This window comes from Saccopteryx leptura, chromosome 3, assembly GCF_036850995.1.
Source record: "Saccopteryx leptura isolate mSacLep1 chromosome 3, mSacLep1_pri_phased_curated, whole genome shotgun sequence".
Lineage (NCBI taxonomy): Eukaryota > Metazoa > Chordata > Mammalia > Chiroptera > Emballonuridae > Saccopteryx > Saccopteryx leptura.
The window spans coordinates 17,267,922-17,727,389 of NC_089505.1; the positions used below are offsets into that span (position 1 = coordinate 17,267,922).

A 459,468-nucleotide genomic window follows, 5' to 3' on the forward strand; every position below is an offset into this window, starting at 1 on the left:
TTTAAAAGAGCAGGCCATTAACTGAGATTACAGGAGTATGTCTACAGTTGTTTTTTTTTCTTTTTTTTTTTTTGTCTGAAGGGCCTTTTATACCCCAGCAACGTTGCAGAAAATCAGACGTTGCCAAATCGGTGCTCCCTTTCTTGGCATGCTGGTTGCCAATCACGAATGCAGGGAGTCTTCCCCGGCCTCAGCCCATGTTGAGATTTTAAAAAAAAATGTTCAGAGAAGAGGCTTTATACTTCCCCACACTGCTCTCCCCGACTGTTCAATAATTCTCACTGATGGGACGTCTGTGTTGTTTGATCCGTTTTATTTCCTCCTGTCCTGCCTTCAGTGGAAACAGAAAACAGCTGGTGACTGTTCCCTGCACACAACAAAGGATTCTGACTGCTAAGGATATTCCATTAAAAGGTAACTCGCTGGAGCGGCCATCCCCCATACGGACCTCTCAGGCCCTGGCTCAGAGGGTTGGGCTAGGGTCTCACACTTCAGAAAGACCCGGTACACCGTCCTGCGTCAGTCCTGTGTCATTGCCGTGTGTGTGACAAACCCCGTGTTTAACTTGGGCGGGCTTCAGAAGGCTCTGGCAGCACGGCGTCCCCGCGCGGAGCCAGCCACAGAGGGCCCGCACTTGACCCTGTTCCCTTCTCCAGCCTTTCCGACTTCCCGAACGCAGTCAACAGCATGGCCTCCGTGGTGGCCATGAGCAGTGTCACCCTTGTGGAATTGTAGTGTTTCTCTATTTATGAAAACGGAGGGGCAGGTAGGGTGCTGACACACAGCTCTGCGGGGCCCAAGTGCTGCGCCGCCGTCTCATTAATATTATTCAGTGTTTCCTGGAGCACAAATCCTTCTGCTTGGGGGAAAAGGGAGGAGGCAGTTTTAATTACTGAATGGATTCAGAGCTTTCTGTTTAAAGTGGCCACAGCACAAGTCCATGCCCAAATATGCTTCCCAACTCAACAGAAACACACAGCTGTGTCTCTAAATTCACTTTCCTGAAATAGGAATGAGTTTTCAGGGTTTTTTTCCCTTTTTCTTTTTGGCCCTGCAAGCTTATCCCTGTTGTGTTATCAACTGCTTCTCAAGTGGGACCTATGTCCTGGTGTGAAAAGCCAGAAAGTAACTCATAATGATAAAACTGACATTTATTGACTGTGTGTACCAGGTATTTGATGTACACGAACTCTTTTAATCCTCCCAACAATACTATGAAGTGGGCACTGCTGTTGATCTTGTTATAGAAATAAGGAAACTGAGGTATGGAAAGATTAGGAATTTGCACAGGGTCACCAGTTAGCAAGAGGCAGGGGCAAGACTTGATCCCAAGCTGTGTGGTTCTGGAGCCCAGCCCCCCAGCCAGAGTGTGAGATGACCTCTTGACCCCAAGCAGTGAGTTTGCATGGTCATCTCTCTGAAAGGTCTGATGGTGAGTAATTCAAAACATCTTTTTTTTTTTTTTTTTTTTTTTTTTACAGTGATAAACAGATATGGTGTGGAATCTTTGCAAACATACAGCCTCAAAGAAGTTTTTAGTGTGTAATGCATTGCCTCAGGCTGTACCCGGGGGCTCTTCCAAGGGTATGTACCTTCAGGTTTGGGGCAAGTGAAAAATTTAAAAGGTACTGTGGTGTACTTCATTTATTTTTGGTTTCGGTTCTTCGGCACTGAAGTCATAGCTCAGAGGTCAGATGTTAGGTGCTGATAATAGAATCTGTCCTTTTTTAGACCTTGGTTCTACCTCCTTCCCTATTGGCAATGTTAGGGGTAGGGAGGGGGAGAGCTAGGTTATACCAATGGCCTTACTTGCAGGGCAAGAAAGGAGCATTTCCTTTGACATTTGGTCCAATAGCCCAGAGTAGGGCTGATGTATTGTCACTGGACAGACACTCCTTGGTGTCCTTTCCAGGGTGACCTCCTGTTGTCCCACCTCTGGGTGGAAGAAAGGAGGAGTTATTCTGCATCTATGACCGTCTCTGTCCCATCTGTCTGCTGATGAGCTCATGAAACTGAGCAGAAGTCAAAAGAACTCCTTCCAGCATTTAAAGAAGAAAAGATGAACCCAATGTTTCACTGACAGAGAGCCTTTTCAGATGTTGAAATATGCCCGTGACACTTTCCTACTTTTAGAGAATCAGGGGCACAGGAAAGCAGGACTCTTATCAGCTTCTCTTTCATTGCATGTTTACAAACAGAAACCAACACACACCTGGGATGACCTTTTCTGGTTAGACTCTGAGTACCCCCAAGGGCTACCCCCCCATTTCTCATTGAAGGATCAACTGCTGTGAGCAGTGAGTTTACGTTAGCAGAACAAACACACTCTGCCCATACTCTGCCGATGTCTCATTCTATTCCCAGGTCTTCCAGATCGGACTGTTACAAACTACACTCTAAGAAAGGTGATTCATAAAATGTGCCAGAATCTATGCTGAACCAGAGTCGATTTGAGAATTATCTCCTGATCCTCTTTGTTTGACCTTTTTTCTCTCTTGTTCTTTTTTAAACTTTTTATTTTGAAATAACTACAGATTGACATGCAATTGTAAGAAGTAGTGCGGAGAGATCCCATGTACCCTTTATCCAGTTTTCCTCCATGATGACATTCCACAGAACCACAATACAATATCACAACCAAGATACTGATACTGTCAAGATATGGAACACTGCCACCGCCACAAGTACCTCTTGTTGATCTTTCACAGCTATTTCACTTCCCTCCTTCCTGACCCACTGTGAACCATTAATCTATTCTCTATGTCTATGATTTTATCATTTCAATAATGTTATATATGAAATCATATATAGCAGTGGTTTTCAATGATAATAGGAGAATTAGAAATCACCTTGAACAAAAGCAAATTTGACTAAGCTCATTGAACCTATAATCTTCATACAACATCAAGGAGGTGGTTAACTTTTTCACAGACTGGCACAAAATTTCTGGAAGACCGGTCTGCGGACCAGTGGTTAAAACACACAGATATGCAAGATTGTCTTTTCTTTTCATTCAGCATAGTTCTCTAGAGATTCATCCATGTTATTATGTGTATGAGTAGCTGTTATTGCTGAGTATTCCATGCTAAGAATGTATCACAGTTTGTTTTCAGTCCACTCATTGAAGGACATATAGTTGCTTTCAGTTTGGGGTTATTATGAATAAAGCTGCAATAAAATAGAAATCTGTGGCCAGGTTTTTGTGTGTACATAGTTTCATTTCTCTGGGATAAATGCCCAGGAGGGCAACTGTTGAGTCATACAGTAGCTGCAGGTTTATTTTTCAAAAGAAACTGCCAAACTGTTTTCCAAAGTGGCCTTACCATTTTGCATTTCAAGCAATGCGTGACTGATACGATTTATCTACATCCTGGCTACCCTGGTAAGTGTGCAGTGATATCTCACTGCGGTTTTAATTTGCGTTTCTTTGATGGCTAAAGATGTTGAACATCATTTGTGTGCTTATTTGTCATCTGCATAATCTCCTTCATGAAATATATCTTCATGATTTTCCTTATTTTCTAATGAGATTGTTTTATTGGTGAATGCTGAGAGAACTTTATATATTCTAGAAACCAGCCTTCTGTTGGATATGTGATTTTCAAATATTGTCATATTATCTGAAGCATGTTTTTAATCCTCTTCATATGGTCTTTGATAGTGCAAAAGGTTAAAATTTGATGAAGTCCAATTTATCCATTTTTCTTTTATGGACTGTGCTTTGGTGTCAAGTCTAAGAAGTCATTGTCTAGCTCTAGATCTTGGAGCCTTTTCTATCTTTTTCTCCAAAATGTTTATATTTTACATTTAAGTTTGTGGTCCGTTTGAGTTAGTTTCTGTAGAGGGTGTGAGACTGAGATCTAGGTTCATTTGTCGTCAATGGATGTCCATTTGCTCTGGCACCATTTGTTGAAAATGCCTTTCCTCAACGGAATTGTTTTTACATCATTGTCAAAAGTCAGTAGACATATTTGCATGAGTCTGTTTTTGGGTTCTCTATTCTGTTCCACTGATGTATGTGATTACCTCTCTGTCAATATTATATAGTTTTGATTGCCTATTTTATAATATTGCTTTTTACATAATAAGTACTAAAATCAAACAGATTCCTCTTACTTTATTCTTCTTTCTCAATTTTTAATTTTGCTGGGATTTTCATAGAAATTGCATTAAACCAGTATATCAATTTGAGGAGAAACATTCCAGTGTCCACATGTTCATTGTCAGTACATAGAAATACAATTGGTTTTTGTATGTTTCTTTTTCTTTTTTGTATCTTGTGACTTTGTTAAACTCACAGTTTTAGGAGGTTTTTGTAGAAAGTCTTGGATTTCCTTGTAGATAATCAGGCCATCTGCAAATAAGGACAGTTTTATTACATCTTTTCTGATCTGTGTCTTTCATTTTATTTTCTTGTCTTATTGCACTAGCTAGAATTTACAGCACTATGTTGAATTAGAATAGTGGGTTTGGGCATTCTTTGTACCTGTTCTCAGGTAGAAAGCAGTCAGACCTTATAAATATTCTAATATACCAATTAAAAGAGATTGGCAGAATGAACTAAAAAACATGGCCTGATTATATGCTATCTATAAGAAACCCACTAATGATATAAGCAGGTTGAAAGTAAAAAGGTAAAAAAATGAAATGTTATGCAAACAATAAAAAAAAGTAAGAGTGGTTATATAAATATCAGATAAAGTACAGTTCAAAGAAAATTACTAAAGACAGAAAAAGAGATTATTTATTAACCAAAGGGTCCATTCATTAAGAAGACATAGTGATCCACTGTTGTTTCCATATGTTTGTAGATTTTCCTGTTGTCTTTCTGTTACTGATTTCTAGTTTGATACTATTATGGTCAGAGAACACACTTGCATCATTTCAATTCCCTTATATTTACTGAGTTTTTTAATGGCCCAAGATATGGTTTATCTTGATATCTGTTCTGTAGGCACTTGTGAAAAAATGTGCCTCCTGCTGTTGTTGGGTGCTATTGTTACTATTCAGTGGGGTGAAGTCCATGTTCCTTTCTGAGCATCCTCTGACATCACCCTGGTGCAGAGTAGGGGTAAGGGTTGGGTATGAGCACCTTGTTGCAGCTTGTAAAGACAGACGTCTAACTTCCCTACTTAGCCTTTTCTGGCATGGGTTGGGCCACAGTTATTTGTTGAGGTTGCTTTTGCCTGTCCCCATTGATGGTTCCCAGTTGCCTGCTTTTTTAAGCTCCAAGTCTGGGATACATGAGACAAAGAGAAAACCCAGGAAAGTCACCACTGTGGCAATCTTTGGGTCCCAAGTTCTCCAGTCAATCTTCCCTCTTCTTTCCACCTTTCATGGTTTTATACACAATGTCCGGTTTCTAGTTATGCTCAGCAGCAGGAATTGAGAACATTGCATCTACCCCATCTTCCTGGGAGTAGAAGTCAATCTGTCCTGGTATTAACAATAACACGAAAAACACAACTCTTTAATGCTCTCAACCTTATCCGCTTGATCTCTCATATCTATTTTTTTTTTTTGAAGGCCCAAATCTGGCAGAATAATTCCTTCTTTTTGGGAGAAGCTTGAGACTAAGGAGACTGGGATCTTGCTCGGGTTACTCTCAGTTTGTTAAATTTTGTCCCTCTAACCTTTATTTATTTTTTTTCTTCTTTTGGAAAATGAGGGTTGAGCTTCCTGTGTTTGTTTAAAGTGGTTTGTTCTTGGAGTATTTCCTGGGTCCAGAATGCCAAATAACTTCTGAAACTGAGGTTTGGACACAGATTAAGGATAAAGTGAAGGCTACTTAGGTGAAGTAGCCACAGCGGCCGGAAACTAGAATGGGAAAGTGGGTTATCTCAGCCGGGGGAGAACCTGTCTTAATTAGCTTGGCCCGACATAACAAAGTAGACGTGATGTTAAACAACGAACATTTATTTTCTCACAGTTTGGGAGATTACAAATTGGATATCAAAGTGTTAGCAGGGTTGGTTTCTACGGAGGCCTCTTACCTTGACTTGTAGGTGGTCGTGGGCTCCCTGTATCTTCACATGGCCCTCCCCCTGGGTGTCTGTGTCTTCATCTCCTCTTCTTATAAGGACACCAGTCAGATTTGAGTAGGGCCCACCTTAATGAGCTCATTTCATCTTAATGATCTCTTTAGGGACTCTATATCTAAATAGAGTCACATTTAGGTTAGGACTTCAACATACGCATTCTGGAGATACTATTTCATCTTATAACACGGTCCACGTAGGATGATGTTAAAACGGGAAGTGGAAAGGGAGGATGAGCCCCAAGCTGAGTCTCTGGGATGGTCAGGTCGGCAAAGGAATTATCCACTGATTCTGCTCAGTGGTTTTTCCAGCTGACCCTGATGTGACGCTCAATGCTTGCTTTTCTCTCCTGGCCTCTCCTGGGTCAACTTATAACATTTTTGTTTTTTTAATACAAGGGAAAGTTAGGTTCTGAGGGAAGTTTTGCAAGGCACCAAATGCACAACAAATCTATTTTCCCTTTACTTTTGTATTGAGATATAATACATATATAATACAATAAAGTGCCTAAAATGTACCAATCTGAAGTGTGCTGCTCAACGTTTAGATATACGTATGCCTTTGTAACCACCACTCAGATCAGGACATAGCACACGTCCAGCACATGTGCCCAGAAAGCTTCTTGTTCTTTCTCCAGTCAATCTCTGCCCCTCCACCTGAAGGTGACCACTCTAGACACCTGTTCCTGAATGTCATATAAGTGACATCATACAATATGTGTCTGGCCTCTATTGTTCAATACAATGTCTGTGAGGTTTATCCACGCTTTTGCGAGTATGGGTAGTTCGTAGTCATTATCGCTGAGTAACATCCCATTATAGGAATGTAGCACAATTTATTTATCCATCCTTTTGTTAATGGACATGTGGGTTGTTTCCAATTTGGGGTTATTATGAATAAAGCTGCTATGAACATTCTTGTATATGGCTTTTGGCAGATCTATGCACAAATTGCTTTTGGGTATGTAAATCTAGAAATAGGATTGCTGGGTCATATCAAAACCACTTATTAAATTAAATTTGATAAACAGATATAAGCAAGTTTGGGTCAATTTTTTATCTGGTTGGGTTATTTTTATTACTGGTTCTATGGACTTCAGTAAGAGATATTACTTCTTTGTGATATCCAGTTATAGCATACATTTAACTGAAGGTACAATAAATGATTAAAATACGCTCAGTTAAAAATTTATAAATTCACATTTTACATTAGATCTGGGATGTGGCAAGGTGAGGATTTTTCAAAATAATAAAGAAGGTATATCTTGAGACCTTTTGGTGGGAATGTCATATTTCAAAATAAAGCAGCTTTTTTTCCCCCAAAGATTTCAAGGAAGGAGGATTTAATATACAAAGATGCCTAGTCATGGTGTGAGTCGGAGACAAACTTCCTTCCCTCACATGTTTTCCTGGAGCACTCGGACGTTCTGGCTGTTTGAGAGAAACAGAACTGGTAGCACATCATCACCACCACGACCTTTCTTTACTCCCAGGAGTTCAGCATTGCTGGGGGGGAGGTTAGGCCCAGTGGGGTTTAGGCTCAGAGAAGAGAGTGTTTAGGGGGCTGTTGCAGACCCCAGATTGTTGTGCTGGTTCTTACGCTGCCCAAGGGAGAAACGCCTACCTTAGTGGTGCTAAGATCGGGCTCCCCTGACTTTTCATCAGACTGTTTTATTGACTAGTCCAGAGGTCCCCAATGGTGTGCCCAGACATTGGTCCCTCAGTTCTTGGGTGGCTGGGTAGGGCTGGGGCTTCCAGAGCTTTCCGGTCTGGTGCTTCTGGCTGTGAGTGGCCACAGCGCTTTGCTTTGTTTTCCAGTGTGTGGTTCAAACAGAACCATATTCTCTGTACACCGGTACAGCAAAGAGGGTGGGAAGCACTATAATGGGCCAGATTCTTTCAGGTTTAATTGAACTATGTATCTCAAAAAATTTTTGAAGGAGCTTAGTTTTTTTTATTTTGTTTTGTTTTGCTTTTTAGAGGGGGAAAGATGGGGAGAGAGATGAAGCATCAACTCACAGTTGGTTTACTTTAATTGTTCATTCATTGCTTCTCATATGTGCTCTGACCAGGGGCCTCAAGCCAAGCTAGTGACCCCGTTCTAAAGTCAGCAACCTTGGGCTCAGGACACTGAGCTTTGGGCTCAAGCCAATGACTTTGAGTTTATGTCAATGATCCCACCTTTAAGCCAGTGAGCTCAGGATTTTGAACCTGAGACCTCAGTGTCCCAGGTTGAAGCTCTAACTACTACGTCACCATTGGTCAGGCCCAGAGCTTAGGTTTTATTGATTCCTCTTTTCAGAGATTCAGTGCATAAAATCTTCCCTTCTATTATCTCTTTTTATCTATAGTTCTCTACAGAAAATTGTTTTTATAAATAGAAGTGGTAGAGATATCCTCAAGCTTACTTCCTTTAGGGCCAACCACCCCCAGGAGAACTGTGAGACCTGGGGGGGACATGGAGGGACCTTGGAGGACATGAAAGAACTGGGCGTCTGGTAACCACTGGCTGAGAAATTGCAAAGACCCTTGTGGACACAGCAATCCTGTTCCTCAGGTTGATGACATTGCCTCAAGTCATAAAACAAAGGGTGATGACCAGAGAAGGCATTGGTGAGGGGTTCTTAATGCTGGTCAGGAGTGAGTGACTGGCAAGAAGATCCGAGCCCACAGGACCACCAGATGCCCACCTCCCCTTTCTTGGGACAGACTGTTAGGGCCACTATAGGCATCTTTTCCTGGTGGGGATCAGTTTGGAGGACAACTCACAGGCCTTCTCTGCCCACAGGGCCATTGGCCATTGTCACTGATGTGTTCTCTTCTCTATTGAACAGGACATGGCAGTGTGTTGCAAACAGGGAGAGACGGGGTAAGGTAGGTAGCAAGAGAATCAGTTAGCAGGATGTGCAGTGAGGAATTAAGAGATTCTTAAAGCATCTTTCAACTCTGCACATGTGAGGGAACCCCAAGAGCAGATTGCCATGACCATGGCCTAGCTTCTGATGCTGCAGACTCAGTCTGGGCCCTCTCAGACCGCCTGATGGCCTCATTCTTAGCTGCCCTCCCCTGGGTCCAGGGCCTTGGTCTGACTGCAGTGGTGGCTACAGTGCGGGAACCAAGAATGTGTTTGCTTTTCAAACAATTCTTAGAACATAGCTCGAGCCTATATTTAAACCCTTTGAAATACTTAGGACAACACGAACAGAAATCTACCAAACCCTAATTTCAAACTATGGCAGATAAGCCAAACGGATAACTGTTTTCAAATGTTTTGTACTAAACCTCACAAAACCGACATTTAACAGCTGTCATGGAACTCCTGATAATGAGTTGAGGCCATTCCAATGCAGAAGGAAAAAATAAATTTTACCCTTTCAACTAGAAAGACAGAATCTCACAATTCCTCAGTTTGCACGGGAAGGCTCTGCCCTGGGGAAAGTTCGGAAATGTCACTACCTGAACTATATAGGCTGAAGCCATCCACGTGAAGCGGAATGAACCTGGCCCGGGAGATTGGTTCCGTGGGAGCCGGCACTCTGCCCGGGTCTCTACCAAGGAGGCTTGGTTGCACACAGTCTCTAGGATGGGGCTGCAGCAGTAGGATGTGGGTGGGGGTCTAAATAAGGGAGTTCAAAATCCTTCAAATGTCAACTTAGATGTCATGTCCCGAGGGGACTTGGTTGACCCCTCAAACTGAATGCACCTCTCGTGGGTTCCAACTGCACGGTTTTATCCCTATGGAAATACCATATCATCTGCTTCTTTTTTTAGAGCAAAACATTTTTTTAAAAAGAGTAAAAATTTTCAAGTAAACACATATGGGTGCCACACGCACGTGTGTGCGTGTGCGCGCGCGCACACACACACACACACACACACACATTTAAGGGCCGTCTGATGTAAATAGCCTGGTAAAGGTTTATTAGCCTCATCCTGGCTTCCTGGTGCAAGCTGAGGAAGCAACCTCTGAGAGAGATACTTCCCAGCAGAGCAGGGAAACTTCCTGGCCTGGATCCACTTCCGGGGCCTCTCCTGACCGTGTCTCCGGCCTGGCCAGGAGCTGAGCCCATGCTCAGTGAGTGTATGTTTCTTGAGGGTTTATAACCAGAAAATGCCAATAAACATTGCCTGGAGGATTCCCAGGTTAAAAGCAGTGAAACACAATAATGATTGGAGACAATGAAAGTTTTGCACTGAAAAAGACAGAGATATGATGACATTGACCTCATAGTTCACCTTGTTGCAGGACACCACCAAGATGATCAAGTGAGTTAAAAGAACTCGGAACCTTCTGCGCAAACACTCCAGGAAAGGAGGTGGTGAGAAGAGCCCAGCAGTAGTTGCAGGATGATCCGTGGTGGCACCAGACACTGCTCATGAATCTGGGTGCTTATTTTATAAGTAAACATTTTCCATACGCAATGTTTCCCATCGATGATTTATTTACTATTCATGATAATGTGGTGATCAAGGAAACAACCTACTCAAACACATCTCAGCCCTTTGTGAATTCTCTACAAAAAAAGAAAGTTCTATTTAAACCTCTGGAAACTACCTGACGCGTCTATAAACTGCAAAGCATCACGTTGTAAAAAGCACCCAGGGATGTTGTAATTATTTGTGAATGAGTGTGTCTCCTCACTAGGCAGCAAGCTCTGCAAGGACCACTGCTTTTGCAAGGACCCTGGCACAGTGCCTGGCACACAGTAGACCATGGGACATGCCTGGTGAATGGAAGAGAAACTCCATACTCTACAAGGAAGTGCATGCTGTCACAGACCGGCACAAATTTGTGATTTTTGTTGGCAGTTTTTTTTATAACTCTCCTAGCTTGATGCTATTTTCCATGAAGGTCTTCCTTCCTGCATGAGGCAGCCATGTGCCCAGTTAAAAAATAACACCACCCAGCCTCTCTTTCCACTGGGGAGCTTTCCACTGGTCAGCTTTGACCAATGAAACACAAGGAGGAGTCTGTTGGAGATTTCTGGACAAGTTTGGCTTTCCAACTACAAGTGTTGTCTCTTCCTCCTCCTGGTGCCTCCTGCTCTCTCTGCCTACAATATAGATATGATCATGAGACTGAAGCAAACATTGTCAGAGATCTCAGCCTCACTTCCCTAAACCTCTCTATGAATGCTAGCACTGACGATGAGGAAAATTAAACCTCCTGGTTTGTTGAAGTCATTGGAGTTGAATAGAAATCTCAACTGACCCAGGGTGGGTGATGGTGAAGGAAGTCCTAGCAATGGAGTGTGGGTAGAGCACAGAGCACATTCCCAGCAGCTGTGGCTGATGCAATGCTGTGAGAATACTCCAGCACCTGAAACCCTCCTAGGCACACCCAGGAGGGAGCTCGCCCGCTATAAGGAAGTGACTCAGCACTAACCAGGCAGCTCCCTGACCTTTTCAGCCATTGGCTTTGAAGGACATGCTGTAACACTCTATAGGCTGAACCTGTGTATATAAACTAGCTTGCTTCCTGAATAAAGCAGATCTGAGTCACTGAAGCTGGTCCCTGAAGTCGGGTCTCTGTGGCTCCATCGTCCTCACCCCCAGTGGGCCTTGTCCACAATGGAGGAATGAAATCAATCAAACGACCAAAAGAGATTAGAGTGAGAACTGGGTTAGAAGAGGTAGAAAGGTGGCAGCTTGCATTTAAAGGGAGAGGATTGTTTGAACCCCCGAAGCTCATTCGCATAAGTCCCTGGGCGATGGGAGTCTCAGGAAAAGAGATGTCACAAGTGTTTTAATTGACAGGACTGTTCTATTCCCCTAAGTGAATGAACGCTTTGTTTCTGGACATATCAGGCTATCACTAATGAATTTAATTTGCGTAAATTGTCATCCAGGCTTGATCACTGCTAAGGACAGCAAGCATTGCCAGGTTTCTAATACAATCTAATTTTAAACATATCACTATCACTGTGAATGTAACAATATGTTCTTGGTGTTTCTTCCACGATGTCCTGGCTGGGCTCCATTAGTCTTTCAGGAACTGAGCCCCAGCTGGGCAGTAGAAAAATCAAGGCTTGAAGTCACACCCACCTGCCCCACAGCTAAGCAGCTCCAGACCTCCACCAAGCCACTTAAGCATGCAGCTTAAGATTCCTGCATCTGTCAAAAGACAACAGTAACTCTGATGACACCGGCTTGTCAGCTAAGACCCAGTGTGTACCATTTATTCCCTGCCTCTCCCGTACCCCTTTGTCCCCGTACTGTTCATGCTAAATTGGTTTTGAGACTTTTTTGGTCTTTTCAATCTGACATTAAATCAGGAACTACCCTTTGAAACCCTTCCATACATAGTCTCTGGCTGTGCTGGAACCTGAGAATGACCCCTCATGCCATCAAGTGACTGCGTTTGGCACCTTTTCTTTGTGCTTCTTGAGTTCCGCCAGGCTACTGGTTATCTAGCGTGGATCTAATGATAGTTATTGGTCAGCATCTCATATTCTACGAGGCTCTTGAAGGTCGAAGCTGGTTGTATCTGTCAATCTATCCCCAGCCCCTAAACAGTTCTTGGCCCATGACATATACCCAAGGATTTGAGGAGTAAATGAGTAAATAAATGAATGAATAAATGAACTCCTGGAGCAATATATTCATCTTCCTAGCACAGAGAGATCCCAGTAAGGTGCTTTGTACAGGCAAATGTTTCAGTGGTATTTTTGGAATGAAAACATTCCAGTCCTCACTTTCCCAGCTTTTGGGAACTCTCTCTAATCGACATCTATTTCTTATCACTTCCTTCTCTCTGTGTTTTGTGACCAGGGTAGCACAGACGCTCCCTAGAGCTATTCCACACTGTGACTGTAATTGGTCTAATCTCTCACAAACCTTCTCCCCCGCCTACTGAAGAGAGGGAAACCGGAACTCTTATCAAAATGGCACTGGCTTGTGTCTGGACAAAAAACAAACAAAGAAACCGTCCTGGCTCTTCAAATTGAGTTTAGCAAGTTGTACATTTCAGAGATTACAATGAAACCTTGCAATTGCACTTTTTAAATAATGATGACGGCCACCACGATTGACATTAGCAGGCACTACTATTCTAAGCGCTTCACTCATTGCTTCATCTCAACAGCTTTACAAGGTAAGCAAGACAATCATCCCCATTTTACAGATGAAGAAATTGAGGTACAAAGAGGCAAGGAGACGTACCTACAGTTACTGTTAACTGGTGAAGCTGGGATTTGAATCAAGGTACTCTGATCCAGAACTGGAACTTATAACCAGTGAACCATACTAAAATTTGTAGTATTTTGGCCAGAGAATTTGGTGAGATTAATCCAAAGAATTCTCAGTTTTCACTTATTCAATGAAACAGTTACAAGGATCATTTTATACACATATCACTCTCCCATCTCCTAACTAGATCTCAAAGATAATATCGAAGCCAAGTTCCACACGGGCTTACCTAGTCTTTTTATGGCCTAGTCAATATTTTTCGGTTTTATTTAGAAGAACCTGTAATCTGGTTTTCATCCTCCCCTCTCTGCACGTTTCATACCACGCATTCGCTTGCAGAGAGAGCAAACCGCAGCAGTCACGAACTCGGTGCTGTGTGCGCACTTGGGCCAGAAACGAAAACAGCTACTCCGTCGTAACAATCCGTCATTCTGTCCGTCTGCTGCCCTAGGGGGATCTTAAAATAGTTTCAATTCACCTTTAAAATCTGCTACTCTATGAAGGGCTTGTAACACTTGGCGGCCCTGGAAGCGTGCCGGAGAAGCAGGACCGCGGCTCTGACTACTGGCTGTCCAGCTGCAAGTCTCTCCGAGGGAAACAAGCCGTCCATTCACGGCCGCTGGGAAACTCTCCTGCCCCACCAGCCCTCCGAGCAGGGAGGACACTACCTGCAGGCATGGCATTCTGGACTTTGTCCCTCCTAATGGGAGGCTTGATTTTGTGTGTTTGTTTTAATGGACTCTTCCTCCGCTCCCCCCTCCCCGGTTTAATCTTCTTATGGTCCAGCTCTCCAAGCCTACAACATTCTCTTCTTAGTTTTTTCTTTCTCCAACTTTAAACTGGGGGATTAGGCCTGGATTAAAGTTTATAATCTAGAAATTTGAAGTCAGTTAGTAGGGTAGTCATTTATAATTTATCACCCAAGCCAAGACACTTCTGAGATGAAAGAAGTGCAATTCATTACTAGGTTGAAAGTAACAGGAGCGAACTGGGACAGTCTCGGGCAAGCCCAGTCACGTGGTCACCCCCGGGGTCCTCCAGCTCCATGGCGCAGCACCAAAGGAACATTTCAGTGCTTCCTCTGCAGCGGCTGGAGATAGTGGCATCACCTTGTCTTGGCTTTCGGCTCTAGGACCTAATTACATTCTAGGTTGTTGGTTATTTTCTTTTAATGTTTTTTATTGAATTTATTGGGGTGACATTGATTAATAAAGTTATACAGGTGGTGAATACACAATGCAGTATACAGATGATGTATTGTAGAATTGTGCATTCGTGGTCTTGAACAGAGCCTGGTGAACGGGGATTAAAACAGGACAGAAGGTTCTCTTTTTGCCTGACAGCATCTTGGGTCTATTATGAGTCTTTTTATATTTTAATTTTGTATTTTTCTAAAAAGGTCACTTTTTCAATATTTAAGTAGTGTAAGTCTCTCAGGTCTCTAATTTAAATGTGAAAGTTACACTGTAAACTTTCATTTCATGTAGACCCCCCCCCCCCCCACCCAACCCCTTACACACATTTTAAATCCCACTTAGGCTGTGAGACCTCATTTAAAATTTATAATCTAAGTATCCCTGGGACTTGATGCTATCAGATCAAGAATATCTTATATCTGTAAAGAATTTTGTACGATTGCATATACTGTCATTTGACACACCCACACCAACGCCGTGAAGTAGGTGGCAGACATCGAATCTTTTCTTTTCCTTTTTTTTAAACATAGAATGTGCTACTTTTAGTTGGAATCAAATTATAGCAACTAGTCTAGCTGCATGTTGCTGGTTGCGGTATAAATATATAAATACGACATCCTTTAAGCTACCATTTGCTCTTGCTTATTTGTTTTTTGCTCATGAGCAATTATGCCACAGCAAGGAGAGTGTGAATTGTGACCACCCTCCAGCGATATCCTTGACAGGAGAGCCTGCCTCTATCAGATACTGAAAAGGCTGGCCTTCCCAGACTCCCTTGCAGCTGTGGGCATCAATTAAATTTCATGGGCTTTTAATTAAATCTTGGTGAATTAAGTCAGAAAGGAAGTCTTTCCTGGAGCTTTTGGAAGAAGTCTTTCTCTTTGATATGAAAAGTTTTGCAAGGAGAAAACAGTGCCTCTTTCTTTCGGACACAACATGAGCCATGTCTTGCTACCATGATGGGACACGCCTGAGGACAAACGCCAACATGCCGAAGGTGGCAGACAGAAAAGGGAGGTCACCTGGGCTGTGTGCCAGCTCATGAAGCCACTGAACCAACATCTGAAGTATCTGTCTCTGGGCTTTGTGTTATATGAAAACAATTGTCTTTATTTTTGAAGCCACATGTAGCACACTGTACCTTGCAATTAAGAGCATCTTAAATGACTCATCATTTAAACAGATTGCCATAGTTCACTATTGGACGTATCCTCTTTTTGTAGCAAACACTTCATTACATTCCTTTCACCCCCTTGAAATGAAATATTTAGATAATAGAACTTACCAATATACATAATTTTTACCAATCAGTAGAATGCCCTTACTGTGATATAAAGAAAAAATGGTAAAATAATGTTAAAGAAGAATATGGATGTAAACGTGTCAATGCTGAGGCGAAACTGCACCAGAAGACACAATGAAATAGAGCTTGCTGGTCCATGTCGAATCGCAATGAACCTAACAGCTGTCACTTGCAGCCTGCCGCAGGTGTGCTGGGCTGGTGAGCCAAGTCCCACCAGAGCTGTAGACACTGCTATTGTGAATTTTCAAAAGGGTGAACAACTCTTGGTAAGGTTCCAGACTGAATAATGTACAATCTTACATGGACTGAAGTGGTAGCTGCATTCTCAGAAAACTCAGCCTGCATTAAAACCATGCAAGAAAAAAAAGTTATGTTGCTATGATATGTAAGGCAGACCTGGAATCTAGGATCACGGGGTTATAAACGTGTTGTCACTGACATGACCATCTGATGACACATTTGGAGGTCCTGTGGGACGTCAGACAATTCTTTGCTGTGTAGAATTTACCTGCATATTGTAAAATGTCTGGTGTCTCACCCAGTAAACACTGGTGGTGAGCCCTAATTATTGTGACATTAAAAAGTGCCCCACAGACATTCAAATCCTCTCCTTAACAGTTCTGCAACCCTGTCCCTCACTGCAGAGGACAAACTGGTCTGGGGCAGGCATCTGGGTCACTCACTCTGCATGAGTGTCAGGAGTACCTCCTGTTCCCTACTCTGCATGTTGTAGGGCTGCTGCCATTTCTTTGGGGCCCAGGTGTGGACAGGTGGAGAGAAAGCGCAGATGGCAATGGTGGATTGCTTAGAACAGTGCTCTTGCTGAATCTTGACAATCATTCACCCTTTTCTGAGCCCAGCACACCTGCGGCAGGCTGCAAGTGACAGCTGTTATGTTCATTGCGATTCGACATAGACCAGCAAGCTCTATTTCATTGTGTCTTCTGGTGCAGTTTCGCCTCAGCATTGACACGTTTACATCCATATTCTTCTTTAACATTATTTTACCATTTTTTCTTTATATCACAGTAAGGGCATTCTACTGATTGGTAAAAATTATGTATATTGGTAAGTTCTATTATCTAAATATTTCATTTCAAGGGGGTGAAAGGAATGTAATGAAGTGTTTGCATTTTTTTCACTGACCATTTATGTGTAAAAAACTGGGATATCACTGGCAGACACTGAGCTGACCAACATTTCCTTCTCACCCTCAGGGAGGTAGAAGTCTAAAACAGAAGTGAAGATAAGTTTCTAATTAAATGGAGCAGAAGTTCATAACCTGGAGTCCCAGAAATGCATTTCAATGGAGCCTATAATCTCCTGAAACTACAGGGAAATTTGCATGTGTGTGAATGGTATGTGCATGGTGTGTGTATGTGTATGTGTGTGTGTGTGTATGTGAGCACATGTGTATGTGTAGTGAGCTCCCACCACCCAGGTAGGGAATACAGAGATTAAATCACATTCTCAAAGGATTGGAGGATACTATAAAGGTTACAATTATCCACAGGGCAGGCCTGATAATTAGGTGGTACCTTTTTAAGTGGTCTTCCTAAGTTGCCTCTGCTCTAAATCTCTTACTCAAATAGCTTTTTCACTGAAATTCTACCAGTAGAGATTAATTTCTAATGAATGCATAGTTAGCATGGTCTCTCTGGCATCGTCTTTCTAGCAACCTTCAGAAAATGTATGCCAAGCTGGACCAGGAGATGGTGCAGTGGATAGAGCATTGACCTGGGATGCAGAGGACCCAGGTTCGAAACCCCAAGGTCGCTGACTTGAGCGCGGGCTCACCAGCTTGAGTGCAAGGTCACTGGCTTGAGCATGGGATCATAGACATGACCCCATGGTCGCTGGCTAGAGCCCAAAGGTTGAAGGCTTAAAGTCCAAGGTTACTGGCTTGACTTGAGCCCAAGGTTGCTGGTCTGAGCAAGGGGTCACTCACTCTGCTATAGCCCCCCCCTCCCCGTCAAGACACATATGAGTAAGCAATCAATGAACAGCTAAGATGTCACAATGAAGAATTGATGCTTCTCATCTCTCTCCCTTCCTGTCTGTCCCTCTCTCTGTCTCCCTCTCTGTGTCTACTGCAAAAAAATAAAAAAATAAAAATAAAACGTGTACTGAGTGTCTGCTGTGTGCCAGGCACTGAACTGAGGACCTGGGACCCAGCCGTGAACAGACCAGAGCTCTTAGTTCTGGAGGCCATGGAGGGACAGCGTCACTAGGACAGCAGAAGTCAGGATCTTCCAGGAGCACTGTAGGGGTCACCTGACACACCCCAGGGCAATGGAATTGTCCAAGCTGTCTTGTGCTGGAACCCGCTGAGCTGACGTGGCTGTGTATATCAGCCAACTGTCCCATGTCAAAAGAAAAAACTGGTCAATGAAAACACTGCCTTGGGCCTGGAGACATGGGAGGCCAGGTGACGGGCAACCTCCACCCGCACAGGACCTCAACTGACTCACATTTTTGTCTGGGTCAGCCTCTGGTTGAACAGGTCAGGCCTTGTAGGATGATACCGATAACACGACCTGCGTCTGGGTACGTATTTAAAATTCCAACTTAGATAGGCTTTCGCTTTTTGTTGCAAGAGTGTGTTTGGACATTAGACTGCAAACTGGCTGGGTTGGGAGAGTGAGGGGGAGGGTGGTTTATTACCGGGAAACTATGTGCTGACTATGACCATGTCGAAAAGCAGTGTGGTTTCTCCGGGATTCATTCTGGAACTCGTACATTTCAGTTTCTCCCTGGAACAAGGTCTTTGCTGAAAAAGAAAACATACCTTGGCCGTAAAAATGCAAAATCACTCTCTCCCTGAAGCTCCCAGCACTTCTCCACGCTGAGGGTTAACTTGTCCCAAGGCCCTCTTGTCTTTGGAAGCTTCAAAGTAGCAAAACACAGGGTTTCTTTTTTATGCCTTCCCCTCCTTTACTAAAAAGGAACAGGAATAATTGCCAATTCAGTAGGCTCCTTGCTCTTTTGTGCGTTTTAAAGGCATTTGCTGTTTGGGATTTGGAAGAAAATCATGAGAAATGAGAATTTCTTGCTGCCTTGGCTGGAAGCAGGCTCATTGTTTGCAGGGAGAGCTGGTTTCCATGGTTTTGGACTATGGACAGCTGTAGTTTTGTTGTTTTTTTTTTCTTTTGAGAGTAGTTTCTACTTACAATTGGATCTCATAAATAGCCAAGGTAGTCCGTCTTCCAGCAGAGAAAGGTCTTGAAGTTACTTGAAAACATTCTAGGATGTTAGCATTCACAACCTACCGTCCATGTTGTTTAGTTATTAAAAGTCATTCATTTCTCTCTGGATAGGCCTTGTTTGGCCCAAATTTCTGTACTACAGAGGGCAGCCAATCACGTTTCAGGCTCAGGGTCCTAGTCTGAAAAGTAAACACATTCCTTCCGTCTAAACTTCTGGAAGGAAGACAGGGGTAAGCTGAGAGAGAAGAGCAGGTTGAGAGCCGGCAGTACCCGAGGCCGGGGCAGCGGCCACTCCCATTACCGCCATCGCAGCTGTAAGGAGGCAGGGTGGCTTCTCCCTTCCTGTTTCTGGAGCGGGGCGATGTCACAGGACCCATATGGCCCGTTGTCAACCAACCATGTGGAAACTGCCTATTTTACCATCTGCCGTTAAAGCAGGACACAGGACGAACTTTTGCTTCTTTCTGTCATCACATGTAAAGAAGAACAAATGTACTAAAAGGAAAACCTTTTTTTTTGGTCTTATTGGGATGGTGGCTTGTAATGAAGGAGGATCAGGTAATGAATTTAGCTATTTCCCCGGTTAGTAGCTGTAGTAAAGCAATAGTGTATAGCGCCCCCTATAGGTCGAGTAGCAGGTTCAGTCACTGAACCCAGAACGTATGTCTCACCGCCATGTAAACAGTATGTGGTGTTCTTACAGCCCTTCAGCATAAACCTGTACTGGTCTATTTTCTCTGTCCTGAATGGATGTTCTGTCTAGGTCATTTTTCATTATGTTGGTGTTCTTGTTATTTGACCCTTATGTTGTTATTTGACTTTTCTTCTTTTATTTTTTTTTTGTATTTTTTTTTTTCTGAAGCTGGAAACGGGAGGCAGTCAGACAGACTCCTGCATGCGCCCGAACGGGATCCACCTGGCACGCCCACCAGGGGCCGATGCTCTGCCCACCAGGGGCCGATGCTCTGCCCCTCCGGGGCGTCGCTCTGTCGCGACCAGAGCCACTCTAGCGCCTGGGGCAGAGGCCAAGGAGCCATCCCCAGCGCCCAGGCCATCTTTTGCTCCAATGGAGCCCTGGTTGCAGGAGGGGAAGAGAGAGACAGAGAGGAAGGGAGGAGAAGCAGATGGGCACTTCTCCTGTGTGCCCTGGCCGGGAATCGAACCCGGGACTCCTGCACTCCAGGCCGACGCTCTACCACTGAGCCAACCAGCCAGGGAGACTTTTCTTCTGTTCAGACGTCACCCACCTAACTGTTGTTACTTGTTTGGAACCAGGGACTATCGGATCTTTTAGTCTTCCTATGCATTCTATTTCCTTACTAAGAATCAATTTCTGGGTCTCACACAGGTAACCAACTGGACTTATTTTTCAAATAATATTTCAGTCAAATAGAACTAGAGATAACCCTTTTCTAGGCGTCTACCACTTCTCTAACCATCATGGTTGCTGAAAGGTAAGGATTTCTTGAGGAACACTTAAAAATAAATGTACTGTCAAATGTAAAACATGCAGAATCAGACCCACTGGATAGATGAGCTCCAATTAGACTAATGGTGATGTAGGGTAGAGCTCGGGAAGTTAAAGGAAAAGATTATACTTGAATCTGTGATGTAAGCATTGCAACATTTTATTTTTTGAAGATACTACCCATTCCCTTAGCGAGAACAAGATTTCTCTCCTCTGAGGCCTGGATTTTCTAACTCTCAACTGAATAAACAGTTGGCTCAGGAGCCATAATTTCTTCCCCTTGGCAAATAATAATAATAATAATAATAAGCATTTTCTTTTAAGTAACAGAGCACCAGACATTTTAGGGCCTGGTAGATTGGATCAGAGAAGTCTGATCTGCACTTGGTAGAAGAAGAAACTCGGGAATGTGTCCTCTAGGGTGAGTGGCACAGTGACCACAGGCCCAAGTCCCACCTCGCTTCCCTCAACCTTGTAGTTTGGTTGACGGGTGGCAACCAACATCAGGAACATTGCCCTGAATTCGGTTCAGTTTTACGAACTGGTATTCAGTCCTGTTCTCAAGTATGCTTTCAGGTCGTCGATACTGTTTACCAAAAAACCACTGCAAATTCTGTGATAACACTTGAAAATGAGTGTGTTTCAATGTTGGACACAAGGAAACGATCACTTATCACAAATCTAAATGACATTTATGTCCCATGACATAAATGTTTCTCCTTCTGTGGTCTACTGGTTGATATATGTCAGAGAAGGGTGCTGATGGCAGAAGGACATAGGAGAGGGGAGGGGAGAGGAGGAGAAGAGGGAAGAGGTGAGAACAGAAAAGGAAAGGAGAGAAAAAGTCAGTGGACATGTCCGCGTATGGAATTGGTTGATAGCAGCTTCCACAATGTGCTCTGAGATGAAAATTGATTTTAGTCAACTCCTTTTTTCTAATATTGGTGTCTTCTGTACTTAAGGATGTTAAGTGAGAAGAAATAATGGTATATGGGATTTAGAATCAGAAGACCTGGATTTGAATCCTCACTCTGCTTCTCTCTAAGTAATGTGAACTCAGGTAATTTGCTTCACCTCCTGAGCCTCCATGTGCACATGTGTAAGATAAATCACGTCTTCCCTTTGGAGTCACTGTGAGGGCTCAGTGAGATGGTGCATATTAAACACATTGGAAAATGCTAGTGATGATCATGTCTAGACTCAAAACAGTTTTGTTGCTTTTTAAAAACTTACCAGCCTCTAACACAAATAACTTCCATAGAATAGAAACTTTTCAGTGCATGATTAACTATACAGAGAGTATATTGTTTAATGCCTTATATTTCTGTAGAAAAGGAAAAAAAATTAACATTCATTTACTACAAATTTGTTAAATGTCTCCCAATGTTAAACATTGAGTGCCCGCTCGTAAGGGAAATGAGTTCATAGGACAGTTAGGGAAGTCAGACATGAACACAAATAATGAGACCAGTAGAGCTGAGTAGATAGCTATTGAAATGAATTCACAGTTAGCTAGAATGCTTTCTCAATCATTTGGGATCAGTGGGAGTTAGTTATTTGTAATCCCTGAGCTCTTCATGCTGAAGATGGGCAAAGACACCTGGATAATTGAGAGTCTTAGTTACATAGCACATAGCTGAATACATACTGGTCAGAATTCCTAACAATCTTTTTTGAACTTTCATTTGGACGTGCTTAGTTCCTCATAGCTCACTGCTCAGTGCTTCCTTATAGCTCAAGCTCTGTCATGGATGCTCTTTCTCCTACTTTCCATGCCCCCCTTTGGTTGAGTGCTGCTGAGGGTTGACTTAGCTGTAGAGGGAAGAATAGGAGAGGCATTGCCCTGGAGGGTCCTTAAGCCTGATCATTATCTTGTGCTTAGTTGAGACTTGAATGGATAATGGAAGTGTCTCTTTCCTGAGGGTGTAGGTAGACATGAAGCTGTGCAGGGAAATGGGACTAACACACAACTGCCTTAAGCATGGAGGGGAAACCATGCAGTCCTACCCCAGCATGCTTTAAGCCCCCTCAACACTGGAAACCAGTGTCTCTACTCTTGGCACCAGCCAGTCTGATCTTGATGCTTTATATATACACATCAATAAACAGTTGGCATCCACCATTATTAACTACACTAAGCCCACCTAGGAACAATAGGAAACTTTTATCTCACAAAGAATTTCCAAACATACGGTCACTGACACTCGCTCCAAGATGATTCATTCAATTTCAGAACAAATTCTTCTTTTCTATGTTGACTTAAAAATCCAAATAAATTCCACTGTCATCTCAAGCTAAATCACAGTAGGCTTCCTGTGCAGTATCCTCCTTATATGGTAACAGTGATTGATAATTTGTGGATTTTTTGATTCCCTAAACTACAATTCTTCCTTAACAAATGGGGACAGAGGCAACCTGGTATTTGTAGAGTTAATGTTCAATTTTTAAAAAAATTATTTTAGCAACCAGCATTAATAGATGAAGCTCAACACAGCACTTAGATTCTTTACTTAGAGTCTTGCTTGAGAATGTCTACTTAATATGTTATTTAAAAATTATAAAAATTATGTATCTTTGCATACATACATGTATATTTCAATGTATAAATAATGTATATGTGTGTGTATATATGTAGCTATATGAAGCACTCAGCCATTGAGTAACTGATTTGACTGTTACTCAAAGAAGAGAGATATGTAACTTCAGGTCATTCTTCAGGATGAGAATTATGCTTCCTAAGTTTGGGGTGATGTTAAGGTTTGTTTCAGATTACTTGAGTCAGGGACACCAGTTTGCACACCAGCCCCCTGGCAGTTACATTATTGGGATGTTGACATCTTTCCAGGAATTGCTTAAAATGTGTACAAGAGGCAGAGTGAGCTCACCTTAAAAGAATTAGATAAAAGAAATGGTGGTTTTTCAACATAAGTACATTGCTGCTTAACTATTAAGGATATGTAGATTTCCAGTTGCAAAACTAGACAGTAAAACTGTACTTGCTGAAGTTGGAATATACAAGTATTTACTTGCCATGTGACCAGTGTAATTGCTTGGGCTTGTTCTGTGGTATGACTCAGAACAGTTTTTTTAGCCCCTGCAGAAGCTCTGTTATTAAATTATTGATTTTCTGCTTCACAGAAAATCACTTCTACATCCCCGACCCTTCCCTGCAGACATAAATCTGGGATGAAGCAGCTGATCTTTTTAACAAACAAGATCAACTGAAATTCTAGATGATTTGTAGTGACTCCCAATTAGTTAACCTTTTCTTTCGCAGAATAGATTAGGTTATCACTTCAGTAGCTAAAAATACAGTATTTATCTTCAGTTTAACAAAGATTCTAATAATACCACTTATTGACAATCAGATGGGGTTTCCTAGATCTTACCAAACTATAATACTGTTGAAAGACAACTTTCAACTCATTCATGGGTGTTTCACACTTTAAGTTCTTGAAAAGCTCTACATGCCCTTTCTTTTCCTTCCTTCCTTCCTTCCTTCCTTCCTTCCTTCCTTCCTTCCTTCCTTCCTTCCTTCCTTCCTTCCTTCCTCCCTCCCTCCCTCCCTCCCTTCCTTCCTTCCTTCATGTCATGTGACTTTACTGCTAGAGGTTTTATGATAAATATCACTCATAGGTTCTACTGCTTCCAAAATGCTGTAAGTTGAAGATTATTCTTTTCAAAATTAGTGAATTTACCATTCTTTCCTTCGTACTTCCCCTGGGCTCCAGCCTACTTTCTTTGAAGGGAAGTTGTCAAGGTTTCACTTGGCTTTTCTTCACACCTCCCACTCTCCTTCATCCAGACCACAAGGACTCCAAGGTTATGACTACTGAGAGGACCTTTTGCTGGCAGTGACACAGACATGTGGGTGGGGGAAACTCTGATTCAAAGAAATCATCAGACTTTGTTGTTGGTGCTGAATTTACCAAGAAGGGTGGGCCAGAGAAGAAGAACAGACACACCCGAGAAGAGAGAAATGAGAAAACCCAGGGTGGCATCAAGATGAAGGGAAAGGACTTCAGCCTCACCACCCTTGACGGGCATGCTGGGGCTGGAAGAGACCAGGCACCTTTACCAGCCCACCTGACCAGGGGCTGCACACAAGACCCAGCCACAATTTCACGCTAGACCTTGGGACCTGTCCTGCATCTTCGCTTGACTGTTCACATCTAGCTCCCTTCTGTGGGCAAACAGAACTTAAGTCCACTAAATAAAAGCACGCTGTGTTTTCTCTCCAAGCTTTGGAATGTTACTAAAACCGGAAAAGAAAATCCCATAAATCTCTGCTCATCCAGATCTTTCTTTGTTCTGAAAAGAAGCCCAGCGTGAGTTCCCCGTCGTTGGCATGGCCACCTCCAACTGCTCCCGCCCACACTGACTCGCCCTTTGAGCCCCGATAGATTTGAGGTCTGAACCAGTAAACCGGCCAACCTCCCCTACAGAGGGGGTGTGGACCAGGAAATCCCGGGACACTGGGGGTCAGGATTCCTGCCGCGCTGGGTCCTGGGTCAGCTCTGCTCCTTCACACCTCAGTCAAGTTGTGCTGCTTCCATGTTCTCATCTGCATCATTAAAAACACAAGGTAAATAGTTTTAGGTTGACTGGTTGATAAGACCTCAAGTTCATGCATTGGTTTTTCATTGTTCCTGGGTTCAGGTCACAAGAGCAGAAATTGTGTTTCATATTCTGTTTCCTCTTCCTCTTCCTATGGGATCAGAGAGCTGGGCAGTCAGTGCTTCCTCTCCTCATTTATTTAAGGAGCACTATGGGAGCTTTGCTGTAAACCAGGCACTGTGCTGGATGCTGTATAACTCCTCATTGAGGCAGATGCGCTGCTCATCCCTAGAGCGATCCACGACTCTTGTATTTCAGTCGGCATCAATCTATTCCCAAAGCTTGTTCAAAAACAGATCGCGCCCTGGCCGGTTGGCTCAGCGGTAGAGTGTCGGCCTGGCGTGTGGGGGACCTGGGTTCGATTCCCGGCCAGGGCACACAGGAGAAGCGCCCACTTGCTTCTCCACCCCCACCCCCTCCTTCCTCTCTGTCTCTCTCTTCCCCTCCCGCAGCCAAGGCTCCATTGGAGCAAAGATGGCCCGGGCGCTGGGGATGGCTCCTTGGCCTCTGCCCCAGGCGCTAGAGTGGCTCTGGTCACAGCAGAGCGACGCCCCGGAGGGGCAGAGCATCGCCCCCTGGTGGGCGTGCCGGGTGGATCCCGGTCGGGCACATGCGGGAGTCTGTCTGACTGTCTCTCCCTGTTTCCAGCTTCAGAAAACAAACAAACAAAAAACAACAACAACAACAACAACAACAGATCGCTGGACTGCCCATTCCGAGGTTCTCATTTCATAGGTCTGCATTCCCCCCCCCCATTGTATTTGTGTTTCTAATAGGTTGCCCCATGATGCTGCTGTCAGTGGGGGCAACCGCATTTGGAGAACTGGTTTATTCTCACTGCACTTAGTGACGGTGCTATTTTCTCCAGGTGTGATTGTCTCAACAGCTGGCATCTGAACTCCCCTGAAAGAAGGATCAGCCTTTGTTTGAAAATATGTCTTGAGGAACCTGCTTGGATCGGGTGAGACCCTTTGGATGTCAGCCAGCACCGAGATATCAGGAAGGGGAAGTCACTCCTCAGGAGACAATGCGAGGAATTTGTGGGGCTTGCTCCCAAAGGGAAGCGGGGTGATGAATGGAGGGGGGGGGGAGGCAGGCCGGGGGAGAGGGAGCAGGTGAGCCGCAGAGACAGACATTCTTTTCAAAGCTCTGGTGTTGCGTGCTGTAAAACCTGCCTTTGTTCTCTCTCTGGTCCCCGGCTGCCCTTCCCAGACATGAAGAAGCAGGAACACAGGGGAGAAGGGGTCACGGGAAGATAAAGCTATCTGGAAAGCAGGAGAAATCATGGCTGCAGAACTGAAGTTCAGGGCAAGGTTGGAGCCATGTTGCCTGGGGTTTTCAGGGGTGAGAGACCCCAGAAGGCATCTGGTTAGCCCAGGGCTGAAAGCCAAGTTTTCCATGCGGTCTTGAATACCTAGACAAGCATTTATTTTATTACATGTGTTTGGCCTTTAAAGAAAGAAGGAAGCTGGAATTCCATTAATGTTACTGTAATCGCAATGATACCATATTGTACTCCGCTAAGAACTTTTTTAAATGTAGTGTTTGTTCTTTGATCTTTAGCACATTCTTGCCAGAGAGAAAGGGCTGGTATATTTTTATCTTCCTATTGGGAAACTGAGGCACAAAGAGATTATGAACAAAGAAGCTGCCGTTCAGCTCTGACAGCTGGTCGGGCAGCTCTCTTTTCCCCAGGTCACCCTGGGAAGGGCCTTGGGTCTGGCACTCTGTTTCCCTCTTCAGTGAAGTAGCGACGGAGTTCAATTCTAGTTCTGAGCAAACCAACCTTTAGCACAGCATTTCAGAATATCCCCACGAGGGGCTTAAATCATTTCGTCCTTAACATGTGACTCTCAGATCCAGAGCCTTGGTTTTTTTTCTTTAAAATCTGCATCTTTAAAATCTGCATGTCCCTCATAAATCTGTAGGAGGGATCTAGGGAGGAGGGTGATCACACTTAACTCTCTACATTTTACAGCCACATGTTACACTCCGATATAAATCTTGGAGCTAAAACGGTTTATAGAATGTAAGACGCAGTCATGGCCAAATCCTCTATTTTTTGGCAACACTTACTCCATCCATCTTTATGGTCGACAAACAAATCAATTTCATTCTAAATCAAAATGATGGGTTTCCTAGCAACTGTAGCGGGCTTCCAGCACTGGCCCAGGAAATTCCTGGGTGGGCAGGACTGAGAGGCCTCCCCCCATTTAAGCCATGTCTTCAGAAATCACCTTTAGTCAAGTGAGATCTGGTTTATTTTTATTTGTTTTTTATTTTTTAATTTAAAAAAATTTTTACTTACTGATTTTAGAGAAAGAAGAAGGGAGGGAGAGAGAAAGAGACAGACATAAACATCGATCTGTTCCTGTAGTGTCCTGAATAGGGATTGAACCCACAACCTTTGTACATAAGGATGTCACTCAAACCAATCAACCTCTCCAGCCAGGACTGTTTTAATTTTTTCATTTATTGATTTAAGAGAAAGAGGTAGAGATAGAGATAGAGATAGATAGATAGATAGATAGATAGATAGATAGATAGATAGAAGAGAGACACTGAGTTGTTCCACTTATTTATAGAGTCATTGGTTGATTTTTGTATGTGCCTTGACCAGGGATGAAACCCACAACCTTGGTGTATCAGGACGACATTCTAACAGCCTAAGCTACCTGGCCAGGGCTAAAATATGGTTTAATGGAGACTCTCTAACAGGGAAGAAGACAAGATTCCATAAAACCTCGGCTGAGGGGGGTTTGTGGTCCGAAAGAGGGGCAGCTTCATGTTGGGGTGGGACCTCTCCTCCCTACCCTGACCCCACCACCCACACTTACACAGACTCACACCCTGTCTTGGAGCCAGAGGAGAGCCAACAGGAGATGCCCAAGGTGACAGCAGCTACCATTTATCAAGCACTGAAGCGCCGGTCCATGTTTTTCTCACCACTGTCTGTAAGTGAGCATCTCTGCCTCACCGAAGAGAGCGCCAAGTCCCGGAGACTTGAAGCAACAACCTGCCCTTGTCAGTAAGCAGGTGGTAGAGTTGGTATTTGAACCTCTGCTATGGCAAAACCCATGTTCTACACTACTCCACCCACTGGTTCCAAAGCCTGCCTGTGGGAAAATAAAAATAAGTGGCTTTTTTGAGAAACAGAAACTTGTGTCTTTTCAATTTAGAGATCTGTTCTCAGTTTTTTGATATTGAACTGACCATTCTTATTGCAAAATCCATGGTGATGGTTCCTCACCACCGCTCCTCATTTTATTCTCCGGCTTCCCCTTCTTCTTGTTTTTACTCGACTAAGGGGGAAAAAAGCAAATCCCGACAATTCCATTTTGGTTCCATGTTTTTATTAAAATATTTTTCTTGGTCCATAAATTCCAAAAGCCTGGGCTCTCTGCTTTATATGAAGTAACATCCTAGTTTAGGAATAGCACAGTCTGGAATCTGGGGCCACAGCCACAGTCTAAGGTAATGTGTTGAAAGTTTGATTTAGGGTCCACTGACGCTGCATATTTGGTTCAAGTTTGATGATAAACTTTAAACAGGACTCGAAGGGACAGCTCTGTAAAAGGTCACCTCTCCTGTAAGCTGAAGCTTCTTATTTCTTTAACATTTCCGTTGTTCTTCTTGGATTCTTAGTCTAGCTGGTTTTTCTGAATCAATAGAATGTGCAAATCAATTAATATTCTTCTGAAACCATTTTTTATTCTGTTTTATGCACAGTCATTTTCTTTGTATGGTGAAGCCTAAATATATACTTTTTAAAAATGTATTTCAAGCATTCTAAGGATGTTTACAAACAACAACATTGTATTGAGCCATATCCAATGCGGCAGCCCTCCCACCCTGGAATGCAGCGCTGACAATCGGGGACAGGCTGAGACGCCAGCCGCTTGCTCCCCTTCCTCTTGCTGACTTCACATTCCATCGTGTTAATCAGCCGTGGGACTGAGCTGCCGGTGACTCCTTTCTTCTTTTTTTGAACTCCGTCACCCGTGGACTTGGGGCAGCTGAGAACCGTCCACCCCCTGAGCCTCGGAGACACGTCTTCGAACACAGCTCTGTCTGCACCATCCCAGCTTTGGGACTCTGGGGTGTCTCTGAGCTCCAAGTCCTTTAATTTCCTTTATGGCTGGAGTAAATCATTCCACACACTGTGGAGCAGAGGAAAGGCCTGATTTATTAGACCTACCTGCTTGGTTCTTTCAGAGTAAGCTTCCCATATTGAATAACTTTCCTCTTCAATTTTTTCCTCTTATATTTTTAAATATTTACGTAAAATACCCATGGAGCATCCCTTAAGATAACAAAGTAAAAAGAAGAAACAGAGTGAGTTTCACCTTGAGAAGCTTAAAAGAATTTTATCATTGAGAAACGGACCTTTACATTTTTCTGAGGGAAATGACTGTGTGTGATGAATACCTAAAAAATACGATGAATCGGAGAATGGATTTGAATGAAAGGTGGCATCTAGGACACACAGCAGGTGGAGAGACGTTGGTGTCACCTGAAAATGTGCCATGCAAATGGCAGCTTGGGTTTGCTCATGCTCCTGGGCTCCCTGGGCTAACACACACGGCGGAGCCCAGTGAGTTCACGTTGCCCCCATAGCGCCTGTGCAAGTGAAAGGTTGTCTCTTTCACCACCGCTGAGTTGGAGAACAAAGGCCAAGATAAAAATGTGTGCTGAGGAACAGAGAACGGGACTTCTATGGGTAGAACCAGGCTGCACCAAGTGAAAAGGCAAGTTTGCCACTTTCAAGTCAATTTAGCTCGAGCATGATCCAAGTGGATTCTGAAGGGAAAATCCACTCAAGTTGTATATTATCCACCATAAAGGGGAGACTTGAATGGTAATTGGCTGTTTCATGTAACTGATGTAGGCAAACTTAATAATTTGCCTGGAAATTCACTTTTGGTTTTAAATTATTCAAATGTTCTTGCCCTGAATGATCTTGCTCTGACTATGCCCAAGAGTTCTAATAATTCAGGCAAAAAGAAACTGTTTTGGTCAGGTCTATGCATGCCCCTGTAATGCACCATCAATAGCCAAAACGCAAGATTCTCAGAGCCGTGTTCTCTCATAATGTGTGTTTTCCAGAATGCCCCCTCCTGGCAGCTGCCCGTCTCCTCCAACCGCTAACCCCTCGTAATTCAAAGAAGAAAGCTGCTGTGACTATTCTGAAGAGTTAGTCGTGTTGGGAGAAGAGAACCAGACAGATGAGACTCGGCACTGGAGAGGCTCAGCCACAAACGAGAGGTCTGGCTCGAACCCTGGCGATTCAAATTCATGCATTTGCAACTTACAGCTGACACATGTCATGAACCTTTGTGTCACTTGAGACCAGTTGAAAGGAAAAAGGAAAATATTAAATATGCAGCAGCTATGAGTCTTTTTTTAATTTTTTATGTGGAAGTGCTTTGAAAACTTGAATGCCATAACTCTTGGTCACAGACCATTTTGAGAACCTGGAGCCCTTCCCAAGAGAAAGACACATTAAACATGCTTATAACCTATGAGATTTTTGCATTTAAATTCAATGTTTGCTGATATTCTGATGTGTCATAGATCCCCTGATCTAAAAAGATCTATCAATATAAAATGTGATTAAGACTATTCTTTTTACATTTAAGTGGACAGTGAATGCAGAATTGTACATTTAACATGATCTCACTGATATACTATATATAGAAAAGAATATATGTATACAGAAAAGACTGGGAGGGTATGCATTAAAATGTAAATATTTGGGTGATGAGATTACAATCAATTTTAATTTTTGTTTTTGAATTTGGTTATATTATTTCAGTGTAAAAATGCTATTTTCACTAGTTTTCACAAAAGTAGCTGTTTCTTTTAATTGGCTATATTAATGCTGAGCAGAAGTTTCAAAATCAAATCTAAAAAGACACTGTAGTAGCCTCTCCTTAGGGTAGCTATTCCATTCACAGTATTTATCATTCTCTGGAATCATGTGATCTATACCAGAAGAATTTTCCTCCTGGCCTTCTGATTGGTTCAGAAGTGAGACCCTGAGTCAGCTAAACCAAGCGGTATCTTTCCCCAAGATTTTTCTGAACTAGAACTAGCAAGGAGCCAGTTCCTCTGTGGTGGCAGAAGCTGTGAGTGAGGTCTGGGAGCTTTGGGGGTGGGCATGGAGTGGGGAGTCAGTGTCACTGTCACATTTCCTGCTGGTCTGTAATCAGAGACAGAGAGTCACCAGATAGTTCCAGATTCCAATTGCCCTTGAGCCCAGCCTCACCCTAGACCTTCCTGCGTCTTCATATTTCAATTCTTCAAAGGAAGAATTGAAATACCTTTCACCCTTCCAACAAATTTCCTCTTTGTCTGAACTAGTTAGAGTTGGGTTTCTGACACTTGAAACCAACAAATCCACACAATTGCAAAAATATATTTCTAAGTAATCAAGAATAAAATTTGACCCGAGTTGTGAAATAAATGAATTCAACAATGTTCCTTGACCCAGAAAGTGGCTGGTTCTCGGTGTGTGGCTGTGTGTAGGACAGAGGAAATTAAAAAAGTCAAGACAAATCAGGATTATTGGTTCAGATCCTTAGATCATTCAGTCCATTGAGGAGGCGGAACTTGTCTTCTTGGCTATGTAGAAAACAGGTGATAATGGGATTGTTCATTGTTCAAACCTTGATTATGACCATACAAATTACAAGTCTCTTCTCTCATTTACGAATGTGATGTTGGGACCATTAACTTCCAAGTGAATGAAAGATAAATATATTTTCCAACTCAATGAGCTAGAAAATAATCCTTGCAATTATTTGGCAATCTGAAGACATCTGAGCTCTGCTGAAGAGAAAAATCTCAACAAGCTGGTACAGATAGTCAAGAATAATCACTTTTAAGTGTGATAACCAATTCCATAGCCAATTCCATTTCAACAAGTGTTTAACTATAATGAAAGTTGTTAGAAATACTGGAACATGGCTTAATTATTCTAGGAATATTTGACATAGTGAAATTTTAGAACAACCTTCTTAATTAAAATATAACTCATGCAAGCGAAAAGCTCTAACTTCAGATCCAACCCTATCCGAATCCTTACGGAAAGTGCGGAAAATTTTATTTTCTGTTGGCAAACGTGTGTTTTCATTGAGTATAGAAACGGCCTGCCCAGGATAATGTGGTACGCAGGCTATGGCGGAGACAGTTCCACCTTTGGAGGCTGGTTAGAGTAACACAGCCAGAGGGAGAGAGCTTTGAGTTCACATCCAAACTGACTGGAAGATAATGAGGCTGACTTAAAAATTTTTTCTTTTAAATCGACACCCGGAAACCTACATACTCTAATTCAAGTAAAAGCTATGTTTACATTTCTCGGAGGTGCGGTGATACTGTTATCACAGTATTTTAGGTGAAGACTTTGTCATGTGAGGTAATATGTATTCTTGATGTCTTTAGGATGTTCTAGATTTGGGATTGATGCTCTAGCTATGAAATCAGCACGTTCAGCAAGGCTTTTAACCTAGTGAGAATCTCTTAGCATTTACTTTATTGTGGGTTTTGATATGAATTGCTAAGTTACTTGTCAGAAATGTACCAATTTCATTCATCTGAGCAGAGTGGGAGTGAGTGTTTCATCACACTCTTCGATCCCTCTGGGGCATTAACACACTTGAATATGTTTGTCACTAAAGTATCCGCAGTGGCATCACATTGCTTCCATTCACATTCCTTTGATTATCAGCGAGGATGAACAGTTTTTCAGATGTCTTAGTTTTTGCAGAGCTAGCCTCTGAGAACTAATGTGTCCTTAGCACATTCTTTGTACCTTTTATTGACTTATGTAAGCTCTTTACATAGCAATTTCCATCTTTTATCGGCCATTTCTGCCAAAAATATTTCTCCTCATTTGTTTTTTCAATTGTAATTTTTATTTTATTTTATTTTGAACCTCAGATTCTTATGTGAATCGTGTGCACTTGCACAATATATAACATACATCCTATCAACTCACTGGAGTGTGGAGGCGTACTTAAGGTAATAAAGTAAAATCATTTTAATTTTGTATAGTATCTTTTATGCTATTTTAAAAAGGAAGAACAGAGAAGACAAGAAAAGAGGGCACAATACAAGGGCGAATAGCCCCAGTTCCCAAGGCCCCGCATGCTGCCGGGCTGGAGCAGTTGTGTGGAGAGAAAGCCAGTGGAGACTTGCCCCTGCCTTGCTCGTGCTGCTGGGCTTCAGGTTAGTGTTCTGACCACAGTCAGGAAAACAGCCAGAGGCCTGGATTTGCTAACAGCACTTCAGTGCAAGTTACAGCTGAAACATGAATCTCTCCTACCTCACCTGACCATCACGGGACTCAGTGCCTGGAAATCCAGGGATGAAGTGAAGGGGGGTCTTTTTGGGAAGGGGGGTAATGGGAGAGGGGAGGGAGCTGAGAAGCCTGATTCCTGACATCCTTTCCTTCTGCTGCCCCCTCCTCCTTCCTCACTCTTATACTCTGCTCCCAAGACTACTCGGATACTAATTTATAAGGAATGGGATAAAGGGGACATTTTTAGATTTCTACTCAACCAAGTTTATGTCTTAATCCACCACACCCCCATTGTTCTCTTTATTTCTTTGGAAGTAAAATTTGCATTAAAAGTGACAGGTAGAACATAGTATAGAGAAAACCAGGTAAATATATAGGTCTGACTGTAGCGTTTCCACATAGAAGGCTTGTGTCCGAAGTTCGAGCTTCAAAACTGCTCCCAATGAAGAGCCACCATTTCTATTACATTTAATCAAACTCTTAGGCCAAGAATTCAATTCAAATGGTGCAAATGCTCTGAGGTAAGCCCTGAACCTACTATGTGATAAGCATACTAGTGAATGAAGAAAGTTAAAATTATTTCTTATAAATTGGCTATGGAGGTATAATTTAGACAAAAGAGTGCTAAACAAGGAATCAGATGGTTCTAGAATCAATCAGTTCAGCTACTATGTGACCTCATGTAAGTCTCTTTCCTCCTTGAGCCTCAGCTTCCTAATCCATATAACTGTCTACACACAGGCATGATACAGTGTATGGGGAAGCACGTTAAAACATGACATGGAACTACACAAATGTTCAGCATAGTATGTTCAACTGACATAGAATATTACCTCTGACTTCAACACCATCCAATCAAATAAATTACCCTTTGTGTTTTTAACTTATGAATCCTAAAACATTTACTTAAAACAATTTTAATTTAAGCATAGCTATATTTTGGTGCCAAGTATTACACATGCAACCCTCTTTGGGGATGAATATCAAGACTGGATATTGGTCAGGATTGAACTGGTCATTACTAAATAACATTTATAATTCTGGAAGCCTTTGACCTTTAAATCATTTCTAGATGTAGAAGTTAATGATTTTCAGTACGAGAATGTTAAATAATGTCTGATTTCTATGTTTCTTGGGATATGTGATTGGACAGTTTGCTCAAAGCTGGTACTCATACGCTTGAGGTCAAAGATTTGCTTTTAGGTCAATTAGGTTTGCCCATGTTTTCCACCCTCTTGGCCTGAAGCAGTTCAAGATGGGCAGGTTTCTAATCCTTCATCTTTGCCAGAAAAATTAAACAGGTCACCTTACTGATGGTGAATCAGTGCCCTAAGGTCTATACATGTTTACCTGGAAGGCAAAGAATGGTTGATGTAAGAGAGAAGGAATTGCAGGACCTGGAAAAAAAAGATTTGTTTTAGAAAAAAAAATCAAAACATAAAAACCTCTGTGTATTTTGAGTGCAATAAATCAGAACCAGGTTTGCCAACCTTTTTTTTCATATCATGGCATATCTAGAAAATGGTTAGATTTGTATACAACACAACTCAAGTGGATTTGAAGGAATTTGGGACCCAGTCCCAGCTGTTGGTGGCCACATAGAGGGCTGAGAGGATCAATGTAATGCCCATTAGAAATCATATCTCTGAGATGAGGAAATAGAAGCAGGGCTGTAAACAAGAACACTGGCCTCAACCCATCCACACATCCCACACTGAACTGTGCTGCCCCCTGAGTCAGCTCTCTCATCCCATCGTCTTATTTACGTCACTTGCATCTCAATCCAAGCTGCAAATACTTGAGTTAATGCTGCATTTTCTCTTAGCTCTTTTTGTTCCATTCAATTTAACAAATATTTATTGAGCGCCTTTCAGCAGAACACTATTTTCCAGTGATTACTATCAGTCATGGTAGTCATAATACCATCTTCAAGTTCTGGCTTTGCCCTGCTTAGTCTTAGCCCCATGGCCAACACCCCAGCCCTTCCCAGGTGCATATGGGGAAGACTAACCGAGTGTTATCCATATTTCCTCACCCATTATATAGTCTGAAGCAAAAGTCATTCAGATGTCCCCCATCTCCTGTGCACCACCCAATGACCACGCCCACCTAAGAGGCAATGGGCAGGGAGCCCAGTGAAACGACTCACAGGGATCAATCAGCCTCTCAGGAGACAGAGACAGTGAAGAAGGGTGCTGAACAGGAGAGGGGAGGGCAGAGGGAGAGTAATCAGTTCACCTGCTAATGAATTTAGACAAAGAAAAATCGTTTCCTCACGTTCCTCTTCATTCTGAAATGTCTAAGGGCACCATATTGCCCTTAGAGAAGAATAAAAATCTCTTTCAAAATCCTTTGGAAAGTCAGGCTCAGTCTTATCTTGCATTTTTGAAAATGCATCCTCACTCTGCTGCTTATATGCTACCGTGGGCTCGTTATTTAATTCCATGGGGCCTTTATTTCCTATTATACAGACGGGGTGCAATGCCTTTATTGCAAATCTGCTGAGAGGGCAGAGCGATCTTCTTTGTGCTTTAAATCCACCCTGCTAATTTCTGCAAATCCCACTGTCCTTTGAATGGGACAAATCCCACATGAAACTTCCTACTCAGGTCGTCACTGAATTCTCACCTTCTCCATATGCAGCTCCTATGCTTGCCAATAAATTCTTGCATGTTAAAACAAACAAACAAACAAACAAACAAACAAACAAAACTTGACCTGAGAGTTATCTGAATCTTTTTCTAATTTGGACTGCCCTGGTAACAGGCAATTCTTGACTTCTTCCTACATCCTTGTTTGTTTCATGCACTCACTTCCCCTCCCTTTTCTGTGGTGGTGGTGTTTGAGGGTTATTGTGGCCATCAAGTCATCACAGGTGTCCCATCTTGATTACCAAATCAGAATTTCAATCATGTGGCAATTACACAACACACTCGGGAAAGATGATCTGATAAAGACTGATATTTTACTAATACTTTAGGAACTTAAGAATAGTAACAACAAAACGAAGGCAGGTTACACAACCTGGGAAAGAGAATAACTTACTGATCAACTGACAGTGTGTGTGTTGTTTTAAGTACACGAACCATGACTTCCTTCTGGGCCACACTGCTCTAAAGCATGGAAGGAAAATAAGCAGGTAGGGAGAGAAATTAGGTTGGGAAAGACTTGGGATTCCTTGAGGATATTGTTATGGATACGGCTCCCCCTAGTGTACCGAACAACACAGGTACCCCAGTGTTCGAAAGCTGAGCTCTGCTCAGGAGCGGAGCACCTCCAGCCACCAATCCAACCGGAACAACTTGCGATCTCTACTTCGCCATTGCTTTCCTCCTAAAATGCATCACCAACCCAGGTCAGGGAAGAAAGGGGCAGTTGTCCTTTATCCAGTTTGGTTTAAGCACCAATTGTCATGGAAATAGTAAATTCATTAGGCCTACCCAAATAATATTAAGTAGCACAAAAATTATTTTAAAACGTGTTTTGACTCTCTCACGAGGTGAGGAAATGTGATTAGGGAGAATAAGCCACCCTGACAGGTGATTCCTTGTGACTTATTTTACTGAAGATGTTATTTGCCCCCATCTTGTACTTATCAAACTGTTAACCATCTGCAAATGTATTTTCCTCATGCAGGATACATGGACCATTTGGAAGACTAAAAATGGAACCAGAGCAGAAGGAAAGTAACTCTAATGGGAAAAAATGACTTATATTAAAGCAAAGTTTCCCAAAGTATAATCTCCAGAACACTCACTCCCCGAGATGTAGCGGATCTTAACAGGGGTTTCATGGCAAATAATGTTGATAAATCCAGGGTTTACCAAAGATAAACTGATTTTTTAAAGACAGTACTCCTCTAAGGCCTCAGTATGCACTTAAAATGCCACAGCCCGGTGTGAGACTAGACTCTGAACTGCAGCGCTTCCCAAATTGTTAAATACAGTGATTGTTTCTTCCACAGCTAGCTCGCAGACCGGGTTTGTGAATTACCCTCTGCACATTGTTAAATACAGTGATTGTTTCTTCCACGGCTAGCTCGCAGACCGGGTTTGTGAATTACCCTCTGCGAATGGGCACTGGATTAGAATTCCATTCACTTTCGATCAAGGATGGAGAAGAAATAGGGAAGTGCGCCAAGGGAGGGAAGAAAACAGTAAATTGGACACCAGCAGCAAGTAAGCTGGCTGTATGGGAGTTTGTAGTGAGTGTCCTAAGTCTCTTTCTCATGCACAACGTTAGTAATGCCACATATTCCAGTGTCCACCCATGGTAGTCCTGTAGTGGAGTCGGGAGGGTCGACCATGCCGAACACATCACTGGCCCACAAAAGCGTTGCCAGACTTCTCCCACGGCATCATGGCGGTGATGGTACTGCTGAGAATGAGAACCAGGATTCCCAAAAGTACAGTTGTTTTGAGATTTATTAAGACTTTTCCTTGTACACAACCTGTACTAAATTACATGGGTGTTTAGGCTTCTTATAATGAACAGGATGATAAGATACAGGGTCCTTTAAAGGAGTCGGAGGAAGCCTGAATTTGGTAGATGCCGTGAGATAGAGATGAATGCTGTAACTCCCAGCTGGATAAGCTCCGCCCACATAGGGTGTGAGGAGAAAGTGGGGGTGCACAGAGTGGCCTGCCTCCCATCACAGTGTAGGATAATACTACTAACTCCTGCCCAGCAGAATATGCCTGTTCTTGTCGGCTCATTCACATTCCGGGGCGCTGTTTTCCATGACTGCTTGGTACGCTGGTCACAGCACTCGCAGACATGAGAGACTGGCAACATCAGTGGACCCGGATTTATGTGTAATTCTATTCTCTCTTTGCTGGGACAAAGCACTTTGTGGAAAAAATGAATATTCTCCTCCCCAGGACTGTGGCTCTTAGTCTCTTAGCATATGGGGGTGGAGGGTGGGACAAGCTTCATCCCAGGAGCAGCTCTTGTTTTCAATGGACGTCCCACTTTCTTCCTAATGCTTTCCAGCTGGGTTGACTTCAGGCATGGGGAGGTCAAGTGATTTACTCAAGCACCCAGTGAAATAGACCAGCTGGGACTTGAACCTGGGACTTTGCTGATGCCCAGCCCTTGCCCTCAATCAACTGCTCCGCCTCCGGGTTTCGCAGCCTGTCTGTTCGCACCACGCAGCCAGCAAACTGTGTCTGGCGCGGCCTGTCCTCCGCTGTCTCCGCTCAGGACTGAAACCAGCCGCGTGGTACATACAGGTCAAGTCTGAGCGTCTGGCAGCGCGGAGTCAGGCAGATCGCTCCGTGCCTGCTCAAGGCGCAGCGTCTGCCGAAGTCCAGATTGAAGATAGCTAAATGCACATGCCAAGATTCCAAAAGGAAAAACTGAGCTCACAGTTTTCCTTTGCATGGTGATTTTTCTTTCCCTCCCCCCTCCCTTTTCTTTTCTCTTTTTGCAAAGGGAATCCCCATGTTTACACGTTGAAATCCAAAGTGCACAAGCGGCTGGTTCACAATTCTGTGGCCCAGAAACATCTGTGGGCCTGGATGTTCTTGGGACTCAGTAGAGACCAGGACTGTGAGTCATGCCTGTCCTAGGCAGAAAGGGATCTCAAGTGAGCGCACCCGCTGGTGAGTAAGCGAGGGGCCTGCGGGCGCTCCGGCTGGTGATCCTCTAGTTCTGGTTTTCCCGGGGCATGTCTGCACCCGGCTTCACCTAGCTTTATGAGCTGCAAATGTCTTTATTTTGGGGGGATGGATTTATCTGAAATGCCTTACAAGAAGTAGAGCATGAATCTTCACTTTGTCTTTATTGGCCTTGGCTGGGTGGCTCAGTGGTAGAGCATCAGACTGGTGTGTAGAAGTCCCAGGTTCGATTCCCGACCAGAGCACACAGGAGAAGCGCCCATCTGCTTCTCCACCCTTCCCCCTCTCTTTTCTCTCTATCTCTCTCTTCCCCTCTTGGCCCAGGGGCTGAGGACGGCTCCATGGCCACCACGTCAGGCGCTAGAATGGCTCCAGCCGCAACGGAGCAATGCCTCAGATGGGTGGAGCATCGCCCTCTAGTGGGCATGCTGGGTGGATCTCAGTCAAGTGCATGCTGGAGTCTGTCTCTCTGCCTCCCCACTTCTCACTTCAGAAAAAAACAAAAAGAAAAATAAGGCTCGGCCTGAACTGTGGCAGCGCAGTGGATAAAACATTGACCTGGAACTCTGAGATTGCTGGTTCAAAACTCGGGGCTTGCCTGGTCAAGGCACAAATGGGAGTTGAAACTTCCTGCTCCTTCTCCCTTCTCTCTCTTTCTCCCCTCTCTAAAATCAATAAAAATGAAATCTTTAAAAAAATGTATCTTTAAAAAAAGAAAAGAAAAATAAGACTCTATAATTCAAGATGGGTAAATGTGGTCTGATCTGTTTATCCAGAAACAAGAACCTCTCTGTGTTCTTTCCATAGAGAGAAAAATCCAGAATAAAACATTTATTTTGACATCTGTCTCTGAGGACTTAAGTGATTGAAAACCGATAGGGCCTCACTCTGGAGAAGGGGGCCCCACAGCCGCCAGTCCTAGAAGAGCCACACAGGGCAGGGGGCTTCAGTGTGACAGGTGGTACTGGGTATAGCTAAATGTGCCTCATCGTTGTCCTGTGGATTCTAGGACAGTAGATGGCCCTGGCTATGCAGGGTTTTAAAGTTTTCATTTGGTAGATAATCAGAAGTTAATTAAACCCCCAATGGAAAAAAGTGTGTGATCAATTTTCTCCTCCCGTCTGGACCTGGATTCCCTCGTCCGTAAGTGGGGGAATGTACCAGATCACTGCTGGGCCCTGCAGCGGCTCGGGGGTCAGGGTCTATGATTTAGGCTGGCCCCTCTCCTAGTTGGACTTTCGTTCCTCTGCTCTAACTTTTCTGCTGTAATCTGGGTGCTATGGGCTGAATTGTCCCCACAAAATTCACGTTGAAGTCCTAACCCCCAGTGACCTCAGAATGTGACTACATTTGAAGATAGGGCTTTTAGAGGTAATCAAGTTACAACAAGCTCTGTAGAGTGGGCCTTACTCCACTATGACTGGTGTCCTTAGAAAAAGAGGAAATTTGGGCACAGATACAAGTATGCACAGAGGATAGGTCTTGTGAAGACAGAGGGAGAAGACAGACACATACAGGCCAAGGAGAGAGGCCTCAGTGTAAACCAACCTTGCTGACACCCCGATCTTAGACTTCCAGCCTCCTAAACCTTGTGGGGAAATTTTTTCTGTTGTTTAAGCCACTCAGTTTGTGGAATTTTTGTCATGACAGTTCCAGCAAACGAATACACTGGCTTACACCACAATGACTTGTGTGTGAAATAAGTCCCATGTGTTTTTCTTAGACTCTCAATCTTGGTTTTAGCTAAAACAGTCTTTTTCTTTTGCAGGATACTCAAAATACTTTTTTTTTTTTTTTTTTGTAAACTGGGGTTGTTTTCTTATGGTCATCAGATATGAAGTAAATCATTAAAGTAAAATGAACCCTCTTTACTTTTAGTTGAAGGGAATGTCACAATTTTGACCCACAGAACTATTTTTCTGAATGGCTATGGATCACAGTCTTTCCTTTTAAGAAATACTGCCATCCCCGATAAAATTCACTTAAAGCCAAGTAGCTCACTGGATTAACTTGCAGGCAATATGACATTTATAAAGAACTTCAGACCGAATAAGCAACTCAGGGAGGGGGCATAGTCCAGGTTTTGTTTACGTGCTTTTGCCTTTAACATTCACAGAGTCAAACATCACCTGTCTGGGTGGATTACGGAACAAACAAACAAAATGATAAAGAAAGGGAACCACGCATCACTTTGCTGTTCAAGGCTCTCAGATCCTTCCTTGAAGTAAAGCACGTTATTACCAAAATGGATTTTCCATTCAGTTAGTCCCAAGATTCCTATTCTTCCTCTTTACAAAGCAGTCACGTGCAGCTGGAATGCAGTCTCTAGTTATTGAGAAAGCAAAGGAATTCTCTCTCTCTCTCTCTCTCTCTCTCTCTCTCTCAGTCCCTTTGATGCAGCTGTAAAATGTCTGGATCAAAACTGCTCATTTGGGAGGTTAGGACCATCGGGCTTTAGAGGCTGTACCCGTCTGAGAAAGAAATAAGCAGGTGACCCATCCTGGCTCTCCCCTGTCATTGCCGATGTGCCTCCTCGACACGTGCAGTTCAGCGAATCAGGCTGACACCCAACCAACCAGCGGGCACAGTGGCGGGGCCGCAACTGCTCCGTGATATATACGCCCAACCAACCAGCGGGCACAGCGCGGGGCCGCAACTGCTCCGTGATCTATACGCCCAACCAACCAGCGGGCACAGCGCGGGGCCGCAACTGCTCCGTGATCTATACGCCCAACCAACCAGCGGGCACAGCGCGGGGCCGCAACTGCTCCGTGATCTATACGCCCAACCAACCAGCGGGCACAGCGGCAGACTGCGGCTGCTCTGTGACCTGTGATCTCTACGTGCACCTAGGTGAAGAAATGGCTTGCTCAACTTTTTCAGCCAGCCTTTCTGCTGTCATCTAATTTTAAGAATGAGAGTCTACAACTTAAAAAAACAAACAAACAAATATCTTTCTAAAAATGACATCTTGAGGGGAAAAAGCTGGGCCAGTGCAGGAGGCTGAGGAACTGCAGGCACTTTTGGTCCAGGTATCCACAGAATGGAAAAAGTTTCAGCTTATTTCTATTCATTAATTTACACGGATAATGAATAACTTAAGGAACACTTCATCTTAGACACAGATTGCTTTTATTTCAGCTTGGTTCATGTTTCAGTTCCATATATATTTTTCAATTTCCATCATCAATGTCAAACACCATTTTTTCTTTGTCTCTTCTTAAAAAAAAAAAAAAGATTTACAAGCACTTTTACGGCACTCAAGGAAAGTAGGCTGAATGTTCATAATAATAATTTTCCTTTTAAAAAACATCCATCAGACCAAAATAAAATCATTTTAATTAACTCCTTCCTGAGTAACTAAAACCTTGGAATGTGCTGAAAGGTTACAATAAATAAGGCAGTCAAAGATCAACCAGCTTAAAATGTATTTTTTAAATTAAACTATGTAAAATGTACAATATATTTCATGAAGTACAAACCGTGTTGGGCTCAGGGCCAAAGAAATGTTGTCATGTGTGCCAAATATACTGATGAAATGCTTTGACTTTACAGACCCAAAGGCTGTTTGTTGGGACAAAATAACATTCAATCAGTCAGCATCTTTTGTTCTGATGTTCTCATGATCACTGCTGACAATGCATGCCTTTAAACACACAGGTAGAAGTGCTCATGTGAACTTGCACTAAGAGATACATTTGTCAAATGACCCATTGTCCCGATGTTCTGACAAAAGCGGACAACTCTTCGCCAACTCAACTTTATTTTCAGATAGTGAGATTGCACAGTGTGTAAACTAATTATTATTATTCTCTATATGCAATTTCATAGAAATGGCTCACAATGTACCAGGCGGCAGTTCTTGTTCTTGTTTTCAATATGATAACTATTCTTCGGGTTGCTTTTTAAAGTATGTCTAATGGTAGTGCCCTGGGCTCTTTAAACGGGGACAAAGGATATTTCCTCTTCTCTTAGAATTGATCACAATTCTACATTTCCCTTAATTACTTTGCTGCCCCAGTTCTCTGAGGCAGAAAGGAGGCCCACAAGTGGCCAAATGCTGGATTTTCTGCCTCTGTGGTCCCAGCCTTCACTGGACTCCTGCGGGGTGGAGCCTTCTTAATACAGCTCATGATAAAGTAGCTTTAGTGCACACTTGACAGGTTCCAAATGACTTGCTTTATATCTTGGCTACCGTCCAATTTTAGTGAACGAAGAAAAAATTCTAGAGAGACTTGTTGGTTTCTGAAAAGTAGAAAATGTGCAGCTTGTGTAAAATTAGAGTCTTATTTACTATTAAGTATTCCCAACTCACGCTGTGTTAGTGCTCTTGAGGGGCCGGCTCCGGGGGTGGGGAGTGAAGGAGACAAAACTTGTGGCATGTACCCTGTCTGCCACCACCACCTGCACCTCTGCATCTCAGTTGGCTGCATATTATCCACCAGGAGGATGTATATTTTTAAGTAGGGAGGGGCAGTTAAAGATGAAAACGTTTTAGCATCCAAAGAAATAAGTTTTCTAATGATTGAACCCAGGCATCATGGATAAATGGCAGGTTACAGAGAGGAGATATTTGGGAGAGATGACACTACTCAGATCACTCTAGGGGCAGACACCTACTCATGAAGCCAGTCAAGCAGTCTCTTACCCAAAAGCTCTTGCTGCTCCTCTTCTTGATGTCCAAGTAAGGGTTCTGAGAGTGAGCTGCTTCCATAAGAAATGAGACCCTAGTTTCCCCGTTGCTTGCATGGAACTCAGTGCCCATTTTTACCACAAAAGGCACCTCTTAGAAGCTAAAAGATACCAGGTACTAGAGGAACCCACTGGCCAGGGGTTCGTCTGGTAGATGCGTTGCCTGTGGTCAGGGTTAGAACTTCTACCACAGGGTATGTCAGAGCTAAATGGCTTCCTGGGTAACCAGTTAAAACAAGGCTGGAGTAAGGAATATTTTATATTGGGTGCAAAGGACAGGAGCAATCACTTTCCTATGCCACACAACTGCCAGAGCCGATCGATCTTGCCTACAATCTTCCTTACACAGCAAATTCTTTTCCCTGCCATGCTACTTTGAAATCTTTCAGAATGGTGCTTGGACATGGAATGTCTCAATGGAACTTGCCATGCCCTTTGACCTTGAAGGTTACACAGAGCTCTGGACTGGCTGGGAGTGTGGCACAGCTGACTCTTCCTTCTGAGATAATCTGGCATGCTGCTCTTGGTGACAGTGTCCCCTGAGATGGACCAGAGGCAGAATTCTACGTATGTGGGTAGAGACCACTAACACAAGGACATCCTCTCTTTTGATGTCCTTATCTCTCTTACTGTCTCCTCTTAGATCCTTCTGGACTGGATTCCTTGGTCTCTAAGTGGTTTTGTATTTCTATGAAAATATACAAAGCTGAATGTTTCTACCACCGAGGTAATCTTTTTACAAGTCATTTTACAAATGATAAGTTATTGGGCTATGGGTTCTATTTCCCCTCTTCTCTCATTACACTGGGGGGGAGCTATTTTATGACAAGATGCCTTGTGACGGAGTCATCTGAGTGTACCTGGGAAGGACCCCAGGAGCCAGGAAAAACATAGTATAAACTTAAACAAATAAAACCCGCAAAACCGGGTATCTCCCAATGACCCCAACCTGTGGGAACGTTCTGTTTTTTTTTTTTTTAATGCAGCCAAGCATTAACTTAGTCCCTTCAGGATTTTTCTTCCCCAAACAAACAACAACAACAACAAAGACTTTCAGGAAACAAGAGATAAAGCCATTGGAGGCAACACAGGGCCGACGCCATCACCTCTTATAAATATCTTCGAGCCACTTCTCGTCGTCCTGGTCCTCATCGCCGATGGGCTCCTCGGTTTCCAGTGGAGTCGGAATGAAGAACTGGGGTCTCAGAGGGGGCTTGCTGACATGGGACTTCAGTCCGAACTTGCGCTTCAGCAGGTGGAACTGCTCTTTGATGTACTGGTAGAACTCGTATTCGTACCTCATTCGCTGGTAGAGCATCTGCACAGCCTCAGGGGAGGGGACAGTTTTCCTCACCGTCACAGTCATGTTTCCAAGTTTCCTATGCTCTGGAAAAGAACCGAATAGCACATAAGCAATCGTCTGGGATGCTTTAGCTTCAACGGAAGAATGGTGAGGCCGTGTATGACCTACATACAACCGGCAGCTCCCTAAGAAAGATCTTGCAGAAGACAAACATTTTGGAGGAAATGGTTAATGTGTTTCAAATTTGGAGGAAGAAAAAGGCTGATTTAGAAAAGAAAAACTGAACTGAGCCATCTCTGGGTCCAATCAGGAGGCCAGTACCCACAGAGTCAGTGATGGTATCAACACAAACATCACGATTTGGAGAGTTTCTCAATTCCAGGAAACCTTTTCTAGGGTGCTTATTTAGCTGGAACCCATAATTATGTTTTTCTAGTAGGAAACATTATTCAGAAACACAGTCAGAAGTTGACCCGCGATCTACAGAATTTGGGAAAAGTCGGCCTTCTTGCAACAACCAGCACCTGAACTTTGTAGTCTTCTCCATCAAGCGATTTCTGTTGATCCCATTTGGACCCCCTTACCCTGACTTATGCTACTCAAATTTCATAAGGTCATGAGTGATCCCTAATCAGATTCATATTTAATAAGCTCCCAAGTGGCCTTTCCAACCAAATTTTAACTACACATCACCTCACTATCTTGATAAACGCATTTGGCTATTTGGTAGTACCAGCAGACTGAGTCCTGTGTTTGCCAGAAAACTCTACAGATTAGGAAAGACTTTTAGGGTAAGAGGAAAGAGACATTTTTCATTTGTGGCCACAAGACAAAGTTTCAAAAGATCGTTTTTTAGACAGCAACAGATAGCCAAGTGTATTTCAGTTACCTCTGCCCTCCTTACTCTTCTTGGCCTCCTCCCTAAATTCCCTGTCTGAACACGAGGGACAGTGACGGCTAGTTCAGAGGATTCTCAGGAGAGCTCCTTCTTCACTGAGCTCCAGCTTTGCATAAATATCCAATTCTTGCCTTATTCATGTATCTCCTCTCTCTCTGTCTCACTCTCAGCCCGCCTCCTCTTTTCTTCATCGTCCACCTCCCCTTCTCAGCCGGCTCCTTCCCGCCAAAATTCAAGTGTGCTCAGGTCCCTCCCTTCTTAAATAAAATCCTTGTCTCCTTTCCTATTTTATCTTCTTTTTCTCCTCTCCCTCATAGCCAAACTTCTTAAAGAGTTGTGTGAATGTGTTATCATGCAAGTTCAACTTAGACACATGACTGAACTCATCAAAACCTGGTTTATGGTCCCTCAACAGTCCACTCAAACTACTCTTGCTTCCTTGCTGATAATTCCGTGGGCATTTCTCATGCCTTCCACCCCTTCTTAGCATGACTTCACAATACCGTTGGCCATGTGTTCCCCATCTTGAAACCCTCTCTTCTGCGGTGCCTTTAACTGCATTCCCCTGGTTGTCCTGCTCCCCTTCTGAAGGTCCCCTCTCTGTTCTCTACATCCACTCTTTTATCCTGCTCATCCTTCAAATGCCAGTTCTTCCCAGGATTCTCATCTAGCCGGGCTCCTTTCCCCTTCCCTTATTCTCTGGGTGATATCACCCAACCCTCTGGCCTTTAGTTTTCATACCACTGTGGACACAAAACCAAAAGTTTTTATGAAACAATTACAGCTTCTTTTGGTCCTTCTGTTTTTCAGAGCTGACAAATTTAATAGGAAGGATAATGATATTGCCAGAGGGTTATGTCACGGTCAGAAATAGGAATGTTATTTTGTGACAGCAGAAGCAGAGATTCAGATCCAACCAACATTGATGCCGAACACTTATTATGGGTTTAGATTATGCCCATTCGAATATTATTTTTAATATTTCCAATAATCATAAGAGCTGTCATGGCTCCTCTTTTGTAGATGGGGAAATAAAAGCTTTGAAAGACTGAGTGACTTACCCAAGGTCACACAGCTATTAGGTAAGCGACAGAGCTGGGATTTGAGCTCAGATCTGCATTTGTGTTGAGGTTTCCTCTCACTGAATACCGAGTCATAACCAGTGAAGCTTTTGTGAGCCTGCAGAAAATGATCACCTGCCTATGGAGAGACTAGAGGGCACTTTGCCTTGTAGTGTTAGTAGAGAACTTTTAAAATCACATTTCAAAGACATATGGCTATGTGTCTGGCTGTACAATAATCAGTGCTATGGAAAAGTCATTCCACCGCTGAGTATTTTTGTAAAACGCCAGACTTTCCCTCCAAACAAAACACCACTACGTGAACTGCGGAATCAGTCTCCCTCCAGATCGCCGTAATAGCAGTTCTAGAGGAAGTTGTTAGGGCTTTTTTTGGAGGCTGTTGTTATTTCAGCCACAAAACAACCATGCTTTAAAGATCAAGTGAAGTAGCCCCCAGTAGGTGAGCATATACTGTAGAACGTAACCATCGAGAAGTGAAGTGAAGACCTAACCCCGTGAGCACCTTGTGAAAGTTTCAGGAACCGAGAGATGAGTTCAAGCAACTCGTGTCCCTTGTGCCCACTGGTGAATATTTCAAAGGGAAGAGACAAACACAGAGCTCCTTCCACCAAGGCCGGGATGGGAAGCACGCAGCCCGAGAGCTGATTGGCAGACTGTGTTATTTGGCCTGGGCGATGTTTTTTTAGAAACTGACTTAGTTGTTGTAAGACTTGGTCTATTGCACATGGAAACCTGGATTTCTGGCTTCTCTCAAAGTGAGGCAATATGCTTCTGGAGCTGAGTGTGGCTGTCCCCCTGAGAGGCCAGTTCTCTCCATTCTGTCTCAGGCTCTAAGTGCCAGCTCATTCTTTTACGTTACCTGCCTGGCTGCTATATGCATTTGAGTTTTATGCTTCTGCTTTAGAGGTTTTGAAATTCTGGGTCTCATAAACCTAGGAAGCAAGTGCTTTGGGCCAAAATTAAGGCTTCAATTAGACCTCCACTGTGTGTCCAATGCCTCTTTTCTTTTCTTTTTTTCATCTTTCTTTCTTTTTTTCTTTTTTTTCCTGCAAATATTTATGGATTTATGGAATAACTTTTCTGTGTAGGCACAGGAGTTAGAAGCAGTGAAGGAGACATTATCTTCACCATTATGGGCATTTTTGAGGATGGTGAGATAGCTAGCATGCTTTTATTTCTTAGAAACCCTCTTCGCCCCAAGGAGTTGGGTTCTCTTATTATCACCGTTTTACAGATGAGGTATTGGAAGTTAGTAACTTGCCCACAGTCACACAGCTGGTAAGTGGAGAAGTCAGAAGCTGGGTCTGAAACTGACTACGAAGCCCAAGGTCTTGACCCTTCATGTTGCTTGTGGTTGGATGGGGCTGACAACATATGGAAAGAACTCCTCTCTACAACCTTCTCACCACGGGGCAGATAGGGCAGTTCATCCTGGCTGGTTGGATGTCATCAAATGGCTCCCTCCTTTGTCAGAAATCCCTGGTGGAGAGGCCAAATCTAACGGGCTTGTCTTAAATACTCTGTATGATGTTGGGCCTTTTATAACTATGACTATTTGATCATGTAGATCTGTTGTGTGTACAAGTATAAGAAGATAGGGTAGGTTTATATATTTCAACCAAAAGATAGAAAAATTCCAGGAGGCCTCTGAGGCGCGGGCAAACTTCTGGATTTTTGTCCCTGGATTTCTTTCCTTAACATTCCCACCAGTTCCGTCCAGCTGTTGCCCTAATGAAGCTTGTTGTGTTGAGAGTGCTCGGGATGGGCAAACACTCCATTCATATTCGCACCTGAGGAGACACAGCATCCTCGGTACACGTTTGCTAGGTGAATGAGAGGAACTAACAAAAAGAAGAGAGTGTTGACAGATTCAAAGAAGTCTTGGCTGTGCCTCTGAGGTACAGACACAGCCAAGCGGGGGGGGGGGGACAAAGGCAATATCTGAATGTGCTTAATAGAACATTCCCAAGAGACCCATGAATGCGGGGTCTACCCTCACATCTGGGATTTTTCAGCTCCCACTGGGTTCTATAAATTCCAGAGTTTCGCTTTTGTGGTTCAGTTGCCTTTTTGGAATGAGAGTGTTGCCGTCTCAGGTGTTTCTAACCCCTGTTCTTTAATTAATAAGCACATTTGGCAAGGAGAAACTGTGGTTTCAAGATGCTTTTGATTCTTTTCATTTTTATTATTTATCATTAAGGATTGGCCAAAAAAATACCCTTATTTTCATGACAATTGCAGAAAATTTCTCAAAGTAGGCACTGGTTTTGAGCTGTGAAATGATCAGAAGGGAGAGCAAACAAACAAACAACAACTGACCTCTTCTGACCTTTCTATTTGAATAGCAAAGTAAAGATTGTTTTTCCATACAGATACCTCTAAAGTCAGCTGCATAGCCAGGACTGTGTGGTCACTGACTCTTCGAGGCTTTCAGGCTCTGGACTCTCCCTGAAGAGCATTGGCAGGGTCCCCAGAGTCACTGTGGCCCTGAATGGGGATCTTTTTTATACCTCTGACCCAAAATAACATAAAAATCTATAATTAGTCACCTAATGCTGGTAGAGAAAAATATATGAGGTCAGTAGGAAGACTGCTAAGTTGGTCAGTTTTCTGTATTATTAAAGCTTCATAGATAGTGGTACTAACAGCTCAAACCACCCCTTCCATCTCAATAGCATCCTCTTCATTTTCATAGAGCTCCCTGGATTAATGGGTTTTCATATAACCCCTGATTACTTCACACAGTCTTCACAGCAACCTATGTCATCTATAGATAACAAGAGCCCGAGAGGTCACAAGTTTGGCTCAAGGTTATATGACCAGTAAGAGACAGCCCTAAGACTAGAAAGTGGGTGTTCTGATTCCCAGTCTAGCACCTTTTTGCTACAGATTGAGTGGAAATCTATAACCACCCTCTCCTCCTTTCCCTGTGTGTATTCTGGCATTAAGGGGATCCATTGAAAAGAAGGGCTTGAGCGTTCTAAGTCAAGGGGAATGCTTTGGTACGTCTGGGAGGATCTGGTGAAAAACTCGCAAGCCAGCAAAAATATTTTTAGACTGAAAGGGACTGAGTCTTATTCATTTTTAGCTGCCCAGCACCTCGCTTCTGGCACACAGCCCTCTATAAAGGTTTGTTGATTTGAAATCTGTATGTTAAATCCATCTGTAAGACTGGATTAACCCAAGGGGCAACTTTTGGTGTTGTCTATAGATATGTTGTTTTTGCTAAATTCTTTCCATAGTTGTGGATTCCTCCTGAGCAAACTTTCAATTTCTAGGAATTAAATTTCTTTAGGGTAGGCTGATATAGGAGTCTGGGGTCATGGGGTGCTCTGGACAGGTAATGGGATTTGCTTTTCTTAGCCATTTCATTAAAGAACACTATATGATGACAAGTTACTTACATATACTTAGCAAAGCTTAAGAAATACTGTGATAAAAGGACATTTGACACAAACACAAATATCTACATAGTAAAGTCACCTTGTAGCTATAGGATTTATGTCACATTATTTACTATGGTAACAATTTACTAAGGATATATAAACTAAGGATATATAAACATTGTTGGGGCAAAAAGGTATCTGTGTGACCTGTTAATACTGTTCAATTATTTAATTTGCTATCACTTTTGGTATTTTAAAGTTTGTTTCTTCATTAGAGAAGAAAAGTGTTCATTAAGAAGTAACACGTTCATCCTTGTCCCATGCACTTGACCCACGAGCAAAGGGCTTTGCTGGGGATATAATTCCCACTGTGTTCCTTGGGCCAGCCTCAAACGCTCCTTGGTGGAAGACGTTAGGTCAGGACAGTGGGAGTAGCCTCAGAAAGCTGATACCTCAGGGAAAGAACTGCGAGGAAAGAGTTCCACGGCGCCCTTGGAAACACACCCTGGCTCGGCACTGAGCTTACCCACCTGCCCGGAATGCCCGTGCCAGTGGAAGGTGGCAGGCTTCACTTCCCCAACTCATTGCTCCTCCTAAGCTCCTCCCAAACAAATGTTGGGAGTTTAACTTTTGAATGGGGTGATAAATATCATTTACCAGTAACCAGTTTGTAATAGGTAAGATTGAGCAGTGACAAGCACGATGCTCCTAACTTGGTCTCAAGCGTAGGCCATGAACAACAACAACAACAACAAAGTTTTCTTTACTGCGCAAGATCTGGACATGTTTGCAAAAGTGGCGGCTCTTTCTACCCTGCTGCATTGACCTTATATTTGGACTGGTTCATAGTTTTCAGAACTCTGAAAAGTCCCTTTTAATGTAAATAGAAAGGAAACCACAGACTTGCCCCATGAAGTCCCCCTTCCCACCTCTCTTCATCTGTCCAGCATGCATAATGGAAAAACGATGTGGCCCTGGCTCTGGGTCAAAATAAACAATCTGGAAATACTGTGTAAACCCAGCTGCTGCACCGGAGGACAGAGGCCCCGCTTTACGACCTCCGAGATGGTTAACCATATGCAAAATAACAAAACCTCAGCATCAGCTTGCAGTCTGTGCTGACGCTGGGCTGGTCTGGGCATTCCTTCCCTTGATCTAAGTGAATGCACACTCCACACTGACCCAAACCCCCTGCCCCGCACAATCCGGGCTTGTTTGAACTTGGTCCAGCGGAGATTATGTGCAAGAGGTGAATACAAGTTGAATAACAATCAGAAATGGGGCCAAATTTTGCCACTGAAAAAAATAAGCATCGTCAGAAGATAGGCATCGACTTTTCAGTTTTAGGGGCCCCGAGCAGTGATCAGCTAAGAGGCGCCCCTATTTTAAAACTCACTCTAAAAACCTGAGGTTGACCCATCTCGGGTTAGATTACCTCCAGAAATTTCTAGCACACCAGGGATGCTGCATCCTTTCTCAGGTGACAGGTATGATGAAAGTCAAGGTCAGGTGGAGCGCAGCTGGGGCATTTAGTGAGTGTGCAGAAAGCAGGGTCAGTACGCGTCCCAGGGCCGCTCCTGCAGAGCCCCACACCATGCTCCCACAACCGTGTGAACACGATGCTTGTCACAGACAGAGTACACTCATTTCCGGAATTACACCGGGAGGCCTCACAGCTCAAAGCCACGCCGCCCCCCCCCTCCCCCGCAGCTGCCGCCACCGGAAATGAATGTGTGTCACTGTGGCTCCCGGCAACGTGCAGGGCTGAAAGGCCAGCGTTGGGTCGCCACTGGATGATGGATGGCAGGTTAGGCCCAGCTTCTTGGAGGTACGGCCGTTAGGGGAGGAAAGAACAAGAAACACTTCAGGGTTGACCGGTCCTGGGGCCGGTACTGTAAACAGAGGCCTTTTCCCGCCCACCCCCTCCTTTTTTTTGCAATCTTCTTTTCAGATCTGGAAGTATAAATAATTAAAAAATAAATCAAGTTCACTTTGAATTACAAGAGAACCCTTTCTCTATGTAGCCAAGTGAAAGTTACATGGTTTACTTTTTATTTTTTTAATGCCTGAAAGTGCTAGGAGCTTTTGATGCAAGAGAATGAAGCCTTTATAATGCTCCGAGTTTGCTTTGATCTTTGGAAGCAGAAGCATGACACAGGAACCAAGGAGAAAAGCGGCTGACCTGTGTGCGATGGGTCAGGAGGGCCCACAGAGGCGAAGGCACTGACCCCTTTGGAGGGAGAGTCAGCAAACAGCCCTGCGAGGAGGCCCACACTTTCCAGAAACAGGGCGCAGGCAGACCCAAACCCCATCGAATCCTGAAGCGAGGGCACCCCGCCAGAGGGGCTTCCCAGGCACTGTGCGCAGTCCAGCTCCTCTCAGTCATCCTTGGTGCCCAGACTGCTGGGGGCTGGCGGTCGGCATTAGATGTTGTCTTATCTGGCTTCCCCTTGCTCATTCAGTAGCTCTGCATTGAGCACCAAGTATGATTCCAGGAAATAAGAAAACTGCTAAGAGCTGAAAACACCGGCTTCCTTTACAGAGAGGAAGCATGAACATTAAAGGGAGAAACAAATGCAGGATCGTTCCCATCACCTCCCAGGCAATGCATCATCCGGGCTTCCCGGAGGTCCGGGAAAGGCTTCTCTCCTGGGAGAGCATCGGAGGCGGGAAGCGGACCACGAAGGGGTGGGCTTTCAGGGCCGCCTTTTGTGCTCTGCGGTAAGGCCAGGGACCACCTTGCTGGACAAACTGAACGTGCAGTGAATCCCGGGGGAGGGGGGAGGGGGGAGAGGCTGGAACCTGCATTTGTAATTAGCTAATTCTGGTGCAGGAGCTGTCCAACAACAGCCAGGTCCTAAATTAGAAATCACCGTGAGAAAAATAGCCCTCCTGTTCGAGTTCTTTATCAGCAGGGTACGAGGACCAGGACGCGCCAGAGCTCACCCGCCGCTGTTCCTTCTCTCACGTGCTGGGAGTGAACAGCCCAGTGGGTTCGGCTCGTTTCTTCCAGCTCCCCCGCTTTTCCTGCGCCCTGGTTCCCTGGTCGAAGGGCAATGTGCTCCCGTTTGCCCTACCATCAAAAAAAACAACCTATTTGAAAGTATATACTGCCCTCGTGAAACGGGCACGCGTTTCTTGACAGCGCTTTGCCATTGGGCTACTGGCTTGGTCATGACAATGGAGATGTCAGAGGGTTCATTTCCCAGCAACTACTGAGTCAAACACTTCTGTCCGAAAATATCTACTTTTGAAAAATAATCTGATTGGAAGACATAGGTGGCTTTATTAATAAAATATATTTGTTAGAAATAACGTTTTTTATTTGACATCATTATTGAGAAATGCATTGCCATTTTTTATACTTCTGTTACTTTATTTGGAACCGTATTACGGAGGTCCTCGCCAATAACTGATGAGGGCATCCTGAGCAAATGCACTGATTTGAACAAGGAAGATCAAGAGGTCTGTCCAGTAGTTTTGTCCAAATTTCTTTGGCATCTGACAATATCATAAGCTTCACTTTTACTTTATTTTAAAATAATTTTATTGTTATTATAATATTTATTTAATTAATTTTTAGAGAGAGGAAGGGAGAGAGCAGGAGAGAGACAGAAACATCTGTTCCTGTATGTGCCCTGACCAAGGGTCAAACTGGCAACCTCTGTGCTTACGGACAATGCTCTAACCAACCAAGCTATATGGCCAGGCCTAGGCTTTGCTTTTATGTACTTTAGATGCAAGATGATTCTTCTTTCTATTCCTTACAGCCTGAATGCTGTTAACAGGCCACTCTCTTACACACACACACACACACACACACACACACACACACACCCTTCTTGAGGAAGAGCTCTTCTGGAATCACATTGCATTCTCTAAATCTAGCCTTGATGTGTGCAAAGCAGCTGCTGACACCCACAGTCACTCTGGGCACTTCACCGATGGTGACATTCCCTTAGGACAGTTCTGAGTCTCACTTTTTTATGTTGCTCTATTATTTTTTTCTCTAAGATTTCAGGTAGATCAAGCTACCCCTCTAGTTATGTTTCGGGTCATCATAAAGCTCTTGGGTAGTTTGTAAGCTTTTAGCTTTAAATTTTAATTCTTAGGAAAGTAATTTAACAATCTAAAAATTTATTTTTTCTGGTGATGATGAACATAAATCTGTGCATACCACATAGACACACATGTCCAGGGGGTAACTCTTTTGGAAAAAGATTCGGATGAAATGACTTATAATCAAGCCTCATTTATCACTGTAGTAATGTATTTCCTTCTGGTCTTTTTCTTATATATTAATTTGACTTGTAAGATAGATCTCTGCTAGACTTTTTTTTTTTTTAGTTTTTATATTCTTTTAAAATTTAACTGATCTCAAGCATTTTCTTATGGTATTTATGATTCCAAGTCATATTTAGCAATGTGTTCTATTTTTATGGATGCCTTACAGGTCACTAAATAGCCAGTTTGCTTCTTCGATAACTGAGTTGTTTTTCAGTTTTTAATTACTCTAGATAACATGAGATCAACATCCTTGTTTGTAAGTGATCGTGTGTCTGACAGCTTTAAGACACCATTATTTTCTTTTCTCAGAGATCCTGAAATTTATGTAATACAATTTTCCTAAATTTCAAGACATTTTCTTTAGTGCTCCATGATGTCAATCAACTATAACCTAATTTACTAAATCTTTAACATGCACAGGGCTTTTGAAGATCCTGTATCTGTTGTCTACAGAACCGCACTTAATATCAGGGGGTATGGTTGCATGTAAAACTTTCAACACACAAAACAATTTTAGTAAATTATACCAAGTGATGCCAATAACGACAGTGATTAAATAGTTCCGCATTCTGGTAGTCTATGAACTGGGTACTCAGAACCTAAGTTTTTCTTTTTAACAGTTCATTTTAGATCCATTTTCTTTAACAGAATATAGTCTATCACATTGTTCCTGTTGTTTTCATATTATATTTATCACAATGATCAGTCTAAGTGAGTGAACCAGTCAGTGATGAGTCCCAACCTGGATGTTGCCCACGGAATGTTAAACCGGGTGAGATTCTGATAAACCCTTGCAGGCCTTTGAATGAAGTAGCTGTTCATGGAGACCAAACATGTAGATAAGTGAGATATTTAACCTCTTGCCCAGGAATTAAGAAGTTAAGTTACTCAGAGGTGCTACTCAAAATAACCATTCCCAAGTCAGCAGAGTGTGAAATGAAGTTCCAAGGATGCTGTCACTTCCACAGGGAGGGTTTGAACTGTTACTTTAACATTAACATTTCCCTTGTCCGGCCAGCTATCACACACTGGCAGTACCAGGTCTTAGGAGGTTGTAAGTTAACTGTCCTATCTCCTCCTCCTTCGCTCCCTGTTAGCAAAGAGATTTTCAAGGGCATGCTCTGTAAGACAGCAGGTATATCTGAAAACACATCCAAATGGCTTTGCTTTGAGCAAAACCCTAACAGAGAACAGTGAGATGGAATTGCTACCTGTCCATTTGCATGGGAAGGGTCCATTTGTTTACTTAAAGAAAATTTGAAATGGACAGACTAGTGCCAGTAGATGCCAAGTGTGGACAAGGCCCACCAGGGGTGAGGACGACGGAGATGCAGAGACCCGACTCCGGGGACCAGGTTCAGTGACACAGATCCGATTTATTCAGGAAGTAAGCTAGCATATATACACAGGTTTAGCCTATAGGGTGTTACAGCGTGTCCTTCACAGACAATGGCTGAAAAGGTCAGGGAGCTGCCTAGTTGGCGCTGAGTTACTTCCCCACAGCGGGCGAGCTCCCTCCTGAGTGTGCCTAGGAGGGTTTCAGGTGCTGGAGTGTTCTCACAGCACTGCATCAGCCACAGCTGCTAGGAATGCACTCGGCGTTCTCCCTACAGCCAAGGTCAACAGGCACCCATGCGTGGATGTCATGACTACTTTTGGGAACAGTGGTAAATGTCTGACACGCACACTTAAATACTATAAAAAATTTTACACACGCATTCAAGTTTACAAATATAACTGGGAAGAAAAAACACTAAATTTTTTTTCTACAAGACATTTTTGAAAAGTTTGGTTGTGGTATAAACTTGTGCTTTGTGCTGGAACTTGCCTATAAAGACAGGAGGGCAACAGGTTTGCAAGTTTCTAAGAGAAGACATTTAAACGACTAATTGCCTTGGGGCAGCAGTAGCTATTAGAAAGAAATAAGGGGAGGGGTATTTTATTAAGGTAGAATAGATGTTTAACTTGCCTATGATGAGAAAAAATCAAGCTATTTCATTCTTTTGACACCTGAAAGAAAAAAGAAGGGGCACTGACATGTCAACAGCAGGCTACACGTGAAGGCTTTGCGGGGTGACGTCTTGAGCTGAATGCTCAGGCCAATGGCTGCGAGAAGCTGCAGAAAGCAGCATGTGATGTTACACGGAGGGAGAGGACGATGGCCAGGAAAGCTTTTATGCCCCACAAGCCAGAGAGTGTGCAGCTGTGCGCCAACCTTCCTCCTAGATAAGATGGCGGGTGAGGAGCTACTTAAAAAGAAGTGGCTTCCGATGCTGGAAAGACCATGCTATTGCTTAGAAGCAGCCATGAAAGAGGGCGACTGTTTTAAAAAATGTGCTCATAGTGTATCATTAGGTTCTGTGGGGATTGGTTCACTTTAGAAACCGAGGTAAAGACTGGTTGGGGAGGGCACAGGAGGAAAGGATAATCAGAATGACATTCGAGACATTCTTTAAAAATCTGTTCAAACGATGGAAAAATCAAAGACATTTGAAGGCGAAAAGTCAACAAACAGAAGAGCTATAAATCCCATTACATTTCAGATTCACTGGGGCATGAAATGAAGATTCATGATGTTCTAAAAACAACAACTTAACTGCATAAAATTGAGTAAGTGGATTGGCATTAAATCCATACCATATTTTTAAATTTCACTTTGATATTATACTAGAGACTGGTTAGTGATGTCACAGTCCCTTCTTCAAATTGTACACAGAAATACATTTAAAAATTTTCAAATTGCTCCTACATTCTAGCAAAACCGTACATAGACAGGCTGGTTGATTTATGACTTTCCAGTAACATTTATTCTCTAATGGCTTTCACCAAATGGTTTATTTACTTGGTCTATGCTGAAGTAACCTCCTGGCTGGCCCGTCTGCAATCCTTACAGCTCAGAATCTCAGGGACTGAGTCCCTCACTAATCACCACTGGAGTTTCTGTGGGGACTGTGGGTTCTCACACAGAGATATTTACAGACCTAGGTTCAGTTTTTCAAATGTTTCTCCTTTCCCGTCATTTCTTTTTGGAGAAAAGAGAAAATCATTGACAATTTCTGACCCACTGAATCATGTAAAGTGGTCAAGGCTCCTGGCCTTTGCGAAAGGCTGCATATTTCAAGTCTTTGCTAGCTCTTGGGTTCGCTTCTCCTTTTTTCCTGTCTTCACTTGCCAACGTCCTCTTGCAGATTACAAAATGAATCTACTGAATGTCATCTAAAATAGCAGGTTTATAAAAATAAGACCTGGCCAGTTGAGTTAGTGGTAGAGCATTGGCCCAATGTGTGGATTTCCCAGGTTTGATTCCTGGTCAGGGCACACAGGAGAAGCAACCATCTGCTTCTCTAACCCTCTCCCTCCCTTTCTCTCTCTCTCTCACTCTTCCTCTCCCTCAGACATGACTGGGTTCGAGCAGATTGGCCCCAGGTTCTGAGGATGGCTCTGTGGAGCCTTCACCTCGGACACTAAAAATAGCTCAGTTGCGAGCATGACCCCAGGTAGGCAGAGAGCATCATCCCTAGGTGTGGGTTACAGGGTGGATCCCGGCTGGAGAGCATGTGGGTTTCTGTCTCTGTATCTCCCCTGCTTTTGCTTGGGAAAAAAAAAAAAAGACCTGTATGAAGTCATTAGCTTTCCCAGGAAATGTAAGATGTGAACAGTGTCTGGAACTGCAGGAGATCATGAAGACCACGGTAGAGTGCATACGTCTACCTTTTGTTATGAGCTCAAGGAGATGATGTGGTTGAACATCAAAGGTTGTGGAACATGTGAACAGGAAGTAGCATGTCCTCCTTGAAAACTTTGATTCCATCTCTACCAAAAGAGAGTAAATCCTGACTTCATGTTACTTAACTCAGTCATCACTTTTTGGGGTTTACTTGCAACTAAACGAAGGCCTGAATTGTTGGCTGGAAGTGAAGGGAATGAAAGTTGTCTGGCTCTTCTTCGGGGAGATTGAATGCCACTCTCCTTTACTAGTGTTGCAAAGCTCTCTGGAGCAAATCTTGTCTTGCTTTTTTTCTCTTTTTGTTCCACAAAAGTCCAAGGCAGCAGAGAGTGGGGAGACATCGGGCAGGTGGGGGTGGGATGAGAATAGGGTAAGGAATCGCTTCTGCTCCCAGATTCTGCTGTGCCCTGGGCAGGAGTGACACACTGTGGGGTGTAAGCCGCCCGTCCCCCACCTCAAGTCCACGGTGGTGATCACAGCCAGGCTCGGCCTGACCATCCTCAGCCCACGTTTCTGGTTACTGTGACTGCTGTCCAAAACTGTCACTAGACATAAGCCCCCGATTCTTCCCCTTGTTGGCTGAGGGCTTTTAGACCATCATGACCACCATGCCTTCTGTGTATTTCCTGAGATATTTGGATTCAATTCTTCAATAAGTCAATGGTTGCAACTAATCCTTTGTGTGAACTTAGAATGTTTATGGGGGAGTTAGTTTTCAGTTCCATTAGTGCATGTCCTGATTGGATAAAATATATGAATGATTGTTTTTTCCTAACTTACAATAAATACATTGACATATACTGTCAAACAGCTGAAATCAGTTGACCTCTAAGCTTATACCTTATAGCAGCAAAGATGAATACATTATTTCCATAACTGTTGTGGAACACCCTCTTCTCCACACACACTCATACACATGAGTTTGTGTCTATAGGCAGGAAGGTCAACACAGCATATAGTTTAAGAATGCTAGAACTTTTTCAATTCCTGGTCAGGACACACAGGAGAAGCACCGATCTGCTTCTCCACCTCTCCCCCTTTCCTTTCTCTCTATCTCCCTCCCCCTCCCACAGCCAAGGCTCCATTGGAGCAAAGTTGGCCCAGGTGCTGAGGATAGCTCCATGGCCTCCACCTCAGGCACTAAATGGTTCCGGTTGCAATGAAGCAATGCCCCAGATGGGCAAAGCATTGCTCCCTAGTGGGCTTGCCAGGTGGATCCCGGTCAGGCACATGCGGGAGTCTGTCTCTCTGCTCCCCTGCTTCTCATTTCAGAAAAGTAAAAATAATAGTAATAATAATAATAATAATAATAATAAGATGCTAGAATTTTTAAGAGAAAAGAATATGACCCTGAACATTATCATGGGACGTTTTCAGGCTTATTGATACTCACAACCTTTAATCATTATCATCTCAATGATAAGTCATGAATATCAAAGGGCTTTGTAAGAATATTTGAAAAGCAATAATTCTCTTTAAAAGATTGACAATACTGAATTAAATCAAATTGATTTCATTACCTGATCACCATTTATTTCTGGTTGATTACATATTTCAATAAATAACTTTAAAAATAAGTGTTACTGAATATCAACTTGCTATAATTTATAGTAAATATATCATAAAATATATTTTTTATCTAAACAACTAGAATTATAAAAATAGGACCCTTAAGAAGTTTTAAAGAAGTGCTTATTAATCACCTCCTTGTCCTATATGATAAATGATGTATTCTAAGAATGTTTAAGACTTTGCAGTAGCTAGACCAGAAAGGATTCCTATTTTTGCTTTGCTATTTTAGAAAAATAAGCAGTTTTTCTCGGATTGTTTTTCTTTCTTAAATTCCAGCCCCCAATTCACTACCATCCTTATGAAAGCCGAAGTTGTTGATGTGACTGACACAGATGATTTACTGTTAACCAGACAGGGACTCCGCAAGCACTGTACTAAAGCAGTCCATTTTTGTCGTTTCAACCATTAAAAGTCTTTCTTCCAGAAAAAATAAAGTAACATATCTAGAATATCATTGAACATCCTCTTAACAGAATTTCTAAGCTTTCCAGAAATACTAGGTTCTTAAGAATTTAGCCAATTTCCTCAAATTGTAGGTTTTATTACTACCCCGCCTCGATCATGTTTTCGATTTGGCTTTTTACATGGAGGGGGAGTAGGACGGAATGGTCAAGAGCAGGGGTCCCCAAACTACGGCCCGCGGGCCACATGCGGCCCCCTGAGGCCATTTATCTGGCCCCCGCCGCACTTCTGGAAGGGGCACCTCTTTCATTGGTGGTCAGTGAGAGGAGCATAGTTCCCATTGAAATACTGGTCAGTTTGTTGATTTAAATTTACTTGTTCTTTATTTTAAATATTGTATTTGTTCCCGTTTTGTTTTTTTACTTTAAAATAAGATATGTGCAGTGTGCATAGGGATTTGTTCATAGTTTTTTTTTATAGTCCGGCCCTCCAACAGTCTGAGGGACAGTGAACTGGCCCACTGTGTAAAAAGTTTGGGGACCCCTGGTCAAGAGGAAAGGGTGTCGGAAGTTAGCCCCGCCTCGGTTTGGGTGTTGGCTCTGCCACTGACCAGCTCGCAGACCTAGGAAGACTCCGCATCCTCTCTAACGTCGGTTTCCTTACCTAGAAAGGCTATTCCTTATCAAATGGGCATGATAACAGTATCGGCCTTATAAGGTTGTGACTAAGATTAAATGAAACATCTAAATGGCTTCCAAAGTGCCCGGACACAAAAAATTCCCAGTATGAACTGTAACAACAACATTATTATTATCTTTCTCAAAATCTGTTCTCTCAGAACATTAGTATCCTGCTACTAAAATAAAATTTTAAAAAGCTAATCTTCCTAATGAAACAAAAGAATTTAAGTTTACAAAGGGTCCTCAGGTTATGACGGTCTCAACATAAATTTCAAGTTTATGACGCTCGCTCCCATAAAAACTTTAAAAAATTGAAACGTCTGTGTTTCGGCTTATGCCATTAGCATTGTACTTACAGACTACGTGGGCGAACTAGTCCAGACTGGCCTGGAACAATTCTTTCAGCAGGTAGAGAGGCCTGCAACAGACCCTGTACCCTGCACATCAGCTGCTTCTTGAGATGAAACACCTGTAGTGCAGGTAGAACCATCTCCAGCGTCTCCTGCATGTTCCTTAGGCGACCCTGATGCACCTGACCCAGTATCTCCAGCACCTTCTGCAGGTTCTCCTGCCTCTCCAGCTTCCTTCCTCCCAGTAGGTCACTCTCTCCCACCTTGCAATGCCCCTTCCAGTGTGCAAGCCAATCGCAGGAATAAAGGGAAGGAATTTTTTTTTAACACTAATTTTTTGTCATTATTTTTTGTTACTACAATACAGCGTACAATACGATATATTTATGTCCTTTTCCTTTTTTTGTGGCTTAGTTGTGTTTTTATGCTCTGGATTATGATTTTACAGCTGTGTTAGAATACGTAAGTGACTTAGGCTAGGGTGTGTTTTGACTTAACCCAAAATTCGTGTTACATCACTGTCATAGGAAGGGAACTGTGTCGTAACCCCGAGGACCCCTGTATTGTTATTTTTTAATTGAATTTCTTAGGGTGACACTAGTTAACCTAATTATACTGGTTTAAATGTATTTGAAACCTAGTGGATAAGTTGTACTGCCTGCAATTACAGATATCAAGACATCAAGATGCTCCGCTCCTTCAAAAAGTTAAGGAGTTCACTGATAGTAAAGACTCTTGTCCTATTTTGAATTCATGTCCATATATAGATATTCCCCACCTACATATTCACTATCTCTATAACTTTTCTAATGTGCCTCTTGCTTACTAATATCATACAGTCTAGAACTAATTATATAATGCTTTAGTGCAGTGGTTCTCAAACTTTTTGAAGTTGGGGTGCATTTAAAATCCTACAAATAATTGTAGGTGCACTATATACAAATTTCTGAGAAATATGTTATAATAATTAAGTCAAATATTAAAGAAAAAATATAAAGTCCAAGCATGCTTTTATGGTAATTAAATGAAATAAATATGACAAAACTAAATGTATTCTGACAAAAAACATTTTAATGTTACATTTTTTGAGTTATGCTTTTTAGAATTCGTAAAAAAGAGGGGTTAAAAAATTAAAACATGGGTCTGATCAGGCGGTGGTGCAGTGGATAGAAAGAGCGTCAGACTGGGATGCCAAAGACCCAGGTTCGAGACCCCAAGGTTGCCAGCTTGAGTGCAGGCTCATCTGGTTTGAGCAAAGTTCACCAGCTTGGACCCAAGGTCACTGGCTCGAGCAAGGGGTTACTCGGTCTGCTGAAGGCCAGCGATCAAGGCACATATGAGAATGCAATCAATGAACAACTAAGGTGTTGCAACATGCAATGAAAAACTAATGATTGATGCTTCTCATCTCTCCGTTTCTGTCTGTCTGTCCCTATCTATCCCTCTTTCTGACTCTCTCTCTGTCTCTGAAAAAAATAAAAATAAAAAAACGACAAAAGTTATCTTTTTATATATATAGATACATTCTTAGTAAGATTTAGTAAATTTGGCAGGTCGTGGCACGAATGTGTTTTTTCATTCTTGTGTTTATGAGAAACATGAGCCTGTTGTGTCCTAGTGATTTCTTCAATGTTTGGGCATATATTTGAAAGGCAAACTCTCATTTCCTCATCAATACATTGAAGAATTTCTCTCTTTTTACTTTTAATTGTGTTGAGTGCAGAAAACCCCACCATACATAACATCTTAACTTTATACTAAACAAAGGATAGAAGAAACTTGCTTCCTGTCTTTCCGGGGAACATGGGGGGTAGTGTAAACAATCCAGCACCACAGCTTAACAGTCTTTTGCAACCTAATCAGGCAAGTGAGGTGGGGGGGTTGGGAAGACTGTCAGCTTACAGCTAATTCCCCACACCTCTGTCCCCCAAAAATCTAAACTCCAAAAATCCTGTTGGTTTTTTGGTCCCCAACAGGCACATATTTTTCTGGAATACCATAGGGCGCACCTAGAAATCTTCTAGGGCGCACCAGTGCACCCTGGCGCACACTTTGAGAACCACTGCTTTAATGTCAGAAATATGTTTTGGATGTTTAAGTATTTTTGCTCCCCAACGTTCCATTTGGGAAGGGACTATGTATTCTCTATTCATTTTCTCTTTTGTTGCATATTGCCTGAGTTGGGCACATAAACCTTTTTTCTTTCTTTCTTTTTTTAGGTGAGAGAAAGGGAGATAGTGAGATAGACTCTTGCATGAGACCCGACCACCTGGCCGATGCTTTATCTGCTGAGCCATAGGCCTGGGCCAATAAAGCTTTCAAACCATAATTCATGACTACAGCATCTAAAACATTTTCTCAAAAGAAAAAAAAAAGTAAAGTTTTTAAAGAAACTCTCCTGAAACCGTCACTAGAACAAACGGGAAGGGTAAGGGTGTATGTACAATGGCCTGGTTGAAATGTGAAGAACAAACGGGAAGGGTGAGGGTGTATGTACAATGGCCTGGTTGAGATGTGAGAACAAACGGGAAGGGTGAGGGTGTATGTACAATGGCCTGGTTGAGATGTGAGAACAAACGGGAAGGGTAAGGGTGTATGTACAATGGCCTGTTTGAGATGTGAAGAACAAACGGGAAGGGTGAGGGTGTATGTACAATGGCCTGGCTGAGATGTGAGAACAAACGGGAAGGGTGAGGGTGTATGCACAATGGCCTGGTTGAGATGTGAGAACAAACGGGAAGGGTGAGGGTGTATGTACAATGGCCTGGTTGAGATGTGAGAACAAACGGGAAGGGTGAGGGTGTATGTACAATGGCCTGGTTGAGATGTGAGAACAAACGGGAAGGGTGAGGGTGTATGTACAATGGCCTAGTTGAGATGTGAGAACAAACACGGCCCTACTGAGATGGGAGTTGTGTCCGTCAACCCTCTGCCTATTTCCTTAGGCCATGTAATTTGGCTCAAACCAATTCAGACTCACTTTTTTGGCATAAAATGCTAATTAACGAAATAATGAAATAGAAGGAGAATCAGCTGGAGATTGTGGGTCAAAAGACCTAACAATACCCAGGAACTAATGTTAGGAACACAGGTTCATTCCAGATCGTTTTCCTTTTGTGCACTGGTGTTCGCATTTTTTTTCCAGAATATTCACCACCACTTTGTGGAAGCCCCCTGAAGGGTGTAGAGGGCCTGTCTGACTTTCTGGGCCTTTTCTAGTCAGCTGAATACGCCCCTCTCTCTAGGGCTGACCACAGTGTCAGTGGAGGCACTTCTGGAGTTCTCTATTCTTGAACACAAGTGTTTCCCCATGACTATGGCTGTGCAAGACCTATTACTCAGTGTGAGATGGAGATTTCACTGATGATTAAACAAGAAGTTTCCAGGACACTGAGTTCCAGTCTGTGGAATTCATATTCCACCATGGAGACTATGGTCTACGTCTGGCTATGTGGCCCTCACTCCTACCATCACCCCAACACCAATCTCTCTCCCTGAGCTGCCTGCCTCAGCTGTGCCTCCAGATTGCAGCCACCTGACGTGCCCAGAGCTCGGTCTGCTTGCACCTTCTGTCCCCATTGTCATCCCGGCCTGGCTACCCCACCTGCCCTGCCATCACCTTGGCTCAGTTCCTTGATGTGTGGGCCTTTGCAAACACTCTCACCAAAGTGGGAAAGAATCAGGAGGAGACAGTCAAATAGTTAGTCACCCAACCGTCCAAGTCAAATGGAAGAAAATGCAAACCAATCCAACTTCACATTCCATTTCCCCCACATCTCCTGACTCTCAACATTTTTGCACAATTAATCATACCTTGTATGAAAGTCAGAATCAATTTATACCCACCAGAGGTTTGACAACGATGGCTAATGTGTTTCCAAAGAAAAGTCCATAGCTTTTATTTTTGCCACTTCATTTTGAAGGGGTTTTCAAAATATACTTTATTGAAAAAAATAGCAACAAGGACTAAACTTCACTCCTGAAAATTCTTGTGTTTACCCCTCAGAAAGAATCCTCATCAGCCAAGAGGAAAAGTAAACAGAAAAACGTCATTTTAACATTCTTTTAGAACTGTGCTATGGAACACGAGGGAAGTTGAGCACAATTGGGCGTGTCCACACCTACAGACTTAATTTTAAATCAATGACCTCAAGATATCAGAGCGTGAAGACTTTATCAGATGCCATCTGTACTCACTCAATAAAAAACACAGAAAGGATGAATATTTAAACCTGTGTCCCTGACATGAAGATCGTTGCACAGTTCATACCTGGTTTGGCTAAACCAGGGGTCCCCAAACTACGGCCCGCGGGCCACATGTGGCCCCCTGAGAACATTTATCCGGCCCCCGCTGCACTTCCGGAAGGGACACCTCTTTCATTGATGGTCAGTGAATGGAGCATAGTTCCCATTGAAATACTGGTCAGTTTGTTGATTTAAATTTACTTGTTCTTTATTTTAAATATTGTATTTGTTCCCGTTTTGTTTTTTTACTTTAAAATAAGATATGTGCAGTGTGCATAGGGATTTGTTCATAGTTTTTTTTTATAGTCCGGCCCTCCAACAGTCTGAGGGACAGTGAACTGGCCCCCTGTGTAAAAAGTTTGGGGACCCCTGGGCTAAACTGTGATACTGACATTTAATCTTAATGCTACAGTGACTTGTGGGGAGGGGCAAGTCAGATACTTGAGAGTTAAGTCTATGTGTCTTCTGACTAAGCGCTGTCATGCTGTGATAGAAAAGATCTGTGAGCTCTTCTCATGTAGTTAAGCCATCTTAAGTATCTGCGTAGTTGCCCCAAATGGTCAAGGATTCAGATCCAGGAAGCCAGTTCTGGCTTTTAAGGCGTTTAAACCACAGTTCATAGAGCAAGATAAAAATCTTAAGACTATTCACAAGTTGACTTATAGAATTTTAGTGTGTCAGGGTTAAAAACCTTCACACCAGTTCATAGCTCTTATGTACACTTTGAAAAGGCTGTACACACACACGCGCGCGTGTGTGTGTGTGTGTGTGTGTGTGTGTGTGTATTTTGTGGGGAAATGGCTGAGAGATTAAACTGCAGCCTTGAGACAAGTCTTTGGTGTGGACTTGGGAACACCAAGTCCTGCGGAGGCAGAGCGCTGCTCCGGCAAGCGCTATGATTGTTTATAGAAAGCAGCTGATCCCTAGAGCCGTTTTCCTACATACTTGGGGGTCACTGGTCGGCCATCTTTCTCTGCATCTGAATCCACCGTAGACTAATTTGACCCAGGCTCTGCTAATCTGCTTGACGAGCAAAGAGACTAATAAATACGAAGAGGCTGCAGAGATCTGGGCTCTCAGTCCTAGAGGCTATGAGTCCCCTGGACTCATTTTTTCTATATGTTGTGTTGTGTGTGTGTTCTTTAAGTTCTGCAGCGCCTTCCTTTCGTGCACACCCACTGCTGAGCAGGTCTCGGCGTATGTAACTAGAAGTGAATTTTAAAAAGACTATTAGCTAGCCTTGGCTGGCAGCTCAGTTGGTTAGAGCATCATCTCATTATGTCAAAGTTGTGGGTCCAATCCCTGGTCAGGGCAGATATAAGAATAAACTAATGAATGCATAAATAAATGGAATAACAAATCAGTTAGTATTTCTCTCTTTCTCTAAAAATCAATAAATTAAAAAAATAAATAAATACAAGAACCATTGGCTAGAATCTGGGAGACAATTTGATGAACTCCAAAGAAGAGTTGCTGATAAGAGGCTGAAAGTCTTTAGGGAGAGAGGCTGGTCAAGTAACAAAATATAACCCCCGGGTGGCATCTGCGTGACTCTGTGTCGCCCCCTAGAGTGCCGTTCTTCACTGGCTTGAGGGAGTCGATGTTGCTGTGTGTGCAGAGAAGGACGGGGAGGGCTTCCAGTTCTGTGTGAGTCTAGCAATGCCATAGTGATCTGGTGACACTGCTTCTGCTCTTCTCCGTCACATGTCATTTTTATCTGACCATTCAATTAATTCCCTAAAATGAGTAACACTTTTCCAAAATTTAAAATTCTACATGCTTATTAAATAATAGTGGGGAAATAAAGAAAAAAATTACTCGTAATTCTACCAACTAGAGATATGACTAATGAGCATGAATACTTTGAGACATTTTAATTTTATTATTTTACCTCCTGTGCTTACATAATTTTCCTAATAAAATTTGTATCATATTGTAAATACTATTAGCCACCTCTTTCTCCCACACTTCATGTTCCACCATATTTTGAGCAAGTGCCTATGTCATTCAATGTTTGTTGTTGTTTTTTTGTTTGTTTTTTGTATTTTTTTTCCCCTGAAGTTGGAAACCGGGAGGCAGTCAGACAGACTCCCGCATGCGCCCAACCGCGATCCACCCGGCATGCCCACCAGGGGCGATGCTCTGCCCCTCTGGGGCGTCGCTCTGTTGCATCCAGAGCCATTCTAGCACCTGAGGCAGAGGCCACAGAGCCATCCTCAGTGCCTGGGCCAACTTTGCTCCAATGGAGCCTTGGTTGCAGGAGGGGAAGAGACAGACAGAGAGGAAGGAGAGGGGGAGGGGTGGAGAAGCAGTTGGGCACTTCTCCTGTGTGCCCTGGCCGGGAATTGAACCTGGGACTCCTGCACGCCAGGCCGACGCTCTACCACTGAGCCAAACCGGCCAGGGCCTCATTCAATGTTTTGAAACACAATTTTAATAGTTTAGCATGTGTTGTTCTTCTAATCCATGTATCAGACTTTATTTGCCCATTTTTTTATTTTTAGATAGTTAAGTTTCTTTCACTTTGCAATTGTCAACTATACTGTCAAGAGCATCCTTATAATAGTTTTTATGTACCTATCTGACATTTTTTTCTAGAATTAAAATGACTTGGCCCTGGCTGGTTGGTTCAGCAGTAGAGTGTTGGCCCAACATGTGGAAGTCCCGGGTCTGATTCCTGGTCAGGGCACATAGGGGAAGTAACCAACTGCTTTTTCTCCCCTCCCCTTCCCCCTTCTCTCTCTCTCTCTCTCTCTCTCTTTCTCTCTCTTTCTCTCTGTCTTTCTCTCCTCCACTCCTGCAGGCATGGCTCAAGTGGTTTGAGCAATTTGGCCCTGGGTGCTGAGGATGGCTCCATGGCCTCACCTCAGGCACTGAAATAGCTCAGTTGCCAAGTAATAGAGCAGCAGCCCCATATGGGCAAAGCACCCCCCTGTAGGGGGCTGGCTGGTGGATCCTGGTTAGGGGTGCATGTGGGAGTCTGTCTCTGCCTCCCTGCCTCCTGCCTCTCACTTAAAAAAAAAGTATGACTTGATTAAAGGCTATGAATACTTTTTTTCCTGCTCACCAAAACATCAAGAAGTAACTGCATTTAATAAACACACAAATGTAATATAATTCAATGAGTTTTGACAGCTATATACATGTAAAATCACTGCCACACACAAGATATAGAATATTTCCATCCGTTCCCCAGACATGACATCTCTAAGGCTCTTTCTATGTATTATTAAATTACTCTTTACCCCAGATTGTACCAGTTTTCCCGCCCTCCGGCAGTCTCCTAATTATTTCCTAAAATACCATTCCTCTGCACTCTCTCCATCACCAGGGACACTCCTACTGCTTAGTGTTTCTCCATTTGACAGACAACAGCAATTTAATAGAAAATGAGGTCTTATTATAAGGTGCATTTTCTAGATTATTAGTGAGGCTGGGCTTATTATTTTCTGTTAATGTTTTTCTTATGGATTTATAAAAACTATTTAGATAGTAATAATAAGATAGTAACCATGTGCTATCTTAGCATTGTTGTGAATATTTTTGCCCACTTAAGTAGTTTTAAACATGGTTACTTTAAGTTTGCGTTAAGTATCTATATTCTTGACTGTCTTTGTATGTCTATGTGTTTTAGTGCCTAGTAAATCCTTAGCAAAACCCTATGGTTGCAAAAATGGTGGCTTATATTTTCTTTCATTTATTTTTCTATTAAAAATATCACTTCTCCAGGCCATCTGAAATTTATTAGGCCCAGAGTATAAGGTGAGACTATTTTTTCTATAAACATTTAGCCAACAATTTCATACCTTTATTTACCTTTTTTCATAATGACCTCTAACATATAGCACATCGCCTTTTACACTGGCTGTTTCTGTTCCGTTGACCTGTCTGTCTGAGCTTGTGCCTTGACCTCATTATATTAATCCCAGGAGAATTCTAATATTTTAGAATCTTGTAAGACAAAAGCCTTTTGATTTTTTTAAAAAATCACTGGCCATTTCACATGTTTGTTTTTCCAGATGAGCTTGAGAATCACCTTAAGTTAAAATTTTTTCCTTTAAATTACATGCCAATTTGAGAAAAATGACATTTTTATAATAACCTACATTTTCACACAGGAACATGGGTTATCCCCTTGTTTCGCATTTCTGTGGTAGTTGCTATTCCCTAAGTAAAGTTTGGTGCCCACATTTCAAGTAGAAATTCTGGGGTCTCTCAGGGGCTAGAACTATGGATGAACAATTCTGAGCTCAATTAAAGCAGTCGACACAGAAATGGCCGAGGTGTGGGAGGGCACAAAAGATCAGATTTCAGGCATGACTTGTATGGCGCAGTGGATGATTCCAGTGGACCTGGAATGCTGAGGTCGCCGGTTTGAAACCCTGGTCAAAGCATATATAGGAGTTGATGCTTCCTGCTCCTCCCCCTTCTCTCTCTCTCTCTTTCCTCTAGAATAAATAAGTAAAAGAAAACTTAAAAAAGAAAAAGATTAGATTTCAGAAAGCCAAGACGACTTTACTTTTTGAAATGTTCCATAAATGGTTATGAAAATGTGTTTCCATGAATTTGACTAATAAACCTTGGTGTTTAAAAATCCTACTTCTAGTCCATTAAAAAAATAAGGGCTCGGCCCTGGCCGGTTGGCTCAGTGGTAGAGTATTGGCCTGGCATGCAGGAGTCCCGGATTTGATTCCTGGCCAGGGCACACAGGAGAAGCACTCATCTGCTTCTCCACCCCTCCCCCTCTCCTTCCTCTCTGTCTCTCTCTTCCCCTCCTGCAGCCAAGGCTCCATTGAAGCAAAGATGGCCCGGGCACTGAGGATGGCTCTGTGGCCTCTGCCTCAGGTGCTAGGATGGCTCTGGATGCAACAGAGTGACGCCCCAGATGGGCAGAGCATCGCCCCCTGGTGGGCGTGCTGGGTGGATCCAGGTTGGGCGCATGCGGGAGTCTTTCTGACTGCCTCCCCGTTTCCAGCTTCAGAAAAATGCAAAAAAAAAAAAAAAATAATAATAATAATAAATAAGGACTCTATCACAGCACCATTCTTGAAAACTCAACGTTACTTGGGCATTAGCAAGTACTAGTAGAATATGTCTAAGCATTAGGACCATTTTCCCCCATTAACTTAACTTACTCTGTATCACAGAGACATGGAAACAAAGCCTGGCTTCACTTTGTGTCTGAGATGGGGTGTGTATGTCATCTTACTCTCGCTTTATATTTCAAATAAATTAGAAGAGCAAGTGGAAATGTTTCACAGTATGCAGTCAGTCAGTCAACTTCAAGTGACCTCTGCCTCTGCGTTATAAAACAACTCTATTGACTTCAAAGGTGATTTTTTTTTTTAATGAATTTTTATTAATGGTAATGGGATGACATTAATAAATCAGGGTACATATATTCAAAGAAAACATGTCTAGGTTATTTTGTCATTAGATTATGTTGCATACCCCTCGCCCAAAGTCAGATTGTCCTTCGCCATCCTCTATCTAGTTCTCTGTGCCCCTCCCCCTCCCCCTAACTCTCCCCCTGTCCTCCCTCCCCCCACCCCTGGTAACCACCACACTCTTGTCCATGTCTCTTAGTCTCGTTTTTATGTTCCACCAATGTATGGAATCATGTAGTTCTTGTTTTTTTCTGATTTACTTATTTCACTCCTTATAATGTTATCAAGATCCCACCATTTTGCTGTAAATGATCTGATGTCATCATTTCTTATGGCTGAGTAGTATTCCATAGTGTATATGTGCCACATCTTCTTTATCCAGTCTTCTATTGAAGGGCTTTTTGGTTGTTTCCATGTCTTGGCCACTGTGAACAGTGCTGCAATGAACATGGGGCTACATGTGTCTTCACGTATCAATGTTTCTGAGGTTTTGGGGTATATACCCAGTAGAGGGATTGCTGGGTCATAAGGTAGTTCTATTTGCAGTTTTTTGAGGAACCACCATACTTTCCTCCATAATGGTTGTACTACTTTACAGTCCCACAAAGGTGATTTTTTTAAAATAATGCAACAGGAAAAGAATTCTTCCTTAACTCCAAACACAGACATTTCCAAGAAGTCAAGCTGCCCAGATGAGTGGGCACTAAATGGGCAGCTCACCACAAGAAAGGCTGACGCCAGCAGAGGTCTCATGCCACACACCAGTGTGCATCATGCCAGGGAACACAGGAACTCAACACTATGACAAACAGACTTTGAAACAACTGTGTTGTTCTCCTTTGAAACTCAAAGAGTCGGCTAACTTGAGCACTTGTTGACAACCTTACTCCACTAGAGACTGAAAACGAGGAATCGGAGTGCTTAGGAAAGTGCCTTGGAAAATCCAGATTTGTGCACGAGTACATTAGCTCCATTCATCCTTAGCCCAGCTCTGTAAGGTGACTATGCTTCTCTTTCAGACAGGACGAGACTGAAGTCCAGAGAGTTTAAGGAACTGGCTCAGGGTTAAACAGGTGCTACAAACTAGAGCTAGATTTCAAACCCAAGTCTATTGGTTTCAACGCCATGACTTCAACTTGTCTACAAGGAGAGGAGAAGAAAACCTTACTAATAGAAGAAGCTTCATGTGGAAGCGCAGCTCTTAGTTTCCCAATAGTCCATTAAGGGCGAGGTGTAGTGAATGAAGCAGGCCCCCAAAGGTTCAGCCAACCTCTAGGCCACATAAAGGGCAGCGGTGGCTCAAACTCTGGTCAGCAGCTGGTCTGGACCAACCTATAACACTCACTGCGTGTGGCCTGCACGATTCCAACCACAAGAAGCCCCTGAGTCTACTTTTGTTAAACTTCCAGGATAGGGCTGGAGCCATTGCTGCCTACCAGTAGATTCTGTCCACCAAGAAAACTCCAGGCTCCAGAAAGGGGGTCGCAAAGGTGCCCCCCCAGACGCATGCACATCCTGAGTACATTAAAACTCTTATGGGTTTAATTGGGAAGGAAAATCTCTTCCCAATTCTCTATTGACTATTTCTTGACTGTGGCCTTGACGAAACAACAGTTATTGCGAGACAACACTGGCACCCAGCCACCTGGTCTCTGTGCTTTCTAGAGTGAGCTGGAGATTTCCCAGAATGCTCTGCAGCAGGATTTCTAGGGGATGGTTATCTTTAGTTAGAACTGAGAGGACGTCAAGCTCCCAAACTCGGGTGACCAACTACATGATGGATGTAAGGCGATCTACCTCTCTTTAAATTAAAAACAAACAAAAAACCCCAAAACAAAACAGGCAAAAAACCAAACAAAAAACAGCCTATGAAATTTCACAAAGCTGATGAAAAAAACAGAAGACAAAGTTGCCTTGCTCCTGAAGACCCCGCGGCTTTCTTCCAGAGGGTCTGGTTGGCTAAGTTCGGCCTTTCCACCCCCCCACCCCCCACCAAGCCCGACAGAGCCGCTCAATGCGTGAGGTGGCAGCACTGCTCTGGAATCACTGCAGCTTCCAGGGCTGGCGCCCCCTAGCGCCCCTGGGTGGACAAGAGAGTCAAGATGTATATCAGTATCCCTGGGGACCCTCACCCACACCAAGAAGCACTTCCTGAACCCAGCAGGATTAGACACATAACCAGTGCTCAAAAACACGTTTGCTTACACTACTGACTTTGTAGAGCAAATAAATTCCTTCCCCATCTTTCCCTGTAGCACTGTACGTGTAGTAAAAAATGAAATTTACTAAAACATGAAGGGGAACTTAGGGAAAAATAAGGAATGCAGGGGTATTTTTCAAAAGAAACTAGTTTCATAAAAAGATATACTTTAAAATATATCATTTCTGAGACTAAAGAGCTAGTTATACATAAGCCTTAACAACCAGAAAAGCCATTCACACTTTCTCTAAAGACTGTGTCCTAGGACTCAACCTCAGCACCCCTAAATCTCTCTAAATCTGAAAATAGTACCAGATCAGTTACAGGCCTAATAAAGAATGGCACTTCCCAACTCACAGGACTTGGCATACTGTTGATGAGACTTTGATTATTTCAGCAATGCCGTGCTCCCTCTAGGGTAAGATTCTTTTCCATTTTGTAAAAAAAAAAATAAAACATTAAGCCTTTGATGCTGGCATATTGGCCTTTTTCTTTTGGGTGGATTTCTTTTCGCAAGCGCTTCCTGCCTCACATTAACCTGATATCTAAAGCACGTGTTCCTGGAAGAAGTTTTGCTGTTTGTGCCCAAAGCATTAGGCCTCTGAGCACATTATGAAGCAAACTTGAAAACGACTTGGATCTTTTTTAGGAGCTCTCCAGATGCATTACTGCTTTTCGGTGGGGCTCAGCACTCTCGTCTCTGGTGGTATGAAGTGGGAGCCACAGGCATGTGGCAGACGCCATTTCGCCAATAAATCCCCTGGCTGAATGGCACAGGGAAGACACCAATCACACTCCAGGATGAGGTTCGACCTAGAGACGCAGACTTCTGAATAACACTTCATCACCTTCGGAAAACAACACGAGGGAAACTGCCGAGGTAGATTGTTATCTGGACACCGTGTCCCCTCACTGAGACCAGGGAAAGAGGCAATGAGAGCAAGTGGAAACTATAACCACAGCCCCACAATTGAGGCCACAAATAAGCTACTGTATGCCAACAGAAGTCAGATACTGACAACAGAAAATTATTTTTAAGGGAGAAACATTGACATTTTAAAAGAATATATTACTACATCTTAAGGAACTAGTAGAAATCTCCAGCTGAACAGAGGGAACTGTTTAGCAGAACCCTCATGAAATTGATTTAAGTTTTACAAGGAATTAAGTTACAGTTTTTGACTCTGGACCATTAAGACCAACTGTTCAGCCAAAAAATGTATTTGGGATTTAACATTTTCTTTTGGAAAAACATCTTAAAAGTGACGTATCCTAGTCACTTAAAGGCTGTGAAACTCTATTTTAACAATATGATGGGGCCCACTTTCAACCAAAGCAAAGTTAATAATAATATGGTCTAAGATCAAGACTAGTAACACATGTGGTTTGGTATCTACTTATAGACACTCTGGGAGTTGTGTGGTCTTTCTTGATAGCGATGGGGGCTGATTCTGGGTTGGTGAAAGTAAGCTAATCCTCCATGATCAATGCCAGGAACCAACTCCCATGCCCTATTATACTTAGGCAAACAATATCCTATGCTATAATGTGGAAACTAGGACTCCGGCAGAGCCAGAATCACCCTGAGCAAACACAAGACTTCATCACCATGTGGAGCTCTGTATTCTGGTTCTAGAGAAGATGGCCGACCTTAGCTCATATGCAGATAGTTCTTCTAACTGGGGGCCAGCTCAGTAGCCCTCTTGGTCATGCCCCATCAGATTAGGCCTGTTTGTGTCGGTTTACACTTCTGTGGTAGGGCCCTAAGTCCCACTGAAGGCGCATGTTGTCAGTGAGCGGGCCCTCCTAGGTCCAGCCATTGGAAAGGGAGGGGGGAGGTGTGAGGGGACAGGCTGAGAGAGCTGGTTTCTCCACACTGCGATTCTCACTGGTCTGGGGCTTGGGAATGCTTATGCAAATCTGAAAATATTCTGCTTCCCAGAAAAAAGCAGGCACACACTTTTTTTTTTTCATATAAAGTAAATGGGATGGGCCAGTTTAAAGATTTCCTGAAGACCATGTGGTAGCCTTTGGATTCAGAACATTTGCTGTGGGCAGAACAGATAGTTCTATAAACGGTATGGTTTGCTGGGAGGAAGAATGGTGCTGCTCAAAACCCACCCCTCTGCAGAAGGCTCTTATTCTGGTAGCTTGGCCCATGCCTGCGTTTCTACTATTATCAAGTTCTTCCCTCGGACTCCATTAAACCACAGATGGTGGGTTAGTGTGGTGGTTATGATTGGGTTCAGATCCTGGTGCTGTGTGACCTCGGGCAGGCTACTGGGGTAGAGAGTATACTGCCACACTCTCAGGCCACCAAGACTTCATCCTCTGTTCTTGTTGCTCATATGCTGAATGAGAGTGCCAAAGAGATACAATAATGGACTATAATAAGGTCCAGTGGAAGTTACATCACCTTCCTACTTTTACAGTGCACTAAATTCAGATGCAAAGCAACTTATTTTTTCTTAAGAATCTCTTTAAGGCCTGACCAGGCTGTGGCGCAGTGGATAGAGTGTCAGACTGGGATGCGGAAGGACCCAGGTTTGAGACCCGGGGTTGCCAGCTTGAGTGTGGGCTCATCTGGCTTGAGCAAAAATCTCACCAGCTTGGACCCAAGGCCACTGGCTCAAGCAAGGGGTTACTCGGTCTGCTGAAGGCCCGCGGTCATGGCACATGTGAGAAAGCAATCAATGAACAACTACAGTGTCTCAACGAAAAACTGATGATTGATGCTTCTCATCTCTCTTCGTTCCTGTCTGTCTGTCCCTATCTATCCCTCTATCTGACTCTCTGTTCCTGTAAAAAAATAAAATAAAATAAAAAATAAATAATCTTTTTAAAACCATTCTCAGTACCCATATAATAAAAAGTATCTACAATTTTTTTTGTCTAAGGAGTCTTCTCATAACATAGTGATGTGTCATTTAATATCTCATTAAATTTAGTTTACTCTTCTGTAAAATGGAAATAATGAAAGTATCTATGGCCTGACTAGGTGGTGGTGCAGTAGATGGAGTGTCAGACTGAGATGCAGAGGACCCAGGTTCAAAACCCTGAGGTTGTAGGCATGAGCGCAGGCTCAACCGGCTTGAGTGTGGGGTCACTGGCTGTACACGGGATCATAGACATGACCCCATGGTCGCTGTCTTAAACCCAAAGGTCACTGTCTTGAAGCCTAAAGTCACTGTCTTGAGCCCAAGTTCACTGGCTTGAGCAAGGGGTCACTTGGTCTGCTGGAGCTCCCGGTCAAGGCACATAGGAAAAAGCAATCAATGAACAACCAAGGAGCCACAACGAAAAACTGATGCTTCTTATCTCTCTCCCTTCCTGTCTGTCTGTCCCTATCTGTCCCTCTCTCTGACTCTCTCTGTTTCTGTCACACACAAAGAAAGTGTCTATGTCACTGGGTTGTTGTGAAGGTTAAGTTAGGGAGTACACATAAAATGCTTATTATAGTATATGCCTTCAATATTAATTCAATAAATTTTTGTTGAATTCCTGTAATGTGCAGAGCACTGTTCTAGAAGTACTATTGTTGTCATTAATAGAAATTATCCCAGACAGGACAAATCACGTGACTGTTAGTTGTTAATACTTCCATACTTCTAGAATTGTCTCTGAGGGACTGGGTCACAGGACAGCTCAATTTTGGGAGAGGACAGTTCTGATCCTAAGGACTATTAGCATGGAGTGGGCGGTTGAGGGAATGTCATACAAGGATACTGGATATCTGGAGGCAGAAATTGGGTCTGGGGAATCTATCTAGAAAGATAGAGTAGGAAGATGCAGAAGAGGAACTTCATTTATGCACAGGGTCTACTCTGGTTATGGGCAAAGCATGACCGGGAGAAAGACTTGGGTCTTCAATCACAGGAAAGAACAAATACTGAACAGACAACCAAACTGTGGCATGTACATTTCACAGTGACCAGGGACTGTATCAATGTTCTCCACCATCATGGAGTCTTCAGGACTCAGCGGAAGGCTGGTGCAGCAGGGGTCCCCAGGATGGGGCGAGACAGCCTCCTGAAGACAAGGAGCATGGACTTAGGGACAAAAGACAGGGACACTCAGCTCCAGGTCCCTTCCTTGACTACTAACCTCAGGATGCCAGTTAGAGCTTATAAGTCAAATTATCCATATTTATGCAAATTATCCAGATCTATGCAAATTATCCAGATCTCTGACTTCCCCTCTGCTCTTCTGCAGCACATGCTGCACCTGTCTCACTGGCTGGAGGTCTAAGAGGAAGCTTCCCTGCACACGCAGAGCCAGCTGAGCACAGCTCTTCCCCAAGGGCAGAGCGGGGCAACAGGGGCTGGCAGGAGACCCCAAGGCAGGGAGGAACTCGGCCCCACAGACAAGTCTGGTGACTACTTAGTGGGTTAATATCTCCACGTGCTCCCACGCTGCCTGGCCCATAGCAGTCGTGATCTCAGTGTTCGTTAAACAAGTGACCCCGTTGCCTCTCCCTGACGGGAAATTTCCTTCCTGGCAAGGATGAGCTTTATCTGTGCTTTACTAAGGAAGGCAAGGTTTCGGTACAACTGATACCCATGGGTCCTTCACAGGAAGGCTCTGTATAGACTGGATCTCAGAGGGAGAAGGAGCACCGTGCAAGGCATTCATGGGACCAAAGAGCATCTCTACTATAGTATATTACAAGTAATAATTAGAAAACACACTCAGATCATAGAATCAGAATCTGTAAGAAGATACCTTGGGAGTCTTTACCAAGATGCCCCTGAGCTCTTGCAAAGCTGTGCCATGGAGTTGAGTTTTTAGTGCCCTAAGAAATGACACACTTGCCTAAAAGGGCTGTATGCCATCAATCAAAGGTTTTCCACTGACTGAACTAAATAAAAAAATAAGATTTCACTTTTACAGTGCTTATCTGTTACTAGCTAGATATTTTTCAGGAAAAAATAGTACAAATAATACAAATAAAAATCAGATAAAAATAATGGCAACAAAAAATCCAGACAACTGAAAATTAAAATTTTATGCTAAAACTATATGATATACTAAAGAAATGAAACTTGTTTCAATACTCTATTTAAAAGTTCTGACTTGTGTTGAGCAAGCCCTGCCCAGAAGGGCCCCAGGGACAGTTGCTTTTTGTTCAGTCACTGTGCAATTGCCCCCTTCCCGCTCTCCTCAGTGATCATGAAAGTGGAAGAGGCCACTAAGCACACAGGGTGTGGAGCCAGACAAGCTCTGTGTCACCAGCTGAGAGACCTCAGACCCAGACTGCCAGGTGTACTTTCTCCCTTGTAGAATGTGGACAATATTTAGCTTCCCACGCCACTGTGCCGACAAGGAGTATGCAAGTAGAGCACGGAGCATGGTGCCTGGACACAGCCAGGGCATGGTACACTGGCCACGTGCAATACATGCTTGCTATAGCAAAGGCAGACAACACAGAGTCTAAAGGAGCAAAGAAAAACTACCTGGAATCCATCAGCACAATTGACAACTGCTATTCTTTGGTGTCTTTTTCCCCATTTTGTTCTTCTAAGCATATTGTATTGTGTGTATGTGTGCTATAAACAAGTATAAGTAGTAAATAATACAAATATATATATATATATAAAATGTTGAGTCTGATTTTTCAAAATTGTTTTTCTGAGTATTTTCCAATGTTGCCGGTTTTTCAAAACAGAATTCCAATGGCCTCATAATATTTCTTGGTAGCACTGTAGAGTCACTTGTGTAAATTTCTCTAAATGTCAGATGCTGGCCTTCCCTTTACCCGACAGAGAGCCGTCTGGTGTGGAGGGCAGTGCTTGTCTTTGTTCAGATCCAAATCTACTACCTGCTGGCCGCTTCCAACACGAGCAGGTCTTATCTTATTGTCACCGAGTCTCCAGATCTCCCTCTGGAAATGGGGCTGAAGAGGACTCCTCCCTGTGTCCATTTCCTAGGGCTGTTTGGGAAGTTAGAAACCCCAAATCAAGGCATCCACAAGGCTGTGCTCCCTCCGGAGGCTTGGGGGAAGAATTCTTCTTGCTAACTTCTGGGGTTTGCCGACAACCTTAGCACTCCTTGGCTTGTGGCAGCATAACTCCAATCTCTGCCTCCTTCTTCCCCATGTCTCTGAACCTCTCTCTTGATAAATATATCATTTATTGGATCTAACCCTTCTTCAGCCACCGTGACTCACTGTGACATGATTATATCTGCAAGGGCCATTTTCAAATAAGGTCATGATCACAGATACAGGGGGTTGGGACATCAACATATGTATTTTTGTGGGGAACACAATCCAACTTAAGACACTACCTAACAGAGTTGGGAGGAAGCAGTGAGCCAACGTAAATCTAGGGTACTTTACTAACGGTTCAAACGCTATCCTAGTGTGAATCGCCACTTTGAAAGGTTTTAGGTGAAAAGGGCACTAGTTTTAGGAAGGCAGAGTTTCAGGGTATCACATCTCTTTGAGTTTGGATGTAAGACCGTTGCTATGTAACAGAACTTTGAAGCCCAGGAGGTGAAGCCAGAGGGAAGACTCTCCCTGCCTCATAAACCCCCAAAGTCTTAGGAGTGGTCTCGTCCATTGGATGGCTTCCCATCTCACTGCTCTGGGCCGCCCAGGCCAGTGGAAGAATCTACATCGATGTGTCTCAAACGGTCTCTGATTTTCCCTCTTATAATCCGTCTCAGATAAACGGCTTTGTAAAAACTACAATAAAAACAAGTCATTAAAAAATGGTCACAGCCATGCTAAATTACCATCCAAGCTTCTGAAGGCTAATTCTCAATTTCTGCCCTTGTCTCATCCTGGGCTGGTAGAAAACAGCTTGCGGATGGGCACCGGTCCTCAGACCACACTTAGAGAAGCAGTGCTCGGGCTGTGGCCAAGGCCACTGTGACCCGGGGGGCCCAGCTAACTGATTCCCAGCCTCCCGCCCCATTCCAGGGGGTGTGCCAGACGGGGAAAACAAACACACCTCCCACACCTGAGCCTCAGTGTTTACTTTGAGTTTGTTTTCCCACTGACTTACTTTCCTTTCAGTCTGGGCTTTAAAAACCACTCTCTGAGTGAGCGCAGGAGATCCCAGCCCTTCCAACACCACGGCTCATATGGAATGCATTTAGAGACGGGAAAACACTCGAACCGAGCGGTTATACGATTTTGAACGGGCTTGGACATGGCGTGGCTGGAATTTCAGAGCTGGCTTTTGTTTGCATTCGTCATGAAACATTTGTTATATGAGCTGCTGCTACTGCTACTAAGGCAGCTGCTGCCGAGAAGCCCTCTCAATGGCTGCTTTTTCTTCTGGACATTAGCTGACGGGCGGTGTTCTCGAACTGAGGCCCTTGACTCTCAGGGCTCGGAGCTATGCTTGCCTTGCGTCAGGGAAGCGACACGTGACAGCACAGGAAATCCAGACGCAATTTCCGCCAAGTTACTTTGGGATGCAGCTTTGGATGGTGGAGCCCTCTGCCGCGGATGCTGAGAGTGTCTTTTTATCAGTCTTGTAACTTCCGTTCTCTCACATGGAAGAGGTCGCTGGTTTGCCTTCAAGGTTATTCAAAAAACATAGCAGTACGGAGTCTCATTATTGCAACATCGTTCAGTAAAAACTCCCTGGGGTTTAATTAATCAATGATTGTGAATGGATCTTGTTTTCTGTTTGGCTGTGTTGCTTTTGAAATTTCATCAGTACTGTTTCACCGAGACACAGATGCTGAAGGCGGCGCTGTGGGAGCCCGCTTCACGTGGCGGCTATGCATCTGTCACGTGACAGGAACGTCTGTGACGGATCTAGTTAGGAGTTATCAACACAACACTGGCTGTCGGGATCTTAAGGTGCAGGTAGGTATGCAGGACATTCCCAGCCAAATGCAGTAGGCTGGTTACGTGCCTTCAATGCCTCTCCTTTGAAAAACGTCACAATTTTATAAAAGACTGCAAGACCACAGGACAAGAAACTGGAGAGGGATGTCAGAGGAAGACATCAACCAGTTTCTGGAAGGTGAAAAACAGTCGGAGGAGGCATTGGCCATGGCAGAGCGGAAGAAGCATGTGCGAAGTGTTGGCAGAAGGGGATATACGTGAGGAGTGACGGCTCCCCCTGCAGAACCCCTGAGAGACAGAGGGGAGGCACAAGGTATCGCAGACCGAAGCTGAGCATGAGGCGGGCAGCCTGGGTGTGAAGCTGTTGGCCCCACACCTCTCCCCGCCCAGCCAGCTATCTTGTGAGGCTTCTTATCCCCACTCTCCAGGGGCATTCTCCATTGCCTGGGAGGGGGCAAGCTTAGGACTTGTCTCCAAAGAACTTGGGCAGAGGCTCCAGACTGATTTGCTAACCCAGAGGAGAGAAAGGAGAGGCATGAGCTAAAATAAGGACAATTAAGTGAATGGTGCAGTGAAATGTGGACCTTCACCTGCTCTTGTTCCCACACCTTCAACCAGACCTATGCCCCAATCCCCTACCCCAACCTCACCTCTCATCCCCCCAGCAAATGTTTGGGGAATTCTTCAGTGGGGGAGCATTCGGATTAAGCACCAGAGAAAAAAGACCTACAATCACTAACAAATGTTTCTTTTTTTCCCCCCAGCAATCTTTCTATTGCTGCCTGGCCATCCCAAGTAGAGTCCATTAGTCCATAAGCCTCTCCCATCGCTCAGCCCTCTCTTTAGTGAGTTCTTGACTGCCTCTCTCTCAATACGAATTCTGACAAAGATCACCAGGGGGAACCTTGGGGCTGGAAGAGGCCCAAACCAAATGAAACAGTGAAGAGAAACCTGGAGCAGACAGAGCTAACACAGGGAATCAGTAAAACCCTCCCAAAATCGCTGTAATTCTCAGAGATTTAATGTGATATTGCAGCTAATAATTTAGAACAAGATATTATGTAAAAAGAAAAAAATATTTTAAAAGAGTCCTTGGAAAATAAAAATATTCAATAAAATGATAGGATATAAAATGAGGGACTTGTTCCCAGATTAAAAAAAAATGGAAGAGATGAAAATTTAGAGAGAAAAAAAATAAAGCATGCAGAAGGATGAGTCCAGGGGTTCAAATATCTGACCAATGGCACCCCAGAAATGAAACAGAGAAAGTGGTGGTGATAAAAATCACCAAAGAAATAAAACAAGAAAAATGTCCAGAAATGAAAAACAAAAAAAAAGAAGTGAATGTTAAGCTGGAAAGTTATCAACTGGGTATTCAGCACGCTGAGAATACTGTTATATAAATTCACAAAAGAAATAAAGGGAAGAGCCCTGGCCAGTTGGCTCAGTGGTAGAGCGTCGGCCTGGCGTGCAGAAGTCCCGGGTTCGATTCCCGGCCAGGGCACACAGGAGAAGTGCCCATCTGCTCCACCCCTCCCCCTCTCCTTCCTCTCTGTCTCTCTCTTCCCCTCCCGCAGCCGAGGCTCCATTGGAGCAAAGATGGCCCGGGCGCTGGGGATGGCTCCTTGGCCTCTGCCCCAGGCGCTAGAGTGGCTCTGGTCGCAAAGAGCGACCCCCCGGAGGGGCAGAGCATCGCCCCCTGGTGGGCAGAGCGTCGCCCCCTGGTGGGCGTGCCGGGTGGATCCCGGTCCGGCGCATGCGGGAGTCTATCTGACTGTCTCTCCCCGTTTCCGGCTTCAGAAAAATACAGAAAAAAAAAACAAAAAAAAACAGTAAGAAATAAAGGGAAGAAAGAGAGAACATGAAAAAGTCAGAGAAAAGAAGTGGAAGGTGGAATGCGTGTATGAGGAAACCCCTCCTTAAAGTGGCGGTCCAATGAGAAGGTAGCATACTGAGATCTTCAAACATGCAGTGACTCAGAGAACTGACCACCTCCCATGCATCTCTGATCAGAAAGCAACATGGAAATATCTCGGAATAAAAATGGGTTATTAAATCAAGAAATAGAATCTATGGGATTCAAGAGCCCAGGGATCCAACACGGAAGTGTGGTGAAGGGAAATTGCCAAAGGACAGCTGTGCAGGGCGCGTCTGAGTAATCAGCCAGATCGAAGCAGGGGGTAGAGCTCTGAGTGGGGGCGGGGAGTGGTTCCAGGAGGTAGGGGCAACGAAAATGGATATACTTATCTGGTAATAATATTGAAAAAAAATGTCAAAAGTAATATGGATACAACAGAACTAATGGCACAGGTGAAAATTTTGAAATGCATAAATAAATCTAAGCAAATGAAAAAAAGAAATAAAATACCCAAGGCAATAATTAATTCCAGAAAAAACAAGTTATGCAAGAAATGAAACAAAATGACAGCATGTTACTCGGATCTGCAACAAACACATGTATAGAATCACAGTAATATAAATGGGCATCATACATCTAAAACGTGGATATATTCAAATTAGGAAGACTGGGGGGATCGTAGAGGTTAGAGTGATAGAATAAGAGAAGCAAAAACAATGTCTCAAATAAATAAATCAAGAAGCAGCAGCCGGTGCATACTAGTTATAAATAGTGCAGAGATTATCAGAAGAAACCGCTAACTGTGTCGAGTGTTTGCCTCTGCAAAACAGACTTCCTTGATAGGGAGGGCTGGAGCGGGAAGCCGCTGCTTTTCATTATGTGCACTTTAGTGCTGTTTCATTTTTAATTATATGCACACATTAGTTTAATACATAAACTAGAGTTAGAAAACACGGAGGTAAAATTCTAGGAGCACATGTCTTGAAAAATAATTTCAGTGGTGTTTGGCTCGACACAGCAGCAGAAATAAGTCCTAGCAGCACACGGTAAAAAAGGGGAAGGTGAGATTTTCCCTCCGGTCAGGGTATGTGAAACCTTTACTCAACAAACAAAACTCTCTACTCTCATCCGTGGGGAATCACACTAGATTTCCCTGTGGGCTTGTGCACACGAAATGCATGCGCTTAATATAGCCCGCAGGGCGCCACAAAGCCCGGCAGTGTTTGAGCACAGGTGTGTTTGCAGTTTGTCGCCGTCTTCTTCCATGGTCCAGTTGCATTTGCAAGATGTGGAAAACCAGGGCATTATATGTTGATAAAAATGTCTGAGCTATTGAGAAAAAAAAAAAACTCAGACAAGGAAATCACGCTTTTAATTTGAAAAAGACTGAGGCAAACACAAATAGAAGCTTCCATGGTAAAGCGCTGAGTCATGCAAAGTGGGTAAGGGTTGTTTGTCACCCCAGCTGGGGGTACATTTTGTGAGCAAAGAATGTCAGGGTGGCGAGGCCATGAGCCAAAGGCACGGAGACAGCTCTGAGATTGTCTGCCTCTTGCTCTTTCCACGTCACCGCATGGATCCCTGGGGTGACAGGGACGTTGGGTAAGAAAGAGCAGGGTCACAGGGTCTTTTATAAAGATCAGCCATCACCTTATGGGTCAGATCTCTCTTTGAATGCTCTTGGGCCAGGCTTCAGAAGCATTTCAGCTTTGAAGAGTTTATCAGGAAAGTCCAGAAATTGAAATCCGTGGTGACTAATTTCACCCTTAGTAATACTCTTACTCAGTGCAAAGCATATTACTGTCAAACTCAACTAAAAACTGCTCAAAGTAGAAGTGATTAAACTCTAAAGAAGAAAAAATTCACCTCTGCATGCAGATATTGTTAGCTATGTTTACAGTTGGGGAAATGAATCATAAAAATGCACGCCCCCACGCCTAGCCACACTGTGGGGGGCCTTCAGAGTTCTCCAGAGGATGAGGCTGGGACCTAGATTAGATCAATTTCCCAGGGTGGGAGGTGGGGGCTGGGGAAAATTTCTGTAATTTTGATCCCAAGGGCTCCTAGAGAGGGAAGCCAGGAAGACCAGAGCCAGTTCAGGGAGCCACAGCCAGCTCATGCCTGGGTCAGGGAGTGGCTGGTAACAGAGTGGGAGTCCATGCTGGTGGACCAAGGGGGGACTCTACGTGGTCAGGCAGGGCAGTAGTGATGTCTGGAGACGTGTTGTGGAATCCCCTTGGGACAGTGCAGAGCCAGTGGGAGCCAGTGAGTGCCCTCGGCTGGACATCAGGCGAGGAGACTGGGGGAAAAGCCTGGCCCAGGACCTGGGAACCTGGCAGCACCCTGAGGCACTGGTGGGAAGTGTGGGATCCCTGGGTGGTGATCAGGTTTGGCAGAGGGCAGGAAAATGGGGGTGGTGGTGACACATGGCCCTCTGTGGCTTGGCCACTGGTTCTGAGATTGGTATGAGTGACTCAGGCTCAGGTTGTACCACATAGAGAGCAGAGACCTGCCGCTACTTCCCCTGCCTGGGGCAGGGCTGTCTTAGCAGCAGGGTGACTGAGCCATGAGGCAGCGGGCACACAGCTTCGCAGCTCTGAGAGGCAGGGTCAGCAGGTGACGGCGGGACCTTTCCTCATGCCCCCCACACTCTGGGGACTTCTGTGCCTCCACACCTCCGTGCCTGCACTCATGCCTTCTTTTCTGCCTCAGATGCCCCCTTACATGTCCACTCAGCAAACACCTGTGTGCCCTTCAAGGCCTGACACACGTACCCACACTGGGCAGTGTGCGTGGTGGCTTCCGGGTTTTCTTTTTCTTTTTTACACAGCTCTTCCCCAAGATTGGCAGTCTGTAGACACTTCAACATTTGCTGAGTGTGTTTGCTGAATTGTTCTGGTATTTTCAGATTAGACTTGTTATTTAGATATCAGTTTTCACAGAAGAGAAATATTTTTGGAACGTTTTGACTAGAAAATCAATGTCTGTAAATTAAGCCCAATTTTTCTGTTCATCTTAGGTAATAACATGGGAGACGCTTCTTCCTGGACAAGAGATGGTCCCGAGGCAAGAGTAAATTAATAAGCAAGTACAGAAAAAAATCCATTAAAAATACAATTCAAGGTAATTCTTATTTCTAATAAAATGAACAATTACAGTTGAAATGGGTCAAAATTGTAGCATATATAATTATGCTACAATTTAAGCTTTCAGAAAGCCAATTAAACACATCGAGAGGCTGAATCCTGGTGAGGAGGCAACATTTCTGCAAGCTGACTAAAGCTCTCCATCTGTGGTTATAGAGTTCCTTCGGGAAAGGATTCCCTCCCGACGACCTAAGCATTTAGGAGTTAATTTAAACAGGTGTTTACCTTATATGTAAATTTTAGCTATTTACCCAACATATACGGTTAAAATGGTTTTTTAAATACTATTTTCAAAGTCTGGCAATACTGTTCCCTACCACCCCCCAGCCCCCACCAGAAAGGTACCAAATGCTGTCAAATGGACCCATTTTCAAAATTATTTTCTATGCGGATGACCACGCACCGGCTTAAGATAATGCCTTAGTGATCTGTGATGATTTCTGAACTTGCATTCCTTTGTGAACAAGATAATCTGTAAGAGTGCTGGCGAGGATGTGGAGAAAAGGGAACCTTTGTGCACTGTTGGTGGGAAGGCACACTGGTGCAGCTACTGTGAAAACCAGTATGGAGGTTCCTCAAAGAATTAAAAAAAGAACTGCTTTAGGACTCAAGTGATTCCACTTCTGGGTATATATCCAAAGAAAGCCAAAATACTAATTCAAAAGAATATACGTACCCCAATGTTCACTGCATATTATTTACAATAGTCATACTATGGAAGTAACCCAAGTGCCCGTCAATATACAAGTGGATAAAAATGTTCTGGTAACATATACAATGGAATGTTGCTCATCCATAAAAAAGACATCTTACCATTTGCAACAACATGGATGGATCTAGAGCAGGCGTCCCCAAACTACGGCCCGCATGTGACCCCCTGAGGCCATTTATCCAGCCCCCCGCCGCACTCCCGGAAGGGGCACCTCTTTCATTGGTGGTCAGTGAGGGGAGCACTGTATGTGGCGGCCCTCCAACAGTCTGAGGGACAGTGAACTGGCCCCCTGTGTAAAAAGTTTGGGGACCTCTGATAGAGGATATTATGCTAAGTGATATAAAACAGACAGAGAAAGACAAATATTATAAGATTTTACTTATATGAGAAATCTAAAGAACAGAGAAAGACACAGACCCAGAGAACAGACTGATGGTTGACAGAGGGGAAGGGGGTTGGGGAGCTGGGTAGAAAAGGTGAGGGGATTGAGAACTACAAATCGGTAGTTACAAAACATTGAATGTAAGCTGTAATTTAAAATTTTTAAAAAACAATCTATAGATTTTATTTTAAGCTCTTACCTTCTGCTGCAACATAGAGTATAAGGGTTTAATTCCCAATAACCTCCGAGTTAGTTTTTTTTTAAATTTATTTATTTATTTTGTATTTTTCTGAAGCTGGAAACGGGGAGAGACAGTCAGACAGACTCCCGCATGCGCCCGGACAGGGATCCACCCGGCACGTCCACCAGGGGGCGACGATCTGCCCACCAGGGGGCGATGCTCTGCCCCTCCGGGGCATCGCTCTGTTGCGACCAGAGCCACTCTAGCGCCTGGGGCAGAGGCCAAAGAGCCATCCCCAGTGCCCGGGCCATCTTTGCTCCAATGGAGCCTTGGCTGCGGGTGGGGAAGAGAGAGATAGAGAGGAAAGAGAGGGGGGATGGAGAAGCAAATGGGCGCTTCTCCTGTGTGCCCTGGCCGGGAATCAAACCCGGGTCCCCTGCACGCCAGGCCGACGCTCTACCACTGAGCCAACTGGCCAGGGCCCCGAGTTAGTTTTTAAATCTGAAGAATCTTGAGAAAGTCACCGTTCATGGTGGCAGTTCTGGGGACAGTGGCTTGAATGTCTGCGGTCACTTAGGACCTGATAACTGTGGGCAAGTTAGTTGTTCAGCCTCTTTGAGTCTCAGCTTCCTTGTTTAGTGAATGAGACAAAGACTACTTGTTTTCCTCACCTTCTCAGGATTCGTGTAAGAATCAAATGGGATCCTCCCTCTGCAAGGGCTTTATAAACTGCAAATTGCTATGCAAATTATTATTGTTTAGGAACTGCTACTGCGTTTATAATCCAAAACTATTCCCTTTAAATGTGACTGCTGTGTATAAAGGAGTTTAGTTGTTTGAATGGATGTACACGCACGCTCTCTCTCTCTCTCTCTCTGTCCAGGGTCAACATGATTAGACTCTGGCCTGGGACATGTCTGCAGAAAAACAAGTCATTATGGAGAATCTTGATGTAGATGAGCCACGTGCAGGAGAATACAGACCAATTTTTGTAAATGAGAACTGAGTTCTTTGAATAATGTCATTGGTGCCCGTAGATGTATGGTAGGAATCCCTCCCAAGCAGGAGCTGTGGCTAGGTCCAGGTTCCAGACTGATTTTGAGTTTTGTGGTAGCACAGAGCAACACGAAATAGGAAGTAAAAACAGAAATGAAAGGCGAAAGACAGCAACGGTTTCACCCAGACGTTGCAGAATGATGGGTTATTTTTATAGAGCCAGAGCTGATGGTATACAGTAGTCCTCCCTTATCCATCATTTTGTTTTCTATGGCTTCAGGGTCAACCAGGGGGGTGAAAAATATTTCTGGAAACTCCAGAAATAAACAATTCATAAGTTTCAAATTGTGCGCTGTTCTGCACGGCATGATGAAATTGCCTCTGTCCAGCCTGGGACATGCATCACTCCTTTGTCTAGGAGGTCTACTCTGTATATGCTATTCGCCTGTTAGTCACTTATCAAGTCAATGGTCTTCCAATCAACAGTATTCCAGTAACTCTTATTTCACTTAATGATGGCCCCAAAGCTCAAGAGTAGCCATGTTGGCCATGCAGATATGCCACAGAGAAGTCATAAAGTGCTTCTTTTAAGTAAAAAGGCAAGCCCAGAAAATATTTTTTAGAGGGGGAGAGACCACATTCACATAACTTTCATTACAGTGTATTGTTATAATCGTTCTATTTTGTTATTGTTCATCTCTTACTGTGCCTATTTTATAAAAAAGTATGTACTGGATAAAACATAGTACATATAGGGTTCAGTAATAGCCACTGTTTCAAGATTTCAGTGGGGGGTCTTAGAAGGCATCCCCTATAGATAAGGGGGACCACTGTATATATTTTTTAATCCACATAAACTTATTGTAAAACTCCATCCCTCTTCTTCCCCCAATTAGCTCTCATATTACATAATTTGGACTACTGCACTCAATTGTACTTGGAATGCTTTGATATTGAGGATCCCGGTTGTAGGCCCTAAGCTGAGCCTCACTGTACATCTGTGTCCAAGCCTTGTGTAAACTCCTGTCTGCAGATGCAAACTCGGTATTAGGAAACCACAAGTACTTCCTTGAGAAAATGGAGTGACACCGCCACCTGCTGGACAAAGTTTAATTCATTCACAGCGTTCAGAGGGACGTAATTCTGCACGTGGAATACAAACGGAAGGTTTTTTAAAGAACTGAATTTAAGGATCTTACTTAAAAAGCTCCATTAACTCTTTGGACACCCATCTTATGTCTACCAAATAACATGGTGTACAACAGTCTGAAAATTCAACGGTCAGCACAAGTTAATGGCAATTGGCACCAATCACATCTCAACGGTGGTGTTCATTTCATGTGGAAATTGTACCTTTCTGATATTTCTGGTAAGAGTTCAGGCGTAAAAACAGAGAGTTAAAAAAAACAAACAAAACAGTGACTTGGATGATGTGTGTTTTTCAAGTCCCTAAGAGTGACACTGTAGCAATAGTTTCAGTAAATTTATTACCCATGATTGTTTCAAGGACAAGGTGTTGGCCGGAATATAGCTGTCCCTTTCTCTTAGGGATACTGAAGATATTATTTCCTAAAGGTGTACGATTTCATAGTCACAGGTCAGCTATAACTAGTCAGATAAGTCAAGGTCTACCATCTCCTAGCTCTTTCTCCCTCTCTCTCTCTCTCTCTCTCTCTCTCATGCAGAAATTACAAAGGGAGCCTGAAGTCCTATTTTTTTCACAGACACAGACCCTATCTCTCCCCCTTGATGTAACTGGCAAGCCAATTATTGAATCCTTATCATATATTAAGCTCTGAGCTAAGGGCTTTACATAGATTTGATCAGGCACATCTCCCAACCTTGTGAAGCAGACAGTATTGTTTATGCATATTATACAGGTGGGGAAACTGAGGCTTAGAGGGGTTATGCCTTGCCTCTAGTTATATAGTTGATGAGTGGAGGAGCAGCTGTAATGCCTGTGCTCTAATCATTATGATATCCTGTCTTCTCAACAAAAATGCATAAGGTATGCACAGAAAGGCCTGGATATTGGGACCAGAGAGTTTAAATTGGGATCCCTGTCTCCATTACTTCAATATCATTGGTTACAGGGAAGAACTGATTCTGAGCAAGTAACTCTCCATCCAGGATTCTCTCATGTCCTCTAGGTGGCGATAGCCTCCATAACTAAACTTGGAAAATACTAAGTAAGGCAATGGGGACCATTCAAAGTTTTTATTGGCGGCTAGAAGGAAATCACCCTAAAACTTTTGCTAAAAATGAAAGGTAGAAAGAGAAGCCTTTAAAAATTCTATATGATACTTTAGTAGTATAATAATACAGACCTTAGAGATCACCCACCCAAAGCTGCACTTGCTCTGGGTCATATGGGCAGAACTGTAGCAGAAAAGAGGACTAGAAGTCTCTTCTAATATCCAATTCACTGTCTGGACGCTAGGTGGCGCTATTAAACTAGAACTGCTCAGTTCCTTGCCAAGTCAAAGGTTTATCAGGGATAGTCAACATTTTTATAACTCCCGCCCACTTTTGTATCTCTGTTAGTAGTAAAATTTTCTAACCGCCCACTGGTTCCACAGTAATGGTGATTTATAAAGTAGGGAAGTAACTTTATAAAATTTATAAAGCAGAGTTACAGTAAGTTAAAGCATATAATAATAATTACTTACCAAGTACTTTATGTCGGATTTTCGCTAAGTTTGGCAGAATAAATCTTTATAAAACAACTTACTATAGTTAAATCTATCTTTTTATTTATATTTTGGTTGCTCCACTACCGCCCACCATGAAAGCTGGAACGCCCACTAGTGGGCAGTAGGGACCAGGTTGACTACCACTGGTTTAGATAGATGAAGGGCATTTATATAATGACTATTCCTGTGACAAATATGCATTTAATCTGTCTTCAATTTTTTAAAATTTATTTTGGCCTTTAACACCTCTGTGATTTTATCTCCAAAGGAAATTATGACCAACAAAACACTGATAGCTCACAGCATGTCAGTTTTTAAGATCTAAGAAGGAAAAGTATTCTTGACCACGTTAATACTCATCGCTCAGAAACATGAGTTCTGCCTGTCTCCCATTTTGGTGGATGACTATGGATCATTCTCTCACATTCTTTGGGCTGTCTTCAGTTTCGCATTTTAAAGAGGTAAGCCATGAGCAAATGTAATCAAGACTAATCAACTAGAAATAAGACTCCATAGGTTAAACCAGGGAGGACGCTCTTAAGCAGTAAATCTGTTTGGGCCTTGGTCCTCCCCCTAATTTAGACTCTTACCCAGGTGGGGGGAGATTACTGAGCACTCACTGCCCCCTGGTTGGTAAGAAACACCTGAACGTGTCCTCTTCATAATCCAGCATGCTAAAACTTCCATTTTAATTCTGTCTTGAGTACTTATTATCATAAACTTCTTCTGAGATACACTAACTGAGTCTGCACAAAAATGCAGACTTTAATATAAAATAACTTTAACAAAACCATTTCTAATGATTAAGCTTCTGAAATACGTTTGTTAGGAAAAAAATCTACTTGTCAGCACACCTGCGCATGAGATATGAAGAGAGGATGGCCAACCGTCAAGCTGTTATTTAGGGAAGAAGTTGTTAACTTCTCTAAATGGCGGGTTATTGGAACAAGTTGTACTGATTGGAAAGAATTAAAGAATATTATTCTAATCTAAAATAAGTGACAACCCATTTGGGTGACAGACATTATTGTTTTCACCATCTCCCCAAACAGTCATTGTTATTCATGCCTTTTCTTAGCAGTGAGACTGCCATAAGTATTATATTTTTCATGTTGTTGGAAGGGGCTTACCAAAAATCGACACTCACACGTGTTTTGGGTTTGTTTTTGTTTTTTTTAAGTGAGAGGAGGGGAGGCAGAGACAGAGTCCCACATGTGCTCCAACTGGGATCCACCTGGCAAGCCCACTAGGGGGCGATGCTCTACGCATCTGGGGCCATTGCTCTGTTGATCAGCAACCAAGTCATTTTTTTTTTTTTTTTTTTAGTGTCTGAAGCCGAGGCCACAGAGCCATATTTAGTGCCAAGGCCAATTCACTCAAACTAATCGAGCCATGGCTGCAGGAGGGAAAGAGAGAGAGAGAGAGAAAGAGAGAAAGAGAAAGAGAGAGAGGAGGAGGGGGAGGGAAGGGGTAGGGGTGGAGAAGTACATGGTTGCTTCTCTTGTGTGCTTTGACTTGGAATCAAACCCAGGACATTCACTCGCCTGGCATGCTCTACCACTGAGTCAACTGGCCAGAGCCACACCTGCATTTTTGTAAATAACAGGACAAGCGCCAAAGGCCGGTGGCTGGTAGCCAGTGATATTTGAATCTTAGTCTGCCTCATGGTCAGGTAATCTATACTGATTTAAGGGTCATAAGGTTCCTTGATGTCTTACCTTTTAGTTTTTCTTCCCTTTGTGCTCTAGGCTACTGAGTTACAAAACTTCTTTTATAAAGGGCAAGAGCAATGATTCATGTGTGCCCAAATCCACGGTTTTGGACTAAAACAATGCACTGACAAGGCCTCACTATGGCTCTTCTTTGAACTGAACTGACACCAACCCTCTGGTTTGCGGCCATGAGGAAACAACACAGGTGTTTAGTCCTTTCAGAAGCTGAAACATCAGGGAACTGGCCAGGAGTGGCTAGCTGTCCGTGTCTTGCCCCCGGCCTTGGAGGGCGCAGAGAGCGCTTGGGACAGAGCGACTATGTCCCAGAGCTGGGCCTTCAGTGTCACCATAGAAAATCTCCCAAGAAGGGCCCAACACACCACGAAACCGTGAAAGTTACTGGAGAGTCACTCAGAGGTCCGTTTTGTTGCGAACAGGACACGTGGCAGCTGAAGAGTGATACTGGGTGGCATTCAAAACACTTAAGAACCAGTTCCACTCGGGAACTGAATGCGGGCCAGAGACCAGAAGACCCCCTTTCATTACTTCATTGACACTGAGGGGTAAGGGACAGCCAAGGCGGCGGGGCCCTTGAGAGTGGTGACCAAGGCAGAATAGATGCATGTTAACCACTAGTACAGCTGGACTGTGTCAGCTGGCCACGTGGGCCCTGCGTGTATGAAAACCTGTCACCCACTGTGCAGGGGGCCAGATATCCCTTACTCTCCTTGAGGCAGGAAGCCTCAGGGTCCTAACACACGGCCATGCCAAACCCAAAGGGGAAAACCATCTTTAATGGATAGGTAGAAAGACAAGCTAACGGCCACTAAAGTTTCAGAAATACGTTCTACTTTAATTACTGTGCCTACAGGTCACGGGACCAAGGCCCACAGTTTCTGAGAAGTCACATGTTTAAATGCAGCAAGCAGCCGGCAAGTCATGATGATATAACCCAAGAAAGTGGTAAAATGGGCTCTTTGGGGCAAGCTTTTTGTTTGTGGTTTATTCGTATTTAAGAAGAACAAAGATAAAAATGTCCTTATCTACGTTCTCAGGCCCGCAGCCAGAAGCTGATCTTCGGTGTGCTGAGCTGTGACATCCTGGACCCTGTAGTAGTTAGTGTTGGTTCCAGATCCCAGGATGGGTGGTGTGTGTGAGAGGGGCTCACGGATACTCTTCTTGGATGCTGGGACAAGGGTCTGTTCATCTTATTGACAACTATGTGTCACCAGGATTCAGCCAGCCTTTTATCTCACACTGTGTATCACACACACACACACACACACACACACACACCCTACACAACAAGTCAAGCCAAAGAGGTAAAACAACAAAGAGTCATGTAAACCATTTCATCAAAGGAGTCTAACTTAGGATAAGACCCTCTCTGCACAAAGACTGGAGCTTATCTCGTCTTAAAAAACTAAAAACTTGTCACAGCCGAGCTCTTTCAATGGCCCCTTGTTAGAAGGGCACAGGAAGACCCAGTTCCCCAAACTGAACTGTTTAGGGTTTATTATATGCTTCTCGTTATTCAAACCACACTTTCTGCTGAGGGGACACACCTGCAGGCACACCTGGTGGGCTCAGTCACGTTCCTGCGTGCAGGCGCATCGGAATTTATTTCTGAATGAGAGAGCTGGGACACAAGGCAGCGTCCAGCTGGGACACCAGCCAGGGCGGGACGCTGCCTCCCACTTCAGGACCACAACACAAAACCATCAACAGATTAGTGAATAAACATGTAAGGCTTGCTGCGGCAGCCGTAGACGAAGGAGCACGGGAAAGAAACAATGTCGTTTATCTTTCAGGATAAAATAATAATGACAGAAGTAGATGAATTTCTGAGAGTAATTATATTCATAGTGATACTACGGGCGACCTTCGTAATTGCTTTGTGCGCGTTCCCTGTCTTGCTTCTACTTGGGAGCCACTCATTCGGCGGAAGAAAATCCTAATTGCATTTTCAGCTTGGCGCTCTATCTATTCTACTTGCCAGGGTTTCGTTCGCCAAGGTGCCTTTGTCAAATGGAAAGAGGGCCAGAGGCACTTCATTGCATGATGGTTCCTTCACTCCCACAGGTTTCCATCAATGGACTGCAGACACGCACAAGCCTATGTGTTGGTTCTCGGCCGGGCAATAACGCCCAGGACAAAGCTGATGGACACGGTGCCCATGTCCCTGTCCAAAGGCAGAAACCGAACCACCACACCTTTAGAACACGGCGCGTTTATGTTTGGGCCGGAAGCTCAAGGTTTTTGGCATGCGGATCTCATGGTTCTAACCGGGCTTTGCAAGCCAGGGGAGCATCCCTTCCTGAACAGAAGAGGCGATTTCACCCCTTTATTTCCTGAGGCTTTTTCCAAGGCGAGTGACGCCTGAAACGGGGAGGAGCTTGCTTGCAAACAGAATTACCTGGGTCTTTGTAGATGCTGAGCACGCCCTTGAAGTAATGAGGTAAAAATCTTTCCAGTAAAAGCAGCACGTCTTCCAACTCTTCGAGAATCCCCACAAGCAGGAAGTTTTCATTCACGTTCAGTTTGGCTCTTTCGAGGGCCCACTCACCAGGCTCCCTTTATGGATACAAGAATCATTTTTAAATCAGAGACTTTTTTTTTAGTTGTAGCAACAAAAACATGCTGAAAGTTCTTCTACCCGCCTACCCCATTCGCAGAGGTCCCAACCCCGTTTCTTCAGGGACAAGCCCGCATGCAGCCTCTCCTGCAGCCCCGCCCCGGCCCTCCAGGGGGCACTCTCACCCCTGCCTTCTACCGCATCGCATTCACCTGTGTGTAATGCCCAGCTCAGGGCCCCGCAATTAGTATTTGTCAGAATTAGGACACAGGCACAAGCTGTTAGGTCCTAGTCCTGATAAATACTGACCAAGGGTCGATAAGACCGGCCCTGTAATAAGAGGCCGAAACAGAACCAATGACATGAAGACAGAAGTTCTGAAATGGAAAACTCACTGACTTAGGACTCAAAATAAAGGTCAGGTCGTGTCTGCCAATCATCTTACTCTTTCAAAGAGTTTAAAGATGATTTTTAAAAAAACTATAGAAGGAAAAGAGCTTCGTCGCATTTGTAGGGAAGGTCCCCACGTGGACAGCACGCGGGTGAGTGAGGGAAACTGAGGTGGCTGGTGTTGGGCACCCGGCTGGCCGGCCTGCACCATCTGGGGCTCCTGGAGCAGGCAGGCCTCTCTTTAGAAAACTGTACTAATAACCCTTATTCAGATCAACTAACTGGGGTCAAGGTGGAACATAGTAGCATTCTGAGAGGTTCTGAAAATCATCATGTCTGAACCAAGACAAGACATCACCAGGACTCTCTCCAAGATGAGGACATAGATAATTAAACTACTTGAGGGAGTTAGGATCATGTTTCTTGGAATACGTATCTTAATTGTATCAGAAAGTGAGTCATCTGGCTGCAGACTGTCCCAGTATCTGAAGTACTGACCGTGAACTGGGTGGCCTTTATTACAGGGGGGAGGGGAGCCTCCCGAACTCAGGAAGTTTAGAATGAAGCAGAAAATGGACACTTCTAGTTCCGGAATGCTGACCATAAACAGACTCTTGTGCTATGGTACACTCAGCACAGCGACCATACACAGAGCAGGCAGTGGTCTCCAGTCGGCGAGAAGTACAGGGACTGAGCTGCAGCCTGGGACACAGTTCTCTCCCCTGGACTCCTCAGGAGCACAGTGACCTTCTAATTCATGTTTTCTCTGCAGAAAAACGTCCTTCCTGGTAACAGGGATTGTATTCCACCGAGGAAAGACGGTAGTCATTGTTACTGCTGTTCCTTCTGCAGACTACACGTGTCTAGCACAGTGAATTCCAGCTGTTGCCAGACCAGGATCCCCCGGGGTGGGCACAAAGGCCTGCCCCACCTGCGAGACTGTGATGCAGTTGGGGTTCCTAACAAGTACCCCAGGGATGCTGATGTGGGAGGTGGGTGATCACATCCTGGGGGCCTTATGATCTGAGTAAGTTTCTCTCTAGAGAAGGTAATCACTGGTATTTTCCTCTTTTGATTAAGTATGTCTCCTGAGAGAGCTATTATCTATCTATCTATCTATCTATCTATCTATCTATCTATCTGTCTATCTATCTATTTATTTTTAGCAAGAAGGTCAGAGAGACAAGGAGAAAGATGAGAAGCATCAACTTATAGTTGTGGCACTTTAATTGTTCATTGATTGCTTCTCATACATGTCTTGACTGGGCTCCAGCTGAGCCAGTGACCCCTTGCTCAAGTCAGCGACCTTGGGCTCAAGCCAGAGACCATGGGGTCATGTCAATGATCCCACGCTCAAGCTGGTGACCCTGCACTCAAGCTGGCGACCTGGTTTTTTTTTTGTTTTTTTTTGTTTTTAAATTTTTCTGAAGCTGGAAACGGGGAAAGACAGTCAGACAGACTCCCGCATGCACCCGACTGGGATCCACCCGGCACGCCCACCAGGGGGCTATGCTCTGCCCACCAGGGGGCGATGCTCTGCCCCTCCAGGGCGTTGCTCTGTTGTGACCAGAGCCACTCTAGCGCCTGGGGCAGAGACCAAGGAGCCATCCCCAGCACCCGGGCCATCTTTGCTCCAATGGAGCCTCAGCTGCGGGAGGGGAAGAGAGAGACAGAGAGGAAGGAGAGGGGGAGGGGTGGAGAAGCAGATGGGCGCTTCCCCTGTGTGCCCTGGCCGGGAATCGAACCCGGGACTTCTGCACGCCAGGCCGACGCTCTACCACTGAGCCAACCGGCCAGGGCCCAAACCTGGGGGTTTTGAATCTGGGACCTCAGTGTCCCAGGTTGATGCTCTATCCACTGTGGCACCACAGTCAGATACTACTGTCAAATTTTGGGTATGAGCATCCAGTGTTTCAGACCCAATTAGACATGCCACACAAGCCAAGGCAGTTGTTGATGAGTGTCATTGTGGAGGAGCAGGCTGGGGCTCACTTACCTCCCGGTCCTTACTACCTCATAGCTCTGTAGTGTTAAATACAAAAAAGAGTTTTGTTGGCATTCCAGTGACACAGCTTTATGGGGTAGTCTCAAGGCCTTTGTTGTAAAATGACTTGTTAATATTTTATTTACAGGATATTCAGAGTCTCACATGAGATTTGTCAAAGACTAAGAGGGTTTATTAACTGAATTCTGGGAGGCTGAGAGACGAGAGAGAGAGAAGATTCCTTCACAGTGCTGTGGGCAGGTTTCTACCCCTGTCCTCCCCGAGAGCACTCCAGGAGCCTGTAGTCTTTACCTGCATCTGGGATGCTGTCCACAGAAGTACGGAATGATGTAAAATAACCTGGGGTTGGAACACTCGGGATAGTTCTCAAGAATGCACTCATTGATGTCCTGGAAGAGAAAACACAGCCATAAGATGCTCAGCAGCCTTGGCAAGTGCCTTGTCAAGCGCCACGCAGTGTAGGTATAACCGATGCCTAAATTGCTTAGGCAAGCCTGAGATGTCAAGAACTGGAAGATTTCACGGGAATGCTTCCTTTTTGCCCGCACACCATCCTGCTCCACTGGCCCCGTGCACGTACGGTCAGAGCATGTCAGAGCGTGCTGGTCCTGGTGCCTAGATGGCATCTCTGCATTTCCCAGGGGCCCGGAGTCTGTAGCGCTATCATAAGCATCTGGGGAGCAGCTCTGGCCACTGGGGCTTGTTGTGGCCCCAGCAGTGACCAGCCAACCAGTAGGTATACAGTTGGCACTTAACACATATTTGTTGAATGAATTCAGTATGACTTAATCCTTAATACATTCTAACTTAATCAGAGATCCCCATACAGCCAGCCGCGTAGAAATGTGTTTCCAAGTCCAACAAAATAATTGTAGAGTGCCTACAATAGTCACATAAAGGGTTTGTCCATTTAGGAGGGGCTGTAAGATCATTTCTAATGTTATATTAGGTTAGAAAGGGACAGGATGTTTATACGCAGACATTCTCTCCCGTTCAAGGGCAGCAGTTACGATTGCCAGCTTTCCTATTTCTCTTCCCCGAGGTTAATTAAACACGGCGTCTCTGTAAGCAGCACTAGAGCTTACATGGCTTGCTGGGGTGAGTTAAGGGGCTAAGCACCAACTGCTATCAGGGCAGATTACGCTGACAGCCTAGATAAGACTCTGGGTCTTAGGTGTTTCTAGGGAGAAAGGATAACCTGATTTACAAACACACCAACAGCTGTGTTGGTGCTCTTCCATAGACCATGCTTTTCAAGGCAAATCAAGAGAGGATGTAACTCGCAAACATGGTCACACGGTTGACGGAGTTTCTCAGTCATTTGCAGCCACTGTATCTGATATGATAGGGCTAGGAGGTCATTATCAATATGTGTGTATATTTTAAATTGCAAATAAGAAAAATTCAACTTAAAACCTTTTTAAAACAATAACCCATTCTCTCTCCCTTACTCTTTCTTTGGTTTACATATTAATTAGATCAATGACACAATTACAACAACAAATTCAACTGAAACAAACAGATTCAGCAACGAACAAACCCGAAGCACTTGACTCTCCCATGGGAGGCAGAGGGGGACAGTTCCCAGAAAGAGAACTACAACTGCTTCTCGACTTAAGTCTTGATTGAAATGTTGTAAGTCAAAAACGCATGTTATACATCTCACCTACTGAACATCATAGCTGAGCCCAACCAACTCTGAACCTGCTCAGAACACTTACCTCCATGAGCTACAGCTGGGCAAAACCATCTCGCTGTCATTGTCCAAAATTGTGAGAGAGTATCGTCCGGCATATCACTAGCCCAGGGCAAGATCAACATTCAAAATTCAAAGGATGGTTTCTACTGAATGCATAATGCCTTACTGTGCATAGAAATCCATTGAAAATGCACGATGTCAGACCCCAAATCCCTTTCTAAGAAGAATATGACACGGAGCTAAGAATAATCGTCATTAAAAGATTTATTACAAGCAAGTATGGCAGAACTTAAATGCTCATTAATGGGAGACTGACCCACAGAGGAGCTGGGGCACATGCCTGCAGTGAACTGGGGGTACCTGGGAAGGGTAAGGTCGCCCTCTAGTGTCCTCCCTGAAAAGTATCCGTGATGAACTTTCAAATGAAAAAAAGGTCAATTATAGCAGTGGTCCCCAACCCCTGAGCCGCGAACCGGTACCGGTTCGTGGGCCATTTGGTACCAGTCCACAGAGAAAGAATAAATAACTTACATTATTTCCGTTTTATTTATATTTAAGTCTGAACAATGTTTTATTTTTAAAAAATGACCAGATTCCCTCTGTTACATCCATCTAAGACTCTTGATGCTTGTCTCGGTCACGTGATACATTTATCTGTCCCACCCTAAAGGCCGGTCCGTGAAAATATTTTCTGACATTAAACTGGTCCATGGCCCAAAAAAGGTTGGGGACCACTGAATCATAGGACACTGTAAACACGTAGGACCATTGAAAAACAAATATATATATATATATATGTATATTTACATAAGCACAAACGTATCTGTACTGATACACACCAAACTGCTTCAAGTTATTATGTATGGCGGCAGTAGGTGTAAAAGTTTATGGGAATACATCGAACTCTTCTCCTACACTATTCATTTTTGAAATGTTGGCTTTTATCATATCGTTTGTATTTGACTTTCATCATCAGAAAACTATAAGGAGATTTACACGCTGTAAAACAAACCCAAGCCCGCGTGGGAGGGTGACCGGGTCTGCCATGAGGATGCCCAGACCTCTCTTCCTCCTTCACAGCCTGGGGGTCCCCTGGCAGCTGGCCTCCTCGGGGACCTGAGCCGGAGGTCAGAGGGGCCCAGGAAGTGGGCTGCGGTCAGAGGGAGGGAGTAGGAGCTGTGTGAGAAGCAGATCGCAGGGGAGCCCTGGCCGGGGCAGGTGTGGTCGGAGGCAGCAGGGTCTGTCTCCTGAGGTCGAGATAGCACACCAGAGAGCGGAATAAAGTGATGATGGTTTAGGGGGTGTCCAGAAGTCTGTCCCGTACACAACCAGTCCCTCAAAGACCTGTATTAACAGGAGGGTCTGTGCGATGAAACCCCCCAAACCTGCCCTCAGTGACTCTCACAGCCCCTGTGCTTCCCCAGTTCCTTTACGGCGGTCTTTAAAACACTTGTGTCTTTGTCTGATTTATTTCACTGAGTAGAATATCCTCTAGGTCAGTGGTTCTCAACCTTTCTAATGCTGTGACCCCGCAATACAGTTCCTCATGTTGTGGTGACCCCAAACCAAAAAATAATTTTGGTGGCTACTTCATAACTGTAATTTTGCTACAGTTATGATTCAGAATGTAAATACCTGATATGCATTATGTATTTTCCGATGGCTTTAGGCGACCCCGCTGGGGTCATGACCCACAGGTTGAGAACCGCTGCTCTAGGTCCATCCATGCTGTCACAATGGGAAGATTTTATTCTTTTTTATTTTTTTATTTTTTTACAACCGAGTAATATTCCATTCTGTCCACTCATCTATTGCTGGGCGCTGGTGTGGCTTCTGTAGCTTGGCTGTTGTAAATAACGCTGCAATGGACAGAGGTGCACCTATGCTTTCAGTAGTGTTTTGGGCTTCTTAAGACACATTCCCAGAAGTGTTTTAGGTTTCTTTGGATATATACCCAAAAGTGGAACCACGAGCTCATAAGGCAGTTTCATCTTCAATTTTTTTTAGAAACTTCCATACAGTTTTCCACTGTGGCTGCACCAGTCTGCCCTCTGACCAACAGTGCACCATATAATTTCACTTATGTGTGAAATCTAAAGAACAATATAAGTGAACAAACCAGACAGAAACAAACTTACGGGTCCAGAGAACAGACTGACGATTACCAGAAGGGAGAGGTGTTGGTGGGGACGGGTGGGAAAGGTGAAGGGCCTGAGAAGCACCAAGTGGTAGTTACAGAACAGTCCTGGGGATGGAAAGTACAGCCTAGGGAATACGGTTAAAAGTACAGTAATAACTATGGATAGAGTCAGATGGGTCTTGGCAACATCAGGAGGAACACTAAAACAGGGGTCCCCAAACTTTTTACACAGGGGGCCAGTTCACTGTCCCTCAGACCGTTGGAGGACCGGACTATAAAAAAAACTATGAACAAATCCCTATGCACACTGCACATATCTTATTTTAAAGTAAAAAAACAAAACGGGAACAAATACAATATTTAAAATAAAAAACAAGTAAATTTAAATCAAGAAACTGACCAGTATTTCAATGGGAACTATGGGCCTGCTTTTGGCTAATGAGATGGTCAATGTGCTCCTCTCACTGATCACCAATGAAAGAGGTGTCCCTTCCGGAAGTACGACAGGGGCAGGATAAATGGCCTCAGGGGGCCACATGTGGCCCCCGGGCCGTAGTTTGGGGACCCCTGCTGTAAAGTATGATTGTCTAACTACTATGCTGTTACCTGAAACTATATAAAAAATGATGTTAAATGTAAAACTACAATTGAAAACAATTCCATAAAAGAAAAAGGAGCCTGTGTCATGAGTACTTGTGAAGATGGTGAGTCCATGAGCACAGGCTGTTGGCTACTGTGTGTCCAGCACTCAGCACTCTGCCCGGAAGGAGCAGGGATGCGATAGTCAGTAAACGGAGGGACCAACGGCAGAGGAAAAAGCCAAGACTCGGCCATGCTCTGTCCCCAGAGGTGCTGGCTTAGGGCTTGGAGCAGTGGGCAGAGGGGTGGGGGGCGAGAAGGCTGAAGAGCTGCAGGAGCCTAAGAAGGCCAGGTGTCTATTGGAATCCACAAATAACCTCACAAGGTCAATTTACGGGAAGACATAAATTCTTAGTGGAAGAAGTGCCTTTAACAATTCTTCTCTTTGATCAAGGCATGTCCCGGGGGGGGGGGGGGGGGGGGGGGGAATTTGAGAGCTTTCCATTTGCGCCCATTAGGCTGATGAATGGTGTTGGCCACAGCCATCCTAGGCCATAGGAGGACATAAATAAAAGATGACTCAGGTGTAAGATCAAGCAGAAGCTGTGGGGACCCTCGCATTTGTCTGCCTCCAGCTTAGTCGCGGTGCACGGTGACGCCTCCAGCTTAGCCGCGGTGCACGGTGACGCCGCTTCCCAGCAGCTCAAGGACGAGGGGCCACAGGAAACTGCTTCGGGCCACTCACACAGTGCACTCTTCCTGGAACTGAGCACGTCAGCGTGAGCGTTCAGGGTCCTGGGAAACTGAATGGGACGAGCGTCAATATGGCCGCTCTCACAGTGTTCTGCTTTGACAGGCACCATGCAGGCTCCCCTCCCCCACCCTGCCCCCCAGTGTTAATGGTTTTATCTTTGGCGTAAGGCTTCACTATCCTGTGTTGGTTTACAGTCACCTTTTATACTCAGTTCTCTTAGTACATATACACATATACATTCATTTTATTTTTCAATTACAGTTTACATTGAATATGATTTTTGTGTTAGTTTCGGGTGTACAGCATCGTGGGTTCGACATTCATGTACTTGACAAAGTGGTTCCCCCTGATATTTCCAGTACCGGCCTGGCACCCTACATCGGTATTACAGTATCATTGACTATAATTCCTATGTCGTACTTTACTTCCCCGGGACTGTTCTATAACTACCAGCTTGTAGTTCTGAATCCCTTCGCCTTTTCCACCCGGTCCTCCAACCCCTGTTCCCTGGCAACCCTCAGTCTGTTCTTCGTATCTGTGAGTCTTTCTACTTTGCTTACTTTGCTCTTTAGACTCCACATATAAGTGAAATCATATGGTGCTTGTCTTTGTCTGACCTATTTCACTTGGCATCATACATTCTAGGTCCATCCATGCTGTCACCAATAAGATTTCATTCTTTTTAATGGCTGAGTAATATTGTATATAGTTCATATACATTTTTATATGACTATGCAACTTCATTTTTTTTTTCTTTTCATGTGGTACTCCTAGGATAAGGTTGCTTTAAACAAAAAAACTTTAATTTTATTGTAAGCTTTGCTCTAAGAGTGTCATCATGCTTGATGACTTAAGCCACTTCAACCCATATTTGCCAGTGCTTGGTCTATGATCTGCTCATCTGGTCCCAAGACTGTGGCCTATACCACGGGCACTCCACCGTGCTCTGCCCTGCCTGAGTCTAGCCTTCTTATAAGATTAGGTCTAAAGATAAGACTCTATTTTACTCATATTCTCTATAATTAAGATAATCATTTTAATTGCCAAAACTACAAAAAAATAAAAAAAAAACCCCAAATCCAAACCATTTTTGTTGAAATTTATTTCAAACTGTACTAGTTTTGGAAGTATAATCTAACATTCTCTAGGTTTCTTTTGTGGGTTCATCTTCTTCCTCTTTGATCTTACAGAAAATTCATCATGTATCAATTTGCTCCTGTAATATTTTCATATGATGAATGAACGGCACTCGCTTTTGAAATGCCCCCTGGGTCAAAGGAAACGACAGCCACAGTCAGACCCTGGGGGGGGGGGGTCATGCCTGATTCCTCTCTCACCCTCACTCTCCACGCTCAACTGTCTGGTCCTGCCACTTGTCCCCCACGTGGTTCCCTAACCTGCATCCTCCCACCCACCTCACACCACGAGCTCCTGCTTAGCTCCACCCCAGCCACTTAGTATTTCTTTCTTTCATCTCTTCTCCCAGAATGTATGTGCCATGCAGGCACCCCAGTAACTTATTGAAAATGCAAATACACCCATATCGCTCTCCTGTTCAAAACCTTTGAAGGATTCTTGACCAATGTGGTGGGAATCATGTTCATTTAGGGCACTTACTACTAAAAATGCTAATTCCCTGGTCCTTCTTTCAGAGTGTTTGATGTAATAGGTTTGTCTGGGACAAGGCTAGGAGTCTGCACTTAAAAAGAGAACCTCTGGCAATTTTGAGACGGTGACCACTCTTCGTGAGCTGTCAATGCTGTGCCATTAGGGTCTAGGCCTTTTGCTTATCTGTCTTCTTCCTGGAATTTCCTTCTGCCTCTTCCCTGGGACTCAACAGCAGGCCCAGGTCTGGGAGCTAGCTGGTCCTGGCTGGCCGAGGGCTAGCACACTCCGGTCCACCCGGAGAGAAAGGAAGGTTCCGGAAGCCGGAGAAGAATTCAGGATCTGACACCAAGTTCCAGGTGACTCCTGGTGAGCCTTCTGAGTAGACAAAGTAGGCGGAACCCACACAGTGTGGTTTGGGGCGTCCTCTGCATCACAGTCCCCATTTTTTAGAACCCCCCCCACCTCTCATCTAGTTGACAGTGGTCCCACACTTTGTTCATTTAATAGAAGATAAAATAAATAAAGTCTCCTTTGTGTATTTCTCATTCATTCTATAAGCTTTCATTATTCAATCCTTTCTAAGCCTATAGCTACTCCTGGGCCCAGAAAGGAGCGAGTTAGGATTTCCAATAAAAGGGAAAATCAAGGTACACTCAGTGTCTATGGAGGGGGAGGGTGTGCCAGATGGGGAGGGCTGCAGGACCCCCGGCTCTATCAAAGCCGGAGGGGCTGTGTTCTGTAAGATTTTACTTAATAAAAAGTTCTAAATCTAAAAACCATTGTTTTATGCCTGCATACAGAAGCCCATGATGTTGGAACAGCTAGCACGACCCTATTCTGGGGCCCCATCTCATCCCTGGACTTGTTTCTTGTTTCCAAGGTGCAGGTCCTCTGAGTTATCTGCCTCTAGGACCTGAGGCCAGGTTCGCTGCCTGTGTCTGGGCCTCTCTCTGTCTCCATAGCTCCCTCGCACGTCCGGTTCCTCCAGGAGAGGGGGCTCTGATTGGCTCTTCCTAGGTAGCGGCACTGAAGGCATCGCCTATTGCTTCTGAATACCAGGTCTGTCACCAGGCTCTGTTGGGGCCCAACAGGCACGTCATCACGTCACTGCACTTCAACTTGCCCGTTGCCACTTTACGTTCTGCCTGTTGGACTGGTCATGCTCCACAAGGGATGGGCGGGTCCTGTGTCCCCACCTGATCACACTGCTCCTGCTCTTGCCCTGTATAAGCAGGTGATTCTCATTGGAGGGCTCAGGGAAGCTGAGCTCACTAATTGGGTCCTGCAATTAAAGAGCACCTTATGGAAAAAAAATAAAAATATGAGAAAACGTTTTCCTCTTCTTGTCCTTGCTAGGGTCCAGGCTGTTGAGAGTCTACTCTTCTCTCTACCTTACTCTCTAAGGGAAAAGGGGGCTCCTTGTCACCAAGGAGAAGAGTAGATTTCTCGTGCGTGCAGCAGTATTAAATGTGAGGTAGTCTCTATATTCTAAATCAGGGATCGGGAACCTATGGATTGCGAGCCAGATGTGGCTCTTTTGATGGCTGCATCTGGCTCGCCAACAAATCTTTAATAATAATAAAAAATAACATTAAAAATATAAAACATTCTCATGTATTACAATCCATTCATTTCCTACTGCTCATGTTCATGGTTGCGGGTGGCTGGAGCCAATCACAGCTGTCCTCCGGGACAACACCAAATTTTTATTGGATAATGCATAAGGTACACGGGTCGTTGTATGGCTCTCACAGAATTACATTTTAAAATATGTGACGTTCATGGCTCTCTCAGCCGAAAAGATTCCTAACCCCTGCTCTAAATGTCAAAAAAAAAAAAAAAAAAAATCTTTTCAAACACATGGCACTTGTTATTAAGAAGAAAATTAATTTACTGTAAATTTGGTCTCTCGTGTCAACCCCTCAGTGATTTTAGTTTTCCATGTCTGTTGTGAATGAACAGAGGCTCTTTGGGTTTGTTAAGAGCTGCGGTGTCAACCTGGCCTTCACAAAGGCACACTGCTCACTGGTGGGGTGCTGGGCAGCTTTCCCGAACTCAGCTCCCAGACTTGCTGCAAGCCACACCTGCTGGGCCCAGTGCTGCTCCAGGCTTCGGGGCAGGAAGGGCCGCCAAGTATGCAGAATTCTGCCAGATTGTGTGGTTATTTTATTAGGCAGCTAAATGTCTACAGATTCTAGTGTAAAAACACTGGGCCCGACCCGGTTTTGTAAAAACATTTTCAAAGGGAAAAGTGGAGTACATTATCAGTCGCTAAGTCTCATGATTCTAGCTCTTTTGGCTAATCATCATCTTCCTTCCTTCCATGTATGATGTCTGGACTGTTAGCACAAAGAACGTCTTTAAGCAGAGATTAGCTCCAGTGGGAGTTACTTTAGAAATCAATGGATACCCTAAATTTTGTACAAGTGGGACATTTTATGAGAGTCTATCTTGACAAAAAGTTTTGGGCATACATTTTATAGAATTATAAATTATGAGGACTGTATTCAGTGATTAGCTGAAGGAATAGTAAGGAAAAGTTCAAGTATGATAATTGTTTCTTTAATGCTATTGATTAGAAATAAAACACAAGATAGAACTTTACCTGAGTTTCTAATTTCAAATTTTGAACTTAAATTTTCTTCCATAGTTTACATCTGTGATGCCACAATATAATCTAATGTAATTTTATTTCAGAGATTTTTAATTTGGCATAGCTCAAAATTGATTGATCATTATGTTTAAACAATTCAAGTAGAAATCTTCAATAAACTAAAGCTAAGACTTAAATTATGTTATAAATTAAGGCATCTACTGTATATAAGGTATCATGGTAAGCACTAGGTGCCAAGAAGCTGACAAATATTTGTATCTATCTACTTTTATTTGTAATTTATAATATGCATTCTTACTAACATTCCCATAGAACCCTGGCTGGCAAACTGTGGCTCATGAGCCACATGCGGCTCTTTGGCCCCTTGAGTGTGGCTCTTCCACAAAATACCATGTGTGGGTGCAACCTCGATAAGAAATGTATCTACCTATATAGTTTTAAAAATTTGGCTCTCAAAAGAAATTTCAATCATTGTACTGTTGATATTTGGCTCTGTTGACTAATGAGTTTGCCGACCACTGCCATAGACTATCTTCTTGGTAGCTGATTCCTTTTATTTCTATATATTGTCTCTTTTTATTAATGCTTTTGCCTTATATTAAAATGTGAGAATGAGAATGAATCTTCCACTCAGAACGAGCCTATAGACCAAACATTAAAGCACATGAAAAGAAACATAGTTAGTAAAATCTATTGTTGGCTCATTAATTCATGCCAGATGGTTTCAGGGAACAATCTGACAAGACTTTAATATAAGTATGCCTAGGATGTTGAAAAGATAAAAGAACAAAAAACTTCCTTTAAAGAAAGGGCAGGAAATTATAAGACAAAAACACAAAACAAGAACATGAAGATATTAAAAAAGAATGATAAATCTTAAAAGTAAAAAATACGGTCATTAAAATAATTTAAGAAATGGGATAAAGTCTAAACTGAATGGATATATAGAGAAAATTTGTGAGTTAGAAAGTAGTCATAAGAAACTGACCAAAAATGCAATTTAGAGAGATTAGAGAGATAGATGATAGATGGACAGACAGATAGATAGGGTGAGCGGTTAAGGGGTATGGAAAAGAGATTGTCAAGTCCCAATAGTCATTCAGTAGGAGTTCCAGAAAAAGAGAATGGTGAATTGGCAGGGAAGACATAGTTAAGCTACTAAAGAATAGAATATTCTAAAACTAGAGATGTGATTCTTTAGGCTAAAAGTATGCCATTGGTTCTGAACAAATAGCAGTTAACTTTATACCCAAATACTTTAGAGGGAAATGCTAGATATGAAGGGAAAGGAAGAAAAGTAGGTGACGAATGAAGGAACCACAATTAGGTTGATGGCAGATTTCTTTCCTCTCCTTTCCTCCTCTGCCTGTCTCCCTCCCTCCCTCGGTTCCTCCCTCGTGGTTCTGTGGTAACTACCATGCAGACTCTTGGCACAGTCCAGAACCATGTCTTGTTTGTAGTTCTCATCGTATGGGAACAATAGGGCTATTACATATCTGGTTACCAAGCAGCAAGAATTTAATTCCTATTTATGAGGCTGTGGCTTTCCAGCATCACTAGGTCCACAAACTCTTATAAAAGCCATAGTTCCCAGTGACAGGTCAGCAGTCCTTTTGTTCAGCTTCCTTTGCTTGAGCGTGAGGGAAAGCATATTCCCCCACCACAGGCCCTTACAGCACGGAGCCTGGTTCTGGTCTCCATATTGACAGAGAGCACGTTTCGTCCCCTTTACCTTGCGGGAGCCCAGTCCCTGGCTGCCGCTGCTCTGTGCTGACCAGAGCGCAGCTGGCCTGCGACTTCACCATTGCTCACCACTCCAGTATTGTTCCAACCATGGGGATACTCCTCTTATTTTTTAACCTGGTGAATCCTTTTGATTTCCTGTTTCCATATTGTATCTATCATTACTGTGTGCTTGGGGCCAAGGGAGTGTGAAATCACTACACCATCTCGATGTGGTCCTATACTGACTATTCATGCTTTTTTCCTACGGGGAGGACTAGCAGAAAAAATACTGAGTGCAGAGGTGTGGGCGAGAGTACGGGGAGCGCACCTTGCTGAGTCAGAGGAGAGAAGCTTGGGGAAACGTCAGGTCTGTACAAAGCCAGGTCGCATGCGTATTGAATTGTAATCATTTTTGCTTCACAAGTATGTCAGAGAGCATAGGGCCAATGCAGTGTCGCCGGACAGCAAAGGTATGATTCCTAAGAATTCTTCTCACAGACCTTGCAGGACATTAACATTTCATAGTAGTGACTTTATTATAATGTTGTACTTAATCTATTAATTCAAGTATGTTGCCAACTTTCAATATTTGAAGTATGCCCTGAATACAAAAATGGCATAATCTTTGCTCTGCATATTCTTGATGGCTATTATATGGACTCTAAATTTTTGCAAGAAAAGTTTCATGTCTCCTCTCTGTATCGTGGTACCCACCCATGGCCAGGCAAGTTGCTCTCTTGTAGCTCATAAAAGTAGCCCTTGAAGATGCTAAAATTTGAATTTGAATTGTGCTTTGCCTATGTCTAGCACATCGCCCTGGGAATCTGATAAAAGCTTTCAGGAGACGGTACTGTTTTGCAATAAACAACATCATAAAAAATTCACCAGCAGGGTAAAATCAGGGATGCAAGCACTGCTAAAATTTTTTACGAAAAGTACTTAAATGATATTGTGGATAAAAATACATTATTGTGGGTACTTTTTTTTAGCAAACATCTGCATGACTGAAGTGTCATTAGATGACCTATAACATACTCCCTGCTAGAAAAGGTGCATTTCAGATGTGGCCTCACTAAGAAGAGTCATGGCTTTGGAATTTTGTGATTTTAGTCTCCAAGCCAGTAAAAACACCATGTGGCTGGACCTCTGCCACTAGCAGCTCTGCTGTGAGCTCGAAAAGTGTCGTCCTGGTCAACCAGGCACATGGAAGCCCCCTGAGGCTACATGCAGGTAGCCCAATGCATAGGTGACAGGCCTTTGCAGAAGTATGCTGAGATTTGGAAGAATACCGTCAAGGGAACAATCTGTCCTTCTAATTTAACTAATATGGAGATGCTGACTGTACCCTTAAAACAGGCGTCCCCAAACTATGGCCCGCAGTCTGCATGCGGCCTCCTGAGGCCATTTATCCGGTCCCCGCCGCACTTCCGGAAGGGGCACCTCTTTCATTGGTGGTCAGTGAGAGGAGCACTGTATGTGATGGCCTTCCAGTGGTCTGAGGGACAGTGAACTGGTCCCTGTGTAAAAAGTTTGGGGACCCCTGCTTTAAAATAAGCAGGTCAGATGTACGGAGAGGCCCACCCCCCTCCGTCCTACCGGGTTGCATAGAAAATGGCCAGGTCTCCGCTCTATGGGCTCTCTGTGGGTATAGCGGTATGATATCACTTGAATGGATTTTCCATGGATCCTATGGGATCTTCTGCAATTGACCATTCTAGATCTTATTATAGCCATGGAAACACATTTTAACTTTGACTGCTCTTTATGTAACACCAGAAGGAAAAGACTATAGTAAAAGTTAGGCTGAAGATCAGAAGGACCAGTGAGGATTTTACTTAAAGGTTGAATCATGAAGTGGAGATAAATGCATCAATACCTCAAAGCTGTTCGTTTCACCAGTTAAGGCACACCCAGGAGGTGGGCTGAGTCTCAACCCTGTCTCGTACTTCCTGGAGGTGGTACTAAGCCAAAAACGGAGGCTAGAGCAGACCTTCGCAGACAGCACGAACCTTTGTGAGTGCAAGAATGGCAGGAATTCCTGGGAAACCAAGTATTTCCTTCAAGGGTATCATACCATGAAAATTATTTATGACCCCTTTGGGCCACACAAGTTTCTAAAAGCCACAGAAATTGCTTAGCCTCAGAATTTTGATGATTTTTGTCTTCTCAGCCAAAGGGACTCAGCGTTCCTTTATCTTTCTTTCAATTCCAACAGTCCAATTGTTTTGGCGTAAAAGGCCAAAGTAAACCGCAAAAATCACACTTTCAACTGCTGGTTATCCAGGGTATAAACAGACTGTTTGTGGATTTTTTTAGGCCCACAGCCTCTCCTCTCTGTGGCCTCCTCTTCCCAACTCCGAAGGTCATAAAGGATTCACAATAGATTCAATAAAGAGAAGTGAAAACTGAGTAGTCAGAATAACGATTTTAGCTTCATTGGGCATTGCAGTTTCTTAAACCCTGTTGTGGTGAGTGACTAAGAATTGTCTTGGTGATGAAGGCACACTGGATCATTCTCTGTTTCATGAATATGTAAATTTTTCCATAATGCATAGTTAGAAGCAAACAGTTCCAGAAACTATGAGAGTAGTTGTGTCCCCAGTCACATGCCTCAATTTATTTCTGCCTTCTTTTAACCTGGGCCTTTTTATATATATGTAGTTCATTCATTCATTCATTCCAATGCGATCTTTTTCTCACCACTTTGAGGCTTCTTGGACTGCTCCCCAGGGGGTAGGAGGCGTTAATGAAGCTTCAGACTTTCACCTTTATAATTTTCCACCTGAAGTTTGGTTAGAGACCTCATTTCTGACCCGGTCATTGGCTTTGCTTCCTAGATTCATTCGGCTCTAGAAGGAATTACAACTACGTAGAATGCAAGAGGAGGGGGAAAACCCTTTTAAAAATTTATTTTCTGCCCATGAATCAGACCAAGTCTCCATAAATAATTAAAAATTTCAAATCGCTATATAATTTCCACACACATAAGTACAGTGTTTATTGAAATAAAGAACTATTGAAAGTTCTCCAGATCTTCTTTCCCTTACGTCCATCGAACTGAAACCCGAAGCACAAGAACAGCAAATAGTTTATAAACTCAATCAAAAATGTATGAGAGTCGCACCAATGAGGAAGAGGTAGACTTGATAGATGGAGGGCATAAATATGTTACCATTTAGACAGAATGTGGTGAAAAACTGACTAGACACATTTGGGAGGGAGGTCATTTCTCTCTGTCTCTGTCTCTCTGTCTCTCTCTCGCTCGCTCACTAGGAACAATCTATTAAGCTGTAATCAACTTATTACAATAAGTTAGAGAGCTAGAACCAATTCTTTGTAATGATCAGGATAACACTGTCAACACTCAAGGTGTAACAAACAATAAATGAAACAATATCCATGGAAGTCATTCAACCCTGCCCTTACTGGGCCCCCCAATATATGCTGGGCACGGTGTTACACAGTCCAGGCCATGCTCCCCAGGAATTCAGGTTCCAGAGCAGGGGTAGCCAGCCCCAGTGCCCACAAGAGCCTGTCTGGCGACCCGAGTGCATGCGTAGGGCCTTGCACCTGCTGAGTGGGGAAGCCTGGAGCAAACTGGGGGAGCCCAGTTCCTTTCTCCAGGGGCCGGGGTTGTTCGGGGGCCACCGAACACTGTCACATAAAATTTGTGCCAGCGTTGCCCCATTTTCAAGAGAAGCTAGAAATTTGCATTTTTGAATAGAAATCACTGATATTGGTACCAAAGAAATTGGCCATAGAAATCTCTGATGTTGGTACTAAAACAAAACAAAAACTGCCAGTGAAACATATCTTTAGGTCAAATATGGCCCACAGTTCTCCAGTTCTGGCCCTATGTCTTTAGACAAAGCCATTTCAAATCCGGGCAGCCCCTGAAGAAATACAAGATCTTATCATCTGCTGTCCTGTGATTTCGACAAGGGTAAGGTTGGTAGATAAAGGACAAGGGGGATTTGTAATGAGCCTGGACCAGATAAGAGCTACCAGTGGGACGGAGAAGAAAACACTGGCATTGGCATCAGATGACCCGAGTTTGAGTCTCAGTCTCTTAGTAACCAGCTGGGTTCTGATGGGCATGATACTTTTAACTTTTTTGAGCATCAGTTTCTTCACCTATAAACTAAGAATAGCAATACCTCTTTCAGAGGATGGTTGTGGTGATTATAAAAAATATCTTTGAAAATGCTTTGATAAACTATCGCAAGAACTGCAAGAGTGATTTCGGGGCCTAAATTTTGAATGTGTTGATTATGGGCTCTGAAGGATTCAACCCCATTGGACATAGCAGTCCTAAACATGTGAGGACACGATGGTTCAGCTGCCCCCACCCCTGCAGGAAAACAGTGCAGCGGGAAGCGCAGGCGAACGAGGCACAAACGGAGAGAGCTCACTGGTGAGGACAGGATGGAGAGCTGTGGCTTCGAGGGAGCCTTCATGAGAAAATTTACTAGGGCTACAGAGCCCACAATGAAACCCTCGACTAACAAAGTGGTGAATATCCACCTGGAGGATTATTTGTGGCATATTTAAAAATCACAGGTTGGCTTTTTACCTTGGGATATTTTCAAACCACCACTTACTTCTCCACCCTGAAGTCAAAGAATGAGAACTCATTTCAATATTAGCCCAAGAAAAACACAATCAGAGGAGACCATGATGCTGGAGTATTTTTCATTAATTCTAAGACTAAATTTAGATGATTTGTAGATTATTGTCTGTTTTCCATTTCCAGCACCAACATTTTCTTCTATGAAAGAGGATAAAAAATGTTGTTTTTCAATAATTCACAAACCTCTTACCGGGTGAATAGAAAATCTCACTATGGGGTTGTTATTGGTTTCACTCTTTAGGTAACACATGACTGTAAATTTTTGCTTGTTAACTTTTAGCACTAAGGACTAGATAGTTTCTCAAAGTACAATAAGCTTAAGGATGCTGGTTTGACTTAAGCTGAGAACAAGAAGGGAGTTATTGATATAAAACATTAATTTTTTTTTTTCAAAAAGAATAACCAAAACTTGAGAGACTTCTCAATAGCTTTAGCCCATTTGGCAGAGGTGCCCGAGTCTTCCTGTCTCCAGTCCGGGGCAGATCTGCTTTCCAGAGAGACTATATTTAGCAGGACACATGTGCCATTCAGCCTTATAGAAGGCAAAACAGGCCCTGGCCGGTTGGCTCAGTGATAGAGCGTCGGCCTGGCGTGCAGAAGTCCCGGGTTCGATTCCCGGCCAGGGCACACAGGAGAAGCGCCCATCTGCTTCTCCACCCCTCCCCCTCTTCTTCCTCTCTATCTCTCTCTTCCCCTCCTGCAGCCGAGGCTCCACTGGAGCAAAGATGGCCCGGGCGCTGGGGATGGCTCCTTGGCCTCTGCCCCAGGCGCTAGAGTGGCTCTGGTCGCAACAGAGCGACGCCCCGGAGGGGCAGAGTATCGCCCCCTGATGGGCAGAGAGTCGCCCCCTGGTGGGGTGCCGGGTGGATCCTGGTCAGGCGCATGCGGGAGTCTGTCTGACTGTCTCTCCCCATTTCCAGTTTCAGAAAAATACAGGGGGGGAAAAAAAAAAAAAGAAGGCAAAACATAAACTCATTCTTCTTATTCCATATTCTTGCCCTGGACTCATTTGGTCTAGAGATCTATCTTCTTGACAGTCAAAATTGGGAGAATTTAACATATTAATTGATCTGGAAACAAATGCTTTCAAAATAAATCTCATCACTAGGTGTTTTTGCCACCAAAGTTTGGGAGATGTAGGTGATCACCAATTTGGGGTACAGAGAGTCCTCCAAAGAATAAGAGACTATGACTGTAATTCAATATAATTTGGTCTCTTTGTAATCCTAAGGATTTTATTTTATGCAGTTAAAAGCATTATTCTGAGAAGTGGTCTCAGGGTTCATTTAATGCTAATGGGGTTCATGAATGAAAGAAGTGAAGACCCTCTTTGGATTAGATATTTTTTTCTTAAAGAGGAACCACATGTCTCTAAATTTGCTGACTTTTATTTGGCATTGGGCCTTTTTTTGGGCCATCAAAAAACAAAATGTTAACTGAAGATTATTTTTGACTGAGATTTTAAAAATCCTCCCTTAAAAACTTGGACTTGGCTAAAACTTTTATTTCAAAGAGCTGGACAGCAAACTACAACAACCACCAACAAAATTTTTATGTAACTAAAGTCCCCTGGGTGGTTCAAGTGCTTAAAAGAATTCCTGAACTGGCCACTTAATCTAGCACAGTGGTTCTCAAAATGTGGGCCACAGATCCCTGGTGGGACTCTGAGACCCTTTCAGGGGTCCACAAGAGCAAAACTATTTTCATAATAAAACATCTAAGGTATTATTTGTCCTTTTGATGGTGTCAACATTTGTGCTGATGAGGTGAAATGGGAAGTAAATGGCTGGCTCGTCAATGAGCATCAAGACAGTAGACCTGACCCACCCAGACTGGGCATGGTACTCTTCAGCACCACACACACTTGCAATAAAAGAACACTCCACTTAAGAATGTCCTTCAGCCTGACCAGGTGATGGCGTAGGCGATGGAGCTTCAGACTGGTATGCGGAAGACCCAGGTTCGAAACCCTGAGGTTGGGTTGCAGGCTTGAGTGTAGGTTCATCTGGCTTAAACTCGAGCTCACCAGCTTGAGCATGGGGTTGCCAGCTTGAGCCAAAAGGTCGCTGGCTTGAAGTCCAAGGTCATTGGCTTGAGCCCAAGGTCGCTGGCTTGAGCAAGGGTTCATTTGCTCTGCTGTAGCCACCTCCACTCTCCGTCAAGACACATATGAGAAAGCAATCAATGAACAACTAAGGTGCTACAATGAAGAATTGATGCTTCTCATCTCTCTCCCTTCCTGTCTGTCCCTATCTGTCCCTCTCTCTGACTCTCTCTCTGTCTCTGTCAAAAAAAAAAAAAAAAAGTCCTTGATAGAGCAGTAAGAATGATCAATTGTACTAAATCTCAACTCTTGAGTACATTTTTTTTAAACTCTATAAATAAATATGGGAAGTTTGCATAACACACTTCTGGCTCTTGGCAGGCTGGTGCTGTCTAAATAGTCATTTCTCAAATCAATGTGCTTAAGCATATAACATAAAGCAGTCAGGATTAAAAGGGCAACCAAATATATTGAATTATTTATCAAAATACTAAAAAAGTTCTGGTAGGTAATATATATGATTGCTTAATGGATTAAATAAGATTTCTCAGTGGGTCTAATATCTACCATATTATCCAAGTATTAAGGTAGTGTGAATGATTATTTTGAGATATGTCCAATAACAGTAATTGATATAAAATATTTATGAATTCTTTGGTAACATTATAGGTACTGTAAATACTGTTGTCATTTGTTGCCTGCATTCAAAAATTAAAAATAATACTAGCCCTGCTGTGGTAGTTCAGTTGGTTAAAGTGTCATCCGACATGCCAATGTTGCAGGTTCAATTCCTGGTCAGCACACACACAAGAATTAAGCAAAGACAGCATAAATGAGTGGGACAACAAATTGATGTTTCTCTCTCTCATTTCCTCTCTCTTTAAAAATAAAAATAAAAATAAATAAAAATAAAAAATAAAAGAAATACTAAGCTGGTGAAAATAATCAATCCATCCACCCCCACCTCTCTATTGGAATTCATAGACTCTCGAGGAATTTATTCATTGACCGTTATTACCACTTGACGTGCCACATATTATTTGCTTGTTTGTTAGTTTACATTCTGTTTCACTCAGCTAGACTATCAGCTCCAGGAAAGGTAGAACTTGGTCTTGTTCACTGCTGTGCCAGTGCTTTGAAAAGTGCCACCCAGAGTGAATGCCCAGCCAGTATTTCTCAAGTGAATGAGGAAGTACCATCAGTTTCCAGGTCCTACTGAGCATACTGGGCACCTTCTCCCTTTCCACTTCTAGGTAAGACACCTCATAGAACATTGCTGCAGATTTCCAATATATATAAATATTGTAGTTTGCAGCTAGTCTCATTATTTAATCCAAGTTGCTTTAGAAATAAGTTGGTGCTTTAAAATAAGTTCTCAATCAATTGATAGCCTTTTAACACTGATCCCTCGGGTCTGGGGATGGTCAGTGTCTACCACCATCCCTTACTGGCTTCCACAGAAAAAAGAATGAAATACGAGCCAGAATTTTCTGCAAAATCCGCAAAGTAACCTACTGTGGACTAAGATGGAAAATATGAATCTGAAAGTCTTAATATGTGGGATTATAATTTTATCCATGAAAACACTCTTGTGTCATGTGAAAGAACCTAAACAGACAAATAGAAACCATTATAGTTAACTCATCACCGAATGTTTTCTTTGGTTTCTCAATCTTAATACATTGATTTGCTTAACTATTCAGATTCAAAAGCAAGAAAGATTTCACTGGCATCAGACTTAGTCTTTCTCCTCAAATATTTTTATTACAAATTTAACCCATTTATTAGAGAATGTATAGTAAAGCAAAAAGAGGAAAATAAAAAGCAAACATAAATCTGCCACACAGATATAAATATTTCAAAATAAAAGATCTAGACTATAATAGAAAATACATATAATAGAAATATGTAATTATGTTATATATAAAATAGAAAAAAAATTGGGTGTATAGCTCTTTTCAATATTTTTCATATGAAGACATTATTATTATTATTATTATTTTTCTTTTTACTGTGCGTTACCCTGACTGTAATGCCAAACTCCAAATAAAGTACTAAGAAGAACAAAGGAAGTAAACGTCTTTGAACTTTCTTACCCAAAACACTTATTTAACAAATAAAATCTTTAAATATGAGTTGTTTGTTTTTTTTTCAAAAAGAGGACATTTCTTCAGTTGGATTTTAATTGACTTAGATGTTCTTCTATCTAAATTACAAATGAGGAGGAATAGATTAATAAAGTCAAATTAATTTTATTACCCAAGAGCTCAAGGAAAGTTTGTCATTTGCCTTATGAATTGGCAACTTCTATTTATTTATTTATTTATTTATTTATTTATTTATTTATTTGGTATTTTTCTGAAGCTGGAAACGGGGAGAGACAGTCAGACAGACTCCCGCATGCGCCCGACCGAGATCCACCCGGCACGCCCACCAGGGGCGACGCTCTGCCCACCAGGGGGCAATGCTCTGCCCCTCTGGGGCGTTGCTCCGCAGTGACCAGAGCCACTCTAGCGCCTGGGGCAGAGGCCAAGGAGCCATCCCCAGTGCCCGGGCCATCTTTGCTCCAATGGAGCCCTGGCTGCGGGAGGGGAAGAGAGAGAGAGGAAGGGGGGGGGTGGAGAAGCAAATGGGCGCTTCTCCTATATGCCCTGGCTGGGAATCGAACCCAGGTCCCCCACACGCCAGGCCGATGCTCTACCGCTGAGCCAACCGGCCAGGGCCTGCAACTTCTTAATAACTCTTTTTTGAGGAAGAGACGTGAATTAGAGTGGGGGACAGCCCTGGTTGAGCTTTGGTGTGTCAGTTTTCTAGGGCGCCCTTTTTGGAAGTGAGAATGTGGCTGCCCTAATTTAAGGAGTATCTGCCCCTCTGGAAAGACACATGACAGAAATGAGGACACACTATGTCCTCTCACTGCTGATGGAACAGGTGTTTCCGTGAATGCAACCCGGGTTGTTCTCAGTTCAACTGAAGAAGGGTCAAGGCCATTTTTGCTTTTCCTTTATTTCAGTAACAGTCTCATGGGTTATCTTTCTTTCCTTCATGCCCTACCCTTCTATTGAATCCATCTGTAAGTATAGTTAAAATGCTAATGAAGTTTTAAAAAGTAACAGAGACCAGGACTTGGACTTGTGCTGTGGGTTAGAGACCTCCTTCAAAGAGAAAGGTTCTGACATTTCCAACTGCAACTCTGCACCCTCCCATCTTCCCTCTGCTACCACTACGATTCCCTTTGAACTTTTAAAACCTTTTAACCAAGGTTTTTATTTGGGGGACACTTACTAAGTCAATGAATTTCTCCATCATCAAGTTCTTACAAAACCAGAAATAGTCTCTTCAGAAGTCTTGGATACTAACAAAAGCACTACAGGTTACATGTTTCTTTTCTTTTCCAAACCTCTTAACATCTATCATCCCATTTATATTAGCTGATGGAGGACTGATGAGGTCCCCACATTTCCAGGAAGGGTCATTCCAGAAGGAGCAGAGGCAGCTGTAAAGTTCTGGTTTGTCTCACTCTGGGATGGTAAGAGAGAGCTGGGATGTGCGGGAGAGAGAGTGCCGGGCTCTGAGCTGCTGCCCGACGGGCTGGCGGCTTGCCAGTGGATCACGTGACACACAGAGCAATGAGGGTGCGGAGGGAAGGAACTGCATCTTAGGAGACTCAGAAGTCTCCTTTAAAGAGCGGCTCTGCAAAGGGAAAGGGCTGCGATGAAATGGCCAAGCGGAGTGGACTGGGGCGTGGCTGGGAAGAGGCAGGAAATGTGGGTCAGCATGGTCACCTTGTAGGTCTATACACTCAAGTTAGAGACCAGGGAAGCTCCCCTGCTGTTTTTCAGAGAAGAGCAACAGCAGGGAGATGGCCTTCAGCTGTGGGTGTTGTCATTTTCTAAACAGATGGCATAAACTAGGGAATTAGCACACCGTGCAGGCTCGCCTGGCTGCCATTCTTGGGTTTCCATTGTTGCTACTTCCTGCCTCGCACTTGACACCCAGCAGCCTTCAGTGCCTGCGGTTCTTCCCACGCATCCAGTTGTCTCAAGTCATGCCCTTTCTCCCTGGCTACTTCCTACTTGCTCTGCAAGACTCAACTCAGGTGCCACCTCCTCCAGGAAGCCTCGTGGACATGATTTCCTCACCTGTCCACTGATGGCTGTAGCTAGTGCCCAGGTGTTAGAACTCCGGGGCAATGTGTCTGACTCTGCCCGCAGACTGGTATTCTGAAAGCGGAGTCGATCCCGTTTCTGCAGCCCCCGCCCCTACCACCACACGTGGCACAGAGCAGATGCCCACGCCCGCTTGGCTGAATGAATGCATGTGTGATGCATGAACACATACACATGCGACAGAGATCAAGAAGGTTGGAGCAGGGGATGAGACTTGAATGGGAGCTCCACAGCAAGAGAGGTTTCCATTTTAGTTACAGATGTTTCCCAACTGCTGAGGGAGGAGCCTATGGCACAGGAGGCACTCAAAGAAGTAGTTAAAAAAGTTAATTAATAAAGAAGAAACATTTTTGGAAGTGGTGCAGAAAAAGTAGTGATTTACAGATTCTTTTGCAATGTCAACAGATTTCAAAGAAGGCCAGGGCTGTGCCCCCTGGGAGACCCACATTTTCATCTGGAAGCAGGTTCCACGGCCAAGTGTCTCCCACAGCTTGCTCACACGCACTGGAAATAGTCTTAGTAGCTCACATATTCCAGTCTGAAGTGACCCCAAAACCTGAGTTTTCTTACATTGTGGACCACTTAGGGTACATCATTTGCTACAGTGGCTGGAGTCCCCTGAGCAGCTTTTTAAATTATTATTATTTTTATTCATTTTAGAAAGGTTGGGACACAGCGAAAGAGAATGAGAAGGGCAGGGGGAGGAGCAGGAAGCATCAACTCCCATATGTGCCTTGACCAGGCAAGCCCAGGGTTTGAACCGGCGACTTCAGCATTCCAGGTCAACGCTTTATCCACTGCGCCACCACAGGTCAGGCCTGAGCTGCTTCTTGTTATGTTAACCTTCAGGCGTTGTTCTCTCCAGATGTTGGACTCTCAGACACCGGAGCCAAGGGAAGAGTCTGAGGCTTGGAATGCTCCTCTGCCCCTCCCATCTCCACATGCATGCTTCGTATCCCAGGCTGGAGAGTCACAGCTGGGAGGAGAAACAATTTCACAAAAAGCAGCCAGGCAGACAGGTAATTAGTATAGTTCCTCGTCTGTGGGTGGCAATAGGCAGGAAGCATACCCATGACAGCACTGGCTGCAACGGATGCTACAGTCCTCCCGGAAGGTCATCTTGAGGTTGAAACACACTTTCCAGTAGTGCCTGCCATCATCAATGTAAGGTTTAGGGATTAATCTGAGTGGTAACAGATAATGGCTGTATCAAGCACAACCTTTTATATTATTTCACAGATGTTACCAATCACTGATAGAGGTGAGTATATATATCAGGTCACCTTTCACAGTAAACACAGACTGAGTGGTGGGGTGGGTGGTGTGCGTGGCTGGGAACACAAGGAGGTGAAAGATAAGTTCCTTCTCTCTCCTGGAGAAATCTTTGTCTAGGCAAGTTTCAGAAATGCACCAGGGAATCATAAATCCAATTTCATGGAGCAGAGAGGTTGGAGGGGCAGCTTGGAGTCAGATGACCTGGGTTCAAATTGGTGGTATGCTGGTAAATGTATAACAACCACAGTTCCAGAAAAAATAAACAAGGGTTTGATTTATAGCATCTGCCAATTTCCATGGTGTAATTCTCCTACCATAGCCAGATTTGAGCTACTATCTTGATGTCAACAGAATAGCACAATACCTGAAAATTTAGCAATTACTTGGAGCCAGTCAGAGCCAGCCCTGGCACACCACTGGTAAAAATCCAGGCTCTGTCTCTTATTAACTATGTGAATTTAGGCAATTTACTTAACTTCTTCAATCCTTGGTGTCTCATCTGCCAAACGGGAAGAATGATATCTACCTTAGAGGGATGCTGCAGGATTAAACAAGATGATGTGTGTGGGGCAGCCATGACCCTCTTGAGCTACAGGGAGAGTAATTGACTAATGGTCCCTGAGGCTCTGTTCTGAACCTATGACCTCGTTCATGCCAACACATGCTTCCCATGGGCTTCTCTCAGCCACAGACTGAGCACAGCGAGGAGACTGTGGTAGGATCATTCCTGAAAGACACAGAACTCCTCTGATGAGTGCTTGCGACTTTTGAATCTCTGCTGGCTGTGCTGAAACTTTCTTAGAACTACACTGCAGTCTGAGCCTGTGCCTACCCAATTTTTCCATCCCTGTTCTTCACAGGGGTCAGACAGGGGTCTGCTGGCCCTCCCTACATACCTCCTTTTCCCCTCATGGACATCTATCCCAATAAATCTCTTGAATGTCCAATCTCACCTTGGCATGTGCTTCTTAAAGGACCTTAGTATGCTAATCACTTTGGACTGTGTATTTAGTAAATGCTCAATAAGTAGTTACTTTTTTTTTTAAAGGAGCCATATGGAATCCCCTTACTCTAGTTTCTGAGGACCTACCACCTCCTGAGAAGTGACCCCGAGAGAGAACATCCTTTAGCAGAGACCACGGCTACCAACCAGGCGTGCCTCCGCCTGCCTCCCCAGGACAATGCAGACTAGCCTTTCCCATCACGATCTCCGCTTTCTCATGTCTTTCTTGCTCTTCACTCAAGTTCATCTGGCCCCTACCCTTGTAACTAGGAGAAAATTGTTCTTGCCAAGAAGACTTGCTCTTGCCATGATGTTAATTCCAATGGCTACATTTTTCTACTTTTATTTTGCTTGTGCCTCTTAGAAACTTCCAACAACGATGAACGATCCTTCTCAAAAGACTTTTCCTCTGCTTCTGTGATGCCTCATCTCTAGGTTGTCCTCTTCCTAAGACTCTTGCTCAGTGTCCTTGGCTTTCAATTCCTCCATGAGTGCTAAAAATGGAGGAATTGTCCTTTTATCCATGTCCTTTATCCTTATCTTTGATCTACCCCATGGCTTTGGCAAATGATTACTGAGCATCACCACTGTTCTAGACATGATCTCAGACCTCGTGGAATATATATTTTGCCCTTTCTCTGGTTACTAAAAACTTCCAATTCCATAAATCCAACCCAGTCCTCGCTTCTGCTTACTGGATGTCTCTAGTCACATGTATTTCAGGCCTATAAACTCAGCACATCCAAAGCAGAAATTTATTTTCCTGTCCCTTTATTCCCCACCTCAGCAAGTACCATCCACCTAATAGTTCCAACTAGAAACCTGGGATCTTCCTGAACTCCTCTTCCTCCTTCAGCTCCACATCCAATCACTCAGGAAGCAACTGTTGATTCAGCCTCACAGATGCATCTTAATCTATCCATCCCCCTTACTCTCCTCTACCATGACAACTCCATTTCAAAGTGAAATGCTTTATCTTGCTCTAATCCAGGGGTCCCCAAACTACGGCCCGTGGGCCACATGCGGCCCCCTGAGGCCATTTATCCAGCCCCCACCGCACTTCCGGAAAGGGCACCTCTTTCATTGGTGGTCAGTGAGAGGAGCATAGTTCCCATTGAAATACTGGTCAGTTTGTTGATTTAAATTTACTTGTTCTTTATTTTAAATGTTATATTTGTTCCCGTTTTGTTTTTTTTACTTTAAAATAAGATATGTGCAGTGTGCATAGGGATTTGTTCATAGTTTTTTTTTTATAGTCCGGCCCTCCAATGGTCTGAGGGACAGTGAACTGGCCCCCTGTGTAAAAAGTTTGGGGACCCCTGCTAATCCAAGCATCTTCCCTTGCACAGGACTGCAGATGTAGGTCCTTCCTTGCCATTCTTCCATCCTCACCCAACCACATTCAGTCTATGACTTTTCATTGTCTTCAGCATAAAGCCCTACATACTTACGATCTCTCTTAAGCTCTTTGATGATCTAGCCCCTGCTCACCTTTCCACCTCCACATCACGCCCCTGTACTCCGCTTGCTGAAACTCCATCCACATGCAACGCTTATGGTACCTGGAACTCTTGACTTATGCACGTACCGTTCTCACACCCGGATCCCCTCTCCCAGTTGCTTGGTTAATGTCTTTTTTCCCTGGTAGATTATACACCCCATGAGGGCTGAAACCGCCTCTGGGTTTTTCATTACTGAACTCTCAGTCTCTGCCGAATAGCTGACTACAAAGTAGGTGCTGAGTATTTGTTGAAAGAAAGAATGAATCAATCAGTCATATCGGAATATAATAGTCTAAACATTTATGCACATAACCAGTTGCAGATGGGTAGGTTCATTAAAAGATGTTGATAACACAATTCTAAACCAAGTAGCTTTGTTTAAAATGAAAGAAAAGGACCTAGGAAGAAGTATTTAACTTAAAAAAAAAAAGAGCTTTCAATCTCAGTCACTGTGAAGGTGTGACTGAGCATATATGTATGTGTATGGTTGCCTGTGCGGTGGAGTCATTTCAAGTGATTTGGTCACCTTGAAATGACTCTGTCTTCCCTTTTTGGACAAGTGTGAGACTGAACGAGGCACTGCTCATAAAAATTAAGGGATCAGGGAACATGCCGATACTCCAGTACTTTCAGCCTTTTGTATAGTGCATTTTCACCAATGAAATTAAAGTTGGTTTTGCATCTCATTTGCATAATCGAACAACTTTCTTTGACTTGTCATTTGCTTTTCTGATGTTCTTGTTTAATAATGATAAAAAAATCAAATGTTTTTCTTTATTGCTTCATATTCATTTTGAAATATCCCCTAATTTTTGCGAACAGTATAGATCGGTAAACAACAGATTGGAAAAGTTTAGATAACCACCATTTCTGGACTTTATAATTTTGTTTTAGAACTGAATGTATCCTGACCTGTGGTGGCGCAGTGGATAAAATGTCGAGCTGGGATACTGAGGTCCCCGGTTCAAAACCCCGGACTTGCTTAGTGAGGTCACATACAGGAAGCAACTACAAACTGACGCTTCCCGCTCCGGCCCCCCCCCCTCAATTCTCTCTCTCTTCTCTCTAAAATGAATAAATAAAATAAAAAAGAACAAAAGTACACTTTCTCAGATCTTCCTGTACTTCATAAATTTGTTCCTGACATTCTGTTTCCTAAATTCACTTTCTCTGATAAACACCCAGATCTGGCTTAGCTTTGGCAGTCAACATCAAGATGAGGACTAACTTCTATGTTTATTTTCCCCTTTGAAGTATAATAACTAGTTAAGGTCTAGACTTCCTTTTCTTTTCTCAACTCCCTGAAACCTCATGTTAAAAGGGCGCTGCTGACAGAACTTTATTTAACATGTGGCTTCCTCTTTGTTGATCATTTGCCTTCCTGCTTTGTGGGCAGCCTCTTCTTCTAATTTACCAATGACAGATCACTTGTCCAGGGCCCACCCAGGAGAGTTCCATTCTAACAGTTCTTGGTAAAGATATTTAGTTGCTTCTTGACACAACTTTGTCATTGGGACGAATAAGGCTATGTTGGAGAAGAGCGAATGTTTGGGAAACCACAGCCTTAATGAGGTGCTTGAATTTCTCAAAAGAAAAGCCCTTTGAAAACTTGGTGTTACTATATAGTCTTTGAAGCAAAATCATTTATTTTGATTGAATTTCAAAATTCTTAATGCTAAATGTGGTTTTGCAAATAAATTAAGTACAGACTGTGCTCTGCAGAAGCTTGATTTCCACCAATAGCATTTAAAGAGGATTAAATGAGGTATCTTTTAACTAAAACACTAAATCAACACTGGATAAAAAATGAGGGCCAAAGTAGTTTTCAGGTATAGGGTATGAAACAAATAATGCCTTTTTCCAGTTTGGAAGAGCTTTCTCACAAAGAAGAAACATTTGTGAAAATTAAATTTCAAAGATGGTTTGGACTAATTGATACCATTTTATTTACTTACTGTAAGTAAGCATGTGCTGTAGATCTCAAATTTAAAAGTACTATTTATTAAGAACAACCTAAGAGACCTATTTTTGCTTCTGATAATATAACATCAGTTTAACTATATGGGTACAACTTAATTTCATCAGCTCTGATAGATGAATTCTGAAACCCTTTAGATCTGTAAAGGCAACAACTACCTTAGCAGAGAACAACTAAGCATTTATGTGATAGTTAAGAAAAATCCAGCTTACTCATCAGAGTGGCCTGGAGATAACTGAGAGACTTATATATAGCATAGAGATATGCAAATTTGTATAAGTAATGTGAGAAGGATACACCAACATGAGTGTGTATTTGCTAAACTGTGAACCAATCAAAAACATTCATTTAGTCATTTCCGCAGCAAATAATCTTTGAGCAGTTACTACAATGTCAGACCCTAATTTTGTTGTTTTGTTTTAGGGGCTGAAGTGAGTAAGACAGATAAATGCCCTGCCTGCAGGCAGTGTATTCTATTAAAACTTTGCTCCCCGATGGGCCCCAGGGAAGCAGCCAATGGGATGTATATACAACACGGGGAAGATGCTCTCCGCCCTGCAGGAGCTGACAGGCAGGCTGGGGAAGGACCGGGGAGCGAGGAGAGAGACACTCGGCAACAGACAGAGGCGCTCAGCACACTGAGCAGCACAACCTCTGAAGCCAGACTGCCTGAGTTTGAATCGTAGTTCCCTCACTAAACAGATGTAACTGAACTCGGGCAAACGCCATAACCTCTCTCAACATCAGACTTAACATCTCTAAAATGAAATTCTAATCAAGATCTCTTGAGAATATATTGTGAGGATTAAATGAAGTATTCACGTACTAACCAGTAACTGGAAGGCAGTGTGAACTCAAGAACGAGAGAAGCTGGAATTCTAGAAAAGGGGACAGCACCCCACAGGTTGGGATCAAGCGGGACTGGAGATGAGCCTTCGAAGGGTAGATAGGGTAGGGATGGAGAGAGAACAGAGCAGAAGGCTTCCCAGCTCGCCGCCCTAGAGACTTTACAGCCACATAAGGACAGGAACGGGAATGGGAAGGTGCCTGCTCTGGACAGAAGATGTGAGACGCTTGGTTGGATTAGCCTTTATTTGGGAAAACAGTAAATCAGGCTGACAAGCTAAATTCAGATTATCGAGAGTCTTGAGAGCCAGAGAAAGGATTTGAGAATTCATCACAGAAGGCACGAATCACCGAGCCTCTGGAGCAAGGAATTAGATGACAGGAGGTGAAGTGCGGCCTTGGGAAACTAATCTGGTGGCCCTGTGCAGGGTGAAGCAGACGGAGTGACCGGGATCTGCGGACATCAGCCAGGAGGCTGCGCAGAACTGAAAACCATTAGAGCCTTTGGTGCTAGCAGTGGCGATGGAGAGCGCAAAACGGAGAGACATTCTAAAGGAAAAATAAAAGGTACAGACTGGAGTGAACAGAATAAAGCTTTTAAGAAGGTGCAGCTGGTAGAGACGGCACCCGATGGGGATTCCACCGAGCTGGCCATCTTCCTGCCTGCCCTGGGCTGTAAGATGGGGTCCCTAACTGCCTGATCCAGGCAGGGGAAGCCCAGGTCAGGCGTCTGTCTGGCCCATAGGAAGACCTGTACCACCATCGTCTTCACACAGGTTAACCTGGAAGACAGAGGAGCTCTGGCTAAGCTGGTGGGAGCTCCCTGAGCCAGTCACAATGACACGTAGGATGAGACCCGCAGTGTCTGGGGAGGCAACGTCGGGGGTCCAAAGTCAGTGGCTTACATCAGCTCGCTGGAGAAGGCCGAGGCTGAAGAACAGGCCACCAAGATCGGCTAAATGCACACTGTTGCATTTTCTGTGTCTTGGGCTAAAAAGAAAAAAAAAAAAAAAAAAAAAAGAAAGTAGGATATGCCTGACCTGTGCTGGCGCAGTGGATAAAGCGTCAACCTGGAACACTGAGGTCGCTGGTTCAAAACCTGGGGCTTGTCCAATCAGGGCATATATGAGAAGCAACTACTACAAGTTGATGTTTCCTGCTCTTCCCCCTCCCATTTCTCTCTCTCTAAAATCAATCAAAAATATATATATTAAATAAAGGATAATGGTATATTGGTGATATATGCATATTATTTAAAAGTTTTATTTATTTATTGTTTTTCTTTTCCAACTGAGGAGGGGAGATAGAGAGACAGACTCCCGCATGCATCCCAGCTGGGATCCACCTGGCAACCCTGTCTGGGGCCAATGATCTGTCTATCTGGGGCCATGCTTGCAACTGAGCTATTTTTAGCACCTGAGACAGAGGCTCCACAGAGCCATCTTCAGCACCTGGGGCCAATGCTCTCAAACCAATAGATCCATGGCTGGGGGGGGAGGGGGGGAGAGAAAATGAGAAAGAGAGAGAGAGGAGGAGAAGGAGTAGAGAAACAGATAGTTGCTTCTCCTGTGTGCCCTGACCAGGAATTGAACCCAGGACATTCAGACACTGGGCCAACACTCTACTGCTGAGCCAACTAGCCAGGGCTTATTTAAAAGGTTTAAATAACATAAGTGATAAGATTAAGCAAAAGTAGAATAGTTAAGATGCATGAAACTGACTACACCAGACTGAGAGGGCACACGAGGAAGCCTGAATGTGAGCACCTGGTGGAGATGCGTGGTCGGAGTATTTACGGAAAGAAAGAAGGTTGTGAGGCAGAGAGAGCCACGTAGAAAGGGCCAAAACAGAACCCACCATTCCCAACACGTAAAGAATTACTCAGGCTTTCCTGTCAGGGCTTTGCTCATCAAGGTGAAAGGCACACAATTTATGTTAATCATCTAAATTTAATTTCTTTTAATGATATAAATCTAGTGAGGGGAGCAGCTGAAAATGACAAAGTTAAAGTCTCAGATGTGTATTAAGTCACAATTCAAGTGAGAAGGTGTATTCCCCCATTTCTACTTAGTTTCCAGAAGTAAAGGACAAATGGCGGTCTCGGCTGCCCAGGAAGCTTGCCAACCACAGGGCTAAGAGTGGGTGTGGGAAGAAGAGGGTGCTCTCCCACGTCCAAATCCTCAGTAAGAAATATCGTCCACCCCACACTTCTACAGTCAGGAGTCCGCGCAAGGATCTTGGCTATTTACTTCCCCATATTTGTATTTAAATGAATGGATTGAAATCTCTCAAAATACAGGGACTTCACCAATGATTTCTCACCTGTCTAATGTCAGGTGTGCTCAGGTTTACTCCAAAGGCCTCCCAGTCCATTTGTAGTGGCCAGAAGGAAGTCAAAGATGGCTGTACAATAGAAGTGGGGGCCATGTGGCCTTGGCAGGGATGGGCCAGCCCTAGCCAGAGATGATCTTGACCTGGAAACACTTCATTTTTACATTTGCTCATAATTAAAAACAAAGCAAAATGTGTATCTAATTCTACCTTCAGCCTCCAATTGTTTTTTCCTCTTTCCCTTTGTATTGCAAAATTGTGACTAATAAATCTCTTTTTCGTTTATTATAGTTTATTCAGTGTGGTCACTGAGGAACCGGCTGCCAGAAAAGCCACACCCAGGGGAAATGGAACCAGAGAGCGTCCAGCCTGTGCTAATACGTAACCAATGCACAACAACAACAAGATGAAATGCCGAGAAACAAACCCGAGACACATGCAAGATCCCGACGAAGAGACCTCTAACACACGCTCAAGGATAGAACAGAAGTTCTGAATAAATGGAGGAGCAAAATACAGTCTCAGATAATGACACCATAAACACGCCACTTCTCCCTGTGCTCATCTAAGACTTTGTGAAGACCCAATACACAGCAAGAGGGTTTTCTGGGTTTGTGTGTGTGGGAGAGGCAACCGAACAAGCTGGGGTTTTAAGGTTTTATGCAAAAATTAACAAACGTAAAGAGTTAGGACAATTGGGAGAAAAAGATTAATAAAAAGAAAGTAGGCCCTACCAGGTAATAAAATATATATTATATCAGGGGTCGGGAACCTATGGCTCGCAAGCCAGATATGGCTCTTTTGATGGCTGCATCTGGCTTGCAGACAAATCTTTAATAAAAATAATAATAACGTTAAAAATATAAAACATTCTCATGTATTACAATCCATTCATTTCCTACCGCTCATGTTCATGGTTGCGGGTGGCTGGAGCCAATCACAGCTGTCCTCCGGGACAACACCAAATTTTTATTGGATAATGCGTAACGTACATGGGTCGTTGTATGGCTCTCACAGAATTACATTTTAAAATATGTGGCGTTCATGGCTCTCTCAGCCAGAATGGTGCCCGACCCCTGTATTATATTATGGTTATTGTGTATTGCATAATAGTGTTAATTATATTATTGTATATTATATAACATGTATAGTATATATTAGTTTACATTTACACATGTGCAAACACACACACACACATATAATATATAATAGTTTGCTACTTACCTAAAGACACAGATCAATGGAACAAAATAAAAAGTCAAAAAAGAGATCCCTCCAAAAATAAGGATTTATTATATAATACAGGTGACACTTTAGATTAGTGTGGAAAAGATGAATTATTCTATAAATGTTGTTGGAATGATTTGTTAGCCTTCTAGAAAAAAAGATCCTGGAATGAAATGTTACATCTGACAGCAAGATAAATTTCAGATGGATCAGATATTTTAACTTAAACAATATGCATTATAGCCAAAACATTGGAAGACACCAAGGAGAAAGTTAAAAAAAAAAAGTTTCAAAGTAAAGAAGGTCTTTTAAACGTAGCCCATGTCTTAAAAGCAGCAGTACACAATGTCATTTAACTACCTGCTCAAGAAGCTTGGTGCCTGGTGCCTTCTGTAATGAATTCTCAAATCCCTTCTATGGCTCTCAGACTCCCAATAATCTGGACCTACCCACCAGCCCTGACTTACTGCTTTTCCAAATCCATGCTAATCCAACCAAGCTTCTTACATCTTCTTTCCAGAATAGGTCCATTCCCATTTCTGTTTCTCCCGCTCTCCTCATTGATTAACCAATCCCTTTTCTGTTGCTTTGTGATGCATGTTTTTTTTTTTTTTTCTTCTGAAGCTGGAAACGGGGAGAGACAGACTTCCGCATGCGCCTGACCAGGATCCACCCGGCAAGCCCACCAGGGGTGACGCTCTGCCCACCAGGGGGCGATGCTCTGCCCCTCCGGGGCGTCACTCTGCTGAGACCAGAGCCACTCTAGCACCTGAGGCAGAGGCCAAGGAGCCATCCCCAGCGCCCGGGCCATCTTTGCTCCAATGGAGCCTTGGCTGTGGGAGGGGAAGAGAGAGACAGAGAGGTAGGAGGGGGTGGGGGTGGAGAAGCAAATGGGTGCTTCTCCTATGTGCCCTGGCCGGGAATCGAACCCGGGTCCCCCGCATGCCAGGCTGACGCTCTACCGCTGAGCCAACCGGCCAGGGCCGATGCATGTTTTAATTGAAGTTTTTATTGAGTTAATTGTAGCATCACAGTTGTATGCATTCTGATCAAATCACAATGATACTATTAAAATCATAGCCACAGCTACCATTACATTTGGGGAACAGAAATAAGAGTTCCAAGCAGCTGAGTGACAATGTCAGATCCGCCCGCCGGACACTTTGGCCATGGATTGGAAGAATATGTACTGGAGACAGGTTGGTCATGTGCCAGGCTTATTTCAGATATCTGGGTAAAAAGTGATGAGTCCATTATTGATGGTAAGGACTGATCTGAGGGAAGTTAAGGGACAGAAGCAACAAGTTTTGCAGCTGGACATTCTTATGTCCTGCCTTATGTCCTCTTGGTCACTTTTTACTCTAGCCTTTACCACAGCCACACATTCCTGGCTTTCTGTTCCCAGCGTGACGCCCATAGCAACCCATGCGGCACCCACATGCGCACAGCCCAGATGTCAGGCAGTGAAGGCTTCACGGGGCCAACCGGACAGTGAAGGATGAGACAAATGGATAAATCTTCCCCTCTTTCTTCCCTCAGGCAGAAAAATTCTGGGGCAAATCCTACTTTGTCCTCACAACAGAGTCCTGGCAGGCTTGAGACTGGGTTTCCCCGGGAGTGACCAATGTGAGGACACTGCTTTGTATTGTCCTTCGCCGTTTCTCACACCAGTCCTCTGTTCTTGAGATCACTGTCCAGATTCTAACACTCTTCACCCGAGCACTTGCCTCGGGCTCTGCTTCGAGGAGGATCCAGGCTAAGATGCTGGCTGAGATGGGTGGGGCTGGGGAGAGAAAGCAGGCAGGGATGAGTCCCGTTTCTCCTCTGGGTGACTGACCGATGGGGTACCACGCACTGATGACGGAATGCGGAAGGAGACGGGTTTCTCTGTGTGTGGTAGAGGCAAGAAGCAGGAACAGATGCCCACCTCACCACAGCTGCCTCCAGCATAGGACTTGGCACATTGTAGGGATCGGGACTATACTGAAGTTGCACGTGCAAGTGGGGAAAAGAGGCAAACATCACCGGTGCTCTGGACACTCTCGGGGCTGGGCTGGGTGTCACCCAGGGAGCCGCAAAGGTGCTAAGGTTATAAAAGATCATGTCCTATTATCAGAGAGGATTCCATTTTGGTTAAAAATATAAGACCTATATAAACATGAAATGATCTGAAGGATTTACGAAGCAATATACTAACAAGTAAAAAAGCAGATATAATCCACCAGGAGTAATAATTATCCAAAGAAATAAAGATTAGCAGTAATCAGAATCAGTTGAGACTAATCCTCTTGCTTGGCTTTAGGTCACTTCTGTTAATCTTGCAGGGTTTTTATTTCCGGCGGTCAAATATGGGATGCCATCTTTCTACCGGAGATTTACTGGCATCCAAGTTGCCTCCATCTCTTATTGAACTTGGTGACTTTCTTTCAGACATCTGTTGGTTCCTTCTCCAAGTCTCCAGCTGGTTAGTTTATTTAAAAAACTGAAAGTGAGTGTTTAAGTCTGCAGGGTGGCAAAGGCACCACCATCTCACTATAAAAGTCGCACCAGGGTCACCGCCCTCTTTAACAGAAAGTGAGTATAGAGACATTCAGCTGAATGTTGATATGGCTCCATTGTTTTTAACTTTGCTATGCAATATGAAATGCAGGGCTGGTTTTTAGAAGCTTTATTTGTCCTGAAACTGAGCAGGCTTTGGTTAAAATGATTTCATTCGACCACGAATAGGGTTTAGGGTCAGAGGAAACGGCGTCAGTGCGTAGAGGCTGCACGATCCTGCGGCCGGGTGTCCCCTTCGTTCCTGGCAGCTTTCCTAGGAGATCCATGAAAATATCACACGGAATAAAATCCAACGCCTTGTTAAATTCCTGCTCAACCACATGTCTGTGACACTCATTAGTCAATCATTAAAAGGAACTGAAGTGGTTCAGTAAGCGTGTTCTGCAGAACGAGCCGATTATGAGCCAGGACCATCCCAATTTTGCAAGCTTGGTTATTCTATTAACTTTTGCAGGAGTTGGTATTTTTCAACTTTCTGACAAGCTTGACTTTCCTTTGTGTTTCAGGAGATTGGGCCTCTATCCACTGCCTGTTTCTGCGCAAGACGGTCTGGAAGTTCCAGGACACTGAGCATGCTTTCGGCTCCATCCCTCGGGCCTTGCTTAACTGTTGCCCCTTCAGAAAGGGTCGCACCAACATCTCTGGGCCCCATGCTTTGATATGGTGACAAACGGTCAGCCATTCCCTCTTCTTGGGTTCTATTCTCCTCAGAGTAAAACATATTAAGTCATACAGGGCTATATGTCAATAAAATTAGAAGAAAAAGAAAAAAATACTTAGCCCTGCCCTTCCATTTCCAGCTATTTGAGGGCAAGACTGCGGGAGCTAACAGATTCCGAGACTGGCTTTGAGAGGGCCGGAGCAAAGCAAGCATTTCTCCTATCGCACACGATCTAATTCAATGTACATTTATTAGAAAAACTGCCAGCAATTTCACGTTAATATTGACATTTTCATAAGTACTAGCAATTAGAATTCAAGCTGAGATTCCAATAAATCCTTTAGCTGTTTTGCACTTACTTTTCCTGTCTGTCTTTCAGACTTTGCAAAATATTTTTAAGACCATGTTTGGAGGTCATTCCGCCTGTGGGGAATTTTTGCTGTGTATGTTAAACAGTCGAGCAGGGGAAAAAAAATATTACAGTTTGGCAAAGCAAATTGAGGACAGCGACGGAGGTGTGCCAGGTTCTGAAAAACAAGCAGAGGGTCTGAAATTCAAACTTTTTAACACATATAAATTGAGTCATTAGTTTTGAACTTTATATAAAACTTCCCTCCACAGCTTCTTTGAAAGCAAGCTCCTAGACTCCATTTAAAGAACATTATTTTAAAGAACATTTCCTGGCGGCAGGAAATGTAAAGTGTCATTCTATTAACCCGTGTCTTTTTTATTTCACATTTGTATGTATTTGTATGAGCTGGCTTGCATTTAAAGGGGGATACATGCTTCTTTGAAGAGACAGCAATAGGTTCCAAGTGCCTCGTCAACCAAATAAAAATATGGCCTCATGCTAAAGTTTTTTTTTATTTACCAAAGTGTTCACTGTCTGTTTTATTGCCAAAAGCACAGCTTCCTGAAGTGAGATCTTAAATGGACAGTATAATGTACTCTTCAGTTTGTCTCGTAAATATCACCCAGTGCAATTTAGAAGAAAGCCTGGCTTAAGATACATACAGAGTGTGCACAAACACAAGAAATCTCACACAACACCATCAAACTTCTTTAGTGCCATTTATTTGCACATGCTTAGTAAAAGTCTAACAGATACAAACATTTCTGAGGGGAGAGAAAATTTAGCTTTCTCCAGCTGGGCAGAGGATACAGAAAGTAAGCTGCCGAAGATATTCCGGAGGCGTGCCCGCCAGGGAAGACGGCTCCTGCGAATGTGGCTCAGAATAGATGTGTGCTACCCCTCCGTCGTCCTCACCTTAGCTACACACAATGGCTTCACCTCAGAAGCTTTTAAAACATCCCAAAGCCAAGGCTGCACCTTTGACCACTTAAATTACAGATGGCTGGTGTGGGACATGGGCCATCTGTAATTTTTAACGCCCCCCCCCCCCCGGAGATTTCAGGAGCTGCCAGGCTAAGCACCACCTCCTTGTTAAGTAGGAGCCACCTGCCCAGCAGGGGTACAAAGCTGAGCCCCAGGGAGGAAGCAGCTGCAGCCCAGCCACTGACTCACAGGGAGGGGCCCCCAGAAGATGAGCTCAGCTGACAGGTGGCTCCGGCAGGATGCACCTGGCTGTGCTCTGCAGCCCTTGGGTTAGATGTTAGATGCTCCCCGATGGGACCTTCTGTGGAAAAAGCGGTCAGGCAAACCTGCTTTGGCAGCCAGCGGGGCACTGCTGCTTCCTCTGCTCGGGACATCTGGAGAACTACTTCACCACCCGAAGCTGCTGGCCTCCCTAACCCCTCTGTCCCAGCCAAGCCGGGCTGTTCACCTGCAGAGCAAGCCTTGGATTCTGCACAGACACTCTGCTTATTGGGTCTGGACCCTCACCCCTGCCTTGACCTGCGTTTGTCCGTAAAGACTGAGCTCCCACTTCACCTAGGAAGCCTTCCCCGACGGACGGCCCTGACTCCCACTGATGCATTGCTCTCCCGAATTCTCAGGTCCTAAGTGTCTGCATCATTCTTTTGCTAACGGAACCCGTCCCACTGACTGGCCCCATGCTGCAGCACTGGGCCATTGTCCCTCTCCTTGTTGGTGCTAAGCCTTCCAGGTGTGGGTCTTCCATTACTAGCCAGGCAGTGAGCCCCTGGGAGGACAGCAAGGTGTCCACACTTGTTTGTAAATGCTCCCCAAGGCCCCCATCTCTGCCCCCACCCAGAGCTGCTCCTGGAATGTGGTCCAGGCTCCAGAAATAACGGCTCCCTGATTCATCTCACACATGGGTCACGGCGGTAGCCTTGGATTAACCGGGCTAGCACATAGATTCGGAGCCCTTCTCCACTCTGGACGTCGTAGCTGAAGTATTGTTTTGAAAACGTGAAAGTCTGAGGATCCCGTGTAAACACTCCCCATTGTTTGAAATTTTTTAGGGCTTCCCCACTGCTCTTGAACAGGGCCTGCCCCGGCCTGCCCACATTATTGAGCTCAGCGCTCCCCTTCCTGCGTGGCTCACCCTGCTGCAACCTCTCTGGCTCCTTCCCCAGGCCACTGTGCCTCCTCCTGTCACAGGCCCTTAGGATGTACAGTTCCCTATGTCTGGGTGTTCTTCCTTCTCTTCTTTTTCTTCACATCTTAGTTCAACCATCAGTTCTCTGACCCCCAGGTTTGCCAAGAGCCCTACTCTACAGTTGGGACAGTGCCATGTCTTTGCTTTATAGAATGTAACACAGTTGCTTTTCCATAGGTATTTGTGTGGCTTTCGGATCCACGACTATCTGAGCTCTCTGAGGACAGACCTCAAATCTGTATTTGCGTAACATTTTATCTCCAGTTCCTCCTCGAGTGCCCGTCACACAGAAAGTCCCACATCCGTATTTAGTGAATAAGTGAAAGGAAGGATGACTAAACGAATCACTAGTAGAAGGAGGAAAAATAAAATGTATGAGTGGCCACTTAGTTTGCAGAGCAGGGGCAGGAGAGTCCCAGTTTGGTGCCACGCAAGGCAGCATGGCACGGCGGGGGGGCAGACGTGGGCTCTCTGTGCGTGGATGCGGCAGGCCACGTTCAAAGTGCCCATCATGCTCACATTCTCTCGGTAGTCCCCTCAGTCAGTCCTTGGTGACACTGTGGCAGGCAGATAATGGACCCAAAATATGCCCACACCCTAAACCCTGGGGTATGTAAATATGGTACTTCGGGGCAAAAGGGATTCTGCGGATGTGATGAAGAGCATGGTCTCTGAAATGGGGAAATTATCCTGGATTATCTGGGTGGGCCCACACTAATCGCAGAATTCCTTTAAAGGTTCTCACCTGGGTTGGAGATATGACATAAAAGGAGGAGGAAAGATTGGGGGACATGGGGACTCAATCCACCATTGGTCACTTTGAAGATGGAGGAAGGGGACCACATGTTAAGGCAGGGGTCCCCAAACTTTTTACACAGGGGGCCAGTTCACTGTCTCTCAGACCATTGGAGGGCCGGACTATAAAAAAACTATGAACAAATCCCTATGCACACTGCACATATCTTATTTTAAAGTAAAAAAACAAAACAGGAACAAATACAATATTTAAAATAAAGAACAAGTAAATTTAAATCAACAAACTGACCAGTATTTCAATGGGAACTATGCTCCTCTCACTGACCACCAATGAAAGAGGTGCCCCTTCCAGAAGTGCGGCGGGGGCTCGATAAATGGCCTCAGGGGGCTGCATGCGGCCCGCGGGCTGTAGTTTGGGGGCCTCTGTGTTAAGGAATGTAGATGCCTCTAGAAAACGGGAACAGTGCTCAGCAGATGACCAGCAAGAGCAAAGGATGTCAGTCTTACAACCACAGGACATACGTTCTGTCAACCACCCCAAAGAAGGACAACGTGTGCCTTCCCCTCCTGTCTCCGGAAGGAATCAGCTCAAATGCCTACACCAGGGGGCACTGTGAGGGTGAGCAAACACGGGGAAAGCCTACTAATCCGCCACATGCCACACGCAGCTGTGGTTGTTTGTTGGCCTTTCGCGTGGTGGCTGGTAGCAATCTGTGCTCTCCCCACCAGGCTCCAAGCTTGCCGCTTGCTCATGTCTTCTCCTTTTCTCCAAAATCTCTTTGTTGTTTCCTAAGCTCCTCCTGCCTCCCTTCCTGACACACCCATCACCTCCTCCTCCTTCTGCTGGACACTCCCAGGATACTTGCCAGTATTGCTAAACCCCAGATGTGTTCTTTGGTTCTAAAAACACCTGTGACCCTGCTTGCCACACACCTCAGGAACACAGATTCCAAATACATCTCTCTCAAATGGGGGCTCCCTCGTCCTTTGCAGGGCTCACACAGCATGGCAGAGCCTCCCCCCTCCATCCTGTGCCCCTTCCTCCCCACCCCTGGGGGCTGGGGCTGCTGCTGCTACAGCTCTACAGCCCTGTGCCTACCCCAGCTTGGGTTTCCAAGTAAATAAACGCGGGGCAAACGCATGCCAGCAGGCTGGGATCAAAACACGTCTCCAGCTGTTGGGAACACAAAGAGAAGCAGTTTCCTTAGCAACGAATTCTCAGGGGATGGGGTCTAGTCAGGCCGTTGGAGACCTCAGCAAAGGTGGGGCTGAGGTGCAGGGTCCGGCCCAGCTCGGCCTGAGAGTGCCACAGGAGAAGAAGAGCTCCTGCGGGCTCCCCAGAGAAGAGAATCCCCCTCCCCGACAGGAAAAAGGTCCCTTTTGGGCACGTGGAGCCACTGACAGAACCAGGGGCGGCAGCATCGCCCAAACATGTGTAGGGTAGTTTTAGCTTTCAGAGCACCCCTGGCAGAGTCTTTAATTTATTCTTCTGCCAACCCAGTGACAGAGGCAAGGTAGGTAATATGGTCCCATTGTACAGATGAGAAAAGCAAGGTTTGTAAGGGTTGAATCTCTGGCTAACTCACCCACCTAGGATGGCTGAGAAGGGACCATAAGCCCACCATGTCCCAGGCCACTGTCTCAGCCTCCAACTGTAAGTCAAATTTGAACTAGTTAGAGAAAAAGAACTTTACTTTTTTTTTTTTACCTGTGAAGATTTGGAAAACAGATATTTACTGAAATACTTCAAAAGCACATCATCCAAATCTCTTATTTGTTTTCTTTAAGAAAAATAATGCGTTAGGGACAGAAGCGAAGCCTGAGGCTTCATTCATTCGCAGGACACCTCAGCCAACCGGAATAGAGTGGAAATTTCTAGAAATGAACATTTCATATTGACACTTCCACAGCTAAAGAACATCCAAAGTCCAAAACTATCAAGCAGATGAAAACGCACAGCTTTCTGAAAACCTTTCTGGATGCTGGGCAGTTTTCAGGCTCCCCCAGAATCCAGTGGGGCCAACATGATTCACGGAATTCTTTATGAATTAAGAAGCTATAAATTACGCATCTTTTCTTTTAAACATACACTACTTTCCATTTTTAGAGCCAAGCTGAATAAACAGTATCGCAGTTGGCAGTTTTCTCTCCGGGAAAACTCCCTCCTTTCTCTTCCATCTAGAGAGGTAGCAATACGTTCAGGTAAGGAGCCCAACCTGACATTTTTTTGGCACTTGCTTCTCAAGGCCGGGGTTTCAGGTGAACCACGAGCACCAATCACACACGTGTAACTGACCGAGTGGGAACGGCCGCGCAAGAAACCCATTTTCAGGGGAGCTCAGTGACTGGAAACAGGAGTGGCTTCAGCAGAAATGAGACACTCTCCCTTGCTCATAAATCACAACAGTTGCTTTTCATGGGCAGTCACTCATTCTTTCATCAACGGTGTTCTGCATGCCAGGTATTTCTCGGCCCTGGATACAGAGCAGCCGGAGGGGGTCTCACTGGCTAGGACCCATCCGGGTGTGCGTGGGCTCACCTGGCCACTCTCACGCGGAAAAGGGAGGCAGCCACCCCCACCCAGGGAGCCGGGTTTCTGCCTCTGAAAAGAGGAAAGAGCCCAGGAGAACTGTCTTTTCGCAGTGTGGCTGCTATAAGTCAAATCAGTATCCATTCTAGCAGTTCATTGTTTTTAAGATTATTGTTTTGGTAAATATAAATGAAGAATGGTTTGGGAAGAAAATGGAGACTTTTGGAAAATCTGATTGCTTCCAGAAAATATGGAGAATAGCTAGCTATAACACACTTGCATATTTGAAAAATAAAAAACAATTGCTAGAACGACTATGTCTTTGTAGGGACGTACGGACGACGTCAAACAAAATGATTTTGCTCTGAAAGCATGGAACTTGGCCCAGTCCTTGTCTCCCTTTGCCATTCAGGAACTAAGACATAAGTCCAAGTGGTCAAACAATGCAGTCATGAAACCAGAGGCCTGGCTTCCACTCCTGGCAGGGCCCCGGAGCCAGCCTTCCACCCGGTCCTGCACCTGTGAAACAAGTTTCTGCATGACCTCCAGGGACCCTGCACATCCAAAGGTCCCTTTCCCCTTTCCCACATTCTTCCAAACCTCCCAGCATCACAAGACGACATTATTTTACCCCCAGAGCGGGCTCGGAGGCCCTGGCCCCCTGTCAGCTGTATGCTAAGCAGCTCTGCGAGGCTCGGTGCCAGGAACAGAACTGCCTGATTTTTGGCAACTGGATAGAGTGAATGGCTTCAGGACGCTGAGCTCTGGAATAATATGGGCATGTCAGAAGGCCTGTTTCGGGCCAGCACCTGCGATCCTGCATGTGTGCAGTGCTCAGGGAGAAGCTGTGTTGCACATTCCCCTGGGCGAGGGGGTGGTGGCCTGCCATGCCTGCCTCCTGGGGAGAGGGGACACCCTGCAGGTCCAATCTCAGGTCCTCGGCTCCAGGCAGGGCCTCAGCCAGGGAACAGTGGCCTCCTCACAGCTGTCCTGCACCCCACTGAGACACAAACAAGCTCTTTTGAGGCAAACAACAGACCCCCCACCCCAGGCTTGCCAAAATGAGGACAGGCTCTGAAAGGGGCAGTTTTATTTCAAGGGTCTAATGGGACCAAGGAGATGAAATAAAGAGTTTTATCTATTTAAAAAAGGCAATAGATTGCCTTCTTCCAAATAAACAAACTATCCTTTGAACAAGAAAAGAGCTTCTTAACAGGGTCAGGCGAGGACCAGATCATGAAGGAGTCTCATGTCCCTCAGCCCCCCTCTCTACTCCCTGCCCCGAACAGCTCCCTCTGATGCTTTGGAAAGCCCATTGCTCTCTTGCTGAGGCCTCGCCAAAAAACGACCTGCTGAGCTCACCCGACAAGGGCCCTTCCGGGACACAGAGCTTACACTTGGGAGGGGGCCCTGCAGCTCTCTTTAAGAATTCCAGGTGGAAGTCCCAGGTTCGATTCCCAGCCAGGACACACAGGACAAGCACCCAGCTGCTTCTTCATCTCCACCCTTCCCCTTCTCCTTTCTATCTCTCTCTTCTCCTCCCGCAGCCAAGGCTCCATTGGAGCAAAGCTGGTCCAGGCACTGAGGATAGCTCCATGGCCTCCACCTCAGGCACTAGAATGGCTCCGGTTGCAATGGAGCAATGCTTCAGATGGGCAGAGCATCACCCCCTGTTGGGCATGCCAGGTGGATCCTGGTCGGGCACATATGGGAGTCTGTCTCTCTGCCTCCCCACTTCCCACTTCAGAAAAATACAAAGATAAAAAAAGAAAGAATTCCAGGTGGGGAAATTTCCCTGGAATCTCTCAGATCACACCTGAAGGCTGCTATCAGCTCCTCAAAACTATCAGACTTGCTTCTTCTGCCAACTTTTACAATCCTATGAATTTTCAGAAAACAACCTAAACCATTATTTTTCCTTTTATGTTTCCAAGTTCTCTCGCTAATGGTTACAACTTCCTGTTTGTGTGAATGCATGAGGATGATTTTATGTGGAAGGATTCACAAGATGGCAAACTTGACAGGGTAGAGACAGAGTTAGGCCATTTTCCTTGACTCCTACATTAATATTCTGCTGTTGTTGTTTATTTTATTTACTAGGTAGAGTGCTGTTGAGCTCTCCAGTGTCCCAGCCCTTTATCTGGGTACCAAGGACATAGATGGGACTCTGATCCTATCCTGTCCTCAAAGAGCGTATAGACTGTTGGGAGGAGAGGAGACAAGTTAGGACACTGCATCAGCCAGAGCAATGACACGGCCAGCACAGACGTGGCGGGAGCACAGGAGAATGCCAGGACCCCCATGCACAGCTGTGTCGGGGTGCCCTGCACAGCCCTGGGGTCACCCTCTCACAGATCCCATGTTCTGGTGAGCCCCCCGGGAGACTCTGAGTGTGAGGAGCCTTGTGAGACTTCCAGGAGAGCATCCAGGCGTCAGTGACATGCAGGTCTAGAGGAGCAGACCTAGACAGAAGGGGAGAACTGCTGAGAACGAGGGGACAGTGCATGTCCTGCTGTGAGAAGGGCTCGGCTTTCTAGTGGAGGGTCAGGAGGAAGGGTCATGGACTAAGGTGTGCCCATCATCATTAATGCTACTTCCCAACTCTGACAGGGACTGCAGTACTCCCAGAGCCTTACATGCTCTGCCGCCTCCAACCCTCACCTCTCTCAGCTCCCCGCCTGCCACACCCCTCTCTCCACCGCCCTCAACCTCCCACCAGCCATGCTGTTTTCCCGCTGGCCTCTGAAAGAGCCACACGTGCCACGTGTCCACTGCAGCTGCCCCTCCACTTGGAGCTATATTCCCCCAGCCGACCAGCAACCAACTTCATCTCTCATTCTAACAGTGACTCAAATGCCACATCCTCTGTGACTTCCCTGACCTTGTTAACCACGTCACCCACCCCTCAGGCATTCTGGACATGCATCGCTGGACGGCACCTCCACTTTCTCACTTTTCCAAATCACTTCTCACCTTCTGGTAGACTGACAATGTACTTAGTACAATTAATTACTTACAATGAATATTCGAAGAACAAGGTTCATCCTGTTGCCATATCTTTGGTTTTCCAGGATCTTCTGCTATAACGTCGTTCTGACTTTCTCAGTCTCGATATTGAGTCAGAAACTTTGAAACATATTTTGATTAAATGGCATAGTCTCTACGCTCTTAGGAGATGATATGAATGCTAATCAAGATCCAGTAGAACTATGAAGATAATCTGAGCCCACGTTATTCTTCTAGCCAGTGGTTCTATACTCTGAATCCATACTCATTATTGAACAGAAAACATATGACCCTATTCATAACACATAGTTTGAAGGAAAAGATTAGGGTTTGTGCCATCAAAACCAAAAACTGCTTTTAAAACAAGCCGTTGAGATGTTTCATTCAACCATCAGGTAGCTGAACAGCGGGGGCGCGGTGAGCGGGGGCCCTGGTGTCTGCTCTCAGCTCACGCCACGCCACGCCACGCCACGCACAGCACTGGGTAAGACACTTCACTCCTCTGCATTACCCCAAAATGCCCCCACCCTCCAAACATACCCTCTTATTACATTTTTAAAAATTAAGCAAGGAAATAGAAGCTTTGACATTGTAGCAGAACTGTGACTAATGCTGCTTTTCTTCAGCTGCAAGGATGCTGCCTCAGCCCCGTCAGCCTGGGTGCAGGCTCTGTGTTATTGCCCACGGTGGGAACAGATAGGCACCGATCCTTCCAGAACCTCCTTCTCTCTCTGCTGTGCTCGACAGCCCAGCCTGGGTCTGTCTCTGCGACCCCTAAGGGCTCTCTCACTCACAGAGCTCGGGATTTCAGCCTGTGTAACACCAGGCTCTCAGTTACTCAGTAAGCTTTTGTCAATTTAGGTTACAAAGAGGTGAGAAACGCCTCTTTTTAGTTCTGGTGCTGTCAGAAAGATGCACGTGTCTGCCCTCCATGTCTGTTACCAACACTGCGCCCTGGGAACAATGACCAAGGTCAAAATCAACATCCTTCCGAGGCTACCAAAACAAGGTGTAGAAAAAGGGAACAGTTTCTGCCGAGATGGCTTGATTTTGTTGTGCTGTGGTGGACAGAACCCTGGACTTGAAGTCAAGAGGACCCAGAGATAGTCAGTTACAGCGGGGCCCCTCCCGGGGGCATGACTGGCAAGTCCCACATTCTCATGGACTCTCAGGGTCCTCATCTGAAAACAGCCCTCCCTCGTAGGGTGGCCATGGGAATCGAAGGGCAGGAGCTTTGAGAATATGCATTGTGACCCTCCAAGAGCGATGCCCAAATACATCGAAATGACAACAGTGCCCCCTCACAAATCCCCTAGGAAAGACTATTTCTTCTCCGAGACCGAGACTCTAGCAGTAAAGATAAGCCAGGGAACACAAGACTAGAAAGTAATATGAAAATGGTCATTAGGATCTGAGTCACCTGGGCCAATTTTTGTTTGGAAGGAACTTCCTCTCTGCAGAAGAGCCCTCGCCCCACAGGACCCTGTGGAGGTGCCGCGGGAATGCCACGGGCGGGCAGGGAGAGCTTCCCAGCCCCGAGGGGCCGCTCCCAGAGCAGCAGAACGACCACTTCTTGGAGACAACAGGACTTACCAGGTAGCGCTCCTCCTGCCGCATGCTGGGCGTGCGGATCATGTGATTCTGCTCCCCTCTCCAGTCTCCAAATCGCCGGAAAAAGTAGTTGGAGAGAAACCGGTTGACGGGGTCTCTAATGATATTGATGTAGACAGGCTGGTCTCCTCCAAACCTAACGCAAGCACAGGAACACGGAGCCCGTTACAACCCATCACTTCCGGAGGAGAAGAAAGCCCACTCAGACAGACACTCTCTCCCTCTATGTTTACATGTTATCATCAGATGACCCCATCTGCTAAGGTGCCAGTGAACAATTCAATCACTACGCAGTGTTTTCTATAAGCATCTCATTATCATGCAGAACCTGTCCAGGGGTCATTGGGGAGGCCGTGAGGACTGCTCTGTAGTAAGGACTGTACTATAAAAATGACAGTACTTCTCAACGTGCAGATGGATGTCCTTGTTTTCTTATTAGGTTCTAGGTTCTTGAGAGCAAACCAGCCTGTATTAGATTCTCTATTTCCAGGGTTGGGCACAGACCCACCAGCACCTGGTTGGTCCTCAGCGAATGTTTCAACTGACTGATAAATTCCGGCTGTCCTTCAGGGAAACAGCACTCAGACTACGTTCTCAGACAGTCCCAGGTAAGGTGCTTGGCAGTGAGAGGGTTAATAAGTCAGTATTTCTTAAACATTCACTGTTTACCTCGCAAGTACTTCATGTGTCTGACTCACGGCAGCCTCACAACGCCTCAATAGAGTAGAAACCTTAATTATTCCCATTTACACTTGAGGAAACTGAGGTAGGGAGTGGTGAGTGACTTGTGGCTGGGCCAGAATATACACCCAGGTGGTCTGGCTCCAGAGTCTGTATTCTGAACCATGGAAGGAAGATTCCAGAACTGATCAAAGTAAATGTAAGGCATCTCATAAACACAACAAAAAATCAATGAAGGTGTCCTCAAGTGACGGCAAGTGGTTGTAGATAAGCACACAACAAACACAGGGGTTCCATTTTAATTCCTCCCACAAAGGGGTCAGACCGACTCGCTGGCTGCTGGCCCAAGAGCAAGGCTTTCCCAGGGCAGAAAGACTCGGTTGGCAGGGTTTTCCTTAAGGTTCCCTCCCCTTGCTCTTTGAACTGCCTGAAGGCAATGACCCGAGGAGCTGGAGAGAACATTCCAGGCTCTGGAAAGAGGTCTTGCTCTGGGGACCCCCTGAGGGACCCGCAGGCTTCTCTCATCCCCTGGCCCCGTGACCTTCTGGTGAGGATGCCTAGACCAGGGGTCCCCAAACTATGGCCTGTGGGTCGCATGTGGCCCCCTGAGGCCATTTATCCCTGCTGCACTTCCGGAAGGGGCACCTCTTTCATTGGTGGTCAGTGAGCACTGCATGTGGCGGCACTCACGTACAGTACTACCTGCGGTGACACCGGATGCACGTGTCACAGCTCCAGAAGCGCGTCATATCACTTGTTACTGCTAGCAGTGACAAATATGGAACTGGACATTGACCATCCCATTAGCCAAAAGCAGGCCCATAGTTCCCATTGAAATACTGGTCAGTTTGTTGATTTAAATTTACTTGTTCTTTATTTTAAATATTGTATTTGTTCCCGTTTTGTTTTTTTATTTTAAAATATGTGCAGTGTGCATAGGGATTTGTTCATAGTTTTTTTTTATAGTCCGGCCCTCCAACAGTCTGAGGGACAGTGAACTGGCCCCCTGTGTAGAAAGTTTGGGGACCCTTGGCCTAGACAGTTCGTCAGGGCTCAGAAAGAGCTCAGGGCAAACTAACCGATGTGACCTTGCTCCTGCCTCTCTCCGGCTGGCAGACTCAGGCCACCTGTCAAAACCCAGCCCGGAATCACTGTCACATCTTTCTTCTATTAACTGTGCCCTAATGCCCATCCCTTTGTCCTCCTGCTCCAACCCCTGTCTCTAGCACTGTGCGTCCGTCTGCCTCTCCCATCAATCAGATTGGGCGCCTCCTAGAGCCAGGAACGATGTCCCTGAGCACAGCGCATGCATGGCACACAGTAGGTGCTCAGCCATGAAGTAATGCATACCTGCGTGTAGGCGTGTAAGCTTGTATGTTCTGCCAATACCCCAGGGCTCTGCTGTTGGAGGAAAGAGATGCACCAATTCTTTTCTGTGTATTAATTCATATAATGTCTTCAGCTTATTTGCATTTTTAAAGAGAATCTTCAGAGAGAAGAATATAAACAAAGACAAAGAAATGACTCTTCAGGGGTGAATTTCAGGCACGGGGACACGTGGAAAGGGTTCTGTAACTCTGAATACACCACAGGGTAAAACTCACTGCTCACGAGTACGGTGAGCTGTGCCAACTGGAAACTTGTCATTGCCCTGGTGTATACAACATACGTTCCTGGCATCTGGGGAACAACTGGCCAGTCCCCTAAGTCAGCTGTGCCAACCAGCTAACCACCATCATCTGGATGTAGCCTCCTCTCTTTTTTTTTTTTGTATTTTTCTGAAGCTGGAAATGGGGAGAGACAGTCAGACAGACTCCCACATGCGCCCAACCGGGATCCACCAGGCACGCCCACCAGGGGCGACGCTCTGCCCACCAGGGGGCGATGCTCTGCCCCTCCGGGGGGTTGCTCTGCCGCGACCAGAGCCACTCTAGCGCCTGGGGCAGAGGCCAAGGAGCCATCCCCAGCGCCCGGGCCATCTTTGCTCCAATAGAGCCTTGGCTGCGGGAGGGGAAGAGAGAGACAGAGAGGAAGGGGGGGGTGGAGAAGCAAATGGGCGCTTCTCCTATGTGCCCTGGCCGGGAATCGAACCCCGGGTCCCCCGCATGCCAGGCCGACGCTCTACCGCTGAGCCAACTGGCCAGGGCCCCTCGTCTCTTAAATTATGTTTCATATCTATGATAAACAGCAGCTAAAGTAATAATTCTAGAGATTAGCAAGACAAAGCACGGTCACTAGATGTGAATGCAGTTAAGCCCTCAGAAGCTGTATCATGCTTTGAAAAATCTCAGCTGTACTTCTAGTAGGTCACGTGAAGAATGACCATTATCACTAATTAACAGAACTGTCCAGTGTGGGACTCAACCACAGCTCCCCACTCCGGGACGGTTCCTGTCCACACACAGCCATCCTCCCTGGAAGGCTGTGGACGTAAGGGTTGACAGGCTGGTTGAGCCTGGGTGACTTCGTCCTCTCCGCACATTGTAACTCAATGCAAGAATTCCAGGATAATTTTCTAAAGCAGCAGTTTTAGATAGTTTAAGAATGTATTGTCAAGTGTCAGATAACACACTAGTCTTTCTCTAGAAATTTCTATAGGAGAGATGTCTGATATATACTCGCCCTTTCCAGAAAGTGACAGTGATAACAGTCTCAGCCTGCCTCTCCTTGTCTTTTTCTAGGGCACAGGGCTCCCTCCCAAGCTGCCAAAATTGGGGGGGGGGGGGAATGTCAGCTCCACAAAAGAGGCTGGAAAAACAGATTTCTCACCCTCATTGCATTCTCTTTCAGGGTCAGTTTCACCTTCAGGCAATTTTAAAATTGTGGTCAGAATTCCTGGTCATCTTTAGAAGGCCTTGGTCACCTGAACCTCCCACCTACTGCTGATTCCACTGTAGAGTAAGAATGCTTCGTATGCCCCGCCCCACCCCCACCCCACCCCACGGCCTTGTTGTTAAAACCCATGAGAGAAGGTGTCACAGTCCAGCTGTGAAGTCCATTCTCTGGGTCACCCTGCAGTTGCAGAGCCTCTGTCCACTCACCCAAACTCTTCCTCCTCCTCTCGGGAACATTTCCTTTTGTCTGACCCGCTCCACACAAAGGATTAGCTTCTTTTCACTTGCTTCTACAATGTTTAGCCTTTTCTGCTTCAGTTTTAATTCCTTTTCCTTTGTGTGTGTGTGTGTTTCTTTTTTAAAATTCCTTTAGTGTTTGTCTTGAGAATTATTTCCCTTCCAATTAAAATCTGTAGCTCTAATTTGGTCTTTACGGAGCTCTAAAAATTGTGGTGACCACAGCTGATGATGGGTTCCGTGTTAAGCACACATGAGAGAGTCGAGTCAGGCCAAATTTTTTTTTTTCACTTAACAACACACCCTCTTGTCCCTTGGTCATCACAATAGTGACTGCATATTTGAAGTTCTCTTTTAATGTATCCTAAAATAATAGATATTTCCAATTTCTTTGACATTTTTATTTGCCCATAGGTCGCATCCACCAACACAAATCACCCCTGTAGGTCTCATTCTGACACTCTGCAAATTTATCACATTATTTTTATTTTTATTTTCTTGATGAGAACACAAAGGTCCAATGCAGCATATGATTCTCTAGGAATAATAACTGCATGGTTCTCATTTTTTCTTCATGCATTTTTAAATATCTCATTCTGAGCATTTTCTTCAACTTCTGTCCACACTGCTACCTCTGTCAATCAACTCATCGACAACATTAGCCACACAAAGCGCTTGGGTAAGAATCTTAGACACGCTTTTATCAACATCCATCTCTGGAAGGTTCTGATTATCCCAAACAGAAACTCTGCGCCCATCAAACAATAAATCCCCTTTGCCCCCTCCTCCTATCCCCTGGTAACCACCATTCCACCCAAAGTATATCTCCTTTTTAACCTCAGCTCAAAAGTAAATGTTATCCTTGTACTGTTGTTACCTACGATAAAAGATGAAAAAGTACCCAAGGCTAGAGGCCCATGACTTTGATCCTTGTCAGTGAGGGGGAAGACACTTTGAAGTAGGAGAAAAGCCCTCATGGGAAAGAATATGATTGGGGGACAGGTGAGGAGATGCCTGGGGCGGGGAAAGGGAGGAGTAGAGGTGGTTATTGAATGGCCCTTTGCTGGAAGCTAATCCCAGTAATGAACCACTCCTGGGGTAGGAGGTCCACCCTCCATCTTCACAGCTCTAATGAGTGGCTACTTCGTCCTGGCTGCCTAAGACAGGGCCTCCATCACAAAACACCAGCAGAAGAGACTGAGCCACGCTCTGCTCCCTGGTGAGGGTGCAAACATTTACTTAGTTGGAGCGGACACAAGGAGGTGAGGGGAAGGGGGCAGCTGAGCTGCCGGGCTTAGGGTTCTTGCTCGGAGAGGAAGGACCTGATGAGACAGGAAGTGAATAGAAGACCAGGTGGAAGGTGCTTCCTTGTGTACAGGGCGGGGAGCTCAGGGCAAGTCCAGCTTATCCTGCCCCTGAGCGGGCCACCATTGCCCCGGGGCTCATGTGGCGGCAGAGCCCACTCACCGCCGAGTGGGAAGGGAAAAGTGAGGAAGAGAAATGTGAGGAAGAGAGGGCCATGGTAGGGAGATTAGGTCTGCTGTGTTTAAATAGGACAACCGGAGAGAAATCTCTCATTTTCAAATCCAACTTCTGCGCTCTGTTGAAATCAGTAAAGAAAGTGTCCAATAACCTTGTCCTCAAAGTTTGAGTCTTCTGTCACCTCGACAGAAGAGTTGTAGGGCGCAGAATTAAAATGAACCTCTTTACTAAAGAGAATAAAAGCAAAGTCAACATTCAGAAATAAGATGCAGAAACCCGACTGAATTACAGAACTGGCAAGATCTGATTTGTTTTGTTAAATAATGCCATCATAGGACAGACTTTGTTCAAATCAATGATTACAACTTTCTATTCAGGAACGAGAGAGTGTCCAAGGTGGCCCACCCCCACACACGGTGCACCCGGCCTGCTTCGCTAGTGATTGATTTAGTTTTAAATGTTTTGCTTTTGCAAGTCAGTGTTGGTACTGGAGCCAGCATCTGAGATAAAAGATGAAATAGAAATGGAAGCAAAGGAGGGTGAGGGGGTGAGGGGGTCATGGGTGAGAAAGGAAGAACGACATGAGAAAAGGTTTGGAAAGGTGGGAGTCTGAAGTTACTTGGCCTATTGACATCTCCTACAATTTGCATGGACTATTTTGATAGCATTGGGTTCTGACACAAACTGTACCATGTATTCCCTGCTTGCAGCTGGGGTATTGAGGGGAATTGTAAATTGGAAAAAATAGTTACTGGCTTCCCCCCAAAAGTTTAGAAAACAAACAAACAAACAAACAAACAGTGGGGACAATGGGAGACAAATTGAATTGTCTGTCACCTTCTTTCCTGTGGGTCGATCCAAGACACACTTAAAGAGACACTGTTGATGTTGGGAAGGTGAACCTTTTCAAAAATTATAGTTCTTGATGTTACTTTGACAACTGGGAACAGACACGTGAACCCCTGGTATGCAAATGGTAAAACTCCTCCTTAAATACCACAGGAAAAAGTTGCACCTTTTCGACCAAGGCGATTCTGATCTAATTCTCCGGGTAGTCCGGGCAGAGAACATTTGTCCGGCCCGTGTGAGAGGGAAGACTTCCCAAATCCATACCCAGGTCTGCCGTCTCTGCCCTGCCGTGTTCACAACCCTGGAAGGAGCACTTCCCTGACATGACTATAAAAACGCTGGGTTGGTCTGATGCTGTTTTCCACGGCGGCCGAAGGAATAAAACCGGGCCTGGTGAAACGGCTCCATCTAGCTCTAAAACCAGGGACAAGGAGGGACAGAGAAAGACGCCTAGGTGATGAATAGATGAAATAAGTCAGCGATCAAACAGCTGGAAGCTCACAGGGGAGCATTTAGTATCACTCTGAGGGTCTAAACTTGAAGGTAACAATGCCATAGTTAATGGGAAAAGAGGAATGAAGGAGCAATTGATTTTGGTATAATGACATACCCTTCAGAAGTTCAGAGCATTTAGGAGGCTAGACTTCCATTCTTCTAAGCCGCTCACCGACAAGGGCCTTGCTACATGTTACGAGTGTAAGGAAGCTTAGAAATAAAATATCAACAGAGACTATTTGGTTGCTGGCACCAATTCTTCTCTTAATAACCTCATTGTCTTGAAACGAGCAAACCACACACCTGTCAGCAGTGACCAGGATAATGTCTTAGGAGCGGTTAATTATCTCTCTGCCTTACAATTCAAAAGAGAGAACTGACTTTTAAAAACATATGGTAGGTAGCCCTCTTAACAAGCCCCAATTCAGTTGTTTTTCTCTAATTGTATATTTCGGGGCTTTCTTGCTAGGCCCACAGTTTACCATTTTTACACCTAAGACATTTTTCTTAAATAAAGCTATTCCCTTAAAAAAAGAAAAGGTTGATATGTTTTGACTTGTGACATTCTGTGAGTACAGCATCGTCGTTTACTGTTCGGAAGTTCAACAGAAAGTCACGGAGGTCTTGTACCTGAGGCCCAGGCCTTGTGCATGTGGGGTGCGGAGAGGAGGTGGGGTTGCTCCCACAGCTAGCATGAGCTTCTTAAAGGAGCAGGGCTGTCAGGCCGGTCTCTATCTTTCCTGCTTACAATTCCGGGCTGCGGTAAGGAGGCAGCTGGCCCACCCTCTAGCACCCATTTACTGGATTGCTCCCAGTCCTCTGCTTTCCTGGCTTTGGCTGCTGCTGATTCCTGGGCCGCCAATGTCTTCCCCTTCAATCTGTCTGACGCCGCCCCGCCCCTCGCATCCCAGCTGCAGGGACTCCTGCCCGGCATGCCTTCCAGACTTCCTCTTCCAGGAAGGGGGTCCTGCCTCTCACTTCCTCTTGGGGAGACCCTGTGACTCTTTCTCCTCAAGTTCATCACAATTTATTGCCTTTTCTTCCATAATGGAAAAAGAGCTTATAGTTACCTGAAGGCAAGGAAAATGTTTCTCTTTCTTTATGGAAGCCCCAGTCCAGTCCTAGGGCGGTGTATAGGAGACAGAGGGTCCTCAGTAAACATGTGCTTAATTGCACAAAAATGGAATGGAGAAAAGAGACACCTGCAGAGCAGAGCCCTGCCCTCAGGTATTAGACAGAGACACCCGGAGGCCGCCCACAGAAAGAGCCAACCTGTGGGCCTACACAGACCGCTGAAATGCCAGTCTAAGGCCACTTGGAATGCATAGGATATTTTTCTTTCCAAGAACCCTAAGGACTATCCTTCATATCCTTCATGTGTATAGGGCAGGGGTCGGGAAACTTTTTGGCTGAGAGAGCCATGAATGCCACATATTTTATAATGTAATTCCATGAGAGCCATACAACGACCCGTGTATGTTACGCATTATCCAATAAAAATTTGGTGTTGTCCCAGAGGACAGCTGTGATTGGCTCCAGCCACCCGCAACCATGAACATGAGCGGTAGGAAATGAATGGATTGTAATACATGAGAATGTTTTATATTTTTAACGTTATTATTTTTTTTTATTAAAGGTTTGTCTGCGAGCCAGATGCAGCCATCAAAAGAGCCACAGCTCGTAAGCCATAGGTTCCCGACCCCTGGTATAGGGCATCCCTATAAGGTAGTGGTGGGCAGGAACTGCCCCTACACTATAGATAGAAAAAAAGAGCCCCCCTCCCCAGGTTAAACTGCTTTCCCAGCATGATGGTCAGTGAGAAGGTCTAACACCCAGGCTAACGCTGTGTTCTGCAGATGTGGTGTCTTCTTAAGGTATTTCTCAATTTTTTTTCTTTCAGAATTAAATTAATCAAGGTTAAACTCTTGCACACGTTTTTGACATTGGAGGCCATGATAAATACAGTCCCCACACTGTGCCCAGCTCTGCTGATCCAATTAAGATATCGGCTTTGGCTTGTCACTAGAATTTTTCCACTGTCCTGAGTTCATTATTAAAATTTGCTGCATTGCCATTTGTTTCGGTTGTAAGGATTTGACCCTGAAGCAGGAAGAGTTCAGAGAAGGAGGTTGGAGGACATCCAGGGTGACGCAGAAGGAAGCTCATGAGAAGAGTCAGGGTCAGAGGGGCCGACCTCAGCTCTCTACGAGTCATAAAATGCAGTGTCTGAAATAGCTAACAAGTCCTCATTATCTAATTATGTTGAATGATATGTTCTTGGCCGCCTGGAATTGAGAGGCAGGGTGCCTACCTCAGGCAATCCAGCAGCAAGAACTTTATAAATGTGATTGGAAACACCCGCCAGCCCTCGGAGCCATGGCCCTGTGCCGCTGAGGGTCCTTTGCAGGTGTCCTATTCACCCATTCGCTGTCCACGGGAACCCTGGTGGTCAGGCACGCTTGGAAACTTTGGGAGAAGCTTGCTGTCAAAGACAAGGCAGCAGCTCCTCTTTGCTGCTTAATAACTTGCTTTGCTGAATCTCGGTCTCTTTTACACTTCATTTGCATGGGGCCTGCTGCACAGCAGGGAAGTCCTTTGAAGGCTAAACCCTTCTTCCACCCCCTTAGGATGTTAGACGTCCTGTGCCCACCCACTGCGAACTCAAGAGCTAGGAACACACAGGGTCTCCTTAGGTGCCTGGCCGCTGGGGACTATGAGGTCAGCACAGGCCAGCAGGGCAATCCGGTGCTTCCCAATGGACCTATGAGGCCTTGTTACCCTGTGGGAATAACAGTGGGGGAAGTTGGCTGATCAGGGAGCCCAGGGTCCAGAGCTCCACATACTGTGAGCCAGACGTGGGCCAGGAGGAGAGGAAGCATCGGAGGGTTTCCAAGTCGCAGCAAAGCAGAGTGACAGGGGCACCCGGGCCAATGACTCGCTGGGGAAGAGAGCGCCTAGAACTCATAGTCAGCGACTTCACAAACCAGAGGGTCTCAAAACCTAAATTTGAAGGATGTGCATCATTATCAGGAAGTCCCCGCGGCTGAAGGAAAAACAGATTCCTGAAATACCCCATCGCCATCAAGCCTGCAAGGCTGAGGATAATCAGACGAGATACCAAACAGGCAAGCCAGGAGGCCAGGACTCGCGTTTTGGATTCTGTTAATACACACCACATCGCGTTTTGGGTTCCATATAATACACAACACATTGCGTTTTGGAATCCGTATAATACACAACAAACACATCGCGTTTTGGATTCCATATAATACACATCACATCGCGTTTTGGATTCCATATAATACACAACACATCGCGTTTTGGGTTCCATATAATACACATCACATCGTGTTTTGGATTCCATATAATACACAACACATTGCGTTTTGGATTCCGTATAATACACAACAAACACATCGCGTTTTGGATTCCATATAATACACATCACATCGCGTTTTGGATTCCATATAATACACAACACATTGCGTTTTGGATTCCATATAATACACATCACTCCACCACTAGGTTATTCTCAGAGCCCTGTGTGGGTTCACATTGTACAAAAATGTACAATGAAACATTTCTATCAAAATATTGATGTCTTACCTCCCAGGTTATTTCTTTCAATGCAAAATCTGATTTTTTTTTTTTTAAAGAACTATCAGATCAAATGGCTTCTCCTTAAAAAAGAACTTCAAGTTTTTGTAAGATCTGAGATCAGCCACTACAAAGAAAGGAAACTTTTGTCCAAATATTTCAAAGTTTGATCCCTCCACAGCAGAGATGGGGTTAAAAAGTCCTTTCAAGGGCGGCTACCCTACCTTGAAAAAGAAGGATGATTTAACGTAATTGTTTGTTAGAAGGAGTCTAAGTACTGATAAGAAATGAAAGAGCCAGGAAACCAGAAAATGTCTTACCTTGAGAAGTTGAGGAAATGAACATGTCGAGTAAATAAATAGGGCTGTTCGGCAGTACTTATATTTTTAATCAGTTCCATCTATTAAAAAAAGTACAAAATTAGCATAGATAGGATCTCATTTTCCAAGCTCTATTAAGCTAAAGGTTATCTCCCCACTCCTTTCCTCCTCGCTTACTACACAGCCTGGACCAGGGCCAGACAGCTGTGTTCTGTGCAACATTTATGAACTTTACTTAAAGCCTCTTACTGAATAAAACAGTGCCATTCAGATTTAGAGTCCTGGATTTCATTTAGTTGATTGCTACCATGAAAAACAATGTGACAGATTAATTAATTTTAACTGGAGAAGTCGGTGTGTGGCTGTTCAAAAATGCCAATTAGAAATTGCCTTTAATCCCTTCCATTAAAGTCAGATCAAGACAAGAGGTTAATCATTATTTTATATTTCTATAATAATATTACTGGGATATGCAGAAATACTTGAAACTAGTTCAGCAGAGTTTAAAAATGGAGTAAAATGAGGCAATACATCATTATTTTTTCTCTGAATATAAACATTTACAGTAAAGCAAATATTTCATAAGAAACACCACCCCCCACCCCCCACCCCCGCCACCAAACTTCTTGGTTTTTTGGTGGGTGGTCATCTGAGTTATTTATTTACAGTTATCAGCAGGGCAAAGAGGAGTTTACATTAGTATAAACTAACATTTATGATCTTCTGGAACATGTCATGATACAGAAAATATTTAATAAAATATGTTAGAAATTCCAAGCATTCTTATGACTCCCTGGCTTCCTGAATTCTACTTCCCTTAGATTTTTCTAATTGGCCCCATCAAAACTGACACTCTGTGGAATTTTCAAGAGGCACATTGAAAATGGCTAGTCTGGAAGCACATCACAAGTACAGCATTTCATAGTTTATGAATTAGATCAAGTTGAAAGCTGGAAACAAAAACTGCCATTCACGTGTTAACCGCAGCAGCAGCAACAACAATAAAACCGGAGTCTGGAACTCCATCCAGGTTGACCAAGCCGACCAGCCAACCTGCTCCTCTCCACACACACACCGCATCCAGCACGGGGTGGCGCACACGCACGCTCCGTAAATATTTGTTAAATAAATTAACTCCCACTAGTGCGTGCTTTCCAGATGCTATACTCAGATGTCGATGCCTGATGCTTGGATGAGATAGTCATACTCACAATGTTTGAAGATACGAAATTGAATTTTAAAAGTAAATGACTTGCAGTTTCAAAACCTGGTGCTTCTGTTTGTCAGTGGCAGGCAAGGGTAACTAATGGTCTGCCTGAGCTTGAACGTAAAAGGAAATTGAATTCTACTTCTTTATCTACTGTTTATCCTCTACAACCCCCGCCCTCTACCTACACACACACACACACACACACACACACACACACACACACACACACACACACACCTCGTGTTTGCTTTTGGTAATAAAACTTCCTGCTTGGTCACATTGCAAATTTTGATTTTTGATAGATCTACCAAAAGAATTATTGATTTGGAAGCACAATGAAAAGTCCCTGAGGATGTCTGCTTGGGAATATAACTCTTCACAGGGTGTATGTTTAATATAAACACCACTTAATGCCTTAATCTCTAGAATATTTTCATTCAGGTATTTCTCTGCACACATAAGAGTAATATGAGAAAGCCCCCAAGTATTTTGCAAGAAGACTGGAAAAACAGGTCACAAGAAAAGCCATTTATTTATTTTATATATTCAACATTATAGTACATTCTCCAAACACATGTCAATGTGTTAAACTTAATGGAAGCACCATAGTGGTGAAATTCTGAGAACAGTGTCACAATTGTCATAAAGCTATGTCACCAGGAGAAATTAATTAGCAGTGACAATGTCTAACTCTCTCTAGACATATCTTTAAACACCGAATAAAGGTATTAACATTCGTGTTCATCGCATCAGTGTGGGGAAGTCAGAGCGTTCATTTCAGCTCTCATTTTGTCACTGCAGAGCAAGTTGCGGAGCCCCTTACGAAGCGCCGTAAGCACAGGCTGAGGGTGTTATGTCCAAGGTGTCATTTGGTTGTTTTCACAAGTAATAAGACTTTCCCCACTGCTAGTGACAAGCAGTGGTCTCCTGAACCCCTGCTGCCCATCACCCGAGCTACCCCTCTGCGCCCTCCCACCATTGTTTTTGCCTGAGTCTTACCTGCATGGCTGGCATCATAGGTGACAATGACCTACCTAAAGTCATCACAGAAGCTACCTCTCCTTCTTTCCCTTGGCTTATGCAGGACCACTGCTGGCCTTTATGCTGATTCCACTGCATTCATTCATTCATTCAACAATCATTCATTCTGTATTTATGAGCACTTACTAAACATGAATAAGGTCAGCGGGAAGATACCTAAAGACAAGACAGTGTAATGTGTCCTAATGGTGTCCCCAAATCTACCATGACTCAAACCATGCTCCTGGGCCTTGTCCATTTTAAATCTTTATCCAGCTTATGTCATCTCTGAAGAGTCTGTTTCTGGTCAATTCTCTCTCTCTTCTCATATTTGATATAGGTCTTTCCTGAATTTCCACATTCAATCCCTTGTTGAGTTATGTTAATGTTACCTTTGTTATCGGGCTCTCAAGACCACAATCCTGTGGCCATAGATCCCTTCTTGTTCCCTCTTTATAACCTGTCCAAGCCTGACCAGTTGCTCAAGTTTCCTCTTCTGGAATATTCTTCCTCTTCCCTTTGCATGTTCAAATTTTAACTGCTCTTTACATCTGGCTAAAATGACCACCTCCATCAACTAGCCTTTCTGGATCCCCCCTTCCTCAACACCCATTGGCTTCCGTCTCTGTGTTGGGCAATGCATTGCTTGAGGCTGTGGTTATAAAGTATTTTGTTCTTGCTCTCAGATCGGTGGACGAGGTGGACTAGCAGGCAGGTGCCATTATGTAACAACTGTCATGAGGTAGAAGGCACAGAGATGATGCACCTATCCCTGCCTGCAGGTAGAGACATAATATTTCCCCAACAAGGTGTTTCTGAGTGGTTTGAAAGAACTCATAAGAGCCAGCAAGCGAAAAAAGGGACTTGTGCCATTGCAGACAGAGTGAACAGCATATGCAAAGGATGAAGCACAAAATGACATGGATACTAAAACTCCCAGGAGTTCTGTGTGCCAGAGGTCAGGCAAGGGACCAGCAAGGTAGAGAAGAAGAAAGGAGCCAGGTAACTTAGGGCCCTACAGGTCCTCAGTGAGGGATTCTGACATTTATCCAATAGGGAATCCACGATCAGAAAGCAACTTCTTTTTTGTACAGATCCAAGTTCAAGGTGAAAACTGTGAAGAACTAAAGTAAAGATCAAAGGCAGAAAGCTTAGCTAGGAAGACAGGGCAAACATCCCAACGGGAGATGATGATGTTAAGAACTAAGATGGCGTCATTATCATCAACTGGAAACTCCCTAGAAATGCAAATTCTCAGGCTCTACCCCAGACCTACTGAGTTAGAAGAAACTCTGGGGTTTGGGCCCATCAATCTGTTTTTTAACAAGCTTTCCAGGAGATCCAAAGGCTTAAAAGTTTGAGAACCATTGAACGAGGCCAATGGAAGTGAAGACATGAAGAGGCAGAGGGACGTTGAGGAAGAAGGAGCCACTGAGCCTTGGGTACAGCTGGCAGCAGAGGGAGGGAGAGGCAGTGGGCAGAGGATCTGCCCTCTTCATCCTGGCCTAGATCCAAACACATGGCAATACTCATCATGGAGAAGGGGAATGCCACGGGAGAAACACATCAGACTGCAGAAGTGAGGGGAACGGGGCTGGTTTTGAACATCTCTGGCTAGACGTGGCACTGCCTTCTTTGGCTTCCCATATCCCTTTGAGGGTTTTCCAGGATGTGCACTTTTTCTGTTACATTATAGTCGAGTTGGTGCACTAGCTTCAAACCAGGCTATAAGCTCCATGAGGGCTGTGGTCTGGCTTGATTTACCCCACACCCCCAACAGGAAGCCGAGCCCAGGGACCTGCACAGAACATAGACCCTGTAATTGTTTATGTAACGACGATGTCCCCATTAGAAAAATATTTTTAGAGTCAAGATATGTATAGTTCACTGAAGACAAAATTACCACTCAGGCAATGAGTTCAGCTTTTCTGAGACAAATCTGAGCATTCACTACCCCAGAGGAGCTAACAGTTCTACTATTACAACATCTGGGTCGTAACACCAAACAACCAGTTTTCTGAGTGGTTCCTGGGCTACTCGAAGCTACTGTGCCTAGAAGGTATTTTTTTATTATTCAGTGAGAGGAGGGGAGGCAGAAACAGATTCCCACATGTGCCCCCACTGGGATCCACCTGGCAAGCCCACTGGGTGGGTGCTCTGGGGGCGTTGCTCCTTTGCTCAGCAAGAGAGCTCTTCTTAGCACCTGAGGGGGGGGCATGGAGCTATTCTTAGCACCTGGGGCCAATTCACTCCATTTGAGCCATGGGAGCAGGGGGGGGAGGAGAGAGAGAGAGAGAGAGAGAGAGAGAGAGAGAGAGGTAGAGATGTGAGAAAGGGAGGGATGGAGAAGCAGCAGATGGGCACTTCTCCTGTGAGCCCTGATCAGGAATCGAACCAGGGACATCCACATGCTGGGCCTACGCTCTACCACTGAGCCAACCGGCCAGAGCCCTAGAAGTTCTTTACATATTCAATGTCATTTTATTTTCAAATGACTCCCCAAGTTAAGCATTATGATCCACATTTACAGGCTAAGAAACTGAGGTACAGAAAGGCTACATAGATGGTGTAAGATTGCACCACTAGAAAAAAGTGGAGCCAGAATTGAAATCCAACCCTTTCTGACACCAAAAATCCTGTTCTTCATCACTGAGCTGCAATCTCTCACCATTCCCACTGTTACCTGATCTATACATAGCTTCTTAAAATGGGATGGGAGGAGGGATTGGTTAGCAAGATAAGCCTGGAGAGTAAAGAGGGTTTATGGGGATATAAATTTTCTACCTTTCATGTGGTATGCTGAAAACTGAAAGGAAGTTACAACAGGTTGGAAAGCATGAATAATATAAAATAAAAACATTTCAATACTAGAGAGAATGTTTTTTTAAAGGTCTATGTGAAAAACAGCATATCTTATGACAAGAGGAAGAATGAATTTAAAATGCTAAAAAAAAGAAAGAAAAAGAACTATATAGGCTATGAAATGTATCTAAAGGAAGGAGTTAAATCACAATGCATCTGAGAATAAGATAGAATTGAGATTATTTTCAAAGAAAAGTGAAAAAAAAAAAGAAATGTGAGAATGAAACTGAATTTATAATGCAGAGAATATGCCAGAAAGTCATTTCTAACCTTTGCTTTCAGTCTAACTGGAAAGGTAGAGCAGAAAACCCTTCCCTGCCATTCTACAAGCACTGCTAGTTAGTAAAAGAGTTTGCTCATGACTTTAAGAAGTGCTCGCCAGCACGCATGGTCTACAACAGGGGTCCCCAAACTACGGCCTGCAGGCCACATGCGACCCCCTAAGGCCATTTATCTGGCCCCCACAGCACTTCTGGAAGGGGCACCTCTTTCATTGGTGGTCAGTGAGAGGAGCATAGTTCCCATTGAAATACTGGTCAGTTTGTTGATTTAAATTTACTTGTTCTTTATTTTAAATATTGTATTTGTTCCCGTTTTGTTTTTTTACTTAAAAATAAGATATGTGCAGTGTGCATAGGGATTTGTTCATAGTTTTTTTTATACTCCGGCCCTCCAACGGTCTGAGGGACAGAGAACTGGCCCTCTGTGTAAAAAGTTTGGGGACCCCTGGTCTACAATGACCTTACTCCAGTCTGAATTCTTGCGTCACTCGGGAACAAGTAAGAACTAGATGTCCTACAATTTTGCAAAACATCTTAAATGAAAGAAAAGATATGTTTTTAACACATCAAAACTCAGTAAAAAGTAGCTCAGAGAACTCCGTGGCCCTCTACCCTCATAGGCAGGGAGGATGGCTGCAAGCTCAGGTTACCTTTCTACCTCCTGGGTGGGGAAGCCCTTCTAAAGTAGGAGGCAGCACGGTCTTCCCACCTTCAACGCTGTGCAGTCAGAGCAACAAACAATGCCTGCAATGAAGAAGACGTCCACCAGGGGGCGAACGGCATGAACAAGGCAAAGAGGAGGGGTCTGAATGGTAGAGCAAATCAATTCATTTCCCCACTACAAGTTGAAAGAGAGGAAAAAACGGTTTAATTTTTCAGGCCTTGTTGCTTCTTTCTCTTTTTTCCCTTTTCTTTCCACCAAGTCTTCATTAGCAGACTCAGCTTTTGTCTACAGAATTGCAAGATAAGACCTTGTTCGCCGAGCTGGGTGAATGTGCGTATCCCTGTGACGTGAAGATGGACTCCACTGATTTTTTTTTGGTTTGATTCCAAGGTTCAGTGGGAGCAGCTCCGATGCCTGAGGACAACTGTCCCTCCCACTCTAACGTCAGGAAACTCTGTGGGGTAAGCGCCCTACGATGAATGTGCAGGCTCCTGAGGAGACCCCACTTAATAAGACTTCATGACGTCTTCAGAGGTTTAAGGGGTTTTCAGGTGAAGGAGGAATTTTTCTTGCTTTGCAGCAGATTCACTTTAATAAAAGGAAAACTTTCTAATAACTAGAACTTTTATGCAATAATTCCTCACTAGAATTATGAGTGGGGAATCCTCTCAAGAGTTTTTATCCCCAAAGATACAAGTACCCAGGTTCCACCGCTAAGAGTCTAACTCAGTATTTTGTAGTAGGTCCTAGAAACGTGTTGTGAAAACCTCCCAAGAAGACTTTTATGTTCATCATGGTTAAGAATCATTTCTTTTAAATGGCTTCCCCCTGTCCACTGAATAACATTCTAATAATTCCTCACTCTAGCATTCAAAGCTCTCTAGGATTTGACCCAACTTCACTTTCAAGTCTATTCTCTCACATTCTTCTTGTATGTTTGTTGCTTCCTATAAAATGGGGGGAAGCAACAAACATACATGATAATAACTTTATCATGATAATAACTTTCCTAAGAATGCTGCTTAAAGGACTAGAAATAAGATGTGCACATATCCAGTGTGTTGTCTGGCGCTCAATAGACAGCATTGACAGTAGGTGCTCAATGAATACCATCAAGACGAAGGAAGAAACAATGAAGAGATCCGCTTAAAAATAAATGAATGAACCTTCTCCTTCGAGCAAGTCCAGCTGACCTTGCCTTAGGAAAGCCTAGGAGGAATCCCTATGGCCTCTAGACCTTTTCCAAACCTACCGTGGTTTCTTTAGATGAGTTCTCGTTTTCAGAGTTGTGCTGTTTTATAGCCACAGTCACACTTAGAACTTGCAATAGGAAAGGGAGGTTTAAAACATTGTAAAGGAATTCTGGTTTTAACCAAGAGGTTAATACAGTTGAGAGCACATGGGCATAGGCTCTCTAGCTCCTCCACCTTTCAAACACTTCTCAAGATTTTGATCATATTCATAGCTGCTGAAAAGTCACAGCAAAGGCGATGGCCAGTTGTGGGGGACAAAGGAGAGCCCCAAACACTTATAAGGGTTCCCTGACCAACTACGACCAGGAAACACTAGATGAAAGACAGTTAAACAGATTTTTATTTTTATTTTTATTTGAAAGAATTCTCAGTCTCTAAGTGTGAATAATCATTGTGACCTCCAGACAATAGGAGCAGAGTTCCCCCTTTTTATTTAATTATGGGGTTTTTTTTTTGTGGTGTTTTTTTTTTTTTTTTCAGTTTCTGAGGAGACTAAGATTCTCAGGAACACACTTAGGAAAATAATGTGATGGTTTTGACAGGGATTCTTAACCCTATCTGTTCTGTGGAATCCCCTGTGGCACTTTACTGTTATTAAAAAAGAAGTTTCCTGGAATCTACCCTGGAAACTTCAGAAAAGGGCCATTGCAATGTTATGTTTCAAAAGGGCTTTTAGGAGGTTCCGCTGTACGGCTGGAATAGATAAGCGCTGCCTTAGCAGAACGGCCTAAGTTCAAGTGCAGGTGCCACTGATACTCATTCAACTCCTATCCTATCCTATCCTATCCTATCCTATCCTATCCTATCCTATCCTATCCTATCCTATCCTATCCTATCCTATCCTATCCTATCCTATCCTATCCTATCCTATCCTATTCTTTCTATTTCTATCCTATCCTATCCTATCCTATCCTATCCTAGTCTATAAGTGACAATTTGTTTGTCTCAGGTTTCTCATCCATGAAATAGGGAATCAGAACCACTGACTGGCATGGTTTTAGGTCCAAAAAAGTTAAATAAAATAATGAAGTAAAACAATTTTCATGGAGTAGATGCTGTATCCAAGTTGTAATCCTAACTAGCTTCAATATAAATAAAAAGAGTAAAAGTATTTGTTTTTCCATCTTTTGGGCTCCTACACTAACAATTTCCCCCTTCTCCAGCAAGAATGAAGTAAGTTTGAATTCTCATGTCTGTGATATGCCTGCAGCACTTTGACCTCTGTCGTCTGGAGAGCAGTGTTCTGAAAAACAGCATCCGGTCATTAACGATGATGGTTTTGAGTCTTTCGGAAATCACACTTCCATGTCTTCCAGAAATTAGCTCCCTATCTTTCAAATTGTATGCAGTCTCCATTTCCCAAGAGATTATCTAAGCTAGCCCCGAAAGCTGAAATCTAGTTTTAGAGCACAAACGAAATGCTGTCACCACAGGTCACACTGTGTGCTCTGCAGAGGTCCCACACTGGCCTGTCCCAGCTGTCCATGCTTGTCTGTTGGGGCTGAGTTTTCTCATATATTAACTTCAAAGGTAGTTCTATTTCTATAAGGGCAGATGTAATGGGATTTTTATATGCATTCTCACATTTGATGTCTTCATGCTCCTTTTCCTTTTCAATAATCCCTTCAGTGTCTTATTCCATTAAATAAAAATTTAAAATTTAGTAGAGAGAAAGAGAGAGAATGTGTGTGTGTGTGTGTGTGTAACAGCTACCCTCTAGTGAGAAATGCATGCACGGGCATAAATTTGACCTTGGCCAGAGAGGTGCCATTGTGTATGAATGAGATGGTAGAGGTAATTCAAGTCTTATAAACGAGTACCATTGCAAAGTTCATTTGTAAGTCAGTAGTATGGAACTTGGACCACGTTTCCTCCAATATAAATGTTCTCCATGGTGGAGAGAGTCCCAGGCCAGCCCACAGGAGCCAGTCTAACTCATTCTGCACCTGAAGTAAAATTATTATTAACTCCATAGAACAATGTTTCCATGGGAACACATTTTCCGAGTTCTCCTGTTTAATGTTGAGAACCACTGACTTTAAAATTTTAACTCGTCTCCTAAGTCACTCCCCACCTTTCCTTTAATAAATTACCAAGAAGAGGAGCTATTCATACCACAAATTATTTCTTGAATATATTAGGTTAAAATAATATTTTTTTTCTCCGCTTGTTTTATGCACTTTGAAACTTTAGTAAAAGGATACATATAATAAGGAAAAGAGTTTCTTTAAACATTCTTGAACTGCTCCGAACTTGGTTTCTTGTCATGACGTTTCCTGGCTCTCTTTGCGAGTCACAGCCCGGTCGGAGCTGCAGAGAGGTATAACTCACTGCCGTCCGCTTTCACATCGAAATCGCTTATTTGTTTTTCCTACCGTATCTTTACCTTTCCCTGGAGTTTTTAAAACTCGCCTTATAATTTAATAGGAATCTGGACTAACTAAGTAATGAAATATATTCTAGGTCACACGACCACAGGAATCAGGAATGTTTCAACTACACTATACACAGATTATGTGAGTAGCTGTATAAATATATCACAAAATCACAGGCTGGAAAGAACTTGAAAAGATTGTCTAGTCTATTCCCTGGCTTCCCGACAAGCCAATCATTCCAAACAGATGAGAGCTGATTTCTATTTTAGAGGACAAAGATGACTTTGTCTTTAACCCTTTTCTAGATATAGCAATTTATATACCTTTAGTAAATTATTGTTAATTTTTAGTCTAAACTTTTCCCTTGACAGTTGCAACCGTATTTTACTTTCTCAAGATGGCTCCTCGTAGGAAACAAGTAGGTTTATTTGTATAAAATCACACAGTATATTTAAATGTTATATTTTGTGCTCTATCTTCTAGGGCAGGGGTCCCCAAACTTTTTACACAGGGGGCCAGTTCACTGTCCCTCAGACCACTGGAGGGCCGGACTATAAAAAAACTATGAACAAATCCCTATGCACACTGCACAGATCTTATTTTAAAGTAAAAAAACAAAACAGGAACAAATACAATATTTAAAATAAAGAACAAGTAAATTTAAATCAACAAACTGACCAGTATTTCAATGGGAACTATGCTCCTCTCACTGACCACCAATGAAAGAGGTGCCCCTTCCAGAAGTGCGGTGGGGGCCGGATAAATGGCCTCAGGGGGCCGCATGTGGCCCGCGGGCCGTAGTTTGGGGACTCCTGTTCTAGGGCATTCCTGAACATCTTAGTGTCTTATACTTTAGTCACCTCGCTGTGCTGTTTGTACCCGATCAGCAGTGGATGGAACTGAAATCGAGCTACTGTGTTACATGAGTCTTCTGAGAACTGGGCATAGTTTCCACACATAGCAATATTTAAGTATAGTCTGATAAGCAGACCCAAAGACTCAAAGGAAAATCAAATTTAATAATCATAACCAAATTGCAGTTACATGGGCTATTAATTCATAGTCACTTTCAGGTAGTGGAAAGGACATGGCAGCCTAATCATATTAGCCCTTCAATCGGGTAAGAAAGTCTGAGAACCTACTCCTATTACAGTTATTTATAAAACGTGAAATGGTCTCTAGTGTGTGGAAGACACTAAATACATTGTGTAGACTGGGCCACTATCTTAAAAACAGTCCCGCTGTCCCCCATGTTAAAAGAGAAATAAAAGCCATTGTAAATCCCCTTTGTCTGTGAGGGTTTGAATGCCTCCAAGGTGAGGATTATGCCAGCAAGAACTGGACATAATTGAGATCTCAACCTGATAGTAAGCCATGTCCTTGTTTACTGCCCAAACTTCCATACTGATTGGGTGGTGTGAAGGTTAGTGTTATGTGTCAACTTGACTCTGGCCAAGGGACACCCAGATTAAGAAATATTTCTAAGTGTGTCTGTGAGGATGTTTCTGGATGAGATGAACATTTGAGTCCATGGACTCAGTAAAGTAGATTGCTCTCCCAAAGTGAGTGGGCATCACTCAATCTTATGAAGGTCTGAATAGAACCAAGTGTGGAGAAAGGAGGAATTTGCCCCTTTTCCTCCTGCCTCACTGTTTAGCTGGGACATTGCATCTTGTATTACATCGACTGAGATTTACAGCACGGGCTCCCTGGTTCTCAGGCCTCTGAATTCCATCCCACCAATGGCGCTCCTGTGTCTCCAGCTTGCAAATGGCAGACTGTGGGATTTCTCAGCCTCTGCTATTGTGTGAGCCGATTCCTCATAGTAAATCTCCTTTTATATCTATTGATTGATTGACTGTGGAAGAATTGTTCCTGCTAAACGATTAGTAGCTACTGCTAACCATGCCAAATATTGCTTTGGAAGCCCGAGATCCCCTGAGCTGGTCCTAACAGAAGCGAATGCCCCCACCAACCAGTCAGATTCCTGGTCTGAAGAAATTCCTGGTCTGGTTACTATTATAACCACAAAGACCTAGGGTTCTTGTAAGCAAACACCAAAGAAGAAATATTAAAATCAAGTTTTCTTGTTTTTGCTGTCAAGACGTCAGCATTATTTATAGCTCAGTGGTGTAACTATTTGAGATGTACACATTGCTACTTAGAGCTAAGTAGACAATGATGAGTATACATTGTCCTTCAGTCTTAACAAGTGTCCCTTCATGGGAACTTCCTGGATTAGAGACTTTGGCCAGAACCTTTAACATAAATTTCCTCCCATGCTCTGACAAAAATACAGTATGAAATTGCAACTCTGGTGTTTACTCACTTGTCAGGGGTTGGAAGGATGTCCTTTGAGGCACCTACTAATTACAGAAATGAAGCAAAGCACAGTTTAACCATGGTCAGAGCAACTTACTTGTTCATTTTTAGTAAGCCTGGTTTTGTTGTGAATGTCTGACGTGACCAAATTAAATCCGTGCTTCTCCGACAAGATTCTCAGGAGCAGGACCACGGTGCGACTCCCACACTTGCCGACTCTGTTGTACACCACCTGGCTCGGGAAGGGCAGCACCTGGGAGAGAGAGGGGAGCACAGCTGAGGCTTCCGGGTTAACACACTCGGTCTTCCCTCCGTTTCAGAACAACGAACGTTCGATCCATCTCAACGAGAAGGATCCACATGAACTAACGGGAGAACTGAAGTGATGAATTTGTATTTACCTTGTAGTGTAAATCGAGAGAAACCCGGTCTCACCTTGCTATCTGCACCTGATACTGAAAATTGGTAAAATTTCATGCTACCTATGAGGTTGATCAGAGACCTTATTTCTTTTCCCCTTAGGAAGAAAATATATAAATATGTGCTTTAATGATAATATTCTTTTGCAAGTTATATTATGCTTTATGAGAACTTAACATATAGGGTGCTCAAGGAATAACAGTCATTTTAAAAGTTAAGACATAATTTACGTACAATAAAATTCACCCTTTTACATACAGAAAAGCTTAAAGCCTGCAGTTTAGTTATATTCACAAAGTTGAAAACTATCACCGCTAATTCCAGAACACTTAACCCCCCGAAAGAAGCACTCTATCCATTAGCAGTCACTTCTCATTTCCTTCACTGTTTTGGTCCCTTGAAACCATTTATCTACTTTCTGTCTCTATGGTTTCTCCCATGTCGTTCTAGAGCTCTGATATAAATGGGATCATACAAAATGTGGTCTTTCAGTTCTGGCTTCTTTTACTTAGCATAATGTTTTTAAGGTTCATCCATGTTTAGTATAAATCAGTAAGTATTTTATTCCTTAATATGGTTGAATAATATTACATTGTATGGGTATACCATAATTTGTTTACACATTCATCAGTAGATAGACATTTGGATGATTTCCACTTTTTGACTACTAGAAATGATACTACAAATATCTTTGTGTAAGTTTTTATGTGGACACATCTTTTTAGTTCACCTTGAGTATATTTAGGAGTGCAATTGCTGGATCATATGTTAACTCAATGTTTCATTTTTTGAAGAACTGCCATATTCTTTTTACTACAGCCATACCATGTTATATTTCCACTAACAACGTGTGAGCCTTCCAATTTCTCCACATCCTCGCCACCGCTGGTTATTGCCTGGTTGGCTTTTCAATGATAGCCATCCTAATGGGTGTGAAGTGGTATCTCATCGTGGTTCTCATTTGCCTTTTTCTGATGACTAAAAATGTTGAGCATATTTCATGTGTTTATTGGCCATTTCATTTGTATGTTTACTTAGAGAAACTGAAATCCTTTGCCCATTTTATTTTATTATTATTTTTAAAAGATCCATTTTTTAAAATGTATTGATTTTAGCCAGAGAAGAAGAGAGAGAGAGAGAGACAGACAGACAGACAGAGAGAAGGATAGCAATACTGATCCATTCCTGTATGTGCCCTGACCAGGGATTGAACCGGCGACCTCTGTGCTTTGGGCCAGATTTTTTTTTTTTTTTTTTTTTTTTTTCATTTTTCATTTTTCTGAAGCTGGAAACGGGGAGAGACAGTCAGACAGACTCCCGCATGCGCCCGACCGGGATCCACCCGGCACGCCCACCATGGGGCGACACTCTGCCCACCAGGGGGCAATGCTCTGCCCATCCTGGGCGTCGCCATATTGCGACCAGAGCCACTCTAGCGCCTGGGGCAGAGGCCACAGAGCCATCCCCAGCGCCCGGGCCATCTTTGCTCCAATGGAGCCTTGGCTGCGGGAGGGGAAGAGAGAGACAGAGAGGAAAGTGCGGCGGAGGGGTGGAGAAGCAAATGGGCGCTTCTCCTGTGTGCCCTGGCCGGGAATCGAACCCTGGGCCAGATTTTTAACCAATGGAGCTATCTGGCCAGGGCTCTTTTGCCCATTTTAAAATTTGGGCTATTTATTCATTTAGGAGTTCTCTATTTATTCTGGATTTGTAAATGTACAATCTGAAAATATATTCTTTCACTCTATGACTTATCTTTTTACTTTCTTGATAGTGTCCTTTGAAGCACAAAAGTTTTTAATTTTGATGGCATTCAACCTGGAATCCTTTGGTTGCTTGTACTTTTGGTGTCATATCTGACAAACCATTGCCTCACCCACAGTTAGAAATATATACACTTCTCTTTTCTTCCAGAAGTTTTATAGTAGTAGTGCTAACATTTAGGTCTTAGGTTCATTTTGAGTTAATTTTGTGTATGGTTGGAGTTAGTGACCTAACTTTATTCTTTTGCATGTGAATATCCATTTGTCCCAGCACCATTTATTGAGAAGACTATTCTTTCTCCATTTTTTTTTTTTTTTTTTGTATTTTTCTGAAGCTGGAAACGGGGAGAGACAGTCAGACAAACTCCCGCATGTGCCCGACCGGGATCCACCCGGCACGCCCACCAGGGGGTGATGCTCTGCCCCTCCGGGGCGCCGCTCTGCCGCGACCAGAGCCACTCTAGCGCCTGGGGCAGAGGCCAAGGAGCCATCCCCAGTGCCCGGCCATCTTTGCTCCAATGGAGCCTTGGCTGCGGGAGGGGAAGAGAGAGACAGAGAGGAAGGAGGGGAGGGTGGAGAAGCAAATGGGTGCTTCTCCTATGTGCCCTGGCCGGGAATCGAACCCGGGTCCCCCGCACACCAGGCCGACGCTCTACCGCTGAGCCAACCGGCCAGGGCTATTCTTTCTCCATTTAACTGTGAAATGAAAATCCACTAACCATAAATGTATGGGTTTATTTCTGTACTCTCCATTGAATTCCATTGATCTACATTTGCATCCTGACGCTAGTACCACAGTATTGATTACTATTGGCTTTGTTACAAATTTTGAAATGAGGAAGAAGAAGTTCCTCTAACTCTGTTCTTCTTTTTCAAGGTTGATTTGGTTATTCTGCATCCCTCGCATTTCCATATAAATTTTAGGATTAGCTTGTCAATTTCTTAAAAAAAAAAAGAGCAGTTGAGAATTTGATAGAGATAGTGTTGAATCTGCAGCCCAACCTGAGGACTATGACATCTTAATAACGTGAAGTCTTCCAATCCATGACACAGGATGTCCTTCCACTCATTGCTTCTCCTTTAACTTGTTTCACTGAAGTTTTGTCGTTTTCAGTGTACGATCATTACACCCTTTTTATTATTTTTGATGCTATTATAAATGGAATTGTCTTCTTCATTTCATTTGGGATTGATTGGTCATCGATAGGAACGCAATTGATTTTTTCCGTATTGATCTGGTATTCTGCAATCTTGCTGAGCTCATTTATTAGCTCTGATAGTTTTTGAGGATTGTGGATTTTTTAGGATTTTCTATTATAGATACATGATCATGTCAGCTGCAAACAGAGAAAGTTTTACTTCTTCCTTTCCAATATGGATGCTTTTTACTTCTTTTTCTTTCCTAATGGCTCAGTTGTAATGATCTTGATAGACTAAGAAGCCATTGCGAATAGCATCTGATTAAATGCTTATATCCCCAATAAAGATATTATTTCCATTTTGAATGCTAGTGTTGAGCAGCAACGGACAGATGATAAGCCAAACCTTCCTTCATTTAGCACTTGAATAACAGAAGGCCATAAAAAAGCCCAAAGCGAAAGAACATAGTATAATATAAACATAAATATATTGCAAACTTGACCATGGTATATAATTTGAAATTTTGTCTTTTAATTATAGATTTACTGATTTTTCTGAAATATGTTTATATGTGGAGTATCATTTCATCAACTTGGAACTTAAAAGCTAATTGTCATTGGAGTAAAACGTAATATCTATATCACTCATTTAGCAACCAGTCATGTACTATTTTGATTATAATTCTTCCAGTATGTGCTTATTTTTTTATTTTTTATTTTTTTAACGTATCTTTCTGAAGCTGGAAAGAGGGAGAGACAGTCAGACTCCCGCATGCACCCGACGGGGATCCACCCAGCACGCCCACCAGGGGCGACGCTCTGCCCACCAGGGGGCGATGCTCTGCCCCTCCGGGGCGTCGCTCTGCTGCGACCAGAGCCACTCTAGCGCCTGGGACAGAGGCCAAGGAGCCATCCCCAGCGCTTGGGCCATCTTTGCTCCAATGGAGCCTTGGCTGCGGGAGGGGAAGAGAGAGACAGAGAGGAAGGGGGGGGGTGGAGAAGCAAATGGGCGCTTCTCCTATGTGCCCTGGCCGGGAATCGAACCCGGGTCCCCTGCATGCCAGGCCGACGCTCTACCGCTGAGCCAACTGGCCAGGGCCTGCTTATTATTTTTAATGAATAAAACCTCGCTTCTTTAGGGCCAATCAGCACCTTGTATTAGGTGCCTAGAACACACCTTATATATACAGAGCTTCAATAGACATTGACTGGTTCCTGGCATCATGAGGAATTGAATGGACTGTTTAACACTAATTAACACAATGATTCTGCTAATATGTGGGTACCAGGAGAATCTTTGAAAACAGCTGATCTTTCCAATCAAATGCTAATAAAGGTCATCTAGGTAAAAGAATAGTTGTTATAACAGGCCATTTTTCTTATGGTTTGAACAGTAAGTATCCAAAAAGTCTATTTTCTATTAACGACTACAGAAATCCAGATATTCAGATAAATCATTTAGTTCTTAGTCATGAGGTTACGGAAGTAGAACTGGGCTTTATGGGCTTTATGATTGATGTATTCATATTAATAGTGTTTTTCAGTTGACTTCCCACAATAATCAAGCTGGGGTATGGACTCTGGTTGTAACAGAGCTGCCAACATAAACACAAATTTTAATTTCTTTGGAGAAATAAACTGCTCAAGAATTAGGGTGAATGCATTTTCTCCGTCTTTTAGCACAGCATGGAATAGCAAGGGAGAATTCGTTATGAATGAATTAATGACCTAGCAGATGTGAGTTACCACATACTAAGTACTTTATTCTAAGAGCGTAGATATATCTTAGAAGATTTAAATGAAGAACTGAGGCACTTACATAGAGATTATAGTTGAAACAATTTCTCCTGGCTTTCTTGGGTAATCAATACAGTAGCAGGTTTGGTATGTAGCTGCTCTCTTTTGCTAATAGCTAAAAATGTTACTTAACTTTTGGTTATTGGTTAGTTAGATTTTTTAAAATCTCTTTATTTCAATTCTTTCATTAGTCTCGTGGAAGGTCCCCAAATAGTAGTTCTAACTATTTGGTATTTAAAAAGAACATATAAAAACCAAAATAATTGCATCATTCCTGCAGCTTCAGCTACAATAATGTTTAAAAAGAAGGGAGTGGTTAATTCCTCCCTGTGGCTCTGCCTTTGCTGTTTCTTGAAATGTGAGCATATAGCTATAGAGTATGAACACAGAGCTTCTGGGAACAGTCGTGTGACTTTTGAAGACAGCGCATGCACCATCACAAACATAAACCTTTCTCAAACTTAAGGTGAGGCTTCTAAGTCATATTTTAAAAGAACCCTGTGGAATGCCTTGGAAACTGGCAAATTTAGGCAGGCCAAATCAGTGCATTGATGTTGGATACAGTGTTAAAATGAACAATAGCAACAAGCTGATTTATCCCTGCTTTAGGTAGATCTATATAGATTTACTCCTGAAGGTCTGCTTTAAAAATCATCGTTATCTTTTATTGGAAGTGTACTTTCTGGCATGATGGTGGGAAAAGGGCTGATTTTAATGGAGGGGTGACCTGACCTGGGCTCTGTGCACATAAACCCTTTACTCCTCTTAACCACACTGAGTCAAATAGCATAACTGCCTTCACTCTGGCTGTGCATTGCTCTAGGAGTGTAAATTATCAAATAAGTTCAGCATCACTAAAAGCACCTCAGTGACTCCTCTGAGTGTCCCACTGTTCCCGTAGAACTTAGACTCATAGAACAACAGAGTCTGAGGTCTGGAAGTAATTTAGAATAACCTATCCATTCCCATTCCCTCACCACCCTCACACCACCACCTGTATCACCCAATCTCGATCTGTGTTTGACTTGGCTAGACAAACAATGTCTTTTCATCCTCTCACGTACACTACGAGGTCTATATAAGGACTATTTTTTAGATGAGTAAACTGAGGCCCATAGAGATCATCTGGCAATTTCAAGGTCACAAAGCTGAAGAGTGGAAAGTAACAACTAAAGCCCAGTTCCCAGTTCTCCCGACCCCTAAGAGGGACACACTATATGATATACTATAACATCAATAGATGAAAAAGATATTCAATCTGATTTCTGTGACAGAGATACTATTTTTTTGTGTGTGTTATATCTTGAATGTAGCCAATCTCATTAATTTTTTTTTTTCAACAGCCAGCTATCACAACCAGTATCACTGGCCATTACTCATCCATTACCCCAGTCCCCGGGATGCTCAGGTGGAACCAATAGGAGTCAATTAGCCTCTTTTTCTCCTGCCTGAGGTTGTACCCGAGAAGCTAATGTAAGCCCCACGTGTTAAAGCAGCTAAAGGGGGGAAGAGAAGGAGGATGTAGTTTTCCCTTCACTCCTTCTTTTTTTTTTTTTTGTATTTTCTGAAGCTGGAAATGGGGAGAGACAGTCAGACAGACTCCCGCATGCGCCCGACCGGGATCCACCCGGCACGCCCACCAGGGGCGACGCTCTGGCCACCAGGGGGCGATGCTCTGGCCACCAGGGGGCGATGCTCTGCCCACCAGGGGGCGACGCTCTGCCCACCAGGGGGTGATGCTCTGCCCCTCCGGGGCGTCGCTCTGCCGCGACCAGAGCCACTCTAGCGCCTGGGGCAGAGGCCAAGGAGCCATCCCCAGTGCCCGGGCCATCTTTGCTCCAATGGAGCCTTGGCTGCAGGAGGGGAAGAGAGAGACAGAGAGGAAGGAGGGGGTGGGGGTGGAGAAGCAAATGGGCGCTTCTCCTATGTGCCCTGGCCGGGAATCGAACCCGGGTCCCCCGCAAGCCAGGCCGACGCTCTACCGCTGAGCCAACCGGCCAGGGCCTACTTCTTCTAATCTATCACAGGCTATCATGGCTGCCTGAAATACTGTGAACCACTTTCCCTGGGAAAGAAAAAAACAGGAAGCAGCAGTCATAGTAAAATGCTTATGAAACCGTAAATGCACTTGAAGTATCTATCAAGACAAGAAGATATCCTCCAATGATAAATTTAATAACCATGAAAGGACTTTTAAAGACTTCTAAAGGTCAGCCTCAAAAATCTTGCTTTTCTTCAATAGACTCTTGCTAATTGCCAGGCAGAAAACTACAGCCCAACTTAAACATTCTTATTATCATTTGCACACAAAGTTTGAACATTTACGCTTTCTTTGGATGTCTTATAAAGAAGTACACTCCAAGACTGTGCATCCTCCCCCTCCCCCCCAGATGAATCTTCCTTCTTGACAATAATGGTTATAGGAATATTAATGTCTGTGGTTCCTATTTTATGGTCAATTTGTAGAAGTGAAGGGAGCTCCAAAAGATTTCATTCCCTGAATTACATATTTTTATGTTGCCTGCCGTGTAAGTTCTACGCATGCCACAAATCCCAAGCGTGCCAAATAAACAGAAGTCTTTCCAAAGGCCTGAGCACAACAGTAACCACCACCAGATGACGTGCACAGTTTCAACAGCTCATCCCAGCTTTGAAAAGGGGAGAGTCAAAGAATTTCTAGTAAAAAGCAACGTTGGTCTGGACCAAGACTTTCACAGTCTATGATTATAGGACTCTCTGGGGACTGGTCTTATTGAAAGAATTAGCATCAATCCTACTTTTAAGTTTTTGCAAAATATTTAATATAGTATTGTTACAAGCTGTGGTTCCCCAATGGCTATATATTCGAATTACCTATGAACTTTAAAAACTCCAGTTTTCCCTAAGACTCTCAGACTAACTGAAACAGAGAAGCTAGGATGTGGGTCAGGAGCCTAGCTCCAAAGAGCTTCCTGGGGGAATCTGTGAGCACTTGGTCTGTTTCAAGAAACTTTTGTCGTGGAGGATTCCTGGCCTTCCATGTTAACTGCTGAGTGGTTCATGCCGCCTCTCGAGGAAGTAAGGTCAGGGAGAGGGTTGTCTGCATGACCCTGCAGAGAACGTTGAGTTAAAGGCACTGTCATGTCTTTCCTGGGTCTCCTTGGAGTGCCGATGGCCTCCCACTCATAGGTAAAAGCCGTGCCCACTCATATAGAACGGTTAGGGAACAGGTGGACTGGTTAACTGATTAGACTAGATGAAATTTCTACCCAACACTGTCAAAGCATTAATCCCTTAGTACTAAAAATATGCTAAAGATAAAGTTATTTTCTTTGATAAATAAACACACACTTGGCCCTGGCCAGTTGGCTCAGTGGTAGAGCGTTGGCCTGGCGTGCAGAAGTCCCGGGTTCGATTCCCGGCCAGGGCACACAGGAGAAGCGCCCATCTGCTTCTCCACCCCTCCCCCTCTCCTTTCTCTCTGTCTCTCTCTTCCCTTCCTGCAGCCAAGGCTCCATTGGAGCAAGGATGGCCCGGGCGCTGGGGATGGCTCCTTGGCCTCTGCCCCAGGCGCTGGAGTGGCTCTGGTCGCCACAGAGCGACGCCCCGGAGGGGCAGAGCATCGCCCCCTGGTGGGCCGAGCATCGCCCCCTGGTGGGCATGCCGGGTGGATCCCGGTCGGGCGCATGCGGGAGTCTGTCTGACTGTCTCTCCCTGTTTCCAGCTTCAGAAAAATACAAAAAAAAAGAAAAAGAAAAGAAAATAAATAAACTCACACTTTGTGAATTTACAGCACCTGTAAATTGCAGGTGGAGGTGGAGGAAGAACCACTGCCCGGTCTCTGTGGGGCTTGAACTCAGGAGGAGTTCTATTGCTCAGTGTCTATAGGGCTTGGAGCAGCTCAATCCATCCAGTGAATCCCACGTTCGAGTTCCCTAGGACACTGTGGTGCGTCACGCCTTCCAGCCTCAGCTTCCGCTTGGTAAGAGGAAACGGCTGGGTTGTAACCCAATCAATGATGCTCTCCTCGTCTGAGGCTATTAAATGATTGATTTTAATCTATATTATTACCAAGATATAACCTGGAAACGCCTTAAAAATAAAAACTAGATATTAACACTTTCCTTATCAAGTAATGTTCATAAGAAAAGTAGGAAAAAACAAGTTCCAGTCATTTGTGCTGATGACACTGACTCCAGCTCCGTGGGCATTCGCGGCTCTGTTTTGAAACCTGGTGCATTTCTATACAAGCCCCACTCTTGTTTGGGCTTGTTGTGCAGCAAACCCACCTCTATGCACACCTTATGCTTCTCCTCTTTTCCACAGTTTTAATTGCTATGACCATCACCAATCACCAGAGGCTGCCCAGCAGTACCGTCCAGAACTCGTACTGACTCTCACTGGTTCTTGCCTGGCAAGCCAATCTAGGTCTTCTGACAGATTCACCTGTTTTCTAATCACCATCAACTCTCCAGATGCCTGGTCTCATTCCCTCCATTCTAGAGGAAGAAATGTGTAAGAGCCATCAAAAAACTCTATTCTTCCTCATTGTCATTCCTCAAATGACAACCCTAACTATTCATAACCCATTCTCCCAGAAGCCTTGCCAAGCCTGAGCTGTGTGCTTCCTTCTTTTCTCTTGTTCCTCATTGAAACAAGAGAATCGCTATCTACTGAAAGACAAATGTACCTATAAATCCTTTACAAATCCATCTGTTTCATTCCCGCAATAGACTGGGTCTATCTGGTATGTGCAGAGTAGATAATTAATAAATACCAATTTGGTGGCCCTGGCCAGTTGGCTCAGCAGTAGAGCATCGGCCTGGCATGCGGGGAACCCGGGTTCGATTCCGGCCAGGGCATATAGGAGAAGCGCCCATTTGCTTCTCCACCCACCCCCTCCTTCCTCTCTGTCTCTCTCTTCCCCTCCCGCAGCCAAGGCTCCATTGGAGCAAAGATGGCCCGGGCGCTGGGGATGGCTCCTTGGCCTCTGCCCCAGGCGCTAGAGTGGCTCTGGTCGAGGCAGAGCGACGCCCCGGAGGGGCAGAGCATCGCCCCCTGGTGGGCAGAGCGTCGCCCCCTGGTGGGCGTGCTGGGTGGATCCCGGTCGGGCGCATGCAGGAGTCTGTCTGACTGTCTCTCCCCGTTTCCAGCTTCAGAAAAATACAAATAAATAAATAAATAAATAAATACCAATTTGCTTATTAAATAGGTGAACTGTTGGGATGAAAACACGATCAAATGTTGTTCTAGAACCAATGCTGTCCTATTTATCATTTGGTTTTACTATCATGTGTATCACTTATCTTTTGGTTGTCTCCTAAAATTGTAAGTTCATCAATTAGTACATTCGTATTTTGAAATATTCTTATTTGTTATATCACATAAGAAAAAAGTACAGGGAAATGGAGAAGATCCCTGGACTGAAAGTCATGAAATTCTGGCTTGTCCCTTGGTCAAAGAATTGAGCGACATTGAATAAGTAACCTCGAACAACTTCTTTGGGACAAAGTTTCACGTGTACTGAATCCACTCATTTCAAGGCTTCTTGCTATTCACATTTCATGATGTTAAGACAGATTACACAAAACTTACAGATGTTCAGGAGGGTTATCTGAATGGCATTCTGCGCTTCTAAATATCCATTCCATTCCGGTCTATCTACCGCCCTTATCTCCGCCACATACAGCATTGTTACACTGCTTCCAGGAATGTAATCCCCTGCATGCTGATACAGAACCCTCATACAAAAAAGCAATTTTCACAAGGAGCCAGAAATAATTTTTGGATGTGATGATTAAACTATCATAGTTGAACTTTAAAGTATTCTTCAAAAAAAAAAAATGACTTCCAGTTTGATTAAACACTGAGATTTCAGGTGATCTTGTCAGAATGCTATCAATTCCACGGACAAGAAGATGAATACTTTCAAACTTCAGATTGACAAATGTGAAGAGAATACACCTATTGAGAAAAGGCAGATAATTTTCTTTTAATTCTGCAACATTCTTTATGCTTCTTTCCCTCGTCAGCATACAAACCACAGACAAAAAGTCCATAATCTGGGTATCTTAGTTTTATAGTACATTACAGTTTCTAAACTTCAAACCCAGTGTCAGTTCATAGAAAACTGAGTCCATGGAATGCTCAAATGTTTTACAGAAGGAAAAAAACTGAAGTCCACATGCCACATCTATGAAACATGAGCAGAATGGGGTGGGCGCGAAAATTTCAGAAGCTAAATCATACTAACAGAGTATTTCAAAGAGTTTTGCATGAGACTTGGTCTTGTTTCTACATGTGTGTAACAGCTCTAAGGCATTGTGTATGGAACCTCTGTCTACTCTTCTAAGAGCTGTTTAAACCTCCTCTGAGGCTTTTATAATCAACCTGAAATGGGGAAAAGCAGTATGGGTTTGGCATTCCTGTTTTACCCTCATCTTTGTGTGTATGTGCCTTGTATATTTTGTTGAGCATAAAGGTACTATGCTGTGGTAGTGAAACCGGACCAAGTCCCATTTCTGAGACTTTCTTAGATGCTATGTATTCAGTGATCCAAAAAGGCTTGATTCCTCAGAACTCTAAAATGAGAGTCACGGATTTCCCAGTTAGAACAGAGAATTCACGATCCTCAGATTAGTTCTAGAACTGGAGCTGTTCCATTTTTACTGTTAATTAATTCAAATGATTTTTACATTAGGTTTTGGACCCGACTATGGAATTATGCAGATCACTCTGGGTAGGTAATCTTTCCACCAGACCCACAAACTTAGTTTCAGTTTTAATTCAGATCTATAGCACAGTTTCTCCTAATCACACACATCTCCAAATAAAACATGCACAGACACTTTATACAGACTTTCAAGATTTAAGAGTCTGCTTAAAGCTAAGCTTTATTTCATCATATTTTTTCTTTTAGGTAGGAATTTATACTCAGCCTAATCTAAAAATCCATTTATTATAATGCAATAAGGCAGAACTGTTGCTTATTGATTGTAAGTTTCATCATTTATAGCAGGTTTGGCTGGCATGGGTCAACCATACAATAGCCAAGATCTAAAATCAGCCCCAAGTGCCCATAAGTAGATTAGTAGATAAAAAAAATTTATAGTACATTTACATGATGGAATACTACTTGGCTATAAAAAAAAAGAAAAGAAGAAAGAAAGAAAAAGAAAAAGAAATGTTGCCTTTTGCAACAGCACAGATGGACCTGGAGATTATTATGCTAAGTGAAATAAGCCAGGCAGAGAAAGACAAGTACCATATGATCTCATGTACGTGTGGAATCTAATAAAAAAAATAAGCTGATGAACAAAATAGAAACAGAGACATGGACACATGGAACGGACGGACAGCTGTCAGAGGGGAGGGGAGTTTGGGGTACGGTGAAAAAAGTGAAGGGATTAAGCAAAAATAAGTAAATAAACAAAATTTTAATTTTAACACACACACACACACACACACACACACACACACACACACACACACACACACACACACACGATGACAGAGTTGTGCTAGCCAGAGGGGAGCGGGTGCAGAGGTGGGTGGGAAGTGAGGAAAATGGGGATAAAAAGCGACTGGTTGGGGTGATGGGCACACAATGCCTTGTGCAAATGATGTTTTGTTGAGTTGTACACTTGAAACCTGTACTCCAATAAATCCAATTAAAAAAACCAACCACTGAATTTAGAATGGTCTCCCCTGGATGTTGGGGAAGGGGGAAGAGTCAATTACTCTCCTCCGACACTTCACAAGAGAAGGCTGCCCCCACTGAGAATGGCACAAAGGCTGCGGGAACAGCCGCTTGGGTCCCACGTTCCTCTCTCATCAAAGCCCTGCGCACACATTCTAAGACAACAGGCTTAGACCCGCTGTTCACCACGCACTACATAATCCTTTTCCATTTAAAACGTCTGAATATAATTTTAGTTTGAGTGTGATTTGTAGCAAGAAACTTATTCTTGGATTCAAACGACTATTGTTTAAATTCCTTGGCAGAGTTTAAGGTTTTTATAACATAACCCGCACTTTAAACTAAGTGTGGCAGGTTGGTACGGTAAAAAACCCCAACCAATCCCACCTCCTCTATCCATGCAGAGTGTAACCTCCTCCCACCTGGACCAGGGGCCTGGCCGAGCGACTGGCCAACATGTTAGGAAGCACACTGAAAGCAGAGGCTTGAGAAGAGCTTGCACGTCAGGCTGGACTTCGCCGGCTTCTGGGAGTCTTTCCCCCACAATATGAACCTAGGCGAACCTCTGGGAAGCTAGGAGGCGATGTGAAATATTAAAAATTCCGTGACTGAATTCAACACATAATTACTGAGCTCTTACTGAGTGCCAGTCATTTGGTTATCAGCAATAAATTAATTGATTACTGTGATGATATGATTGTCTCTGACAAGACTCTAAATTTCGTGATTATAGGAACACATCTGCTTCTCCTTACTACTGTATCTTCAGTAACCAGCTCACAGCAAATACTGACACAGAGGAGAGACTCGATAAACAGTTGGCAAATGAGTGAATACAACAAAGGGTATGGCGTGTCCCCTGCATGAACTCACAAGTTAACAAGGGAAGCAAACACTGGCACTGTCCCTGGTACTCTGTGGCCAGTGCCCCAGAAGAGATATGAACACAGAGGTAAAAGAACAGGAAGAGAGAGTAATGGTCTCAGGGTCACAGGGAAGTCTCACAATGAGAGCATGGCCTTGGTACCTCTTGAAATTGTGTAGCCTCAGTTTAGTCATTCTCCCTTTGCCAAAGTACATCTACCTAATTCTTGTTGGTTTGAATCAATAAGGAACTTTCTAGTTCTCTGTGCTTTACTTGGCAATGTAGAGTTGGCTTCTTAGCATGTTTTACATTCATGAGTATGTGTGGGTTGCATGTGTAATATGCAAGAAAAACACACCATGCAAAATTCATTAGCTCTCTGGGCTCATGTTGTCCCTCGTGCCCACCGGGCTTAGAAAGACAGGGCAGCAAAACTGAGGAGCTGCAGCCTCTAAGAACAACTGGCTAAAGCATTTCCCTGATTGCTTTATGTCATATCTCCACGTGTTAAAAAGGATGTTTTTATTTTTGTCTGTAGGTATCAGAAAAGCTAACCCAATTCAAACAGTAAGAAAAATATATTCTCTTACAAATAAATAAATAATAATAGAAAAATGTATTCTCATTCAAAACAGAAGTCCTCAGGTACAAAGATTTAGGCTTTATTCCATATTTTTGTTCCATCTCGCTCTGCTATCCTAGTATGTCAGCATTGTCCTCAGATTTGTTTTCCTCATGTTACACGGTGGCTGCTGCAATTCCAGCCATCACATATAGAATGACTAAGTTCAGAAAAAGAAAGGATTATCTTTCTTGGGTGCTTTCTTTTCAGATCTGAAAACCTTACCTTCCTTTATGGTCTGAGAAAATTTTTCTCTCCTGTTTCCTTGGCCAGATCTAAGCTACCAGCCCACACGTCAACTAACCATTAGCAAAGAAAATAACACAACTATTATACGCTTAAATTACTCACGATTCACCCTGGAGTTGGGGATGAGGTTACCTTCCTCCTAGGGTAAAATTTGACCAAAGCCAGATTTCTGCTGAAGAGGAGGAGACTGTGGGGAAATGGACGTGGAGTAAGTGAACAATAGGGTTTGCTATACCAAAGTATTCAAAGGCCCTTTTGTACTTGATTCTTCAAACCCCCATTCATGAAAACCCTAATTTCAGCTGCAAAAAAGAGACTAAGAGTGACAGGCACAGAACATTTCTAAACCACAAGGTCCACTTGCTGGTTGTGTTCTAATATACTCCCACAGCTCCCCTGTCCCCAGCACAGATTTGCTGATAGCTGGAGAAGGGGACATAAAATGATGTCGCCCCCAACCCCCAGCTCCATGCATTGAAATGAGATGGAGAATCAGCAGCAAGGTGAACCTGAGCTGGAAGATTAACTTCACACAAGAATCTGGAATTCATACAGTATTTTTAGCTGGAGATGGTAATAAGAATTTAAATTGCTCTCAGATGAAGAAATGTCAGACAGCCTACATGTCGGAGGCTTTTCACAAGTGCGACGTTTTCATAAATGATTCCGTTTTGACTAAGTGTGGCATCTAATATAGACCCAATTCACCCAGATCAGGACGGATCTCATCACGGAGAGTCTGTTTCCACATTATCTATTGGGTGGTTTTTATTTGTTTTCATTTGTTACTTGGTGCTGGGTAAGCAGACTTTTCCGATATTTTCACCATGATAGATGAAGCACCCTGTTTTCTATAGGGAGCTATTATTATATTCGGGCTATCAAACATTGTTAAATAAAAGAAATCCCCAAGTTATTCCCCCGTATTATTTTAAAGTTGACCTGACTATTTGACATCCCTCAAGACTTTACTATCCAATAGAATTGATAAAAAGAGGAAGGCAATTTACAGGGTAACAGCTGACTTTATAGCTGGAGAACCCCCAACAGATGTAAAACTTCTGAGTTCCCCCATAACTGTCAAGAGTTGGACCTGAATAAGCGGTCAGAAAATCCTTGTTAGGAGAGTTTATGTTGAGACGGATCAATGTGGTAAAATAAAGAAAACAAATTTGAAATGAGGGGAAGAACCACAAATTTTTAGAGTCGACTACTGATTCTAGGACTGGAGTTATCCTGGAGCAATGAGGTAAAACCCAGTCCTTGCCAATGGGGTGACCATCTTCCTGGGCCAGCGTCAGACCTGATGTCCAGCCTATGTCACTGAAGTACAGGGGCTCATCATTCCATAATACATCCATTCAAGGCCCCGACCTGGATTGTATCTTTGAACAAAGAGCTGCTCAATTTATCCAAAGGTTGGTTGAAGAATATGATATGTGAAAAAGATTGCTTGAAGGACACAGACTCCATAATTTCTCTGTATGCTCTGGATTTTTAGTCTTGGACCAAGTTGGGCCATCACAAAGCTGTCTATTGGGGTATCATTTCTTGGCACCATCAAGAGTTGTTTTGACTGAATGACAGTTTGTCACCATGCTCCTGGTGGTCATCAAGGGACACTGTAAGATACGGCATCACCCAATTCAGTTCTGTGTTTGTGATAGGAATGTCCCTGACCACACTATCTCCTAAGTGTCTCATATTTTCTCATTTCAGGGCTCTTATTTCTTGGAATCTTACACGCAATTATTTCACTTAATTTGTAAAACAACCCAATATCATGAGTATAAGTACTCCCATATAAAAAATGAACAAACTGAGAATTAGAAGACTTCAGTGATGTGCCTAAGGTCGGTTGCAGAGTTGGTAGTCAAACTAAAAGTCATGCTCTCTAATCCACTACATTATCTGAAAAACAAACAAACAAACAAAAAACTAGCATATTTCTGCTCCGTGGAAAATGAGAATGACAAAACTACTTATGGATCCATTTTCCTGTTGACTAACAGGAAATTCAACTATAGTTGAAGGTTAGTTACTACAGCAATATTTTGGAACTATGGTCTCTTTATATTGCATTTTCTATTATAATTTATATTCTGCATGACCTTGATATTTTATCATTTTATTTTACATTTTCTATAACTGGCCTCAAGTTGCTTGAAGAATGAGCAATTAGCAAATAAATCCACCAACACATAGAATGCATCCCCATTTTTTTGTTGACTATTAAAACAGCAGCTTGCGATTTACCTTTCTTTGCTTATGACATTGCCACAACCTCATGATAAACTAGCTCCAAGCATGACTCAATTAACAATTGTAGCTGTTTCTCCTTCTTCTGGTGACAGTATCTCCTTTTCCTCTTAGAGCATCGCCTGCCTCCTACTCTGTCCCAATTCCTTCTTCAGGGGAGTGTTTGAACTGGTCATGGTCAACCAGTGCACCCACTCACTTAACATAGTGACAGTTAAAAGATAGACACCTGACTCAAGTGTGTCCAAAGAGACTTCATCTTAGGATTTCGTAGGTTTATTAAAATTCAAAATTCTGACTGGGTACAGGGCTGGGCCTGTGGGTGAGCATTTAACCACCAAGAGAGAGCTCCTCCCTAAGTGTTTGGCTGCCCAAGAACTGGCAGATAAGAGTAGTCCAAGCCTAATGGCACAGCTTGAGTGCCTGGATCCAGCCATATCTGACTGAGATATTTTAGTTATGTGGGTAAATATAGTATCCCTTCCCCAAAAGACAGCCTCACGTGTGTGCATGTACACACACACACACACACACACTGACAACCACACTTTTGAGTTTATTTAAGCAGTCACAATTGGGCTTTTATCACTTACACTCTGGAGACCTAGCTCATAGTCTGAGAAACTGGTGAACAAGCTTATTTTAAAGTCAGTTTCCTTCACAAAGCCCTCTCTAACTCTCTTGGACTACCCTAACACCCCTCATCTCTGAACCAAAATCCACATAGAATCTACATTAACTCTTCCTTTAGTTAAACACACAAAGATTTCTCTAATTCTTTAATTGTTCTCATGACCAATAATACTAACCTGATCTGGTCATTAACCTATAAGGCTTTGGGAAGGCTGAGACCCCAAAATATTGCTGATTTTTCTTTCCTTCCCTTCCCCTCCTCCTCTCCCTCCTACTTCTTCTTCTTCTTCTCCTCTCTTTCTCCCACCCCCCAAACACAGGCCCTAGCCCAGTACATAACAGGAATGCAATAACAACTGATTGATTGGTTATTATTATATTCCAGCATTAATATCTTCAGCAAATACTTTATTTGGGAGGTAACTCTACCCTATTTTCATATTGGTGGTTGCTTCTTTTAGACCCTATGTTCTTCTCACCTTTAACATGGAAAATCTGTTTTCAAACCTATTACCAACTACATAAAATATTTTGAAACGATGATCATCTCTGGGAAGAGTCTGTTTGTTGCTTACTTGATAGATATATTGATATATTCCCCCTCTCATGGTTTCATTCTAGGTAACAATATGCCCAGTTAAAAATATTCACCTTCTTAGATTCATTTGGAGCTGGAGGTGATTGAAGTGATCCCATTCTGGCCATTCATTCAACAAACGAGGGAGATATGAATGGATATTGCTGAACTGGCATTTTGAAAAATCATTTAATGGTGGACAGACTCATCTGCACCCTTTTTCAACCCTTCGCCTTGACGTACAATTCCTTTGTCCTCCGTGGAATCAGACGGCGAGAAGTGCAGCAGCCACACAGTAACCAGCGGGAAACAAGCATGGCCATCGTCCTACAAGCGAACATCCACAAGCTAATGAGGATGGCGAAAGAAGAGAAGAGACTTCCAGTGATACTGCTCTGCCATTATATCAGACCTGGACTGCTTATTGTATGAAGTAGGTCTCTTCACCTGTTCGGGCCACGGCAGTTAGGTTTTCTGTTGCTTTCTGCCAAATACCCTTCTCGCTGATGCAGACCTTCCCCTTGTTAATTTTTTGATGATTTTAGAGCTCCAGGTCTCACACCACCTGTTGGGTCTTGCAGGACATGACGCTGACATTCCAATAGCAGCGCCATCAGCTTCGAAATCCTCTATCTCTGATCACACTATGTCACCGAGAAAGTTCTCATAAAGGATGCCTGCCCTCTTCCTGCAAGTGCTTTAACTTTAAAAGCCCTTCATGTAATAGGATGCTCTCTTTTCCGGGTAGTTTATAAAATACATATGGTTGGAAGTCAAAGGAAGCTAGCCAAGGAGACACGTTTGTTATAAACATCCGTCTGCTGCGGCAGCCAAGTAACCCACTGCAGTGATTTTCATCTGCTCTGCTGTGGTAAATCTCCCTCCTGAAGATGTGTAAGGATAGAACCCTCCCCCCCCAAACTCCCACACAGCCCACTAATTTGCTCAGACATACATCTAAAGAGTCCTGCAGCCCAGATGCCCCCTCCCCCAACTTTACTGTAAGTGCACTTAGCATCCAGTCCGCATGCCTCACACCCGGAAGATTACATAGTCAACGCACAACTTTTGCCCCAGTGATGTGACTTGTTCTCAGGGCCAACCTGTTCTCCCATCCATCATGGGGAGGGAGCTCACTCAGACCATCACTCACATCCACGGCTGGAAATGCAATTTTATTTTTCAGGAATTTATAAACAACTCCTTTGAAGCTTTAGGGGAGTAAGACTCGATAAGCTTTGACATAAATTATTCAGAATTGGGACTCGCACATCTTTCCCTATTCCCTCCACTGGTCAACATGTTTGCAAGCAACTGACACGTTGGAAAGTGTTGGAGAAAACCTGCTGTACAATGCAATCATCTCTCTTTTCTTTTGGGGGGATAAAAGTTTAACAAATCATTGTGAGCTGCAAATCCTTCATTTGAGTTTGTCTTTTTTTTTTTTTTTAAATTCCTTATCTGTTAAAAAAAAAAGTGCCCATTTCCCCCCCAAGACTTGTCGACAGCTCAGCTCGGATCCCCGACAGCACCTTGAACATCTGCCGCCTCCAACGTGCGCTGGCCTGCTCGCGTCAATGTCTTCTCATCGCCGCGCTTCTGGCTTTCTTCAGGGGACAAGCTGTCAGGACACAAATCAATCTCTCTTTCTCTCTCATACCCATGGAGCTCCAGTTCATAGAAATAAATTTTTAAAAAATCACGTTTGGTACATAAGAAACCAAAAAAAAAAAGAAAGAAAAAAAAATGAAGGCATGTCACGCCAACATCGTTTGCATGACTAATTCCTTAAAACTGCAGCAAAAGCCTTGGGGTAAATGCAAAGCATCTGTGTCTGCACAAGGAATTCGACATAAGCATAAATATAAGAACAATCGAGATTTAAGGAATCTTTTTTTTTTTTAAATGCTCAAAGTAATAGAATCAAGCAGGCAGAGCAGGTTTCTTCTGTTGTTGAAACTCTCCTTTGCAACCTCTGCGTGTCCGCCCTGTCCAAGAGGTACCGATGGTGAACTCACGCAGCCTGGCTGCGGGAAGGCCACAGTCACTTCTTTCCAGAGTGGGAAACCGGCCAGTCACCCATAGGCCAAGCTTCCCCCCCCCCCCCCGAGGGGGCAGTGAATTACCGAGCAAGAACCGTGTTCCCGGGAAGTCTGCCTCAGCGCACTGGCCAAGGGCAAGTTCAGACATGCCAGACAGTGTCCCTCATAGGGGGCCAGAATCAGGGCCGAAGGTGTCGCTCAGCTGAAATGCAACACACGGGAGGGCCGGCTTCTCCTCACATCAGGATGTAGGCCCAGCTGTGAAGCTAGGGAAACTGTCTTCTGAATCCCCCCTTCACTCGCTTGTCTGCCCCTGAAGTAATAATTATTACCCTCCTCGTACGTGCCACGGAATTCAGGGTGAGAGGAAGCTGACAGCCTCGTAGGGGATTCTGGGTGACATGGGCCAGGACAGAGACAGCTCCCCAGGGAAAGGGTCATGAGTGGGAACCCCCAGCCCTGGAGTGGGGGCGGGTAAAAAAGGGTTTATAGCAGGACCGGTAAGCTTTTCACTGCAAAGGCCAGATTGTAAATTTTGGGGAACATACATTAACCCACAGAAGTGCATATTTTCTATGTCACATGTTCTCCTTCGTGTCACAGACCTCTAAAAATGTGTAACCCCTTCATACTGTTGTGGTGGGAGATAGGGTCTCAGGAACAATATCTGTGCTGAGTTACTAAAGGCAAGACATACATTTAACTACTGTTTCATAAGCACTCTGATTTGCCAGGTCCTGGACAACAGCTACTTTATACAGTTCATTTCATTTAATCATCACAATACCGTAAGGGGGTTGGTTCTATGATCAGTAGTATCGTCTACCAACAAGGAGACAGGACCTGGGACATTAAATCACTTGTCCATAAATCACAGCTCCAAAGTTTAGCTGAGATTGGAACCCACGTCTATCCAGAACTTCAAAGTGGCCCAGTGCAGGCCTAGTATAACTGTCTAGGTTGTGCACCTGTGCAGAAGAGGTGTGTCCCACAGGCTAACCCAGGAGCCGGGTAAGGAGCCGCATCCCACTCCGGGAAGTGGAAGGCGGAGCCTCTTTCTTTGCACAGAGCTACTGCCTGCTCACCCAGCCGTGCACTTATGAGGCTGTGTTGGTGAGGGGTTGGGAGGGGCCTGAAATTCCACTCCCACGTAGCTAGCCAAGATATGCCCCACAACATCTTGTACATGAGTGTTCATAGCAGCATTATTCATAGTAGCTAACAAGTAGACACAACCTAAATGTCCATTAAGCGATGATTTGATAAACAAAATGTGGTATATCCTTATAATTCAGTTGAATAGTGTTCTGCTGTATAAAGGAAGAAAGTACTGATACATGCTACAGCATGAATAAACCTTGAAAATATGTGCTAAGTAAAGAAACCAGATACAAAAGGCCACATATTATATGACTCCACTTAAATGAAATGTCTAGAATGGGCCAAACCGTAGATAAAGGGAATAGACTAGTGGCTTCCGGAGGCGGGGGCAGGAGGAAGTGAGGAGTGACTGTCAATGAATATAAAGCCTCTTTTTGGGTGATGACAATGTTATGAAATGGCATTGTGGTGATGGTTGCATAGCTTTGTGACTATAGTAAAAACCACTGAGTTGTACACTTTAAAAGTGGGAGTTGTGTGGTGTATGAATTATAGTTCCATTAAAAAAAAATGTGTCTATTTCTCATCCCCACCACGAGGCTTTCCAGCACTCTCCTTCCCGCCCCCTTTCATGCCTTCACTAATCTGAGGCTGTGTTTCCTGTGTCGAGGATCCAAGTTACTGGCCCTGGCTCTGATTACGCTGGGTGTGGGCGAGGGGAAGTGGTAGAGGTGGCAGCCAGCTCTAAGAAACAAATTAACCTCCAGCGGCTGGAGCACAGAATTGAGGCACAGGGCTTGGTGGGGGGCGGGGCAGTGAGGCAGAGGAAGATGGAGCTGCAGAGAGACAGGTTCCGGACCATGGGGAGGTGGCACTCCATGACTGAGCTGGACGCTGGTCATCCCCTGTCCCCTTTGGTGTTTCCACCACCCAGACAGGTGCTCCGAGTCCCTCCCGCTCGGAAAGCTTCCGATCCAGTAGTCCACATAGGACTGCCGAAGGCTCAGCAGGGTCCCTCCTTCTAGGGGTGAGGGTGATCCAAAAGAGGACCAGAGAAACCCTGGCCAGGTAGCTGCGTTGGTTACAGAGTCATCCCTACATGCCAAGGTTGCGAGTTCAATTCCCAGTCAGGGCACATATAAGAATCAATCAATGAATGCATAATAAGTGGAACAACAAATCGACCTTTCTCTCTCTCTCTCTCTCTCTCTCTCTCTCTATCACACACACACACACACACACACACACACACACACACACACACACACACACTATAAAGGTTGAACACTTTTGCACAACAGACCCACAAAATACTGTATGACGACACAGCCGGAAAAGCACTAGGAAAAGCAAGTTGTGATTTGTGCTGGACCCCAACACTCACATCTTCTCCGGCTCCTGGGGGCTTTCCTGTTCACCCACTGTACTAAGGCCATGATCACTAGTACAGTGTTGGGCACTAAATTATTTCAACCCTTTATCTACATGCATTTAATCCTCCCCCATAGGCTGCGGGCTCCCAGAGGCAGTGGCGCTGTCTTCATAGATCTTTTCCCCTCAAGAAAAGGAGTGACGCTCAGCCTGGGGTCCCATATTCTGCCTGCTGGTTGCCACCAGCAATTGGCCATTAACTGGTGTTATTTAAACCTTCCTTGATAGACATAATTAATAGACTCATCTTGTGTACAATCAAGAAAAGGCCTCTGAGACTCGTGCAAGTAACTGCATCTAATTAACTCTCCTGCCATCTATTTTCGGTGCCTAATGAGGAGAGCTTGCAGACTGGGATGTAACACGAGCCCCGCGTGGGATCCCCGGGCTGCTGTTTGTCCATATGACACGCGATAGGAATACGGCCAAAGAACGAACAGAGACTTGACAAATTTAAGATGTCTCCAATCACCACCTTTAAAGATTCTCAGTCTCACTTTTTAAAAAGAGTAGGCAAGAAATCAGAGTGTGCTATTTAAAAAAAAAATTAAAGAGACAGTAAACCTCCGCAGGGTGGGGAGAGGGGTTTGGCACTGGAGGCGGGGGGGGGGGGGGGACGACGACAACAGGTCCTACATGTTCCTGGGCTTCATCCTGGGGGGAGTCCGAAGAAGTTGAGGCAGGAGGGGGTGTCTGGAGCACACCTGGGCCTGGAGAGACCACATCCGACAGCATGGAGAACAGACCGGACAGGGAGAGGGCTGGAGCCCAGAAGACCTGTAAGGCTTTTCTCAAGATGTAACAACCATTGGGAACATGAGGACGTGATACTAATGGGTCCTCCAAAGACCAGCATACAGCACAAAACCCCTAAAAATGAAACAAAGTCTACAATATATTTAAGCACTCAAGGTTGTTCTCCCTTAAATGCAGGAGATAAAGCTTCCCCAGGAGATTGCACAGGCTGTGTGCGCGGAGCCTCAGGTCTTTCCCCGGTGGGTGGGTGGGTGTGGCACGCCCAGAGTGTGTGGTACGCGGCAGGACTGTGCTATGCACCTACAGACCTAACCTCACACCTCGCGCCAGGTCTAGGAGGTGGCAGCTACTGTCACCCTCAATTTACGGATGAGGAAACCTTGGAGAGGTTAATAACTCGCCAAATTCACGTTACTAGTAAAGGCAGAGCTGTTCTTTAATCCTATGTCTGCCTGAATCTAAGCCATCCACCAGATCACAGGGTCAGAAATCACCTAGGAATGCTCTAGAAAGTCTAAGAGGCTTAGCTGACACCAAAGCCATAAAAACTGAAATACATTTCCAAAATAATGACCATTGATTACTTGCCTCATCAATGATGATGAAATGTTTAGAAGAAAAGCACCAAGAAAACACTGACGCTGAATAAATGTCTTCAGGAGACAAATTACTTTGAGAACGTACAGATCCTGCATTTTCCCATGACCACCATGGTACTTGTGAAACAATGTTATTTAGTCCTGTTCTCTATTGTGCAGGAAAACCTTATATAAACCTCTTTCTCCTAAACTGTGAAGTCACCATGGTAACAGAAATGGGTAGTGTCACCTAGCTGCAGCTCCTGCCACCAGAAGTGGTCTTACACACACACACACCACCACCACCACCACCACCACCACCACCACCACCATCACCACCATAAGGGGAGGAGAGAGGGGTTCTCCCAGCTCCAACGTGAGTCTGACATTTCCCTTTGGTGGTCTGGGGCAAGTCTGGGGCAGCAGAAACTACTTCAGGGGTGAGCAGGGGAGACCTTGGGCGGCAGCAGCCATACTGCAAGGTTCTAGCTGCCGTGAGGAGGCAGTAGAGTCCAGGACAGCATCATTGCAGAGGAGGTGGGACGCCCCCTGGTGGTGGTGGTGATGCTGGGAGAAGACATACACATCCTGAGAGGTTGTGGGGGAGGCATTTGTATGTAGAAAATATTTGTGATTAGGAGATTGGGTATTAAGGGGGTTAGAGTTCATTTTTCTGGAAGAGATTAGAATTTTGCAGCAATCACAGGCTTACAGCAACATCCATGAAAAATAATGCTGTGAGTCAAAAGGAACGAAAAGTTAAATGATTATTTTACTTTCCTTTAATGTATGCTTGCTAATGATATTTATTTACACATAGATGCTAGATTATTCCGGAAAGGAAACAAGATAGCTCATAAAGATGATATCTTCCATACAGCAAAGAAGCACGAATGATAAATAGGGGTAATTTTAATTAATAAGAAGAATAAATTAAGGAAAATAGTACAAGGCTTGGGATCTAACATGGTGCTAGGAATCAGAGCTAAAATGCACAGGAGGTTATTGGTGTGTTTCTGGTGTTCTATTAGATATGGCAGGAGCCATCTGTCTGAGCCTAATCAGAAAATGTAGTCAGGAAATAGAAACTTAATCACACACATTTCCTGTGATATTTTAATCATCATATGAAAGCAAGTAAGAATAATTAAAAAGAGAGTATTTTGTTTGACATAGAAAAATCTGGAGAAGATGGCTCTATAAAATTTATATCAAAAGCACTGTGCAGTCCAATTTTTAAGAAGCATTCTGACTGCAGACACAGGTGGGTCCCGGGTGATTAAGAACCACTAGAGAATGGGGAAGTGATTAGGTGCTATATTGAATCAAATGGCTAGTTAATGGCTAGAAGTAGCAGAGAAAGGTTGGAAAAAACTCATTGGATTTGATAACATACGTAAGACGGGTAAAAATGTTTCTTTTCCAAGCACAGTTTTAAAGAAAACAAGTCTTTATAAGCTTTTCACATGAAAATGGTATCTTAAAACCCACTTAAGGGCTTTTAATGGGAAACCCAAGTTCCATTGATTTGGGAGTACTTCCAGGCTAGTGTTCAGTTCATAAAGCAATGGGATGTATTTCCTTTTTCCTTACACATTATTTTGCAAACACTAAAGCCCTCGTGGAATTTTAACCGCGTGAGGACTCCGGTTCCGTTCCATTCTTAGGGACACGGGGCCCCATCGCAAAGGCCCCTCTGGTGTGTGGGCCATGTGACTGGTGGTAACCAGGGAACCACAGTTATTAACGTTAACAGTGAGCTCAAGTTGGCCGGAAGGTTGGGGAATGTTGCAGAAGCCGATTCTCCAAGTTCCCCAGCATACCTGCTGTAGAATCACCAGGGGCACATATTGAAAATTCCGATCTGCAAGCTCCACCCTGCCTGCTCCTGAATCAGGGTCTCTGGGATGTATTTCTTACAAGTGTGCAGGTCATTGTTAGGTCCACTCATCCTTGTTGTGGGATGTCATGGGGCAACGCTTGGGCGTTTGTAGTAACTAGTGTGTTAATATGCAGTCAGTATGTGAGCTCACCTTTATTGAGTTCAGGAACATGAAAATAAATAATTAATTTTATTCTTTAAATATAAGGATGGGGAAGGGAGTAAAAATAAGGTGACCAATCGTCCTCATTTAGGGAGGACAGTCCTTCTTTTGTAAGTTCCATTCTCCCTCGAAAAGTGTCTTCCTACATGTCCTTCTTTCTGATATTGGAAGACTAATCTGTAAATGTCCGTATTCGATCAATGCAGAGTCGATGCATTGCACATGATGTGATGTATTTGCACTAAATGAGTACTTTTTTCTTACAATTATTATTAAAATTAATAGGCATGTAAGCATAATTACAATATAAAATATTACAAGTGTTTTAATTATGCATTTATCATATTATAGTGCATTATTGTTGCAATGAATAAAATGTGTCTTTTATTTACGATATTGTTTTCTTCAATTTATTTTTGTCCTCCTTTTCATTGTAAAAAAGTTGGTCACCTTAGTAAAAAGGGACAAATGGACAGTGACAGAAAATGATTTCACGTTCAGTGATGGGCTCACAATGCAATCAACAGTCCAAATGGTACAGAGATGTTCACCTGAAACCTATATACTCTTGTTGACCAATGTCACCCCATTAAATTGAATTTCTAAATAAGAATTTTAAAAAATATATTTATTGAGGGCCTGCTATATGCAAGACCCTGTATACTAGGCTTGAGGGTAAGTGCAGACAGTCAAGTGCGTCAGACAATCCCTGGTCTCATAGGAGTGTGCTCTTGTTGGTAAAGGAGAGAAAGATGCAGATTCTCCAGAAAACTGAGCACAGGGCTGGGGCAGAGGACCCAGTGGGGACTGGAGACCTAGGGCTCTTCCTCCTCTAGATGTGCTTGAACTTGGCACCCAGAAGGTGACAGATGCCACCCCTGAGCCCTGCCGGACCCCTCTCCTCCTCCTACCGCCCTCCGCTCCCCTCACATCTTCCCACACTGAACCTGAGGTTGGACTACGCTATCAAATCAGATCAAAGGGTCACAGGATGGGAGGAGAGGAGGGACAGAGGGCTTGAAGAACTGGCCCTAACTGTGCAACTCAATGAACCTGATGAGCAAGACAGAAAGAAATTTCTTCTGCTTTAGTCCATACTTTCTGCCAAGGTTGTGTCCTGCTAAATAGCTAAATTAGAATTAGGCCCTGGCTGGTGCCTCAGTGTATAGAGCAGGGGTCGGGAATCTTTTTGGCTGAGAGAGCCATGAACGCCACATATTTTAAAATGTAATTCCGTGAGAGCCATACAATGACCCGTGTACGTTATGCATTATCCAATAAAAATTTGGTTTTGTCCTGAAGGACAGCTGTGATTGGCTCCAGCCACCCGCAATCATGAACATGAGCGGTAGGAAATGAATGGATTGTAATACATGAGAATGTTTTATATTTTAATGTTATTATTATTTTTATTAAAGGTTTGTCTGTGAGCCAGATGCAGCCATCAAAAGAGCCACATCTGGCTCGCAAGCCATTGGTTCCTAACCCCTGGTATAGAGCATTAACCAGGCAAATGGACATCCTGGGTTCAATTCCTGGTCAGGGCACACAAGAGAAGTGACCATCTGTTTCTCTCTCCCTCTCTCTTCCCCTTCTTTCTCTTTTCCCCTCCCACAGCCAGTGCTTCACTGCTTTGAGCACGGCCCCAGGTGCTGAAGATAGTTCAGTTGGTCTGAGCACATCAGCCTTGGGCATTAAAAATAGTTCAGTTGATTTGAGCCCCAGATGGGGTTGCTGGGTGGATCCCAGTCAGGCCCATGCAGTTGTCTATCTCCCCTCCTCTCATTTAAAAAAAATTTAAAAAAGTAAAAGGAATTAATTACCAGTGGATCTCAGGGCAAATCACAAGCCAAATACAAATCATAACAGTATACACAAAATCTGAGATCAGCAAAATCTAGAGTGGTGTGCTCAATCGCAAGGTGCTTGAAGTGTGTGGGTGGCTCAAGGGACCGTCACTGGGTCTCCTGGCGGGCTGTGACTGTCCGGACTGCTCTCAGAAGTGGAGGAAATGAAGTGGTGTGGGTGAGAAAGGGGAGCACAGAGGGGACACAAGTTGATGAATGTTCTATTGAGGTCCTCCTCTGGGGCCGCCCCTAAAATCCTGGCCTTAAAAGCCCTGAGGACAGAGGACCCAGTGTGTGCTCTTTCTCCTGAGCATGCCACGCCTTTCCCCACCCCTTCTGTCCCCAGGGGTGCTCCCTTCCTCTGGAGCACTCGACCGCCTTTCCCTCTCCTACCCTCCAAGGCACGTTTTCTCTGCCTAGCTTTTTCCTAAGCTCCAAGATCCCTTCTTCTGCCTGTCTAACTTGCTTCCGGAGCCCACGCAGCCCAGGTGGCTCACTTCTTCCATAACCCGCTTCCTCTACCTCTGTGACTTTCTAAATAAACCGTTGCTTGCACTTGAATCTTCGCTTTGAATTCTTTCTTAGCCAGAACTCAAGTACCGAGGTTGCTGAACTGAGATCCAGCTCGCCGCTGGTATGTGCTGCTGCTTTGCTGCCAAAGCTTCCTTTAACAAGTCATAAAAAATAAATATTCAAGGAGAATATGTGTTATGATCGATCTATTACAATATAGCAGAGGTCCAGGGTTCAAATCCCAACTCTACCTCTTACCAGCAGGGCAGCTCTAGGCACATGACTTAAACCTTTCCGTGCTTCAGTTTCTCCATTGGTAAAACGGGTTAATAATAGTATCAATTTCATGGGCTGTGAGGTTTAAATGGGAACTACCCCAAGAGGGCATGGCACATAGTAAGCACCCAATTCAATTTAGCTATTATTCTTTCCTTTTCCAAAATTCTTAGGAGGACAAAACAAAACCCTAAAAGCTCAACAGGCCCATTTACTTTGAAAATGTAAATTCATGAAAGTTGCCATTTCAGTCGAACAAGAGGCGCATCCTTTTAAAGCGCATTCTGTTTAGAGAAGCGGCAGTCTGTAGAGCAGGGGTCCCCAAACTACAGCCCGTGGGCCACATGCGGCCCCCTGAGGCCATTTATCCGGCCCCCGCCGCACTTCCGGAAGGGGCACCTCTTTCATTGGTGGTCAGTGAGAGAGCACAGGATGCATCCTGTGTGCTGTATGTGGTGGCGCCACAAAGCGCAGCGATGCGGGACGCACACGTCAGGGTTCCGGAAGCGTGTCATATCACTTGTTACAGCTAGCAGTGACAAATATGGAACCAGACACTGATCATCTCATTAGCCAAAAGCAGGCCCATAGTTCCCATTGAAATACTGGTCAGTTTGTTGATTTAAATTTACCTGTTCTTTATTTTAAATATTGTATTTGTTCCTGTTTTGTTTTTTTTACTTTAAAATAAGATATGTGCAGTGTGCTTAGGGATTTGTTCATAGTTTTTTTATAGTCCGGCCCTCCAACGGTCTGAGGGATAGTGAACTGGCCCCCTGTGTAAAAAGTTTGGGGACCCCTGCTGTAGAGCGTGGTTCCTAGAGGAGCTATAATATTTGTTTCGTGGCCTGTGGCATCAGTGGGCCTATCATGTAACACCTATACCCCCTCACTGGTTAAGCACCCTTCCCTCCACACCTGCCCTCCTGCGTGGATCCTCGAAACCACCCTCCACCCCTCCCTTCAAATTAGAAATGTCCTTCCTTTCCTTGGAGAAACCTGACTCCAGGTCCCATTTCAGCCTGGCTTTCTTAGATACAATCATCCAAGTCCGTCCTTCAACAACAAAAACGTTGATCAAACGCTGGCTGTATGTCAGCCAAGAATTTCTCTGCATTTTTTTGCATGCTTCTGTTTTTTATATCTGGATCAATTTTTTCCCCCCAGAAATTGAGAATTATGTTCACATAATAATGGGTTGTGCCAAGACATAATTCTATATTATATGTCATAGACATTTGTCATTTCTGGCAGCCTGAAGCCTTTGGAATACTCTGTCAATATTTTGACAGCTTCCCGCAGTGTGAGCCCCGCCCTTCTAACTTTTCTTGCTTCTCTTGAGGCGGTGGGTGACCATTTAGAAATACTCAGAACTCCCTGGTTGGGGTTGTTAGAGTGGACCGACTCAGCCGGGAGGTAGGCTTGTTTACTACCCTTTCCCCACCCTCCTTGCTACCAGCCTGAGGAGCAGATGCGATGGCTGGAGCTTCAGTGGCCATTTGGGCCATGAGGTCATCTGAAGCATAGAAGTAACGCACAGAAAACAGCACTCCTGCTGACCACTGCGTGATTGTCACGCCAGTTTAGAGCTGCTAATCTGCTTATTTTCTGACATATTTTACAAAAAAAAAAGGAAAAAAAGGGAAAACAAACATCTACCTTACATAAGCCACTTTCATTTTGCCTTCTTGATTATATGTAGTTCAATTTAATCTTATATATCTACTGTATGTATAAAATTATATATATTATATATTTAACCCTTTGCACTATATTTCACTTCCCAAAGGTGAAATGAATTTTTTAAATCAAAATTTTTATTCAGATTTCTGAACTCTTACATGAAAGATAAGGTCATATTTAGCGATGTGAAAAAACAGAAAGACTTTATGTATCTCCTAATGTGACGCAGTGAGAAGCATTTAGCACCAGCTATGACATATTTTATCAAAACACTGAATGAAAAATCTGAGTAAGCCTCTGAATCTAACTAAAATTCCTAGGAAATACAGAGAGCAGAGTAACATGTTCCTACAACACCCCAGGGATGCAATCATCATCGAGAATGTGGAAAGCTTTAGCAGGACAAATGGCTCAGGTTCCTCAGAAATAAATGGCAAGGGGTGGGGGTGGGGCACAGAAGGAAAAGGAGTCTACAGATTAAAAGAGATCTGAGACGCAGTAGCAAATGCAATGTGGAGAAACTTCTTCGGGCCCTGAGTTGAATAAAAAACATTTTGAGGCAATCAGGGGAAGTATAAACACTATGAATTTCTGATAGTCTTAAGGTGTTACTGTTAATTATTAAACTTGTAATAATAGTAAGGCAGATATATTTTGAGAGTTCTTATGCAATGTTTAGAGACACAAATTGATATATTTATGGTAAGCAGTCAGACAGACAGGAGTAGAGCAGGGACAGTGGGCCAGGTACAGAAGGTCCCCAGAGAAGGATGAAAGGACGGGCCTCTCTTGTGTTTCTGCAGCAGACGCAGAAAAGCAGCAAAACCCAGACACGTGACTCGGAGGCTGACCTCAGCACCAGCTGCATTAGCTCAGGATCCCCTGCCCTGGTGCTGACCAATCAGTGGAGACCATGACCCTGAAAGGACACACCCAGAGAGGCGATGACTATGCTATTGAGACCCCCATTTGAGACACCCCCCATAATATCTCCACCGTAAAAGCCCTTAGGATGGAGGATCCAGTGCCCTCTCCCTCCCGGGAGCACCCCTGTGCCTTCCCGCTCCTCTTTGCCCCCAGACACATTTCTCTCTTTCTCCTAAGCTCCCCTTCGCCTGCTTCTGTCACTTGTTTCCTAAAGCCTCTTTCTTCTACCGCCCTGCCTTCTTAAATAAACTCTCTCTTGTAGTTTGAGTCTTGGCTCTGAATTCTCTCCTAGCCAGAACCCGAGTACCGAGGTTATGTAAATCCAGGTCTGGTCTGCCCCCGCCTGTCTAACCCCTGGGGAGCCATTTTCATTCTCACCAATGCCAACATATTTACCGATGCTGACATGATATCTGGGGTTTGATTCAAAACTTCGAGGATGTGGGGATTGAGAATATAATGGAATAAAGTAGATGTTGTATCTTAGTAATTTAGGCCTGCTATAACAAAAATACTGTGGACTGGATGGCTTACTCAACAGGAATTTATTTCTCACAGTTCTGGAGGCTGGGAAATCCAAGGTCAAGGTGCTGACTGATTGGGTTCCTGAGGAAAGCTCTTCCTGGTTTTCTGACTCTATTGTCACATGATAAAAAGAAAAACCATCTCTCTTGTACCTCTTCTTGGAAGGGCATTAATCCTATTGATAAGGGCTCCCTGTCATGATCTTATTACCTCTCCAAAGTCCCACCTCCAAATTCCATGACACTGGGAGATTATTACTTAAAAACATACATTTTGGAAAAAACAACAACAACAACAAAAAACATACATTTTGAAAGTACACAAGCATTCAAACCTGTATCCCCAGGGGTGGGTAACTGGTACAGCGGCAGATGGGTATACAGGGCTTTATCAAACTAGACTTTCTAAGTTTTGTATGTGTTTAAAATTTTTCATATTTTAACAGAAAGATTTGAAGCCAATGTTAACTGTGCACAACTCCATTTCTTTAACATGGCCCTTTCTCCTTCCTGTCTATCCACCCCCTTCCTCAATCATTAAGCTCCTTCAAGACATCAGATTCTGTTCAACATCAAACTGTCTTAAGAACACAGCTTCAGGTCTGCTGACCATAGCAACATCTTGACTTCAGTCGTATTTCAGCCTCAGGCCCATGAAAGGGAAAGGACCTTACGAGCCACACCCTGGAACCAGACAGAGCAATGCCATAATGATTAATGACTTCCCCCCGATACTACTCATCACCTGGGAGCCATCGGGGAGCCAGGCCTTTGCACATGAGCTCATGGTGTGGCACTGCTTCCTTAAAACTAAACCTTTAGTTTTCTGGCTGCACATTCCTGTCTGCATTTGACTGGGCTTTGATGTGCGCATGCAGATGGGCCTCTTTAGTCCAGTAACAAACAGTCAATAAAACTCTATATTCTTGGCCCTGGCCGGTTGGCTCAGCGGTAGAGCATTGGCCTGGCGTGCGGGGGCCCCGGGTTCGATTCCCGGCCAGGGCACATAGGAGAAGCGCCCATTTGCTTCTCCACCCCCCCTTCCTCTCTGTCTCTCTCTTCCCCTCCTGCAAAGCCAAGGCTCCATTGGAGCAAAGATGGCCCGGGCACTGGGTATGGCTCCTTGGCCTCTGCCCCAGGCGCTAGAGTGGCTCTGGTCGCGGCAGAGCGACCCCCCGGAGGGGCAGAGCATCGCCCCCTGGTGGGCAGAGCCTCACCCCTGGTGGGCGTGCCGGGTGGATCCCGGTCGGGCGCATGCGGGAGTCTGTCTGACTGTCTCTCCCCGTTTCCAGCTTCAGAAAAATACAAAAAAACCAACAAAAAAAACCCTCTATATTCTTTAGTAGACTCAGTATTTTTCTTTGTTTGATAGAACAATTCTCTTCAAATATGCAGATTCTTCTCCATAGAATTAATTAATATAATCAGAAGCTTACTTGAACTGGCACAGAAAAGCCAAAGCTCTGAAATCAGGATTTCCTGTTAAGGAATCAAAATCCCAGGAAATGTATAAAGTACTCACTATTAGTGGCTTTCTCCTGAAATTCCTTGTTATCATGTGTTCAAACCTTTGAGAGATTCATTACTGACAGTGAAATTATCTTTTCCTGAATTAGCATAATTACATCTAATCCCTCCAATTGGTTTCTTGGCTCAACCCCAATCTTCACAGAAGATTTTAGGTCCTTATAAGACTGTGCAACTGCAGAAATTGCTTGCTCATGCCAACATGTTTTACATTGTTCTGTAAGGGAGTCCTGTAGCCTGTCGGGGGAGTGAGTCTAGAATATAGGCACTTTCCAAGCGACCCTTCCTACAGGCGGTCAGAACACCTGAACCAATGCAGGGTGAACATCTGTAGAGGTGCTTCTCTGGCTGGAGAAGAGCATTACAAGATTGGCATTGCTTAAACTATTGGTTTCCCACTGGGTAATTTCTTTAATGATTGGCTAGCTAAGAGGGCCATAAAAGCCATCGGCATTGCAAGTCCCTGAATGGCTCCACTAATTCAATAAGAAACTTCTGCACAAAACTATTCGAGATTTATAAGTTTCTCTAAAGCTCTACTTTGTAAAGTAGGCACAAATAGCAGTTATGTAGCCTGGGAATATGTCAGAAAATGCAGAACTTTGGGCCCTGCCCCAGACCTACTGCATTTTAACAAGAGTCACATAGATTCATATGCATATTGCCATTGGATAATCCATCCTTTAAATAACAACTTAGGTGCACAATTGCTCTATAATAATGGATAGTGAACATTTCCTTGTGAAATGATCAATATGTTGGCATTTTGAATAAGAAATGCTTATTCTCCAAAGAGTTCTTTTTTTAGTGCTATCATCTGTGCTTATCAGAGGGAGATTCATTGCAAGATAAAAATAAAACAAACTCTCAAGGATAATCCACTACACCTGATAACAGTTTATCTTCATTTCTCGCCAAACAATCTATAAACAGGCTGTGACCGGCCAGAGAAGAATTTTTCCAATTGCTTGTTTCTCCCTGTGGATAAATTATGAAAGCCATTACAAGCAAAGGCGGTGGAGATAAGAGTTGCTTCTCCTTGATTCTGTGTTCTCTTAAATTATATACTACGGGGCTGGAGTTATTGATTAAGGAAAAAAGGCCTGAAATTCCCCAAAGTAGAGAATTTAATGAGCCTTAGTTTAGGATTGATGTATGACATCAGCTCACTCTCCTTTTGTCCTTTCCTTCTGACATGATTATGCTATTATATGTCCTCTGATAAGCAGTCTTGAGATGAAAAGAAACACCATATGAATTAAAACTGTGACTTATATGTGCTCAGGAAATGCACAGCAGAGGCCACAAAAAAGACCCATAGACGGGGCATTTGAATCTATTTTGAAATTATAACCCCTCTGAGGCAGTTAGCCAGTCTTCTCCGCAGCCCTCCCCTGAAATAAAAGCACTTATTACAAGATCAACAAAAAAGAATCAATTATAATAAAGCACTCAAAAAATTTAATGAAAGAGCCAAAACAAGAACAGCATAACAGGTAAGTAAAATAGGAAAAGGAGACAATAAAGAAAAAGAAGATAATTTCAGATTCATATCTGATTTTTTCTAATTTCTTTTTATTTTCTCTTTCGGTTTCAGTTGTGACTTCCTAGAAAAGCTACGTTTTGAAAGCCAAATTTTTCTGTCCCCAAGTGACTGCAAGAAGAGTGAATTGGAATGCAAAGAAGCAAAGCCTGAAGCAGAAGACATCATGGTAATCAACAAAACCAAAGATTGATAAAGAATAGAGTAAGAGCTAGTAATGCTTCCCAAAAAAGAGAGAAAGGTTCAGTTGGCTAGGGGCACGCAACTGAAGAGGGACAAGATTAGATCTTAGAATCTGCCTGGGTCCCTCAGGAAACATCTAGTCTCCCACCCTCCTGGGCCAAGTGGTTTGGGGAGGGGCAGGTTCACAGAAACCTGGGAGCATGTGCTCAGAACCCTGGAGGACAAGGGGGGCCTCCCGGAGTGTGTCCTCCCAGGCTCCAGGCCGCCCAGAGCAGCCTTAGTCCCCCTGTGCACAGAGCGTGAGCTTCAGGGTGTCGATGGCTGAGGTAGACACATGGTCCTGGGACAGTTCACAATGACAAATGTTCTGGGATTTCTCTGAAGTGAGGGACCGGACCCATGGGACCTGGGGTGAGGACAAGGAGGCTGTAGCAACTGTGAGCTGGTTGAGCAGAGGCCTGGTGCAGCCAGGGTCAGTGACTCAGAAAAGCAACAGACTGAAACCCAAGCCCAGGCCTAGTGACCTGGGACAATCTCAGACAGAGGACAGCATCCGGGCAAAGTGCCACTCCCCTGAGGCCACACAACCCCCCAGGGGACTTGATCAGCCATGAGCAGAAGGAATGAAAGTGAAAGGGAGACCCCTGAGAAGTTGATTTAAACTGGAAGAAACTGAGATACCTTTCTACCATCAGTGGAGATGGGAATTCATATTAGATTTATTTATATTAGGGAAAATGTATGTTACACTTTTATACACACATAACTTTTACAAACACACACATACATATAAACAACACAGTTCTAATTAGGTATCCAGGGGGGATTGGTTCTACTCTGTGGATTACCAAAATCTATGGCTGCTCAAGTCCCTTATATAAAATGGTATAGTATTTGCATATAACCTACGCACATCCTCCTGTACCATCTAGGTTACTTATAATACCTAATACAAGATAAATACTATGCAAATAGCTGTTATACTGTATTATTTAGGGAATGACAAGAAACAGCTGTTTGTACATGTTCAGTACAGATGTGACCATTGTAGGCCTAATTACATAGTACATGTCAACAACACAAAGCATTTTATTATATTTTCCATCCATGGTTGATTGATAACCCATAGATTTGAAAGGCCGACTGTATCTACATCTATCTATCTATCTATCTATCTATCTATCTATCTATCTATCATCTATCTAATCTATCTATCTATCTATCTATCTATCTATCTATCTATCTATCTATCAATCATCTATCTATCATCTATCTGTCTTTCTTCTCACACTTAAAGTTTACTAGAAAGTTGAACTAACTCAGATTAATGGAGAGAACAGGGGAAAGGAGCCCACTTACTGGTTCTGAGTTAATTCATTAACTTTCTTAAAGGTTGTGAGCCTGAGGTTGTGCCTTAAAGAACAGACTGGCTGTAGTATGATAGAACAGGGAGATGGTTTAAATTGTCCTTCACAATGGAACAGAGTTCTAGAGGAAGGGAAGAGACACTAGGTAAGAGGGAATGTTCCAACAGTGTTCAAGTTTACCTTAGGAGACAATCTATTTTGATTGTGAAATTTATCTGTGTTTTCCCAATGCAATCAAATTAATTCTAGGCTCCATTACCAGAAACAAACTTCTAAATTATTAAGTAAATATCAGGTCACATCCCTTCCCCCCAAATAAAGCAGAACCATGGCTTTTTGCTTTTCCCCAGGAATCTTTGCTAGTTTTATGACTGTATAATTAAGACAACAGTTCTTAAAATAATATGCACTATTATATCCTGTGAAAATGGAGCATGCCTATTTAGTAATCTGAACCCATCAAATCCATCATCGTTTTTGCTGGAGGGAAAATACATGAGAAATTTCTATCCAGCAAAAGATTTATCTTCTTCTTTTTTTTTTTTTTTTTTTTTTTTTTGTATTTTTCTGAAGTTGGAAACGAGGAGGCAGTCAGACAGACTCCTGCATGCGCCCCACCGGGATCCACCCAGCATGCCTACCAGGGGGCAATGCTCTGCCTATCTGGGGCGTTCCTCTGTTGCAACCAGAGCCATTCTAGCGCCTGAGGCAGAGGCCATAGAGCCATCCCCAGTGCCCGGGCCAACTTTGCTCCAATGGAGCCTTGGCTGCGGGAGGGGAAGAGAGAGACAGAGAGGAAGGAGAGGGGGGGGGTGGAGAAGCAGATGGGCGCTTCTCCTGTGTGCCCTGGCCGGGAATCAAACCTGGGACTCCTGCACGCCAGGCCAACGCTCTACCACTGAGCCAACCGGCCAGGGCCTTATCTTCTTGTAGGTACATACTTTGACCACAGCAAAGTCATCACTTCGGCGGCAGGATCTCAGTTTGGTAAGTTTCTAAGTGAAAGTAGAGGTGGTCTGCCAGCACACTCCCTCTGTTAACACACAGTCGCAAGGATAGTATGGCTAAACAACAATGCATAAATAATATAAACTCAGAGAGCTTCTGGGTCCCTGGGGACCGACATGCTCCCCCTCCAGAATAAACAAAAAACAATTAAAACTGTCTACCCAGAGCACCTTCGGGCACTTGAGATTAGAGTAGAGCCTTTTCAGAGAGAGATGAAAATTTTCAATTTTTTACATTTGTATGTATGTATGTGTGTGTGTGTGTGTGTGTGTGTGTGTGTGTATATATATATATATATATATATATATATGGAAGAATATTTTTAAAAGCAACCATCTATTTTTAGTGCCCTTACCACACTTATTAGGGAACCATTTAGTCTTCTATGCCTTACTTGGTGACTTCTGAGGATTAGGAAGCACATTTCTCTCTATGCTGATGATGGGACTTTGGAACTCCGTTGTTGAGAGTATTCAAGGCCCAAAACAGCTGGCACAAACCATCTACATCCTTTGAAATCAATTACAATCATAACTTTTTAAACATAAAAAAAATTTTGAATTACTCTCCAAAATAAATTGGGGAGAAATTTCACTAAAATATACTTATTCCCAAAATGAACATTATAAGATAAGTGTAATTTCCAGTGAAGGATCATTGGAAACAATCACATTTAAAGAAATGTTATTAAAAGGTAATTGTAAGTTTTTAAAATTGTGAAATATAGAGCATAAATAAAAGAATATGTAAAAACACATCCTTACAATTTTTAATTTTGAATAAATTATAGCTTTGAGCTTAAAACTCAAGCATTCAAGGATCATACAACCATAATATCAACTGTGAAAAATTAATAGATTAAGAATATACCATTGAAAATATTTTTGATAAGGTTGAAGAATAAAATCCATGTGAATTATGAAATAAATCTAAGTTCTCAGATACCCCAAAAAAGAATGATGCAGTTTCTTCATCAATAGCGCTTTTGTAATGCTCTAAACTTTGTTTCTTTATTTTCAAACTTTACATTACAAAACCACTGGATATTAAAATGTCAGAAAATTCACTTCTTTTGTACTTTTTGAGTTATGTATGTGATTGAAAATATATTATCTGTACAATAATCATTCAAATTATTCACGTTCACAGAGTTAAAAGAAATTTAATATATTATCTGTATAACTCAATCATTCAAATTATTCATGTTCACATAAAATTAAAAGAAATCTAATATTTATAATTCAAGTATAAAATTATAAATTTTTTAATTTGCTTTACACATAGTCAAAAATTCAAAAGGCTTAGGCATAAAAGAATTAAATGCAATATGTATTGTAAAATAGTAACTTGTGCTACTTTGGGTAAGAATGGTTGGCTTTCTCAGACACCAAGATGAAAAATATACCCTTGAAAGTGCAGCATATTGAAGTGATTCTTCTCTGAGACATTTCACTGATGTCTTGATTGGCTTTGAGTTCATAACCATAACCAGGTAGTCTTTTATGTTTATGGTTGGATGAAACAGTAATCCATAAAAGTACCTCAATATATCACCCTTTAAAAATGTATGCCCTGGCTGGATAGCTCAGTTGGTTAGTGTTGTCCCAAAGCACAGAGGTTGCCATTTTGATCCCCGGCCAGGACACATACAAGAACAGCTAGATGTTCCTGTCTTTCTGTCTCCCTCCCTTTCTCTTTCACTAAAATTAATAAATAAATAAAAATTAGTGTATTATGCATACCTATTTAAAACGTTTAGTAACAAAAAACACTTTTGCTAGCAAAAAAAAGAAAAAACTGGCTAAAACAAATTGATCTGGCTTGAACCAAACACCACAAACCATATACAACTGAACTTAAAACACTTACCCTGAAAGGCCTCAGCAGGTATTTATTATAAATGAACAGTTGTTAAAACAGTACCTACAAATGTTAGCAATTCGGATCAGGATCCAGCTAAGATGCATTCAGCAAGTGGCATTAGGTATATATACATTACTTAGGTAAAGCAGTTAGTATTATACTAGGCTAGTGCTAAGCGTTTGATATAGTTTCTTTCCATCCATCCTCTCCACAACCTGCCTTGCCGTAAAGGGACTTCTGTCTCTATTACAAAGCCAGGGAGACTGAGGATAACAGGCGTTGAGAAATCTGTCCCAAGTCCCATAGTTAATATGAGGCAGAGTCTTAATCTGAGTGCAGGTTCACCAAGCCCTAGAAGCTGAGCTCTTTTCTACTCTACTACAATAGCAATGATGCGAACAATACCGTTCCTTGGTGAAATATTCTTTTGGCCCAAAGCAAGGAGACCATTTGGTTTTGAAGAGGAAGAAAGAAGTCAGAGAATCAAAGTCAAGGGGGAAGAAGTGAGTCTGGGCAAGCAGCTTCCCCGTTTCTAGGCCACCTCGATTATCAGTGCTCTGCAGCCCCCCCCCTCACCCCCCCACCCCCGCGGAACTGGATGCAGGTGGAGTCAGGCCGGATGTAGCTTACGTGATTGACAAGCTTCTGGATACCTCTGACCTCTGGATGAAAGGACTCCTCTAGGTACCTATAATTAGTACCTATCCCTTAAGCCAAAAAGAAGTATAAAACATGTTCCGTGCCCTTAAGGAATTACAATGTAGTTGAAGAGATAAAAATATATATGTACAGGTGACAGTACACTATGTAATGATGTGTGACAACTATTGTTATGGGAGACTATTAAAAGATCATAAGTAACATTTTTAGTGCTTTAGAGTGCTGTACACTATGCGCTCTAGCAGGAGCTCAAAGCTACCGTCTTCTCTGCAGAGGGAAAAGGGTCCTTAAGGTCATGTATTCCTCAAGGACAAAATCAGGCCATGGTGACAAAGAATGGGGTTTTCAAGGGGCAGCATTTCAAGGTTTTTAAAGCCGTTTTCCACTTGGCTCCCTCTCTTGGCTTCTTCCTGTTGTTGGCCCGTTTCACACTGCTCATTTTTTTTCATACGCTTCATACAGCTAGTGCAGTAAGTGAGAGGCTCCAAATTTCCCCTTATTGGAGGGGAAAAAGCCAAGAGGGTGTCTGGGCACGGCTGCAGGGCAAGGCTCCGAGGGGAGAGCCCAGTGGTTCTGCTCTGCTCTGCTCTGCGCTTCTGGAAAATGACACCATTCCCTTTCTGCATCCTTCCACTGTCAGGGTGGGAAAAGTTCAAGGGCAAGATGCCAGTGTGAGCCTGTCAGGATGTCACTCAGCCTGCCTCTCGCTAGACTTTCAGGCTTCAGGGGCAAAAAGGAACCCCGCTAGCTCCCCATAGTCAAGCCAGCTCACCAGAGCAGTGGGCCACATTGGGGTTCATTTGTGGGGTGTCCTCTCAGAAACCCGGGAAGAGGGGGGGGCAGCTCCCCGAGGACTCAGAGGTTTGGGAAACAGGTCATCCTCCTCTTTTCCTGCCCATCATTGACACCACCAGCACCTTATAGTTCTCAAAGAACTTGTACAAACATTACTTGATTTCCTTTGTACAAAAAATGCAAATGTGAAGAATACAGGAAAATGATTATTAATTTTCATTTTATAAATGAGAAAAACAAAACACAGAAAGAGTCGTTGGTTTTCGCTAGATCTAAGAACTATTAAGAGTTGGAAGAGGGCTGTACCTGGAACTTTCAACTACTAATTCTAAAGCATTCACACCACACAGGCTCCAGCCAGGGCAGCCACAGAAAGCACAGGATTTAAGCAGAACCCTACAGGATGGGTCATTGGAACAGTAACAGCAGGAGTCCAGTGAATGATTTTGAGATAAGCATCAGTGATGACTAAATAGTAGATGAATCAGTCATTGCTAATTAATATTGTTATTTAGGAGGAAAAAATGTTCATTTTTCTTTATATATAAAATGATCTTCCTGGATTGAAGAACATCACCTCTGAAACAGTAGGCTGCTCCTCCAAATGACCTGTCTTTTTCCGAATCCATTGTGAATTTGTCATCCATGAATATATATATATATAAACTTTTATGAGGACAGATTTATAGTTTTGGCCTAGCTCTCATTTGGGCAAATGATGTCCAGTTGTTTACTATCTAACGTAAGGAGCAGCATATCCTTCAATTTGTCTTTGATATGTCTTATTAAGATCTGAGGGACAAGGAGCCTGCTTATTTTGGACCAGAGATGTATTCAAGGTCATGGTGAACAGTTTTGTGTTCACCTCAATCATACTCCTACTGGTTTTATAGACTTCGATCATTTTCCTCAGCCAATGTCTTTCTTTCCTGACAAGAATTGTAATAAACTTAGTCTTTTCTTCCCCCTTGTGTGATTACCCTTGCTATTACTTTCTGGATGTCTTCCTGCTGAATTATCCCTCTTTTAATCATTGTTGACTAAAACTGCATACAATCTCTTGGGTGTAGATAAATCACAGCCTGCACAGGGAACAGCTACGTTCCCTGCTGAAGGATGCCCAGTGCTCTGATAGTCCTTTGGGCTGCAGTATCATTCTGAGTGGAGCCCCCTAGGTGATAGCTAACAATGGCACTAGGTTCAGTAGATAGTCCTGGTGTTTACTACGATTCCCTTCTCCCCTCAGACAAAAAAGAGAAAAAGATTCAAGTAAGCTGCAAACTCAAAGATTTTTTTCTAAGCATTTCCTTTTCTTTCCAGGTCACCAGTCAAGATGTTAAGACAAATAGAACATTGATTAAAAAGTATCTGATTATACTTATCAACTTATCCCCCATTAGTTTTTAAAAATAAAAGTGAATTAACTTAATTCAATTCAATGCATGTTTTTAAGTACAAGATCATAAGAAAACATAATCCCTTAAAATAACTGTATGCTTTCAGAAAACTAAGACTATTTCATTAACATGATTTTAAAAATATCTATTTTATCCTCAGTGTCAAAATTTAGCTTAGTGATAAAACACTTGTAACATTAACATTAAAACTTCAAACAAAACAAAGATGTTATCTATAACCACTATTCATTTGACAAATATTTATTGAGTCCTACTGTGTGCCAGGTACATGTTCTAAATGTGTGACATGCTGATAATTAATATACACTCCCCCACCATGGACTTTACATTATTTAATATTATTCTGGGTAATATTATAAAACTGAAAACAGAATTTGGTAGAAGGAGATAAAATAAATGTTTTATTTTATTTTATAAGTATGTGATTCCTTAAGAAAAAAAATTAAAAATTATTGAAATGAAAAGTTCAGAAACATTAATATATATAAAGCACAAAATCAATAATTTTTAATATTACAACAATCCATTTAAAGTGTAGTGGGAAATATTCCATTCAGAATAGCAACCAAAGAATAGAAAAGAATATCTATGAATAACCTTTTGCAAGAAATGTAAAAGGCCTTTATGGAAACAACAAGAGCTGTAATATAAAATATTTAGAGAACAATAACAACAACAAACTAACTCTTGGAAATATAAAAATGAGAACAATGAGGAAGTAACCCAACAGAAACATTGAAAAACAAAGATGAGAATTCTACCAGATGATAGGGCAAAAAGATCAAGTAAGAAAAACAAAAATAAGAAATATAAACAATTAGTCATGGAGTTTCAACATCCAAATAAGAGGAGATAAAAAAGACAGAAAGAGAAAATATAGCAGAAGAAATCAGTGAAAAAAGTCAAGCTAATAACCCAAAATAGTATCAGTTTCTTGATTGAAAGTCCACTGAGTACCCAAATAGTATCTGAAAACTGACATACAATAAACATAAAATTCAAAAATAGTTTTGTGGCAGAGGCATTTAAAGATCACAATACCCATGAGGTCTATTTCCCAACTCTCTAACAATTGAGTAGGCCTGTGGCCAATTCTGGTCAGCCAACTGCTTACAAAGGTGACATGTCATTTTCAGGATGAAGGAATGAGGTCTTTACACGTTCCTCCAGCTCCTCTCTGCCCTGCTACTGTGCCATGCAGAATCAAGTTGAAAAGGTGAAGCCATGGGTTATAAACAGCCTGGGTCCTTGTGTAAGCTCTGGAAGGGAGCTTTCCTAAGAGCCACTAGACCCACAAAGAGTCTTATACAAACAAGACAAACTCTAATGTGTGAAACCACTGAGATTTTGCATCACCCTTGCCTATCTTGATCAATATGGATTCCCAATCTGAAATTTTATACCCTGTCAGACTATCAATCAAAGATAGAATAAAGACGTTTTCAGAAAGCAGTATTTCAGAAAATTTCATCCCATGCAGGAAATAGACGCAAACAGAAGAGGAGTGAAGGGACACAGGAGCAGGAGGCTGGTGCCACCAGCCAGATGGCTCAGGCAAGAAGGCCCAAGAGAAAACCAGCAGCCCAACACTGATGAAACGTCTAATGTATCCAGAGGCCAGGAGAGTAGATTTATACCACGGGGTAAGAGTTGGAGGGTAATGTGGGGACCATAGAAAAGTATGGGGATAAATTTATAAAACAAGACAATTATTTATTACAAAGAAAACAAAAAGCTAAACAGGAAAGGAAACATTATCATAAGAGCTCAGCTGAGGTTATTATTGACGCAGTGATTCTCAAACTTTTTGAAGTCAGGGCGCATTTAAAATCCTAAAAATAATTGTAGGTGCACTATATACAAATTTCTGAGAAATATGTTATAATAATTAAGTCAAATATTAAAGAAAAAATATAAAGTCCAAGCTTGCTTTTATTAAATGAAATAAATACAACACAATTAAATTTAATCTGATATCAAAAACATTTTTATGCCACATTTTTTTCAGTTGCTTTTTAGAATTTGTAAATAAAAGGGGTTAGAAAATTTTAAAAAATGACAAAAAGTTATCTTTTTATATGTATAGATACATTCTTAGTAAGATTTAGTAAATTCGGCAGGTCTTGGCACGGATGTGTTATGTTTTTTCATTCTTGTGTTATGAAAAACATGAGCCTGATGTGTCTTAGCAATTTCTTCAATGTTTAGGCATATATTTGAAAGGCAAACTTTCATTTCCCTGTCAATACATTGAAGAATTCCTCTCTTTTTACTTTTAATTGTGTTGAAAACCCCAACCATACATATCATCTTAACTTTACACCAAACAAAGGATAGAAGAAACTTGCCTCCAGTCTTTCCAGGGAACATGGAGGGTAGTATAAACAATTCAGCACCACAGCTTAACAACCTTTTGCACCTAATCAGGCAAGTGAGGTGGGGGGTTGGGCAGACTGTCAGCTTACAGCCAATGTCCCCCAAAAATCTAAATTCCAAAAACATTGTTGGTTTTTTGGTCCCCAACAGGCACATATTTCTCTGGAATACCATAGGGCGCACCTGGAAATCTTCTAGGGCACACAGGGTGTGGCACACACACCCTGGCACACACTTTGAGAACCACTGGACTAGAGTAAAAACACTGAGTACTCAGCCCAAATAACATATCCAGTCTGGGAGGATTGGGAATGAGATGGGTGCTTGTGTGGTGGTGGCAGTCAGTCTGCAATAAAATTGCTAAATCCTCCTCCACAAAGGATGCCAACAGACAATGCCTAAAGCTAAGAAAAATCAAGAAGAAGCAATATAATCAGGTTATTCAGAGATATGAAAACTAATGCTAAAGACTTAGTTAAAAGAATAGAAAGCGGCCCTGGCCGGTTGGCTCAGCGGTAGAGCGTCGGCCTGGCGTGCGGGGGACCCGGGTTCGATTCCCGGCCAGGGCACATAGGAGAAGCGCCCATTTGCTTCTCCACCCCAACCCCCTCCTTCCTCTCTGTCTCTCTCTTCCCCTCCCGCAGCCAAGGCTCCATTGGAGCAAAGATGGCCCGGGTGCTGGGGATGGCTCCTTGGCCTCAGCCCCAGGCGCTAGAGTGGCTCTGGTCGCGGCAGAGCGACCCCCCGGAGGGGCAGAGCATCGCCCCCTGGTGTGCAGAGCGTCGCCCCTGGTGGGCATGCCAGGTGGATCCCGGTCGGGCGCATGCGGGAGTCTGTCTGACTGTGTCTCCCCGTTTCCAGCTTCAGAAAAATACAAAAAAAAAAAAAAAAAAAAAAAAAAGAATAGAAAGTAATTGTTTCTAAAGAGCAGAGGGTAACGGGGAGGGTGTAGTCAGGGGTCCCTTTTTATAATAAGCCACTGAGCCATTTGGTGCTTTAAACTCTGTGCACTAGGTACCTGTTTAACTTTAATTAACATAAAAACTACATAAAAGGACTGGCAAAATATTCACAACGCATGATATATAAGGCATTAGTACTCTTAAAATACTAGAAAGGAAGACCAAACAGGATTGCGAAAAACTCCTCATGGTTGCCTCTGAGTGGGGACAGATGGGAGGGTTATTTTTTCCTACTACTCAATAATTTTCTGTACTTTCCAAATCAAAGCAAAATCAGAGCATGTCTAATACTATATTGAAAACCGAAAATTTGATCATATGGTCAAGGAAGACATAAAAAAACAACAAATAAAAAGAATGAGGTAACTATATTAGGAGCCACTAAGATGATTAAGTTATTAACAACTTTAAACACCCCGAGGCAGCTGTTACTCTGCTGCAGAATGGCAGCACGGGTTTTCTTAATTTATTAAAGCAATTTCTTGATATCAACCATGTGCAAATTCAAAATCCCATGCTTCATTTAAAGTTCTCTATTGCGCCCTGGCCGGCTGGCTCAGTGGTAGAGCGTTGGCCTGGCGTGCAGAAGTCCCGGGTTCGATTCCCGGCCAGGGCACACAGGAGAAGTGCCCATCTGCTTCTCCACCCCTCCCCCTCACCTTCCTCTCTGTGTCTCTCTTCTCCTCCCGCAGCGAGGCTCCAATGGAGCAAAGATGGCCCCGGCACTGGGGATGGCTCCTTGGCCTCTGCCCCAGGCGCTAGAGTGGCTCTGGTCGCAAAAGAGTGACGCCCCGGAGGGGCAGAGCATCGCCCCCTGGTGGGCAGAGCGTCGCCCCCTGGTGGGCGTGCCAGGTGGATCCCGGTCGGGCGCATGCGGGAGTCTGTCTGACTGTGTCTCCCCGTTTCCAGCTTCAGAAAAATACAAAATAAATAAATAAATAAATAAAGCTCTCTATTCCTGTTAAAGGCAGCCCAAACCCCGACCACCTGTTAAGTCCATGGCTGTAACCCGTGTTGGTTTCAGTAAGGTCTGGAGAGCACTCTATCAATGATACCCGGCCTTGGGCCTAGGGAGTGGAATGGGGAAGAGCTTAAAAGACCAGTTACATAAACCACATGTTTTCAGACCTGTAGCTTCACAGAATCTTTTAATTATTAAAAAAAGAAAAGGAGTGAAAGATGTGCTTAATAATAGTACTACACATTTGTTGAGGAAGAAATACATTCATGATGTTCTTATTAGAAAAAAGTGGACATACTACCTGCTCATAAAATAAATAAATTCCAATGTACTGTTTCTAAACTTGGAGCCAGATCCCCATGGAAAGCTGAAATCTCAGCAGGCCACTAGCTGGGCCATGCATTGCCACATTAATGGTTAAGAGCTGTGACCTGTGCAAAGGAAAGTGAAGCGAGAATACAGGTGACTTCGGGATAAGAAACAATAACTCTATTATGTAAGGCTAATTTGTTTGCTTTTTTGCAGCTCTTTTTTCTTTTACCTTTTGAGCTTTTAATTACAAACAAAATACCAGAGCGCACAGTTCTTTAGAGCACACACTGAACTCCCATGCACTTAAGAGTTATTTAAAAAATAAAATATTCAAGTCATTAATTTTCCTACCATTTCAAAAAAAGAGAACGAGAGAGAGGGCGGAAGGACTCTTTCAAGGTCACACTCATCAGAGTGAAACTGATTCCGAACTCCTTGCCTCATTCTCTCCTGCTAGCTCTCTCTTCTCTAATCCTAATATATTTATCATGAATCATTAAACACAAACCTATTATCCGGTGCGATTGATTCTTCCATAAATGAAAAGCAGCTTCACTTTTGCAGATTTTTTTTAAAGGACTTTGGGTCAAGTCAGGTTTGAATACAGAGGGCAATGGGTCATGGAAGGCCTTGCTTAGTATTGCCGGACTAGCCCAGGGAATTAAAGGAGGGGCTACGGGACCTGAGAGTTCTTATAAATTAGGAGATGGTATCTGACAGGCCAATTGATATGTAATTAATTGCTTTTAAAAATCCAAAGAGGCCCTGGCTGGTGGGCTCAGCGGTAGAGCATCGGCCCTGGCATGTGGAAGTCCCAGGTTTGATTCTCGGTCAGGGCACACAGGAGAAGCGCCCATCTGCTTCTTCACCCTTCCTCCTCTCCTTTCTCTCTGTCTCTCTCTTTCTCTCCCGCAGCCAAGGCTCCACCAGAGCAAAGTTGGCCCGGGCACCGAGGATGGCTCCACGGCCTCTGCCTCAGGCACTAGAATGGCTCTGGCCGAAATGGAGCAACACCCCAGATGGGCAGATCATCGCCCCCTGGTGGACTTGCTGGGTGGATCCCGGTCGGGCACATGCAGGAGTCTGTTTGACTGCCTCCCTGCTTCTAACTTTGGAAAAAAAATAAATTAATTTTAAAAAAATCCAAAGAAAATGGGGTTTGGGGATTGTGAGCAAGTCATACTCTTAAGTTTCCAAACTGAGTTTCCAGAATCTGTCAAAGGCCCTATAAAGAAAATACCTACAGTACTAAGGACCCCTGCTGGGTGCTTACATGTGTCTGGTGTCATGCTAAGTATTTTCCATTTGCTGCATTTAAGCCTCACAAGTCCAAGAGGTGGGCATTACTGATCCCATTTAGAACTAGAAAATTGAACTCAGGAGGTTAAGGACTTAGTCTAAGGCAGGGGTCCCCAAACTTTTTACACAGGGGGCCAGTTCACTGTCCCTCAGACCGTTGAAGGGCTGGACTATAAAAAAAAAACTATGACCAAATCCCTATGAACACTGCACATACCTTATTTTAAAGTAAAAAAACAAAACAGGAACAAATACAATATTTAAAATAAAGAACAAGTAAATTTAAATCAACAAACTGACCAGTATTTCAATGGGAACTATCCTCCTCTCACTGACCACCAATGAAAGAGGTGCCCCCTTCCAGAAGTGCGGCGGGGGCCGGATAAATGGCCTCAGGGGGCCGCATGCGGCCCGCGGGCCGTAGTTTGGGGACCCCTGGTCTAAGGTAACTGGTCACATCACTAGTATTTGAACTGAGATCTGAATTTAAAATCCCTGCTTCTCAGCCTCCTTGCCACAAATGAGAAAGTCAGAGTGAAGAGTCCGGCGAGATAAAACAGTAACAAGTTTCAAATCCTAGGCATGGGTATATTAGGTAGATGGGGGGCATGTTTTATTTATTTCACTATTTGTGTGTGTGTGTGTGTGTGTGTGTGTGTGTGTGTGATACTTCATAGTTAAAAAAGCTTTATTGTTTCTGCCTTAGATGAAAATAAGAAGACATAAACTTCTTGAGAGTGCCAATTTTTTTCCCCAAGGGAAATAAGACACTGTGGGTCTGAAGACACGTCCAGTGGTGTTTCCAGCAGGACGGAAGGGAGCTGGAAACCAGGGCCCTGCCGTCTGCAGTAACGGCTTCAGGAACTGTCAGACAGAAGGGCCCAGCACACAAGCAGTCCTGTGCCAGACATTTATTGCTTCTCACAGGTCCTCAGAGACAATAGGAAAACCAGGTAGATAGCCAGGTGCATGTCTTGAAAAATAGGTTTTGAGGTTTTGGGGGACAAAAATCAAGAAATTAATTTTCCTTTTGAATCTCAGTCTTGCTCTTTCAAGTAAAAAGTGATTCTGACCAAAGCAGACAGTATGTGCACACGAAACCCCAGCAATCCTGCTGCCCTCAGGGAAAGGGGAATTTTGGATCCAGAAACCTCTCCAAGTTGACTGATGCTCAGCCAAGACACCTGAGAGTAATTGTGCTCCCAGCAGCTTCCAGAAGTCACTTACCTATTGTGATTACTAGGTATGTGGTTTCCCAATTTAGGCTCCAAGCAAAGAATGTAAACCATGGTTTCTCTTCTACAGAACATTAAAACATTTCCTTTCAGCTAATGTATCTCCAAGTTAAAGGAGCTACTGAAAACGGAAGTGAAAACGCAATCTTTCCTGGAGACTCGGTGCTAGTGGTGTCCAATGGCAGGCTGAGAAGTCTCGGATAGAAACAGGGGCATACTTTTTAAAGGGCAACAGACTTCTTTACTATATTTCTTTGTTGTTCTCATAGCTTCTTTTTCTGTGAAAATTGGAATTTTCTTTTATGCAACCTTCTCTGAAATGAATTGTCACTGAGGATCTTTTCAAAGAAAGGTATAATATAATATAACATGACTTTTGTACCTTAAAAAACACAATTTGAACAGTAGAAATAAATTCCAAATAGAGGAAACTGGAGAGAATATTGGGGATAATAAAAATGCTAAGGACATGAAATGATAAACAACAAAAGAAAAGTGAAGAAGGAATATTGGAGGGAAGCTTGAGTAGTATTGAATGTTAAAAAAAAAAAACACCACAAAAATGCATTTATCCTAATAATACACTTCTGAGGACTATTTTCAGTTTTATTAAATCAAACCAGATAATGCCTAACAGGGCATAACAGTCAATACTATCCTAGTAATTGAAAACATTAACCTCAACCCAATTAAATTACTTCCTAGGGCTGCTGTACCAAGTATCATAAAGTGGGTAGCTTAAAACAATAGCAGTGTATTCTCTCAGAGTTTAGGAGGCTGGAAGTCTGCAAGCAAGGTGTCAGCAGGGTTACTTTCTTCTTGGGGACTCTGAGGGAGACTCCGCTCCAGGCCCCTGCCCCAGGTTCTAGTGGTTGCCAGCAATGCTCGGTGTTCCTGGGCTTGTGGCAGCATAGCTCGAATCTCTGCCTGCTGGAGCTTCAATTTTCTATTTCTAAAAGAGGTTAGCAATATTCCACCCCCTGCCCCCGCCCCCGAGAGGTGTGACGCTTAGATGCAATAAGTGGAAAGGACTTAGCATGATGCCAGGCATGTGTAAGCATCCCGCAGTGGGTCCTTAATGCTACATTTCCTTTATACAAGCTTGCTTCTTCAGGTTCTGGTAACTCAATTTGAGAAACTCAGAGTCAGCTTCAATTCCAGCCATCACATGGCATTCTCTGTATCTGTCTCTGTAGTCTTGTAAGGACATCATTCATATAGGGTACAGGGTCCATCCTACTGCCATATGACTCCATCCTAACTTGATTTCATCTGCAAAGAGCCTGTTTCCAAATTATCTTAACCCTCTGTATACCATATGACAGATTCTGGTGGTTAGGATTTCAGCATATTTTTTCTGTGGGGGTGGTGGAAAAAATATCCAGTTCAATCCATAATACCGTCCAGACTGAATTAGTAACTTGCCACTTTTTTCCCACTATTCAATTATGCCAACATGGTTCCCATCTCCTCTCCTGAGCTATCTTTTTTTTTTCTTCTCTCTCTCTCTCTTGTAGAGCCAAGATCCTCACGGAAATTCATCTCCATTTTCTACCCACCACTCTTCCAAACCCAGTGGTGAGGCCCATCCTTCCTCACTCCCTGCATCCCAGACTCTTTGACTTAGTTAGTTCTTCCTACTAGACCTTCAGAACTCTCACTTGGATAGGAGGAAGTCTGGGGGAGACCCCGTGTTCACCCTCACCATAGCAGTCAGCAGCTAGTTAATATATTAGATTGGGCCTGTTTGCTAGCCTGTCCTTCCAGGTAGACTCTGAGCTCCTGCAGGGCAGGGAATGTGTCTTCTGCAGACTTACAGCCCCAGTACTTAGCATAGAGCCCAACACAAATTTGGTGCATAGTAAACTCTTGAATGAATAGTTGGTTATATAGGGTCATTTAGACTGAAGAATATGTCAACCACAGAATCGGGTGCTCTCATAGTCTTTGATTCTTTGAGATCTTGATATGCAACTAGATTATAAAGTATTAGATGTTAGAGATTATCTTCAACTTCTTGTGTCTTCCCTTGCATACAGTAGGCACTCAATAATTAATCGACACCAAAAGGAAGCTGGCTTCTGAGGGTGACTGGGTAAGAAGGACTAGCCTTCACTGAGCAACTTAGTGTCACTGTGAGACGTTGCTCGGTCCCATGCACATGTTTTCTCAATATCACCATCTCTCATTTATTTGGAGATTGCTGGTTCAGTATAAGCTGTATAAACACTCTAATAATGAACTCACTTTATTTTATTTTTTTTAATTTTTATTTTTTTTGTATTTTTCTGACGCTGGAAACGGGGAGAGACAGTCAGACAGACTCCCGCATGCGCCCGACCAGGATCCACCCGGCACGCCCACCAGGGGCGACGCTCTGCCCACCAGGGGGCGATGCTCTGCCCCTCCGGGGCGTCGCTCTGCTGCGACCAGAGCCACTCTAGCGCCTGGGGCAGAGGCCAAGGAGCCATCCCCAGCGCCCGGGCCATCTTTGCTCCAATGGAGCCTCGCTGCGGGAGGGGAAGAGAGAGACAGAGAGGAAGGAGGGGTGGGTGGAGAAGCAAATGGGCGCCTCTCCCGCGTGCCCTGGCCGGGAATCGAACCCGGGTCCCCCGCATGCCAGGCCGACGCTCTACCGCTGAGCCAACCGGCCAGGGCCTGAACTCACTTTAAAATAGGAATTTGAATACTAATACCAACTAGCACATTATATATAAAAATAATATATATTATATAAGTATCATATGTCAAAATACTTTTGTATACAAATGTAGACATCAGTCATCTATTTTAACCCTCTATATACCATAAGGATCCATTGGACCCATTTTGTATTTTGGAGTTTTTTTGAGCAGTTCTAACTATTTGTATAGATTAATATTTCTTGACTTTATTCATTCTCAGAGATGTTCCAGAGAAAATACACATTTTTAAATAAAGAGAATAAAACTCATTTTACCTTGTAATTACTGCATAATAGGCCCTTATACTATAATTATAATTTTATAATTATAACAATAAATACTATAATTACCACATAAGTAGGGTACATTAGCCTCTTTAAAAAATTTTAAGATCCACTATAAGATCTTAATTATTTTATTTTTTCTACATCTTGAAACAATTTGCTACTTAATTATCCTAGAATAATTATCTACCAATTATCCATCAATTGTTCCCAAATATGCTTTAAAAATACTAAAGTAATAGAAAAATGGAAGAATTATGGAAATAGCTTGGAACTACACTTCTGTTCAGTGATAAGAACTGTTCTATTCTTTTCCTACAAAGAATTTTATATATGTTTAGTACAACTAAAAAATTAACTTTTTATTTTTTGACTTTAAATCAATTTAAATTTAAATAGCTACAGAAGAATAATGGGTATTATACTGGACAATGTAGGCCTAGAAGAATGATTCACTAGAGAAATCAATGGTCACAATTGCATCACCCTTCACATTTCTTCTTGCAATACTCCCCAAATTGTAAATCTTTCTGAAAGATATAAAAGAAGATTGGAGGCACCATCTTTGTAGCTTGCTTTTAACTTCCATTGAATAGAATGGAGAATTCAGAACTTTTTATTCATGTTCTAAAGACAAAGGGAGGGAAGTTGACAGAGGTAGAGATTTCACATGCATTATGAATGCCAGGAGTTGGACAACAGCACTCAAGACTGATGATGATGGTGAAATTGATCATGAGGGTGAAACGTCAGGCTACAAGTCTTCAGATGATGACATCCTAGACCAATTCTCTAGCACTCAAGGGTCAGTGAGCGAATAATATATTTCTAAGAACAAAAAGAAAATATGGCATTTCATGCAGAGAGTCATCACGACAAAGAACTTCAGAATTTTGCAACAAGAACCTGGATTATCCATTTTGTTCAATGAATGTAGGACAGTATTTTTTCAACTTTTATGACATTTATCAAATTTTATTTTATACAGTTTTTTAATGGACAAATGCTGAAGATATATGTGTATACAAAGGTGACTGGAAGGAAAAAGATGAGGTAGACATAAAAAAATTCACTAGGTGGTTAAAAAATTAAGGGTTCATTGGACCCAGCTAGCAAATGGTGATGGCTATTTTGTTCTGGCATATTGAGGGTTAAAACTTGCTTACTGTTGTAGTTAAGGTCCCAAATAACTATTCTATAAAAGACTAAATGCCATAAATAAGGTAAAAAGTTATTTTATTTCTACTTAAATTAGTAATCTTGAAATGGTTAAAAGCATGAACCCCAAAACTACCAGCCCTGGGCTGGGTTCTCAAAGCCAATACTCAGTGCATGACCTGTGGCAAGATCTCCATAAGATCCTGTTCCCTCATCTGTAAAATAAGGATTAAAAAATTTCTTACTTTTTTTTTTTTTTTTTTTGTATTTTTCTGAAGCTGGAAACGGGGAGAGACAGTCAGACAGACTCCCGCATGCGCCCGACCAGGATCCACCGGCATGCTCACCAAGCGCGACGCTCTGCCCACGAGGGGGCGATGCTCTGCCCCTCCGGGGCGTCGCTCCGTTGTGACCAGAGCCACTCTAGCGCCTGGGGCAGTGGCCAAGGAGCCATCCCCAGCGCCCGGGCCATCTTTGCTCCAGTGGAGCCTCGGCTGCAGGAGGGGAAGAGAGAGACAGAGAGGAAGAAGAGGGGGAGGAGTGGAGAAGCAGATGGGTGCTTCTCCTGTGTGCCCTGGCCGGGAATCGAACCCGGGACTTCTGCACGCCAGGCCGACGCTCTACCACTGAGCCAACTGGCCAGGGTCTTACTTTTTTTTTTTAATAGAGTTTCAAAGAGACTAAACGTGCATACAAAGTGCTTGGTGCATAGGAAACAATAGACATCAGCTATGGAATGTGACTTTATCTTCCTTGAGTTGCTTAGATCAACTCTCCTTTATCTATCAGACCTGGAAGCCCAACACATGTGAAAAGTAAGCGGTCTTGGTTACCAGAGACCTGATCATTGTGAATGCCCGCTGCTTCTGTTCCAGGTGAGGCGAACCCAGCAGGGGATGAGGTAGACTTCAGAGGGAAGACCACTCTGGGAGGCTCCACAGAAGCACAAGGGATGTTCCCGGAGCCAGAGACAGCAAGATTTCAGCCCAAGTTCAATATGACACCAGGAATTCCTTTTCCTGGTCTTTAGGTTGAGCAGACATTACTTTTGTGAACTCAAATTATACAGGAAAGCGTAAGAAATAGGGTAAAAATCTGAAATTTCGTCATCGGGAGAGAAATACAACTATCCTTCCAGGTTTTTTGGTGTACACACACAGAGACATACACAATTTTATAAGAAGTGCACTGTTTGCTGTTCTTGTGTGCCTTTTTTTATACTTGAGGATATTGTTTTATTTCATTCAAGAGAGATATACATGTCCATTCCTCGTAGAACTCTAATCTTAAAGACTGTATTTGTGCACACACAAAATGCCAGCAAAAAAGTGGTCAACAAAAGAAAATACTAACATCTGTTTTTAAGTGACTTAGCTAAAAAATGAAGGTGAGCTCTGAGGTTAAAGTAAATTTTCAAAACAAGTGAAAATCAGAGGGATTTGGTTCCTTTTCATGAAAACACTGGAGGCGACGGCAGGCCGGGTGCTGTAAGTGCCTGTGACGCACACTCCACTCCCCAAGTGGCTATTGTTTGTGGAATGTAAAACTTGTAGAACTGCGTTTTTAAGAGAATGAGAACTCACTTATAAACCACAGTCCATTTTCTGGGCTTAAAAATCTAATTTCATCTAGATCACAGATCTTTTGGTCTTGGCATCAAAAAGTTATTTCGGAATGCTAAGCAGAGATGAACACTGTGGGTCGGGACATGGTCCTGCTGTCCCCTGCTAAGTGGGGGTTTACTCTGGAGGCTACACATGTGTGAGTCCTTATTCTCTGGGTGCCACCAGGTCCCTGGACGTGCCAGTGGTCTGTAGATCCAAATAGCCAAAGCCCCGCCTCGGGGGACACTCAAGGGACCTTACTCTGAAAGACTGACCTCATTACTGCTGGGATTCATTTCTGTCTACTGTCAGAAGTAATAAGCATGGATGAAAAGATGTTAACATACCAGTACTATTTTTATCCAGTTTTATATTCTTCTTATTTTGTCTACTGCTTAGAAAGTCAAGACTGTTTTTGCTACTCTACTTCTAGATAATAAAAACATAGTTATAATGAAAAACTCTGTACTATACAAACCTCTGCTTGTCTAAAGAGATTATATTCACAAGAAAAGCTTATAAACTCTTTTACTCTGAAAGTGGTCTAAAATGATCTGATATGACCTAATCGTTTCTGTGTATCACAGGGAGCCTTAGCTGGAGGTGGGGAAAGAGGGAGGGGCGTGGACCAGACTGGGGGGTGGGGGTGCACTGACAGAGAAAGACCTTTAGGGGCATGAGAGAGGGCCCATTCCGTGTTTACAGAATGCCGGCTCTGGGGATACCAGCAAAGGGACAGACAGGATGGGTACCCCGGCAACAGTAAAGCGATATCCTGACATACCACTGAGGGAAACAGCTGGTGGGTCCCCCAGACAGAGCCACCTAACTCCTCTTCCCTGGAGAGCACTTGGCCCCACGTGGGAGAGAAGTACAGTTAATGGCAAAGGAACCCAGCAGGCCTTCTGCACCATTCTTCCTCCCCACCCAATTTACTTGCCTTCTGAAGCAGGTTGTTGACCAAAGGAAATACGTTTTCACTACATGAAAAGTTACAATGGGAGTCTTCATGATATTAATGAATAGCCTTTATATAATAAGCCATGCCACTCTCTGTAGACTACTAATAGTAAAAAAGAAGACGGAAAATGACCAGGGAAGTGGTTTTCTCTATATTCATGGCCTTTAGAGCCATGGTTCTCAAATGTGGTCCCTAGACCGGCAACACCAGCATCTCTTGGGAGCTTGTTAAAAATGCAAATTCTCAAGTTCCACCTCAGACCTACCAAATCAGATACTCAGGTGTCCTGGCTTCAGCAATCTACATTTTAACAAGCCTCCGGGAAACCCTGGTGCAAGTTAGAATTTGAGAATACTGGCCTAGTGGAAAGCGCTGGGAGAGGAGCCAGGAGACCGGATTCAGACTCCAGCTCTGGATGGCATGGTCCAACTCAGCGAAATGGCATGAATAGCCACAGTGCGCTAGTGCAGGGACGTGAGGCTACCGAGATGAACTAGACGTGGCTCTTCTCTTCAGATGGTGTCAACTCTTCTATATTCTTTTCCTCTCCAGGGTAGGGGCTACTTTGTTGCTGTTGTTTTGTTTTGTCTCATATTTATATTCCTAGTGCCTGCAGCATCACAGGCACTCAATATCCAGTGGATCACATGGTAGAGCCCTTCATGACTGTGATAAGTACTACTACTGTACCATTCATCAATGATTTTAATGTTACTCCAGGCTAGTTAACATTCACCACCACTTATTTAAAGCTCATAGCATGCCAAATGCTGAGTGCTTATCATATATCAGCTCATCCAATCCTTTAAAATATCCTGTAGTGTGGGCAGTATTTTTAATCCTATTTTGCACATTAAGACACTGAAGGTCAAAATATTAAGTAATCTGTCCAACGTCATACATTGAAAGTGGCAGAGCCAGTGGTGAACCCAGAATTACCTAATTCCGAAGCTCATGGTCTTAAATAGGGTAGAGTTCTTCAAATCCCAAACTCAAAACCTGACATCAGCATGAATTCCCAGCCTTTAAGGTTAGTGGTTGATTTTCTTCTCATTGTGAACTTAAAACTGTCAGGTCTCTGCAGGCATCACCTTCAGTGGTCAAAGGCTGTCTTTATTATTTTATTTTTAATTTTATTTTTTTGTAGATTGACATTTGGTTTTCACTGATTTCAAGAAAGTAGATAGTAGTGAGGAACTATACTAATACTTCGCTGGATGGTTCTGACCCCAATAAGGCAAAGCCCAAATGGCTTATAGAAAGAACACCAGTGGGCACATAGGCCAGGCAGTCTGGAGAGGGCACTGGCAGAGAAATCGGGTTCTAAGGAGCAAAACCCTGGGTGGAGTGTCCCAGTGAAAGCAGCCCGAAAAGACGTGGGCAGAGGTGAGTGTAGCCAGGGTGCCAGGCATGGGGAGGCCAGGCTGTGGGCATCACCGGCCACCATGGATACTCAGGCAAATGAGGCAACAAGCAGGAGAAGCTGCCAAAGACCAAAAGTCAGCCGAAGACTCCGGTGCTGATGAAATAACAGCTCACCCCTCTCACCACGTTGGCTCTCTGCTTCCTTTCCTCCATACCGGAAGTCAAAGATGAACTTGACATCAGCCATCCCCTATTTTCTTGTGGCCGATTCAGAGCTGTGGTTGGGGTTGCGAGGGGCTGTAGGTTCCGAGAATAGGAAGAGGGGATTTACACCACAAACAGAGACCTTACCTTACTAGGGGGTGGTCCATGGTCATCCAAGTAAGTGGAATTTCCTAGGGAAAAAGGAAAAGAAAAGAGTGGGTGAATCTATAGTTTTGAACCCCAAGTGAATTCAGTACAAAGTATGGCCTGACCTGTGGTGGCGCAGTGGATAAAGCATCAACCTGGAATGCTGAGGTCGCCAGTTCAAAACCCTGGGCTTGCCTGGTCAAGGCACATATGGGAGTTGGTGCTTCCTGCTCCTCCCCCCTTTCTTTCTCTCTCTCTCTCCCTCTCCCTCTCTCTCTCTCTCAAATGAATAAATAAAATCTTTTTTAAAAAAAGAATTCAGTACAAAGTCATTGCAAATAAGCACTCTAGATGCACTTCTAGTCAGACAAGAGTAGCAAAGCAAAGTGGGAGGGGGTCTGCTGTATTCCCACGCTTGGTTATAGTTTCATCAGTTACACACATTCTGCGTGTGTGGGCGTACACACAAAGAGACACACACAGGCAAATGAGGCAGCAAGCAGGAGAGGCTGCCACAGACCGGAAGTCAGGCGAAGACTCCGGTGCTGGGGCAGCTACAGCTCCTGGTGATGTACCAGCTCTCCTCTCTCGCCGTTTTGGCTCTCTGCTTCCTTTCCTCCATACCGGAAGTCAAAGATTAACCTGACATCGGCCATCCCCTATTTTCTTGTGAACAATTCAGAGATGTGGTTGAACAAACTATAGTAAATACGGGAAACACAAGGTTACTGGAATAGTAACTGAGGGAATAAAGTAAATATCTTCACTGGAGTACATGAAAGACGATTTTTCAGGAAAGAATGTAAGTGACTAAATGCAGAAGCACACACCAGTGTTCCTCACCCAGTATCTGTTGAGTTTACTTTAGACCAATGTGCATCAGAATTAGGTGCAGGCTTTGCTGAAGCACAGCTTGCCCAGACCTGTTCCCAGAGTCTCTGATTCAGTAGCTCTGAGCACTTGCATTTCTAGCAAGTGCCCGAGTGATGCTGAGGCTGTGGGTCCCAGGACCACATTCTGAGAACCACTGTGTTGTTTCTCCACTTTGTCTTCTTGATTGCCAATTTCCTTCATCTTTTCGGTCTAGCTTGCTTCCGAAGAAGATCAATTTGTCTGTCTTATAATAGCCACTTTCTGGCTTGTGTGTTTTCAGAGTGCGTGGTTACTATTTCCTGATGAATAAAAGACTCAGAGGGGGTAGGTAGGGAAGGAACTAAAGGTTATTGTGTTCCTTTTATGTAGCAGGTACTCTGCAAAGTGTTTTACAGGTGTTCATTCATTTAACTCAAATCTCAGGGGTAGGTTATAATTATCCCTGCTTATGGAGGAGAGAACAGAGGCTGGAGAAATCCAGTCATTTACTCATGGTCACACAGCTGTAATACTGCAGAAAGGGAAGAAGACTACTTTTTTCAGAGAGTGCTTGGGCATCTGCCTATCCAAAAAATCTACTAGGGTGTTGACATCTCCGGCAACCCAGGCACTGCCAACATGACCACCTGGGACCCGTCTGATCATGTGAGGGAGACAACGAAAAGGTCAGTAAAATCGGACACTCTTCTCCAAGGAGGTAATCGGGGGTGGGGGGTGGGGATGAAGATAACCAGACCTTCTAACAGAACAAATTAACAGTAAATACGGGAAACACAAGGTTACTAGGAACAGTAACTGAGGGAATAAGGTAAATATCTTCATTGGAGTAGATGAAGGACGATTTTTCAGGAAAGAGCAAAAGTGACTTAAATTGGGATAAAAAGGGGAAGCAGAGCTTAAGCCAGAAACAGTTCAAGTGGGAAAGCTTATCCAAACATGAAGAAGTGGGTCTGACTTATAGGCTTTTTTCTGCACTCGGCCATCATCCATTCCTCTCTTCTTTGTCGTCTTCTGTTTCATCCCCCAGAGAAGTCAACAAGGACTACGCTCTCCCTGGCCAGTTGGACAGGGTCAAGGGACAACAGGACCCAATATTCACGTACAAGACACTTAAGCACAAACATCTGGCATGCTTGTGATTGCACTATTTTATGCGAACGTGATTAACAATTTGTTAGATCTTAATGACTGTGCTGCACTCCACTGGGAGCATACATAAACTGGAAGTGAGATCTACGTCTGACCCAGGAAAGAGGCGGTGCACGAAAGAATTCAGAAACACAACCGCCCGGGTCTGGAGGAATATTCAGAACCATTCCTCTACAGTGCAATGGGTATAGCTGCAGAGGGTGCCGTGTGCTCATCGCGTCAATGTGTCTTCCCCAGGAGGGACGGGAGAAATTCCAACGTGCTCTGGTATGTTCTCTGGGTGTCACTTTCAAGCATCAGAGGGTGCTCGAACAACCTAATGTTTCTAAAATACTAAAAGTTTTCAAAGGAGCCAAAATCCCTAAAAACTCCTAAAAAGGACTGACAGACGCTTGACTGTGACCTTGAACTCCAGACATGGGTACCCACGGACTCCTTAGCACCTCACCTCGATCGTCCACAGTCAACTCACGCTTGGCCAGGCCAAACAGAACTCTTGATTTGCTCAGAATCTACCCCCCAATATCTGCCCCCCCCCCGTTGTCCTTGTTGGGTTGCAGGATACATCCCTTCCCCACAAGCTCCAAAGCCCGAGTCACCCTTGATTCATCTTCGACCCTTGCCCCATCCCTACAACCCAGACTAAGTCCTTTCGGTTCAGCCATCATCATATTACTCAACTCTGATCATGTTTCACCAGCCCCTTGGGGTCATCCAGGGAAGCCCTGTGTTTCTTCACTGATCACTTTTTCTTCTCTTCACACAGCAGTCAGAGGGGTCTTTTAACCTTATCAATACAGCCATGTTAGTCTTCAGCTTAAAATATGTTTCTCTAAGAACAAACTAGTCAACTCTTTGAATGGTCTATAACCCTACATGACCCAGCCTTGCCTCCTACTATACCTACCACCAGTGACAACAACAGCCTTCTCTCTGTTCCGGACACACCAACCTCTTGTTAGCCAGGGGGACCTTTTTTTTTTTTTTTTTTTTTTTTTGTATTTTTCTGAAGCTGGAAACAGGGAGAGACAGTCAGACAGACTCCCGCATGTGCCCGACCGGGATCCACCCGGCGACGCTCTGCCCACCAGGGGGCGATGCTCTGCCCTTCCGGGGCGTCACTCTGTTGCGACCAGAGCCACTCTAGTGCCTGGGGCAGAGGCCAAGGAGCCATCCCCAGCGCCCAGGCCATCTTTGCTCCAATGGAGCCTCGGCTGCGGGAGAGGAAGAGAGAGACAGAGGAAGGAGAGGGGGAGGGGTGGAGAAGCAGATGGGCGCTTCTCCTGTGTGCCCTGGCCGGGAATCGAACCCAGGACTTCTGCATACCAGGCTGACGCTCTACCACTGAGCCAACCGGCCAGGGCCAAGGGGGACCTTTTGAACTAGTTCTTTCCCCTGCCAGAAAAAGATCTTCCCTACCCTCTTTACTCAGGCTCAGCTCAGATGTCTTTCCTCCCTCCCTCCCTCCCTCCCTCTCTCCCTTATAGAAGACTGCATTTCTTTCCGCACAGAGGAAGGAACAGGGCTCACCATGTTGGCGCTGGCACCATGGACCCCGTTGTTATCTCCACCAGCAGATCCCTGACCTCCCACCCATGGCTACGTTCCTGCCTCTTCTTGGGACAGAGACTCTGAGTGCCCTTTGCTTATAGCAGAGGTGCCGAAAGGCAAAGAAAAGCCACCTGAATTTCTTTTGTTGAAGACAGCAAGTTTTTATTTTCTTAGGGTATAATTATGCTATTATACAGTATTTAGGTAGAGATGTTCATCTTAGGATCTTACGCTTTCCTGGTGCAAAGCAAACAAAACTGTCAAGAGTTTTTAAACCTGAAGCTGGTAACTCTTTGGCTGTGGAGATCAAAGGATGAACACTGTTATCACAAGAGCTTCCCTGAACATCAAAGAAGCTTCCTGCTGTTCTGTCTTAGAGAGGATTCTACTGAGGGTGTCAGGCTTTGGGGAACGAAGATCAGACCCAAGTCCTCCAGGTCTTTGAGCTTAGAGCTCCAGATGTAAATCTGGGAAGAAAAGGTGAAGGAGGGCTGATGAAGAGCCAGGAGAGAGGGCAGGGTTCACCTGGCACCCGCCTCCACTGCCCTGTGAACATCCACTGCCCTGTGGACATCCACTTCGCCCCAGTCTCCGTTCCCACGTCCCAGCAACCTCTTACTCTTGGAGGCCTAGAGAGGGTATCATTTCGTTTCTTTCCAGAAGGTACCCACAGCTTTAAAGCTCTGATTCCAGCCTCCTTTTCATATCTCAAGTCCTTCTTTTTGGGATCAAGGATTACAGTATCTTGTTAAGCCAGGAAGAAGGAATAGCATCCCCACCATGTGTTTCCACTCCTACCATCAGTCAAATTTTCAGAAGGGCCTGTCTTCAAACTGTCAAGAAATTGTTAGCACGGGCTGGCACCTACCGAAATCTCTCACAGATGACAAGCTTGTCAAGGCTCCTCAGCTGTTTGGAGGACACAGGTGGCCACTGATCTAAAGCAACACTCCAGCCCTTCAAACACAGAGCTGGTCCATATCCTGATGGTGGTGGCGGATACCTGGCACTACATGGATTAAAATGTATGAAACCACACACCAGAACCAACACCAACCAAACACCCATTTTTTATTTATTTATTTATTTGTATTTTTCTGAAGCCAGAAACGGGGAGGCAGTCAGACAGACTCCTGCATGCGCCCGACTGGGATCCACCCGGCATGCCCACCAGGGGGTGATGCTCTGCCCATCTTGGGGCGTCACTCTGTTACAACCAGAGCCATTCTAGTGCCTGAGGTGGAGGCCACAGAGCCATCCCCAGTGCCCAGGCCAACTTTGCTCCAATGGAGCCTCGGCTGCGGGAGGGGAAGAGAGACAGAGAGGAAGGAGAGGGGAGGGGTGGAGAAGAAGATGGGCACCTCTCCTGTGTGCCCTGGCCAGGAATCGAACCCGGGACTCCTGCACACCAGGCCGATGCTCTACCACTGAGCCAACCTGCCAGGGCCCCAAACACCCATGTTTTAATGGTCTTAAAGCTGTCCTGACTAGAGGGCAAGTGATCTCGGACTTCGCAACCAGTTAAATCTCACCCTCCCCGAACAGCGCTTCCTGATGGAGACCACACAGGGAAGCTGCAAATATAACACGAGAGATCATGTGTGAATGTGCAAAGGGTTTACATCCAAGTACATAGGGTTGCAATTGCTGGACTTACTAGAGCGTACATGTATATTACCAGAGTCTTTGCCGGACAGCATGTTATCAATGCTGTTTTTAGCCCTTTGCCACAAAGATGCATTTCAGGAAAATCATGCAAAGTCTGGTACTAGGAACTAGGAAGCCAGGACGTGTGACCTGGAATCTGAAGATTCCTGACTGATCACTACCTTATACCTAGATCTCAGCTGGCAGGACCAAGGCATGCTCACCAGACAAGAACTGTCTACGTCTTCTGTGACAACAGCAATGAAAAACCAGGTGCACTGTATAGCTACTTATACAGATTACATCTCACTTTTATAATAGAGAACATTCCCAAGAAGTGTCATTCCACTCTGAAGAAAGTGCTTTACCTCCTCAAAGTTTTCCATATACACATCTGTAAAAATGAAATAAGCTCATCATCGGTCATTGTAAGGAGTCCCTGAAGGTAATTTTGTTCCACAAAAAAAGTACTAAGAGGCTCACCTGCATACAATGAGCACCTGTGAGCTCACTAGCAGTACTGTTTTCCTGAGTGGCAGCAGGAGCAGTCTGAGACCCGCCCTCCCTGCCTCGCTATCCTCCGCTCAGTGGTTTTCAACCTTAACCCCTGCACACTCCACCTGCCTGCCATGATTGTAGGAAATGTTAATACGGGACCTCGCCTTAGCAATCCTGACTTATTATTCTGGGACAGGTCATTAGGCATTTGGTATTTTCTAAAGCTCTCTGGGTTCGGGTAATTCGAACGTCTAGCCGGGGTTTAGAATCACCAAGCTACAAAATACAAACTAATGAACTTCATAATGCAGGTCGAACCTCATTTTTCAGAAGTAAAAAATAACAGATTCTTATTCACGCTGAGCCTACTCACGGTCACTTCCATCATTTCTGGTGAGAGATTGGACAACACGAGTTTCACATCAGAGGAGAATGCTGAGGGGACGCGGGGGGCGCACAGGAGGGCTCCCGGCCACAGAAGGGGGCGGCCAGGCGGCTCTGGTTCCACCTGCTCCCGGGATGTAATAAAACAGGAAAGGGCCAAAGCTCACAGGGTCCATGAGAGGGGCTGGCACAAGTTGCTCTGGATTTACCCCTTATACCATCTGGGTTGCCCAAACCTTTATGGGACTCCACAAGTCTTTTCAACAATAATTTTTAGACACAATAGTTTCAGAACCTGTGTGTATTACCCTCTTGCTTCAAGGTAAAAAAGGGAATAAAAGCATAATCCTCCATCTGCCCAGAGGATCCCCAGAATCCCACTCAATTTAAACAGCCAAGGGGTAGTTTTTCAGTTTTTGGAGACACTCACATTTGATGTCTACACACATAGTCAGGGCCCACAAGGATCTCAAAGAAAAACCCTCTAGAAAATCTGAAGCAAAGATGCTACCTGGTCCCAGCCCAGTGAAGCACCCACTTTTCCAGGCTGTTTACCTGGAGTGAGGAGGAGATGGGAGGTGCCTGGTCAGCATATGCCCATGTGAAACCAATGGAAACCAACACAGCTGGATAAAGAAAAAACTATTGAATAGAATTATCAGGATGCCAGGTATGAGAAGTAGCTCTATGGATGAGGGAGAGTGAAGAGGAGCCCCAGGGGAGCATTTAACAGATTCAGAAGATGCTGCTAATAGCTGTGACTGTCACTGATGTGACAAGGAACAGCCCAGGGCTGGTAGAGGGAATACTGTAGGCTGCAGAACAAAGATCCCTATTCAAATTTCTGTCCTACCCTTTGCTAGCTGAGTGACCTTGGAAATATCACCTAATTTTCCTGAGGCTTAATGTTCCCACTTGCAACACAACTACATTAATAATGGCAGCTAAGTGGAAGGGTGGTTATGGAAATGGGACAGGACATATAAAAGCACTTAGCATAGTGCCTGCCTGGCACATAGTAAGTGCTCAATGAATGGTCGCTATGTCCTCATCTCCTATTACCCAATTTTATCATTTATATTTACTCTTATAATTTTCTTTATTATTGGGGAAATCAAAGAGAATCTTGAGGCCAAAGGAGTGGTTTACTATTTTAAGGATGGATATTAATATAAAGTACTCATTTGTTATTTTCTATTACTTTCAGATACCGGCTTGATATGTCCTCAAAACTATACGATTTTTTCCCAATTGTTTGAAATACTTTTAGCAACAGGCAAACGAACTTACAGAAGAACCCTCAGGGGACGTCATTTATTCTTGGCTCTCAAGTCTTGCATTAGCAGAATTATTTTCATCTGAATAGGTCCCTGAAGACTAAAAAATGTTTTAATTCTAATTTCTCTTACAGAAACCATAATATGCATTAGTGTCAATGTCAAAAAAGCCACCTTTACACTGTGTCGGTTTTCATCAAACATCAGCCGTTCTTTTCAGAGTCTTTCTTCCATGGGCCCTTTTAAAATCATAATCATAAGTAGTTGAAATCTTTTTCTCTTTTACTCAGAAGCAGATATTTCACACAGGATTCCGGTTACCTCCAACACGATCCTATGGCAGTTCCCCTCCCCCTCCCCCCTCTCCCCTCCCCCCCCCCCAGTCTGGGCCTCAGATAAGATGTTGTTAATGAAGGAGTCACTGTTGAAGGCAATACTGAAACCCCAGCTTAGCCTTTGCCAAAAAATTATGCTAATGCCACCCTTTCCACCATTAACCATGGGCTACATTTCTCTAAGAGGCAGCTGTCAGCGCACACCGGCCGCGGTTAACAATGAGGAGTTTGTAGGCTGAGTAAACATCTCCAATAGCTCCAGCTCTTGTAGTGGACACAGCCCCAAAGACACTGTAAGGGAGGAAAATTGCTTGCACAGCTTTCCTGATGCTTTCATAAAATTATTTTCCAACTGAATTCCAACCAATGGCCCCACGAACAATCAATACTTAACTATATTTACTAACACGCCTTAAAAACTATCTTGAATGTCCACCCAACCAATTAACAGAGGCAAAAATAGCCTGAAAATATTTTCTTGCTCTTAAATGATGAAAATGAGCATACCAGCCACTGCAGGAAAGCAAATTAAACTGTTGTCAATTATGATTTAGAAAGTGACTTCCATTTCTAATAAACTTTAAAAGCTAAGTTAATGCTTGCTTCTCTCTTCGTAGTTTTGGTTCAAAACTACTGCCTTTTCTATAACACTTTTTTTTTTCTCATTAAATCTGAATATACATTTTAGGATTTCTTTATAGAAGGAAATTACTTTGGAGTCAAATGATCAGTGCATTACTGCTATAATAAAAACTTAAATATAAATTTGAATTATTGCCAAATTAACTCAGGAATTCATTGCAATCCTATTATATGACCTTATGCAGATAGGAATGGAGTATCAAAGAGAGATGTAATCACTTAGGTTTCTGTTTCAGTGCAGTAGATTTTCCTGTCAGAGTAAAAACTACAGTCAACCGATCCCTCCTGTGTAACTGGAATCCCCCATTAAGAGCAGCCCTAGCCCTGCACACCTCGGGGCTCTCGCCAGCAGCCAGGTACCACACTTCCCCGCGTATAAGATGCTGCTTAATTTGGGGGCCTGAAATTTGAAAAAAGATGTATTATATAAAGTTATTAAAATCAAGTGTTATTCATCATAAAATTCATACAACTCCTCATTTGCATTTAAAAAAGCAAAAAATGCAAGTAAAAATATATATAACTGGCCTGGACAGTTGGCTCAGTGGTAGAGTGTCAGCCTGGCGTATGTAAGTCCCAGGTTCGATTCCTGCCCAGGACACACACAAGCGCCCATCTGCTTCTCCACCCTTCCCCCTCTTCTTTCCCTCTATCTCTCTCTTCCTCTCCCACAGCCAAGGCTCTATTGGAGCAAAAGTTGGCCCGGGTGCTGAAGACAGCTCCATGGCCTCCGCCTCAGGTGTTAGAATGGCTCCAGTTGCAACGGAGAAACGCCCCAGATGGGCAGAGCATTGCTCCCTGGTGGGCATGCTGGGTGATTCCTAGTCGGGCAAATGCGAGAATCTGTCTCTTTGCCTCCCCACTTCTCACTTCAGGAAAAAAAAAACTACAACCACTATATAAGACGCAACCAGTTTTTAGACCCCAAATTTTTCGAAAAAGCATGAGTCTTATACATGGGGAAATACGGTAAGTCCTATTCTTCTAGCCACCATGCAGCTACCATGAGAACTGACACTTTCAATTACATGCTAATTGCATGAAGCTCCCCTAATAACTAGTGGAAGACTGGCAAGATGGAGACACTTAAGAACCTATTCTGAGAAAAACAAACAAAAAGGCCAAATATCAGCATCTGCGTTATCATCATCGTGGTTAGCATCATGTTGACCGAAGCTTTAGTGCTAAGCACTCTACAGACCTTTTCCCATGGGGTTTCCATGGCCATCTCTGGGGTCGGAGCTACCATTATCCCCATTTTACAGCGGAGGAAGCCAAGGCTGAGGAAGGTGAAGTGACCTGCCGGACCTCGGACAGCTAACCAGCCAGAGCTCCTGGATTTGACCACAGCTGCACCCACACACTCCCTGCCTAGCTCAGCGATCTTAGTCTGGGAGCCACTGTGGGTTTTGAGATGTGGAGCCCTTGAACCCACAGGGCCCCTCAGACTGACCACCTGGGGCTACTCGAGATGGTCTGAGCTCCCTGGGTAACTCCAGCACCTACCAGCTAGCCAGAACCTTGGGCAGAGCATCACCCACTCACCGGGGACAGGAGACCTGCAGGCTGCTGAAGAGTCCTGGGAGCCAGCACCCCTCTTGGGGGTAGGAGGAAACAGGTTAAGTGGGCCCAGATTGCAGGGACAACTCAGAACCTCAGGCGACTTATAACTGATGCTCCATTTTAGTGGGTCCCAGTCAATTACCAGACGGCTACTCTGTGACTGTGTGCCTTTCTGCAGAGTCATCATTATTTAGAAATATTTGACATAAAAAAGGTAGCTTGGATTAGAAATTCATTCCCATTATTGCAAGAAATTTAATATTACATGTGACAAGTACAGAACCAGAAGCTCTGCTTGACTCTTTATGTGTAACTGCAACTGATGCAAATTGCGAAGGTTGTGTAGTCGGCTGGATAATGGCACCGAAAATTGTCCACATCCTAATCCCTGGGGCCTGTGCATATATAAACTTACATGGCAAAAGATGTGATTAAGGATATGGAGATGGGGCAGATTATCCTTAATTATCCAGATGGGCCCAATATAAAGACAAGGGTCTTTATAAAAGAGAGGCATCAGGGTCAGAGTCACAAGGAGATGTGACAACAGAAGAAGATGGAGTGACACTCTTTGAAGAGGGGGGAAGAGGCCATGAGCCCAGGACTGCAGGCGGCCTCCGGGAGCTGGACTAGGCAGAAACACTTCCTCCCTAGAAGCCCCAGAAGGAATGCAGCCCTGCCGACACTCACTAAACCCACTTCAGACTCTACAATACTAAGTTTGTGTTTGTTTAAGCCACTAAATGTGTGGCAATCCATTACAGCGGCAATACAAAATTAACACGGCTGTTAAAATAGGTTTACATTTAAAAAATCCCCTCTCTGTGAATCCCACTTCTCATCAGTGGTGACTGTCAAACATTTGAAGAGATTTTCACTGAGAAGGCTGGAGAAGGAATTGGATGCCGCACTGCAAGTTTGACATCTGAAAACAAGCTCCCCACTCTCCATGATACATTTCAAATGCTTTCATTTGGAAGTCCGCCACAACTTCAAATTTTAATATCTCCCCTAATGCTTGGTGTTGCGTTTTAATAATAATTTATATAACAAAAAGAAAATGTAATGAACATTGTCACTGAGCCTTGTATAGAACCCCCATCCTCATCAATGTACTACCATAAAAATATATTGCTCACAAAAATGAGGGGATATTTCAAAATGAATATGAAGCGATAAAATATCCCCAATGTATCATTTTCTAAATATTCCGAGATTGGAAAACGTTCAACACACTGCTCTACTTAACAAACACATACGGCGTCAGTAGAACGGAGGGTTGTCTTTGAAAAAAGACTTCAGTCTAACCAAACTGCCATTGCTCTAAATCTGGAATTTCTCTCGGCTTTGTTATTAGAGCCAGTATGGGCCACACCTAATCATACACTGACACCACACACACACACTATGATTTCAGAAAAGGAAAGGCCCTGGCCGGTTGGCTCAGCGGTAGAGCGTCGGCCTGGCGTGAGGGGGACCCGGGTTCAATTCCCAGCCAGGGCACATAGGAGAAGCGCCCATTTGCTTCTCCACCCCCACCCCCTCCTTCCTCTCTGTCTCTCTCTCTTCCCCTCCCGCAGCCAAGGCTCCATTGGAGCAAGGATGGCCGGGGCGCTGGGGATGGCTCCTTGGCCTCTGCCCCAGGCTATAGAGTGGCTCTGGTCGGCAGAGCGAGGCCCCGGAGGGGCAGAGCATCGCCCCCTGGTGGTGGACAGAGCCACGCCCCTGGTGGGCGTGCCGGGTGGATCCCGGTCAGGCGCATGCGGGAGTCTGTCTGACTGTCTCTCCCCATTTCCAGCTTCAGAAAAATAAAAAATAAAAAATAAAAAGAAAAGGAAAATAACCACAGATAGCATCCAATTCAACCCCTCGACTTATGGAGGAAATAACTAAATCGAAGAGGGGTCCACACACATGGCTGGGTAGCACAAGAGGCTAAGAATAGACCCAGGCCACTGGTGCTCATTCCACAACATAATAGTCTCATTACATGCCATTCTCTACCCTCAACGGCACTTTCAAGCTTGATCACATAGCTTACTCTCCTCCGAACTTGAATTGGAATGACTTTGGGCGATTCTTACATAATCAAATTCTTTCTCTTAGGATAAAGATACATCATCATTGAGAGAATCTAAAAAGAAAAGATGCTTCCAACATTGATGAGAATTCCCAGAGAGAAGAGTTTAAATGCTCTGCTTCTGGCTGCAGGGTGCTCACAGCCTCTCCCGGCTCATATGCTAATTTAGATATCCAAGTTTCAGCATGTTCTGTTGAAAAGTAACACTGTGAATCTCAATTTCCATAAATGAGCCAAACATAGAGACCTGGCCCTGCGCAGCAATGTGAGATGTTCCCTCGTAATGAAGTCGGGCACAGCCACACGCTGGGCTGTCTCCCAGCTGAGTCTTGAAGAAAAGAGGAGTAGATGCCCCTGACCAGGGTACCCAGCACCTGGGACGCAACACTTGGAGGCGGGCAGGGCATGTGCATATCCCTGCAGAATAGAGAGTCTAAGTTAAGGATAACCTCATGATCCTGAAGTCAAGATCAAAAGAGTTAGTCTTACTGAAGAGATAAAGGGAAGTTTGTGCAAAACCAAGGGCTCCGGGGCACATCTGAAATAAGCGTACGTGTGTAGGGAGCACCAATGTTCCCCTGCATTTTCCGCCGCACTCTCTCAGCCCTGAAAGACCAGCAGGGCAAGAAGGAAGCCGATCACAAGTTCACACGGCTGGGAGGTGTCAGAGCTGGACTTGGACTTGAGTTCAAACTCCTGAGAACCCCACCCACCCACTCAAATCACCTCGGGGCTCTGCATAACAGTGGGCAGATAGATTTCTGTGGCCACCTCATGTGCCGAAACATCAGTCTCCACCCGGAGCCTGGAGGAAGGCTAAACCCACAGTATGATGAAAGAAGTCCGTGAGGACTACGTCAGGAAACCCCATGGGAAAGTCATCAGCGGCCCCGGTGATGTTCTAGGAGGGAAACAACCCTGGCTGGGTCACAGACCCCTACTGGCTTGAAAGTTGGTGTCCAAGCACACATATCTTTTAATGGATCAAAATCATTTTGTGTTTCTGCCTCCTGCTTGATGGGTTTCTAGGCCGTGGCCTGAGGCCCCTGGTAACCGAGCATCTGTGTCTTCTGTATTCTAAATGCAACAGGAGTATGTTTGACGCGGCAATTACTTGTCACTTGCCAATTCCTTTTCACGCTTTAGGAAAATGAGCATGAAGGAAGGAATGTTCTACGGGGCAATTTCACATAAACTGCACTGACGGCTTGCATGTGAACAAGAGATCTGAAGAGCGGCTCCGGAACGTTGATGTTGATTGAGAAAGGGTGTCGATGAGATGGGTCTGATGGCAAAGTGGGTCTCATACAAATGTCCTGGTGCCGACACAGCCGGCACATCTGGGATCCCACTTTCGCATCAGCGTTCCAGTCACACAGGGATGCAATCTTAGTTTCTTCTTTCTTAGGTCTTCAAATGCAAAAGAGGGTTTTTTTTTTCTTCGTAGAACAGCGGCAATTATTGAAATCTTTCAGAACAGTAACTCTCCCAACATTAACTAGCAATCCCTCACATGGACCTGGCGGGGTCTATTTAAAAAGGGTTTTGAAAACTTTACGACTTCTTCTTTCTTTTTATCATTGCTCTAGCTCTATTTTGTGTCAGATTTAGTAAGATTTAGGCAAGATTCTGTGGTTCATATGACTGTAATATTGGAAGATAAAAGAGGATTCTTCTATCTCCGTATGTTATTCTGTGGGCACAGATAAACACACCACCTCCGCCAAAAGCAGAAACAAAAATCCAAACAAATAGAGACCTAAAAATCATAAAATCCTTGCCAAAATGAGCTGAGGTACAGGGCAGAGAATGTGGGCTTTGCAGTGAAATCCACTTACTGGATGTGACCTTGGACAAGGTCTTGACGTGTGTCGGTTCCGGTTCTCCCATAGGCGAAGCAGGAAGAATAAAACTTACCTCCTAGGGCTGGGGAGATTCAAGTTACCATATTTATCAACTGCCTGGCATGCATACAATGAAGTGTAGCTGTTCTGATTATATTTAAAATAGACCTAATTTAAGGACATGGTAGGTTAAATAAAACCCCTTCTGAGTAATCACATACATAAACATCAGCGCGGGCACTGAAATATGCATCCCTCATTATGTGCTAGGGTGGTCTGTCACTGCCTTCCTCCGCATTTTCCACGATTTACGACGGGAGGTTATACCTGGGCATGAATGGAACGTAATGTTTAAAACCCTGGCAGGATTTAGGGATCCCTATGCTTGTATTATTATTCTGAAAGATAAAGTGTACCGCATGCAGGTCATGAATACTCTTTAGCACATGGCAGATGAGTTTCTTTTCTTGCAAAGTCTTAATCATGCCTTCCGACCAGATGAGTTGGGAAAATGTGCTTTCTTACACTCAGCAAGAGGAATGCTTCCTAAAATCCTGGATGCCTTGAATTCATCGTGGATCTGGAAATTTTAATGATCTTTCAAAGGCGCAGTGAGCCACTTTTCTGACCCATTAAAGACTGAGTCTGAAGGCAGAGGTAGACACAACACTTTGGAGCCAAGGCCGAGCTCTGCCAGATGAAAATTGGATGGAGTTCATCTTTGTGTTAAAGCAAACACCTAGGTTCTTGGTTTTCATACCTGTGAATTCCAAATATATTCAAGCCTACTGAATGTCAACTTGCCCATTGGAAAATGCTTCTTCATTAAAAATTTTTCTCCAACAGCAGAAAATATCAATCAGATCAATGACTCTAGGCGTCTCTCAAATAAGTTACTAGTCATGGTGCAAAGGGAGCATCCGCTCACCCAAACAGAACTTTTAGTCTACGGCAGTGGTCCCCAACCCTTTTTGGGCCACAGACCGGTTTAATGTCAGAAAATATTTTCACGGGCCGGCCTTTAGGGTGGGACGGATAAATGTATCACGTGACCGAGACAAGCGTCAAGAGTGAGTCTTAGACAGATGTAACAGAGGGAATCTGGTCATTTTTTAAAAATAAAACATTGTTCAGACTTAAATATAAATAAAACGGAAATAATGTAAGTTATTTATTCTTTCTCTGTGGACCGGTACCACAGACTGTGGCCCGGGGGTTGAGGACCACTGGTCCACGGAGTTACCTGAAGTGGTCAGGGTCTCAGAGCAGCGACCCCCTCCTAGCAGTGATGAAGTCATGATGACCAGCCCCATCTGACAGAGAGAAGACCCCTTCACTGGATGAAAGGAAGTGCGTGGGGGTCTCCTGACCTTCCTTCCAACCCTCTGAATCCCTGAAGGCCCCTTACGCCAACCAGCAAATGAAACTGCTCATCTTTGAAAGTCGCTTTATTTATCATGTGGATTTTAATCACACAAATGAGTGTGAATATATCAAAAATAAGGGTATCTATACTATCTATCAAGAAGTCATTTGAAATGTGGGCATTCTCTTTTTTTTAACACAGTATTTGATATATAAAACGGCTTTAAAATGCAGATGTGTATATTTGTATATATAATAAACATTTATTATAAATAAATGTTTATTATAAGTATATTATAAATAAATGTTTATTATAAGTATATACATATTATAAAAACAGTATATATAAATATATATGGCAGAAATGGGAAGGAAGCTGGTTAATGTCAAATATGTTTTCTGTCAGAAACAACTTTATGCCAACAAAGAACATAAGTAACATAGATTTTTCTCTCTTGTGCGTGCCAGGCAAACATGTCTTGATTTATGCCCACTGAAACGGCAGGAACCAAGGCTGCATGAAGATGAGGCCGTCTAATTTCAAGACATGGGACTGAGGTTAGAGTTGAGTAGAAGAGGTATGAAGAATTCTTGTTAAGGATTTTGTAGCCAAGGTTTTACCAAAGAAGCCACAGACCAAGCAACAAGATGAACCAGACTCTGGTTGGTCTAGAGACTGTAAACACTTCAGATTCAAGCAAAGCCATTACAAACCTAAAAAAATAAAATCATGTTCCGTGAGGGCCATGAAAAGACAAATCACAGGAGAGTATGTGACTGCTTTTATATGCAATCGAGAATAATTGAAGAAACCACTCAGCAATGGAGAAAATATATTTCATGATGGTGCAAAGAAGCACCGGAGCAAAAATAACTTGTAAGGATTATAAAAACAATAATGTAGGCTTATAAATAATACAAGAAATTGAATGCTAATGAAACCGTGACGATGAAAGCCAGAAGGAAAGAGTTAGGTTATACTACCTACTAGAAATATGAAGCAGTGGAAAATGAATTTTTTTAGTAGGGAACTTTGATCCTTTCCTGCAATACAGAAAAACAGGGAAGGGAGTGTGTATCTGTTGTGTGGCCATCGTGAATCGTCCATTGGGCTAATCACTACATACAGCTCTCTCTTTAATCTTCAGGTAAATTGAATTGGCAGAGAGGTCAAAAACTTCCCTAAGAAGGAACAGCTAACCATCAGCAGGGCCAGGACAGTGGAACAGTCCATTTCCAGAGCCCATCACAGACTTCCCTTAGCACTCAGACGAGCTACAGACTACTGTCTTTCTGCCTGCATAACACCAGTAATTTAATAAAATCAGGGATTTTGAAAAGTCTTTTAAATCAGGGATAGATGTAAGGTTTGGAGGCTTATCATAGGTTCTTTAAAAGTATGCTATTTTATTTTTTTTAGTTAACACTTAAAATAATCAATGTCATCATGGGACAAAGTAGAGAAGAATTTTAAAACTCTATATCACACGTATATTCTGAAGTTATATAAATAATTTGTTTCAATTGAAAAGATGTATTCTATTTTTAAATAAGTTCCATGTACATTCCCCAAAATATTTAAGACAAGTTTACAAAAGATAGTTTTTATTTCTTCCTCACCTAAAGTGTTTTATTATCACTTTTTACCCATCCAAATTTAGTCATTCAAACCCATGTTACTTCTTTGATTAAGTCTACTTGTCTAAACTCAGCTATCTCTTCTTTGACTTTCTACTACTAGAGGAATAAAAAAATAATAGTTATATAATATATTTACATATACTGTTAAAGATTTATATTTTTATAAATATATATTTTTAAAAAATTTTTCTCCAGCAAGGAGAGAAGGGCACTAGCCCTGGATAATAACCAAATTTGACAACTTGACTGCTTGTGTGTTCCATTTTGCTTCGGCATGAACCTAGCTGTCTAAAATTCTAGTGTTTCCTCTTTCTTTACAGTCTCTACACTGAAAATAAAAAAGTAAACAACTTTCCCTAAAGAGCCAAGGAATTTAAAAAGAAAACTGACTTGTTTTGTACCTCTGATCACAGAATTAAACATCATACTAAAAATGCAATGCTTGATTCATGGAGAGTCATTCTTAAGCTTCAAATAGCACAACCTCATTCCCCCAAAGGCACTTGAAAGACTATTTCTTTTTTCTTTTTTTTTTTTTACAGAGACAGAGAGAGAGTCAGAGAGAGGGATAGACAGGACAGACAGGAATGGAGAGATGAGAAGCATCAATCATTAGTTTTTCATTGCACGTTGCAACACCTTAGTTGTTCATTCATTGCTTTCTCATATGTGCCTTGACTGTGGGCCTTCAGCAGAACGAGTAACCCCTTGCTCAAGCCAGCAACCTTGGGTCCAAGCTGGTGAGCCTTGCTCAAACCAGATGAGCCCATGCTCAAGCTGGCAACCTCGGGGTTTTGAACCTGGGTCCTCCACATCCCAGTCCGACATTCTATCCACTGCGCCACTGCCTGGTCAGGCTGAAAGACTATTTCAAAAGTGGGTCCTTTTGTTGCTCTTTTCAGGGATCATTTGGGCATCTATTGCAATCATCAACGTTACAAAAATCCCCTAAATACCAGCAGACAGGGCTGTATTTTGAGCCAGATTCCTCTGACAGCCATCATCCTTGAAGGGACCACACCAGAGTCACCCAAGTGCTGCATGTACCACCTATACTTGACCAAGCCGTCCCAATGATGTTGACAGTAGCGACCAAATCAACGTTTAAAGGTTTGAAGCCAAAAGAATGTTCACAATCATGACCACATCTAGACCCAAATACTGCAAAGTACAAAGCAGCATTTTTGACTTAGCTTACTAGAGTTTAAATCTTTTATGAATAAAACCATGATATATGTATGTAATGCAAACCAGTTTATAGATATTTTTATCAGCACTTAGAGAGAAAATACACATCAGCCTTTTGGAACACTGGGTGCTGAGGGAAAAACAAGAGGAACCAGGGGAAAAACTGAGCCCTGTCACTACCATTCAACTGGCCTCTGGGACATGCTACTGGCAAGTTACAATCCTTTCCTTTGCTATGACTATTGATGATGAAGTTTTGGGGAGCAGCCTAGGGTTGGTACTAGTATCTGCATCAATACTGACATTCCCACCCGGTCCTTGCAGTGTTTTCACGGTCTCAGAAGTCAGCTGTGAGTTTGCCTTACTCAGAGCCTTGGCATCCCTCGCACACGCACTGCCCTCTAAGGACCGCACGCGGACTGGTTGCGCCCCTGGAGCAGTGTGAGTTTACTTTACACACGTCATTCCATCACGCGGCTGTCAGTAAACACTAATCTTGGCGATCAGTATACACTCAGATTTTTCCATTTTTACCCAAGTTCTAGAGTCTCGTCTGGTGAGTATCCTTGCCCACTGACAGCATAACCGCCATCCTGTGGTTTCCCAACCACTAGCCTCCCAGGCTTGGATCAGACAGAAAAATAAACAAAGGTGGAGAAGGCTTGCTGTGCTTCTTCCCCTTAAAACATCTGGGAAATTTTGTAAGAGGTAAGAGCCCTTCAAGGGCATCTGGAATCTGGGTCTGGTGTCACCATTAACAAGCTGCGTAATATATTGGTCAGGTCACTTACCATCACTGAATCTCGCCTTCCTCATGTACAAAAATTGGGGTTAAGAGGAATATAACTTAGTCCTGGTGTGAACACTGTGCTATGAGCCCTGTACTTCTGCACCAGCGCATAGCCTCTAATTGTGCTTATCAAGCTGTGTTAATCGATTGATGGGCTAAATTCAAAGGAAGGACTAGAGGTCCATGTAGGCAAAACTCATTGTGGAAGTGAGACTTAAGCCTTGCCTAAGAGGAGATGTGATTCAGCTCGGGCGTGATGAAACAGGGGAATGGCGTAAGCGACCAGAATGAGAGGCAGCGTCAGCCTGGTCCGTACACGTGGGCTGGGGCGAGAGTGAGCACACAGAAGGGGATGGAACTGTAAAGGAAAGACAAACACATAACAGCATCTGCTGCTCTTCCTTGAGCATTTTTATAATTTGTCGTGAAGCTTGTGGATAAAAATTTACATTTGAAGCCAAGTTCTGTTCACTGAATGTGTTCACCAATTTCAAGAAATTTTTAATCAAGCTCTTTATAAAACTGATCAAAAGCCCCTCAAACATACTACTACAGACACAGACATTCCCTTTTTCAAATACAAAAAAAACCAAAAAACATATTTCATCAAATTCTCATTGTCAATGTTCTTCTAATCCAATTATAAGTACTCTTTATAAAATGCTATTTCTGGGGGTCAAAAAGGGAGGAATGGGATGAAAACCAGGGCTTTGGACACAGAAATGCAGCTTAGATTCCAATTCTCAATCAGCTCTGGTATGAAGCCCAACCTGAAATGGAACTTAGGGCAAGTTTCTACTCATCATTCTTCCATTAATCAGTTCAAAGGAAGTGCTCCCGACCAAGTCAAATAGCTTGTGCATAAACACTTGATTTACCTAGATAGTTCCCTGATAATACACAAAAGGTCATATGGGGGACCCAGCCCCCAACTCTAGTCCCATCTCTTAAGGAGGCAGCTATGCCTTAGTCACTGGCACTTATAAAGGAAAAGCTACTGTGAAGGACATTTACATAAATAGCACCTCTACATGTACATCTTAGCTGGAGTTGCTTCCTATGAATAGAACTTAAGTTATTCATACCTTGATTGCATAACATTATGCTAATTGGGTTTGGTTCTGGTTTTGTTTACTGTTTAGCATCATTTCTGTGAATGTTTACCACATTTATATAATATGAACCAAAAGGTATTTTTCAAAGTTGTCAGTAATTAGCCTAGGTTGGAGAAAGTTGGTTTTCTTTCTGCCTAAATACAAAAGAAGAAACAGTTCCCCTGGCAAGTGGCTTTTCTTGTCGGGTCCAAGTACTGCGCTCACTGTTGCCAGTTCAAGTGTGCAGGAGTCACACCACACAACTTGTACTGCTCAGCGTCTGCGGTGGGACCCGTGGGCTCACCCCTGCTCAGCTTGCCAGCTAATCTCATTGACTCTAAGGGTCAACTTTTCTCCGGAAGTAATACTGTCATTACTGAGCAACACTCAGGTGAACAGAGAAATACAGATTAAGGGATGAAGTTGGCACCTGCCAAAATTGCTTCCACACACAAGTCCCCACCTGCCTCAGATTCCTCTTCACTCTTAATGGAAACTGCCATTTAATTTCTCTTGTGACTTGGCTCTCAGTTTCCAAATAGACCCTCTCCATGCAAGCAGACCCTTCTAGAAGGTGGCACATTCCTTCTCTCCTGTCTGTCCCCACTGGCCTTCCCCATCAACCATCACAAGAAGTGGTACCTGTCGGCTAGGAAGTTCCTTTGCTGCTTTCAGGTCATGGATTCCTCCCCTGTGAAAAGCTGAGTGCCCTGGGACCCGAAGCAAATTGCTGGAACACCATGAAAAAAGATGAGGAGCAAATCTGCGGCAAGGCAGGCAGGTGGTAAACGAGTGAGTCATCTAAGCACTCTGCAAAACCACTGGAAAGGCGGCTCGTGGAGAATTGTTATTGGAATAAGCAATTGATGTCAAAGGCAATGCCAAACCTTTCAACGACAGAGGCCGCTAAAATACTTTTCTACCTTTAATTTCGACCCTCTCCACACAAGTGTTACTTACCCATTTCACTTTGACCAACACCATCCACATAATAACATCATTAGTCAGGAGATAGGAACCTGTATATCCCACCTCCCTCACTCCTTCTCCGCCCTAATACTTCTTTTTCAATGCAACATTTGTCAAAAATTTCAATACTGACTTCTCCCAGAGCAAGGTGATATTATAACGGAGATTTGGCCCTCAATGAATAACCTTCCCCTGAAATAAAACATGAAGACTAAACCAGTGTCATAACTAACACATTAGAAGGCAGGCCACGGCACTAAGAGCATAGGTGACTATGAGGAAAAGCACATTTGGACAAAGTTTCATTCCCAGTTCTACAAAAGGACAAGAGAAACAGTAGTCAAGAACTTTTAAAGGAAATGGAATTGTCTCTCTGTAAGTATGTAATTTATCGTCTTGAAATAGATTGGGCAAGTTTCGCCCCAGCTGCACATCCACAGACATGTCCACGCTCCATGTCCATACAATGCCCAAGTCCCATCCCCAACTCCGAGATCCCACAGAATGGGCTCAGTGGTACAGAGGCAGTGCGGGGCTCCAGGCCAGAAGGTGACCGAGGGACTGAACTTGGAATGGCCTTAGCAATGTTTCCAAGTCATATTTCTATAATACAGTCAAAGAGAGCTTGTCCTGTAAACCATAGGTTTGCTTTTGTCTTCAAAAAAATTTTTTTATGTGTTTTGATCAACTGCCTGCCATGCGTTAAGAATCTTAATCATGTCTGATATCCGTCCAGGAATAAAGAAAGAAGTCTGTTACATGATGCTCACGTTGCACTTTTTCGTCCTTATGTATCTAGCAGAGTGGAAATCTCAGATGTCACACCAAGGTTCAAGGATGCATAGGATGGGTGTGGCCCCGGGAGTGAGAAGTATTAGCGTATACAACAGATCCCTACTATAGGACACATGCCTCTGAGAAGACTGGTATCCTTATCCATTCAACAGATGTCTGCTGAGACTGTGTGGCAGGCAGTGGGTGAAGTGCTTCGGATCCTAACAGACCATCTGCCTGGCAGAAGATGGAGACAGGTGGCAAGCAGTGGTAAGCAGGTGTGAGAAGTGGAAGAATGAGGAAGCACAGACAAGGAATAAGCAAACTCAGGCTTGGAAGGGCCAACAAAGGTTGCCTGAGGAAAGTGCTATCTGTGCTCTAATGAGAAAGATGAATGGGTTGCTTCCATATCTTTGCCATTGTAAATAATAACCCTACAGTGAACACAGGGGTACCTAGATCTCTTTGAATTAGTGTTTTGGATTTCTTTGTATAAATAACCAGAAGTAGAACTGCTGGATCATATGGCAGTTCCATGTATAATTATTTTTGACAAATCTCCATACTATTTTCCATAGTGCCTGCACCAACTTGCATCCCCACCAACAGTGCCCACGGGTTCCCTCTGCTCCACAGCCTCGCCAACACTTGCTTGTCGATTTCTTGGTGATAGCCATTCTGACAGGTGTGAGGTGATATCTCATTGTGGTAACCAGGTGTGTCAGATGGGTACTAGACTTATTGGGGTGAGCCCTTGATAAGTTGTATATAAATGTCTAATCACTATGTTGTACACTTGAAACAAACGTATTTTATGTCAACTGTAATGAAAAAACTTTTTTAAATAACTATTTTCCAGAAAAAAAAAGATAGAATTAAAAGATAAAGAGGGGGTTAGTGAGAGAAAAACACATTTGAGGCAAAAGAAACAGGATTCAGTAGGTGGCTTACATACCCTGGGAGCAATTTATTATGCTTCCAAAGCTCTGAATACACTATTTCCTTTATACAAATGGATAGAGAAAAATATGCATTGGGTTCACATAGTGATGCACAGTCATTTCTATCTCGGTAGAATCCCCGGGTTGAAAAGGCGTAAGTTTGAGAATAGGAGCTTCGGTGTACCGTAAACAAGACGAGGCTCTTTCCTGAGCCATCCTAGTTCAAACATACGTTCAGATCCGGGACATGCACCGCAGGCCTTGGCAGCAGGAGGGGAAACAAGAGATTAGCATTTAACTGAACACAACACGTGTTTTTAATAGATTAAATATAATTTAACTATTTACACAAACTGTCACTTTTTCCCCAAAGGAAAAATCAGTGGTCTTTGTCTGTTTGCTTCTAAACATCATAAACACCACGTCCCGACTCTGCTTTGCTTTGGGTCCCGTCCTAATTACAACACTGGCGTTTATCACAGACTCATACATGAGTACAGTTAGTTAAAAATGTCCTTTCTGGAAAGAGATGAAAGAATCTAGTTGCTGGTTGGCTTCATTCTTTTTGTTGATAATTAAACCAGTACCAGCCGTCGTCCTAAGATTCCTTGCATCTTGTATGAACAAGAGTGAAAAAGTCACCATGGGAAACATTTCCCAGCCCCATGCAGCGTGTGCCTCACTCACGAGGCTGAATCTGGAGCCAAATTCAGGGTCAGCACCGCAGGGAACATTCGATGAACATCAACCCTTCCGTCTCTTCCCTTGCTGGCCCCTAAGCCACCGGCCAGTGAGCCGGAGGGCTCCTCCTGGCCTCCTTCACACCCTTCTTCGTCCTCGTGTATGTAAGAACTTTTCAAAGAGCTAGAAAAGTGTGCACATGACCAGATGTTCTGCTAATTCTCTGCTGTCTCCTCACCCCAAGAAAGCTCAGTCACAGCATTCTTCTTATTCTTCTCATTCCTCCTGACCACAGTGATGATTTCTATCAACATTTACTGACCAAGAAAGAACTCCACACATCTTACAGGTGGAAGAGTTCGCAAGCAGCCTTTTCAGTATGGTTACATTCTCATACAATTATATAGGCATTATATAGGTATAGGCGCATATAGAGATCTGCATAAAAGGGAATGTAAAATGTTAATGCTCCTATTTTAGTAAATAAAGCAGTATCTGTGAGTGACAGGATTTTAGGGGGTTTTTACCTTTTTTTCTTTATGAATTTCTGCAATGTCTGAGTTGTTTTTATGATGGAACTGTTTTATTTTATTGACAACAAAAACTATAAATAAATTACAATAATAAATGTAGAAACCCACATATAATTTTTATGTATATACATTTTTATTTATAAAAATTATCATATGTGTGTACATTTACATCCTTATTTATGTAGGTGTGTGATGATAAATATTTATTTATAGTTTTTGTTTTTTTTTAAATAAAGAAGCCAGGGTGATCTGAAGGGGCAGCCGGCCAGATGGGTCCCAGGCTACATTTCAGGGACAGGGGTGCTAAATGGCCGTGTCAGTAACTGTTCACCGCTGGAGATGTCCAAGAGGAGTAAGCGAAGTTCAGCAGGGTCCACACGAGTGTGGGCGAAGTCTTCGTTTGCTCTACTGCTCTCACCCCTATCACGTCCTACGAACAAGGGCTGAAGGTCCAAGGCTGTCTGCTTCACAAGGAGCAGAACGGAACAGTGCCATGCAAGGCTATTTTGATATGACAGGCTTCAAAGGCAGAAGCCTAGAGGTCCTGAGGCTTTCTTCACCTCCAGCCAGGTATGCCCAATGCCATGCGCGTCACCTGCCACGTGTCCACAATGGATCCAGTGGGAAGCCTCCTGGCTTCTGAATGCGGCTTGTGGAAAGCCTCTTCAGAATGGGGCAGAGTAAGTGGGGTGGCGGCCGGACTCTACTCTCTCTAGCAGCGTAGAGTCCAGAACACCAGCAGGGCCACAGCTACTCATCAGGAACTAGTCACCTCTTCTCCCTGTTGTCCCTTCCTGGGCTCCTCAGTGATCCCACATGACAACCTGGAGACTATACTTCAAGATGTCCAGTGAGACTTTTCTTTGAGCTTCAACCATTCCTGCAACTTTTGGAGTTGCTTTTTAATACATTGGCCAGCATTTTATGTTGCCCTTCAGACTCATAATTAGGCCGTCATCATTGGCCACTTATCTTCTTTAGAATAGTGACGTATGGGCTCTTCAATTGGTTGTGCTGACCCAGAAGCTGGGCCAGGCTGGAGTCAGCGTGATTTTTTGGTTTGTTTTCCATAAGCTGGAAGGACTGGTTTGTCTTGGACTCTTTTGCTGGTTCTGCTTCTCTGGTGTTAACCAGGGAGGCTATGGCTTACATGTGAGGAGAAAACAGATTCCTTAGGAGTTGGGGGCAGGGAAGCTGAGAGGAGAGGCTGGTCCAGGCGGCTGTCATTCAAATGTTGGCTCTACTGGGTTTGGTGGGGAAGCCCAGCAAGCTGCCCAATACCCTGCGTCTCTTCTACCTCATCTCTACAATGGGAATAATAATAGTACTGATATCGTGGGAATTTATCTAAGCACAATTTCCAAAAAGGAAAGATACTTTTCATATGTAAAGATAAAATGAGTAGAAATAAAATATTTATTTCACTCATTAACAAGGAAACCAGCAGAATGAGGATGCTGGTTCAAAAGAGAATACGTGGGACTGATACTCCCAAGGTTTGGGATATTTTTTTTTAACAGGGGGTTATACAAATTAAATTAGTATATATGTGTACATATATAGATAATATGTTACAAATATGTGTGCATATATACTGATCTTATGTATATATTTGTGTAGAAATATATAAAAATATGTGTATGTATATATTTTGAAAGGTAGAAAATGCTGGACACATAATAGGCATTATATGTATAACTGTTACCGTTATTATTTTGTAGTTAAAATAAAACCTGCATCCATCAAAAGAAGTGTTTGTTGGCCCTGGCTGGTTGGCTCAGTGGTAGAGTGTTGGCCTGGCATGTGAATGTTCCAGGCTTGAATCCTGGTCAGGGCACACAGGAGAGACGACCATCTGCTTCTCCTCCACCTTCCCCTTCTCTCTCTCTCTCTCTGTTCCCCTCCCACAGTTATGGCTTGATTGGTTCAAGTGCATTGGCCCGGTGCTGAGGATGGCTCCATGGAGCCTCTGCCTCAGGTGCTAAAAATAGCTCAGTTGCAAGCATGGCACCATATGAGCAGAGCATCAGCCTCAGACAGGGGTTTGCCCTGTGGACCCAGGTCGGGGCACATGCAGAAATTTGTCTATTTCCCCTCCTCTCACTTGGAAAGAAGAAAAAAAAAGAGGTATTTGTTGGTTGGTTGTTGTTTGCTTTCAATGTGAATTACCTAGAATGAATTTGAAATGTTGCAAAAAGTTTCCACATGTCTATTAATATTGTTTTTCTTCTTTAAGTTGAAGAGATAAATATACTATTTTCCATTTCTTTGAAATGATTATTTCTTGTACTCAGGAAAAGAGTTCATGCAACCTATTAAGGAGATGAATCTTGAAACAAACACAAACTTTTTTTAAAAGTCCAGCTGTCTGGCCTTTAGTTTTTCAAAGCTTTTAAAACTATTAAAGGATGACAATAATGCTTACTAAAAGCCTGGAAATGAACCCTTGTGCCTGGTTTAAGTCTGGAGAAACATTTAGGGCCCTCCTAATTTTTAACGATCAAAGATAGGCAGAATGAACACTGCACGGCCAAGGTCAGATGAGGCTGGGCGCTCTTCCTGCGTGGTCTACACTCAGCAAGGCTGAGGGTTAACACCTGAATGTCTTCCACGGATCTTCTAACCACTAAATATTCTGTTTGCACTGCTCTTTATACATGTGACATACTTTTTAACTTAAAAAATGCTCTCCAAAAATGTATGGACAATTTAGTTTCATATGACCCTTAGATGTTTTGTTTTGTTCTTTTCTGTGTTTGGTCTGGGTCAGTCATTCTATTCCAGATAAGCAAACTCAGGGCCAAAAAGTCTGGCTTCCCACACTTGGATTACAGGAGTCCCTCTGCCAATCCCTCTATTACTTCAATCCATGGCAAATTTCAGTCCAGAAGCTCTGTCCAGTAGCAGGTCATAGAAAAGACGCAATTCATCTCCACTGAATGAACCCACTGAGAAGTATTTATTCAGAAATCACTTCATGCTTTTCTATCAATCTTGTGTACCAGCGAACATTAACTGCCGATAATTTATTGAGAACAGTGTCTCTGTGTTGGGGTAAAGTTGGAGCCTCTGAAACTATTCATTAGAGCAGTAAAACATTTAATATCCTCTTTGGGTCAAAATAACTGTTTTCCTCATAATATCTATATCTTCTACTTTAAAAAAATATTTTTTAATTGCCTCTGTGGCTGACACTAAGTGGCCTCCCATTATCCTTACCTCTTGGTAGTCACATTCTTGTGTGATCCTCTTTCAATGTGGGTGGGATCTGTGATATGCTTCTAACCAACCGAATATTGCAGAAGTGACAGAATGCCACTGCCGTGATTATGCTCCCATACAATGCTAACATTCATATTGCTAGGAGATGCTCCTTTGAAGGCTTTGAAGAAGCAAAGAGCCATATCAGGGAGGCCCACAAAGCAAGGAACTATGGGTGGCCCATGTCAACAAGTAGCATAGCAAGAAACTGTGGCCTCTCAGTCTAACACCCCGCACGAGCCTGAACCCGGCCAGTACCACGTGAGCTTGGAAGCGAGCCCCAGCCACACCTCGACTGCAGCCTGGTGAAGCAGAAGACCCAGTCAGGCCATGCCCAGACTCCTGATCCACAGAAACTATGTGATAACAAGTGTGCATTGTTTTAAGCTGCTAAGCTTGTTTTGTCATATCATTAAGCCCCAACAGATAACTAAAACATCATCTTAAAAGACAATAGGTCAGAGGTTGACACTTGTGTTTTCAGTGGCATCCAAGTCGACTTCTCCTGTCAGATGGCCCGGCTGCTGAAGCACAGCCTCCCAGCACATAGTGGGACGCATCGGGCTACCTCGCTCAGGACAGTCGGCGCATGGCTGGTCACTTATGTCTTCGGTGGGGATCACTGACTCCACTTCTCTGAGTGTGGTGAGCTTTCACACTCGGCAGCTCCTCAACGTTTTGTTATGAACAGGGAGTTACGTTTCTTCTCTAGGTTCGGGTTGTTTCTTTTTTTAAGAAAATAATAGAAATATTGTTTGAATAAGCCCTTCCCACCAAGTACAGGATAAAAGACTTGGCTATGCTGTGAAAGGAAGATGAGCTGACCTTGAGGTTAGAGGATGGGTTCTTTACTAAATTTAGGCCGGCTGAATTTCCAAGTAGGCTGTGAATCTCAAGAGCTATTTGGGCCTGACCAGGCAGTGGCGCAGTGGATAGAGCGTCGGACTGGGATGTAGAGGACCCAGGTTCAAGACCCCGAGGTTGCCAGCTTGAGTGCAGGCTCACCTGGTTTGAGCAAAGCTCACCAGCTTGGACCCAAGGTCACTGGCTCGAGCAAGGGGTTACTCGGTCTGCTGAAGGCCCGCGGTCAAGGCACATATGAGAAAGCAATCAATGAACAACTAAGGTGTCGCAATGCGCAACGAAAAACTAACGATTGATGCTTTTCATCTCTCCATTCCTGTCTGTCTGTCCCTCTCTCTATCTCTGTAAAAAAAAAAAAAAAAAAAAAAAGCTATTTGGAAAGAAAGCTGTGGGTGTCATCGGATACTGACATTGTTGAGTCCTGGAAAGGAGGTATTATGGCTCCTGAACAATGCTGTCAGCCCTTCTGTATCTTTGTTGATCATTTTACTTAGGTCACTTGTCCTCCCATCTGGCACCGTTTAGTTTAGTCCCTTCTATCCCTGGCACAGGGAGTTTAAAAGACTCCTTAGAGGCCAGCAGAGAGAAATGATGGCACTTAATTGGTGGGGCAAGTTCTTTTAGTATTATGGTCAGCATTCCATAGAGCCAGCCTCAGGGATTCACGTGGTACCAGAATACCATCTGAATGAGAAAAGAGAAAATTGAGTCCAGGAGGCAAGACTGGTACCTCCATTTCATGAGGTTTGAGGGAAGCTAGATTCGTAAACTGGGGACTTATTTCCTCAGTAGGGATTGCCAATCTGCCCCCCGCCCCGCCTTCGAAAGGCTGACACCCTCTGGAGATGATTGACCAAAGCCTTCTCACTTTAAAACTATCATGCCACGTGGCATGGGGTTAGAATAATAGAATTTCATTGTTAGAAGGGACCTTGACTACCATTTTTGCAATCCTCAAAATTAGTTTCACATGCGTCCTATTGGTGCCAGACACTGGGTTAAGCACTGTGGATACAGAGCTGAATGACATCTGTTCCTGACCTTGAGAGGCTCACAGTCAAGCAGGAAAGACGGCATTTTAAAAGGCAGCACAAAACTTTAAAAGACCAACAGTATCGACTGTTGGAGAAAATATGGAGAACTGGAACTCTTCTATGTGGCTGATGAGAATGCAAAACGGGGCTGCCACTGTGGAAAACGGGCAGTTCCTTTTTAAGTTAAATGTGCTTCTACTCTACGACCCAGCGATTCCACACTTAGGTCTCTGCCCGAGAGAAATGTACATATGTGTCCTCAAAAAGACGTGTATGAGAATGTTCCCAGTAGCCTTATTCACAATAGCCAAAAACTGAAAAGACTCCAAATGCTCATCACTAGAAGATGGATAAACAAATTGTGATAAATTCATAAAACGGAATACTAGTCAGCAATAAAAATGAATGAACCATTGATATGGTGAATATCAATACATTCACCAACCAGGATGAATCTCAAAAAAAAAAAAAAAAAGAGTGAAAATAGTGGTAGACACACACACAAAAAAACATACTCTCTAGTTCAATTTCTGTGGAGTTCAAGAAAGGCAATCTTAGCCTAAAGTTGCTGGAACCGACAGAGAAGGGGCAGGAAGAATTTTCTGTGCAGAGAAAATGTTCTACATCTTGATCAGGTAGACAGTTTTACAGATGTGCACACTTAACAAAAGTCAGACTGTACACTTAAGATATATGCATACCACTGTCTGTAAACTTTGCCTCTAAAAGAAAAAATTGAAAACACGGAGTTTAGGAACCAGTTAGATCTGGATTCCTACTACATCTCTGAAATTTACTCGCTGTGACCAGGGCAAGTTATTTAATCCCTTTGAGCTCCCCTTTTCTCACTTGTGACATAGGGTGAGGCTGCCTAAGGCTTGTTGTCTTTCAGGGTTGTGTTGAGGATTAAAAAGAGATAACATCTGGAGAGTACTTAACTTAATGTCTAGCACACAGTGCACAATAAACAAAAGTTACTTTCATTTTTTTAGAAGAAGCGCTGCGTCACAGAAGCAACTCGGCCTCAGTGGCACCATGGGTTAGAACAGGCATCCCCAAACTACGGCCCGCGGGCCGCATGCGGCCCCCTGAAACCATTTATCCGGCCCCCCGCTGCACTTCCGGAAGGGGCACCTCTTTCATTGGTGCTCAGTGAGAGGAGCGCTGTATGTGGCGGCCCTCCAACGGTCTGAGGGACAGTGAACTGGCCCCATGTGTTAGAGAAAGCTATGTAAATGAGATGATGGCATGACCTCGGCCCTGAAAAAGGATTTCACCGGGTGGAAGAAGCGGTGGAGAAAATTCATTTCTGAGCCATCTTTAACCAAGTTACTCTAACACCTGTTAAGTTAAGCTGCTTTCATGGGATTCGAGACACATGAGAACAGGTTAATGTGGCAAGTATTCATTATGTGCTGCACACAGCATATCATGTCGGTACTGTAAATGGGAGAAATAAAACCCAAAATGACCATGTATACCTGATTATGGTAGAAATGTAGTTCACTTAGGTACAATGGGAAATGTAGCCAAATTACAAACATCTTTGAACCTGCTGGGCCCACATTACATTAAATCATGGCCATTGAGGTGTTTTAAAGAGAGACTATTTATATTGTATCAGGCAGACAAAGCGGAGTCTGGAATCTGGAATTGCCCACCTCCTTGCCATGCGGCCTTTTGCAAATCACTTCACCAGTAAGAGCCTCAGTTTTCTTACCTGCAAGACAGCTAAGACGTGGAGATTAAGGGAGATAACCAGGGTGAGCCCAGGTAGTACAATGAAGCATTTAGTACAGTAGAAGCTTGAGGTACATTAACTTACTGCCAATGGAAATGGCTACAGAAAAATCCAAAGACTAGAGTTGGAATATAGCACATTTTTCTCTGCATAAGACGCACCTGACCATAAGACACACCTGTGGTTTTAAGAAGGAAAATAAGAAAAAAAAATATTCTGAACCAAATGGTGTGTCTAAATATTTAATAAAATACCATATTTTTTGCTCCATAAGACGCACAGGCATGCCCCCCTTCAATTTGGGGGGGGGGGGGGAATGCATCTTACAGAGCGAAAAATACAATAATCATGGGAGGAGGGTGTCCCTTAACTTCAAACTGTAATAATATGGATTGGATCAGTAATTAAAGAATTAATCCCTTTAAAAGAAAAACATAGTTTTAGATTTTAGAGATCTGTATTTTAAATCACAAAACAATTCTCCTGTAATAGTCGGTATCTTTTAATCAAAATTGGCACAAAAGAAGTGACATTGGCACGAGTGGGCTGCTTTCGCAGCCTTACATAATGGTAAAGAGAGTCACTAAGAAAGAAACTTTTTTTTGTGGGCTCCTATCTCCCTCAACGTCTGCTCCCTGCTTCTCCTATGATCAGTCAAAATGTTTTCAGAATTTTTGATCAAAATAAGACTCTGGATCTAGACATTTCTTGCCTGAGATTTTAATATGGGAAATGGTGTTTGTTCATCTACAGGAATTTTCAGGTGCCCAGGCCACACTCAAATTTAGGGTTTCAAAATTTCATTTCTGGCAATAATTGCATAGGTGTGTTCTTTATTTTATTTAATATCTCTTTCCTGTGTTTTATTTAGCTTCCAGAACCACACTGAGCATGTCATCTCCGCGACAGAGTGGTTTGTAAACCCTCTAAGTGCTACTCACCAGTATCGCCACAGACCAGCCCTGTTATAAGAAACCTCTTAAAATACACAGAATAGGGCCACACTGTATTTGCTGCCTCCAAGGGTATGATTTACAGCTAAGTGCAAGCACATGCCTACTGAGGAAATGGCCTTACACTTTTTAAACATATCAAATACTCCAGCAAAATAAAGTACATGGTTGAAATAACATTCTCACTTTGTTAGGAAAACCACAGCTGATGAGATCTGCAGATGGGAAAGGGATCCCCACAGCCTTCCTCAGGCTTCTCACACCGTTAAAGGAGGCTCACCTCTTGGTTCCCCTCAGAAAGGCTCACAGCATCTCCCTCACAAAGTCAGCCAACGCCTCCAAACTCCTGGGATCAGGACCCAGAGCTCCTTCTTGCTCTTCTCATTTGAAACACGAGAAACATAAATCATTGTTTTTGCAACAATATCTCACATACAGCTTACTGGTGAATAAAACCATGATTGGCATGAGACAACTGCATATGGTAGGCATGTACACGTACGTGACTGACTTTTTCTTCAAAACATAGACAAGAAAGGAGGGGGTTAGAAAGCCCCTTCTTGCTGCCTGACCAGGTGGTGGTGCAGTGGCTAGAGCATCAGACTGGGATGCAGAGGACCCAGATTTGAAACCCCGAGGTCACTGGCTTGAGCGTGGGCTCACCACCTTGAGTGCGGGATCATAGACATGGCCACATGGTCACTGGCTTCAGCTCAAGGTCACTGGCTTGAGCAAGGGGTCACTCAGTCTGCAGTAGCATCCCGGTCAAGGCACATATGAGAAAGCAATCAATGAACAACTAAGGTGCCACAATGAAGAATTGATGCTTCTCATCTCTCTCCCTTCCTGTCTGTCTGTCCCTATCTGTTCCTCTCTCTCTCTCTGTCTCTGTCACACACACCCACACACACACAAAAAAAGAAAGCCCCTTCTTGCTACACATCAAATTAACTGAGATGTATCTTGTTTTTTCTCAAAAAGCAATTAAAACAAATTTTCACTATTTACTGATAATCTCTCTGTCCTAACGACAGAGTTTAAACATCCTAGGGATGATTACCCAGGTATCAACTAACAAGCTGGGAAGCCTTTGGATAGTGAACTGACCTGCCGCTAACTTACCGCTCTGACAGTTCTCTAGTGGTGGTTCGACATCACACCATTGTCATTCCTCATGGACTGCCACTTGCTCCAGGTGGACCTAACGATCCAGACAAACTGCTCAGAGGCAGATAGGAATATGGTAGAGCTTTCCTGGCCTCCGCACAGGAAAAGCTGGCAACAATTTGCTGTCTTTCAGACATTAGGCAAATTATAAAGCACAGCAAGGAGAGAAAATGAAAAGTCCTTTAAAATGTTTAAATAGTAATTATCATAAGCCTTAATGAAATGCTTGTTGAAAAAGTAATGCACACTCACTGAAATGGAATGTTGGGTGTCTTCAGACTAGGGCGCCACGCACTGCAGGGGCAGCTAGCTGGTCTCCCTGCTTGTGTTCCTATTCCTCTGCAGTTCACTCTCCATTCTCCACGGGCCAGGCAAGCGACCTTCTTAAACAGGAATGAGCACCTTGCTGTGAACACTGGGCCCGTGGACCAGCTGCCGCACAGCACCTGGAAGCCGTTAGATATGCAGAACCTCCGGCCCCACCCGAGGCCTCCTGAACCAGATCCTTCCGTCTAGCAAGTTCTCCAGGTTTCAAATGTATCCGCTTAAATACTCGGTTGGCTTGCCGTTACGCTAGCGGGAAACGCCAGCCTTCTTGTCCCTCAGGCCTTCCTGTGGCTGGCTCCTCAGCTCACCTGTCACCTCCTGAGAGTGACCTTGCCTGTTCACCCCATTTCATGAGTCCCCTCCCCTCACCCTGTTCGCAATTGTTCTTTATCACACATTATCCTGTTTTAGCTTCTTCAAGATACTTAGGAATGTTTAAAACTATCTTATTGGCCCTGGCCAGTTTGCTCAGTGGTAGAGCGTCGGCCTGGCGTGCAGGAGTCCTGGGTTCAATTCCCGGCCAGGGCACACAGGAGAAGCGCCCATCTGCTTCTCCACGCCCCCCCTCTCCTTCCTCTTTGCCTCTCTCTTCCCCTCCCACAGCCGAGGCTCCATTGGAGCAGAGTTAGCCCGGGCACTGGGGATGGCTCCATGGCCTCTGCCTCAGGTGCTAGAGTGGCTCTGGTTGCAACAGAGCATCACCCCAGATGGGCAGAGCATCGCCCCCTGGTGGGCATGCCAGGTGGATCCCAGTCGGGCACATGCAGGAGTCTGCCTCCCTGTTTCCAGCTTCAGAAAAATATAAATAAATAAATAAATAAATAAATAAATAAAACTATCTTATTTATATGTTTATTTATTAATTAGTGCCTCCCCCACCCAAGAAGGTCAGCAAGCTCCATAAGAAAAGAGACCTTGCACGTCTTGTTCTCTGCTGTGTCTCAGAGCCTGGAAAGCGCTTGGTCGGCATTTAATAAATACCTATTGAATATATACTTCTTTCATATTTTTTCATGACAATTCCCATTACAATAAGTTTGATGGTAATTGCTGGAAGGAAGTTCCTTTTCCCACACCTTGACATTCCAAGTGAAGGAGCTTCAGCCAGAGAACATTCCGGGACTGACGACCTCCTTTCAGTGACTGTTGATGGGTGAGTTTTGGAGAAAACTGAGCATTTCTGGCTTTTGGAGCCAGCATACCTCCTCAATTCTGACACCCTCTGTCACTAAGTTCTCTTCGGGGGTAGGGGGGTAACCTCTGTCCCAGTAAGGGGATGGGGGCAGGTGCCATGGGTTCAGAAGACAATTCCAGTTTGGAGGAGAGTTTGCAAGCCCTTTGGGATGTGAATCTAAAGCCATTGTGATCTTGAATTGCCTGTCTCCAATGGTTCAAAATGGTCCCAAATTCAGAAGAAGACTAAAGCCCTCTTCTGTTTAAAGTCTGAGCACACATCACAACTCCTACCGGGTGTACTGATACGGATGGGTGCCATCAGTATAAGGGTGCATCCCTGGAGAGCTGAATATCTTCCTCAAGTATCCACGGAACTGTCTGGAACTCGTTTTTGCCTCTAATTTCTTCCCTAATGAGCTATCAGCCGAGGAAGATGAGCCTGAGCCAGTGCTCTCCCGTGACTTCTGAAGAGAACTGCTAATCCCTTCATGGCACAGGAAGCCGGTCCCCAAGGCCCGAGGGTGTCAGGAGGCTGGGCTCAGTCAAGCAGCTGGCTCCCCTGGGAAGCATCCTGCTCTCTCACCCACCACGGGGAAAACTCCTTGCTTCTCCAGCTGATCACTGGGCACCGCAGACTGCCTGGTCTCCCGCCCTGGCTACGTGCGTAGGAGGGCATGGGCATCTTTCTGCGTGGTCCCTCAGTGCATCCAGTGACACTCAACATGGTAACAAGTCTCAGAAAGCTGATGAGGCAGCCTGGGAGCAATCAGACTGTGCACATCGAGTTCAGTCTCTCTAAGATCCCTCGGGGCTAGATGGACTTTAGAGATTTTTAAATTTAGTCTCCATATCAAGAATCCAGTGCTCAGAGACGCTGAGTGATTCACCCCAGAAGACTGCGCCTAGAGCGTGGCAGGCCCTGAACACTGTATCAATTCAAGATGGGCCATCTTTACTCTAACTTCCAATAAATAAATTAGGTAGCTGTGTGAAACACTGCCAGATGCCAAGTAGGTCCTACAAAATTTATGTTTGTTTGGGTTTTTTTGTGAGAGGGAATTAACACACGTTAACATGAGCCAGACATAAGGGAAAAAAAAAAAAAAAAAAGCAACCCACGATGAAGTGTGGCCAAGCCATTACAGTACAGTAATAAGAAAAGTAACTCATGACTCAGAGTAAATAATTTCCATACACATTATATTAGCATTGGCTTTCGGTGAGAATGTATTTGAGTGGGTGCAGCTACAGGGATTAACAGAAGGCTGTCAAGCAGATGCCCTCCCCCCAATCCCATCCCTAGCACATGTGCTTGGGACAGCTTCTCCCTGTCCATCACAAACTCTGATAGTTCCCAGTAAAGAAAAAAATAATAAATTGAAACCTCCCAAAGTTCTGCTTTCAGCCACCGCAACTCAGACCTGTAAATCAGCACTGCTCATTCTAGTAAGTTATTGGCTCGACAACAAAAGGGGTGGTTTCGTCCAGTCTTTACTGAAAATGATTGTGTGGCATCATGAAAGAAAAACACACACTCGTCTTTAAACTAACTAAAGTTGCTAACATGCCTTTTCAAAAATAGCCACGAAATTGAAAAAGAAAAATATTTTCCAAGCAAAGCTGATTGCTCTGAACTTCCTGCCCTACACACTCCCATAATTTTTACACAAATGTCAATACTTAAGATTCAGAAATGAATCAACCAGGCGTTGTCTTGAAAAACCCTGAAGGCCCCCAACTAAGTACGCCGGCTGGCCAGCGCTCTCTGGGTGCCAGTGAGCCGTCTCGCTCAGTGTAAACAAGGTGCCCATTTTGCAACACGACAAATGACAGGCTGGAGACTAAGAAAATGATGGCACTTGAGCCCTTCATGACAAGACCACTTCACTAATAAATCGCTTAAATCTTAACAAGCCATGACGAGAGCTGACCAGGGACCAGAGACAGGCTTGGTTAAGACTCGCTCTCTCTGAGAAAGCTAAGTGCTTACTTTTCTCTCAACAGAAAAAGATCATTGACCACATTAAATGTATTGCACATGGATCACAAAACATTGTGTCTTCTGCTTTAATTTCATGGAAAATCTCTGAGCTTCCCAAGAAGGAATTTCAAATGGGTAGCAACACACTGCCTTAAAGATTGACAATACATTTGCATACTTTAGGGATCACCCTTTGAGAGGTCATGTTAATGGTCATTTTCAAATAGCAAACTTCAGATGAAATTTATCTTTATTCTTTTTATTTTTATAATTTTCCCTTAAGTGAGAAGTGAGGAGGCAAAGAGACAGACTCTCACATGTGCCCTGACCAGGATCCACCTGGCAAGCCCCTTACTAGGCAATGTTCAGCCCATCTTGGGCCATCTCTCCATTGGTCAGCAATCAAACCATTTTAAAACCCGAGGTGGGGGCCATGGAGCCATCCTCAGTGCCTGAGGCCAACTTGCTCCAACCAAGCTATGGCTATGAGAGGGGAAGAGAAAGATAGAGAGAGAAAAGGGAGGGGGAGGGATGAAGAAGCAGATGATTGCTTCACCTTTGTGCCCTGACTGGGAATTGAACCCAGGATATCCATACAGTGGGCCCACACTCTACCACTGAGCCAACAGGCCAGGACCTGAAATTTATCTTTAAAGAGTGAATTCCGTGATATAAGGATTCATGTTTTTAAGTATCCCCACATAAAGCATAGCTACTAAGTTCACAGTATGTCCTCAGTGACTGTTTAATAAATGAAGGACTAAATGAATGAATGTCTTGCTTATTTGGAAATACTGCTGCTTCAGCAAAGAGAGCACTTTCTCATATGGTTTACTTCCACCTAGGAAATCTCAAGGTTACTGACTAGTAAGGGTTTTGCTGCAGGAAGTAACTAAATGGTAATAAACTATTTTTCTTATAAGGTAGTCAAAGAAGTAAAATTATTTTGACATTGGATATTTTTTTCTCTTTGAACATATTCAAGGTTAAATTCAATAAATTTTCTAACAGTTGTGATTTATTTTTTCCCTTCCTCTATCACTGTGATTCTTTTGAGGTCCTTTTAAAAGCTGTTAAACAATGTAAAACCAGAAAGACAATGGGTAGAAAAAATAACATTTGGAACAGATTCTTACCCATATTGTTCCAATAACAGCATCAATTTCTGAACGAAAAGCAAGACGGGGGGGGGGGGGATAAGGTCAACACGGTCACTGCTTCTCTCAGAATCAGCCGTTTCACAGAATGCTCATGTTGATAAGAAAGACTCCGCTCTCAAACTATCAAGATTTATGCAGCCTCTTAAGACCGTGCGTAGATCTGGAAAATGTTTTCTCCTTTAACCTTTCGGATGAAACGGCTGGTTTGAAAGGTATGTTTTTCAAAAGTAATATTCAGATTTGCACAGGTTGAATTTCAATCACTCCCCTTCTCTGAGCTGGAGATCTGCGCAGTGGACAACCCTGTAAAGTTTATAGGTGAGCGGCGGGCTGGAAAGGCGACAATATTTCCAACAAGTCTATAGCCTATTTGTCCTCCACCTAAACTTCCTTGACCACAAGGTATCCTTTGAATCTCGGACACACACTTTTTCTACTGGGAACTTTCTGTCTGGTTCTCGTTTCATAAAATCAAGGTTGTTTTTTTTTCTTTCTATAGGCTCCACATGTTTAAAAACCGGTTTGTGATGTTTTCCTATCATTGCAAATAACTGTTTTGTTGTACGCTAGCAATACTGTCCTCACAGAACTACATAAACCAGTGTGAGAAGCTCTCCAATAGTCTGGTACTTTCCCTGACGATGAGAATGTCCCAAATGATTCCATTCAATGGTCTTAAATAAGCAAGCACCCATAACTTCTTTTCTTCTTATGAAAGTCTCAAGTCCAGGCTTTTTTCATTCTTTTTTACTGACTATTTGTTCTGACGGTTATGACAAAGAACAGACAGAAATACAATACTGACTTGGCATTGCTTGCTAATAAGAAGCAAGTTAGAAAAAAAAAAATCTAGGAATACAAATAGTTCAGAAGTTTTCAATCCTTGACTAAATATCAAGTAAAACTCATCTGACAAAGGTCCAAATATAAATTGACTACTTTTCTCCACCCGGTAGCCCAACTCTAATAAAATAGAGGGTTCTGCTGATGCAATTGGATTTGCATTTTCTGATTCATTTTCCTGTACAAGATTACTTTGACTTTTCCTTCTTGAAAAATGTTCCTCAAAACTATTAAATCACTGTCGAGGTTGTGATCGACTCAACGTGCAGTCATCTCGGCACCCTCACGTTCACTTCTCTACATCATGTTATCGTACCTGCGCGTGCGGACCTGGGGATGTGTTTGGTGCGTTCTGTCCTTTCGCTGTGGGACCAGCTTCCAGGTCTCATTCAGCTATTTCTTTAAACTAAACTTGCACTGTACAGTGTACTAGGATCCTCAAGCTTCCATACTAAGATATGTAAATTACAGCCATAAACAACATGATCAGTTTTTGAATTTTTAAGAGCTAAAAGAATTTAATATACTATACACACTCTTGTTGTGGACTAAATGTTTGTGCCCCCCCCCCCACAATTTACATGTTGAGGCTCAATCCCCAGTGTGATAGTATAAGGAAGCGGAGCCTCTGGCAAGTAACTAGGGTGGGTTTGGTCAGTGTGGGACCCTCATGATGGGATCAGTGTTCTTTTAAGAAGAGAGAAAGAGAAAGAGAGAGAGAGAGAGCTTGCTCTCTCTGGGCACACACCAGAGAAAGGCCCTGTGAGGGCACAGGAAGAGGCACTGTTTACCAGCTGGGAAGTGAGCCCTCACCCAGAACTCAGTCCACCAGCCGGGAAGTGAGCCCTCACCGAGAACTCAGTCCGCCAGCCGGGAAGTGAGCCCTCGCCGAGGACTCAGTCCACCAGCCGGGAAGCGAGCCCTCACCGAGAACTCAGTCCACCAGCCGGGAAGTGAGCCCTCACCAAGAACTCAGTCTACCAGCTCCAGCCGGGAAGTGAGCCCTCACCAAGAACTCAGTCTACCAGCTCCAGCTGGGAAGTGAGCCCTCACCGAGAACTCAGTCTACCAGCTCCAGCTGGGAAGTGAGCCCTCACCGAGAACTCAGTCTACCAGCTGGGAAGGGAGCCCTCACCGAGAACTCAGTCTACCAGCTCCAGCTGGGAAGTGAGCCCTCACCGAGAACTCAGTCTACCAGCCGGGAAGTGAGACCTCACCAAGAACTCAGTCTGACGGCACCTTGATCTTGGACCTCCCAGCCTCTAGAACTATACGAAATAAATGTCTGTAGTTTAAGCCACCCAGTCTATGGTGTTTCGTTATACATCCTGAGCTGACTGAGACGTAGACCCAAACTTGGCATCCAAGCAATCTGGACCTCAGTTTCTTTATTTTTTATAATAATTGTACCTCTCTCGCTGTTACTGTAAATTTATGACATTATTTATTTGCAAGGCACTTGGAACAATGCCTGGCTCCTACTAAGTACTATCTACATGCCTACTAAGTGAAAATAGAAAATATTCACAGTGTCTGGCACACAGAATAAATGAAATGAGTAGCAATGTGGCCCTAATAAGACAACACTAAAAGTATAAAGCAATTTTCATATAATAACGGGTATGATAGGAGTAAAACGACTTCTCTGTAAGTCACAGAATGACTAGCCTGGTCACAAATATACCCTGCCACATTTGCATAAGACACTTCCTCCCTCTGCAAAGTGAGAGAACTGTACTCTGAGGGTTTAAACGCAGGCTTGCAGTGGTAAACCAGTCGGTGCCGATCCATTCTGTGACAAGAGGGGAAACACAAAGGGTAACGAACGTTGTTGTTTTTTCATAAAGTCACACCATTCTTTAACCTGAGAATATTCTTTATTATAAAGAATATTAAAGGAATATTCTTTAACCTGAGATCATTATTTTCCCCTTCCTTTTGTCCTTTTGTGCATTCTTGACTCTCTTTTTCGTTCCTCCTTTTCTTTTTGATGAGAAAATTTCCTCTTTATATGCCACAGTGATAAAAGGAGACGGTCGATTATTTTTATTGTGTCATATATATAACATAAAATTTACCATTTTTAAATGTAAAGTTCAGTGGCATTAAGTGCATTCACACTGTCGGGTAAACTGTCACCACCATCTATCTCCAGAGCTCTTCACCCTCACAAGCTGAAACTCCGCACCCACTAAACATTAACTCTCCATCCCCCTCTCCCCAGCCCTGACGATCACGGGTCTCCTTTCTGTCTCTATGAGTTTGACTATGCTAGCTGCCTCCTCTAAATGGAATCATATAATATTTGTCCTTTGCGTCTGCCTTATTTCACTTAGCAGAATATCCTAAAAGTCAGGTTTTTTTTGGTGTGTCCCTATCTAACAGTTTCCAAGTAATGTTCTTAGTAGTTTCTCACTCAAAAGTCTGGGGACCGCAGGCACTCCTACTCTACAGTTCTATGATCAAGGCCAACAGTCACATTTTCAATGCACTGCAGCGCCCAACACATGGTAGGAGGTGCTCAATAAACTTGAAATAATGTTGCAAGTCCCTTGGGCTGCTGCTCAGTCATTTTTGCAAGAGTAGATATGTATCGGCCCTGTGCTGAGTATACCACTTTCCATATTAATTGCCATAACTCTTTTATGCTCTGAACTAGTTATACTATAATTATAAAAATAAAAGAATAATGGAAAATACTGTTTTTACACACAAACTTGCCAGAGCAGATTGTTGGTTGGGTCTAGTTTACACCAAATTCTACAAAGCACCTTCCATGTTCTGCCCCCGAACAAGTCAGTAAATCACGTCATTTAGAGAACTCTTTTAGGAAAGTTTTGGTTCCTCCAATTACTTTAAAAGTCATAAATCTCAAGTCCTCCTGTTTTGCACCCACTGCTTAAATAACCAGCCTCACAGGCAAGATGCTTCAGAACTTGTAGCCCGTTATGCAATAGTTAATCATACATATCTTAAGTATAGTGCTCAGTGCTTCTTAGATGGTTTGGAGGTGGCGTACAAATCTTTATCCATGCCACTAATTCCAGCACGTTCTGCACTGTAGGTCACAAACTATGAAATTACTAAAAATAACAGCTTTCAAAATAAAACTTCCAAAATAATATTCCGTAGGTCACACCGAAGTCAAGTGGAGAAATACATAATGATGGGTGTGGCAAAATTGTTTCGTTCTGGGAACTGAAGCTATGAGTCACTATTAGAAAGAAGAGAAGCCCAGAGAAGAATAAGAAAAAGTCGTAGCATTTTTCAATTCATAAAAATGAGTGAAGAAGAAGAACACAGAGACCCACGAGGGAAAGAGAGGCTGGTGCAGGCCCAGCAAAGAAACAATGGATGGAAAACAAGCAGGAGGAGACAGAACAGGAAAGAGTCGAGCTGGATTTCGGAAGCAGATTAAACAGAACAGAGCACACTTACAGATGCCTGCGCCTGGACTGTCACGCTACTGTGCACTTAACGATATCCCAGGTGTCGTCCAGTTTCTTTATGATGCCCGCACAAGGATGGAGATGCCTGCATCTTCCAGGCTTGGAAGTTGGGCACACAACCTGTCATTAGTGCACGGCTGAGTTGGAAAGGCAGAATTAGGAGATATGCGTTTCTGGGCAAAGGGGGCCTGGGAGCAGAGGATGCATATATTATACGTATAAAGGCTTCAACTGGGACCTGTTTAATGTTAAACATATTTAATGTTGAAAATAAACAATTACAAAAAAATCCCAGGGCTTCACTTAAAATATCCACTGGGAGCCCTCCACTTGATCGGGGACCCAGACCTTAAATGAATTTTCTACCTTTTACTTCAAGGAATGGGTGGCATCGTGCTTTTGGTAGATGACGACGGTTTTGAGGAATTCCTGCTTATTCTCTCCCAAATTAATGGCATCTGCTTTCTAATTTCTAAGAAAGAGGCAAATCTGTTTTTAGCTGACTTACTCAAATGGAGTACTAATAAAAAGGTGACCGCAATGTAGTACTGGTTATGAAATGTTATTGTAACAGTAAATTGTTTCTACTGCCAATCTGGTTAATTTAATGATTTGTTAAGCCTTAAAAAGTGGCTACGCCTTAGTAGATGTTTACTAATGATTACTTAATGAACACTTCTGCCCTAAAGCTTAATAATAACAACAACGATCATGGCAAACACTTTTATTTATTTACTATGGATCAGCCACTGCTCCAAGTGCTTTATGCATATGAATTTGTTTCTTTTCCTCCGTCATTCTGCAGGTTAGAACAATGAAGCCCAGTGGAGTAGAATGACTTGCCCAAGGACATATATCTAGGAAGTGGCAAAGCCAAACATTTTTACCCAGGCAGTCTGGGTCCTGAGTCTGCTCTCATGTCACATTATTCTGCCCCTCTTGAAAAAAGGAATTTTTAAACCTAAAGAGCATATTTAAGTGTATTCTTAAAATATTATATCTCTAGCACCACAGCTTACTTTTCCCAAAAGTAACATGATGGCATTATTAGCTTTGACATTGCTCTCTCTGAGTTCTTACTATATATAATTCTTGACCTCGAATCTGGTGCTAAAATTAGAAACAAATTTCTGAACAGCACAATGACAGTTTTCTTAGTTTAAAAAAAAATATATATATATATGGACTAACACAGTATTTGGGAACATCAACCTGCCAGGCCTAAGTTAAACAAACAGATAATTTAACAGAAGTCAAAACTCTGTAAGATTCATGGGAGACCAAAATTTGAAAAGTGAATGGCTCAAACTGATTCTTGAATGCATGGAAACAATTAAAAACTTCTGAAAAAAAAAACCCTAAAATATATAACAAATAAAAACAAATTGTTATAGGAAGAATTTTCTACTTCCCTTAATCCAATCATTTCAAAAAAAGGTACAAAAACACTTTCAGATTTATGTGCTCAGGAGTGAAAATTCCATTTCATGTATTTTAGAAAACCATACATATTCATCAGAATATCATATCCAGGTTTTCTTTTTAAATGATCACAGACTAAATTCTTTAACTCATAGTTATATTTCTTTACAAACTGGAATGATTTTAAAGTTGAGGCAACCATGATCATGATGAATATTCTTGCTGAAATCGGCTCATCTGAAGTTTAGACTTTTTTTTTCTTGATAGGATGCCACAGGATCCTCTGTGAGATGGAAGAACACATTTACATAATTCTTTTCATTCAGAATCTTGTTCCATGCTATAGGTAAAATTAAATATTGAACCTATTTTGATGATATGTGGAAAGGTCCTAAAGTCTGTTTGCCGGCCAACCCCGAAGTATATCCTGTATATGAATTGCTCCCACTGCAAAACAGACAAACTCATCGACATTTCAGTCATTATCAACAATGCCCTTATTTATTGGCATTTATAGGTAGGGAGAATAATGACCCTCAATAATGACCATGTCCTAATCCCTAGAACCTGTGACGATGGGACCTTACATGACAGAAGAGATTTAGCAGATGTGATTCAGTTGAGGACCTTGAGGTAGAGAGGTTATCCCAGAATATTTAGGCGGGCTCGATGCAATCACAGAGAGAGGCAGAAGAGAAATCAGAGGGGATGTGATGACGAAAGCAAGGCTGGAGGGATGCGATGTGAGAAGGACACTTCCAGAAAGGAGCACAGGCCTGCTTAACCTCTTTAATTTTGGCCCAGTGAGACCCTCTTTGGACTTCTGACCTCCAGAATTGTAAGGTAATAACCTGGTGTTGTTTTAAGTAACTAAGCTTGTGGTAATTTGTTACAACAGCATAGAAAAATAATACAAGCCCATAAAATTGAAAGTCAGGTTCATGGCCAACGACTTCATAGAGAATTGAAATGGCTCATGAAGTTTAGAGATCTAGGAGGCATATTGCTCATTGGAGGGTAAAATTGTAGAATATTCTAATATAAAAAGCATGCATCCTTTTTGAAATTTACAGTGAAACAAACACTGCTACAACTTATTGCGGGTGATCCATTAAAAACTCATAATGAATAAAAACAGAACTCATTTATCTATCCTTAGTCAAATCTGTGCTTGTCTCTGATTCCCATGCCGTAATATCCACTCACTCTACCAATGATCTCTCTCCCAGGATAACCAGGCAGTTCTGTGTCTCCTGAGGGTTCTAACTGCACCCTTCCAAGCTCAATCCATACAACACCCCATCCATAACTCTTCTTCTCCCAACTCAAATGAAGGAGCTAGGGTTATCCCTAGCTTACGAAAATCCACACTGAGTCTGCCCTTCCCTGTTTGTTCTCTCTTGCTATTGATAGATTCCACTTCATTCTATAGAACCTTCTTTGTGGGGAGAAAACAGAAATTGCTCTCTCTGTTTTGCATCTCCTATGCTGAGAATGCCTCCCTTGGGCATAAAAGTTGTTTGAGTCAGGTCCTGCTAAACTCCTGGTAATGTTATGCCAATGTCTTGCCAGCTGGAGGGTCCAGTACATTTGAATGTTAGCAGGTCAGTGGAAAGATAGCTCCATAATACACCAGTAGAACCCTTTCCTGGGACAATTTAAGAGGGTTTATGAGTCCCAGGGGGGTGCTCAAGACTCATAAAAGTGAAGAAAATAAATGTTAGGGTATTTGCAGCCATGCCAAGGTATAATCTTCTGCCTTAAGTGCCTAAATGGCTCTCAAGTCCTAAGTAAAAAAAAATGTTTCATGTCGAATTTCAACTTTATTTAGAATAAATAGGCACCTATTCCTTAATTAATGTGTTCATACAACGAGGATGTACATCAGACATGTGACCCATATTTGCCATGATTGAAGCCAAATAAGCAATTTCAAAACAGCCAGCCCAATAAAATAACGTCAGGCTTCAACTGGGGTAGCAGAATGTACTGGCTGACCATTATGAGGACATATTAGTCAGACCAACCTGCCAGCCCACATCTTTCCTACTTTCAGTCTCCCAGTCTTCCAGCTGTCTAGAAAAAAAGATGCTGTAACTACATACATTGCAAAAATTTGGGTAACCCAGGCAACTCTACTGACGAGATTCTGTTCCTAAGAAAATGTTATCTATTCCCATCAAGTTTGATCCAGATAGTGGAAATAAATGAAAATGTGCCTTCTAGCAAAAACCATCTCCCAATAGCCCCTGGCTCCTTCAGTGTGTCAGTGTTACCTACTGAAAATGTGATTTGATGTTTCAAAATGGTACCCACCCCATCCATCCAGTCGAGTGTGCAGAAGTTGACCTCTGAAGCTCTCCTATAGTGTCCAGTTGCTTATATTGCACAATATAAACTTTCAATGAAGACTGGTGTTGATCCAGTAGAGTATGTTGGCCTTGAATTTGTCAAGCAAGAAGCCATGGAATTGCCTCTTAACTAAATCTGTGATTGCACAGTCACCTAGTAGCTGGGGCATAGACCTTGTCTCAATTCAATCTTTCAGAGCTAGAAAACAGCCAGGTTTATCCAACACATTCTTTTTTTTTTTAATTGGATTTATTAGGGTGACATTGGTTAATAAAATTATATAGGTTTCAGGTGTAGAATTCTATAATACATCATCTGTACATTGCACTCTGTGTTCACCACCTCAAGTCTCCTTCCTTCACCATTAATTCTTCCTTTTACCCTCTTCTACCTCCCCCCACTAACACATTCAGCCCCTAAAACCTAACTTCTCCAGATCACCCGAATACACTACATCAATATAACTGGAACTTAGAGCTCCAGAAATATGATCCTGGAGATTGTTTTGAACGGAAATTTTCATGTGACCTATTAGCATTGTAAAGTTAGATGTCTAAATCTCTCCCTATGTTGGGAAAGTTCTTAGCTATTATTTCTTTAAATAAGCTTTCTGGCCATTTCTCCCTCTTTCCTTCTTTTGGGATTTCCATGATACATAGATTCCTTCAATTAATGGTGCTCCTTGAATCCATAGACTGTTCTTTGTTCCTTTTCATTCTTTTTTCTTTTTGCTCCTCTGACTGGATAATTTCAAAAGATCTGAATTTAAACTCATCAACTCTTTATTCTTCTTGGTCTAGTCTGCTGTTAAAGCTCTCTTGAGTTCCTTAGTTCATTTATTATATTCTTCAATTCCAAAATTTTTGCTTGACTCTTTTAAATATCTTTTTGTTAAAGTTTTCATTTCATTCTTGTCTTTTTTTTTCCCTAATTTCATTAAATCTGGTAACTCTCTGAGCATCTTTAGAATAATTATTCTTACTTTTGGCATGAAATTCCTGTATCTCCATTTGTTTAGGTCAATTACCAAAAGTTGACTGAATTCCTTTGATGGAATCATGTTCCCCTAATTCTTTATGATCCCTACAGCCTTGTGTAGGTGTCTGTGCATTTGAAGAAGCAGTCATCTCTTCTAGACTTTATGAACTGACTTTGGTAAGAAAAGACCTTCATGGGTAGTTGAGAGCATACTAGAGTGTACTGTGACCCTAGGTCTACTGATGCAACATGTGAAGTGTATGGGGGGGGGAGGTAGTTACAAGTCCAGAGGGGCATGGTGACTTGTCACCTCAGGCCACTGGTCTCCACACTGTGAATGGTCCAAGGAGGTTAAAAGGGCTATTGGGGTCGAACTGAAGTGGGTCCTTCATGAGTTGCCCCAAAAGGCTGGAAAAGCTGGTTGCTACCCCATTCTCTCTTTTCTCAGTGGGGTAAACTCTTGCTGGCTGAGCAGTATCAGCTTAGGGGATGGGATTACACAGGAAAAATGAAGTTATTCTTCCTTCCCTTTTTCTGTGGTTATTCTCAAGGGTGTTTCTTTGTTTGTCTTTACTGTATTGCTAAAGTTTCTTAAGTGGACTACAGAGCTCTCCCATAGATTCTTTTGTTTGTGGATAACTCTCTAATTGTTGGTTTTTGTTGGGGATTGGAGGCTGGGGTCTCCCAACTCATCATCTTGGTGATATAACTGCATTCTGAGTCTAAAATTCTGCAAACTGTAGAGTCACAATCCTGTCTACACTACACAGGATAGAATTCATCTGAGAGCACTGTTAACTGAAATTCTAAATACACAGGATAACCTTTCTAATTAAAGAAGACAGCTGTAATAAAGCTTTTATTTCCCATCCTTCCAAATTAAGGTGCAATGCTACCAATCCTAATATTACATTTCTTTGTGCTATCAATTAAATGATGAAAAGAAAATGTGGGTAACAGGATAAGGCAGCATCAGTGGTTAATAAATTGAGGAAGAAAATAAAATCCTCATCTAAATTATGTTTATCACAAAAGCGTACAGTTCCTCTGTAGCTTAAAACACAGGAGGGCAACTATTCTCTGTAGGCAATGGGATTACTATTGATTTCAAGAATACCTGATGTGAGCTGCAGATAGGAAAATCACTTTTAGAGCAAACTACTGCAGATTAATTTATGGGCCATTTCTCCCCCCAAGGGTAATTTTTCTATTTTGTCAATGATAAACTTCTTCTCTATAGTTTGTTTTCTTTAGATTTATAAAAACAAAAACTTTCTAAATCATTCTTTTAGATTTTGTCATAAATTTTCACAAGTCTGAAAGAGCATGCAGTTTTTGCAAGAAAAACACTCTAAAAATCAACACATGTGTGATATTTCACATATTTCAAATAAGATAATGGTCTCTCACCTCACCCTTTTCTAAAACTAAAGAAAATGATCTAGACCCCCTTGGCAACACAGGCCAACATGGAGACACTCAGCGTCCTCTCAGCGTGTGCACACAGGTGCAGGGACACCCTGCTGCCCCACCCCACACAAATGCCAATACCCACAGGTCACGGAAGAGCTCTGAGTGAGCATACTGCATCAGCGCTTTGTAATGGCCAACTTATTTAATTAGCTTATTAATAAAAACAATTAAAATCTTATTTGCTCTTTACAAAAATTTTTTTTCCACTATCCATTATATATATATCTATATAGTTTGCTTTTTCAAATTCTTCCAGTACAATTTTTACTTTAGATGCAAAAGTAATGTTTTCAGCTTAATTATTTTTTCTTAATTTTGATATTATAAACACTCTCCCCAAAGTGGGAAGATTTGTTTTGTCTGTATCATTTAAGAAGTGGTAAATTATTCGTGTTTCCTCCAGAAGTGTTTCAGGGTCCACGTGTATTTAAGCTCTGGACGGCAGAAACCTGCCTGAGGCTATACTCAGACTTGGTTTTACAGACTGAAAAGTACTCTATTCTTGTTCTTTCACTTCTGTTTCATGAATCTGGCCAATTCATGATGACTGCATTTTTTTTTCTCATGTGAGGACAAGGTCAGTGGGGCCAGAGGCAAGGAGGTAGCCCACAGGTGTGAGGATTGGTTGCTTACAGTTTAGCAAATAAGGGAATATACTGAAGATAATTGAGGTCAGTTTCTTCCCAGTCAGAGAAAGAGCTATAAATATTGAAAGGACATTATTCATTTGACAAGAATAAACCCAGGATGTTATATTGGAGTTGGCATACCAATGTAACCACAAGGTTTTTAAATGGATAGACAGATACAGAAATCAGTATGGGGTGGGGGGTGTCTGTGTGTGTGCACAGTCACACAATTTCTAGCTCTGTCCACTCAGACGGCCTAGAAGCAATGACTCTTGGGTAGCAATGTATATACATAGCACCCAGATCTTGATTTTTAGATACTATTCTCTACAAAAAAGACCCAGATGTGAATGGTTGATTTCAGAACAGGAAAAGTACAAGATGAGTCTGGAACATTTTTTTTTCTTTTGTATTTTTCTGAAGTTGGAAACGGGGAGGCAGTCAGACAGACTCCCGCATGCGCCCGACCGGGATCCACCTGGCATGCCCACCAAGGGGTGATGCTCTGCCCATCTGGGGCATCGCTCTGTTGCAACCAACTGAAGAGTACTATATTCTTGAACAAGAGCCATTCTAGGGCCTGAGGCAGAGGCCACAGAGCCATCCTCAGTGCTCGGGGCCAACTTTGCTCCAGTGGAGCCCTGGCTGCGGGAGGGGAACAGAGAGACAGAGAGGAAGGAGAGGGGGAGGGGTGGAGAAGCAGATGGGTGCCTCTCCTGTGTGCCCTGGCCAGGAATCGAACCCAGGTCTCCTGCACGCCAGGCCGACGCTCTACCACTGAGCCAATCGGCCAGGGCCTGGAACATCTTTTTGGACCATAATATAAGAGAAGTGCTCAAATACAAGGACATCTCATTTTATTATGCTTTGTAGATGTTGCATTTTTTAACACGTTGAAGGGAAGACCCTCCACCAGCAAAAAGTTTACAAGTTGCCGGAGGAACAGATGATGGTTAGTTTTTTTTTTTAAGCAATAAAGTATTTCAATTAAGATATGTACATTGTTTTCTTCAGACATATTGCTATTATAGCACACTTAACACAGTTTAGTGTAAACACAACTTTTATATGCACTAGGAAACCAAAAAATTGTGTAACTCGCTTTATTGTGGTGGGCGGAACCCAGCCCACATCGGTATGTCTGAGGTGAGCTTCTAAAGACGGAGACATGTCGAGAGGACATCAGAGGCAGCCTGGTGGACCCTTCACTAGCCAAGTCTGGCAAATTCTGAGCGTCAACATATATTATGATAATAATTGATGATCATCCAATGACTCAAATAAGACTTTGTGAATCTATACTTAAATAACTAAATAACACTTTTAAAAAGATACATTTCTATATCACAGTAGCACAGTGCTGAGCAAAAAGAGTAAAAAGAATGAGAATGTATAAAGTCACCAATAAACTTGGTAATAACTGATTCTGTCAGGAAGCATCAATAAGTGAACGGGAATCTGGTGAACAAAGAACAGGACATTTACATAGTTTTCAATGTTTCACTATAAAAGATGTATTAACTGCTTATTAACTAATAAGCACATACTTGTTTATATGTAGACATTTGGCAGATGGCATTTTATCAAAGTGATGAAAGCTAACTTTATCAGCGATGAGACAAGTCAGCATTGGGCACCAGAGGACTCACCATCACTTCCCTAAAATTTTTTCTAGTTCCAAAAAGTATAACCTGAATCTAACCATGAGGAAACATCAGACAGCCTCAGATTAAGGAACATTCTAAAAGTTATTGACTTGGATTTAAAGAAAAAATTGCTCCAGAAAGACACTAAAGAGATACAGCAACTAAATGTAATACATGGTTCTGGATCAGACTTGGACCTATAAAAGACATTATTGGGGAAACTGACAAAATTTGAATGGGGTTTAAGCACTAGTAGAATTATATCTGTGTTAATACTCCGAGTTTGACGGTTGTTCTGTGGTTATGTTTTAAAGTTTTAAAGGGTAATGGGACATTGTGTGTTCAACCAATTCACAAACAGTTTGAAAAATTAGGTGACAGAGAGAAGATATATGTATACATATATACACAGAGAGAGAGAGAGAGAAAGAGTGAGGAAGAAGCTAGTGTGGTTAACTGTTAATTTGCGGGAATCTGAATGAAAGATAAATGGGATTTTTTTTGTTTTATTCTTGCAGCATTTTTGTAAGTTTGAAATTATTTCTAAATAATAACTTTTTTTTTTTAAAGAAAAACAATTAGAGATTTTAACATACCAATGCCTTCTGATAGTGTTCACCAAGTCTGCCACACACGGGAATACACAAAGGAACCAGATCTGAGTTTGAAGATCGCTATCCAGAGGGATGAGTGCACATGTCCACACGATCTGAAACACCTGAGACTAAGCTGGTACCCAAAGGTGGAAGCCACCAGAAAGCATAAATGGGCCTAAAGGGTATTCTAAAGAGAAAAAGCAGTATATAGAAAACAGAAAACAAAAGAACTGAAGGACAAGAAAGCCCAGAATAGATGGGGGAAAGACGCCGTTACATGGAAGGAGGAGTCAATAACAAGGATATTCTTAATCAGAAAAACATTCAAGAAAAGATGCTATTTTTTCTTTATTTATTTATAAAAAGGGTCCACACAGGCTACGCTACATTTAATGCAATGAGGGGAAGAAATTATTTCTCATCTTGATGGTCATTCTAGTTATTCATGAACACAAGTTACAACTAATACATATACAAAATAATTCTCTTTAACACCCATACTGCATTGACTTTTTAAAAACAATATGCAAATGATATAATTCCAACCTTTAACTTCTTTAAGAGTATAAAATGCATTATTATCCATCCTGATACCCTTTGATCAGAAAACACACAAAGCCTGTGGGTAACTAAGAGTAAGTAATATAAGAGATTCCTAATATCTTTCTATCTCCAAGTCAATAGATTCTTTTCCAGTCCAATTCAAGTCACAGTCTTGATTACTTTTGCAAATGTAAGAAGTATGAGGTAACAGGGCTTAGTGTTCTGACCCCGGGGTAACTACACAATGATCATTATGTCAAATCATATTTGGTTCTACTGAGTAATGGGAGAGAGAGTAAACCAAGAACCCACAGTGGTATTTTCGCCGTCTCTTTTAACATTCAGACCGTACTTGCTTTGCATTATGTTATTATCTCTGCTAACAGAATCAGAGATTGAATTCAGACTATTTTTCAGGCTGAAAAGCAACCCAAATTGAAATCTATTACTTTCTTTAGCAAATCTGTTCTATCTTTCTGATGTGAGGTTCACTCACAGAACCTAGCAGGATTCTGCTTCTCCCTATAGAAGTGAAAATTCAATGGACCCTTCATTTCTTGGTTAGAACTCACTTTTCCTCCCAACAGTGGTCTACATTACATAAGAGCCAAGATTTTGATTACCCCCTAGATAAAAAAAATCAGGGCTGGACATAAAAGTCCTATATGGGTCTGAATACTTTAACAGTCAGGCACTGGGAAACAGAAAAAGAAGAATAAATCAACTTCTTTCCCTTCTTCTTACTCCTCTCTCTCAGAGATAATCCCCCGTGTAGGAAGTGCAAGCCCAGATACACAAATATGAATGCTCACAAAGACATAAATAATATGAATGGACTTAAACCATGTTAATTTATCACCCCAGTCACACTCAGTGAATAACATAATCCTGTCCTCAAATAACATAATATTGCTTAGAGTAGTTGTTCACATTTTTCTTAATATTTGGCAAATAGTCTTTGAACTTGGCTACCAGCCTAAAACCTCCTTACAATCACAGAATTTGCCCTGGGGTTAAAAGCCAGCCACCCACGTTTGAAACATTTATGTCTGAACCTGCAATTTGTTGGCCACCCACACTCTCTCATTAAAATGTTGGAACCAAATTTGCTTTGCCAGCTTAATTATCAAAGCCAAGAAATCCATCTCCCACCGACTGAATTAGGGACAGCGTTCTCTTTCGATGGAAAAATGAAGCCTATGTATTACCCCCCCCCCTTTTCTAGATTAGTTGATGTACCTGTCCACTTCCAATGAGAAGAAAAATTAAAACAAGCCTTGTGTATACACCAAGAGTCAAACCCAGCTTGGGGCCAACTATGTCCCTCATGGCAAGTCACACTTTGGTAAATGAAATAAAACATTGATTTCAGTGGCCTGACACATATCTTATCCTTCAAGATCTATGCCACTTTACTTTAATCATCTACTTTATATTTATTACACTCTGGATCTTTTTAGTTTTTGTGGCGAATGGAAACAGACTCCCGACTGGTTAGCTAAATATTAAAGTCGTCTGGTGAAGGTCTTTTTTGTTGTCGGGGAAATAAATGTGAAACACCAGGTTTATGCTCATCCTTGAACATGGCGACTGGCCAACTCTTTCTGTAATGGGGCAGACAGTAAGTATCCTAGGTTTAGCAGACCATATGGTCTCTGTCTCAAGCACTCATCTCCACTGTGGCAGTGAGAAAGCAACCATAGACAATCTGTAAACAAATGGGCATGGCTGTGTGCCAAGGAGACTAGGTTTTTAAATTGATTTTGAGAGAGTGAGAGGGAAGAAGAGACAGACAGACAGATAAGACAGAGAGAGAAAGAGAGAGAGAAACATCTATTTGTTGTTCCACTTACTCATGCAGTCCTTGGTTGATTCTTGTATGTGCTCTGACCGAGGATCGAACCTGCAACGTCGGCATGTCAGGACGAAGCTCTAACCAAATGAACTACCTATCCAGGGCTGAGATTCTTTTTTTTTTTTTTTTTTTTTTTGCAAAAATAGTAAGAAGGGCCATTGCTTGCTGTGGGCCATTGCTTGCTGAACCCAGCTTTCATATTTCTTGGCTTTATTGTCTTGTAAAAGTTAGCTTTATATAGCAAAGAGAAAAACAAAAACCCAAACACCCGGGAGCAGGTTTTCTGAAACAGTAGTCCACACGTCACTTGCATCCCAAACTCCTGGCATGTTTGGAGACCATTCATATTCCTGCACGCCAACCCCAATTTACCAAACCGGGATCCCCAACCATGGGGCCTGCAAGTCTGCGTGCATTCCCAATACATGCAGAGAACCACGTTTAAGATCTTAACAGCCATAACTTCAAGGTAAGATAGGATATAAAGTTCCACATCTGCTAGGGGTAATAGTTTGGAGGAAAACTATTTCCATCCTTAAGCCCAAAAGAAAAATTCATTGTCAGCTCAAGGATATGACCACACAACTACAGAACAGACACAGACAGCTACAGAGCCCTCTGTTAACTCCTCTTTCATTTTAGACTTAGTATAAAAGCCCCTACCTGGAGTCACAATGGATACTTACTTCCTTTTTGCCCGATCTCTGCTTCTAGTAACATATACTCAATTTGGAATTTAATTTTTTTTTCTACCTGAGACTTAGTTGGGCACAAGGGTCCCTCTTTGCACAAGCCACTTGTCTACCTGACTATCACAGTCATATTTCAACTGAAACATCCTGTCAATATCAGCTGTTATTTATTCTCCTCACACGGTAACTAATTGGTCAGAATTTAGTCTGGGACCAAGTAGGGGAGAGTATGGTGCATTACAAATCATTGGTTTACTTCTCTTGGCATCTCCTGATTTAACTAAATTGTAACTTAAGCATTCAAGTCTTAGTGAAAACAACGCAGTATGCAAATTCAATCATTTCATTTACATCCAGGCTAGCCTATCCCAAAAGTCCCCTGCACTGCAGAATCATGGCACCTAGTGAGTGATAGTCAAGCCACCTTACAGAGCTTACTTTGGTGGGAGGCTTAACAATCAGGTCTGATGCTCATGAGCCATGAAACGTCTCCAGACAGGGAGATAGGAAAGAAAGTGGGAATTAGAGTCCAATGGAAAGAGAAGTGGACTCAGGACTCAGCCGATCTTTAACTACAAAGTCTATGAGCACTCAGTTAGCTCTGAAATTCTCCCATTCTATAATTTCAGTTCCCATATTTGCAGTTAAAGACAGGGCTTTACAAGGCTGAAAACACGGATAAAAATGTTTCCAAACTCAAACTCACTTTCTCCTGATCAAGACAACTTTTCCTTCTGAATTCTATTTTTTTTTTTGTTTCTGTTCATTTTTTTTCTGGCCAAGACAATTTTCATATTAAATGGCACTGATTTTTAGGAGTGTAATATATACTTAATGAATGATGATCTCTCAATTGGTATATTTTTCAGTTAACAAGTATTTATTGAAGATTTACCATGCGCCAAGCACTGTGTGACAAGGAAAGTTTGATTCTCTGCCCTCTTGGGGTTCACCTCCACCCCGAGTCTCACTTCCTCCAAGCCTTGGTTCAACATTGTTTCCTTTCAATATTTTTTTCATTTTATTTTCTTAGGTCAAGATTTAACAGTCACAGAAGGCTATGCAATGAACAGTGCCTCTCTTACTTTTGTGTTCTATCCACTTAGTTCCCTCTTTAGAGGCAATCAGTATTATTAGCTCTTCCTATAACCTTCTGGAATGTTATATTCTTCAAGCAAACAAATATATACTTCTCTTTCTAAACTTGACAAGCGTAAAAATTCATCCCCTATTAGTACATGCTGCTTATAGTTGTATAGTGCTCTACAGGGTGGCTAGACCATAATTTAACAAGCGCCTTTGATGGGCAGTCATGTTGTTTCAATCTTATTACAAACTATTAACATACATTTTGTCATTCATTCACACACATACACACTGATATATAAAACCATCCTTAATGGAGTGGTTTAGCTTGTTCCTGGCACATACAGGCAGTTTCCCACCCATGAGCAGAAACAACATGGCTGCCCCCTGTCCCGTCCACACCAGCAAAGCCCCCACAAGCCCTGAAGTGGCATGTCAAAGAGAACGCACTGCCATTCAGACCCTGGTGTGCTGTGGATCCTGGAAAGTTTCCTTGTAAGAAAGAGAAAGTGAAGAATCTAGTAGAGATTCTGGAAATCTGCAAATAATCATCTTGTTTTCCTGAGCCCTGCACACAACTGCAGCACACTCCACCAGGCCAGGACCAATGTGATCAGCTGCAAGGGCGAAGGGCTCACAAAATGTGACCCTGGTGTCACAAATGGAATTCAGGCACCAGGACTCATAAATCTGGAAGAATTTCTTGGTCAAAGGCTCTCTTGGCATGATTTTTTTTTTCAAAAGGCTGTTAAATACTCAAGAGTTTTGCTTTATCCCTCTAGGCAGCTGCAGGCTCGGCTCGCTCGCATGCCCCTACACGAAGGCTAACTGGAGTGTTTCCTCTTAAACCTTCTAAATCAAACACCTTCTATAGGTACTTTGGCAGCTCTTCTAAGTCTTTAAAAGCAGAAGGGGGCAGAGAGAGGACCACCCATACACAGTTTGGTTTATTTGCGCCGCATAATCCGTATGGCAAGCTTTAAAAGGCAGCCTTCCTCACTCACGCCTCTCACAGGTGCACCTCCTGCCCTCGGTGGCCAGGACTTCATTATAAATGCAAACCCTGTCATTAGTATAAACGGCCAGAGTCCTGTCCTTATTACCCCATCATTTAACTCGGGAATGGCAATTTATTGAGCGCCCACAACACGGAAGGTGCTATAAAACTTATTAAATTTTGAAATGATTGAAAGTGCATCATGTAAATGAATCCAGATGTATTTCTGGAAAGAAAGGCTGAAAAGATTTTTACAGACATGAAAATGAATCCGTTATATTTTATCTCACATAAATGGCCGAGGGGGGGGGTGTGAACTCACAAAACGTCTGAGTGTTCATTTATAACGTATTAAATTAGTTCACAGATTGTAATAAAGGCTTTAAAAATCACCTGCCACAGAACAGCCCTTTCAGTCCGCTGGTTGGGAGCACGTTCCCTTTGTGTGGCCTCAAAGGGGGTAAAGATAGCACCCCCATAACTCAGCATACATGCCGAAGGACATTTTGTAATGGTCAAGTTTCTTGCCAATTAAATTTTCTTCCGTTAAAGGAACTATTAATGGCAGTGGCTTATATTAGCCTGGGGGGCCGTGTGGCCTAATTTATGGAAACCAGGCACTAAATTAAAAAAAATTAAAAGGTTCTCTCTTATTTCTCCTGCTCCCAAACCATAGTTTCCCAAAGGCACTTTCTGGAAATCCACCAGCAACTGCATACTTTGTAAAATGTTCTGAAGCATTTTATGTACACAGTAACAATATAAGAAAATGATATAAAAATACAAGAATACAATGAAAAAAATATTATAAGAATACAATTTTTTTTTTAAATGGAGCCATTGAATTGTTGATATCTATGATCTGGTCATTCCACCTGATTAAGGAGGTTTGCCCAGAGTGTGTCTTCTTCCCGTTCATCAGTAAAAAGCAATTTGTGGAAGGTGTTTATAGCAATAACAACGTGTAATGTCCAGGCTCCAAGATGACCTGTCAGAAATCCCCATCTGCTGACATTCACACCTCTGTGTAGTCCCCTCCCACACTGTACCAGCTTTGGACTGTATAACTGATGGACTATGACAGAAGTGAAGGTCTGTCTCTTTCAAGATTAGGCTATTAAACACACACACACACACACACATACACACACACACACACACACACACACACACACACACATATAAATCCCTTCCTTTCAGGTTCCCTCTCTTTCTCTCCTCATCACTTGCTTGGAAAAGTCAGCTGCCACATCAGGAGTAGTCTTATGAAGAGATGCATGTGACCAGAAATGAAGACTCCTGACAGCTGCCACATCAGTGAAGGTGGAAGCGAATCTTCCAGCCCCCGGGCAGCCGTCAGATGAGACAGCAGCCCCAGGTAACAGCTCAACTGCAACCTCACAAGAGATGTAATGAGCAGCTAAGCCACTGCTGAGCTCCTGATCCACAGAAACTGCATGCAATAAGAGATGGTTATTGTTTTAAGCTGCTAAGTTTTGGGGTAATGTGCTACATTGCAATAGATATCCAACAAATGGTGCTATCAAGTTAGTGTAATTGCAAATAACCGAGCATACTCCAACTGGGAAACAGCTAAACTCATTCACTTGATGACTTTCTAGATAATTAAAATAATAATTAAAAGTATTTTATGTATGTAAGATAACATTTAAAGCTAAAGCATAAATATATACAGTAATTAAATTATGTAGGAAATATGTATGTAGGTATGCATGTATGTGTGCATTTTCTTGAAGACCGTTAGGAATTTGAAATGAAATAAACAGCTACCCTTAATCATTTCCAAGGTTACTTTATAATAAACTAAACTATACAAAACAGGAAAAAGAATCTGAGTATGTAAATTTTAAGTGCACTATTATTATGAGAAAGATGGAAAGTTAATAGCACTGTGACTTCACATAACAGAACAAAGGAACTGATTTCTCTCCATTAATAGCTGTGGTAGATTTGTGGAGATTTTTAAACATAGCTGCAAATTTTCCAACACCTCTTGCACCAAGATTGGGGATCTATTTCACCTCCCCTTGAATCTGAGCTGACATCAGTGGCTTACCAATAGAAGGCACTGGAAATTAATATATGTGGCTTCCCCCTGTTACATTATTCAAGGACATTTCAGCTTCTGCCTGGTTCACTTGCGACACTCATTCTGAAAGAAGCCATTATCCTGGAAGAAGTATGACTACTTACATCTTGGTAAAGCCATGCATGGCTGTGTGGGGAGACACCTGGATGCTCTATTGAATGTTTGCGTGACCCGCAAATAAGAACTGCTAATCTAAGCCCTTCTCAAATGCCTAAACCAAAACATCATGAGCAAAATAAGTTATTATTTTATGTCACTTTAATTTTAGGAAATGTGTTGAGCAGCTACAGTACCCAGAATGAAGTGATGGTAAATTTGGAGCCAATTCTGACCAGTCCCGTTATGCATATATTCTTTGCTATATGATATTGTGAAGTAGCATCTCTTTCCCCACCTTTGAACCCGAGCTTGACTTGTGACTTGCTTTAGCCAAAGAATGCAGCAGAGCCTGACCAGGCAGTGGCGCAGTGGATAGAGCATCGGATTGGGATGCAGAGGACCCAGGTTCGAAACACCGAGGTCACCAGCTTGAGCGCAGGCTCATCTGGTTTGAGCAAAGCTCACCAGCTTGAGTCCAAGGTCACTAGCTTGAGCAAGGAGTCACTTGGTCTGCTGTAGCCCTTCAGTCAAGGCACATAAGAGAAAGCAATCAATGAACAACTAAGATGCTGCAATGAAGAACTGATGCTTTTCATCTCTCTTCCTTCCTGTCTGTCTATCTCTATCTGTCCCTCTCTCTGTTCAAAAAAAAGAATGTAGCAGAAACAACCATGTGCTGTTCTAAGCTTAGGCCTCAAATGGCCTTCTACCATTCCACTCTCAATATCCAGGAAGAACAACCCTAGGTTAGTTTTCTGAAGATGAAAAACATTAGAGAGGGGAACCAAGTTATCCCAGATGCTCTCAGACCAACCAGCTTGCAGCTGACCACAAACAGATGAGTGAGCCCTCCACGCAAGACCAGAAGAACTGCCTGGCTGGCCAATAGTGAGCTCTTGTGATCATTTGTTATACAGCCTTATTATAATAATAGATGCCTGATACAACAATCAGACAAAAGCAATGTCTTTGACAAATGAATGTACCCTTTTACAACTAGGAAATGCCAGCTCGCAAAAGCTCAATAATGCTACATTATATATGTCAAAATCCCTTTTGCAACTTAATGCAGACTAATTAGTATACAACACTCTGAACTTTTGTTTTAGAAATCATTTCGTAGCTGAACCAATGATCTGTAACTCATAATGATGCATATGATGGGATATGGTTTAAAAGGAGCCGTTCAACCCCAGAGGAAGGTTCCCTGGCAAAGCACAGTGGTGGGAGAAACAATTTGATGTGTTTGGGGTTTGTTTGTTTTTTAAATTGCTTTTTCTCTCTGGTGACGCAGCCTATGTTAGTTTGGGGATTGTAAAGAGAAGACTTGAACCCACCTTCCAAGAGGTCGATGTACTACGCTGGTACTTATTTTGACCCCATCTTGCTTCGCAGATGGTCAGTAAGGTTCAGACACAGACAAATAGCAGGGTTGATTTCACCCACACATTTTTTTCTCGTAATAGCCAGGCAGTAATTATGTGCATGGCAACCATGTTCTAAACGACTGTGGTGATCTATTTAAGTAATAGAAACGGAAATCCCTACATACAATACTTATTACTCATAGAACAAGATAAACATAAGTACTACTCACATCAATTCAGATAATGCACTATACCACTAAAGCCAACAGTAAACCATATAATGAAGTGTCAAAAGGACATTTCTGGAACCATACTTATGGCCTTTATTTTAATCCTGATCCATGGCAGCTCACCAAACATTTCCAGAGCAGCTAGAATTCCAAGCAGACTAAAAATACATCACTATCATCCCGCCCTCTTCCTAACCTTTTAACCCCAAGATGGTCAGCCGTTATGTTCAATATTATGGTCAGAGTTCGAAAGTTTTAATGTTTTGGTTACTTCTGGCTACTGGGTTTTCTTTTCTAGCTACTAATTGAACCCAACTACATCCTAAAAATGACTCTGGCAATACATTAGAAAACGTGATCAAAACAGATGGCTCTGTCTCCTCCCTGTCTTCCAGCAGGGAACATTCCTTACCAATCAAATCGATATCACATTTTCTGTACGTGATACTGCCGCAGACACCAAGCGACACGGAGCAGCAGAGTTCGGGTGAGGGTGGACATACGAACACTGAACAACATCAGACTTAAATAAAAGGTCGAGACAACTGTCGGGAAGACACTACATGGCAGTCCCTGAGAATTTGAGAAGAAAATGTGGGAATGTGCAAGGTGATGTTTCTGGGCGCTCCCAGCCCTGAGACACTGAAGAATGAATATCCACACAAGCGGGAAAGGAGGTTGGAAGCGAGAGGACGTAGATCACCGAGCTGTTCAAGCAAAGCGAGGCCTGCCGGAAACAACGGTATCGCAGCGCAATGATCACAGCTCTCAGCCTTTGCTTTGTGCATGCCATTTCCCCATTGCCTTCCTGCAGGATAGACAGCTGCAAGGGAATCACAGGACCCAGAAAAGCAGACTGTCCACAAAACCATCGCTTTTGGAGCTCAGTAGAATGCTGGAGTCAAAAAGCAACTAAGTGAACTGAATTGGGCAGGGTGGCAAGGGCCTCCGTGGGGGAGAAAGACGCACAAGCTGCCTCGCCCTCAGCAGAGCTGGGGACAGAGAGGAGGCAGCCAGGAGAGCAGTGAGAGGCACACAGCTGAGGTTTCAGCAAGCTCTGTGGGGGCTGGTGTGGCAGGTCAGGACCCCTGGCCCCGACAAAGCCTCCACTGAGACGCTCAGAAGAAACTGGGGACAGAGCCAAGCCCTGCGAGAGCCTCTCCGTGCCCAGACCTTGCTGAGGAGTGAGGGGCTGGGGCTGCTGGAGAAGCCCACGAGCCTTTCTTGCCCAGGTGTGAGTACCAGGTGAACAGGCTCACATGGCGGAGAGTGTCTTAAGGTCCGCTCACGCTGCTGTAACAGAACACCACGGGCTGAGGGGCATAAACAACAGACAGGTATTCCTCACAGTTCTGGAGGCTGCAAGGCCAAGATCGAGGTGCCAGCAGGTTCTCGGATGGGGTCAGCTTCCTGGCCACCTTCTCACGTGGTGGAAAGAGAAAGCATTCTGTTGTCTCTTTCCCTTTTCCTAAAGACCCTTATCCCTCCATGAGGGCTCCACCCTCATGACCTCATCTAACCCGAATTACTTCCTAAAGGGCCCACCTCTTAATACCATCACGGTGGAAGGTAGAGCTTCAGCGTACGAGTTGGGGTGGAGGGGCAGGGGTCCCCAAACTACGGCCCGTGGGTCGCATGCGGCCCCCTCAGGCCATTTATCCGGCCCCCGCTGCACTTCCGGAAGGGGCACCTCTTTCATTGGTGGTCAGTGAGAGGAGCATAGTTCCCACTGAAATACTGGTCAGTTTGTTGATTTAAATTTACTTGTTCTTTATTTTAAATATTGTATTTATTCCCGTTTTGGTTTTTTACTTTAAAATAAGATATGTGCAGTGTGCATAGGGATTTGTTCATAGTTTTTTTTATAGTCCGGCCCTCCAATGGTCTGAGGGACAGTGAACTGGCCCCCTGTGTAAAAAGTTTGGGGACCCCTGGTGGAGGGGTAACACAAACAGTCAGTCCATAACAGACTGGCACGGAACCTGCCCGAGTCCCAAACCTTCTCTGATACCAACTGAAAGCCATCTGCTGATGTGCAGGGTGAGAACCTGCCCGCGCTCCAGAGCTCACTGCCCCTGCTTCGACATGAGACACCAGAGAAAGGGGCAGGAACCCTCCCTGCCACCCCTCCCCACCCCCAGTCAGGGTGGCTGCCTTGGGGAGGGGTGGGGAGCCACTTCCCCCACTGCACTGGGGCAAAAGCCATCCCCCCCCCCCCGGGGTACCCTGCCCTGTACAAACAGCACAGACAATAAAGGTAGGAAAACAGGGGGCGGAAGGGTGGAAGGCTGGTGTCTGCTGCTCTTGCTGTCCCTAAAGTCAGGGGACATGAGTGAGAAGGTAAGAAGACTTAATGTCTCCATGAAGACCCTGCTCACACAGACACGTGGCCCCCTCAAGGTCTGCTTGGAACACCCTTCCTGTGGGTTGACACCGCGGATTCAAGCATGACTTTTCCTTACGTCTACGTGCTTGACGACACCCGTGGCAACCCAGCCCCCCCAGGACCGTGGTGCCCGCTCGGGGCAACCTTTGCCCGGCCTGCCCTCCAGGCTTCCCGCCAGCTTCTGCTGCTTTCCGTTCCCGTGTAAGCGGTCACCCGCCGGGCGTGTCACATGGTCCCTAGAGTGTCTTCCTCCTCCTTCTGGCTTCTTCTCAGACAGAAGTTGAGTTCAGTGGGCCTGTTCACATTCCTGTCTGGTGTCTTTAAAACCACCGCGCTGAGACCCATCCCGGACATCTTCTCCTTACATACAATCATCCCGCGGGACCCTGTAATCTCTTTGAGATGCACACTGTACGTTACATCGTGGTTACAGGCCACCCAACACAATTTCTGAATATGAAAGTAGAGCCTTCCCCTCCTGTTTCTTACCCAACCCACCCAAGCAGCTTGGCTAACTTTACAGCTACCTCTGTAAATGTACCCTGCGGTATCGCAGCCTGAGTTTCTTTGGCACAATTCATCTGGCTGTCCCAGCCCCTGCTCCCCCCCCCCCCATGCCTGACCTGTGCACCCTTAGCAGAAAGAAGAAAGCTTGTATTCACTGTACACGTACCCGGCAAAGGGTGCTGTCATAGACAATCTATTCTCAGAATGTCACGATTCTCCCCATTGTGCCTCAGAGAAACAAAGGCTCAGGTAGGGACCTGGGACTGAAAGCCCTAACTCCACTCTTTAACTTTCCCTCTATTTCTTCTCGTCTCATTTGAAGACCTAGAGAGGTAAGGACAATGAGGTAAACATGGCATCTCTTTACCCTAATTAGGGAACGCAGCAAAGCCTTCCTTGACGTCTTCCAGCCCCCTGCCCGAATCACCCACATCATTTACCTGCCAGGGGTTCGCACTGCCCACTCCAGGAAGCTGAGGAAGCAGTGGGCAGGTACTCCCCAGGCTTCCGCAGACTAATACTCCCTCATTTGGGAGGCCTGTCATTGTCCCTCTCCTTTACGTCCTCAGAACTCCAATACTCAGCCCTGGCCGGTTGGCTCAGCAGTAGAGCGTCAGTCCAGCGTGTGGATGTCCCAGGTTCAATTCCCAGTCAGGGCACACAGGAGAAGCACCCATCTGCTTCTCCACCCCTCCCCCTCTCCTTCCTCTCTATCTTCCTCTTCCCTTCCGCAGCCAAGGCTCCATTGGAGCAAAAGTTGGCCCGGGCGCTGAGGATGGCTCTGTGGCCTCTGCCTCAGGCGCTAGAATGGCTCCGGTTGCAGCGCAACAATGCCCCAGATGGGCAGAGCATCGCCCCCTGGTGGCACATGCGGGAGTCTGGCTGGCTGCCTCACCACATCTGGCTTCAGAAAAATACAAAAAAAAAACAAAACCCAAAACAAACAAAAAAACCCTCCAATACTAAGCTACTTTCAACATGAGAAAGTTAAAGAAAAATAAGGCAATTCCAGATATTGGGAAGGTAAATCCTTTCCCATTTTGATTTCAAGTATATAAGCTTGGATAGCAATATTTTATAATCATATAATCATGGGATAAATGTCCAAAGATTAGCCAGATTAAGAGAATAGATCTTAAAAGAAGGGGGAAAAGCCTGACCAGGCGGTGGCGCATTGGATAGAGTGTCGAACTGGGATGCGGAAGACCCAGGTTCGAGACCCCGAGGTCGCCAGCTTGAGCGCGGGCTCATCTGGTTTGAGCAAAAGCCCACCAGCTTGAACCCAAGGTTGCTGGCTCCAGCAACGGGTTACTCAGTCTGCCGAAGGCCCGTGGTCAAGGCACATATGAGAAAGCAATCAATGAACAACTAAGGTGTTGCAGCATGCAATGAAAAACTAATGATTGATGCTTCTCATCTCTCTCCATTCCTGTCTGTCTGTCCCTGTCTATCCCTCTCTCTGACTCACTCTCTGCCTCTGTAAAAAAAAAAAAGAAGGGGGAAAAAAGTCAACAAGGAAAATAAATGTGTAACTATACTGCTCACAAAAATTAGGGGATATTTTATTGCTTCATATTCATTTTGAAATATCCCCAAATTTTTTGTGAGCAGTGTATGTGTGGTGATGGATGTCGATTAGATTTATTGTTGCAATCATTTCGCGATGTGTACAAATATCAAATAATTGTGTTGCACACCTGAAATTAGTAAGATGTTATATGTCGTTTATATCTCAATTTAAGAAGAGACGAGCCTGATTAAGTAGGAACCTGGAAGAGCAAACAGGTTAACCAAATTCAAGATTCTCCCAAAAATTCAATCTGAATAAATGTGGTTCCGATTATAAACAGTAAAGCACTGCCGCTCTCAAATGAACGAGCAATTACACTGTAAACACTGACAAGAGGAAGACGTGTGCCTTAGACTCCTTAAAATGTACCCTGACACTAGCAAGAAAAATGTTCCCAGCCTTGTAAACTTGAGTGTCCATCTTTTTCTTTCTTTGAATAAGCCCTCGTATTTCTGTAAAGATAATGAAAAAGAACAAGCATGGCTCAGCCTGTGGTTAACCACTCCATTCACTGGCTCCATAAAGTTTTCTTGTGGAGATAAGATTCTAAAAAAAAAAAAAAATGTTTTGAAGTTATAAAACATGTGTTCTGACCTGCTTCATAATCTGACTTTTCGGGGTCTTCACCCAGGTTTCAAAATATAACACAGTGAAGTTCAAATATCCAAAATGCCCACTGATTTTGAGGAATATGAAAAGTTTAAGAAAATGAAACTTCAAAGCCTAAATTCTTCATAGGGCTGCAAAATTACATCAACTTTCTATTTCCTCTGCAAATGTGGATGGCGGTAGAAAGAGATGCCATCCTTTTCTGGGGAGACTTAGTCTGGAGAGCCTCACCACTTTATTGTTATTTTCATTTATAATCGAATTGACTTTTAGGACTCTGCTTTTCAGAGAGAATCGTCTCCCACCCTTTCCTCATGCCTTTTCTACATACCTTTTAGAAAACAAAACAAAACAAACAAACAAAAAAACTTCCATTAATTTTCCAATATCTCGGGTTTTTTCCAGTTGACTTTGGATGGCTGATCAAATCTGCAGGCATATTATTCATTTCTTATTCTTTTTCTAATTAACATGATTTATGAACATTTCTACAGAACATAACAAACACTAAAATAATTCTTCTGCAGAATCCCTTGAAGCCATTTACATAAACAACTAAATTGCATAATGACTTTGGGATACCGAAGAATATCCTTCAAAAGTGAGATAGGAAATAAACAAAATTATCTGCGAGATCATTTTGAAGCCCTTTGCTCCATAAAATGGCCTGTTTTATGCACATATTTATACCAACTCTCTGCTAGAGAATTTTGGTCATGTGGAAATCTAAAAATGAATACATATACATTCACTCACACATACACACACACACACACACACACACACACACACATGAGAAACAGCATACTGGAAAAATACTATATTTAAAAATTAAAACTTCAAACATATGCAAGTATTTTTTCATTTCATAATATTCAAAAACTGTTTTACTTTATAAATAATGTACATATATATAAACATCAAACACACTGAAAAAATGCTTAATAATTACAACTTTATATATCTCCTATAAAATATTTGTTTTATGAATCTGAACTCAGGTTTTAAAAATAATATAAAATCACCAGCATTTCTCTCTCTCTTTTTTTTTTAGGTGAGAGGAGGGGAGATAGTGAGGTAGACTCCCACATGCACCCCAATTGAGATCTACCCAGCAACCCCATCTGGGGCCAATGCTCAAGTACCAAGCTGTTTTAACCGCCTGAGGCTGATGCACTCCAAGTGAGCTTTCCTCAGTGCCCCAGGGCCATGCTCAAACCAATCAAGCTACTGGCTGCTGGAGGAGAAAAGGGAGGGGGTGTGTGAGAAGCAACCAGTAACTTCTCCTGTGTGCCCTGACCGGGAATTGAACCCAGGGTGTCCATAAGCTGGGCCGACACTATCTACTGAACCACCAGCCAGGACCAAAAACATGAATTCACCTACATTTCAAGTGTATTATACAATCACATAAATCTTGAAGACAAATGTCTTTAATACTCATCAGAAGAAAAAAAATTATAAAATTCTAGCTATGACTTTCCCTGCTGAAACACATTCCAGAAAGCCTCACCCATTTAATGGCTAAATATAATTATGGCACAAACCTCATGCAAGTTGTTTATCTGCAATATTCATTAATTAAGATTGTAAAAAAACAAGTAGAGAAACAGGCCACTTTGCCTTTGTGTCTGACACTGCAGTCACCAGAGGTGGCCCCACAGCAGGTGAATTAGAGGGGCTCTGCTCCAGGGTAAAGGGTGGAGGCCCACGACCCCCACTTCCCAGCGCAGGAGGGCAGGAGAGGACACTGAGTTGCATGGTGAAAGGGTAGCATATAGGAGGGATCATCTTGCAGGGAGAATTTATAAGCACAATGGAACTGAGTCTCCAGAATGTGAAGTTTCCATTACTCTATCTGTGAGATCGCAGCATGACCAGTTCAAAGCTCTGCAGCAGCCACTCCACCTGACCCCTCCTGCTATGAGTGACTCAGGGATTCGCAGCACATCTTTGATTTGCGGGAGCAGTGTCCAGAGTGGGCCGGTTGCCCTATAGCTCAGTTCCTGCATTTTCCTCAGTTCCTTTCATTTATTCATGAGCACATATTGATTGAGTCCTATGTGCCAGGCCTTCGTAGGCCTTTGAGATACTGTGGAGCCCCACACCAGACGTCTCATGTGGCCACATGGGGCACATCATCAAGCAGAGAGGGTAAGGAGCGAGGAAAGCATATAATAGGGTAATGTCATCCAGCCAAGAATTCAAGGAAGACTCTCCTAAAACCTGAAGGGTGAGTAGGGGTTAAGTAACGTAACAGACCTTCCTGCAGTGCGTGCCACAAGTACAAAGTCCCTGTGGCAGGACAGAGCAAGGCAAGACCAGGAAGGCCAGTGTGGCCATATTCAGGACACCAGGGCAGGCAGAGCTGGCCTTGGTGGGACCTCTTCCATTACTTTGAAGGGGAGAGAATACTGTGGCTTACACTATGGTGTCAAAAATAGAACTAAATAGAAGTAAGAACACTCAAGAAGTATTTCAGAAGTACTACAGGACTAGTGACAGATTGTGTATGCATTTTGTTGGGAATGACTTTCAAACACGAACTCTGGCCAGTACACAGAGCAGAGCTGTCACGGTGCCTCAGAGTATCACAGTAATGGCAAAGAATAGAAATCAAGCTTCTGCGTTCAGTTTAGTACCGTACCTAAAATTTCCTTTTTCCTCTTCCAAGAGGGGAAGTCGAAATAAATTGAGAAGGGAGAATGATTCTTGTCTGTGAATCTATTATGTACCAGGCTTCCCTGGCATAAAATCCTATTATCAGAAAAGTCAGCAGGTATACATTGTCTTATTCTGAAGACTCAAAACACCACAGCTGCAGCCTTAGATTACAATTTATTGTGAAGACACAGTCTCTAATGATGATGAAAATAAGGACGATAATGAAAATTTTCATACCAATATGATCATCAATAATTAAAAAGAATACACTTTGGCCTTAGCCGGTTGGCTCAGTGGTAGAGCGTGGGCCTGGTGCGTGGGTGCAATTCCTGGTCAGGACGCACAGGAGAAGCACACATCTGCTTCTCCATCCCTCCCCTCTCACTTCTCTCTCTCTCTCTCTTCTACTCCCCTCCTGTAGCCATGGCTCGATTAGAGCAAGTTGGCCTCAGGCACTGATGATGGCTCCATGGCCTCTGCCTCAGGCACTGAAAAAGGACTCCAGTTGTAATGGAGCAAGGGCCCCAGCTGGACAGAGCATAGTCCCCTAGTGTGCTTGTCGGGTGGATCCTGGCCGGAGTGAATGCTGGAGTCTGTCTCTGCCTCCCTTCCTCTCACTAAATAATAAAAAATAAAATAAAATAAAGAATCACCCTTTATTGAGGGCCTATAGCAGGCAATGGAAGAGGGGTGCTTAATCCTTAAAAAATGATCACCATGTAGTGAGGCAAATGAAGCTCCAAGATGTTAAGCAAAAATTTGTCCTGGTAAATTGGAAACAGCCTCCCTTCTGTGTCCACCATTCTTCTCGGAACTCTAAGTTCTATTTCACAATTTCCGTTCTAAAATTGTTCTTTCTTATTTGGGTAAAGGGTCATGTTCACTCCTCAGTATACATACCTTGATCTCTTTGAATTTTTTGGTGCTCCCCAAGCACAGACTCTGGGATAAACGTTAACATTTCCTCCCACTGTGGCCTCAATACACAGCTCTTCCAAATCTGGCTACAGTTGAGAGCCAAGGGAGTATATATAAAATTCTCCATAATGTTCATGTTTCAGTGAGAGATACAGAGAGAGAACTAATGTGTGTCTTAAAGTGGTCTCTAAACCCTTAGTCCTCCTTAATTTCTAGTTGAATTGGTCCAGATAATCTTTCCTACCTGTATTTTTATGCCCAGTCCCACTAAAGCCTCTATTGAACCTCAAATAAACTCATACATGTATGTGTCCTCATAAGTAAAAAAAAATTAAGATAGCCAAAAATTAAATAATTACAAAAATGTGACAGTAGCTCATTCCTGATTCACTGTTTATTAAACTCCATCTGAACTCTAAACCACGATGACTGCTTGTTTAAATAAGCACCGTGACGCTCGCTGTCTTAGGTTAAGTTCCCTAGGAGCAGAGTCTGAGGCAGTTGTTCCCAGAGAGAGGCAGCTGCGACCCTCAGCGGTCGCCATCACGGGAGCTGGGGAAGGGGGGCATCCACCCTGGGCACGGCACTGGCAGCGTGCGCTACGGGCTGTTTCTATCATGCGAGCGTGCTTCCTTATGAAACCTTTCAGTGTGCGGAGCGACCCTGAGGGTAGGACGTCCCTCGCCCTCTACAGAGGTGAAAACTGAAACTCAGGGAGCCGAAATCACGGACACACCGCCAGAGACTCAACTGGCAGAGCTGGTACTTGAACCCAAACCGTCAAACTTCAACTTTCATTTATTCGACCTGACAGCCTGAAAACCTGCCCAGTATAAAGTACCGAGAAATGTTGAGTGAAATAGAATAAATATCATTTTACAACCTTGGTTGAGCTCAGAGAGAGAACAGGGTATGTCCGGGGGCCAAAAAGAAAGAGGACACTGAGTGGGAAGCTTGGGCTGGTGTTCAGACAGCCCACAGGGTGAGGGCAGAAAAGCCAGGAGGTGGGAAATTAATGGCCCAGGAAGGCTGAGGGTTTCATCTTGGACCCCAGAGTAGGGCAGAATGATAACTGAGAGCCCCATGCAAAGCCAAGAACTCTCCAGGGCTACGTTAAAAGGATGAACTAGAAGTAAAATCTACTCATGAACACAATCCAATGGTAAAGACACTTGTCTTCGTGTGAGCTCTGGGTGGGGAAAAAAAAGAAGGAAGGAAAAGAAAAAAAAAAAAAGTCTCCCTGAGAATTCATAATTGAGAGCTCACCTTCATTATTTGGGTTTGGAAGTCAAAACTACTGGTCAATCTAGGAACGTCAGGACAAGAGACTAAACATAAGTGGTCTCAGGTCAGAGATTAGGACCTAGAGCATCAGTAAGAAATAAACGTAAAATCTCTCTGCAAAGAAATACTCTTAACCAGTCCCAAGAAATCACACAAATAAAGTCCACTGAAGATGAGCCCACAAATGGAAACTACAAAATATCCAGGGCATGAAAATTCCACTATAACCACATCAACAGACCCAGTAAACAGAAAACGAGATCCTCCTGCTTCCCGAGTCCCAGCATCCTTCCTACTATTTAACTTTAAAGATACAAGACTGATTAGCAGCTTTCCTCCTTAACCACTTATTCATGAAAATGCAAGCCATGCTCCATGTCATTAGTTTGAAAGATCTATTTAGTTATTCAAAAAAGTTTCTCCTTGAATTTGGTTTTAAGGAAAAAGTGGACATGGTCTTCAATTCTTAGAAATAGAAGGACTAACCAATATCTTTCTTAGATAATTTACATGCAGACGTAGCTAGAGGCAAGCAAGCAAAATAATTTTCCTCTTGAATTCTTTTAGTGGCTTAAGATCCTATGAGGATTCTTCTAAAGCCACATGTCTCATATTCAAAATTTATAAAGAACTTATAAAAGTCAACACCAAAAAAAAAAAAAATCCAATTAAGAAATGGGCAAAAGCCCTGAATAAATATTTCTTCAAAGAAGACATAAAGATGGTCAATAGACATAGGAAAAGATACTCAATGTCACTAATCATCAGAGAAGTACAAATTAAAACCACAATGAGATATCACCTCACACCTCTCAGAACAGCTATCATCAATAAGTCAACAAACAACAAATGGTGAGGATGGGGAGAAAAGAGAATGTTCGTGCACTGCTGGTGGGAATGCAGACTGGGGCAGCCACTGTGGAAAGCAGAATGGAGTTACCTCAAAAAATTAAAAATGGAACTGCCTTATGACCCAGCAATTCCACTTCTGGGACTATATCCAAAGAAACCCAAAACACCAATTGGAAAGAATGTATGCAGCGTATAGTCACTGCAGCACTCCTTACAATAGCCAAGATTTGGAAGCAGCCCAAGTGTCCATCATAGGTGAGTAGATAAAAACATCTGTGGTACATTTACACAATGGAATACTACTCAGCCATAAAAGAGAAGGAAACCTTATCTTTTGTGACAGCATGGATGGACCTAGAGATTATTATGCTAAGTAAGTAAGATAAACCAGTCAGGGGAAAACAAATACCATATGATCTCACTTACATGTGGACTCTAATGAACAAAATAAACTAACAGGCCCTGGCCAATTGGCTCAGTGGTACAGCATCGGCCAGGCATGTGGAAGTCCCGGGTTCGATTCCCAGCCAGGGCACACAGGAGAAACGCCCATCTGCTTCTCCACCCTTTCCCCTCCCTTTCTCTCTATCTCTCTCTTCCCCTCCCACAGCCAAGGCTCCACAGGAGCAAAGTTGGCTGGGGCGCTGAGGATGGCTCCATGGTCTCTGCCTCAAGTGCTAGAATGGCTCCAGTTGCAGCGGAGCAACGCCCTCTGGTGGGTATGCTGGGTAGATCCCGGTCAGGCACATGCAGCTGTCTGTCTATCTGCCACTCCCCGCCCCCACTCCTGCTTCTCACTTCGGAAAAATACGAAAAAAAACCTAACAAAATAGAAACAGACTCATAGACACAGAGAACAGACTGACAGCTGTCAGAGGAGATAGGAGTTGGGGGGGGGGGGGCTGGGTGAAAAAGGTGAAGGGATTAAGCAATGGAAAAAGCCTTATAGACAGACAAGGATGTGGAGACCACAGGAGAGAAAAGGAGTGGAGGGGAGTGGGGGAGGGTAGAGGGCAGACAGATGGTGGTGGAGGAGACTTGACTTGGGGTGGTGAGCACACAGTGCAGCATACAGATGATGCACTGTAGAATTGTGCACCTGAAACTTGAATAACAAAATTAGTTAAGAAAGAAAGAAAGCGAGAAAGAGAGAGAGAGAGAGAGAGAGAGAGAGAAAGAAAGAAAGAAAGAAAGAAAGAAAGAGAAAACAGGGCCACGTGTCTCAATCAACTTTTAAAAAAATCATATCTGATAATGTTATGCAATGACTGGCTATAATGAAATAGAGGGTGTGTGAGGAGGCTGCATTATTTGCCAATCAAAACAGTAACTAGAGTAGAAAAACCCAACTCCTTTGTATTTGGCAGTCTCTCTCATTGTGATCACAGATGATACAAATACCATTTGTAGAAATCCAAAAGGGCCTGTTGTAAATAAATACATACTGTAATCAATCACTCCTCATAGCTGTTCACGCAGGCCATAGACAATAGGCCCGGTCTGTGGCTTCCATGAGACCAGGACACCTTCCAGCCCAAACTTAAAGCCAGATCCTTAAATAAATAAGGGGAAAGGGAGCTCTCTCCCTGCATAAAAATATTATTTGACCGAGTTTCAGTGGTTTGTTCTAAGGAAGGACAAACGATGGGAGAGGAAGAAGGTTGGAGTAAAAATGTAAATTGGGGGAAGAAAGGGGATTTTAAGTGCTGCCTATATGAAATTACATTTGCAAGTTATGACAAGGTCATTTGCAAATCTTCACCAAATCCTATGGCTTCTGAACCATTTTACAGATGAGGAAAGTGGGGGCCAGGGAGGGTCAGGACTTGCCTGCAGCCACAGAGACACCGAGTGGCAGAAACTTAGCCGGGTCTCTGGACTCCACAGCCTGGGATTTTCACTGCACTTTGTCCAGAAAGCCCACATTAAACTCAAAGTTCCACAGAGGCTAGGAAAGAGAAATCTCTGATCGTTGACAGTGTTTAGTTGTAATGAAATATTTTTATATCAACACCTGACAGGTTTGATAACATTAATATGAATTAAAACATATTTGTCCCTCAACATATTGGATACATAAGGACTATGTCTCATCATAATAAAGGCCTGCATAGTTAACCCACAGCTTACAGATGTGGAAACTGAGACACATAGAGGTTAAGTCACTTCCCGAAGGCCACACAGCTGGCTGAACGGAAGAAATAGGATTCAAACCCAGGTAGTGTGGCCCCTGAGTCACATACTAAAAAGCTAATCAGTGCCGGCCCACTGACTAACAGACCCGAGGAGGTGACTCTTCATGAGCAAGCACAGGCCTCTGACTGCCACTGTGGGCCACCCTACTGGGCTGGCTGAGGAGGACAGCTCCCTGGAAAACTCTCCCCAAATCCCTGGTTGGTTCAGATTTGCTACAGAGTATTTCTAGAAAAGATGAAATGGTGAACTTCATGCCTTTGGGCATCCAAAGCCCACTTCACCACTGCACACCCACCCTGAAGCGCTCAGTAAACAGTGCTCGGCAGGGGGGTGGCATTTTAGATTTACCTTGAGAATGGTACAAAGTCCACAAGCCTCCTCTTCCTCTGCCCCAGCCCCCAACGAACACACACACAGATTCTGATACAAACTTCCAAAAGGGGCTTTCTTGAATGGCTGAGGCGGAGAGGGATGCCAAGGACTTCCCTGACCAAGAAGTAAACCACAGGAGCTGAGTGCTACCCCGCAGTTGTATCTCCAGCTGCTCTCACTCCATCAGTGTCTCAACCAGCATCTATTAATTACTACTCGTCTCCAAAAGCTCTGCCACACGATGACAGATACAAGGGAGAACTATCACCCTGGCTATTGGGGAGTCTGGTGTCAATCTGAGGAGGCCTATTGTAAACGAATAGTTATACACAAGACAAAAAAGTGGTTGACGGCATAGTGGCGGTCTGGATTAAATGTGGGCCGTCAGAAAGGAGAGATGGCTCCCAGTCTGATCACTGGGAAGGCAGGACGGAGGTCACAGAATACTTCACATAGGAGATCAGACTGCAGTGGCCCTGAGGGCGGAGCTGGCCATTATTTCCTATGGGTCCCAAAGATGTGACCTCGGCTCCTATTAAAGAAGTCTCCTCATGAACTATTGTCACTTTGTCACTGCCATTCTTTGCTCAGTTACCTTGACTTGGGACGTCAGCCTGCCTTCCCTCCATCAAATTCTATACATATTTTAAAGTCTTTATTTCCAGCCTACCTCCTCCTTCATTGCTCTTCCTGAACACTCCAAGCTTCAATCATTCCTCTGTCTCCTGTGCTCCTAGGAGTCAATAGTAACAAATGTCTGTAAGCATTTACTCAGCGCTAAGACAGTGCCATGCACCTTCTGCAGTGTCTGACCCTGGTGAGCACCTCTTCTTATCCTAAATAAATTACTACGTCCCTGTTGACCACCTGCATCGATGCCCTTTTGAGGCTTCTCTTGCCCTGCCCATCAATCAAATGTCCTGGTCGCCAAGGATCCATCGTTGGCTCTAGATCTTCTAGGTTACACAGCAATGCTCTGCTGATGTCTCCCCGGAGGGTATCTCCAAGCAGAGCACACCCCTAAGCTCCTGGCCAGTACCCAACCATCTATATACCATTTCCTCTGATGATTTCTATCTCAAATTTAACATTCTCCAACACAACCCATTAGCCTCCCTCCCATTCCCCACTGACTAACAGACCCGAGGAGGTGACTCTTCATGAGCAAGCACAGGCCTCTGACTGCCACTGTGGGCCACCCTACTGGGCTGGCTGAGGAGGACAGCTCCCTGGAAAACTCTCCCCAAATCCCTGGTTGGTTCAGATTTGCTACAGAGTATTTCTAGAAAAGATGAAATGGTGAACTTCATGCCTTTGGGCATCCAAAGCCCACTTCACCACTGCACACCCACCTGAAGCGCACCTAACCTGCCTCTTTCATATACTTCCTATCTTAGCAAGTAGGAAAACAAACCAACAAAAGCCCTTCTTCTAAAAATAGCCACTGCTCTCTGATGTGGACTCGGAGGCAGCCCAAGGCTAAGTTGTGTGAGACAGACATAACCCCAGTCCACTAACAACCCAGCAAGCCCAGTGGCTTCTACTTCTCCCTATCCCCCTCTGCTCTCACCGGCGTGCCCGCCCTCCTTCGGGCTCTTTCCTTCTCCTGCTGGACCACTCCCAGGCCAGCCTCTTTCAGACCACTTGAACAGGTTGCCATCCTTCAGGATGATGGGCGAACCCCTCACCCCTCCTGGAGTACACCAGCGTGCCCTTTATGAACGGGCCACTGTTTACCTACCCGGCCCCTCAGTTGCCACCATTCCTCCCCTCCCTGATACTCATCGCCTCATCCACTAAACTCTGCACATACTGAATGATGGACAGTCTTCAAAGATCATCACTTAGCCTTCACCTGCATGTTACTTCTGTCTAGTTGCCTTCCTTCTCGCCTGCCTATGGGCAACTCCTCTACATCCTTCAAACCTCAATGCCAGTACCAACTCTCCCGGGAATGCCTCCCTCCTTACTTCTTCCATGAGAGCCCACAACCTTCTGTGTTCCTCCCACATCCTGTGAGTGCATCTTCCATCCCACACTTTATCACTATGTGATCTGAGCCCTCCCTTATCTCACTGTCTTCCCTTCAGGGCAGGAGTTGAATCTGGTGAGATTTTGGATTCCTGATGCATACTACAATGCCCGACACGTAACAGGTATTCAATACGTTTGTTGAACAAATGAAGAAAATATTAGGAATATTTCTAACATGACTCTTTGCTCTTCCAATGTATTTCTTTTTGGATTCATCCATGAGGATTAAAATAAATATACAATACATAGGACAGCGCTATTTAAACTCTTCTAAATTATGACAGAACATCCGTCTTTAAGAAGCAACACTGTGTCATGACAGAGCCTGGATGAACTTCAAGGACAAGTATCCGGGGGTTTCCCTTCCAAGGCCTCGCAACACGCCATTTAACCTCAGCGTGCTGTGCCTTCTTCTTTCCGCTCTTCAACTGTGTTACGATTGACAAACCTTCAACTTGTAGACAGTTATCAAGAAATGCCTGTGTCTTAGAAGCAAAACTCTACCTCCCTCATAGGTGTGTGGGTGCACGTGCTAAAGAAAAGAGCAAAGTCCTTCGTGGGTTCTCATCTCCATTCCCATCCTGGATAAGGGCTCCAACCAGCGTTCAGTTCCTGGGCTGTGAACGTTCCCCAGAGGCACTCCACCCTTGCGTCTCGGTGGGAGTATGAGAGCCATGAGCCGCCATGCTGTCCTATCTTGCTTGTTGACTGATTAAAACATGATTGGTTTAGGCCTAAACAGGATTAGCTGAGCTATAAATATTTTCTGGATAGAATAGGCAGGTGTAGTTAAGAGCCAACCTTTTCTTTGCTTAGAACAAACTACCTCTGGAAGTACAATAAAACTTATGGCTACATATCACCTTAACCAGCCCACAATGAATAGGCAGAACAAATGAATCGATATTATTGCATTAACATTTATCACACTTGACATAACAGTTATACAAATCAAGTCCACAGCATGGTTTTACAGCTCCATTAAAATGAAAATATACATAATCTGAGCCAAGGTAGAATGCACAATCAACTACAGACCCACAGAGATCTCACCCACCCATTCCACAACCCCATCTGAAGTTCTTCCACTATGGTTTTGTTTTGTTTTTAATCCCTGGGTCAAATATAGCAGGTGTGGATTTTTTTTTAAATGTATGGTAGAGAAAAAAAACACACACAACTTTTTAAACCTTAATACAGAGTTTCAGCCCTGCCCAAAACTTATGAAAACATGTTCACACTAAGTTCAAAAAGTCAAACAAGGGGGCACTTTCTATTACACATCAGAAGAACATCCATGACATGCATGACCTCATGAGCAAGGCAACCTTCAAAGTTAACTGGTGAAAAAGGGTCCCTCCCTGCCTCCTGAGAGCTCCCAGGGAATGGGGACTGAATGCCCCAAGACCAGAGAACTCGGCCTCATGCCCCCCTGCATTTACAACCGAGCTGGCAACACCCTCTTGTCATCATCTGTCCACCCCCACCCAGCCCCCACCTCCATCCCAACCCTGACACTCTCAAGTATTTCTTATGACACCTTTGCAAAGTTGGGAGATTTATTTTTCCATTCTATAAAAAGTATTACAAATCACATTACAGAAAATTAGGAAATGATTTGCTGCAATTTGACCAGAAACAGAAGCCAGGAAACTCCAGATTTGTTAGGCTTTGCAGCAACAACCAATGCCCTTTAATGTTTAAAAGCCAAAAGCCAGATGAGTCAGTCTTCAGGATGACTGCCTGCCTTTCCTTAGGAGGTGGAAGAGACCACGCAGCCTTCAAAGGGCGCTGTCGATCTGAACGCTCAGACAGAAAGAAGTTTAAAAAGGATGCAGGATAGCCACAGCAGTGCAGAGAACGTGGTGAAAACCGATGGAATAAGTGCCCCGACCCCCACACTGTATTCATTATGCCACGTATTTATGGGTCGTGGATCAAAGTCTTTCCACATAAAGCTTTTGTTGGTTCATCGGATGTTCTAAACTTAACACCAACAGCCACTCCTGTCCAGGTCTGGCCAGAGCAGGGTGACGTCCGCTCTGGGTTCACAGTGAGCATTAGATGAAGTAAGCCTTCTGCCAGTGGTCTTGCTGGTCTCTCTGAAGTCTATCATGTATTTCCACTTCATTGTCTAAAAAGACATCATCTAGATCACCAAATCTTTGGCTCCTAACGTAAGACAGAAATCTTCCAAAGAGGATTTTGTCCCCCCTAGCTCTAAAAAGCCACCTCCTAAAATTCTTCTAATGGTAATAAAAGGGTATGATTCTCTAGAAATTCAAACAATACTGTTTTTAGAAGAAAAACTTTGTTCTCTATTCTTTAATCACAAGGAGCATAAGAGACTAAAAACCATTCTAACGAGGAGGTTCACCATGAACCGTTAACCGCCACTTACCTAAAAATGGAGACAGTGACTCAGAGTTTTCTAGAAGATCTATTTGATATTCAAAGTATAGCTGTAATCATACCAGAGGTAGAAATTACTTCAATTATGACAGCATTTAATAATCCAGGAGAGTTCAAACAGCTTGGGGGAATCTTGTGATCAGTACTAGAAAATGCAGAGGGGAACATGCAGGGGTAGGAGGGCGAGCTGGTGCAGCCACTTTGGAAAACTGGTTGGCAGCATCTATTAAAGCTGAACAAACACATGTCTTTTGAAGCAGCAATTCCATTCCTAAGTGTTCCCTAACTAACATGTATACTCTGTCAACCAAAACGGTGCTCATGGCAGCACCGTGCACAACAGCTCCAAACCAGAAACAACCCAATGTTCTTCCACGGCAGAGTGGATAAATTAAACTGGTGTATTCACACAGAAACTGTCACACGCACAGTGTGAAGCACTCACACACAACAGTGTGAATCACTCACAAATACAATGTGGACCAGAAGACGCCATGAACCCAATAGGACATATATGGTATGATGTCAATTATATAAATTTCAAAACAGGCTCTATCCTCTGCAGTTCAGAAGTCAAGACAGTGCTTATGCCCTGGCAGTTGTGGGGAAAAGGGTATCAGTGACTGAAGGTGGCCCAAGGGGACTTCTGGCCCTGATGTATCCTTTTTGAGCTGGGTAGTGGCTATATGGATGCATTTATTTTGTGAAAACTCAGTAAGCTGAATACTTACAGTTTGTGCATTTTCTTGTATGCATTTTACATACACAACTTTCATTTTGAGTAACCTTATTTTTTTTTAACTTCTTACAAGAGTAATTCTTACTCAATATAGAATATACAGAAAATGCAGATGAGAAAAAAAATACCTGCCCGTGATCCCCTCACCCAGAGATAACGACTAGCTACATTTTCAGGGTAACTACACAGCGAGCATTCCTTATCATCGTAATCATGTTTCACTTAATATCATAAATCATTTTACGTCATTAAATAATCTTCTCCACGGTTTCAATTGCCTTATCACAACCAGTACCAAACATGCACAATAAATTATTTAACTAATATGTGCTTTGCTCAACATTTCGGTTATTTAAATTAATCATTCCTGACCTGTGGTAGCGCAGTGGATAGAGCATCGACCTGGAATGCTGAGGGTGCTGATTTGAAACTCGGGCTTGGCCGGTCAAGGCACATACGAGAAGCAACTACTACAACTACCACTACTACGAGTTGATGCTTGCCACCTTCCCCCCACCTTTCTCTCTCTCTCTCCTCTCTCTAAAATCAATAAACAAAATCTTTAAAAAGAAAAAAGTAATCATTATTAGATTCAACACTGTTGCAAACATATCTATAGATAGATCTTTAATCACATCTATGATTATTTCTCTAAGATGAATTTCTTAAAGACTGTCTGGATCAAATGCCATGTAAAATATTAATTACCCCCCGGAAGAATTTTTGCTAATTTACATTCCCAACAGCTGTGTTTAAGACTGCCTACTCAGACAACATTACTTTTTTAAGAATGTAGCAAAATATAGTTCAAGGGCTGCTTCAAATATCAGAAAAATGTATAAAAAAAGTTAAACCATAAAACCTCCCATAAAATTGAAAACACCAGCTACATGAGACTTAAATGAGACTCGACCAAGAGCGTGAGCTCAGGCAGTTTTGGACAGTGTCCCTGAGTCACTAGCCGACAGCGAGAAAAGGGACATACGGGAGGCAGTTGACATTGGGAAGGCTCGCACACATTTTGGAAGATTTTCCCGAGGTTGCCTTGATCCCTTCATCAGAAGCACTGAGGAGGGTGGGTAGTCTCCGTGTTTCTGCCCAGGGCACTTCCTGGCTTTGTTAGACATGGGATCCCGGAGCCTGGGTTCCCGGAACGGAGGCCATGAGCCCTGCATGCCAGCATGGGATCAGCTCTGGATGAAGTGCAGCCCCGTGTTTTCTGCAGTTCACAAAACCCACACAACTTGAATAGGATTACTCTGATCTGCACAGTGCCAAGGACAATTCATTCGAGTGTAGAGAATATTTTTTAAATCCTGCTAATGGAAAACAGGTTATCCTTCAGGCCTTCATCCGCAATTAACCCCAATATGCTGAAATTGGATAAGATCTGAAAGGAACTGGAGAGAGACTGTCCATCTTCTCCTCTGGGCTACCTGTGACTCCTCCGACCTTGTCATTCTTCTCGGGCACCCTTTACCCGCTTCCTGGGAGGACTGGGCAATCTATTTCCTCCTGGATGCCTCTCACCAGCGTCAGCGGTTATTAGATGAACTATTTGAGCATGGGGTTTCCATTTGACTATGCTAAAGTCAACTTGTAGGCTTAGCTATAACATCACATGTCCTGTGATTGACGCTTTGGTGCCGACTTATTCATTCCTTCAATAATCATTTCTTGAGTTTCATGCTAATGGATACGACTTTCCATTCAACACGTGAGACTGTCAAGAAAAAAACAGGAAACCTAAACTCCAGGACCTGATATGGCATTCCTGGATTCACATTTCTCCTTCACTGTTCCTTTAAACAGACAGAAGGCGAGAGGAAGGATTTACTATTTCCATCCCAAGAAAAACAGAAAATCTAAGACAGTAGTCATAAGACCAAAGACAACAGGAATACTGCATTTAAATGTGTTTTTTTCAGGATGCTTAGTGATCAGAGCTGCTGCCAACCGCAGGATTATAGAGCTCGTTTTGCCCCTTGGAGTCAACAACACTTCATTAATAGTCACCCTGAAAATTGTTAAAAAATTTCCAGCTGCTGATTCTAAAGGGAAAAGCCCATGTGAAGGCTAAGACAAAACATTTCTTTCTACACATCATCAGCATTAAGGAGGACGAAAACACTGTGAAATTGTGCATTGTAATAAAGTTAATATTGTGCTGTCAAAATAGAAGTATGGTCCAAATAGTGCAGTCTTCATATAGAAGATTCTACTAAATGTAAAGTCTAATTCAATGGGTAAGGATGGGATGGGTCTGAGTGTCTGCATTTCTAACAAGGTCAGAGATGACATGAATGCTATGGATTCTCAGACCACACTTTGAGGAGCAAGTTTCCAGGTCATTTAGCTTAAATGGTTGTTAAAGTTCAAGTGAAGAAATAATTGAGCATCCTGGAAAGAAAAAGAAATATGGGAACAACACTGCACCAAGAATTGTAGCTTAAACACTAGTGTCTTAGCAGCAAAGTGAACCCTAATTAAAATTTTCAACAAATCAAAGACATCCCCTTTGGCATGTACACATTATAGGTCTGGATCTAAGACGACGTAAGGCGGGTACCATTTGCTAGCAGACACAGGTAGCTACATGGCTTCTGGATATATTTACAAGATAAATACCACAAAACAAGACCTGAATAATATCACTCCCTGTGAAAATGGGCCAGCCCTTAACCACAGCATTTTCCTGAACTGAAATAGCATTCATAACCACTCCCTTGAAGTGTCAGAGTGGTGCCCTTAAGTAAAAATAATTTGCTACAGACACAATGCTGGTGCAATCAGTACTAAACATTTTTAATAAAGGAGTACAACTATATCTTATAATTAAACAAAAATGGTTAGAGCCAAAAGTAGTTGAGTTTCTCCTGCCAGTTTTATTCTATATGCCTGGCATCATTCAAGAATTTTATCATTTTTTAAAGAGCTCATAAGACATATAATAAATCAGCATCTTGGATCATATTTTTGTCATAGTCACCCAGTTTGAATGTGCCTGGTAATTATTATGTGAGGATGATAAGTGATCTGTGGGAATGATTCAATTCTATGGACAAGAGAAGAACTTTATGAAATGAATAATAGCATAATAACAGTATTTTTCAAGGAAACTTGTAATGTATTTTAATGAGTTTTTTCACATAATGCTTCCTTAAAGTAAGTCACATCAATATTATTTAAACAGCTAATAAAATTTATCCCAGTCATTACTAAAATAACTATCACTAAGAATATATATATTATATATATACTTATGTATATATATAATATATATATACTTAATTGAATTTTTTTTTTAATTTTTGTAAATAAATTTTATTGGTGGCACAGTGTATAGAGAGTCGGACTGGGATACAGAGGACCCAGGTTCAAAACCCCAAGGTCACCAGCTTGACCACGGGCTCATCTGGTTTGAGCAAGGCTCACCAGCTTGAGCCGAAGGTCGCCGGCTTGAGCAAAGGGTCACTCGGTCTGCTGTAGCCCCCCAGTCAAGGCACATAAAAGAAAGCAATCAATGAACAACTAAGGTGCCACAACGAAGAATTGATGCTTCTCATCTCTCTCCCTTCCTGTCTGTCTCTGTCTCTGTCTGTCATTAAAAAAAAGGATTTTATTGGGGTAACATTGGTTAATATAATTATACAGGTTTCAGGTGCCCAATTCTATAACACATCTCTGTGCATATTGTGCGTTCACACCCCAAGTCAAGTCTCCATCCATCACCATTGACCCCCAATATCCTTCTCCACCTCTCTGCCGCCCCTCCTCTCCCAGCAACCACCACACAAAATTCAGGAAAATAAACTATTAAAATTACCTAATAGGAAGAAATTACAAAGATTTACCATGTAACCTTAGTGGCTTTGATTATAAATTTTTTAAAAAACAATAGCACTGTCATTACCTGAACTATCAAAATTTGTGATGGCAAAATTTATGTTAAGCAAAATGAGTCTTAAGATTGGGTTCCAGTGCAAGTGGTTCTTATATTTCTATATAGAATAGTGAGAGAAAGTTTCTTTTATAAGTTACTCACATGTAAAAGTCAGCCTGCATTTAACATTATGATTCCTTTGATGGTAGATGGGGCACCTGATGTGGCATAAATTATGGAAGTAATAATGAAATCTCTGACATTTGGGGGGAAAAATCTTCTAGAAAGAAAACGCAGTGGCTCAAGGCCAAGTTGCATGTCTTTGAAGAAGTTAGTGCACCTGGGAGCCTCACTGTCTTCACATGTAAAATGAGAGGCTGGACTGCAGCTGTCATGTAACATGTTTCTGTTCCCAACTCCCCCCACCCCTTCTGCACATGACACACTCCCACTGGGTAGAGTGACCTCACTACTGCAGTGATGGCGGAGTGAGGAGACTGGAGGAAATGTGTCGTTTTGCAAAGTTCCCGGGGCCCCCCGCGCCCAGGCGAACTCTCTTCATCACGCTAAGAACATGCTGGGAGTTGGGAATCATGACACAAGACAATCCCTTAACACCTCTTCCAGTTCGAAAACTCCAAGAAGCTCTGATTTTACATATTAAGTGTTAGAGCTACAATAGCAAGACCATTTGGTAGCCGTGAAAAGAAAATATGCCCATAATTGCTCCAAACAAGGAAGAATTGTTTAAAATAATAGTAGTTCTGCTTCTTTAGGGAAAACGTGTGCGTGGGCCAGATGCCAGGAGAAAAATACTCTCTGCAAGGTTGATTAAAACTGGAGCTCTGACCGCCAGACCACAGAGGTGTGCGCACAGACTTTACCAAACAACCCTCTCTGCTGTGCATTTCCTGTTACCTTCCCACAATTTACACCCCACCCCGCAAAGTCTGAATCCCTTTTCTTTTGTCCAGTGCCTTCTCCATAATTCGGCCCCCTTTTTTCATCTTTACTTTCTCTGCCAGGAGAAAAATACTCTCTGCAAGGTTGATTAAAACTGGAGCTCTGACCGCCAGACGACAGAGGTGTGCGCACAGACTTTACCAAACAACCCTCTCTGCTGTGCATTTCCTGTTACCTTCCCACAGTTTACACCCCACCCCCCAAAGTCTGAATCCCTTTTCTTTTGTCCAGTGCCTTCTCCATAATTCGGCCCCCTTTTTTCATCTTTACTTTCTCAGTAATGATGATATCTTGATCTCCTTTAACTTTCGAATGTTCTAAGTGCTTTCACACGTACGGTGTACATCTCATTTCGCCTGCACAACATCTCAAAGTGGGCCATCTGGAAATTATTATTTCTCTTCAATGGTGGGAGAAACAGAGGCAGGGCCAGAATTAGAGCTCGCACTACCCTTGCTCCTTCCTCCAAATGTCAGCATGCTCACCTGTCCCTGACCTGAAGTCTCCTTCCTGCCCTCGGGTCATATGTCCTCTGCAAAGTCAGAGAGCTCCTTGAAGATACCCAGTGAGGAACCCAGAGGAGGAAGTACCGTATTTCCCCATGTATAAGATGCACTTGTTTGGGAAAAATCTGGGGTCTAAAAACTGGGTGCATCTTACACAGTGGTTGTAGATTCTTTTACTTGCATTTCCATCTTTTTCATGCTTGTTTTTGTGCTCATGGTTGAAGACAGTGATTCATCAGCAGACACAGATGAGGACAAGCTAATGGATGGGAGTTTTGACAGTGATGAGGATTTGTATAAATCTTATGATGAATAAAACCTAAGCTCAATAACTTTATGTAGTTGTTTTTTTTTTTCAGATTTCTGGCCCCAAAATTATGGTGTGTCTTATACATGGGAGTGTCTTATACATGCGGAAATATAGTAATGTGAAGAAGGGCTCCCTGCAAACACCCTCTATCTCTAGCAGTGTCCTTTAGAAGAGTGCTGACGGCATTTTAATATTATATAACGCTTCTCATCACGTCTTTATTTTATTTCCTCAATGAAATGGAGAGTGTCTGAAATTCATACTTGAAAATTAGACAAAAAATGCCGAGTCCATGGAGCACAGCGCTGTTTCTGAAGAAACGAGGAATTTTCCAGAAGGTTTTAGGTAGCACTTTGTGGCTGAAAAAAAAAAATGTTCCAGAAAGAACATTCTTTGGTAATGTAAAAGCTTAGTCATTCAGAAGAAAAGGAGAGAAGTCCTCCAATGGCGCCACAGCTGGTAAGGACAACCGCAGCAGTGAGTCCCAGCGCTGTGGGTTGGGGCAGGGCCTTACAATAGGACAGAGGAGCCAGGAGGCTGTGCCCCAGGGGACAGAACAGAGAGAAGAGAGCGGGAAATAGGCTGCGGCCAATGCTTTCCAGACAGGATGCAGTGGACAAGCCTTGGGCAATGTCAGAGAAGATAACAGCTGTGGCTCAAGGTCCCACCCCACCACGCTCTGGCTGTATAATCCTCAGCAAGTCACCCCAAAGCCTGGGCTTCCATCCCTAGGTCAAGACAATGTCAGTGAGGATGCCTCAGGTGTGTGTAGACCACAGATGCACCTGCTGGACTTTGCAAGCTCAGGACTCAAACCTGGTACATGACGATGACCCTCGTTCCGGGCCCTGCCCTGCACTGGGATCCTTGCGGGATACAGCCCACACCTGCGTGTCCTGTATGAGGCGGCCTGGACGAAGGGAGCAGGGCTGAAAGGGAGGCCACACTTGTTCACGAGGCCGTGCGACCTGCCTCCTCACTGAGGAAGGCGCCCTTATATAATTAATTAGTTCCAAAAAGGTGTCTTTTTCCAGTTTCCACAAAGGTACAGAATGGCCAACAGGGGCCTGGAATCCTAAGAACTTTAAATCATTTAGTCAAATCACTGGATACAAAAAAATAAAACCAAAAGTATCTCTCTAATAGGCAAACTCTCCTTACTGTGTTTCTAAAATTATTGTTTAAGAGCACAAATAATGAAGCCAACAACCCTGCAGGAGTGACCTAAAAAAGAAAACAAATTGGGAACCGAGACTCGGTAATCCAGGAACTCCTCGCAGGAGAGGAGACCAGGCAGTGGCGGGTCCAACTAATTTACCATCCAGTTCTCTGCCCTAATGACCATTTTAACTATACAAAAAACAGTACGCCGAAAAGTAGTTGAGCATTTCATGCATTTAATATTTAAATAAGAACAATAAGAGAGGTACTCAAAACTAGATGATAAGAAACACTTTTAAAATATTAGTGAAAAAATATTAAATAGTAACTGACAAAAAACAATAAAGCTGTTATTTAAGGTATTTCCATATTGCTTCTTGATTGGTGCCCTCACTTGTAATTTTTTTTCACCTGTGGAATGAATGAACGTTACTGCGGGCACTTAGAATACGCCGTTGCACAGACGAATGTTTAAAAAGAGTAAGGAATGTACATTTGTGACTTCCACTTTGTTCGGCTGTCCAGGCACCTACCCTAGAGAAAACCCTGATGACAAGTGCCATTTTAAGAACCGGTTCCCCAAACCCCCCCAAATTAGGTATCGGTTCCGCCACACTGGTGCGAACCGGCTGAATCCCACCACTGAGACCAGTCCTCTACTCCAGAAAGCCACCTCCTGCTGACTTTCCAAACTGAAAACTAAATTAACATTAAATTTTTTGTGTGTTATCTTTGGTTTTAATATTTTAACTTTTTTTTGCTACGTAAATGTAAGAAAATCAATTTAAAATACTCTTACTAGGCCCTGTTTTAGAAAAAAAGAAAGATCATTTATAAATAGTTGTGTGGTTTTATGCTCGATTTGTCATCTGAGAAAAACCTATTAAAATTGCACAATTCAATTAAATCTTACGCACTTATTTATTCAGAGTTATCCATAAGGTTCACCCACCTAAAACACAACTGAAAATAGGAGCTAAACAAACAAACAAACTAAAAGGTTTCTGATAAGCTAATGGCCTAAAGTCTTGGAGATAAAGGTTATGAACACTGTTCCTTTATTCATTAAATACAATGGTTACTAAGTGCTGGTGAGTGAGCCGCCACTGTATGGGGGATAAAATGACAGCAAGAGCCAACATCATCCAAGTGTGCATTTGGGCTCTATTGAGAGTGAGTCCCTCTCATTTTACACACACACACAAAAAGCACAGCAAGTTCTGTTATTCGTTGTCCAAATGCACTACCTATTAAAAGCAGCAAGTTAGCAGAGGGAGAGAGCTGTTACTGCCAGCCACTGCAGGAGAGCAGGGAACAGCACCCATGACAAGACAGGAGACAGCACAGCCATCAAGACAGACCCGAATTCACAAAGCATAGCAGACCCAGAGTAGGTGTGCTGAGAACAGCCATCCACACCGGCCGGCCAGGACAGACCCAAAGAACACAACAACCACAGCCCCCGTTCCCCACACGGTGCCTTCGTGAGGACTGTGAGCCATTCAAAAAACCCAACCATGAGAAACAGTTCATCTGAGCAGAAACAGATGCGCAGTATGTTTCAGAAGCATCTCCAACAAAAAGAGTTGAAGGAGAGGGGGAGTGTGATGGTTAACGGTGCAAACCTTCACCTTCTAGAAAACATTTTTATCTGGAGCTGCTGTTCCAAATTACTGGTGTTGCAGATGACTAAGGTTTTACACAACCTTTTATTACAAGTATGCTTCTTTACCTCTTTTCAAAAGGCTCAAATCCAACTGCTGTAGCTTCTTAAAATTTGTTTCCCTTTAAAACTAATGACGTGCAGAGAATTAGGGGATTCGGAACAAAACTGGTGAATAGCTCTACATCCAAATTCCAGAAATTCTCAGTTACATCACTGACCACACTTCGACTCTTAAAAATCCACCACAAACACTTTCACCAAGGGGGTTTCGGGAGGTTGAACATGCTGTGAAATGTAAGCTAATGGTCATATTTTTAAAAACTTGAAAAAATGTTCACTAAATGTCTGAATGAGAACCAGAAATCACATAAATGTCACAACTGCTCTAGCCCAAGATAGTAGGCTGGGGTTTAAAAATAAGACCTGTCATTTTTGTTTGTTTTTTGAGGTGAAGTAAATTTGCCCTGTAATTCAGCCAAAAGGGCCATTCTCTGAAACTCACATATTCTTTTTAAAATGTGGAAAAGAAAGTATAAATAAAAAACTATTCAGCTCAGAGTTCCTCCAAGTTCAAAAAAAAAAGACAATTAAAGATATATGTCTTGTTCTCTGAGTGCCCCAAGTGTAAAATTCATTTGACCAAGTGTAAATAATGAATTATGATATCATAAAAATAGTTCCCATGTTTAGGATTCCTTTCCAACAAAGTGAAAATTATGGTCAACTACCTTCACTGCTGAGGACTGACAATGGAGCAACAGTGCCTGGGTCCAAATCTTGCATCTGCACTTACCCAGCAAATTAGTTACCATCTCTAAGCCTCTGCTTGTCCATCAGCAAACTGGAGTACTAATAACTCAGGATTTTTTAATAATCAAATAAAATAAATAGCATAATGGCTGACCCAGAGTAAGCAATCAATTAACATTAGAATTTTTTTCACTAGATCCTAAGCCCCTTGAAGCCTATAGTAGATGTTCAATAAATATTTTTGAATAAATAAATATATCAATACAATCTCAACTCAACAACATTCCTATTTAATTCTATCTGTGTTGCATTTTCCCCGCTGAGTACTAATATGGCACCAGATGCCGTGATGACTAAGAAGAGATGTGTGAGGTATGGTCTTGCCCTGTCATCAAAGAATTTATGAACATCATTGAAATAAGGTGCATGGCACAGTGAAATAACATCCAATAAATATTGGTGAGACGAAGTTAAAGGCTGCCTACTACCACCACCACCAAACGGAACATGATTTTTACTGTGACAGTGAAAAGAGAAGTGACGTGCTATTTATAATCCTCGCTGCATTGAGAACTGGCAGCCAAATGGCTCTCTTTTCACTAAGTGAAGGGATGGGCCTGGGAATGCCAAGTTTGGAAGGGCACAGCGTTAAAATGATCCAAATGCGATCAAACAACCTTGCCGATGAAAACTTGCATCGCTTAATTATTCTGTTCTTAATCAGGGTGTAACTCAGAACAATGACAGGCTGGGGAGGACGGAAGTACAGACACAGTAAGGGAAGGAGGGAGGGGAAGATGCAGGGAGGAAACCAGTGTTCCATGCCTCTCTGGCAAGGACACTTCGCAGTGTGCAGCCAGGCTCTCTGGTCCCAAGATGTGTTATAGCCTCTGATGACCAGGACAGTTTCCTGCATTCAGATACCTCTGAACACACAATAGCATGTATTTCCACCTATGCTAGTTCACTAGCCGCTCTCTCAACAGAACTCTACATGTTGGAAAGGCAAGGACTATTCTCTACTGCGATGGTTTCCAAACCTCTGCTCATGTGACCCCATAAGAATTTTGAAAAAGTTGTATATCCCAGCACATTTTATGTTAACATCCAGAATTTTTCACCATATGTTTAAAAAGCTGCAATGGGTATAATTTCCAGCAAGATATATATCAACATTTTAAAATAAAACAAATTACATATATATATATATATATATATATATATATATATCTCAAACAGAATACACATACACACAGGGGATATGATACCTACCATTGTGAATACAAAAATTTGTTGCCTGTAAAGCTAAAATCAACTAAAGCTGGAACACATGTGTGTGTGGGTGTCCGTGTGCATGCACATGTACGTCACACACACCCACATACACAGAGGTAGATTCACAGTGAAATGACTGAGGCTTAAACCTCAGGAACCCTTACTTGCATAAATAAACTCACTAGCAATAAACTCACTTCGTCACATGTTTTTGTAAAATCTGCAAAGGTGAGCAATTTAACTGCTATTAGTTAAGACCACTGTCTCTTTCCACGCAAGCTTCGCCTTCCTCCTACACCCTCTCACACTGGGTGACAGTGCACTAAATTGGGCATTTTAAATTCATAATTGTTTATTCTTTTTCCTTAAAAAAGCTTTCAATCTTGCAAGCTATTCAAAACTCAATGGAGAACGCAAAATACAAGATTGAAAATACTAGTTACATCAGGCAGGGGGAGAGCAAGAGAGTATGACAGAGAATAACACAGGCATATTTAAGGCATATTTAAGGCATATTTGAGATATCCTTAGTATTAGAAAAACCTTGTTAGAGGTGAGTCCATTATGTAGAAAAGAAGGAGAGGAGGGAGGCCTCAAGAGCCTTTCTTTCTTTCATTCATTCATTTTTCTCTAGTAATTTGTATTTTTATTCCATTTCTCTCACAGACTTTTGTTCTAACAGAATGTATTTTTATGTTTGAGAATATTTTTTACCTCTCTATTCTATTTTGTACAACAAAACTATGTGTGTAAATTAAAATTTATTTTTAAAATTTCCCTATGACCATATGTAATGCACTAAAAGCTATATATATCTATATATATATCTATATATATATATATATATATATTCTGATACCATTGGTTCATAAGTAGTCAAAACGACATACAGATTTTACAAATTTCACAATTATAAAAAAAATAAAGATAAAATTTGATTGAAAATGCATCCATTAATGTGATGAACAAGGCTGTGTGGTTTAACTATTTAACATATCCATTACTGCTTATTTCAATTTTATTCCTATTTTTCACTTTAATAGATATGAATGTTAATAAACCTTGTTGACATAAATTAGTAGATGGGAATTGAAGCAGTTATATTATTGTGATGTCATTCGCTTTCTCAACATCTTTCTAAGTACTGTAGTGATCAGTTGATCATTGACCTGAAGAGAGAATTTTCTTTTATTCAGTGAGAGGAGGGGAGGCAGAGACAGCCTCCTGCATGCATCCCTACGGGTCCACCTGGCAAGCTCACTAGGGAGTGATGCTCTGCCCATCTGGGATGTTGCTCTGTTGCTCAGTAACCGAGCTCTTAGCACCTGAGGTGAGGCCATGGAGCCATCCTCAGTGCCTGGTGCCAGCTTCCTTCAACTGAGCCATGGCTGCAGGAGGGATAAAGACAGAGAGAGAGAGAGAGAGAGAGAGAGAGAGAGAAAAGAAAGAGGGAGAGGGGTGGAAAAGCAGATGAGCACTTCTCCTGTGTTCCCTGACTGCAAATCGAACCTGGGACATCACACACTAGGCCAACGCTCTACCGCTAAGCCAACCAGCCAGGGTCTGAAGAGAGAAATTGATTCCTTGAATAACTTGATTCCTTGATAATGGGAACTCCTCCACCTTGGTTGAAAGTAAAGAACTGAAACCATCTGACTTGCAAAGAGGTTGTTCCCTTCAATAGTGGTGTACTTTCTCAACACCAGGCTTTTGGATTATTTCTTTAGCACCTGGAAGTGTTGGACACCAGTAATGTAACATTCAGGTAAAACTCTTTGCAAAGTATGGGAAGGGCATTGAGGGAGAACTGGTGGGAAGGAGAGCCCGTGTGACAAGTTCTCAGGGAGATCAACTTCAGGAAGGAATAATTGGGCAGTAGACCATTGAGAATTTGATTCTCTCAAACAATCCCTGCTCAGTTCCCACTGGAAAATCTGTGTGCACAGTGCCCAAAGGTACATAAAACCCTATTTGAGATACCACAGACATCAATTGGTACAAATTCACAGAAGTACTCTTACCTGCCTCTTACATTGTCCCTTTCAAAAGGTAAAAATAAAAAAAAACATGAATGTACTGTAAAGATATTTAAACAAAATGTCATCCAATGCAAAGGACCTGAATATTTACCATTTTTAGTGTACTAAAAATGTGCATGGGTATCCGTGCGTGCATGAGTGTGTGTGCACATGCACACAAGTGTGCATATCAGTCTTCTGGTGTTTCCATTTACACCATTACATGTGAAAAAATGAATTAGATGCGTAATATATATGTCATCTTATTCCAAACATAAAAAATTGACCATTTTCTAATTCATATAAATTAAGGTGAATTAAAAGATAGGGAAAGAAATTTAAGTCTCAGTTTATAACTTACATTATAAGAGAGGTCACAATATCTTTTATTTGCCATGATATATTTTTCAAAATTCTTCTTATATTTTTGTGAAGTCAAGTATTCAAGAGTGCAGTATGGCAAGACTAACAAAAATTTGCTGAATTGGGATAAAAAAAAAGGGTCAATAATAATTTTAAAAGTTGTCGTAGGAAAGCCAGTAGAATGAATCTCATTCTCTTACTGACAACTGGAAAGATGTTGGATGTTTTTTTAAAAGTCCTCTGAGAGGTCAGTTGTTAAGGCATCCAAAATATGTTTATTCAGAACTTCTCCCTTTGAGGAAGCTTCTGGCCCGATCAGGGCAGCCAGAGCTCACATCACACTGATCAGGGAAAAGGCAGGGCGTCCAGGAGGATCTCATCCAAGGCTGGGCCCCCACCAGGCCGGGCCGATCCCAGCCCAGCCAGGGAAGGTGAGTGAGCCAGAGCACTGCTCCTGCGGCTTACTCATCCACCATCGCAACGTGCAAACTCTCCCTGCCGCACCGGATTTCTACACCTCAGCGCTAAGCATCATTCAACCGGCGGCTCTCCCGTGCCTGCCAAAAATAAAGCCGGAGAAACTGATACTTGAGAGAAACAACAGGGCCATGCCCAATACCCATTTTCTGAACACATAAACCCACTGAAAAGCAAGACAGCCAAACTGAAACAGCTCGGCTCCCAGGGAAAGGCGGTCGCTGAGCTGTGATTTGATATGACGCTTTTTAGTTGTACAAAGGGCCAATGTCTGGCCCAGCCTCGTGAAAACATGTCGTTTTCGGAGGAAGGGGGGCAGGAAATAGAAGGACAGAACCGCTGCAGAAGAATTGTCCATTCTGATACTCTAAGATCAAATAGATTTCTCCTAGAATTTGAAGGTATGAAAAGACAGGCTGCCCTTTCTTAGTGAACCGATACATTTTTTTAAATTAGATAAGAAGGACATGGCACATTTTATTCCCTTTTTGCCTTGACTTTCAGAAAATTTTTATATATATTTAATGTACAGCTACAAAGACTCTCTAGGCCGGGTCCATTTAATAATTGCCTTAATAAACATGTATCATCCAGTAAGTGCCAGCCGGGGGGCAAGCTCGCACAGGCTCACTCAGGGCACGGAGCGGCTGTCTGAGCTTTCCTCCCCAGCTCCTCTTCTCCGAAAAGATGCCCCGAAATTCAAGTGGTCAAACAGTCATTTCGGAGACACCTACCCTCCCACTACAATCTCAGCACATTTCAATTATTAAAAATAAAATTTTATGATCTAGACCAGGGGTCCCCAAATTACGGCCCATGGGCCGCATGCGGCCCCCTGAGGCCATTTATCCAGCCCCCACCGCACTTCGGAAGGGGCACCTCTTTCATTGGTGGTCAGTGAGAGGAGCACATTGACCATCTCATTAGCCAAAAGAAGGCCCATAATTCCCATTGAAATACTGGTCAGTTTGTTGATTTAAATTTACTTGTTCTTTATTTTAAATGTTGTATTTGTTCCCGTTTTGTTTTTTTACTTTAAAATAAGATATGTGCAAGGCCCTGGCCAGTTGGCTCAGTGGTAGAGCATTGGCCTGGCGTGCAGGAGTCCTGGGTTCGATTCCCGGCCAGGGCACACAGGAGAGGCGCCCATCTGCTTCTCCACCCCTCCCCCTCTCCTTCCTCTCTGTCTCTCTCTTCCCCTCCCGCAGCCGAGGCTCCATTGGAGCAAAGATGGCCTGGGCACTGGGGATAGCTCCTTGGCCTCTGCCCCAGGCGCTAGAGTGGCTCTGGTCGCAACAGAGCGACGCCCCGGAGGGGCAGAGCATCGCCCCCTGGTGGGCAGAGCGTCACCCCCTGGTGGGCGTGCCGGGTGGATCCCGGTCGGGCGCATGCAGGAGTCTGTCTGACTGTCTCTCCCTGTTTCCAGCTTCAGAAAAATACAAAAAAATAAAAAATAAAAAAATAAGATATGTGCAGTGTGCATAGGGATCTGTTCATAGTTTTTTTTATAGTCCGGCCCTCCAACGGTCTGAGGGACAGTGAACTGGCCCCCTGTATAAAAGGTTTGGGGACCCCTGATCTAGACTCTACTCCTCCAACTGTGTTTTAACAAAATTGAAGATTTAGGAGCCTGTTTCTGGATAGAAGCAAAACAAAATTATTAGATCATTCTGCTTTAAAGAGCAGGTGGCAGCAGAGGTAGGCGGGATGCCTCCCAGCAGGGGATGAGAGGACTGAACTGCTTGAGGAAAAGTTACACTCAGAATGCGAGATCAACAGCCCCAGCCTATGGGCTTAGGTGGGATACAAGAGGAGACACTTCTAAAGAACTTTCCATGGAGCGACAGGAAAAATATACCCTGCAATATTCAGTGAACAGTCATTTTTAAAACAGCAAAAAATATATACAGCCTAAATGCCAACTTAATCTATGACAAAATGGCAAGATCAAAGTTACTGAAATAAATGAACATCAATTCAAGATACATTCTATCCCATTCTAATAAAAACACAGTGGGGATTTTTCTTCCCATTTTAGCTAATCAGAGAAAAACAAACCATCAGCATGCAGACTGCTGTCATAACAGGAAAATGTCAGCAAGGAAGCAAACTGACATGCCTATATTATACTAAATAAATACCTGAGTATAAGAATTTAGTTGATTTTCCCGTCAACCTTGCTTTATCAAGATGAAAACAAGTTTGAGAGCTCTCGGTAAAAGAGTCAGAAAAAGACATCAGTACTATTAACGAAATACGCTTCCATACAGCAAGGGGTGGAAAGGACAGGGGGCCTGGACTGGATGCAGAAGCTCTCCTCTCCCCACCTGCCCGCTGAGCTACTCAGAGCCCTTCAAACACCTCTGGACTCAGCGTCCTCATCTGCCAATCAAACATGACGCCCACCACTTGGAGAGCAAAAAGCAAGGTGATAACACGTGTGCAAGCACTTTATAAAATTCAATGTGCTATTTGAGTCTGAGGACCACTTCAGACACCTGCTTAGGCTCTTTGATGGCGTTCTGTTCCCAGAATTATCTTCACAAATAATGATTTTGCGGACTGAAAATGTTCAGTGGTTTCTCCACTACATACAAGTTCCGTCACAATTTCCCTTTCATCTTAGGAGCCTCCCTCATAGCAACCTACCCACCACTTTCCTTTTCTCTTGCCACAATCTCTCACTAGTTACTTTGTAGTACTAGGTGAACCCAAACGTGCCACCATTTTGCCCACTGGCTTGCCTTTGCAAGCGCTATTCCTTCTGTTTGGAATGCCTTTTTCTCACATCTCTAGTCAGCAGACTTCTATCTGTGCTTCAACACCCAGCTGAAGGGTCACCTCTTCCATGAAACCCTCTTGTTTTCTCTGCGTTCCCCAAGGCATGTGGATGAATCTTGATTAGCATAAATATTTGCATAATTTATACATCTGGGCCCATATCAAAGTTTAGACTAGAAACTTTTTGTGTGTGTGTGTGGCAGAGTCAGAGAGAGTCAGAGAGAGAGAGACAGACAGACAGGAAGGGAAAGAGATGAGAAATATCAATTCTTCATTGCAGTTCCTTAGTTGTCCATTGATTGATTTCTCATATGTGCCTTGACCAGGGAGCTACAGCAGACCAAATAACCCCTTGCTCAAGTCAGCGAACTTGGGTCCAAGCTGGTGAGCCTTGCTCAAACTGGATGAGCCCACGCTCCAGCTGGCGACCTCGGGGTCTCGAACCTGGGTCCTCTGTGTTTCAGTCTGACACTCTATCCACTGTGCCACCGCCTGGTCAGGCAAGACTAGAAACTCTTGCAAGAAAATTTATGTGTTCCAAGCACCATATTTTGAAAAAATATTTAAAAACAAAAATGTTCTCAAATTATCACAGGGTAAATGTTTTAGATTTTTTTTTCATCATTAAATTATTCTTCACAACTTAAAGTGAAGCAGCCAGAAGTCTTAGGACAAACACAAGATCTTTATTCCTTTAGGAAACTAGTAAAAATAAATAAAAAGAGCCAACAGAATTAACTATAATTTACATCAGTGGTTTTCAACCTGTTTACACTTGGCTACCAGTGAAAACAGCAGACTCATTTCAGGAACCGCTAAGGCAGAAATCACCCTGAGCATAAGTGAATTCAACTAAGATCACTGGGTCTGTAACCTTCATACAGCATCCGGGTGGTTAACTCTTTCACGGATCAGCACAAAATTTCTGATGGTAAAAAAACAACAACACTGATTTACATTATTTTAGGAGGTTCTTCCTACAAAAACCTGTGACAGAAGGGGCAGGAATATACAGAACAAATAACCTCTGTTTATGAATGCCTGAGGCAGAGTTTTGATGGATTTACTGGTTTATTGACACAATACACACACACACACACATACACCCCACAGTAAGTAACATCCCTTTGACTCTCACACCCTGGAGTGCCACCTGCTCTAGCTAAACTTCTGTCTGGATAATTAAAATGAAGATGTGTATTAGCAGATATTATAAATGCAAATGTTCACGGTCTTCCAGGTGGCAGAGTACAATGTGGTGGTATTGTTCTAGACCTGAAAGAGTCCCTCTAAAGTTCTCATGGAGACTCAGAGAGGTTAGGTGAATTATCCAAGGTCACACAGCGGCATGGGGGCAATGCCAGGACTCAGAGGACTCCTGATTTGAAGCCCAATGCTCTGTTAGACGACACTGCCTCTTGTAGTATTAAACATCTTGTTAAAGGCAAATTCATAGGAGAAATGTGATTTCCTAAAAAGAAAGTACAGTTCTACTAGACCATATGTGTGGCCTTTAAATGTTCCTATTTTCAAATTGTGGTCTGAATTTTATAAACTTTAAAAAGAATAACAACCTGCAGGAACTAAACAACTTATTATCATCTAGCTGCTTATAAAAATAGTGTTAAAATGAGAGCAGTTCCCATTACGGAGATGGGGCAAAGGGCTGGGGGCTGGTAGAGCCAGGCTGTGCTCAGAGAGCTCCCGCATCCCTCCCAGCTGAGGTCTCCAGCCAAGCTGAGAAGGTTGCATGTGACTGTCAAGAAGGACAGTTGGGGGTGGGGGAAGGCTGGCTCATTTTTAGCTTGAGACCCAGCAGGAATCTAAGAGACAGAGACCCATTACTCTGCCCAGTCTTGCACTTGGGCAACTCAGTCAAAGCGAGCAAAGAGAGGGGTCCCGTCGGCCTGGCAGCACGGGCAAGCCACTACACAATGTGCTGACACGCGAGAAGTTCTCTCTAGAAACAATGGCAGCAGGCAGGGTGCAGGGGACCTCCTCAAGGCACAGCTGGGAGAGGCAGCAAAAAGGAGGCTCCTGCCCAGCTTCCAGCATTAGGACAGTTGGCCCCCCACATCCCTGGATGCGGAACCCGCGGATGCGCACGGCCTGCTGAGTGACTTGAGCATCCGCGGGATTTGGTACCCGGGGTCTTGAAGGACAACTGTACTACGGAAAGGTACCAGGTGGCCTCAAAAGTCCTCCCACCCCGAAAGTTTAGGATTCAATGGTAAACAGGGGTTTCGAGACTTCTAAAAAGAGGTAAGCTCAAATTAATTCATGGTGACTTTTGAGAAATAAACTTACCATTAAAGAATGATATCATGCAAATATAATGACATTGTCCCCAGCTAGACCTGGAAAATCATCGAGTTAGTTTACACCAAAATAAAAGCTAAAAGCATTTTTTAAAACTAAATGAAAAAGAGAACAACAAAGGAACTAGAAGAAAATGTAGAGACTGTGCATTTGATGTCAGGATATAAAGCTTTTCTAAGCATAAAAGCAAAGAAAAATGATAAACGGAAAAAAGTTAATTAGTGCCCAGGGGAAAAAAAAGATATTGATTTGAAAACCTAAAAGGCAATAAAAAATAATGAGACTGTTATTTGTACATATGGTGATGGGCTAATACTTGTCTCTAAATAACTCTAGCAATTGCTAAGAGAAAGACTACATCTATAGGAGAAAAAAGAGAAAGGACAAAGCTGTGATTCCAAAGATGACTTTATAAACATGTTATAAACATAGTAAAATTGTCCAATTTTACTAATATTCAAACAAATGCAAATTACTACATGAGAATATCATTTTTCACCAACTGAATGAGTGAGGGGTTTTATAAGACTCCAGAGAAGTATGCAAAAATTTGACAATGTTCATCACAACTTCATGTTGAATCATGAAAAACTGGAAATGAGCTAAACATCAAAAAAAAAAAGCTTTGTGAAAGAAATTATTGTACTTTCACAACATACTCTGCCACCAAGAAAACCAATATAGAAAAAAAAGACGTGCATGCGTGGAGTCCCACTGTGACGTGCAGAGCGCAGGAAGGAAGTGCGTACCCAAACCGCAGCCGTTGTGAGTAAAGGAAGCAATGTGCTTATTTATTACTTTCTTCTTTGTGCTTTTCAATATTTTCCAACCTTTCTACAATAAGCATATATTAATGGTTTTCATTATTCCTTAAAATTGTATTTTTAAAGCATTATACTAAGTCATTCTAATTATTTGCTCTGGCCATAAAAAAACTTTACCTGGAATATTTGGATAATAGGGACACTTGGCAATGAATTCTGATACTATGACTCGACATCAAAATTTAAAGCAGTGCAAGGATCTGCAGTATAATTGTTTGAAGAAACTTCACACCCAACACCAATTGTTTTTACTTCCTATGCTTACTAATGAACTTGACATCAGATCAAAATGTGTATGTTCACAAGTCTCCAGCCAGCTTGCATTTCAATACCATGGAATGCAGAAAGAAAAAAAAAAAGGCATTTCTGGAATCAGGCAAGTATATGATTGTCACATAAGAAAAAAATCTAATGTTCTTAGATCCAAACAATCTAATTGGTAAATGAAAATTCTATCTTAAAAAATGCATAAAATGTTTTAGCACAGATCTATAATGAGCGAAGCTAAACCTTGACTCCTTTGTTTATAAATGTGAATGATTTCCCGGAATGCTGCAGTGTAGACCCTTACTACTCAAAGTGTGGTCCTCCAACTGGGGCACTGGGAACTTGTTGCAAATACGGAACCTCAGGCCCCACCCCTCAGACTTACCACACCAGAATCTACAGTTTAAAAAATCCCCTGGTAATCTGAATGCAAATTAAAGTCTAAAATGAGCTGGTACAGAGAAGCTGAAAGCTAAAGTGTTATAAGTCACGGCCAAATAGAAGCTTATAAATTCAGTGACACTATCTCCAGCACCCAGCACATAACTGGATTTGATGAACACCTGTTAAAAGAATGAACCTGAATATATGGAAGAGAAGACAGAGGGGTTGGCTGCCAAAAGCATGAGGAGGGTGGGCAGGTGAAAACAACAGGAAATCATGTGTTCTCTGAGCCTTCCAGTCTCATTGATGTGAAACTTCAATGCAGTGTAAGCCTTGTGGGCAAGATTTTACTTTGAAATTAACACAAAGTTTCCTATCATTCCCACAAGATAGCCAGGAAATATCTGGCAAGAGGGGTTACATTTTGAAACAGCAATGCCTGATGCCATAAAAGAAACAGAAACACAAGGACAGAAGAAGCCCACCCAGAAACCAAAGAATGTTCTAGTATGTTTTCCCAAGTTAAGGAGCACACCTAACAACAGACCCATGCACACACTCTCTAGGCCCGAGTGCAGTCAGAAAGAGAGTGGCACCACTGTAACTATGGGCATTTCAAGACACAAGCACATGGAACCTACAGACCTCTCCCCCGCCACGGGGAACAGGGGAGCAGACAAAAGAATACTTGAACGAAGTATTGTCCAAATGCATTTGAAAAGCTTCACCATCCAGCTATAGAAGTGTGAGACTCGGTATTATCCTGAGTGGGGCTCTAAGTATCCTCTGACCAGGTGAACGGGGCAATAACAAGATAGAGGTTACAGATGCGAACAAACATTTCCTCCTCCCTCCCTCTAGTTCTGGGAACAGCCTCATCCCGCAGCGGGACAAGAAGTACATGACCACAGATGCCGCAGACCCCATAAGGCCTTGGCTTTCTGCTGGGCAAGCACACCAGAGCCACCTGGAGCTGAGAAAGTGACGGGCAACCACCCCGTCATCTGCTAGAGTAAAGTCAAGACACTGCGCCACTTGGTTTTTATGTGCACGTAGCTTCTCAGGATCCTTTCCTCCGTCTTCGCCTCTGTACCCAGATCTTAGCCAGAGAGCCGCTCTACAGAACCGATCTGCAGGGCCACACGACCCACTGCAGGAGTGACCAGCGCGAACCCCACACTGCTCACTCACACTGGCGTCCCACTCAGAGGAGACATCCGCACTCCGCTCCTCTGGACAACTGTTCCACGCAGGAACTCTTCACCCAACCTGCTAAGAGGGGACCACACCACAGTCCCCGGGACAGTGTCACAAGCGTGTCTAAGCCCCAGCCACTCAGACACCTCAGCTCCTTCCTCGGCCCTGTCTGGGCCCAGAGAGGCCCAGTGTCACTTTGTTTTCTTCCCCACTGTGGTAAAAATAACTCCCTCCCGAAGTGTCTCAATCTGTATGTGATTGTACTCGCAGTTTCTGGCACATTGTTGGATGAATTTTGACACTCCAGCAGAATGAAGTCACCAGAAATCTGCAGATGAGTCAGTTTCATGTACTGAGCAAATACTTCCAGGCAAGATAAGATGCTGCAGTCTAAGCCCCACATCAGTTCCTTCTTCCCCGTGCTTCTTACACACACACGTGCTTCTTACACACGCGGCGGAGTCTCAAAGATGGAAGGAGGCGGAGCCAAGGGAAGGGGACTCCTTGCTGCGAAGTGGGTATGGCCTGCTGGCGGTGCTCCTGAGCGCCAGGGGCATCCCTGCAGGCTGACACCCCATCGCAAGGGTGGCCCCAAGAGCTCAGCAAGACTTTGCATTCAGGACCTGAAAGCTGCGTCCACTCACCCGTCACAACGACAGGACAGTGGTGGGTGTGGCAGCCATTCTCAAAAGAAGACAGTTTCTAAGACACTCGCTTCTGATAGGGATGCCTCTCTGCAAAGTAGGCTTTCCATTGAAAGAAAGCAGCAAATTCCTCAGTTTGGCCGGCGGGCCGGGAAGAAGGCATATCGACAGAGGAAAGTGCTAAGATGCATAGGGAATGAAAGTCATTGCATATTTTCACGTGTTTATTGGCCACTTGCGTTTCCTATTCTGTGAATTGCCTGCCTGTATTCTTTGCCCATTTATCTCATGAATTCTCTCTCTTTCTCTCTCTTTTTTTTGTCTGTTTGTTTATTGATCTGTCAGCACATTAATCTCATTTCCTAGAGAAACATTTGTCCCCAATCTGGGTCTTTTCTCTTTTGTTTATGGGGTGTCGCTGCTCAGAAGGTTTCACTTTAAGGTTGTTCTGTTCCTTTGCTGTGTTTGCTTTCTGTGTCTGGGAGTGCCTTCAGATGAAGAACGACTGGAAAATAAGACCTATTCGGACAAAACTTTCATGTGTGGGGAAAACCATCTTTCTATCGCCAATTCTTTGAAAGACGAGGAAATTCAATAGGCTATTATTCTATGTGGTTCCCACAAGAAAAATGAGCAGAAGTAGCTGGAAACTACAAGGAAGTAGCTCACCACATAGTCAAGAACTCCGTCAACTATGGGAGCTGTCCACCACGGACCGGAGTGACCATTAGCAAGCAGCTCGGCTAAAGCTGCGAGAACCCTCTCCGAACAGCGCGAGCTGCTTACCCCTACTTGTTTTCCATCTTTCTTCCTATCACATTGGTGGCCTCTGATTTCTGAAAAGCCAAGTCTGACTCTGCCTCCTCTCTCTCTGCCTCCCTAGAGACATTCTGCTTCCCACAATTTCTTGAGCAAGATTCTCTCCTTATTGCTCAGATAAGTTGGGGACAAACTGGTGACGTTGGGTGGAAAAAAACAACTATGATTAAAACTGAAATCATTGACCTAAAATGTTTTTGCCTATTCAGCTCGCCTTTAGTCACTTAACTCTCACCATTTTTTTAAATAAGCATTTGGCTCTAAAGGAAAGAGCCTTATATTTTCAGTTCCACAAAGTAGCAAACTTATTTCAACACATGGTTTTAAGAGTAGATGGAACCTTAGATAGCATCTAATTCAGTGATTCTAAAGAGAAAAGAGACACCACCCCTGGGCCTGCACAGAAATAATCACCGAGAGAACTTCTTTAAAGAGCCCCCAAACCACCCCGTTCTCCCTTTCCCGACACTGGGACATATTCCCAGGGGGACCATCGAGACCATATGGCAACATTGCTGCTGATGGGGTGATTGGGAAAGAAAAACAACTGAGAATCGTGGACCTAATCAAACTTCTTCATTTTAGAGGTAAAGAAACTTAAGCCTAGGAGGCTCATGTAACTTTTTTTTTTTCTTTTCTTTTTTCTTTCTGAAGCTGGAAACGGGGAGAGACAGTCAGACAGACTCCCGCATGCGCCCGACCGGGATCCACCCGGCACGCCCACCAGGGGCGATGCTCTGCCCCTCTGGGGCGTCGCTCTGCCGCGACCAGAGCCACTCTAGCGCCTGGGGCAGAGGCCAAAGAGCCATCCCCAGCGCCCGGGCCATCCTTGCTCCAATGGAGCCTTGGCTGCGGGAGGGGAAGAGAGAGACAGAGAGGAAAGGGGAGAGTGGAGAAGCAAATGGGCGCTTCTCCTATGTGCCCTGGCCGGGAATCGAACCCGGGTCCCCCGCACGCCAGGCCGACGCTCTACCGCTGAGCCAACCGGCCAGGGCCTCATGTAACTTTTAATAGCACTGATCACTGAACTCTCTGGGAATTCGTTTCAGACCCAGGTCCCGTGCCCCTTCCGTCAACCAGCACAGTTTTGCCTGACAATCTGCTTATCCAGTGGGATGGCATTCATGTCGAACAGCCTTTGTGTCAAAGCAGGAAGTTTTGTGCTTGAAATGGCAAGGTCATAATTTTCCTATACAAAATTTAACTCTATTAAATAATATAAAATCACATTCCCTTGCAACTTCTCAAGGAATTGGGTGACAAGATACAGTGGATGGTAATGGCCTGTGGCCTCAACACCCATCAAAGACTGGGCAGGCCATGGCAACATGAAGAAGCATAAAATGAAAAACAGAGCCAAGTTCACCAGCCTCTTGACAAAGACAGGATCTACTACGTTAGTTCGTGGCTGTTGCTCTGTCTTCCAATGGAAGCAGAGAGAAGAAAGTGGCCATACTACTTAGCATGGTAATCCTGTCATAAGCAGGAGAAATTCTTGAGGCAGCCACAGTGTTTGCCTGGCATTATGATTGAAAATGTGTGACTTTTGGATGACTAGTCCAGCCCTAACACAGCCAGTGATCCCAGAGAGTGAGCCGAACCACACTCCCTCTGCACCACTATTTTTATTTTGTGAATGCCAGGGGGAAAAAACAGAGGATAAATTCAAAACAAAGGAAAGAGGACTGGGCAAAGGATATGTTCTTTAAAGACTGTGTCCAGAAAGCAGAAGACAGGATAAGAAGCAGGAAGATTTGTGTGTGTGTGTAATTAACAGAGCCAGTGGCTGGAATTTGTCAGCTGTTGAGGAGCCCTTACCAATCTGAGTGTGAAAGTGGCAAGATAAGTCACAAAAATACTAGTTTAGTAATTTCATATTTGTATTACTCTGGTCCCTTTAATAGAAGCCAAGCCATGAGTGAATTTGCATATTTCACTAGTATGTGTGCTTGTATGAGTGTGTATGCATGTATGTATACATGCATGTGTATGTGTGCCAGAAGAAGAGGCAGTCTGAAAGAAGCAAAGAATAAGGTGAGAAAACTGACATTTGTTGAATTCAAGTAGCGAGCCTTGGGTTAGAGAGGTACCTATAAATAGTATTCATCCCACTGTATAGGTTAGCAACTGTCAACCAGTGTGTCACAAAAATTTTTAAAACATGCAATCCCTGACTATAAGTCAGGGGCATTGACCTCTTTTCCCTTAGATTGTCAAATAAAAAAATGACAACAGCCAACCCAACAATAGACGTCTGATATGCTGAAGAATTTTAGTAAATAGTTTATGTGTGCCATGAGATGAAAAAAAGTTGGAAATCACTAGCATAGATCAAAACACCTGAGGTTCAGAGAAATCAAGAAACTTGCCCAAATACTCCCAGCTAATATGTGGTAACACAATGATTCACACCAAGCTCTCTGCTCTAAAATCTATTCTTTCTAATGTCTGATGCTCCCGGCCCAGAGAAGGCCTTCAATGAATATTCGCTGAGTGGTTCTGAACAAAGGCATTTATGTTTCAGAATACTTTCATTTTTATTTTCCTCAAGACTATGAAAGTCAAACTCACTGAACTTGAAAAAAAATCAGTGGCATTCCCAGAAATGTAGTTTGCTTAAATGTAAGTGGTTATTTAAATCATCAATCAATAAATGGAGTAAAAATTACGTAATCAGAGCCCTGGCTTATGGTTATTCCATTATCTTTTATCAAAATAGGGTGAATGGGTTTGTGCACTGAGCCCTAATTATATGGTCTATCATTTTGCAGTTCTAGGTTAAAATCTGTTTGGTTACTATTTCAAAAACCACATCACTTTACAGTCTTATCTCCTTAAGACCCAAAGTCATGCTGGAAATATACCTGCCAATTTTACACAAATCACTATTTAAAGAAGGTACTGACCTAGAAAGAGAACTAAATTGTCATTCTGAAAACACTCAAAACAACTGGTCTGGAGTTTTAAAAAAATGACAATAAATCAATACTTTGCATTCTAGTTGCATGCAGCCCAGTCTCTAGATTGACCTCAGCTATTCTTAATCACAGAGAGAGTCCTACAAATGCACCTCGAAATCCCTACAGGAAAGAGGTAGGCCATGATCCCCATGCACAGAAAGTAATGTTTATAAAACTGTGTGTCATGGTGGTTTTAATGCCTTTGCTTGGAACATATGCTTCAAACAGCCTGGAAGAGATGGGTTATAGACATCAATTGAGCTCGTGTCTTTCCTGGCACTTCTCCCCAGGTTCTCTACTTAAAATAGTGACCAGACAACGCAGGTGAAGGAACCCTAGCAAAGAACAGTCTGCTTAGCGAATACTCTATTGAATGGACAGACATTTCCTGCAGGCCTGTGCAGAGTACCCAGGAGAGTGTCGGAGGAGAGATGGCAAGCACTGAACAAGCTTCCTCTTTTCAAGGAGCTTGCCACAAATTATCACAGCACAAGGTAGAATGTCAGAACTTCAGAAGTGATCGTGAAATAAAGACTACAGGAGTTCAGAGACAATCACTGAAATTTTAGCTCCCTAAACCATCAACATAAAAGCAATAGCAGAAGTGAAGGCAGGCAGTGAGGCAAGAAAAGTGAGCCATTGGCTATCTTTGGGAAATGACAGATAACATAAAAAACCAGAGACAGCCCAAGTGCTATAGCATACCCTGAACACTAAACAGCTATATGTGGCTCCCTGGTAAATTTTTTTTCTTTTGTGACAGAGACAGAGAGGGACAGAGAGAGGGACAGATAGGAACAGACAGACAGGAAGGGAGAGAGATGAGAAGCATCAATTCTTCACTGTGGCACCTTAGTTGTTCATTGATTGTTTTCTTATATGTACCTTAACGGGGGGCTACAGCAGACTGAATGACCCCTTGCTCAAGCCAGCGACCTTGTGCTCAAGCTGGTGAGCCTTGCTCAAATCAGACGAGCCCATGCTCAAGCTGGCACCCTTGGGGTTTCAAACTTGGGTTCTCCGCGTCCCAGTCCGACTCTCTATCCACTGTGCCACCACCTGGTAGGGTCCCTGATAATTTTTAACGAGAGTGTTACAAATTATTCAAAGTAGATCTCTACCAGGCAGCATGGAACTGGCTACACTTATTTTAAAGCTTCCTATTTTGATGATATATATATATCATAAATACATATATTTAAAACCTACCAAAAAGTTCTAACACTTCTTCCTAAAATTCATGTTATTTTACTAAAAAGAAACATAGACAGAACTTACTGTCCCTGTTTATTAAACCGCAGCATGAATAAAAATGAATTGTGTATGAATTCTAATTTTTTTTATAATGCCCAAGATTTCCCTGTTATCCTTGTACATTGTATAAGAAACATAATGGACCCAAATGTTTCCCCCTGCTGAACTTATCAGCTCCATTCTAGTGGGCAAATACAAAGACACATACTCCCATCCACTGCACAATAATCTGTTGTTCAGCATTGGATAGGCACATGTTCCACATCCAAGTCACAGGAATCTTTGTGATAACTGTAAAAAGAGATAAGTGCTAGCTATCCATGAATTATCATACGTTAGAGCTAAATTACTTCCAGGATTGAATACTTCGGAAGTAATCCGTAACTGTAAAAAGAACCCAAGACTCTTTTGAATAGGTTCTTATTTTCAATCAATTGGTAGGAATTTACTTAGGTTTTATTGTATACCCAGACACTGTACACTGCACTGTATTTTTTTAGCACTTTGAAAGTGACTAAGGTATAAAACAAATTTCTTGTACTGTCAGAAGGTGCATACCCATAACATAGAGAACAATACATGACAGTATTGGGTTTCAACCAGTGCCACCATTTGCAACTTCAAAATAAATAGCAAAGTCATATCTCTGAGAAGAGTCTAGTATCCAGAATACATAGATAATATTTAAATGATAAAAGGAACAACCTAATGCAAAAATGAGCAAAGAATGTGAACAGACATTTTTCCAAAGAAGTTATACAAATTGTCAACCAGCACGTGGAAAGATGCTCAATATCACTACTCATTAGGGAAATGCAAAACGAAACCACCGTAATCACACCCAGTAGGATGGTTATAATCAAAAGAACGGGAAATAACTCGTGTTGGTGGGGATGTGAAGAAACCGGAACTCTCAGACATTGCTGGTGGGGACGTACACTAGTGCAGCCACTGTGGAAAACAGCTTGGCAGGTCCTTAAGTAAGTTAAACATATACAGTACCACCATATGACCCAGCAATTCCACCGCTAGCTATATGTCCAAACAAACAGAAAATGGGTGTTTGAGCAAAAACTTGTACATAAATGTTCATAGCAGCACTATTCACTATAGCCAAAAGATACAAATGTCCATCAATGAATGAATAAACAAAATGGAATATTATTCAGCCATAAAAACAATAAAGTACTGATATCTGCTAAAACACAGATGAACCTTGAAAACAATATGCTAAGTGAAAAAAAAAAACAAATCACAAAAGACTACCTATTATATGATTCCATTTCTATGAAAGGTTCAGAATAGGCAAATATAGAGACAGAAAGTAGATTAGTAACCACTCAGGGTGGAGTGGGGAAAGAGAAATAATAGTTAAAGGCTACTGGGTTTCTCTTTTTGATGGTGAAAATGGTCTAAAATTGACTACAGCAATAGTTTCACATATCTGTGAGTATACCAAAAATGACTATTGAAAGCTATTAAACTATTGGAACTTTAAAAGGGGCAACTGTGTGGTCTGTTAATTATATCTCAAGCTGCTTAAACATTAATAGCATATGCTGAAATGTGCTTCGTTTGGAATTTTCTTGTGCAATAATTACCACACGCTTGACTTTTGCAAAGAATTCTATTGAAATATTAGTGTTTCTGTCGCCCTTTCTAATAAATAAAGGGGTTTATGAATATCACTGTTTGCTTAAAGTTGAGTTTCTAAAATAAAAATAAATATAGGTAAGGTAAAATTTATTTGTAGTCAAGTCTCCCCCACCCCCCACCCCTAAAAATAGCAAGTGACAACTCCTAATCATTTTTAGTGGCTACAATCCATCAAATAATATGACTTATCTTTGCCCGTCACCGTCACCGTTCCCTTGAGCGCAGCTGCAGGGCAAGCTACTGTTCCGCTCCTGCAGCTTCCCTTTGAGAAAGCAAAAGATACTGTTTCCCTTGGGACTCAGAAATGCTTGTCTACTTGTATACTAGTTTCCTCAAATACAAATCCAACTAGTGTTTTAAACCTGGCTTGATGACAGGGAATTTGAAGAAAGACGGTATCCAGATAATACATATTCATATGTATTTTTAAACAACTCATACTGAGACTACTCTACATTAAAAATAGTTTACAAGGCGGAATGCTTTTCCCCATTCATTCTGTGTGTTTATGAAACAGAATGCCTCAGTCCAATTCCACTTTCTGTTCTTCCTCTGTGACAGTGCTACTGTGTCCCCATTCAACCCTAGAAGATAAATTTGCAGCTATGAACAAGAATGTCATTTTCTTTTCATGTCAACAATTTCTACTGATAACATCATATTTCATGCATGCATTTCCTAGACTGCTGTCTGAGACCTGGAGTACTATATTGAAACCATACGTGATACACAGAAGAAAATTTAAATTTGCCTTTTAAGGTTTAAAGAAACTATTTTGTAAGAGAGCAGGATGTCTATTTTCATATTTACCTTTAAATTTATTTAAACTTAAAGAATTCTAAATTCAATAGTTACATCGTTTTCTCTCTCATTTTTGACTCAAAACTGTCATGCGCCTTATATATGTAAATATATATGGATATAGGGATTGGCAATTCTGAAAACTAAAGTGGTATACCTCCATTTAAAGTAGTATAAATTAAAAATGGAAAAGAAAGAACAGTAACTTCAGATCAATCCAACAAATTCAGTTCCCATAAAGGCTAAATCCCATATCCAAGGCTTTGATGATAAATCATTAGCATTGCTGGTTGCATAAGATCAGTAGTAAACCATCTGGCTTTTCAGTTTACATCAATGTAATGAGTGTTATCCCACGTTTTTGATCTACCCACAGCTCATAAGTAATGTGGCTATCGGCAGAGGCTGCAACATAACCTAATTTCTGGGGGAGATCTTACTTTTTGTTTGTTTTCTATAGCAAATCAGTCTGAATACTGCTTCAAAAATAATGAAATAATTTCACTGAATAGAAAAGCCTACAGTCTCCAAGTTTAAGTACAGCAATTTGCTATGTTCATCTATTCACCCCAGCGTTTGTTGGTATTTCCCTCTCTCCACTCATTTCGAGGAGGGAAAACGTCAGGGCAATAGTTATCCCTGCGTAATTTTTCTCCCTCTAAGTCACTTTCCATTTTTCAAATTTGTTGCAGCAGAAAATATCGTTAAGGAGAACGGGCTTTGCCTTTCCGCAAACCGATGAGACAGAAGAAGCTGTCCGCCCCTGGCTCCGCAGGAAGAGGAAGCATCAGTATTGACTCCTTCCCTCCCTTCCCTCCTTTCCTCACACTGTGCTCTCTGGTCGCCCCACTTCACCCCAACTTCGGAATTTCTGAAGCCAGATGGGGCTGCAGCTGTGGGCTAGTCCTTTCCTTGAAATAATGAGGTGCATTTTCAAAAGCTGAAACCGAAAAACATGAAACCATGTACATCACCTTTGAAATCATTTACACATCTCTTCTCTCCGCCATCTCCCCTCTTTCTCTCACATGCATGGGAAGACCCCTGAAAGCAATACTTCACTCTAGAGCACTGGTTCTCGAACTTGAGCCGGCATCAGAAACACCTGGAAGATCTGCTAAAACACCAGCTGGCTGGGTCCCCACACGGACTCCTTCATCCGCTCCATAGGTCTGGGATAAGACCTGAGAATGTGCATGTGTAACAAGCACCCAGATGATGCTGAGGCTGCAAACCCAGGGACCACACACTGAGAACCTAGACAAAGAGCACCTGCTAAAGAAAGACCAGGTCTTATCATTCCAAGCCACATGGCCTCCAGTTGTGTGGCTCTGGGGTGTCGAGTTCCCTAGTACGTGGAGGCCACATTGTGGTGATCAATACAGGAAGGTGGATTTGCAGAAAAGCGGCTGATCAAATTATTTCTCTTCCGTTGGCCCCTCAAGATGCTTAGTAAAAATATCAAGAAAAAGAAAGTGAAGGCCCTGGCCGGTTGGCTCAGCGGTAGAGCGTCGGCCTAGCGTGTGGAGGACCCGGGTTCGATTCCCGGCCAGGGCACACAGGAGAAGCGCCCATTTCCTTCTCCACCCCTCCGCCGCGCTTTCCTCTCTGTCTCTCTCTTCCCCTCCCGCAGCCGAGGCTCCATTGGAGCAAAGATGGCCCGGGCGCTGGGGATGGCTCCTTGGCCGCTGCCCCAGGTGCTAGAGTGGCTCTGGTCGCAACATGGCGACGCCCAGGATGGGCAGAGCATCGCCCCCTGGTGGGCAGAGCGTAGCCCCATGGTGGGCGTGCCGGGTGGATCCCGGTCGGGCGCATGCGGGAGTCTGTCTGACTGTCTCTCCCTGTTTCCAGCTTCAGAAAAATGAAAAAAAAAAACCAAAAAAACAAAAAAAACAAAAAAAAAGAAAGTGAAATTAGGCAAACAACCATGACCATTTTTTGCCAGTCAGCTCTTAAGAGTCCCACTTGCACTTTGGTTATATTTCCATTTTATCACTTAAACTGCTCATAGCACTCTACAGTGAGTACTTGAATCAGACGGATTTGGGTCCAGGTCTTGCCTTACTTGCTAAGTGTCTGTCAGCAAGTCAGTGAACCTCTCTGCCTTTATTTCTCCCATATGAAAAATGGGAATAGTTGGAGGGCCTACCTATAATATTACCGGCTGAGGCATTTTCACCCTGCATGTGTATGGACTGGCACAGCACAATAATGGTAGCTTCAGCCGTGAATGGTCAGATCTCTTGGCTTTCCTGTGAGGATTAAATACACAACCTATTTGATAAAATAGGTTCAGTCATTACTTCAATAGTCATGGAGTAGTTACTATGTGTCAATGTATAACATTACACAGATGTGTAATATTACACAAATATATTAAAATAATATCCTGTCAAGAAAAATGTTTGTTATAAATATTATTTTGATTTGGAAACTTTTTTTCTTTACATGCACTTATATAATATTTAAGGAAAATACTTGCCTCCAAAATTGGCTAACTAAAGAAATGGAGAGGATGTCTTTACCAACCGCAAACTCTGTTTTGACAGACACTAAAATAATAGAATGGAGGAAACAAGGGAAAACTAATTCTGCAGATACCTAGGCCTTATATTATTAAGGGCATATTTTAGACCCTCTTAAATATAACAAAACAACAAGGAACAAATTTGGCCAAGGGCATCCTATATTCAGTTCACAATGATGTCAATTATTGAACCCATCATGTCAGTCAGAAATTTAATGATCAGTTTGTCATAAGAGCTATGTCCCATTCTTCCGTTCTTCCTCGTTCCCTCAGTGAATGCTGTGAAGTCACCCTTTCACCACTGGGCCCAAGTTTACCAGGTCTCATTTTCTGGAATATATTCATAATGAAAGCACTAAATTCTGGATACCACATGTATCTCAACTTTTAAAAGTTTCATGTGATACATATTGAAGCATCTTGATTTTAACCTCAGTGGTACTTTTGTTCCCCTCCTCCTCCCAGATGTGACCATCCCCAGGAAGGATAACAGAACCAACATTTGAGGAGCTGAGTGGAGGTGCGAGACCATCAAGTCCAGCTGCTAATTTTACCTGAAAAACCTGAAGCCCACGAGGTCTGAGTACCCTGCCCAAAGCCACATGCTCTTAAGGGCACTAAACACAGATGTCTTCTGCCCCCACCCCCTGTATCTTCCCTACACCACTGGCCTCCATTTTTGCTTAAAAGGAACTTGTACAAAGAATTCATTATTAGATTTTATAGAAAAAGACCATGAGCTTCAAAACCAGTTACTTCTCAAAGCCAGTTAACAGTGATTGTTGGTGGTGATTTAAAAAGAAAAAAAGAAAAAGTTACCTCTGTGGACACTAGCAGGTGTCTGAGAGCCAGTGAAGCTATAAGACTCCAAAATACAGAACTCAGAGAAAGAAGAGAGTTGACTCCCTAATAAAAGTGGGTATTACCCCCAAATCCTCTAAGAAAAACAAAACAGATACTCAAGATCATACTTTGGAAATCTACTTGGACAATATTTTCCTTTCATTTTCCGCATAGTTCCCTCAAAGTTTCTACAGAAACAGAACTGTTACTTTTAAAATCTGAGCTTCTCTACATGAGTATTATTTGGTCTGCGTTTACATTTCAGAAAGCTCTAACACGTGTCACTTTGCTGAAGTGATTTTTTTTTTCTCCTTCGACAGTGGTGTGCTATCTGGACTTGTGACTTCTGCTATGACGTGACTTTGGTTGGTAAGTGTGGCAGCCTGCAGCCTGCCGTACGTAGTCACTTGGCCCATTACGGTTCCAGCGCTTCAGCCGGTTCCCTTTGCGCACCGGCTCGGTCAGGCAGATGACGGATGTTTGCCGGTGGCTCGGGTTTGGGTTTATCCCCATGCAAGTCTGCAAGAAGCTGCAGCCTCCCAGCTTCGCCCCTCTTTCCCACAAGACCTCTTCTGGACACACGCTTGCGAGAGATTTGCACCTTGCGTTGGCCAAGGCACGCGACCCATCATCGCACTGGGGACCTGGGTGTGCGCTGGCTGGGCCCTGGCACTGCTCGCTTCCCGCGCTCGGACGGGGAGCTGCGGGTCACGCCCTCTCTCTGGAGCCGTTCCTTTCTCTCTTGGCACAACCCCCTCCTTACCTCTGCTAAAAATAGGCCCCCGTGCTCCTAATAAACCAAGCACAACCCCGCAACAAAAGTTTGGGTTTGAAACGCAGAGGATCGCGGGGTCAAAGCAGGCGACACAGTTGTTCAGGCTGACCTGCACCTTCGGCCAGCCCCAGACCTCCCGGCACAGCCCGCTCCCCATGCCCCACTCGCAGCGAGCCTCGGGGTGAGCAGGGATTGCCAAAGGACAAGCTTGCTCGGAGACCGCGCAGAGCCTGGAGTCAAACCAGCGTCAAGAGAGCAACTTGCGAGCAGAATTCACAGAGCCCACCATGGAAAGGAGCAACAGCCATCCGCACGATCCGGAGTGCTGGACAGGACAGGACTATGGTCCCTACGATGCCAGGGACGGGCTGTCCCTTCCTCTTGTCTCTCCCCACACGGCCGGGACTGAATATCCACCCATCGTACACACCCACAAGCACACGCCTGCACTCCGTCTCAGACGGGGTAGCGGAGGCGGGGAAGCTATGCAGTGCCCCGCCCGGAGGTACCTGTCCGGCCCGTCCATCCAGATGGACTGCCGGCAGCTCCGGAGGGAGCAGACGGCTCCGGCAGCTGCACGACGCTCCCGGGCGTCCCACCTGGGGAGCACCCGAAGTCCCCAGCGCATCCCCTGTCCCACCTCCCGCCCTGCCCGCCGCCGTCACAACTTCGTGAGGCTGGCGCCACCCTTGTGCCTGCCTCTCTTCCTTACCCAAATACTGTCGCAGGTCGAGCAGGAAGCGAGGGGGTCCCCCGCTGAGCTGATAGAAGAGGGAGCCCAGGCAGAAGACCAGCAGGGTGGCCATGCAGAAACCGTAGTCCCGGAGGGAGAAGCGCAGGAAAGGCAGCAGGGAGACCCGGCGCTTCCAGCTGCCCAGGCCAGGAGGGGCGCCCCCCAGAGGGGCCCCATGGGGCCAGGGATCCGCGCCGCCGCCGGGATGCTGCTGCTTCTTCTTCATCGCCTGCTCCGCCGCCTCGCACAGTCGGCCCGTGCCAGGAAAAGGTCACCCATCCGCCTGCGAGAAGGAGAGCCCGGCGGGCCGGCTGCTCATGGGCAGGGCCGTGCGGAGGGCAGCCCGGGTGGGGGCGGGGAGGGGCCGAAGTTGCCGGGCTCAGGAGACTTTCCTCGGCATGGTCCCCGCCGCCGCCGCGGCCCGACCGGCCGAGGTGCCCGGCCCCCGGCTCGGGGGCGCTGCCCACACCCGGCCCGCTAGCGCCCCCGCGCCCCGCGCCCCGCTGCGCCTCGGGCTCGCTCGCGGCCGCCGGGGCTCGCCTCCAGCGCCAGCGTGGACCCCCCGGCTTTGTGTCTGTCGGTCTCGGCGTGTTTTGTCCCGGTTCAGGCTCCTCTAAAAAACGGCAGGGAGGAACAGGAGGCGGACACCAGCCCCTCGCTCCACCTCCTTGACAGGGGTTTTCCTCCTTCTCCTCCCCTTTCTCCCTCCGGCTCTCCGCAGCCCTCTCTCCTCCCTCTTCCCTCCCTTTCTCCGCTTGGGTCTCCGGGTTTCTCTCCGGTGTCACATTACTGCCTCTGCCTGGGGAGGGGCGGGGGGCGCGGCGATTATTCGCAACAAGGAAGAAAGTTTCTGGGTGTTTTTTTCCTTCCCCCTTTCTCGACAATCTGGCCTCAGTTCCTGCGCCACCAGCGACCTCTTGGGGGCCCCGCTGACTATTCTCTCGTAAACAGTCGCCGGCAGGAAGAAGCACGACTTTTTTTACTGTAGATATTTTGTTCATTTCAGAAACTTGATTCTCCTGCCGTATCCCAAGCTGTTCACAAAAGGCCGATTAAAGGTACTGGGATAGTGAGTCAAGACTTTGCTGAAATGGTAAAAGAGCCAGTGGTGTGTAAATTAGAATTCAACACGCCCCGTAGGGCCAGGTTCGTGCCCCGACTACTGGAGGAGAAACAAGGCTTTCTTCTTGCTCGCCCCTCGTGCTGTCGCTACTGATCCACGGTAGCGACCACAGAGACAAGCGCGGGTGGTGGTGGGGGGGGGGGGGGGGTATTGGGCAGACTCCGAGAGGTCCTGCCGCTAACAGATAGGAAGGGGGAAGAGACCCTGCATACCCATTTCAGGCAGCCTGCCTGACTTCCAAGGAAACTACTGGTCCTGAAAGAGAACCTCTTGAGCAGAAAGCCTGCGCCAAATACAGATCCCCTGATTGGAGGGTGCGCAAGAAAGGGCAGCCACACTTGCAGTAAGAATAATTTATTGCTATAGATAGAAACTCTACCACCTGAGGCTTAAATGACTTGTCCAAGGTCACAAAGCTTCTAAGAATCTGGTTAGGAGCTGCACTAGAATCTGGTTGACCCCCAAGCTCACTATACTAACCACTGTGCTATACTATCTCCCAGCCAGTACCCTTTTTTCTCATTATTTGCATGGAGGATGAACTCTGCACTGTACACTCCAGTAATTGACAACCAGATGAAAGGAAGTACCAGGAGCCACGGACCTCTATGACTCTATGACTGTCCTGAAAACTTTTATAAAGTTGGGCAACTGAAAATTTTTCTTTGGAAAGTTAGAGAACATGATCCTGAGATTAAAAGTTTACAGTTTAAGAATAATTTGTTTGAACCGAAATCCATACGTGTGTGTCTCTGGTTCCTGATTTGAAAGCAGTGAAGGGACAGGTAGATAGATCATAAGCTGAAGAACCTTATAAATGAAGTGGGCAATGTCACACACACATTCACACGTGCACACACAAAAATTCTACTTTCCAGTTTGATGTTGACCCAGCCCACTTTCTCTGAGAAAGGAAGGCTGCTTTGGGCCCGAAGACAAAGGAAGCCTCTCTGTCCTGTCACAGAACATCCTGAATAGAGTGTTAATGACTTGTCTCACATTTACTGCACGAATCAGTTATTTAGTTAGATTAATACGCACATTTTGGAAATATGAATGCCTCTCAGAAAATTAAGCCAATCTTAGTCATTGCTCATTAATGTGAATTAGCACACTGAGAAGCTAGAAGAAGCTTCCCATTAATAATCTCTGAGTTCATGCTGAGGGGCCAGGAGATGGGAGGAGCAAAGAAATTTCCATAATATATACTTCAAAACCACCTTGTCAAATTGGACCCGTACCTGAGACCTGGCCTCATAATGTGAATGGTTTTCATTAGAAAGTAATGTGGCAGATCCTCTGTGCTCACAAAACCAAATCTGAGCAACAGTGAGGTTATAACAGGAAGAAAAGAAATAAACATCTCAAAAAAAAGTTAAGTATGGGAATAAAAGGTTTTTTTTTTTAAGTGAAAAGTTAGGAAAGAACAAAGGGGCAAGGTCCAGCTCAGAAGAACAATTGTGATGAAGAATTTTTAAAGAAAAAGAAAAGGTCTGGGTTTTTTGTTTTTTTAAATTTTTGTTAATGGACTAGTTGGACTAGTTGCCTTAAAAAAAAAACCTCACAAGAAAAAAATGATATCCAAATAAAAAGTTTCACATGGAAAAAAGTGTTTTGAATTTTCACTCAATAAAAACTTAGATGTTTGAATAAAACTTACTTCTTGGAAGTCTTGTAAATTGTCCCTTCAAAATCACCTTTTAAAGTACTTTTGTTGATGAATGGTATATTCATTCAAACCAGTTAAATCTACTAATTATAAGAATCTGTGAACAGTTCTTGTTATCAGTGTTATTATTTAATGTACTTTATTTAACACATTGACCTCGTCTTAGTATCTCGGGCTTCTTCATTCCTTCTATCTCTGGTGACTTTTCACCATGCTCACCTGGGTCACTCATTTTTAACAACACAACCTTCTGACCACCATCACCTTCTGTCCTTCTGCTTGCTTCCTGAGTACCCACACTGTAGCAATTTTTCAGTCTTTTCAAGAACACTCAACTTTCTAATCCATCACCCATCTCAACTGTTTCCTTCCTTCTTTATCCAGTTTTGACTCCCAATCCATCATTCTGATCTGTCTTGCAAACACTCATCCCTTATCCCTCTCCTTCTTTTATATATATATATATGGTCTACCGGAAAGTTTTGGAATAAAACAAAATACAAATTTTTCTTACTGTCAATAAACTTTATTAAATAATATAATTGTCATTATTATTAATGGTTTCTTGCCAGCATGAGGGCAATTTGTATATTCCATTTTTGAAAAATGTTTTATCTTTTGATGTGAAAAATTCAACCAGTGCTTGTTTGATATCTTCTTCATTTTTGAATTTTTTGCCCTTCAAAAAAATTTTTAAGGACAAAAACAAGTGATAGTCGGAGGTTGCTAAATCTGGCGAATATGGTGGATGCGACAGACATGCTTCTGTAGCGTTTCTTCCTTGTTGAAATTCTTAAAAATTACAGTGGCATAAATGAACTTTATCAGTAGTCATGGGTACACTATCGCTTCACACATAAGACTAACGTGAATCAACTTCGTTTTAGTTAATTTGCTATGTCAGTATGTATACATTAAGTGATTAAAATAGAGAGGCACACATGCGCCAAATAAACATGTACTTACATGTCGAAACTTGTGATAGAAATGGACAGAACTTTCTGGTAGACCATATATATATATATATATACACACATATATATATAATGTGTGTGTATATATAGATATATATTGTGTGTATATATATATTGTGTGTATATATATTGTGTGTATGTGTGTGTATACATATATATTATATATATATATATATGTAGTACTTGTCTGGCAAAACCCAGGTTGAACACAACAGTGCCACTGGACTGGACTGCAGAAGGACGTTCACTTTAAATAAACACAAATTTTAAATGGATGTTCGCTCATTAATGCCCCAAAATTCAACTCTGAAATGAGTACTTCACACTTCTTTTCCTCCTCAGATCTCACCATCTCCACCACTGTTTCATCCCTTCTATCTCAGCTGATGACCTGGCCTCATACTTTACTGAGAAAACAGAAGTTCCCTCATTTCTCACCAGCTGACGCCCCACGCTCTCTCCCTTTCCCCCTGTGTCACCGTGTCCAACCTGCCACTCCACCAGCCCCCTGCTTCCACACACGCCAACCCCACCCCCAAGCACGCCCTCCCCTAGCCCCTGCGTCTCTGAAATCAACCATATCAAGTACTTGGGCGCAAAACCCAGAAGTCGTCTTTGTTTTCATCCTTCCCTGGCTGTGTATCTAAACCATCTACAAATCCAGAATCTGACTTCCCTTGCTACCACTCCAGTCCGAGCCACCATCTCAGGTCATTGCAATGGCCTCCTGTATCAGTTAGGTTTAAATTTAGCTCTATATAACCAAAGAACTCAAAATAGCAGTGGCTTAAACAAAATGGGACTGCGTTTCTTCCAGGTGAAACAAGTCCAGAAATAAGCAATCCCGAGGTGGTGAGGCGTCTCCACGCTCCCATCAGGGACCTGTTGGATCTTTCTGTTCTACCCAGTGTGTGGCTTCAATTTTAAAGGTCACCTCATGATTCAAGATGGCCCTTGAGCTCCAGCCACGATGTTTATGTTCTCGGCTGGCAACAAGGGGAAACAAAAGAGGAAAAGACAACTTCTTCCCAGCGAATAGGTTCTTTTTAAGCAGTGTTCCAAAAATGCTATCAGTCACCTTAGAGTTCTTTGTCCAGATTGTAGTCACCGGACTATTTTTCGTTGTAAGGGAAGACCAGGAAATAGAGATTTCAGCTGGGCACACTGCTGCCACCAGAAAATCAGGGTGCCATTATTCAGTCAGAAAGGACAGGAGACTATCAAGTGGCAATCAGTAGTCCCTGCCCGTCCTCTTCCAGCTCCCAGCCTTTTCCTCTCTATTCCGTTTCCCTCCCAGCAGCCGCGGTGTAACTCCTCTGCTCACAGCTGGTCAATGGCTCTCGAAGCGCTCAGAGTGAAAGCCGCAGTCCATCTACTGCCCGGCAAGGCCCTTTGAGACCTGCCTCCACCGTCAGTCTGGCCTTGTCTCCTATCCCTTTTCCTTACTCGTCCCGCCCCGTCATGCACCAGACAAACAACACTTGCCTCCCAGGGCCTTTGCACTTGTGGTTTCCTCTGCCTAGAAAGTTCTTTCCCCAGCCCTCCACATGGCTTGTTTCTTGACTTATTTCCAGTCTCTGTGCAATTTTATCTCATCAAAGGAGTCTTCCCTGACTACCTCACACGTCGTACACACACGTACCTACCGCCTTTATTCCCTTGGCCTTGAGTTTTCTCCATGGAATGAATTTACCATATCCTAAAATGTTAGTGTTTTTTATTGGTTGTGTATCACTCCTCACTAGAAAACAAGCATCCCAACAGCCATGACTTCATCTCATTCCTTCACTGCCTTTTCCCCAGCACCTAGGACAGTGTGGACAAGTAGTAGTCACTCGGTGGGCCAAATCTCATTACTCCATGATTGGCCAGTAGGGGATGAGAGGTGGGCGGGAATGCAGAGCAGGTCTGCATCCTGCTAGAACAGTCAACGGTTACCAAAAGGCATTGTTTAAAGTTACGATATATATTTGTTGAAAGAAAAAAAAGAAAGGACAATTGACTGACTGAATGAACAAATCCTTCTCCATCTCCACGAACCCTAGTTTAATTAGCAAATTAGTTATTCCCTGATCATAAAGGCCTCCTAAAATTATGAAAGGAATATAAATCCATGGGTTTTGCCTGGTGTTATCGTTCACCTTCGCAGAAGTGTTCTTATCTGCAGGACTGTCGTTCCTCTCAGGGGTTGAAGCAATCTCTCTCGGAAAACCAAGCCCTCTGAGCTCTGGCCCTGGCAGACCACCAAGGTTGTGTTCCAAGCCTCTTCTTTTACTGCGTGGCTATTGGAATGCTCATCTTGCAATAATGGTAAATCACAAGCCGCCCTGATCTGTTTCTCTTCCTTGGAATTGTGAGTCAAATGAGAAAATAGGTTTTAATATCAAGATTAAAACACTGCTTGTTTCCATCCAGTTGGTGGATGACCAGGGCGTCATTGTGTCCATGGAAACTTGATATGAGGTTCTGGGCACACTCCCCAGAGTACACCCTAACCATAGCTGCCCACACATGAAGAACAAGAGGCACCCTCCACCGGTGCACCTGCATTCCGCTGCCCCTCTCTGCGGAGACAAGGCGTAAACACAGAACAGGCAAGCAAGCAAATAAAGAAAGCGCTGAACAAAAGGGCTCTTAAATCGCAAATGTTTTGTAATAAATAATAATTACTAAAACCAGTAGTTAGAATTACTATGTTTCTAGCATCTAATCCCTTTGTAGGAATTAAGTCTTTTAACCCTCTCAGCAACCTCATGCTGTAGACACAGTTATCTCCCCCATTTTGCACATGAGGAAACAGACTATAAGAATAATGGATATTACTGTGAAAGACCTAGTCCGGGAAAGCTTCCCAGAAGAGGTGGTACACGAGCCGGACTGTAGGATGAGTAGAATTTATAGCTGGGCAGCAGCCCAGAGGTCATGGCAAGTAATGAGAATGACTGAGAAAGAGTGCAGAGATGTGTCTGGCAGGCAGCGGTTGAGCTGCCTGGAGAAGGAAGGGGTGGCTGCAACTGTGCTAAGAATGGGGGACTCTAGTCACTGGAACCAATTGGGGTTTGTCCAAAGGTTCTCTAGAGATTCTCCCCTCTTTGCCAGTGCTCGCCAGCCTCTTGGCTCTTAAGCAGAGCTAAACAGAAATCACGGTTCTATTTTAACTAAACGGATGCGGCAGAGAAAACAATATTAATATAGAGCAGGGATCGGGAACCTATGGCTCACGAGCTAGATGTGGCTCTTTTGATGGCTGCATCTGGCTCGCAGACAAATCTTTAATAAAAATAATAATAACGTTAAAAATATAAAACATTCTCATGTATTACAATCCATTCATTTCCTACCACTCATGTTCATTGTTGCACATGGCTGGAGCCAATCACAGCTGTCCTCCGGGACAACACCACACGGGTTGTTGTATGGCTTTACACGGAATTACATTTTAAAATATGTGGCGTTCATGACTCTCTCAGCCAAAAAGGTTCCCGACCCCTGATATAGAGAGTGTACAAGAGACAGGCATGGCTTAGATTTTTGCAGGAAAAAAAAACCACATTTGTCGAAAAAGATACAGTTAAGTGCAGACACTGTTTCACCGCCTTAATATAACAGAGAGCAAGTCTAATTGTTGCAGTTTGGTGGAACCTTTCAATTCTGAGAAAAGGGAAGGTCCACAACAGGTATCTGTCTTGCTATAGTGAGTTTTCTTTAAAAAATTTTGTTTGGTCTACATAAAAAGCCTAAAATAGTCACTTGGTTTACAACTAAAGGAAAAAACCTTCTTAATATTGACTGTCTTACCTTCAAGGATAAGAGTTATATCACTTTAACAGTGTTGATTGCTGTTTGGGCCATATTTTGAAATATCTTGGCACAATTAAGACACTATCTTAAGGGTGGTCTGTTTGGCTAATTTATTTTTCACCATGCTCCTATGAAGTTCTAAACAGCATCCAACTGGTTGCTTGGATTTTCTGTATAAAAATTCTTGACTAGACTCTTAATCTATGTTAATAGAGTTTAAAATCAATATGTCCTTTCTATCATGCAATAAATATGCATTTAGCCCTATTATGTACCTACCACTCTACTAATTGCCCCAAAGCACAACAGAAAAGTGTAAGACCAAATGTTCAGCTTTCAAAGACTTTGCTCTTTGACAGGTTAGCCATAAAAAAAGAAATTTGACAGTAACGCAGGGCAGTGTATAATTAAATGCTGAATTGCTTGTTACACACTATCACTAGGAAAGTCATTCAAACCTTTAGAGAAATCCAATATTCAAGGCATTTACAAAAGAAATATTTTTTTCTTTAATCTTATAATGGTCTTATAAATCTTTCTACTCTAAGTGCAAAAGTTATTTTTTAAATTTGAGAGTTACTTATAAGCTAATATGATGACTAAAGTTAGGTGATCAAATTGGTAATTATTTTTTGTTCCAAGAGTAATGTGACTCTGAAGTCATAGTTAGGATTTCCTGGTATGCTTTTACGTTGACTGTATCTGATGTACAATGGGGGGCGGGCAGATGTAAAGCCAGGGAAATGAAGGGGGAGGGGCAAGAACAGCCTGGGCAAGTGGGAGCTTACAAGAGGCCTCTGAAGACATCATTTCTGTAACCAGTTGAATAATGCTTTCTCAGATGAACTTGGTGTAATGTGATGTTGTTGGTCTATTATGAGACATGCCTGGCACTTTTTATGATGCTAAGCACAAATATGAGTTCCAGTGTATTCATTTATCACAAAATACTTTTTTGTCTTTAATTAATCAGGTCAGTGATTTGATTGACTCACTGTCTTGCTTAAAGGCATGAAAAGAGAATAATAGAGTGGTTTCTTTAAAAAAAATTATTAACCCAAATGAGTGTCATCACCTTCAAATTGATATTTATTTAAATCCCAGTGCATTGCTTAACCCTTTGAGTAATGAGTTTTTTGTTAACCCTTTGAGTGAGGACATACATGAACGTTCGTACTACTCAAAGGTTTAACATTAAAAAAAAAATCTGATACTGTCTTTCCTATAACTGATCACATCTTTCTCCAAAGACTTATTCCCTCAAGTGTGTGGGTTAGGGATGGCAGGAATTGATCTAGCTCAGCCTCTTCCGGTTGGAAACAATCTCTTTCAGGTTATACCGGGGACACTGGTCACTTTGGGATCAGTATTCAGTCAAAATCAAAGTGCAGACTCCCTGCACTTTGGGCCCCCTCTTCTCGGCTAAGGTGGCTCCATGTCAGGAAAGTGTATAGAGACAGAGAGAGTGCAGGTGCGACTCACAGACACAGACCCCAGTGCCTGTGACTCTGATGACTACTGCCGTCCACGGCAGGTGACATCTCTGTTTGCTCTCTGCTCCTCCCTGGCGTGGCTCCTAGTTTAGGGCCTGTGTAGACGTCAATGTGAACAAAATCAACTCCACCCCTGTCCTGGATTCCTTTTCATTTTCAAGTTGCAGGCTGTGACCTTTGAGCAACCTCAACGTCCTTAGTGAGCTAATCGAAGCCTTCCGGTGGCTGATTATCAGAGTTCCTTAAAACAAAGCTATAAATTCTGTATTAGTAAATGGCCACGATGTCATCACAGCTGGTAACATCAGCGGTATATCGAGCCGGTGATAGTATCGATTATAAATAATCATCTATCACAAGACCACCAGGAGGCATGGCTCCTGACGCTGCTGTGTTCTTTGTCCTTTCGCCCTGCCAGTCACTAGTACCTGAGCTGTACTATAGAAAAGCACAGTAGCAGGAGCCTGTGCTGGAGAGTCATCCGTGCAGAGTTTCTGGGCTGACTTCTCTGCTCCCACCCTACATCCCCGTAAGTAAGTTACTCTATAATAAATTCTGTTATATTACGTGGAGTGGCCTGCTTCGTTTGTTGGTCTTGATACGTATCCTTTGTGGTGGCCATCAGACCTTTGCCCCACCATCGGACAGGGTCTCAACTGCCTCTGCTGCAAAGTTGCTTCACCTTGCCTACAGTGACCTCCAGCTCTGAATAACCAGTCACCTTCTGTGGCCCCAGGAAGTTCTGTGGATCTCACTGTGCTCTGCGTGCCTAGGGCAGACCTGAGAGACCATCTCAAGACTTCTGTGCTTAGAATTCCTCCTCAACCACGTCTATCCTCTGGCTACTTGGCTCTATGTCAATCCAGTGATTTTTATATTACGCATTGATTCATATATCATGCATTGGAGCCAAGGAAGTGAAAGCAAGACCCAGCATTCTGGGAATGCCTCTGTCTTGGTCAATGCTGGCTGCTATGACAAAACTTCATGGACTGGATGGCTTAAACCTCAAATATCCCCACAGTTCTGCTGACTGGAGGTCCAAGATCAAGGTCCAAGGTTCAGATCCAGTGTCTGGTGAAAGCCTGCTCCCTGGTTTGTAGCTTCACATGGCAGAGAAAGGGGGAGAAGAGGGTGTGTATGTCTAGCCTTCTCCTCTTGTAAAGGCACTAATCCCATTCGTGAGATTGACTAACCACCTCCCAACAGTGCTACCACCAAATACCAGCACATTGGGGTATTAGGGTTTATACCTAAGAGCAAACATTCAGTCCATAGCAGCCCCAAATTATCTGTTTATCCCCCAAACTTCCCCAAACAGCACTTGAACCTGGAGTGGGACAACCATGACCACTGTTTCTCGCGACTTGCCTTTTTTCTCTCTTTTCCCCTGTCCTCCTCCTCAGACCTCACACACTGAAAGTGCTTTACGGTCCATGTTCACAGAACAGCCACGGGGAAAGACGTGGAAGGCCGGGGAAATATTTCAAGCTGTATCATTCTCATTCTGCACCTTTAGGCCTTTTATTTCTGAATTTCCTCTTGCCCTGGCAGTTCCCTGAAGGAAAAGTACCTTCATCCGTCAAAGGCTGATTTGATTTTTAGAGATAGCTAAAAGTGTTTGATGGCAAATCTGTTGAATAAAGGGGATGAGATATTTGGTCACTAGACTAAGGCAGTGGATCTCAAACTTTTTGAAGTTGTGACGCATTTAAAATCCTACAAATAATTGTAGAAACACTATATACAAATTTCTGAGAAATATGTTATAATAATTAAGTCAAATATTAAAGAAAAAAATATAAAGTCCAAGCGTGCTTTTATGGTAATTAAATGAAATAAATACAACAAAATTAAATTTATTCTAACATTAAGAAACATTTTTATGTTATATTTTTTGAGTTATACTTTTTAGAATTCGTAAAAAAGGGGTTAAAAAATTTAAAAAAGACAAAAATGTTATCTTTTTATATATATAGATATATTCTTAGTAAGATTTAGTAAATTCAGCAGGTCTCGGTGCAAATGTGTTAAGTTTTTTCGTTCTGTGTTTATGAGAAACGTGAGCCTGATGTGTCCTAGCGATTTCTTCAATGTTTGGGCTTATATTTGAAAGGCAAACTCTCATTTCCTTGTCAATACATTGAAGAATTCCTCTCTTTTTACTCTTAATTATATTGAGGGTAGCAAATCCTAATTCACATAATAGGATGTTGAAAATTGTAGTAAAATGTTCAAAGCTTTTTTAGATATTGCCACATATTCTTCTTTTATAGAAGTCCAAAGGCTTCAAGAGACAATTCTTTATGTTTAATTGTCAATCCACGATCAGTGGATATAGCTGTCAGTTCTTCTTCTTCTGTTAATGTTAAACCACAATCACTTGAAGCTTCCATGAGTGAGTTTCTAACCCAATTGTATTGTTCAGTGTTAAGTGATGGAAAATGCTATAAATTAAATTCTGCTCATCAGCCTTCAAGTCCTATTTTATTTACACTTAACTTTTGCCCACTTCCGGAATTGGATTCTTCAATATCATGCTTCTTTTTGAGAAATCTATCCATTTTATTTGGGTGTATTTATCTAAAAATAATATAATGATGTATTAATAATCAATATAGTAATGACGTGTTAACAAAAAGAGTGGTATTTCTGTAATGAAATGGTATAATAGAGTAACTATATTTATTTTCATATCTGGGCACATGCCACGAACCAGTACAGCTAGTAATTCCAGGTCCCGAGTGGGAATGGTGCAGAAATAAGAAAATACGGGGTCAGGAGGGCCCTGTAATTACTGCTGGAAAGAACAAAGTGTGCCCAAAAACCGCATCTTGCTTTATTTATAGGGCAAAGTGGGCCATTAGCAAATCAATGAGATCTTTGATCATGTTTCCAAGGCAACCCAAGACTTTTACCAAGTGCAGAAAACCCCCACCATACATATTATCTTAACTTTACACCAAACAAAGGATAGAAGAAACTTGCCTCCAGTCTTTCTGGGGAACATGAGGGGTAGTGCAAACAATCCAGCACCACAGCTTAACAGCCTTTTGCAACCTAATCAAGCAAGTGAAGTGGGGGTTTGGCAGACTGTCAGTTTACAGCCAATTCCCCACACCTCTGTCCCCCAAAAATCTAAACTCCAAAAACCCTGTTGGTTTTTTGGTCCCCAACAGGCACATATTTCTCTGGAATACCATAGGGCACACCTGGAAATCTTCTAGGGCGCACCAGTGTGCCCTGGTGCACACTGTGAGAACCACTGGACTAAGGCATTGATAGAAGAGAGGAAAGAGAAGAAAAAGGAAGAAAAAAGGAAGGGAGGAAGGGAGGAAGGGAGGAAGGGAGAGAGGGAGGGAAGGAGGGAGGAAAAAAGAATAGGGGAATTGCCCTGGCATATGGGACAGAAATGAACCGAAAACAGACAGGAGCTGGTAACATTTATCTTTTCCTGAACCGTCTCTTGAAAACCTATCTGACTGAATTATGCAACTTAGAGCTATATGTGCACGGAAGGACAGTCAAAACGAAACACTCCACGACCAACAAGCTATTGCTTATGTTTAACCTCTATGCAATGACATGACTTGTGAAAATTTAGCTTTAGGTTACTTCAGGACAAAGGTATTTAAAATCAAGAGTTGCCCTGCACGCTGTTCCCTAGGACTGGCCACTATGGTATTATTGGCCACCTAAAGGCTCTATTGGAAATTGTCTTAGTGTTTTCTCTGTTTTTTTTTTACAACTTGTAATAGACCACTGGCATAAATAGAGTAAAAGAACTAAGTTAAATACTCACCAGCTGCTTTTGTATTATTTTTAGTAGCCTCTTACTCAGCCATGAACCCACAGAGTTAAGTCTCCGGCCAACCTGAATTCCTCATTTCTGAGATCCTTGTCAATTCACAATGTTAAGTTGGCACTGTCCTCATTTTAAAGGTCATTGTTTGGTGTTAATGTGTAAGAGCCAAAATTGATGTAGAAGTTATATCCTTTTTTCCTCCCTTCATAACAATGTCATTAGTTCTTGTTCAATGGGCATGTCACATACCTTCCTGTCCTCTTAGAGAAAAATATTGCTCAAGCTTTGCAAAGTACTTTAAGACAGTGTTTTGAAGACCAGCCAGAAACTGAACTGTGAAGATTGGAGAGTCAGCTCTCTGGTCAAAATTTTTTAGAATAAAGATTCTCAAGGTCATTTGAATAAACTACTTAAGAAAATAATCGAGCTTGAAATATAATCTTCCAGCTCGGCAAAGTACTAGCTTTCTGACCTGAGTTCAGTTTCTTGACCACTTGGCACCTACAATATTCACTTCTAAAGAATGAATAATAAAACCACACTCCCGGACTCTCCCAATCCTGACTGGTTCAGGTGAGACTTACTGATAGGGGAAGCTCATCACCATCTTGCTGCCTTTCTGTCTATCGTACTTGTAGTGAAGTGATCTAAGAAATTATTCTACCTGGGGAAACTGGACTGCACAATGCATAGTAGGGCAAACTCTCTTTAAAGAATGGACAGTTTGGAGAAAGAAGGATGGATCTTGACCTAGAACTTACCTGGGAAAAAATGCGACCTTGTGGCCTGAGTATGCTCTGAGCCTCATTGTCATTACCTGTAAGATGCAGCAAAGCAACTAGCATCCTGTGACAAAATTAAATGCATTTTTACAGTGCTGGGTATGTGTAAGTTGGAAAACCAAAGTTTGATTTTAAAGCACGGTGAATGAAATAGAATGAAGCAGAAGATGAAAATGGAGAGAAAGCTACCAGGTCATGAAAGTCTCTGTAGACCAGACACTATTTGAAGAACTGAATGTAAGTGTAAGGGTTGAATCAGTCGGTTGGTTGATGTACTCCAGGCTAGAGACGATGGTGACTTGGATGTGAACACAATGGTGGAGGTGGTGAGAAGTGCTATGAGGTGGAGAGTGTGTGCTCATGTGCATGTTCTGGAGTTGGTTATAGAATGGCTACAGAAACATTGTTTAAATGATCCATCGTGTAGGGAAACAGAGAAATGGGGAAACAGTTGGGAAGTATATAGGGTTTAGGAAGTCTCTCTCTCTGGCTCTCTGTTATGCTTTCTGTCTCCTTTCCCCCTTCCCTCTCTTTTATAGGTAGGAGACACTGAAGTTAGTGTGTTGAGGGGATGATTTAGTAGAAAGAGATGAATTAAGGATGCAGGAAAGACAGGTGTGGTTTTCTAAAGAAGGATGGCTCCAGAATTAAGTGGAAGGTTTCATCCTTAATAGGAGCAAAGACACTTTGTTTATTGACAAAGGGGGCATGTGGCCTGACCTGTGGTGCCACAGTGGGTAAGTGTCAACCCGGAATGCTGAGGTCACTGCTTTGAAATCCTGGGCTTGCCCGGTCAAGGCACATATGGGAGTTGATGCTTCCTGCTTCTCCACCCTTCTTTCTTTCTCTCTAAAATAAATAAATAAAGTCTTAAAAGAAAAAAGGAAAAGGGGCATGTGTCTGAAATTTACTGATGAAGAAATAAAGAAATTCTTGTATGGTAGCCTCTATTTTATCAATAAAATATGAGGCAGCTGAGAGTGAAGACGTGGGCAAGAGGAGAGGTAGGAGGTTTGAACAACGAGAACATTCTGCAGCATGTTTCTGAGAGGGAAAACCACGCATAGGAAGAAGTGCAGCAGGATTGCTGACTGGCATTGAGCTCATTGGAGTGAGTGGTTCTGAATTCAAAGTGAGTGTAGTCGGCACCAGGGTTGTGTTGTCCTGTGGCCTGGCTCAGTTACTTGTGTGCAGGTGCTGAGTAGGTGTTCAGTTGTGCTTAACCTTGGCTGGAGTTTTACTAGGGAAATTGAGGAAAGGCAGTGGTGAGACTGTGGTTGCAGAGGAAGAGTATGAGGTTGGACCCTGAAATCTAAACTGAGTGAGAAGAAAAATAACCAAATGAGAAGGCAGATTTTGTGGGCCCGAAGTTGATACAAATTGGGGGTCCTTCTTAAAGACAAAAACATAAAATTATAAATATAGAATTAAGTGGGAGAGTTAGTATTTATTTAGAATGACAAAAACAATTATAAGAAGTTATAAATTTTATAAAGTTTATTGTTGGTTGATTTTATGTGTCAAATAGACTGGCTAAAGAATGCCCAGATGACAAAAATGTTATTCTGGGTGTGTCTAAGGGTATTTCCTGATGAGATTAGCATTTGAATTGATGAACTGAGTCAAGCAGATGGCCCTCCCCACCATGAGTAGACATCATCCAATCTGTGGAGGTTTTGAATACAACAACAAAAGTAGGGAAAAGGCAAATTCACTCTCTCTCTGCTTGAAGTGAGAGAGCCATCTTGTCCAGCCCTTGGACATGGGCACATTTACACTGATTGGGACTTATACCACCAGCCTCCCAATTACCAGGCTGTTGGACCCAGATGGAATCACACCACCAGCTTTCCGGGTTCTCTAGCTTGCATACCCAAACTGTGGGACTTCTTGGTTTCCATAACCATATGAGCCAATCCCTACAATGAATCTCCTTTACATTTCTATATTTATATATCGTATTGTCTCTCTTTCTCTAGATAACTCAGTTTGTTTGGGCCAAAAGACACTGTTCTGATTGGGCAGAATATATTATCTCTGGTTGGTTGGAGTTGTGCAGTTCTGATCGGATGGGAACTGCCTCAGTCCTATTGGTTAGAATAGGATTCCAGGAACTCCTTTATAAGGGCTGGGCTCCAATGGCAGAAACACAGTGCAGGCGGGCAGTTCAAGGCAGAGGCAGATAGTTCAGTGCAGGCTTCTCCCTGAAGCGCAGGCTGCATGAGAGGCCCCTGTCTAGAAATCGTTCTAGGCTCTGTTTTTTAAAATGTTAGCCCAGTTAACAACCAGGAGCCCTTTTTAGCAGGTGTCTTCTTTCTCAGGGTTCACATTTTGTAGCACAAAGTCAGGTAGGAATTGTCCCCTTGTCATGATTCAAGGGGAGACGACGTTGCACATAGTAGGAGGAACCCTGAAGCCATTACTACATAGCACAGCTAGTGGTTACGTTACCATAGTCAGAGTTGATTGTGAACCCTGTATGCCAACTAAACCCAGGATAAACGTACTCCCCCAAAACACTGTCCTTATACCCACAACCTCTCCAACACCATTTTACTGAAAGAGAGGCATGGTAGCAGACAAGACAGAGTGATGGGCACATCGCTCTTTTCACTATTGTTAAACATCTGACTACTTTCATTCAAGTGTCTCATTATGTCCTCGGCTCATTTTATTCTCTTGAATTGACAGTCATTTTCTCTATTGATTTTTATGTATTATCAATCTTAACACTTTGGCTTGTTATATTTTTTTTATTGTTTTTTATTTTTTTACAGAGACAGAGAGAGAGTCAGAGTGGGGGATAGACAGGGACAGACAGACAGGAACGAGAGATGAGAAGCATCAATCATTAGTTTTTCGTTGCAACACCTTAGTTGTTCATTGATTGCTTTCTCATATGTGCCTTGACCGCCGGCCTTCAGCAGACTGAATAACCCCTTGCTCGAGCCAGCGACCTTGGGTCCAAGCTGGCGAGCTTTTTGCTCAAGCCAGATGAGCCCGCGCTCAAACTGGCAACCTCGGGGTCTCGAACCTGGGTCTTCTGCATCCTAGTCTGACGCTCTATCCACTGTGCCACCGCCTGGCCAGGCTGGCTTGTTATATTTTAAGACACACGGAATGGTCTAAAAGTCACTCTGAGAACTGACCACAAAAACATCGGAGCATGTGAATCCTTTGCTCGAGATTTTTCCAGCTTTGCAAAGGTCTTTGCTGGGCGGGGGCCCTGAACAGTTCCCTTCTCTGTCTGGGAAATTTGTCTCTGGCTTGGACCAAGAAATCAGACGCTGTCCTTCCTGAGAAATCCGGGCCCTCTGCAGCTCCCTCCGCTTCCCCAGTTGTCCCTTATGTCTCCCTAGGGTCCCAGTATTCCCCCCCCCCCACCCAGTGGAGTGTGTGTGATGGGCAGGGAGGGAGGAGGGAGGGTGGGATTGGCCAGGAAAGCGTTAATCCAAACCTCTGGGTCTCACACTTGGGCTGAAGATTCCTCCTGCTTCTTTATGGTCTCGGAGTTCCCTCTACAGGGTGTGAGTGAGGGCTCAAAAGAGAAATACAGAGAAAAAGGGAAACTATGCTAATACTTTAAAATGCCATCCCAAACAACCGGACAAATGAATTAAAATAGCTTATGGGTATTTGACTTCTCAAAAGGCGAACAGCCCTCCACAGCAGCTAGTGCTGGTGATACTGAGGCTCTAATTCAACCTCTGCAGGGCCTGCCTTACTGCATTCAAAACTCCGCTTCCTAGAAAGGTCCACGTCACAGATCACCTTGAAACTCCCTCCATTGCAATCTCCCCGTCAGTGCCTCGAGGAGGCTGGTTAAACAGTAACTGTCTCTCTGAAACAGATCATTACCTGGTTTAGTTTCTAAAGTTGGTTTAGCAGTCTACTTACGGTACTAATGAAATCTGAGAGAAAACAGGTAGGTTTGGATGCTGACACACAGTCTGGAAAGCTCGGGGCAATGAGATAGTATGAGGGCATCAAGAAGAGTGGAAAATAAACCACATTTCACAATTTAACCTCGATCCAAATGTGAACCTTCACCTTTATCACATTGATTGATATTATGATTAGCTGCTTGGGTGCTGTGTATAGGTTTTAACATGATTTCAAATCCACTTGTTTATGATTTGAGTGACATTGTTACAATCCACTTGTTTATGACAAAGAAAACAAATGTTCCTTTGATATATGAATGAAGTAAGTCTTGCCAGGATGTCATCATTCTGCATCTGTTGTCTTTGAAAAGCTGTGAGCAGCCCAGTTGCTGAGGGGCCCTGCTGAGGGCTTATCGATAAGAACACTGTGGAGAAACAACTATTATATGTCAGGGGGACACTTAGACTATAAATACTGAGAGTTTGGGAGACGTGTTTGTGAGTTTCAGTTTGCACTAGGCAACTCTTCCCTAACCTAACAACTTTCCAAAAACCCTGGAGGCATAGGCAGTAGACATTGGTGATAAACCACCTAAAGGTTCAATGAAAGAGATTGCCTCCCCCCCCCCCCCAACACTGGCATCTTGTTCCCAAGCAACGTGCTCAAGCAACAGGGGACTTTTACTTTTGCAGGCAGCTGGAAATCAGCTCTTGGTTGAACACCCACTTCCCTGAATGTCTGCTCTCCTGAGTGCCTCTCCCCTGTAAAAAGTACACTTCATATTAAATTTGGACTTTATTCCTTCCCTTCCCCTCGCCTGGAGCAATAGTGTGATTAAGCTGTTATTTGTTTGGAGTATGTTATTTCTTTATTTGGCTTATTAAGCGCTATGTTCCCCTATGCTATCACCTTGTGAAATTATTATAATTCCCTCAGCGAACTTGTACTGGATAAATTGCTGGCAAATACAGAATCAGTCTCCGAGGATAACCGTGTTGCCTCTCCAGAACAGAAACAAAACACTTGGGAAGTAAAATTACTTATGAAGTTAGGAATTTAAGGGGAAATATTTTCAATTTGAAAATTTAAACAACTCCCTTAAGATAAAGTGTCATTTAAATAACCTATTTCTTCTTGTATCTGGAAAAGAAATAAGACAAACCTAAGTTCTCCCACTTCCAAATTAACACCTGTAGGAACACTAGATAGTAGAACCTAAAATATATGCCCAAATGAAAAAAAAAGATCCTTCTCACCCCAATTTATTCTTCAGGAAATGGATAATTATATTCTGTCCTTACAAGATTCTTCAAAATATGGGATCCTCATGCAATTATGTTATTTAGAAACAAAAAATCTTTTCAGGAAGTAATATCGTTTGTTCGAAAACTGGCTGACATCAATGTTCATTTGCCATGCTAACACAACAGGTGGGAAGCCAAGGAATTGTTTTCAGTTTAGTTGAAGTATAATTTACATATCACAAAATTCATCTATTTTAATTATGCATCTTGGCAAGGTAAACTTATATAGTCTGGCTCCCCATTATTAGAGTCACGTATGAGACCAATTCCACCAACCCCAAAGTGTTACTACCGCTTCGCTGCCCCTCCCACCCAGCACCGGGCAGCCACAGATTTGCTTTCTGTCTCTCAGCTTTGCTTTTGTGGATCCACAAATAGAGTCATACAATGAACTCCCTTCCCTTGCTCTTTGGATTCACAGAAGGTCTTTGGGGTTAACCCTGTCATTGCATTTATAGTATTTTGGTTTTGCACTTAATTCTTTTTATTGGGATAAAACATGCCATTTAAACATAAATTTACCATTTTATGCATTTTTGTTGTGATTGTGATATTATGATTAATAATAACAAATATATATTTGGTCTTTGTCCCCGTTTCTGGCACAGAGCTCTGAAATCTGTTTGAATTCCCTGAATGAGGAGAACAATAAATATCTTTTGCTATGTTAATAAGGTGACTTTTGAAAAGCTCCTTCAGTCACCTGAAGATGAGGGATGGTTGCCAAGGGAACCCAACCAAGTGATTGGAAGGGTGGAATTTTCTATCTCACCTCTAGGGAGCAGGGAAGGGCTGGAGGATGAATCTGTTGCCAGTGGCCAATGAGTTAATCACTCATGCCAATATAATAAAGCCTCAAAAACAAACAAACAAAACAACCACAAGGACAGAGCTTCTAGGCTGGTGAAGGTGAGGAGAGACGAGGGAGAGCAGCACACTTGCAGAGTATGCCTTGTCTCATGTACGCTTCTCTCCATCTCACCATCTGACTATTGATCCGTATCCTCTAATACTGTTTGCAATACGCCAGTAATCTAGTGAGTAAACTTCCCAAGTCCTGCTAGCTGCTCTTGCAAATTAATAAAAACCAACAAGAGTGTTGTGGGAACCTCTGATCTATAGCCAGAAAGTCAAGAGCACAGGTAACAACTTAGGCTTGTGATTGACATCAGAAGTGGAGGGCAGCCTTGTGGGACCGAGCCCTTCACCGGTGGGATTTGATGCTATTTCTGAGTAGTACCAGAATTAAACTGAATTATAAGGCGCCTAGCTGGTGTCCAAGAATTATTCTTTGTGTGGAAACATCTCCCATGTCTTACTGGTCTTACCTGATGTGGCAGCAATTTTTCATAAGAAGTTCTCCCTCAATTTGTTGTCTGCTTTTGGTTATTCTCCAGTGTCTTGTAAAGGTTGTTTTTAATGGTTTTGTCCAATTTTCTACTAGTTTTCTGCAGAGGACATGGAAAAAGTTTTCCACAGATGTTATCATACTTAGAAATTTACAAGCATAACTATGTGATTGCAAACCTCACAAACACACTTTTAAACAGCAATACGGAAAATGATTAGGTTGTGGAGTTCTAACAAATACAGAACCTACAGGATGAACAGCAGCAACAGATGTTTACCTTAATGTTCTGCAAATGGTGCCCTGGTTGTCTAAAGAGAAACCCTTCTCTCCACTTCTTCCTTTCCTTCTTTTATTTTTATATTGAAAGTTTTTTTTCTCTTTTATTCTTTTCCAAGTGAGAGGAGGAGACATAGAGAAACAGACTCCTGCACGCACCCCAACCGGGATCTACCCAGCAACCCTGTCTGGGGCCTATGCTCTACCCATCTGGGGCCATGCTTACAACCAAACAATTTTTAGTGCTTGAAGTGTAGGCTCCACAGAGACATCCTCAGTGCCCGGACTGATGTGCTTGAACCAACCGAGCCATGGCGGCGAGAAGGGAAGAGAGAGAGAGAGGAGGGGGAGGAGTTGAGAAGCAAATGGTTACTTCTCTTGTGTGCCCTGATGGGAAATCAAACTTGGGACATCCACATGCTGGGCTGATGCTCTACTACAGAGCCAACTGGCCAGGGCCACTTCTTCCTTTGTAATAGAATCATTATGTGCTCACATAATGTAAGATATATTTCATATGCACCTTTCTGGTCTCAAGAGATAAATATTGATTAATCATGTATAATTATAGTAATTCATATCCCTTGAGAGTTATCACTATAGGCATGGACCAACCTGGCCAATGAGACAAAAGGAAAAGTCTGCCAGGTGGCTTTTAGAAAGATTTGACTTTCCCATATCAGGAGACATAGGATAGTAATCTATTCACTGCCCTGCTTTCGATAGTTATTTGATGAAGACATGATGCTACAAAAGGACAATGCTAAGGAATGGGCCTTTGGAGATATAGTAGGGTTACCAATCATTTCAGTAGACCCAAGACTGTCTCAAATTAGCACAAAAAGTCCTGTACCCCAGAAAACCTCTAAGCCCTGGGAAAACCAAGAAGGATGGTCTCCCTACATTTTTCTACCACTGAATTAACCAACCCTGACATATAACCCTATCATCAGATTTCTTGAATACAAATAATGATTAAATGGTTCATAACTTACAGCCCAAACATCCTAACCCTTAGCGTACCCAAATTTAAAGAGCTTCAATCAATTCACCATGTTTACCCTTCCTCAACGAGTTAAGTCCACCCTAGGAAATTTTGATCAGTACAAAAATGTATGTTGTGATTACAGTGGTGGGCCAGTGCCAGCTGTCCATTGAGAGAAAAGAGCAAAATGAGCTCTGTGAAATCAGAGACCTTGTCTATCTTGTAAGGAGCGATAATCCCATCATCCAGCACAGTGTTCAGCTCATGGCAGGTGATCAATAAATACTTGCTACATAAATATTGCTCGTTAGTTTTATTAAATTTCTCAAGCATACACAGTAGTGTCCCTAGGTACCAGTAGAGTGAATTAAGCAGTAAAGTAAACTTTAAAATATTGATTTCTATATCAAGCTTAGATGGATCTGGTATATCACAAATCAGAACGAGCTAGTGGACCTGAAATCTTGTTAGGCAGAGGTAAACCAAGACAGGGATGCAGGGAAAGCACATTCAGAGTCTTAGAGTTCTGGTGTGCAGAAGGAGTATATAGCTAATGACCATATGACAAGATCAGTGGAGAGTTAGTTCTTTATGGTCTAGGAGTCTTACCTGCCTCCATTTTATTATTTGTTTCCCAGACCATCAATCAATCAATCATCTCACTGAGAGCCCTGTCCTTTTTAATTCTTTCTTCTTGGTGTCTCAAAAATCACTGTCTTCTACTAGCTTCTCATCTGGCCCCATGACTTCCAGGGCGGCTGCAGCTGCAATGCCACACGTTCTAAGTGTACCAGGAACTTGGTTTACCTTTGATCGTTGCCCTCTCTATAGCCAAGAATGAATGCACAGCCCCATCTCTGTGAGATGCTTTTTCCTTCTCAGTGGTATGAGAAGCATTAGGGCTGAATGTACCGATGTCCCGTGTTCTTCCATGTCACAGAGAAACTGGGGACACTAGGTTTATTTATTTGCCCTTTGTTAGGGCCACCACACCACAGTCTCTCCAGGACTATGGCCTTGGTCCAAAAGAGAATAGAATTGTCAGTGTTATCACATCAAAACATACTCAGCATGGCCCTCCTTGTCAATCCTAAATATCGAGTATAGTTCCCCCATAGTCTTTCTTCAAGGTAAGCCCTTCCGCACCTGACATATGGTGCAGGAGATAAAAGAATAGCCCTTGTTTCCCAGGGGCTGAGAAGTCTTAGAAGTCTTGGCTCACTGAGTCTTTTTTCCTTCACACAAGTTGTGGCTTGGGTCTTCCTGCCAGTCTTTCTGAACATGCCACCCAGCAGCTGCTTCTGTTGCACGGGCAAGTGAGGATTTCTGAATCTACACCATTTAGGCCCACAGCTTAAAGTTGAGCTGTATATGTGTCCAAGATTCATGGCTCTAAATATATTATGTAGCTTGATTGAATACATTGGGCATCTGCTTTCAAATAAAACTTTAGAAATTTATTAGCAGAAGTAGCAGACCTCTCCCAAAGTTTTTAACACACACTAATTTTGTGGTTTCAAATTTAAAACTTGATCAAAACAAAGCCTTCTAGGTTTAGCCTCCTGAAATGTAGATTAAATACCCTGCTTTTCAATACAAATTGCTTATAAAATGGAATTCTCTTTGGACGTGAGCTAAATCTTACAAAGCTGTATTTTGATGAATGATGTTTCAATTATTTAAGAGCAGACAAATTTATTTCTCACTGAAATATGCAGGGGTTTAAAAATTAAAAGCACTTACTAGAATGTTTTTAAATGTAAAGTAAGTGCATTGGCTGCTACAAAATATCTTTACGTTTACTCATGTCTCTTCATTTTTCCCAAGCACAAACCCAGTAAAAGGATTTGTAAGTTGCGTTTTGATTCGTTACTACTGATTAATTATAAATCTGATTTTCTCAATGGTTCTATTTCTTGTCACAATTGTTTTTTGAGGTAGTAAGGGTGGAGAGAGAGAGAGAGAGAGAGAGAGAGAGAGAGAGAGAGAGAAATGCCCAGTGGATCAGTGAGTGTCAAACATTTCGTTCCCGGCCCTCATTGTGTAAGAGCAGCCTCACCCTCTTCTAATAACGAGAGTCCATTGTCCCTAAAAGGTAATAAGTACATTTCTTCCCTGGTGATCCCTGGGTATTTGAACATGAAAGTGCCTAGACAACAGTCATAGCTTATGGATCAGTGGGACTACCACTTGGTAGAAGTATTCTCTTTGTGAATCAGCATCTCCAAGCACACACAGCACAGAACCGTGGAGACAGGAAGCACTGACTCCCTGAGTGGGTCCCTGAGAGTGATGGTAGGCAGGGCCACTCCTGCTTCTATCCACTGGTTCACAGACCCTGTATTCTAACAGTGGGGACACGGCACCGTGTAAAGGTCTAATTTAGTCTATACATGGCCTTCTGGCAGATAATGTTTTACTGAGAACTGGTGCTAGATTCTGTTCCTGGTAAGATGGACTACTGGTTAGAGAAGTAGCTAGGCCAGACTTGGTAAATGGGAGGTCATGCTGTTGGGCTCGTGTAGACTCTCGGTGCCTGTCACCATCATGATTCTATTAACATTCCCATTGTGCTGGCAGTAAAATGGCCAGTGACAGAGGCTAGCTAAGAGGCTGGTGACATATATCAAAGGAGACTCGATGGAGCTAACCCCACAGGCCCTGGAGAGTTGAGCCCAAAGGGCTGGAAGAGCGCTTAGTGTAGAGAGCTAACAACTGAAGGCTGCCCTTCCGAGGTACTTCCTGCGACCGGGGCACTAACTCTTTCATTTCTAAAAGTGATTTTTGGAGCTACAACACAGTATAGCAATACAGAGATAAGGACATAAATATCTAAACACAGAAATAAGATAATGTTGGATAAATGCTATGAAGGAAACTATCAAGAAGATATAATAGAGAACGAATCAATGAAAAGAGAAGTGACAACTTAGAAAAAGTGTTTAAAGAAGGTCCTTCTTTGGCAATGACAGTTAGACTGACAGCTAAAGGAGGTGAATGATTCACTCATGAGAAGAGTTGGATAAAGGGCTATGTAGACAAAAGAAACTGTAAGTTGAAAAACCCTAACGTGGGAACTAACTTGATTCATTTGAAAAACATTAAAAAAATAAAGATCAGTGAACTCTGTAGTCTAGAGAATATGGGGAAGTGAGTATTAAATGAACTTGGAGAGGCCCACAGAGAAGAGGCCAGATTGTGTGTGATCTTTGGGGTCCTGGTGAGGACTCTGCCTTTTATTCTACATACAGTGCAAAGTGTTTGAATGGTTATAAGCAAAAGAGTAACACTTTCTAGTTACAATTTTGAAAGATTTTACTAGAGAAAGTTGGGACACATAGCTATGGAAAAAGCTACTGGTTTTTGGAGGGGATTTCTTGCCAAAGCCCCCCATAAAGGCACACAGCAGTTAGAATAGCAAAAACAACAATCCATAGACAACATCTATGACAAAATTAAGTAAAAATATAACCTTGTGAATCCTAAAGTATGAGTTCTATCCTGACAGTTTTAAAACCTGCATGAAATCAGAGTTTATGAGGGAAAAATCAAAAGAAAGTAATTGAGAATTAACAGATCTAACAACGAAAAAACAACCATAGGTACTCACTCGACAGCTTGTGAGACGATTTGAAAACAGTATCTGAAAGTAGAAGAGTTTCACACTACCACGGCAGGTCGATGATAATGTGTTAAGTTGCTGGAGGGATCTAAACATATGAACACTCCAAACTAACTAGCAAAAGCTCACTTCCAGGAGAACATTCCACATGGAGGTCAAGTCCTTGGCAATCAAATCAAAACTGAGCCGGACAAGGTCAACAGAGTCAAAGAAAGGGGAAAGTCTGGATAGAAATAGGAAAAGGGAACAGAGCCCAGGAATCCCAGAAACTAAGCCATTGCGTTTTCAAACGCATCACAAAAATAACAAAAGAGGGAGTTCTAGAATTATAAAGTTGGAAAGTTAATCTAAAGTTCAGGAAAATGAATTACACGTGAAAACAAACAACGTAAAAGGATTAAGGTCAAATCTGAGACAAGATTGTTATAACGGACAACAGCATGGTGATCAGAGGAGAAGAGGCGGATGAGGGGTAGAAGAGGGTAAAGGGAATAAATGGTGATGGAAGGAGACTTGACTTTGGGTGGTGAGCACACAGTACAGTATTCAGATGATATACTATCTAACTGTACATCTGAAGCCAATATAATTTTATTAACCAATGTCACCCCAATAAATTTAACTTAAAAAGCTGTTATGAGAGAAAGGAATAAAACCCATGATAACATTCCTAAAACAATGAAAGCAAGCTAGAAAGACATGTCTTCAAACAGATTTTAAAAGTATAAGCAAATATTTCAAAATAATACAAAATATTTAAGAAAATGATGCTATGTCTAAATGAATAGAATAGGCCAGAATGAAAAACCAGGAATGAGGAGAGAGAATTTAGAAAAGAATTTTTAAATGTATTTCTGTAATAAAATTTAAGCCATAAGAAACATGGCATAAACGCATAGAATAGATAACGCTTTAAAAAAAATTGAAGACTAAAAAGAGTAAAAATTTAATATAAAAATTAAAGAAAAATAATTAGAAAGAATAGGACAAATATAGATGTGAGGAAATGAAGACTCAACCCACATATGATAAGAGGCACTAAAAAAGAAAACCAAATCAAGGGAACAGAACAAATAATGATAATTAAAAAGGAGAAAGAGGAGAAAAGAAAAAAACACTTTTCTACACTAAATAACAACAATAATAAAATTGATACTACATGTTAAATAAGCATAATGCAAACTTGGGAAAACCTAACTGAAGTGACCAATATTGAAGTATATTCTAATAAAATTATTGGACTTTGAAAAATCCTTTGGGCACCCAGCAAAAGAATAGATCACTATTTTGCAAAAAATGAAATCATACTGTTCCTAAAATTTTTGACAACCATGCTTTATGCTAGAAGACAAATGGAATAACATATTTAAAATGCTTAGGGAAGGAAGTGTGGGCCAAGGCTTTTATATCCAGTTGAAAATGGCTTCCAAGTATTAAAGACTACAGACAAACTGATTAGTTTTCAAGAACTCAGAAAATACTCTTCTCATGAGCCCTTTCTTAAGAAACTGAAGAATGAGTTTCAGGCAACCAAAACTGTAAGAAAGACATTAATGTATAGAATAATGGTAGGCTTTAAATATATATAAATATAGTTATATAATATTATAGTTATATAATAGTTATATAATGAATTAACATTAATTGAAAACAGAAGGTAAAGAGTAAAAAATGTAATAACTATACGGTCTGACAATACAAAAATAGTAGCACAACTAAAAAATGGAATGAGTTCTTACAAAAAAAACATTTTTTAAAGTCTTTTTAGCATTATATTGCTGAAAAATACTGGTATTATTAATCTTAGAATGCTTTATATGTAATTTAGAATAAATCAAATGAGTAATTATATAAAATTCCAATTCATCATCTCCATTGTTCATCAAGCAAAATTTGTGGCATGTGTGAAAGGAGAAGCAAATTAAATCAAAACCCTGCATCAAAATTGCTGCTAGGCTGGTCATTCTTTCCAGTCCTTCCAGCATTCACGTTGGACTAGTTGCCTCTTCCTGGTTGTACTATATAACGTGCCTGGACCTTAGGTGCCACTCTGAGAAGAATCAAGGAGAGACGTAGTCCTGTGTGGACTGAGCTTGAGAAAATCCTGAAGTGACCGGGGGACCTGGAACTCAATTTTCCACCATCTGTGCAATGAGCATTAGGGGTAAAACTCAGTCCAGTTATAGAAAAATAAGTATTTTCTCACACCTGCACTTTTGATTACGAAGGGGTTTTTTATGCCAAATTTCTGTTACTTCAATGAAAAATAAGGCAAGGTCATCGGCTGAGAATGGGGAGGAAAAGGAAGCATGGGGTGCTCAGGTAGACAGTAGATTTAAAATAGTCTTAGCAGAAGAGAGCAATAAACTTCCCAGGGAGACTGAGGCTTAGTAAGCAGTACTGAGTGCCTTTGGCGTTGCATGGCTATGGATAATGTGTTGATAGTAAGCTGGTGGAAAGAGTATTTTCAACAATTTTCAGGTGAGATGGTTGACCTCGGTTCTGGTTCAGCTTGGGAAGCACTGAATAATGAGGAGAGAGAAGCAAATTTGATTACAGTCAACAATTTTGATGTATCATGTTTTAGCACATTAGAATTTTAAAATGCAATATAATGTTTTAAAATAAATGTAAGATAGAAATAAAATTTTTTCTTATTGATGTTATTCTTTCAATATAACCACTAGATAAATTACAGAAATATCATGTGTGAAAATAGAAAATAATTTTACTACTTCTAATTTGTAGTTAAAAAACAATAGGTTTTAGTTTTATATATGAACTTTCAATGTGAGTTAAATCATCTGTTTTGTAGTATATTATGTTTATTAGGCTTAAAATTTTATTGTTTTGTTCTTAATGAATTTGGTTTATTCCTAGGGAACTGTCTGACTAAAGTAAACATCTATTTCTCACACAGGAAAAATAAAATATAAGGATAACTACACAATAAGATATTGCTATGTACTAAATGTTTGTGACCTCCCCAAATCTACACATATTGAAGCTCTAATCTTTAAGTGGAGGTTGGGACTTTAGGAAGTAATTATGTTTAAATAAGGACATGACTGGAGAAAAAGGAACCCTCATTCACTGCTGGTGGGGATGCAAATTAGTACAATCATTAAGGAAGAAAGTATGATGGTTCCTCAAAAAATTAAGAATAGAACTACCATATGACCCAGCAATCCCTCAACTGGGTATCTACACCCCAAAACTTGAAAACATCGGTAAGTAAAGACACATGCACCTCCATGTTCATCACAGCATTATTCACAGTGGCCAAGACATGGAAACAAAGAAAGTGTCCTTCAACAGAGGATTGGATAAAGAAGATGTGGTACATATATACAATGGAACACTACTTACCCATAAAAATGATGACATAGTGACATTTATGACAATGCGGGTGGATCTTGAAGATATTATACTGAGTGGAATAAGAAAGTAAACCAGAAAAAGCTAAGAACTGTATGATTGCACACATAGGTGGGACATAAAACTGAGATCATGGACACAGACAAAAGTGAAGTGGTTACCAGGGGGAAGAGGATGTGAGGAAAGGGGATGTGGGGGAGGAGTTGGGTGACAGGTATAAAGAGGAACAAATCGAAGGTGATGGAAAATGATACGACTTTGGGTGATGGGTACACAATATAATCTACAGTTCAAATGCTATAGAAACGTTTGTCTGAAACCTATATACTTTTACTGATCAATGTCACCCTGTTAAATTCAACTTTCCAAGTAAAATTTAAAAAAAAAAAAAGGACATGATGGTGAAGCCCCCATAGTGAGATTGGGGCCCTTATAAGGGAATGAAAAGACCAGAGCACTGTCTCCACCATTGAGCACACAGCAAGCCAGGAGGGAGGCCTTCACTAAGAACTCAACCATATTGGCACCGTCATCTTGGACTTTCAGCCTCCAGAACATTATACACTGTTTGTAGTGTAAGACACCCAATATATATCTAGTATTTGTTATAGCAGCCCAAATTGCTGAAGGCAATTTTATAAAGTATTTTGAAATCAGGAGTACAATTTATGCTGCAAATCTATGTGAGCTCTTAATTTTGGAATCTGTTGTGCTTGTCAAAAGAAGGTTTATAGGATGTTAAAATTGTGATTGTCCTTTATTTATTTTTTTTTCAATTTTTATTTATTTATTTTAGAGAGGAAGTGAGAGAGTGAGAGAGAAACATCAACGCATTGTTCCACTTATCCATGCATTCAATGGTTGATTCTTATATGTACCCTGACCAGGAATCGAACCCACAACCTTGGTGTATCAGGACATCATTCTAACCAATTGAGCTACCCAACCAGGGCTATCCTTTTCTAAAAGAAAAGATTCATAAACTATATTTATAGCACCATACAGTTTAATTATTTACCTTCCCACAGCAGATTAAAGAAAAATATTATTTCTCACTAGGCTAATTTGAATTACTGTACAAGCCTCAACTAAATGTCATTTTCTGTAGGAATCCTTTCCTGAATTCCAGGTTCAGGTTAGGTACTTCCTATGGTTCATTCCTAGCACCATGAATTCACCTCTTGTCAAGGGGTATTAGAACTGCTGTTTCCCTATGTCTCTTCCGACTAAACAGTAAACTCTTTGAGGCTGCAGTCATGCTCTGTCACCAACATATCTCTGGCACCTATCCCAGTCTTGTTCGAGATAAGAATTCTGTGTCTATTTGTTTGATGAATAAACAAATCATCTCTAGAAAAGCCAACATGATCATTGTAAAGTATACTTTTAAAAATGCAAGGGGTTCCCCTCTTCCTGTTTTTTTTGGAATCAAAACAGACAGAAAAAAAAGTAAAAGTCCAGAGTTTTAAAAACTTCCCATGTGTTAAAAATGTTGGACACATTAAAAAAATTTTTGAACGCTAAAGCAAAACAATGAATTTGGCCAAGAAGGAAACAAGAATGTGACATTAAAATTAGCATAGCCATTCCAGAATTTGAAAAGACAAATATCAGAGGAATTTTGAGAAGGATAATAAAAGGTTTTGTTAATACAGATCTGAATAAGTACATACACAGTTCAGAGATTTTGTTTAAATCATTTCATTTAATGCAAACCAGCTAGGCACTTTTGTTTGTTGTTGTCTTTGTCCAAAATCATGTGCTCTGAAGAAAACTATGAATTGCTTTAAGCATTAACAGATGCTGGATTTAAAGAGTGATCAACTTCTAAACTGCTGATTACTGTGGAAAAACTAAATACGTATTCTCTGTTCTGTACCAAATTTGAAGCTATTATACTATGACAGTTTCTTATGTTTGAGAAAATGTAAAATATGTGCTATAAAAAGCAATGGTTTAAAAGCTATTTGTTTCTCCTTTGTATTTGGAGTTGGTTGACGTCAACCAATTTTTGCTAAAATGTCCGCAGACCAATGATAATAGTTAACAGTTATTGAGGGCTTACTATGTGCAGGGTACTATTCTAAGGGCTTCATGTATATTAACTCATTTGAGCCTCATAACTCCATGAGAGGTATTATTCCACTTCTATTGATAAGGAACCTGAATCATGGAGAGAAATTTCCTTAATGACAATGGTTAGTAGCTGGGACACCTGAGGTTTGAAACAAAGGTGTCTAACGTTAGAATCTGAGCTCTCCTTAGTTGCCAGAAAAAGCCAATTTTATTCAACATAGAAAAAAAGAAGCTTATTAAAAGAAGACTGTGTAGCTCACAGAACTTTGCCTTTGTTAAATTTTTGATGAATAGACAACTAAAATTCTCTCTTACTCTTTTTTTTTACTTTGTATAAACCAAGTTTATGATGTATCATATTCACCGATATCATTCCATTTTCCACTGATGCGGAAAGTTGTACCTATCAGCGCTTAATGAATAAACTGGATCACATAACAATAGTGGAAACGGTTCTCTATGGTAAAATACTGTTTTTGAACAAAAGAGCTGAGAGATGTGCCCTCAGGGAAGGGTGCATGATGACTGTCAGATTTTGCTATATTTTTAAAGTCTTATTATATTTTTTCCATCATGTTTGGAGAGCTAGCACATGAACCAGAGACTTAAGGTTAGGTAACAAAGGCTAATTTTAATTTGAGGGCAAGGAACCCCTAAAAGCAGGGCTCTAATCAAAGATCAGATGCAGAGGGTTAGTCCTTCATTTCTATGAAATATTTAGGCCTGGTATTCATACAATGCAGCCAATTTTATGCATCTCTTCCCAACTCCACATGTGGTCACAAGCTCCTGGCTTGAAATAGGTCATAGGAGAGTGTTTACACCATGGAAATTGGCAAACATCTCCAGAACATCAATTGTTAAACATTTCCTGTTAGGTAGATGTACTATCTATCTATCTAGAGTTGTTAGCATGGAGGGGGGCGGGCAGTCCATGCACAGTGCATCCATTATATTATACAAAACTTAACATTGTATTCCAAAGCAGGATATATCCACTGTGCTTATTCACTTAACATTTGAAAAGTCATGGAGGAGGGTGAATTTCAACTCTTCAAAAAATTGTTTAAAGCTTTTATTTATTGATTGTAGAGAGAGGATAGAGAGAGAAAGGCAGAGGAGTAGGAAGCATCAACTCATAGTAGTTGCTTCCTGTATGTGGCTTCACCAGTCAAGCCTGAGGTTTTAAACCAGTGTGACCTCAGCATTCCAGGTTGACGTTTTATCGACTGTGTCACCCTAGGTCAGGCTCCTTGGAATTTTTCAAATGAGTAACTAGAGCAGTATCCCCGTCAATATACTTTAATAATACAAGTAATTAGATTTTAATGTATTGTACTTCATAAATAATGCTTAATAAGCTCAAAATATATTTGGGGTCAATGATCTCTTTGGGGATGTTTATTTGGGGGATCGAAAGAGGGAAAAGGACAAGAATAAAATAAATGAATATTTTCAGAAAGCAGTAACAGCCAGAGCATTAAAATAAGAATAAATCAACCGAGATGTCTCTGATTACTATAAAAAATGAACAAATCACAACGATCCCAATGTATACAAGTCTCTCTCCCCTTGCACAACCTGCGTAAACTCTCTCTGAGCAGCTCCTAATGGGAAGGGGCCATTCAATCACCCCCTTCGCACAAGCTGCAGATAAACAGATGAGGTGGCAAGGAGTGGAAGGGGAACCACAGACTTGAAAGGGAGTAGAGGTGTCAAAATAAATTCTCTACTTGGTTGCCAAAAGTGGCACCCAAGGATCAAGCAGAAAAGCAGTTTAATTTCCTATCCCTGTGGTCTCTCTCCTGATCACCCGCAGGTTTCTTAGCCTTGGTAGAAGTTACTGACCATCTGTGTCCCATCTGTAAGATGTTATGACAATGCTCAATGTGTCATTTGTGTCATGAGGCTTGAGCCCCCGCCATAAAGCTAAGCAGACACAAGGGCAGCCATTACCCAGAAGCCACATTTAAAAAAGTCTTACCTTAAGATTCCCAGACACATTTGTACGTATGGGAGAAAATACCATCACTCCAAACATGAAGGTCAACAATATAGTGGTTTTTTATAGCAGAGTTCTGGGACTGCCAAGGCCAATACCATCTGTGTCTGACACAGAGAATCTTATGTGATGATTACCTCCACTTCTGAGGGAATGCTATGTCATTATATTAGTGTGTTGGGGCTGCCATAACCAAACACATTAGATTGGGGGACATACAACAGCAATTTATTTTCTCACAATTCTGAAGGTGAGAAGTTCACCACCAAGGTAGCAGTTGGTTTGATGTCTGCTGAGAGAACTCTTTTCCTGGTTTACAGATAGCTGCTATCTTGCTATGTCCTCAGGCATGGACAGAGTGGGGAGGGGGGGGGGGGGAGAGAGAGAGAGAGAGAGAGAGAGAGAGAGAGAGAGAGAGAGAGAGAATGCTCTGGTGTCTCATAAGGAAACCAATCTTATTAGATCAGGGCCCAACCCTTATGACTTTATTTAACCTTAATTACTTTCTTACAGAACCCATCTCCAAACACAACCGTGCTGGGAATTAGGGCTTTAATACAAGAATCTTGGAGAGACACAAACATTTAGTCCTTAATAGCCACTTTCCCCACCTGTATGGGACAGGAGGTCACTTACGAAATGGAGTCAAGCACTGAGCACAGCTTCTGTCGTTGAACTTTAATCTATTGTATCGTTTCAGCTGGGTTTACCCTGGAAATGAGGAGAGACTGAAGACAGAGATTTCCTTTTGTTTCCCAGGTGGTCCGACTGAGGAAGATGGGGGAGGATAGCACAAATAAAGTAGTAAGATCCAAAAGTGGAGCCAGGGCAATTTTTTTTTTTAATCAAGTGAGAGGCAGGGAGGTGAAGAGACAGACTCTCACATGTGTCCCAACTGGGATCAACCCAGCAAACCTTCTATGGGGCGATGCTTTGCTCATCTAGGGCCGCTGCTCCATTGCTTAGAAACTGAGCTATTAGCACCTGAGGTGAGGCCATGGAGCCATCCTCAGCACCCGTGGCCAACTTGCTCATTTGGGCCATGGCTGTGGAAGGAGAAGAGAGAGGGAGGGAGTGGTGGAGAAGCAGATGGTCGCTTCTCCTGTGTGCCCTGACTGGGAATCAAACCCAGGACATCCACATGCCAGCAATGCTCTACCGCTGAGCCAGCTGGCCAGGACCCAGGGAAAATCGTATGAAACCATTTTTATCTGCTCCATCATGTTGGAGTGTTGCTCCCCACCTCCCCCCAAGAAAAGAGACTTTCCACTCGGGCCCAGAGTCTCTCTTAGGGCCTTGTGGCTGCTGAGTGAAAACCAAGCCAGCCCTGCAGGAAAGTCGTGCAGCCTCTGCCTGGGCTCTGAAAGGTCTGGCTGCGGAATCCAGAGGGGCACTTGTGATTCCCTGCAATGCTACCCCAGGCGATGAGGCCAGGGAGCGCTCAAAGGGCTTTAAAAATTAATCTCCAGTTTTCAAAATTAGGGATAAATTTTTAATTTTTTAATTAAAAATAAACTTTAGTTCCTTTTTAAGAGAAACCCTAACTGTGCAATCCCAGTGGTAAGTCCCCAGCCAAGTCCTTGGAGTTGCTACGGAAATATGCCCAGTGCCTGCCCTTGAGGGGCCTGGGTATCGCTCTGTGTATTTCTGTTGGGGGAGAAAGCCTGAAACCACCTCAGTTGTGCTTCACCAGCCCTTTGATTTTCCTTGGGCAGTCTGATTCTTTGTTGTTTACTAACATGTGAGCTTTGCCCACTGTCTAATTATTCCGTCATTACCGAGAGTGAGCCGGTACTGGCTATTTGAATGAAAGGCAATGTTTTATGCTGACATTTTAATCAGTGGAACTTACTGTCATAAAACCTCTGTGAGACAGTAATGATTTGCAAAACCTAATATTACATCTTTTGTTGAGCCCAGCATCTGTGTATAATTGACCAATTTATTAGATGCTTGTGGTTCATTGATTTTCTACACAGAAAAAAAAAACTGGACTGCAGTTTCTAGCTGCTGTTTTCTTCAAATTGATCATGCTAGCTCTCATAAATGTTCCCTTTGTACTCACGCTCTTACTTTTGCACAAAGAAACTGTACTATATACAGTGTGGTGTCACTGGCCTTGGAATTAGAGTTAGAATTTTTTGTTTTGTTTCTTTTCTGAAGAAGCTCTTCTGTGTTGGTGTTACAAAGTATTTTTGAAGGCAGTTTTATCCAGAGGAATTTTCCTTACAAAAGGCGGCTTATTTTCTGAGTATACGTCTCTTTGGTTTAGCATCATCCTTATAAAGGGAAATTTTCTGAAAGCTACTTGGCTTGATTTATTATGAAGCCAAACAAATAGACAAGATATTTATTGACAATTAATCTCAGGATCATTGCCAAGGAAAGAATGACTTCCAGAAAATTTTTATATGTGCTATTGCTGATTATAAGATATTTCTGGCCTGAAGAGTTTTATTGAAAGCAGTCAAAGTATTGAAACCTAAGACCACAGAATGATTAAAAGTGAATAGTCATCCTGTTTTTTTATATAAGATATAAGGCAACATATGGTGTATGGCTAGGAGTCACAGCCACCACCACCAGGCAGGTGCAGGTTCCCATTAGATTCGGACAGACAGTAAAGAAACAGTGGAGCCAAACACTGGTGGGCCATTCCTTTATTCTAGCCTCGCACCCGGCCGGCGAGTAAAACACACATAGAGGGAAAACACTTCCCTTTCCATTCAGGGCTCCCAAAGCCACTGACACATCCGGGTTTTCCTAGAATCAAAGGCCCCCACTAGTCTAAGTCACCTCTGCTTCCCCATCTGCCAACATGGCTTCTTACTCTGCAAAAGTGGCTTTTCCCTCCTTCCCTTCCATCTTGGCTTCTTCTCTTCTAAAAAACTACCTAGGCCCACAAAGACCCCTCTGCTGGCAACATTAGCATAACAATGGCCTTTCCCAAGCAGGAAGGTAATTAGCAGTCTCACAGATCACATATCTGTGCAGCGGCCATTTTTAACAATAAAAGTGAGCAAACCCAAATAACACAAATTTTACAAATTTATTTACCCAACATATGGGATGTTTAACATAGATGATTTTTAGGATTATTGACTCCTTTTTGGCAATATGAAAAACACTAGAAATAAACAGAAGTAAGGAGAAAATAGAAACAGAGGGCACACTTTCTATTCCTACAGGAAGAACATAACCCAAATATCAAAACCAGACAATGACGTTGCAAGAAAAAAAAAATCTATAGACCAGTATTTCTCATGAACATAGAGGCAAATATCATAAAATAAAATTAGCAAATTGAGTCTCTGTCCAATGTTTATAGAATATTGAGAGTGTGAAAGGCTCTGGAGCCAGCCAGAGAATATTGCAAGTCTGGATTCCAATGTATTAGTGGGTGACCTAGGGCGGGTAGTGACCTCTTTATTGATAAGCTATACACCGGAAGCCTTCCATAGAGAACTACTTCTGTCCCCTGCTGAGTCCTCAAATTCCAGTCAAAGCTCAGCAAGCTACTGTTGCTTATTTTGAAAGTTCCTACGTACCAATATAGCTTCTCTGGACTTGCAGGGTTAGGACAGCAGCTATTTCAAACTTAATAGAAAAAAAGTAAATAACATTCTCTATGTAGTAGCCATGTGCAGGTTGAATCAAAACAAAAATAAAAATTTACTTAAACAAATAAGAGGCTCTAGCTGGTTATTGATAGGCAATTATTGGGTGGTCCCATAGATGGTGCACATTGAAGAGCCTCCCGAATTGAAGTAATGTAGGGAGAACAGCACGGTTTCTCAGACACCAGCTCTGGTGTCCTACAGCTGGGCGGCAGGCAGTCTGAGACATTTTGTATCTTTCATAGCCTCCTGACTGGGCAGAATTTGCTATGGTCAATAGCAATAAAAATTTGGCAATTATGTATTTGAAGCACAGAAATTGAATCACCTAAACAATCCAGGGGGAAAAATACAGAGGAAAAAAAATGGTAGAAATAAAACTCACCCAATAACTAAAAGATTTTACAAATACAGAGGTTTGGAAGAAGGGCAAGCTCTTGGTCAAAAACAGAAAGAGAATTTAAAAAAATGAATAAGGCTTGTGGAAGAAAGCATTGCATAGAATTCAAGTTTCCAAGGCTTCAGGAAATGAATAGGACATATTTCAGAAGATCCCAGAAACTGCACAACTGTTTTTTGGAATTAGTACAAGATTAACTTAGAGATATAAAGAGAAAGGGATTTCTAAAACAGAGTGACTAATTTTTTCTCTTTGAAGTACACATTTGTTTTGCTCAGGAAACAAAAGAAAAAAAATCCACAAATGCTCAAGAAAAATTTTCATTTTTAAAAAAATACACTGAAAGTACTAAAAACTATTCTAATATTTGCTGGCATCCCTTTAATTAAAATCATGAAAGGAAAAGACATCAGTGATCAGCATACCTAATTCCGAAGAACTCTCATTTATTTATTTAACTATCATATCACTTTGGTTTATAAGCGGAAAGTCAATAAAGTTATTATTTTAATTATCAGTGATAATGATAGCAGATGCTGCTTTTTAATGAAGTTAACAGGGTAAAAAGAATGACCTAGATTCTCCAAAAGACTGAGTGTCACTGTATCTGTTCCTATCAGAAGCATTTTTAACACCTAAATAATTTACGTAACAGAGAAACTTCATGTTAAATAGTCACGTTTTATCAGCCTAATCTCCAAACTTCTCCTTGCAATAGTGGTTCAAGCTAGTTTACAGACTCTGATATCAGACTGACTGTGCTCAAATCCTGGCTCTGTCCCTTATTTGTTGGGTGACCTCAGGCAAATTATTTATTCTCTGTCCTGTTTTTACATCCATAACCTGGAGGTGTGAATAGCACTTATCTTAGAAGGTTGGTATGAAGATGAATAGAGTTAAAATAGGTGACTCACTTAAAACAGTGGAACAGGTAATGGAAGAATTGTATTATTATGTGTTTAACAACTTAAGAAGCAGCTTACCCTCTCCCCACCTTTTCATCCAGAGTCCATGGGTGGTGCCTCAGGGGGTCCAAACATTCTCCTATCCCCTGCCAGGGTACACAGGCTTTAACTGGGCAGAAGACCTGCCAAGAAAGTGCTCCAGAAGAAGTCAAGAGGACCCCAAAACAGCAGTGAGAGGTGAATCCTCTCAAGCTGGCCTGATTCTAAATACAGGTGGGCTTCAGAGGACCTATGTACTGTGAGAGTCAGAACAGGGCTGCGCTAGCAGGGCAAGCGACCACAGAGACTGGGAATGCTGAAAACACACTGGGAGGCACTCCACCGCAGCCGTGGGGGTAGCGGACACCATAGGAACAGGGTTCTGTGCCTAATGACCTAGAGGGTTGAGCTGCTCATCAACCGGAGGTCCACAGCAGCAGAGTGAAGACTGCTGAGTAGCCCTTGGACCAGAGGATCCTCACTTCAACGCACAATTTTCAGGAACTCCCCAACCCCCACATGTTTCCAGGAGAAGGGAAGGAGAGAGCCTGGGCATCTGCCCCTAGAGAGACTGAGTTAAGTTTTAAATCGGCATTGAGTTCTTAAATGGCAAATTCAAGTTTTATTTTTCCAACTGTCAGCAGAAAGAGAGGCTTGAAAAAAAAAATGGTGAGATAAGTTATAAAACCGTTTTTTAGAAAATGGCCATTGTAGTGCTTTTCAGATTGCCTGTGATCACTCAGGTAATCATCATTTCACTCTCCACAGGGTTCCAACTTGGGTGAACTGCAGTTCATTGCTCCACCCAGAATTTCCAGAAGTTGGTATATAGTCACCACTAAATAACAAAGCACCCTGAATATCCAAATGGAGCTGAGCCATTGAGAAACAGGGTGCCTCACAGATGCCAGCTCTCAGGGGTGAAGGGAACAAGGAGCTGAGGCGGACCCAGGAGAGGCCGGAGAAGGGCTTCGCTAGCACTCGGCCCCAGGCTAGTCCGACAGACCAGAATACGCATTGAAAGTTAAAATCTGAGGGGTAATTTATTTTGCTTTTTTTCCAGGATGCAAAGAGTCACCTATGAGACTAATATGATGGAACAATGCTGTGGCAATGACCAGGGCACCTGGAAGACAAACCTGGGCCAATCTGAGGCCAATCATGCAAGCGACTCACCTGGCTCCCAGCTCTGCCCAGGGACAGACACGGGGCAAGGAGACAGCCTGCAAACTAGGAGACCCAGAGAGAAGAGCATGTGACAAGCTTGGGAAGAGGATGGATGTCCTGAGATGGAAATTTTCAACTGGCCAGTGACGGGGAGAACTGAAAAATATTTGTTTTTGACGAGGTCTTGTGTTGCTCCAGAGTGTGGGAACTGAACAGACTGACAGCTGTCAGAGACAGGGGAGGCTAAGAGGCTGGGTGAAAGAGGTGGAAGGATTCAGCAAAAACCAAATAACAACAACAAAATAATCACAGACAACAGTATGGTGATTACCAGAGGAAAAGGGGGCGGGGGCAGGTCGACGAGGGCAAAGAGGAGATAAATGGTGAAGGAAGGAGACCTGACTTGGGTGGTGAACACACAATGATGTCTTATAGAATTGTACACTTGAAACCTATTTAACCAATGTCACCCCAATAAATTTTACTTTCAAAAAGTCATCAGTATTGCAGGAAGCAGTAGTCTTGAAGAAGGCCCAGGGATCTGCCCTTGGTGACTGACAGAACATTTGGTCTGCATGCACACCTGTGGAGGAACAATGAGTGTTGTAGAATTCAGTTTTGAGGCCAAAATTTAAATACTAATGCTGGAGGGTTTCTTGAACAGTGAGGCTGGTGGTGGGGGGAATAAGAACCCAATAATCATTGTTAACACAAGCAATCTTTGTCAACATCTGAGGTCAAGTTAAATCAAAACAACTTTGTTTTAAATCATTGCCAACAACTTTTTTTCCATCTTCATTTTATATCCTCCATTTATCATCTTACTCATTGCATTTATTTTACCTTTTTGTTTCTTTTTTTTTTCTAAATACAAACACATCATAAATGAGAATTATTAAGATGTGGTCAGATGGATCTTCTTGGGTTTTTTTTAATCATTTTCCAAGACGAGAGATGGACTTTGGGATTTTTCCTTCTCAAAGAAGTTTATGTTTCAAAGTTGAGTGGGAGTTGCCTGAAGACAACCTCTCTTTCCAGCCTTTCTTTTTTGAAAATAAAAAGAGTTCAGAGATTTTAATAATGGAAAGAAAGATAGGTATCCAGTTTGGGAGTAAGGGAGAAGATAAAGGACAAGAGGGAATAATTAATTCAAGAAGGGAACAGCAGTCCCTGGTCAGTTTGCTCAGTAGTAGAGCATCGACCCAGTGTGTGGATGTCCTGGGTTCAATTCCCAGTCAGGGCACACAGGAGAAGTGCCCATCTGCTTCTCCACCCTCTCCTTCTTGTCTCTCTCTCTCTCTCTCTCTCTCTCTTCCCCTCCTGATGCCATGGCTCAATTGGAGCGAGTTGGCCCCAAGCACTGAGGATGGCTTCATGGCCTTATCTCAGGCACTAAGAAGAGCTCAATTGCTGAGCATTGGAGCAATCTCCAATGGGCAGATCATCACCCCCTACTGAGCTTGCTGGGTGGATTCCAGTCGGGGGGCATACAGCAGGAGTCTGTCTCTGCCTCCCCTCCTCTCACTGAATAAAAAAAAATGGGAACAGCAGTTAGATTTTAATATTTAGGGGCTGAGGAAAGGGACAGAAACTCAGGAGTGAGGGCCCACACCTGGCAGCTGACTCCTGGGCACTGAGTTCCCCGCCTGAGGGTGGCACTAAAGCTGTGGAGCAATCTCCACAGCCTGTGAAGTCACAAATGAGTGTGATAACAAGAGCGGCCGGGATGGGCCACAGAGCAGTACAGTTTCCCGAATGGCCTTTACTGTAAGACCATAGAAGCCCTCAAAAGTCCCTGGCTGTCAATGGGAAAATGAGGCAGGATGGCAGGAAGCGAGGGAAATTCCTTGGCATGTGGAATGGGGAAACTGAGACAGGTAGCAGAATGAACTGGCCAAGCCATTCGTAGCCAGATGCAGACTGTCACCTTCTTAGAGATCACATCTAGGCCTCAGTTGTGTATGGGCTCCAGAGCCCTGCTCTTTCTCTTCCTCCCTTCCCTCTCCCCCTCTCTTCAAAGGCATGTCTTTCCTAAACTCTAGGGTCACCACGGGACTTGCAATCAGGGGAACAGTGGGCCACGCAGTTCATCCCAGGTGCAGGGTCACCTGTCCCTAAGGTCCCCTGTTCTCTGCGTTCCCAGTGAGCCAAAGCAGCCCTCCTGGGCTCTCCCCTGTTCCTTCTTCTATCCTAAGCCCTTCTGTGTTTCACTGTCTTCAGCTTTAATAAACGTACTCTCAAAATCACCTGGACTTGTGTTGTGAAATTTTCCCTACACGAAGTCAACAACCCTCGCATTACCAGCCGGCCTTAAGCAGACCCGAAGGGCCAGGTCCTCTGTCCAGGAACAGGAAGAGAGTGGGTAACAGAGAACCAAGTCCCAGCAATGACTGCTATTACCTTTCTTCTCAGAGTTAGGTTGAATTTGATTTTTGGAAAAATACAGTTAATGATATATTTCACTTCATAACACTTGGTGTGAGAGGGTTGACATCAATCACACAAAAGGAAATTTACCAGGAATGGCACAAACAATCAAAGTGCATAAAAACAACCCCAAGTGTATTAACATTTTTAATTCAGCTCTTTGAATTAGAATTGGAAACAACAATTGAAATGATGAGTTCAAGTTTTAGTTGTTATCTGTTCTATCCTCCTCTTAATGGACGTTCTAATGAGCCATGTGTTTAGGAAGGAAGGACGCCAAGGGTGAAGCCTACTGGCTGTTGTAAGAATGAGACGGCTCTCGAACTCCAGGTGTGCAGGCTTTATTAGAGGAGAAAGACCTGCCGGGGCGCTTCTCCGAAAGAAGGGCCCCAAAAACAGACTGAGGTAAAACTTTATAGGGTTGGGGATAGCCTCGAGCAAGGGTGTGCTGGTATGTTCAGCTTTCTGGAATACTCTTCTTTGGGGCAATTGACCAGCTTCCTGGAACCCCTCTGTCCCAGGGGCAGTTGTCCAGTAATTAAGGGTGGGGTCAGGCAGCCAAGCGGAACAGCAAAAGGGAAGTTGTAATTCCTGGTAAATTAATGTATCTATCATTTCTCAACTCTGTGGTTATATATAAAAGAAAGGCAGTTATTAATTTTATAATATATGGTGAGGGGTGACGAGGAAAAAGAGGAGAAGAAATTGGAAAATTATTGTTTCTTCTGGAGAGAACTCAAGAAGAGAACCTTGTCAAACCAAGTCCCTCATCCAGTTAAGGAGGTCGTCAGTTTCCGGGCTGTAAGATTCTGAAACAGGTGATGTTTTCTAAAACCTGAGTGAGGAAGTAAAAAAATTTTGTGAGGTAATAATTGTTAGTTGCTTGCTGCGAGTGCCAATTAAACAGGGTGACATGGTGATACATGGTCTCCTGGATGAGCCTCATGAGACGTGCTGGTCTGGTTCCTCTTGAATGGGAGGACATGTGGAGATTTTTAGAGACAAGGAACCTGTTGGTGTAAGTTTTTAGAAGGGCTGAGTATGTGTGGTTTAAAAGGAAGGGGGTTTGGAGAACATTCAGGAAGGACCTTCTTGGGCTGAGAGGTGGCTTCTTCCTGCTGTCATCCCTACCTATTTGATATTTCCCTTGTGAAGTTCTCCTTGGGGTATTGGGGAATAGGAGTGTAAGAGCATTTGATTGTAGGTAATTCTAGAGATTTCTCTCATCCGGGCCTGTAGGAACTTGATAAAGAAGGGGGCAAGCATTAATATTAGGCACAGAATTAGGATTGGTCCTATAATTGGTGCTAGCATGGAGAACAAGGGGTTTTTCCACCATTGTTCGGAGTAGGGGTCAGTACAGGCCCGGCCACTGCGGATTCGTTCTTGAAGTTTTCGGAGAGAGTTGATATTTTCCTCGACCAGGCCAGACTCGTTAATGTAGTAGCAACACTGTTCCTGTAAAAAGAGGCAAGTACCACCCTTCTCTGCTGTTAGTAGATCTAAAGCCCTCTGGTTTTGTAGGGCGACCTGAGCTAGAGAGGTCAGTTGTCTCTGGAGGGAGGCTAGAGAGGTGGCTGAATGATCAAGGACCTGTTCCAGGTCTGCCTTTAGTTGGTTAGTAGTCCATATACTATGGCCCAGGCCAGCCCCGCCTATCCCTATAGCTGTTATAGAGGTGGCAAGGGTAAGGACAAGGAGGATTGGGAGAAAGGCAGCCTGTTTATTCCTGCTTGTTCTCAGCTGGTTTGAAAATTCTTCCTCTCCATAATATGTTAGTTGTGGCGCAACTATTACTGGGACACGAGGGAGGGGAGGAGAGGTGTTTAAGGTTTTTAGGATGGTTCCATTGCACCAGAAGTGAGTTCCATTAGGGCTGGTGAGAGGAGTTTTGATTGGGATAGTCTTATTATATAATGGGGTAGGCCGATTGGTGTAGCAAACTGAGAGGGTCTTTTCAGAAGAGAGGAACTCCAGAAAGAGAAAAAGGGTCTTGAATTTTGGTGGTGTTGAGTGGGTATGGTAAAGGAACTGCGGTGATGGGAGGCTTGTTTAGAAAGGCACAGAGAAAGCTGTGAGAAATGTCCTATACAGAAGTGAGGTTGAGAACTTGGATGCCCTGCTCGATGAGTCCTAGCCATGAGAAAGGTCGGGAGTAGGGGTGTATTTATAGAGTTTCAGATTTTTCTGTTTCACGAGGGCAGGTTTCAGGGTTGGTGTGTAGGGTTAGGTAGATTTTTCCAATTTTCTGATTGGTGAAGGTCTGCATGTGGTTCTGTAAGAAACTAGTGAATAAATGTAAGAGGCAGGGACTAAAAGTTAGAAAAATAAATAGGAGAGTGAGTGGACCAATGAAAGGCAATAGTCAAGACACCCAGTTTATGTGAAACCACTGATTTCATGTTTACGAATTCGCTGGGCTTCAGAGAGAGAGAGAGAGAGAGAGAGAGAGAGAGAGAGTATGACAGGGCAGTGGCCAGTCCCCCTGTCCCTAGACCTATTTTTATAGGAATTTTTAAAGCAACAAGAAGAGGAATTACCTGTATAGCTCGTTTGGTCCTTAGATTGACGGGTAGTGTACTAGGAATTGGAAGAGGCTCAAGGGGTTGGATTAGGTTGATATTTGGGGTGAAATAAATTAGAGTACAGGTTTTTGTCCAATTAGTGGGGAGACACATATAGGTGTTGGCCCCACACAAGTAGAAAGCCCCTGATTGGTTGATACAGGATGAGAGGTGAATAGAGAATTGAAGGACAAGGGGTCAGTTTCATTTCTGTTTCTGAGCTCCAGATGGTCAGGATGGAGGAAAGAGTCATCCCAATAAGTGGGGACAGTAGAGGATTGTTAGTTAGGGTGACTAATTAAACATTCTTTGAAAACCAGTTTTCTGACGGTTCAAATTTTTTTTTCTCTGTACAAACCTCCTACAACTTGCACAAACCTTCTACAACTTACATAAACCTTCTTATCCAGAAATAACTGGCCTTCATGACAACTTGCTTTTCCTTTTTTCTTTCAAGAGTATTTCCATACCTTATACCTTCTATTATCAAACCATACAATTCCATTCTAGTCAGAACTCTTGATTTAAAAATATTTAACCTTTAGTGACAATTAAGTTGGCTTTTGTTTTATCCTAGTTTTCCTTTGCCCAAAGTCTGATAAAAAGAAGTCCTTAGTAGTGAGTTTTTCATACATTTTCCATACATAGACTAACTAGCTTCCAGTTTGTGGTTGGAGTAGGGCACACCATTTTTCTACCTTGGCAGCGTGGGAGTGGTCAGGATCATGGTGTGTGGACCTGTCTATGTGAAAGTCAGTCCTTGGGTGATGTATTGCTGGAAGCGCCTTTTGGACAGTCTTTGAACAGTTTGCTGAGTAACCTGTAAATCCTGCAAGTACTTGGGGAAAGGGTGGTTACATTTATACACTTTGCAGTTAGAGTTTAAGTCCTAGTGACCACTGCTTCTAGCTGGAATTAGCAGAGGTCCCAGCCTACAATAGGCATGGGGCACTGAGATAAGAGGAATAAAGGAGACACTATACATTAAATAGAGTAATAAAATTAGACTGTCAATATCCACAGTAGAGATCTTTGAGGAATAAATAAAACTCAAATGTTTAGGCAAGGCATAGTAGATGGCCCTTGTGTTTATGAGAAATGAGATCAGCTTATCTGCTATTTGGAAGAAATACCTTACGCTCATGAACAATGTTCTTGGGCCTTCAGTGGCAATTCCCAGTATGCTGGGCAAGGTCAGGTCACAGGTAGCTGGAGCAGGGCTAGAAGAGACTGAACCCTCCCTCCATGGAGCAAGGGGACAGCTTACCTTCTCGTGTCCCTCTTTCCATAGCAATGATGTGTCCCTTGATGTGTCCCAGGAAGCCTGGCAGGCTTCAGTTCAATGACCTTTCTTTCCACTCTGGAGCAGGGCCCTGATGGAATTCTATGAAGCCTTTTAGGGTGCTGGAGTCTTTAGGAGCATATGCCAAAAGCTGGTATTTCCTGACTTCTTTTGGGCCTTATTTGCCTTTTATGTTATTTCCTTGGCCATTATAGATCTTAAAAGCCATGCTCAGAAGATCTCACTAAGGGGCTTGACTAAGAGAGCAAAATTGGGAATTCAGTGTTTAAAGAAGCCTATTAGACTGAGGAAAGAAAGAATTTTATTTGTGGTGGTAGGTGGTTGGAGACTGTGCAGGATCTGAGTTTGATTTAGGGTGAAACCTCAGGTGGTGGGGGTTAAGGCAATGCCCAGATAGACTATGGACAAAGAGTAAAGTTGAGCCTTAGTAGAGAAGATACAATATCCCTTCATGGTGAGGAAGTTAAGAAGGGTGGCAGTGTGTCTCTTTGAGGCAGGCAGGGAGGGGCTGCAGAGGAGTAGGTTATTTACATATTGTAAGGGAGTACTAGTTTTGAGATTGCATGCTGCTAAATCCTGAGATAGTGCCTGCCCAAACAGGTGTGAGCTGTTTCTAAACCTCAGGGGTAAGACAGTCCATGTAAATGCTGGGCTGCATAAGTGTCCGGGTAAAGGCAAACAGAAAGTAAAAGTAAGGGTGTAGATGAATGGTAAAGAAGGCATTCTTGAGGTCTAAGACCGTGAAGTGAGTGGTGTTTGAGGGAAGTGTGACAGTAATGTATAGGGATTAGGGACTACTGGATGGAGGAGAACTAACCGCCTCATTAATTAGGCATAAGTCTTGTACGAAGTGATAAGCCTCTGAAGGTTTTCGAACAGGAAGGATGGGGGTATTGCAGGGAGAGTTCATGAGGATGAGTAAGCCTTGATTTAAGAGGTGGGTAATTATTGTTTTAAGGCCTTAGGAACAGATACAGTTACACATTAAACAAAGATTTCACATATAAATTATAAATTAAAGAATTTAAATGAGCATGTTTTACTTGTTTCAATTCAAATTATACTAGAGATATTTTCTGACAAACAAAGAGACAAGATGGATTACTTACTCACATGTCTTAATATACAATTCTGCTTTTTTAAGTTTTTCAAATGGCAGAGAGTTTCCAGCATAGAGGGGACGAAGAGAGAAAGCAGACAGATGGAGAGCATGAACAGCTGGATGGAAAGAAGGAGGGTCAGAATCTGCAGGAGGAGGAGGAGGAGGTTGAAGTGTGGGTGGTGGTGCCACGTGGTTAGAGGAGTCAAAAAGATTTAGGGCCCTGGCCGGTTGGCCCGGTGGTAGAGTGTCAGCCTGGTGTGCAGAAGTCCTGAGTTTGATTCCCGGCCAGAGCACACAGGAGAAGCGCCCATTTGCTTCTCCATCCCTCCTCTTCTCCTTCCTCTCTGTCTCTCTCTTTCCTTCCCGCAGCCAAGGCTCCATTGGAGCAGAGTTGGCCCAGGTGCTGAGGATGGCTCTATGGCCTCTGCCTCAGGCACTAGAATGCCTCTGGTTGCAACAGAGTGATGCCCCAGATGGGCAGAGCATCGCCCCCTGGTGGGCATGCCGGGTGGATCCCAGTTGGGCACATGCGGGAGTCTGTCTGACTGCCTTCCTGTTTCCAACTTCAGAGAAATACAAAAAAAAAAAAAAAAAAAAAAAAAGATTTAGAACTCTGAGGAGAGGGGAGGGGCAAGGAGGAAAGAGGCACAGTCACAGTTTGTAAGGAGGGAGGAGGGATTGGAGAAGAGAGAGGCAGGGCCTGTGAGGAGGGGGTTAGGGGTGAAGGAGAGACAGGCACCCCTGCTGGAACAGCAGCTTTTAAGGAGGTGAAAGGGGACCAAAGAGAGACAGGCGGAGTGGCAGCCTGTGAATGGGGGAGGGGTGTTAAGAATACATTGGAGAAGGGAGGGGTCCCTGGCCAGCAGGGAAGGAGAAAGAGAGAGATACTGGTATTTGCAAATGAATAAGAAACAGAATTCAGCGAAGAGAGGGGAGGGGGCTTTCTGGTGGGAAGAGACTCAAGTAGCAGAGATTTGCAGAGGAGCTAGAGAGGGGTCTTGAGAGAGGGGTGCCCCCAGGGATCAGGCAGGAGAGAGAGAGACTTGAGAGTCCACGGAGAGGGAACGATTAGGAGCGGATGCTTTAAGTGAGGTTTCTTTGGCCAAAACACGGCCTGCATGTAGAACAAGCAGTACAGAAATTAAAGACAAGAGAGAAGGGAGAAGAAAGGCCTGCACGTAAGGAATCTCAGATGCCCTCCCCGTCCGGTGGCAAAAGTTGTCAAGTCTCGCAGGATATAGTAATCGAAGGTCTTGTTTTCAGGCCTGTGGAAGTCATTGTCTAGTTTATATTGTGGCCAGGCAGTATGGCAAAAGAAAATGAATAGAAGACAGCCCAACGGGGTTTGGTCAGACGGCTTTGACTCTGAAGAGCCCAATGTGGAGATTAGGGATCTATTGAGGGCATCCCCGCCTCCAATCACAATCTCAAAGGAGAAAACTCTCCTGGGAATGTGGAGTCATCCTACTTAGGGGTCGTCAGTGCCCAAGAAGGAGCTCAAAGAGAATGTGGAGGGATTTGGCTAAGCACTTAGACTTTTGGAATGTGCTGTCTCCTGCGACAGAAAAATGGCAAATCCCTCAAAATGTGAGGCTGACTGGAGAAAGCCGTCCGACAATGGATTAGGGACTTATGGGTCAAATGAAAGCCAGCCGGGAGAGGGAAGGGAGAAACTCCTTACCTCCTGATCCGGCAGGGGTTCAGGACAGGGACGGACTGCTGGTTGCTCAACTGCGCTCACACAGCCGAACAGAATCAGAGAGTTAGCCTGGACGAGCTGCCGCAGTCAACTGCTTCCCTGGTTGTAAGTTTGTCCAGCAAGGGTATCATCCAGGCAGCTGGTACCTCATCCCGGGTTTCAGCACCAGATGTAAGAATGAGACGGCACTCAAACTCCAGGTGTGCCGGCTTTATTAGAGGAGAAAGACCTGCTGGGGCACTTCTCTGAAAGAAGGTCCCCCAAAACAGACTGAGGTAAAATTTTATAGGGTTGGGTGTAGCCTCGAGCAAGGGTGTGCTGGTATGTTTGGCTTTCTGGAATACTCTTCTTTGGGGCGATTGACCAGCTTCCTGGAACTCCTCTGTCCCAGGGGCAATTGTCCAGTAATTAAGGGTGGGGTCAGGCAGCCAAGTGGAACAGCAAAAGGGCAGTTGTAATTCCTGGTAAATTCATGCATCTATCAGCTATGAGACAATACAACTGGCTGATTGGGAAGCCAACATCTAAATCACTGATAGAAGGCTAATTTAAGATGTTCAAATGCTAGCACTACTTGTATTCTCAGAGGGACTAGTAACAGTTTAACTATTGCTCTACCTCTCAATGGACTTTTCAAAAAAAATTTTTGTCTTATGAATTAAGGATCTTTATAAATTGATGTTATCTTAAGTAGTACTACTGAAGCAAGAACCTTTATAATGTAACTTTTCTCTAATGTGGAATACAGAGTTTCTAACTCGATGTAAAGATAGTACGGCCTGTCACCAAGTAACTCAAATCATTCATGTTTAGCGGAGACCAAGATTATATATATTTTTTGTACTGACTGTTTAGGAAAGGAGTTATGGACATAGTAGTCATGTGTCACTTTAGCAGTGTCAATGTGAGAAGTGTCCAAACCTATAAGAATCATTGAGTTTATTGGAGCCAAACTGACGACAATTGCTGGGAAGTAAAGTATCAATGGATTGAGAAAATCATCTGGAAAATGGCCGTTTCACCACTTATTTTATACATTAGAATCAAAGGGGAAGACATAAAGGGTTACATGAAATTGACTGGTGATAGATCAGGGAGGTGAGAGAAAGCAAAGTGGGGAAATCTCTGGAATTGCATAAAAAGTAAAAGGAATAGACACAGACTTACATAGGCGGGTAGGATAGTTAACAATTAACAGGATAACAATAACAATAAAGGGAGTGGTGGTCTCTGCTCTAGTGGCTGTGCCTGAGGGTCAGGAGAGCAGAGCATCTTACATCTCAAAGGCATGTTACTTTTATTGTAGATGCAAAAGGACAACAGACTCCCTCAAGGTGAAGACTGACTGGCCTTTGTTAGGGAAAATACTGCCTTAGGACAGGACTACTCAACAGGAGCTGCTTTTAGTTAGAAAGTTTTATTTTCAGACCATCCTGTGTGGTCACTTTAAGTCTCTAAGTCTGCAAGGCCACCATGCAGGCCTCCCCTGAGCTGGCCAGGTTCAGCTTTTCGTCCCTTTTTCGTCCCAGCCAAAAGAAGGAAAAAAAAGTGACTACAAAGCAGGCACCCTATGCCCATATGAAAGATTTCGCTTTCCTGGTAGTGTGTTAAATATCTAAATATAAATTTTTCTTTTTTTTTTTTAAAAAAAGAAGATATTTGCTCAGTTTTAATAAGATTTACCCAAGTAAGAAATTACCCAAATTGAGGGTTATCCTTAACATTGGTTACTTTCATTATCATTCCTCATTGGCTAATATTATTGTGCAGAAAATAATGATTATAAAAACTTAGTGGAAGGTTTAGTTCTTGAGAGAGATGCACAGTTCTTGGTAGTTGGATGTGTTTGTAATAAATCATTTTTGAGAGATTTAAATATAATGATAATTGCTTGTTATTTGCAAGAAGATAACACCATAATGCAGCTATAAGTACTTAAAATATCTGATTTGTGCCAGAGGACCACCAGTTTATCCACATTTTCAGTAATAGTCTTAGTATGTAAGAACTTAATAGGAGTATTGCTGGACCTAAGAAAGAGGCTTTTCCAAGCTCTGTGTGTGGCATACAAACTATATAGTTAGTTAGAAGAATTTTCTGAGGAGAAGGACTTTCTAACTGAGGACCCCTGAGTTTGCCCAGAGCTACTCTAGAGAGCTGAGTCTTTATGGAGTCTTTGCTAAACCTACGAGTGTTTCTGCAAGACTGCTGGGGTTCTCCAAGGCTGGTCATGGGAGATAAACCTTCCAGGTGAAGCAAGGGGGAAACTGATTCAACAAGATGCATTCCAGACTCTCAAGGTCCTTAGAAGAGTTTTGTTTTTATTTATTATTTTTTAGATTTTATGTTTTGCTTTTACAGAGGGGAGGGGAGTGAGAAGTATCAACTCACAGTTGCTTCACTTTAATTGTTCATTGCTTGCTTCTCGTATGTGCCTTGATCAGGCAAGTCCCAGGCCTCGAACTGGTGACCTCAGAGCTCCAGGTCGATGCTCTATCCACTGTGCCACCACAGGCCAGGCTGAGTGTTTTTTTTGTTTGTTTTGTTTTTCTAAGTGAAGTTGAAGATAAGCAAGCAATCTAGCTTCGCTGACCCCACTTAGCCTCTGCTCTGTCAGCATAAAGTGCAGAAAGCCCTCATTATCCGAGAATAATTAGTACCAGAAAATAGCCACTTACAAGTGAATCTGTGCAAGACGGAAACCAACATTTAACAGTAAATAGAAAATTTTAAAGTTTGATTAAGATCTTATCTTGAAAAATGAAGCTGAAATTATGAAACTTAGTTTTCTATTACAGTAACAATTTTAGGCTATAATTACATCTTTGTGATCATTCTTAGGACAAAGGAAGAATTAAGTATTGCTCGCTTCGGGTGGGGAGGGGTTGTACTTCTTTCCAACAAACTTATTTGGCAGCACAATGTGACATTTCACACTGCAAACGAGAAAAGGGTCATTATTGTCTACGCCAATATATTCAAGGATTTCCTCATATTTTCCAGACCTTTCCTTAATCCTTTCGTATTCAAGTCACTGTTTTTCAAAGTCTCATTGTCTTTGTCGTATTCCTCTAATTCAGTTGTCAAGCCTTCTCACTCTGCAGATCCTTCTTTGCCAGGGACTTTGTGAGTGGTGTGGTTCTTTAGCATTCTTTTATCTATTTTTTAAAGAATTTATTGTTCTCTGATCCATCGTCTGTATATTGTACTGCGTGTTCACCACCCCAAGTCAAATCTCTTTCCATCACCATTTATCCCCATTTACCTCCTTCTTACCTCCCTGAATATTATCAAATTCCATATATTTGGCAAAATTAATCGTTTTTCTTTTGAGTTCATTTCCCTTGGTGTTAAAAATATTAGTAAAATCAAACCGTCACCAGTATTGAGATGACCAAAGATTTTGAAACCTGTTTAAGACTGAGTAGGAATTATTTTATAAATGTGATCAGTTTATTGTTTAAAAAATTCAGCTTGTGGCATCGTTTTGCCATTTCATAACATTAGGGATTCAATAACCAATGCTGAGATAACGAGCAAACCTCTGCGCAATGTAGGAGTTGAGAGAAGTGTGGGTGAATGGGAACGGACCCAGAGCCATTGCCAACAGTTTCAAAAAGCAAGACATCTTTGTCCTGCTATTAAAAAAGTAATTGAAAAACCTTAATTGTTTCTATCTTCCCCATTTTTGTCAAAGAAGTCAGTTAACATGATGGAAAGAAAACTTTTCTATATTGTCATAGAAAGAGATAGTTTGTGCCGTGACAAAACACGGCTGAATGATCTTTGAAAGACACTGACAGTTTTATTTACTTTCAGCATACTCTGCTGCCATTCCCAGTGTGGCTATTTGATTTGAAGTAGCATTGCCCCATAAATGTTAAGAGTACTAGAAGAAATCATGAAAAATGCATGGATGTGAAAATGTTTAAAGATGGCTGGATGTCAACATTTCTTTTCAACGTGTGTCTACAGAGAAAAAAAAATAAACTTCTGGTTTGGCAAAGACTTTGGGAGAACACATTGTTTATATCCTATAGACACAGCTTTTTGCAGTAGTCAAGCTCCTGGATGCTACTCTAGGTCTGGGTCCCACCTCTGCCTTTGTTAGCTGTGTGATCTTGAGAAAATTACTTAACTTCACTATGCCTCATTATCATTATTATTATTATTATTATTATTTTGGATTAAAAAACAGAAATTTACTTTCTCACAGTTCTGGAGGCTGAAAGTCCAAGATCAAGGTGTCAACAGGGTTGGTTTTTTCTCTGCTTCTCTTGTACATGAGTGTCTGTGCCATAATCTCTTTATGAAGACACAAGGGAGATGTTGAGGGGAATACGGGGGAGGGTGGGATGCATTCGGGGCGACACTAAAATCTATGTAAACACAATAAATTAAATTAAAAAAAAAAGACATAGGACAGAAAAATGGCACTAGCCAAACTTGAACTTTTCTGAACACTTTGTAGTGGATTGTGAAGCCAGTATCCAGGGCCACCATCACAGCAGCCTGGCCCACGCAGGTTCGCATTAGATTCGGACAGTCGATAAAGAAACAACGGAGCCAAGAACTGGTAGGCCATCATCTTTAATCCTAGCTTGCACCCGGCAGGCAAGTAAAAACACACTGGGCTCCAAAACTGACTCATTCAGTGCTCACAAAGCTACTGACTTATCCGAGTTTCCTAGAATCAAAGGTTTCTAGCTCACCAGACTTATTCACCTCTGTTCCCCATCTCCTTCCTTCTCCCTGCACAAACTCTGCACAAAACTGGCTTCTCATTCAGCACTCTACCATCTTGGCTGCTTCTCCTGGCCTACTCCACATGACCCTTCTCTGCTTTCCTTTCTAATGCTAATCTCAGGAACCGAGAGAGCAAACTCCCGGTCTGCCCCAATCAAAACCTTTAATCCAACACACAAAACAGGGAAGTCTCCAATATAAAGCCACCCATCCGAGACATGATGGGATTGCACCAGCCCACATCAAAAAGGGTGGGAAAGGCCCAGTCCCAAAACCGAGCCCTAGGCCACAAGGATCCCGCCTGCCCACAGCCTGCCCCAACACACATTAATATCACCTGGGCAACGGGCCTCCACGTGGGCAGCGCCATCCTCAACAAAGTGAGCATAATATATTCCATCTGCCCACCCAACATGGATTCTCTTAAAATAATCATGAATAAGTACAGGGCGTTTATTTATAGTAGAACAATGAGGATGCTATCTAACTACTAGCTCCTTGTGCTAGACTTGAGTCAATGAAAACTTTATCCATACCAGCCAGATACATGCTCAGATATTGTGTGTGTGTGTGTGTGTGTTTGTGTGTGTGTGTGTGTGTGTGTGTTGGGGATGGGAAAGCATTGTACTATTCTGAGCCTTTGAAAAAATAATTTTCCCTAGCCACTTCCTCTGTTTAAGAAATGTAATGTATTAACATTTGACAAGAGCCTGTTTGAAATCAAGACATGAGGACAACAGAATGCACTTTTGACCTTGTCAAGGTAGGACTCTCATGCCTGGCTGATCAACTAGAAAGTGTGGTTTTTGCATGTCTCCAGGAGAGAAGGTTTGGGGTTGTATTCTCTGGTTTTTACCTATTTTGACTGGGTCCCTACATGCAAACTGAAGTACTTCTGCTGGATCCTTCACCTTTCAACCGCCTTTATTGTCATGTTTATAAAAAGTAGATTAAAACTTGAAAAAAAAAGAAGAAACAACAGCAACAAAAAGACACAAGTCATATTGGAGTAGGGTCCACCCAAATGACCTTATTTTAACTTAATTGCCTCTGTAAAGACTTAACTTCAAATATAGGTACAGTCAGATACAGGGGTTATGATTTTTTTTTTTTTTTTTTGTATTTTTCTGAAGCTGGAAACGGGGAGAGACAGTCAGACAGACTCCCGCATGCGCCCGACCGGGATCCACCCGGCACACCCACCAGGGGGCGATGCTCTGCCCCTCCAGGGCGTTGCTCTGCCTCGACCAGAGCCACTCCAGCGCCTGGGGCAGAGGCCAAGGAGCCATCCCCAGCGCCCGGGCCATCTTTGCTCCAATGGAGCCTTGCTGCGGGAGGGGAAGAGAGACAGAGGGGAAGGAGGGGGGGTGGAGAAGCAAATGGGCGCTTCTCCTGTGTGCCCTGGCCTGGAATCGAACCTGGGTCCCCCGCACGCCAGGCCGACGCTCTACCGCTGAGCCAACCGGCCAGGGCCGGGTTATGATTTTAACATGAATTTTTGAGGGGCTAGTTTATTCCATAACAACTGGGTTCAGAAGTCTAGTTTTGAAATTAATTTTCTTCAGAATTTTGAAGGCACTGATCCACTACCTTCCAGTTTCAAGTGTTGCTATTTTAAAGGTTACAAAGCTATTCTGATTTCAGATAACTTTTGTGTGACACAATCTATCTGGAAACTTCAAGACCTTCTCCTTGTTGTGCAGTGATATAAAATTTCACAATAATTTAAATCCATTTTCAACCATTTGTTTAGGTCCTTGATAGGCTTTCTCAACTAAAAAAATTTTTTTCTAGCTTGATTGAGATATACGTTACATATAACATTGTGTAGGGTTAAGGTGTACAATGTGATCATTTAATACAAGTATATATTGTGAAATGATTACCAAAATAAAGTTACCTAACACACCCATCACCTTAAATAGTAATTACCTTTTATGTGTGTGTATGGTGAGAACACTGAAGATATTCTCTCTTAGCAACTTTCAAGTATAAAAGTATAACCACACTATACATTACATCCCCAGAACTTACTTTTCTTGTGCCTTGAAGTTTGTACCTTTTGATTAACATCTCCACATTTTTCCCTACCCTCCCTACCAGCCCCTGACAACTAACATTCTAATGTCTGTTTTTATGAGTTTGGCTTTTTTTAGGTTCTGCAAAAGGGAAAACATACAGTGTTTGTCTTCTCTGACTTATTCACTTAGCATAATGACCTCAAAGTTCCAGCCATATTGTCAAAAATTTTGCCTCACTATTTTCTCTACAAACAGAAATAGTAATACTATTAAATAATGAGAGTTGTTGTGAAGATTGAGTTAATATTTGTAAAGCAACTAAAATAGTGACAACACATAGTAGGAGCACAGATAATTGTTTTTGTAAAATAAATCAACAAGTATACATACAACACAATCCAATAACTGCTAAAGAAATTGCAGGCCCTGGCCGGTTGGCTCAGTGGTAGAGCGTCGGCCTGGCATGCAAGGGGTCCCGGGTTCGATTCCCGGCCAGGGCACACAGGAGAAGCGCCCATCTGCTTCTCCACCCCCCCCCTCCTTCCTCTCTGTCTCTCTCTTCCCCTCCCGCAGCCAAGGCTCCATTGGAGCAAAGATGGCCCGGGCGCCGGGGATGGCTCCTTGGCCTCTGCCCCAGGCGCTAGAGTGGCTCTGGTCGCGACAGAGCGATGCCCCGGAGGGGCAGAGCATCGCCCCCTGGTCGGCAGAGCGTCGCCCCCTGGTGGGCGTGCTGGGTGGATCCCGGTCGGGCGCATGTGGGAGTCTGTCTGACTGTCTCTCCCCGTTTCCAGCTTCAGGAAAAAAAAAAAAAAAAAAGAAATTGCAGCGCCCAGGACGACACAATGGAAGGGGGTTCTCAGCAGGACTTCGGGCAGCTTCATCTTAACCTACACAAAATCCCTGGCAGTTTTACCAAACTAAACAAAGTGCACAAGAAGCATTCAAATTTCACTTTAACAATGTAGGGGATTGTATGTTTTGATAGTGAAACAAACAAGCCACTTGATCATCTATTTGGAGAGTAGGCTGTCAGAAACTTCAGGCTTTGGATGGTCATCACAGGTCACTGCTTGCCCCTGGAATCCAATGTGTGAGGAGGGGGCAGGGGGGACACCTGTTCCAGTTCCTCCCATGTATGTTTTGACCACAGAGCCACCTCTAGGTGACAGCACCCGAGGGCAGTGGGTAGTGGCAGGACTCCTTTGCCCTGTGCATCCCCGTCAGCGGGCACCCAACTCGGTCACCCCGCAAGGTCCAGCAATAACAACAATTGAGAGAGCATTGGAAGCCAGTTTTCACAGGCAGTGGACAGATAAGGATACATCGTTGTAAATAATGCTATAACCAGCATTACTTAAGTGGTATTAGTGGTCTCCAGAGAACACATGATCTATGTTGTTTCAGTTAGAAGAGCCACAGTATTGTAAGTAAGAAGTCTTGCTCCTCTCTTCTTACGGTGCTACATAAAAAACTAGATAGAAAATTTGGCAAGAAAGTAGGAAAAGATTGTTCCTGGATATTCACAGGAAGAGATGGTGTCTGAACATTGCAAAGAATCTTCCTATTGGACAGATTGGACCATAAGCACAGAGATAAGTATTTCCTCTCTACCCATTATTCTAAACCTTTATTGATGATCTTCATTTAGTATACCTCACATGGACTCGTGAATTGTGAAACATGTTTTTAATAAAATTATTTATATAGGCAGAGGCTCTCTATCAAAATATTTGCCCAGGACTCGTACACCTTGGGAACTTCCATAATTGAGAGTACAGGCTTTGGAGAGAAACATCTGCTGTTCAAATCCCAGCTTCCCCACTCACCAGCTGTGGGCTCCTGAGCAAGTTACTTAATCTCTCTGTTCTTTAGTTTCCTCATATGCAAAAGAGGGATGGTACATTAAAGGTTGTTGTAAAGATTTTTTTATAATCTTTTTTATAGATTTTATTTATTGATTTTTAGAGAGAGGAGAGAGAGAAAGGGGTGGGAGAGAGAAGAGTAGAAAACCACATGTGTCTTGACCGGGCAAACCCAGGGTTTTGAACTGGTGACCTCAACATTCCAGGTTGACACCTTAACCACTGCACCACCACAGGTCAGGCTGTAAAGATTAAATAAATTATTCTGTGTAAAGCCAGCACCTAGTCCATTATATGAACTCAATAACATTATTATTATTATTATCATCTCTGATTATTTCCTGAAGATAAGTTTCTAGAGGCAGAACAGCCAGTTCAAAGGCGGGAATATTCATGAGGCTTTGATGGTATTGCGAAACAACTGTCCTTGAAAGTTTGGTCAAAACATTTCTAAAGCCTGTGATTTCCTCACATCCTAAAGTGGCCTATTTAGAGCAGCTAAAATAAGAATGAAAAAGACATAAAAAAAAAAGAAGGTAGAGCCAAAATTGAAAGGGGGAAGGGAGGATGAAAGAAGAGGAAGATTTAAAATATATATATATGAATGAAAATGAGAAATCATCCTTGGCATTGCAAGTCGTCTGTGACTACTACTTTGTATATACTGGCCCCTGTCGACTGGAGTCTAACACTGTAGGAGGGATGCAATTGTGCTGTCCAGCATGTCCCTCAACCCCCCAGGGTGACTCTGGGAGAGTCACAGCTAGCTCAACCAGATTCCACAGTGTCTTCCTGGGATCTACCACTCTCCGTCTAATAATTAAGAAGGAAAGGTATCTACTCAAAGTAACCTCAAGTTAAAAACATTTGCCTGATAACATTAAATTAAATTCTACATCCTCAAGCTCTAAGTAAGATTTTGGGGAACATGTTTGTATTATGACGGTTTATTTTTCATAATGTAGGCTAGTCACAGAACTTGTTAACACAATGAATTTACCCTTTTTATTTACAAAAGATCTCCAGGTTGTCCTGCAATGAGGGAGGGTCGTTGTATAGCAAGAATCATAGCTAAAGATGACTCAATTACAGGGCCTTAAATCACTGTCTGTAACGGTAATGTGACTTTATATAATGCTTAGGCTTGAATACAGTTAGTGCTAAGGGACAGCTTGGATTTTATATTATTTTTACTTCTGGAAGAGAAACAAAAGCAGAGCCAAGAACACTGCTGTGGTTCCCATGCTCAGTCTATTCTAAGCACGTATTTCTCAGCCCCGTCTAAGACGCACCATTGAGATGGACTCAGGTATCCTAGAAAACATGCATCTCTTCAGAGGGGATATAACAATGAGTATAAATGTCTTTCAATCTCCTGCCCTACCTCTGCCCAGCCTTCAAAATCATGGTCGAACAAAACACTCTAAATTACAGAAATGCGCAAATCTACACTGCTGGGTTCTGCAACCGAATGTGTTTTGAGCTTGCAAACATAATTGAATCCTTGATAACAGCTCTCTCCCTCTTTCATGTCCATTTTTTCTAGGTAGTACGGATGTGCTGTCTTCAAGGTTTTGGTATAATTTTGTTTTAGCGAAACAAGTGTCCCCTGCCAGTGCGGGCGCCCAGCCACCACAGAGCCTCACTGTGCAGCTTCCCCACACGAGTTTCACATGTGTCTAGAATTGGTCAGCTTCCCGATGATCTCCCGTCTATCCAGACTGAGGTTTGGGACCTCCGTAAAGAGGTCTAATGTCACCCCGACTTCATTTCTCTAATTCTGAGGATTTCCAGTTTCACTTCTCGCTCTACCTCATCTGGACATTTGGCCATTTGGCCATTTGGCTATAGCTCTGTCTCATATGAGAACCTTCTTTCTTTGAAAAGAACACCCTCTATGTGGGACGTAGGTGCATATAGATAACACATATAGAAAGAAACTTACTATAAGGAGTTATGGAGGCTGAGAAGTCCCTTTGTGCTCTGCAAGCTGGAGACCCAAGAAAGCCAGAGATATATTTCAATCTGAATCCAAAGGCCTGAAAACCAGGGAGCTGATGGTGTGGGTCCCAGACGGGCTGAGGGCCTGAGAACCCGGAGCACAGAGCACAGGAGAGGGTCGACGTCCCAGCCCAAGCAGCCAGGCAGGAAAGCCTGAATTCTTCCTTCCTCTCCCTTTTGTTCTATGCGGGCCCTCAGTGGATTGGGTGATGTTCCCAGAATGGAGAAAGCAAACAGCTTCACTGAGTCGTCTCTTTCAAATGCTAATCTCATCAGGAAACACTCTCACAGACACACCCAGAAATGATGCTTTGACAAATATCTGGGCACTCCATGATCTAGGTCAAGTTGACCATAAAATTACCATCTCAGAATGAGATAGCGTGTTCCCGGACAGTTCCGTACAGGGAGCACCTCGTGGCGCGGAGAGACACCGAGGTATGAGGAAGGCAGAGGGAAAAGGGAGCCTCAGCCAAACCTCGACTGAAAGACAGCCCAGCTAACTCGAAGGAAATTAAATTTGCTCTGTTGCTCTCATCTAAGTGAGCGTGGGTTGGCGGTTTCAGAGTATATCTGAATGGCCCTTTACTCAACTTATGTTTTGCTAAATTATACACTCAAGTTATAGGTTTGCTTTGACACAACTGCAAATTTGTTTTCTAAGCTATTCTAGGAAGCTTAATTATGGAGCCTAAGGAAATTAAAACAACTCTCTGCAACTTACAAAAATCTACTTATAATTCAAATTCTGAGAAATAATGTATACCTACCACACACACACACACACACACACACACACACATACCACGTAAGTGTGCATTATAAATACGGAGTTATTCTACAGAAACCAATATTGGAATGTGGGATGAGGACTGTAAAGCCAGTAGCCACGGCCACCATCACAGCCGCCTGGCCAGTGCAGGTTCACATTTGATTCGGAAAGATGGTAATGAAACAATGGAGCCAATCATCTTTATCCTAGCTTGCACCTGGCAGGCAAGAAATACACACAGTGAGAAAACACTTCCTTTTCCATTCAGGGCTCCCAAAGCCACTGACTTATCCGAGTTTCCTAGAATCAAAGGTTTCTACCTCATCAGCCTTATTCACCTCTGTTCCCCATCTCCTTCTCTCTGCACAAACTCTCCACGAACTGGCTTCTCCTTCAGCACTCCGCCATCTTGGCTGCTTCTCCTCTCCTCCACGTGGCCTTTTTTTGCTCTCCTTTTATAGCCTAGAAATCAAAATCTTTAATCCAATATGCAAACAAGGAAGTCTCTGATACAAAGTCACTTATCTGAGGCATAAATGGATTCCTCATAAGAGTGCACCATCCCCTATCGTGTAGCAGTCAAGGGTGTGGGGAAAAGCTTAGTCTTAAAACAAAGCCTTAGGGCATAAGGACTCTGCTTATAGCCTGTCCCCCACACCCAATGCAAACTATAAGCGAGCAAACCTATATATCATATTTACAAACTTATTTGACCAACAAGGACTAATCCTATTCTTTTCCCCCGACCCCTGGGTTCTAACCATCCTGCATATACACCAGCGACAGATGGGAGGATGCAGAGTGCTGCAGAGGGAGGGGGGAGAGCTGGGCTTCTTCCCCCCCCCCCTCCCAGCGGGATCCAGTTGCCCCAGCAACCACAGGTACTGTGCTGAGAACCTCAGACTGAGCTGCCCTTCCTGCTGCGCTCACCACAGGGGCACATGGAACAGGCTGGGGAGAAACACATGGGTCTGCTTTCTTTTTTAAATTAAACTTAATGGGGTAATAGTCTTTAATAAGATTATATAGGTTTCACGTGTACATTTCCATGCTATGTGATCTGCATATTGCATTGTGTGCCCACCTCTCAAAGTCAAATCTTCTTCTATCACCATATATTTGGCCCCCTGCACCCTTTACTCTACCTCTCCATCCCCTTTCCCTCTGGTAACCAACATACTGTTGTCTGTGTCTCTGTGTCTATGAGTTTCGGTTTTAGTTCCCACCTATGAGTGAAATCATACGGTTCTTAGCTTTTTCGGACTGACTTCTTTCACTTAACATGATATTCTCAGGTCCATCCATGCTGTCGCAAATGGAGGGATTTCATCTTATGAGGCTGGGTCCACTTCTGCGTGGGCTTGCCTCACAGCCCGTTTGGCTTTCCCTTCTCTCCACCCTCCAGTCAGGGAAGTCACTGCTTCCAAAGAGAGAGGAGCTGGCGAGGAGGGGTGAGGAATCCAGACCTGCCGACAGGAAATGAGGAAGCTCTGACTTTATGCACTATGGGAGTTCAAGGGAGGAAATGAACCTTACTTCAGGACAGATGAAGAGAAGAGGCAAATTTTATTTTTGATACTCTATGTAAACTACTGGAGAGTTGGCATAAGCTATAGAGAGGTGTCTTTAAAGCAATCATGGTGCAATAAAACCGTATCTTAAGTTTTCATTTTACATCTAGACTGAACCATTTGCACACACACGCACGCACACACACACATACACACAGGTAGTCATAGAAGGAAATAGACAAAAGAATCTCTGGGGGGATAAAATATGGCATTTTTTTTCATTCTTTGCTTTACTTATATTTTTCTAAGGTATCCAAATACTTTTGTAATAAGATTAAGAACATATGTATGTTTGAGAAAAGTGAGTCCTCTGGAACTTCTGAACATAATCTGACCTAATACTTAAAAACAGAAAAAAAAATTACTGTCAACTCATCACTGTCCTGGGAAAACCTTGGAAGCAGATGAGAAACTGGGAAGGGCAGGAAGGTCAATGCCAACAGGATGAAGCAAGAAAAGCCCTCGATACCCAGAAATGAGGGCGGAGCATGGTCAGATGTCCTCACAAGACACACGCCAGTGCATTCAAAGCCTGTGAGAGAAATGTAATGCAAGTGATGACAGCTAAATTAATTCTGATTGTTGACATTTGGGGATATTTACAAGTTCAGCTTTCCTAGCCAGTGGACTGTCCCAAAATACTCTTACATTTCAATGGTTTATTTAATCCTTTAATTTTCCTTGGTAGACATATTTTTAATTTAAAAAATTAGAAATATACATGTATGATCTTGCTTTATAAAAGATATATTTTTATTATAAAATATAGAAATAGAGAAGGAAGAAGCTCACTCTAGTCCAAACACAACCATTGTTGATATTCTGGGATAACTCCTTCAGTCAAGGTCATTGCCTTCCTGCACCAGCACAAGGCCACAGCCACGTGCCTTACGTGGTGATGCCAAGAAAAAGGGGAGAGCATAGACGTTTAGAGATGAAAGACAGCTCAGGGAAAACATATTTTCTTCTGGGTCGAAACTGCTCCTAAGTGTTCTGCCTTCCATTTCATATAGTATCTCTGACCAAGGGAGAGTTCCTTGGTTGATCTTTCTGTGGCTGTTCTTACGGACATAGTAATAGGAACATAGGGTAATGGGAAGACAGGGAGCTTGAGCTGGAGTCCCAGCCTGACCCCTCGTGACTTTGTGACCTTGACAAGGTTACTTATACACGCTTAGCCTTGATTTTCTTCTGTGTAAGATGGAATTAATAAAACCTGTTTTATACGGCAATTGGGAGGTTATATTAGCACACTAAAATACCAGAGACATAGTGCTTCCACCCATTTTTTTTCTTTTAAGGATTCTAAAAGAAATTTAGTACCATTGTAAAAATTTCTCCCACTTGTCTTTCCACTTTTACTTTTAATGCTTAATTACAACATTTAAAAATAGCGTATGTACTTGTGTTTGATACCTAAAGAAAGGATTGCTGTTCTTAACATGGCTTACCTGCCCTTCACTAAATCACATCATTTTCATCATGGAAAACCCCTCTCTAAACTTCAGGTCTGTGCAAATACAACTCCAAACATCTGGATTAGTAACCACAAGTGTCAGATAACAGGAACCAAGTTTCAGCTGCTCTTTTATTTCAAGAGAAGAAAGAGCATCAATAAATTATAATTTGAAGATGACCTTTTGCTAGATGTCAGCAAAACGAAGCCCCCCTCAGTAGTTGCTAAAAGAAAAGAATATCATCTGTGCTCTAACTTATATTCACCTCCCCCTTTTAAACATGTCCAAGTCAAGAATATCAATAAACAATTCAGAAAATAAAGTCAGTAAATAAAATTTTATTTTCATCTGGGAGAGTTTATTTTATATACTCAATCCAAAGGAAAAACTCATATAGGATGAGGTCAGATGTCAGGTGCGAAATCAATTATTTAGGTATGATAGTGCAATAAATGAAATATCTGAGCTTGGAGGAGCGATAGTAGTGTGACTTCCTTCAGGTTATCCAGAACCATTAAGAAGACTCACTGTTAGTCATCAAATTTTCTTTTTTGTATTTTTCCGAAGTGAGAAGTGGGGGGGGGGGGGGGCGCCAGACAGATAGACTCCCACATGTGCCCAACTGGGATCCACATAGCATGCCCACCAGGGGGTGATGCTCTACCCATCTGGGGCATTGCTCTGTTGCAGCCGGAGCCATTCTAGCACCTGAGCAGGAGGCCATGGAGCCATCCTCAGTGCCCAGGCCAACTTTGCTCCCATGGAGCCTTGGCTGCCAGAGGAGAAGAGAGAGAGAGAGAAAGGAGAAGGGGAGGGGTGAAGAAGCAGATGGGCACTTCTCCTGTGTGCCCTGGCCAGAAACCGAACCCGGGACTTCCAGACATTGGGCTGACGCTCTACCACTGAGCCAACCGGCTAGGGCCTGGCATCAATTTTTTTATTTCTTAATTTTTAAATTTCTGAATTTCCTGCCATCAAGTCAAATCCCAGGAGTCCTCAAAAACCAACCAGTGTAGGATGCTTTTCTTAAGACCTCAGAGTGCGCAGCTGTTAGTGATCACAAATGCTCGTGCAGTCCAGAATGCTATGCATGTTAAAACTGTGATGAAATTTGAGAGAAGTGAACCATCATGAAGTAGGCTTAAGCCTAAATTTTCACAAAGCCAAATGGTTATGGACACGGCTAGTATTTATTCTGCATAGAGAAAACTGTTAAAGTTTTTCTTTCCAGGAAACAGCACGACACCCTGCATGAGCTGACGGGAGAGGAGGCTCTGCAGTGTTACTGCAAGAGGCAGGACCCCGCCGGGCTGAGTCAGCAGCAGGTGGCAGCCAGGTGGCTTGCCAGCACTTGGCAGGAGGCATGCATCTCCGGACCTGAACTGTGGCGGAAACATTTCCATACAGACGCTCGTTATCAGGCAGTAAAAGGCTCCTTGGTGTTCACAGTTTGCTTCTATAATTCTGAAGACTTCTTTTTTTGTAATTGATCATGATATTTCAATTTTATCAGTGTAGAAAAGAACATTCCAATGTTATAGGGAAATTATTTACCTTCAGAAAACTTTTTCTATCATAATATATCAAATGGAACTACTTTTTCCAGTTTTATTGAGATATTATCAACATATAACATGTAAGATTAAGGTGGACAATGTGAGAATTTAATACAGGTATATACTGGGAACTGATTATCACAATACACTTAGTTACTAACCCTTGCATTAACTCATCTAATTATCATTTTTTGTGCGTGTGGTGATAACATTTAAGATCTGCACTCTTAATAACTTTCAAGTATATAATACAGTATTGTTAACTGTAGTCATCACCATGCTGTACACTAGGTCCCCATGACTTATTCTCCTATAGCTGGGAATTTGTACCCTTTGACCAACATCTCCCCATTTCCCCCACCCCCCACCTCCTGGCAACCACTATTCTATTCTTGGTTTCTTCGAGTTTGACTTTTATAGGCTGCACATACAAGTGAGAGCATACAGTATTTGCCTGACTTATCTCACTTAGCATGATAATCTCAAGACCCATCCATGCTGTCACAAGTGGAAGAATTGCCTTCCTTTTTTAAGGTTGATAAAGGAATAATATCCCTTTTCGGTGTGTGTATCACATTTTCCTTATCCATTCGTCTGATGGACTCTTAGATTGCTTTTATGCCTAGGCTATTGTGAATAATGCTCCTACTGTAAATAACACGGGGGTATGGGCATCTCCTGGGCTTTGTGTCTGGGGCTCTGACAGTATTTGGATCCTGAGGGAGGGGGAAAGATTACCCTCCGCCCTTTGGGGTCTTTGAGAACTGAGGTAGTGGATTCCACAAAGGAGGCCCTAACGTTGTTAGGAACTTTATCTTCAGAGTTTAGAACATTATTGTTCCTTGTATCTTGAGCAGCATCCCTATGTCTCTCTGGAGGTGACAAATCTTCCCTAAATGATGGAGGGTCCTACGAGGTCCCGCAATGACACAAGTGTCCCACTGTCAGTGATCCTTGAAGCTTTTCTCCAGAGATCCTCCTCTGAATATCTTCTCACACAGGGCTAATTCATGAAGTAGGAGCTGAATTCATTAATCCAATTGCTTATGATAAATAGTGCCCTGAGGAAGATGGTAAGAGACAAAGAAGGGGAGGTCTGGACTGGTCTGGAACACAGCCCATGACGGGAGGAGAAAACCCTGTAACCAAAGAGGAGAGGGTGATCTCCCCAGGGAGAAAGTCCCTGAGAGGGTGATCTCCCCAGGGAGAAAGTCCCTGTTTGTCAGGGGCATCTAGATCTCCTGTATCATTGCACTGGCTTGTGTTTAGCTCCACGCAGCCTTTCAGGATGTCTTCTGTTCTGCACATGAGCTCAATTCCTTTAAGCCAGCAACAGTCTCTTGGCTGGCTGCCTTTTCATCATATAATGTAATTCTCTCCTATAAGGATGGATTTGAGTTGAAACTTTGTAATGTTGCTGTAATATTTCTCTCTCACTCTCCTACTCCACACTTGCGGTGACATTTGGGCTATTTTTGTCCCCTCATAACGCACGGTCTTGCCATCCATAATGCAAGAGCGTCTATGAGTGAAACGAACATTAAGCACATTAATTTTCTATTTTATTAAGGCCATTAAACATATTGGCAGGCCCATTCATTTTTATACGGATATTTTAGTAATAGAGCCCACTGTGATCTCCAGTCATGAGGAAAAGGCGAAGTCTTTCCAGGCAGAAGCAGCAATGGATGTGGACAGGAGGTGACGTTCACACGGGCCACACTGGGTCATTAATAGGAAATGACACAGGTTCCAGTCTGCCAGATGACATGGGTAAGCACGAGATACCACACAAGCAAGGAGGACACTCAGCTGTGCCCACTTTGCCACCCACATACTTGTATACAGTTCGTTAGTTTGAAAACCAAGAAGAGAAAGAGAATTTCTATCTTGATCTACTTCTCTTTTGCCCTTCAAGTGGTGGCTGCAGAGGCAGAATAGCCCGAAGCTCCAGAAAAATGTAAAAGCTTCTCCATGTAAGTGTAAAGAAATGGACTAGAAAGATTTAACCAAACCGGAAGAACCTCTAATTAAAGGAGTTCGTTCAGAACAAGCCTTGGAAACAGTTAGCATAACCTTTTAATTGATTTATTCTAAGGACGGTGCTGAAAATATACCTCTCTACCTATTGGCAGAAGGAAGAATCTCCAGCTTTGCCTTCTGTCTAGATTTGTTTTACTTTTACTGAAATTTCTGGTTTATTTATTGTAGGAAAAGCAACGGGTTCAGTAGCTTTTTGGAAATAATGTACTCCAATGAGAAAGAAATACCAATGGAGTTGGGCAGAAATGTTGCAAAAATGGTACCAATGGAGTTGAGCAGGATTGTTTTAAAACTTTGCAGGTTTCTGTTAGAGAAAGTTAAACCTAATGTAAAAATTTTAACTGTAACTTTAGTCTCATAAATTATGGTTTCTTGGTATTCTATTTCTAGAAATAAGGAACACTTTCAGCTATAAGTCACTGAAGACCTGTAGTTAACCTGATATTTGTTGTTTACTTAAGAGGTCGGTGGTCTTGTGTTGGTACAGCAGGTCAATAGTGTCATCAGAGAGCCAGGCTCTTTCTAAATTTCCACTCTACCATTCTTAATATGTTAGCTTTTCATTCCCATGACTGCTGCCTCATTATCACAACATAGGTACTGAAGTGCTCGGCATCACACCTATAATCAAAGCTGAGAGTCTCCTATAGAGAATAGTTCCCCTTCACTAAACCGCCATCCTTAGAATAGGGACTGGATCTACTTCATCTTTATGTGTCCATCTTCCTGGGATAAATACAGTAAAGACACAAAGTAGATGCTTAAAAATTGTGGATTCAGAAAGAAAATTATGTACCCCACCCTAATCAAGCTTGTCACCAACTATTAGTCAGTGGACGTTTTTTCTTCAGTCACTCTTTAAATACTCTGTCCAGTGCCTCCACATTCTCAGCAGCCCAGGACAAATAGCCACAGAACATGTCCTTTATAAGATGGATGACACAGAAGCTACCAATCACACAATGTGACCTTGATGAACAGATCTACTAAAAAAGAAATAACTTCCTAGAGCAAATTCTACCCTGTTTAGAATCTTGAACTAACACAATACATAGTTGGCTTATTACCAACTACAGCTTAGCACTCAAGGTAAGGTTCTTACTGTGGGGCATAAAAAAAAATTATTTTTTGTTCTTGACTCAAAAAAATTTTTTTAATCTTCAAATAGTTAAAAAAATAAACATGACCAACTCTCAGGCAAACTGTGAAAATGCAGAAATGTATGCTACCTTTCTCCATTTTTAGGCAGGCCAAATGGTATGAACTACTGAATGGCTTTTGACATATATTGTCAAATTGCCTTCCATAAAGTTCTCCGTAAGCACCAATGAGAATGTTCTTACACAGAAAAAATTGGGTTTTGATCATTTACTCCTGTATTTGGTGTACTTATTTTTCTTCTTTAATATGCTAAACAGGGAGAGTGATCCAGGAACAGGCCTGACTACAGTTGATAAAAACTTATTTCTGGGGCTCATTGTGAGTAATTGTTAGTTTTAGCTTTCTGTACCCCTGCTCCCCATATTTTTCACCACCCAGCAGTATGAAGTCCTGCCTTTGAGGAAATGACCCAGAGGTATATTTGTACAGCCTTGCTTGACATAGGACGCTCTCTGTTGCCAGTCTTTTGTCCCCTGCCCCAGGGGGCCAACCTTGGCCAAGCAGATGCTCTCTTCTAAGCTCTGAATCATGTGTGGTTCCTGCAAGTGTCTTTCAAATTTTAATTTTTTTTTTTAACGGGGACAGAGAGAGAGAGAGTCAGAGAGAGGGATAGATAGGGACAGACAGATAGGAACGCAGAGAAATGAGAAGCATCAATCATCAGTTTCTCGTTGCAACACCTTTGTTGTTCATTGATTGCTTTCTCATATGTTCCTTGACCGCGGGCCTTCGGCAGATCGAGTGACCCCTTGCTCGAGCCAGCGACCTTGGGTCCAAGCTGGTGAGACTTTTGCTCAAGCCAGATGAGCCCGCGCTCAAGCTGGAGACCTCGGGGTCTCGAACCTGGGTCCTCCGCATCCCAGTCCAATGCTCTATCCACCGCCTGATCCGGCTCAAATTTTAATATAGACCAATTTATTAATTTTTTTCATCCTTCACTCTTCTGGTGTTATACCTAAAAGCTCACCACCAAATCCAAGGTCATCTCCTATGTTGTCTTCTAGATGTTCTAAAGTTATTACACTTTACATTTAGGAATATATTGGATCAGATTTGCTAACATTGTGTTGAGTATTTTTGCATATATGTTCATGAGAGCTATTGGTCTGATATTTTCTTCTCCTGTAATGTCTTATCTGATTTTGGCATTAGGGTAATGCTGGCCTCATTGAATGAATTTCTGCCTCTTTGCTTACATTATTCATCAGTTCTTGCATGTTGTCTACTTTTTTTCCATTAGAGTCCTTAATATATTAGTCATACTTATTTACTTTAAATGAGATATTCGATAACTCAACCATCTGTGACATATCTGAGTCTGGTTTTGACGCTTGCTTTCTGTGTTTTTCCTTGCCTCTGAGTATGCCTTGTTATTTTTGGTTAAAAGCTAGACATGATTTATGGGAAATAGGAACTGAGGCAATTAGGCTTTTAGTGTGAGATTTTATGTTAATTTGTCTGGGAACTGGGCTGTGTGTAATGTTTTCTTTAGCTCTCAGTGCCAGTGCTTCAGTTTCCTGTAGTTTCCTTGTTTGTTTCTTCTTGTTGTTGCTTTTGGTTTTCCATATGAACTCCTTCTTAAGTAGAATCTGTGTCTATAACTCTCTTAGTTGTCATCACCATGGTTATATTGCATCCCTGTTGATGTTAAGGTGTTGAGGAAGAGAAGAAGTATTCTGTAATCTCTGTAATCTCATGATTAAACCTCAATCTTCTAGTGGGACAAAGTCCCTGGGCTTTGACTTTTAGAAGTGTTTCTTGGCCATTTTTTTTTCTCCCCTTATCTGATACAAGAAGGCTGGAAGTTCCTAGAGTTGTCATATTGTCCTTTCTGGTGAAGTAGTTTGCCCTGAACGCTTTTTGCCATGGATAACACTCTATGTGTAGGTCAAAATTGTTACTTTCCCCCTCTTCCTTCCTGAAATAGGAAGGATTTTCCTCTGGTTTTCACTAGGAAAACCTGGTAGGTTTCCTGGAGGTAAAACACACAAACTGCACCCCCCCACACATTAAGACTGGACACCCCAAGAGTTTTTAACTCTCACGCTAGTCCACACTCAGCCTCCAGCAATATGTCAAAATTATCATTTAAGTGTTCATGCTGGTAACTGACTCTAGCAGCCTTTATTCCCAGTAACTTGATCTTGACTGTGATGATCTTTTTTTTATATATAAATAAATTTTTATTTAAATGGGGTGACATCAATAAATCAGGGTACATATATTCAAAGAAAACATTTCCAGGTTATTTTGTCATTTAGTTCTGTTGCATACCCATCACCCAAAGAGAGATTGTCCTCCGTCACCCTCTATCCAGTTTTCTTTGTACCCCTTTCCCCCTCCCTCCTTCCCTCCCCCCACCCCCCGTAATCACCACACTCCTGTCCATGTCTCTTAGTCTCACTTTTATGTCCCACCAATGTATGGAATCTTGCAGTTCTTGTTTTTTTCTGATTCGCTTATTTTGCTCCGCATAATGTTATCAAGATTCCACCAATCTGCTGTAAGTGATCTGATGTCATCATTCTAGATGAATAGTATACCATGGTGTATATGTGCCCCATCTTCTTTATCCAGCCTTCTATTTTTTTTTTTTACAGTGATTAAAAGCCTTTAAGCAAACTCTTGGCCAATACAGCAAGAATCCATAAAAGAGTAGTGTCCTTAACATGTTCACCAAGTCCAAGTTGGCCCCATCACCATGTCAAATCCCTGAAAAATGCAACCCAACCACAGTTCAGTCTGTAGGATCTGTCACAGGGAGCAGGAGTCCAGGAAAAGTCTAGTGTTGTGGACGCAGTTTGCCCTATGGTCTCAACTCTCTGATGGATCTAACAAGAATCATTAATTTTCAGTTTGTTCACTACTTTTCTTGTTATAAGAATACGAGTGATGACTTCTAAGCTCTTTACACATTAGAACTCAAACTGGAAGCCTCTTTCAGACAGTTTGGAAGTGGTAGAGCTGAGATGAACCCCTGGCTCTGTCTAGCTCCACAGTCCATGTTCAGCCCACCATATCACATTACTGGTTTCACTTTATGTCTGAAACTCTTCAGTCCTCTGTGTCTTGCTTGTTTTGGCCCTCTCCTGAGTGACTTTTCTTTTCAGTACCCTTGCCCACTCCCCAGCCCGAATTTTCAATCCACTGACAGATTTGGGGAAATAAAGGTGGCTTGTCTTAGTAACCCAGAGCCTTAGCCCTCTTAATAACCTCTAGATAAGCATATCCTCCATAACTAGAGCAGGGCATATGCTAGGGCAGTTTCCTTGGGTGTACTGTCCCAGCTTGAGATGCTCCAGGCATCACTGAAAGCAAATCAGTGCTCAGGGACTCAAACCATGGTTTGAGGCAGTCATTGTAGGAATGCCTATTACCCTGAACACCGTGGCCTAGAAATACCTCTTCTGAGTTGAGCGCATTCCTTGCAAGTGGGACTCATGACAAAATAATCCTGGAGTTCAGGACTATCACAAGCCAAACACATCATTAAACATTTTCATTGCTTCTTTTGAAACCCACAAGTAGGAGGAGGAGCCTTGAATGTAAGCAGAGGAGACAGCTCTCTCTGGGATGATTTCTGGACACCCAGGAAAATGCCATTGGTCAGAGTACTTTATCTCTTACTAGATACTCTTTTTGCATTTTGTAGAGTTGTTTCTCCTTTTAATGCTTAATTCTTCCACTCTATTATTGTGAGATAGATTATTTTTGTATTATTGAGCAATTACATAATATCCTATTTACAATTCTCAGACTAAATGCAGCAATTACTTTCTTAGAATTTCCCCATTGGCAAATGAGTTATGTTGATTTGCAAAGAGTCAGAGCTATTTCAACTCTTTGATTAGCACTGATGCTGACACATAGCAAACAAGAGTCATTGGATTTCCGTCTTGGGCTCTGACACGCGCGCGCGCACACACACACACACACACACATCATTTCGCATCTATTTATGCAGGCAGTCCTCCCAGGCAGATCTACTTCAATTTAAGACTTTCTCAGTATTTGCACTAATGAGTAAATACTAATCTATAAAACGTGGGCATTTGCTTCTACACAGAATAAATTATAAATATAGGCAAAAATCATTAGAACTGAAAGGGGATTTTAAGATCATTTACTTCAATCCCCTGATGCTGTGGCTGAGAAAACCCAAGCTTGGTAAAACGAAGTGTTTCGTCCAAGGCTTTACAATTAGTTAATGGCAGAAGTAGACACTGACTCCAGTCCTAGCTCCTCCCCACGGCACCGTGTTCTGCTACACCCGGACACATACATGTAAGTTCATAATATATATGGTTATACATTGTTTCCACTTGCCTCCAGAACTGGATTTCTTTAAAAAGCACTTTTTAAAAAAAGACTAAAAATAAGTCAGGAAAAACTTGTATTTTAATCTTTAGAAGATATTCAAATAACTAAGTTATAACTTCTGCCAGCTTCAAAAAGAGAAAATGTGATATTTAAAATAGCATTCTAAAGTCTTTTTTCTTTTTTTGTCCTCTTTTGCTCATTCCCTCTACCCCTCTCATCCAGCACCCGCTTTGCGCTGACAGCCTGCTCTCCATGAATAGTCTGTCTCTATTTCGCTTGTTAGCTCATTTTGTACATTCGATTCCACGTGAGTGAAATCATATGGTACTTGTCTTTCTCTGACTGACTTATTTTACTAGCGTAATGCTCTCCACGCTGTCACAAAGGAAAAGAGTTTCTTTTTCTATCCGATAGAATGCTATCTGAGTAGTATTCTATCATATCAAAGGACCACAGCATTTTTATCCATTCATCTGCTGATGGGCACTTGGGCTACTTCTAAATCTTGGCTATTGTAAATTGCACTGCAATGAACATAGCAGTGTCTATATTCTTTCAACTTAGTACTTAGGGTTTCTTTGGATAAATTCCCAGAAATGGAATTGCTGGGGTTTTGGCAGTGGGAGGAGTTGGAGGAGGGTATGGGGGAATAAATGGTGATGAACAGAGACTTGACTTGGGGTGGTGAACCCATAATGCAGTGTACAGATGATGTGTTGTAGAATTGTGTACCTGAAACCTGTATAAATTAACCAGTGTCATCCCAATAAAATCAATAAAAAGCATACTTTTATTTTTAGTTAATTGATTCATTCGCAGACCCCTGCGCTTCCCTGGAGTAACGTACCTCCCTCTCTGGGATGTGTGAGAAAGCCTGTTCATCCTTCAAGTCCAACTGGAAAGTTCTCTCCCGTGGGGAACTTACCCTATTACTGCACATTAACATTACAATTCCCTCACTGCACTCGCACAGATTTCTGCCTCTTCTGCTGGCTTTTATCTGGAGCCTGAGCTCCCACTTTATAGAACCCTCCCCAGCTCCTCTCTCTCTAGGCTTGTCATTGTCCTAGATGTAAGTCCTGACTCTGGGCTCTGCTCTCAGCACCGCCACTCTCAACTGCCTCTTCCCTTCTCTATTCCTTCTTCCCTGTGCATTCTGGGAATCATACAGCAGTGGCTCTGGAGATATTTTGATCATGGACCAACAAAAGAAATTTTTTTCCAGAAAATACATGAACTAGACAGACATTTTACAAAACAAATGTGCAATGCATTCTGGTATTTTCCATTCTCTTTTTAAAAAACTGGTTGTGTGACAATCGCATATCCACATGCAAAAAAAAAAAAAAAGATAAATAAACCTATATCCTTACCTCATACCACAAATAACATTTAACTCCAAATGAATCACAGTCTTAAGTGTAACAGCTAAAATTATAAACTTCTTGAAGAAAGCAGGCAAAAATCTTTGTGACCTTGGGTTGGGCAAAAAATGGTTGGATAAAATACCAAAAACCAAAATCCACAAAAGAAAAATTGATTAATTGGATTTCATTAAAAACTTCTGTGCTTCTAAGGACACCATTAAGAAAATGAAAAGCCACAGACTGGAAAAAAAATATTTGCTAATCTTATATCTGATAAAGGAATACATCAAGGACTCTCATAATTCAATAATGAGAAGACAAACAATCCAATTTAAATGCACAAAGGAGTTAAAGATATATAAATGGACAATATTCACATGAAAATGTGCTCAACCACATGTAGTCATTAGGAAAATCAGAAACCATGAGGAGATACCACTATACACTCACTAGAAAAGTTATAATTAGAAAGAATAACACTATTAACCAGAAAGCATGGAACAACTGAAATGCTCAACTCACCCATTGCTGCTGGGAATGCAAAATGGCACAACCATTTTGAAAAATAAAAATTTAGCAGTTTCTAAAAAGTCAAACATAACCTTTTCATATGACATAGCAAGTCCACTCCTAGGGATATATCCAAGAGAAACCAAGACATGTCCACCCAACAAAGATTAACACACAAATATGTATAGCAGCACTATTTATATTAGCCCCAAACTGGAAACGATCCAAATGTCCATCAACTGGTGAATGGGTAACGCACTGTGGTATATACATACAATGGACTCTTCAGTAATAAAAAAGGAACAAATTATTGATGCCTGCTGAGCATGGATGAGCCTCAAAAACACTATGTGAAGTGGAAGAAGGCAGACGACCCAAAAGACAACATATTGTGTGATTCCATGTACGTGAAACATCCGAGAAAGAAAAATATAAGGAGACAGATAACAGATCCGTGGTTGCCTAGGGCTGAAGACGGAAGCAGAGGCGAATGGCAAGTGGCAGGAAGAAACTTGTGATGTTGGAAATGTTCTAATACTGACAGGATTGGGGTGATGGCTTTATAACTACAAATTTACTAAGAATCATTGGATTATACTTATAATAGATGTGTGATATGGTGTATAAATTATAATTCATTAAAGTTGCTTAAAATGTTTTAAATGATGCTGGTTAAAACTTACTAAATTGATTTCTTGACCCACTACTGGGTCCTGATCCATTGTGAAAACATCATCCTGTCGTATAGTAAACAAATTCCCCCTAGATCCTTAAATTTCTCCACTCCTTGCCATCCTGGAACCAGGGCATCAGTTTTATTTCCCAACATCATGCCCAGATCTCCCCCAAACATGGACTTATACTCTTTGTCGGACAGAAGTCCCTGGCAAAGGTGTTTTCCTCCTTTATCATTTTCTGATCTCATCAATGGCCAAGTTCTGCAACGCTACTTCCTCAGACTCTTCCCTTCTCTCTACTTCTACTTTTTAGTCTTAGTGCAGGCCACTGTCACCTCTGGCCTTGGTCATTGAAGCATCCTCAATTGGGTTGCTTTGACTCCAATCTTGCCACTTTGCAACAGACTAGTCCTTTTTAAAACATTTTAATGGCTTCCAGTGCTCACAGGACGACGTATCAACTCCTTAGCAAGGCAAGCACAGTAACTGGCTGACAACACACGGTCTGTAAAATTTGTTGAAAGATAGCATGAATATGTCTCATGGCAGTGATCTTTTTCTTTAATTTCATTGTGTTTATTTGTATTGATGCCTGTTTCCCCTAGAAATAGAACAGTCCTCTCGCAGAGATTTATGTGTTTACATTCATTTGCCATACCCAGCTCCCAGCACAATGTACTCTACACTGTAGGAATCTGCTATGCACTTCTGAATACATGAATGGAGGAGGGCTTTTCAAAGAACCTTAGCAGGACTCAGGTATTTCTGGCTCCCCAGGAAGTTCTTGGCTTTGGTTTAACCAACAAAGCAAACAAGAGTCTCCTGGTACAATACGCAAACTCACCAAATGCTCTACATTCCAGAAATCTGTCTGGGGGCGCATCAGTCACACACTGTTTTGACTTAGGAGAGTTGATTAACTTGGTTCTGGACTCCAGTCAGCAGTTTCTTCTTGCCAAGCACTCCTGGAATCTTCTAGAGAGAAGGAAGAGCACATTTTACATTTATATCAAACATAGAGACTTGAAGGATACTATTCTCATGTGTGGTAATAGTTTATAACCCAACTGTCTCTAGAAAGCTTAGTCCATCTCATTTTCAAGACAGGGAAAGTGACAAAGTTGTTCTATGGACATAGTACAGGATAGCATCTCACTGTTCTTTTCTTTCTACCAACTTGGAAAGAAACTGTCAAACTACAACTTCATGGCTCAATGTCAAAACAGAGCTGGGCACCTTCATGGTTTACTTGGCTGCCTGTGTCTAAAAAGGTCATATTCATTAGATTCTAAATGTCCTGCTGCATTTTTCAGAAGAGTTGGTATTTTTCAAAAGAATGGATAACAATTTTTCTTTTTTTTCTTTTTTTTTTTCCTTTTATCTAAAGCTCTTAGTGGAAAAAAGAAATCACCAAACTTGTATTCAGCCAAGTTAAGTGTATCTTCTGTTAGGAAAGACTAGAATTCTGATAAAAGACTTTACATGTGGGCCATCTTGACACTCAATTTGACCTTCAAAAAGTATGGATTAAGATTAGAAAGATTTTTAAAAAATCAAATAAAATAGCCAGAACAAAAATCTTCATAGAAGGAACCGTTTTTAAGTATTAAATTACCATTTGGGTTATATTTTAAAATATTTTGAGATATTTTTACAATTAAATTTCTCTGCATGCCCTGTTCTTGCCTTCTCCTTGTTTTTGCTTATGTACTTTGTTCTGGAAGACACTCTCTCTCTCTGTCCTCCTTCCGGCCCAAGGATTTGCTTCCTTCTCTGACCAGTTTAAGTACCATTTCCCCCAAGAGACCTGTCCCTAAAACTTAAGCCAGCACTAATACTTTTCTGGAGAACTATAATATTTACTGCATTTTAAGCAAAGGTTGTCAACTGAAGTAAGAGTTAGTGGAGAGAAAAGCATGTGAGAATCTTAAGAGTAATTTAAAAAGAATATTCTGGTAGGCAGTTAGACAGACATGAGCAGAGCAAGGACTAGAGGCCAGGCATAGAAGGTCACCAGGGCAGAAAGACCCCTGTGTCTAGCAACGGGCTAAACTGGGAAAAATAGGATCCTGCCTCCAGGGTGACCTTTCTTCCATGAGCACACTGCTGGTCTTGTGTTTAGACTCCCATATTTAATATCCATCCGGGTCATGCCGCTCGACTGCCCCTGACCTTTTCTCCCAGTCATGTTGCTAATCATTCGGGCCCTTAGCAGGGGAGTGAATAAGAGGGCCAGAGAACAGCCCTTAGCATTAAACCACTAGGACAATGAGGTTCTGACCTGCATCAAATACATAATGCAGCTGTGTTTCAGCTCCGGGCTCAGAAAAGCAGCAAACCCACACAAGCAATGCCATGACTGACAGCAGGAACAGCTGCATTAACTAATGCCCCCCTACCCTGGTGCTGACCAATCCACAGCGACTGTGACCTTAAAAGAACACACCTGGAGAGTTGATGAATATTCTAGTAACTCCTCCCCTGGGACCTCCCCTAAGATCTCCACCCTTTAAAGCCCTTAAGACAGAGGACCCAGTGTGCTCTTCAGGAAGCACACCTGTGTCTTCCTCCTCCTCCTTTGCCTCTTCTTCCTCTCAGGTGTTTTCCCTTGCTTTTCTCTTTCTCCTAAGCTCTAAGGGAGGGAATAAAAATAACATGGCATACACCACACAGTGTACTTAACAGGTAATACTTAACATGTGTAACGTTCTTAACAGTTTACAAAAGACTCACAAGGTTTTCATTTGGTCCATTTTCAACCACACAGTTGGGATCACTATTATCATCTCCATCTTAGAAAAGACAGCTGAGTGTCAGAGAAAGTAAAAGACACCCGTAATGATATATTAGTAGTAAAGAAAATACCCAGGTTGGGATCTACACTTAGTTTGCTTTCCTCTGCACTATTCTATTGAAGGGGATCCAATTATTCCATCACCAAGTCTGCCACTTGAGCATAGGAATTATTTAAAGTGAAGGTGCCTGAGAAACAGCAGACAAGAACTCTGCTCTCCCCCTTTCTGCCTAAAAACAAGGCATAAATTTCTCTTTGTGAAGGTGTATCCCATCCCTTCTCCCATGTTGGGGAGAGGAGATGACAGTCACCGGAGAAAGCACTGTCCTGTGTCTGTATAGCATACATTGCAAATAACCCTCATCTCCTATCAGTTTCTGCCATGTATTTACCTTCCCACAATTCTCTGCCCTAGAAGCCCAATCCCCTTTACCTTGTCGCTTCTCCACAATTTTTCATCCTGGGTTAACATGGTATATAAGTTCCCAGGGCCAACTATTTTTGAGAGTGGTTACTACTTTTCTGTGAGGCTCCCTGTGTGCTTATAAAATAGACCTGTTCTCTTGAGACTCTGTCTTTTGTCACTTTAATTCGCAATCCCCAGCCTACAAGGCTTACCTAAGAGGGTAGAGGAAAAGTGTAATTTTCCTCTGTAGTTTTTTATGTCTTAGATTTCAAAAGTTCTTGAGTTCTTTTCCCTTCAACCTTCATATTGTGTCTAGTACAGTAATATGTGGATGAATGGATGGATGGATGGATGATGAGATATTTAAGTTTAATATCTAGCTGTTATAGGATTGAAATTGGTGGATTTAGGATTTAAATATTTTGGATGTTACAGGATTTAAATATTTTTGCTTTTCTAATACCTTGCTAATATTTTTTAAATTAAGAAATCCATAGAAATGCTGTATTCACGATTTGATACAACTTGAGAGATTCAGAAGATGGATTTATTTCAAGGCCACAAGTCACTGGATATTATTGCTCAATTATTCAATTATTGCCATTGGATATTCTTGTTCAGATTGTTCAACGAACATTTACTGTTCATTGGAAATCATTTCTCTTCTCAATTCGCATTGGAGTACGCTTATTTGTACTTTAAACAGAATTCTCAAATGAAAATTAACATGGTCTTTGATAAAACTAATTTGGCCTTAAGACAATGAAATAAATTAGACATCAGTTATTTTTTTTTCATTTAAATACTATCTCTATATAAAAGGACAAAGAATCTGGGCGAAGAATTACCTGACATTTTTATACATGAAAATGATGTACGTGGGCAATCCATGTAACCTTTGTGTAAATTTAGAAACACTTAATTCACGTGGTGCCTCTGCCTTCAGATCACTATTTCACTAAAACTGAAGTACTGCGAGTCAGTCAGTGCTGCCTGCACTTTTCTTAGCTGAAGCTAAGCATAGCGGGGTCACATCAGCTCTTGATAATGACACAATGAAAATGCCTGCAGTTAATCTTTGGCACACACTCTACGTTACTCTGGGAAAATAGCACGTTTCAAGGTCTGCTCAAGTGCATATGCACACCATTTAAGTTTGTTGACAGTTTGGAGCCAAGAAAATTGGAAGATTTGTGAAAAGTAACATTTTTAAAATAGATCATTTTCCCCAGAATTGTCCAGCTCTGTGAAACATTTCATAGTTGATTATTGAGGGTCTGTAAAGTAGCGGGAGATTTCAAGTGCATTATTTTATTTTCACTCAATTATTACAGCAGCCCCAGGCTGTTGCCACAACACAACAATGTTTTTAACTACCAATGGTTGACAGAAAAAATACAGGCATAGTTTTATAAATGAGAAACATTTAAGAGGGCATCATAAGTCTTTTTCATTGTCTTATTTGACAAATGTGCCATAAAGAAAAATAATTAGAACCTCATAATTTTTTAAATAGAAAAATTATCTTGATTAGAACCATTAGTACAAATAAACATTCTGTCAAAATAAATTCTGTTGTCCCTAAAGAGGATCTTATATTTATCGAATTTCCTGCATTTACTTCATACTAATTATTTTATTTCAGAGTTGGATTAATTAGGGGAATTACATGCTAATTATTTTGAGCTCAGACAAATAAACTTAATGCGAGTTTCCTACTGTTCCAAGGCTCTACTTTTTTCCTCTACATATTTTAAAGATTTAGCATTAATATTTAAAAAGTTTTTTTCAAATGTCATCTTTAAGTACTGTACTTTATGCCCAAGAACTGCATCTTTTTTTTTTTTTTTTTACCAATTAACCAATCTGATGGCTTTTGACCAAAATAAACTCTAGCAAAAATTACACTTGTGTATTTACTATTCTGCAGTTATTTAAACACTTGGATCCCAAGAAATGAAGTTTTAAAACATGTTTAAGTAAATACTTTTTAATATTATCCAGATGGCTCTGTTAACTTGATTTACAAAATTGTTAGCAATTTCTGTCACAAAGCAAAGTCTTATTTTAGCAGAAGACTATTACACTAATGTCTTTTTTTAAATATCTTTTTATTTTTTAATTATAATTGACATACATTATTATATTAGTTTCAGGTGTACAACCCAGTGATTGACATTATATAACTTACTAAGTGATCATCCTGATAAATCTTGCACCCATATGCACTGTACTTAGTTATTAGAGTATTATTGACTATATTTCCTGTGCTGTACTTTACATCCCCATGTACATTCTGTAACAATCAATTTGTACTTCTTAATCTCTTCTCCTTTTTTGCCCATTTCCTCAAACACCTTCTTATTTGGCAAATGTCAAAATGTTCTCTGTATCTATGAGTCTGTTTCTATTCTGCTTATTTATTTTTTAGATTAAATTATTGATAAATACATATTTATTGCCATTTTCTTGCTCATATTTCTTATTTTTTTCTTTTTAAAGAAGACCCTTTAACATTTCATATACTGGTTTGGTGGTAATTAACTCTTTTGCTTTTTTCTTATCTGAAAAGCTTTTTATCTGTCCTTCTATTCTAAGTGATAGCTTTGCTGGGTAGAATAATCTTGGTTGTATGAATAATCTCCATGCCTTTCATCACTTTGAATAATTTTTGCCAATTTCTTCTGGCCTGCAAAGTTTCTGTTGAGAAATCAGTTGACAGTCTTCTGGGAGCTCCCTTGAAGGTAATAAACTGCTTTTCTCTTGGTACTTTTAAGATTCTTTCTTTGTCCTTAATCTTTTGCATTTTAATTATGATGTGTCTTGGTGTAGGCCTCTTTGAATTCATCTTGTTTGGGACTTGTGCTTCCTGGACTTGTATGTCTATTTCCTTGAGCAGGTTAAGAGAGTTTCCAGTCATTATTTTTTCAAATAGGTTTTCAATTTCTTGCTTTCTCTTTTCTCCTTCTGGCACCCCCATTATGCAAATGTTAGTATGCTTGAAGTTGTCCCAGAGGCTCCTTATACTATGCTCAATTTTTTGGATTATTTTTTATTTTTGCTGTTTTTTTTTTTTTAAGATTTTATTTATTGATTTCAGAGAGAGGAGAAAAAGAGAGAAGGGGGAAAGGAGTGAGAAGCAGTTACCTCTTATATGTGCCCTGTCCAGGCAATCCTGGGGCTTTAAACCAGTGACCTCAGCATTCTAGGTTGATGCTTTATCCACTGTGCCACCACAGTTCAAGCTCTTTTTGATGTTTTTAGTGGGTGTTTTTTGCTTTCTTTTTTTTTTGTTTGTTTTTTGTTTTTTGCTTTCTTATCTTCAAAACCTCTGATTGGTTCCTCTGCTTTATTTAATCCACTGTTTATCCCCTATAATGTATTATTCATCACAGTTAGTATATTCTTCATTGCTGACTGGTTCTTTTATTTTACTTTTTTTTTTTTTTGCATTTTTCTGAAGCTGGAAACAGGGAGAGACAGTCAGACAGACTCCCGCATGCGCCCGACTGGGATCCACCCAGCACGCCCACCATGGGGCGACGCTCTGCCCACCAGGGGGCGATGCTCTGCCCATCCTGGGCATCACCATGTTGCGACCAGAGCCACTCTAGCGCCTGGGGCAGAGGCCACAGAGCCATCCCCAGCGCCTGGGCCATCTTTGCTCCAATGGAGCCTTGGCTGCGGGAGGGGAAGAGAGAGACAGAGAGGAAGGCACAGCGGAGGGGTGGAGAAGCAAATGGGCGCGTCTCCTGTGTGCCCTGGCCGGGAATCGAACCCGGGTCCTCCGCACGCTAGGCCGACGCTCTACCGCTGAGCCAACCGGCCAGGGCCCTGGTTCTTTTTTATATATTTTTTTACCTCTGTCTTTATATTTCCTGTCTCTTTGTTGAACTTCTCACTAAGTTCATCTATCTTCGCCTAAGTTTATCGATCATGCTTATAAACAGTGTTTTGAACTCTGCATCTAGCAGATTGCTTGTCTCCATTTTGTTTACTTTTTTATTTTTTATTCTTTTGGATTTTTGCTGTTCTTTCATTTAGGACATGTTTTGTTGTCTTCTCATTTTGGCAGCCTCCTTATAGAGACAGCCTCCTTGTCTCTATGTATTGAATAGAGCTACTACATCTCCCAGGCTTGGCATAGTGGCTTGTGTAGTAGTCATTCTGTAGGGTCCAGTAGCACAGCCTCTCCAATCACCCATGCTGGGCACTTGAAGTGTTTCCCACCACCATGTGGGCTGTGTAAACCTTCCTCTTCTAAGTGAGACATGATTGCTGTTGACAGATTTACCTCTTGGCTGACCAGCTGCAAGGACTACTGACATCCAGCCACCGTGGAGAACTAGCTGTGCAGGTTCCACCCCACAGAGCAGGACTTACTTCAGTGGTGCTCTGATGCCCATGGAGTCCGCCCCTTGAGAGTGTCGCTTGTAAGGTGGTTGCTTGTGGAGGTAGTGGTGCTTCACTCTGGTCCGAAGCTGTCCACTGGCTGTGCTGGCTCTGTGGTCTGCCAGTGGATGCACATCAAAGTCAGCTGCCACCTGTGTTCTGCCTGGAGCCACCCAGCATGAGCCAAAAAGGGATCAGCAGATGGCTGCTGCTTGTGCTGGGCTTGGAGGTACCCAGGTAAGGCGAAGCTCTGAACCAAGGCTGGTTGCTGCTAGTGCTGGGCCCAGGGCCACTTAGTAAAAGGTATGGGGCAGACTGAGGCCAGATGCTGCTTGTTTGAGAAATTTTAGGAAAATCTAAAGCATGAGCCACGACAGGCCTTTCCAATCATATGGAAAAGTCTCTGGAAACAGTTTCAACGGGACTGAAAGTTAGGTGGGGTGGGCCTTAAGGAATCACCGGGGTAAGGCAAACAGTGTGAGCCAGGTTGGTGAAGTCTCAGGTATGGCTCCCACTTATTAACTCTCTGGGGAGAAAGGCACATCAAAGGAGGCCTCTACCAGCACTTCTGTCTGGGAGAAAACTGCCTCTTTTACCCTCTCCTTGATACAATTCAGTTCTGCCCCATATATCTCTGGTGACTTGTAAAGCTGCTGCCCCAGCACCAGAACTCAGAGAAATGAGTCTGAGTAAATCTGTGCAGGGGCTCTTTAAGAGGAACTGCTCAGGACTCAGCCACAATCCCCACTGGTTTTTACAGCCAGAAGTTATGGGGACTTCTTTTCCTGGCACTGGAGCCCTAGGATGGGGAGCCTGGTGTGGGGCTGGGACCCCTCAATCCTCAGGGGGACCTCTGCAGCGAAGATATCCCTCCCAGTTTCTATGCACTGTATGTGGATGTGAGACCAGCCCATTCAGTGTCTTTGCCCCTCCTACCAGCCTTCATGTGGCTTCTTCTTTAATTCCTTGCTTGTAGGACTTCCATTCAGCCAGATTTTAGGTGGTTCTGAATGACGGTTATTCTGTAGTTCAGTTGTAATTTTTGATGTGGTTGTGGGAAAGGTGAGTACTGCATTTACTTACGTCATCATCTTGACGGGAAGTTCATACCCATGCTGTTCACAGATCAACTGTAGTTCATTTATGTAAAAGTACTTATTTTGCCTGGCTTTTACAATTAATTCCCCTGGCAATATTTTTGTTATGGTACTGTAACATAATCACTTATTAAATAATAAACTGTAGTATTAAATCACATACCAAAAATAAAAAGGTGATAGAATCATTTTTCACACCAAACTCAGAATGGTCTCTAAAACAGCATTTTTTTTTATTTAGACAATTAAATTTAACAGGGTGACATTAGTCAACCAGAATTCATAGATTTAGAGAGAGCATCTTCCCATCATTTGGACAGTCGATTATGTTGTATACCCATCTCCCAAAGTCAAATCATCCTCCGTCACCCTATATTTGTTTCTCTTTATGCCCCTTCCCCTCCCTCTTCTCCTTTCCCCTTCTCCTAGTAACCACTGCACTCTTATCTATGTCCATGAGTCTCAATTTTGTGTCCCACAGGTATGAATAATACAATTCTTAGCTTTTTCTGATTTACTTATTTTACTCAGTATAATGTTATCAAGGTCCATCCATGTTGTCGTAAATGATACTATGTCATAATTTCTTATGGCTGAGTAGTATTCCATAGTATATATGTACCACATCTTCTTTATCCAATCCTCTATTGAAGGACACTTTGGTTGTTTCCATGTCTTGGCCACCATGAACAATGCTGCGATGAACATGGGGCTGCATGTGTCTTTATGTACCCATGTTTTCAAGTTTTGGGGGTATGTACCCAGTAGAGGGATTGCTAGGTCATATGGTAGTTCTATTCTTAATTTTTTGAGGAACCACCATACTTTCTTCCATAATGTTTGCATTAATATACATTCCTATCAACAATGAATGGGATTTCCTTTTACTCTGTAGCCTCTCCAGCAATTGTTATTACCTGTCTTATTGATAATAGCTAATCTAACAGGTGTGAGGTGGCATCTCATTGTAGTTTTGATTTGCACTTCTCTAATAGCTAGTGAAGATAAGCATTTTTTCATATATCTGTTGGCCATTTGTACTTCTTCTTGAGAGAAGTGTCTGTAAAACAGCCTTTTGAAGGATGTCTCACAGACCGTCCACATCAGTCATATGGGCACTGTATAAAATGCAAATACGTCAGAAGAACTCAAGGTCATGTGCCATTGAAACTCCCTGGGGAAGTGTTAGCAGCTGGCATTGGAGAGTGGCAGAAGCACATAGGCAGCACTGGAATACGTCTGGATTTACTGAGGAAGCAACACATGTAACTACAATTTGATAGTTCTCCCTTTCATTTTCCTCTTCATCCACAGCGTTATTGTTACCACTTCATCCAACCCCCAGGCATGTGGTGCATTGTGGGGTGAGGGGTGGGTGCTCCTTATAAACTCTCCCTTGAGCTACCCATTTCTATGTGTCCCACAAGCCTCATTCCATTCTGCATCTGAACCGCCCTACAGTTGAAGGAAGTACATTCACTGTGACGTGGAGGAAGTGGCAATTACTCATAATAGCAGTGCTAAGCAAGAAGTTTTAAGAGAAATTTCACAGTAATGTTACTCAACCAGCTTATATGTTCTGAATAACATAAATTAGTAGGTTTATTTCTATGTTGTTTCACCAATTATACTTCCACCATATCTGCTGTGAATAAAAACAGAATGTTTTAGGATCTCTGAGATAACCATTGTAAAAACAAAGTGTGAAAGTACGCTGACCAAAGAGCCTATTTATTTAAAATAAGGTTAAATTAATAAAGCATCCTTTTTCTCTTACCTGATTTAGCCAACTTCTCTTTAATAGTCCTGGGTGTATGCAGCTATTTTTAGCTTCATTATTAATTCTAGATAAATGAGTACCAGTCAGGTCTTTGAGCTGTCTTTTTTCATAGTTCTTGAAAATACTTTTTTTAGATATCATGGAAATAACAAGCATTGTGCTTCCTGCATTCCTTGGCTGGGTCTCAGATGGGTGTGATGGGTAATGTGTCTGAGACCCGGACAGATTCGCTGTGAAAGCAGCTGCCAAGATTAAGCTGATAACAACAGACGAAGGGCTATGATTATATTTGCGTTGAGTCTGTAAATTCTTATGCACTTGTTTATTCCTTCATTGGGAAGTTCTGAATGGAGTTTTACTTTGAGAAAATTGTTTTCCATAAGAAGTGAGCCCAGGCAGAAAGGGTACCATCTGAGGAAAGATGGTGCAGAGAAAAAAAAACTATTGCAAAGAGCTCATGAGTTTTGTTTTTATTTCCTATCTTAATGAAAATTATAGTACAGAAACAAATGCAAATACAAAATGCAGCTGATGTCAGCCCATTTTTGACAGATCTATTAGGGATCTTATCACTATTTGGGAGCTGACATCACAGCTTATTTTCTGATTACTTCTGTTCTGTTCACTCCCCCTCCTGGCCCGCTGCCTTCCCCATCATGACCTTGCTCTAGCTCTCCACACTGACTGCGCTAATGCACAGCTCAGGACCCTCTACAATTGGCACCATTTCAGGAATGACCCTCTACCCAGAACCCAGGTCACTATCACCATTTTAGAACTGTTTCCAGAATGTCCACTGGGAAAAGTCATTGTATTCAGCACATTAAAATTTATGAAATGTGGATTAAAATGTGGAGTAAGTTTGGTTCCTGATCAGGGCACACAGGAGAAGCAACCATCTGCTTCCCCCCTCCCCTTTCTCTCTCTTCACCTCCCACAGCCATGGCTTCAATAGTTTGAGCAAGTTGGCTCTGAGCACTGAGGATGGCTCCATGGCCTGCTTGGTTGCAGAGCAACAGAGCAGTGGCCCCAGATGGGCAGAGCACCTCCTGGTAGGGTTTTGCTGAGTGGATCCCTGTCAGTCACATGTGGGAGTCTGCCTCTCTGCCTTCCCGCCTCTCACTTAATTAAAAAAAAAATGCATTAGACAAGATGGCGCTGGAGTAGGCGGACATACCAACATCTACCTCCCAGAACCAAAGTGGATTACAAACTAATTTTAAGAACGAGCATCTGGAAAAACCAACTTTGGACTACTCTTCAACCAAGGAACACTGAAGAAGCCACACCGAGACTGGTAGGAAAAGCAGAAACGCGGAGAGGGCTGCCCAGCTCCCTGGAGCGAACGGCAGCAGGGAGAGACTCACGTGGCGGGAAGTGAGTTTAGCAGAGGGGGAAGGGTCCTGAGCCCCAGGAACAAAGCCCCAGCCTTCAGCCCCAGAGCCCAGAAGAGGCATAAGGACAGTATTTAGCTGGAAACAAGTCAGGATACTGTTTGTGAGAAAGAGTCTGATTTCTCGGACCCAGGATCCTTCTTAAAGGGACTGCACAGAACATCTCTCTCACAACCACTCACCCGGGGCTCCTGGGGACGGGGAGAGAGGAGAGGACCAGAGTAACAGGAAGAGAGTGTAATCTAGGAGGCACAGGGAGAAACATTTTGGGAGATAGTCACCATAACCCCTGGGACGAGTCACTCCCCAAAGCTGAAGTGAATATTTCCCCCGGAAACAGCAATACCAGCAAAGGGAAGCAGGAGAGCAGCCAAACAAGCTCTCCCATGGTACTCAGAGCAGAGTCGCATAGAAGGAGGGAGCTTTTGGGTCTACAGAGTAGTGAGTCTTAGGGTCCGAGCTGCAATGCCCCCACCCACTCGGCTGAGGGCTCGCAGGAGGGCGGGCAGCAGCAGGAGACAAAAGCACGGTTCTGCTGGCAGGGGCGGAAGCCAGCTGGCCACCACTGGGCTCAGGTGTGAGCTCAATCTTGCCCGGCTAGGGAGAAGGGGGTGTGCAAAAGCGGTCAAGCTCAGCAGCTGGCAGCCTGTAATCCAGCCTGCGGGAGAAGGGCGGGAACCCTGGAAAGGGTGGAGACCAGCCCATGAGCAAGGGCACAGGAGCACAGCCTCGCCCCACCCGTGCAACCCAGGCTTGCGGTCTGACTTGGTAGCCGGCTCCTCCCGCAGGGGTGGAGCCAAAAGCCCAGAAGAGGCGGAGTTCCACTACTGAGCTGAGCTTGGACATGCAGTCCTGCCCAGCGGTAGAGCCAAGGCTAGCAGCCATCCCTCAAACGGGCTCCTCCTGCAAGGGCAGGGCGAAAGCCCGGAAACAGGTGGAGACCCGCAGCTGAGCAAAGGTGCTCGCCAGTGCCCTCAGGACCGAGCATAACGTCACACATGGGGGTGGGGCAAAGGCCAAGGCCACCAACGCTTGTACACCGAGTGCGTGATCACAGCCACTCTCGCGAAGAGAAAATGCAGAGGCAGAGAAATACAACACAAATAAACCAAGAGAAATCCCCAGAAAAGAACCTAAGTGAATCAGATATAACCAAATTACCAGATGCAGAGTTTAAAACAGGGGTCTCAAACTCGCGGCCCACCGAACAATTTTGTGCGGCCCGCAGACTAATCCACGGGCTTACTTAATTTTATCCAAAATATTTTGAACTTCGTGGATTAGTCTGCGGGCCACACAAAATTGTTCGGCGGGCCGCATGCGGCCCGCAGGCTGCGAGTTTGAGACCCCTGGTTTAAAATAACAATTGTTAGGATGCTCAAAGATATTAGAACAACCATAGATGGCCATTACAAAAACCTAAATAGATAACAAATATAAAAAAGGACATTGAAATAATAAAAAAGAATCAGTCAGAAATGACAAATACAATATCTGAAATAAAGAATACAATGGAAGGAATTAAAAGCAGGATGGATGAAGCAGAGAATCGAATCAGCGAGTTAGAGGACACAATAAATAAAGGCACAGAAGCAGAGCAGAAAAAAGAAAAGAGACTCAAAAAGTCTGAGGAAACTCTAAGAGAGCTCTGTGACAACATGAAGAGAAATAACATCCGCATCATAGGGGTTCCTGAAGAAGAAGAGAAAGAACAAGGGATAGAGACTTTGTTCAAACATATCATAGCAGAAAACTTCCCCCAATTAAGGCAGGAAAACATTTCACATGTTCAGGAAGCACAGAGAACTCCATTAAGAAGAAACCCAAAGAAACCAACACCAAGACACATCATAATTAAAATACCAAAGCTAAATGATAAAGAGAAGATATTAAAAGCTGCTAGAGAAAAAAAGACTATCACCTACAAAGGAGCCCCCATAAGGATGACTTCTGACTTCTCAACAGAAACACTTGAGGCCAGAAGGGAATGGCAAGAAATATTCAAAGTAATGCAGAACAAGAACCTACAACCAAGATTACTTTATCCAGCAAGGCTATCATTTAAAATTGATAGAGAAATAAAAAGCTTTACAGACAAAAAAAAAAAAAAAAAACCTCAAGGAATTCACTGCAACCAAACCAAGGCTGCAAGAAATGCTAAGGGACCTGTTGTAAACAGATCAAAGGAAAAAAGAATATAGCAAAAGAGGAAAACAGTTTTAAAGAAAAAAATGGCAATAAACAATTACATATCAGTAATAACCTTAAATGTTAATGGATTAAATGATCCGATCAAGAGACATAGGGTAGCTGCATGGATAAGAAAACAGGACCCATACATATGCTGTCTACAGGAGACACACTTTAAATCAAAAGATGCACACAGACTGAAGATAAAAGGATGGAAAAAAATATTTCACGCAAATGGAAATGAAAAAAAAGCTGGGGTAGCAATACTTATATCAGACAAAATGGACTTTAAAACAAAGACCATAGTTAGAGATAAAGAAGGACACTACATAATGATAAAGGGAGCAATCCAAAAGGAAGATATAACCATTATAAATATCTACGCACATAATATAGGAGCACCTAAATTTATAAAGCAGACTTTGATGGAATTAAAGGGCGAGATCAACAGCAATACTATAATAGTAGGGGATTTCAATGCCCCATTAACATCATTAGATAGATCCTCAAGAAAAAAAATTAACAAAGAAACAGCAGACTTAAAGGACATATTAGATCAACTCGATTTAATAGATATCTTCAGAACCTTTCACCCTAAAATAGCAGAATATACATTCTTTTCAAGTGCTCATGGTACATTCTCTAGAATAGACCACATGTTAGGGCACAAAAGCAGTCTCAACAAATTTAAGAAGATTGAAATCATATCAAGCACTTTCTCTGATCACAATGGCATTAAACTAGAAATCAACCACAATGGAAAAATTGAAAAACATTCAAACACTTGGAAACTAAATAGCAAGTTATTAAATAATGAATGGGTTAACATTGAGATCAAAGAAGAAATTTAAAAATTCCTAGAAACAAACGACAATGAGCATACATCAACTCAAAATTTATGGGACACAGCAAAAGCAGTCCTACAGGCATACCTCAAGAAGCTAGAAAAAGCTCAAATAAACAACTTAACCCTGCATCTAAAAGAACTAGAAAAAGAACAGCAAGTAAAGCCCAGAGCTAGTAGAAGGAAGGAAATAATAAAGATCAGAGCAGAAATAAATGACATAGAGGCTAAAGAAACAATACAGAGGATCAATGAAACCAGGAGCTGGTTCTTTGAAAAGGTAAACAAGACTGATGAACCTTTAACGAGACTCACCAAGGAAAAAAGAGAGAGGACTCAAATAAATAAAATTAGAAATGAGAGTGGAGAAATAACAACTGACACAACAGAAATACAAAATATTGTAAGAAAATACTATGAAGAACTGTATGCCAAAAAACTAGACAACCTAGATGAAATGGACAAATTCCTTGAATCATATAATCTTCCAAAAATCAATCTGGAAGAATCAGAAAACCTAAACGGACCAATTACAACAAATGAGATTGAAACAGCTATCAAAAAACTCCCAAAAAAGAAAAGTCCTGGGCCTGATGGCTTCACAAGTGAATTCTACCAAATATTTAAAGAACTAACTCCTATTCTTCTCAAGCTATTTCAAAAAATTCAAGAGGAAGGAAGACTTCCAAACTCCTTTTATGAGGCGAGCATAATTCTGATTCCAAAACAAGGCAAAGACAACACAAAAAAAGAAAATTATAGGCCAATATCCCTGATGAACTTAGATGCAAAAATCCTCAACAAAATATTAGCAAACCGGATCCAGCAATATATGAAAAAAATCATACATCATGATCAAGTGGGATTTATTCTTGGGAGGCAAGGCTGGTACAATATTCGCAAATCAATCTATGTGATTCATCACATAAACAAAAGAAAGGAGAAAAACCACATGATAATTTCAATAGATGCAGAAAAAGCATTTGATAAAATCCAGCACACATTCATGATCAAAACTCTCAGCAAAGTGGGAATACAGAGAACATACCTCAATATGATAAAGGCCATCTATGACAAACCCACAGCCAACATCATACTCAATGGGCAAAAATTAAAAGCAATACCCTTAAGATCAGGAACAAGGCAGGGGTATCCCCTTTCACCACTCTTATTCAACATTGTTCTGGAAGTTTTAGCCACAGCAATCAGACAAGAAAAAAAAATAAAAGGCATCCAAATTGGAAAAGAAGAAGTAAAACTATCATTACTTGCAGATGACATGATATTGTATATAGGAAACCCTAAAATCTCAGTCAAAAAACTACTAGACCTGATAAATGAATTCGGCAAGGTGGCAGGATATAAAATCAATAGTCAGAAATCAGAGGCATTTTTATACACTAATAATGAACTGTCAGAAAGAGAAATCAAGGAATCAATCCCCTTTACCATTGCAACCAAAAAAATAAAGTACCTAGGAATAAATCTAACCAAGGAGATTAAAGACTTGTACTCGGAAAATTATAAAACATTGATAAAAGAAATCAGGGAAGATACGAATAAGTGGAGGCATATACCGTGCTCATGGCTAGGAAGAATAAACATTATTAAAATGTCTATATTACCCAAAGCAATTTATAAATTCAATGCAATACCAATTAAAATACCAATGACTTACTTCAAAGATATAGAACACATATTCCAAAGATTTATATGGAACCAAAAGAGAACACGAATAGCCTCAGCAATCTTGAAAAGGAAGAATAAAGTGGAAGGTATCACACTTCTGGATATCAAGTTATATTATAAGGCCATTGTACTCAAAACAGCATGGTACTTGCATAAGAACAGGCACCTAGATCAATGGAACAGAACAGAGAACCCAGAAATAAACCCACAGCTCTATGGACAACTGATATTTGACAAAGGAGGTAAGGAAATACAATGGAGTAAAGACAGCCTCTTCAACAAATGGTGTTGGGAAAATTGAACAGCTACCTGCAAAAAAATGAAACTAGACCACCAACTTACACCACTCACAAAAATAAACTCAAAATGGATAAAAGACTTAAATGTAAGCGGTGAAACCATAAGCATCTTAGAAGAAAACATAGGCAGTAAGCTCTCTGACATCTCTCACAGCAATATATTTGCTGATTTGTCTCCACAGGCAAGTGAAATAAAAGACAGGATAAACAAATGGGACTTTATCAAACTAAAAAGTTTTTGCACAGCTAAAGACAATAAGAACAGAATAAAAAGACAAACTACACAATGGGAGAATATATTTGACATTGCGTCTGATAAGGGGTTAATAACCAAAATTTATAAAGAACTTGTAAAACTTAATACCAGGAAGACAAACAATCCAATCCAAAAATGGGCAAAAGAAATGAATAGACACTTCTCCAAAGAGGACACACAGATGGCCAATAGGCATATGAAAAAATGTTCAATTTCACTAATGATTAGAGAAATGCAAATTAAAACCACAATGAGATATAACCTCACACCAATCAGAAAGGCGCTCATCAATAAAACAACACAGAATAAGTGCTGGCGAGGATGTGGAGAAAAGGGAACCCTCCTGCACTGCTGGTGGGAATGCAGACTGGTGCAGCCACTGTGGAAAACAGTATGGAGATTCCTCAAAAAATTAAAAATCGAACTGCCTTTTGACCCAGCTATACCACTGTTAGGAATATACCCCAAGAACACCATAGCACTGTTTGAAAAGAGGAAATGCACCCCCATGTTTATGGCAGCATTGTTCACAATAGCAAAGATCTGGAAACAGCCCAAGTGTCCATCAGAGGACGAGTGGATTAAAAAGCTTTGGTATATATATACTATGGAATACTACTCAGCCATAAGAAATGATGACATAGGATCTTTTACAACAACATGGATGGGCCTTGATAACATTATACTGAGCGAAAGAAGTAAATCAGAAAAAACTAAGAACTATAGGATTCCATACATAGGTGGGACATAAAGATGAGACTCAGAGACATGGACAACAGTGTTGGGGTTACAGGGTGGGGGGAGGAGAGGGAGGGGGTTGGGGAAGGGGAGGGGCACAAAGATAATGGCTTTTCAGCATTTGCCATATTCCCCCTTTAATGTATAGACAGACAGCAAATATTTACTTATGGTGTTTCCACTATAAAGACTGCTCTCTTAGGGACAAATGCTGATGAACTATTTCAGCAGTTCCTCCTTCTTCAAAGACTTATATGTCAACATAGAGCTCCATGTTTCATAGGACATACTCAAGCTCACTTCATGCTCCCTGGAGCTTTAGCACAAGGGAATGCCCTTTTTTTTCTTTCTTTCTTTTCTTTTCTTTTCTCTTTTCTTTTCTTTATTTTTTTTTATTGTTGCATTTTTTCTTTTATTTATTTATTTTTTGTATTTTTCTGAAGATGGAAATGGGGAGGCAGTCAGACAGACTCCCGCATGCGCCTGACTGGGATCCACCTGGCATGCCTACCAGGGGGAAATGCTCTGCCCATCTGGGGTGTTGTTCTGTTGCAATCAGAGCCATTCTAGCGCCTGAGGCAGAGGCCATGGGGCCATCCTTAGTGCCCGGGTGGCTTTGCTCCAGTGGAGCCTTGGCTGCGGGAGGGGAAGAGAGAGACAGAGAGGAAGGAGAGGGGGAGGGGTGGAGAAATAGTTTGGGGCTTCTTCTGTGTGCTCGGACTGGGAATCAAACCTGGGAATCCTGCACACCAGGTCAAGGCTCTACTACTGAGCCAACCGGCCAGGGCCTAGGAATGCCCTTGTTGATCAAGCTAACCAAAAGAAAATTATATAGAGCAACCATGACAGACCGAGCAAGTCAGTCTCATACTATTCATCACCAGAACGCTGCAGCCCAGTGTAAACAGTTTCAACTTTCTCGGGAAGCAGCACGGCAGATTGGAAAATCTTGTCCAAGGGGTCCTATGCTGCCCCTTCATTTAGAGTTAACCCTCATGGACCCCTACCAGGACAACTTTGGCAGATGGATGTTACTCATATACCTTCATTTGGCAAACAGTCGTATGTCCACATTACAGTGGATACATATTCCGGATCTATAGTAACCTCTGTCAGAACAGGAGAGGCTGCTAAGCATGTTATAGCTCATTGTCTGTATGAATTGTTCTATTATTGGATATCCTAAACTGGCTAAACTGAAAATGCTCCTGCATATGGAGCAAAAGCATTCACTGTATTTTGTCATGCTTACAATCTTTAAAGTTAAGGTATTATTAAAGTGTACTCAGCAAACATTTTATGGTCAATTTAAAAAAAATTTTTTTAAAGGGGGTAGTCATATTCTGGAACTCCTACGGGTCTACCATATCATACTTTTTACTTAAAAAAAATTTACATTTCTTTTGAATGCTGATGAACAGGAGACACCAAATCTTTTTCGCCTACAAACTACTACCTTCTTTATTAGATCCAGCTAATAACACTGTTTTGTCTTTTTCCAAATAGCTCCAGATATATGGAAAAGATTTATATAGGCGGATGGGGATCCTCAAACCCCTCAGCGAGATCTTCTGAGCATGGCTTTTAAGATACCTAGAGGCAGAAAAAGCCCAATAGAGATCAGGGGAACTACCAGCTTTTAGGATACACCCTTAAAGGCTCCAATGCCCCAAAGGGGTCTCCTAGGATGCCATCTGGGTCCTGCTTCAATAGTGGAAAGGAAGGTCATTGAGCTAAAGCCTGCCAGGCTTACATGCCTCTGCTGTGAGGAAACAGGGACACTGGAAGGTAGGCTTACGCCTCGCTCCTCTAAGGGAGGGTTCAGTCTCTTTCAGCCCTGCTCTAGCCACCTATGACCTAACCTTGCCCAGAAAGCTGGGGTTTGCCACTGAAGGCTGAAGGTGCCCAGGGTCGTCGGCCCCATCTACAACACTGTGGACGAGCCTAGGGTATTTCTTCCAAGAAGCAGGTAAACTGACCTCATTTGCACAAGGGCCACTTAACTATGATTTGCCTGAATAGTCAGGTTTTTTATTCTTCCCTCAAAGATTTCTGTTGTGGGTGTTGATAGTCCTATTTTCTGCTGCTTTGCTTAATATATAGTGTTTCCTTTATCCCTCCTACCTCAATGCCCCACTCATATTTCAGGCTGGGACCTACTCCTAAATTAGAGCTCTCTTTCCCCCTGTTGCCAACTTCTATTATGAATCTACCTTTGCCACCCAGCTTAGTGTATCCCAAGGTTCTCTTTACCATGCCACAGTCGCAGAGCTCCAGGGAAAAGCAACCTGATCTCATCTCTCCAGGCAGAGGACAGAAGCTCCATATCCATGCATGCTGCAAATGGCTTTTCCAGTCTACCTGAATCATTACCAGCTAGAAGCAGCGGTCATTGGGACTTGGACATGAGCTGCAAAGTATAGAATGGTGACAACTCCAGTGCCATGCGGACTTTTCCTAGATGTGGACTTTTCCTGGACTCCTGCTCCCTGTGACAGCTCCTAACAGACTGAACTGTGGTTGGGTTGCATTTTTCAGGGATTTGGCATGGTGATGGGGCCAACTTGGACTTGGTGAACATGTTAAGGACACTACTCTTTTATGGATTCTTGCTGTATTGGCTAAGAGTTTGCTTAAAGGCTTTTAATCACTGTAAAAAAAAAGTAGAAGACTGGATAAAGAAGATGGGGCACATATACACCATGGTATACTATTCAGCTAGAAGAAATGATGACATTGGATCACTTACAGCAGAATGGTGGAATCTTGATAACATTATGTGGAGTGAAATAAGTGAATCAGAAAAAAACAAGAACTGCAGGATTCCATACATTGGTGGGACATAAAAACGAGACTAAGAGACATGGACAGGAGTGTGGTAGTTACGGGGGGTGGGGGGAGGGAAGGAGGGAGAGGGTGAGGGGGAGGGGTACAAAGAAAACTGGATAGAGGGTGACGGAGGATGATTTCTCTTTGGGTGATGGGTATGTAACAGAACTAAATGACAAGATAACCTGGAAATGTTTTCTTTGAATATATGTACCCTGATTTATTGATGTCACCCCATTAAAATAAAAATTTATTTTAAAAAATGGAGTAAGAAATATCAAAGGAGATCAGACAGACAAATAAAACTCTGAACACATACTTTAGCAGAGATCCCACACATACAAATATGTGATATACATAAGTCATAAGAATTCAGGGGGACCATTTTGTTTCTTATATGAGAAGCAGTAAAAACACAAGTTTTAGAGGGAGACTGATTCAAATTCTGATTTACTGCTAACTAACTGGGTGGCATGACTTCTTGATATTCATTTTCATCATTTATAAAATGGGACTATTGAAACATTCTTCAAAGGTTAATGGTGTAATTTAAAGAAGATGATAGATCCTGTACTGTCACGTGGATATTAACACATTTTGATCTCTTCAAGGGAAGCTTTGACCTTTTTCATGAATGGATACAGAATCTCCTTAAATTCAATAGATTTTAATATTACCTAAAATGGAAAGTTTTACTTTTCTGACTTATTATCAAAAATTTAAATGTATTTTTGCCTTTTAGATATAGTTATTGACAGGGATTAAACAAAATAAATAGTTGCAACTCTCCATATAATCATATGTCTGAAAATTTATGTTCTGAGATCTATATTTGATATAATAACTAGAGATCTTCTGGGCTAATTTTGGCCCAAAAATATGCTTGTTTGGCCAGCAGAGTAATGGCCTACACACATGCACACACACACAAGGCATCCAACAAGTTAGGAAATAGAAGAAATTTTTTTTAAAGAGTATATTAATTATATTTTCAAAAATACACTTAATACATTTTTGTTCAACCTCAGATAGCTTTGGAGGTTAAAGAGCTCTATGTGTAAAGCAATGGAACCAATTTTTTAAACTAAAAAAGTTTATTTTGTATTTTCTGGTTTCCAGACTTCTTTTGATATATGTTGCTGTACCATTGTAGATTTTGCTTACAAATAGCCAAACACTCTTGTAAAGCTGGTGTAAACTATAAGAAACACACATGAAAAATAAATTTTTCATGAAAATGATAATACATATGAAACCATTTTGGACACACACCCCATTTTGCTACTAAAACTATAGGATTTGGGCAAGTTATTAAACCCTGCTTCTTCATCAGTTCATTCCTAATATGACAATGATCATATAGCTAGCTGCCTCATAGGGATCTTATAAGTATCAAATGATATAATACATGTAAAGAACCTAGAATTATTCCCAGTAACTGGTATTAGCTATTTTTATAGTGATAGCAATAAATATTAGGTATTAATATTAGGAGTTGGCACTCAATAAATGAAAGCTATAATCATTATTATTATCATCATTTTCATCATTCAGAGACTATAAGTGAATTAGAGAAACATTCATTATAGAATTTTCCAAGCTCACCAGATCTGCTCATTGCAGAATGTAAAACAAACCTTCCTTCTTCTTACCCAATTTTCTTTAGTCATATGTTATCAGAGTGTTTACAAATAGAAATCTCCCGGTCAGGCTATAGGATGCATTTCTGAGACTTCTTAGTGCTTAAATGTAAGCCAAGAAATGCAGCTACATCCGCAGAAGCTACTGGCACCTTTCCAGTAGCAAGAAGTAGTTGTATAAAGATTATATTTGTACAAATGCTGACATACGCACCTATATTTACAGGCACTCATAATCAACTTGGTCAGAGGTTTTAAATTTCCATGGGCTTGGGTAGTTTGAAGTAGCCAGATTTCAATGAGGCTGCCTAAGTAGTGCATTGAATTCTTGCCATTATCATTTAAAGATAAAAAGCTATAGGATCTTAAGGTTCTTCATTAACCAGAATTCCTGCTTAGTTTCTCACTTTGTGGAGAGCTTGATCAGTGACTGAACCATTGCTAAACAACTTAAGTCATTATAAAGTGTTTTCTTATATTGATCTAAAATTCACTTCTTAGAATCTTCTACTCAATGATCCTTATTTCTGTTCTCTAAATGTAAGAAACTGAAGACTTTTCACTCTTCTCAAGCATTAAAACAACTCAAACACCATCCCTTCATTTTCTCATCTCTGGTTCTTCTAGTCATTTTCCATCCATTCTTCTCAAGTATTATCACGGATAGCATAATGGAAATATTACCTCCAGGGTGGACATCTGTTGTCTTGGTGTGTACAGTATCCATTTCCTTCTGCTTCTATTCAAAAGATTCCTCTTTCATATGGGAACCTACCTCCTGTGGTTTAGGTAGCTATAATTCTACACACTGCTACTAACTCCTCCAAACCAAGAGTGGGTACATGACCTGCATATGGTCACTCCAACCCAGCCACAGTGATGTTTCAGAGATGTAACCTCAGTTAGGCTAGTGAGAACCCCCCCCCCCTTAGGGCTTTGCTGAAACTAATGGGAGAGAGATCTGCATTCTGCTGAGTTAGAAAGTCATAGATGTTGAGGAAGATATTTGTTACCATTTGGTAAGCACCTGTCTAAAAATGACTGCAACAGTCAGGAAACAAAAGTCAAGAGATTGGGCCCTGGCCGGTTGACTCAGTGGTAGAGCGTCGGCCTGGCGTGCGGGGGACCTGGGTTCGATTCCCGGCCAGGGCACATAGGAGAAGCGCCCATTTGCTTCTTCACCCCCACCTCCTCCTTCCTCTCTGTCTCTCTCTTTCCCTCCCGCAGCCAAGGCTCCATTGGAGCAAAGATGGCCCGGGTGCTGGAGATGGCTCCTTGGCCTCTACCCCAGGCGCTAGAGTGGCTCTGGTCGCGGCAGAGCGACGCCCTGGAGGGGCAGAGCATCGCCCCCTGGTGGGCAGAGCATCGCCCCTGGTGGGCGTACCGGGTGGATCCCGGTCGGGTGCATGCGGAAGTCTGTCTGACTGTCTCTCCCCGTTTCCAGCTTCAGAAAAAGAAAAAAAAAAAGTCAAGAGATTGGAAGAGACATATTTCTCTCTGTAGTGATCACTTGACTCCAACTATGGTACAAATTGGCTTATCTCTCGAATTTTTAAGTTTGACATCCAGGGCTTTGTTGCTGTTGAGTTTTATTTAGGTCACTTCAACTTCAAAACAAATTAACCTACCTCTCATGCTAGGCCACAGAAGAAAACAGAGCATAACATAGGATCCAGTCTGCTTCTCTTATCCACTCCCTAGCAGCTCCCCAGGTCCCCTGAGGTTAGGCACATGAGAAGTTGAGGTTATCAGCTGTGTTAATTTGGAAACCCTTGGTTGCAAGAAGAGAAATTGACATACCAGCACAAAGGATAGGAATGTTTATTAGAACATACAACAGTGTGCTCCTAAGTGAAATTTTACTCCCTTTTAAGTTGGATCTGATTTATTTTGATGCATTGTCCCAACATACTAAGATTACTACAAATCTTGATATCAGTTGAATTAGTTGTTTCTGGCAAGTATATGTCTTCTGCATACTTTTATAAGAATGACTTTTATGGTTTTATTAAAGTACTAATACAAAAGCTGAGTAAAACAGAGCCTCAGAGCCCTGTGGTCCACCACTAGAAATTTATATGGGTTATCCTGACTATTCATTAATATCCTGTGGGTCTAGTTAACCAGCCAGCAGTACACTGTCTAACATTTTTCTAATCCAGATGAAATTTTACCATCTTAATCATAACCAATATCAAAGGAGACTTTGAGAAATATTTTTCTTAAAAAAGAAAAGAAATAACTTGGCATCCACTACCCCCTCACTACTTTCTGATGGTAACTTCTGCTAGAGAATTTGTCATACGGAGTTGTCACTGTCTGTCTTCCCAACAAGCCTATGGGATCCTTGAGGTGGCCAAGCTCAGTGTCTACAGTGACATGGTGACATTCTGGTGGTCCATTAGTTGTCACTACAGATTAGGTCTTAAATGTTTTATTTTATCTTGCATGTTAATGTTAAAGGAGAAAAGTTAATTAATTAAGAAAAAAGAGGCATTATGTGTAGAGGGGAGAGAGATGGAGGCTTTTGTGATAATCCAGAGAGATTAGCTTGGCCTTTTAAAACATTTATAAGATTGTGGCATTGGTTTTTATTAATCAATACTTTATTTTACTCAAAAATAGGGTGTCCTTCAAATTATCCTTCTGTTTTCAGGCCATGAGTGAGAAACTGGAGGATAGTAAAGAGAGTGGGCAGAAGGCGACAAGAGAGAAAAATAAAGGAGATAGGCTGGGATGGGATGAAATGAACTGCAGAGAGGCAAAAAGACAGGGAAGAGGCTGTCAACAGAAAGCACAAGGCTTGTCTGGTCCCCAGTAGGCGAACCAAACCATCCTCTCCCAGGCCACTGGCCTGGGCCCAGGGAAGACTTTGATTTGGTTGCTGTGGACTGGACTTCAGGAGAGAGGAGAGAAGCTGTTTGCATAAACAGGAGATAGACTTCCCATATAGACTGAAGGTTTGTGTCCTTCTAAAATTCATATGCTTAAACCAAATCCCAACGTGATGGTATCGAACGATGGGGACTTTTGGGAGGAAATTAGCTTTAAATGAAGTCATGGGAGTAGAACCCTCCCAGATGGGATTCGTGCCCTTTGAAAGAGACACCAATGAGCTTCCCACATTGTCCCTTCTACCACAAGAAACTCATAAACAAGAGAGTGGACCCAGGAAGCCGGGCTCACCAGGCACCTAATCGTTGGTGCCTTGGTCTTGGACTTCCCAGCCTCTGGAACTGTAAGTGATAAATTTCTTTTGTTAAAAGCCACACAACAATACTCTGGTATAGCAGCCCAAAGGCATAAGACACCACTATTTAAATTTCATAACTTAAGGAGCTGAGTGTGCCTTAGAAGAACTGGTCTATATTGTCATCTATGTGGAAATACTTCTGTCAGTGAACTAGTGAGCTTTTACAAAATATGTATTTTAATTTCCACAATAACCCTGAGAAATGATCTATTGCTCTCCTTTTTTTGCAGCTAAAGAAACAGAGGCTTAGGATATTAACTAATAGCCTTAAGTCAATGCTGAATTTTAATGTTGCTAGAATGTGAGCCCATGCCATCTTTGCCGGGGGCTCACACAGTTACCCCGAGCTCTGAGATTTCAGGGCTTGATTTACAGCTCACCAGGGACTAATAGATTAAATGTGTTTATCATTACCCATTTTTAAGATGCCTACATTTTTTTAAAGTGACATTGAACTGTATTTTATTACTCACTGGTTTCTCAATACGGTTTTTAATAAACTTTTAAGCAAGGTTTGGATCTTCACTTTAAAGCAAGGCACAAACTCCTTTGTAAATGGAGGCGATATTCATCACGCTGAAGGTTGAAGGGTATTTATTGGCTTGCTCACAGGTTGAAACTGGAGGCAGCTGCCACACCGAATCCCTGATCACAGGCGTGGGGGAGAGACAGCGGCGGAAGAGCTCTGGTCGACACAAACGGGACATCTGGCCAAAGAATTTAGATTTTCTCCTTCGGTTTTTCTCTCGCGAGTGCCATTGCTTTTACCTTCGATTAGCGCTTACAACCCTTGGACGTAAAGCCAAGTTGTTGGTGGTCACGTTCTCTGTATTTCTTCTGTCCTCTCATTTATTGTGAAAGCCATTATGAAGCAAGAAAGAATTTCACTCCTCCCAGAAAGTTTGCAACTTACAACTTTTATAAAGGCAAGTAGCGGACTCTACAACTGGACATGGCTTTATTTCTTTAAACATGAATCACATATGAAATGGATCTATTATGATGGATAATTATTTAATAAAACCACTAGCATAAAGTTCCTAAAAGAAAAAAAAGCAAGTGCCTAAACCCGTGATGACGAACCTCTTTATAAAACCTGCCCACTTTTGTAGTGCTGGTCAACCTGGTTCCTCCCGCCCACTAGTGGGCGGTCCAGCTTTCATGGTGGGCCAATCGCCACGCCGTTTGGTTGCTCCGCTACCTTCCACCATGGAAAGCTGGAACACCCACTAGTGGGCGGGAGGAACCAGGTTGACCAGCACTACAAAAGTGGGCGGTTCTTATAAAGAGGTTCGCCATAACGGGCCTAAACTGTAGTGCAAAGGATGCGATATTCCCACAGAAACGGGGTCATAGGCGAGGCAGCTGCTACACGTGACCACGAGCACAGGGAGAACGCAACACACATGCAGCCGTTTTCCCAACAGCCCGCTGCTGCTCTTCCTCTTTTGGGTTCCCACTTCCTCTCTCTGTTTTAGTGCTTCTCAAGCCACTGCTGCAGAAAAGTGATTTTAAATTTGAAGCTGTGTAACTTGTTCTGATTCTCAGTGTTTCCTGGTATCAGAAACGTCCCATCCTGAGTACTGGGAAAGAGTTGGTGGGTTCTAACCCTCTGAGGAATACAAGTATCTCTCAGCTGTCCTGGGGGTTTGTTCAAGATTTTCTTCACCAGATCTCAGAGGCAGATCAATCATATTGTTTTGATTGACTCAGGGGGGCCAGGCCCACTGGAATTACTGTCAATCTACCCAGAGCTGCCAAAGGACAGACCCTAACCCAGATACTGGAGACAAGGTTCAGACTGGAGAGTCCCTGGGCCTAAGGCTTGCCTATGTTAAATGTTTGCTTAAATGGGTCATTCTTTGCTTGATCTTCTTATCCTGGTTTTTTGGTTTGTTTTTGTTCGTTTTGCTGGAGACTGGTGTGGTATCAGGAGTTGTGTGACATGTGAGAACCTATGAAGTAGAGACAAGGGGCAATGAGCTATGGAAATAGAGTGGTGAAAATTCAGATTGTGACACATGGCGGCAAAGGAAAGGGACATCCATCAGCTCAGCAGATATGCAAGAAAGAAGATTCAATCCCGGCTGTGAAAACCTTGTGAACAAGAAGAAAGCCCGTGACTATAAGAAATTAGGCAAGGCATAAGTTGTATATGACAAGGGCAGAGTGGCCACAGCAGGGCCGCGGGAGCAGAGGTGGTCTGGACCAGGCTTAATTCACTCACTCTCTCAGCAACCCTGTTGGGACCAGGCCAGAAAACCGAGAGTGATCTTCCAAACAGAGCTCACCGGACGGCCGCGAAACAGAACTCACCGAAGCTTGCTCAAGTCCTGACGGGACACAGAGGGACACTGAGAGGTGTCACAGACTCTGAGGTTGCTAAACAAAGTATAACCCTGCCTTCTAGGGTCTGAAAAGCCCCCTCAAATAGAATTGCTATCTGTCAGTGTGGGGTGGCCCCTCATGTCACTTGTCCCCACCTGCCTCCTCCATTCTCTCCCCCCATTGGGCTTCCTTCCTCGCCTTTCACATGATCTCAAAAATGTCCCAGGTTTCTAGAAACTTCCTGCTTCAAAATTCTCTTGCACAGAAATCTCTGTACAAAACAGTTCAAATTTTGAGAGAAGAAAGAATTGACTGGGGGAGTTCATTGGTCCCAGCCAGGTAATACAGGGCCAGCTTTCTGCTCAGGCTGCCTTAGAGCTCATTCCTGGCCAGTTACTGCGATGTAGCATGGTACTTAGCGCTACTCCTAGACGCTATGAATAGGACAGGCATCATGGAACAAGGCTATTATGGGGTAAATCTAGGTGATGGTGAGATCAGTAGTAGCACGTAATCATGATGAGGAGATGAGAAAAAAGGAGAAGAGCACATGCACTCATTCTAGGAACATGTGTTGGGATCTTTATGCGCCAAGTGCCAGCCTTGTCCTTCGAATTCAACCTTGAAAGCGCTTATCACCAGACTAAATCAATAAACTTATAGTCACTCATCATAATAAAATGAAATAGATGCTTTAATAGAGACTTGAATCAATTGCCATGTGGAAACAGAGAAAAGAGAACTAATTGTTCCTGGTGACTCAGAGAAATCTTGAAAGGAGTTAATATTAGTACGAGGTCTGGGAGAATCTGAAAGATTTTCACAACAGGTAATTATGAAGAAGCCTTTTTTCAAAGCATTATGCTATTTGATTCTCTTAACAGTGCTGTGAGATACATTGAGCAGGTCATTTCTACTATATAAGCGAGAAAACAGAATCCTTCAAAAGTTTAATTGATTGACCATGACCACATGACCACCTACCCAGTGTGGGGCAAACCCCAGACGAGATCCCAAGTCCTCTGACTCCCAGTTCACAGCTTGTTTTCTATCTGTGTACATTGTGTTATGTGAAGAGGAGAAAGGATGGGCCTGTTCCATTGCCATCAGTAGCCCTTGTACCATGATTTGAACCTGCCTTTCCTAAGCTCCATCTCCATCTTTCTTTCTTTCTAAAAACTCTTGTATTTAGAATATATATCTGTCCAAGTCTTGATGGGAAATGAATGACAACTCAAATACATAGATTTGGAGGGAGTTTAATAAAGGTGTGAGCAGGTCTTCAGGGAACCAACAGAGGATACCCTACAATCCCAGAACTGGCAAGAGCAAAGATTCATGGTCACCGTTACCATCGCCGGGTCTGAAGGGTGAAATGGGAGGCGTTGTCAGGACCCAGAGAGGGTGGCATGGAGAGGCCACCTGGCAGGAACCATAGCTGTCATGGCAGGACAGCCAACCATGGCAACCACAAATTTACTCTCTCCTCGCTTCCCACCCACCGGGAGGCGGAGGGTGTGGAAACCCGCTGATGGGGTCCACACAAGGCCAGCTTTCCAGGACAAGATCATAGCAGAGGAGGGTGGAAGTGACTCTGGAGAGGTGAACAAGAGCCATCCAGCACGGAGAATGATGGGGGATACTCAATGTGGGAGGTGGGGTGTGGTTTCTGATCAGTTTCACGCTCCTTTCATACACACACTCACTCACACACACACACTCACTCACTTACTCACACAGTATTTTCTTTCCTCCTTTTCCCTGGCTGGTCCCTTTTGTATTTTGGAAAGATGACCACTCTAGTCACTGCTCCGGGTTTCCAGCCAGGAGTCCACTGGAGCCAAATCTATTTCATCTCAGTCTCTTGGTCATCGCAAGCCCCGAACTGACCTTGGGGGTGTATGCCTGCCGAGGTAAAGGATGGGTTGCAAAGGGAGCCCTTATAGGATTCTGCCGTGTTCCAAACCCTCTTCTTCTCAAAGGCCATCTCTGTACAGTCAGAATGGCTGCTCTATGGGATCATTTTGAGGAAAAACCCCTGGAGACTTAGGCTGAAGTTTCTCCTAAACTCTGACTGGTTGAGCTAAGGTCTCTATTGTACCAGCTGCAGTCAATCTACTGTCTCCTGTACTCAGCAGAAAGCAAGGTGGGCCAACCTGGACATGACCAATGCGTGCATTACTGCAGCCAAGAGCATGCTTTCGGAGGAGACTGGCTGGAAACCTGCCTTTCTCTCTCCCTCAGTGTAACCAGGGCGTCCAGAAGTTTATTTTTGTGGAGAAATAATTCTTTTTTTTTAACCTAATGAATGAAGTATGCCTTGGTTTCTACTTTTGCAAAAAAAATTCACAAGCATGTAAATTATAGTTTTAATCATATTCAGTAGTATTTTCCCTCTCAGAGCCTTGATAGAAAGCCACTTTTATTGTAAGGTAGAAACAGGGCAGTTTAAAAGGGGTCAAAGGGTGGTGACATTTATTTTACGTCATGAAGATTAATTTTACAAAAATCTAATGTTTTAGCTCATAACTATGTGCCTGTTAAAGTGAACCAAAATCTTATACGGTATTCAGATGATATGGAAATTATGTGTCTTAAATCAAAGGTCTCAAATGAACAGTGGGCAGGTAGGATGTTTCTGGAGAATCCTCTGTGCTGGATTGTGGTGTGTCCTTGACCTCTACTTCACATTTGCTCATCTGAGCCCCATAGACACGTCTAGCTAATTTTTTATCCACTGGGAGGCTACCCACCCATGTTAGTCTCCATCATCGACTTTGCCCAATCGCTTCTAAATACTTTTTCCATTCTCCTTTCACAAGCAAACAGGAGTTCAGCTGTCCTGGGAAAGCTTTAGCCTAGAGATATCACGAAGGAGTACAGGGAAGACTCCAGAAAGATGCTAGGGCAGAAGTACAAAACCCTCCACAATAGGACATCTTGCAGAAAGGGACACTTTTCAGGAGAAAGAAGGAAGTTGTTTTTTGGGAAACAAAATGTCTGTTCTTTTATCTTTCCCAAGGCCTTGCCTTTTAACTTCTTTTTCTTGGCTGGACTTCTATAGACTTGGGAGGAAGTTCTGAGTAACTTTCTAATGTGTCAATTGGCAAAGCTAAAGGGCTTCATAAAATAATGGCTACAGTCTGGTCTAGTGATTTTCAACTGGTGTGCGCAAGAATTTTTTAAAGTATGCAATACCTGACTATTTAGTCAGGGGCACAGACCTCTTTTCCCTCAGACTGTCAATAATAATAATAAATGACAACAGCCAACACAATAGCCATCTGGTATGAATGAATCAAAATTATACCTGTTCATTTTTGTCAGATAGGCAAAAAATACAATATATTTTTTGGTATGCCACAGAATTTTAGTAATTAGTTTATGTGTGTCATGAGATGAACAGGTTGAAAATCACTGCTCTAATGATACCTGGTATGTGAAGGTATGACCCAGGAAGTTTCATCCTTTCCATCTTTTCCCTATGGCGAGTGTCTCAGGACACCAGTTAGTCCCAGCCAGCGCAGTATCCCATGGTCACAGCCTTTGCACTTTTGAACTCATCAAAACAACCAACGCACTTGACTTCAACTCCCTCAGTAGCCAACCTGAGAAAGCTAACTAGTTCTTCCAGATGTGAGCAGAGAACTAAGGGATTAGCATGGAACTAACTCCAGGTAATGTACTTGCATTTAAACTGGGACGTCTTGGAGATATTGGTCACATGGACAAAAATCACTCTAATGGTAAGAATGTGGAGACCTTTAGAATGTGATTGGGCAGTTGTGCCCTCCATGGAGAAAGCCTCCAACTCTTGTCACTATAACCTCAATTATGCCTCTTCTGCATAGGGGTGGTCCTTACAGTTTCACAGCAGGACCACTGGGATCTGGGTTCAGAACCTCCAGACTTGAGACTCAAATGTGGAAGAAGTGTGTAGTCCTTCAGCTTTGTTTGTTTGGCCTTTTAAACTCACAGGCCAGACTGCACTCAGTACGATCCAAGATTAGTGGCACGGCCGCTTGATGACTAACGCAATTAAATACGTCCTGGTGCTGGCACGGCCCCACGGTAACAAATCCCACAGTGTCAAATGCCTTTGCCAGATGAATTGCTCAACCTTTGGAAGCACTCTCAAGTACACATACTTAATCACTGCCGGCCTGGTTCGTGGAAAAATGACATGGTACGTGTGTGGGTGGAAGTTTCCTGTCACTTTTTTTGGGCAATCAATCCCATTGTCAGCTTTTATAACCACTATTGTCCCAGTTCCTCTCTTGTGAACTAGGAGTATTTAAGTATTATAATATGATGAATAGGGGAGATATAATAATTTTTTTCCTCAAGTATCTTCAAGTTTTATAGAACAGGTTTGATTTCAAATATTCTGTCCCATTACTTAAATTTTTTTTTCTTTGTTTTTTAGGTGAGAGAAAGGGAGATAGTGAGGCAGACTTCTACATGTGCCCTGACTAGGATCTACCCAGCACCCTGATCTGGGGCTGATGGTCAAGTACTGAGCTATTTTTAGTGTCCAAGGCTGATGTGTTGGACCAACCAAGCAATTCTTAGCACCCAGGACCATGCTCAAACCAGTCAAGCCACTGGCTGCAGAAGGGTAAGAAGGAGAGAAGGGGGAGCAGCAGATAGTTGCTTCTCCTGTGTGCCCTGACTGGTAATCAAACTCAGGACTTCTACACACCAGGATGACACTTTATCCACTGTGCCACCCACCAGGGCCCCATTACTTTTAAAAGTATATTTTGAACTCATTAAATTGGGTCCCAGTTTTTACTGTAAATGTAGGTTACAGCATTTCTTTTATTCAGTTTATTAAAGGACTTAACTAACTTGCCGAAGAGGGATGTACATATTAAAAAGGAAGTTAAGTGTTGTCAAAACTGAACTGAGGCTCTAGCTCAGCTGAACCTGTGTGTTCCGGTTGGGTCTCGGAGGTGCTACAGGAGTTATTGGACCTGAGGATCATGCCTGGATACTGGATTAACAGCCCGTATTCTCAGCTGAACCATGGGAAGAAAGGGTATTCGGTTGGTGACGTTCTGACCTGAAGGACACGACGCTTTCCAAACCAGCACATTTCCAGACTGCTGCTGGGCTTCGTCAGGGAGTTCATTCTTCAGTGGCTTCTGCTACATCAGTTGTCACTGAAAAACCATCCAAGGCCCTCCATCCTCTGATTACATTTTTCAGCGGAAATCTAAATATGGTGCACACAACTCCCATCCTTTACCTGTAGCCCTTGAGAGAGGGAAAGGTATTTACCTGTGGGATGTAAAAGGAAGAAAACATTTTGTTTCCTGAGTACTTGCATCCTGAGTACTGGCCAACCAAAGACTGAGAATGCTCTGAAAAGTCAAACTGACAAATAAACCTTAATGTCTGGGGCTTTCTACAATAATGTACTTGGTGAGAACAGAGAGTATGTTACTGAACTTCTCAACCGCCACTAAGTTCCTCCTATGAATACAAGAGTGGAGGCTGGAGAGACCACTTGCAGACTTGCTCGGAGATGGGGATATACCATTAAGCGTATTTCAAAATACAAAGCAAAGTTTATTTTTGCAGCTGGAAACTTTTGGGGTAGAACTCTGTCTGCTATCTCCAGTTCCACAGACCCAAGCAGTTATGATGGTTTGGGACCATTTCTGCCAGGTTTCAGAATCATTTCATATAGTGAGCTGCCTGTTCTTGAGCACATTCTTCTGGATCCAGACATCGCCAGGTTCATGGCAGAACCAATTCAGGGTGAGGTGGGCATTACTGTTCCCGATCCAGGCTATTTAGTGGGCATGAGAGTTCTGTACCCAGCACCAGGTTCTGTTTATTGCTGATGAAATACAGACAGGATTGGCCAAAACTGGTAAATAGCTGGCTCTTGGTCATGGAAACGTCAACCTGACCTAGTCCATCTTGGAAAGGTACCTTCCAGTGACTTACTCCCTGCCTCTATAGTATTTTGTGATGACGAAACAATGAAACAATAAAACAATGCTGACCGTTAAACCAGGGCAGCATGGGCCAACACACAGTGGCAATCGCCTAGGCTGCCGAGCAGTCATTGCAGCCCTTGAAGTTTTGGAAGAAGAAAACCTTGCTGAAAATGCATATAAAACGGGAGCCATCTTGAGGCATGAACTCATGCAGCTAGCTACCTTCTGACATTGTAGCTGCTGTAAGAGGAAAAGGATCACTAAATGCTGTTGTCATTAGAGAAACCAAAGATTACCATGCTTGGAAGGCGTGTCCTTGACTTCAACATAATGGACTTCTGGTCAAGCCAATCCTTGGCGACATGATCAGGTTTGCACCTCTGCTTGGGATCAAGAAGGATGAGATTCAGGAGTCCATAGAAATCATCAACATTGCCAGCTTGTCTTTCTGAGGGTAGTGACTGCTTTTCATGGGGACTGGGGGCCAGCAATGTCCTGTTAAAAAGCCTCAGTGTTTCTGCTCTTAACACAGGTACATTCCACTCCCCTGTGTCACCTAGGACTTTTTTAAAAAAGATATATTGTTTTCCGTTCATACATAATAGAACATTTGTAACTGCGTAGTTTGCTATGTAAGAGAGTGTAATGGCTTCTATATTCGATGAAGTATTCTTGTGTGCTAAGGTGAAATACATTTATCTGTATGTAGGCAGCTTTTTAATCAAGCCCTGTATAATTTATGTGTTTTTTATAATTTCTTTGCTGGTATTAATATATTTCAAAAAGTTATATGGGTTTTACACAAAAGACTAGTTTACTCTTATAAAGTTCAATCATAATCATTGAATTTTAGGGAGAATGAAATAGTTATGCTTACATAAACTACTAGGTTTAAATAAATTTTATATTAACTAACACTAGGATGAGTATCATTATCCTGAATTAAGAATTAATGCTTAACATTGCCAAATTATGATTTAAGTGTGATGTAATTTGTACAAATACCTGTTTTTGGTTTGTCTTTAAATGTAAAATAAGTTTATAATTAAAATGTCAATAATTTATAGAAAACTAATTGAATCTATTGTTCAATTCACTAATCCCAATAAATCAATAAGGCATTCAATTTTTCCTTCTATCAATATTTACCACATGCCAGGAACTTGAGAGATAGGGCCTCAGCGTGATGTGGTATCACTCCTTAAGGAGTTTACCATTTAGTTGAAGAGGCAAAACTGGCCCTATTGAATGACTGTGAATAAGAAGTATAGATAAATAAGTATAATAATTGCATGGCACAGATTGTTACTGTTGTAGAAGTTCAGAAGAAAAGAAACAAGTGCAAACAAAAGTAGGCAAACTTATCAAGGAAGTGGCAGATGACTAAACCCCTGGGGGTCTTATTTGACTTGAGGAGACACAGAGGAGGGTATCTATGTAAGGAAAATATATAAGCAAAGAGACTGAGGGGCATGTACACTAAGACAAGGCTGAAGGAGTGGAGGGCTTGACTGGTGAGAAATAAGACACAAAATAAAGCTATGAAGGGTAGAACATGGAATGTCTTAAGACAAGCAGAAGCATTCAAGCTTCATGGTAAAGTCTACAGGAAACCTCTGAAGGATTTTGATTCAAAGCTTAATTTCAGGACCCCATAGGCTGGAAGATCTTCCAGTATGATTCAACTGGTACTAGGGAGGCCTGAGAGTTACTTGGTATAAATGAAGTGGTAAAAGAAGGTGAGATGGGAATGCTATTGAAAAAGATCTGTTAAGGTCCTGGCCGGTTGGCTCAGCAGTAGCCCTCCTCTCTCTTTCTCTCTCTCTCTCTCTCTCTTTCTTCCCCTCTCTTCCCCTCCTGCAGCTGTGGCTCAAATGATTTGAGCAATCTGGCCCAGGGCACTGAGGATGGCTCCATGGCCTTTCGTCAGGCGCTGAAATAGCTCAGTTGCTGAGCAACAGAGCAGCAGCCTCAGATGGGTAGAGCATTGCCCCCCTAGTGGGCTGGCTGGATGCATCTTGGTCGCGGCCCATGTGGAGTCTGCCTTCCTGCTTCCCCGCCTCTCATTTAATAAAAAGAAAGAAAGAAAGAAAGAAAGAAAGAAAGAAAGAAAGAAAGAAAGAAAGAAAGAAAGAAAGAAAGAAAAGAAAAGAAAAGAAAAGAAAAGAAAAGAAAAGAAAAGAAAGAAGGAAGGAAGGAAGGAAGAAAGAAAGAAAGAAAGAAAGAAAGAAAGAAAGAAAGAAAGAAAGAAAGAAAGAAAGAAAGAAAAAGATCTATCAAGACAAGACAGAGAAATAAAGAGGAAAATGGAGTCACAGTGATTACTCAAGCCCAGCAATGATGCCCATGGTAGTCATGGAATGGATCTAGTTCCATTGAATTTAGATGATATTCATGCCAGTGGTAGAGAGAAGACTTTAGACCGGCCTCTGTGTGGGAAAGGAGATGAATTGGATTTTTAATTCATGAATTGTGAGGTGATGAAAGGAAATGAAAATATCTCTTAAATAATCAAAGAGGTACATAGATCTCAAGTGAGAAGTAAAAAAAAAAAAAAAAAAAAGAATGGCCTGTAAGAATGTAATACTGAAGCCATGGTCATTGCTGATGACTCTGAGGAAGAGAGCCTGTGCCCAGGGCAAAGCTTTACTGCTATTATTCCTTAAGTCCGCGGACCTGCTATAGCCACACAGCAGGTCTGCCCGGCACTGGGGGTGTTAGAATAACAGAGCTGCATAGACAAGCCTGTCATACTTGATTAAATGGCATTTTATGATTGAAACTCGGCAAGGGAACTGTTTCTAAAATGTATTAACTTCTGCTAAATTTAAAAAACAAGTTCTCAAAATTAATGGGGTATTTCAGCCTCCCTGCCTGAAGCACTATGTAAATCCACCATAAACATAAGTTATGTCTTTCACCATCTCTGTTTCTAATCTGACATAGATGATCACACACAACTTCCTTGCTAAGCTGCACAGTTGTTAATATGTTGATTCTTTTTTAAAAAATTATTATTAGTATCTTGATTCTTAGATGAGAAAACCAAAGACCACAGAAACTTGGTAGCTTAATCCAGATCACATAGCAAATGGCAGAAATAAAACTGTTAGCAAGGGTGTTGAATGCCAAGGGTGCAGGCGTTGAGCCATGTGATGAGAGGTCATGTTCAACAGCAATGCAGAGAAGGTGGGACCTCTTCCAAAAAGCCAGAAGAACAAATTCCTGCAGTGCTAGATCTCCAAAAAGAATCATCCAGAGAAACAGATTGCTAATTTCTCTCCACTTCATACATCTCACCATTCACGTGCACGCGCCCACACGTGCACACATGCCCAACTCTCCTGAAAGGCCTGTGAAGGTCAGGAGTGGAATTATAGTTCATTGCAGGTACATAGGTGTGGGATCGATGAATCACTGTAAAAAAAAAATAGAAGGCTAGATAAAGAATATGGGGCACATTATACACCATGGTATACTATTCAGCTAGAAGAAATGATGACATCGGATCACTTACAGCAGATTGGTGGAATCTTGATAACATTATGCGGAGTGAAATAAGCGAATCAGAAAAAAACAAGAACTGCAGGATTCCATACATTGGTGGGACATAAAAGTGAGACTAAGAGACATGGACAGGAGTGTGGTGGTTACGGGGGCTGGGGGGAGGGAAGGAGGGAGGGGGGAAGGGGGAGGGGTACAAAGAAAACTGGATAGAGGGTGACGGAGGACGATCTCTCTTTGGGTGATGGGTATGCAACAGAACTAAATGACAAAACAACCTGGAAATGTTTTCTTTGAATATATGTACCCTGATTTATTGATGTCACCCCATTTAAATAATAAAAATTTATTTAGTAAAAAAAAAATAAAAAAATAAAACTCTGGGGAAAAAAAAGTAATTATGCTGCTACATATTCATACTTAATAAATAGGGGTGCTTCTCTATTACAAACTTTGAACTCACAATCGTCCGTACAGATGAACGAAGCTAGTTTTCAAAGCAAAAGCCACCATCCCTGCTCTCCACAAACAGACGGCACCATGGTTGGGCAAGGATGTTTCAGTTTCGACTAAAATTTGTGAGTCTTTGGCTAAAATTCTAAACTTAGGCAGGTAATATAAATGAATAAAATGATACCAGCATAAGACAACAAAGAGAAACAAATTTGTGATAGATCGGGTAGCGCATGTCTATGAAAACAGGGCCGACCAATCTCAGCTCTAAAAAGTTGGGGGTCCACTATTGCGAGATTTTCAAGATGGTAGGAAAATTCATGTGAAAATCTTGATTTTTATGTGAAATTTCCTGGCTTTTAAATTTTGCAGCTAATTCACATGTCATAAAAGTGCTCCGCAGACCAGCCACACCCACAGCTGCGGGCCAGGTTATTTTGTGATTTTTGAGTTAGTTTATTAACGTCATTAACTCTGTCACATCCAAAAAGTGCAAAGCTTCTAGAAATTGAGGAAAGTGATAAAAGGAGGGCCAAGGAAGTCCGAAATTCTGAACTAATGTCATCAATATGCATGTTCTCTGGAGAAATCTAATTTTACGTGGGTCTGGATCAATTAACTAACTCAAAAGTCATGCTTTGGGTTCATGAACATGTGCACTTACTAAGAGCTTCTGAGGACCGTACGTGCTCATCAAAACAGAAGCATACACAATGAATATTTATACTGGAAACCTCATTTTAAAGGCGATTCTCCTAACATGTTTATAAAAGGAATACTCTCTGCCTCGGGGGGAGGTTGAAAGTCTCTGAGATTAAAAAAGATTTTTTTTTTTTGCATTAAACATGAGTTTTGAAGGCAAGATTTGTTAAGAAAAAAAAACCCACGTTGACCACTGAATAAGAGAAAAGCTTCAGGAAAAGACATTGTGTATAGAAAAAGAAAAAAAACAAACACCTGGGATTTGGAATGAGAAGACTTGGACTTTAGCCTTAGCACTGTTATTAAAATTTACCTGACCTTGGGCAAGTCATAACATTTGTGCCATTCAATTTCATTTTCTATAGAGTTGGAATTCATAAATTATAAAACTTAAAGTTTTAAAATATTATTATTATAGTGAAAATGAAGAAGAGGGTGACATGGGAGGAAAGAGTAGACACATCAGGTCAAGCATAGAAGGCAGAAGTCATCCATGCTCTGTAAGAAAAGTCTCTCCGGGCTCTCCTGAGATTGAAAGAGAATGCCGACTTCCCAGGGACCTAGCTCTCAAGGACACTGATTCGGAAACAATGGGAGGGCAGCTACAGCCCACCAGAGCAGTTCAAGCAAAGCTATCTTCAGAGATGGGACACTATAAAGCCTCGCTGGTGGTTTAGTACCCTTATCTTTATAATTATATCATTTATGTCCCATTGAAAAAGCTAGACTTGAGAATGGGCTATGTTGAGGTGTACACATGTGCACCATGACTTGAAATGCAGAAGAAATTAGAGGAGGCCCACTCCCGTTACCTGGAGAGAGAATCCAATTCCAGGATGTGTGCAATAACTGAGATAATGACAATGATGTAGGTATTATAGCGTGCCATCCTTGTATTGTTTTATATCAACTTGATATTTATATCAATTTTTATCATTTTATGAAATGATTTGGCAACACATATATCAAGATTTCCTTGTTTATATATATATATTTTTTATTATAAATAGATTTTTATTTTAATGGGGTGACATCAATAAATCAGGGTACATATATTCAAAGAAAACATGTCCAGGTTATCTTGTCATTCACTTCTGTTGCATACCCATCACCCAAAGAGAAATTGTCCTCTGTCACCTTCTATCTAGTTTTCTTTGTGCCCCTCTGCCTCCCCCTTCCCCTCCCCCCGTAACTACCACACTCTTTTTTATGTCCCGTTTTTATGTCCCACCAATGTATAGAATCATACAGTTCTTGTTTTTTTCTGATTCACTTATTTTACTCCATATAATGTTATCAAGATCCCATCGTTTTGTTGTAATTGATCTGATGTCATCATTTCTTATGGCTGAATAGTATACCATGGTGTGTATGTGCCATATCTTCTTTATCTAGTCTTCTATTTTTTTTACACTGATTAAAGCCTTTAAGCAAACTCTTGGCCCATATAGCAAGAATCCATAAAAGAGTAGTGTCCTTAACATGTTCACCAAGTCTAAGTTGGCCCCAACACCATGCCAAATCCCTGAAAAATGCAACCCAACCACAGTTCAGTCTGTTAGGAGCTGTCACAAGGAGCAGGAGTCCAGGAAAAGTCCACATCCAGGAAAAGTTCGCATGGCACTGGGATTGTTCTCACAATTCTATACTTTGTAGCTCACGTCCAAGTCCCAATGACCACTGCTTCTAGCTGGTAATGATTCAGGTAGACTGGAAAAGCCATTTGCAGCATGTGTGGATATGGAGCTTCTGTTCTCCTCTGCCTGGATAGATGAGACCAGGTTGCTTTTCCTTGGAGCTCTGCGACTGTGGCTTGGTAAAGAGAACCTTGGGATACACTAAGCTGGGTGGCAAAGGTAGATTCATAATAGAAGTTGGCAAAAGGGGGAAAGAGAGCTCTAAATTAGGAGTAGGTCCCAGTCTGAAATATGAGTGGAGCATTGAGGTAGGAGGAATAAAGGAAACACTATATATTAAACAAAGCAGCAGAAAATAGGACTATCAACACCCACAACAGAGATCTTCGAGGGAAGAATCCTTGTTTATATTTTTTTCTTTAAAACAATTTTGAGGAAGATTTTCACTCCAGCCATGAATGAATAAGTGGGACTAGACCTACCCACTAACCATAAACAAGAAAACTAGACAAAATATGTCCAGAAACAGTTTGGGGACATTAGATGACAGGCGGCACAGGACTCTGATCTCTGAAAGAATGGAAACAAATGAGATGAATCTAGTGGCCCCCCCGGCTGTCACTTTGCATGCTTCTCTTGACCATGTGTCATAAGGAGAGAGATCCCAGCAGAGCATGGCAGTCCTACTTTGTCTGAGGAGACAGTGATTGAAGTTTGACACGATTGAAGTGGCTAAGACTGCAGGGGCCCAGCGGGCAGAAGGACAGTGCATGAAGAAAGAGTTAACTTGCAAAAGATTTTAAAAAATTACGTCAAATGTAAATAGTCTAAATACCCTAAGATATATCATGCTAATCCTGCAAACAAATGAATAAGAAAAAAAAAAGCTGGATTTTCTATATTAATGTCAGGCAAAACAGATTTCACAGCAAAGAGTATTACCAAAGATAAAGGGGTTTTCTCATAATGATAAAGGTTAACTAACCAAGAGAACATACCAATCATGAATGTTTATGCAACTGATAACAGATCTTCAAAATATACGGAACAAAATGGATAGAACTACAAAGAGAAATAGACAACTACATGTATAATTGGAAAGTTCAGCATCCCTTTCTCAATAACTAATTATACAAGTTGACATAAAATCAGTGCAAAAGACCCTTTCCTGTCATATATTTCTGTGTTCAATCTCTAGTACATGAATCTGAGAAGTATGCTACTTAACACTGGAATTAAAAACAAGGGCAGCAACAGACTGGTCGGGCATTCATCTCTCAGCATTAAGCTTTGTTTTGATATAATTTACAAAGGATTTCTCCTAATATTTCTAGTACCCCCGGCACTCTACATAGTTATTACAGTATTATTGACTACATTCCCTGTGCTGTACTCTACAACCCTGTGACTACTTTGTAACTGCCAATTTGTATGTAGTTCTTCATTGCTTCACTGTTTGCACCCAGCCGTCTCCTCCCCCAACCTTCCGACAACCACCCAAATGTTCTCGGTAGCTATGAGTCTGTTTCAAATTTGTTTTTTTACTTTCTTCTTTACATTTTAAAAATAAGTGAAATATATGGTCTTTGTCAGAAATAGTCTATATATATATATATTTTTTTCATTTTTCTGAAGCTGGAAATGGTGAGGCAGTCAGACAGACTCCCGCATGTGCCCGACCGGGATCCACCTGGCATGCCCACCAGGGGGAGATGCTCTGCCCATCTGGGGCGTCGCTCTGTTGCGACCAGAGCCCCTGTAGCGCCTGAGGCAGAGGCCACAGAGCCATCCCCAACTCCCGGGCCATCTTTGCTTCAATGGAGCCTCGGCTGTGGGAGGGGAAGAGAGAGACAGAGAGGAAGGAGAGGGGGAGGGGTGGAGAAGCAGATGGGCGCTTCTCCTGTGTGCCCTGGCTGGGAATCGAACCCGGGACTTCTGCACGCCAGGCCGACACTCTATCGCTGAGCCAACCGGCCAGGGCCAATAGTCTATATTTTTTAAAATTTATTTATTTATTTTTTTTGAGGAGGAGAGAATGAACAAGAGAAACATCTATTTGTTGTTCCACTCAGCTGTGCATGAACTTCACTGCACAGCTGTGAACTTCACTGCACAGCAAACTTCACTGGTTGCTTCTTGAATGTTCCTTGACCTGGGATTGAACCGGCAACCTTGGTGAACTGGGACGACACTCAGAGCCACCTGGCCAGAGCCAAAATAGTCCATATTTTAATTGTGGTGATGGTTATAGGACCATACACATTTGTCAAAACTCATAAAATTGTAGTATACCTTCAAAGGGTAAATTTTCCTGTCTATATATTATATCTCAGTAAACCTAACTTAGACAAAAGAGATTATGGAAGGAAAACAGTACATGTGATGATAGGTACAGTATAGGTAGACGTGGAGACTCATCAAGGTTTACAGGGAATTTATCATGGAAACTGTGCTTTGATTACCTCACATCTTACATTTGAACAAGTCCAGAAGCTCCTACTGAAAACAAGGTTTCCATTTAAACCCAATCATTGTAACTTAAATCTCACACTTAGAAATAATACCATGCAATACATTGCTTGCTAATACTTTGCCTTTCTCTCCCATTCCAGGAAATGAAATAGTTGAAATTCTATTATGAGAAGGAAAACTGAAAACAAAATCATGTTCTATGTACCTAAACAAAACAAAATCACACCACAAAGAGATGCCTCTGGGCGCTCACTAGATGAGTTCAAATTTATTAGCCTGGCAAGACTGATCGGAGCTAATGTGAAGCAACCGATGCTCACATTTATTGCTGGTGAGGATGTAAAATGGTCCAATAAAGATACTGCGTGGCTCCTTCATAAGAAATCCACTCTACAGTGACGGAAAGCAGAGCAGTGGGTGCCTGGGGCTGGGTGTGGAGAAGGGGGTCTGACTGCAATACGACACAAGGGAACAGTTTGTGGTGCCCAAATGGTCTTGATTGTAGTGTTGAGCACATTGGGTAAATGCATTAGTCAAAACTCATTCAACTCTACACTTAAATGGTTGTATTTTATTATATACAAATTATCTTACTATAATGTATTTTTGAAAAAGATTTTAGTGGCTTCTGTCTCCTATACTACAATAAACTAGATATATATTTTTAACCCAACCAATGAAAACAAAAATGCTTATGTTATTTGAATTATGAAATTGCTACTTACAGCTAAGTCACCTAAAAAGATTGTTTGTTTTTTTTTTTCTTTTCCATACATTTAAAAATAGTTTCTCTCTCTCTCTTTTTTTTTGGCTTGAGTTTCTGGAAATAAAGACAAACCAAATGAGAAAAAGCAAAGGCTATTTATTCATGGCTTGCTATAGCAAGGGCATTGGCCGCCACCACTGGTGTTTTGGCAGAGGCTCAAAGTCAAGCAAAGGAGGAGGAAAGCTTTATGGTGAAAAAAAAATGGCAAGTGTTCAGGTGTGGTGTCCTGATTGGATGAAGACGCTATGGTAGGCTAACTAGAAGAGGGGGAAGCATGTGATTGGTTGTGGGTACATATTTGGCTTTTTCTTTTTTGGGGGTTGGTCCTAAATTGAAATTGGGAACAAAATTTAGGGAAGGTATTAGTTATTCAACAACTTCTGGTCATCTTGGGCTGATTGTTACAAGGATGATGATTTGGCTTCCTGGACCTGTGCTAGAGACAGGGGTCTGACCTCCTACAAGTCTGACTTGTACATAGCTGGCTGGCTTGCTGGACTGGTACTGTAGTTACTGGGGCTCTTTCTTGGGCTGGTTGCTGCAGGTGACAGGTCAGAGTTCCATTTTTATATATCGTCTGGCCATTATCCATTTGTATATTTAATTTCTCTGGCTTCTGTAACCTTATCTTTAATTTAAAGCCCAAATCCTCATCAAATAGTTAAATCTCTTCTTGGGTGCTCTAATCTTGACTCTTCATAACAAAAACCACTAAAATATTTTAGTCTGTCTGCTTTCATTTTTTTAAAATTGAGACATAATTGTTATATAACATTGTATAAGTTAAGGTGTACAGTGTGTTGATTTGGTACATTTATATTTTGCAATATGATTACAGCCATAGCATTAGCTAACACCTCTGTCCCATGACATAATTACTTTTTTGTGGTAAGAACAATTAAAATCTAGTCTCTTAGCAACTTTGAAGTGTATAATATAGCCCCATTGATTGTAAGCAGTATGCTGTGCATTAGCTCTCCAGGACTTGTCTACCGGTTGCAAGTTTGTACCCCTAAACAACATCCTCCAAATTCCTCAATTATGCAGCCCCTGGAAATCACTGTTCTATAAAAGGGTTCAGAACAAGCCTCCCCAAGACATGCCACTTTGGCAGGCAGATTGTTTTGAGCCAAAGGCAATCAAAATCCTGTAGGCTCAAGAGAATGTGAATTAAGGCCTTGCCCATAATGAGAGCTATTACCAGAAACAACTTTTTATGACCTATCTATAGGGCAGGGCAAACTTCTAATTACCGAGCATCTGCTCTTCTGACTGCCCTGCGAATGACCTTCCTCCCCTCCGGAGCCTCCGACTCCCTTCCTCAACCTTAGCTCAAGCATCCTATATACCTCATTTTACCTTTCTGCCTCTGGGTTTCTCGAGTATGTGGCTCCCATATTTATGCAACTATATTTGGTTATTTTCTCTTGTTAATCTGTTTCACATCAATTTAATTTTTAGACCAGCAGAAAGGACCTTTAAAAGTGGAGGAAAATTTATTTCTCCATCACACTACTCTCTGTATTTACAAGTTTGGTTTTTTAATATTCTTCATATGAGTGATATCTTATAGTATTTGTAATCTAAACTTGCCATCACAATGATGCATCTTAGCATGGAAGCACCATTGTTTGCTTTTGATCAATGGTGCTGGGCACTCAGTGGTCCCATTTAATCTGGAAATTAATCTTGAATTACTTAGTTGTTTCTCCCCCCCCCCATAGTCTTTGTTCTATTTCTAAAACTTCATATATATACATACACACAAATATATATGTATGTATATATATACAAATATATATATGTATATTTGAATTCAGAGGTTAGTTCTTTACTTTTCTTATATTTTCTTTCCTTTTTTCATCTTTTAGTCTTAGTTTCTATTAGATGTCATCAAATTTACCTTCCAACTATTTAATTGTATTTCTCATGTCTGCTATTTAAACAATCATCCTGTTTTTAGCCCCGTCTTCACATTCAGATATCCATGGTATTGTCAACTCCTCAACACTTTGGGGTATCTCACAATATAAATTGGGTTGCATCTTGATTTTCCCATAACCAAGTAAGGGATTAAACATGTTGCCTACCAAGAATTAGTTTCTGCTATTTTATCTGCTTTCCAATTTCCAAAAATTTGTTACTATTGTCTCTACTCCTATTCTTTGTCCTTATGGTTTTAAGTATTAACAAAACTTTTTTTTTGTATTTTTCTGAAGTTGGAAACGGGGAGGCAGTCAGACAGACTCCCACATGCACCCAACCAGGATCCACCCGGCATGCCCACCAGGGGGCAATGCTCTGCCCATCTGGGGCATTGCTCTGTTGTGACCAGAGCCATTCTAGCACCTGAGGCAGAGGCCATGGAGCCATCCTCAGCACCCGGGCCAACTTTGCTCCAATGGAGCCTCGGCTGTGAGAGGGGAAGAGAGAGACAGAGAGGAAGGAGAGGGGGAGGGATGGAGAAGCAGATGGGCGTTTCTCCTGTGTGCCCTGGCTGGGAATCGAACCCGGGATTCCTGCACGCCAGGCCAACACTCTACCACTGAGCCAACCAGCCAGGGCCAACACAAATATTTTTGATAGCATTTTATTATGGTTTTGAGAGATACTAAAAGTAAATATATTTCATATTTTTTATTCTTTTGCAAGAGGTAATGACCAAAACAGCCTTAACAGCCCCCTTAGCTCCATTAAACTTTATATAGTCTCCTATCCTTGACCTCTTTTGCTTAGAGCATTTACTATAGAAAACTTGTCCTCACAAACTTTTTCCCTGTCCTTTTGTGCATAAATTTTCTTGAAGACTCTTGCCTCACCTAGGAATGTCTTTCTCAAGGACCTGGGAGTAATTACTTTGAAATATAACCATTAAGAAAGATAGTGCCTCTGTATTCCAGTCTTTGTGGGAGGGGAAAGTCTAGTAGCAGACTTAAGATGTCTTAAGTTCATTGACCAACCTTCTCACTGATGTCTTCTACTACTTGTTCACTAGCTCACCCTAGTGCTTAAAAAATTCTCCCCACTTTTTGTTTCAGGAGATTGAGTTCAATCTCTCTCCCCTACTGCAATAGTCTTGAACAAAGTCTCCCTTGACTGTCTAACACTTTTGGTATAATTTCTCTTTTACAGTATGTATGCATTTTAATTTTAAAAAATTACTTTGATCAGTAACTAATAAAATCAACTATTTTATCTAGAAATATGTCATATTTTTAACACATTTCCCAACTCAGTAAACATTTCTTGACCACTGTGTATTGTGCTTGTACTATGCCAAACACTGAAGATACCAAAAAAGAAAAGAAAAGAAAAGAAAAGAAAAGAAAAGAAAAGAAAAGAAAAGAAAAGAAAGGAAAGAAAGAAAGAAAGAAAGAAAGAAAGAGAGAAAGAAAGAAAGGTAATCAATTCAGGAAAAGGGCAACCTCATCCAAAAGCATCTATTATAGTCGTTGAGTTTGATTTGTTTACTTATAACTGAGACAAAGATTAGCTTTGTGACCTCAGGCAAATTCACTCTCTTCTCTGTAGTTCCGCCTCATTCTGAAAAAGAACAGTATTGGACTACATGGTTTGTGAATTTCCTGTTTGACTCTCAGATTCTGAGAAGAGTTTGGAGTAATTCAATAACTTGTTTTTGGCAATAAAATTACTAAAATGATTTCAAAATTTCTACTTTAGTCAGAATTTATTTAAATATGTTAACAGCTTATTTAAAATAGTGGTAAAATTGGAGAGGAATAATACAGGATTCAGCTAAGTGCAGCTGAGTTCTCTGAGAGGTACTTACAAATCAATATTTGAGCTTTATCCGAAATCCTAGCGATGTTTTTTCTTTGCAGGACCTCGTTTCAAGGTCCAAAGAGTATCTCTGGAGAGTATTACATTTTGGAGCTTGCTAAAAGTTCGTCTAAAAATATGCCAGCAAAGGAAAGAAAACAAGCCATCAGCAATCACTCTGATGGGGATTTATCGAGCAGCGGAGCAGCCCAGAGTGCTGGACTCCAGTCCTAATTGCTGTCAGGGTTAGAAAGGCAGCAGGGTCGTCCCTGAACTGTACTCAAGTGCCCGTTGTGTTTAGAGACCTTCCTCACCTCTCAGGGCTAACAAGTTACTGTGGAAAAGAGGAGTCTCTTAGCTTTTGGGGTAGCTTGGCACAACAAAAGTCAAACCAATCAAGATCATTTCATTCCGAGTCCTGGCTAAGGGTAGCCCAATAGTAGCAGTGAGGCTGTGGAGAACCAGAAGTCCTCTGCAGTCACAGAGCCTTGAGTTAGATTCCTGGCCTGTCCCCATTTACTAGCTGTGTGTGTGATTGTGGCCAGGTGTATTTAAACCTCTTTGAGCCTCAGAGAGTTGTTGAAAGAACTGAATGAAATAGATGATGTGACAATAGATTATGCTTAGCACATTCACTGACATATAGAGTGTGCTTAATGAGTATTAGATGAATGTATTCATTAATAGTAAGAGCTAATATTAGCGGTGGAGTTTAGTCTGCCTTGTATGCATTATAGGGGATCAGAATATGCCACTTCCAGAATGTGCCCCTTTGTCATATGGATCATTTTGCAGTGAAAGCACTTGAGGAAAACAGCAGGTGCAGAAAGGGCTCTGTGACGTCCTCCTCTCTATAATACATAAAACTTCCCATGAAAAAGATGCCCGCCCTGTAGGAGGAAGGGAAGAAGGCTCTTAGTCACCAGTGACTCTTAGCCAAGAGGTGGGATCTGTATAACAGATCTTACTTACTGCTCACAAAAGCGAGGGGATATTTCAAAATGAGTAAGAAGCACTAGGCCCTGGCCGGTTGGCTCAGCGGTAGAGCGTTGGCCTGGCGTGCAGGGGACCCGGGTTCGATTCCCGGCCAGGGCACATAGGAGAAGCGCCCATTTGCTTCTCCACCCCCACCCCTCCTTCCTCTCTGTCTCTCTCTTCCCCTCCCACAGCCAAGGCTCCATTGGAGCAAAGATGGCCCGGGCACTGGGGATGGCTCCTTGGCCTCTGCCCCAGGCGCTAGAGTGGCTCTGGTCGCAACAGAGCGACCCCCCGGAGGGGCAGAGCATCGCCCCCTGGTGGGCAGAGCCTTACCCCTGGTGGGCGTGCCGGGTGGATCCCGGTAGGGCGCATTAGGGAATCTGTCTGACTGTCTCTCCCCGTTTCCAGCTTCAGAAAAATACAAAAAAAAAAAAAAAAAAAGAAGCGCCAAAATATCTCCTAATATTTTAAAATATTAAAAAAAGAAGCGCCAAAATATCTCCTAATATCTTTCAGCGGTGCTGAAACAGCCTTTATCTTCCATAGTTTCTCCCACATATCTACCTCCCCAAGCGGCCACTTTTAAAGCCTAAACTCCCTTTCCTTTGTCTTGTCACTTCTCCACAAATTTATTATTCTTTCAGGTGCTAGAAAGGCCCGCAATTGTAACCACCTTTTAGAGTTACTCATCACTGAGCACAAGTTAACACATTCTGTTTTTTTCTTGTTGGTCTGACTTGTGTCCGTTTAGTTTTCAGGGTCCCGTTCACAGAACTTAAGTGGGTCGAGTTGGGTTTTTTTCCTTCCCTGCAGTATATACTGTGTGTGCATATATGTGATAAACAGCATCTATCCAGAGGAACACTGATCTCATCTTTTGGTTCTGGAAGGCTTTAAAGAGAAGGTCAAAAGTCACAGAACTGACAGTTTATTAGAATAGGCGGAAGTGAGAAAGTTGAGGAAGCCTTCAGGGGAGAGAGGGATGAACACCCAAAGCGATGTCTGAGATCTAGCCTTTCTCGAGCCGGTTCCTCATCTGCGCCACAGCACACAGAGCGTGATCCGAGGGACTATTTTCTCAGCTGTTCCAGGCATGATACAAACCGCCCATTACACACGATGAATGCCTCAGGGCCTAACTCAGGACTTGGCCTTGATGTAGTCAGGAGGATAGTGGTTCAATGACCTTGAAGAGTCATTCTCAAAAAAGTGCATGCCACAAAATTCTATGCAGCTGTTAGAAAAAAATGAAGTGGACTGGTATATAACATAGAAGTATATCCAGGATTTATTGACGTCAAAAGGGAGCCGTCTTACACAGAAAGCACAGAAGGCTCCCATTTTATCTTTATTCTGTGTGAAAATACTCAAAAAGGAAACAAATTCTGGAAGAATCAACTTCCAGTTAGAGAAGAGGTTGCCCTGGGAGGATGAGATTTGAGGGA

The 459,468-nt window shown here is 42.8% G+C and overlaps 1 protein-coding gene, 1 long non-coding RNA gene and 1 pseudogene across 3 annotated transcripts; 2 read left to right on the forward strand and 1 right to left on the reverse strand.

Moving 5' to 3' along the window:
- The first annotated feature begins 18,142 nt into the window (after positions 1-18,142).
- On the forward strand, positions 18,143-26,018 carry LOC136397149 (uncharacterized). The gene is made up of 3 exons (XR_010749846.1): positions 18,143-18,271; positions 24,130-24,983; positions 25,884-26,018. It is a non-coding gene; the product is annotated as an uncharacterized lncRNA (long non-coding RNA).
- Positions 26,019-42,059: 16,041 nt separating this feature from the next.
- Positions 42,060-336,805, reverse strand: UST (uronyl 2-sulfotransferase). Of its 2 annotated transcripts, XM_066373034.1 has the most exons (9): positions 336,018-336,805; positions 223,490-223,533; positions 165,949-166,104; positions 153,865-153,944; positions 143,352-143,505; positions 97,892-97,989; positions 95,047-95,204; positions 44,734-45,013; positions 42,060-43,180 (listed from the first exon to the last, which is right to left on the reverse strand). In XM_066373034.1, exons 1-9 carry the CDS (start codon positions 336,262-336,264, stop codon positions 43,081-43,083), a joined length of 1,317 nt encoding a protein of 438 aa, XP_066229131.1. In that variant the 5' UTR covers positions 336,265-336,805; the 3' UTR covers positions 42,060-43,080. The 2 variants fall into 2 exon arrangements, with proteins under 2 accessions (XP_066229131.1, XP_066229132.1); XM_066373035.1 differs by lacking the exon at positions 42,060-43,180 and having other exon boundaries at positions 44,620-45,013; positions 336,018-336,804.
- A 106,455-nt stretch (positions 336,806-443,260) lies between these two features.
- On the forward strand, positions 443,261-444,183 carry LOC136397151 (ornithine aminotransferase, mitochondrial pseudogene; annotated as a pseudogene).
- Positions 444,184-459,468: the final 15,285 nt, after the last annotated feature.

Excerpts from the sequence above, each read along its gene's own strand:
- UST (XM_066373034.1), bottom strand. The coding sequence starts at position 336,264 with ATGAAGAAGAAGCAGCAGCATCCCGGCGGCGGCGCGGATCCCTGGCCC. Across the intron at positions 97,990-143,351 it reads GGCAGGAGGAGCGCTACCTG|GACATCAATGAGTGCATTCT; the intron begins GTAAGTCCTGTT and ends TTTCTCTTCCAG. Across the intron at positions 43,181-44,733 it reads CTCGAAGATATTTATAAGAG|AAACCAACAAGTCTCTCTAG; the intron begins GTGATGGCGTCG and ends TCTACTTTTCAG.